The following is a 459723-nucleotide window of genomic DNA, read 5'->3' on the forward strand; positions in this document are numbered from 1 at the left end:
GGCAGCTTATTTTATCATTCTCTAAAGAAAAGGCACCAAAAAAAAATCTCCTTCTCAGCAATTTAGCTACAACACAACAAGAAATAAATGAGCCTTTGCTGGATTGATGCTGAAGTGGCTTTGTTTTGTTTCAAAGCCAACAAACAGTAGTGCTCGATTTTATGTTTTAAAATGGGCGCATTTACTGGGAATGTGGCCCCCATTTTGTTGAGGTGACATGCATCGTCAATTATTGTGGCAACATGCACTGTGTCAGATTACTCAGCTTCTTCCCCCTTCTGCCTCAGGCCAACTTGGTGCTCCATGCACGCCTTATGGCAGCAATGCACGTTCTTTGCGCATTTACCGTGAATGCGCCCCCGTTTTGGTCAGACGCTGTGCACCGTCAATTAATGTGGTAACATGCACCTTTTCAGATTAGTCAGCTGTTTTCCCTCCTTTTCTGCCTCAGGCCAACGTAGTGCTCTATGCGCACCTTGTGGCAGCGATGCACATTCTTTGCGCATTTACCGAGAATGCGCCCCCATTGTGTTTAGTCGCTGTGCGCCGTCAATTATTGTCAGATGACTCCGCTTTTTCCCCCTTCTGCCTCAGGCCAACTTGGTGCTCCATGCGCGCCTCATGGCAGCAATGCCCATTTTTTGCGCATTTGCAGAAAATGCGCCCCCATCCGTGCAGAGCAGAGCATATGCAGAGTGCATGCTCAGTCAAAACTCTGTTCAAGTGTCATGTTTTTTCTTTCTTAAATAACAAACGTAAGAACACAGCTGGGATCTGACACAAGGATGCATATTAAGCAAATAGACCTCCATCACTTGAAGGTGGGAGAAGCATTATGTGCAATGTTCCAGCATTGGTGGTGGTCCTCTGTCTGTCTGTTTTCTCTGAATTTGCAGGTAATGTTGTAGCCTCTGGAAGTGGATATGTTAAATGACAACACTGTGTGTGTGCGCTCAGCGCACAAAGCCCAGCCAAACTGGCAGCTCAGCTGTTATATTTCTAAGTGAAGTCAGCACTATAATATATTTCATCCCAAGGGCTTTTATCCAGACTGTTCCAAATTGTGGTGGAGAGCACAAAATGGGGTGTAAATGTAGACATAGTCATTGTTCACCCTCAGTGGCTTTTCTCTTGCATGCTCTGTTCTTTTTGCAAAAGAATTGGAATTGGGAAACTTGACAAGGATGTGTGTGCTTGGTGTCAGCAGGGAATTTATCTGTTCTGTTTCACCGTCAATGCTCAGGGAGCTTCTTTTGCGTTTATGCTGCCGTGGACAGACATTAAAACATGTCAAAAAATAAACTATATTAGGAAGGCAGGAAATAAATAAAAATAGTAATAAAAAAACTTAAAAAATTTAAAAAATTAAACAAAAAACAAACAAAAAAACAACTTAAACTATATTAGGAAAGCAGGAAGTGAACAAATGTAACAGTTACTGATTGTAAAAGTACCAGATGGAGGGGTAGGATTTAATAAGCTTTGCTTCTTCCTACTCCTTTTGGACATGTGGAACTGTGAACTGATTATGTGATGCATTCAATTGTAATCTGATGCATGTTCAAATGAAATAAAACCATTACCATTACCAAAGTAAGACACCGATACAGCACGTCTGCTGGCATCTAACCTCTGACGACGACGTTGTCGGCATAATCTGGGCTAATTATCCCAGATTACAAATCCTATCAGAAAAAGTAGACCCGACATCCCGAGTTATACAAGTGCACTGGAGATGAACCCTGCACGGCTTCATGTCATTCACAGAGGCAAACCCGGCTCCCCCTCGCATCTCGACGCTTCAAATAAATTATCTTTCAAATCCTGCTCACATGAAATCTTCAATTAAATGTCAAGTTTTTTCCACCCTCTTCCACGGCAAGGTGACACATATTGAGTGTCACCTGCGGTGGTTAGCATGTAGGCCACACAGTCAGGAGATCGGGAGGACCTGGGTTTGATTCTCTGTAAGCGTGTGGGGGTTTTGTCCGGGTACTCCGCTTTCCTCCCACATTCCAAAAACATGTTAGCTTAATTGGTGACTCCAAATTGTCAATAGGTATGAATGTGAGTGTGAATGGTTGTTTGTCTATATGTGCCCTGTGATTGGCTGGCCACCAGTCCAGGGTGTACCCCGCCTCTCGCCCAGCTGACAGCTGGGATAGGCTCCAGCATACCTGCAACCCTTGTGAGGATAAATGGTATGTGGCGGCACGGCGGTCGTGTGGTTAGCGCACAGACCTCACAGCTAGGAGACCAGGGTTCAATTCCACCCTCGGCCATCTCTGTGTGGAGTTTGCATGTTCTTCCCGTGCATGCGTGGGTTTTCTCCGGGTACTCCGGTTTCCTCCCACATTCCAAAAACATGCTAGGTTAATTGGCGACTCGAAATTGTCCGTAGGTATGAATGTGAGTGTGAATGGTTGTTTGTCTATATGTGCCCTGTGATTGGCTGGCTACCAGTCCAGGGTGTACCCTGCCTCTCGCCCGAAGACAGCTGGGATAGGCTCCAGTATTCCCGCAATTTTTTCCGTATACATTTTTGAGTGTGGGGTTTTTCTTAAGGAGCGAGTTAGCAACACTAGCCTCGCTAAGTGAGCTTAAGCGCTAACATAACAGCCATATGATGCTAGCTTTGCCGACTTCCTGAAGAAAAAACAATACTGGCAGAGCTTCAGGCTGTATTTTAAGATGTGTAGTGAAGCCTGTCTTGATTTGGGGTTATTTTATTATATACTCCGGTTTCCTCCCACATTCCAAAAACATGCTAGGTTAATTGGTGACTCCAAATTGTCCATAGGTATGAATGTGAGTGTGAATGGTTGTTTGTCTATAATTGCCCTGTGATTGGCTGGCCACCAGTCCAGGGTGTACCCCGCCTCTTGCCCGAAGACAGCTAGGATAGGCTCCAGAACCCCCTTGACCCTCGTTAGGTAGAAAATGAATGAATGAATGAATGAATGGTATAGATGTATGATATGTATGTGCCTTTTCCACCCCAGTCCTGTAGGTGGCAGTAAAAACATTACAAAGTGGAAATCCCTTTAGAATACACTAAATACAGCATCTGCAACAAAATGTAATGCTTTCTTCCTTGGCTTATGCACATGTCTAATATTTTGGATGGAAGTGGAGCCTATCCCAGCTGACTTCAGGTGAGAGGCAGGGTACACCCTGGACTGGTTTCCAGTCAATCACAGTGAGACAGACAATGGTTCACATTCACTAATTCACACCGTCCCAGTGGGGACTGAACCCACACTACTACCTGCCCAGAAGTGGAGTCTCTGTGTCTGAACCACACAACAGCCCTCTCATGTTGCAACTCACCTGCCTTCTCCTTCAGGTTAAACTGGAATGTATGGCGGCATCCCCCACCACACACACACACACAGATAAGCTGTAGGCTTGTTCTGTTTACCTATGGAAATGGGAGACAGGTAACGTCGTACCAATGAGAGCCCCTAACCCCAAAATGAGAAAATAGTCATCCTAATATCATTTTAGGGGTGGAAGGCGTTCATGAAACCTTTTCCACCGAAAATACTGAAAACTCACATTTTGTAATATATTTGCGTATATTTAAAGAAAAAACAGGCTGCATCTCTTTGTGTAAAATGTATCTTTTTTTTTTTCCATGTTTCTTAAATTTTATAAATATTTCAACTTTTTTCTCTGAATCTTATAACACCCCCATAGTTGGATCTATTGTACTCCTTTTTGGCCCTTTGTATTGAGTGGTGGACTCCTATGGAGCAGCTACATACATAACCAGCACAGAAAGCTTTCTAGATCGTCCAGAATCTGCACCTATTCGGCTGTATTTCTTTGGGTTTCTAAATTTCTAAGTTTTAATGTATTCCACCCATGGTCCACCTCCAGGTGGGCACGCCCACTGCGCTGTGGTTGATCACATTCACAACTGCTTAGAAGGACTTTCGGTTTGTGCCGCTAGCTGCTAACCCAACTTTATAGGAGTTGATAATAAATGGCAATGTATCTTTTTAAACTGTCCACATTTAACATTCTGCCATATGTGTTGGAACCCGAATCCGATCCGGAAGTAGAGACTGGACAGTCCAAAGTTTCTCAAGAAAAGAGGTTACTTCAAGAACATCTAAGTAGCTTTAGCATTTTAGTGTTTTCTATAGCATCGCTAACATCTAATGTGTTTTGCGGGACTACCAGTGTGTAAAAAAGTCGGGTAGAGCCACTAAATTGAAGTGGGAAATGGCTATTAGCAACCCCACTTCCTGTATGCACACTCTATAATGCTACACAGAGAACTGCTTTAGTTCCATGACTTACACAAAATAAAGACAGTTAAGAGATTTCTTCCCCACGACCAAGTAAAGTTGGAAAGGAGTCGGACTTCAGCAAGTTTGCCAGCTAGTCGAGCTGCATACTGGCCCGTGTTCACAAAATAGTCCAGTGTGAAATGCCGTTGTCAGATTAAAATGCGTTTCTTTTGCTGGTAGGGAATCAGGAACTCCAACCATTTGTGCCTGAAGGTGGCGTCATTGAAATTGTAAACAAATGTGGCTTTCCCTTACAACCAAATAACCAAACAACCACTTTTTAGCAACGTAAACACAGAAGCAGAGCTAGGGGGAGGGTGGAGAGCGTTTCTGTTCTACAGACACGCCCATATAAGGAAGTTCTCTCCTCTGTGACATCACAAAGGAACAGTTTTTGCAACGCCCTCTGAAACTGAGCGTTTTGAGCCATCCCGAATTTCTTTAAGAGTTCACTTTGAAGTGCGCAAACCTTAATTTGCAAACCTTAAAAATGATCTGAAACTTTTTAAACATCATTTAACAAGAGAATAAAACATTCCAACTACATTTATAGGTCAGAAAAAGTGGAAAAGCATAATAAGACCCATTTAAGTTTTCACGTTGGATGCCCTTCCGGACGCGACCCCGAATGGGAATCAAACCCATGCCCCTCATGTACACATATTTTGACTTTATTCTCATTAACTTAAACTTTTTTTAGAAAACAAAACGAGCATTTGCAATTGCACCTGTCAAGCCACAGTAGTGGAGGGCCAGCAAAAACAATTCAATTGGCCCCTTGGGCCGCACTTTAGGAGTGGTACACCCCCCCGCCCCCCTCTCTCTCAATCACACGCACGCGCACGTCTCGTCAACCTGCTCACCCCGGGGTGTGGGAGCCAGCCTGAGGGTGGAGTAGCAGTAGCAGCAGCAGCAGCAGCAACAGCAGCGTGGCGTGCTGCGGAACACAAGTAGGTCGTTAAACGTCGTGTACGCCTCCGTGTGTGTGTGTGTGTGTTTGTGTGTGTTGCAGATGCAGGTCGCTCCGTGAGACAGCGAGGCAGAAAAGGAGGAAGAGGAGCAGCAGAAGGAGGGAGGAAGGATGAGAGGGGGAATGTCGAAGTGTCGCGGACGTTGAGGACACACTCGCCACACTCGAAGACAAACGTGGACTTTTTTTTTTTTAAACAGAACGTCAATCATGGAGGACTCGGAGCCCGCAGAGGACGGCTTGCTCGCGGGCTTGCGGTGGAACCGGAGCGCACGGGACCAAGCTCAGCTCAAGCACAAAATCCGGGACCTGCCGGGACTACTTAAGCACGGGCTGCACCTGCGGAAGAAGAGCGTGAGTACCCCCCTTGTGTGTGTGTGTCTCCTTCCGCCTTTCATGTTTTTGATGCTAGGGCTAAACGGTAGACGTTTTAAACCGCTAAAGCAAGTTGGTGGAGGCTTGACGTCACGACTCAGGTGTTTTTGTCCTGACCGTGACTGTCGCAGAGGTGTGTGTGTGTGTGTCCATAATAACCTGCTGTTAAACACCATACCTTCACACTCCGGTAGTCAAGGCAACCACCTTCAGGATATACTCCACACACACGTTTCTGTTAATGATCATGTGTGCAGCACATATGTATGGGTTCCTTTGAGGGGAACTTTCATTCATTTTCTTGAATACTCTGCTTATTCTCATTAGGGTCACTTCACCTTCGCATTCAAACCTATGAGAGTCCAATTCACCTAACATACATGTTTTTTTCCCCCCAATGTCAGTCTATTCCACCATCTGCTTTATCCATCATTCCCATCCACAATGTTACATTTAAAATGACATCATAGAGATAGAATGATAAATCTTTGCTGCACCTTTGCTTTATTCATTTCATTCATTCATTCATTTTCTACCGCTTTTTCCTCACGAGGGTCGCGGGGGGTGCTGGAGCCTATCCCAGCTGTCTTTGGGCGAGAGGCGGGGTACACCCTGGACTGGTGGTCAGCCAATCACAGGGCACATATAGACAAACAACCATTCACACTCACATTCATACCTATGGACAATTTGGAGTCACCAATTAATGTAGCATGTTTTTTTGGAATGTGGGAGGAAACCTGGAGTACCCGGAAAAAACCCACGCATGCACGGGGAGAACATGCAAACTCCACACAGAGATGGCCGAGGGTGGAATTGAACCCTGGTATCCTAGCTGTGAGGTCTGCGCGTTAACCACTAGACCGCTGTTTTAATAATTTTAATAATTTTAATAATTGTTTGAGATTAAATCGGCCTCTCATATACAGTGAAGAAAATAAGTATTTGAACACCCTGCTATTTTGCTATTTCTCCCACTTAGAAATCATGGAGGGGTCTGAAATTTTCATCGTAGGTGCATGTCCACTGTGAGAGAGATAAACTAAAAAGAAAAATCCAGAAATCACAATGCATGATTTTTTAACAATTTATTTGTGTGATACAGCTGCAAATAAGTATTTGAACACCTGTGTATCATCTAGAATTCTGACCCTGAAAGACCTGTTAGTCTGCCCATTAGAAGTCCACCTGCACTCCATGTATCATCCTGAATCAGATGCACCTGTTTGAGGTCGTTAGCTGCATAAAGACACCTGTCCACCCCATACAATCAGTAAGACTTTAACTTGTAACATGGCGAAGACCAAAGAGCTGTCCAAAGACACCAGAGACAAAATTGTACACCTCCACAAGGCTGGAAAGGGCTACGGAGCAATTACCAAGCAGCTTGGTGAAAAAAGGTCCACTGTTGGAGCTATCATTAGAAAATGGAAGAAGCTAAACATGACGGTCAATCTCAATCGGAGTGGAGCCCCATGCAAGATATCACCTCGTGGGGTCTCAATGATTCTAAGAAAGGTGAGGAATCAGCCCAGAACTACACGACAGGACTTGGTCAATGACCTGAAAAGAGCTGGGACCACCGTTTCCAAGGTTACTGTAGGTAATACACTAAGACGTCATGATGTGAAATCATGCATGGCACGAAAGGTTCCCCTGCTTAAACCAGCACATGTCAAGGCCCGTCTTAAGTTTGCATATGACCATTTGGATGATACAGAGGAGTCATGGGAGAAAGTTTTATGGTCAGATGAGACCAAAATAGAACTTTTTGGTCATAATTCCAATAAGCGTGTTTGGAGGAAGAAGAATGAAGAGTACAATCCGAAGAACACCATCCCTACTGTGAAGCATGGGGGTGGTAGCATCATGCTTTGGGGGTGTTTTTCTGCACATGGGACAGGACGAGTGCACTGCATTAAAGAGAGGATGACTGGGGCCGTGTATTGTGAGATTTTGGGGAACAACCTCCTTCCCTCTGTCAGAGCATTGAAGATGGGTCGTGGCTGGGTCTTCCAACACGACAACGACCCGAAGCACACAGCCAGGAAAACCAAGGAGTGGCTCCGTAAGAAGCATATCAAGGTTCTAGCATGGCCCAGCCAGTCTCCAGACCTGAACCCAATCGAAAATCTTTGGAGGGAGCTCAAACTCCGTGTTTCTCAGCGACAGCCCAGAAACCTGACTGATCTAGAGAAGATCTGTGTGGAGGAGTGGGCCAAGATCCCTCCTGCAGTGTGTGCAAACCTGGTGAAAAACTACAGGAAACGTTTGACCTCTGTAATAGCAAACAAAGGCTACTGTACCAAATATTAACATTCATTTTCTCAGGTGTTCAAATACTTATTTGCAGCTGTATCACACAAATAAATTGTTAAAAAATCATGCATTGTGATTTCTGGATTTTTCTTTTTAGTTTATCTCTCTCACAGTGGACATGCACCTACGATGAAAATTTCAGACCCCTCCATGATTTCTAAGTGGGAGAAATAGCAAAATAGCAGGGTGTTCAAATACTTATTTTCTTCACTGTATGTCTGTCATTGACCCTTGGCAGTGGGGTAGGCTCCAGCTTAACTCTTCACGTCATAAACACAAATTAAACACTCCCAATGTTCGAGCGAATCAGTGTTTGTGTGTGTATTACTTCCTGTTTACAGTTCACCCATTTGTGTAGATGCTAATATCATATCATATATCATATCGTGACAGGACAGATCCAGGATGCCATCTGCTAAATGCTAAATGTTAAATGCTAAATTTGGTATGATTTTGGGGGGCAAATGGTGGTCTAGTGGTTAGGAGGATGACGAGGAGGCTCTATTGTTTTATTGGTGGCACATGTGGGGGTCTACTATTGTTGTTTACTATTGTGAGTTCCTCTCTTTCGTGAAGAGTCGTCGCCAAAGCGGTAAATATGTATGACCCCCCCTGATCCCGACATGGTAAGAACACACCTGACAATCCAGATGAGTGCACAAGTGTCAGCTCTACTTGTCTTCATTATCGCTAACAGCCAGAGGAGAAACATTCCCTCCGTGCCAACGTAAGACGGATGACTTGCAGGGCTTCTTTTCCCATTGGCTCCGAATGTTAGGAAAGATACTAAAGTCTACTATCACTGTGGGGATTCAGCGATAATGACGCTTTCACTGAGATATTCAGGTTTTTTATGTGTGATAAACATAGGTAACAGTTTGGAATGTGTTGTCTTGCATCCTGTGAGGCCAGTTCTGGTGGGTTTTTGTTTGGGATGTAAGTAGTTCTGGCTATGTGACTTATATTGAGTTGAATTATTGCATGGTGGTCGAATGGTTAGCGCGCTGACCTCACAGCTAGGAGACTAGAGTTCAATTCCACACTCCAAATTGTCCATAGGTATGAATGTGAGTGTGAATGGTTGTTTCTCTATATGTGCCCTGTGATTGGCTGATGACCAGTCCAGGGTGTACCCCACCTCTCGCCCCGAAGACAGCTGGGATAGGCTCCAGCACCTCCTGCTGGAGCCTATATATATATATATATATATATATATATATATATATATATATATATATATATATATATATATATATATTTGGCCGAGGGTGGGATTGTATATATATTCAGTTATATATATATATATGTTCAGGTTCAGGCTGCAAGGCGGTCAAGTGGTTAGTGCGCATGCCTCACTGCTAGGAGACCCGAGTACAATCCCACCCTCGGCCATCTCTGTGTGGAGTTTGCATGTTCTCCCCGTGCATGCGTGGGTTTTCTCCGGGTACTCCGGTTTCTTCCCACATTCCAAAAACATGCTAGGTTAATTGGTGACTCCAAATTGTCCATAGGTATGAATGTGAGTGTGAATGGTTGTTTGTCTATATGTGCCCTGTGATTGGCTGATGACCAGTCCAGGGTGTACCCCACCTCTCGCCTGAAGACAGCTGGGATAAGCGGTAGAAAATGAATGAATGAATGTATTGAGTTGTGGACACCTATAGAGCAGCTACAGACAATAACCCGCACATAAGGCTTTCTAGATCTTCCAGATAACTGCGCCTCTTTGTGCAGTGTTTCCATGGAAATTGTGCTTCCGACCCTAAATGGTCTGTTTAATTTAAATCTGATGTGATTGGTCACACTCTCACACGCTCCCGTGGACTTCCGTGGCTACAGAGTGCTGGCCATCTGCAGCCCATATAAGGAAGTCCATATCTTGGATTTTGAATACAGTCTGTCATAAGATTCTGCAGTTGTAGCTGTATATTTGTCTTCTACTTCTGAACCCATGAATGTTTTTTCCAGAAACATAACACAGAGAAACGTCTATTGATTTGTTGTTTGCTGGGCTACAGTACAGTACAGTACAGTACAGTACAAACAAATTGTAAAGATGTAAAAACCAATAATCCACACGAATGTTTGACGCAGGCCACATGCATATGCACACTCACCGCCTTTTTTTTTCTTTGTCTAATAAGAGAAAACAGTTTTTTTCTTCAACCTATTAGAGGATTGATAATCCTTCAGTGTCCATTCTTATGACAATCTCTATGGTGACCTCTTATGGTAGTCAATTAGTTCTTTATTGGCTTCAGGAGGGGCGCCTGCTTGAGGGAACACTTAACCTAGTTCCCAACTAACTTGGCATCACGGTGCTCTGTCGGACTTCACTGATGAGCACACTTGACTTCTTAGGTCATGTGTCGCAATTTATATCTCTGTCTGTCAGTCAGGCCGGGAATTGTGTAGTGACCATTATTAATACATGATTCATGTTTTTATGGCATGTGAGATGGGTCCACTGTGGTCAGCACTCCTTGCTACGCGTTTAAGACTTAGGGTAGGCATGATGTCATTAAATCATCAGCAACAGGACAAAAGACTCTTTACATCTCATTATGACCTCTGGGAAATCAGTTTTTTTTTATTTTTGATATAAGAAATTGTTGGATTTCCTATGCAACCACGCCTAAAGAATATCAGAAAATAAGTACTTAACGTGGCGGCATGGCGGTCTAGTGTCTAGACCTCACAGCTAGGAGACCAGGGTTCAATTCCACCCTCGGCCATCTCTACTCCGGTTTCCTCTCACATTCCAAAAACATGCTAGGTTAATTGGCGACTCCAAATTGTCCATAGGTATGAATGTGAGTGTGAATGGTTGTTTGTTTATATGTGCCCTGTGATTGGCTGGCGACCAGTCCAGAGTGTACCCTGCCTTTCGCCCGAAGAAAGCTGGGATAGGCTCCAGCACCCCCACGACCCTTGTGAGGATAAGCAGTAGAAAATGAATGAATGAATGAAGTACTTAACGTTTTATTTCATATGCAACCAAGCCTAAAGAATATCAGCAAATAAGTACTTAACTTGATGTATGTGTGGCGACAGATACAATTTTTTTTAGGCATGTCCGATAATTATCGGCCAGATATCAGCATAAAAATGTGATATCAGTTGATATTGATATCAGATTTTTTTCCCGATCATGAAAACCGATGTTAAAAAAAAATGCTGTATACAACACATATGTGTCATGTTACACATATCGGTATCGGATATTGGCATATTGACCAATACTTATAATTCTAATCTTTTAGCTAAATTTGCGGACAACAGTAAAGCACAGGCATAGCTCATGCATCGGAAATTTTCCGATACATGAATTATGCTGGTATTGGAACCGATACCGGCCAATCTTTAGTTATAAATGTACTGTATATTAAAATATTCTTGGGGTTGTTTTGCTCATGAAATACACATTTTCAGTGATTATATTTTAAAATGTCTCCTTTCGTCATGTTGCAGAGCAGTTGCTTTGATATCGTTTCATATCTGCCAGCCATATTGCACAGCCATAACAGTATTATACATTCATTTAGGAGGGGTTGGTGAGAGACATACACTTAGGGGGGGGCAAACAAACAAAGGAGCATCGGTCATCATGAATATTTGCAAATATTTGCAAATTAACATTGCCGAATTGGCAACCATGACGTGCTAAAGCATTAGCATGTAAGCAATATGTATGCAAATATGTTAGCATGTGGATGCCAGCATTTAGCAGGCGGTGCCAAGCGATGTGTTCACAACTCAGTGGGAAAGTTCAAAACTCCGAGATGCCTTTCATGTTAGGTTGATCCCATGAGGAAACCCACAAGGGAAAAAAAAGGCTGGATGAAAGGAAAAGTCACATTAAACTGAGCAAACCAATGAATCTGTTCTTTTAGCCCATAAAGTCTTCAGATGCCCACACGCCAATAAAATGCAGTAAAAAGCGGTGGTGGAGGACATAACTACAGCTCTAAAATGGGATATTTTGAAATAACTTTATTGAATGGCAAATCGAAATATAATATAACACAATGAAAGTGGAACATGTATATTTAAAATCATGAAAAAATAACTCAATAAATAACTAAATAAAAAAGAAATCAATATACTGGGGCTAATCCTATTATTGGTGTGTCCAGTCAGAGTGCTGAGCAAGGCTGTTGGCTAATTTGTTTGTTTTGTTTTTTTTTTTTTTGCATCATAGTGATTGTTGTCATGTTAACACTCAACAAGGAAGTGCTACATTCTCCAATTCCCAACACTCACAGCTGAAGGCTGACATAAACAGATGTTGGGGCACAATAACAAACCAATCCATTAAAGTGGTGGGATTTATTGTTGATGAATTATGTTTTGGAAGCAAATTGATCAAAATGGAGTTTGCCTTAACTGAGAGCCGGGTAGCTCTGGTGTCTTGGGGGTGGGTGTCCCTGACCCTGTTTGCTGGACTGCCCCCCTGAGGGTTCTAGTGGGTTGGATCTGGGGTTGGGTGGTTTTGGTCGTCCCAGGGGATGGCGTGGGCGGTTGCTGGCCACCTGCTGCTGCTGGGTGGGGGGGGGGGCGGCAGTGGCGCTGGTTCTTCCTCTGCCGCCCTTACTTTCGGTACCTGGTCGGGATTCATTTATTCATTCATTTTCTACTACTTATCGTCACAATGGTCGCGGGGGTGCTGGAGCCTATCCCAGCTGTTTTCGGGCGAGAGGCGTGGTACACCCTGGACTGGTGGCCAGCCAATCACAGGGCACATATAGACAAACAACCATTCACACTCACATTCATACCTATGGACAATTTGGAGTCGCCAATTAACCTAGCATGTTTTTTTGGAATGTGGGAGGAAACCGGAGTACCCGGAGAAAACCCACGCATGCATGGGGAGAACATGCAAACTCCACACAGAGATGGCCGAGAGTGGAATTGAACCCGGGTCTCCTCGCTGTGAGGTCTGTGCGCTAACCACACGACCGCCGTGCAGCCCCCGTTCGGGAATCACTAATCACTAAAGTTCAGCGACTAGCATGGAGACCTCCACTGTAGGAGTGCAACACCGGCATTGTAATAGGACCTCAGAACATTCGTCAACACCAAGTGAGAACATAGGGCTTGCCAAACATGGCACGCCGCAGCCCCTCGGCTCCCTCGCCGATCTAATCTGAGAGCAATTGGTTCCTCGCAAGATAATGACCTCACGCTCTCCTGCCTCGCTCTTGTTCTATCGCCCACCCAGACACACTTTGAAGTCATCGCACAGATAAGCGTGTCAGCATGCGCTCACGCTTTATAGCCCTCATTCCTCTTGTCGGCCGACAACAAATGTGCAACCCCCAATCTCGTGATGCGTGTTTTTGTGAGGGGAAAGAATCAAAGCACTAAACTAAAAGACTTGAGTGTGCGGTACAGTAGAAATGAGTCACCGCCAGTGGAGAGCCTGTGCAGACTTTAGGAGAGATCAGTGTGCAGCAGACAGAAAACAAAGACATGGAGAGATAGAAGGATGAGTGAACAAGATGAGAAGGAAGTGAAAGTCAGGAGAAATGTACTCGGTCTAATATGCTCCACTTACTCCCTTCACCCTCAGTCCCATCACTACGGGCCTTCAGAAGAAGTCGTTAGCTACACCATTTTTAGTCTGGCAACTCAATTCACACCTAAGTCACTCAGACTGGACACAGATACAATAGTATGGGCCGCACAGTGGATGAGTGTTTGGCATGTAGGCCACACAGTCAGGAGATTGGGAAGACTTGGGTTCGCTTGGTGTGGAGTTTGCATGTTCTCCGGGTATTCCACTTTCCTCCCACATCCCAAAAAACATTCCAATTCTGTTAATTGTTCATAGGTATGAATGTGAGTGTGAATGGTTGTTTGTCTATATGTGCCCTGTGATTGGCTGGCCACCAGTCCAGGGTGTACCCTGCCTCTCGCCCGAAGACAGCTGGGATAGGCTCCAGCATTCCCGCAATTTTTTCTGTATACATTTTTTGAGTGTGTGGTTTTTCTTAAGGAGCGAGTTAGCAACACTAGCCTAGCTAGGTGAGCTTAGGTGCTAACATAACAGCCATATGATGCTAGCTTTGCAGACTTCCTGAAGAAAAAAACAATACTGGCAGAGTTTCAGGCTGTATTTTAAGATGTGTAGCGAAGCCTGTCTTTGTTAATTGGCGACTCCAAATTGTCCATAGGTATGAATGTGAGTGTGAATGGTTGTTTGTCTATATGTGCCCTGTGATTGGCTGGCGACCAGTCCAGGGTGTACCCCGCCTCTTGCCCGAAGAGAGCTGGGATAGGCTCCAGCATTCCTGCAATTTTTTCCGTATACATTTTTAGAGTGTGTGGTTTTTCTTAAGGAGCGAGTTAGCAACACTAGCCTAGCAAAGTGAGCTTAAGCGCTAACATAACAGCCATATGATGCTAGCTTTGCCGACTTCCTGAAGAAAAAAACAATACTGGCAGAGCTTCAGGCTGTATTTTAAGATGTGTAGTGAAGCCTGTCTTGATTTGGGGTTATTTTATTATATACTCCGGTTTCCTCCCATATTCCAAAAACATGCTAGGTTAATTGGCGACTCCAAATTGTCCATAGGTATGAATGTGAGTGTGAATGGTTGTTTGTCTATATGTGCCCTGTGATTGGCTGGCCACCAGTCCAGGGTGTACCCCGCCTCTCCCCCTGAAGACAGCTGGGATAGGCTCCAGCATTCCCGCAAATTTTTCCGTATACATTTTTAGAGTGTGTGGTTTTTCTTAAGGAGGGAGTTACCAACACTAGCCTAGCTAAGTGAGCTTAAGCGCTAACATAACAGCCATATGATGCTAGCTTTGCCAACTTCCTGAGGAAAAAACAATACTGGCAGAGCTCCAGGCTGTATTTTGAGATGTGTAGTGAAGCCTGTCTTGATTTGGGGTTATCTTATTATATACTCCGGTTTCCTCCCACATTCCAAAAACATGCTAGGTTAATTAGCGACTCCAAATTGTCCATAAGTATGAATGTGAGTGTGAGTGGTTGTTTGTCTATATGTGCCCTGTGATTGGCTGGCGACCAGTCCAGGGTGTACCCCGCCTCTCGCCCGAAAACAGCTAGGATAGGCTCCAGCATTCCCGCAATTTTTTCCGTATACATTTTTAGAGTGTGTGTTTTTTCTTAAGGAGAAGAAAAAACGATACTGGCAGAGCTTCCGGCTGTATTTTAAGATGTGTAGTGAAGCCTGTCCGTTTTTGGGGTTATTTTATATCATTATTTTAGGAGTCTAATTCCTTTTCAAGAGAATGTAATTTTTTATACTGACTGTAGTGCATTGTGCAGTTTTTGTGTTTTGTGTTTTGTGTGTGAGTTGCTAGTTTTGGTTTTTATGTAGACGGAATAGCTTGGTTGTACTGTTCAGTGTCCTATTCCTCTTTCTAGTCTCTTATTGCCTCCACAGTACATTTCTCTCTCCCTTTTCTCCCTCCCTCTCTCCATCTCGCTCCACGTTCTCGCTTTGTCGTGAGCACAATTAAAAAGGTCCCTCCTCAGCTCATCTCCCTTTCCATCTGTCACGCTCATATCCGTGTCATGTCTATTGATCGACTTTTGTCAATGCTTCTCTTTCTCTCTTTCACACACACAGACACACACACACACATTCATCTTCCACCGCTGTTGAGGTACTTTTTCATTTGTTCCATCATTTGATCATCTCAGAATCCCTCCATTTATCATCCTCTGGGCGTTCATTATATCTGATGGTATTCCAACCCACGACTTTATCAGCCATCCTGCTTTACTGCCTGCACTCCTGTGTCTCTCCTATTGTACATTGTGCGACCTTGTAGTTATTAATGGCAACGTTAAAAAAAAAAATCATCCGTGCAAAAGCAGAGGATATGTTTTATTCTGTATTTTATCACCCACTGTTAAATGTATGTGCATCACATCAGCTAACAAAGAAGCGAAACACTAAAATCCCATTCCGAGTCAGTATGTTTGATGCTCCGCAGAGGCCACAAACCTTGCATGATGTCCACCATGTTTAAAACATGATGCCATTTAAAGTAATACACAACTTGCAATATCTGTGTTGGTGTAGCAAGCTTTTGAATACAGAGAATATAATATCCATAACAGTTTGCTGTAGAAGCACTAGAATAATAATTAGAATGATGGGGAAAGCTTCCTCAATCTTTGTTAGCTTGGCAGCCATTGGGGAAAAAAAACTTGCAATGTGACCTATATGTATTTTTTTCAACAGCAAAATGTAAAAAAATCCAGAAAAAATGTGAATAAGAATAATAAAGTTGTAGTTTTAACAATTGTCAAAATGACCTTATAAATAATAAATGGATGACAATACATTTGCAATTTCAAGGTGAATATCAAAATAACCTGTGGAAAATTATATATAAATATAATATATATAATTATGAGGAAAAAATTTGGTTGAACTTAACATTTTGATAATATAAGTCAGAATATTACAAGAGGTTTTGCTTTAAGACAGAATATGTAAGTGGTTGTGGTTTGATCTGCCAAATCTTAAGTAACTTTGATCAAATGTAATAATAGTAATTACTATTACCTCCTCCCCCGCTGTTGAACTTCAACAACAATAACAGAACACAAGATCTCATCACACCCCTAGTCATCGCATACAAATCAAAATGAGTGTCAAAATTCCCAAATGAACCTAAAAGCAACATTTTGTAATACAGTAAGGGCACAGACTTTTACTCACTCACCTTAAAATGATCATAAATCTATTAATTCATATTACAGGTATATGTTTGGACTCAATTCTTGTCATTTTATTGTATTTTACGCCAAAAACGGGTACCCAAAGAATAAAAAAAACTGAACATTGATCAGATGTCACTGGACAGGAAAACAAAAAAGCGTTATGACCTTAGCGAGTGAATATGTTCCATGGGTGCCATAATGCCGCATAAAGATTAATAGCGGAGGAGGTGCGCCCGGGGCAAAGGCTACATGGCGGTATAACTGTTAAAAAATACTAAAAAAAAATGTGTCACTGCACCTTTTTATGAGACAGTATTGAGTAGAGAGAGTGTCGTATTTCACTGATTTCAGGTCAGATAGTCATTGTACACACACACACACACACACACACAATGTGTATCACAGGTGTAACTCCACAATAATGGAGGCTTGCTAATACTTTTTTGAATTGTACACACTGTGACTAATAAGTTTGGCATGGAAAAACTGGTCTTTCTCTTCCCAGGGTTTGTTGTTTATTCAGTGTATTTACTCACGTGTGTGTGAGTGTTAATGTGTATGAACTCTGATGGTTGTGTGTGTGTGTGTTTCAACAGCAATCACCTGACACAATCCCCGGACCAAGTGCTGGACCTACGGTACACAAGGTGAGGGTGTGCACGCACACACATGATGTCATCACTTTAGTTCTGCTGTGTGTTTGTTTAGCCTCAATACAGATGAGCTCAGTGCTGATTTTCACCTTGGGCATTCTCCCGGACGCTTTCACACAAACACACATACACACACACAATGATGGCCAAGAGGAACCCTACAAGATGAGAGTGTCTTCATATTACTCTTGGAAAATACTCACTTCAGCAAAGATGAAGCCGTGAACTGTCGCTGTTTGTCAACTGGACACGCACTCAACTAATTTGCCGTATTGGCGTGTGTGGCGCCGCTGCAGACCCGGTCAGCGCGTGACGTCCGCTCGTGTGACTTTGACAGAATCCATGCATCGCACTTTGCTGTGCCAAGCAGTATCAGGGATTCCGTTTTTACAGAAGAAAGCTTTTAAGCTCTGCTGTGCGAAGCTAAAAAAAAAACACAACGTCGATTTTAGAGCTACCGCTATAAGAACCTTAATCGAAATAACCTGATTAATCACCAAATTGCTACATTTGCTCAACATCTTGTTAGGTTTTTGTTTTTAGATATCGGTCAACTAGATGTTCTGCTGCAACAGATTGCACCACTTGGTTCGCCAATCAAGCTCCTCCATCCAACCCTGTCTTCTGCATCTGTCTCTCTCACACCAACTACCCTCATGTCCTCCTTCACTACATCCATAAACCTCCTCTTTGGTCTTCCGCTATGCCTCCTACCAATATATTCACTATCTTTCCTCTGGACATGTCCGAACCATCTCAGTCTGGCCTCTCTGACTTTATCTCCAAGGCCTCTAACATGAAATGTCCCGTTCCTGATCCTATTCATCCTGGTCACTCCCAATGAGAACCTCAGCATCCTTCTACCAATATATTCACTATCTCTCCTCTGGACATGTCCCAACCATCTCAGTCTGGCCTCTCTGACTTTATCTCCAAGACCTCTAACATGTAATGTCCGTCTGATGTTACTCGTTCCTGATCCTATCCATCCTGGTCACTCCCAATGAGAACCGCAACATCCTCCAATGTACCACCCAATGTAAAATATACTTAAATTAAAGGGATAGTTCAGATATTCTGACATCTCTATCTCCCTTGGTCTTCTAAGTCCAATTCTGGTTGGATTTCGGTGATGAAGAACATAGCTCCAGGTAGCCACTAGGGTTACATTTGCATCACAAAAATGTTTGATGTGATTATTGTGAGAAGCCATACCCGGTAACTACAATATGCAATATAAATAAATATAAATAAAATTTAATTATTATTATTATTACCTGGAACTATGTTTTTCATCACCAAAATCTGAGTAGATGTCTAAAAAAATTCAAAGTATCCCATTAACAGTAATGCAAATTTATTATGTATTATTTCTTGATGAAGGTACTAATTTAGAGTAACTTGTGAAATACAGTAATACGATACGGTATGGTAATCTCTCTCGGTTTTTAACATTATTAGAGACCACTAGACATGAAATAACACCCCTATAGTCACCTTTACACTCATAGTAACCAATATAGTTGACAGGTTGGGCTGGTTTTCAGCCAATCGCAGGGCGCATATAGACAACCATCCATTCACACTCACATTCATAAACATAATAGTCAACTATGATCTCTTACATTGTTTACAGTGTTGACTGTAAACAGTGAAATAGTGAAAACATGTGTTGTGTTGACAGTACACAGAGGAGAACACTGAGATTGGCTTTATATTCACAAGCATGCACCTTCTTGGATAGAGACGGTACTGGTATCTGATGCTGGTGTATTGATACTGTACTGTTAAAACAACAATGTAAATATGCTTCACAATGTGTTTGTTTTTTTTTTTTTTTTTTTGTCAGTCGTGCTCCCAGAGTTTTCCATGCGCAGGCCGAGCTGTGAGAAATGCCTTCCTCTCCCACGGACCGTACCCAGCTAAGGATAAGATCCACCTCGCCAGAATCATACGGTACGCCTGTCTGTCTGTGTGCTGTCTCTCAAGGGATGAATCGATGTATGTAATCAAGCATAAAGAGTCGAGTTTGAGCTCATCAGACAATGGAATCTCCTTCCTGTCATTTTCCTACAGCATAAAACCGATCATGGGCTTTACGAGCTGCGTTTGTGTGCTGATATGTGCATGTTTTTTTTTGACAGACGCAGCTATGTGGGCGTGGAGCTGGTGCAGTGGCTGTGTGAGCAGTGTGTGTACGTGCGCTGTCGGACCACCGCCGTGCGGGTCTGGCAGGTGCTGCTGGAGCTGGGAGTCCTTCTGTCCGGTAACCCTTACGATATTAGCTCTTCCCTCAAGCTAATGTGCTGTGATTTCACTGGATGCAGTTCACAAATAAACACTCTTTGTGGACAGCAAGACAATTACAGCCGTCCCTTGCTACATTGCAGGTTCAAACATGGCTCCCTCATTGTTGTAGTTTTTAAAATTAATGAACAAAAATGACCATTTTTTCCTGGTAGTATTCTGGCAAGTAGGCGTCAATAATGTTACATAATATTAGATTACCTTCACACTGCATGGAATGGAATGGCCTTTATTGTCATTATACAAGATGTACAACGAAATTGGAGAGCTTCTCCTTTTAGTGCAGTAGTCAAGTTTAAAAAACAAAAAAAGTATATAAAGTAGAGTAAAAAAGACAATTTAACAAGATATATACAAGATATCCAAAATATACACATAGTATTGCACAGGACACGACACAACACTAGTTCTCCTCCCAGTTGGTGTGGAAGTGGTAAGGTGTTGGCTTCTTTCTTTGGCATTCTTTCCCACTCTGTTTGAAACCCTTTCTTAAATGTGAAATAAATTAGCCTGGTAGCATGGTATAATGCTAATATATTTATTATATATATATAATAAATATATAAATACATATATAAATAATATACGTATATATACGTATATTATATACGTATATATTTAATATATATACTATATATGTTTATTTGCTAATATTTATAAATATAATGCTAATTTATGAAGTTACCCATGAATATTGTGCTTTTGTCATAAATTACTGTATTTTCTGGAGTCGCACAAGGTCAAAAAAAGCTACACAAATAATAAACATGAACAGAAAAGGTGTCTAGTGTTTATATAACATAACAGTTTTTTTATAATTTGCTCTGGAGTATAAGTCGCAGGAACAGCCAACCTATGAAAAAAAGTGCGACTTATAGTCCGGAAAATACAGTATTTGAAAGTGTATGTGTGTGTTTTTATTTCCAGTGGACCAGCGAGTGGTTTTCTCCGACTCCAACACTTACTACCAATTCAGTTTCGAAGAGTGTGACTCAACTTCCTGCGAGTTTCGCACCAATGAGGGGGAGTGGCCAGAGGCTGTTAGGCTCCTCCTACAACTTGCACCATATGTTCAATTTCGCACTGGCGATAGAACCAACAGCCCGTAAGTTTGAAGGAAGACTTTTTTTGTACGATGAATGGATGGTTGGTGGTGTCAATCAATGGTTGGGCTTGGTATTAATTAACAATGTGCACCTTTTTTCTTGTAACGTTCGATGACATTTGTCCATCTGTGTAAAAAAAAACAAGCATCCAAGCTTGACTTAGTACAGTCGACTCACCCAGGAAAGTGCAAGACGTATCATATATTCCCTCACACGCTCTCCAATATCTTCCTCAAATCCCAGCGAAAATCCAAATCCCTTTTCAAAGTTCTAAATCCTCAGTGTGCTTGTGTGTGTGTGAGGCACACACACACACACCTCCACATCCACAAGATGTCAGCTAAAGTTCCCTGCTTCTCCTCTACCGTGTGCACGATTCCTGCTGAGGCTGCCACTGAACTCAATCTGTCACTCAAATAAATGAAGAAAAGTCGTGTATATGGCGTTAATATAACACACACTCAACATCGCACACCAGCTTTTTCATCTGCGTCATCCTCGGAGTACACATACAAACGCATATACAGTATCTGAGGTACTTCTTTTTGTAGTAACTACTGGCCCAAATAATTTGTGTCCTCCGTACAGATGAGATTATGTATTCAACATTCTCACTGCCGTCTGGCGCTTCGACCGTGCCCGCTGTCTCTCCTTGATTGCTGCATTGTTACTCTGTCGGCACCTGCTGTCTCGTCACCTCGCACGCTCCCTTGCTCCTCCGTCTGTCTCTTTTAAAAAAAAAAATGTTGCCGTACAGGAGGACATCTGTAACTGTGGTGGAAAACACCTGCAGAGGCATCCTTTTTATTTTATATTATATTGCCCGTGTATGTAATAGTGATACTGTAGTAGTTTGAATATACAATAACAACAAACAACACTTTAGCGCCGCTTGAGTGTATTACATGACAGACAAGACTGGCGCTACCTGATTACCATGACAACTTTCTCACGTGTATCAATATTCATTCATTTTCTACCGCTTATCCTCACGAGGGTGCTGGAGCCTATCCCAGCTGTCTTCGGGGTGAGAGCCAATCACAGGGCACATATAGACAAACAACCATTCACACTCACATTCATACCTATGGACAATTTGGAGTCGCCAATTAACCTAGCATGTTTTTGGAATGGTAATGGTTTTATTTCATTTGAACATGCATCAGATTACAATTGAATGCATCCCATAATCAGTTCACAGTTCCACATGTCCAAAAGGAGTAGGAAGAAGCAAAGCTTATTAAATCCTACCCCTCCACCTGGTACTTTTACAATCAGTAACTGTTACATTTGTTCACTTCCTGCTTTCCTAATGTAGTTATTTTTTTTTTGTCACGTACCGAAGTACGAGGTGATATGACCATTCATTCATTCATTCATTTTCTACCGCTTTTTCCTCACGAGGGTGGCGGGGGTGCTGGAGCCTATCCCAGCTATCCCAGGAGTAGGAAGAAGCAAAGCTTATTAAATCCTACCCCTCCATCTGGTACTTTTACAATCAATAACTGTTACATTTGTTCACTTCCTGCTTTCCTAATATAATTAAAGTTTTTTTTTTTTTTTTTGTCACGTACCGAAGTACGAGGTGATATGAATACAATGACATAATGTGGGAGGAAACCAGAGTACCCGGAGAAAACCCACACATGCACAGAGATAACATGCAAACTTTACACAGAGATGGCCGAGGGTGGAATTGAACTCGGGTCTCCTAGCTGTGAGGCCTGCGTGCTAACCGCTCGTATATATCAATATTTGATATATATTTAACGCCTAACCAACCTTCCTTAACGTTGATAACATCTGTTAAATTTCAGCCTGTCTGAACAATAATGTCCGAAGTAGGATAATTTACTGTCATAGCGTGTAAAACTAAATTATTTCTTAATGTATGTTTAGTCCTCTTGTTCCCTTTGCCATCTTCATGCTTCATGGCACGGTGGATGAATTATGAAAGAATACCCTGAGGCGAATGTTAAATCATCAATGTAGATGTTTTATTCTGAAGCTAGAATTGCATTCCGATTTAATATGTCATTCAGTCGTCGTGGCGGGATCAAATTGTTTCTGCATATACAATTATCAGTGTACTCTTACTGCTTAATCATTATCTTGTTTATGACGCAGTATTGTCTGAGATGGAATGCTACCGGTTGTCTTTCGATTGAGGATTTTGTCCTTGCATGTGCTCCAACCCGGAATATGACTGCACCTTGCGGCATGCATCTTTTATGACCAACATGGAGGCGTCACGAGAGGCATTCATGCTAATCCTCCATCAATGCTGCTCTGTGCTTGTTTCTGTTTGGTAGCACTCCCATAGCCAGCTATCAAATGACTCATTCATTCATTTTCTACCGCTTTTTCCTCACGATAGTCGCGGAGCCTATCCCAGCTGTCTTCGGGCGAGAGGCGGGGTACACCCTGGACTGGTGGCCAGCCAATCACAGGGCACATATAGACAAACAACCATTCACACTCACATTTATACCTATGGACAATTTGGAGTCGCCAATTAACCTAGCATGTTTTTGGAATGTGGGAGGAAACCGGAGTACCCGGAGAAAACCCACGCATGCACGGGGAGAACATGCAAACTCGGGGGTGGAATTGAACCCTGATCCTCCTAGCTGTGAGGTCTGCGCGCTAACCACTCGACCGCCGTGCCGCCCCAGCTATCAAATGACTCGAAAAACAGATTTACATTTCGATTTACAACACTCGGGTGTTGTTAAGCATGATTGCATATCATCATAAACAGTTTGCTCATCCAAATGAAACTAATAAGTCTTCCATTAATGTCATTTGCCGAACTGTGCGGGCCCGTGAACTGTTGGTACAATGATAGAAAAAGCACACACACACATACAGCACTCATACTATGGCAAGTTCCTCTGGGATCAGTTGGTGCCATCAGAATTAGATGCAAATGTACTCTGTGTGCAAATCTGCGAGAGACCGTGTGAGGAAAAGCAATCCAAATGCTTTTCTAAGCGAACATAGAAGAAGAATGGCCCTCGGGTGCAGTCTACCCGTGTTGGGAGACACAAACCTTCAACCTTGTATTATTGCTGTGGGAATAATGCGTTCTGTTTTCCACAACACTCAGAATGTAATCTATGTACGTATTTACCAAGGCGAGGGGGTGGGAAATCATTGAAATGAACTCTTAAAAACAGCAAACATTGTCTAAGAGAACTCGCCTTCCACTGTAAAAGTCGTATATTTAATTTAGTGAAAGCCTGAAACAAAAATGAGTCACTTTATTTAGCATTCAAATTATGTATGAAGGTTGTAGTACTTCTGTTAGTCTAACAGGGGGCGCTGTGGAGAGAGTTATGACCATAGAGGCAAGTGCATGATGAGAATATGATTCGTTCATTTTCTACCGCTTTTTTCCTCACGAGGGTCGCGGAGGGTGCTGGAGCCTATCCCAGCTGTCTTCGGACTGGTCGCCAGCCAATCACAGGAGACATATAGACAAACAACCATTCACACTCACATTCATACCTATGGACAATTTGGAGTCGCCAATTAACCTAGCATGTTTTTTGGAATGTGGGAGGAAACCGGAGTACCCGGAGAAAACCCACACATGCACGGGGAGAACATGCAAACTCCACACAGAGATGGCCGAGGGTAGAATTGAACCCTGGTCTCCTAGCCGTGATGTCTGCACGCTAACCACTAGACCGCCGTGCCGCCTTGATGAGAATACCGTTAAGTAATTTGTTGTGTGTGTCGCCCCCCCCCTCTTCCCCCCTCCCAAGGTCAGAGGAAGACTCTGAAGGAAACAGGGATGTCTGCAGTGAGATTCTACAGATGAAAGCACTGGAAAGGCTCACATCCACAGTAAGTGTGCAACGCCTGTGGTTCCTATGTGGGTTTGGGTGTTACTGTAACACATGTACATGTAACACATGTACATGTAACACATGTATCTCCACCAGGTGCAAAATGAGCTAGCAGCGGCTCTTGCCCGGAAGACACGCAAAGCTTGTGAGTAAACACCAGTCATTGTGTTTCTTGACTACGAGCCAACGCTAACGTGAAAGTCGTGTGTGTGATTACTCGCAGTATCAGAGCAGGACTCTGACATGACGGAGACGAGGCCGCAGGAGATACGCTCGCCCAGCGCCGAGACCAGCCCGGTAACTCATTAAACACCTGATGGTCCACAAGTTTGCCCAATTCCTCGTACATTTTGACATATCTAAACATAAAATAGGCATCTCTGTTGTTGTGTGCTGCAGTGAAACGGCAGTTAGGCTGAACTAATGCTCTTTGACACATTTGTCAAAAATCCCCCACCTGTGGGGGTGACCACTAGGGTGGCCATGGCCACCCCGGTCACCTTGTAACTTTGCTCGCCACTGAGTACCGACTTACACTAAAAGTCCTTTCCACTTTGGTGGCCATCGCCATCACACTGGCCATGTAGACAATTCAGCTATCAACTTATTGCCACCCCTATGTGAGTAATGGTCTCACCTTGGCCACCCCATTGAAACAGTTCTGGCTCTGGCCTGTTTTGTTTTTGAAAAAATAAATAGATTATACAAAGGAGCAAACTGCTCAGCCAGTATTAGTACTGCTGATGACTTTATTGTAATTAAAGTGCATGCAGAGCTAGATAAAGCAGCTGGATCCTGACCACTCGTGATACTTCATATGCTGCCATCTTGTGGAGTTAATACTACAAACTACATCCGGATGGTTGCCTACAGCCACAGCTGTTAATAGAATTGATATGATCTGCAGCTGGGGCGGCACGATGGTCGAGTAGTTAGCGCGCAGACCTCACAGCTAGTCGACCAGGGTTCAATTCCACCCTCGGCCATCTCTGTGTGGAGTTTGCATGTTCTCCCCGTGCATGAGTGGGTTTTCTCCGGGTACTCCGGTTTCCTCCCACATTCCAAAAACATGCTAGGTTAATTGGTGACTCCAAATTGTCCATAGGTGTGAGTGTGAATGGTTGTTTGTCTATATGTGCCCTGTGATTGGCTGGCGACCAGTCCAGGATGTACCCCGCCTCTCGCCCGAAGACAGCTGGGATAGGCTCCAGCACCCCCTGCGACCCTTGTGAGGAAAAGCGGTAGAAAATGAATTAATGAATATATACTCTGAAGTATATGTCTAACATCATTGGCATATGTTTCCAATGAAAAAAAAATCGCCAGTAGGATGAAGGAACCGTGTCACACAATGCAAACAAACACTTTCAGGGCTTTGTTTATGTGTGCTATCAGCCCCCCCCCCCCAGATAAGAGTTGCGGTTGGGGGTGTTTTCCTAGTAAACATAGTGTGGGAGTGCTGCTGTTACTCGCCACTACAACATGGCACCGTGGGACAGTTAAGCACACAGGAAGGGTCTTAAGGAAATTAAATATCCCCTCCCTTCTTTCCCTATAAAAAATAAATAGAATAGGCTACCCGCCACTGGTGATAATGATACACACCAGGGAACACACACACTCACATTCACACGTTCCTCCTCCTCCTCATCATCATCATCATCATCATCTGAGGGCATTAGTTTCCTCAGCATCCTGCAGCTTTTAATTACCGTCTATCTCCGTCTCCCACGTCTTTTTAGTTAACATCATTATATATTCATAATGCCACACTTTTGCTCTTAATTCAGCCGGGCTAGCGTGCCTCAAACATTCAAAGTCCTGATTATAAGAGAGGAGGGATGCACAACACACACACACTTCCCACACTCCCGCCCACTTAGGCTGATAATCACTCACACTCACTCTTTCTCCGCCAGATCTGCTGACATGGAGACAAAGGCACAAGTGCAACAGATAGAAGGAATTACAGACTGTAATGTAGAATGAATAAGATTTGGAATAATGAGGATTTAGAGAAGAATACCGTAGATAAAGATTCCCCCGGATTACTTTTTTTTTTCCCCCCTTTTTTTCTCTCCGATTGACTTAGTGAAACTTATCATATGCTTTTGGATCAGGCCCAATTGTAAAGTGTCTCTCTGAACGCCCGCTAAGCAGCTGCATTGTGACGGTTTCAATCATGTCTTGGGACTGCGGGCTCAGATACATGTTCATGCCTCCCGTGTTGCAGCTGGGCAGTGTGTGTGCTCTGCGGGACGGCGGCGGTGGAGGAGGAGGAGGAGGCGGTGGCGGCGGGAGTACAGGGACTGTGTGCGGCCGTGAAGAACTGACCAGCCGACTGGGCTTTGAAGCCGTTCAGCGTCTTGCCAAGGATGGCTGCCGGCTGCTGCAGAACCACAACTACCGGCTTCCTGAGAGGAACCAGGCGGTAAGTCAAGTGTCACGTGGCGTATGACTTGTCAGACTTTAGTGTTGTCATTAACCCACACCACCGAGGGTGCAGGCCCGACCCATGCAAGTCTTGCCAGGTGTTGCAACTATAACCACACATGGGGCCAAAGCTGGAGCCAGAAAATAACATAAAAAGCCCCTTTTTTGGAATTCTTATCAGGTGCAATCATGGTTAGAATTACTCTATACGGGAGCCAAGCCCCCACATTCATTAGCCTTAGTCATTATTTGAGTGTAAAAAATGGGACTTTCCATGAAAAAGTACTATCGGTCTCCAAGTTGCCAGCTCCACAACTTCAAAATGAAGCACGATGTTTTGTCATCATATTACGTGAAGGTCTTACAGCAGGGGTCTCAAACTCAATTCACCTGGGGACCACTGCAGCTAGGGTCTGGGCAAGGCTGGGCCGCATCAGGTTTTCCAAAAAAAAAAAATAACGCATTTATTAAAAAACAGAAAAATATACAAACTTTTTTCAGTGCTTTGGTTCCAATAAAAGCTCTGATAAAACATTCCACTGTTCTTAATATCTTAATTTTTATTTTTCTGCACAAAATAAAATGAAAAATAAATAAATAAATCAAGAATAAAGAAAATCAATCAATCAGTAATAAATAAATATAATAATAAAAATAAAACGGCAAATAATAAAAACTTAAAAAAACACATGTAGTTTGGTGGGTAGACAAATTATTTTTTTCAGATTAAAATTAACAAAACATTATTAGAGCCCTGTAGACATGACAAAACACGACTATAGTCACATTTATACTTTTTTTATTTACAACATATTGCGCAACTGCAGGCTCTTGAGACACATGCTAACTCACAAACTAGACACTAGAGAGCAAGCGACCTAAACGGTAGCCTTCAAGTTATTTCCTTTAAACTTAAATAGCCAAAAACTTACCACTTCCACACAGATAGGGAGGATAACTATTAACAGATATTTAACCTTTAACATGAACATTAATCAAACGTAATAATTTTTTCTGGGTACATGATACCATACAGCATCCATATCAAACTTGCGCGGGCCGCACTAACATTAAACTTTCATATCAAGGCGGGGGCCTCAAACTAGTGTCCTGCGGGCCACATGTTTGAGACCCCTGTCTTAGAGTATTTCTGGGCAGGCATAAAATGACAGCCACACATAAAGCTTAGGTTCTACCTCGGAACTAGGGTCCAAAGGATGGATTATTCACAGAAAATAAGCTTTATTGTTAAGGATTACTTACCTTTTTATGCAGATCTGCACCAAATACCACCGTTTGCAAAGACACACACACAATGTGGCAACAACTAGAAAAGACTTGACACTTTCATGCATCTTAACATAACCTCATTAATCCCCCACACATGTGCATGATTAACTTGGGTCGTGTTAGATAACCACGACTTCACCAGCGAGTGTCAATGTTCGTAAGAGCATTACCGTGTGATTTCACGCTTCACACTCACGTACATACCGTCGGTGGGGAGCTTATGCGTAACGTATATTCATGCACCGCTGCATGTCGGTGTGTGTGTGTGTGTGCACGTCATGAGCGGGGGTGTCGGTAAGGCCCGGCACTGTATAATTCGCCTCACCTGAGGGCAAGAAATGACGTGAAAAGGCTTCCACTCTCTTTCAAGATGTGTTTATGACATCTGTCTCATGTCTCATCAGCATGCCCGATTCGATTAAAGTCCAGCCGTGAGCCTTTGAATGAACTTGCGGCATGTGACCTAAGGAAGCCATGTTTGATTCCCCCAATTTCCCCTGAGCAAGCCACTTAAGTCCTGCTGGTACTTGAAAGCTTGAAAGGCATGCTGGGAGCATTTGCACTGCTTGGGAGTGCTTCCGGTTCCCCAGCATGCTTTGCTGTACTTCCTTGTAAAAAGATGCTCAAGTTATGTGTTAAGTTTAGTTTAATTGAATCCTATGGGTTTCTGTCCACTGACCCCCTTCCATTACATTTCACTGTGTAACAAACTCACTGACTATGCTTGTGCTTGCAAGTGCCTCTGAACTTACCCAGGCTTTGCAGCACACTCATCTTTGATGGCCAAAAATGGCAAGCAGACCGCAAGTTTGGGTTAGATGCAAAAAAAAAGTATTGCAATGAAAGAAACTGACAGTAAAACAATCTTAATAGCAAAATAAATGCCTAGTTTCATCTGTAATGTAGGTCAATATGTGCTAAAAAATATATATATATTCAAGTGGTTAGCGCGCAGACCTCACAGCTAGGAGACCAGGGTTCAATTCCACCCTCGGCCATCTCTGTGTGGAGTTTGCATGTTCTCCCCCATGTCCTCCCACATTCCAAAAACATGCTAGGTTAATTGGCGACTCCAAATTGTCCATAGGTATGAATGTGAGTGTGAATGGTTGTTTGTCTATATGTGCCCTGTGATTGGCTGGCTGGCAACCAGTCCAGGGTGTACCCCGCCTCTCGCCCGAAGACAGCTGGTGAGAGCAGCCATGTTGTTTGGTCTAGAGACAGTGCCACTGAGGAAAAGACAGAAAGCAGAACTGGAGGTGGCAGAGATAAGGATGCTGAGTTTCTCATTGGGAGTGACCAGGATGGATAGGATCAGGAACATCAGTACATCAGAGAGATATTACATGTTAGAGGCCTTGGAGATAAAGTCAGAAAGGCCAGACTGAGATGGTTGGGACATGTCCAGAGGAGAGCTAGTGAATATATTGGTGGAAGGATGCTGCCAGGTAGAAAGACCAAAGAGGAGGTTTATGGATGTAGTGAAGGAGGACATGATGGTAGTTAGTGTCAGAGAGACAGATGCAGAAGACAGGGTTGGATGGAGGCGATTGCTGTGGCGACCCCTGAAGAAAAGTCCAAAGAGAAAGAAGATCTAACATTACCATGTATATTTTCTTATCAGTGTGGGCCTAATTTTTAATAGGTCTTCATCTAAAAATGTGATTTTTTTAAATCTTTTTATTCCATCACTCATGTGATTTTTCATGATTACACACCCAAAAGTGTGCAGGTTATATCAAAAAAACATGGATGGGTGGATCATCTGTTATTTTTACAATACAAGAGTTCTTGTAGTCTCTTTGGAAATAGCAAGTGCCATAAATTTAGACTCGGGTAATGCGGGTATGGTCTGCTCACAGGGTTTTGAAATATTAATGAAATAAGCGCAGGGACATCATCAAGAGTTGTCAGACCTTGGTTTTCACGACAAAGACCGCTCTCCTTTTACTGGGTTGTCATGGTGACTTCATTTTTACTTTTCTTTTTTCCATGACGGCCAACGAGCTGACGAAAGCACCATGGTCTGTTGCCATAGCGATATGATTCATGTGTATGTCTAGTGGATTGTGTGCATCGCTGCCTTCTCTTCACTCAACACTCATTTCGCTTTACACTGCTTAGTGAGACATCACACTGCAGTAAAATCTGTGCGGCTTGTCTTTCAAATAGTGGAGGGATGTGCTGTGTGTGTGTGGGGGGGGGAGAGGGGGGGCATTTTCCTATCTAATATTTCCAGGAATTAGGCCTGGAGCTATCAAAACACATACACTACTTCCTTTTTGGCTTTCCACGGGTACCCGCCTTTTTCCTCTGTACAACACGTCATGCACTGCATCTCTGTGTGTATATTTATGTGCCCTCTCCTCGCCGTCCGCTTGTTCCCAAATCCAAATCCCTGGAGTGAAAAGACAGATGCAGGTGCAGACCGCCTCTGAACCTGCTGAAGAGAGAGGAAAAAGAAAATGAGTTTTTGGGGACTGACGAAAGGAGACAGCGAGGAAGGGTGGGGGAGTGTACAATGGTTGAATTGAAGGAAGGGATTGGGTAGGAAATGGAAGGAAAGTGACTGACACACCTGTTAGCTGAAAACAAGCTTTCCTGTTCATGGAATTGAACAGTAATTTAGCATTTCTGACTATTTCAACAATAGTATTGCTTTGCCTTTTTTGGTCTAAGAAGCCTTTAAAGCAGGGGTCTAAAACACGCGGCCCGGGGGCCAAATGTGGCCCGCAGGACACTAGTTTGAGGCCCCCGCCTTGATATGGATGCTGTATGGTATCATGTACCCAGAAAAAATAATTATTATTATGTTCATGTTAAAGGTTAAATAACTGTTAATAGTTATCCTCCCTATCCATGTGGAAGTGGTAAGTTTTGGTTATTTAAGTTTAAAGGAAATAACTTGAAGGCTACCGTTTAGGTCGCTAGCTCTCTAGTTTGCGAGTTAGCATGTGTCTCAAGACCCTGCAGTTACGCAATATGTTGTAAATAAAAAGAGTATAAATGTGACTATAGTCGTGTTTTGTCATGTCTACAGGGCTCTAATAATGCTTTGTTCATTTTAATCTGAAAAAAATAATTTGTCTAACCACCAACTATATGTGGTTTCTTAAGTTTTTATTATTTGCCGTTTTATTATTATTATTATTATTATTATATTTATTTATTTATTACTGATTGATTGATTTTCTTTATTCTTGATTTGTTTATTTATTTTTCATATTATTTTGTGTAGAAAAATAAAAATTAAGATATTAGAGAACAGTGGAATGTTTTATCAGAGCTTTTATTGTAGAAAATTGGAACCAAAGCGAAGTTTTTTTATTTATTTATTCATTTATTTTTTGGAAAACCTGATGCGGCCCAGTCTCACCCAGACCCGAGCTCCAGTGGCCCCCAAGTAAATTGAGTTTGAGACCCCTGCTTTAAAGAATTGTTGGCGTAATAGTAAGCCGATCCCAATGGAAAGACATCCTTTTCTGTGACATTCACTCAAGCAAATCCTCCTAGTTTCTTTTTGCCTTTCTTACTTTCCATCCTCTCTGTGCTTTAATCTCCATTACATAAGACTCCGACCCCCCCCACCCTCCTCCATAGTTTGTGTGTACTTTTTAAAATGTGTACTTCCTGTGCCATTGATACTCTCTTGGGCTAAATTTATGTTCTTATCCGGCGCCCCCCACTAATTATTTGTGTGTTTTTTTCTTTGTAGCCACGACATCCTTTTGATGGTTGTGTGTTTTTGTGCACGTTACATCTCTCCCCACTTTGGGCTCGGTGCTGCTGTTGTTCTTGGCTTCTGTCTAAAGACTCGGAAATATCAACAGTCCTCCACTTTGGCTACACGGCTGCAGCACATATTCATCACTCTTGCTCATGTTGTGTATATAATGACTTACGTAATCTCAGTTAAGGTGTTTTTTTTTCTGCAAGATAATAACCTAAAGTGGATGGAATGTGTTAGCTTCACACCCCTGTTTTAGCCACATAGTCCAAAATAGAATAAATGGCATGGAGGTGTTGTGCTTTTGAGCAAGGCAACAAAGCTTAGGAGCCCACTACGTTTATAGAAAGTACTTATGAGCCAGTATCAGTGATACTGACACTTGGGGGCATGATACTGGGCCTGATACCACACAAACCATGTGATGGTCTTATTATCTCATACTATTTAATCATGAGCTTATTATCACATACTATTTAATATTTACTATTATACTAATATTTACTATACTATTTAACCGCTGACATGTTGACAGAGCACAGACGGCAGCAAAACAAACGCTGTGTGTTCACGCTCGTGCGCTGTTCTCTGATTGGTTGTTTTCATGGGCTCGATACCAGAGCAGCGCGCTCTGATTGGACAGCTACGGGGGCTGATACTGGACATGGTTAAACTCTATATTTTATCAGTATCACTGCCCTGGGCTTTGACACAGTATCATTTCGGCCTTTTCCCGTATCATTCATTGGCGATTTCTAGGGTACAGGGCCAATTAATACTGTAGTATGTGGTAATATAAAATACTGTATTGTGATGTGGTGGAATTACGATGAAGCAGGATGACTGTGCGCCATACTTGTCAACATTTGCCTTTGAAAGTATGGGAAATGTACTTTTATTCTGAAGGCCGGCCAAAAGCTGTGCTTTTCTGACACTTAAAAAATAAGGGAAGAGACAAAAACATATACAACACAAAAAAAAGCATATATACATAGCAATATGTAGAGGTAGAGGCTATTTCTTTATTAAAAAATAATATACAGTGTGCAAAGGTCCTTGAACGCACCACAGCTGTGTTCTCTGATGCTGCACAGATGGGACTTGCACTGTATTTTGCCCTCCTTGTATTGGCTCCCACGTGCTGATACTGTGTGGGGATGCATAAAGGTAATATTTGATGACGTTATATTTGTCCCACCATACTACAACGTTATTATCTTCTCTTTGGAAACAAACACGCTGGTACGGATGTTGGTTTGTATTTATTCTGTACTTATACTACGTTGATGTTGCGCTCTCACTCAAATGCCGCCTATGTTGACATCAGCCAGGGGGAATCTGTATAACTCGCTCTTTTGAATTTGTGTAAATTCATAGCAATCCCCGGTTACCATGCAAATGTGCCCCCAAGAGGCTATCAGCATCAGCAGCGCAGTCTGATTGGACGCCTAGTGCCATGATGACATTGATGTCTACTTGCAGACGATTTGAATGCATTGCTCGACAGCCCATGATTTTTAGTTTGATTGCCTTAAAATATATCATGATGCGTTTGTGGTGTGTGACGCAAGCAACAGATTGACTGACTGACTGACTGACTGACTGCGGCGTGCAGCAGTTGTGGTTGTCTCTCGTTCCCTTAGGCGATGACAGAGAACGCAGCTGGAGGAGACACAATTGCTTCTTGAGCTCTTCTCCTGCCTCTGACATCCTCTTTTGATCTCGCTGCTGCTCCCGTTTTTTTTCTTATGGCGCTTCTTTTTGTGCACATGCTATTGTACTCCCTGTGCATTGTCAGCGCAGGTGTCATCCGGAGTCACAGATCAAGTTGCGGTTTGTGCGTTCAGAACAGAGACTGTGCCGCGATTGGTCTGCTTGGTACCAAAAAATCCAAAAAGTGTAGGAGAAAGTATCTGGATAATCGCTGCCTGAATGTTATGTAATAAAACTGCAGCTAATTCTGGCATAGTTACGGTGATGCTTTTGCTCACATGTTGATTAATTTGTACTGCATTAATTAAATAAATAAACAAACAAACAATAATGCTGGCCAGATAATTTGCCATAGAATGGATGCAGCCACAAACTACTTGAAATTGACTCAATAGCGCTCTTGCTGGTGAAAGTGCAGTACTGCACTCTACTTTGCCACAATTGCTAATAATCAGTTCTACAACATGTAGATCCATATTTATTTCTGGATTCACTTGAGATACATGTAATCAAAGCTACAAAACAACTACAACATGATAAAACCTAATTTGATGAGATTTTGGAAATTATACATTTAAATATGTTGTGTTATCGGTGGCCTATTTAATGCCGTTTTTGTCCGTTGCCTTTCTCAGGAGGTTGTCGGGAGGGTTTGTCTGAAGGAGCGAGGGCGAGATGTGCTGGTGCTGCAGAGAGTGACGTCGTCGCTGACATCGCCATCAGAACGGCCCTCACCCACATCGTCAGGGAGCGGGTCCAGAGAGGAAGACAAAAGGTCAGTCCCTCCTCCTCTGCGTTATCAATATGTAGCGAGTACAGTGGCCATTTTGTCCATCTATTCTCCGTAATTGGGTTCTTCTTCAACCCGTCTAATTTATATAACAACAAAAATCGTTAAGAAAGTGAAATAAAAGTTGTGATATTACCTTGTCACCCTTTTCATAGCTGTTTCAGGCGGTGCCTGTCATGACGGAGCATTAAAATAACCTCAGATTTTGAGTATAAAGTCAATTTCCGACTTTATTGTCGTGAATTCACGAGAAAGAAGTCATAATTTACAAGAATCAAGTCATAAATTGACAAGGAAACACTACATTAACTACATTACAGGCATTGCCTGACACCTTTGGCCTTTTGCTGCCACCATATAAATAAAAAATCAGCTTCACATTATGCTGGGAAGCCCAACAGGAAGTTACCCGGCATGCCCTGCAGGTTAAACACAAAGTAATGCAATGTACCTTTGTCTTTGTTAGCGGTGTCAAAACCGAGGGAGTGTCAGTTGAGGTTGAGTGCGTGGGTGTGTGCCTACAGTGTCTTTAGCTACAGTTCCCTCTCCTGTACCACCGAGGAAGGTTTTTATTGTCGGAGCTCGTCGCTCACGAGAGGCAGGCGGCCAGCCGTTGAGCCCACAGGAGAGCACTCTCCCTGGGCGTGCCGCATGCAGATGAGAGCATGACCTCCTCCAGAGTTCAGCCATGAGGATGACCACCAAGCTAGCTACGCTCGCCAAGGCAGAGGAAGACTTTGAGGATGATAACGAGGATGAGGATAGCCAACACGATAAAAACACACTTGCATTCGATGTTCCGTATTTTCGCTACATCGATGAAGATGAGAACGAGATGGATGAGGAGCCGGGGTGGGACAATGGAGGTGGCTGGTGCTCCAGTGAGGAAGATTGTTGTCAATCTTACAGGTATGTGGTGGTGTCTGGAACGCCCTTGAAGATCCTGGAGCATCTGCTAAGTGACCTGCGACTAGATGACCAAAGAGGGGCGCCGGAGTGCAAGGAGAGTGGTAAGTTTGTGTACTTGTGTGTACTTTTTTTGTCCATCTTTTTTTTTAAAACCATAGCACACAAAATACCAACCAAACTTCCCGCTCATTCCAATGAATCTTTGACAAGCAACAAGTTATAACAAAACCAAATGTGTGTGTGTGTGTGTGTGCATTATTCAGCACTCACACTGCATTCTGCTGCTTGTGTGCAGCCATTCAGCCATGTCACCGCCTGTTGAAATGAGTAGTATTCAAGAGGTTAAATGCTCTAATGGCTCTGTGAAATGACTCCCCCGAGGGTAGAACTGCAGACTTTGCAGAAAAAAACACTTTCAGCTGGGCTTTTATATGTAAACATATGCACATTATTACACATAGACGTTCATATATGTACATTTCTCCCATTGGGAGAGGGAGCTTGAATGTATTATTGCATCGACCAGGAATGAAATGCATAATGGGAAGCTGTTAAAATAGTTTTAAATTTTTTTTCAAGTGTTAAGGTGCTGCGTGATAATTTTAGTGTTCTTTCTAAGATGACACTGTGAGTCAGACTGTTGATGATCTCTTGCGATTTCCAATGAGTCGGTCGTGAGTTCATTCCCAGCTCGTGATTGGCTCCTGCTAAAGAAAGAGCTACCGTTTCCTCACTGACTCGTGAACAGCACAATATTTAAGCGACGGGTAGTAGTTCTGGAGTAAGGGAGATGTCAAAGTTCATGAAAAAAATAACAGGGATATCAGTATCAAAATGTAGTATTGGTCAATATCGATATTGGATATTTTTCCTGATCATGAAAAGCAAGCGCAGACCTCACAGCAAGGAGACCAGGGTTCAATTCCACCCTCGGCCATCTCTGTGTGGAGTTTGCATTTGCATGCGTGGGTTTTCTCCGGTTTTACTCCGGTTTCCTCCCACATTCCAAAAACATGCTAGGTTAATTGGCGACTCCAAATTGTCCATAGGTATGAATGTGAGTGTGAATGGTTGTTTGTCTATATGTGCCCTGTGATTGGCTGGCCACCAGTCCAGGGTGTACCCCGCTTCTCGCCCGAAGACAGCTGGGATAGGCTCCAGCACCCCCGCGACCCTTGTGAGGAATAGCGGTACAAAATGAATGAATGAATGAATGAATGAAAACCGATATTATTATGCTGTGTGTTCATTATACCACATATCGGTATCAGTATCGGAAATAGTTGGTGCCCTCATTGCCCTATTACTTACTAAGATACACGTGTGTTCATGAAGATTAACTTCACACATTCTGTCGTTATCCACACATTTTTATTATGGCTTCTTGTGTACCCTATCGGATCATCTATCACAGGATCATCTATCACAGTTGGAATCAGTATTGTCCTGTAGGTGTAACCTTCGAGTGTCTTTGTAGCTGGTTTGGCCTCCACATCTCGCTGTTTGATGCTTTCATCAGGTTTGTAGAGCTAGTTGGAACCATGATGGAATGCCATCCGCTTGCTTCATTTGACCCCGTTGCTGAGATGAAGAGGCTGCCCCGCTGCCACTGTAATAGGACCCTAACAGGGTTTTTTTGACCGGTTTATAAGTTCTTACTGCTCTTGGATACTTTTTTCTTGGCCATTTTTCTTTTCCAATAAGTTTCCAGCAGGTCAAGTTGTATTTGTGCCGTTCTTTTCTCCTCCATCTTTTCTCGGTGGGCCTCTCTGTCTCTCTGCAGCTTGTGGTCAGCGATATCATCCAGGATTTGTTGAAACAATATCTTCTTGGCTTCCGCCTGTTCCTGTGCGAACTGTTCCAGCTCCTGCTCGTATAATTCATCCATACACTTGAGCATCCCCTGTTCTTCCTTCTTCAGTCGTTTCTCTTCTTCTTTAATCTTTCGCCTCTCCTGCAATTGTTCATCAAGACCTTCTTTCATAAGCTTGGCTAAACGCAATTTGTGCAGCTCTTCCTCCTCGTTGGGATCCCACAGGCCTTGCTGCTTGTTTTTCGGGTCCGGGTCAGACTTGGGTTTCGCCGTATCTTTAATGTCAGCCGACTTGATTTTGGCTATGACTTTTGATGGGTCCATGTGAGTGGGCGTGTCCGGTAGGATATGCGTTTTCTTGAACGGGTTGACTTGAAACGTCGTATGCGGTTTGACAGACTTTTCCGCTTTCAGGAACATTTCCGTGAGGAATCTGTCCCGATGAACAAAATTGACTTCCTTTCCTTCTTTTGACATGTTTGCTGGATCGGCGTGGACTTTTTTTTGTGAGTTCAAATGGTATATCGGATGTCAAATTTGTCAGTAAAAGATGCGGTACTGTACTCTTGAATTGAGCTGCAAGTGCAATAAGGGGAAAGTGATGTGATGCGTTTAAGGGTTACACTACATTTGTAACAAAGTGGCCAGTGAGGTCATCTTAAATGACATCGATGATCATCATCTGATCATTCAAAAGCTTACTACAATGTGGGTGCTTGCAACACATCAATGATGCAATTATTGGGGGGGGGGTGTTTAATTACGGTACTGAAAGTGCTTATGACACCCATAAAATGTAAGAAGAAGAAAGTAGTTTTCTGAACTGCCTCCATTTTGGCTGTGATGCAGAGGACAGCACTGTTGGCTGCCACTTTGTCAGATCTGTTATATTGCACAAAACAGCAGCAACGCAATAGAGCTTTATTGTTTTTGTTTGATTCCAACATGCATGAGAAGTGAAATCCAACATTTTAAAGCGCACACAGAGGTAGATAATGATTTATTTGTGGCCTCATATCCTTCACAAGTCAGATTGAGCAACCCTATGTAGACCCTCTGGGGTGGTTCTCGGTGTGCATTTATAAGCGATGCACTATAGCACTGCAGCATGTTGAACAGGCCTCAACACGCTTCTATGGCGGGACCAAGCCTTCCCCATGTATGCACATAACAACAACACTCGCACAACAAAGTACACTAACGGATTAGTGCGATTAGTTCAGCATGCAGACTCTCTTTCCTTATGCCTCTCACGAGAGATAAAGTCCCCCCAAGGTCAGAGCTGGATGAGTTATTCATCAGGGTGCTGTTTGTGTGGGTGGGTGTTGTGTCGATGAGTGCATGTGTTTGACTTTGTGTGTGTGCCAGCAGGCAAATGTGGAGGGCATATGTTGTGGAAGAAAATGGATATTTATCATCACAGAGAGGGTAGTGCGGACAAGTGTAGCAGGAGAATAGTAGACAGGCAGGGGATGAAACTGCCCAGAAGGAGAAAACGAAATATTGCAGTGGATGGAAGGAGCAAGAGAACAACATAAAAAAGTGAAATAAAATGTCAGTCTTATGACTAACAAAATGTATTGGACAAAGGTATAGAGACCCATATACAGTAATGTCTGTATTATTGTGTTAAATTGGTTCCGGACCCGACCGTGATAAGTACATTTCAGCAAAGTAGGATTCCTTGTTTCTAAATTGAGTATTTTCATAGTTATAGCCTAAAAAAAACCTGTTTATGAACTTCCAAGTACAGTTTTTAGCATTTTTAGAGCGCTCAAGACATGAAATAACAGCCCTATAGTCACCTTTTACAGTCATATTACCCAATATAGTAGATATAAGACTAAATAAGCTATTGAAGACATAAATAAGACTTGTGCATGTGTGTGTTTTAGGACCTTCTAAATACAATTTTAGCATTTTTATAGCTCTCAAGACATGAACTAACAGCCCTATAGTCACATTTTACAGTCATATTACCCAATATAGTAGATATAAGACTAAATAAGCTATTGAAGACATAAATAAGACTTGTGCATGTGTGTGTTTTAGGACCTTCTAAATACAGTTTTTAGCATTTTTAGAGCGCTCGAGACATGAAATAACAGCCCTATAGTCACCTTTTACAGTCATATTACCCAATATAGTAGATATAATAAGAGTAAATAAGCTATTGAAGACATAAATAAGACTTGTGCATGTGTGTGTTTTAGGACCTTCTAAATACAGTTTTTAGCATTTTTAGAGCTCTCAAGACATGAACTAACAGCCCTATAGTCACTTTTTACAGTCATATTACCCAATATAGTAGATATAATAAGAGTAAATAAGCTATTGAAGACATAAATAAGACGTGTGTGTTTTAGGACCTTCTAAATACAGTTTTTTTAGCATTTTTAGAGCTCTCACGACATGAACTAACAGACCTATAGTCACATTTTACAGTCATATTACCCAATGTAGTAGATATAATAAGAGTAAATAAGCTATTGAAGACATAAATAAGACTTGTGCATGTGTGTGTTGCTGTAAAAGTGTTACAGCATATGTGAGCGGAATGACATGCGGACAGGAAGTGACGTTGTGGATCAGCTTTGTGTCTGTTGTGAGAGAACAGACACAAGGGTGGAGAACTACATATCAATGTCTATGAAGAATTTTTTTGAATAGCTTATATCTGTATTTTAGTTCATTTAGACATGTTTATGCGTGAAAATGCTTCATTTGGTCACAAAATACTACTAATAATAGGCCGTACACAAGCATAAAACAATGATTTCGGTTTTGGAGTATGTCGGTGTCAGTGAGTCAGTCTGCAGGGTGTTGAGATAAGCGGGTTTCATCGTATTGTATTTTTACCCTCTATAGTTTCCCAGTACTTTTGGTATGCTGTACTTATATATAAAACGAGCTACATCAATTCTTAATGTCCTGGCCTCTGCTCTCTCGTTTATTATTGATTTCTGTGCTGTGTGCCTGCCTGACAGAACAATATTTGGGTCATACAGTTTCCCAGGCATAAAATTCTGACGCACATACACACCCTCACGTCACCCTCAATACACCACAACCAGCGACGGCTCGTTAACCATTTCTCCCTGACTGTTTCAGGCACAGATGATTTGTTTTTATTGGTTTTATAAAACATCTTGCTTTGAACCCCCTCAGGATTTCTGTCAAGCACAAAATATCCTTGCAAGGAAGTCTTTAACTCCTCCAGGTCCACCATAAACACACATTCTGAAGCCAAGCCTGTTTTTTTTTTACTTGCATAACGTGACTTAGAGGCTCATGATTAAAAACAAACCAACTAGAAAGCCAAGGTAATTAGCTCCTTTAATGTGATGGTGTTTTTATCGCCTCACTCTTGACATTTCTCCTTTGCCTGCTTGTCCTTAGGATGGTAAACCCAGAAATAAAAATAGACTGTAAATCCTTTAGGGATTAGCAGCAAACTGGCAATGTCAATCAAGATTGTAACTTTATTGTTTTAGATCAGGTGTGTCCAACGTTTTTTTTTTTTAATTAGCCTGCAATACAAAGAAGAAATTGTTACAAACTGAAAGCAAACACATGAGAAACATATGAATGCTATGTACTGTTCTTTCATCTATTTTCACAAGCACCTACAACTACGAATGTCTGATAATAGCGGCCAACCAATATTCTTATAAAATATAATATTGGATCATGTTTGTTTTTTTTTAATGATAATAACGCGCTGGCTGTAATGTGTGAGGAATGAAGAAACTGGTACGCACTTTCCAGCTACCGCAAAGCAACACCAGACAGGAAGCAGCCAAAATAAGAGCACAAAACAGAACAAAAAGCTTCAAACATTCATAACATAAAGTGCTGGTGTCTTCCTCCAATACTTCTTATCTAATATTACACCTCAGAATTTGCAGTATTTTGACACTTTTCCAATAGCATACGTGTAGCGCTGTAGCCTACAGTATATCAATAACTGTTACCTATAACCCGAAGTCTGCTGTAATTTTAACTGCTTAGCACGAGGGATTACTTATTTACTTTGTTTATATGTTCACAAACAAAACTAAACGTAATAGCCATGGTGGTGATACGTTTCACATATTAAAGATGCAGAAAATGAAATATGTGGAGGGCCAATAGCAAAAGAAAATGGCCGCCGGTCCACATTGCTGTAAGTGTATTTCTAATTGGGTTTGTAGTTTACTCTAAATAAGGTGAAACCTCAGTTAGTGTCCACCCCGGTGAGTGTGTTTTTTGGTTAACATAGAAAATTTTTTGTTTATGAATGAATTCTCCGGTTTACTGTACCTCTGTATTCTTAATCCTTCCTTGTTAGCAATAGCAACCAATTAGCTTCCTTGTTAGCATCCTATTAGCTTACCAACAAAATGGTAACTGGAAGTTTCATTGCGGTTGACTCTCAAAAATGTTAACACAAAACACATTTGCGTAGTTTTACACTTGCATGAACCTCAAATGAAAAGGCTAAATGAACATTTAAGATTGTATTTAGCTTCTTTGAAGAGTACTGTTCCCAAAGACACAATGTGACAGTGAAGCACCACACGGACACCATCTTCCTGTTTTTGTCTTGAGTTGTGTTTGTCACCCTTATCAAAATGCCGGCACTTTGTAACTTTGTATTATTGTGTACTATTGAATTCAAGAAGGAGGTGGTGGTCGATCTTGCTGCCGTATGGTGTCATATCAAGAATGGCATCTTCAATTAAGTTAATGTGTTAACTGCTTTTAGCTTTTTGAAACTGATCCATTGGATGTACATTATTTCTGATGGACAATATGATTCAGTTAGCGTCCGTTTTGGTTGGAGTCGGACCTTCCGGGAACAAATTCATGATGCTAAGCAAGGACCATTTGAAATGCTAATTCTCCAAAGAGAGTATTCACAATATGTGGCTAATGAGGTGTTTCTTCTGCTTCAGAAGTGCTGTTGGATGACTTCCTGTTGACCTACCTGGTGTTCATGTCCACCCACGACCTCTGCCAAGCTCTGCTGGGACAATATCCTTAATAACCCCCCCACCCCCCTCCCCCAACACACACACACACAAACAGAGGCACACATTATCTTTTGAGGGAACAAAAACATTCCCCCGCCTCTATTATACTGTCTCCTTGACTGCTCCCACCTATAGCAGCGCACGCAGCAGGGGCCAGGAAGAGGGCAAGGACACCCTCTTCAGGAAGCGCAAGGTCCTGCAGCTGGTTTCCCACTGGAGCCGACTCTACAAGGACTTTCTCAAAGAAGAAGAGCATGTTCGGGGCTTCATGAAGGTACGACACCAACCAGACTCATCCTGCATATCACCTAGGGTTGTAGAGAATTGTCTACGTCCCTGTGTAACCTGATAGCTTCATCGTGGGGTTGCTATGGAAACCAACATACGAGGGTTGGCATGGGTATAATCTCGTATGGAGTGTGCAACCAAGGCGACAGTTGCTTAGTAACAGAGGAATGAGACCAGACTCGGGATAGGGGGGCTATGGTGGGTCAATGACAATGACAAGCAGGTGTGTGTACGTGTGTGTATGTGTGTGTGTGTGTACGTGTGTATGCGTCTTTCTGCCTCTTGAGATTTTGCCTCTTGAGACAAACACAATTAGACTAACAGAACATCACGAAAGTATGTGTAATGAAACCTGCCTCATTTGCATAATTACTTTGCATAGCAGTGGCGCTGTAGTAATATTGTAGTAATATACATAGTAATATAGTTAGAGGTCTTGTTAGTTCACATGAACAGTATGTCAGCACTGATGGATCAATTTCATAAATAAATTATAGTTTGGATTGTTCAGTGCAGGTCATAATAAAAGCTTTCATGCCTCTGCTGAGGGGTTTCACATACATTCCTTCAAAATATAATATTTAATAATTTCATGGTCGACTACTTTTGACTTTAATAGTCAATAAATTATATGATTTTTTAGCCTAAATAAATAATTTCCAAGCATACAAATGGCTAAATGAACTAAAATACGAATATAAGGCATTCACAAGATGCATTGAAAGACATGTTGTGATGTGTAATGTTCTACACTGGCCACTAGGTGTCAGTAATGTTACATTGATGAGACAAGGAAGGAAGTCCTGAAAGTAAAAAAGGAACCACACTAACCTGTGTGAGTCTTATTTTCTCTTATTGTGTCTACTATGATGGCTCATACTCATACGAATGTAGAGGTCACCATAGGGGTGTTATTTCATGTCTAGAAGGCTCTAACGTTTAAAAACATATTTAGAAAATTATAAACAGGCAGTGCTGTAAATACAATAATAATATTAGAATTATAAATAAGGCTACTTCACAGCCATTCACTATCATAATATGATTTTTTTTGTATTGGAGGCTCCAACCAATTGAAAACACGATGGGGTTGTATTATATTCATGGTTGACTTACAGTATCGCCTTGCACTGTCAGACTCTTTACAGATGTGTGTTAGAGGATCTGTACGAGTTCCCTACACTGGAGAAAGACCTGAAAGAGTTCCAGAAGCTTCTGCGTCGCAGACAGTAAGTGCATTTGCGTTTAAATGTGACGTTCTGCAAACGTGTGCCCATCCTCACTGCTTGCTGTGTGTTCCAATATCACAGCACCGTGGATGACTGTCCTCCCAACCAAAAGGTATCAGAAATAATACTCTATGATCTATGATTTTTGTCAGCTGTCACTCAGTTGAGGTGTGACCTCTGTGATTGCTGTGTTCTCTCTCACAGAGCAAGCAAATGCACCCGCAGTTGAGTCTGAAGGAGAACTGTTTGCAGCTTCGAAGTCCGCAATCTGAGACGAGAGAAGGTGATAATGACAGCGCCATTATCTGTACTTTTCTGTGCGTTTGCACTAAATTGCGGCGTATGTGTAGCAGCTCACATCTCTTTGCCATCTTCCCTGCATCTTCTAGTTATTTGCTGCGTGTACGTGACCACCGACTCCTACCTGAGCGTCCACACACATCCCTCGCTGGAGGCTCATGAGCTGCTAAGAATAGTCGGACTGAAGATGGACAAGTCAGAAGAAGACATGGTGCTCGCTGTGGTGTCTCACACAGGAGGTAAACACACACAGTACAGAAAATACTATCTAATGACTACACTAATGACTATCTTCTGTTTGTGCCTCAGAGCGGAGGATGCTGCAGCCGAGCGACTGTGTGTATTCAGAGTCGCTGACCCCACAGGGCAAGCTTGTCGCCTGTCGAAGGGACCTCACTGAGATGCTGGTATGGAAATGAATTCTTCAAATTACATCATCTTCTTTCAAATGGCAGATGGAGGTTAAACGTGTGATTGCAAATCAAATCACCATTTTGCCATGCATCAATCAAGCCTAAGTATGATCTTTCTGAAGGCTGTAAAGCTCTAGTAAATGGTTTGATCCACTGTGGAGACACAAAGCTGACAAAAACTATAAAAAACACAAGTTGCTTTGAGTGCTGACTTCCCAAGCCCCCCTCCCATCCCCTCCACGCCAAGACTGAATATTCATTCCTTCATTCATTTTCTACTGCTTATCCTCACGAGGGTCGCAGGGGGTGCTGGAGCCTATCCCAGCTGTCTTCGGGCGAGAGGCGGGGTACACCCTGGACTGGTGGCCAGCCAATCACAGGGCACATATAGACAAACAACCATTCACACTCAAATTCATACCTATGGACAATTTGGAGTCGCCAATTAACCTAGCATGTTTTTGGAATGTGGGAGGAAACCGGAAAACCCACGCATTGTACTCGGGTCTCCTAGCCATGAGGCATGTGCACTAACCACTTGGCCGCCTTGCAGCCTGAAACTGAACATATATATATATATATATATATATATATATATATATATATAATTGATTCATTTTCCATCGCTTATCCTCACGAGGGTCGCGGGGGTGCTGGAGCCTATCCCAGCTGTCTTCGGGCGAGAGGTGGGGTACACCCTGGACTGGTCACTATACAGAAATTAATTATATATATATTTATGTATTTATTTATATAAATAATGTATTATTGAATTTGTTATTATTTAATTTATTGTTTAATATTATTAATATGTATATTTATTAATATTATATATTATTTAATGAAATTGATTATTTAATGTCTATATTGTATTGTTCAGTTCAGTAGTTTCCGTGTCAATACAACTCCAAATTATTGCTTTTGCAGCGTTTTAAATCCATATATATAAATATATGACTGCTGACTGACTTCCTTTCCTGTATGTAGCCTCCTTTAACAGACGGCGCCGAGCTCAGCAGGAGGCCTGTGCGCCTTTTAGGAATCAACACGTGGGACGTGGCGGCAGCTCTCACACACCTAGACTGGAGCCTCTTCAAATCCATCCATGAGGTATGAACACACACACACACACACACACATGCAGCATGCTTTTTGACCCTTGGATGCACACAACTGACCTGTAGAGACACGGAGAGTGCAGTGTCCCAAGACTTTTGTCCTCACCCAAACTAGACGGGCACATGTCTTTGTCCACATTGCATTCTACCTACCGACTGTGCTGATGTCCTTGCAGCAAGAGCTGGTGTACTACACCCTCAGCCGCGTTCCCGGCGGCGGCCACACCGCCGCCCTCTCAGTCTTGCTGCAGCGCTGCAACGAAGTCCAGCAGTGGGTCATGTCCGAGGTTCTCATGTGCGTGTCGCTCAACAAGAGAGTGCAGCTGCTCAAGAAGTTCATCAAGATCGCAGCGCAGTAAGAACACCCCCCCCCCCGCACATCAATATGAGCGAGGTTTTAAACCGCGATGACGCGTTCCGTGTTTTTTGTTTACCGAAAGCTGCAAAGCTCAAAGGAATTTGAACTCCGCATTCGCCATCATCATGGGTCTCAACACAGCGGCAGTCAGTCGGCTCAACCAAACCTGGGAGGTGAGTGCGTATCGACGCTGATGCCTTTTTTTGTTTGTTTTCAAATCCAACTCAAATCCAAACACCTTTTTTTGTTGAAGAAATGTCCCGGCAAGTTTAAGAAGCTTTTCTCAGAGCTGGAGCTAATCACGGTGAGGATTAGAAGTCGATTACTACCGGATGTTTGGGATTTTTTTTCCCGCTCTTTCGTATTTATTATTGTTTTCTTGCTTTCAATTGTCTCAGGATCCATCGCTGAACCACAAAGCCTACAGAGAAGCTTTTAAGAGAATGAAGCCTCCAAAGATCCCTTTCATTCCTCTTCTCCTGAAAGGTGAGGTCTCTTTATAATAAACCAATTCATCCACACTCGGTTAACCTTTTTCATTCACTTCTAATCTGCTCCTCCAGATATCACCTTTATCCACGAGGGCAACAAGACCTTCCATGATAACCTGGTTAACTTTGAGAAGTTGGTAAGTTCAAGCAGCATTTTGCTGTTTAATGCAAATTATATCTGATGATTTTAATTTAACTCTAACGTCTTGGCAGCATATGATCGCGGACACGGTTCGAATGATTCGACACTGCCAGAGCGACCAACCTGGTGAGTCTTCATCACATGGACTTATGTATGTGTATGTATGTCGGGGTGCACACTTAAAATATTCAAATATAGCTTTGATATCATTTTGATACGACAACATAATCTGAGTATGCCAGTCAAAGTAGCTACAGAGCGTTCATATTCATTATTACTGATATATACAAGATATGAAACTGATTATGCAGCAGAACTCAACGCCACGTATTAAAAAGGTGTCAACAATGGCCACATTTTCCAATGAATTATGAAATAATAGTTTCACAAACAAAAATGTAGAAAACACACATTTCTATAATGGAGTTCAGGACAGGGAGCAGGGGCCATCAATCCATTTATTTTCGATGCCGCTTATCCTCACTAGGGTCACTATGCTATGCTGGATACCATTGAGAGGCGGGGTACACCCTGGACTGGTCGCCAGCCAATCACAGGGCACATATAGACAAACAACCATTCACACTCACCTATGGACAATCGCCAGTTAACCTTTTTCGAAACCAGGTATTCTTGAGCTCCTGACTGTGTGGCCAACATGCTAATAACTCGTTCACCGTGCGGTCTGTCCACAAGTCCAAAGCATGAAATAGTCTTGGTATACTAAAGGGTCTTGAGTTTGTTCTGATTGGTTAATTAAGTGATGAAAGTATGTGTGTCTCTATACTATACTGTATGTGCCTGCATTGGTTTCAACTACAGTAGCTGTGGCTTCAGTAAGAGCAATATACTGCCCTCTGCTGTCGTTTTTATTGTATTACATCTCAGTCAATCTGCAATTACTGTAGATCAGGGGTCTCAAACTCAATTTACTTGGGGGCCACTGGAGCTCGGGTCTGGGTGAGACTGGGCCGCATCAGGTATTCCCCCCAAAAAAACAACGCATTTATTAAAAACAAAAAAATTTAAAAAAACTTTGCTTTGGTTCCAATTTTCTACAAGAAAAGCTCTGATAAAACATTCCACTGTTCTCAAATATCTTACGTTTTATTTTTCTACACAAAATAAGATGAAAAATAAATAAACAAATCAGGAATAAAGAAAATCAATCAGTAATAAATACATATAATAATAATAATAAAACAGCAATTAATAAAAACTTAAGAAACCACATATAGTTGGTGGGTAGACAAATAATTTTTTTCAGATTAAAATGACAAAGCATTATTAGAGCCCTGTAGACATGACAAAACACGACTATAGTCACATTTATACTCTTTTTATTTACAACATATTGCGCAACTGCAGGGTCTTGAGACACATGCTAACTCGCAAACTAGAGAGCTAGCAACCTAAACGGTAGCCTTCAAGTTATTTCCTTTAAACTTAAATAGCCAAAAACTTACCACTTCCACACGGATAGGGAGGATAACTATTAACAGTTATTTAACCTTTAACATGAACATTAATCAAACATAAAAATGTTTTCTGGGTACATGATACCATACAGCATCCATATCAAACTTGCGCGGGGGCCGCACTAACATTAAACTTTCATATCAAGGCGGGGGCCTCAAACTAGTGTCCTGCGGGCCACATTTGGCCCGAAGGCCGCGTGTTTGAGACCCCTGCTGTAGATAGAGCTACAGTACTCAGAGCTAAATGGCCTACCATGCAATATAGGCAAATGCCATATAAAATTACCCTGCTCTACTGTTAAAAAAAACAAAATAATCATTTTCAATCAGGTCTCTTTTTTCACTTTTTTCATCGGGCTCAAATACATGTTCCATGTGTCCGTGTCGCAGGCAACGAGGTCATCGGGGTGGACAGCGCAGAGTTGAGAACGAGCGTTCACTACCTGCACATCATCGACAATCAGCAGACGCTCTTTGAGCTGTCCCACAAACTGGAGCCTCGGGCCTAATAACGCAGGAGCACGGAACTGCTGCGGTATCACAAGCACTGATTATTGTGTGGACGCAAACGGCAACGAACAAGCAGCGGGGGGTGCCAAGTCTAGCACAAGGTGCCATTTTTTTTTTTTGGAGGGGGGCGTGTAGAAACAACGCTCGCCTCTAAAGGACACAGAAGGGTGTAAGGATGTTGTACAGTATCTATCGGACTAAATATGACCTTGTTTGCTTTTTGTGATGAGCTTTTGGTTATTTATCAGCCTGTCAAGCAGGTGGAATGTTCCTTTTTTATTTGTGATGGCCTCGTCATTTCAGTTACAAGGGGAGAAAAAAAAATGCCTATTGAAGATTTTGATGTCGTCGTTATATATTTTACTACATAATACAAGCCGGACTGATTCCGCACTTGTCACAGCTGCTACAGGTAAACCGTGTTTATTTGTTGTCATTTCTTGTGTAACACAAAGACAAAGGCGTTCTTGACACATACCTCCACTTTTATCCTTTTTGTCACGACTAACGAACACAGCCAGTGCCACTTTTGAATAGCGTACTGAAAGAATTGAGACCCTTTTTGACTGATTTTTGAAGTCCAGAGTGCGCAACAATGCTGCTTTGTTCATCATGCACTTACTGATGATGGATTTGTGTGACTAGATCCGTGTAGATTTACCATGTATGGACACTATACATCAGGTCTGCAGCACTCCAAAGGTGTTGATCGTTTTCTTTCCATGAGCAGCTAAAAAAAAAAAGTCAGTAATTTCACAGCCTCATTATAACAACATTTCCCGGCCTTTTATTTGTCATCTTGGAGTTGCAAGACGGTTCTATTCAAACCTTAGCACATCTTTGTTAAATAGGTTCAATTTCAGACATATTGTTGGGAATATTTAATGAGCTCCAATACAAGAACAGTATTGAAACATTTACTGCCATTACAAGGATAATAATGCACATTTTGTAATCTATATTGGATATATAACGATTTTGTTTTGAATGAATACCTCTGATTGAAAAGATACCACTTAGAATGTGATTCTGTACTTGTAAAAAAAAAAAAAAAGATTAAAACACATGGGAGGGCCGCTGTTATGCAATCTTTCATGTGGGAAATGTCCTTTAAGAAGAATCTTAGTGCCAAATAAATAGTTGCCAGAAGCGACTTGACTTAACTGGGATGCTGTGAAGGAGGAGGAAGTCGTGTTGCCAACACTGTTAAGTGTAGATAAACCATGCAGCATGATAGGGGAAAACATGAACCAAGGGAGTTTCTCGTCTCTTTTAATGGAGCGGTCAGAATGAGGTTCGACAATGCGGAAAATAAATTCTTCTGAGAGGTGTTGCCAGGTAGTCTTAAGGAACAAATTTACAAGTGATGCTCATCTCTTGGAGACCTTTGAGGTTGTACTGTATTTAGTGTTTTTAAGAGTCATGACTGTTTGCATGATATTAAAAAAAAGGACAATGCAAGAGGGCATGTTGAAGGCTTTGTACTTATGTAATATGTGTAAATATATACGCCCGTGTGTTGTTCTTATTTATTTGTTGCGGGGCAGGAGGAAAAAGAAAAGTAAACCACTAAGCAATATGTTCATGTCCACTCAATGTCTTTTCTATAGAGCTGTTTTACTATGTGGAACATTTGAACTGAAATGAATAAATTATAGCTTTTATGTCAACTCAGCAGTTGTGGTGTGAATGTGTGCACATGGTGGGCTGTGGTGTTTTTGACCAATGATATCATGCCAGCAAAGCAGGTGCACGTCTTTAAACGGCTCCCGCCCCCGCATGCCAATTTTTTTGGTCAATCCGTCAAAACCGCCATGAAGACGCACGCCACGCTCCTCGCCATATTCTTGTTTGGGTCGATTCTAGCAGCTGAGCCTCCTTCAGGTGGCCCCGAGGTGAAGCTACAACGTGGAGACTGTCCTCTCTTCTGGTTCAGCTTCAACGGCCGCTGCTATAAGTACATCGGCACTGGGATGACCTGGGCCGATGCTGAGCTCCACTGCATGTCCCAGCAGGCCCACTTGGTGTCCATCCACAGTCTGGAGGAGGATAACTTTGTTAAGGTTCTTATCAAGAACTTCGACCCCTCGGAGAAAGACACATGGATCGGGCTCAGTGACGTCCATAAGGAGGGGAGGTGGATGTGGTCTGATGGGTCAAGGGTCAACTTTGGCTTGTGGTCTCCCAACCAACCGGACAACTACAACGGTTATGAGGACTGTGTCGTCACCAACTATTATATTGATCACAAATGGAACGACGGTCACTGTACTAATAACAAGCTTGCTTTTGTTTGCGCATCAATTGTAGCGTGCCTTTAAATTGGTCTTCTTACATACAGATGACTTCCAAAATAAACAGCTCTGTATGTACTGTGAATTTATGCGTCATTATCCTGTTTGCTGTCACATTGTGTTTAAATGAAGACCGCACTGCATGGCAATATATATTAATAACACAGCATTTGCATTGATAACATGAACTAATTTGAACCACGATTGCAGTTTTTTCTTCTATTAGAAGAATGTAATACACAGACGAACTAATAACCAGACAATCAGTAGCTTATGAGACAAAGAGAAGGGGTAGGATTGAATAAGATCTCCTTCTTCCTATCGGACATGTTGAATCCTGCACGTGCACACTTGCATGTACTTCAATGTCATTTTTTTTTTGATGAACGAAACCATTAGTGTGCTAGTTTTACCCACACCCGAGTGACTAAACGTGATGTACAATAACTTCTAAAATTATTTTTAAAGTGTTTTTACTGGTACATAATGTATATGTGTAGTTAAATACCAGTACAGTGAGATATTAATGCTAGCTACTACAGTGACCACGCCCACATCCTCATTTCGCGCGAAATCTCAGACTGTACCAACCGAGCGAGAAGGAGGGGTTGTTTTGTTGACAGACAACCTACAAATTCGTATTTTTCGTATTGTTTTCCAGACAGTTAGGTTTAACTTGAGATACAAAATTCGAATTATGAACAAGGTTGGATTACAACGGGCGTCAAGGTATTTTTACACAAAACACAAAGTTGTAATTGGAGATAACCCCCCTGCGTTTACAGTCAATCCACTTACCAATGTTAATGTTTAAATGCTTTCCGACTCAGTGGGTAGAGTTTCCCGTAGAGAAAGGTGTTGTTGTAGTTTGAATGTTCGTTTTGAAACGGAGATACAATGACCTGTCGTATCAAATCGAAGGTAATTTATTTTAAATGTGTTGTTTGTATCAGAAACAACTATTTTGTGAGTCACAGAATGAACAGCTTGAATCCATTGAAACGTCGCCGGTAAATACCACATTCGAACTAGCTAGTTAGCAACATGTGTTGTCCCTGTTGCTAAAGTGTGTATGTTTAGAATATGTATCAGCATTTCGGGGTGACGTGGAAAGAGCAACATCTGAAAGAAAGGTTCATACCTGTGACGTGTCTTCCAGAGGCTTTGTTAGGCCTCGCCGGCTACTTCATTCGGTACACTTGTGTGGTGTAATGAAGTCAAATGTATAGGTGTCCCTAATAAAGTGTCCTGGCTTTCAGTGTATAATATTACGACAATGACAACATTATGACAATGATAATCATCCGTACTATGCTGTAAAAATACACCAAATCTGGAATGTTCTTTGTAAATAACGCTTTTTAAGGCCTCTTTCCTCTAAAAACACTTTGTGGCCCTCCATGCCTGGGAATATGCACAGGCCTCAATAAGTACAATATTGTACATGCATGAATTGTGTTGTTTTTGCTGACCATTTTATAACCAATTGGTGGTGAACTGGGTATGTTTCCCACCCAGGCACTGCGATTCAAGTCCAAATTCATAACCGCTGAGCTGGCTCGTCTCTTCAGCCAGTCGGATAGTGAGGAGGAGTTTGAAGGCTTCAGTGAAGAAGAGGAAAGAGTGGACAGAAGACATTTTAACAAGCAATTTAAGACAAAGGTATGATTCTACTAACTGCTGTGCTGGTAACATCAAAGTTGTTAGTACAGTGGAACCTCATAAGGTAGGACACAACCGGTTGCACAATTCACATTGACAATAATGTAAATGTAAATAATCTGATCAAGGTCAAGCTGTTGCTAAAGTAGAGCAAACTTAACACTGTTGTATACTTGGTCCAATTTTATGCATGTATTAATTTTTTCAGAGAGTGGAGTCGGATGGTGAGAGTGATGTGGACACAGGTTTCTACTCTGATGGTGAAGAGACACCCGTGCCCAAGAGGAGAAGTCTCTTAGTGGCGCTGAGGTACGTGAACAAATAGCTGACACAGCCGACTGGTTTACTGGTTTCATCAGCTGCTTTGTACCAATATTTTTCTATATATTGACTTTTTTTTGCAGATAGTCGATATTTTCCAACTCTCCATTTCCAATACTAGTATGTGTAATATGACATATCTTCTGTGATGGAATGAACACATATGTTTTGTATACAGCAGTTTTTACACGCTAGCAATACAATACACTCATATGTGACTTTACTCATCTGTATACACCAGTCATTACTTGCACTATGACCCATGTACCATTGCACTAAAATTAATATATCTGCAATATGTCTGCTCCTGCATATGCTCCTGTGCAATACTATGTGTATATTTTGGATATCTTGTATATATCTTGTTAAATTGTCTCTTTACTCTACTTTTATATACTTTTTTTAACTTGACTACTGCACTGAAAGGAGAAGCTCTCCAATCTCGTTGTACATCTTGTATAATGACAATAAAGGCCATTCCATTAAATATTGTTTTTCATGATCAGGAAAAATGTGATACTGATATCAACCAATATCGCATTTTTATGGTCATATCAGACCGATAATTATCGGACATCCCTAATAAATATCCATCTATCTGTCCATCCATTTGTCAAATAACCACAATACAATGTTTACATTGTATACCTCACTTGATATGTCAAACTAAAGAGTGTTATATAATATTATCAAGCATTTTTGATACATCATGAGCATCCCGGTAAACTGCTGCAGTGAATACATCATACGCACACCCACAAGCCATCCAATTTTGAGTTGAACCACCATTTTCTTTCAAATTAATTATCTTTTGACGCGCCACTTAGCAGCTCCCCTCACTATCTGTTTTGCTGTTTTGTGACGTCCCCACAGAATGCCGCAAGTTATGGCAAAGATGAAAAGTGTGACGATAACCGCAGAGCTGCTGTGACAGGAAAGCTATTTTCAGTGTAAATGGAGTATGCCAATGTTTTGTAGTTGTAAAAGTGTGGTACATACTCATGCACAATATATGTGTGTGTTGCCAGTATAGTGACCAGCATTGATTTGGATGTTAAGTCTCATGCTACTCTTGACATACAGTACACGTGGTTGTTCAATGATCACATTTTGTATCATTTTGCATTCTCAGATTTCCAGTCAAACAGCCGTCCACCCCCAAACAGGAGCCCAAAAACAAAAGAGTCACAAAGCCGGTCCAAGAAACCCTTGCACAGAGGATGAGACAGAAGATGAAGAAGCAGGAACAAAGCAGACAAGAGAAAGAAGAAGAAGTAGAAGAAGAGCAGGAGCAGGGCGAAGATGAGGTCTTGTACCAGAGCCTAAGGAAACGGGATAAAAACATCCAGGAGAACAAGGCCATGGTTGGTTGGCTTCCAGAGTGACGATTGAACTATTACTGTACGGATATAACATACATTCATAGTCTTGTCACTTGTCTTACAGCTGGCTAAGCTGTTTGCTGATCTCACCACCATGGCTGATCTGACTCTTCCCGCCACTCCTCAAGTGAGCAGTCGCGTTCGCACTTCGCTGTTGACTTTTACTGCCAATGGGAACAAAACCCATGTGTCCCTGCTGCAGTTTAGTTTACATGCGTTGTTCCAATGGTTGTCGTCATCTCATATGTGCAGAAGAAGAAGCGCTCCCCTGTGAAAACAACACCACGCAAACGCAAATTGGAAGTGGACAACGGGTCAGAAAGGAGGAACCCGTCCCGTAAGGCTCGTCCTCCTGAGAACTTTGCCGTGGAGCAAGTGTGTGAGCCACTGCCTCGTAGGGGCCCCAAGACGATAGACCTCAGGAGACTTGTGGAGGTAAGTTGGGGTCACGCCACGTTGTGTTACACTCCGGGAGAAACACAGGAAGCTGCTGATGCTAGATCACCTGCGGTCGGCTTCACTGACCAAAAACCAAAATGTCTGCTCTCACTGCTTGACAGGTGGATGAGGAGCTTGCTGGTGAGAAAATAAAAAAGAAGCGCCATAGACGCAGTCAATTTGATTTCAAGACCGTCGATGATGTCACCAAGGAAGACCTGGACAACATAGCATACCGCAGCAAAGACAAAATCTGGGACAAAGAGAACGTGGGTACCAGAGCAACTTTGTTGGTTGTATGTGCAGATGGGGGGGGTGTGTCTTCATTTAGCCCGTGTCTATGTTGTGTTTGTTCCCTCAGGGAAGCTCGTGCCATCAGTGCAGACAAAAAACACTCGACACCAAGACCGTGTGCCGCAGCGGGTTCTGTTCGGCAGGCAAAGGGCAGTTCTGCGGGCCGTGTCTCAAGAACCGCTACGGCGAGGACGTGCGCACCGTATTGCTCGACCCGGTCAGTAGCAACATGCTATGTTACGTAGTTAAAACATTCATTCATTCATTTTCTACCGCTTATCCTCACGAGGCTCGCGGGGGTGCTGGAGCCTATCCCAGCTGTCTTCGGACGTGAGGCAGAGTACACCCTGGACTGGTGGCCAGCCAATCACAGGGCACATATAGACAAACAACCATTCACACTCACATTCATACCTATGGACAAATTGGAGTCGCCAATTAACCTAGCATGTTTTTGGAATGTGGGAGGAAACCGGAGTACCCGGAGAAAACCCACGCATGCACGGGGAGAACATGCAAACTCCACACAGAGATGGCCGAGAGTGGAATTGAACTCGGGTCTCCTAGCTGTGAGGTCTGCGTGCTAACCACTAGACCGCCGTGCCGGTCAATGGGTTTTAAAAAGACAACACCAGGTGTAGCGGTCGTTTCTATGTTGCTATATGAAATCAATGCACACAGGCACTTCCGGAAATGCTTAAAAGGACCAAAGTACGGCAAAATACTGTAAGTATTACATGTTATCATGAATGGAGCATGGAGGTAAAACCGTAAAACATTGTTAGACCGTTCAAAAAAAAAAAACTTCCTGTGATGGCTATTCTGAATGTCTGTTATTTTAGTTCATTTAGTTATTTTTATGCTTCAAAAACTTAATTATCATATGTAAAATGTGTTTAAATGTGCATAGTCACACACAAAATAGCAATGATCTTGTTAATATGACGTGACAACGGAAGGCGTTACTGTGTTAGTCAATGGAATCACATGACAACACAACTTCAAGGTGATGGCACTACCATGCCATCTTATATGACTGAGTTTCCTGTCATTAAGTGAAACCACAGTCCAGCTTTTTGGGCTCTAATTGTTGTGTTGTCAAGAAAATAACCCCCCCCTACTCCTGCAGACATGGTCATGTCCCATCTGCAGAGGGGTGTGTAACTGCAGCCTGTGTCGGAAAAAGGAGGGTCGCTGTGCAACTGGCCTCTTGGTTGGACTGGCCCGCTACAACGGCCATGACAATGTCCATGAGTACCTGGAGAGGTATGTCCCCCCACCCCTTTTCTCCCGTAGGATCATCTTGACATGAATCAAATGATTGCATTGGCCTGCATGGAGGAAAATAATCACAGACATGGTTTCATTCTAGACTTCGAATTATTCTAGTATAGATGTTTCTTATGTCAATGAACTGATGTCGTGTTTTGTCTCCATGGCAGCATTCAGAAGGAGCTACAGTAAAGTCCAGGCTGAACCTCCATCACACTTGATACCTGCTCAGTACTGTAGAACTCCTTTTTTTAATACATATTTCTATGTTGTAGCACAATCACTGTGATAGTTTCTAAATATATTTTTAGCTTTTTGTTTTTAAGTTGGCTGTTTCTCACCAGAAAAAAAAAACATTAACATCCTAGTTACTTCTGCAATAGGATCATTTTATACTACCGCTTTTGTAAACATTGTTGTCAGGTTACTGTAATATTACGGTTCTAATAAAGAATCATTTCCAATAGCATTTTCTGTTATTTTGGGTTGTTTGTTTGTGGAATTCACTACAAAAAGGTAAGGCTGTTTAAAATCACTTTATTGTCACGTGTTATGCAGGCAAAGCATCTTTTCTGCTTGAAGTTAGCTTTTTTTTTTCATTCTTTTTACTGACATAACACATTTGTACAAACCAGTTTTAGAAATCTCAACAAACCGGAGCCTTTGAGGCTAACCTGGCAAAAAACCCAATATCAAATGTCATGGCAAAGAACAGACTGTAGAAAAAGATTTACAAATGAGATGTCACTACAAAATATCAAAGAAAAATGTTGGTCGTCACACAAAATATTCCCCATAACATCTACATTTGTTTGGTATCAACTTCTTTTTTTGTTTTTTTTTTTTTTTTTTTTTTTTTTCTCCCAAAAAGGAAAAAAAACACATTATGGTGCGTGGAGGAAAAACAAATCTGCCATGAACATTAAAAAAAAAAAAAAGAAGCAATACTACAGCAAAAAACTGAAACATGCTGTACACAACTTTAGAATCCACACACACACACAAATACAAAGTCCAGCAAGAAGGCAAACATTACAAATCAAGATAATAAATTAGCTTTACACAGTGGGCTGCTGTGTGTTAGACTGGGAGGGGGATGGTTTTTCCAGAACAATTTCTATAAAATAGACTTTTTTTTTTTTTTAAATAACAATGTACGCACCGGACTAACACTGAGCAACACCACCAGAAACATCACCACATAGCTAAACACCCTGAACCACTTCCCCCGCCCAGCTCCCACCACTTCAACGTCTCTGCAGTGGCCTGTGCGCCATCCCACCAGACACTCCCCCCTTTTCTTCCACCCACCTTGCTGGCTCTGACCGTCCCTCAGCTTGTGTTAAGGCAGTTGTAGGTCACAGAGCAGGTGGGATGGATGTAAAGGGGGTGGGCAGCAGAGGAGCATAGAAACCCAAACCGACTGTTACCGGGATTCGAACGCACAATAACGATAAAATGCGGGAAATTACCAAAAACGTCTGCATGTGTGCTCTCATTTATCTCCCCTCCCTGACAATGTAAACATGATCCACTAGGATTGTCATTACAGTATTGCTTTCACCTCACAAACATAGTTGTAGAAAGCTAGATTGTTTTTTTTTTCTTAATAGAAACCTTTTTTTCTAACGGCCACTGTGCCTCAATAGGAATGCTTTATTGTATAAATCTTTCTATATGTGCTTGTTTTGTTTTTTTTTTTTCCTTCTCGAAAGAATTTCCCTCGTATCCTCAGTGACAGTTTGAGCGTTCACAAAGTGTCCACAACCTGAATTAGTTCTGAGGACCTAAACTCACATTCGGTAAATCCTCTTCATGATAGCGTTGGGGCATGACACACGCACACACACACACAAACTGATCATACACACTTTCCCAAGACTGCCTCTGCTCTGCAACAGTCCTGTACCTTGATTGACCCTCAGCCCTGTCTTACAGGTTGGAAACAGGAACATAACTTTGTGCATAGAGATAGATGGTGTCACAATTTGGGGAGAAGGGGGGGGGACACTTAATGTTGACGCCATTCCTTTCCCTACAATGTACTTTATGGGACTTCTTACAGATCAGTTGTATAAATGAGAATCTTTCCTAAGTGTATATTGAACTCTTGTTATTCGCTGATGACTGTGTTACGAATGAAGTTAAAAATGTGCCATTCCCGCAGTCCCTGCGACGACCTCCACAAATCAGGAAGTCAGCTTGGTTGAAAATAAATCCCAATCCATTGCCTATTCAAACTCCTCCTCTTCCTCTTCTTCCTCCAGGTGATTGGCGGTGGTAGGTGTTGCGGGCTCAGAGTCACGGGAGAGGGCCGCCACTGCCACAATTTGAGGGGAAGAGCCCAGGCCCTCGGGGGGGTCTTCCTCCATGTCTTCTGTTGTGATGATGGCTACGGCGGCGCCACCGCCTTTTTTGTTCTGATGAGTCTTGATGTGCTTGGAGAGGTGGTCGCTGCGCATGAAGCGTTTTGAGCACTCCGGGCACTCGAAGCGCTTCTCTCCTGTTTGAAGATAAAAACCACAGGGTGAGTGACGGAAGGTCCTGGTCCTTGCTGGTCCTGACTACATAACACTGAGTAAATCTTCATAAGGAAACCGTATGTGACAACTTAAACACAAGTGGAAATGTAATAACAGCATAGAATCAATTACTATAGTCGTGTATAATAAATTTCTGGAGCTAACTGATAAACGCCTGAATGCGATAAAATGCTGCCCCCTGTCGATTGATGGTGGTACTGCAGGTTTAATCTTGAACACCATTACAGAACATACAGTAATTGGAATATTTTAATAGGCTGGGGGAAATCACGTACTTCTTCTAATGCAATATATTTCTAATAAGTATTTCTGTTTACTATAAGATACTATAAGTCAAACGCACATTTTGGTTGGAAAAAAAAAATACCTGTGTGCGTTCTCCGGTGTCTCTGCAGCTCGTCGCTCCTGGTGAACCTCTTGCCACAGAAGATCCAGTTGCAGACAAACGGCCTCTCACCCGTGTGCCAGCGCAGGTGGGCCCTCAGATGGGACGTCTTGCCGTACACCTTCCCGCACCCTTCCATGTGGCAGATGTGTTGCTTCTTCTTGGAGGGGTCCCCACTGTTCCTGCGCCAGAGGGCAGATGCCTTTTTACTGCAGCACTTGCAAGGTTTTTAACAACAGCGGCATGGTGCTAAAACGTGATTACACTTATTAACGTGGTAGTTCTGGTTGGTGAAATGTTGCCTTCCATCTGTCAGAGCAGTTGTTTCATGATTATCAGTCATTTGTAATTCCGGCATAATCGTTAATATGCGCGCATGATTTCACAAATCCTTTGTTTTCAGAGCTGTAGATTAATGCCAAGCTGGTTGTTCTAGTCTTGTGTTTTGCATAATAACCTTGAGCTTAAATTTTAACTTGTTCATTTTTTGTTTAACTGTAAAATGAACTGAGCTTGATGGTGAATAATAGCACCTCCATTACTGCGATGAAAAGCTAATCAGATGTCACATTGAGGGGCAATATGGTGTTAACTGACGTGTTCCTACCTTGCTTCTCCATCTCTACAGTTTGGGCAGGAGCAGGCGACTCGACGGAGCCTCTTGCTTGGTGGCCCCTCCTGGTCTGAGGAGCTCTGCACCGATCCTAACTGGTCTGGACTCATCGAGGAGCCGGATGCCACGTTACCCACTGTGACGGTCACAGGGGACGACTGAACTTTGACCCCATCCTGCCCCTGTGGTTGACCTGACAACGAGAAAGACAAAGAGTGCTGAGACAACATTCAAAAGTAAGTTTTAAAAAAAAAAAGTTCTGTGGGAGGGTTCCATTCGTGATCCTTACCCTGTAGACCTGTAATAGTGAGGGGTACACCCTGCACCTGAACCCCGGCACTGCCCAGCCCAGCGATGCTGACAGTCTGTACACCAGATCCTGGGTTGATCTGAGCCGCACTTAGCGTCAGGGGTGCTCCGCCCAGGGACACCAACCCTCCACCTCCCACTGTTGTCCCACCAGCCACCGGGGCCAGTGTGAGCTGCTGTGGCACCGCTGTTCCCAGGCTGCCCTGCAGGGACACGCCACCGGGTAGCTGCAGCGTCTGCCAGGTGATCTGTCCGGAAGGAGACAAGGTGGGTGTGCGAATAAGGACCTGGGCTGGATTCTGGAAGGCTTGAATGGGCTGCAGGGTTTGACCAGGTGCCAGCTGGAGAGTCTGAATGTGCTGAGGCTGCTGGGCTTGGCTTTGACCTGGAGCCTGTGGCTGCAGCTGGATCTGCTGCACTAACTGATGTCCTACTTGCCCTACGATCACCTGCTGAATGGTGCCCGGTGCGTCCGCCTGGCTCTGGACTCCGTTCTGACTTTGTGAATCCGCCTCGGCGCTTTGTGCTTGGTTGTCAGTCGTCATAGCCTCAGTACCAGCGGAGACCACTTGTGTCCCGTCTGCCGTGCCGTCACCTTCGGCCAGTGGCGTTGTTGATCCGGCGGATGCTGAAGCCGGAACTGCTGCTGTTGTCACTAATTGGTTGCCATTGGCAACTGAGAAAGTGCCATCTGCTGATTGGATAAGCTGCACAGCGCCGCCCCCTCCGACATTATTGATCACAGGCAACGCCAGGGTCATACCACCGAGGTTTATGGGCACTGTGGTCATGACAGGAGTCTGAGAGCCCTGAAGGGTCTGCAGCTGCAGGGGGAAAGACTGAGCAGGGCGGATCTGCAGTGGAACCGTCTGATTGGTTGTACTTGACAGGATAGTCTGCTGATTGGTCGGCTGGAGAATTGCCTGAGCCTGGCCTGGGCTCGGACTCTGGATAAGCTGAACCTGGTCGGGTAGGGCCCCGATGGAGGGTGTCTGAGTCGGGTTGATGTGGATCTGCTGTCCATCTGCAGTCTGCAGATGAGGGATCACTTGATACTGGACCCCACCTCCGGCACTGGGCAGGTTCTGGACCTGGATTATCTGGAACTGCTGTTGCTGGTTGGCAGTCACACTGTTGGTCCCTGCTACAGCCTTCACCTGCACACCAAGAAAAGCAGTTAGAAGAAGAAGAAGGCTGACGCCTGATAAATATTGACTCAAACTCATCCCCCCACCTTGCGTCCAGGTGAGCTGTCATTGGGAAGGCTGGTGGCCACCGTTACAGCAACAGGCTGATTGGTGTTCTCCTTGGCCATAGTCGGCGCCGCTGCGATGATCTGCCAGCTGTTCCCTGTGAACTGAGCCGGGACCAGTTCCAACTGCTGTGGCACTAAGGCCTGGCCCCCAGATGTATCCACAACAATCTGACCCTGCAGCTGACCTGCTTGCAGCTGGATCTGACCAGCCTGGAGCTGGATCTGCTGGGGCCCTGTCTGAGCCTGGGTCCCCTCCACTCCCCCCTGCCCTCCGATCTTACTGCAGGTGGCCGCGAGCAGAGCCAATGGAGAGGGCTGAGAGGAATCCTGGGAAGGAAAAAGTAGGAGAATAAGAGGCAGCAGCAAAGGAGGAGGGAAAACTCAGGGCTTATATACACAAAACAAACAAGCACCTCCTCTAAGTACAAAAAGCCAAAGGGAAGGGATGGGCTTGAATTATTCTACACGCAAATCGGGTGTAAAACTAGAAAGATATCGAAGGCTCGCGGATGGGTGGAGAAAAGATGGTGTTGAGGAAAGAAACAAAAAGCTGACAGAAAGAGCGAGCTGTCAGTAGAAGTGGGCGGTATTACAGGAAGCGAGTGGGTGGGCGTGTGAGAACCACATTTCTCTTTTCTCAGAACACTGGAAGAAAATGCCGCCTTCTCTCACTCTCCTCAAAGGAACTAGGTCGTCGGCACAACATCTCCCAAAACATAGCACGAAAGGCAACCTTGATTTTTTTTTTAAGCGAATACAATAGCTTGTAAAGTGACATGGGAGCGATGCATGCACAAAACAAAAGGTGCAGGTAGAATACCAAAAAAAATCTGAAAATAGAAGTATCATACCCAAAGCTGCAAGTCTTTTTAAGAGGAATCCATAAGCAGAATTAAAAATAGTGATCCTAATTCAAAGTGACAGTTCCAATGTACAGTGGCTGAAGTGTGACAGCCGTATAAAGCTACTCATGAGGCTTTGGGGCTGGCTCTCAGCTGGGCTGCACACAAGCAGGAAGTACAATTCACCAAGAGGAACGCCCCCAGAGGTGTCTGGCTGACTGGCTATATGGGTAAACCAAAAGTAGCCATGAAGTTCCTTTTTTTTTTTTTTTTTTTAAATACCTGTGATGCAGAATTTTTCCCCTTTTTTGGTGCTTTCCCTCCTTCAGTTCCAGATGATTCCTTCTTGGAGTCTGCAAACAGACAAAAGTTGTCACGATATCGTCAGGTGTGCGCCTTTTTTATAAAACGGTGCAATTTCCAAGAATCATGTGTGACCTTTATAGTCAAATGTAATCATATAGCAAATCTAGCACAACAATGGTGATCATTACCGGTAAACTAATCACAGGCGTCCTATCTGTCAGACAAGGGGGGAGGAGACGGGAGAGAAGGAGGTGGGTACCTACCACTCATAACGCATTAATATACCAAGAGGGAGAGGGTGTAGTTCACGGTAGAAGGCCGGCCGGGTACGGAGGCGGAGGACGGCCTATATGTTGGGCTCTGGGCCGTGGCGGATCTGCCCGTTTTCTCGAAACCACCCACCGTCCAGGAAGGGCGGTGCCAAGCGGGAGACACAGCCTAGCAAGCCCCGGGTTAACAGAAATAACGGAGAGCACAACAGCCGTTCCCCCACGGCAGTTGAGCCCCACGGCAGCCACGTCGTATGTCTCTTTGACCGGGTAAACCGTCCATAGACGAACAAATTAGCGCTTGTCAGGATGGTATCCACAGCGGCGTTGGCAGTGTGTCACCGTAGAGGCCCACCCACTTCCATTTAAGCATCAGGACAACACCCTCCTCCGCTGCTCTTGCCTCCGCTTCTTCTACCGCGCGACGCCAGGGACACGTCGTCGTCGCCGTCCGTTTGTCTTCGAAAACAAACCACCGCTTGTATTATTATCCTGTTTCCTTTTATTGTTCGTTTACAGTTTAATTCACACAAAAAAAGCAGATAGACTGGAATAGCTGTGGCTTTTGTGGGCGGACGTGCTCCTCCCACTTATTCAGATTGGACGACGGGGTTTGGCGTGCGAGGGTCGATATGGGAGTTGTATTTTGCTGAGGCCTCGCCTCCTCTAACGCTATTGGGTGTTTGAGACTTCATTTCCCATGATGCCTCATTGTCTTTGCTGTAGTACTGGTAGTCAAGTTGGTGTGAGAGAGAGGAAAGGGCGGCGACTATTATGTTATTGGGAATTAAATGAGGGTGGGAGGCGTGTATGGCGTGTGTTTCAACTCTGCACTGTACAGTAGTGTTACTCCACGACACCTGATATGTTACAGTTATCAGAATAATTCAAAATTATTGATTTTGGTTCTCTTATCAGTCATAATTCGCTTTCACTTTAAACTGTAGAAAGCTTAGTGCAATGACAATATAATAAATACGGATAATGAACCACAGATGAGTTTAAGGTTATAAGACTCCCATCAGTGTGACACAGCCTGTTTTGATCATAAAAACTATTTTATATAACAGGGGTGTCCAAAGTGCAGCCCGGGGGAATTTTCAGGTCGTTCTGTGGCACATTGTAAACATGAATTAAAACAAAACATGTGAAAAATGGAACAAAAAAATATGTTTTAAAACCTCTCAATGTGCCTGGTCTTGAGGCCCTGAAAAGAAATGTGACTTAACATAACGGGTCAATTTTCTGCCTTTTTTTTCAGGTCTGTGGCTGCTCCAAAATTGCACTTTTTCAAGTTGCCGAAACTACAGCTTTCCGGTCCGGGAGGTGGAGGAAACCTATCACAGGTCAAAAGGTAGAAACCAAAATTTTCAATTTTTTTCCCCCCCAGGTTCAAAGCTTTCTAAAACAAAAAACAAAGCATGTTATACTTGTATGATTTACATTTTCTCTTCACTACACAAGAACACTCCCTCAAGCACACACTGAGCAGCCAAATGTCCCACCTCCTGGGCTACAATACAGGGCGTTGCCAGGCAACGGGGGTTGGCCTTCAGAAGAGGGGAGGTTGCCTTGGCCAAAATTTTCACTTCTCTGTTTTTGTTGCATCGCTTCAACAATCAAAACGAATGTGAAAAAAAACATTTAGAAGTACGACTGAGTTTTCAAAGAAAATATCGGTGTTGTATTTGCAAACTCGAGTTAATATTGCCACCATGGAGCAACGTCAGTGACTAGGCGATGTTCATGCAGTTGGCCACCAGATGGCGCCATATACAAAGTCTTGTCACCATATATTCTTACACGTATTTGTCTAGTTGCTCAGTATAAGCTGTGATGAGTGTGTTAAGTTAAAGTAGTTTGTTTAGTATAAACAACACTACCAATGACTTCCAAGCATTGCTGCAACAACTTTTAAGTTTTGTTGATTAGCAGAATAAAACCCCTCCAAGCCTGCAATAATTCAACTTGAATGCACAATACAACCCCAGTTGTGATTGCTTGAACAGGTTATATCAGGTGATTTCACTACAAATTCATCAGTGTGTGCAGAAATGTCAATGAAACAATAAGATATGCCTTTATTTGTCCCTCAGTAGGGAAATTTGTATTGCACAGCAGCAAGAGTACAGAATCAGTTGAGCAGTACAAAAATACACAATATAAACAACCCAAGTATTAACAAATGAACAGTTTTACCCAGAGTTATATACAATACAGTATGCAGATAATATGAAACAAGATGAAATATATGACCAGTCTATACACTATGAGATCTTGCTAGTGAGTTAATATGAGGCATTATAGAAATACTTCACATAGAACTTAATATATTGTATTTAGAGCCTTGATATTGCATGTGGAGGTTGATCAGATATTGCACAGTGAATGGAGTCTGGAGAAACTATACTGAGTATCAAAACAAAGTATTGCACAGATCGATGTACATAGATATACGTACATATCCTGAATGCAGTCCCATTGGCATGTGTGAGTCAGTGCATGTTTGCGTGCAGTGTGTTGTGCTTGTGTCCTCAATCTTTGTGAAGACACATGCGTGGGTGTGCATTTGTCACTGGAAGTTGCTGTGGCGTCAGTGTGTCTCCTCTGAAAGGTAAGGCTGTAAAGACAGTGATTTATGACTTGTGACATGAGATTTGGCAGATGCCTCTGGTGTTCAATTTGTGAGTGAGTGAGTGAGCGAGAGAGAGAGAGGGATATAGTCATGCCTGTTGTAACATTCCTTTATACAGTAACATGCAGACAGCGTGACTACACTCCGTTACGCAGTGCGCTTGAATGAATTTGGTGTTTATTTATATGGTGTGCTAAACGAGAGCTGATGTACTGAATGAATTTGTTTCTCGATAGGATGCACTGATCAAAGATGGAAGGATTAAGGCCATAAAAACTCCACACACAATGCCTTCATAAAAAAAAAAAAACTTTCTCAGCACGTTTTAAAACAGTGCATACGAGCCAGGGAATTTTACGTAATCCAACTGGGTGAGTCAACAAATGGTGTATGTGCGTACATTCATGAAAGGAAAGATTTCCAAAAATCCCCAATTATATAATTATATGATAATGAAATAAATATAGCAAACGGGTGATGATACAAGCTTATGTTTTAAAGTGTGTGGGGAGAGGGGGTATGTGGCGTCGGGTTAAATATCTGAATGGGTAGGAGATTGTGAGAAGTTTAGGAACCACTGCATGAGCACAATGAAAACACCTCATCGCATGACACCGAGTTGGACTTGCTTCAAGTTGAGAGAGTTGGCAGGCTGGCACTTTTAATGAGTTGACTAACCAGATGTCTGGATGAAGTGGAAAAACAAAAGTCTCAGAGTGTGGGCGTGGCGTCTTTCTGTTCAGCACCAGCAGCAACAGATTACCCACCGCCCGGTTTTAATATCCATCATTTTCATCATCATCTGAGATATGAGCCGCAAAATAATGTGCATTTTAGTACAATAATGGCTATATTCCAGATGTACTGTGCATGATGTTAGTTAAAATTCCAATAGGACACTCATCAACAGGAAGGCAGGACTCCAAAAAAAAGCAAACGTAGGCAGACGTTAGTTTTTTACAAAATGGGAAACAGGCTTCACTCAGTTTAAAGTTTCGGCTTCACATCTCCGCAAACCATATAAGAAGTTCATTCATTCATTCATTTTCTACCGCTTTTTCCTCACAAGGGTCGCGGGGAGTGCTGGAGCCTATCCCAGCTGTCTTCGGGCGAGAGGCGGGGTACACCCTGGACTGGTCACCAGACAAACAACCATTCACACTCACATTCATACCTATGGACAATTTGGAGTCGCCAATTAACCTAGCATGTTTTTGGAAGGAAACCGGAGTACCCGGAGAAAACCCACACATGCACGGGGAGAACATGCAAACTCCACACAGAGATGGCCGAGGGTGGAATTGAACCCTGGTCTCCTAGCTGTGAGGTCTGTGCGCTAACCACTTGATCGCCGTGCCTCCCCATATAAGAAGTTGTCTTACTAATTGGTGTTTTTGTGTGTATTTCAGTGAGTTAGTGTTTCAAGGCCGTGTGTGTGTGAGGAGAGTATCTTGGTGTGTTTGTGCAATATATTATACAATAGCTAGAGAATAAATGTTAACATATATACAATTTTCCATCTCATGCATTTATCCTGAAATGGAAGCAATTAACTATTACTCTTGTTTCCCGACTCTTACAGGTCCATCATTTTTGATGACATCCACACTGTCATGGTTGGAAAAAGTCCACACAAAGGAATATGATTGTGAGTATCAGTTGGTGTGTTGGTGCACATGTTGTCCCTCAAAATTGTTCACGCAATGCCTCATAATGAATTTTTTTTTTTTTTACATTTATCTTGAAAAATAAAATAAAAGCCTTTGCCATGAAGCTGAAAATTTAGACTCATCTATATAGCATGGATATACTAGTATGGATCCGCAGTATTGTTAGAATTCTGGGGAAGTGTATGGAAAACTCTCAGCTGTATTGAAGGTCCCTATGAGCACAATGGTCCATAAACAATCCGTAAATGAAAGACACTCTAAACCGCCAGTACTCTTCCTATAACTGAGCGAACAGGGGAGAAGAAACCTATAGTCACTTTGGCGTAGCTCCAGCTTACTTTGTACCTAGGGCAACCTTCCAGAATTACAACCATTCCTGCAGCAATGCACCAATCATTCCTGCACGGCAGAACGGCCAGACGGAAGCCACTGCTTCCTAAAAAGCACATGGCAGGACTCTCAGAGCATGAGAAACAAAATTATCCAATTTCTTTGGCATCATATTTGTAGGAAACAACCAGAGTCACCTCAGACCGGGGTTCATCTTTCAGCAGGACAACGTTCAAAAATATCGAAGGAGTGGCTTCAGGACAGCTCTGTGAATGTCCTCGAGTGGCATTATATTCATAAAGAATTGAGGCTGTAATTGACGCCTAAAGGTGCGCCGACCAAGTATTGACATAATGCTGACACGCACATGTTACTTCCTTTTTTGAAAAAAATAAATTTGAGCCTTAAAGTCTGTGACGTAAATCACAACATAGTAGAGGAAGAACTTGTGTGAGCGTGTGAGAGTTGTACCAGACAGCCGAAGAAGCATTTTTAAGGTAATTAAATTGTAATCAACTTTAACAGCTAAAATTGGTACCTGAACCATATTATGGTAATTGGTGAAGCACGGTCATAAAAAAGCCAAATGTGGAGTCCTTAGTCATTCCCACAAATATAATATTAACTTTAATCTGCAACAAATGACACAATTATGTTAAACAACCTAACGGTCAATTACAACATACTTTGTGGGAAAGTGGGAGAACTGGACACATATGCTTCACAATCTGAGAAGCCTCAAATTCCGCCTTTACAAAGATGAGTAGAAACTTTTGTCTTTAATAAAAAACAAGAACACTTCATCATCATTTTTGGTACTCATATCCTTGTGTTGGATCACCTTCAATTGTGCAAAAGTCTTCAAGGAGACCGATTATACTCATTTTTTGACCCTTTGTATTGACTTGTTGACTCCTATAGAGCAGCTACACACAATAACCCACTCAGAAAACTTTCTAGATCTTCCAGAATCTGCACCAATTTCCTTGGATTTGTGCTTCCCACCAAAACGGTCTGTTTTAATTTATTCCACCCAGTGTGATTGGTCACACTCCCAAACTACTTCCTGACTACTGCGAACAACACTTTCTACTTTAGTGGGTATAGTAGTTGTAATAAATGGATAATGTCTTTTGGAGAGCTAATTGAAAAGTGTTTAGGAGTCCCCTGACTTATCGTGTATCGACTCAAAGAGTAGGCACTGCTGGTGCTCCTCCAACCTCCCCTGCCTGAAGAGGAGCACTCATTGTCGGACACACTTTGTCAGAGGCATTGCTAGTGCTGTGGAGCTCAGACAATGTTGGCACATCAATAAATGTGGCCATTACACATTTTTTGCAGCACTACCCTGTTCCAGATATCGATGAGCACTGTGGTTGTCTCCACCTCCGTGGACGCACAGCGTGTCCGACATTAATGCACCTTTCCCAGCGACAGCACGCTGCTGACAGATGAAAATATTTTCACCAACTACAGTAAGTTCCGCCTGAGCTTGTTTCGTAAACAGAGAAGCAGAACTTGGGGGAGGGCGGAGGGTGTATTGCGCCTACAGCCACGCCCATAAGGAAGCCCGCTCCTCTGTTACCGAGCGTTTTGAGCCATCCCAAACTTCCACTTCCAAATGCGCAAACCTCATTATCTGAAACTGTGGCATTGTTTAACACAAGAATACAACATTGTAACTACATTTAATAGGTGCCCTTTAATGTGCTGCTTGTTTTGAGTTTTTTTTTTTTACCACTGCGATCACTTTGACACAGTAAATAAGTACACAACAGGACCGACAATTAGAAGGATTACACACAAACAACCCTGCAAAACCAATTTTCACCAAACTTTGTACGAGGATGGCACCTAGACCAAGGAAGAATTGATTAAATGTTGGTGAGGATTGTGTGTGTGTGACCTTAAGTGATACATGCAGATTTGTTATTACATGTTGAGTCCCAATGAAAGTCCATCATGCAGAATCATACTGGCACGCCCCATCTGGTTGTCTTCCTGGAACCAGGAGGTTTCTTGGTAAAGGTCTGAACTAATAAGGAACTTCCTAGTTGCATGTTATTAGGAATTGCTAAAACAATATATCTCATAGAGGCCTTACATTTTTATACATTATTATAGTATACTGTATAGTACTGTACTTTGTAAGAGGTCAAATTATTACAATAAATAAAGTCAAGTTTTAAGCTTTCCCTTATCTCACTGACACATAACTCAGACTGATGTTGCATTCCATGTCCTCCTTGTGGCGTGTGTATTTTTTCTCCTTCAAGTCTGTACAAATCCAAGTCACATTTATTACACATTTATTTCTTTGAACTCCACAGCGATGCAGCATGGAGAGCGCCACGTGAGTCATCTGCGTCGACCAAGATCTTCACTGACTGAGAATTTGGAGAATGCCTCCCGTGGCGACAAGGACAGGTATTTACAATGTGCCGTCGTGGAAGACTGTATGCATGTGCACACGCAACGAGTTTAGATGCAACAAACATGACCAAAAGTCACCTTGTGATGCATGAGAATACCTTGACCCCCACCGCATCCCCCCCAAAAGGTTACAGGTCACAAGAGGCATAGATGCCTGAAGATATATTGTCATTACAGGAGTGGCGAAACTTGACCTGAGCGTGAACCCAGGAATGGTAGACATCGTTTTGAACTCTTTGGTTTGAAATGCTCATCAAGATTGACAGCACTTTTATTACACAACTTAGCTAAATTGTTAGTCACTCCAAGGAAACACCGATATTCAATATTATCCAGCACTCCCATCACCAGTACTACACTCTCACAAATACTACAATATGCATGTTTGGCCTTCCTGTTTCCTATTTGGTGTGATGCAGCGCCTTTGCAGCCACTGCAAATCGCGTGCAGCAATACCTGTTTTGTGGTAATCGGCCCTGCCATTTAGGTGGAGCAAACGGCAAAACATAACACTTTAGAGTCATTGCAAATTGCATGTTTACAACCTGAAGGTGAAACTTGTAAATAATTCCACACTGGCCTGCTATGAGCTAGCATGCTTAGATCGATACTGTTGATCAGGAGTCTCAAACATGCGGCCCGCAGTCCAAATGGGGCCCGCAGGACACTACTTTGAGGCCCCCGCCTTGATATGAAAGTTTAATGTTAGTGCGGCCCACGCAAGTTTGATATGGATGCTGTATGGTATCACGTACCCAGAAAAAATTATTACGTTTGATTAATGTTCATGTTAAAGGTTAAATAACTGTTAATAGTTATCCTCCCTATCCGTGTGGAAGTGGTAAGTTTTTGGCTATTTAAGTTTAAAGGAAATAACTTGAAGGCTACCGTTTAGGTCGCTAGCTCTCTAGTTTGCGAGTTAGCATGTGTCTCAAGACCCTGCAGTTGCGCAATATGTTGTAAATAAAAAGAGTCTAAATGTGACTATAGTTGTGTTTTGTCATGTCTACAGGACTCTAATAATGCTTTAATTTTAATCTGAAAAAACTTTTGTCTACCCACCAATTATATGTGGTTTCTTAAGTGTTTATTATTTGCCGTTTTATTATTATATTTATTTATTACTGATTGATTGATTGTCTTTATTTTTGATTTGTTTATTTATTTTTCATTTTATTTTGTGCAGAAAAATAAAAATTAAGATATTTGAGAACAGTGGAATGTTTTATCAGAGCTTTTCTTGTAGAAAATCGGAACCAAAGCACTGAAAAAGTTTGTATATTTTTCTGTTTTTAATAAATGCGGTTTTTGTTTTTTTTTGGAAAACCTGATGCGGCCCAGCCTTGCCCAGACCCTAGCTTCAATGGCCCCCAGGTAAATTGAGTTTGAGACCCCTGCTGTTGATACTTTATTCATCCAAGATATTCAAGATATTGGAGACTTTTCAGACAACTCAGTCTTCCACACCAAACTCATTCAAAGAAATGGAGAAAATAAACATTCCGGGGCATCAAATTTCTCTCAAAAAGTACACTTTTTGTACATAAATTATGAAAATAAGTGGCTATTAAATACATGATGTTTTCCATTGTCTGTCACAGGCCAAAGACAGCTGAATCAAAACAAAGAAAAAGACAACAAGAGCCATGCGGTGCTTTCAGAAGGTGAGTCCCTTTGAAGCTAAATGTGAAGTGATGTGTCGTTTCTGTGTGTGTGTGTGTGTGTGTGTGTGTGTGTGTGTGTGTTTGTGTGCTCGGCCTCTTTGAAGATGATGCTCTAGTACGAGTTCAGGAAGACCTTTACAGAGGCGCTAAGTGGAGGGTGCAGCACACCATAAAGATCCTAGATAAGTGTGTAAGTTGTGCGTTAGCGTGCGTATGAGCTCATGAGGACCTGAGTGCAGGACCTGACACAACTTGCCAGCCTGGCAGAGCCTGACGCCAACCCCCCTCGTTTGGGGCCCGTCGTCTATGTATGTCCTGAATGACGGCCCCAAAGGCAGTGCATGTGCGTTAGTGTGGTTAAGGTGGGAAAAGAAGTGTTTCATGTTTGACGGGAAACATCAATAAAACAGCGGTGGCTCAACCACCTGAAGCTGGTCCCAGAAAAGGTGTGGGAACGTTTGTGCGTGAAAGAGAGAGAGAGGGAGCATAAGTACTGACCTATGTTCCTTGCTCTTATCTTTTTCACGACTCAACTGTGTTGACCTCGCACTGTTTTACAAACATGTGATGATGATGTGCAGCCATTTTTTTTGGCCCTAATACTGGCTGTCTTTGAGGGGAATAAATTAACAGTTTGTTGCACCACAATTTGCATGAAAAAAGCAAGCCGGCTGTTTCCAGTCAATTTAACATTGAAGCCATCTCTCAACCTCTCCACCCCTTCACGCACACACACACACACACACCAACCCTTAGCCTTTAAATGTAAAGGCGGGCATTGTGGCGAGGTGAAGCGCAATGTGTGGGAAGAGCAAGTGTGGGTGTGTTTGCATGCATGCATGCAGGCTATTAATGTGTGTCCACATTGCGCTCATCTGGTTTTTAAGTAGCTGGTAACCATACCTGCTCATGTCAAGTAAATGATCTCTGTTAGGTTAATGACCTTAAAGTTGTTTTAAAATGTTAATGGTAATTATAGGATATATTTGCTGTGTTTTCCTAACAAATGTGAGTGTTTGTTTAATGCTAATCTATCACCTGTTCATAGTATCCCTTTTGTGTTGTGCAATACTGTGCTCAATTAGCAGGTGCAGTTTAAGTTGTGTGCGCTAGTTTTTTTTTTTGCTTTACCCAGCAATTAAAACAATAATTACATTTTATAGGGCTTTTTCAAGGCACCCGGACTGATTTGCAATGAAGACGCAACGCATTATACCTTCACTACTAAGTCACACACCGGTGGTGGTTAAGTACATCCGTAGACACAGCTGCCTTGGGGTAGTCTGACAGAAACGTGGTTGATAATTTGCACCATGTTGGGTGAAGTGTCTTGCCCAGGGACACGATGACAGTAACTGGGTGGAGTTTCTGGATGATCTGCTCGACCTCCTGAGCCACTGCCACTCCAAAATAGAATAAAAATATATAATATAAAACATTCTAAAAGAAGATAATTCCATCCATTTAAATAAGACCCATAATAAAGTAAACAAATAAAACAAATATAGGACTATAACCCCCCCCCCATTAAATTGGTTTATATTAAATGGACATATTAACTATTATTCATCAATAAAACCAACACGAAAAATATACATTAAATGTATTAACATTTGATTGTTTATTACAAACTTAAAGTTCATTCATTTTCTATCGCTTTTCCTCACGAGGGTCGCGGGGGGTGCTGGAGCCTATCCCAGCTGTCTTCGGGCGAGAAGTGGGGTACACCCTGGACTGGTCGCCAGCCAATCACAGGGCACATATAGACAAACAACCATTCACACTCACATTCATGCCTATGGAGCATGTGTTTTTGGAATGTGGGAGGAAAGATGGTGGAATTGAACCCTGGTCTCTTAGCTGTGAGGTCTGCGCGCTAACCACTAGACCGCCGTGCCGCCCAAACTTAAAGTTAATATAAAAAATAATAGCACAATAGCATCACAGTATGGGCATTAAAAACATATTTTTACATTAACTCAGATTTACATTACATAGAAAATGATCACTTAAAATATTGCCATATTCTATAAGCATAATGTGTATAAGTTACAGTATATACATGCAATGATCTTTTTGTTTTTTTTTTTTATTCAAAAAGAGAGAATCAATGCACAGATGTACAGCTGGGCATCACACATGTGCACATAGACCCCACCCCCACCCCCAAATGCTGAGGCAGCACCGATCAGATACATGAAATTCATCCATCAAGACTGAAAGTGAAAAATGACGTCTGGAAGTGTATGATTATGCTCCTGGGCTTGTACGCATCAATCAAGAGACGCCGTGGGGACACACACACACACACACACACACACACACACACACACTTGACCACACATTAACCCAGAGAAGACACAGAAAAATGAAGAGGAACAAATTAATCTCCCCGCCTGTGTGTGTGTGTTGTATTGAGGGATGAAGAGCGTTATTGGTGAGGAGAACAGAGATCACGGCCAGAGCATGCAGGATTTAATCAAGAAGTGAGAGGGCAAGTTAGCGAGGCTGAGAGAGAGAGAGAAGCGCTTCTTCCTCAGTGCTGGAACATCATCATCAGCTTTACTTGAGGGAAAAATAAATGACATAAGCTAAAACTAAGTCACAAGACCTTCCTACCCCAAGCTCATCATTATCCTCTCTCCCTTTCATCCCACTTCCTCCATGTTGTGTTAAACATGGAATTGGTTGAATGTGTGTGATAGCCAGCTGGGTGAAACAGACCTTAATAATAACAGGCTTGGAATTCCGCATCCGGCCTTCTTCATCATGATCCACTCTTATCTAAATACATCTTTAAGTATGCACATCCAGCTGAATATTACTTAATGGCAGTTTTTTTTTAAATAGGTACTGCATAAACAGTCCAACTTAACCACAGTAACCTTCTAACATGTCTTTAGTGGGTGTTTTTCCCCCCAAAAACTTTGACCACACAGGTCAACCGCCCCCTTTCATTATTTTGTCACTTTGAATCACTGCCTCTGAAGAAGCGCCACAGAGTTAATGTTATACATTTTCCCAACAGAATTCCAAACAGAATGTTCCATGCTTCTTCAGCTTTGACTGCTTTGCGTCTTTGTGCACTTTGACAAGAGATTTCTCATTTATGCGACTTAGATACATGATACTTATAGGTTATCACATGGTTTGTCTGGTATCAGGCCCCAGGTATCATGCTTCCAAGTGTCAGGATCAGTCCGAGACCGAAGGTCTTATTATTAGTATGATCTTATTATCACATACTATTTAATCATGAGCTTCTTATCACATACTATTTAATCAAAAGACCATTTTGTTTCCAGAAAATGTTCAGTTTATTACATGTATTATATCTAAACAGTGTAAACACAATAATTGCAAAAAATATTTCAACAATAATATTTTATCAGTCTTATCTTATCAATGTCTGACAATTAAAGTTCCATTAATCAAGTTTGGTTTTTTTTGGTGACTGGAGAAGCACTAGAAATATTTATAGTTACAGTGACATTTCCTGTCACATGCGCGGAGTTTAGAAAGTTAAGCCCGACTTGTATTTGCATTTTTAGTTTTTTCGATCATTTCAAGAGTGTCCTCCTCATTAATGGTGATAAAACGTTCCATTTCTAATATTCTGTTTGCTATTTTCCCTATTTGTCTTTCGCCGGGAGTGTCAACGGCTGACATGTTGACAGAGCACAGACGGCAGCAAAACAAACGCTGTGTGTTCACGCTCGTGCGCTGTTCTTTGATTGGTTGTTTCACGGGCACGATACCAGAGCAGCGCGCTCTGAGTGGACAGCTACGGGGGCTGATACTGGACATGGTTAAACTCTATATTTTATCAGTATCACAGCCCTGGGCTTTGATACAGTATCATTTCGGCCTTTTCCCGTATCATTCATGGGCGGTTTCTAGGATACAGGGTACAATTAATACTGTAGTATGTGATAATGCTGAATATCAGTACATCACTTTGTTGTCCTACACAATACTGTGTAGTTACGTAGTCGGTAGGTAGGTGGGTGTGTAGCATGCTTCTCTAATAAAAAAGCATTCAGAGACATTTATTAAATTAAAATAACATAAAGCAACTTGTTTGTGTGTGCTGCTGCCATCTTATTGTGGCATTATATTGTTACACAACAATATTACCATAATGATAATTATATTTTGAAACATCCAAGTTTCAGGCAGATTTAGTGATCAATTGTCAGGAAGTGCCTACTCTGATATGCTATCCTGGAGGAGTCCCGCCCACGCAGGGGTGTTACTCCTTCCTGGGTGGATCAGTATGTGATTTTTTTTTGTTAGCATTTAAATTATTCCAGTTTGTGTTGCAAAAGGGTGTGAATGAATGTGTCCTACATGTGCAAGGTGGCTGGCTTGATAAGTATGCCCGACAACCTGTCTCGTCAAATCTAACAGTTTATTACTGTGGCGTCTAACTACAATGCTAAAGATTGTAAATATTGTCTTCGTAATGGCCGACTGTCTTGTGTGGTCTTGCGATGATCCTCATGCTGTGTTTTGTGATGCCGCTTCGGATACATGACGGGGTTGGTCGTGTTGGTCTTTGCTGGTTCTGTGGTTCATAGTGGGTTTTACACTCGGGTGCGATGGATTTTTGGGGCTATAGGCAGGGGTGCTGACATCAGTCTTCATCTTCCCTGTTAGCAGAGTTGTTGTGATCACGTGGGCTCAGAGAGGTCTTCAATGAAGGCCGAATTAATGGCATACTTTTTTTGTTGATTCCAAACCGATATCAATATAAAACCCCTTGCTAGTGAGTGTGTGCAAGTGTAAATGGCTGAGATAGTCACAGAATGCAAACTTTCTGGAGCTTTCAAAAGGCCAATATGGTGCAAAGGTAGATGATTTGTGAGGCATGAACCTGCACTTTTGTGTGTGTGTGTGTGTGTGTGTGTGTGAGACCTAACATCCTCTCTGTCTTCATTTCATGAATGTACATATCTGTTCGTAGTATGTAAATGCACTGTATACATGAATGTGAAGCAGGCACTTTTTTATCAGTGTAATTACACGTTGGAGAATCTCCTCATTGTGCTGCGTAGACAGATTTGACGGCCCCTCTAACCCTTACGCAAGTCTCCTAAAAATTAAATTCCTGTATAATGAAGCAGAATTCTCGAATATGATTGCGTGCGGTACAGCTCCGCACAACCACTCTCATGATTCAACGATATGAAATATGCATTTGCATGCCAAAACCAAGGGAAAACCCATGCGTTTGTTTGTTAGGGTTTCTAGGCCATTTATGTCTCTACCTTTTGTTAACACATAATTACCAAATAAGGCTAATTGTGCGTGTGTGTGTGTGTGTGTGTGTATTACCTGACAACAATGGCTGTTAACTGCAAATGCGGAAGAAAGTGAATCTTGTCCGTGTGAATGTTTTCATCATGGCAGCCTGACATGTCATCTATCAGCTTGGCGCTGACAAACGACAGACATGCCAACACGATAATGACAGGAAGCCAAAGAGGAGCAGCTCCAGGCATATCCTGGCACACAGCTCACTTCTTAAAACCGACTCAATTTGCTTGAGGGGGGGGCTCCAAAGATAAATTCACATCAGTCATGAGACCTATTAAAACTGAAGAGTATGGCGGTGGTCTTCGGGTGCGTGCACACTGTCTACAACAATAGGCAGAAGGAGCTGATGAACATCCATCTATGATCTGATTCAGCATCACTGAACAAACTATCCACAAGTTCAAACTCGACTATCAGATAGTTTCATCTTTTTCATTTTCCATCGTCAAACAAAGTTTAAAGTCTATTCTCTGAGTGGCAGGCCCTGTTTCCTGGTTCTAGTCAGGACTCGAGCAGCAGCATTCTGGATGTACTGCAGTTGTTTTACAGCTTGTTTAGTGAATCCAGTGAGAAGACTAGTTCTAGTCCAGCAAAGGCATGGATTAGTCTCTCTAAATCTGGTTCAGACACGATTCCCTTGATTTTTGCAGTCTTTTTAAGATTTGGTAAGATGTTATTGATTTAATGTGTCTGCTTAAAGTTTAGATTTGAGGTCTGCAGTCAACTGAGTGCAATTCATATTAGCCATTTCAACTACAATAGTTTTTTTGTTTTTTTGTAATGGCTAGGTGGGCGGCACGGCGGTCCAGTGGTTAGCACGCAGACCTCACAGCTAGGAGACCAGGGTTCAATTCCACCCTCTGTGTGGAGTTTGCATGTTCTCCCCGTGCATGCGTGGGTTTTTTCCGGGTACTCCGGTTTCCTCCCACATTCCAAAAACATGCTAGGTTAATTGGCTCTAAATTGTCCATAGGTATGAATGTGAGTGTGAATGGTTGTTTGTCTATATGTGCCCTGTGATTGGCTGGCGACCAGTCCAGGGTGGAAAAGCGGTAGAAAATGAATGAATGAATGAATGAATGAATGTAATGGCTAGTCTATAAGACAAATTTTAATGAAAACCTCCACCAAGCAGCAACATCATCACAAATGCACCGCAGGACTAGACAGACTTTTAGCTTTGTGTTTTGCTTTTCTACTAATTGATCCCATAACCCCCATGGTTGTAGGGACTATATTTTTTGCTCCTCTTTTGACTCTGACATTCTCCATCTAATTGTCCCAGCAGGACAGCTGACTATTATGGCTCCCCTCCCATTGCAAGCAGACGTGGACAAAAGAGGAGGTAAGCAAAACACCAAGGAGAAATAAAATACTCCAGCCATCAGTCGTGACAACCCCCCCTGCCCCCAAAAGATGTGCTAGATCTTTATTTCACTCTTTTCTTCTCTGCTTTTTCTGTCTCAGTGCCCACAAAGTGAGTGGAGCGCACACGACAATCTTTTTTTTGTTGATGTCTGATGGCGCGTGTTAATGTGGTCATTATCACAGCTAAAGGAACAGGTTGGGCCTCAGACAGGCTTTCATTAGGGGCCTTTCAAGCAGGAGCGCACACACACTTTCAGTGTGGGAAAAGAATGCGAGTAAAGGGGGGGACAGCTGTTTGGGTGGCTCACCAGGATGAGGAACAGGTTAGAGGAAAGATGGCCTACTGTAAAGTCCACCTGTGATTTAAGCTACGCCTGGGGGGGAATGTGTGTGTGGTGGTGGTGGTGGGGGGGGTAGTCATGTCCACTGAAGGAGGTGTTTTAAGGCGGGGAAGTCTCCTGCTAATGACCCAAATAGACCAACATTTACAGCACAAAAACGCATTAGCAGCACATATACAGGCACTACTTTTCAATGCTAGAGTTTGACCTTTATAACACTATAATTGTAGCACGGATGTGTACATACCACTTGGTCATTGAATGTGTACTTTTGCAGGGTTACAGATACATAACTACACTAATAAAATAATGACACATTTCTGTGTTAAATATTAAATACAGCTATTATTAGTGTATGGTAATGGTAATGGGTTTTTTTCATTTGAACATGCACCAGATTTCAATTGAGTGCATCACATAATCAGTTCACAGTTCCACATGTCCAAAAGGAGTAGGAAGAAGCAAAGCTTATTAAATCCTACCCCTCCATCTGGTACTTTTACAATCAGTAACTGTTACATTTGTTCACTTCCTGCTTTCCTAATATAGTTTAAGTATTTTATTTATTTATTTATTTTTATATTTTTTGTCACCTACCGAAGTATGAGGTGATATGAGCATCCAATGACATAATGGGTACCATAGTAAGTGTCAATATAGTGACATATATAGCACATCATGACTGGTTCAAGACTCTTCATCCTTGTATTTAGCAAACATCAACTGCTTGTATTGTTTCTTGAATTGGCTCATCGTTGTGCATTGTTTGAGTTCCTTACTCAATCCATTCCATAGTTTGATTCCACATACTGAAATGCTATGGCTTTTTAACGTAGTCCTAGCATATAAGTGTTTCAAATGTAGTTCTTCCCTGAGATCATATTTCTCCTCTCTTGTAGAGAAGTATTGGATGACATTTTTAGCTAATTGGTTATTTTTAGCCTTATGCATTATTTTAGCTGTTTGAAGATGAACTATATCAGCAAGTTGAAGTATTTGTGATTTTAGAAATAAGGAGTTAGTATGTTCTCTGTAGGCGGCATTATGAATTATCCTTACTGACCTTTTTTGCAGTACATTTAGTGAGTGAAGATTATTACGATGGGTTGCTATTGCACTTTATTTATTCCATTATGTACACATAATTTATTCTAATGGTCTTAAAGCATCTAGAAAATAATAATAGCCATAATTATAATAATTGTATTAGTTCTGATGTTGTTGTTGCCCGAGGTTAGTCATGATTGGTTGATATACATGATGGATAAGTTTAGGAAAAGCACAGGAAGAGGTGTTTTTTTTCAGGTGGGGGGGAATCCAACATTTGTTTTGTTGAATGACTTGAAATTGCAGAGGCAGTTCAGTTGGTGTCCTCCCTTCCCTCCCCCGGGGCCGACTGGATCCGCCCCAGGGACAGGATGGGATGGACCGGTCCGGCCTCTCCCTGCGCTTGCAGGCCTTTAAACATTCCCTCTGTATTCATACATCTTTACAAGCAGTAGTCTCTACTCTGACAATCTTCGCACAACACTTGTAAATCACAAATGAGCACATGATATGCGGCGTGTTTGTGTTCTCCAAAGTACGATCTACTTCAGATACCCCCTAAGTGTGACGCAAGGGACATTTGCGGCCCGCGGCACATTATAGACACTAAAATTAAAACCATAAAACATTTAAAATGGGAAAAATATCGCAAAAAAACACTATAAAGAGAAAAAAATGGAAATGACAGTAAAAATGGCGCACAACTTTGTTTAAAAAAAAAATTAAAAAAAGTGGGCACCCAACATTTTTCAGTATGTGGCCCTTGGTGGAAAAAAACGCTGTTTGCATTTATGGGAGAAAAGCACTACAATCTCTGTGATTTCATTTTATATTTGATACAGAGCAATCTTTTAATTGCACATGTATGTTTATTCAAAATGATGTGTATAATGCATAAATAATAATCCAAAATTTCAGTTCTCCTTGTTCTGATTTTGCACCAAATTGAATTAGGATTGCCTCAGCAAGTCTGCCTAACAACAAGAGCAAATTTTAAGAATATTACTGAAATGTTACACAATGGCATTGCGAGACAATTTTAAAGTTAAAAAAAAGAAGCACTTTTCTTAAATAAACGACCGAGCATAATATAAAAGCACTCAAACTAGCTTTATCAATCATTTGACTCGCTATGGATCACTCCTCCTGTCACATATAGCTGCCAAGTATTTACTACCTTGGACCCGAACGTCCCACTGGTTGCACTACACACTTTTGTTGTGTGTGAAATTTACGACTTTTCTGCCTGGAGCGCAAACTGCAGAGACAAAAACTGTTCTGGCCTCTGATTGGTTCTCGGGCCTCCGGGATTCAAAGGCAGGAGGAAGCATCAAGTACAAAAGACCAGACAACCAACAAGCACTGTGTGACACACACACACACACACACACACACACACACATATATATAGACGTACGGATATTGGCATGACGGCTCAAACCATGGCTGCAACACTGCTGGGGGTAAGTTTTACATTTATTTTTCTTCATTCATTACTTCCTTATTCTTATTTATTGTAGTATTGATGGTATAAACTGCAGTAATCTTCCAGTTTTAGTTCTATAAATAAAACTATATGTGTAAAAAATGAGCCAAAGTTGTAAATGTCTTCTTCCTAGGAGGAATCCCGGTTGGGCAGCACTCCTCTGGCCATGCTAGCAGCCACTTGCAGCAGAATAGGCGAGTCAAGTCCCTCCTGCTCCCCTGCACTCTCCGACGGGCCCACTGGACTCACCAAGGGCTTCCACCCATGGAAAAGAAGCGTCCCGGGCTCCAGCAACTTGTCCACTTGCCTCACCTCCCTCGGGGTGCCCCCTGTGACCTCCAGGAGTAACGGGGTGGGATTTTCTGAGTCTTCAAGTGCCTTCTCGGTGACCAACACCAATCTATTTGGGAATGATGTTCCGACGTTCCAGAACTCAGGGCGGGGTGACACCGGTGTTTTTGATCCGACCCATTCACAGCGACCCATGCTCCTCACCAAGCTGCCATCATCAGTGGAAGGTATTCCACATGGGATCTACCCACGGCTCCCCACCCATCCGTATGAGTCGTGGTTTAAGCCCATGGGAGAAGTCGGGAACGGGGCATCTTCCTGGTGGGACGTGGGGACCACTTGGGTGGACACTCAGAACCCAGCAGTGGTGCCCTCGTCTTTGGGTGGCTACTCTGAGCACAGCTCCACCTTCAGCTCCGGTGCCGCTCAACAGCATGTCCTCCCCGGCACGCAGCACTTGTTTGACGGCTTCAGGCCACTCGCCGCCGCCTCCTCCTCCTCGGAGTCCGGCACTCCCGTAGTCTCCGCGGGGGGCCCGGTCGTACCTGTGCCGGCAACTTCCCGCTCCTCTTCTCGGCGATACACCGGAAGAGCCACCTGCGACTGCCCCAACTGCCAGGAAGCGGAGAGGCTCGGTCACGGCGCTGCGAGCCCCCGACGAAGGGCCCTGCACAACTGCCACATTCCGGGATGCGGAAAGATTTACGGAAAGACGTCCCACCTCAAGGCTCACCTCCGCTGGCACACCGGGGAGAGACCCTTCGTCTGCAACTGGCTCTTCTGCGGGAAACGCTTCACGCGGTCCGACGAGCTCCAGCGGCACCTGCGCACTCACACCGGAGAGAAGCGCTTCGAGTGCGGCGTCTGCCACAAGCGCTTCATGCGCTCCGACCACCTGGGAAAACACAGCCGGACGCACGGCGACGAAGTCGGTAAATCTAACAGTGACACGGACAACAGTGTCGCGGGAAGTCCCAGCCAGTCCCCGGAGATACACGGGACTGTCCACGCTAACAAGGTGAAATAAACTGCATACAGCATATACATACTGTATATGGAACAGAGAAATGGCACTTTATGATCAATGTCAGCAGCGGTTGAACACACTTACCTCATCCCTTTAATTGTAGCCTTCCTAAATAATAAACACATACTCTTTTAATTTCACCTTGCCTGTTAACTGCTTAATTTATTCATTTTTTTAAATAATGACAAATTAGGTGTATATAGAGGGGGTTTATCTTCTAGTGCTTTTTGACTGTTGGTAATTTTATATTTCTGGTATCTTCACTGGTGTCAATAAAAGCAGATCAAACTTTCATGTGTTAGGCCTACAACTCATACTTTATATAACCATGGGTGTAGAATCACGTGATGTGATTGTACTACTTATATTAAGATATAAGGAGTACTCCTTATATTAAGATATAAGGAGTACTCCTTATATTAACATATAAGGTGTACTACTTATATTAACATATAAGGAGTACTCCTTATATGTTAATATAACGCCAAGGAGTAAAATCATATGATTGTACTCCTTATATGTTAATATAAGGAGTACTCCTTTATATGATAATATAAGGAGTACTCCTTTATATGATAATATAAGGAGTACTCCTTTATATGTTAATATAAGGAGTACAATCATATGATTTTACTCTTTGGCGTTCTCATATTGAGACATAAGGAGTAAAATCATGTGATTTTACTATGTATATAAAATACAGATATAAGATACAAGATCCTTGCATTGACAGGACACGTATGGAATAGAGTCACATGGTGTGGGTTATCTGCATATATGGATCTTATGGATGGCCGATATGCCGATATTGTCCAACTCTCAATTTCCGATACCGATATGTGTAACATGACATATCTCCTGTGGTGGAATGAACACATATGTGTTGTAAATATGTGTCAATTCGATACCGATGTCACATTTTTATGCTGATGTTATCGATACAGATAATTATCGGACATCCCTAATGGATGTATGAGGCATTTTCTTTAATAATATCAAGATATGAGGAGTAAAATGTGATGTGATTTCCCTCCTTATACTGATATAAGGAGTGAAATTGTAATTACTATGTTGTAAGACTAATCTTGCATTTGCTAAAGCTAAAGCATTTGTTTATCATTATTTATATAGAAAATGTTTGCCATGCAGAACGCCATCATTGAAATGAGCTTTTATAACGTCTATTATGTTAGCTGGGTATTGTTAGTTTAGTTGGCGTCTCCATCTAGTGTTCAAAGTGCTGCATGATGTGGTCAATGAGGGCTAACATTAGCAGCAAAACTAGGCCAAATTGCTATCATTAGCTGACCAGAAAACTTAACTAGTGCGTGTGCGTGTGTTGTGTGTATGCGTAAAACCCCTACAAGACAGTTTGAAAACTCTTTTATTGTGAAAAAAAACAATCACAGTTGACATCAAAACTACACAGAAGTGCCGTTGTTACTTCAATGAGATGATTTACTTTATTGCTGATTTTTTTTTGTACCGATAAGACAAATAAGCTCAAGTAAAAATAAAATACAATCCAAAATAAATAGTAGTGTAAATGTATGTGATTTTACTCCTTATACTGTTATACAAGGAAGGACAATTGGCATCATGTCAAAATAAAATACCGTATAAAATAAATAGTGTTCCTGACTTGACAGAAATAATAAAGCAGCTATTGCTGTAAACGTCATTGCTTCAACAAAAATCACAAGGACAGGAACCAGAAAGTCATCCAGGAGGTTGAATAGTGCAAGAGGGGTTGCTATAAGTCTGCCTTGGATCTCAGTACCTTTTTAGAGCTTAGCTTGTACCGAGGAATCTAAAGTTGTAGTAGATGGTCTCTTCTGAGGTCACGTGGTAACGCTCTTGAACAGAATGCCGCCCCATTTGCATTGGAATTCCAGTGGATTTGTTACTGCACCGTTAATGCCCGATTAATCACTAAAATGTCATTTCAATCCCACCGTCCTGTCATGAAGGGACACTTCAGTAGTATAATGCAACGCAAGTGCAAGTCGAAACAGGCTGACGACTTCAAATCACATGAAATGACACTTCCCAGGAACACAACATGATAGAAAATTTAAAAAAATAAGACTAAAATCTACAATTCAATTGATCGTAAAAAAATATCCCAAAGCAACACTAACAAAAACAAATAAATCATAAATTAATCAAAAAGTGATAAAGACCAGGCACTACATGGAAGAAAAAAGTCGTACCTCAAGCTGACCGCAAGAGGGCAGCCTAAGTCTGAGACATGATATTTGGAGTGTATCAATCACGTAAACCAAGGGTGTCTAAACTTTATCCACCGAGGGCCACATACTGAAAAATGAAAGCATGCAAGGGGCCACATTAATATCTTATGTAGATATGGATATTTCAATGCAAAAAATTGCATTGAAATATATTATTTAAAAAAAGTGATAATATGATAAGAAAATTGCATTTCTGGTCATTTCAACTTTTCCTATTTCTTGTCATTTTAGTTTATTTTCGAAATGTAATTTATTATTCTCATAATTTTCTATGAAACAAATTTTCCAAAAAATACAACTTTATTTGTTGTTTTGTCTCTCATAATATTATTATTAATATATTAATATTAAGACTTGAAAAATTTATAATATATTATATATTATATATATTTTCTCTTAATATTTTGACTTTATTCTGGTAAAATTACTGCTGATTTTTCTGTCCTTTCCTTTTAAATTATATTTTTAGAATGGGCGGCAGGCCGTTTAAAAAAAAAAATACTGCAAAAGGACCCCGGGCCGCACTTTAGACACCCCAGATTAAACCTAAATAGACTACAATAACATTATGAGCAGACTCCCAGCTCAAAAACTCATACAAACATTAGAGTGTAAATGACTGCACTTGTGCTGCTTGTGCTCTTTGTTTCAAACCCGTTTCCACAATACTGGCCTTTTTAGTCCCAACTCATGGTTCTATGATTCCGTGGAAGTGTTGGAAGCATCAGACTCGCCACATAGAATAGAGCTCAACTCTAAATTAGAGTGTCCTTGCATCTGATCCCACCTACATATCACTGCCAGGGGTCACCGAGGGGCATCTTGACGTGAACGGTCATCTCCACTGAATGGTCGGGCGGTCGGTCTCTCCTGTAGGTTACCGTCTTCTCATTGCTCGTAGGGATGTAGGATAACTCCTGAAGAGTGATGGGAATAAGCAGTCATGCAAAAGTCAACCTCATGACCCCAATAATACCCTACTGACCCCTGTTTTTAAGACGAAACCAGTCTAGTCCAGTTATTGCCTGCTATTTGAGAAGCACCGGATAACAAATTTGCGAACCATATTGGGAGTCAAAGCTCTTACCCAAACAAAACAGATCCCCTCCCCCGCCATTAGTCTCTGCGGTTCTATAAATTCCACTACATCCCATCACTGTTGACTAAAGTAGGGAAATGTAAAACACATCTGTATGTCTGTTTGTGTGTTCTGGGTCATTTTTAGTGTTAACCTTGCTGGTGCAGAGATAGTCTCCATCCTTAGTGGCGCCCTCTGGTGACCAGCCTCTTTTCTGGAGCAGCAGCCTGGACACTGCAACCACCACCAGTCCGCACAGAACAGTCAGTGCACACACGCTCAGGAAGGTCCCAATCACCCGGCCTCTACTGGCACACTCTGTGGACACACACACACAGACACACATGTAATGTTAAGACACTATAGCTAAGTAAGAAGTGCTAAGACACAGTGATCCCAATGGTTAGCTGCGTATCTGCTGACGGGACCATGTGTACATGACAGCCTCATGGCTCAAAACAAAGAGCCCAAAGACATTTCGTAACAGTGTTGCCATGGAGACCTGGCTCCTGTGGCACCCGGGAGGAGTAGGCGTCAGCAGGAAGAGAGTGTCCCGTCGGGTTGACGGGATAAGGGGCGATGGGGGGGGTTGGAGAAAATGCACAATGAGCAGTTTTGTTCCAAAACTCAGACGGGGGATGAACTGTAACACTTGTGATGTGCAGCGTGTGTGAAAGTGTAACCTTGAGCGTGTGTATTTCTAACTGTGTGTGTGTGTGTGTGTGTGTGTGTGTAAAGTGGAGAAGGAGAGCTGGGAACTGTAATGTAAAATGCAGCTGCAACACTGACAGCGGTCTTGCTGACTCAAATACACCAGTTGACCTGCAATGGTAGCCGTACTGGGAGGATGGTGTCTATTGTCCTGGATGACCACCGTACCTGCTCTGGTGCTGATGTGGAGCTGGTCCAGTCCGGGCTCTGAGCTTGTTTGAAACCAATAGCGACAGTTGTCACCACTGATGTACATACAGTGAAGCCACTTCCGTCCTGCTTAAGAGAAAAGATTATAACTTAATTCCCATAATATTTTGACTTTATTCTTGCAACATAACTTTTTCCACAACCTAATTTTCAAAAAAAAAAAAAGAACTTTATTCATTGTTTGATTGTTTTGCGTAATATTACTTTTAGAAAAATACAATTTTTTCATGAATTTTTCAACTTTATAAATGCACAGTGGTGAGTGGTTAGCATGTAGGCCACACAGTCAGGAGACATTCCAAAAACATGCTAGGTTAATTGGCGACTCCAAATTGTCCATAGGTATGAATGTGAGTGTGAATGGTTGTTTGTCTATATGTGCCCTGTGATTGGCTGGCGACCAGTCCAGGGTGTACCCCGCCTCTCGCCCGAAGACAGCTGGGATAGGCTCTAGCATACCCGCAACCCTAGTGAGGATAAGTGGCGTAGAAAATAGACGAATGGATTTCAAGTTCATGCTACTAAAATTATCATTGTAGTCATACAGCTGGAATAGGTGCGGATTCTGGAAGATCTCGGAAGCTTTCTGTGCAATAATAGCTCTAGGAGGCTACAACTCAATACAAAGGGCTGTAAAATGAGCATAATGGGTCCCCATTCTCCTGCTACCAACAGGGTGGACTTTCTGGTAATATCCCGCCCCCCCCCACTGATAGGGAATGAGATTGGTCCGTACCTGATAGCATAGCATTGATGTAGATGACCTCTGATTCACAAGTGTGGTTGCAATGCCTCGCTTCATTTTCTTTGAGACCACGAGACACGTGACAGTCCACGCACTTCCTGAACGAGACATTAAAAAAAACAAAAGTTTAATGAAAAATATAATGTTTACAAAAAAATAAAATGGACCGTTACCAGTTTGATTGACAGCTGCTTTGACAGGCAGGACATCTCTCACAGAAGTCACCGGAGTATCCCTGGTCGTCACACACACACTGGCCGCACACACACTTGCCCCGCCCACTGCACAGCGAGCCATCAGGAGACTGGCAGGTTGCCGTGGAGACGCCACAACCGCAGCTATCCCCTGTCCAGCCATCCTCACACACACACTCGCCCGAGACACACACACCCCTTCCTGACAGAAACAGAAAGAAGGAAAAACCTTTTATATTCTTCATCTTATTAATAAGCATACCTTTTTAAAAAACGTACCCCCACACAGCAGTCCGCCATTATAAGAGCAGGAGAAGTCATCCATCTGGCAGTATTTCCCGTAAACGGTGCCAAGTCTACCCTGCTCACACACACACCTCCCACATTCACACACTCCTCGGCCACTACAGTCCACATCAGAGCCATCCGCTCGACAGTTCCACTTTGATTCATTGATAACGAGCCCCTGATGCGGCCTCCGCTCCAGACCGCCGCCATCTGTAGTCCCTCCTGTACACGCCGACTGGTCGCTGTCATGACATCTTCCTGTTGACCCACAACTGCAGTGACATTTAGAGTGGACGCTGACAGTGGTGGATTCATTGTAGCCCACAGGGCGAATCATCACTTTAATCTCTTCATCTGCAACGTGATCAGGACAGGAGCGCAGGCCAACTGTAACATTGAAGTAGACCTGCAAAAAAACAGAAAGTTAAAAGGACAATTAGAATTTATGTGGTGCGATAAAAAGGATTTGGACTCTGGAGTATTTGGCAGTGATGCTCATATCCCTCAAAAGGAAACTTTGAATTCATTCATTCATTTTCTACCGCTTTTTTCTCATAAGGGTCGCGGGGGTGCTGGAGCCTATCCCAGCTGTCTTCGGGCGAGAGGCGGGGTACACCCTGGACTGGTCGCCAGCCAATCACAGAGCACATATATACAAACAACCATTCACAGAGCTATTATTGCACAGAAAGCTTCCGAGATCTTCCAGAATCCACACCTATTCCAGCTGTATGACTACAATGATAATTTTAGTTGCATGAACTTGAAATCCATTCGTCCGGAGGAAACCGGAGTACCTGGAGAAAACCCACGCATGCACGGGGAGAACATGCAAACTCCACACAGAGATGGCCGAAGGTGGAATTGAACCCTGGTCTCCTAGCTGTGAGGTCTGTGCGCTAACCACTAGACCGCCGTGCCACCCGAAACTTTGAATTGTTGACATTAAATTGTATGAAAATGTGTTTATTTCATCTTTATCTCGATGCAGATAAAGATTTGTTTCATCCAAGCGTAGATTAAAGGGCTAAACTTCAGTGATGAAGTGAGAGGCGTGGAAAGCGAAAGGATAAAAAGTCCTTGCTTAGGCTAAAGGAATGCAAATATTTGTGTGTGTGTGTTTATAAATACAACAAAATGCTGTAGGAGGAGGTAGAATATTTCCGAAAATAAATGCCCCATATTACAAGAAGTAATGAGTTTACAACAAAGAAGTCATGGAATCACATGGGAGTCTTTTGCATGAAACACAGCCTTTAGCCTAATCCGCTCAACTCAGATTATTTTCCCAATCTTTCATGATGTGCGTGCGTGTGTGTGTGTGTGTGTGCATGTGTTTGTGGTGGCGGCCAAACTAATCCAATACAAGTAAATAAGGCTGACAAAATTGTGCGGCTCCATTCTACTTCAATGGTTTATTTGTTAGAGACGTTACCGTCTGGTTGGGCTGCACCCCTGAGCAGCTCTGGTTTGTAGCAGTGGACCCGTTGGGACAGATGGGGGAGACAGACGTCCAGTACCTGCTGAATGCCTTGTCGTCCACTGATACCGACAATGCCACCTCTGCCAAAAAGCTCTATAAATAGAGACCTTGGATTTAGACCAGTGTCATCTTTCAAAGAACATTTTACTAACAGAACTGAATTCATCACACAGCGACTTAAAACTCAAAATGTGTATACTGTATACAAATATTCAAACATGTCAGAATATGACTATTCATTGGGGTGCTGCAATGACATCAGCTTCCTTTTTGCTTTGGGCCCTGGCTCTGTCAGGTTCATGGTTTTCCCAAATGAAATGCATTAAGGGACCACTTTTTAAATGTTCTATTCCACATAAAACTCGTATTGGTACATGTTTCTATATTTCTGTGATATAACATTTGAGTGTTAGTTGCTGTGTGATGAGTTTAATGTTGTTTGCAAGAAGAACTCATGAGCATCTGCAATTTCCAATGGCTTGACAAGCCTGTCATGAGTTTATTCATAGCTCATGATTGGTTCCTGACAAATAAACAGCTGATTGGTCCTCATGGACTCCTGCACGCCACAATATGCGACTTTATGACGTGGACATGTGCGGTTTTAGAATGGGTAAAGTTGATTCCAGACCCCTGAAGTAGACCATGAAAGTGAGTTCTGACTGCGTTGTGTTCATGGGAATCCAGAAAGTGAAAGAATTGTCACTATAAAGTTGCAATATGTCCTCAGAATGCCCTCATTGTTGTGTGTGTGTGTGTGTGTGTGTGTGTGTGTGTTTCTCCCCCAAATGCAGGAGGTTTATGGGAAATTGGAGGTGGAGCCAAAAATAGAATCTTTGTTTTCCTACATGGTCGGGACACCTAGTTTACAAGAAGGGGGTCTGATGGCTGTTACAATACGAGCTTCTGTTCAGACTCGTGTGTGTGTGTGTGCACCCAGATCTGTAGATTCGGACGCTTCTAGAAGCAAACAATGGAGCGCTGTGCTGCATGCAAGATTATAGCCGTAGACTGCAGCCAAACGAATGAAGAAACCTCTATAGTCGCACATGCTCACACACCGCACACTCTTTTCCAGCTTCCCTAATCCTTCTGTTATGATTACACGTTTGGACACAGAGAATACTCCTGATACCTTATATGCATCCACCACGAGGTCAATAAGGTTTGGAGACTGGAAGAAGCCGATCTTCCCCAAGTAGGAAGCTGGCAGCAAACGCACCAACTCCTAAAAAAACAACAAAAAAATGCTTATTTTCTATGAATATACTGTATGTAGCATACCATATCCAAAGTGACATTGCAATATGAAAGCAAGAGCTTGGAAAGTATTATGTGAGTTGTTTTTATGAGGCAAGGGACACATGAACAGTCTGTACTGTTGTAAACTTACATAGCATTTTCCCCCCCCTTAGAGGTAAGCACTTTGCACTCATTCACCTATTGACTAATGATGTGAAGGCGACCATACAAGCAGCCATACAATGATGCAACAGTAAAGGGGTCCGGTATCAGTATGTTTGAGGACACTATATTGAGTGTAGAGTTGGAAATGTACCCCGTAGGGCTAATAATTGGATTGTGAAGGGAACTCTTTGTACATTCATCAGGGCCAATGAGGTACAGGTATATATGGTCCCAAGCTGTAAGCATGGTACTGTATTGACACAAATATAAGACGACACTGAATGTAAGATGTAAGCACGACAAGAAGGTGTCCATTAAGAATGTCTGTATTGCAAAAACAGGCCACTGTCTGTCATAAGGACGGATCAATACATCTTGATTGGTTGGTGTTGAAGACATTACCTCATACCACTGGAACTGTTGTTTCTCCACAGCAAATATGGAGTGAATATGGTTTTCCAGCAGTTTCTCAGACAACTGTCCCAGACTTGGATGGTCCTATGAATAAACGCCAAGAGAGTCGCATCAGATTGCATTGTCTTGTGTACAAAATATTTAGTGTTACTCTTGTTTGCCCCCCCTCAGCACTTGCCATCCTGGTGCTTCCAGTGTAGATATTGTTTTCCAGGTGACACAAGCCGTCATGCGGAACGACGATACCCGCCAGTCGGCTGTCCAAGGCGAGGTGTGACGGCTGGTCGGTCATCAGGAGCAACAAACGTTTGGCCTCTGGACGCCAACCCACGGCTTTCTGAGAGAGGGACACAGTTGTTGGTGTTTACAGGACTGGAACAGAACGACTAATGGAACTTTGTGGAGGCCTTGGGAGTGAAAGAACACATGGACATTTCAGGTCAGGATCTGACGTTTTTTTTTTACAACTTTGTTAATGCTGGACTAGAAAATTTCTCAGCGACTAATAGAAGCAGAAATGTTAGGTCTTGATTAGTGACCAAGTCACAGTTTGGACACATGTTCCCATGCAGTTGGTCCTCTGCCTTTATGTTTGGGGTCTTGAGAATTATACAGGTGAATCATCAAGCGTCTCCCCAAGAAAGTCCAAGCTTTTCTACCCGTCACTCACACACACACCAGTGACTTAAGGAGATACAACCATGAAAACAAATTATCATAATTTGAAGATAATGTGGGTGGCACAGCAGTCGAGTGGTGAGTGCGCAGACCTCACAGCTAGGAGGACTAGGGTTTGATTCCACCCTCGGCCATCTCTGTTTGCATGTTCTCCCCGTGGGTTTTCTCCGGGTACTCCGGTTTCCTCCGACATTCCAAAAACATGCTAGGTTAATTGGCGACTCCAAATTGTCCATAGGTATGAATGTGAGTGTGAATGGTTGTTTGTCTATATGTGCCCTGTGATTAGCTGGCCACCAGTCCAGGGTGTACCCCGCCTCTCGCCCGAAGACAGCTGGGATAGGCTCCAGCACCCCCACGACCCTCGTGAGGAAAAAGCGGTAGAAAATGAATAGATGAAAAGATAATGGTTTCTACTTCTATATGATCTGGTCGTACTGCAGTTTTTATCATTACACCCGAAACGGAGCCAATTTTCCCATAGACTCTCAAGGAAAACAAGTTCTTCCACGAGTCACAAAGCTCCCCCATTTATGTCTGTGTCATCGACTGTGGGAGAAAAAGGGGGTCTGTGTGTTTATATTTAAGGAAAGTCAGCGAGCTAATAAGATAGGCATGACATAATGGAGAGTCTATTTCTGGAGCCGTCAGCGCTGCGCGGTGTTTCCTTGCAGTCTGGTTACTCAAGGACCCCTGCATGGCATGACTCACAGCCCTCCTGCAGTCATCGTATGAGCTACTGCCACTGCGTCTGTGTGTCTGTGTGTGTGTGTGTGCGGTGAGCCAAGCTAGGGTATTATTACTAAGTGGGATTCCAGTGGAACTATCCAACGCTGAGTCAGAATGCCACTATTGTCCCACAATAAAAGCCTCCCGAACCAGTGATATGGTAGGTCCCAAGTCATACTCTCTGAACTGCAAAAATAGTACGTCACAAAAGTGAACGCATGTCGAGTATGTGGTCTGACCGGCTGACCCCCTTCACCACTTCAACCTCTGCCGCAATACTGGCAGCACTGATGCGTCTATATTCCAAACAACCTCTGGAAATGACACTGAGCATGTGCACTCGAGTGTTCTGAGTGGAAGCTGTCCTGTTTAAAAACTTCGTCCTGGCAATACTAAACATCAGGATTTCAACCCCTTTAACATTTCATGAAAATATCCTTGCAAGAATACATTGCTCCTTTTTCGTATTTGACCTACCTGGCACTCAGCAGCTTGCAGCATCGCATCCAGCCCTCCCTCCGGTGTATCCATGTTACCGGAGATGCGCTGGCGCTTGATCACGCGTGTGAACTCGCTCATATTCCCGGTCATGCTCAAGACGTGGTGGAACCCATGGGCGGGACGGCAGCGGATCTCGTAATCACTGGTGAGAAAGGCCCAAAAAAACACAGTTATTGATTGCTGCGTTCTTATTAAAAAGGCTCCATTAGAAAGTCATTCTGAGTAACACACAGCAAATTCTGGATCATTCATTCATTCATTTTCGACCGCTTTTCCTCACAAGGGTCGTGGGGGGTGCTGGAGCCTATCCCAGCTGTCTTCGGGCGAGAGCGGGGTACACCCTGGACTGGTCGCCAGCCAATCACAGGGTTCATATAGACAAACAACCATTCACAGAGCTATTATTGCACAGAAAGCTTCCGAGATCTTCCAGAATCCACACCTATTCCAGCTGTATGACTACAATGATAATTTTAGTAGCATGAACTTGAAATCCATTCGTCTATTTTCTACACCGCTTATCCTCACTAGGGTTGCGGGTATGCTGAGCCTATCCCAGCTGTCTTTGGGCGAGAGGCGGGGTAGCCAATCACAGGGCACATACAAACAAACAACCATTCACACTCACATTCATACCTATGGACAATTTGGAGTCGCCAATTAACCTAGCATGTTTTTGGAATGTGGGAGGAAACCGGAGTACCCGGAGAAAACCCACGCATGCACGGGGAGAACATGCAAACTCCACACAGAGATGGCCGAGGGTGGAATCGAACCCTGGTCTCCTAGCTGTGAGGTCTGCGCTAACCACTTGAACGCCATGCCGCCCAAATTCTGTATCATCTCATCCAAAAATGTAATTAAGTGAATGGATAAGAATGAAAGCAAAATGCCTGATGATCACTCCTCTCATGAGGTCACGTCTTAATTGTGCTTCCCACACTTCTCAGCGTCTTCTCATCATGCAGATGTTTCTTTTAAGTGCAGATTTAACGCCTTTCTTCTTGATTAAACTCCCAGTCAGGGTTAACACAGGCTTGTCCTGAATCATCCCTTAGTTATTTTAGACTGCTGCGTGGGGGATTTCCCACGAGGCATCAAACCCCCCCCATCCATCTCCATCGCAGCACATTCATTTTATATGATACCAGATTGTCTTTATATTTCTTATCAGTGAATCAGAACAAGATTTAATCGACTTGCATTGTTTGCTCTGATGTTGTAATGTTATTTTATCATGCTTCTGTTTCCAACCTGCAGGGGTTGTTGATCTTGGTGGGATGCACGTTGATGTAAGGCGACACCGGCTTGTCCACAAAGGAACCGAACCCGAGCCAAAGGTCTGAGGAGTGCTCCTTCATACGCAGAGACAGCGCTACGCCCACCGTCTTCAGCTGGATGAGGAAAATGTGAGTAAAGAAATGCATACGTAAAAGTTTATTTACATCCTTTAACACTTACGTTGCTTCATTAGCCATTCGGTTTAATCATTACCCGCCTTAGTTTAAGTCCCAGGAACACTGAATGTATAAGTGAGGCCTTTTGAATTGATCAAAGATGTAAAAATATTCATGCTGAAAGGATCAGACATCTTTTAGCAAAGCAATTAGGAGTTCTTATATGGAGGCACTAATTATTCTTAATCACTTGCCTCACCCCCGCCGTGTATTCCTAAGTCCACTTACATGATCCAGGTTTTCTTGCATAGATGCGGATACATCCACCAGATAGTAAAGATCCACTGGATAACGTGGCAGCTGCTTCACAGCCACAATGAAGCTGGCCTCCGAACCTGCCGCACACACCGTTCACCTTTTTAAGCTTCAAACCACTTATCCGTTATTTCACAGAGATGTCACCAAATACCTGCTGTGAGCGTGACGCTGATGTCTTGCGGCGACACTTGCGTGCTACTGGTGGTAGCGTTGACCTCCACTTTGACCTTTGAGCGTTCTGTGAACTCGAGCCCGCAGCCTTTTCTGAGCAAGTTCACTTGGAGGTCGCAGCGGTGGCTTGAACCCGCGCCATCCAGAAAATCCTGACGGTCACACACGAGTAGGATATGATATATACGTATACTGTATATATACTGATTGTTTGTCTATATGTGCCCTGTGATTGGCTGGCCACCAGTCCAGGGTGTACCCCGCCTCTTGCCTGAAGACAGCTGGGATAGGCTCCAGCACCCCCGCGACCCTCGTGAGGAAAAAGCGGTAGAGAATGAATGAATGAATGTAAATATACTGTATATTACAGTTAAACTGTTATTGTGGTCAACCTATGCAATAGTCATGTTGTCTACTGTGAGGTTGCTGAATCATGAATGCTCACTAGCACAGATTTGTCAACAATTAAAAATAATATATAATAATATTCATTCATTCATTCATTTTCTACCGCTTTTCCTCACGAGGGTCACGGGGGGTGCTGGAGCCTATCCCAGCTGTCTTCAGGCGAGAGGCGGGGTACACCCCGGACTGGTGGCCAGCCAATCACAGGGCACATATAGACAAACAACCATTCACACTCACATTCATACCTATGGACAATTTGGAGTCACCAATTAACCTAGCATGTTTTTGGAATGTGGGAGGAAACCGGAGTACCCGGAGAAAACCCACACATGCACGGGGAGAACATGCAAACTCCACACAGAGATGGCCGAGGGTGGATTTGAACCCTGGTCTATATAATAATATTATTATTTATTATTTATTATTACACGGGAGCCAGGCAACAACATTTCGTTGGCAATTTCACTGCTGTGTTATTGTGCAATGACAATAAAGAAAGTCTAACCTCTAACCAATATCTGACAGGTAAGGGGGCAGATTTGAAATACTAGAAAAACTGATAATATTTATTCATGAGACTGAACGTGAAACTCTCACCCGACAGTACCCCCCCACTAAGATTCAACTTTCATCAGCAAAAAAATGTGTTTCTACCTCTTTCCGTTCTATAGTAATCAGCAGTAGAACATAGGTAAGTTTCAGCAAAAAAAAAACAAATACTATACATTGGAAGCATAACTTTGACACAAATTTAGCCGTATATATTTCACCAAAACAATGATGCCATAACATGAATAAATAAATATAACACCATGAACCATTTACAATTTTCACATTTGCAACTAACCCGTTTTTTCGAGGGTTAAAATGTCCTTTCATTGCATAACCTTCGTTAACCTTCGCAAGATGCCTGGTTGCTGTATTTTGATGCAAGAGATGCAGGCCAAGTTCTTATAAAATACACTTCTGCCACCTTGTGGTCGTTATTTTTTTGTCTTAAAGCTGCATCAAATGTGCTCTCTTCTATTGTGGAGTTGCATCATCACCTCTTTGCGCCTCTTGTGCAAATAAACGTAAAAGATGTGTAAAAATATGTCTTTGGTAGCGAACAAGTTGAATATAGTGACAAATAAACAAAACATTCATACCGGTGATAACAATCATGATGATTGGACACCACGTGATTTTCAGATATCAACATCATAATGTTTAAATCACTTGGGAATAATTTGCCCCCCCCCCCCCCCCCAAAAAAAAACTATAGTCTAGCTTCTTCCCTTGCAGCTGGTGTTTAAGATTTGAGGCGCTTCCCACGCTAATTAACGTGTGTGATGGCAAAGGACACAAACCGAAACAATCATTTCCAAACTTCCTGTACTTTGTCAATATTATCCGTGCAGCAGAGATTAAGCAGCACTTCAATCATGAAACCATTTTACAGGACGCAATTACAGTTAATATCACAACCACTCAATAAAAACATGATATTTATGGGTTCATGGGTTTTAACTTCATTCATTCATTTTCTACCGCTTTTTCCTCACGAGGGTCGCGGGGGGGTGCTGGAGCCTATTCTTGCTGTCTTTGGGCGAGAGGCGGGGTACACCCTGGACTGGTGGCCAGCCAATCACAGGGCACATATAGACAAACAACCATTCACACTCACATTCATACCTATGGACAATTTGGAGTCGCCAATTAACCTAGCATGTTTTTGGAATGTGGGAGGAAACCGGAGTGGGTTTTTACTTCTTCTACATAATTTCTTAGACTATAATTGTGCCCAGCACAACAGTCATCTGACCTTACAAAGCTGCAGCGTCATGCCATGTAGCTTTCGAGTGGATTAGTGACCTTTGCTCCTTACGTCAGTAAGAGACTCATAAAAAAAAAAATTCAGTGCAATGCTTTCCAGTGAATATTAACATTGCTTGTCATTTATTGCTGGATATGTCAAAACGGATGGCACGGCGGTCAAGTGGTTAGCGCGCAGACCTCACAGCTAGGAGACCAGGGTTCAATTCCACCCTCGGCCATCTCTGTGTGGAGTTTGCATGTTCTCTCCGTGTATGCGTGGGTTTTCTCCGGGTACTCCGGTTTCCTCCAACATTCCAAAAACATGCTAGGTTAATTGGCGACTCCAAATTGTCCATAGGTATGAATGTGAGTGTGAATGGTTGTTTGTCTATATGTGCCCTGTGATTGGCTGGCGACCAGTCCAGGGTGTACCCCGCCTCTCGCCCAAAGGCAGCTGGGATAGGCTCCAGCACCCCCGCGACCCTCCTGAGGAAAAGGTGGTAGAAAATGAATGAATGAATGAATGAATGAATGTAAAAACTGAGTTATTTATGACCGCATCCCAATGACAGAGTGACTTTCCGGCTCAGTCACTGGAAATGTGCCTACTCTGTACAAACAAGTTGTACCTGTGTACAATGATGAAGATTCACGTGACGGGAAAGCACCTGAAACCTTAAAACAGCCACATGTTGACAGTTTAGTCTAGTGTGCGTGTCGATGTGTTAGTTCCCAAATAGTCTGCTGTGTGTGTTTGGCGGTTTAATACTTCCTCTCGGCCTGGCAGTGATCCTGGGTGGATCATTTATGAGAAAGAACTCCCAAGCAGATGCACAGAATGTCAGGCAGTGGTGACTAGACTAAACATATGGGTCAACTGTGGCTTTGCCTTTGCAAAGAATAGAAACCGGAATGGAAACATTCACACCCCCACATCATGCTCACATGCGTGGATGGTATAAAAGCAGCAATAAATTGTATATCATTTTAGGAATGCTGCTGAATGTCTGTCATATTTCTTATAAGTGGACACATTCCATACCTCCTTGAAGCACCAGGAACACTGCGGTCCACATCTGAGACACTCTGCACAAGATGTAATCATAGGAGACGAGCACGCGCTGTCGCCTAGAGGGACAGACGGTGACAAAAGAAGGCGAAGCATATATTATGGCGACTGTCAACACTTACAGTATAGCTACAGCGAGTCAATTAAAGCAGCATTTGGATGATGACAGCACACCTTTGCATCCACTCCAGTATGCGTCAGGGTGTGGAAAAGCAGTTAAATTGTGGGAACAGGTGCTTGCCCCACGAGTACACACTCACTCACTCACACACACACCCATGGCATGAGTCAATCAGTAAATGTTATGCGCACTCACATATTGAAGGAGCAGATTCTGCGATCGCTGAGTCTCACAAGAACTATTTATGCAGTCGTAATATATCACGGCTGACTAAAGGTGGCATTAATGATTCATGGAGATGATTTATCTGCTGAAATCACATTTTTCAAGGGGTAGTTTTGCAGTGGGCCTCCAGGCTGAGAGTGAAAAATGTAGGCCAGAGAATTGCTGCAGGTTCTGGATGCCACTGAAATGCCTTTCTGGCCCAATTAGCTCTTTTTATGAAACTTTTAAACAAACAATAACCGCGATCAATTACTTTTTATGTGTGAGAGAGTTGCACTTTATTCATTCATTCATTCCTTTTCTACCGCTTATCCTCATGAGTGTCGTGGGGGGTACTGGAGCCTATCCCAGCTGTCTTCGGGCAAGAGGCGTGGTACACTCTGGACTGATCACAGCCAATCACAGTGCACATATAGACAAACAACCATGCACACTCACATTCATTGGAGTTGCCAATTAACCTAGCATGTTTTTGGAATGTGGGAGGAAACTGGAATACACGGAGAAAACACACGCACACATGAGTAGACTCCACGTACAGATTCCCAAGCAGAGATTTGAACCCATGTCCTCTCAATCTCCTGACTGTGTGGCCTACATGCTAACCACTCACCACCGTGCATTTAAAAAGTTTAAAAAAATTCATGAAAAAAAAAATATTTTTCTAAAAGTAATATCAGGAGAAACAATCAAACAATGAATAAAGTTGTAATTTTTGCAAACTCCACACAGAGATGGCCGAGGTTGGAATTGAACTCGGGTCTCAAAGCTGTGAGGCCTGCACGCTAACAACTAGTCCGCCGTGCAGCCCAGTTGTACTTTTTATTTTTATTTAAATTGCTATGATTATTTTGCCACCAGTCCAGAGTGTACCGTGCCTCTCGCACAAAGTCAGCTGTGATAGGCTCCAGCATACCCGTGCGAGTGACGATAAACGGCATAGAAAATGGATTGATTAATGTTTATTTGGGGATAATGGATATATGAATAATACATAACTAATACAAATAAGGGCGGCACGGCGATCTAGTGGTTAGCACGCAGACCTCACAGCTAGGAGACCAGGGTTCAATTCCACCCTCGACCATCTCTGTGTGGAGTTTGCATGTTCTCCCCGTGCATGCGTGGGTTTTCTCCGGGTACTCCGGTTTCCTCCCACATTCCAAAAACATGCTAGGTTAATTGTCGACTCCAAATTGTCCATAGGTATGAATGTGAGTGTGAATGGTTGTTTGTCTATATGTGCCCTGTGATTGGCTGGCCACCAGTCCAGGGTGTACCCCGCCTCTCGCCCAAAGACAGCTGGGATAGGCTCCAGCAACCCCCGCGACCCTCGTGAGGAAAAGCGGTAGAAAATGAATGAATGAATAATACAACTAAAATGTGTCAAAAATGAATGTACATAATATTATTATATATTAAAAATATTATTATTTTATTAATATTATCACATTAAAATGTGATAATAATAAGGTGATAGTGTATAAAATAGTAAGGAAATGCATTAGAAGATGGAAGAGTTTCTATACTGTACTATCCCATCGTCGTTTTATAGACTTAAAGACCCCCCCCCCGTTACTGATGTGGGTCAAAGTGATGCTATCCAGGAACAACGCCAAACATAATGTAGGTTAATTGCAAGGATATGATATAATTGTCCCCTAATGAGGCTGCACTCACCCGGACGAGAGGCTTCTGCGTTGAGAGTAGCTAGGAAGCAGAGCAGGAGACACAGAGGGACGCTGCCATATGTTAATGGGCAGGAAGTCATATTATCCACGCCGGGTGGGAGACCGGACCGAGCGAGGAGGCTGTGCCGGAGTCACTGCTGCAGCCGCTGAGGGAAGCTTAGAGTCCGGGGACCGTGCGTCCGCCGACTCGCCAACAAAAGCCGGGAATGGCGCACCGATCCGCGGAGCATTGTTCCCTCACCCAATAACCCTCTAATCCCGGGGAGGCATTCACATCCCTCCGGTTCCAATCAGCTTAGAGGCGCGCTCCCCCTGCACCACCACCGGGAGGGCAGGTGAAGAAATGTGTTTTATGCCCCCACCCCCTCCCCATCGAGTTCCTCGCAGTCTGACTCACTCAACAGTCTGGACCGAGCCGAGCTGAGATCCACTGACCCAAGGAAGTGTCCGTCTCTGTGCACCAGCATGGTGACTGAACAGGCTGCACAGTCAGGGAGTTATAGACCGACTCAGGTAGGCGGTGCCATGGCAACCAGAGAGAGAGAGAGAGAGAGAGAAAGAGAGAGCGAGGGTTACTAGTATTAAAAAAAAACACAAGAACTAAAATAGTCACTTTTCAAATTAATTGTAGCTTTAATATTGCTCTCTTATTGTTGTTTTGGAATATATTCAGCCACTTCAAATATACTTTGGTCTCAATATGTTTTCAGTGCGAAAGTTGATTAAAAACAGTAGTATTATTTAAATATAAATTAAATAAAATGTTGCCCTTTTTTGATACACAGAATAAATGCTCCCCGTTATGTGTGTGTATGTATATATATATATATATATTAGCTGTTTTTATATCGGGCGGCACGGCGATCTAGTGGTTAGCGCACAGACCTCACAGCTAGGAGACCAGCGTTCAATTCCACCCTTGGCCATCTCTGTGTGGAGTTTGCATGTTCTCCCCGTGCATGTGTGGGTTTTCTCCGGGTACTCCGGTTTCCTCCCACATTCCAAAAACATGCTAGGTTAATTGGTGACTCCAAATTGTCCATAGGTATGAATTGTGAGTGTGAATGGTTGTTTGTCTATATGTGCCCTGTGATTGGCTGGCGACCAGTCTAGGGTGTACCCCGCCTCTCGCCCGAAGACAGCTGGGATAGGCTCCAGCACCCAAGCGACCCTTGTGAGGAAAAAGCGGTAGAAAATGAATAAATGAATGAATGAATGTTATATCTCTAGAATGTACAGAAAGGAGAAGCATAAGCATTCATTCATTCATTCATTCATCCAGTCTTTTTCTACCACTTATCCTCACGAGGGTCGCGGGGGTGCTGGAGCCTATCCCAGCTGTCTTCGGGCGTGAAGCGGGGTACACCCTGGACTGGTGGCCAGCCAATCACAGGGCACATATAGACAAACAACCATTCACACTCACATTCATACCTATGGACAATTTGGAGTCGCCAATTAACCTAGCATGTTTTTGGAATGTGGGAGGAAACCGGAATACCCGGCGAAAACTCACACACATACGAGGAGAACATGCAAACCTGATTCGAACCCGATCTCCTGATTGGGTGGCCTGCATTTAAATAATGTATTGTTAATTTTTCTTAACATGTTTTGTACGAAATGAGGCCATGAACATGCCAAACAGACTTCTAAGTGAGAATACATTATATACTTATATACTTTGCTGTGGATTGTCTGTGTTAAGCCCGGTTGTAGTGGGGTGCACTTCAGTTGAACTATGGCCTTGAATTAAACACTGATGTTTATATTGCTTCTTCTGGGAGCCATTTAACAGCACTGAGCGCTCCTGTGTGTGTGAGGATGTGTGTGGATGTTGAGGTTGCAGAGTGGAGTGGGTGGGGGTCAATAATAGCAGAGCTCTTGTGAAGGAGTTCACATGCTGGTGCTGAGGCAGGAGGAGGAGGAGGAGGAGGAGTATTTTTGGGTCTATTGTGCACAGATTCCAATGACATGGAGTAACCTTCACCGGCTGCTCCGCTGAGCCAAAAATGTCCTAAACAAGCAGGAGAACAGCAGCTGTGCACGGACAAAAAGACACAAACCCCAGTCCCCCCGTCTTTGGCATGATGGGATGCATATATTCCATTGAAGCCCACCAGATAAAACAACCATGTTGGGATTGGCTCTCAACCCAAACTGTGTTTGCGAGTGTGCCAACGCTGCTGATCAATACTCAGCTTTCACAAGAGCCTTATCTGATCTGTTTGACCCAGTGTGCTGTTCACACGGCAGAAGCTTTGCGCATATTCATTCATTCATTAGCATAATTTGTCAAACAGGAATTTCAGGGTGGGGGGTGTCGTACGTACATCCCCCTCTACTCGCTCTCCTTGCAGTCACTCTCAATTATGGTAATGATGCTAAACACATTCCACACTGCTTTCTAACGGTGCCATTATTTGATAACAGCCTATAGTAAAAGACGGGATTTTTGCAGGGATGTGCATGCCGGGCCACTAGTTGGCGATGTCACTTTGTTACAAGCAAGTATATTTGCAAACATTTATTCAGACTTTTTTAAATGGCCCTGAGCACATTCTAAAAATACAGTTAAACAGGAAAATGAAATATACAGCAAAAATGGGAAGAAAATAGCATAATCTTGGAAAAATAGTCTAAATATTAGAAGATAATATGCTGAAAAAAAGTTACTTTACAACAATAAAGTCATAAAATGAACAAAAAATATATATTTAAGAAGCATAAAGCTAAAATATCAAAGCTTTTTTGTAAAAGGAAAGAATATAATATACATAACTTTTGGAAATTTAGGTAGGAAAAAGATCATAGCTATTATGAGAATGAAATCAAAATAGTTTGGGATAAAGTCATAATATTATGAGGGAAAAAATTCACAGGACTATAGCTGAAAAATGTGTTTAAAACATTTTTAATTAAAAAAATACTTTGTATAAGTTTTATAAGTTTTTTATTTAAAAAAAAGTAAAACGTACAATGTAATATTAATACACCTTGTCATCTATAACCTATAACACAAAGCTTCAGATGGAGCCTGTTTTCTTTTTAAAATACATATATATATTAGGGATGTCTGATATTGGCATTTTTGCCGAAAGCCGACTTTCGGCAAACTCTCAATTTCCGATACTGATACCGATATATATATATATGTAACACTGCATATCCTCTGTGGTGGACTGAACACATATGTGTTATATACAGCATTTTTTTTTATATCGGAAAAGAATCTGATACCAATATCAACCGATATCGCATTTTATGCATATATCGGGACGATAACTTTTTAAATATTGGTTGTCATGATTGGGAAAAGAATCTGATACCAATATCAACCGATATCGCATTTTATGCGTATATAGGGACCATCCATCCATCCATTTTCCTCCGCTTATCCGGGTCCGGGTCACGGGGCCAGCAGTCTTAGTAGGAAAGCCCAGACTTCCCGGTCCCCGGCCACTTCCTCCAGCTCCACCGGGAGGACACCAAGGCGTTCCCAGGCCAGCTGTGAGACATAGTCCCTCCAGCGTGTCCTCCTAGGTCTGCCCCGGGGCCTTTTCCCGGCTGGGCATGCCCGGAACACCTCAGTAGGGAGGCGTCCGGGACGCATCCGGACTAGATGCCCGAGCCACCTCAACTGACTCCTCTCGATGTGAAGGAGAAGCGGCTCTACTCTGAGCCCCTCCCGGATGGCTGAGCTCCTCACCCTCGGGACGATCATTTTTTAAATATTGGTTGTCATGATTGGGAAAAGAATGATACCAATATCAACCGATAATGCATTTTATGTGGATATCGGGCCGATAATTATCGCACATGCCTTGCATCCTTTGTGGTGTTTGGTTGTCGGAAACAATAATGTTTGCAAAACGACATCATTTCAACTGTTTCAAGTTAAGTTTAAAAAAAAAGAAACAAATCCCAGATTCCAAGCCCCACTCATAAACCTCTTCTGCAGCCTGATGGTGTTTGTCCTTGCTGAAAATATGGATCTGTTCTCCGCTCCACAAACTTGATAATGGGTTCTTGTGTAAACACACCCCTGGCCTTGTCAATACTGGCCAACATCAGCGAGTTAGAGGTTGGTCCTTGTCATAATGATGACACAAAACACTCTTCCCTTCCTAAATCCCCCCCGCCCGCCTCCTCCTTCTCTAGCTTCCCAACCCCCCTCCGATGTCGTCGACTTCCCCCGGGTTTGTTTGTGTTAGCAGTCGGCTAAGCTTTCGCTCACGCTGGTCTGGTCTCATCACTCTCCAATCACATACACACACACACACACACACACACGGGAGGAAGCGTCCACATTTTGACGCACTGCTCCCCTGCTAACACCTGCCCGCCTTTTCTCTTCCAAATCCCCCATTCAGAGTTGACTCTTCACTGATTTTCTCTCTCTAACTATCTCCCACGCTCTCCTTTCAGCAGCAAAGTGGATCCAGTGATGGGAGGAGGTCAGAGGTGAAACGGGAGCTTATCAGGGTTGCCCCGATCAAGCGCAGAGAATACCAGCAAACCAACACAAGATGAGCATGGTGAGTGGTTTTATCAGGAAGAGTGAACCAACACAAGACATTACAGATTTACACCAATGTGGAACCATCCACACCCTGAGTCATTATACGGCACCCTCTGTCGGTTTCGGCGATACTGCCCCTATATGGGATTCATTCATTCATTTTCTACCGCTTTTCCTCACGAGGGTCGCGGGTGTGCTGGAGCCTATCCCAGCTGTCTTCGGGCGAGAGGCGGGGTACACAAATACAAACACAAATATAATCTGTAATCACTTTTGTTTAATTTAGTTTAATTTAGTTGTGGTCTGAACTGAAGTGTCAGGGCCAGCAAAACCTTCTCTGCTGGCCTAAACACGATCAGCAGCACTGATCTATATTTAAAATCAAATTTTTTTTTATGCCCATCAGCATTTTGTTGTGTTTCGTGTATTGTTTTTGTCCAATCAGATTTTATCTTTGAAGTGTTGCTATGTTAATGTATTCTTCCCCAGGGCCTTCAGAATCAGAAGTGTAGGCCCATGTCCGTCAAACACTCAGATTTCAGATTCCCCTCAGCTGGTTGATGTTTGGAAGCCTATTCCCTAACATTCAAAGTTACCAGTGTCCTTGAACGCATCATTAGATGAAAACAGCAGTCCTGTTCAGACACAGAGAAAGAACCCAAACACAGAGTTGTTTATCGTTGTATGTGTGTTATATGAACAAATAAGTGAGCTTATATTTTTAGGAGGAATGTCCGATATTATTGGCCTGATATTGGCATACAAATATGATATCGGTAGATATCGACATTGTTTTTTTTATGACAATGAAAACCAATTTTAGTGTTGCTGCTAGCTCGTCCATCTTGCTCAGTAGGGAATTCACATTTGCCATAATAATAGATTATCGATTGATATCAGAACTTTATAAATATTTTAGCCTGTTTTGCCACTTCCAGTATACTGGAATTCTTGCAGACTTATGAGTGAGTGTAATGTATTTTATTTAATTTCTGATGTTTTGGTCATGTTATTATAAATATTGATATTGTCGTGTAGTGGTTTGTAGTTGTTGTATTGGAGGTTTAAGGGTTAAGTGGATTTGTTGCTTTACTAACAATGGTATTTTGTAACGCCACTCATTATTATATGTATTGCGGTTTTGTATGTTGGAAGTACTGCAAGTACTGCTAAAACAACATACCCAGCTGTGGTTCAACTTCTGCATAGCATGTTGACGTAAAAATCCCATTTCAATGCAGTCCTTATGTAAAAAATCTCAATGCACGAGGGGGATTTTTTTTGTAAGTGATCCTGGGAACCGTATTGTTGTTGTCGTGCACACACACACACACAAGCACATTGTCGAGTGTTTGGCTTACAGTCACTTCATTATTTTGAATGTCACTGTGGGAACATTTTGCGAACTTGAAACCAAATGAAGGTCATCACAAAATAACTTATTCGTTTGAATTTTGTCTGCGTTCTCTGGGTAGATTCTCGTTGATGTTTTCAAGACCTGGTACCTTTTTGACTGACTCAAACAAGTTGAGTTGATAGCAGTTAATGTGTGGTCTATCAACTGCAGAAGGTGTTAAAAGGCAGCTCGAATCTGACGCGAGTCCCTGAAGGCTTCATTTGCACACTTTATTGGCCCTCTGAATGTATTCTCTGTATCTGCACATTGTGTCAATACAGAAATGTGCACAAAATACCATTAAGGTGAATATATATATATATATATATGTGCAATAAAATCCACAGCTGCTAGGTGAAAATCATTGCTCTTTTCCGAGCAACGGAGAACTAAAATGCACCGTAAATACCTCAGGGTGTTATTGCTGTTTAGTTCTGCATTAATACTCATAAAAAGTGTCCACCTGTTCCTCTAAAATTCCAATTTGTCACACCCCTGTTCCTCTTTAACTACATTTAAACCCTAATAAAATAGAATAGTACGTCCGCTCTTGAAGAGTTTTCATAGTTATTTTGCACCGACTGTCTTGATATTGTTTATACAAGTGTTTTTTTCCACTTTAAAAGCCACGTGTTTACTGTAGCAAAAATAGTCCAGGCTACCTCTTCAACTTCCTGAATCTTTCTCTTCCCTGTAGACAGCAGTCAAGTGTCAAGGTTAATACAGGAATATGATACATTATTATTTCACCGGCTCATTCTGTGGTGCCATGGAATGATGTTAAGGTGACTTTTAAATGTAGTTCACAACAGGGAAAGAACACTTTTGTGTTTTTTTGTGGTTGAAATGGCCATTTAATTGTCCATAAACATCCGCTCCGTGTACACAACCGAGGAAAACCCAGCGGCTGCTGCCAAGTCGCTATCTGTGGTGTTGCGGCCAAAAGTATTCACGGCAAAAAAAAAAAAACAATCCTGCACTTCATGCAACCACGATCATGACTTGAAGATGCTGCAATACCACAGTTACCAGTGTGTTTTTTTTTTGGTTTTTACAAACTTTTAGCCCAGAGGGAAAGTAATTTCAGTCTGCATATAACAATAATTGCAACTTCATTCTTTATTCTTTATATTACTTTATGTTACTATAAAGAATTAAAGAATTAATGTTAGTGCGGCCTGCGCAAGTTGGATATGAATGCTGTATGGTATCATGTACCCAGAAAAAATATTTTGTTTAATTAATATTCATGTTAAAGGTTAAATAACTGTTAATAGTTATCCTCCCTATCTGTGTGGAAGTGGTAAGTTTTTGGCTATTTTAGTTTAAAGGAAATAACTTGAAGGCTACCGTTTAGGTCGCTAGCTCTCTAGTTTGCGAGTTAGCATGGGTCTCAAGACCCTGCAGTTGCGCAATATGTTGTAAATAAAAAAAAGTATAAATGTGACCATAGTCGTGTTTTTTCACAGATATGCTGGAGCCTATCCCGGCTGATTTCGGGCGACCCTGGACTGGGTTTTGTTACTGATATTGGGAAAATTATTCTCTATTACAACTCATTAAATCCCAGCCATTTTTCACAAGCCATCCCTTTTGCTACCGGCCATTTTTGATGATTTTGACCGATTTTTCAAGGCACACAGAATATTGTGTTCTTGGGCTATATAGACATCTTTTATCAGGAAAAAAAGTTTTTACCGTTTTCCGTTTTTTAGTAATCAGCAGTAGAACATAGGCACATTTCAGCAAAATATTGGTTTTCAACAATGGCTTTTTGTGAAAAACATAACTTTCACTTTAACACAAATTTAGCCATATATACAGTATGTAGCCAAAATGTCATATACAATGTCATAATACAAACAATGCTTGTTTTACATAAAAATAGCCTTTTTTAAAAACAAATATCACCCCATGAACTATTTACAATTTCCACATTTGTGTGTGCATGCATTGAAATTTCCCTTCAATGCGTAACCTCCTTTGTCCAACATAGCGAGATGCCTTTTCACTTCCTGGTTTGCTCTGCAGCTCAGGCCGAGTTCTTATAAAATGCATCTCTGCTACCTTGTGGTCATTTTTTTGCTTAAAACTGCATCTATTGTAGAGTTGCACCTCCCATGCAAAAAAAAACATCAAATATGTATAAACACATCTTTTGGAACGAGCAGTCGGGTAGAATAAATACATCTTTGGAAGCAAATGAGTTGATTGCTACGACCCCCAGCCACCCCAGCTTTACAGTAATAGTTTTTATGCACTTTCCTGTAAGACTTGCTTTGAAATGATGCAAGCACTGACAAGTAATTCCTGTCCTTGAACAGTTCAGCATGAAATGAAAGCATAGAATCCCTGAAGAGATGGCTCCCATAACCCTCCTCATGCCCATTTTCACTCACCAGGGAGCATTGGAGAGTCCCTGAAATTCTCAGCCACATCCTGGGTGCCAGCAGCTGTGAAGTGTAATTCTGTCAAGGCCAAACAGAGCTGTGCGGCTGTGTGAAAGAAAATGAAAGTGAGACCGAAAGGTCACCAGTCTGTGGTTCTAAGGCCTAAATAAATGTCTGTAATCAGGGGGGGAAATACAGTTGGACTACAGCAGGGAGGAGTAACACTGATATACCATCATGTGGTTAGTGGTTTGGTCTATAGTGTACACAAAAAACAAGCGCACTCAAACGCACTGTGATTGTGTGTTTTAACATGACCTGGCAGTTATGCGGAAATCGGCTCTGATTCTCATATAAACTCATTGTTTCCACTGACGTTCTTACTGATAACAGAAGACTAATATGGTGTAGCTGCGGAGACACTCTTTTCTTTTTTGCAGTCAGGCAGCTGGGTGGACTTGTACCAATAAGGACTGTACAGCCGAGTCAGTTATACAACGTAACACACCGTTTTCCCCCATGGGAAATCATGCAAATACAAATAAACCTGTTACAACGTCACCATTGTGACCAAATGACTCATTTGCATAGTACATCACACCAACTGTATCTACATTCCTAATTTCTGGAAGACACTTCTGGAAGTTGGACGGCAAGGGTCTGCTGTCAGGTGGTGACTTTGTTTGCCATTTTGTACTGAGCAGCCAGGACTGAGGTGTATGTATTGCTGTTGTTGTTGTATTATGTTCACAATCATTTTCCTCTTCAGTTTATGGTTAAGCCACCAAGATAAGTAAGCACTCACTTAGTAGTGTATTTTTTTTATGATATTATGCAAGGTGAGGTCAAGTTGCTCTAGCTCAGGGGTCTCAATGCAGGCCAAATGTGGCCCGCAGGACACTAGTTTGAGGCCCCCCGCCTTGATATGAAAGTTTAATGTTAGTGCGGCTCGCGCAAGTTCATGTACCCAGAAAAAAATTATTACGTTTGATTAATGTTCATGTTCATGTTCATGCCCAGACCCTAGCTCCAGTGGCTCCCAGGTAAATTGAGTTTGAGACCCCTGCTCTAGCTGCTGATGATGATAGTGATAGTGGATATGCTGAGGTAAAGTAGAAGATATGGACATCTCATGGGAAATATCTGCATAAAGTCCCACAGTATTTTTTGTATCATGGCTGTGAGAAAAAAGGGTGTGGTGTAAACATCAGTGATGTGTGTTTTATTGCACTGTATCTTTTATATGTCATACAGAAAGCCGATTCACTCACTCAGTCACTCTGGGAAACATAGCATGTCCAGTAAGCTATTACATCACCTTCATAACTGTGTGTGTGTGTGTGTGTGTGTGTGTGTGTGCGATTTATTTGTCTAAGTATGGTTGATGTTGTGTGGTTCTCCCACTCCCTATGCGTCATTCTGCATTCTGTCATCTTTCAACAGGAACTGATTCGCCGCAGTGTACTTGAAGGCGTCAGTATTGGTCCCCATCTTGCCTCCTTTCGACTCCATGAGCACACACTGTGGACTTTAGACCACCGTCCTTTGGAAAGTAGGGAGTTTTTCTTCCTGGTTATGTTGGTTACTCTGTCATGTAGTGGGCTTCCCCTATTGTTAAGGTCAGGTCACATGAAGCAGATGACATGTTGGAAACACGAACATCCTTTCTCTGTTAGCGTGCGTCTCATGTGACTGGTTAGGTAGTGTAGTGGTACACCTGGCTGATTATAATAAAGCTACAGTAAAAACCAGTGCCACTCAAGAGCTGTGTACAAATATCATCCGTTCTTGTACTCCTAGAGATATATTTATTTAACTATAGTATATGGAGTCTCACTTGTAGCTAAATGAGGTAAGAAAAATATCAGAAACACCTCTCGTTGGTTCGATAACTATAAACATTCATGATTGCTGTATGTCTGATCTTCACCACTAGGGGAGCTCCAGAGCACGCAGTGTGTTTTGTGTGGCTCGGTAACAGTGAAGAAGTGTGAAAGCAGCGAATTGTCAGTAAGCTAACTATTGTTGTATGTTTGATTCTCACCACTAGGGGAGCTCCAGAGCACGCAGTGTGTTTTGTGTGGCTCGGTAACAGTGAAGAAGTGTGAAAGCAGCGAATTTTTGGTAACCTAACTATTGTTGTATGTTTGATTCTCACCACTAGGGGAGCTCCAGAGCACGCAGTGTGTCAGTAACAGTTTTTTTTTTCATTTTATTTTTTTGTTTTTAGTTCCATTAATTTTTGAATCACCATTGTAATGTATAATGATTAAAAATGTACGTAAATGTATAAAGTGAAAGTACAGGTTTAAAAAAAATGTCAATGCTGCAAGCCAGGCAGTTACTTCCTGTTTACATTGACGCAAAGAACCAATCAAACAGTGTCTTCTTCTTTTTTGCATTGATTGCCGCTCTGAATCATAGCACTTCTTGTAGCCATTGGCTGCCGAATAAAACGAAACATAAGAAGTAGCGACGAAATTAATTTCACACAGAAATGTACTTGTGTAAAATAATCCATTACCATAATGAAACTAGTAAAGTACAAACATTGAACATAAAACCAAGTCCCACAATGCATCGCGTGCTAAAGGGGAGTGTAACAGTGAAGAAGTGTAAAAGCAGCGAATTTTCGGTAAGCTAACTATTGTTGTGTGTCTGATTTTCACCACTAGGGGAGCTCTAGAGCACGCCGTGTGTCGGTTAACAGTGAAGAAGTGTGAAAGCTGAGCATTTTCGGCAAGCTAACTTTGTAATATGTACCCTTAATTCGACCATACATACGTGTGTTTTACCTGATACTTCAATATAAATTCACCAAAATGTATTTCTTGAATATAATATTATGTATGTCGTGTGATTATTGTATTTATTTCTACCACATTAGAAAACCACCTTTCAAGGAGTCTCTTCGTGATTCACACTATGACATGGCTCCCTCTAGTGGCCTCTATTGTCAAGGCAATTGCTGTGAGACCGCTGGAAAGGAGACGCAACTATACAGGAGGTAGAATTCTATAATAATATTCTCACAAATTAATAACAAAAGTCGATTCATCTATGTGGTAGTGAATGATGACGCCAGAATGTGCTTACGTTGTCATTCTATCCACACAGGGAGGCCAAAAAAGATGAGGCGAGCCTGGTGGTTTAGTGTACTAGCTCCTCACACAGGATGGAGGCCCGGATCCAATTTCACTGAGACTGGAGGAAATTTAGAGGCCTCTGCACTGGGACTGGCTTCAAACGCACTGTGTGTGTGTGTGTGTGTGTGTGTGTGTGTGTGTGTGAGAGAGAGTGTGTCATAGTGGCTCCTGCTGCGAAGTGATTAATACTTTATAAGAACTTGGCAGAGCTGCTGCCAACACAGCATATGTGACTCAGATGCTGAGAGATACAACTCAGGAAATACAGGCAATAGATCCCAAGCAGGATATTGTACTATCAAAATGGATGGCATTTTAGCACAATATATAAAACATATATAGATTGACTAACTTTATTGACATTTGAACACGTTAAGATTTAAGACAATGCATACAGTTATAGTTTTTATTCAATAGTCTCGCAGCCGTATTGAGTGCACGGGAACACGCACATAGGCTGTGGCATCATTAGTCAGCACCCTTGACTTTTAAACATACACTTAACAAGCACCTTTACGTTGACAAATGACCCGAGTATGTGCGAGTGTACTGTAATGCCATTGATTCCTGCTGTAATGACGCCGTCTACCATTTCTTCATTGTGTATTGTTAGCATACGCTGTAAGTAAACGTGTCCGCTGGGAAGGCAAATGTCGTTATCCAGGGTTTCCAGACAAGACAATAGATGTTACAGATGTTGAGAAGGTAGGATTTTAGCCCCCTTTTTTTCTTGCAACAGGAAAGTTGTTGGCTTTGGCATTTCTTTCTCTCATACGTGAGTAGAAAACGATGCATTGATCGAACTAACATTTTTCTTTATTTATGAATTGAATATTTTTGTAGTTAGAGCATTAAAAAATCTGTTTACGACCTTCTAAATACAGTTTTTAACAATATCAGGCCCCTTTAGTCATGAACATACACCCCTACAGCCATCTTTACTCTCGTATTACCCAATATAATAAACATAATCAGAGAAAATATGTGTATCACTGAAGATTAGAGTAACATTACTGACCCCTAGTGTTCAGTGTAGAATACTACATGTCCCAACATCCATCTTCTGAATGCCTTATGTTTGGATTTTAGTTTATTTTGACATTTTTATGCAAGGAATGCTTATTTTAGACAAAAAAACAACATGAAATGTGCTTAAATATGTCTTTTTTGCAACTGTTGATCTGAAATCCAAGCATGCCCACGCCAAGCTACGGAGGCGGGTTTGGAGTATCGCCTAAATGCAGGAGCAGGTCACTCTTTACAAGTAGGTACACAAAAATACAGGCGTTACTGAGGAACTAATGATTTAGAGAAGTTGATTGACACTGTTTGGGAGGTGTTCATTCTATCATATACTGTAGCTCAGGGCTGTCCAAAGTGCGCCTTGGGAGCCATTTGCGGCCCGCGGCTTGTTTTTTATTGGCCCACGGCACAATGTAGAAATGAAATTCAACCAAAAAATAGGAAAAATAGAGCAAAAAGGTGGACTGTGGCAAGGAAATGCTGAAATATTGATACTAATAATAACACAAAGCTTTGTCTTGAAATAGATATATATTATTTTAAAAGAGGATTCAGTCAACAGCTCTCTGATGCGATAACATCACACCTCCACTGTCACAACGGAAACACACTCAAGTCAATCTCCAAGTGGCCCGCGGCTCCTTTGATTCCTTCCCCTCACTGGCCTACAGGGAATGATGACAGATTTTCATTTTCCTCCTGCTGCTCTACTCATTACAGGCCAGTCTCCCTTATATGGCGTAATGATTTTGAGCCGCTCTTCCAGCGGATGGCGACTGGGAAGCTTATAATGGGCCTCAAGGGATAGCAGAGTTCTAGCCACCTCCTGCTAACTCCTCTCTTTATCCACTTACTGTAGCAAGAGAGAACTTTATATATATCTCCCATCGCTCCGTGCTGCCTTTGGCTGACTCATAAGAGAGTTGATGTGTAGAAAAAGTGACGCACTTCTCGAAAAATCGTTCCTAATCTTCAGATGCATTCTAAATATTCAACTCACCAAACATTCCTATGAAATGAATTCATACACCTTTTAATGTTTTCTATTAGCATGGGAATCAAAATGGCCCAAGCAGCCCAGTGATAAAACATGCATGAGGACGCTCCTGCGGGCTTTAATCTGATGTACAAACATCTTTTTTCACACATTCCATTGACTTTCAGATTGTAGTGCTAGGCTCACTGAGTCGGTATACAGTAAAGACACCATGCTCCTTGTTTCTTCTACAAGCTGCTTTTACTCTCAAGCCAGTCAATAGTAGATTGATCAGTTAAAAAGCCAGCAGTTACACAATAAAAAAATGGTGCAAACTTCACTCTGACCATGAATTGATTATACACAGTAGGGAGTCACTAAACTGTAGCTGTGGGATTTTCGCCGGGAAAAAGCTGCTCATTCAATGCAGCCGAAGATGAAAATGATGAGGCTCCCAGTGAATAAGAGGAAAAATGGGAACGCTCGTATAAAAAGACACTCAAGGAAAGGCTGGAAACAGCCTCCTGGGTAACACTTTATAAACTGACAGTACTCAATGAGGAATCAACCTACCTAACCCTGACGACTACTCATTAGTTCCTCAGTAACTACTCTAAATGTATGTACCTTAGGCATTGATTCCTTGGTAACAACTCTAAATGCACATGCCTCAGTCATTTGTTCTTCAATAACAACTCTAAATGTATGTGCCTTAGTCATTAGTTCCTCAGTAACCACTCTAAATGTACATATGTGCCTTAATCATTACTTCCTTTGTAACCACTCTAAATGCATATGCCTCAGCCATTAGTTTCCTTGGTAACCACTCTAAATGCATATGCCTCAGTCATTTGTTCCTCAATACCAACTCTAAATGTATGTGCCTTAGTCATTAGTGCCTCAGTAACTACTCTAAATATATGCGCCATAGCCATTAGTTACTCAGTAACCATACAGTAAATGTATGTGCCCCAGTCACTAGTTCATTAGTTCATCAGTAACAACTCTAAATGTACTATGGGCCCCAATCATTGCTTCATCAGTAACTACTCTAAATGTATGTGCCTTAGTCATTAGTTCCTCAGTAACTACTCTAAATGTATGTGTCCTAGTCATTAGTTCCTGATTAGCTCACCAATAACAACTCTAAATGTCTCAGTCATTAGTTCTTCAGTAACGACTCTAAATGCATGTGTCTTAGTCAGTCTTAGTCATTAGTGCCTCAGTAACTACTCTAAATGTACTATGGGCCCCAGTCATTACTCCATCAGTAACTACTCTAAATGTATGTGCCTTAGTCATTAGTTCTTCAGTAACAACTCTAAATGCATGTGTCTTAGTCATTCTTAGTCATTAGTTCCTCAGTAACTACTCTAAATGTATGTGCCTTGGTGATTAGTTCCTCAGTGACAACTCTAAATGTATGTGCCTTAGTCATTAGTTCCTCATTAGTTCCTCAGTAACTACTCTAAATGTATGTGCCTTTGTCATTAGTTCTTCAGTAACAACTCTAAATGCATGTGTCTTAGTCATTCTTAGTCATTAGTTCCTCAGTAACAACTTTAAATGTATGTGCCTTAGTCATTCTTAGTCATTAGTTCCTCAGTAACTACTCTAAATGTATGTGCCTTGGTGATTAGTTCCTCAGTGACAACTCTAAATGTATGTGCCTTAGTCATTAGTTCCTCATTAGTTCCTCAGTAACTACTCGAAATGTATGTGCCTTTGTCATTAGTTCCTCATTAGTTCCTCAGTAACTACTCTAAATGTATGTGCCTTTGTCATTAGTTCCTCATTAACCACTACCCAGAATGCATTGTAACAGCTAGGCCTTCTTCTACTGGCTAAAGCTACTGGCTATTATTATTATTATTATTAGTAGTAGTAGTAGTAGTGGTTTGATAACACAATTCAGTGTTTTGTCCATTCTCTAACTTGTGTAGCTAGTTAGCTAGCGGCTGTTAGCTCCTGCGACCCAAATTGCTTGTTACGGTGTCCTTTGATGGTCAAAAAGAGTTGAAATGATTCATCTCTATTGTAAATCACATTGTAGTTGTATGGTATAATTGTTGCTTTGGTTTCATCGTAAACCCATGACTGTACAACTTATGTCATTGATTAAATGTGCAAATTATTATTTGAAGTGTATTCTTCGTGTTCAGCCACTCACGTGCACGCGCCTGCTTAGCGTGCGCGTGCCATGGCTCTTTAAGTACCGTGGACAGCGCATCATTGACTCCATGAAGTGGAGCGCTTCATTTAAAGCGCAGCAGTTCTTTTATTTGTCAACTTTGCAACCCCCGTTGCTAGTTTTCTTCCAATGGGATTCGCTCTGATTTAAGTTGTTTGGATCTACCCGTCTTTACCGACCGTAACACCCCCCCAACCCCCCAACCCCGAGCACCGAGAGGAAGACTTCTCCAGCTGGAGGTGGAGACATGCCCGGGGCAGAATGTGCTCCAGCCGCAAGATCCTGTGGAGCCTTCTCCTTCTGTCCGTGGTGGAGGTGGGCCTGGGCGTGGCGAGCATCGTGCTGGGAGCCGTTCGCATCAGCTGGATACGGGGGGAGCACAATCCGCAACAGGGCGACGCTTCGCCGGTGTGGAGCGGACTTTGCGTAGGTGACTTCTTCACTTTTTATTTTCAACTCGCTAAAAGTATGAGCGTCTTGTTATTTGCCCACTTTTGTACACTTTAATAAGGTTTACATTGCGACAAAAGTAAGGATTTTGGTGACTTAAGATAAAGTAATGTCAACAAAAATAATTAAATTGACCCCAATTACCAAGCCAGTGATTCTCATTTGTTCTAATTTTTTTCATGCTCCCTCTGATTTGAAATACTTTTGAGAACCTGTAATTAATTTATTCATCTCTACAAACCACTATTGGAGCTGCTGGCATGCAAGCATAAACAAAGACACGACCTTCCAACCTTGAAGAGGTACAGTCCTCCCACCAGGCACCACCCGCGCTCCCTAAATTGCCTAAAAAAGCATTTTCAAGTATAAAAATAGCAAAATTATGTAAAATACAAATATAAGGCATTCAAAGATGTTGCCTTAATATGCTACACTATTCACAGGATGTCAGTAATGTTACTGTAAAGTTCGGCGAGACACACAAGCATCAGACTTGATTGCCGGAGCAACAGGCTTTTATTGGATATTTGAATGATCTCACAATAGCTACAATAATCTTTAAGGCTACTGTTCCAACCATAACCCACGGCTAACTCATCTCTGAATCCCCAACGTCACTTCCTGTTGGGTAATGACAGTATACAAGTGACTATAGGGGTGTTAGTTTATGTGTGGAGGGCTCTAATAATGTTGCAAACCATACACAGGTTTTCTATGCTCTATCTACAAAAGTGTTATTATTAACTGTATACTCATCTCAATTTTCATTATTGAAATGTTTATTGCTATCACAGTGTGGTTTTGGCACAAGCCAAAAAGCCCCTACTGTTAATTGGCGAGGGTGGTGTCACATGACTGGCTACAGGTCACTTTGCTTGTGCGTAAGGGCGAGGGGTGACTTTTCGGTGCTCAACGGCAAATACAACCTTCTCAGAACGACTTCTTACAGATTTGAATTACAGAATTCAGTAGCTGATGGCGACGTCCCTGCTTCTTAATGAACAGGACTCAACCTTCACAATAAAGACCCCCACCAGTCCCCCCATAAAGTACTATACATGTAGATGCTGCTATCTTCAGCATTGGCACTGATATCAACACTCCAATACTCTAACTTGACCATTTTTTATTGTCTCTTTCAGTTTCTGCTATGTGGCATGTGTGGAGTGTTGTGTGCTCGAAAGAGGACCGGCCTTACTGTAAGTTTTTCTTTTTTGTCTTCCGGAATGTTCTTCGAATGATGTGTCTTTTTATAGACTCTGTTTGTGCTACGGCAAACAGGAAGAGGACTCCAGCAGCTTGACACATGGGGAGTCTTTATTATTATTTCATGCTTTTTAACCCACTTGTGTCCTTTGTTTTTTTAAACGGGTAAGATTTTAGCGTTGATTTTTGCCACTATCACCCAATTATACATCCTTAACATTGCCTCTATTGTAAGAAACATATACAGTATAAGCCTTTTTAAATGAGTATCATATTAATAGCTTATTTTTGACATCAGAAGCATGATTCATCAATCTTTGGTGGGTTTGAAATGCCTTTTGTTCAGTAAGAAAGATTTTTATTCAAGAGTTGTGTCTTTATGTATTAATTATCATCATAAACTGTGATATGGTGGAATGAACACATATCTGTTGTATAAAGCATTTTTTTTAATATTGCCGTTATTGACCGATATCAGATTTTTATACTGATATATCATGCCGCTAATTATGGGTTCTGATAACTATCGGACATCCCTAAATATTACACATAACAAACTTGTCTGTTTCTCTTTACCGTACTATCATTCCGCAACACCATAACCCGCCATGGGGGGCAAATAAAGTCTCACTCACTGCATTAACAATACTTGGATATACTTAATAGTAGTACTCAGTGTCCAGCTTCATTCATTCATTTTCTACCGCTTTTTCCTCACGAGGGTCGCGGGGGTGCTGGAGCCTATCCCAGCTGTCTTTGGACGAGAGGCGTGGCCAATCACAGGGCACATATAGACAAACAACCATTCACACTCACATTCATACCTATGGACAATTTGGAGTCGCCAATTAACCTAGCATGTTTTTGGAATGTGGGAGGAAACCAGAGTACCCGGAGAAAACCCACGCATGCACGGGGAGAACATGCAAACTCCACACAGAGATGGCCGAGGGTGGAATTGAACCCGAGTCTCCTCGCTGTGAGGTCTGCACGCTAACCACTAGACCGCCGTGCCGCCCAGTGTCCAGCTTGAATAGCAATATATATGAAATGAGTCAAAACACAGCAATTATTGTGTAAATGTAATGTCATGGTCTGGGGCTGCACGAGTGCTGCTGACACTGCAGGAGTTGCGGTTCATTTAGGGAAATTGGGCTGTACTGTAACATTCCTAAGCAAAGCACGATCCCATGCATATATAAAGGTACTATACACGTGTGTGTGTGTATTGTGTACCGTGTGTTCCGAAAGAGACATGTGAGCAAAGCAGAGGTGGCAAGCAGTCACCTCTCCTCCGCATCTCAAGCCCTCGTCCTTCTCTTCCACTCTGCGTCTACACTTGTCTCACTAATGAAGAACCCTAACCCACGTATCGCCTCTTTCCCCGTCATTTTACCTTCGTGCATTTCATTGGTACGATCCTTTTTCCTTTCCATATTCTAACCGTCACTCACTCTTTCAGTCTCCTGTGGCGCGATGATCGCATTAGCTCGGTTTTGGATCAGGGCTCCTAAATGAAATTGGAGATGTCCTTTTTCAATGCGGTTAAAGGCCGCCAAGGCACCTCGGCTCAAAATAATGAGCGATAATACACTTGTGCATTCACAATAAATCCATTGTTGGTTATTTTACTTGCAAAACGAAGGATCTGCCATTCATTGGATCCTCATATCCTACTACAAAAATGATGGGATTGAAATTTGCTGTCAGTACAAAGCAAGTAATAAGATACCTCTTGAGAACAAGGGTAGCTTCCAAATGACAGTATAGTATGTTATGACAGATCCCAACATACATGAAATCATGCAAATCCAATAAATACAATCCAGACACCTAAAAATATTAACAAATATATATTTTTTGAGAATAATTGTTGTTTTATATGCAGGAAACAATGGATAAATAATGGATGGACCTTACTGTTGATGGAATCCAATAGTGTTCCTCACCTTCTTTTTAAAATTGATGATACTTTATTTGGCCCCCATGGCGGGTTATGGTGTTGTTGATAGTTATTGGAGCGGCACGGCGGTCGAGTGGTTAGCGCGCAGACCTCACAGCTAGGAGACCAGGGTTCAATTCCACCCTCTTCCATCTCTGTGTGGAATTTGCATGTTGCGTGGGTTTTTCTCCGGGTACTCCAGTTTCCTCCCACATTCCAAAAACATGCTAGGTTAATTGGCCACTCCAAATTGTCCATAGGTATGAATGTGAGTGTGAATGGTTGTTTGACTATATGTGCCCTGTGATTGACTGGCGACCAGTCCAGGGTGTACCCCGCCTCTCGCCCAAAGACAGCCGGGATGGGCTCCAGCACCCCCGTAACCCTTGTGAGGAAAAAGAGGTAGAAAATGAATGAATGAATGATAGTTATTGAAACCCATAATTAGCGGCATGATATCAGTATAAAAATGTGATATCGGTCCATAACGACAATATTAAAAAAATGCTTTATACAACACATATGTGTTCATTCCACCACTGGAGATATGTCATGTTACACATATCGGTATCGGAAATTGAGAGTTGGATAATATCGGCATATCGGTTTTCAGCAATAAAGCCAATATGGGATATCCCTAGTAATATTGTATGAAAACAATGAACTATACTAAAGCTGGAGCTTATACAAAAACAGAGGTTTGACTGCATCTTGGTTTCACAGATGATTTTATTCTCAGCCTGTTGCATCTGCGGTCTGATCGCCGGCATCCTCAACTTCCAGTTTGTCCGGGCGCTGAGTAAACGGCCAGATTCCATGCAATCCATTCATCTGGCTGCCATGACTCTGGCCTGTCTGGGTAAAAAAAATTGACCAAAACACAACACTACACCTGATGAGCTTGTACTTTCCTGTCTCGTCTATAAGGCATCTCCTCATGTACATTATCCACATGGCTGACATGTCGTCTCGCCAGCTCTGAGCAACAAAGGATGTTCTTAGAGAGAGAACATTCCCTGCATCATTCACACGAGATGAGCGAGAAGGTACTGTTCTCTATTTTTACATGCCGTGAAATAAGAATTTAATTGCGTATGTGTTCGACAGGACGTCCTGGACAACTCCAGTAGTGGCGTCCCTCAGATCTCGTACAATGGACACGCTAGTGCGTCGCCATGACGATGTGAACCGGAACTTGAATCGCTTGCTGTCGACAACTAAGTAAAAGCATGGCTGCACTTGAAGCTACAAATGCTTAGACATATAATCTAACTTTATCAGGAGGCGGACTCTTCGTGCAGCCGGTCAAGTGAGATTGTTTTTTTTTGTTTAAACCAAACCAAAGAGGATGTGACATCATCAAACCTTTAAATTAACAAAGAATAGATGGATTCCAGTGCCTCAAAATGACAAGCACAACTGGACCTGACTTGATGTGTCTTATATCCCCTCTGTAAATGTTTGCATTTGTTTGTATTGTAATGAGATAACAGTATGCTTTTAAAAAAACAGTTCGGTGATGCACAATGTATTGCGTGGATATACACACTGGCCATTACATTAGGTACACTGCACAATCTGTGAGTCTATGTCGGGCATATAGATTAATCTATAAGTAAAACGTATTTTTATAATAAGTACATAAGTGCTTCTTATGCCAATAAAGTCTAATACACTGAATATGACAGTGTGAAGTCCTTCTAGGTTTACATATACTGTATGCGTGTGTGTGTGTGTGTGTGTGTGTGTGAGTGAGAGAGAGACATACACTTCAGGTCACCCTAATGATCTTAATGTGGCATTCATTGCAGGTGAGAACAGGATACATAATCAATGAGCATATCTGTTGATGTATTCTCAGCTGTGTGCTCACCTTGAATTGATATCATGGTCTAATTTACGCTTACACATTCTAAAGCATCCCTATTTTACATTAAAATACATATTTGTTTTACATATTTTTTGAAAGACACAAAAGATGCAGTTTCACCTCCTGATCGTTAGAAGGCACGCACGTACAAAACAAGTGTCGGTAGTGTATCCTTTCGGAAAGCGGAAGTAGTTCATGTTCCTTTTCCGGTGTCCCGGGAAACAACATGGCGAATTTAAAGCATGCCGAAGACGAACCAAAACACGTGAAAATGCCTGGTGAAATTCCAGGGACTTGTTCTCAAAACGCAGGGACAGAACTGTCCTCTGTGGTGGGTGGGTACGTAAGCGAGGTTACGTGTTCAGTGCCGTCTTTTGCCGCCGCTTCCGAACTGGTGTCGGCGCCGTACTCGTGTCTGGTCATGAACACTCACCGAAGACATGTCGCCATGCCGCCCTTGTACCTGAACAAGAAGAGGACTGGTTTGCGAGAGGAGTTGGATGCCGAACTGTTGAAGTACTCAACGAGGTAACACAACTTTGTTTGCCTATTTGTTAGTGACGTAGGCTCCGTCTCAATTCGCACTTCCATACTTGGACGTAACATTTTACTGTACTGTATAATTAATCATTATACAGTACGGGTAGATAATGATTATTTTGCCATAATTAACCAATTAACAGTTGAATAGTTGAGCAAAACGCAGTAGTAAACGCAGTAATCGGCCATCGCCTACCTGTGCTTATTTTAAAAGCGTAGAGTGAACAAAAACAAAACTGTATAAGTGATAAAATGTCTTTCAGCCTTAAAGGTGTACCCGTAGCTTATGACGACATCCGGATTGTGGGCCACCATGGAGGCATTTATGATGACAGCGGCTACATCCACATGGACATAGAGGCCAACTTTATTATATTTCAACCTACAAAGGGACAGAGACTATTGGTGAGTAGTATACCCTCGTTTTACGCTAGTATATAAAGAGCGAGGACATTAGCATCGGGTTGTTTCTGCCTCCAGGGAAAGGTGAATAAACTTGGTGTGAGTCACGTGGGATGTCTGGTGCACGGCTGCTTTAATGCCAGCATTCCCAAACCAAACCTGCTTTCTGTGGATACGTGGCGGGAAGCGGGGCCAAGTATTGGAGCCGAGTTGGAGTTTGAGGTGACTACGCTTGATGCTGACACTGCAGGAGTGCTTCTGATAAGAGGAAAACTGGACAGAACCAAGTATGTGTGATTTTATTTTTGTTTATTCTGTGTGTGTGTGTTTTTCCCCGAGCTTGGTGTCATTTGAGAATGAATGTGTGGTTTATCTCAGGGTTCAGGAACTCCTGGCCATTGCTGAGACCTCAGAAACGGACATCTCTGTTAACCAACCCGAGCTACAAGCAACAGGACCAGCAGGAGAACCCACCGAGGAGTCTGTCATGGAGGACTCCTCCAAGAAGAAGAAAAAGAAGAAGAAAAAAGATAAAACCAAGGAGGAAGCGGTGGAAGAGGAAATAGGGCAGGATAACAACAATGCCATACTAGAGAAGAATGGAACAGAGAGTGATGCCAACAGCAACGAACCCGCTGAGAAGAAGAAGAAGAAGAAGAAGAAAAAAGATAAAACCAAGGAGGAAGCGGTGGAAGAGGAAATAATGCAGGATAACAACAATACCACACTAAAGAATGGAACCGAGAGTGATGCCAACAGCAACGAACCCGCTGAGAAGAAGAAGAAGAAAAAGAAGAGGATCAAAGAAGAGGAGGAGCAAGTTCACCTGTCTCCCATCGAGATCCATGCCAGTGACTCCAGCGGTTACCATAGTGACAAGCCCAACAAGAAGAGGAAACGTGAAACGGCGAGCGAAGAAGTCCCATCGGGTTTTAGTCAAGAAGCACCAAAATCCAAGAAGAAGAAGAGGAAAAGTGACATTGTGTGAAAAAAAAACACATTCAGGAAACTTATGAAATGCCTTAATGACGTCACATGATTTACGCGCCTGCAAAACACCAACTTTCAGGTTTTTAGGGCCCTGAGGATTGCAATTCCTGACTTTGACCTGATGGGGGCGGAAAAATGCAAGTGAGAAAAATACCATGTGTATTTCTTTCCCATTGTGCCTCCAACTCCCGCCTAATTCTTGACTTAAACAAAAGTCTCATGTGATCAACTGCAGTTAAAGACAATTTTACATGTCAAATAGCCAACAAAGTGACTGCAGTTTATTTTATTAGTCTTGCAAGAACAGACCCCAAAGAATATGCAAAATAAATATATATACTACTATTGATAAAACTTTTTTTTCCCTCATTAATTGGGTTTAAAAACACTGTACCCATTCTTGTGACAAGAACTTTTTCATTAGGTTCCCTTTCATGTCGACCATGTGAGTGTCAGGTGATGAAGCTTTGAGAGCCGATGTTTTCTTTACCTCCTACCTCCATCCTCACACACACACACACACATACACAAATCCTGCCTTTCAGCGGGGAGTCTAATTAGTGGCGAGGTGCAAAGAGCTGGAGAGCTTATCAGGAGCCGCCTAAAGAGGAGAGATAAGGAGACGCAGTTAAATCTGCCGCCTCTTTATCCGTCACACCTGATCATTCCGTTATCGCTTATGGGCCGACCCATTACTGCTTATTTACGGTGTTTCTTTGAATTATAAATCTAAACATACGGACAGCTAAGCACTCATTTTAGTGCAGTATTTCAAATCATACTCATTATTGTAGGAAAATATATTGTCCTATAATTATTGTTACAGATTATTAGCCCGATATCAGCTTAAAAATGCGATCGGTTGATTGGTATTGGATTCTCCTGCCTTATTTTTTAAAATTGATAAACTTTCTCTGGCCCCCATGGTGGGTTATAGTGTTGCGGAATGATCGCACACGGTGTAATATTTAGGGATGTGGTCGATAATTGCTAAATATGTAATTAGTTTGCCCCAAGGTGACCTCTGTCTGCCTTTTTCCTGACGTCAACTCCTGACCTGCGTGCACCTGCACTTGAGCACCTCTCCATCGCCTCACATTTATCTTGTCATTCTTGCAATCTCTCCCCAACGCACACTCCCCCTTTGTCTCCCCACACCCAGCTTTTTCTCTCTCTCTCTCTCTTTCTCCCCCCTACTTGTTCCACTGATTTATTGGAGGCGGAGTGCAGTTCACACACATTCCTCCACAGACTCCCCTCCTGCCACTGGACCCTCATATCTAGGCATGCTCGTTTGTCTTCATCATCCTATGATGGCCAGAAGAAGGAAGAAGAAGGGAAGCGTGTTGTTTTTGTTGAGTAGGCCAGGCAATCTTTCTTTTACACCTCTGTCTCTCTCTGTTGTGTGTGTGTTTAAAGTGCATTTCTATGTTGGCAGGTTCCTGCAGAACCATGGCGTCTTCTAGCAGAACAAACGGTTCCCTGGTTGAGAACACACACACACATAGAGACGGAAACGAGTCCTGCCACACATTCACTTGGCCCGCTCGCCCACGCATACACACCTCATCCCCAAACCACAATCCGCAAACTTCCATCCTCACACACCCCGCTTTGGCCCAAATAATTAGTTACGTGGTCGGCCTTCAGACCCGTCCCAGAGCCCCAAATGGCAGCAGGTCATAAAACTTAAGTGTTCCACCAGTCAGTGCTGTGCAACTGCGGCCATTAATCGTCCAACACGACCCAGGCAAGAGTTCGAATTGCATCAAAGCTCCTCTCTCGCTGTTGTATTGACATCCATGAAATCCCTTTATGGTCCCTTCAAAGGTATTTCGGAGAGATTCTTGGCATCGGTTTTTTAATGTTCAGATCAGCCCTTCAGGTAGGTAGATATTCACACACACACACACACGGGTTCAAGTTTTCAGCTCTTTCCCAAGGGTTCAATGTCCATGTACTAGTATAAACGCACACAATTAACCCTAAAAGTAAACTTTTTGGTTGTTGAGCTGAGTTCCCTGGCAGCCGACACCTCATGGCCGCCTCTCAGTAACCATGCATTGATTGACTTGACTTTGTGCACGCAGCATAATTGCAGTTTGTCTAGTCAACATCTTAAACAACCAAAAAGTTCCTGGAAAATTACACACGAGTTAATCCACTGTATTAAATGCTGAAATGCTATTTTGTGTTTTTATTTTATTTTTTGTGATGCCGCTGCAGAACAGTACTGGTGATGGCAAATGTGGAAGTAGAAAAAGAGTACACACACCTCTGTCCTGGCTGTTCAGTACAATATGGATAAGTGGACAAGGAGTTGACTTCAGTCATAAAAGGAGACAAGTCCTCTGCATGTGTCCGTCAACATTAATGGTGAGCAAACAGTTTGGTTATAGCTTTTAATATGCTGTACAAGTCTTATTTATGGCTTAATATGTCGTATTATGTTTACTACATTAGGTAAAGGTGACTATAGGGGTGTTATTTTATATCAAGAGGGCTCTTAAATTTAGATGGTTGTAATCAGTCTTTCTATATTCTATTTACTATGAATAGGAAATCCAATCACTCGTGAGAAATGAGAGATTATTATACAGTTAGTAAAGATTATGATGGTAACTGATTGATTTCAATATCCTACGAGGACTAATTGTACCCGTCTTAGATGTTCCCACATTCACGTTCCAAGGGGGTGCATTCTCGGCTAAATGTGCATAGATGCACCAAGTCCGCCTAAGGTGAACAGCTCATTTTGACCTCTGAAGTCCAGTGACTCTCCACGTTTTTGCAACAAGACCAGTCTAAGGAAGGAAAAGTTTCATTTCACAAGACAAATATTACTTGAACCCATATCTCGAAAAGATATTTGAATTAAGAAAATATAAAATCGAGCAGAGTAACCTCTCACGGCGGACGCCAGATATAACAATCTTGAATATGATAACATGCTCAGGAAATATCTGGCACATCTTAAATTAAACCAAACAGAGCTAAAAGCCGTTAATAAGTTCCTAAATGACCCGCCAGCAATTATAAATGATGCAGTTCTGAACTTTTGAGAGCAAATATGCGCTTCAGATTTTAACACAAATATTGACGTCATCCATAAATTCCTGGGTGCCATTAAATTACCACACGTTATACAAGAAAAAGCAAATACTCCCTTATTCCCCTGAGGTATTGCAGTGCACTCAATGGCATAGCCAATAACTAAAAAGAGTCTGGACCAGGCGGCTTCCCTGCTGAGTTCCACAAACATTTTCTGTTTGAGGCCCACATTGTTTAAAAGAATGATAGCCAAACTCTCAAGCGCCTCCCTAATGCAGCCATGATTACCATTCTTCGGATCTAAGCAAGATTACACTCTTTTTGGCTCATCGTGTCATCCATTATATGCCTTATCAACGCAGATTGAAGTTGAGTCGTTTTAGACCCTTCTGCATTCCTTTTAGACGGCTTTTATTAAAGGAAAACAGCACCTTGTCAACACATCTTAAAGCTCATTTCATTGTTTGATTTTCGTTCTCACAACAAAAAAAAAAGAACATAAGCACACAGGAAGTTGTTTAAATGTCCTCACAACTATGCAGCCCACTGAGATTAATAAAAGTCTGACATAATTACAAGGTAAGCACGGCTGTCTAGACGCTGTTCATAACTCCAATGGCACAAAACACACAGGAAAGGACAAAGGTATACACACAATTGCCTTATTTCAATGGTAACCTTATGGTAGAAAGCCACAATCATTGTATTATATAATCCATATTAAGAACATTGAGATCAATGTATTAATTTATCCATTTATAAAAAAAATGACATAATTTGTCTCTCAATTTAATAATAATAATACATTTCATTTGTATAGCGCTTTTCAAAATACTCAGACACTTTACAGAAGAATGGAGTTGAATAAAGCAAGTAAATAGAGTAGAAGACACACCAAAATACAACATTAGTAAAAGCGGAGAGAATTTAGATTCGTACATATGCAAGCCGCACATGTCTCATCATAAAAAACACATTTGTGGCATGCACGAAAACTCACGAGTTTATGAAGAAATCTCAGGAGTTCATGACTAAATATACAACAGTCACACTGTGTCACCTTAGGTGGAAGGCTAAAGTTATCACACAGCAACTTAACACTCAACAACTAGCTGAAGTTATCACAGAGCAACTTAACACTCAACAACTGATTTAGCTTCTTTCCTTAATGACTGTCAGGCCAGCAGAGTCAGACTGTTGTGTAATATCGAGTACTGATAACCTGCGATTTTCTTGTTGTGAGTTTTCTCATAGGTCATGATTGGCCCCTGTCAAATGAAGAGTTGCTTGGTGCTCACGGACCCTTGTGGCTTCTAGTCTGGTGGAGCTTCAAATCTGTTTTTCCTCCAAATTTAGTAAATACGGCTTAAAGACCAGTGTACCTTATGCAAAGGAAATTACGATAGTTATTGGATGGTGTGAATTTGTGTTTTTTAAAAGGGATCTATTATGCTTTTTCCACTTTTCTGACCTATAAATGTTGTTTAGAATGTTGTATTCTTGTGTTAAATGATGCCAAAGTCTGAAATAATGAAGTTTCCGCATTTGGAAGGGAGCCCTGAGAGTTTGGGATGGTTCTGAACGTTTGGTTTCAAATACTTTTTTCTAACACTGACTCACTGTGATGTCACAGTGATCCAGGCTTCCTAATATGGACATGCCAGGGTATCAGTTGTACAAGCTGAGTGGGACCAATCAAAGCAGAGTTGGTGGAATAAATTAAAACAGACAAGCCAAGGAAATACAGCTGGAATAGGTGCAGATTCTGGAAGATCTAGAAAGCTTTCTGTGCGGGTTATTGTGTGTAACTGCTCTATAAGAGTACACAACTCAGTACAAAAGGCCAAAAATGAGCATAATTGTGTATGTATGGGTGATTTCTTAACCTGTCACCCAATTTACATGGTTATCTTACAAATGGAAGACAATGTAATCATATGCCCTTTTGAATCTCACTTAAAATAACAATGGAGATGCAATTTTGAACAGTTTTCAAAATAGTCAAGCAGCATGAAGACAAAGCAATTATGCCGTTGCAATCCATCATTAGTATCATGAACATGTGGTATAAAAATTGCATTACTGAAGAAGAATTGAGAATACAATGAACCATAGCACCTTTAGAAAACATGGGTACAGAGTGTGTGACCTTCCTTTGTGAAAATAAACACTAAGGGGAGAGAGAGAGAAAGAAAGGTGTTGACATGGCACATAGAGGGTGGGGTAGCGGTGAGATTTTATGTGTGACGAGGGTGAGTTCAGGGGTGGGCTCCTTCAGAAGGGAGGAGTTGTGGCATGGAAGGAAGTCCGAAGGAGGGATTTTAGTCATGGAGATATACAGTGCAGTATAATGCTGTTGGCTTTTACCCAGCGACTTCCATGAACCGCACACACTTTGCACAAGCCCCACCTTTTAACTTGGCCACCCAGCTGTGTAAACATCCCGTGATTGCCGATTGGTTGACGCCTTAAGCCAATTACAAGCGGGGATGCTGCTGGAAGGTGAGACGAGCAAGCCAATGAGTCAGCATGTGGGTGTGCAGAGCAAAGGGAAGAAAGGCTGACATCGTGAATCGGTCAGGACTTAGTCACATTCTTGACTCTCCCCTCGCCTGATCTCATTTTCAACTCCATGTGAGGTTTAATAGTGTGCAAACAAACTGAAACATATACAACAACAAGCTCCGGTACCAAGATGACACCATTGCTTGGGTGCCAGGGGTGCCTTCCTGCAGTGGAATGATGCACAGTGATGTGTAATGGCTAAAAAAATAAAAGTCAATGACAGGAAATGGCCCTGTGACCACACTTTGGAGGCCACCCTCTGCCCCCTTAAAAACAAAAAAGTACATTAGGATACTGCATGGTGGTGGAGTGGTTAGCACACAGGCCTCACAGCTAGGAGACCCGAGTTCAATTCCACCACTATCTCTGTGTGGAGTTTGCATGTTCTCCCCGTGCATGCGTGGTTTTTCTCCAAGTACTCCGGTTTCCTCCCACATTCCAAAAACATGCTAGGTTAATTAGCGACTCCAAATTGTCCATAGGTATGAATGTGAGTGTGAATGGTTGTTTGTCTATATGTGCCCTGTGATTGGCTGGCGACCAGTCCAGGGTGTACCCCGCCTCTCGCCCGAAGACAACTGGGGTAGGCTCCAGCACCCTCTGTGACCCTCGTGAGGATACGCGGTCGAGAATGAATGAATGAATGAATGAATGAATGAATGTAAATTAGGAATGGAATATTTTCCATGCATTTTCTATGCTGCTTATCCTCACAAGGGTCGCGGGTGTATGCTGGAGCCTATCCCAGCTGACACCCTGGACTGGTCGCTGTGTTAGATATAATATGTCTTTTTGTTTTTGATAAGTACGGCAACACATTTGCTTGTCTACTACAGAGTGGAAAATATTCCATTCCTAGCATGTACAAGACATATTATATGACATTGTATTTTAACTTTAAGTATGTACTTTTTGCTTTTCAGTGTTTTTTGTTGTCCAAATGAAGGCTCATCTCCGTAAAGGTTGTTAAGAAGGACGTGAGAGGACCACATCTTATTCCAAAGGGATGACCACTAACATGGGAGGGATGTGATAAGAGAAGAAGAAGAAAACAGAAGACATTGAGTTAATTCAAAGCGGTAAGACTCCAGCAGTGTCCTTATATTGTTGTCCTATTTCTCCTCCCCAAGTTAGCTGGGATAGGCTCCAGGATAGCGGCACAGAAAATGGATGGATGGAGTCTCAGTTTCCGCCTCAATAACTGGATAAATGTAACAACGTACTTCTCCTGTAATGCATTTAGTGTAAAGCTACAAGGCATGTGTGTTGTATTTATGAGCAATCTCCAAAACCTGTGTGCAAATGTGTAGTTTGTCCTTTTGCACGCAGTCCAGATGTCATCACAAGCTTTGCAATTCCGCACTTTTGTTTGTATGTGCCGGATCGTCAATGTTTACTTCCACAAACATTTAGTCACGCCAAGAAGTCATCATTAATTTCACACTGAGCAACCCAATAAATAATAGCAGCGAGCAGGCAGGAAACGGCTCATTACGGAGTGTTTGAAGGCCTGTCCTGTGTGTTTCCACTAAGACAAAACTGGGATAGGTGAGGTGTGTTTGTGCGCCTCTTTTTTGGGGTGGTGGTGGGGGGGTGCTGCTTTACTCCTTATTTAAGACCAATATTTACCCAGCAGCCCCAGGGTGAGATTACCTCATATTCTCCCGCCCAGCTGCGCTTTCTCAGCGTTTCCAGGACGACCGACGGAATGTCCCATCATGTTTATCTGCCTGACGGAAAAACAGAAAGAGAGAGCGATGACAAAGATCCAGTTGTGTGTTCAAGATAAACACTCTCACATGCGCTTTGGTATACAGAATCATCGCTTTTGATGACCAGCATTATGCTTTGCTTAAAGTGAGCCATTCATAACCAGGATAAAATCTCCAAATAACCATAAAGTGTCGACAGGTCGTAAATATATGACACAATTTAACTGTAATACTTACAATCTTTTGGATTTATTGTTATTTTTGTTCCTTTTTAACAGGGTGTATGTATACATACACCGCTTCTAGATCATTATTGTGTTGTCTTGTATAATTAACATGAATGTATATACAATTTGATATAAGATAGGAAACACTTATATGCTACGTTAAAAAGCCATAGCATTTCAGTATGTGGAATCAAACTATGGAATGGATTGAGTAAGGAACTCAAACAATGCACAACGATGAGCCAATTCAAGAAACAATACAAGCGGTTGATGTTTGCTAAATACAAGGATGAAGAGTCTTGAACCAGTCATGATGTGCTATATATATCACTATATTGACACTTACTATGGTACACATTATGTCACTATGGTTATATCACCTCGTACTTCGGTACAAGGTGCATTATTAAAAAAAAAAAAACTTAAACTGTATTATGGAAAGCAGGAAGTGAACAAATATAACAATTACTGATTGTAAAAGTACCAGATGGAGGGGTAGGATTTAACAAGCTTTGCTTCTTCCTACTCCTTTTGGACATGTGGAACCGTGAACTGATTATGTGGTGCATTCAATTGAAATAAAACCATTACATCATAATGTATTCAATGACAAAAAATAACAACATATGAACATGGATTTGCTCTTTGATCACCACAGGCAAGCGGCAATAACTACGAAGAAAAAACGATGTGACGATGACCTTCGAACCAGCATCGGCGCTTGTTGCGATGTAGGAAACCTGAACACATCTACATCCTGGCTTCTCAAAGGGTGAGTACACAATTGATATCGGACGGTGCTTAGATTATTTTTACACCTGTATAGCAGATCACTTAAACGTTTCTATTTTAGAAATTATATTAGTAAACTATATTGAAAAATGCATTAGTAACAGTTGGAATGTGCCTGCAGTAACTTAAGAAGCGCATACACGTTCGTTCGTTTGATTCTTAAGAGTTATTCAACTGTAAGGAACTCATGGAGACCCAGAAGGGGTCTGATCATATCTGGTGTGTGTGTGTGTTCCCGTAATAGTAAGATCACTTTGTGTTTTTACGTCTTCCTGGCTCATTACAGCTGATCTTAACTAAAGGAGTGACCTGGGGGGGGGGATTGAATTTCTCTCCATTTAGAATCCATGTAATTACATTTTCCAATATGTTCATATTCCAAGACCCCTTTAAGAAACATTTTGCAAAGTCACCGTGTGCATTTAGGAGGTCTTTATAGCCAAGTATTGTCTTCTGGGGATTCAGATCCACACTAAGCGCCCTTGTGGACTCTCCTCTGCCATGGAAACTGACAGTTATTTGCTCTAATTTGCAACAGAAAAGATTTTTGCTGTGTAGTGACTGTTAGGGAATGTTCTATTTGGTCTTCCCCCGGAGTGTTTAAGTGATAGAAGTGTGCTTATTTAGCCTGTGAAGAAGAAGGGAAAGTGCAAATAAGACTGCATGACCCTCCTGTCAAGAGCCTCCTGTTCTTCAGAAGCTCATTAAGGGCCTCCAAGAGGACATCGCATGACTTGGGAGAGGTCCTGGAGGTTCTTCTTGGCCCCTTTTTTCAAGCCACTTGTGGACATGTTTTGTGTGCCGCATGCGGGCCACTTATTGAAACAGCAGGAAAGGACTTTGGACTTCAGCCAAAGAGGATCTCACCCTGTCGTGTTCCATCCGGATTCGGACAAAAGCTGGTTTCACTTGTAAGAGATGCTCCCCTGCTGCTGGTGATAGAGAGAGCATATTAAAGGATTGCAGGACCGGCGTCTTTGGACCCAGAATGCAGATGCAAAGTCACCTATTGGACTCAACCTTGATCCATTTTGTGAATAACGTCAACCTGATGCATTTCCCTCCGGTGTGCGCAACGGAGCAGGTGGACGACAGTCCATCAAGCCACAATGAGAGTGACTCCTCCTGGAGCCCGGAGCACAGGACATCCGCCCATCTCGTCACCGGCCCGGGCAGGTCCAGACGAAGGAGGATCATCACGGTGGTCCAGCGGCAGGCGGCCAACGTGCGGGAAAGGAAGCGTATGTTTAGTCTGAATGAGGCGTTCGATGCACTCAGGAAGAAAGTGCCAACCTTCGCCTATGAGAAGAGATTGTCCCGTATTGAGACGCTACGGCTGGCCATCGTCTATATCTCCTTCATGAAGGACCTACTGGAGAACACTTGACCGCGACATCATGTGTCACGTGATGACAATAGCAACTGGAGATGCTGAAACACTTTGAGAAAACATCCTTAGAAGTTGCAAAATACTTCAAAGTAAGCCGTGTTTGTTATTAAAATGGAAGTCATTTAAAAAGTCACGTACTCTGTATACGCTGCAGTTGAGACCAATATTAGGTACACATGCACACAGAGGTCATTTTTTGTGTGTGGAAGAATTTTCTAGAGGTACATTACATATTTTGTACCTCTGAATATTACAAGTAGAAAGTATTCAGTGTTATTTGACTCTACTGAAAATGGCAGCATACATTCATTCATTCATTCATTTTCTACCGCTTTTTCCTCACGACGGTCGCGGGGGTGCTGGAGCCTATCCCAGCTGTCTTCGGGCAAGAGACGGGGTACACCCTGGACTGGTCGCCAGCCAATCACAGGGCACATATAGACAAACAACCATTCACACTCACATTCATACCTATGGACATTTTGGAGTCGCCAATGAACCTAGCATGTTTTTGGAATGTGGGAGGAAACCGGAGTACCCGGAGAAAACCCACGCATGCACGGGGAGAACATGCAAACTCCAGAGATGGCCGAGGGTGGAATTGAACCCTGGTCTCGACCGCTGTGCCACCTGGCAGCATACATAAATAATATAAATGGATGCTTTAATATTATTGTGTGTATCCTAAAGAGTAGACAAGTTGGAAAATGTAGTATTTTATGAACTGCATATGGTATGATATATGCCCCCCCCATATATGGAAGCACAATCCCCTTATTTTATTCAATTGTGCATGTGTACCTAATGAAGTGTCTGCTAGTGGATTGGTTCTAATAATACATTTATGGCGTCTTGCCTTCGCTGTATGTTATTAAAACATAGCAGATGGGGCATCAGGCAGGTGAGTTTCTTTTCAGCACCACGGAGAGCGAAAACATCTCACCTGTCTGGCCTCCAACCAAGTGCGAAGAACGCTAAAACCAACAAGTTTGTTGACACTGTCAGCGAAAGACCTTATTATCTCTGCCAAGTGCAAATGAGGATTTCAACCCCAAATCCGAGGCTCACCGTGACGCTGGATATTATCTTTGACACTGAGGTGTAAATGGGTTGATGCATCACGCAGGGCCTCCGTGGGTGATCCATGGCTTTATTTCACAAAGCCACCTCCAGACGACTTCAGCTTCATTGGATTTTATTTTCTGGCCTGGAGAAAGAAAAAAAAAAAGCTGACTTGTTTTTTGGCCCTCCACAAGTCTCTTCATCACCTCCAGTGTTTGCTTTACGCCCATGGCCCGTACACCTCCTTGGCGACCCCGCTGCGAGCACGGATCCGCCCTGAGAGCTCCCTGGGACGGGGCCGTCTTTTAAACCTGAGCCGCGGTGTCGAGGTCCCCCCGCGGGGGTCAGACCCATTTAAGCGCATACCTCAACTCGGGGGCCGCTGACGGGAAAATAAACACGTCGGTCTGGTTACGATGGAGCAGAGGCCTCCTGCTGTTCTAACCTCCTGTGTTTCACTGGGTTTATTTTTTAGCCGCCACCACTCTTCCACATGGCAGCGTCTAGACTGGAAGAGTCGATAGTGGTGCTGCTACGTTGAAAGTCTTTACGGCAGACAAAAGTATATCATTATCACTCGCTAAACTGACACCTGGGAAAAGGATTAAACGGTTACCTTGGAGTCTAATCATTAGTCGTATGGTGGATGCATTATGGTAGAATGGATGCTGAGGCACTGATCCCTGCTGGGATCCTATTTTGGACCATTTTAGTACACTTTGTACCTTTTTAGGGGTTTGGTTAGGGTTTATACCCTTGGACTCGTACACATTGAAAAGGCTACTGGAGTCATGACTGAACTGTATGATGTACTGTAATCCTTTATTAATAAGGCAAGCAATCATTGTTGCTAACCTAAATGGAACTGGATCCTCACTATCCATGGTCAGGCAAAATAATCTGACACATTTTTAGGTTAAATAAAAGGCAAATAAAGTAAAACATCATTCATTCATTCATTTTCTACCCCTTTTCCTCACGAGGGTCGCGGGGGTGCTGGAGCCTATCCCAGCTGTCTTTGGGCGAGAGGTGGGGTACACCCTGGACTGGTGGCCAGCCAATCACAGGGCACATATAGACAAACAACCATTCACACTCACATTCATACCTATGGACAATTTGGAGTCGCCAATTAACCTAGCATGTTTTTGGAATGTGGGAGGAAACCGGAGTACCCGGAGAAAACCCACGCATGCACGGGGAGAACATGCAAACTCCACACAGAGATGGCCGAGGGTGGAATTGAACCCTGGTCTACTAGCTGTGAGGTCTGCACGCTAACCACTCGGCCACCGTGCCGCCAAGTAAAACATCAAAGTGTTTTTATTTTTGAAAAGTACATATAATGCCATTTTGGTTTGTTTCTTTATAATCTCATTGTTTTTCGTTTATTCTTTATTGTGGAAATGTTCAAAACAAAACAAAGGAATCTGTAACTGCAACCGTTTGCTCTTCAATTCTTGGTAGACATGATCCCGTATACCAGCTCGAAACGCCATCTTGTTATGGGTTACCAACTTCAGAGCTACTGGATCTGCATTGAAACAAAAATCAGTATGTGGACAATAATGGATCCTATTTGACTGATTTAATTTTTAAAACAGGCGGTCTAGTCGTTAGCGCGCAGACCTCACAGCTACAAGACTTGAGTTCAATCCCACCCTCGGCCATCTCTGTGTGGAGTTTGCATGTTCTCCCCGTGCATGCGTGGGTTTTCTCCGGGTACTCCGGTTTCCTCCCACATTCCAAAAACATGCTAGGTTAATTGACGACTCCAAATTGTCCATAGGTATGAATGTGAGTGTGAATGGTTGTTTGTCTATATGTGCCCTGTGATTGGCTGGCGACCAGTCCGAAGACAGCTGGGATAGGCTCCAGCACCCTCCGCGACCCTCGTGAGGATAAGCGGTAAAAAATGAATGAATTTTTAAAACATGATGAAACAGAATGGCATTATATGTACTTTTCGAATATAATTTTTTTTGGTTTCTTTACTTTATTTGCCTTTTATTTAACCTACATATTAATGTGTCAGATCCTTTTTGCCTGACCCTGTATAATATAATATAATGGTGGTTACTTAAGGGCATAAAAGCATTTTCTGGGGGTCACTTTTTTCATTCCATGTTAATTAAGCACTCAAAAATGCATATTTAGGGGTATAATAGTGTTGTGTGGCAGTGCAGTATGGCTTTCTGTGACGTTTCTACTCTGACTGCTGATTAATTAAGTCAAAACATAAACGGCTTTTAATACCAACTCTAATTGAACCAGGACAGCAGTTTTGGATTTATGGCCTTTAGCTCATCGTTGGAGAACAGCAAGTACTGCAACACAGCACAGTGCATTCAAAGTACACACAAGGTCAAATCAAGTTTGAAGCATTGTAGCTTCATCCTGAAATTTCACCCCAAAGTCAAATATTGTACATAAATTCTTAGCATAGTGAATTTCCAAATGGCTCATCCTTTTGAGATTTGCCTTGCGTGGAAAAACACACCCCCTTTTTCCACTTTCACGTTTGCACGCCAAAGCTTCTGTATAGTAGAAGTTTAGAAATACCAGATATAAGACGCCGCCAACCAAAATATCTTGTGCACAAAAACCACCAACGCCCCTTTTTTCCCATTTTTTTTGTGTGCCTTCCAGTTCCTACTCTGTGTCTGATATGAACACAAGTTATTCTTCTGCAGTGGTATTATGTTACGTCCCTCCTCGCCCAATCACAGCGCTCCCCAAAATCCTCCATCCAAGCTCCCCGCTATAAGAGAGTGGGAGACACCTCTGCCTCTCCACGGTACACCACGTTTTACGTTCATATCAACACACAGGCTGCACTTTTCTTGTCCACCTGTGGTGTTTGGGTGATGTTCTAACTGGAGGGGCTCGGATTAAGACTTTATTGAAAGGTTCTGAAGAATGCGGGAAGACGACTCCTCCCCAATGGACAGCGCAGGGAACAGTGAGGAGGAGACCGAGCGTCAGCTACCGAGGAGGGGTGCCAGGAAGCGGCGAGCTGCGGCGCGGAGAAACACGGACGAGCTAGAAGAAGAAGAAGAAGACTTGGACGCGGAGAGTCAAAGCGTGTCGAAGAAGAGATGCAGGAAGAGCTGTGAGCGTGTCGGTGGAAGCGCCGGAAGCAGCGAAGCCAGCAGCAGCCCGTCCCGCTCCATCGACGACTTGCAGACCCAGCGCGTCATGGCCAACATCCGTGAGCGTCAACGGACGCAATCGCTCAACGAGGCCTTCACGTCGCTACGAAAGATCATCCCCACGCTGCCCTCGGACAAACTCAGCAAAATACAGACGCTCAAGCTCGCCGCCCGTTACATCGACTTCCTGTGTGAAGTTCTGCAGAGCGACGACGAGTCGGACGCGCGGGGGTCCAGCTGCAGCTACGTGGCGCACGAACGCCTCAGTTATGCTTTCTCGGTGTGGCGGATGGGGGGCTCCTGGTCCGTGTCCACTACATCTCACTAGTGGGGCTTCACCGGACGGGACAACACGGTAAGCCCGAGTTTTTTATACCTTTTACAAGTAGCTAGGAATGGGGCCAAATTGGTTTGTTTACCTTTTACGCACTGGTGTGATCCACTCAAGTTTACATTGGAATTAATTACCAATTCGTTTTTTAGTCTTTTCCTCATCATATCTGAGTTGAAAAAAAAACTATAACTGCTAAAATGTTCATGTACAATGACAAAGTACTATACATATATATAAAACTATACTTAACATTTCCATTTTAATAACATCTCTATTTATTCCACAGATCATCCACTTTGAAGAACCAATGCATCAGTCCAAACTCTTCTGACAAGACTGAACCACAAAGTGCAGCTGAGGCCCCAGCTGCTTGAGCTTCATTCCTCCAAGGAGAGCGAGGATGTGCGATATTTCCCGTTGCAGGGACTGTTATGTTTGCAAGGGAGCACTTATATGACAAGACGGATATGAAGAAAGACCACTGCGACTATATGAATGTTGTAAAAAAAACAAAAACAGCTCGGACTGGATGAACTTGCTCTGTTTTGAAACACGAGAGAGACAAAAAAAAAACACAATTCCTTCCACATTCCTTGTGACAATGTTTCACAGCAAATGGACTATTTGTATTTATTTTATTTTTTTTACTGGTGCCAAATCCACCGCCCCGCACCCCCTGTCAAATAAAAGAGTTATTTATTTTGGGGGGTATTACAGAATGCTGAGTGGATTTGTGGTCTGCACATTCTGAGAGTTGTAAATATTTGGTAATAAACAAATGAAAGTATCTTTCTGGGTATATTCATCATTCAGTTGTTCCTCAATAATAAACCCAAAGTATGTGCAACAAAGTCATTTCCTATAGCTTTAGCCTCTCCCAGTTAATCAAGAGAGTTTATTTACTTTTGTTGTAGCTGAGCCCCCCCCCCCCCACCCCCCTTTCTCCCCAGTTAACTAAAACACAGTGGAGGGAGGGTGAAAGAAAACAGCTCATACCTTTGGATTATTCCGCAGTGTTTTCTTGCACTGCGGGATCTGGGAAAGCCATAATTAGCCGGTGGATCGTTTGAACAGTGTGAATGTGGAACAGTGGGAAGCATGCACGATATTCCCAGATGTCTTCCCGATGTCACAGGTCGATGAAGGGGAGACTCCTGCAGGTGCTGCCACGGTTCTTCCTCAAGAGCTTTCACAGATAAAAAGGGGTGGATACGGGTCAGGGTGCCAACTGGACCGCGATTACATACCTGTCGTTACGATTGAAGAAGATGGCTAGCTTTATGGAAGTACAGGTTTAAGATGGTATGGTTTGGTTTATTTTTATGACATAATGGTTCGTAGAAATTGGATTGCAAGTTCAAGTATTCACCAGTGAGGGAAGGTTGGAGTGTCAGAAGGCAAAGATCTTTGTTCCCACTCTCACCAATGGTGGTGAGTTTCCTCCACGGGGTGGCTGGACTCACCTTAGGGTTGATAGGCTGAGGAACTCAGAGTAGACTCTCTGTTCCTTAACATGGAGAGGAGCCAGTTGAGGTGGCTGGGGCATCTAGTCCGGATGCCTCACAGACACCTCCCTGGTGTCCTCCCGGTGGAACAGGAAGTCTGGCGAGGAGGATGGATGTATGGATGATCACTAGTTTATTGATAAATAACTCAATGTGTGTCTTGGTGTTGAATTTGGCATAATCCATGTTATTGTGTAGTCAGTATCGTCCAGTGTGGTTGACTTTTTGTGTCTTTTATTTCCTTGCAGGCTTCAATATTTGTTCAGTTCTTTGACGTCTTTCATGTCCATGTACCTTGAGTTTTCCCCTTCTTCCTTAAGTCGGTGCTTTCTTGAACTTTATGATGCGGTGTGGTGTTGACAACCTTCTGCTCCACAAATGAAGTAAACTATGGAACACAAAGTCATGGGACACAAATCCAATGCAAGAGTTCCATAGAAAAAATGCCTTTTTAAAGATAATATTCAGTGTTCAATGAGTAGGGTTTTAAGATGTTCATTCATTCATTCATTCATTCATTTTCTACCGCTTTTCCTCACGAGGGTCGCGGGGGTGCTGGAGCCTATCCCAGCTGTCTTCGGGCGTGAGGCGGGGTACACCCTGGACTGGTCGCCAGCCAATCACAGGGCACATATAGACAAACAACCATTCACACTCACATTGGAGACAATTTGGAGTCGCCAATTAACCTAGCATGTTTTTGGAATGTGGGAGGAAACCGGAGTACCCGGAGAAAACCCACGCATGCACGGGGAGAACGTGCAAACTCCACACAGAGATGGCCGAGGGTGGAATTGAACCCTGGTTGGATGATCACTAGTTTATTGATAAATAACTCAATGTGTGTCTTGGTGTTGAATTTGGCATAATCCATGTTATTGTGGAGTCGGTATCGTCCATTGTGGTTGACTTTCATCAAATTTTTGTAAGTTGTGTCTTTTATTTCCTTGCAGGCTTCAATATTTGTTCAGTTTTCTGACATATTTCATGTCCATGTACCATGTGCTCCACAAATGAAGTAAACTATGGAACACAACGTCATGGGACACAAATCCAATGCAAAAGTTCCATAGAAAAGATGCCTTTTTAAAGATAATATTCAGTGTTCAATGAGTAGGGTTTTAAGATGTTTAACATTGTAAAAGCTGAGTTTTTGATATACGGCTAGGATAGTTTAGGCATGATGACGGGGGGGGGGCATTAGTGTGTTTTTGCATTGTCGGTTTGCGTGCAGAAGGTAAAGCCATCAGCTCTGACCTGGAGCCCTTTTGCCAGCCACTGGGAGGAATCAATTCCCACCCTTAGATCAGCGTGGCTGTGTTATCTTAAACTTGAGGCTGTTGCTCTGACATACAGGAATGTCACCTCTGAGGATTCCAGACACACACACACACACATACATAAGGGCATTACACACTTTATATAGGTTCGGCACACAAAGAGGAAGATTTCTCACATCTACAAAAGAGAGCGAAATGTTCTGCGTTTTAGCTCCGGCCTTCTCTTTGGCATTTGAAGGTAAAAGGATGAGTGCTTGTTATCAGCGTGTGGGCATCTGGCTATCTGGATTCAACCGTGCAATGATTTACGAGCTCTTTGATGGCTGAAACACACACACACTCTCTCCCGGTCATTAATCACCATTTCAATTGGTCTGCTTTGGATTTGCCGTCCTTAAACTGTTCTGAAAGTCAAAGGTTGCCGCTTTGGAGTTTGTTTTTTAAAATGACAAGTTGTGAATCTTAAGGATTTCTCACTCTACTGTTTGCTGGACGCTTTCATGGCTGTGGATTACCTGTCTTATCTCCCTTTGACTTCCTTTAGCTTTAGGTCTCCCTCACTTCCACCTCCTTTTTTGAAGTTTCCCATAACACGGTAACAAGCCCTGGTTTACATTAACCCTCAACACCACAAGAAGACAGGGGATGGGGGGTAGGGCTTACACACACACACACACACACACATGTACATAGACACACACAAACTTATTTTGCATGCAGGACTGGTCTCCATTACAGATAATTATCTGTGTTTCATCTCAACCCGAAGCAGTGTATGTATGTGTATGTGTGTGTGTGTGTGTGTGCATTTGTTTGCATGCGGTCTTTTTTTTTTTTTAATTTGTGTTCTGTGGCTTTTGTTTCCCATCTCACATCAGCACGATCATACCTCAGGGCTCTGGGTACCCTGTGATATAGCAACAGCATGGATATGGCAATTATGTGCACAGGAAAAGAAGGTTCCATAGTTATTTTAGTTATTTTTAACACACAAACGGATTTGTTTCAGGGTACACTTTGAAGCTTGCTAAACATGCAGAGTGTGGATTGACGTTTCGAGGCTTAAATATGATCAGTAGTAGCCTCTAAAAGTCAAATGGACCTGAAGGTTTAGAACGGCATAGGATGCTAGTGAGCTAACTAGTTAGTTTCCAATGTATTTATTGTAAAGGATTTCCAACAGGGTGGGAAAGAAGGACAAAGAAAGAAGCCATAAACATACCACTTCCACACGGAATGGGAGGTTGACTACATGCAGTATTAACATGTCTGTGTCATTACTGATGTCTAGTGACTAGAATACTACATATAACTTGTCCAATTGTAAGTTAATATTAATATTAAATGTTTTCAGAGGGGTATTAAGAGCCATGATTGCCAGGGGTCTCAAACTCAATTTACTTGGGGGCCACTGGTGCTAGGGTCTGGGTGAGACTGGGCCGCATCAGGTTTTCCAAAAAAACAAACAAAAAAAAACGCATTTATTAAAAACAAAAAAATTAAAAAACTTTGCTTTGGTTCCAATTTTCTACAATAAAAAAGATAAAACATTCCACTGTTCTCAAATATCTTACTTTTTATTTTTCTTCACAAAATAAGATGAAAATGAATAAACAAATCAAGAATAAAGAAAATCAATCAATCAATCAGTAATAAATAAATATAATAATAATATTAAAACGGCAAATAATAAAAACTTAAGAAACCACATATAGTTGGTGGTTAGACAAATTATTATTTTTTTCAGATTAAAATGAACAAAGCATTATTAGAGCCCTGTAGACATGACAAAACACGACTATAGTCACATTTATACTCTTTTTATTTACAACATATTGCGCAACTGCAGGGTCTTGAGACACATGCTAACTTGCAAACTAGAGCGCTAGCAACCTAAACGGTAGCCTCCAAGTTATTTCCTTTAAACTTAAACAGCCAAAAACTTACCACTTCCACACTGATAGGGAGAATAACTATTAACATTTATTTAACCTTTAACATGAACATGAATCAAACGTAATAATTTTTTCTGGGTACATGATACCATACAGCATCCATATCAAACTTGCGCGGGCCGCACTATCATTAAACTTTCATATCAAGGCGGGGGCCTCAAACTAGTGTCCTGCGGGCCACATTTGGCCCGTGGGCCGCGTGTTTGAGACCCCTGCTTTAGGGGCTTTATAAAACAGCCGGGGGGGGGGCAAAGGGAACAGGGAAGTGACACAGCAGAAGTTAACACACATTCCCAATTAGCCCAACACCATAATGGGAACTCACGCACGCATTTCCTGAGGGCGGTGCCAACTGCGTCCATCATTGCTGACCTGTGACCTCTGAAACGAACCCTGTCGCCCACACCAATGTCCCCACCACCCCCAGCCGTACTTGGAGTGACGGCCATCCACTTCCTGACCATTCAGTGGACAGGCACACGTCTGTAAGAAAAATGGAGAATAGTGAAGGAAAATGAATGAAGTAAAACGTGGAATGAACGTATATAGTATGTGAAGCGTCTCGGTTGCCGTGCTCGGGCTCGGGCTCGGGGCTGTTTGTCTTGCAGATTGAGTTAAACACGAGCCTAGTCTAACCCTCCACATACCAGACAATATCACAGTGGCTCAGCTTTAGGAATATAAACATACAAGCTTCATCAAAGGCGGACATGTCTTTTTAAAAAACACATAGACTCTTTCTCCTAACTTCATTTACCGTGTCCTGAACAACGGCTCTTTATTGGATTTATGCTGTTTGAATATCGAATTCTGCCTGAAAATGGGGAATTTTAAGATTAAGATATGCCTTCATTCGTCCCTCAGTGGGGAAATTTGTAGTAGCCTCTAAAATCAAATGGCTCTGAAGGTTTAGAAAAGTGACGGCCACGGCGTTAAGCATAGGATGCTAGTGAGCTAACTAGTTAGTTTCCAATGTATCTTTTGTAAAGGATTTCAAACAGGGTGGGAAAAAAGGACAAAGAAGCCATAAACATACCACTTCCACACAGAATGGGAGGTCGACTATATGCAGTGTTAACATGTCTGTGTCATTACTGATGTCTAGTGACTAGAATACTACATATAACTTGTCCAATTGTAAGTTATTGTTAATATTAAATGTTTTCAGAGGGGTATTAAGAGCCATGATTGCTGAAGGGGGTTTATAAAACAGGCGGGGGGGGGGCAAAGGGAACACATTCCCAATTAGCCCAACATCATAATGGGAACTCATAGGATGCTAGTGAGCTAACTAGTTAGTTTCCAATGTATTTATTGTAAAGGATTTCAAACAGGGTGGGAAAGAAGGACTAAGAAAGAAGGCATAAACATACCACTTCCACACGGAATGGGAGGTAGTGACTAGAATACTACATATAACTTGTCCAATTGTAAGTTAATGTTAATATTAAATGTTTTCAGAGGGGTCTTAAGAGCCATGATTGCTTAAGGGGCTTTATAAAACAGGCGGGGGGTGGGGGGGGGCAAAGGGCGTCCAGTGAGGGCGCTTTGGGGTTTATTTCCGTGTTTATCTTATGAAACCGTATTCGGGCTGCTGTCAATGTGGGAACACCATATCATGATTTTTTTTCGTGCGATTATTCTGCTTCATTGATACTGAAACTGTTTTTTTTTTGTTCTGTTAGTGGGGGGGGGGGGGGGGGGGTTGGATGTTTCCACTTGCATCATCTGGTGTTATGTAAAGTTTTGGGGCTTTTCTCTGTTGAATCCAATAACAGTTTACGAGTGCGAGTACACATTTGAGGAGTGAGGGAGAGACGACTTGGCAGTCACAGCGGTTCGATGTCGGTCCAAAGGGGGAGTGATGCTGAGAGAGCCTTCACTCTAGGGTGGTCTCTCTCTCTCGCTCTCCTCTTTCTCTCTTTAACCACACTCTTTACTTCTCCTTCCTTAATCCATCTTTAATGTGTTGCCATCTTTCTTTTCCTCCAGCTTCAAATCCCCCCTCCACCGACTATCCTGCACATATCTGTCATATAATTTCTACTCTCATTTCCTCCGCTTTTACAATCTCTTCCATGTTTACTTCTGCACACAAATACAAAAAGTGTCTCAATGTTTACTTAGTGGGTGAAAGGGCTTTGAAAAACAAAGAAAACCACACAGTATTGCTGATTCAGTGATGGACAGTTTTTTTATTTTTTTTTCAAGTAAGTGCCAAACATCCACACACATATGCACAAAGTGGAAACAAAACAGGAAAAGTGTAAAGTAACACCATCTAAACTAAGAAAAAGGTCCCCTGAGACCACGCCCACATATAAATGCACAGAGGGACACACTGAGATGGTGATGGTGTGTGTGTGTGTGTGTGTGTGTCATACTGGTTTAAGGTGAACACTTGGAAACAAGTGGAAAGGTCATTTTAAAAGTGAAATGTAAAAATTCCATTATAATGCTCTAATGTGGACATGCTTATGAACAACTATGGCTGTCGTAATTACTAATAAAGTTTAAGGGCCGAGCTTGTGACTTACAATTCTCTACTGAACTAGCTATTTAGCTTTCTCTGTAGTAGTACAGTAATATCTTGCCGCTTAGTGCTTCAAATTATGCAGCTTTATTTAAAACATGTAAGCACATTTTACACATTTGTTTACACATTTTAGTGTTTCTTGATTGATTCCTTTAACAACAAACACAAAAACTCAAATTTGTAGCCATGCTTCACTCAGCTCCCTTAGCACCAGACACATTTAAAGCAACACACTTATTATATCAGGTAATACAAGTGTAAAGGTGACTGTAGGGATGTTATTTCATGTCTAGAGGGCTCTAATCATCTTTCATTCATTCATTTTCTACCGCTTATCCTCACAAGGGTCGCGGGGGTGCTGGAGCCTATCCCAGCTGTCTTCGGGGCGAGAGGCGGGGTACACCCTGGACTGGTCGCCAGCCAATCACAGGGCACATATAGACAAACAACCATTCACACTCACATTCATACCGCCAATTAACCTAGCATGTTTTTGGAATGTGGGAGGAAACCGGAGTACCCGGAGAAAACCCACGCATGCACGGGAGAACATGCAAACGCCTACGCGCTAACCACTCGTCCAACGTGCAGCCGCTCTAATCAACTTAAACCATAAAAATATTCAGTTTAGAAATAAGGAATCCAATGAAGCAATTGAACAATGGTGAATATCAGTGCATATTGTACCACATGTCATTGTCAGTAACGTCTTTGTTATGTTGTTGTTACTTTTAACATTGCATACAGAGCAGCACCCGCATCAAGTGGTCTCGTGGAGTAAAAACAAACCTATTTAAAGGTTCTGGCTTTACCCACTTCATGCTCTTTACTACTAACAAATCCAAGGGTCCCCATCATCAGGATTTGGCCCCCCTGCACCCCCTGTAGCGCTAACTGGTCCACTGAAACCCGAGCCCACAGGAAGTGGCCCTGCGCATCATCACGTCAAAGCAGACAAATAACTCACCGTTTGAAAATTGCTCCCCATATTTTCTCTTCCCTCCCAACTCAGCCCTTGTCATCTCGCTCTCCATTTATTGTTTTCCTTTCAGGTCCTCCAGAGAGAAACTGTCATCAAACCCCAAGGAAGAAAAAAAAAAGTTACCTGTGTTATCTCAAAATGAGTTAACATTTAAAGTAAAAAAATGAGCTGCGGCCGGCTGAGGTGGAGTAGGCCCCCAAATTCCAGGAAATATTTTCTTGCACCATTCCCGAGAGACCTGCGGTATAGTCCTGCCCACAGTATCCCCATAATGTTTTAGGGTGGAATTTCTAAAGAGAAGGAAAAGCAGGTTTATTTGAACAGTTTTGAAAAGTGAAACATTGATCTTCCTTATCGCTGCACGGCTGTATTATTTTACTGTGCAAACGCAACGGTACAAAATGAGGTATTTTGTGTAGCTTCTCTGTGAGCTGTGTTTGGTTTCAAAGATGGCCACAAATGTAAGCTAGAGACAATTAGAGAGCAAATTAATTCTAGTTATTTTGATTAATTCTACAACTTAAATGGCTTATAAAAGCAAATAGTGTTTTGTGAATGACAGAAATTTAGGACGATTAGCTGGTTAGCTGGTTAGTAAATCACAACATATTCCATTCCATATTGTAGGTTTATTGTTGACATAGCCATGTTGTACTGAGCAGCCAGGACAGACAAAAAAAGCACCATGTACTAATAAGAATATAAAGATAAATGTATCTTAATTTTGAATGTGGGCGGCACGGCGGTTGAGTGGTTAGCACGCAGACCTCACAGCTAGGAGACCAGGGTTCAATTCCACCCTCTGCCTTCTCTGTGTGGAGTTTGCATGTTCTCCCCGTGCATGCGTGGGTTTTCTCCGGGTACTCCAGTTTCCTCCCACATTCCAAAAACATGCTAGGTTAATTGGCGACTCCAAATTGTCCATAGGTATGAATGTGAGTGTGAATGGTTGTTTGTCTATATGTGCCCTGTGATTGGCTGGCGACCAGTCCAGGGTGTACCCCGCCTCTCGCCCGAAGACAGCTGGGATAGGCTCCAGCACCCCCGCGAAAAAGCGGTAGAAAATGAATGAATAAAAGTTGATTAGAGCCCTCTAGACATAAAATAACACCCCTACAGTCACCTTTACACTCATATTACCCGATATAAAAACTTTGAATGTCTGATTCTATGGTCATCATCATAGTTTTCCTTCTTTTCGAGTGGACTACAAAAACATAAAACAGCCAAAACACATTCATCGGGTTCACCCAGTATATATTCACAGAGTTGAAGTATCATGTACTGTAATTAGTTAGATTAGTAGATTCATTATTTTTTTTGGCATACTATAGCAGTACTGTTAATATTAATTAATTCAATAATTAATTTTTTCATTCATTCATTTTCTACCGCTTATCCTCACGAGGGTCGCAGGGGGTGCTGGAGCCTATCCCAGCTGTCTTCGGGCGAGAGGCGGGGTGACTGGTGGACTGGTCCTGTTAATATTAATGTTGAGCAAAATTAATCAGTCATATTTTATAGTTAGGGATGTCTGATATGAGCAAAAAAAAATGCAATATCGGTTGATATCGGTATCGGTATTCTTCCCGATCATGAAAAACGATATTTTTAAAATGCTGTATTCAAAACATATATGTTAATTCCACCACCATATGTGGATACATATCGGTATCGGCTGATATCGGTATAGGATATTGAGAGTGGGACAATATCGGTATCTGTTTTGGCCACAATGATTATTACTAATTATAGTGTCATATTGATAAAGTTAGCTGTTATAAGCATATTTTTCATTGTGCATGTGTGACAGAAGGTATTAGAATGAGATGTTTTGTTGTTGTTTTGCACCAGGAAGTGCTCACTGTGGAATGAGTTGACAGTTGACACACACACACACACACACACACACACGTTTAACCTCATAGCAAAACACCCAAGTAAACTCTTGCTACTCAACGACTAAAAGCGCCTTGGGGAAATTGGCCCACCGGCCCACCCTGGTGACCCTTGTTACCGTGGTGATTACATTTTGCAGTGCCTCATCTGCAAACATTTAGGCAGTGTCACCCCTAATCTGCATTGTGTCACCCTGCCACCACAGGCAACACACACAAGGATGTGACTGAGGCCATTTGACAAATGGTTACACTTTTTCTCCGTTTTGTACTATCAGGTAAAAGCAACGGTGGGTCAGAATCATGCATTTTTTTCAAGGCACATCAACCAAAGTTTGGGGCCATTCTGTATGCATTTCCTATCAAACATGTCACATACATTCAGGACTTTTTTTTTGTATCATTAAAGTACTATAGGTTGTCACATTCCACCTACTGACCTTTCACCTTTGACACACTGGTCTTCCTCCTTTAGGCCAAACCATCATGACCACCAAACTTCAAGACGCTGACTGGCTTTCTTGGCTGCGTGTTCCCACTTAAAATAAATCCTGAGAGAGAAATGAATCTTATACACCGGGGCTCTCCTACACACGTTATCATGTATATTTGCACATACAGGATTCATTGGTGTATTGTTGTAACGTTAACAGTTTTTTACTGACATTATTTATTATTTTATTGAAAAGTAAACAGTACATGTTACAGTTCTGAACTGATCCATTTAAAACCTGCTACTCATATTTCTTATTTGACCCTTTAACCTCATTTTACAGAGGCAAAGTGGATTGGCAGTGACCTCTAGTGCTCAAATGTGCGAACTGCAACAGAGTGATAAAGTTGATTTACTATAGTAGGTCTTAGTCCAGGGGTCGGCAAGTATGGTCAGCAAGAACCGCATGCAGGTCTGGAGCTGCGGGTTGTCGACCTCTGACCCAGTCCAACATTTTTTTCAGCGATTAGGACTAACGTTTCTATAGTTTTTATTTATCTATTTAGATATTTCGGGGGTAATTTAATGAAATACATTTTACATTACAAACATATACATTTCTTCAGAAGTCCAATATTATCTTCTGCAAGCAAACCCTGTTTGTTAGTTTTTGGTCCCCTCTGTTGACTATTTACAAGGCAGGACGAAGAGCAATAAATTATGCATTATCACCGGGTTGGCGGTAACAGGTTGATCACGTGAGCAGACTGCATTCTGTAGTCTTCCTTGTGTCTTCCCAACAATAACTGTGTTTGTAAGTAAATTATTGTGCTTTGAAGTGGTTTAAAGTTGATACCACATTAGACTGGGATGTTTTTTTGTTGTTTGGTTATGCTATGTGAGAAAATATTACAGGTACAATAAATTGGAACATTGTGCAAAAGTTATTTAATTTCAGGAGTTCAATTTAGACTGAATGTGAACCAGTAGTTCAATATTGAATTTTTAAAATTTGTTGATATACTTAGTTTTTTTTATTAGCTGTAGGCTATAATCATTATAATGATTAAGTCAATATCAAATTAATACTGTTGAAATGGCTTATTTCACTGTGTAGTGAATCTGTACATTATTAGGATTGTCCGTTTTTTGTTAATTAGTATTAATTATAAGTATTATTATTATTTGAATATTGTAGTTGTGGTTGAAATAAATATTTCAAATGTGTATGCATCGTTTAAAAAAAATATGACTGGCTTTGGTCATTCGTGAGTATTTCTGCATATGTGTCAGTCAGTCACGGGTGTGTTGCTACGTCATCAAGTCTCAGCCAATCACGCAGCGACTTCCACAAACGGGGCACTCGAGACGTAAACCTGGCAAACATGGCGACGCTGGGAAGCGAATACGGAGATTGGATATACGACCGATTTTAACCGTCAAGAAAGCCCTCCCGTTCGCCTGTTACGATGTGGCGGGGTTAACCGGGGCCTCCGCACGCCTTTTGAATAATGTTCGCCGAGGTAAGCAACAACTGACGTGCGCGGAGCCTAGAGTTTTGACAGCTTTTCACCGATGCTTGTTCGGGCTGTTGAAGCTAGCGGCTAGGCGTTAGCATCGCAGGTAAACACACTGCCTGTCATGGGAGAGGAAAGACGCCACTCAGTCTCAGTGTTTCCAGAAAGGTTGTCTGCTATAAGTGGCACTCGACCTGGGATTACACAGCTAACACGACGCTAATACGATGAGCTTGGGTCATTCGTACTGTCATTGCTGCTCTGGAATTAGCTCTCCGTAGGAAATGTAGATAGTATATAGATAATGAGTGACATCCACCATCAGAGAAATTGTACATCCCACCAGGTGAGCTGGTTGTTACCCTGTTTGGGCAGCCATAGCAGCACTGACCACATGAATGTTGTGTCAACTCTTAACTGTATACTTGTCTACTACCTGTAAGAAATGTTGTGTCACTTCCTTTTCAGTTGAAGTTGCCTCAAAGCTGTCGGTTTGCATGTTTGAATGTAGCACAACACAAGATGGTTTCAGTTAAGGAAGTGATTATAAGGTCCACTCCATTGCTGCTATGGTAATGGTAATGGTTTAATTTTATTTGAACATGCATCAGGTTACAATTGAATGCATCACATAATCAGTTCACAGCTATTTGTTTCTAAATGACCCGATAAATCGGAATTATTCTGGGGTTGTCACATGGGATGATGTCCAGAGACTGAAAAAAACATATTTAAAAACCATGGCCAAGAAAACACTGATCGCTAATACAGCTGAATATTTCCCTGAATAAATGCATTAACACAAATTAATCATTGTCCGATTTTCTGAAAAGCTGAAATGTTGATACAAGAAGATGTGCATCATGATTAATTTTCGATGTTTCTTGTCCTCATTGGGTCACAAGGGCATGCAGGAGCCTATCCCAGCTAACTTAGTACACCCTGAACTGGTTGCCAAAGCGCATATATACAAACAAGACAAGTCAAAAGAAAAGTCCATACATTCATGCGATGGCTTGAGTAATAGTCCGCGTGCCTCGTTGGCGAGGCCAAGCCAGCTAACTTTGTGTATTGGTTTAATTGACAGGGGCAGCGTACATTAATTAGCATTGCAGTAAATGCATCACAATGCTCCCTGTGTATCGGACAAAGGTTTGAATACTTGAGTTTTTCCCCATTCACTTAGATATGTGTCTTGTTATATGTAATGTTAGTTTTTAAAAAAAAGCCATGGCTGGCAAGGCTCAGAGCGGGCCTGTCGGTCATCATGCCGACAACAGTGCAGCTTGAGTTGATTTTCTTTTTGTACAGCCTGACTGGCTATCGTCTTTGCTCTTTGTCTTCATATTGGATTGGCTTTTCCTATCTCGTATCATGGTTGCCTCTTTTTCTATTTGTGTTTTGCTCAAATGTCGAAGTGAGCCTTTACGTTCCTACTCAGAACGGACTTGTCAAATGACAAATGACACACTGTATGAGGTGAATGAAAATGCAACGCCCTTGGCAAAGGTAATAAAAGATGAATTAAGGTGATACAGTCTCTTCTCGGCACCTCTGTAGATGTACCGGTACACATTTAGATCCTGTAACAAGGCTTTAATTGCGACTGCAGTGTTCTTTCTGTCATTCATTTGTGTATTTTCACATAAATAATCATAAGTGATTTTTGGGCCTGTGCTTGGTTGACTGTTCTTTCTGAATTTAACTTACAAATTGAACAGGAAGTCAATAGTATATTTAAAGGTGGTTATATCACCTATGTCTGCCATCACTCACTGGTGTGTGTATGTACGGAAGGATTTCCTCATGAGAGGATGCATGCTCGATATGATCCAGCTGCATCCTTTGCAATTAGACAACGTGAGTGCACTGATTTATTTATTCTTTTTTTACGCCCAAGGGAACAGCTGAGCATGCTCTTGGATACACATTTTATATTGATTGACTGTCATCTCAGCCCACAAGCTTGTCATTTGAGAAGCTGTTTAAACTGCCTTTTCAAATATGTGTATGATAACATTTCATCACAGCGAATCATCAGGCCTTTGGCTCCTCTGTGAATTTACTGGCATGAAAATACCGGAGATATTGTATGCAAACATGTTTTAAACAAAAATCAATACAGCTGTTCCCTGATTCTTCTCTTGCTTAGTAAGTACCATGTATTTGCAGTGCATCTGCCTGTTTATAGACGAGCATGATTTAAGCTTTGCGCCGCGATGAGCGTGATTTTGCAATACCTTGTTGATGTTGTCAGTCCCTTAACTGTCCATCTTACACTTGGTCTGCATGCCACCTTGGACACATCAGCCTCCTTCTGTCCCTCAAAGGAATTTATCAACCTACCAAGCAAACCCTGAGCTGTCAGACTGCTTCCTCATAGAGCCACGGTGTGTGTGTGTGTGTGTGTGTGTGTGTGTGTGTGTGCACAGTGGAGTTCCACAACATGACTTAGTGGGAAAAGTCATGCTTGATGTGGTTATCATACTTTTGAGTGTTGTGGTTTTGTAGGTACCCATAATAAATTAATTAATCACACAATAAATTAAAATATTGTCATGGGCATCTAAGTCTGTTTTCCTCGTCTCTTGCCTCCAAACAGGGAGGAAGAAAGTTCAATGTGTGCATTCGTTCCATACAACAACAGCATGTCAGTCATACATAGAGTATGTTCATTCAAGAAGAATGAAAAAAAAGAGTGTGTTCATTCTCACAGAACCAATCTTGTTTATCGTCTTGTCTTGTCTTAATGACTTGGTTCATAAAATATCATACTTTTGCTCTAACAAGTACAATATGATTGCAGACTGAGAACACAAAGTGTGCTTTCCGCACAGTACCCTGTGATAAAGGCTTCCTGAAATTGTCAGACGCTGTGTGATCTATGACACAGGAATGAGAGCACACATCAACATTGCTGTGCGCTGCCCGGCTTCAGGCTGAGAATGTGACCCAGTCTACATTCAGTGGATTCACACCTCTTGTAATTTCATCTCTGTGAATAAACAGTAATGGGCAGTTTGGATGTAGGAACGAGTCATCTACAAATGTGAATGCGACCTGACAATTTTCAAGTCCATGCATAATGGTGTTCCGGGTGGATTGGGATGACCAGTCATCCCTGTGACTCTGCAGCCTTAACTGTGAATTTCCCACAGGTCACTTTTAATGGTCTAAAGCTAATGACCACACTGATCAGCGTTGCAGCCACCCATGAGATTTTCTCAAGTGTGTGTCAACTAGAGTTATACTTCTTTGTAGCAGTGCTATTCTACCATTTACTGAACTGGCCACTCTCTGATTTCCATGTTTGCCATGTGTGTGAGCCATTTGATAGAAGCAGAATTGATTATATAATTTATATTGGATAAGAACCCCAACTATTATTTTGTCTTGCTCTTTAATGGTCTTTTATACTGTATTTGACCCACTTTGTGTCTAAATGCACCGCTACTTTATTCCACATGCTCAGCCACCACCACAATAATTGAATGGCACGTCCTGCCACCACATGTTCTGCAACCATTCTGCATGGAAAACACTGTTGTTGGCTTAGAGCAGGGGTCTCAAACACGTGGCCCGCGGGCCAAATGTGGCTCGCAGGACACTAGTTTGAGGCCCCCGCCTTGATATGAAATCAAGTTTAATGTTAGTGCGGCCCGCGCAAGTTTGATATGGATGCTGTATGGTATCATGTACCCAGAAAAAAATATTACATTTGATTAATGTTCATGTTAAAGGTTAAATAACTGTTAATAGTTATCCTCCCTATCCGTGTGGAAGTGGTAAGTTTTTGGCTTTTTAAGTTTAAAGGAAATAACTTGAAGGCTACCGTTTAGGTCGCTAGCTCTCTAGTTTTAATCTGAAAAAAATAATTTGTCTACCCACCAACTATATGTGGTTTTTTAAGTTTTTATTATTTGCTGTTTTATTATTATTATTATATTTATTTATTTATTTATTTATTTATTACTGATTGATTGATTTTCTTTATTCTTCATTTATTTATTTTTCATCCTATTTTGTGTAGAAAAATAAAAAGTAAGATATTTGAGAACAGTGGAATGTTTTATCAGAGCTTTTCTTGGAGAAAATTGGAACCGAAGCGAGGTTTTAAAAAAAAATTTGTTTTTAATAAATGCCTTTTTTTTTTTTTGGAAAACCTGATGCGGCCCAGTCTCACCCAGACCCTAGGTCCAGTGGCCCCCAACTAAATTGAGTTTGAGACCCCTGGCTTAGAGGAACACAAAGTAAAGTTGATTTGGTTCCTAATTGTGGGACTTGACTTTGTGTGCTTCATGGTTCATCAGATGTTATCTGTGTGTTCAGCACAAGTGTTGGGTGTTAATCAGTGGACCAGATGGTTCATGTTTTAAACCCAGTGTAAGCTGTAATGACTCACACTGTCGGTTATCATCTCACCGCCGGAGCCCAGCATCGGTGCTCTCATTACCTCATCATGCAGCGCCGCCGACAGACTCCATACTCACTGCCACACCGTGGATGTCAGGCGGGGCTCGTGTTACACATTTCTCTCTTTTAGGCATATATGTGCTCATGGAGTATGTGTATCACCGGTGTCACATTTCACCCTTATTTTAACCACACGGGATGCATAGTAGAGGATTTCTGTTGCGCTGTCACATGCTACCATGTGGTGGTTACAATGTAGCCATGGTGAGTCCAGTCAATGCTGAAAGCTTCTGGTCATGGTCAACAGAGGCCTCCTTTTGGGGCCTCCTCGTGGCTGAACTGTAAAACAACGCAATTGTTGATGTGCTACTTCTAGCAGTCGTCACTCATAGATGTTGATACTAAGGTTGTTCATTACCTCAGCGTTGGTGGAAATGAAAACGCCACCATACTTTGTGGTTAAGGAAGGATTGTTAAAGTTAGAGGGAGGACTTTGGCGTTCCCAAGATTCTTCAATAGACTTTGCCAACGTGACTTTTAGTCAGCTATGAGTCTTTTAAGAGGTCTTGTTTAGCCTGTTTGAGCACTTTCTACACACTAAACATACTTTATTTGTTCCTAGTGTTGTTTGGTGTGCCCATTCTAAAATGATTTCAAATAAAAACTTTGTTCCCTTTTGATTTAGAGATGCATTCAAGGAAGCAGTTGTTCTATCAATGCATTAACGCAAATATGAGTGGATTTATCTGCTTTGTTGCCCAGGTATGCACTCTGACAGGCCGTAGTTTGTCTGGTGAGGGATGGGCTATTAAAGGGGAAGTCAGGGTTGGGTCCTTAAAAGGGTTTTGCTGTGTGCTGTCTTAGTATGTCACAAGTTGCATTATACGGTCTGACATGATAAGACATTATCAGTTCCATCTTCGGCCTGTGTTGACACAGTGTGAACACTAGTCACTTGTGTTGTTAATAGCAGCGTAAATGAGGCAGCTCATGACAAAAATAAGATAAAGATACCGTACAGTTTGTGAACGAGCTATTCCAGTATTGTGGAGTTGATGGCCGCAAGGTTAATAATGCCTGTCTTCCGGCAAAATAATGTGTCACTATCGCCGTCTGGCTCCGTCTGCGGTGCTGCTTATCTAAGAACCTCAACTATGAATGTAGGGCAGCTGAAGATCATCACCGCTGATCATCACGTCTGCCAGCGGCTCAGTGTGATGCTGAGCTTATCAGCGGTGTGCCATGGGGGTGCATTACTTTTACACGTTTATTTGGGACATTGCATGGTAATGAACATTTCTGTACAAAGTGCACTGAAATGTAAAATATACCAGATTCTAGCCTTAGGTGAATTTCTATGCGTAGTCCCTTAAAGGGATAGTTTGGATTTTTTTTTAACAGGAAGTTGTAAGACATCCTCATTAGGACTGTAGTGCATCAACAGTGACTTACCCACCACTTTGTCCCGTGAGCTGAGTTCTGGTTGGATTTTGGTGATGGGGAGGTAGTCTTTGCCAACAAGATGTTCCTTATTTATTTTTGCAGAAGTTGGCAACCTTACCAGTCAATTTACCCATTTAATTTGAATATATTTAGTTGCTGATAAACTTGCTCTGCATTTCAGCCCAGTAATTAACAGTAACCGCCAAATTTACTAGCCAACATTAACCTCTTAAGAGGAAGAAAGGAGACAAACAGGGCGGTATTGCAGTTAATCGTATGTGAATGTTAACTTTGCAAGTTGATTGTGGTCTGCGGACCCAAATTTTCTGTTTGCGCTCCTAAAATTCTAAGTCAGGGCCCCACTGGCATCAGTGGATACCAGCATTTTGTAAAACAAGCATATTCAGTAGTTTGGGTTGAAATAAGCTATAAAAATGAATGTTACAAAAATGAGTAGCTCTTAGCCATTTTCATTTTATGAGTAGCTCGCACAAAAGACCACTGCTTTAATGTGAATTGTTAAAGGTGGTGAAAAGGCACTTGGGGCTTCCTGCTGTTGTGATTGCATAATAGCATAATAGCATGCCCGCTGTGGGATTACATTTAAAGATATCTAGCAAGCAGACTAGCTTGTTGGAAATGCTGGCGCTCCAGACTTGCTTGCTTGACATGGGACATTTCCTGCATTGACAATAAAAGGAACAGTACAGGAAGTGACTTACAAATACGCATAATCACACTTGCACAAAGCTTTGTTTCATATGCTTTTAACCAAAGCAATACATCATTGACTTTCATGTTGAATCATAGGTTGCTTTCCTGATATTGCAAACATTTTCTCTGTGCGGATGATGTCGATGACGGCCATAGTTAGATAGTGCAGCTTGGCGGCTAGTGTAGTACCTGTGGTAACATGCTAATGTAGTACCTGTGGTAGTGCGCAAATGTAAATCCAAAGGGTCGTCTTTGTTTGCAGCGTCACCCATTTGTTCGTCTCAACCAAGATGAATGTGCACAAAGTCCCTCAGACACTGTACAGCAGAAGTGGGATCAACTCAGTGTTTTACAAGTCTCAAGTAAGTCTCGAGTCTTGAGTCAAATCTCAAAGACGTGCAAGCCCTGTTAAGTCTTCAGCAGATCGAGTCAAATCCGAAGTCATAGGCTAGAAATCTGTGAGTCCTTACAAGTCTGCCCATGAAAAAATGGGCATATCTCTGACCATTTGAAATGGGGATTAATTAATTTGATAACTGATTCAATTGCTTAAAAAGGATACAGCCCTGTTTTTATTATATAATTCTGTTTTTTTCCCTCTCTTTTTAGGCCAGTCTGTCCTTTTGGGGATGGGGGGGTCTCGGAGTAGTGCTGTTCCTCATCACTTTCGGACCCTTCGCCATATTCTACCTGGCTTTTTATATCCTCTGCTTCATTGGAGGGTGAGTAGTCACAAATATGGCATCATGTATTTTAAGTCCGGCTATTGACTTATGAACACTTACTTCTTCAACCAGGGGCTTTGCGGTCACTCTGCTGTACGGGAAGATCAACTCCGAGAAACACTTGGAGAAGTGCGAGCACTCCTATTTACCCCCCACACAAATCGGTATTTTGAAGGTATAGCACGCCGCTTCAATACAAACTTGTTAAGTGTGTGTCTGGACTATGTCTCCTCTATTGATTCACTGTCTCTTTTGGTCAGACATTGGATGAGATGAAGTTGGAGATGAAACCTATAAAGATCGACAGACGACTGACTGGCTCCAGTTTCATAGATGAACCTCTGCAACAGGTGTGTGTGATTATGTCACAATGATAACAGTACAACAGCATAGCCAACGCAACTATAGCGTCTGAATGAGAAGCCAAGCAGACAACAAGGAGGCTGTTTGGGACACTGCGTGGTTGGTCAGATGATCCACATCTGCAACATTTATTATCGTGTGATCTCTGATTGTTTCTGCGTGGTTTGTCCACATTTGTTGTTGCTTTCATTGCTGTCAGATGACTAATACCGGGCTTTATACTGTAACACTTTCCCATTCAAATCCTGGACATGTAAGGAAAAAACTCTTTTCATGGATGTTTTATAATGATAATGGAAAATTGTTATAGATCTTTTCTTTCTAATGTTTTCTTCCATTGACCCGTCAGGTGATCCAGTTTGCTTTGAGAGATTATATCCAGTACTGGTATTACACTCTGAGCGAGGATGAATCTTTCTTATTGGAGATCAGACAGACGCTCCAGAATGCCCTTGTCCAGTTCTCCACACGGTACGACAATAATGCTCAGTTTTGAGAGTTGTTAATGTACTGTACTGTCCATTAGTGATGGCTGTCATTTTCATTTTAATCCATACTGGTACAAAATGGGTAGTTTTGACAGGGTGCACAGGATAGGGGAAAACAAACATTTTCAATACCCATCCCTAGTAAAAAATATGGTAATGGTAATGGTAATGGGTTTTATTTCATTTGAACATGCATCAGATTACAATTGAGTGCATCACATAATCAGTTCACAGTTCCACATGTCCAAAAGGTATGGTTGTGGTTGGAGTTTGCATTACTATTACTATTACTATTTTGCATGTTCCTGTTTCTTGTACGTGTGAAGGTCCAAAGAGGTGGACTGGCAGCCTTACTTCACCACCCGCCTGGTGGACGACTTTGCCACCCATTTGCGTGTCTTTCGTAAAGCTCAGGATCGTCTTCCAGACAGAGAGGATAAACAAAGTAAGTGCCCCCATGGTACAGAAATGCGTGATACATTATATGTAGTGGCTTTGACGGACGGTACCTATATCATTGTCTGAACAGGGGATATAACGGAGGAGCTGATCGACTCATTCTTTGAAGCCGAAGTGGAGATGGAAAGGAGGATTTGTCGAGATGTTGTGTGTACTTCTCATAAGGATGAAGAAGGTGAACAAAGTCACGTCTATGTCCGCACATTTACTTTGAGGAACACAACTTGTTGGACAAATGTCTATGATTTGTGTTTTTAGGTTTCCTTCGAGACTTGTGCGAGTTGCTTCTGTATCTGTTACTACCTCCTGGAGACTTCCACAACAAAAATATGCGATACTTTTTAAGAGTGAGTGCACATGAGAATGTCATTGCGACATTGCAGTGTTGTCACTTGACCTGGATGTGTTTTATCAGGAGGTGTTGGCACGTGGGGTCCTCCTTCCTCTCATTAACCAGCTGAGCGACCCAGACTACATCAACCAGTTTGTCATCTGGATGGTACGACATGAAGCCTTTTGCATTACAGTGATTCTATTTCAACATATCACTGCGTACAGTAAATATAGGCGGTGTTGTGTCTTTCTAGATCCGGGACTCCAGCTGTAACTATGAAGCCTTTATGAACATCCTGAAGCTGACAGACAAGCCTGCTGAGCTGGAGGCCGTGAAGGACAAGGTGATGGAGGAGCTGCAGTACCTACGTTCGCTGGACACAGCAGGAGATGGTGAGTCTTTATCATTCGTGTCTAGATACACACCTTACTGTACACTCCCTTCTTGTAATATCTGTCCGTGTTGTGCTTTAGACATCAATGTGATCAAGAACCAGATCAACAGTCTTCTGTTTGTGAAGAAGGTGTGTGAAACCAGGATCCAGAGACTACAGTCTGGCAAGGTAAAGAAAAGTACAGTGAACCTAGAAGCAAATTTTCCAATTAAAAAAAAAGAATGTAAGGCCAATTAATGTGTTCCAGGAACCCAAAAATGTTAACAGAAAATACATTTACTATCACCTTTACTGAAGACTTGTTGGTGAACATAGTGATGAGGCGAGGGAGTTTCATTCTTGTCCATTAAACACTTGAGCTGTATACTTGCTCACTTGATGATTACTGTCTGTACTAGGAGTTCTTTCTTGAATTGAATAGTGCCTCTCACCTGTCAAACTCTGGCACTCGCATCTTTTTTGCTTCTGCATTTAATTGTGGAAAAAAGCACAGACTGAGAAATACACAGTGTGACTGAATGCCTCATTACTGAACAGCACACCTAGGAGCGAGTTCTTTGAACAAATACACCACCCACACACACGATAAAGATGATTAAAGGATTGTGTACGTTTCTATTGTGTCCCTTTTTAAAGAAAAGTGACTAGCCACACTTCTCACAAACGTGTGGATGCACTCAATTCCGTGTTTAAGGTACACTCCTTGGTTGTACAAGTCAATATACAAAAACCAAGACATTGTTAGAAATGCAGGTGAAATTTTTGCTGAAAATCATTAATTCATGCTTCATCGTCTGTGTAGGAAGTGGACGCCTTGAAGCTGGCAGCCAACTTCGGCAAGCTGTGTGTCATCCCACTGGATCACATCCTAGTCCATAACATAGCCCTGCAGTTCTTCATGGGTAAATGCGGAAACCCACATGCCGCAGATGCCAAATTTCCCCCCGTCACCATTCCTGCTAAATCCGATATTGTCGCAGATTTCATGCAGGCGGCTGGTGCCCAGGCAGAGCTCTTCTTCTGGCTGACCGTGGAGGGCTACAGGGTGACGGCGCAGCAGCAGATGGAAGCCATGCAACGTTGGCAGAAAGACGGCAAGAAGCAACCCAGCACTACCAAGGGACTCTTGAAGGCAGCCGCATTGGGCGTCTATGAGCAGTACCTCTCTGACAAGGTACACGTTTTTATCAGCTAAACACCTTTTAAACCAGGTGTCCAACCTTTTTGGGCAATTCTTTTCATGATGGGGGCTTTTTTGTGTTTTAACTACAGTTGTGGGTCAGATTCCTACAGCCCAGTGGTGGAAGATGGTTTATTTAGTAAATAAATAAGCAGCAAAATGCAGAAAAAATAACTTGCTTTGCCATGTTGACAGGATTTGTATTACTTAGAAATGTACCTTGAACTTGCAGGCTTCTCCAAGGGTTCAAGTAGATGAGGAGTCAATAACACGTTTGGGAGAGAAGCTGCAGAAAGACGATCCTACGCCAGAAATATTTGATGATATCCAGAGAAAGGTAATAAACGAATGGTGTCCATTTTAATATCACCCATATGATAACATCATAACATAAGATGCCATGTTACTGTGTGTGATTGTGTGTGTGTGTGTGTGTGTGTGTGTGTATGTGTGTGTGTGTATGTGTGGGTGTGTGTGTGTGTGCGTCTAGTATGGAGGGTGGCAGGGAGGGGCTTTCTTAGTATTTGTTTTCCTGTTAATTGTAGTAATTGTTTTTAACTCTGTAAAGCACTTTGTGTTGCATGTCTTTGCAGGAAAAGTGCTATACAAATAAAGTTTATTTGATTAGATATCACCTCGTACTTTGGTACGTGACAAATTTTTTTATTATTTTTTTTTAATTAAACTATATTAGGAAAGCAGGAAGTGAACAAATGCAACAGTTACTGATTGTAAAAGTACCAGATGGAGGGGTAGGATTTAATAAGCTTTGCTTCTTCCTACTCCTTTTGGACATGTGGAACTGTGAACTGATTATGGGATGCATTCAATTGTAATCTGATGCATGTTCAAATGAAATAAAACCATTACCATTACCAATGATATGCCATATACTCCACTCACATACCGTTTTGCCTCAGGTGTATGACATGATGCTGCGTGATGAGCGCTACTACCCCTCCTTCAAGCAGAGCCCCCTCTACGTGCGCATGCTGGCTGAGTTGGACATGCTGAAAGAGCCCAGCTACCGTGGCTCTGATGACGGTGACGGAGAATCCTTCAACGGCTCCCCGACAGGAAGCATTAACTTGGTGAGCCTCCACTTCCTGTCACGGGGGATGCTGCGTGTACATACAGGTGTTTACTGACTTGCTGTCATTTCAGTCCTTGGATGACTTGACCAACTCCTGCCACGAGGAGTCCATGCAGCTCCATGCTTTCATCTCCGACACGGGTACACCTACCTGCCTTTTTGCTCCTCCGTTTTCACTCCCAAGCTCCATTCTTCTATATTTCTTTTTTTGTCTCATTTCATCATCACCCTTATTTTCTTTTTCCTTTCCCCACATTTGTGCTGCTATTGTCACCCCTTTCTCCCTCGCACACGTCCCACCTGCACATTTTTTCCACCTCCCTTCTTCCCTTATTGCCCCCACTGGTGTATCGGGGTAGTTGATGCTTGTGTCCCCGGCTTCTGGGCTGCTGCAGGCGTGTGTAATGAGCACGGGAAGACCTACGCGCTGTACGCCATCACTGTATTCAGACGCAACCCGGACGGCAGCGAAGATTGCTGGAAGACGTACCGACGTTACTCTGACTTCCACGACTTCCATATGAGGATCACAGAGCAGGTTTGATGCATGATGAGGTTTGCCGTGGGCGCGTGTGTTTTGATGATGTCACCACCGCAGTCTAATTTCGTTGTGCTTTCAGTTTGAGAACTTGACGTCCATCCTCAAGCTTCCTGGAAAGAAAACCTTCAACAACATGGACAGAGACTTCCTGGAGAAGAGGAAAAAAGACCTTAATGCTTACCTACAAGTAATAGTTTTCTAGTGTAGTAAATCTAACCAAGCATTCTTGAAAAGCTGCTGAACAAATGTCTTTGTTCTTTCTAGTGGCTGTTGGACCCAGATATAATTAAGGCCTGCCCAACCCTTATTCCTTACGTCTATGACTTCCTAGAGAACAAAGCCTACAGCAAAGGCAAAGGAGACTTTGCACGCAAGGTAAATTGAAAAGAATTAGAAAATTAACAAATAAGCAAAACATGTCAGTCAAGCGGTATAGAACAGATGGATGTCAACAGCGGCCATTTTGAATAATGAATTTGTATCCTTTTACTAGAAATGGCACGAGAAAGTTGATCTGCGACAATGAGTTGATTATCCAATTAAGCCAATTAATTAAACAACTATTTTGCTGTTTGAAGCTTTTTTTCATTTAAAAATAAAAATATCTGATTTCAGCCTCTGAAATGTGAATGTTTAAATTTCCTTAGTCACACATCAGCTTTGACTAGGGCCTAACTGATTACTCAATTAATTAGAATAACCACAACAGGCTTCAGATTAATCTAATAAAAATAATTAGTTGCCGTTTTGTTTTTTGTTTTTTTACATTTCATGCAAAAAATATTCCTGCACTTTCTCATCAAAATTTAAATTCATTAGAATGTTGTAAACAATGCTAAAAAATTGCCAGGATCCTTCATGACTGTTTTTTTTAACTGGTTTGGCTGCGTAACCCACCATGAACCCTCAACGGCCAGCAGTGACTCAAAACTGGGACATTTTTTAACTCAAACTTGTCAAATATCCTAACATTCATAGGGTCTGTTTGCAACACAGCTTGGTGACGTTGTCTTGCTCCAGCAGATATCTGCAGCTGTGTGCTGGACAGACGGCACGTTCAGTCCCCACTTCATGTCCTTCCCCTCCCGCTCAAGCACAGACATCGGGACATTATATACAAATAAACTTTGACTTGAATTTGATCCAGGGTGTGAATAATTTAAGCCTAAATTCTGTGTTGCATGCACCACCCAAGCACATGTGGTGAGATATTAATATAGCAACTTGACTGTTGATGTGATTGCTCATAATGTTGGTCTTTATTATATGCACATGTTGGAGCAGATAATGACAGAAAAACATTTTGTTTCCATAAACCAGATAGACACATTTGTGAATCCTCTGAGGAGCTCCATGAGGAACGTGTCCAACGCGGTGAAGTCCCTCCCTGACAGTCTGGCCGAGGGCATGAACAAAGTGTCGGATAACATGGGCCGCATGTCCGAAAGGCTCGGCCAGGACATCAAGCAGTCCATACTCAAGGTGCCAAGAGTGGAATTGTCATATTTTTAATCCAATTACATGTTAAACATGGCTCTACTGTCCCAGGTGCCTCCTCTCCTCCCCAAGTCCGACATCGACTCTGAACACTGTCGAGTCTCCGCCCAGCTGGATGACAACGTGAGAGTTTGTTCCCGTCTTCGGAAAGATTTGGGACATAATGAGTCTCACTGGATCTCTTTGTGCGAGCAGGTGGACGACAACATCCCGCTGCGTGTCATGCTGCTGCTGATGGACGAGGTGTTCGACCTCAAGGAGAAGAACCAATGGCTGCGCAGGAACATCAAGAACCTGCTACAGCAGCTGATCCGCGCCACGTACGGCGACACCATCAATAGGTCTGCTTCACATTCAAACCCTCAATCAAAATAGACAGAAAAAGCCATAAAAATCATTGTTTTATTTGCAGGAAAATAGTAGATCATGTGGACTACTTGACTTCACCAGAGCAGGTGGCAGATTACGTCAAGAAGTTCAGGTATCCCTTTTCGGAAGCTCAACACTCGGAATTAACTTTGGAGTAACCTTCCTGGGTGCTGGTACTTCTAGGGACTCCTATTGGCCCAATGGGATTTTGGCTGAGACGCTACCCCGCCGGGACAAGAGCATCCGCATGAGGACGAGAGTCGCAGCCAAGACCAGCCTGCTGGGTATCATGCCAGGTAAGAAATTAAAAATGGCTGTAGTCGTTTCCAATTGAAATCATTAAGTACGACAAGCAAAACCCCTGTGGTCAGCCATAGTGACGCCGCCATTTGTGTCATTATGTGCAGATGAACTGAAGCACATCATCGGCGCCGACACCACTCGTAAGGGCATTCTGCGCGTCTTTGACATGTTCCAATACCAGCCCATGAACCGGCGACTGGTCTACGTTTTCCTGGAGGGCTTCTTGGAGACCATGTTCCCCCAGTATAAGTTCCCTGAGCTTTTCGTCAAGCTGCACTCCCGCTCGCCACGCATTCACAGATACAGCCAGAAACTCAAATCTTCCTCCCTCAAGAGGTGACAGGAGCGGAGTGGAGACACAACCACACACACACACATAGACTTAAGAGCTAAAAGTGAGATTGGGGGAGGGGCTTAATGTGAACTTGAAGGTATGGAAACACTCCCAGTAACTCTCAATTTCTGTCAACATCCACCCAAAAAACTAAGCATTTGCATCCAGACTGAACATGGCAGTCTTTTAGTCAGATCACCCACCCCTCAAATGTTTTTAGTTGTTTATAGCTTCAGCGGGGCCAGCCAATGCTGCTTTGTGGTGGTCCAAAGAGGCGGCCATGAGTACTGTACTGATTTTAAACTGCAGGAATAGATTAGCATAGACCCACACCTTGCCTTACCTTCCCACCCGCTTCTAACCTTTGGGCTCCACCATGAAGGTGAAGCGGCTGCAGCCCCACTCGCACCCTTAATGCTGTAGACATTTTAACTACAAAAGCTGCACTCTTGTGTTTCTCATAGCAACCAATTCTGTCAATAGCACTGGTTTCCGAGGCGCCGTTTTTAAAATGTGACTGAACAAATAGGGGATGAATGGATTTTTTTTTTAAAGTGATCTTGCAGCCTCAGTGCTTCTCTTGAATCCTTTTTGTGTTACATCATTTGTCTCACAGTCCTCAAAGAGGAAGCCATGCCCCTTTAATCATATCTAACCCTGATGACCAAAGCTCATGCTGTTCTTATGTGTGTTCTGGTGTGAACACATGAAGAAATGATGATGCAATGTGATGACCATCATCATCATCATCATCATTATGTGTGTTACAGCGGGAGGCTAAGATGTCCATCCAAGCACACTACTAGTTTGCGTCCCAAGAATGTAATTGTGCTTGGCTTGTTAACAATTGAGTGTGAGTGTGTTTATTCAGGAAGATGTGTGGTAAAACTGTGCCAGTGTGGGTGAGTGAGGCAGCCTTAAGATGACACACACGGTGTAAAAGAGACGCACGTTTGGACATGACTGAATCCTTCACTAGAGATATGGACAAATATCCCTAATCACGTTTTGTGCAATATTACTTTAATGCATGTGCATTTTGAATTCATGTATAGTCAAATGAGATATTCATGTTATTTTTTTTAAAAAACACGTTTTCCCTTCTTCGCTCAACAACTTTAACATTCCATTGTACAACTTTTTTCTTTTACAGACTTGTTTTATAAGTCACTTTTTTCCGCAATCGTGTGTGTGTGTTTTAGCCTGAACAATCACTTTTAATTAGCCACTGTGGCTAAAGCAGGAAGAGGCCCCTCCCTCTTCCCTTCTCCTGTCCAATAGGCTGACAGGAGACCTGTGACCAGTGGTATCACTGCTAATAAGCACTTAACGTAGCAACTGTGTGAGAGCGCCTCCTATTGGCTGGATGGAGCACCTATCTCCGCAGTCATTGGTCGGCGCTCAGCTCTGATGGCCTCTGATTGGATGAGGAATATTAACTGACTTGTACATGAAAGGTGAATACCACAACACCTTTTTCTGCACACCTCCATGCAGGATGTTTTTTTTATTTTTAATCCCAGTATATAAAAATGTGCATATGTGTACAGTTTGTGTCAATAGTGTGCCTAAATGTACTGTCAACTCTATTTTCATATTTTTCTTTAACCTAAAAAAAAATATCAGAATGTCATGATCACTTAATGCGACTGAAAATGACTTTAGGGTGTATCTTTTTTGCATCTTGCTTCTCAACAAACCCTTCATTGAGAGCAACTGTGCTCAGAGCAGTATAACACTAATAAAAGGTAACTCTGACTAACTTATATACCGAGTGTCTGTGTTCCATAGGAAAGTACAAGGAAATCATTATATGATTGCTTTTATAGAATGTGAAGATACATTTGTCTCCTTTTCAAACTGTGTCCTTGTCCCAACATTGTCCACGTCCACGCTGGTTCGTCACGTCTTCCTCTGTGCTTTCCCCACAGGATCAACAATAATAACCACTCCCCATGCTGCCAAACCTAATGGTTAAAAAAGGTATTTTTCAAGTACCGTATATGCTAACATGATAACATTGTATGGCGTTCACTCACTTGCTGCAAATGTTATCTGGGCGACTGTGCCCATAGAGGTCGGGCCGCCAAGGCGCATGACTTTGCGGGCGGCATGGTACACGTAGGCCCCAGACAGGATCAGACCACCGCCGGAGATGAGGCGGCAGCCCCAGCAGTTCTTAAAAGTCTGCATAGACTTGGACATAGGTGGATTCTCTTCTCCTGTTGTTGTCCCTGATGTCGCCATGCTGCTAACGGTGCGGGTGCTAAAGCTAACGTAAAGCTAATGATAGCTGCGGAAATGTTGCAAACGACAGCTGCTTTAAAGATGAGTGAACTTTTTAACTAGCGGTCAAACAATGTATGTAATTTCCATTTTATATTTACTACAAAATACGTTTGTTCGTCCAAAAAAGAGAAGGCACCGTCAAGGCTGAACTGTATTGTACTTCCGGTGACACCAGTAGGTTTTTCCTTTTGTGCACTTTCAAAATAAAGGTTTTGTTTACGTTTACTTAAATAAATACTATTCATGTTTTTTTCAGGGAGATTTGACAGCCGTACAGTCACATTGTTATTATCTTTATTACTTATATTATAAGTAACTACATTTCCGAGTGAACTTGTGGTTTCTTAATAGATGGTGCAGGTGTACGTAATGAGTGTACTTGACAATCTCTCTTCACGGAGACCCGGAGCCATGTTGCTACATGTCACGCTTACAGTCGTTTGGACGTTTACTTTCACGCAAGGTTTTGGTCACACTTCGAATATTTTAGATTCCACATACATTGCAGCTGTGTACGAGCATCGTGTGATACTGAACCCGGACCCCCTTACCCCCCTTTCTCGGTCCAATGCTCTCCGACACATGCAGAGGAACCTGGACATCTACGAGGAGCAAGCTGCCCTAGCAGCCCAGCAGGTATGCACCACACGTGGATAGCAATACTGTATTAACCTTTAGCAGGCTAATTCATTCAATTGATTTAATAAATACATTTTATTCCTGTTGGGAGAACTTTTGATTCTTTTTTTTGCTGACAGTGAAAAGTTAAACTTTAACCAAGATGTTTGACTATGAACCGATAGACCCCTCAAGTTTACTTGACTTGACAAAAAAACATGGACTGTTATTATCCCAGCAAAGTGCTTATGAAATTTTCATGAATTACGCATTTTCAGAAGAACTGATTACATTTTGGAGGTGATCCAAAAATCAAAATTGTCACAAAATTCAGGGACATTTAGCCTTTCCTGTATATCGCATATTATCATTTCTACTGGGGTTGGTCTATATGGACCTTAGCATATATCACAATATGACAATATTAACATTAACATTTTTAGCATGCTAACATTAACATTTCGTATTGTTTGTATGTTAAAGAGCTTTTTCAGCCATTTTTATTGGTGGATACTTAATAGAAAGACTGAGTGCTACCATCCTAGGTGTTAACATGCTAACATTAGCATGCTAGTTTTTTATATTAGCATATTAACATTAACATTGTTAGCATGCTTACATTAACATTTTCATATTGCTTGCATGTTATAGCTTTTCCAGCCATTTTATAGGTAGATACTTAATAGAAAGAATGAGTGCTCCCATCCTAGGTGTTAACATGCTAACGTTAGCATGCTAGTTTTTGTATTAGCATATTAACATTAACATTGTTAGCATGCCTACATTAACATTTTCATATTGATTGCATGTTATAGCTTTTTCATATAACATTTTTAACATTTCGTATTGTTTGTATGTTAAAGAGCTTTTTCAGCCATTTTTATAGGTGGATACTTAATAGAAAGACTGAGTGCTACCATGTTAGGTGTTAACATGCTAATATTAGCATGTTAACACCTAATTAGCGTAGCAACATTGTTAGCATGCTTACATTAACATTTTCATATTGCTTGCATGTTATAGGTTCAGCCATTTTTATAGAAAGATACTTAATAGAACTACTGAGTGCTACCATGCTAGGTGTTAACAGGCATTTAACATTTGCATGCTAGTTTTTTGTATTAGCATATTAACATTTTTAGCATGCTAACAAATGAAAGACTGAGTGCTACCATGTTAGGTTTTAACATGCTAACATTAGCATGCTAGTTTTTGTATTAGCATATTAACATTAACATTGTTAGCATGCTTACATTAACATTTTCATATTGCTTGAGTGTCATATAGCTTTTCAGCCATTTTTATAGGTATAAACTGAGTAGAAAGACTGAGTGCTACCATACTAGGTGTTAACATGCTAACATTAGCATGCTAGTTTTTAGGTATTGACATATTAACATTAACATTGTTGGTATGCTAACATTAGCATAGTAGTATTTATAGCTGTTTTCATAGCCAGACACTTATGTAATCATTTACCGTTACTTCTTGGGCTGCTAGCATGTTAGTATTGCTAGCATACTGTTAGTATAGCAGCATTTCTAGCCGGTTTCACAGGTAGACACATACGTAAACACCTGGAATTAATATGCTAAGTGTTAGAATGCTAATATTTACATTGCTATCATGCTAGAGGGTTAATATACTATTGTGATCATTGCTAGCATGCTAACATTATCATTGCTAGCATGCTAATATTAACAGTAGAATTTTTAGCCATTCTTATTGGTAGACTATTATATAAACATTAAGCACTAACATGCTAGGTATTAGCATGTTAACATTAGCATGCATGGCACTCTACACACAAAATCAATCACAACATTTCCTCTTGAGTGGAACGTAACAATAAATAAACTGAACCTCATTACTACACTGACTTCTGATTTTTATTTATTTATTTTTTTAGGGTGCCCACATCCTGGTGTTTCCAGAGGATGGTCTTCATGGCTTTAACTTCAGCCGTTCGTCCATTTCTGGCTACCTGGAGACCATTCCGGACCCTGAAGAGGAGCACTGGAACCCCTGCACAGAGCATAGCAGATTTAACAATACAGAGGTGACTTCATAGCACAAAAGTTAGACTTGGAAACCCCAAGCTACTGTACATCCTCTTACTTACATCCTTCCTCTTGCTGAAGAATATTAAAATGTCAATCTCATTTGTCATTTCTCCTTGGAGGGATGCGGAAGCCCACTGATGTAAACATGAGTTGTTCTCACACTTGCCAGGTTCTCCGGCAGCTGAGCTGCATGGCTCGCCGCCACAATCTTTACGTGGTAGCCAACATGGCTGACCTGCAGCCCTGCCCGTTGATGCCAGACCCCGCCACTTCCTGTCCCTCGGATGGACACTGGCAGTTCAACACCAACGTGGTTTTCAGGTGCGAAGCCCTACAGGCCATTTGAAGAATCTACATCCTGTACCTGTGTGGAAAAAATCTTTATTTTTCATCATATAGGTCAGATGGACTGCTGGTGGCACGCTACCATAAACACAACCTTTATTTTGAAGGGGCCTTTGACACACCGCCGCAGCCAGAGATCGTAACGTTTGATACACCTTTTGCTGGGAGGTTTGGCCTCATCACCTGCTTTGACATCCTCTTCCACGAGCCCACAATCACCCTGCTGGAGAGGGTAGGAAGTGGACTAAAGCACTCAGGGATGAATCCACCATGTCCCAATACTTTTGCCTACATTCATGGTCCCTTAATGTGCATCCTCCAGGGTGTTCGTCAGCTGATCTTCCCCACAGCCTGGATGAACCAGCTGCCCCTCCTCGACACCATCCAGTTTCAGCGGGCCGTCAGCCTGGGTGCCAATGCCACGCTGCTCGCCGCCAACGTTCGCAACGACCGACTCATCATGACAGGAAGTGGCATCTACACCCCTTTAACGGCCTCCTACCATCACGCGCAGAGAGGGGACCCCGAGGAGGGCCGGTTGATTGTGGCTAGGATCCCCGTGTTGGACCCGGGTGTGGCTGCAGAGGGGAGTGGGGTCAAGCGGGGGGCCACAGACTTTGGATTTTGTCAGCAAGACAGCTGTGCTTCATCGCCACCATCCTCCTCCACCTTTACTTCCTCCATGATGCACGATCCTTTTACGTTCGTCCTCCTCAACGACACAAACGGTGACCTGGAGGTGTGTGACGGCTCCTTCTGCTGTCGTCTGCAGTTCCAGGGTTTTCCACAGAGGGGCAGTAAGGAGCTCTACGCACTGGGAGCTTTTGCTGGCACTCATACTGTGAATGGGCGTTATGCTGTGCAGGTAGGACACACTTCAACTATTTTATTACATCTTCTCAAGGAACAACGCAACAGAAACTAAACTTGAGAGTAGTCCGTGTACAGCAGTATAGATTGTATGACCATCCTTATTTAGTGCTGCCTTAATACTCTTGGGCATGGAATTCACCAGACTTAACTTAAGGTATATCTAAGTTTCATTTCATTCTTAAGTGCCTCGTTTATGGAGGTTAATTGGTTCCAGACCTGACCGTGATTGTAATAAGTACATTTTTTCCAAGTAGCATTCCTCATTTATGAATGGAATATTTTTGTAGTTGGAGCATACTAGAAGTTGTGTTTTCAGCCTTCTCATTACAGTTTTAGATGTGTGTGTGTGTGTGTATGTGGCTGCAGCTGCACCATAGATGAGTGGTTAGCGTGCAGGCCACACAGCCAGGAGACTGTGGTATATATTGTTCTATTACATATGTGTGTGTATCTATGTACGTGTGCGTTAAGGGTGTGCAAAATTATTGATATTAATTGATGCACCGCCCTCAAACACTGGCATTTTATGCTGTTTTTGGGTGCTGATTGGGCCCCCTGTTGAGTGTGTGTGAGGTTTCCACTTTTATTTTTGACAGAAAAGACCAATAAAAGCAAGTTGAAAAAAATGAGAAAAACGACATACTAACCCCTTACGTTTTTTTCAAAAATCACCAAATTCAAAATCTGGCATTTTATGCCATTTTTGGATGCTTCTGGGTTCCCTGTTGAGTGTGTGTGAGGGGTTTCCTGTTTTTTTGACCAGAAAAGTGCTTTAAAAGCAAGTTGAAAAAAGTGAAAAAAACGACAAACGAAAAAAATCACCAAATTCAAAATCTGGCATTTTATGCCATTTTTGGATGCTTCTGGGTCCCCTGTTGAGTGTGTGTGATGTTTACACTTTTATTTTTGACAGAAAAGAGCAATAAAAGCAAGTTAAAAAAAATGAAAAAAACGACATACAACATTTTTTTTTTTCGCCAAATTTCACGGCAAAAGCGTGTTTTTTATTTTTGGCTCAGTAAGTGTGATTCCAGCACACTGAGTGTGTGTGAGGTTTCTGTCATATATTATATATATGTACAAAACCTAAAAAAATAATGCGATAACTTATTTATTTCATTATTTCTATAACATTTTTTAAGAGTAATTTGCGCATGCACACTGGGGGTGTGAATCTCAGCACTGAGGATGATTCGATACACATCTTGATTCACTGCCAGAGATACGATACTTTAACGATACATGGAATTTTCTGGCGATACGATGCGATTCACCCTCTTCACGATGTGATAATCATTTAGTTCAAATCAATGCAATCTGATACGATATGATGCAATTCAACATGATGCAAATAAGCAAAGAAAAAAAAAAGATTCAGTGTGGTACAACAAAAAGTATTTGGCTTTATTCCTTCTAGGCATTTGGCAGTAAATTCAACTAAAATCCTGTTTGTCTTTTTTTACTATGCACCACTTCTTGCTAATTCTTTTTGCCATCGTAAAACAGCAACAACTTTTTAAAAACTATTTTCCTCACACTTTCCCATCGGCTATGCAATTACAATAGCAGTGGTTCAGTGGTGGAGTAAAACGATTAACCATAATTACTGCTGTAAAAAAACAGTACGCAGCAACAAAAAGTTAAAGTGACACTTTCAACAGTGCAATCAATGTTTGTTTATATTCCTGTCTGCAAAACATACTGCTTATATGCTTATCACTAGGAGGTAAGCTAATACAGTAGTGAGGAGCAGAAAGTGTAAAACAAATTTATACACTTTCAAAATTGTTTCAAAATTCAGGAAGAAGCTGACTGCGCTCTGCTGTTACGTCCGTATTCGATATAAGACACAAATGATGGTGCATTCAAAGCACCTGGGGAACAGCATATGGAGCGAGGTTTAACATTTATAAAACGGTGCTTGCATCGGATTTTACCGATACCCACAAATGCATAGAGTTGAATCTAGATTTCACCTGTCAATTGCGTCCATGAATGAGCCGATGCGCTCGCATCGCGCACATGTGCATCAATTAATATCGATTAATTTCCCACACCCTTAGTGTATATATGTATGTATTTATGTATGCGTATGTACAACTATGTACATTTTAAAAAATGTTATCGGCCATGCACAACCTGCTAATGGTGATGCGCTCTCCTCCTGTTTGCAGGTGTGTGCCGTGGTCCGCTGTGCAGGTTTGGAGGCCAGCTCCTGTGGGCAGGAAGTAGAAGAGGCAGCGACTAAACTCACCTTTACGCTGGAAGGACGGTTTGGGACCAAATATGTATACCCATCTGTTCTGGTGAGTGGTTACATCCTGGAACAGCCTGAACACATGGTGAAGACGGGAGATGGGAAGGTGACCATGATGCATTCAAACATGGCAGGGGGTCTTGTCACCGCATGCTTGTATGGACGTGTCTATCACCTGGACAACCAATGATCCACTGTGATGCTGGCAGGAGAAAACAAGATGTAAGATTAGTAATACCAACTTGAAATCATGTAACAAGTTTGAGTTCATCACGTGCAGGAGAAGTGCTCATTTCCAAAAAGGCAATATTTATTAATTTCCACACACATACTGTACATTGCTCTCTCTCTCTCTCTCTCTCACTGACACATACACACTTCAGTACATAAACATCAAGGTGTGGCTGCAGCTGCTGCAACAATCCTTCGGCTATAAAAAAAGAGGTCTGCAATGTCCCTCTTTAAATTAAAGTACATCCTCAAACTGCAAAGTGGTTGACCATGATCGCTGTTTGCTAACAGCCATAAAGACCCTTCATCCACGTGGTCCCATGTAGAATGATACATTACATTTTGTTCCTTAGTCCTCTGCGCGTCCTGTTACTAAATGTGAAGAAAATTAGTGAGATGATTCCAAGAACCTCCAGGAGTTTAAATATAAAGCAAATAAAAACGTTGGCCTTCTACCAGGGAGTGATGTAGTGTAATCTTTTTTGGGGGGGGTGTTACATCATACACTTTACCCATCTTGTTTTCTCTGTGATCTTAAGGCTTTCAGCACACGAGGGGGGGCAGAGTTCAGTAGGTCTCTGAATCAGAGTCATTCAGTTCTTCGTCCGCAGGGAGCGAGGACAAGGGGTGCTCCAGCCTGCAGTATGAAGCGCGGTCCGGCCTAAGAGGAGGCAGCGTGTGGAAAGCCACGCCCTTTGTGATGTGATTAGAGACGGAGTGGTGCTTGATCGTCTGAGGGAGAGAGAACGCAGGCAAATCTGCTATGGTGACCATAGGCGAGGTGGGCATCATGGAGTTGAGGATGAGTGCCAGGCAGTCAGCCACGTCACGGGTGGGGGCGCAGGCCAGAGCTGGTGTGTAACCTAGACAGAGGGGAGGAACAGGAGTGACCACCGAGGAACAGTCATCGTATGGGTATCAAACTCCCACTGAGGCAAACCGTTTTCATCCACTGCTTGTACGCTTGCTCCTTTTCCAAGAAGTTCCTGGACGACCACCGTTAAACCATTCCTGGCTGCGACATGGAGCGGCCTGCAGAAAATTCATTCAGGAATCCATGAAATGATCAAGGTCGATGAGGAAATGTCAACGAGATGACGACATACGTGCGCAGGGCAGCGTTGGTGCAGTTGATGAGGTTTTTATCGCTCATCTTCTCCAGGATCAACAAGGCACATGTCTCATGACCCTGGGGACACAAATTGAAGGTATTCATTGAACAAGTTTATTGAACATTTAGTTTGCAGTCATGTAACGCTGTCTTCCATCAACGTGAGAGGTGTTTGTAATATTTTGGTGAGCGAAATAAAAATAAACATGGCTGTCCCTGTGACACCACAGCAACCTACAACCATAATAAACATTATCTTAGTAACTCCCTTCCACTGGGTTTCATTAAATTGTACAGTACATTTGACAGTTGGTAAATTAAACATACAAGTATAGTAATCCCTCGTTTATCGCGGTTAATTGCTTCCAGATCCGAACATGATAAGTGAACCCTGTGTGTGAATTGAATATTTTTGTAGTTAGAGCATAAATAAACAACTGTTTTTGCCTTTCTAAATACGGCTTTTAACATTATTCGAGCTCTCTGGACATGTAATAACACCCCTATAGTCCCATTTACACTTTCATTCATTCATTCATTTTCTACCGCTTATCCTCACGAGGGTGCTGGAGCCTATCCCAGCTGTCTTCAGGCAAGAGGCGGGGTACACCCTGGACTGGTGGCCAGCCAATCACAGGGCACATATAGACAAACAACCATTCACACTCACATTCATACCTATGGACAATTTGGAGTCGCCAATTAACCTAGCATGTTTTTGGAATGTGGGAGGAAACCGGAGTACCCGGAGAAAACCCACTCATGCACGGGGAGAACATGCAAACTCCACACAGAGATGGCCGAGGGTGGGCTTGAACTCGGGTCGGCTAGTTGTGAGAGGTCTGCGCGCTAACCACTCGACCTCCGTGCAGCCCCCCCCCCCCTTTACACTCGTATTACCCAATATAATAGACATAACAGAAAAGAAGCCTCATACTCATACCCGTCTGTGTTGCTGCAAATGCGTGATGGCGGAGGTTCAGAGTTGGGTTTTAGCTTGGTGCAGGTTACGGCTGCCACAGTATCCCGTGTTAGTGATTATTATGCCTGTTGTGGGATAATTCACGTGCAATAAAAAGCCTGTTTTTCCCATTGATCAAACAATACAGTAGCATTACTGACACCAGTTTCGAAAACTAGATATCACCACAGAATCTGTGAATACATCTTCTGAATGCCTTCTATTTATATTATGGTTATTTTAGCCATTTTTTTTTTGTATTTTTTGTATTGAGTTATGAAACCCTATAGAGCAGCTTTGCACGATAACCTGCACAGAAACCTTATTTTGGTTGTGTTTTATGTCAACATCAAATAGTAGTTAAATTAATTAATTGTAAGCACTCTTCAAACCTTTCAGAATTTCAAGCTCTCATGGGGAGTTAAACATGTGCATCTTACCTTGCTACAAGCCAAATGCAAGGCAGTGTTCCTGTCAGCGTCCTGCAGACCAAAGTCTGCTTTGGTGCTGCTCACCAGTACCTCTGCAACACATCAAAGAAGAATTACAAAATGGAGCCTGACTCATCAAAAGATGCGCATGATAACTACTCTACTGACCCACGGCGTTGGTTTGTCCGTTGAGAGCTGCCATCATCAGCGGCGTTCTGCACGTGTGCCCGTCCACAACATTGGCATGAGCGCCGTGGCTCAGCAGCAGGGAAATGCATTCAACACGGTCTGAGAAAGCGGCAGCGTGAAGCGGGGACCTTCGTCCATACCAACAAGAAGAGGGTCAGATTGTCATCTAAACAGGAAGTGGTCGCTTATGTGTCTCTCACCTGCCCTTGGAGTCAATGGCGTTGACAATGTTTGCACCGAGGGAATCTATCAACATCTCAGCCACTCCTTCGTTATCGTTCATGCTGAAAGACAACACACACTGTGACGCATCTGGAGACACTTGGGGTATAAACATGCATTTGCTTACACGGCGCAGTGCAATGGGCTGAATGAGTTGCCTTTTATCTTCCTGAAGACTTCCTTCTCTAACAACAACTCCACACAAGCATCACACCCTGGGAGGAGATGGTTAAAAACACTTCAGTATTCTGCAAAGCTTTCTGTTTCAGGCTGTGCTTCGGTACCGCTGTAGCAGGCCCAGTGCAGCGGTGTGTAGCCTTTGTTGTCAGTGAGCTCTGAAAGGCCGTTAGAGGTCCCGTCAGCCTGCAGCATAGCGCCGAGGATGCCCACTCGTCCACAGGCGGATGCCAAGTGAATAGGGGAGAGACCCCGAATGTCCTTCACACATGCACTGGCGCCACGCTGAAGGAGAGTCTCCACACACTCCTCCTGACCTGTCACCGCCTGTGTGGACATCACATAGTCTAAATGGTACATGAGCAGCTTGGCCATATACGTAATAACATCATTCAACATTCAACAGAATAGCATCATATACACCCACTAACGTGATTCATCTCACCCCTCGGTGAAGGGCCGTCCTGCCCCAGCGGTCCTGAGCTTGGACGCTGGCTCCATGACTTAGCAGCAAATACACACACTCAGTGTGTCCGTTCAGCACAGCCAACATCAGCGCCGTCCTTTTCAACAAAAACAACACTGTATGAATCTGATGGTGATGAATTTTGCCTTCAATAAAGTTTTCACACACTTACTGCTTGTGGACATCTTGTGCGTCCACATTGATGTGTTGGTTGTTGTTGCTCATGAGGAGACGCAGGCACCCCGAGTGGCCATTTGTAGCTATGACACACACAAAGTGGGAACTTGATATCACTTCATTATCAAGCAAAACGGCACAATTAACTAAATTACAACTATAAGGCAGTCGGAAATGCATACAAAAGACGTTGTGGTGATATGTAGTATTCTACACTGGTCACTAGGTGTCAGTAATGTTACTGTAATGTTTAGTAAGACACCCAAGCAGCACATGTGCTATTATTGCAGGTTTTAATTATCTCACAAAAAGCATAATAACCCCTAACCAAAACTCAACTCTGAACCCCCGATGTCACTCCTAGCACCAGAACACATTTACAGCAACACACATAAGCACAAGTCTTATTTATGTCTACTATATTGGGTTATGAGTATAGGAGTGTTATTTCATGTTCAGACTGACTTAAATTAAACCAGTACGATAACTCGCACTGCTATGTCAATAGATTACTACTGTATGGTGTTCATTGATACATGTTTCAAGAATTTCAGAACCAAATTTGACACATTCATTTATAATATTAACTCTTAAGTATTATTATCTTAAGTATTATTATATTGTGTGATTTTTTTCCCTTTACCTGCAGAATGTAGCGCTGTTTTTCTGTGTGTGTAGTCACAGGTCATGGGTGAGGCGCCACGGTGTAGCAGCATGGAGACACACTCCTGGTGACCTCTGGAGCTGGCCAGGCTGAGAGGGGTGCAGCCTTGCGGGCTACAGACGTCCACATCCGGCATGGAGGACAAGAGGACTTCTAATGCTCCACAGTGTCCGTGGTAAGCCTGGATGGATGGATGGATAGATAGATGGATGGACAGAGGACCCGCATGAGCATAAGTATTTGCAATATTTTTGGGTGTGTGTGAGCACTGCGGCACAAACTTCAAAAGAGAAACTTTGAACTCACAGCCAAGTGAAGCGGGCTGATCGTTCCATGGCGCTCAGAGTCACTGGGGAAGTCTGTCCCTGATGTCTCCATTAGCTGTCATACACAGTTATGCATGTCACTTAGTGTTAGGCTACAAATTAAGGCTGACATTAGCAATAAAGTGGCCTGATCAGATTTTAGCTCAAAAGTATTCTTACCACGTCAAGAGGGGTTTCATTTGCCATCTGAAAGAAAGAAAAAGAAAAAGTGGAATGTAGGTTGATCCCAGTTCAAAAACTTTCCACATTTTGCTGACATGCTGGTTTCACAACACAACGGACAAAATACACACCAGCTCCAGAGAAAGCGTGCGGCCGTAGGCTGAGGCATAGTGAACAGCACTGTACCCGTCCTGGTCCCTCACTCCGGGCTCAGCATTATTCCTCAAAAGGTACTCCACACATCTGCAGCAATCAGAAACAAAAAGTATATCCGACAATTCATATTTCCTGATGAATATGACATTGTATGTGTGTGTATGATGCGGTTTAGTTTATGACTGGAACCTACTTTCCATCTGTGTCAGCTGCAGAAGCGTAGTGCAGGGGGCCGCAGCCTCTTTGATCCAGCTCATTGACACTTGCCCCGGAGCCCACCAAGGCAAACACACAGTCATAATTACAGTTGGCTGATGCATAATGAAGAGGACTCCTGTTCAGGGCACAGTTGACATCATTTACAGTATGTGCTGTGCAAGTGAAGATTTCTTACTCTCACTTTCCCTTTTCTCAGGCCTTTAGGTTATGTGTTTTTTTTTATTGCAAGCAGCCTCACCTTCCAAGGCTGTCTTTACTGTTAAAGTCTGCTCCTAAATTTAGCAGCAGATTCAGGCACTCCAGGTTCCTGATGATTAACAAAACACATTCGATCAAACACTGATACACCCTGCCAGTAAAATGGAACAAATAAGGACACACCCTCCAGCCGCAGCTGCATGCAGACAAGTCCTTCCGTAATCATCGGGAGTGTCGATGTCAAATCCTGAGACAGATGTGCAAACACAATCAATGTAATGTCAACTAGGAACAAGAAAGGTGCCAGCATCAATGTACCTGAGGACAGCAGCTTCCTGCAGCAATCAGGGAAGCCGGTGAGAGCTGCCAAGTGCAGTGGGAACATCCCATGAATTCCTCTCCTGGAGAGACAGAAGGCATGAAGGATAGAACAGTAATGTGTGCACCTTTTTATTTCTATTTAGGTCACTCCAATAAGGCTATAATTAAATTAACATACATGGCTAAATTAAAAGTTATCTAACACTAACTTGGCTATGCTGGCTCTGTGTTTGACAAGCGCTGTGATGATGAGCTCGTGGCCATAGCGTGCAGCGATGTGAAGGGCAGTGTTTCTGTCCTTGTCCATACAATCAATCTCAGCTCCTACAGCACACACACACATACACACACACATCAGATGAACTAGGTATTCCCATTAAAACACACTATAAATCACCTATGGCTTACCGTTCTGAATGAGGGCCTGAGAACATGAGAACCTGCCATGAGTAGCTGCCATATGGAGGGGAGTCTTCCCATCCTTACTCTGCACAGATGGACAACTGAATTTGCGCACTTAAATACAAAAGATTGAAACAGTTCAGTAACAACTGGCTCATATTTTACTGCTGCAGTCTTGTGGGAAAATGGAGCCACCAGTGAATATCACCCACACACATATTCCATGAAGCCCCCATCAAGCCCCATATGGTTGTGCATCTTGAGGCTCCATTTGTCCTCATATCAATTTCCACCAAAGCTACACAAGTGTCTTTCTGGTAGCTACTGACAAGCAAGTAGAACCACATACTGTCAGAGATGGAGGACATAGATGTGTGTGTGTAGGTAAAACCTGAGTTTTAATGACTTTTCAGTACGTCTGAGATGAACACACCCGCATGTTGATGTGTGCTCCATGGGCCAACAGTAGCTTTTGGCACAGCTCGCCCTGGCGTGATGATGAGGCAAAGTGGAGTGCAGAAAACCCCCGCTCATTCACCTACGGGAAAGTAACAAATCATAATTAAGCACAATTGGTTTTAGTTTAAATACAGACATACACACACACACACACACACCTGGTTGACGCAGGCGCCCGCCTTGATGAGTTCACTGACCACCACGTCCTGTCCATTGTAACACGCCAAATGGAGTGCTGTGTTTCCGTAGGCGTTCACCTCATTCACCTGAGCAGAGAAAACAGTGCATTTTACATGTTATGATATCTTATTAAGTATCGTTATCATCACTTGGTGCACAATGCTGACCTGGACCCCCAGGCCTAGCAGGTAGTGTACGGTGCTACTCATCCCACTGGAGGCAGCCGCATGGAGAGGTGTATAGGCCTTCTTGTCCTTACAATCCACCTCTGCTCCACTGCTCACCAACAATTTAACTACCTCCAAATGCCCTGCAACAGAGGAAGAACAGGAGATGAGATGATCAGACACAGGTGAAACGTGTGAATTATTTATTCAAAAGGTTGGAATAGGTCTTTGTTCAACATTGAAAGCCCAGTTTTGACTTCTATTTTAACGTAAATTGTGTAGTGACAGTAGAAACGGGTAAAAACCAGATCCCGGTGGTTGCCTTACCCATGAAGGCTGCCCAGTGAATGGCCCTCCTGTCCTTCTTATCAAATGCATTAATGTTAGCTCCTCTGGAGAGCAGCAACTTCACCATCTGTAACACCGTAGTAAAGTCAATATCCACTCATTGTCCACATATGCACGCATAGCGAAGAGACGCTAACCTCTGTGTGTCCACTGAAGGCAGCGTGGTGCAGAGCAGTGCGTCCTGCCCGGTCAGACACGTTGACATTGCTGAGCAGCGGAACTAAGGCTTCGCCGCAGCGTACCGCCTTGTTGCTCGCCGCTACGTGGAGTGGCGTCTGCCAGTTCTTGTCCCTGGCGTTGACGTCGGCACTGTGCTTCAGCAGCACCGCCACTGCATCCTGCCCGCACAAGGATAACGAGGAAGAGAGGATGTTTCATAGCCCGACAGAGGCAGAAGTGGGGCTATGTTGTGCAGAGAGAAAGCGCATGCAACACAACACACTGCGGATTTGTCCATTTATCTCAGTTTGCCCAATGTTTCACTTTATTGCGTCATATACACCCCCATGTCAATAGACCGGGGTAGTGCTGCTCCACTACCCTGCATTGTCTCTTTTCTTCCAGCCTATCACTCACTTGAGGATAATAATCACTGTCATCGACAAAGCCGTTACAGATAAGTCAAGTCTAAGCTAGGCTAGGTCTCAAATGACCCAATTGTGAGAGGGGACTTTGTTACCTCACTGCACGAGGCCACAGCACGGTGAAGAGGAGTCAACCACTTGCTATCTTTGGCATTAACTCTGGCTCCTTGTGTGGGAAACAGAGAAGGGATGCCAGATTAGAGTCTGTCAACAATGGCTAATAGAACGATGATCAAACCACTTTCACTAACCATGCAAAAAGTACTTTTTTATGTAATAATTTTATGAGAATAAAGTCAAAATATTAGTAAACTAGTCAATAAAAATACGATGGAAAAAAACCCAACAATTAAAAAGGTCAAATTTACTGATTATAGGAGGGATCTTGTGAGCCAACGCTACCTAGAGGATTTAAAACTCCCATGATTCTCATTGGCAAAGCTTTGGGGGTTAAAATAGCCCTGAAAGTGCACCTGTTACTTGCTCTTCACATTATTGGGGAACAGTGAACACACATGCATGCGCGCCCTGCTATATAGTGTTTCGTGACGCCACTAGTGGAAAGCCAAGAAGGCACACACTCGCTCTGATGATTTAGAAATCACAATACTGAGGGACATCATGTCACAAAGTGGTGAGCAGACATGTGACCGTAAAAGATGGAAAATTCCCCTGATGTTGAGTCACTTTTGAGTCGCGTGATTAATATCATTTCATGGATCTTCTCAGCTGATGCTGCCTAAGTTCTTAAATATCCGTCCTTCGGGCTAAAGATATGACATGAGAATTCAAATATGTCAATAGACCGGGTAGTGCTGCTCCATTTATATATTTTTTAGATATTTTTTTTTACTTTAATACATCGTGATTTTGCAGTAAAAAGTGATGGAAAGCTTGTGAACCAAGGAGAGATGTGGCTTACCTGAGAGAATGAGGAGTTCAATGATCTCGCTGTCTCCCAGGTAGGATGCAGCATGTAGAGGCGTTCGCTTTTCATTATCCTGATTTGTAATGCAGACAAGGGAAAGCATGTGTTCATCTACTTTATGTCGCAGCTCACAGAAGTGAGCACAACCCTCACATTTCAGCAACCATTCTATTTTTAATTGCTAAAAATGAGAATTTAAACAATAATGTGTTGAGTCCTTTTCAGAGGACAATAATTGTACACTGCATTCTAGGCTGTACACTTATGGTAGTCAGTATTGTCCCTTGAGAAGACATACTGTAAAACAGGGGTGTCAAACACGCGGCCCGCGGGCCATTTGTGGCCCGCAGGACACTAGTTTGAGGCCCCCGCCTTGATATGAAAGTTTAATGTTAGTGTGGCCCGCGCAAGTTTGATATGGATGCTGTATAGTACCATGTACCCAGAAAAAATTATTACGTTTGATTAATGTTCATGTTAAAGGTTAAATAACTGTTAATAGTTATCCTCCCTATCCGTGTGGAAGTGGTAAGTTTTTGGCTTTTTAAGTTTAAAGGAAATAACTTGGAGGCTACCGTTTATGTCGCTAGCTCTCTAGTTTGCGAGTTAGCATGTGTCTCAAGACCCTGCAGTTGTGCAATATGTTGTAAATAAAAAGAGTATAAATGTGACTATAGTCGTGTTTTGTCATGTCTACAGGGCTCTAATAATGCTTTGTTCATTTTAATATGAAAAAAATTATTTGTCTACCCACCAACTATATGTGGTTTCTTAAGTTTTTATTATTTGCCGTTTTATTATTATTATTATATTTATTTATTACCGGTTGATTGATTTTCTTTATTCTTGAATTGTTTATTTATTTTTCATCTTATTTTGTGCAGAAAAATAAATATTAAGATATTTGAGAACAGTGGAATGTTTTATCAGAGCTTTTTATTGTAGAAATTTTTTTTGAGGGGGGGGGGGGGGGGGACCTGATGCGGCCCAGTCTCACCCAGACCCTAACTCCAGTGGCCCCCAAGTAAATTGAGTTTGAGACCCGTGCTGTAAAAGAAATGGTTGCTGAAATGTGAAAAGTGTACTTTTGCCAGATACCGTACAGTATATTAATTTTTAAATCAGGATGCAAAATGTAGTGATCGCCATCAAGTATTTGTATAGGTGCATCAATCAATACTAGATGATACAGTGGATCAGCGCGTATGTTATTACTGTATCTTTAAAAAGGGTAGAATCTTTGAGTGTCCGTTGAGTGTAATGTATATGCATATCATGTCTAACATGAACTACACTCTACATACTCTCCATTCCCGAGCAGTCTTTGCTCCCCTCCATCACTGCGCCCTGCTGCAGCACCCCCACTTCTATCTTTCAGTGCGGCAGAGGGCAATCAGCAGAGTGGGGCTATAAACAAGCGTCATGTGACTGGAATAGGCAGGGGCCAGTAATCGCTGACTCCACGAAGAGCCAGTGTGATGACCCCAGCAATATTGACCAGCACGGGGAAAACAAAGCTTAGAATCAGACAATATCGTCTGAAAGACGGGGATCGGGTGTAGCAAAAGTAGGAATGACGAGGAGGAGGAATGAGATGAGGTGAAGGTTATGTCCTTAAAGTGGAGAAGGTGGTTGTTTTGTGTAAGGTGAAAAGCTGCCAAAAGGAGCTCTCAGTCAGTCAATAGATCGATATATCCACAGCATGCTTCTCGCCGCCAGTCACATTCCTTGTTTTTGTTAAATCTGCTCTCTCATCAGAAGAGCAGTGCATGACTTACTTGAATATTTACATCCTCTTTCTTGAATATGAGGGACCGGACTTCATCTGGATCCACGTTGAAGATGGCTCGCAGCAAGGATGGCTACAACGACATACAGACATAAGATATTATTTTCAAACCTGTTATCAGAGAGAGTCAAATAGTCGCCTGTGCCGTCGGTAGCACTAAAATTCCAGGTGGCTGTAGGTGCCACATTTGTTTATGACAGCGCGGCAGCTGCGGCACACACAAGTAAGCAAACCCTCTTACGTAAACCTAACAGGTTGAAACGGTGATCTGCTGCCACGTGGGCCGAGGTCATCTTGACTTCACAATGTAGTGTGCTGCGTTGCTATTTATGAAGACTACACATGATCACACGTGCTGCAACTTTCCTCAGAAGGAGAAAACGGCAAAAGCCAGGAGAAGACACACCGTGCAAGAGTATCGGTCCATTTATGGATGTAAACATTTCAATTGGAATCGGGAATGACGCCCCCTGAAAGGAAACGGATTGTGTCTAGGTTTATTGCGGAGCAACACGGTTCAAATATGTTTGTAGATGAAAGCTATGAATAAATTAATTTCCTGTATTTTCCTGTAATAGCGGCCTTCACTCTAAACCAGATGCATTCACTTCAATAAATAAACACCTCCTTAATTGCCCTCATAGACGGCCTACATAGCAGACATGGCATCTGTAAAGCTGATGTTTATGGGGAGTTGGAAACACTGTTGTATACCGTGAAAAACATTTCATAATCATAATTGGAAATAATACAGTAAAACCTTGGTTAGCATTGTCCAACTCTATACTAAATAATTGATAACACAGTGTATTTAGATGTTATATTACCAAAAATGAGACAGGAGGTGCTGATCTGTCAGTCTGTAGTTTAAAGAGGCTTCAAGTTTCAAGCCCTCATTTGCAGTACAACTATTTTAACTGAAGCCTGTAACACTTTGACAGACACGCTCGGTCATAAAAGGCTCCTGTCTGGACAATTAAAATGCTATAAAAAGTGACATTATATTGACTTTCACTTTGTCCAAACTGAAAACAAGTCTGTGTCATGCGAGTTACACAGATGACAAGTGGAACAAAGCTTGTGATGGTACATCCTGTCACTGGAGATGCATCCTTTCTGTTTAGACTGCCCGGCATTCTCTTGGTACTCGTAAGTAGGCACTTTAAAATGCAGTCTACATTCTGTTGGCTGAAATATTGCATAGCAGTGTTTCAGTACTGGGTTTAAGATACAAAGGCTTGGGCTTTACTGATAAGCTCTACAAACCAGCATTTGTCCCATTCGTTAAATTGGTGCTAAAATTAGCAAGTGTGGCAGGAAGTGTGTTGTATTTTTATACTATAGAATGTGTGTCTATATACGTATCTAATCTTGGGTTTTAACTTTGAGCCAGGTGTGACACGCGAGGAAAATCTCATGAATGTTTTCATTCACACACACACACACGTAAAACCAAAAAGTCCACAGACAAGACGAGGTTGTCTCACCTTGTCCTCCAGAGCAGCAGCCCTTCTAGGGACATGATGGGATCTACGGTCTGGGGTCGATTTGGGCCGAGCCGGCGGGGGTGCAAAGGAGGGCTCATCCTCCTCCACCTCCTCCAGCACCACGATACAAACACGACTGGCCCTCTCTGACCGCATCAGGAAGCAGCAAACACAAACAAAGCAGTGCCTGGCTCACAGAAAGACACTGTTCCCCGCCTACATATGTGCCCAATCAGGAGCACAGAGGTCACCCACAAACCCCATAAACACAGCCACTTCCTTGGAAACAACCAGTGCCCATCTCCATGTACAATCCCAGCTCAGCACGGTCCTACCGAGCTCTGCAGCACGCCTCCTTTCCTCCTCGCTCTATCCCGCTGTAAACACAAGTATAGGAGACAGCAGGGAATTCCTCTGCGTAATGGTGTCGGCAGGCAGCATGCGGCAGAATGACGCCGCTGCCTAGCGGCGCACAGGAAGGTGCGGGTCTTCGCTGCTGTTCTGCAGCCAGGAGCTCACGTCACACACTCTCACAAAAAAAAAAAACCCCAACAACAACAAAAAAAAACAGCCTGTGGACAGGAGCACTGGTGCATGTGTGGGTATGCGTTGCGCGTTTCAGGCAGACTGCTGAAGCCAGCTCTTTCCATAGAAGAGACCGGGAGGGGGAGGATGGAGGCACCGGGGGATCAGGAAGAGGAGGGGGCATAATTATGGTGACTTACCTAGAACTCTAGCATAGAATCCTGAACATGAATGGAGAAAACCGAATGACTCAGAACACAGAATGCGTAATACAAACACATACTGATTGAAGCCATATTAAAAGTTGCAGATTCAAGCATCACAGGTGCATTAGCACTGCAGTGTTGATGCATGTCACATCAATGAGTGTGTGTGTGTGTGTGTGGTCAAGTATCGCCTTCGGTGTATCAGTGGCACCGCTTCAAAACTCTATCTCCTCATTATGAAAGTGGAACAAACGGGCTCTATAAGAGAGAATGTGAGGGCAGCTAACAAGACCAGTCTGTGCGTGCTGTCTGCATGCGTCACACACCCTCATATTCAGACACACACACACATCCTAAAAGGAGCAATCTTGCCAAGCCACACAACCCCATTAACTAGAAGGGAGGGCAAATGAGAAAGAGACAAAGAGTAGTCAAAAAAAGTACGAGTATAATGGATTTACCACTGGCAATTCTCATGTGAAACTCTCTCTGCCGACCAGTTGTGCATGCACTAATAAGTAAAACATTGCAGTGTTGGTAAAACATTGACTATCCCGTATCGTGCAAACTTTTGCATGATGTTCTAACAGTAACACGTGTCCGTAGAGCCCGTTTAGGAGCACCAAAGATGAGAAAAATCTAGCATCTCCTTCACTTGATTGCTCCAAGTTTGAGAGAAAAGGCGGTCAGATGTTTTTCAACGTTGAAAGCCTCCTCCATCTTGGACATTACCCACACCTAGCTAGTTAAGCCCACTCTGTCCACACTATGCGTGACTACAGATACACAAAACATGTTTCCAGGAGGCCTACTTCTAGCATCAAGGCAGGACTGTGGGCAGCACACTTCCAATACACAATTGCAGGACCCGTGGGACTCATTTAAAATTGTTGCAAACAATGAGGAACACATTTATGTGCAATGTGGCACATACTATCTGACATGTTAGGGGGGATGCAGCTGCAACAACCTGAGTGTTACTTTCAAGAAAGCATTTGGGAGTCAAAGTGTACCACATGCATTGACCTCTGCTCTGACCCTGTGCTAAAAAGCACTGTGGGTAATGTGATCCTTGTCAAGACTACTGTGTTGTCTTATGATGTTGTTGTAGTAGTAGTAGTACTATCCCAGTCTATAAGAGCTCACAAATGCGATTCTAAGAACACATAAGCTTCATAGCAAATACCATTGTGTACCAAAATAAACAATACTTTACTTGAGGGCTTTCAGTCTGCCACTGTCAACACAATACTGATGCGCATCTTGGAAACCCTGAGCAGTACAAAATAGTGAGCAGTTTCTTTCTCCTGAAGCTAATGGACCCCCCCCCAGAACGGAACAAAATATAAACGGCGCCCTCTTGAGGATAATGATAACTCCCACCCCCAAAGTGACATTCACCCATGTGTCAGTTCCTGTCCTATTGTCCGGGTTTCTGCCACACAGAACAATAAAGAATGTAGATGGGAAATTAGTCACAAAGCCAGCTTTCCATCTGTGAAGTAAATACCGGCTGTCTGGAGGAAATATCAGACACAGACGTGTTTTAATATTGAAAAATAACAAATTGTTCAAATACCAGGTACTATCATTAGAAACTGTAGTTGGAACATCACAGTGACTACTCCAGCTCATCATTATGAGGGTAAGCAGTATAAAAACAATGAATGGACTGATAATATATATATATATTTACATACAACCAACGCTTTTTGTTATTGGCATCAACATGTTATCTTTTTGCTTTATATTTTTCCTTTGGTCCATTTCCCCCGTATTTGCTGTTTTGTTTTGATTTTTTTTTTGTCGTGGGCCAATAATAAACTAGCCCTGGGCAGCTCTTTGAATATACCTGGTGTTAACTTCATGGGCTCAACTGGAGATTCTTATTGTTTTTACACTGGTGGTGCTCCTTATCTCAAACGGGTGACAGCCCCCAGTTGCCCCGTAAAGACAAACAAACAGCTGGCTAAATAAAGCCCTTGTGGGAATACATATAACATATACTCGTTTTGAAATGGCATCTTATTCATTGGAAAACAACCATCTTAGATCAATGCTAACAACTAGCACGAAGAAGTTAGCGTGTACTCCAGTGGTTTTCACCAACAAATACATGAGCAATACGCGTACAGGTCAACGTATTAAGTTGCTTTGTTTTAGTCTCTGTAATAAGTGGACTTAATTGAAGTTTCACTCGGCTAAAGTGTCACAATAATGCAACAGGCGCCCTGACTAGCATCCTCCTCCTTTGTTGTGTGCGTGTGATTTGTTTACCATTAGCTGCTAGCTAGTCAAGCTAGCTCTAGTGTCAGTGGAAAAGAGCTCACTGATAAACATATTTTATGTCTTCCTGACAAGCCGTTTCATGTTAGTTAATTACATTAATCACCACAGCAGACAATCTGTGTCAAGGCGTTCACTCCGTACAACAAAGCTAGGAGGTCTGAACTTATATGGCTATAATGAAAAGTACGAGGCGTGGCGTGTTATTAAAAAAATGACAGTACCTGGTCTTGAATCTTCATAACAGCCATGATCCTGATCCTGGAAATGGAGGCAGTATATCTGCCCGGTAACTACTCAAGACTTGCTGGGAGAAAAAACGTGAATGAACGCAGACCACCTCCCACACGCAACTTCCTTCCTGCCACGGACCCAATGCTCCACTGCACGAGACAAACGTGACTCAACACCCGCATTAAGCTTCGCTGCTTATTCCAAAAAGTGTATCCAAAAACACAGTGTATCGAAATTTTTAACTTTTAAATTTTAAAATCGTGCCATGGAGAGTCGAGAAAGTGCAAGTTTTATTTAAAGGACTTCATGTTTGATGATCAACACATCCATCGATTTGATGGAATGAGCTCATCAATTAAATCACTTGCTGGAGAAACTGGTTGGCGTGAAAACCTTCACTTCCGGCCCTCAATTGACACATGTGATAGCATGCACATGCACATAAATTGACATCAGATCAAACGTTGCGTTCAGGACACAGCAGTTTGAGGAATATCACCTTTAGTATTTAAAATTCATAATCCATAGCAAAATGTTTATTGGCATTATACATACAAAACTAAATGCGTTTATGCAAACCTGTATTGCAGTCAATTTTGGTTAGAGGAAGTGGTGCCTAGTAAAGAGCATTTCCGGTTATCTTAAAAATAAAAGCATCCATCACCCGTTTAACTAAATTATTACTGTATATAAATTATTCTATTTGAAATAGTAATAAGAGTCACGTTGTTAAGATTGTTAGATTGAGACAACCTTTTTTTATTTCGAAAATATATCAAAAGTTGATTGTAGATGATTAAAAAGGCCATGAATGGTAGGCTTCAGTCATTTTGAGCATGTTGCTGCATTGATGGTGGACTCCTGGGGTTTCTTGAATTGCACGACAAAGGGAATAAGTCGCATTTGTATCCATATTCACAGCAGTGCAGACCATCCATGCAACACTGGCCCTGAAACCAATGATAATCAGGGGTTAGGAAATATAATCTCTGCGGTTGCAGTGTTACCGTGGTTAGTTGCCATGACATAATATGATGTTCACGCAAAACACAAACAATATTTATACCAGTGGGTAGGGGCAGCAGTTCCAAGACCCTGGTAAAGGTCCTTTGCAGCAAGATGTGCCTTGTGGGCAGTAGAACTTAGAATTGCAGCGAATAACTTCATCCTCCTGCCTGCTACCACGGGCCTCTACTACAGCTGTTACAGTCGTCTGCAAAAAGATGAACAAAAATGTATACATTATGTCCAACAGCTTGTTAGCTGTTGTAGTGTCTTACTAGTACATAAGAAATGATACTTTTTTGTAGCTCAAGTTCACCAAACCCACATGCATAATATTATGACATCATAGACCAGAGGCCATTTAAATATCTTGTCCCGAATGGGTGAAAAAAAACATTGAAACCCCCAATGCCCTTTATTGTCTGAAATAAAACAAAAATAATTACAACTAAAATTATAACACACACTTCAACCTACATAGCAATATCTAACAAGGTGTGAAATTTTGCTGCATTCTTTGAATGGGATAAAGTAGTGGTGGATGACATACGATTGGATATAAATTATAAACAATTTGAAAAGCAGTAGTCTGGATTGAAAAATAAATAGAAAGGATTGCACTTTATAATAAATATATATATACATTGCAATAAAACCTTTTGCTGTTAGGAAGGTTTAATGTGTGATTTCTTTTTCTACAATGAAAATCCCCCCCTTTTTAGACATCAGAAACATGTTTATTATTGTGGTTATTAGATTATAAAGGTCCTCAATAGCTCAAACTTATACAACTTATATAGATTCAGGTTGCCCCCTGGTGGTGATTAGAAAGAATGAGCACTTACCTTTTCCAAGGGCTTCCAAGGGTAGGACACTGGTAAAAGTGGGGTGACTTGGGGCTCCAAAGCAGCTTTTCTTGTCAGTAATGGTGGGTCCTTCCATGATTTCGGGCCTCGCTCACACGATTGAGTGGTCAGGTTGCAGTGAAATCCTTGAGGGCAGCAGTGGGCCAAGTCAGAGCAACACACAGCCTGGAGAACACAACAATGTCTGATCAATGAAGCAGGAGCAACGCTTTAAACGACTTCATGCGTGAACCTACTTTAGGGTATGCACAGCAGCTGTATCCCCGCTCGGTCTCACAGCAGGTTGCATGGTCAGAGCAGGTGCTTTTGTCAGGACATGTGAGTTTAGAAGAGACGAGGGCTCCGAATGATAGCCACACAGAGAACCTCAGCATCTGGAGGACACAGCAGACACATGTGATGACAAATGACAAAAAAAAGTTATGCTACATGCCATACTTACTTTGTTGCCTCTTCGTGCTTCTACCGATTCCTCAATGAGTAAAATCAGCACACTTCTGTAAACTGTCAGGTTTCGAGAAATTTTGAAACCACATTTTACGCCACACCCCGTGCATCTTGTGACTAGCAAGCATTAAAAAAAAACATGGACTTGCATTATGAGTCAAAGTAGCAATAAGTTCACTATTCACGTAGATTGTAATAATGTAAAATTCAACATTATTTATCTACAAGAGAAAAACTTCTATATAAAGAGATTAATTCTGCAAACTACAACCACCATTAACATATATAAACAGGAAGACTGTTTGTAGCACTTTAATTAAAAAACAGGGTAACAGTAAAAGAAAACCAATGTAGGTGGAGGTAGTCGGACTAACCTACACTGCAGAAATAACATAACTGCACACTGTCAAAATGTTGTCTCTAAGTAACCGCACTGATGGCTAAAATGTGATTTTATTCATGGCGTTTCATACATTGCACTGCTGTGCTGCAACAAGTAACGAAGGTGTGTTTTATCTTACAAGCCCAACTTCAATATGAGGCTGGCGTGACATCAGGTTTTCAGCATACGGAGCAACTGGCAAAAAGGAAGCAGCAGCATCTAGGAAGCAAAGTGGAATTCCTCAAAAAAAGGACAGTTCAGTCAGTCAGATCCTGTCAAAAGTTCTGTCGATCAACTACAAAAAAAAAAAAAAAAAGATATGCACATGATTCAGCAAGGCGTCTCTTGTGTCCAAATCTGGTCGTCCAAAAAAAACAGAAGTTACACAGCTAGTCAAGCTCAGAGTCGGATGGAGACGCCGTCTTCCTCTTCTTTTTCCTGCCGTGCTTCTTGTGCTTCTTTTTCCTCTTCTTCTTGGATTTGTCCTGTGTTTTTACAATAATGTGTCAACTAAAGCGGATAGTGTCACCATGCTACCACCTTGACACGCGCATGAATTTCACAACTCACTATAAACCACATTTCACCGTGGCAATGCGTCATTTAGAGGGGTACAGTCGAAATGTTGAAAGACAACATTTGAAGTACAAATACTGAAAGACAATTCACATGTAGTATTCTGGTCACTAGGCATCAGTAATGTTACATTGATGAGCCATTACTACCTTAATGTAGTCAGCCATGGCATGATAAGAATGAAAAAAGTTCTCCTCCCATTCCATGTGGAAGTGGTAAATTTTTGGCTTCTTACTTTGTGCTTATTCTCCATTGTTTGAAACACCCCCCGAAGTTTAGAATAAATTGGACATTTATTGGTTAGCTCAGGAGCTTGCTTTATGTTATGAGTGGCGGCCGTCACGTATGTCCCTGCAGTGGTCCTGGGGTCTGTGCATTAGTGTTGCACAATGTGGTGTAAACAAAGAATAATCCGAGTGTAAAGCTGACTGTAGGGGTGTTATTTCATGTCAACAGTGCGACACAAATATTGCCTTTATTAATATTGAATCATACTTTGCAGAAATTCACTTATTGTGCTCGGGTCTGGAACCAATTAACTGTGATAAACGAGGGACAGCTGTACCCCTGAAAAGCGTGAAGACTAGTTTACGTTCTGTTTACGCATTTGTTATGCTATTCGGGGACCGTAAATCGTGCAAATAGACACAAAATACCATGCTCCTGCACGACTTATTTACACCTAGGTTCATCACAACTTAGTACGTCCGTCCGTGAAGCAGTTGTGGCATTATTTGGTCACTACCTGCTGAAGGCCAGGAGCGAATGCACAAAGAAGACACTAGAACCCTAAATCGAAAAAGTAAAGCATGCAAGTAAAGCAACATCCTTCTGTGTATAATAACGAGTTATTAAAAAGAACTTTACATAGAAGATCATAGAAATGACTTGAGAATTCCCCATGATTTGTTCCGAAAGGTTGTGGAAAAGTGAACCCATTCATGACAATGTAACATTCTTTGATACGGACCTCCCACATTGTTTTCAAACTTCATGCAAGTGTCAAGGTGGCTTTAGTGGATGCAATGCAAAATCTTACTGGAATTTTGTCCTTTTCTTCACTACTTCTCTTTTTCTTTTTGGCTTCAGCCTGAGTGGGTGGCAGAGACAAATTAAACCACAGAAACAAGGAACTCTTCCAATAAAGAAAATGTAAAAAAAACTACATTTCACAAGAACAGAAATCCATAGTGTATTCTAAGTTTCTCTTTCTTGAAAACAAAAGACTTACAAACTCTTCTCCACCCGACTCCGCAGAAGACTTGGAAGAGGAATCTTTGCGCTCAGTTTTTATTTTCCTTCGACGGTTCTTGTCATCCTAGGAAACACATCATTGAGGACCTTTATTAACAACGTTTCAATTTTACCTGCATGTCATTTAAATTACCTTATCATTATCAGCCTCCTCCTTGATTCTTTTCTTTTTCTTCTTGGGGGGTGGGGAAAAAAAGCATTCAGTGTGAAGTTAACGGTCTGTTGTTTATTTGATTAACAAGCACAAGCTCAAACACACCTTTCTGTCTGCCTCTGATTCTGCTTCAGAGTCATCTGATGCTCTCCTGGCCGACGACCTCTTTCGCTTCCGTTTTTTCTTCACCGTTTTCTTCTCGTCCTGTACAACAAATACACACATATTCAGATGAGGCGAGTGCTCACAGTTCTGGGGTTTCCCATTGATTTGTGCCATTTAAGCTAAGATTAAGACGGTGGTAAAGTGGTTAGCGCGCAGACCTCACAGCTAGGAGGCCAGGGTTCAATTCCACCCTCTAGCATCTCTGTGTGAAGTTTGCATGTATTCTCCGGGTACTCCGGTTTCCTCCCACATTCCAAAAACATGCTAGGTTAATTGGCGACTCCAAATTGTCCATAGGTATGAATGTGAGTGTGAATGGTTGTTTGTCTATATGTGCCCTGTACCCCGCCTCTCGCCCAAAGACAGCTGGGATAGGCTCGAGCAACCCCCGCAACCCTTGTGAGGACAAAGCGGTAGAGAATGAATGAATGAATGAATGAAAGCTAAGATAGTCATTACTTATATTAGACAATGACACCTTTTTGTTTTGGCATGGCAGTGTAGTGCATAGTAGCTCAATGTGCTGTGACTGCCCTCTACAGGCAAAGGTTATTATTGCTGTTCTCAGCATGTGTTGAGAGTCAAGCCTGGATTATGCATCTGTGTAGTCACTATGCTGTCCTCTGACGCTGTCTTGATTGTTTCATTTTTTTGTCTAAACGTTAGGGGGAAAGGTTTCTGAAAAGTCGACTCATAACAGCACCCACAAGTCATGTTTCCTTTGTCGCAAGCGAACAATGGTAATTAAAAAGAAAAAGGGGAGTGTTACTGCAGCTGGAACTAACTGATGTGTCCATCCATTCATTTTCTGGATGCCAGCTGGACACCAGCCAATCACAGGGCACATATAGAGGTTTATGGAATGTGTGAGGAAACCCGAGTACATTCAAACTCCAGAGATGCCCAAGCGGGGATTCGACCCCAGATCTTCCCAATCATTCTGTGTGCCTACATGCTACCCACTCGGTCACCATGCGGCCAACAACAATCATTTTTATTGCAACTGTTGATCTGAAATCGGAGAAGAGGTTGGCAAAGGTGAACGACGTTCTGAAGAAGATGTATATACACAGGAAACCATGTGGAAAAGAAATTAACCAATCAGAGGCTGTGCGGTGCACATTGCCACAACAAGGTACATGGCTACTATTCTTTAGATACATCATACATTCATTCATTACAAATTATATTTAAGAGCTTACCTCATCTTCAGATTCTGAGGAGGAGCTGCCGGAAGAATCAGAACTCGATGAGGAGGAGGAAGAAGATGAAGAATGCTTGACCAAAACACAATGAAAGCAGGGTTCATTAGATTTGAGGGAACTTGCTTGTTTGATTGAAAGTGTCACTACATAGAACAGAAAGACCAAAGAAGCACGGTGATGAGGATACTGAAGGTCTCCCCTCACCCTACTGGACTTCTTCTTCTCCTTCTTCTTTTTCTGGAGACAACAAATCCACAGTGTGACTAATAAGGAATAACAAAAGTGAGATAGTTGTCATGTTGTGTTATTGCATACCTCGGTTGCCTTTTTGTCTTTATCTTTGTCCTTGTCGCTCCCACCCATCAGCTTTTCACGATTCTTCGCCAGCTCTTTCTTCCATCGCTGTAAATAAGTACAAATTCTCTCAGGGCTCTACATTAAAAAAAAAATGACTTGCCCATGGGGAATCCTTACGGTGAGAACTACTTGCCCGAACTTGCCCCATGTAAATTGAAAAGAATGCCATAATGATATCATCTAATGATTATCATTTCTTGTGGTTGTTTTCCTACATAGATCATGACGTTGCAAGGAAATCTGGATTGTCAAGAGACTTCTAGGCACTTGATTGAATAAACACTGCGCTTATTAAATAATAAATGACAACACAAGTTATTGGGTAAACGTTCCTTACTATTGCAACCTGAGTCAGATCAAACTAACAGATTTAATCTCTGACATAATGAATGATTCACTCACCTGTGCCATCATTTGATTTGCTGCCGCTAATAAAAGACTTGTTTAGGAGGCACTGGTTCATCACTTTTTGTTTTTTTTCCTTCAGAACTTGTTGAAGAATTAGACGATGTTGGCAGGGACGCCATGATAGATGTTTTCATAGTCAAGCGCTGATCGCTGATTGGTTGATCGCGAACAAGAACGGGTGTGGGTAAAACGCGGACTGTGGACTACGGACCCTGGTCTAAATAAACGATTCTGATTGGCTTTTAAAAAAACTCTTCGCAATATGGCATGCCAAAGTGCACTTGCCCGACGGGAATATCACTGATTGGATTTACTTGCCCCAATTTTGTTTTAACTTGCCCTGGGCCATCGGTACATCCTGTCTCTTTTTATACTGTTATTGTAATTGCAAAGTGGAGAGATGGAAAAACGTGGTTTGATGCTCAGCGTGTCTTAGATACAAAGCATACCTCATTCATTTTGTCCTCAAAGTCAGCTAAGGCTCGCGAGCCCTTCTTCTTCTTCTCCAGCTGCTCCTTTAACTCTTCCCTGGTGAAAACACAATCAATTATATCAACTGTCGTTATCTTCAATATACAAAACATTTAATTACGTTCATAAATACTTAATTTTGAGTGTTACATCGAATATTTAAGAGTGGAAGTCTTTCTCCAGCACCCACCATGTTGGCCGTGGTCTGCTTAAATAATCCTGGATGGTTGGTCCAGAGTTCTGTACCGGGCCCCTGGATCGTGCAGCAGCAATAGGATTAACGTAAGCCTGAAATGACAAACACATCAGACACTGAACACATCTTACTGAGGTGACAGAATGTCAATAGAGGTCCACTGTTTTCTTATGACAAAATCTTAGGGGAGGTTGGAGATCCTGTTGTGACATCCTGTTCTCCCTCATCCCCAGGACGTTCCTATTTGGTTCATGTGGACTGGTAACTCTAAATTGTCCATCTATGGTTGTTTGTTTATGTGTGCCCTGTGATTGACAGGTTACCAGTCCAGGGTGGAGCCCGCCTCTTGCTTAAAGTCACCCCAGATAGGTTCCAGCTCGTCCAGAAAATGGATGGATGAATCGTACTCTAAGCTCTAAAATAAACACGTTTCAATACTGTATAATAACTGTATAACTGAATTAAATGCAATTTAAGATTGTAAGAAGAGACGCCCTGTTTGGTATTTACAGTATGTAGGGCCACGTCAGTGAAAGAACACGTCATATTTTTACTAGCAATAATATCTAATTATGTTTATTTGGCAGTGTTTCGTGGGGGCTGTGTACTGTATAAAGCACAAAACCAAAAATATGTTACGTTATGTGACACGGTAAAGGATCCACCAAGCAAGCTAATGTTAGCATCTTCTGCAGCTAGATATGCGCAATAGTGCAACATTTCCATCACATGCTTAACGGGGTGTTTGAATTCAAACATTAAAATTGTTTCGTTTCGATAAGGGTTGGTGGCATTTGGTTTAATTTATCGGGACAACGACTAGGCCTAGCATTAGCTAGCCGTCTGCGGGATGTGCAGTGTTTAGCTCAGCTAATCATAGGCTAACTCATCCTATCCCGTGTACTGTCCAACAACTCACCACTCGATTGTCCCTCTTGCCCATTTTTGACTCATTTGTGGGAAGGAAAACCGGTAATGAAGACAGTCATTTGTATATATTACAGTCTAGTGTCCACATCAAACAAGGGGCTTGTCTTTCTTCTTCTCATTCGAAAATGGACAAGCTCGAGGTCCTCAATCAGCCACTGCTGCCCCAATCAGTTGAATTTTATATTGCAACCAGTAGATATACTGAAGATGGGGTGTCCAAACTTTTTCCAGCGAGGGATACAAACTAAAAAATGAAAAAGTACAAGGGCCACTTATTTTTTGTATTGATAATGATATTATATTGATATTTTCTAATCCAGCACATGTAGATAAGGTAAGAAGTTCTATATATTTTAGAAATAAACGGCTTTGTGATATAAGTAAAAATAAGTACATATATTATTAGTATATAACATGTAGTTATATTACAAGTTTATAGTTTGAATTGTTTATCCAATTAGAATACAACTTTTTTCATTTCATATTGTGACTTTATTCCTTAAAACTTTCCAATTATTTCAACATTTTTTGTAATAGTATGACTTTATTTCACATTTGCTTGGTTTCTCTTTTAAAAAATAATTATTTATTCAATATTTTTTATGCCACTAAAACACATCATTCTCATAAAATTGAGTTTTTCTTTTGAATTACAACTTTTTTCTCTTAAGACTTTGACTATTATTGTCAAATTTCTATAGATTTTTTAATTTTTGCTGCTGTTTTGCTCCCACCCAAGGTAAATATGGTCTCAAATGTAGACTGACAATTAGGCAAAAACGTCCCGTTGTTTATGGGAGTACACCTCAACCCCAATTGTTTGTGAATTCTTTTGTGTCATTCATTCATTCATTTTCTACTGCTTTTCCTCACAAGGGTCGCGGGGGGTGCTGGAGCCTATCCCAGCTGTCTTCGGGCAAGAGGCGGGGTACACCCTGGACTGGTCGCCAGCCAATCACAGGGCACATATAGACAAACAACCATTCACACTCACATTCATACCTATGGACAATTTGGAGTCACCAATTAACCTAGCATGTTTTTGGAATGTGGGAGGAAACCGGAGTACCCGGAGAAAACCCACGCATGCACGGGGAGAACATGCAAACTCCACACAGAGATGGCCGAAGGTGGAATTGAACCCTGGTCTCCTAGCTGTGAGGTCTGCATGCTAACCACTTCTGTGTGGACTTCACATTATGTTCTCAACATAATGATAATGGTAAATGACTTAAAAAAAAACCCTAAAGTTCAAGAAAAAAGCCCTGTAGTATGTAGTTTAATTTTGAATTTCCAAGTAATTTATGAGTTGAGGGTTGATCTGAATGTTGAACATTGTGTACTCAAATACTGCAGTAGCGGAACAAGTACATTGTGTTTGCAGAGAGATGTCAAGCCTACATTGTTGCGATGAATGAATTGTTACAAGTCATGTATCACCCATTCTGATGGTCAGTTAGAAGTACCAGAGGGGATGTCAGCTTAGCTGTACCCCCGTCCCACCTCCCACCACCACGCAAACAATAGCTTTCTCTGCCATTGTTCGGTACCACATGCAAACTCCACACAGAGATGGGAATTGAACCCTGGTCTCCTAGCTGTGAGGTCTGCGCGCTAACCACTAGACCGCCGTGCCGCTCTTTTGTGTCATGCAGAACTAAAAATCCAACACGTTGATAAAAAGCGGCTTTTTATTCAACTGGTGTAACACAATAATAAGACACCAATTCCTGCATTCATACAATTATAATACCATGATTGTTTTGTTCCTAGTCCCAATTTGATGTGCTAGAAAAAGTGACAAAGGAACATGTGTGTGATTGGAGTTACATGATGGACCAAGCTTGTTAGTTTCAAAAGGAGCGAAACCTCTAAAAAGCTCAACCGTGGACTTCAGTTGGACTTACATTTGAAATGTGATACTGTTACTGGCTAAAAATATATATATATACACAGTGATTGTATCAAGTTTAAAAGACTAAAGCAGTCATTACCAAAAAACTGTAAAAGTCTATGCCTAAAATATTTTCGAGCTTTCATTGCATTGTCACCGACACCAGATATGAGAGGAAGTTCACACAGTGCTTAGTCAAGCCGATTTGTGGATGTACATCACAGTTTGCCACATAGCAATTAAATGTGGCAAAACAGTTCATACAGGCAGTTCTCTTCAGACAGTCATGACTACAGTAACATATCTGATAAATAGGAATGGCAGTAGAATATGATCAATGGCATGATCATTTAACAGTTTTAAGAAAGAACCTGAAGGAGTTGGGATGTGGTCAGTTAGTCGCCAGAGGATGTGCAAACATGTGCGAAAGGTTTGGACATCCATACCAAAAAAAACCTGAGAAAGTGTGTGTGTGTATATGTATGTGTGCTAGCAGCACGACCAGTTAAGAGAAAGTAAACCAGTGTTATATGTTACTGTTCTGCGAGAACCACTACATAGAAAAATACATCTCTGCGCTTTGCTTTTCTTTTTATGCTGGTGTAAAAAAATAAAATTGAACAATGGCGGGACGTGCCTGTAAAATGGAGGAAAATAAGTTTTTAAAGATATTTGTGCATCATTTAAAAAAAAAACAAAAACACAAATTTGATGAAGGAAATTCAACAAGCACCCGCAAAACCCGCCGAAAAATTTTCAACACACAAAATACTCTTGCCATACAACATTCCACTGACCATCACTACGCTACATCTATCCATTTTTTTTGACAATTCTATGGGTTTTTCTAGAATTACTGCTGCACTACAAAACAGTACAAAACAGTCATCTACCCTTTTATACATTCCTTACATTGTCAAACCATCCTTACACAGGTTCTGCCATCTTCTCGAGTTGTAAGGATATTTCATGCCCCAGCATCTTAAAAATCAAGTACGCCACTTATTTAAAAAAAAAATGCATATAAGACTTATCAATAACATTAAACTTAAATACAGACTATTGGTAGCATACTTCTAAGCCAAATGTATTGATGAATGGTGCTGGTGGGACTCAAGCCACCTTATTGCAAGCATATGTATTATTACTGTTGAGTATTAATGATTATAACAGACCTTAATGGCTGACTAACAGCATGTCAGAAACATCAAGGGAGTGGCAAGAACTTTTCCTGCGTGTCATCATTGCCTCAGCACCATGATGATAAGTGTGCTTGACCCCAAAGTAATTCAGAGATGCAAAAAAAAAACCATTAGAATCCTGCTACTGGTCTGCAGTTGCTCAGCGCATCCTCTGGGTGGCAGTAAAAGAATTGTAAGAGCTGCAATGACGTCGGCAGTTAAGTGGCAGTTAGTCATGACTCTTCAGGAGCATCAGTGGAGACACACACTGGTTGTGTTCATATCTGTGAGCGTTGCTTGGGTTTCATAGCGAATCACAAGTCCAGCATCCGGGCTGCTCCCGTATGGCCGCCACTTCATGATTCGTTCCAAGTCAAATTTGAGATATAAGTGTCTTTGCATTGATAATGTAGTCGATCATCAACATGTTCAGAACCGAAAAAGCAGCAATTTCAAAATCCATCAGTTCATGGATGGGGGATAGCTTTTTGTGCATTTCCAGGGCGGGGGGGGGGGGGGGGGGGTACTCGTTCCTAGCAACTACCTCTTTCCGAGTACACTCCCGAGAATTCTTGGTTGAAGTACACCCACCACCTGATCTTTCATGTTTAGTTCACATATACCGCAAGGAATCACAGTGAAAAAGTTGACAATATAAAACACACAACGATGCACCTGCAGGAGGAAAAGTCAAGGGTTCAATTTAGATTTGGACTCATTTTAAAAAAGGTAGCTTGCATCATTTTGTGTTTTATATATTTCAATTTAGCGCACTTTACAGGAAATGTATAGCTGAAGCACTTTTCATTCTACAGTCAAGCATGATTAAGATCAAAGAGTGGCTGGGTGAATGCCCCCCCCCAGCCATCCTTCTCCCCGGAGACAGCAAGGACTCTCAGGCAGTCCTCTCCTCAATAGTGGGTTTGTTGGTGGGGATAGGCTGAGCGGCATACACACTTCTACTGAGGCTGTCCACACTTTGAAAGTAAGGATGGGTAAGTGCGGCGAATGCAGATATCCTCCTGGAGGGGTTGAAGGCGAGGAATTGCTGTATGGAAGACAAAGAGAGGGATGAGAACTTCGCTGTGATGTTTCTCAACGTAATAGATCATTTATTCTTCTCAAACCCACTCGACAGTCTTGATGGGAAGCCATTAAAATATGGATTTTTATTCCAAACTTGTATTGGCACTTGTATTGTATATTTCATACCTATCCTTTAGGTGTTAAGTTGCTGTGTGATGATTTTAGCCTTGTTTTATCCCAGGTTCTCTCATAGTTCATGATTACCTCATGCCAAATAATGAGCTACCTGGTCCTCTTGAACTTGTGTGTTCAACAATGTGCCATTTTATGACTTGGACGTGTGTGAGTAATGGTACAATAGTACACTTTTTAGTTAAGACTCATGTGATGTTTCTCAACGTAATGAATAATTTATTCTTCGCAAACCCACTCAACAGTCTTGATGGGAAGCCATTAAAATATGGATTTTTATTCCAAACTCGTATTGGCACTTGTATTGTATATTTAATACCTATCCTTTCGGTGTTAAGTTGCTGTGTGATGATTTTAGCCTTGTTTTGTCCCAGGTTTTCTCATAGTTCATGATTACCTCATGCCAAATAAGGAGCTACCTGGTCCACTTGAACTTGTGTGTTCAACAATGTGCCATTTTATGACGTGAACGTGTGCGACTCATGGTACAATAGTACACTTTTTAGTTAAGACTCAAGTGAAATCTTATGAATAGAGGTTGAATACCACAAAGTACGCACCAATAAGAGGGCCCGCCCTTGCTCGTCGATGTCAGGAACCAAGTCTTCTATTGGTTTTGCAGGCCGTGGGGTGAAGGCACTCTGTGGTAGGGCCACCTCCTGAGGCCAGTCCTCTGCCGAAGGGACCCCGACAACACTGCGGGGAGGATGCGGGATATGACAAGTGTTTGCTTTGGTGGTCAAACTACAGTGCAAAAATACTCACTCGAAGATTTTTCCCAGCTGATCAACATCTGAGTTACCACGAAACAGAGGTCTGTGAATGAGAAGAAGCAGTTCAATGCAAAAACTATGTACTGTATATTCTAGTCATATATTCAGTTACACATACAAAGGTTCCTTTATGTTCTGTGTTTGTTGACCTTTAATGTATATGCTGTGAATGAAGAGTTATAGGTTTTCTATGGTAGCCTCACATTTGCGGCTCATGCATCCAAGCACTTTCAAGCAGAATTGGTAACAAAACCAAAAAAAAGGGAGGAGAGCGGCAGCAAGACTGCTGGTGGTTCCTGTGGCTTTGGGCCGTCTTTGGAGGCCCGTGGGCGTCCATTGCCTGCTTTGGCACCATGCGCAAATTCCACTACTCAGCATCAGAACCCAACCTTTGGAACGGGACGAAAAGAAGCAACCCGTGTGTGCTTTCGCTTTCAATGAGAATGTTTGTCGGAAAATAGGAGGCGTGTGAATGAAACGTGTGATTATCCAACCTGAGAAAGAAGAATGGGAACTAGACCTTCCTGCTGACGGAAACAACGAAGGGGTGTTGATGTAAAGGACTTCATTCTAACAATACCTGTTTGTGCAACAAGATTATCTCGCATCATGTGGTACTTCTGGGTTATATTTGGGGAAGATCGGTCTCCGGAGGTTGTCAATGTAAGGCAGGAAACATACTAGACATGCATTAGTGTTTGGGTTGCTGTACGCAGGCCTTAAAACAGTTAAGGTTGCCCCCCAGTTCAGTTAGGACAATGGACCACCGCGTTTCCTGTCCTCTTCTATTGTAGTTTAGCATGCAAGACTAAGACAGGCACATTTTACAATGATTGTCACCTGCTTTAAATCAATGGCTCTTAACTGGTTTGTCCGCGGGATCCAACATCACCGCTTATCAGTTCAGAACAACGGAATGAAAATACGCCGATGGAGGTTTATACTTCAAGATAGCTGATTCGCTCATTTCACCGCCAATCAAAACGGATTTCCGCCTCAGACAGATCATCCAATCATCATGCAGAAGCCAAGCCGAGCCACCTAGCTGCTCCATAGACCCCCAGAGACACTGAGTGTTTATCCAATGATCGTCCACTTTCGCACAGTGGTCAATAGACATTGAGCGTCTGACTATGGGGATGAATGAGACGAAAGCCGTGTCGGTTACCTATGATAAGTAGCCGATTACGAAGAGTTGGCGCCACCTTAAGGAGTATAAATAGATGACACTCGAGTATTACTACTTTAAATTGGCACCTCTGCATCAATATAAAATTTATTGCAATTAATTATAACCATCATCTTTAATTAACAAGCATGTCTATCTTCTTAGACATAGACTTTCTTTATTGTCATTGCACAATAAAAGAGCAGTGAAATTGCCAACAAAATGTTGTTGCCTGGCTCCCGTGTAATAATAAATAATAATGTGGAGAATAAATAGATTACATCAAATATGAACAACAATGTACATCGTAAACAGTAATTTGTACAAATAATTTAGAATAAATAATAATAATTTGGACGGCTTCTTTGAACCTCTTCAAGGAAACCACATGCATGCAGGATTTTTCGACAACCAAACCAGTTTTAGGCGTTGCAAAATCCACCTACAGCAAATCCTCATGCCAAAACAAGTAGGTTTGATATTTAAACCTGGAGTGGTTTGCTGTGCACATGTGCAGACAGCCATGCCAGTATACACAATGGGGAAACAATGGGATTGTTTCTCTTTGTGAGATTTGCATGCGCATATCGTGGACACAAGCGCACACACACACTGACTAGTTTGGGAGAGTCAGCTGAGTCATGCTTCCCCTTTGGTGCCAATGCTGCTCTGTCCCACATTCCTCTGCAGCAACCTCTGGAATGAATGTGTGTGTGTGTGTGTATGTGTGGTTGCACGTGAGTGTCAATTTGGGTGGGAAATGGAGAGAAAAAGAATGCGCGTCCGTCTGATGTGGTGATGCCTTGTTTTTTTTTTTTTTATTACAAGTTTAAATATGACATACACGTGTGCATGCTGTCTTGCTGCAGATGTAACCATCCAGTCTAGAAGCCTCTGGGCTAACTGTGAGAAAGTCAACATAGATGTGAGGCTTCTGCCGGACCATTAACACAACACGCTGGTCCTTTTAAGATTAGAGGAATGTCAACAAGCAGGCGGCGTCTCTTCTCCATTCACTTGCGTCCATGACTCACCCTGACACTATCCCAACCATGCAAATGCAGACTTGTATGACATTAAGCTCAGATTCCTTTCACAACAACAATACAGTCATTAAAAGTGGCATTAGCCATTGCTATGTTCGACGATAAAAGGGAGAAAACGGCCCCAGGCGGATTTTTGATGTTTCACAAGTCTTCACATTTTCTCGACGGTATATTTTTATGACAGTGAGAACACGTGTTGCGTCACACAGCGTCTTAAAATGTCAGGAACAAAGCTCACAGTGATGAATCAAGAACGGTTTACTTCATTATTTACATAAAGAGCAAACAAGATTACACTTGCTGCAATGCAGCAACATATTCTGGATAGGCAAATTAAAAATGCAAATGGTTATCATTTCACCTGTGGCTAGCTTGGTTAGGGCAATAGTACCTTGTGCAAACCCTGCTCACGCTGCTAAACTTAACTCTACTGTGGATGCTGCATCCAGCCCGACCAGTGTGCAGGGCTAGTCTGCATCACATGTGCATATGAGGTGTGTTAAGATGTAATGGGAATGACAGGCTACACAGACAGACAATGTGTCTGACACTATGCTAATAGCTTAGCATAGACCTTGATATAAAGGAAAGTTGTTTACTACATATACTACCACTCAAAAGTTTGGGATCACTTGCAAATTTCTTTGTTGGTCGCGGGGGGTGCTGGAGCCTATCCCAGCTGTCTTCAGCCGAGAGGCGGCGTACACCCTGGACTGATCGCCAGCCAATCACAGGGCACATATAGACAAACAACCATTCACACTCACATTCATACCTATGGACAATTTGGAGTCGCCAATTAACCTAGCATGTTTTTGGAATGTGGGAGGAAACCGGAGTACCCGGAGAAAACCCATGCATGCACGGGGAGAACATGCAGACTCCACACAGAGATGGCCGAGGGTGGAATTGAACCCTGGTCTCCTAGCTGTGAGGTCTGCGTGCTAACCACTTCTGTGTGGACTTCACATTATGTTCTCAACATAATGATAATGGTAAATGACTTAAAAAAACCCTAAAGTTCAAGAAAAAAGCCCTGTAGTATGTAGTTTAATTTTGAATTTCCAAGTAATTTATGAGTTGAGGGTTGACCTGAATGTTGAACATTGTGTACTCAAATACTGCAGTAGCGGAACAAGTACATTGTGTTTGCTGAGAAATGTCAAGCCTACATTGTTGCGATGAATGAATTGTTACAAGTCATGTATCACCCATTCTGATGGTCAGTTAGAAGTACCAGAGGGGATGTCAGCTTAGCTGTACCCCCGTCCCACCTACCACCACCACCACGCAAACAATAGCTTTCTCTGCCATTGTTCTGTACCACCTTTTAATACATCTCCCAGGTGCCCTTTAATCTCCAACAGGTGGCCTTTTAAAAAGCCACCTATATCACCTTGAGAGTGTGTGTGTGTCCATCCGTGTTCCGCCTAGCTTCTCAGTCCTCAGGCACAGTTGGACAGGAGCCAGAACACACACACACACGTGCAGATACATACACACAAACATGCTTTCATGTGTCATACTAGAAAGAAAAAAATTAGAAATATAGTGAGTCACATGTGTCAGTAATGCAACAGTCTCATGTTTAAAGTGTTATGGCTAAATTTTATGTGTTAATGTATGTGGAAAAAATGTTAAGTGCTATAAAAACCGACATGCCATAACTTTCTTTATACTGTAGTAGGCTACCAGACCTGTTCGACTATGTACTGTGAATGTATGAACTGAAGTGAATTTACATGAAGTAGGACAAATGCTTTCCAAGTTAGAGCATAAAAACCTGTTTGGAGCTCTCTAGATAGGATCTAACACCCCTATAGTCACTTTTACACTCATATTACTCAATATAGTAGATATAGTAGACATTATTAAGACTTGTGCGTGTAGCTATAAATGTGCTATAAATGTTGCTATAAACCCGTTTGGAGCTCTCTAGATAGGATCTAACACCCCTATAGTCACCTTTACACTCATATTACTCAATATAGTAGATATAGTAGACATTATTAAGACTTGTGCGTGTTGCTGCAAATGTGTTCCCAGGGAAGCTGAATGGCAGGCGGACAGAAAGTGACGTCGGCCGCAACAATAACCTGTGTTTGCATTAGGAATTATTATGCCTGTTAATAATAGATAATTCAAATTATAATTCAACCACGAATTGGCAAGTGACTTTAATTGGCTGAAATCTTTCAAGTTAGCAACCCTATGTTTAACAAAGCGTGTCCCTTCCATGCACTGATGTTGTCATCTTCACCGGTATTGAACCAGGAAGTGGTGGTTCATTAAATGCTTCTCTGTTCAGATTTCTTCCAGTCTTAAGTCACATTTTGCCTGCCCACCACATCTCCCATCTCACGTGCACAGTGTGGGACCACATGTGCGTGGCTGTGTGAGGACGGTTGGGGAAGGAAGCGTAAGTTACAAGTGGGGCTGCTCCTCTTGGCTCTAGTCAAGACTTTTCTTATCAAGGCTGGCGCAGGCCACTAAAAAACTGTGACCTCTTTCTTAACAAGAGAAAAAAAAGTCTTCATTGAACTAATTAAAATTATAGTGAAACTAAAATGAATATGCTCATGCTAAATATCTTTTATGCCTTTAAGTAAGCAGTCAAGTTAGTGTTTTGTTTGGTCAAATGGTCTGTTATTAGCCTGGGCTGGCGTTTGCTGTGAAGTCAGTTAGACCACAAACTGACAAAGACCTATACCAAGAAGCAGAGTCTTGCCACGGGTGCTTCAACCACAGCGAGTCGCCTGTCATTACTGGAATAGTTTGATAAGCCAACCGAAATGACAGTGCTCGGTGCTCGCAACGCATCTGACAGGTGTCATTTGTGGAACAGCGCAAACCCCCATAGAACGGATTCTTGTTCAGTGTAAGCTAGGGCAAAACCAAATTCTTTGATTTTACTCAAAACACTCATTGAATTTATTGTTTATGTCACCAGAATAAAGTCATTCCTGTTGCAAGTCTTCGGTGACACTGTCAAGTCACGTCCCAAGTCATTAAAATTGTGACAAGTCGCGCGACTCGTGTCCACACCTCTGGGTAACGCTAATGGACATCACTTCCAAATCAGAATAATTTCACAACCTGAACTGGTCACCAGCCCTTAAGAATATGTTGTATGATTTTTTTGGCTCAGTAGTTAAGAATCACCGAACGACACAGTACTTATGTTTTGGAACGCTGCTTAGTGATAATGAGGAAGTTAAGACAATAAACACATGTCCACATACACAGAACCATTTCCAACAAAATGAATGAAGGACCGGATTAAGAACGGGTTCCAATCTACTTCTAATTTGCGCAGACTGGCTTTGTGTACTTTGGGATGACAGTCTTACCTTCTCCTGAACATCTCAGCAAAGATGCATCCTACGCTCCACAGGTCTACCGGGGTGGCGTAACTGGATTGCAGCAGCACTTCTGGAGCTCGATACCACAGTGTCACCACCTAAAAAAAAGGATTTACACAAAACACTTTTCAGAAAAGTTGAGGAGTCACGATTTATGGCCGACAGAAACGACACAAACTTGGCCTACGACAAGCTGCTACAGGCTACAACGCATCTTAAATGCTGTATAATAAACAAACATAGCTGACAGGGAACAGGAGGACCTGGTGTAGCATCCATTATTTGGGGTCTTGGCTCTTTGGAAATGAAATTTTAATCTTTAAACATTTTTTGTGTATACTAGAAATATTTTATTTTATCAAATGATTAATTGCACGGTGGTCGAGTGCTTAGCGCGCAGACCTCACAGCTAGGAGACCAGGGTTCAATTCTACCCTCGGACATCTCTGTGTGGAGTTTGCATGTTCTCCCCGTGCATGCGTGGGTTTTGTCCCACATTCCAAAAACATGCTAGGTTAATTGGCGACTCCAAATTGTCCATAGGTATGAATGTGAGTGTGAATGGTTGTTTGTCTATATGTGCCCTGTGATTGGCTGGCCACCAGTCCAGGGTGTACCCCGCCTCTCTCCTGAAGTCAGCTGGGATAGGCTCCAGCACCCCCTCGACCCTCGTGAGGATAAGCGGTAGAAAATGAATGAATGAATGAAAAATATTTCTACATCAATGTATGTTGCAGGCTATTTTGTGAGTGTAAAGTTAACTATAGGGGTGTTATGTCAAATGGAGAAGGCTCTAATTATGTTCTAAAGTATTTAGAAGGTTGTAAACAGGCTTTCTATGCTCCAATTATGGAAATATTTGATTTTCACTTATGACAGTTGGGTCTAAAACCAATTAACTGTGAAAAATTAGAGATTACTGTACTTGGTTTAGTACAGTACTGTGCTTACTAGTACTGTACTTGATTTAGTCCATAGGGCCCTTCTGCCGCAAGCAATGATTATGTACAGTGCATCCGGAAAGTATTCACAGCGCTTCACTTTTTCGACATTTTGTCATGTTACAGCCTTATTCCAAACTGAATTAAATTAATCTCTTACCTCAAAATTCTACACAAAATACTCCATTATGACAATGTAAAAAAGTTATTTTTTGACTTTTTTTGAATTTATTAACAATAGAAAACAAAAAAATCACATTAACATAAGTATTCACAGCCTTTGCCATGAAGCTCAAAATTGAGTTCAGGTGCATCTTTTTTCCACTGATCATCCTTGAGATCTTTCTACAGCTTAATTGGAGTCCACCTGCAGTAAATTCAGTTGATTGGACATGATGACGAAAGCCATCAGACCAGAGAATTTTGTTTCTCATGGTCTGAGAGTCATTCAGGTGCTTTTTGGCAAATTCCAGACGGGCTGCCATGTTCCTTTTACTAAGGAGTGGCTTTCGTCTGGCCACTCTACCATACAGGCCTGATTGGTGGATTGCTGCAGAGATGGTTGTCCTTCTGGAAGGCTCTCCTCTCTCCACAGAGGAACGCTGGAGCTCTGACAGAGTGACCATCGGGGCCTTGGTCACCTCCCTGACTAAGGCCCTTCTTCCCCGATCGCTCAGTTTAGAAGGCCGGCCAGCTCTAGGAAGAGTCCTGGTGGTTCCAAACGTCTTCCATTTACGAATAATGGAGGCCAATGTGCTCATTGGGACCTTCAAAGCAGCAGAAATTTTTCTGTATCCTTCCCCAGATTTGTGCCTCAAGACAATCCTGTCTCGCAGGTCTACAGACAGTTCTTTTGACTTCATGCTTGGTGTTTGTGCTCTGACATGCACAGTCAACTGTGGGACCTTATATAGACAGTTATTATATTTCCAAATCATGTCCAATCAACTGAATTTACTGCAGGTGGACTCCAATTAAGCTGTAGAAAGATCTCAAGGATGATCAGTGGAAAAAAGATGCACCTGAGCTCAATTTTGAGCTTCATGGCAAAGGCTGTGAATACTTATGTTAATGTGATTTTTTTGTTTTCTATTTTTAATAAATTCAAAAAAAGTCCAAAAAAAAACTTTTTCACATTGTCATAATGGAGTATTTTATGTAGAATTTTGAGGTAAGAGATTAATTTAATACAATTTGGAATGAGGCTGTAACATGACAAAATGTAGAAAAAGTGAAGCGGATGCACTGTATGTGTTTGTGTGTGTGTGTGTGTGTAGCTATGGCTTGCAGGAAAAGCAGCGACATTGTTAGCAGCAACAGTAGGGAAAACCTCCAGATAAAACTCAGTGACCCCTAGTTACAGTGGAATGGTTCCAGGTGCTTTCCTAAACTCCAGGATTTAACGTCAGCCTGTTGCTTTCGTTCCATCTCCTCAGGCACAGTAGCACCCTTATCAAAATCTTAAAAATGTGCAACTATGGGAGAGGAAAAAAAAGGAGTGCATGGGTACCTACAGTACAATATGTTGCATTTGAGACATAATTATAAAGTCTTTTTCATGCGTAGGGGCCAAGCTAGCTCACTGGATCCTTAAGTGAGGCAGATAATGGAAATAAAAACAGATCAGTCACGTTTCCACTTGTAAACTGAATGACACTATTAATAGACTCAAGGGCAGCATTTTTGCAGATGTGTGATACTCTCATCTCCTGCTTCCTGCTTTAGTGGAAATGAGGGAGGAAGCCGAGGCTCGTTGGAGATGAAGGCCAAAAAAAAGCCCCAAAAAGGTTGTATTATTTGGAAGCAGACACTTTTGGATGAAAAAGTGCCTCAAAAGGGCATCATGCAAGATGTTCCAGTGAGGGTGGGTTTTTTTGTTGTTGTTTTTTTTGGGGTATTTTTAGTGGTGCCACCACAGAACGGTATCAGTTAGTGATGTGTGAGACCACTGATTTCCTCTTTGCTTCAATACTTGGTAAGTTCAGTGGAAGAAAAAGTAGTTTACTTATTACTTTCTACTGTGTTAATAACATACATTACTTGATATTGACTGAAATACCAAAAGGTCAATATTTTTTATGTGACAAAGAGCATGCAGATCTGGTATAGCTATTTCATATCAATCCACAAGTCACTCGTATCAGTCATGGTAAAGATGATAAATATGTGATTATGGCCATAGATCTGACCCAAAAGTAGCATGACAAAGAAAGAGCATCTCTGTCCAGTTTAGTGTTAGGTGTCCACATGGAAATTTTCCTGGAATTTGTATTTTTTTTTTGCATGCAAAAATTAGCATCCACATTGTGTCAGACTAGTGAGTAGTTACCCTTCTAAAATGATGTATTCTTACCTACAGATTTAGAAAGTGTTTGATTTTGGTGTGCTGTGTTTAACATGCAAAGCCTACAGAATTAAAAGCATCGCATGGAACCTTCTTAGAAGAACCACAGTCCCGTAGCTCACAGTATATATCCGCTGTTATTCGAAAACCTGGCCACAAGCGCAGATATAAACACTTACATCACTCTTGCACCCGCACATGCACTGATACACACCAGAAGACAGATGCGGTGACACACAGCGACAATGGTGTCGGATGCCATTTTTGTAGAAGTCAATCTATTATGCTTCTGAATTGCATAGCAGGACAAGTAGTTCGAGAACAGACCCAACAGTTTCAGACCTCTATGCACTGTGCAGTACATTTCATTTGGCGTTAACGGCCTAACCCCAATGCTGACAAACACATTCAATTTTATGGAAGACAGTTGCAAAGTGGTTCTCCCTTCCTCCTAACAAGAGTCATGTTGCATGAAGAAACATACAGAGAGAAGTAAGAAAGAAAGGAAGGAAGACCCGCTGTGTCATATTACAGTGTTTTGCCTCTTAGGTCAGCTGTTCTATGCTGTCAATCTGCCTATTGGCTGATTTCATCCCTTCTTCTACATGCTAACAAAGACCAGGGGGGGGGGGGGTCAGATAAAGCTGAGGGAGACAAACGTTAAAAGTTAGCCAGTGTGTGTGTGTGTGTGTGTGTGTGTGGTGTGAGGCTGACTCCAGATTAAAGGACAGCATTCTGAGAATTCCTTTCAGTTGAGACCATCCTCCCCCTCACCACCACCAACACTGTCTTCCACTCTCACTGCTGAGCTCTCCTCCCCGCTCCGCCTCAGAGAGGAAATGGCTCCTTCTGCCCCAGAGGACCTCCAGACCTCCTGGGTCAGACCTCCGTGGCTGTGCGACTAGCAATGCCTGGACCGGTGCCACCGGCGTGCTGTGCAAGCACAGTGAAAGAGGACAATAGGGCGCATGCATGCCAGCGTGTGGGCGTTTGTTAGCAAACGCGGGAGTGGTTGCACGTGACCGAGTGAGCACCTGCTTTTGCCTGAATGAATGTGTGTGTGGCTTTTTAGGTAATTCATCAAACATATCTTAACATATCTACATGTGTTGGTTTACATAATATGTAAAAGTGCTACTTGCATCCTTTTGTTAAATTAAAAACTAGAATTAGATTCATCCAATACAGGAAAAAGTGCAGTAAAAGTTTCTCAACTTTGGCAACGTTATCATTAGGTCAGAATGTGATTACATTCCTGAGAGCAATTCAGCACAAATTAAAGTCTCCCAAAGTGAATCTCAGAGGAAAAGAGGGATAAAGGCTTCAGGGTGTGTAGGCCGGCCACATATTGGAAAAAAGAAGATGCATGCTAAGTGCTTTCAGTCTGAGATGTTGTCACCTATGAAGCTAACTTCCAGTCCTCCAGCAACACTATATCATGACTCACTCACAACGTTCCACCTCATTCTGCAGTTTACAACAATCATAGCCAAGAAAGGTAATAAAAAGACAGATTAAGAGAGAGATTGATATATAGGAAAAGTGCTAGAGCAGCAGACATACTGTATACAGTAGAATAAAACAAAAAAAAGGACTCCGACTGTTGCCAAAGTATGCACAGCATACAGGAATGCAGCACGGGGCCCTCGGCAAGTGAAACAAAGACAGCACAGTCAGTGGCTCTCTCTCCCCTGTGCTACCACATCCGCACATCATTAGCTGGAAAATTCCAGATATATGCCGTCATTTTTTTTTCTCCCCCCCCCCTCTTTCTTCCTCATGCTGCTACGGACACAGTCTCCATATCCCGCTGCAGGACAGCCGCTGTTAAGAATTCCCACTTTGTGACCTGGAGCAATGCCAAAGACTGGCGACAACTATTATAGTTTAAGAGCAAAGGAAAAGTGCGGTGTGTTGCTGCTGTTGCCCTAAAAAAAAAAACGTGCAAAGACCATGCACGTAAGGGCATGTAGGAACATATGTTATGTTTGATCATATGCAGTATATATATATATATATGTGTGTGAATATACAGAACTATGTGCGCTTGCGGGCTTCAGTCAAAGCAAAAACTTTTTTTTCCCCATGTGGAGCTGTTTGGGGAGATATCTAAACAATCCCAGAGCGAGCTACACGTGCTCTCCTGCGTGCACTGCAAGGGTCCCCACCCCCCGCCCCCCTCTCCCTGGTGCCTCGCCTGTTCTTCTTTGTTTCCGTCGGCAAATATCAAAAATCCATTTAACCACAGCACATCAATTCGCAGACTTAGACTACTAGATAGACGTTAGTGCTGCTGCGCTATTGAACACGGTTCATGCATGTCAGGTAGATTTTTGATCAAACTGGAATTGCGCTGTTGGAAAAAAAACACTTGTATTGTAAGAGGCCATGTTCTGTTTTGAGTACAGGAAATCTGGTTTCAATTTATTTAATGTCGCCTAAGATATGGGTGTCTTATTTTTATAATTTGCATAAGTAAAGGGAACAAGGGAATAACTGTGAAAATGCCTTTAATCGGGAAAAACGACAACTCTTCCGCTTTCCAAGGATGAATCATTTTGATCATGGGAATAAATCTGCTGTGTAAATCAATAAGACACAAACAGCAAGACAAAAGCATGCATGTCCTGACTCTAAACTATTAAATACAGTGACCCCCCCCTCAGGACATGTTGGACTCAAAAGGAGAAAAACCATTCCGCCTGACAATAAATGTTTTGTTAAATCGAGTGGCATTCCCCCTTGAATCCAATTTGACACGCAACGACGTGCACATGACCATCTAGTCATCTTTCTATCACCATGGTAACCCGCGTATGAATGGTCATAACATTCATACACTGACTGGCACTCCCGACTGACGCCAAGTGTTCCGGAATTCCCGAACCAAGCCGATGCCACATTAAATCATACGTGTATTTCACACTGCAGCACCACGGTAAATGAATGTGAATGAATTCTGTTATCAGATAATTACATGCATGACAACGTGCCAGTATGTGGTGAAATACTGACATGACAGTTTCTTTCAACACAATGAGGTAGCAGAAGCGAGTCTGTATAACTTCAGGTTAGCGTCTTTATTCATTCTTGAACCACATTCTGGTGCCAGCAACTCATACAGTGTTTTGTACGGATAAATAAACAAACATCAGGTTCTTGATAGTACTACAAACCAGGGGACGAATGCTCCCCATTCACGTAGAAATATACAAACACTGTCGTATGTGCTGAAGGCCAATAATTTGCAAAAGCCTTTTGAAAACCGTTTTCAAAACTTATTTTCAGTTTACAAAACACCATTGTTCTGTAAAAGACTAACCAAAACAACACTTTTATCTGTTTTGAATTTTTTTTTTTTAAATGTCCCGAGGGTTTCCTGCATTGTTCTTGCCGAGGTAACAACCAAAACAAACCTCTGGGTTAGGATTCTTAGCATTTATCAAGATGAAACCAAACTTGTTCACTATATGTAACCTTTGCCATGAATAATCACTATATCTCAATAATCAATCAAAACCGCTAGCTTTTTAGCTTTGATATGTCAGATTAACCCATCAGTTTTTACCCATCTGCCTGTCAGTCAAAGCGGTTCAATGAAGCTGTAGTCAGACTGGGTCATTAAAATACCATTAACAAAGCAACAGCCCCCCAGGGACTACCAGAGGCAGCCTAATCGAGGGCTCTGTACCAACCCAATGGGTGGTCTCCCTTACTTTCTTTCTCTCTCCCAGGGAGGGCCAAAATATGCGAAACATGGTAGAATGGTGATGTAGACGAGGCCGTCAGTCACGTGCAACCAAGCAGATCCAGTATTATTTAATGTATTATACCAGCGGGGGCCACTGATGTACATCAGTACCTCAGGGTTTTATAAACTTGACTGTTTAAAAGTAAACTTTGATGTACCAAAACAAGCTGATCAATCACAGCTGTTTCACCGTTCATTCAAGGTTTACATTTTCCGGAGATGCATGTCGAGCTTCGCCGGAGGGTTTTTGGAGGAGCCAGAGCCACTGTGACTACGAGCCCCGGTACTCCAGAACTGTGCACGATACAGTAAGTCAAAAAAAAAGAGTCAGCACATCTGCATGGAAAAGGTTAAGCGTTATCATAAATCTGTTCACACGGTTCAAGTAATAACAAGCAGAGTGTTAACGTTTGTGAGAGTGAGACAAGCAAGTATTGCAAGGGGGTTTCTTAACAACGATATGCAAATGATAATACCGGTCATGGTGTCATTTTGGAAGTGCAAAATTAATCATTCGAGAGCGAGAGAGAGAGAGAGAAGTGTCTGTTCCCTTAAGCAACAGCGGTTCTCTACAGCCCATCCGTCTGCCAATAACGGCAGCATTAGGTGACTAAATAAGTAACTGCTGCTCTGTGTTGGGCAAGGCTGAAGATCCTCTTAAATGTTGTGAGGTTTTTGTGCACATGTGCACCACCGGTGGTGTTGATAATCAGCTCCTATTAGACAGAGGAAGCTCAGAATGGCTGAATGATGATGGCTGTGTTTTTTTGGGGGAGAACCTAACAAGGAGGTTTCAGACAAGAGAACATTCATCTGCAACCAAAGGCCCACTCTCACGCTATTTGATTTTTGCGATGAGTGTGTGTGTGGTGCAAAAGATTTCAGTGACTCAACATCTGTCGCTCATACTTGAGGGTGAATTCCCTTCAGGTATGAAAGTGTCCCCCTGCCAGTAATAAAACAAGCAATGACCACAACAAAAAGCCCATACATAGTATACTGCACAGTGCAGCTTGTGAATTGTATATTATGATATTTATGATAAGCAAATCTAAAAAGGGGGCGGCACGGCGGTCCAGTGGTTAGCGTGCAGACCTCACAGCTAGGTTCAATTCCACCCTCGGGCATCTCCGTGTGGAGTTTGCATGTTCTCCCCGTGCATGCATGGGTTTTCTCCGGGCACTCCGGTTTCCTAGGTTAATTGGCCACTCCAAATTGTCCATAGGTGTGAATGGTTGTTTGTCTATATGTGCCCTGTGATTGCCTGGCAACCAGTCCAGGGTGTACCCGAAGACAGCTGGGATAGGCTCCAGCACCCCCGCGACCCTCGTGAGGAAAAAGCGGTAGAAAATGAATGAATGAATGAATGAAATCTAAACAGATAATATTAAATCATGCTATAAATGATGTGTGATATATAATGTTGCGACAACAAACAGCAACTCAAACGTAGTGAATTACATCTGCTGGCTCTCTGACTCTTTACCGTCTCATCTCTCCCTAAAGCCAATGCCTTCCAAAGAGTCTTTCAGTCTCTATATTATCTGGTCATCAGAGCCCAGAAGCTCAGCAGTGGGATATCAAAGTGCCGACAGCAGGAAAGGGAGGGGGTCCCTGCGCCTCATCATCTGTTCCATCCCGATCCACTGTTGCCACTGAGGGATTCTTAAGAAGGTTCTGGATTCTCACTTTACACTACGAAATTCTATCATTGCAGCTTTGATGTTACCCGTGAGCGCCCGCTTGTCGCTTTTGGTTGAAAGTCCCACGGGATGGGATATGAAGGCAGTGTGTTTGCGTCTTTCATTTTTCTTATTTGCTTAAAAATACAAGAGAAAAAAAAACAATTTATTTAACAAATAATTTGCCGTTGAATGGACTTACCACAGAAGTGAGCGCCATTTGGAAGCTGTAGATGCGGGCGAGACCAAAGTCGGCGAGTTTGATCTGTCCTCCGCTGGTGACCAGGATATTTTGCGGTTTTAAGTCACGGTGAACCACGCGGTGCGAGTGCAGGAAGTCCAGCCCCTGGAGCAGTTGATACATCATATCCTGTAAGAAAAAAAAACTTTTAAAATGTTTGACATTGCTTGACATACTTACAATATTTAAGGATAAAATACAGAATGTGATGCAGATCACTTGTTGGATTTAACTCGATTGTGCAGGTGCACTGGAAAAAAAAAAGGACGGAAAATGACAAGAGTCATTCACGTCAACGCCGCCATCGTTATTAACTCCGGTGGCGGCCACACTTTGGGGGTGAAGGAGTTAACGGAGGAGGCCTGTGTCTTTTCTTGTCGACTGTGGCAGATGTTTGATAACTGACACACACACAAATGATAGAGGGAGGCCCCCGCTTTCATACAAGCACGGAGCTCTGTTTCATAGCAGCTGCTCCGCTCAAGTTAATTGGCGCTCCCTCTCATTTTATGACCACAGGCTGACCTCAGAAATGGCCATAGGCGCTGCATCAATAACAGTGGAGCTAAAGTAAACCGGCGCGGGGAGAAAAGGAACTATGTCGGACCAGCTTAGACTTGTTCCTTTCAAACTGAAATACTCCCAAAACAGGTCTTGCACCTGTAAACAAGTAACGAGCCATTGATAAGGGACGCCTTGTTGTTTTTGGCTCAGGAATAAAGCTCATTCTAAAAAGGGCAGAGCTATGGTTTTTGGTTGGTTTTATGGTATTCCAATAAAAGACCAGCTGACATATCCCAATGCAGGAGGGAAAACCGGGACGTATACTTTGCATGAAAGCCAGTTAAAAACGGTCCCACTTTAGGGTTGCCGTGTCTTATCCCAGCCTTTACATACACTCTCTCCTGTAAATACACACATGCCCCCCTCGCCCACCATCACACCCCCCCCCTCCACCCCTCCCTCCTCAGCCAAGACCTCACAAGTGACATGGACCCGAGCCCACAGCTCTATTCACTGGCTGACCAGCTGGTGAGTGAGTCAAAGAGGCCTGCACACTCAAGCAGAAAACATTAGCAAGCGGGCGCAGGGCTGGCTGCTGTGCAGCGCAGAAGACGAGACGGGACGCCCCACCGTGTACTGTGGACACGAGGAGCTGAGAGTGTGCTTGTTTGTATACACACACAAACTGCGTGTTCCCCCTGGCCCCGTGTTCACATACACGGAGCACAGCGCATTCCTATTTGTGTGCACTTCACCGTGGTCCAGGTCAAAGTTTATGCCTGTGTGTGTGTGTGTGTGTGTGTGTGTAGTAGGGGGCGTTAGGAGTGGGAGTAGGGGATCCTGACCAAGGGCAGGCAGGATGCATAAACAGACCTTCCTTTCTACATCTCCATCCAGCCATGACCTAGTGAGGAGGGCAGCAGACAGACAGGGTCATAGAACAGAGGGAGGCAGTTGGTTATTTTACGTGTGTATGCGTATGTGTGTGTGTGTGTGTGCAGGCTGACACAATAGCAACCCCCCAGTCAGTTCCTCCCTGCTTTAAATAACCATTTCAGCATGCTTCCTTTCAGCTGGATTTGCTAGTAAACACTAATTACCTCAGAAGTGTGACTCCTGGACAAACACACAAACAATGATGGCCCCCTTTGGCCTGGGTACCTTCCTCGCTGACGTATCAATTTCCACTACGGCTGAGTAATGACAAATATTACAATGAACATGACAACCAACACACACACACATAAAAAAAGAGTGTGATAGAGAACTAAATATGACATGATGGGAAACTAATAGAAAGTAATAAAACTTCAAAAGAAACAATGTTACACAAAAGGTTTGATCTCCAAAAATAAGCACAAGGAGCAAGAAAAAAGTAGTAAGTCCTGCACAAGATGCAGTTGCAACATGGCTTTCTGAGCATGCCTCCTTTTCTAATGCAAATTTACCAGAGGCAGCCATATTGTTTATTGTAGCCAAGCACAATATGGGACATCTGCCGGTTAGCGTTAGTGTAATTCCCTCCCCATGCTTCATTAACCTCCCCCTTTATAGGCTCAGAGAATAGAGCTGTGGATGCCGGGACGATGGCGGCGGAGAAGGGTGGGTGACACCCTGCAAGCGGTGGCCGGGCCGAGGAGCACCGAGCCTGGGCTTGCTCGGCTGCTTGATGTGCTTCCAGCTCATTTAATTCCTGGAGGAGGGCCTCTTTCATCAATGAGCATGTGGTGGGTCTTGAGGCCGAGTGGTCGGTGGGGGGGCGGGGGCAGAGGTGGACAGGCTGGCAAGGGAGTGGGGCGTCTGGTTGTGTGCCGATGATGGACCGTTTTTTAACATCTAGGAGATTTAATGGTGACCCACCAGTAAACACCAAATGGGCTTAGTTGAAGCAAATTTGAATTTTTTTTTTTGACGGAGACGCCGATCTGGTTGTAGAAGTCGAGGGGGGTACTTTGCGGGGGTGAGTAACTGGGCAGTGTCCACTGTCCTAGAAATAACAGGGGATGGAGCCAGTGTCATGTTGCCACTCCATCATTGTCCTTTTGTCTTCCAGTGGCTCTAGCTGCATGGATGTTAAGAGAAAGCAAAGGGAGGGAGGAGCAGTGGAGCCTCCAAGCGACTCAACAGGTGGTTGAACCACCACTGATCTTATGATGGAATTAATGCAATGCTGGAGAACATTTTTAAATCAATGATTCATTTGTTCGTTAGTTCCCAATCAATCTTTTTATTTTGTCTTTTACGGCTTTTCCCCATCAGGGTTCTACACAGCCAGTCGATCGCATGTGTGATTTGGCTTAGTTTTTGCACTGGTTGCCCTTCCTGACACAACCCTCCCATTCATTCGGGCTTGGGACCAGCACTGGAAAACTCCAATGGCTAGGTATTGGGCCCTCGTTTGGGAAACATTTGGGAGCCACTGGTTTAAGAAACGCTAGTAGTATTCATTTAAAAGAGAGTACACAGAGGAAAAAAATAATTGGAATAATTGAGCTTCAACTATCCAATATTCTTTTAAAACAGGATTGTCCAAAATGCGACCCAACGGCCATCCGCAGCTTGTAAATTGTTTTTCTAAAAATACAGCTAGACAAGAAAACGGCAAAAATAAAAATAGCAAAAAAAAAAAAAGAACTTGTTAGTTCAACAGCTGCCACGGTCCAGGCAATTCTACACTTGATCAAACTTACTTAAGATTTGTCAGATCAAAACACGTTGCCTGCATAATCAATAAATTAGCCGCATCATGGCTTTAGATGCAGGTTTCAATGTGTGAAAAATTTAGCAGTCTGTTGAAGTCTTTTTTTTAGCAAAAATGTGTGACCAAATATATTTTAAATCATTCATTCATTCATTTTCTACCGCTTATCCTCACGAGGGTCGCGGAGGGTGCTGGAGCCTATCCCAGCTGTCTTCGGGCGAGAGGCGGGGTACACCCTGGACTGGTCGCCAGCCAATCACAGGGCACATATGGACAAACAACCATTCACACTCACATTCATACCTATGGACAATTTGGAGTCGCCAATTAACCTAGCATGTTTTTGGAATGTGGGAGGAAACCGGAGTACCCGGCTAAAACCCACGAACGCACGGGGAGAACATGCAAACTCCACACAGAGATGGCCGAGGGTGGAATTGAACTTGGGTCTCCTAGCTGTGAGGTCTGCGCGCTAACCACTTGATATTTTAAATCATCACCTATAAAATCAGAAGTTATTAAGTTATAAATTAAAAGTATACATACATAATCCTTCAAGTTTGCATCGATTATAGTATTAATGGATGACTCCATATTGCTACAGCACGGACACACAGTATCTCAACAATTAAGAACAACAAGAAATGACAGTGCCAGACACCAGACTGTCTTTAGCTAAAAGGCCTCAGGTCAGATCCACCTGCTTCGTCTATGCTTACACAGTATATCATCAATACTACAGTTTGTCACAACTTTCGCACGTATACCCGGCCTCGGGGTGCAAAAAAAATCTATAGACACACCAGCTTCCACAATGTCTCCATTTCAAAAGTGACACTTAAAACTTTGAGGCCGAAAAATAGAGCTATGCCTCTTCAGTGTTGTACACGATAAATATTGAGACCTCAGGGTGAAACACGATTAAGAGATCTAAAATAATAATAAAAAAAGATTAAAATACAAGAAGGCAGTCACAAAGAAAGGGTTAATGACGCGCCTAGTTCCGACCTTTGGGCAAATTGTAAGTGAACACTAAGAGTGGATTTCCTTATGAGACTTCCTTATGTTCAGAACAACTGGTGAGTATAATTGCTAAAATGAAAAAAACGAACATTACCATTAATTCACAACACAAAACACAACACTCATTTTCTCGGATAACATTCTTGCCAAGGGGGAAGACCAAGTGAAAACAAGGAGCCTTTAATTTAGAGGCCATTTGCCACATGTGCCAGCCTTTAAAAACACCCTGGTAGTGGCGATGTTGCAGAGAACTGCGGAGAAATGCCTTGGTCGGTGCTACACAGACGTGGCTGTGGTCATTGCAAGGCCACAGAGGATTAGCAAATATCTCCTTTTATATTTAAAATAGAACATGGAGTACAAACTCAAAAGTTGACTTTCAATTCAACTCAAGTGGTTTTGATACACGTCATTCACATCAGAATACAGTGTACTACACAATGGTACAGATACAAACTACTTAAGTTACAGATCGGTCAGAATTACCTTAATGGTTTCTGGCGGTACGCCGGGGTCAGGGGCCTTCTCTAAGTAGGTGGTCAGGTCTTGATCCACGTGCTCAAAGACCAGTGTGAGTTTGGTTTCACGGTTAGTCCGAGACACTGTACACACATCAAAAAGCCTAGAAGAAGAGGGACAGAAGAGATCAATACAACTGATCGTGTTCAGTAAACAAAACAAGATGGTTTCTCTTTGCGGTCATGACTATGTTCCCTTAATACCTACAAAGATGTGCCTGGTTGGGACTTCATACTGGTATTAAGGAGTGCAGAATTACGGAAAAACCAAATGGTAGAATGTTTTGGTAACCCTAAATGTATCTTGGTGACTGAGGAAGTGGACGAGTAGATAGCCGGATTGCACTTGAAAGGCTCAAGCTAGTGACCAACAACACACAAAATGTATACGGAAATTAATTCAATTCAATTCGATTGTTAAAGTAATTCATGGAAAATAAAAGGTCGAGTTTGAAAATTTTTGAGGTTTTATTATTCAAAAATTATTTTAACGAAAATTGGTACCTTGTACTACCAATACCGAGTCTGAGGCCACAAGCATCGGTACCGTATCATTGAAATCGGAAAGGTACCCATTCCTAGTGTTGACCATTGCACTGTATAGGTAAAATAATACAAATACTTCTAAGTGCCATATTTATTTTAAATATTTGGTCTCAACAAAAGACCTTATGACCAATCGTCATAAGGTAGTCCTACTGTCAACAACTCAGTTTCCTCTATGTGGCAAAAACTTCCGTATAAGAACAAAGTGTAAAGTATGAAACTCTGGTTTAGTACAATCAGTTATCAAATGGTGTCATGAAAGCAGCATGAATGATTCCTGACTAAAATACATACTGAGATAGCTAGCTTGTTGTTGTGTGCACCAATGTCATTATCAACAGAAAAAACAACCCTGGTAAGAACCGATCTCTTATTTTTATGCCAATATCGGTTAGCGAATGTTATCAGAGAACCGTTATTAGCAGAAGTGGATGATTTTGGTCATTTTCAGTCGGTGGTATGCAAGTTTCAAGTAAAGCTTAGCTCACAACCGGGAATACAATTGTTTTTTATGTTCCCCAAAGTGGTTGTGTTGATTTGTAGCATTATCATATATGGCATTTACACACTCTGTCTCAAAGAAATAGTGCTGACGTAACATTCAGGATGTACTCGGGGCAAACCAGTACAACAACAAATGGACTTCTGAAGGTGTTCATTTGTTAGACCTACAGGTTATTGCCTTTGTATGTGTTTGCACACATATGTATGTAAATAACTTTAAAGCTAATAAAATAAAAACAAACAAGGGCGTGGCAAATTAGGCAAATTCAGTGGGGATGTTTGTTGTCTTGCTGGAAATAATATGACAATGGTCACGTTGGTTGAATACTCAGTTATTTTCAAGTGATTAGACCAGAGGTAGGGAACCTATGGCTCGGGAGCCAGGTAGGGCTCTTTTGATGACTGTATCTGGCTCTCAAGCATTTCTTACCACAATAAAAATTTATTTTTGCTAACATTTTAAAGTAAACATCACAGAAATGACTGTTAAAAATAATATTAAAAATCAACAACTTTTTTATCCATTTAATTCGTCCATCTATTTTCTACTGCAATACGGCCGACCATATCCATCTTTCCTGATATTTTCCAGGTCAAACACCAAAACTTGATTATTACTGGGTAATGCGGTAGTCTACCTCGGTCATTGAGATGTCAACATGTAAATATAAACTTTTCTCCTTTAGTCAAAAAGTCACCTAGCTAAAGCTGCAGAACCAAGCCTTCTGGCAAAGATGGCCAAAAGAATGAAATATACTGAGTATGGTGCAAAATTATGCAGCAGCAGAAGTTGTATTAATGGCAACAAGTATTTGATTTATTATTAGACACTGCGCTGCTCACGAAAGTGTGCTGGCCACACCCCATTGGCTTGGGGTAGTGTGCCTGGTCTACACAATTAGAGCCCATTATATCTAAAACTGTTGGTCTTACATAAAAATGCACACATTTTATTGCATTCAATGTTTAAAAAAAAATGTATATGGCTCTCACAGATACACATTTTAAAATATCTGGCCTTCATGGCTCTCTTAGCCAAAAAGGTTCCCGACCCCTGGATTAGACTAAAGTCTGAGTCATTGATGTCAAAAGTCCTAGAGTTTGAAGCCTATAATGATAGTCAAGCCGAAGTAAAAGTCATAAAAATTGTGACTTAAGTCCATACCTCTGGTCATTGTTATTCCTTTTGCTCTGCTTTTTCCATTTTTTGTTTTGTTTTATTTCTACAATGTGCAACAACAGGGAGAACCCTTTAGACACCCCTACACTATAGCTACCTCATTTTTTTGTATACTTGTGACACAAGATCAAGAGACCAGCTTCTGCAAAATTTTCTGCAAAATATTGCAAAGTCAACCCAATTTTGACGGGTTGTACATTTCTTAACACTGTACCCAAGTAGGACGACTAAATGCAGTGTTGTTTTTTTCAAGCCATCGGATCCTAAACATTGGTGTTTATTGTTGTGAAACCAAGGCCAGGAATCCAGATTATGTCAGCAGACCTGCCAAAGTGGGGTTTAGTGAAAACCAGCAATGGTGTGTGTCCTCTTCAAAGAGATGGGGAACACAAACAGCATTCCTCGAGCAGCGCTATGACAACTCCTGATGCTCTTTGGGAGCTTTAGGAGAGCTGCTCGGTAGCTGCGGCAATGGGCAGCATCTTCCATCGTCAGAGTAGCAAAACTTAAAAAGTATGTCCGGCATAGTTGTTTTTTTGTTTTTTTTTCATCAATATCAAATATTTGCTCAGGGCATGTGGATGATTAAATATGACTTTGCAGCCAGCAAAACATGACAGAAAATCAACAGAATATGCTTTTGTTAATAATCTCATTATGCTAAATGTGATTGAGGGAAATATTATCATCAAGGGGACCCTATGTGCGACATTAGTCGGGCATTTAAAGCGGTAGCAAGTCAAGAAAAGCCTAAATGTCTGTTATTCAGTCCTCTCCAGCAAGCCATCAGGTGTCCATGCCAACACTCTTGTAAGCTAAGGACTTGGTCAGTACGACTATGAAAGAGAGGTGATTCGTTCACGGTATTAGTGCCGTGTGTGATGTCACAGAATAGATGATGGTGGCGCCCTCCTCTTGAAGCGTTGGGGTTAAACGCCCCTCACAGCTCGATTGTCGACCTACAATGGGGGCTCTCAGCAGACACTGAACATATGGAATGAATAATGGAGCTCATTACAAACATCCAGGGGTTGCCTGGAGTCTCACAGAAGGCCCACAATGCACCCTTCCTAGCTTGGCTATGTCGTGTTGGCTAAACCGTTTGGGGGGGGGGGATTAGGTTCCGCCATCAGTTCAAAGAGCTTTAAATGATTGCAACAAACACTTTAAACTCCTGCTTTCACAGTGGCGGATTTAAATCACTAAATAAAATTAACCTGGGACATTTTTAAATCCCTTGCTTGATTGCAGTCGAGCAAAAATAGAATCCATTGTGATTTCATTCAAAGCCGGGATCCATTAGTCATTGATGCAACAGGGAGTTATTCTTAAAAGGTGCATGCCATGCTTCTGAAATATCTGTTTAGAATTTCCCCAATACATAATACAGAGAAATAACTATTGGTTCTTGGAAACAAAATGACCTCAGGCGTTGCACTTTGGTCCAAAATTATTCATACTCATATTTATTTAGTAAATTGGTATTTTTACAGAAAGTCACAGTGCATTTTGTGCATGTCTGCGGCTCCTTTAAATATTTAAAAGTTGTAATCCACACGTGTCAAACTCAGGCCCATGACTTAAAAACAGCAACATTTTATCTATTACACCCTGTCTGGTCAAAACACCACCTTGAAAAGGTAAAAGACACTCTAACTACAGCAAAGCATGCTGGGGAAAAAGCATAATCTGCCCATTCCGTAGATGCTAATTCTACAGGATTAAATATCTCGCAGATTGCGATGTTTTTGTGCTGATATAAACACTGTACCTTTTGCCCAGACACTAAGAGTATGATGAAGTGGTGGTTGAGGAACAATAACTTTATTGAAACCAGCAACCATGCCAAAACAACCGTATATTCTTGATATCGTTAGAGCAATACACATATCCCTGGTTTATTGTATTTAATTGCTTTAAGACCCGACCGTCATAAGTAGGACTCCGTACAGATAGATGGAATATTTTCATATTTTGAGCATAGAAAAAGAATTACCTCCTAAATATGATTTTCAACATTATTAGAGTCCTCTAGACATGAAATAGCACCCCTATGATCACCTTTACACTTGTATTAGCCAATACAGTAGACAATACATACAAATAATAAGCTATTGAGACATAAATAAGACTTGTGGTCATGTGTGTTGCTGTAAATGTGTTCCAGTGCTCGGGGAGCTGATAGGAAGTGAAGTCATGGCCGCAACAGTAGCTTGTTGACTTGACTGACAATCAAGTCACGTGCTTATGTGGCTCACTGACCAGTCCTGACACCTTGTGCCTAGGGTAAGTGTATTTTGGGAGAAAAAAAACATGATAGAGTGAAGCCGGGATGTTTTTTAAGGGATTAGCGTATATTGTTATATTGTTCAGAAACAAAAACTCACATTAGGAATACAATATTTCACACAGGAGGTCTTTGGGGGCAAGTATTGAGTTTAGTTTGTTACAGTTTCATGTCGTATCTTATTTGTTGTATTTGTGTATTGTTAAATTACTCCCAAACAAGTTTGGTGTTGTTTTTTGTTTTCCTAGAACCTTGTGATTATAATCTCAATCAACACAATAAAGGCAAAACATGGGAAATACTGGCCCTGTGTTTACTTGGTATCAGATTGATACCAACACATACAGCATTGCTTGTGAACATGCATTCATTCATTCATTCATTTTCTACCGCTTTTCCTCACGAGGGTCACGGGGGTGCTGGAGCCTATCCCAGCTGTCTTGGGGCGAGAGGCGGGGTACACCCTGGACTGGTGGCCAGCCAATCACAGGGCACATATAGACAAACAACCATTCACACTCACATTCATACCTATGGACAATTTGGAGTCACCAATTAACCTAGCATGTTTTTGGAATGTGGGAGGAAACCGGAGTACCCGGAGAAAACCCACGCATGCACGGGGAGAACATGCAAACTCCACACAGAGATTGAACCCTGGTCTCCTAGCTGTGAGGTCTGTGTGCTAACCACTAGACCGCCGTGCCGAGTCCATGCATGTAATAATTAATTTTATTTAATTAAATAAAGGTCAGCAGCACACATAGAAAAGCATGTATGAGAACAGGCTCTTGATGAGTGTTTAGGCCACCCACCTTTTCACCCCCCTCACTTACCTGACAACATTAGGATGCTCAAATGCCTCAAGCTGCCTCAGTACCGCCACCTCCCGGATGGTCGACAGTGGCATCCCCTCTTCCTCAGTCTGAACACGAACTCTTTTGAGGGCTACAAAGCGTCCCCCGTTCTTCAAATCTCTCGCCTTGTACACTTTTCCATAAGCTCCTTCTCCAATCTCGGCCACGGGTTCATACTGCGTACCACCAGCTTCTTTGTCCATTTTTGCTTATTTTTTTCCTCGTCTCTTGTCGAAAATATTACGGGGATTCCCAGCGAGGGTGACGGAGCCAGCCTTTTCTCACCAAGCCATAGTCAGAGCAAAAAGTTGGCACATGCCATGCCTAAGATGACAGAGAGACACAGATGGAGGTGGACACCATCTTTGTCAGAGTTGGTCAAACTGTGCTCCAGGTAGCAATCACACGACTGTCATCATGTTTTATTCCGACTATCAATACAAAAGCCTCGCTTGCTTGCTGCTGCTTCTGCTGCTGCCTCCCAACTTCCACTCCTCCTCCTCCTGTTACGCTTAACAACTTGTCTTCCTCTTCTTAAAATATATTTTTCAAAATGTCACTTCATCATTAGCATCTTTTAGCTAGCGCTGCGTTAAAGAGGAGGTCTGGTGCGTTCAAGGACTCAACGCACATGCAAATACTCCAAGATGTAGGCTGTCTTTAAAATCAATAAATTAAGCAGAATGTAAGAAAACCGAGCGAAAATAAAAAGTACAGAGCCCCCTGCAAAAAGTACTTCGGATGTAGCAAACTAGCTGCTTCCCCTGTCCATTTTTAGCTAAGTGTTACTGAGGCCACACAAACTTAGCGAGCACATGGCTGTCTTACTGGCTGCATTGTCTTCAACTTTCCAATTTAAAACGCTGCAAAACTCGCCTGTCGAGCACCAAATATCTCCTTATCATTTTAAATATTGCACCTGCGAGGTTTTAATGATACTTTCATTCGCATAAAAAGCCGTGGATATTTTTAACACATTTTAATTGATACAAATTAAAATAAGTTCGAACGCGTGTTTTTTTTTTTTTTTTGCCTGATCAACGTTACCGGACTCTAGGGCAACACACTTTTGGTATCACATTGATCACAAAACACCTTCCCACACACACTTTCAGTGTTTACCTCGTTTTGTGGTGTCAATAATGTGTCGCAACGTCGGCATGTCCGATAAACGTGAGGAGGCACTCGTGTCTCCGACAAAAATGTGGTCGCTCAAACGCATCCCTGTCCACTGTCCTCCATGCGGGGGCCACACAGGTAGTTGGACGGTGCATGCTCTAACCCCCCATCCCTCAAACTGCACCAGCCCAGGCAGGGACACTCAAACTGGAGGAGGCGGAGGAGGAGGGTTGTACGAAACACGCACACACTGCTACAACTGGAGGGGCTGGTGGGGGGGTGTGGGGTACGCAGGACAAAGGCAAACGCGTGATACAAGCCCTCCAAAGCCACGCTCCTCTTTAGATTTCCCCCCGTCTTTTCTTCCGTATATCCCCAAACAGGCCCATGCAGCAGCAGCCCCGCTCCGCCGTGTGAGCTCCGTCTCCGCCTGGCTTTCCCACGCCGGCTGAATGTGGCCTGACCCCCTTCAGAGAGGTTTGACACGGAGCGGGGACATTTCCGCATTCCTCCCCGACTACAAAGGCACACCGCCTCCTCTTTGCTCTCCCTCGGCCTCCTCGGTGCTTTACCATTCATAGTCCTCCACGCCGCCGGGTTTTGTCTCCCGTGTCCAACTTCGGGAGCGCCGCAGGGGTCGGGGAGGGGAGAGTGGAGGTTTATTGGATGGACGGCCACACTATCTATCTCCTCTCACACAGTCCATTCAGGAGATCCTGCGGCAACAAAGACCCGGCTCTGGGGGGGGGGGGGTACAATGTGGAGAGCTCAACCTGGATGGTCCGAAAAGGGGTCAGGTTCAAGGCCCGGGGGGCTTGAACTGTGACATCATCTCTGGTGGTCATTTTGACTTACATCCTTACAACAATATTAGCTGCATGTGCACAATTTCAATTGGCATATTACATAATCAGGCGTGCTTTGAGATATTAATTATGTACCTTGGCTCAATAAAGGTTGGGAAATATTGCATTAATGAACCCTGTCTATAAATTTACGCTTTACACATGTCCGAAAATGACTAAGAAGCCGATCTGCCCGGACACTAAGAGTATGATGAAGTGGTGGTTGAGTAACAATAACTTTATTGAAACCAGCAACCAAAACAACCATATATTCTTGATATTGTTAGTGCTATAACATATCCCTGGTTTATTGTATTTGATTGCTTGAAGACCCGACCGTCATAAGTGAATTTCTCTGTACGGATAGATTGAATATTTTCATATTTAGAGCATAGAAAAACCGTTTATTACCTCCTAAATATGATTTTCAACATTATTAGAGTCCTCTAGACATGAAATAGCACCCCTATGATCACATTTACACTAGTATTAGCCAATATAGTTGACAATAGATACAAATAATAAGCTATTAAGACATAAATAAGACTCGTGGTCATGTGTGTTGCTGTATGTTTCTCAAAGTTTCACTTACAATATTTACAATTTATAACAACAATTATAATGACAGTACAACTTTTGCATCATTTCACAACCATCAAATTGCATTATGGCCAGTTTCAGTAAATTAATGCTCATTTATGTCAAATGTTTTAGCATTGAGACCTAATGTCAGATTATCTCCATAAAAAGGCCAGCTGTAAGAAGCATTATCATAACTATTGGGAGGTTTGTACTGTGAGAAGATAACAGGAAAAGGGTCCTATTTTGAGGTAAAGTTGGCTATTTTCGCTGCCCAACTTTTTTGGTGACCTCCAAGTATTTGCATGAGAAAAGACACAAAGCAAACAATGTCCCCAATTACTGTAAATGTGGGCATTTACATTTTTTGTCATCATTGTTCCTGTGAAATCCACTCTGAGAGCCATTTGCCTGGGTTGAATAAATTTGCATGGTGGCTTTTTTGGGGGGAGGGGGGGTGTGCTGGAAAACAAACCAATTCTCTGTGTGCGGTAAAGAGATGTTATGTTGAAGGGACTCTATCATCGTAAATATCATCATAATAATGCTTGCTAAAGACAACTTTCTGATACAGGCTGCAATGTAAAATGAATGAAAAGCCAACCGGTCAGTCCAAATTGTGTCCAAATCTAAAACAAAAACAAAACACTCCCATACAACGTTTATGCATCACAATGCATGTTGCTGCAAAGCCTCATCTGGCAAATCAGCCCATGTGCTGTGAGAATCTGCCACCGGCTTCCCTCCGTGTGGAGGAATGCTGCTTGACAGAGCCACTCCTTCGGATTTTATATGAAATGTCATTGAAAAATTTGCAGTGTGGACATTTTCACACAGTCAACATTGCTTTAAGTATCTTGGCTAGTCCCTCGTGCTGAGTTTTTCCTACATGCTTTATGGTTTTTGTAAAGCAGACATTTACAGTACAAAAACAGCAAAGTGGAGAGCGTGGAGTGTAATACTGCAAAGTTCAGAGCTCAGTTGTTTTCATGTCGTACTGTATTCCTAACTATTCATTCTTAACTATTCTATTCATTCATTTTCTACCGCTTATCCTCACGAGGGTCACGGGGGCTGCTGGAGCCTACCCCAGCTGTCTTCGGGCGATAGGCGGGGTACACCCTGGACTGGTCACCAGCCAATCACAGGGCACATATAGACAAACAACCATTCACACTCACATTCATACCTATGGACAACTTGGAGTCGCCAATTAACCTAGCATGTTTTTGGAATGTGGGAGGAAACCGGAGTACCCGGAGAAAACCCACGCATGCACGGGGAGAACATGCAAACTCCACACAGAGATGCCCAAGGATGGAACTGAACTCGGGTCTCCTTGCTGTGAGGCCTGTGTGCTAACCACTCGTCCGCCATGCAGACTATTCCTAACTCATTCATTCATTCATTCATTTTCTACCGCTTTTCCTCACGAGGGTCGCGGGGGTGCTGGAGCCTATCCCAGCTGTCTTTGGGCGAGAGGCGGGGTACACCCTGGACTGGTGGCCAGCCAATCACAGGGCACATATAGACAAACAACCATTCACACTCACATTCATACCTATGGACAATTTGGAGTCGCCAATTAACCTAGCATGTTTTTGGAATGTGGGAGGAAACCAGAGAAAACCCACGCATGCACGGGGAGAACATGCAAACTCCACACAGAGATGCCCTAGGGTGGAATTAAACTCGCGTGCTAACCACTCGACCGCCGTGCAGACTATTCTTAACTAACGTTTATCAAAACAATACCTCTTAACAATACTAGCATGGAAACACCCTTTATTGGTGTCTCTCTGATTTCATCCCTGGGTGTTTTTGTGACTTCTGGACACAGAGTTGACAGATTTTATTCAAGAGGAGACTGAGGGCCGCTGCAGCACAGTGGAGACTGCGGAATTTGTAATCTTACTAATAAGTAAAGCAGACAACAACCGATCATCCTGGTGTCTCTGTACATCTTTGATCGTATCTGTGTGTGATTTAATGGCTGTTAAATTGTACATAGTACAGTAAATAGACACACTCTATTAGAGAGGAGACTGAGGGCGGCAAGGAAACACATTTGATGTAGAAAAGTATTACAAAAGTAATACAAAGTGAGTTCAAATGTCTTTCATTTGGTGAAATATGACAGTACATTTTTACTATAGAGCAGGGGTCTCAAACTCAATTTACCTGGGGGCCACTGGAACTAGGGTCTGGGCGAGGCTGGGCCGCATCAGGTTTTCCAAAAAAAACCAAAACGCATTTATTAAAAACAGAAAAATATACAAACTTTTTCAGTGCTTTGGTTCCGATTTTCTACAATAAAAGCTCTGATAAAACATTCCACTGTTCTCAAATATCTTAATTTTTATTTTTCTGCACAAAATAAGATGAAAAATAAACAAACAAATCAAGAATAAAGAAAATCAATCAATCAGTAATAAATAAATATAATAATAATAAAACGGCACATAATAAAAACTTAAGAAACCACATATAGTTGGTGGGTAGACAAATATTTTTTTTCAGATTAAAATGAACAAAGCATTATTAGAGCCCTGGAGACATGACAAAACACGACTATAGTCACATTTAGACTCTTTTTATTTACAACATATTGCGCAACTGCAGGGTCATGAGACACATGCTAACTCGCAAACTAGAGAGCCAGCGACCTAAACGGTAGCCTTCTAGTTATTTCCTTTAAACTTAAATAGCCAAAAAGTTACCACTTCCACACGGATAGGGAGGATAACTACTAACAGTTATTTAACCTTTAACATGAACATTAATCAAACGTAAGAATTTTTTCTGGGTACATGATACCATACAGCAGAGGTAGGGTACCTATGGCTCGGGAGCCAGGTAGGGCTCTTTTGATGACTGTATCTGGCTCTCAAGCATTTCTTACCACAATAAAAATTTATTTTTGCTAACATTTTAAAGTAAACCATCACAGAAATGACTGTTAAAAATAATATTCAAAATCAACAACTTTCTTATGCATATTTCCCAGGTTAAACACCAAAACTTGATTATTACTGGGTAATGCGGTAGTCTACCTCGGTCATTGAGATGTCAACATGTAAATATAAACTTTTCTCCTTTAGTCAAATAGTCACCTAGCTAAAGCTGCAGAACCAAGCCTTCTGGCAAAGATGGCCAAAAGAATGAAATACGTCTACGGAGTACGGTGCAAAATTATGCAGCAGCAGAAGTTGTATTAATGGCAACAAGTATTTGATTTATTATTAGACACTGCGCTGCTCACGAAAGTGTGCTGGCCACACCCCATTGGCGTGGGGTAGTGTGCCTGGTCTACGTAATTAGAGCCCATTATCTAAAACTGTTGGTCTTACATAAAAATGCACACATTTTATTGCATTCAATGTTTAAAAAAATGTATATGGCTCTCACAGATACACATTTTAAAATATCTGGCCTTCATGGCTCTCTTCGCCAAAAAGGTTCCCGACCCCTGCCATACAGCATCCATATCAAAACTTGCACGGGCCGCACTAACATTAAACTTTCATATCAAGGCGGGGGCCTCAAGCTAGTGTCCTGCGGGCCACATTTGGCCCGCAGGCCACGTGTCTGAGACCCCTGCTATAGAGAGTTCACGTGATCTCAACAAACCTAAATAATATCATAAACAACTGTCATGCACCTACAAAATGAATCTAAATCCGTCCATGGCTCCTACAGAGACTGAGGGCAGGAAGAAGAACTGTAACGCTGCAACATTCAGAGCTAAGACGTTGTTTTTGCTGTTATAAAGAGTCAGGTTACTTGCAGAGTTCAAGCACATACTGTATATTTATGTCTCCGAATGTATGTGATTGTATCCTTGTGTGTTTTTGTGTGTGTGCGTGCGTGTGGCAGCTGCTCATCAGCCCAACCAGGAGAGAATTACAAGCCTCCCAAGGGGGACAAGAGAGGCCAACAAGGGGCAGGTGATTCACAGTCGCTCCCAGATCTCCTTACACACACACACACACACACACACACATGCATAGAGACAACTGAAGAGATTGATTGTGGGCCTGTCTCAGACTAAAAAGGGTGGTGGGGGGGTGTGTCCATGCTACAGGTATAGCAATCAGACAGCTGTCACACCTGAGGGAGAAATAAATCCAGTTTGGATTACTTTTCAAGTGGTCAGGATCAATCTGCATCACCTATGTTGCGTTTAAGCACACAACATGACATGATGCCAGTTAACAATAAAAACCTTTGTGTGTGTGTCGTTTGATTTCCTCTCTTCCGCTTTCTTGTCAAGCCAGACTCCAGAGTCCCGAGTGTGTGACGCACGCAAAGCCCCCTTCATTCTTCTTCCCCCATGTCGTCCTCTTCGTCTACTCCCTGGCACAGCCCCCCCCCAGAAACAAGCCTCTTTCTGTTGGGCCATCGCCATGACAACCAAGCCACTAACTGGAAGAGGCGACATAAAAACCTGCTCTTTTCAGGAACACCTGCTGCCTCCAGAGATGGAGAGGATCAGACTGGACGCACAACTGCTTCCCAAAACAAGGTAAAGACAGATGTTGAATTTCTGAAGTTACATTGATAACATCAATGAATTGTATAATTAATTAATGAACAAACGATCCAATATAGATCTGATTTGTCTGGTTTCAGGATCTGGCGGAATAATATTGCTTGTTGACTGCTGTGGGATTGAAAACAAAAACTTGCTCATGGTTTCCAAGCAGCTACCTTAAATGTGTGATCCCGTGACAATAAAGCAGGATTTGCGAGTTGTGCGGTGTTGTTGTGAAAGTACTTTGCTCTCGAGCAGGCTACATCACCATGGTAAACCGTGCTGGAACACAAACACTCGTTGGACACTTCTTTAGGTACAGCTAACACAGAATTGACATTTAACATCAGAATTGTTCCAATGTAACCATTCATTCATTCATTCATTCATTGTCTACCGCTTTTTCCTCACGAGGGTCGCGGGGGGTGCTGGAGCCTATCCCAGCTGTCTTCAGGCGAGAGGCGGGGTACACCCTGGACTGGTCGCCAGCCAATCACAGGGCCAAACAACCATTCACACTCACATTCATACCTATGGACAATTTGGAGTCCATAGCATGTTTTTGGAATGTGGGAGGAAACCGGAGTACCCGCAGAAAACCCACTGCACAATTTCAGGTGGCATCTCCTTGTCATGCCAGTAAGGTTGGAAGCCATCAGGACCGTCATGGTTACATATTTTCTCATCAAAGAATCAAAATTGCTTCCACCTTTCAATGTCCCATGTTTGGTTCTATTGTGTATTTTCATAGTATTCCAATGCTTTTGCTTGTGTTTGCTATTTTCATTCATGTCTTTGACAACAAGCACTTTGGATTTCTTCAGTCTATATTTAACTTGATGTAGACCAGGGGTCTCAAACTCAATTTACCTGGGGGGCCACTGGAGGTAGGGTCTGGGCAAGGCTGGGCATAAACGCATTTATTAAAAACAGAAAAATATACAAACTTTTTCAGTGCTTTGGTTCCGATTTTCTACAATAAAAGCTCTGATAAAACATTCCACTGTTGTCAAATATCTTAATTTTTATTTTTTTGCACAAAATAAGATGAAAAATAAATAAACAAATCAAGAATAAAGAAAATCAATCAATCAGTAATAAATAAATAAATATAATAATAATAATAAAACGGCAAATAATAAAAACTTACGAAACCACATATAGTTGGTGGGTAGACAAATTATTTTTTTCATATTAAAATGAACAAAGCATTATTAGAGCCCTGTAGACATGACAAAACACGACTATAGTCACATTTATACTCTTTTTATTTACAACATATTGCGCAACTGCAGGGTCTTGAGACACATGCTAACTCGCAAACTAGAGAGCTAGCGACATAAACGGTAGCCTCCAAGTTATTTCCTTTAAACTTAAATAGCCAAAAACTTACCACTTCCACACGGATAGGGAGGATAACTATTAACAGTTATTTAACCTTTAACATGAACATTAATCAAACGTAATAATTTTTTCTGGGTACATGATACCATACAGCATCCATATCAAACTTGCGCGGGTTGCACTAACATTAAACTTTCATATCAAGGCGGGGGCCTCAAACTAGTGTCCTGCGGGCCACATTTGGCCCGCGGGCCGCGTGTTTGAGGCCCCTGATGTAGACTTTGCAGTTGGGGCTCAATATCTAAACCATATCGAAAGAAAACCTGGATCCTTTCTGTATGGAAACAAAACACATGAAAACTAATTCAGTCCTTATTATTTCAATGAGGGCTGGTGAACTTAAATCTGCATCTTCAGTTAGAAGTCATCAACACATGTTCATCTAACGAACTATGAGGTTGCTGGCTGGCGTCCTCCTGTTCCGGGCGGAATATTCTGGAGAGGTTGGTGAAAGAACTTGTAGTGCCTTAGCTGCTGTTCATTAAGTGTATTAATGATTAACTGAGAGTGCTATTGTCCCTTCGGGTCCAGCTGTCCTTCCTCAGTCGCTGATCCACTTGGATGCCTCTGGACCACTGAACCGGTTCTATTCATGTGTTTAAGTGACAGCTGTGTGTACATGCACTCACCTGCAGATGCAGAGAAACACAACAAAAACCAAATAAATGCATTAATTCATAATGATTTTTTTTATTGCACCACTCATTGTGTCAAATGCTAAGTCATTTAACCCAATCCACCAGTTTTTCATCGTCAACCAACCATGTTTTAGTTCACACCTCAAACTGATTACATCACCACCGCGGATGCTTGAGCACAGCGCTTTCAAAAACAAGAATGTCTCTGTTGATGATATTGCGGTGAGATAGACCCCACAAGCAGTTATCCAAGTTTTCTTATCCATACATCTCCTCCTTTTCTTACAGGAACTATGGTATCACCTATCAGCACGTTGCACTCATGTATGGGAACTAGGGGTGGGCGCATTGATGGAAATATTGATAATATCTATGGAACGGGTGCCATCCAGTGTGGATGTACCTTGGTAAACCTCGCTCCCTGACACCTTCAAATTTATCTTAAAAGTTTTGTTGTGTGTTTTGTTTCCGATTATGGTAATGGTTTTATTTCATTTGAAAACGCATCAGATTACAATTGAATGCATCACATAATCAGTTCACGGTTCCACATGTCCAAAAGGAGTAGGAAGAAGCAAGGCTTATTAAATCCTACCACTCCATCTGGTACTTTTACAATCAGTAACTGTTACATTTGTTCACTTCCTGCTTTCCATAATACAGTTTTGTTGTGTGTTTTGTTTCCGATTATGGTAATGGTTTTATTTCATTTGAACATGCATCAGATTACAATTGAATGCATCACATAATCAGTTCACAGTTCCACATGTCCAAAAGGAGTAGGAAGAAGCAAAGCTTATTAAATCCTACCCCCATAGAAAACCTGTTTACAACATTATTAGAGCCCTGTAGACATAAAATAACATCCCTATAGTCATCTTCACATTCATAATACCCATTATAGGAGACGAAGTAAAAGAAAATAAGTAAGTAGCAGCAGTGGCATGTGTTTTTATTAGGGATTATTGTATCTGTTTTAGTAATCAAGTCTGGTGCTTGTGTGTTTCACTGAACATTACAGTAACATTACTGACATCTAGTGGCAAGGGTATCATTGTCATTTTAAATATTTTAATACTTGAAAAATGATAAATTTTAGCAGAACATTTGCTTCAGTGTGCATATGCCGCATTTAAACACTAAACAGCATGATAATAATTCATTACATTTCATAGTGTTTCATGTTATCGTTGACAAAAACACAAATTATTAGTGTACTATCTAATGGTAATGGTTTTATTTCATTTGAACATCAGATTACAATTGAATGCATCACATAATCAGTTCTCAGTTCCACATGTCCAAAAGGAGTAGGAAGAAGCAAAGCTTATTAAATCCTACCCCTCCATCTGGTACTCTTACAATCAGTAACTGTTACATTTGTTCACTTCCTGCTTTCATAATACATTTTTTGTGTGTTTTTTTTTATTTTGAATTTGTAAATTTTTTGTCCCGTACTGAAGTACAAGGTGATATGACCATACAATGACATTTTGTATACCATAGTAGTGATATATATAGCACAACATGACTCTTCATCTTTGTATTTAGCAAACATCAACTGCTTGTATTGTTTCTTGAATTTGCTCATCGCTGTGCATTGTTTGAGGTCTTTACTTATTATAATCATGATCAACAACAAATTCAATACAAAATCACAAAATCAATCAATGATCTTGACAATTTCTAGTATTAAAGAGGACCTATTATGCTTTTTTTCCCCCATTTTTCTGACCTATAAGTGTAGTTAGAATGTTGTATTTTCATGTTAAACCATACCAAAGTTTCAGATATTGACGTTTGGGATGGCTCTGAATGCTCGGTTTCACTCTGTGACATCACAGTGAGTCGGACTTCCTTATATAGACGTTTTCGAAAACAAGCTGTAGGCCTTCCCTCCACTGCTCTGCTGTACGGTGAAATCTGCACCATGTTTGCACAGAGTGGGACCAATTATTTTGGAAATCCAAGGAAATACAGCTGGAATAGGTGCAGATTCTGGAAGGTCTACAAACCTTTCCGTGTAGCTGCTCTACAGGAGTCCACAACTCAAAACAAAGGGCATAATAGGTCCTAACCACACAACCTCAAGGCAGTCCATCCGATCTTTGAACTATCTTTGGCAGATTACGTTTTGGATAACGGTGCATGTCACTAAAATGATCTGCTCTGATTATATGAGTGTGCATGGTGTACAGTATATGCATGCGCCAGCGGTTGAGTGACAAAAAGCATTAGCATGTTCCATGACTGGAAAAAGAAGGAATGTAAGGTTTCTTTATTGTTTGTGTTTATGTGTGTTTAACTCCCACAGTAATCTCGTTAACTCTTGTCGACTCGAAGGTGGTCAAGTGTTGTTTTCCCTTATCCCGCGTTTTTACGACGGTGTGAAGCATAAAGGACAAGGGAGTACTGACTTTCAGCCTTGGATGGCAATGTGTCTTAGCAGCCAGTTTATTGCAGGAGCGAACATAGAGGTGGCTGTGTCCATTCAACTCTTTATGCATGCACGTGCAAGCAGCCACACAAACACATGCCCTCAGACACCAGTTGTGGCATTCGCACTGAGGTAAACATCCACATTTTCAGAGATGTGTGTGTGTGTGTGTGTGTTGCATGAAAAGGCATTTAGCATTTCTCAATCTGCAGGGAAAATTAATGAGTCCATGCTGCGATGGAATAAATGTTCACTTTCATTTCTATGCCCTCGGTAAATATTAACTAAAACATTCTACACTGACGTGTCTGGAGTTGACTAATTTCACATTTAAAGGCTTTGCTGTTTTCTCATTTGCTCCACATGTATCAACCCAAGAATTATACCTGTTTTTTTTGCCGCTTAAATGAAACATGGCAAAAATTACTAATGACTTGGTCACACTACAAGTCAGTATTGTTGCTGTAATATTCGGTGAGACACACAAGCACCAGACTTGTTCGCTGGAACAATTGCATGTCTAAGTTATCTCACAATGGAATGGCCTTTATTGTCATTATACAAGATGTACAACGAGATTGGAGAGCTTCTCCTTTCAGTGCAGTAGTCAAGTTTAAAAAAAAAGGTATATAAAAGTAGAGTAGGCGGCACGGCTAGGAGACCAGGGTTCAATTCCACCCTCGGCCATCTCTGTGTGGAGTTTGCATGTTCTCCCCGTGCATGCATGGGTTTTCTCCGGGTACTCCGGTTTCCTCCCACATTCCAAAATCTTGCTAGGTTAATTGGTGACTCCAAATTGTCCATAGGTATGAATGTGAGTGTGAATGGTTGTTTGTCTATATGTGCCCTGTGATTGGCTGGCCACCAGTCCAGGGTGTACCCCGCCTCTCGCCTGAAGACAGCTGGGATAGGCTCCAGCACCCCCGCGACCCTCGTGAGGAAAAGCGGTAGAAAATGAATGAATATTAAGCTGCTACTTATTAATTGAAGTAAACGACGCATTACAGTAACAGGAAACTGATCAAATGTGCATTGCGTTTCATCAGCACCACCACCTACCATTAAGGCACACTTTGAGGCAATTCTTCAATTTGAGCTAACAGCGACAGGCTTGTTGACAGTGCAACCCTCCCTTACATTGAGAAATGTGCATGTCTGACTGGAGGCAGAAGAGGATCTGGGTTAGACAGACAGCAGGATTTGACATTGGCTGACTTCCTGTCATTGACTGCGGGTCACATGTGTTGTGCGTGGGCGAAAGATAATGGAATGCGTTAAAAAGGGTTAGGCTCCTTCCAGAAGATACTCTGTCTCACATGTATACAAAACGTACACTAATGCTTGGGTGCATGTGTGTGCATTCAAGGAAGACAAATAAGTAAGTTCTGTTTGTTTGAAACTGCAGCGCAGATACACACACACACACACACACACACACACACGCAATCTTTCACGCTGTTATGAATGAAGTTAACAGTTCCTGTCAGGCACCAAAGGAGCCGCCGCGTCTGAAAGAGATACAAAGGTTGAATGGTGCAGCTGTGAACAAAGTGTGCAAACTAAAGTGCAGCACATGTACACGCATACACCCACACACCGCGCAACATGTGCATCCAACATTTTCAGTTTCCTTCTGTTATAAATCTTTGGCGCGTGAATGGCAGCTTGTCATCCAATGGAAGCGCTCGCACGCAGGCAAACATCCCGCCCCTTTTTCTATGCGGCCTAACTGCTCCTGTTAAACCTTTCTCCTGTCTCACTTACAGTGTAACGTTTGTGCAATGTGAAGCCAAAAAGCATTTTAAGGCGCATGACATCAGAGGCATAATATCCGCTCATCAGGAGGCACTCGAGAAGTACTGTACTCTACTGGAACTGGAACCTTTATCTTCTATACCAATTGTCCGAAAGAGAAAAAGATAGATATGTGAGCCTGGATCAGTAACTGTTACATTTGTTCACTTCCTGCTTTCCACGTGCCAATAGAGTGGCCTTGATGTGGGCTGCTGTGCTGTGTCTGCTCTGACTGCCTGCAGATGGAGGCCAAGGTTTCCAGTGAGAGGGAGAAGACTGCAAGAAATTCTGATTCAAACTAGCACAGACCTCCATTACCTCCCTACCTAATTCTATACCTATTCATCCAAATACAGCGCCATTTTAAAGGATGCCAGCTCTTGCATCTGTGCGACATCTTTGTGACACCCAAGTTGACAGCTCAGGTTTTTAGCTCAATGGCTAGCGCTCCCAACTCTCATTCTGTGAACCCTGGTTCGAGAGGGCATGCGCATGGGTGGACCAGACAGGTTACACCAGTTATAGTTGCTATCTCTACCTGAGCTGTGCTGTTGAGTGGCTCAAAAGCTCCGCCCTTTAGCCTGCTGGCTAGCGTACTTAATGATCACCTAACTTGTGAAAACTTGGAAACTTGAGTTTGCGAGACTTCAAGTTGGCAAGCATTAGAGGATGCTTTTTCTTTGGCTTTTTTGTACGTATCGTTGACTAGAAAGGCCCACCCACCTATCACCCATTCATTCATTCATTTTCTGCCGCTTAGCCCTACAAGGGTCGTGGGGAGGGGGGGTGCTGGAGCCTATCCCAGCTGTCTTTGGGCGAGAGGCGGGGTACACCCTGGACTGGTCGCCAGCCAATCACAGGGCACATATAGACAAACAACCATTCACACTCACATTCATACCTATGGACAATTTGGAGTCGCCAATTAACCTAGCATGTTTTTGGAATGTGGGAGGAAACCGGAGTACCCGCAGAAAACCCACGCATGCACGGGGAGAACATGCAAACTCCACACAGAGATGGCCGAGGGTGAAATCGAACTTGGGTCTCCTAGCTGTGTGGCCTGCGCGCTAACCACTCGTTCCCCATGCAGCCTATCACCAGGACATCCATCCATCCATCCATTTTCCTCCGCTTATCCGGGTCCGGGTCGCGGAATTCTATCAAGCCCAGACTTCCCGGTCCCCAGCCACCTCCTCCAGCTCCATCGGGAGGACACCAAGGCGTTCCCAGGCCAGCTGTGAGACATAATCCCTCCAGCGTGTCCTAGGTCTGCCCCGGGGCCTTTTCCCGGCTGGGCATGCCCGGAACACCTCACCAGGGAGGTGTCCGGGAGGCATCCGGACTAGATGCCCGAGCCACATCAACTGACTCCTCTCGATGTGAAGGAGAAGCGACTCTACTCTGAGCTCCTCACCCTATCACCAGGACATGTCCTGTTAAAACAGTTCATATGGCCACCATAGGTTATAAATACCATTTATTAAAAACCATAGGTTTTTAATAAATTGACACACAAAGACTGGAGATTTTTGAAAATAACAGATGAAATTTCTACACTGTACAAGAAGCAATGAAGTCTGTAAAATTAAATAATTAAAAATAAAAAATCACAAAATTTTCAACTACAATGATGAAAATGGTAATATTAATGATGATTATAATGATGGTAATAATGATAAAGACTATAACAATAATGATAATGATAATAATAATAATATTACAATGATAATAATAACAGGGGAAACAAGACAGTGGAATGAACATGATTATATCTTGCAAAAAGGGGTAGGCATTTATAAGCTTTTGCTTCAGCCTACTCCTTTTGGGCTTGCTATCTGATAGTTGAATACAAATGTAAATAATGGAAAGTTATATTTTGATTTTGATTGATGAAGAAATGCACTGTTATGATTCATATATTTGCCCAAATAAAGGGAAAAAAAAGTGTGTAATAGTGAATTCAATACATCATACTGAGGCAACAATCTGGATGTGGCCTGTCATGTTATTATTTTGACCTTTTTTTTTAAAGCTGTCACTTTAAAAGTCAAAAGCTTGCAGCCTGAAGCTTCCATTTGTGTTTCTCAATATCCTCCTTGTCTTATGACAGCACAGTTTGTCCTTTGTTAAACAAGAACTATACAAACTGTGCATTTCACACCGTTACACCATGATGTTTATATTCTTTTAGAATTCCATTCTCTTATTCTTTCATCTCAGATTTTGTGCAATTTGCAATCATGCAATTTGCAACAGAGAAATTATAAAAAATCACCATCACATGACCCAAACATAGCAAAACTTTGCTACAACATGCCTTACGGCGGTAATATCCAGTCTCAAGAGATCACAAGACAGACATGAAGACATCATCAATTTTGTTCATTTTTCCAGTTGTTATTGCATCTGACTACCTATTAATAGTTACCAATGCATCAAAGTCACAATTGTAAACAGAACATCATTCTGACCAGGGACTGGAATAAAACATTACAAGGTTTATAGCCTCACAAAGCAGTAGGGTAGGGAAGTGGTGTCAATAGTAGGACTAGCATGTTCAAGTGCTTGCAAAGATGACTGTGTTTACACGGAGATGGTGCACTGACTCCATCTAAAGGCCAAGTTGAAATTAGCAGTAACAAAAAAAAAACTCAGTGCTGTGCTGTGAAGTTAGGGCCAGCAAGACCTTCTCTGCTGGCCTAAACATATCAGAAGCATGACCTACAGTTAGAAGTTAAATACTAGCATTTGTACAATTCATTCATTTTCTACCGCTTATCCTCACGAGGGTCGCGGGGGTGCTGGAGCCTATTCCAGCCAATCACAAGGGACATATAGACAAACAACCATTCACACTCACATTCATACCTATGGACAATTTGGAGTCGCTAATTAACCTAGCATGTTTTTGGAATGTGAGAGGAAAACTCACACATGCACGGGGAGAACATATAAACTCCACATAGAGCTGTCCCAGGGTGGAATTGAACTGTGGTCTCCTAGCTGTGAGGCCTGTGTGCTAGCCACTCCATACACCGTGCAGCCCTTGGACAATTCAATTCAATGAATTTATTCTCAACAGTCCGTCCCTGGCATAAAACAACACCCACTATCAGCTAGCATAGGCTCAAGCCTATTGATGATAAATGGATGGGATGTCCGATATTGGCTTTTTTGCCGATATTGTCCAATTCTCATTTTCTGATACCGATATCAGCCGATGGCGATATGTGTAACATGACATGAACACATATGTGTTGTATGCAGCATTTTTTTTAATATTGGTTTTCATGACCAGGGAGAAAAAAATCGGCATTTTTATAGCTGATATCAGGCCGATTTATCGGTTTATCGGACATCCCGAGTTATGAGTTATAATTACATTCATTTTATTTCTCCACTTCATTACATACACATGCCAAGATTATGATGACTGATGACATCATACTATACACACTTTTATATCTTTACTATAGGAAATGTGATTAGCCGAGTGGTCAGGATTCGAATCATCTGTGTTGGTTTGTGTGCACCATTCTTTTTCTCCCCTCCATGGTACCATCACCAAAGGAGGCATTCATTTACACTGTAAACAACAACGCCTTCATTCATTCAAACTACATGATTCACCAATCCACATGCTTTATCGCTAATGACTACATATAAGGAATATATTTTTTTTGACTGTTCTGCCAAGGCAGATATGCTAGGAAGTTAGCCTGTGTTACAGGTGACACAATCTGTTATTATTAGTATTAATATTTTTTCAGGGGCGGACTAGTGGTTAGCGCACAGACCTCACAGCTAGGAGACCAGGGTTCAATTCCACCCTCGGCCATCTCTGTGTGGAGTTTGCATGTTCTCCCCGTGCATGCGTGGGTTTTCTCCGGGTACTCCGGTTTCCTCCCACATTCCAAAAACATGCTAGGTTAATTGGCCACTCCAAATTGTCCATAGGTATGAATGTGAGTGTGAATGGTTGTTTGTCTATATGTGCCCTGTGATTGGCTGGCGACCAGTCCAGGGTGTACCCCGCCTCTCGCCCGAAGACAGCTGGGATAGGCTCCAGCACCCCCGCGACCCTTGTGAGGAAAAAGCGGTAGAAAATGAATGAATGAATGATCCAAAATCGCTGGAGAAGGCCCGCTGAATGAATTCTATCAACAATGGAAATTAGAGTGAACAAGCTATAGATCAGGGGTCTCAAACACGCGGCCTGCAGGCCAAATGTGGCCCGCAGGCCAAATGTGGCCCGCAGGACACTAGTTTGAGGCCCCCGCCTTGATATGAAAGTTTAATGTTAGTGCGGCCCACGCAAGTTTGATATGGATGCTGTATGGTATCATGTACCCAGAAAAAAATTATTACATTTGATTAATGTTCATGTTAATAACTGTTAATAGTTATCCTCCCTATCCGTGTGGAAGTGGTAAGTTTTTGGCTTTTTTAAGTTTAAAGGAAATAACTTGAAGACCAGTCCAGGGTGTACCCCGCCTCTCGTCTGAAGACAGCTGGGATAGGCTCCAGCACCCCCACGACCCTCGTGAGGAAAAAGTGGTAGAAAATGAATGAGTATCCCCCTTCAGGGAAACTTATAGGTCAGTGATGTGACCACTTTGTAGTCGAAACTAAACGTTAGCTTGCTGTCTGTCTGTTTTTTTTCTCACACCCTGAGGGGTTAAAGAACGGCAAAGAATCAGCTTCCATTCTCAGTTCTTCCTTTACACTTTCATGTCTCAGTTTCTCTTTGACCAAATGAAACCCCTCCAGGCTCAGGAGGACTATACTCTAAAAAGTAATTCAGAGTATCTGTTGACACCACTTGATTTAATACATAAATGCAATGTAAAAAATGTAATTAATTCATTTAGATAAACTTTCTAAGTTGCTAACTTTATTTTTTAAGTTATGTTCAAATAATAATGTTGGCTATTACATGAACTTAATTTTGCATGTCATATACACTCAAATTTTATTGTTGGTAAGCTTCAAACAAAATTCAAGTTGCCATGACTTCATAAAATTAGCTTAGTAACATAATTTTTATTATGTTGCTACTACCCAGCTGTTACCCAAGTGTCACAGCCACATTTATATATATGTATATATATATATATATATATATATACATATATATATATTTTTTTTTATGTTTTTTTTTTTAGGTTTTTTGGCTTTTATTATTTATTTTTTTTGTTCATTCATGTGTGCAGCTGCACTTTCCCCCAAATGGTGGTCTGATGTTCTGAGAGGAATCAAAGTAGTAAGTAAATTCTTTATCTTGTCTACCTGTTCTGGAAGTGGAAATTTATCATCAAGTTACTGCTACTTAAAAAGCTTTGTGCATTGTTATTATAATTAAGTAGACAACAAATTAAACTACTTTGAATAAAATGATTAAGTCAGTTAGCTGAACATATTTTTTTGAGTTTCGAACTTAAAAACTCGTCCCTATGACAACAATTATTCAGTAAGCAGTACTTTAAATAAGCTTTGAGTGAAGAGGAAAAGCTAATTCGTGCAATGCAATATTGTACGTTGGTTCAAAGCAATTTTAAATGAAGTTGTCATAACTAAGAAAGACTAATGGAAACTGTTTTTTGTTGAGGTTATACAGTCCTGTCACTCAACCAGGTGGACCTCTTCTTCAAATGGGCGGGGCCATACTGGCTGAAGCTAGCTCCTCTTCATTTCCCTGGCAAATGTAGTCACCAAAACCAGCTCACACAGATCCCCCCTCCCTCCTCCTCCTCCTCTTCTCTCCATTACCACTACCACCGCCTCCTTCGTTTATCCCTCACACCTCATAAGTCCCACGTATCCCAAGAGGATAAGATGCCATGGAGGCCACGGGGAGAATGGGGCTTTACGTCTACTGGCTTCTGGTCCTTATCACAGGTAAGCATTGTGTTGACCTGTTGGGGCTTGGGCGACTCGTAGACTCGTAGATGATTTAGTGTTTGGGTTTGGTGTCTAGGAAGTTTTGGTGTGGTTTCCATGATCAAAAGTCAGGGTTGTCGTGGGAATTCAAGTCTAAAATCAAAGAAAACAAAACAAAAGAAGTTACAGATCAAAGCAAACAAGAATAAACCGGTGCAATGTCTGAATATAATAATAATAATAATAGTTGGGCATCCTTCCCATACTTATCTCTGTGTAACTTCGCCTTTTCAATCCCGTCGGCTGCTATAAATTCATAAAAAGAGTCAGTGGAAACGAGAAGTGAGCAACATGACTGCTTTGTGAATCATTTATATCTAAAAAAAATGACTTTAGAGCTTGATTTAACTTAAATTAATTCCTTTTTGGACACGTTGATTGGTGTAAAGATGTACAAATGTGACAGTATTGCAAACCATTACCATTATCATTATCATTATCATTAAAGGGATGTTTGTCTCCTTAAGATGGTGGTTAACTTGCGTTTAGACATGCATCGTCTCACTTTATTTAGTATCCAAACAACTTCCATGGTAGTAGTGGGGGGGGTAAGAGGCAGGTGTCTTCACTTGGGATTATTTGAAAGTGTGTATGTGCTCCTCATTACCTCAAGAGATTGTGTGTGTGTGTGTGTGTGTGTGTGTGTGAGACACTAATCTCCACTATCACTGCAGCGTATGACCACAACAATGACCATGTTGTTTGGGGACAACAGTTAAGCAGTGGGCTTGGCACACTTCGCCTCATTTTGTCTTTTCAGTGAGTCCCCAGCTGGTGTCAACGAAGGCACACGCCTGCTTGTGACAACAACACACATACATATTGACACTCACGCACAGAAACTCGCCCGCAGGCCTGTGAGAGTGGAACGTGTCGCAGCGGTGTCGGCGCTGCATGTATTATTTAGTACATGGCGACTAGCATACAGTGGATTCTTTGTGATAAGGAGCACAGAGACATGGCTGGACACCAGCTGGAGGTCCCAGAGAAGGAAGTTAGCAGGGCGAAATTGGGTTAGAGGTGCTCCCCTTTTCACACTTATGGACATTATTACATGTTACATATTGTCCAGATGAAACTTATTGGACAATATAGCTTCACATACTTAGTTTTGTTCAAAACTGGTGACATTTGGAAGTGACTTTTTGTCTTTTTAAATTCTATAATATTATCATAAATATATCATAATGAAAACATACTTGGAAGAATGTCTCCCTATCAAAAAAGTATCATGCCATGGTTGTATTAGCCTGGAGATATAAGGAAATGAACTAAAATGCTAACATGCTAACAGTTAGCACACTAGCGCCTAGCGATTGCACTCTATAGCGAAAATGCCAAGGCTGTCCGACAATGTCACTGCATCATGCCATCGTTGTATTAGCCTGGAGATGTAAGGAAATGAACTAAAATGCTAACATGCTAACAGTTAGCACACTAGCGCTTAGCGATTGCACTCTATTGCGAAAGTGCCAAGGCTGTCCTACAATGTCACTGCATCATGCCATGGTTGTATTAGCCTGGAGACGTAAGGAAATGAACTAAAATGCTAACATGCTAACAGTTAGTATGCTAGCGCTTAGCAATTGCACTCTATTGCGAAAGTGCCAAGGCTGTCCTGCAATGTCACTGCATCATGCCATGGTTGTATTAGCCTGGAGACGTAAGGAAATGAACTAAAATGCAAACATGTTAACAGTTAGCACGCTAGCGCCTAGCGATTGCACTCTATTGCGAAAGTGCCAAGGCTGTCCTACAATGTCACTGCATCATGCCATCATTGTATTAGCCTGGAGATGTAAGAAAATGAACTAAAATGCTAACAGTTAGCACGCTAGTGCCTAGCGATTGCACTCTATAGCAAAAGTGCCAAGGCTGTCCTACAATGTCACTGCATCATGCCATGGTTGTATTAGCCTGGAGATGTGAGGAAATGAACTAAAATGCTAACATGCTAACAGTTAGCACGCTAGCGCCTAGCGATTTCACTCTATTGCGAAAGTGCCAAGGCTGTCCGACAATGTCACTGCATCATGCCATGGTTGTATTAGCCTGGAAACAGGAGGAAATGAACTAAAATGCTAACATGCTAACAGTTAGCACGCTAGTGCTTAGCGATTGCACTCTATAGCGAAAGTGCCAAGGCTGTCCGACAATGTCACTGCATCATGCCATCATTGTATTAGCCTGGAGATGTAAGAAAATGAACTAAAATGCTAACAGTTAGCACGCTAGTGCCTAGCGATTGCACTCTATAGCAAAAGTGCCAAGGCTGTCCTACAATGTCACTGCATCATGCCATGGTTGTATTAGCCTGGAGATGTGAGGAAATGAACTAAAATGCTAACATGCTAACAGTTAGCACGCTAGCGCCTAGCGATTTCACTCTATTGCGAAAGTGCCAAGGCTGTCCGACAATGTCACTGCATCATGCCATGGTTGTATTAGCCTGGAAACAGGAGGAAATGAACTAAAATGCTAACATGCTAACAGTTAGCACGCTAGTGCTTAGCGATTGCACTCTATAGCGAAAGTGCCAAGGCTGTCCGACAATGTCACTGCATCATGCCATGGTTGTATTAGCCTGGAGACGTAAGGAAATGAACTAAAATGCTAACATGCTAACAGTTAGCATGCTAGTGCCTAGCGATTGCCCTCTATAGCGAAAGTGCCAAGGCTGTCTTACTATGTCACTGCATCATGCCATGGTTGTATTACCCTGGAGACGTAAAGAAATGAACTAAAATGCTAACATGCTAACAGTTAGCACGCTAGCGCCTAGCGATTTCACTCTATTGCGAAAGTGCCAAGGCTGTCCTACAATCTCACTGCATCATGCCGTGGTTGTATTAGCCTGGAGATGTAAGGAAATGAACTAAAACGCTAACATGCTAACAGTTAGCACACTAGCACCTAGCAATTGCACTCAATAGCAAAAGTGCCAAGGCTGTCCTACAATGTCACTGCATTATGCCCTGGTTGAATTAGCCTGGAGACGTAAGGAACTGAACTAAAATGCTAACATGCTAACAGTTAGCATGCTAGCACCAAAAGTGCCAATACTGTCCTAAAGCATTTCAACATCCTGCCATGTATATAGAGGCCTTTAAAGAAGAGTACGTAAATGCTAACATGCTAACAGTTAGCATGGTAACACTTAGCAAGAACACACCAAGTACCGAAAGTGCCAAAGCAGTTCTATAGTGTCCAACCATCATGCCACGTACGTATTTGCATTTAGAGATGAATAAAATAACCAAAATAAACCAAAAAAAAAATAAGATAAAGTTGAAGTGAAAATATGTATATTTTTTTAATTAGTCAGAGTGAAAAGAAACGTGAAAAGGACAGTAGGAAGATCTCAATGTGAGCAAATAGTGAGAGGCTTTGAGTAAGTTTGCATCACAGTCCCACCGCCGCCCACTCACATGCTGCTTACTTCTTGGCTCAGCCTGGCATCCAAAGAAACAAACAAAAATCTACTTTATTCCACTTTTTCAACTTACCAGACAAAAAGAAAAAAATGTGCAGAAACAGCAATCAGAAGTTGTGAAGAATTGTCCTGCCAAAGGAAATATTAATGGCGCTTATGTAACACAATGAAAGACAAAACAACCTTGAAGTTACAATATAATATATGCCAGATTACAACAACAACTGTGGTCGTGATGTGTTGGTAGGTACACATGGTGTGGTGTCTGTGTTACCTGCACACAAGCGTCCCTGGAAACCACCTTCAACAGACAATAAAGTGCCACGCATCAACAGTTTGACTTTAGACAGACGATGTGTTTGTTTTGTGTGGCGTTAGCTTGAAAGACAGGTCTTGGCCTTGCCTGACAACAATGACAGCGGTGAGCTGAGTCAATATTAACTCATTACAGTTTGAGGATCTGGACAACTTGGGGAAGAGGATGCAGAGAGCAGTTCTCGGTAACTTCTAGTATTGTCCATCAGTGGTGGGCTATGGTGGGTTCATAATGCACCGCAACAATTTAGACAACAAATTAAGTAAGATAATAGACATTCTATCAATAATAACGGGGGTTCTGAAATGGTCTCAACCTGGGACCCACATTTTCCAATGGTCATTAAGTCGCGTCCCAATTTTTTGATTATTTGCTTTTATGTTATATTTTTATTTATTTTTTCATGTATTTATTATTTTTTTTACACTTTTCTTTAAGTCAGTTTTATGTCACGTATATTCATTTTTTACACTTCTCTTTAAGTCACTTTGATATTATATATTTTTTATTTTTTCACATATTTATTAATTTTTTCAACACTTTCCTTTTAGTTGCTTTTATGCTATATTTTTATTTATTTTTTCATGGTTTTTTTTACACTTTTCTTTAAGTCTGTTTTATGTCACGTATATTTATTTTTTACACCCTTTTTTAAGTCACTCTGATGTTATATTTTTATTTATTTTTTCACATATTGATTTTTTTAACACTTTAGTCGCTTTTATGTTACATTTTTATTTATTTTTTCACATATTTATTAATTTTTTAAAACACTTTCCTTTAAGTCACTTTTATTTTAATTTTTATTTTTTTAATGTATTTATTTTTTAATACATTTATTTAAATACATTTGCATGGTTATGTATAATCATCTGCTGTATGTACTCTATTGCAACATCAATACAGCAAATTAAATAACAAACATGCATTTATTTAGGCCTTTAATCAAGTAAATTCATTCATTCATTCATTCATTCATTTTCTACCGCTTTTTCCTCACGAGGGTCGCGGGGGTGCTGGAGCCTATCCCAGCTGTCTTCGAGCGAGAGGCGGGGTACACCCTGGACTGGTTGCCAGCCAATCACAGGGCACATATAGACAAACAACCATTCACACTCACATTCATACCTATGGACAATTTGGAGTCGCCAATTAACCTAGCATGTTTTTGGAATGTGGGAGGAAACCGGAGTACCCGGAGAAAACCCACGCATGCACGGGGAGAACATGCAAGATGGCCGAGGGTGGCATTGAACTCTGGTCTGCGCGCTAACCACTAGTCCGCCGTGCCGCCCATATATGGATCAGTAAATTGTAAATAAATGCATGCACGGGGAGAACATGCAAACTCCACACAGAGATGGCCGAGGGTGGGAATTGAACCCTGGTCCTCTTAGCTGTGAGGTCTGTGCGCTAACCACTAGACTGCCGTGCCGCCCCTAATCAAGTAAATATGCATTCAAATCATGCATAAATGAAAATTAAATTAAAGAATTTTAAAATGTAACGTCACTTGCAGACCTTTCCGGAATGGATCCGTGACCCACTTTTGGGTCCCTACGCACCAGTTGAGAACCACTGGATCTCTACCAGTCTTTGGCCATTATTTACAGTTAGGAGATAACCATTTCACTCAGTTTGGACTGTGTGTTTGTTATTATGAGGTGTTCATTTATTTTAAACTGTGTCCTTTTAACTTTGCCAAAAAATGACACTGACAAAACTGAAACACAATTCTTTGGTTGGGTTACTCTCTATGAATATAAAATAATCTAAAATTATGTATAAGTTGTGTTAATTGACTTGCCCATAGGTCTGAATGTAAGTGTGAATGGTGGTTTGTTTATATGTGTCCTATGATTGGTAGGCCACCAGTCCAGGGTATCAGCTGGGATAGGCTCCAGCATACCCCCGTGACCCTAATAATGAAGACAAGCTGCAAATCCAATCTTAATATTCTCATCCCTCCTCCCGCAGAAGTCAGCGCAAAGTTCATCCACGTCCCTTCAACAGTCCGCCACGGCATCAAGGGGAAGAATCTTCATTTACATGTTGAGACGCGCTTCCAATTGGACGAGGCCGAGATCCAGGGAACTTGGTCCCACACCACGACGAGTGGCATCAGAACCACTCTGGTGACATTTAACAAAGAGTCCACCATCATGGACATGAAGTACCGCAACCATATCCTCTTCACGGAGCCCAATGTGTCCTTGTTGATACAGAGATTAACTCTGCATGATGAGGGGGATTATCAGATAAACCTGAATATAGAGTTTCATAACAAAACAGGCGAGGTTTTCACGGAGGAGAAGACCGTGCATGTAACGGTGGATGGTCAGTGTCAGCATCATCTACGGTTCCATCATGCGGTGGCACAAACCTCTAAATGTACACCTGTGTATTTTTTTCCTTAGTTCCTGTGTCCACACCAGTCATTGAGAAGAGCCCGTCTCACGCCGTGGTCGAGGACAAAGCCAACGTTACGTGGATCTGTTCCGTGGCGATAGGGACCAGGGTTGAGTTTCAGTGGTTCAGAGACAATATCCCTTTGGGTGACGGCAACAGATATCATTTCTCCCAAAACAAGTCCACACTGCTGATCAGTCCGGTGAAAAAGGAGGACAAGGGAAGTTACCGCTGCGTGGCCAGCAATGCGGTCAGCCCCGAACGACACAGCAGGGCTGTGGAACTCACCGTTTACTGTGAGTGGACACCTCTAATATTGTTCAATACATAATATCAATACATGGTTTGATCTTGACGTATTTTGATGATTTATACACATACTTGTGCAAATTCTGTCAACAACAACAACACTCAAGATGTCCGCTCTCATTGAGGTGGCTGTATTCTCCAGACCTCAGGTTAAAAAATGCTGACGGCATTAAACATACTGCAACTATATTATTATTATTATCATCAATGTACATGTTAATGCATGATCACAGTATATATATCAAACCGTGCAATGTTGTTTTTCGTTTTTTAGAGGGCTTCATAGTCAAATTATAGGTGTATCCCAATGATGTGCATTGTTAGCTAGCTCATATTAACTAGTTTTCTCATGTTATAATGCACAGAAAAGGGAAATAAATATGTCTATATGCCACACACGAAGATGCAACTTTCACTTTATCACATTTCTTCCTATATCTCAAGGAAAAAATATATCCTTAGCCACCGGTTCTGTAAAAAAAATAATCATTAGTTTGATGTCTTTACTTTGTGTTATGAACTCCATTATAAAAATAATTGTTTTATACACTTCCGTTTCTTAAGCCATTATTTCATAATAGATCCGAAAATGTGTCCATTGCTGAAACCTTGCGTACGTTACCTTGACTTCGGCTGCATTGTTTTTTGCATAGTCATTTTCAATTCCTGTATATCGCTATCATTTGATAGACCATGCTAACTGGACATAATACATGAACTGTGTGTACATACTGTAATGACCCTTAGGGGTGTTATGTGTTGTATTTGTGCATGTGTGGAATGACCTCATGTTGGACAGTCAGTAGGAGCTATTTTGTAGCTATTTTGACTGACATACTACTGGTACTCAGGTTATATACACAACTACTGAGGAATTACAGTATGTGTAAATACTTTTATTGGCATATTGGACATAATTGTTACGTCCCCAGTAGGGGTCCCAGCAAATGCAAGTAAAAAGCTACTTTGAATTATTATGGCTGATATACAGCAGCAGGACAAAAGCTAAGAAGGTTGCAGTAGCGGGGCAAACTGCAACAAACAATACAACAACAATCTAATATGCACGCACTTGAACTAAATAGAAGGAGAACACAAATAGCAACACCTGCGAGTGAAAAGGGAAAAAGCAAAGCTGACCGGACACAACCCAGGATAAACAGGAAGCGCTACCAAAATAAGAGCACGAAACAGGAACTAAGGCATAAAAGCAGAAATAAACTAAAGTGTCATATAGGATAACTCAAGGATCGTGACAATAATTCTGATATTATGTACATTGATTAACATGCTTGTGACATGCGATGTGGCCCATCGCAAAAAACAGCAGCTCTTAATTTTTCGTGACTCCTCTAGATTGTTGCCACACATTTGACACATTTATTTTCCTATGTTCTCTTTTACACTGCAAATATTTGATGATATGTAAATGAGATGTATTTGCATGAGACAACATTGATGCTATCTTTTCGAGTTCAAGCAACTGAATGACAACATTAATGGAGTGGAAAGGAAACAAAATAATGCTTTAAGAATTACTCTGTTCAAATTCTATTGCTATTTATTTGTTTATTTATTTAAGTACCCAATCTTAGGTAGTCACTTGAAGTGTTTTCTTCAAGTAAAATGAGTATTTTGCATGAGGACTGAGTAGAAAGAGGTAGAAATCAACTTAAATAACATACACAGATCATTCATTCATTTTCTACCGCTTTTTCCTCACGAGGGTCGCGGGGGGTGCTGGAGCCTATCCTAGCTGTCTTTGGGCGAGAGGCGGGGTACACCCTGGACTGGTTGCCAGCCAATCACAGGGCACATATAGACAAACAACCATTCACACTCACATTCATACCTATGGACAAGTTGGAGTCGCTAATTAACCTAGCATGTTTTTGGAATGTGGGAGGAAACCGGAGTACCCGGAGAAAACCCACGCATGCACAGGGAAAACATGCAAGATGGCCGAGGGTGGCATTGAACCCTGGTCTCCTAGCTGTGAGGTCTGCGCGCTAACCACTAGTCCGCCGTGCAAATTGTAAATAAATGATGTAGTAATTCACAATTGCTTCCTGCCCAAACGTTGTCCTCTGCAGATGGTCCCTACAACCTGGAAGTGAACTCCGACCAAGGCCTTCGGACAGGGGAGGTGTTCACCATCAACCCCGGAGAACTGGTCTTCTTTGAGTGCCGTGCTGATTCCAACCCTCCCAACAGCTACGTGTGGATCTCCAAGAGCCGCAACACGACACGGGTCATCACAGAGGGCCCGCGGTTAGAGGTTCTCTCCTACAGACTGGCCCAACCTGAGGAGTACCTGTGCCGCGCCTTCAATAATATGACTCAGAAGCAAGACGAGACCCAGTTCACGTTAGTGGTGGCTAGCTTGGGGACAGGTTAGTGTGGAACATGACAGGAATCATCACTTGAAAGCTGATTATGTGTACCGTGAAACCTGCAGAACGTTTTATATCCGTTGCTAGGTTCCCCTGCATGTCTGCTGTGTGTATTAAAGTTCAGTGTCTGGGAAAGTAAATAGAGCATAACAGCTGTTATATTTGTTGACTAGGTTTTATAGCATGTAGGGATTGTGTGCGTGGAATTGAACGTTGATACGTTGTCCTTGGTGATGTTGCGAAAGGACAAGTCAACCCATTAATTGAACCATTTAGAACGACTAACCAATGAATGATCATAATTGAAATATCGTAGTATAAATATTCTCCTGGGGCGGCACGGCGGTCGAGTGGTTAGCACGCAGACCACACAGCGAGGAGACCAGGGTTCAATTCCACCCTCGGCCATCTCTGTGTGGAGTTTGCATGTTCTCCCCGTGCATGCGTGGGTTAATTGGCCACTCCAAATTGTCCATAGGTATGAATGTGAGTGTGAATGGTTTTTGTCTATATGTGCCCTGTGATTGGCTGGCCACCAGTCCAGGGTGTACCCCGCCTCCCGCACAAAGACAGCTGGGATAGGCTCCAGGACCCCCTGCGACCCTCGTGAGGAAAAATAAATAATAATTATTATTTTGGGCTGCACGGTGGGCGTGTGGTTAGCCCGCAGACCTCACAGCTAGGAGACCAGGGTTCAATTCCACCCTCTGCCATCTCTGTGTGGAGTTTGCATGTTCTCCCTGTGCATGCGTGGGTTTTCTCCGGGTACTCCAGTTTCCTCCCACATTCCAAAAACATGCTAGGTTAATTGTGAGTGTGAATGGTTGTTTGTCTATATGTGCCCTGTGATTGGTCACCAGTCCAGGGTGTACCCCACCTCCCGCCCGAAGACAGCTGGGATAGGCTCCAGCACCCCCTGCGACCCTTGTGAGGAAAAAGCGGTAGAAAATGAATAAATGAATGAATATTCTCCTGTGTTTGTTTACAGGCAAAGAGATGCACACCCAGGATGGTAGCAGTTTTTCTCCATTGGCTGTTATCACGGTGTGCTCTTTGTTCATCATCGGGTGCATGCTGCTGGTGTTTTTTAGGAAAGACTGTCACCCAAAGAGAGGTTAGATGGCGTACACATTACATACTGTCATTTTAAAAGTTCCCTATTGCTTGACTGCTAAAATGGAATCAGACGTCTCTTCTTTTCTCTGCTATCCACAGTGCTGATGAGAATTTATAAGAGGTAAGAGCCATGACTGTTGAAACAATCATCAAAATTTGATTAACATCTTTACCGTTTTGCTTGTGGACAGGCCGCTCTCAGATCAGAAGCGACCACATCGATCAGGTAGGCTGCTGCTGAATAACTCTATTCAAGTCATTAATACGATAAATCAGGGGTCTCAAACTCAATTTACTTGGGGGCCGCTGGAGCTCGGGTCTGGGTGAGGCTGGGCCGCATCAGGTTTTCAAAAAAACAAAACAAAAACAAAAAAAACGCATTTATTAAAAACAAATTTTTTTTAAAAACTTTGGTTCCAATTTTCTACAAGAAAAGCTCTGATAAAACATTCCACTGTTCTCAAATATCTTACTTTTTATTTTTCTACACAAAATAAGATAAAAAATAAATAAACAAATCAAGAATAAAGAAAATAAAGCAATCAGTAATAAATAAATAAATATAGTAATAATAATAAAACGGCAAATAATAAAAACTTAAGAAACCACATATAGTTGGTGGGTAGACAAATTATTTTTTTCAGATTAAAATGAACAAAGCATTATTAGAGCCCTGTAGACATGACAAAACACGACTATAGTCACATTTATACTCTTTTTATTTACAACATATTGCGCAACTGCAGGGTCTTGAGACACATGCTAACTCGCAAACTAGAGAGATTGCGACCTAAACGGTAGCCTTCAAGTTATTTCCTTTAAACTTAAATAGCCAAAAACTTCCCACTTCCACACGGATAGGGAGGATAACTATTAACAGTTATTTAACCTTTAACATGAACATTAATCAAACGTAATAATTTTTTCTGGGTACATGATACCATACAGCATCCATATCAAACTTGCGCGGGCCGCACTAACATTAAACTTTCATATCAAGGCGGGGGCCTCAAACTAGTGTCCTGCGGGCCACATTTGGCCCGCGGGCCGCGTGTTTGAGACCCCTGCGATAAATCATTAGAAGAACTAATGAATGAAAGTTCCAGTGGTTTGTATGGATAAATAAAGAGAGCCACTGGCGCCGAGGGCCTGGGTGACTGGGGGAAGGAACAAATTATAAAAGAAAACAATTATAAAAGAATAACTGTATTCATCATAGTCATGGTGTAAAAATAGCAACAGTGATGACGCTAGATTAATCATGAATACAAACAGGGGCTGGACTAGACTTCTTAGTTCAACTGAGAGGGCAGTTTTAAGATTGTTAGCCCGACCAGCGAGACCTCACACATGTTCTTGAGGATAAATAGATATGTAGATTAAATCCCCACATGCTGGACGCACGCCAAAATATTTTGGAAAGTCTTTGCAGCAGAGGGGAAGCTGTTGTGTAACTGTAATTTCATGACTTCTTCTATTTTCTGCCTCATGGGCAAACTATGAATAGCACAAATGTTTCCATCTGAACATTCGAAGTAAAAGGAAACGGTAAGATTTCTAGGAAAACAGGAAGTCTTGAACTGTTGAAACATTTCCAGTGGTTTCTGAAATTGTGTTGAGTGTGTTTGGATTTCGGAGTCTTTATGGTAATGAAAAAAGTGGTATTTTATCAGACATTTGGTTGTTTTTTCCTCAAATTTGCTGAATTCTTGCGTGCATGCAAAACATGTTGAGGAAGTAAATACATAGATAATGTAGTAAATTATGAGCAGATATGTAATGTTTCATAGCCTATCATTCATAATATTAATCCCAAATCCTGTATTGATGTTCAGTCTGGGTGCCTTATTCATTAAAATTCTGCAAAATAAGTTAATTTCCACGAAGTACGATTTCCTAATTAATTATATATATATATATAAATGCAATATTTTTGTATTACGATTGCCTGGTGACCAGTCCAGGGTGTACCCCGCCTCATGCCCTGGGGTAGGCCGGGATAGGCTCCAGCATACCCTGCATAGAAAATAGATGGATGGATGGAATATTTTTGTAGTTAAATTATATACAAACTTTCTAAATAGAACATGATTAGAGCCCTCCAGACATGAAATAACAGCCCTATAGTCACCTTTACACTCGTGTTACCCAATATACAGTCACTGACATAACAGATAAACTATTTAAGATATAAATAATACTCATACGTGTGTGTGTGTTGCTATAAATATGTTCCAGTGTTGGACAGGAAGTGACATAGGTGGGTCAGAGAGTAGCCCGTGGTATTATTATGATGATGATCATTATGTTATTATATTATTATATATACATGAGGGTAGTTGGTGTGAGAGAGACAGATGCAGAAGACAGGGTTGGATGGAAGTGATTGATTTGCTATGGCGAAAAAGAAAGAGAAAGGAGAAGATTTTTGTACATTTTGCATCAATTTACCACTTTTTTGGTTGTAAATTTATGATTTTTTTGTGCAAATTTACGACTTTTTCTCATAAATTGGCAACTTTGTTCATGAAATGTCAGACTTTTTCCCCCCAGTGTGGTCCTAATACTCCAATGTTGGTTATTTTGCATGTAAACATCATAGTAGTGCTGGAAAAGCTGATTAAAAAGTCCCATTACTTGTGTCCAAATAATAATGTATTTTTAGTCTGATAATAGAAGCTTTCCTCAACAGGTCATGAGGATGCAACTGAAGACTTTGGCATCTATGAATTTGTCTCCATACCTGGGAAAATGGAATCTGCACAGGTGTGGTTTTGTCTTGCTGACATCTACATAGATTTACCAATAAGGCCGCAAGGTTGATTCTTTTCTCTTTCACTGTCCTACAGCCATCATGTAGATCTCTGGCTCGCCTGGAGTCTGTTCAGGATATGCACACCACTATCTACGATGTGATCAGACATGTTCCTGAAACCCCCGGGCAGAGTTTGCTGAAGTGACTTTTAGCTCTTCAACTTTTTGTGTATCTTTTTTTGTTTTTAAGGCCTTGTCAAAGAAGCCCAAGGCACTGCTTTTGGTGACTCTTTTTTTTTTGCACACATTACGGTGTGAGTGCACATGAGGATTGTACAGGCACATCATATATGAAATTAATGTCATTAAATATTGCGAAAATAAGCAATCATTAATTAATTAACAAAATAATAATTCATTCATTCATTCATTTTCTACCGCTTTTCCTCACGAGGGTCGCGGGTGGGTGCTGGAGCCTATCCCAGCTGTCTTTGGGGCGAGAGGCGGGGTACACCCTGGACTGGTTGCCAGCCAATCACAGGGCACATATAGACAAACAACCATTCACACTCACATTCATACGTATGGACAATTTGGAGTCACCAATTAACCTAGCATGTTTTTGGAATGTGGGAGGAAACCGGAGTACCTGGAGAAAACCCATGCATGGCCGAGGGTGGAAGTGAACCCTGATCTCCTTGCTGTGAGGTCTGCGCGCTAACCACACGACTACCGTGCAGCCCAAAATAATAATAATTTATTTTAAATATTTTTTAGTTTTATGGCAGTATCATGGCGGAGATGTAAATACTGTACATATATTATACTGAGATTATTTTAAAATGTTCTATAAATCTATTCTATTCTAGTATTTGTCTATTTATTCCTACTGTAAATGCTTAACCTTATCCTTTCCCCCCTTATTTTTAATATTTGTCTGCATGGATATGATGATGGATGGTGAGACATGATTGATTCTTAAATTCATGTATAGATTGCATCATTGTTTTGTACTCCATTAAAAATGACAGTTTGACCTATTTCTATTTCTATGTGTTGAGTTGAATTCCTTGCTTTGTCGAAGCATGCTTTGTCGTCACACATCGTGATGATGAAGAGCCAGTAAAGATGTCACTGTCACTTTTTATCAGTGCTTGGTGCTTCTGAATGGGCTGCGCTGGTACATAATGTGTACCTGCTGTGATGGGGCAGCAGGTGCGAGCAGACGGACGCTTCAAGCATGCAGAGTACCCTCCACCTACATCTGCTGACATCCTGTCACGAGAGGATCAAAAATGAATGGAAGACTTGACATACATAGAAAGAGATATGTTATATTGAGATAGAAAATAAGGCTATTGGTATATTATGACTAAAGCTCTCATTATACAGCAGCCCGTGAACTGACCATGTGACTGAGTCTCTGCTGGTGTCTCCAAGTTGGGTCATGCCATCTGTTCTGTCTTCTTGTATGCTTAAGGGGAGGTTCCTCACTGTCGATGAATGCCTAACAAAACACCCAAGGAGAACCAACTTGCCTGCATTTGACTGGGAAATAGCCTGAGGCTTCATTATCCAAGAACTGCAGCTCACAGTTGGCTGCTTTTAACCCAAATAATTGCCCAAGGGCGCAATTAGAAGGATGGCATAGAAGGTCTGAGTGTGCTGTTTGTATTCATTGTTTGAATGCTTTGTAATCCAGATCCAGTTTTAAAATAGTTGGAGTAAGATGTATAGAACGGAGCCATATACAGTATTGTGTTTATAAACAGAATGTCAGTACAGAATGTATCACATTATTTTTATGTTAGGATTGTAGCTAATTGTATAATATTTACCAATTGTATATGTGGCATTATTCCATCTACTTTCTATGCCGCTTAACCTCACTAGGGTCGTGGGTATGCTGAAGCCTATCCCATATTCATTCATTCATTCATTTTCTACCGCTTTTCCTCACGAGGGTTGCGGGGGTGCTGGAGTCTATCCCAGCTGTCTTCAGGCAAGAGGGTACACCCTGGACTGGTGGCCAGCCAATCACAGGGCACATATAGACAAACAACCATTCACACTCACATTCATACCTATGGACAATTTGGAGTCGCCAATTAACCTAGCATGTTTTTAGAATATGGGAGGAAACCAGAGTACCCGGAGAAAACCCATGCATGCACGGGGAGAACATGCAAACTCCACACAGAGAATTGGAATTGTTGGTCTCCTAGCTGTGAGGTCTGCGCGCTAACCACTAGACCACCGTGCCGCCCACTATCCCATATTTTATGGCCTAATATAAGACTGCCTTATACACCTAAAAGTAAGTCATGTTAACCCTTAGATGCACGAGTGACTGCACCCTACACTCTTCCATAAGTGGGTCAAAAATGACCCATACTAGAATCAATGCGTTTTTATGCCAATTTTGCCATTTTGGTTAGGAATAATCACTTGTATGATATTTAGTATTATATTTAGGACCACACAAGAATGATTTCATGTCAGAAACATTTTAATTTTTTGCTGTTTTACATCTTTGAAAAAGAAAATGACCCCGTACAACAATAGAAAATGTGAGGATCCATTGTGGTTTGCATTAGGGATGTGTGTTCACAATATTATACGATGATAATACTTGTTGTATTAGCACTTTATGTGTAAAATAATCTTCCTAAAGGGTGACACTTCTGATATAGTCTGTGTGGTCTACAGTTAATTTATTCCCGACAGCCAACGTTGATAAGAATCAAAGGTTCCTATTGGATTTCATAGAAAATGCATGGGGGTCATTTTTGACCCACTTATGGAAGATTTCTTAAAATTTCTTAAAATGTATAAAAGGTAAGTTAAAAATGTGAATGGCATGATATCAAAAACATATTTTTGAGGAATAACGGGAATATGAAATCATAAATATTTTTCATTATGAAGATATTTCAAGAAAACAACCCGACCAGGTCATTTTTGACCCACTTATGGAAGGTTGGGGTAGTAACACAAAAACAAAAAATTCTTAAAATGTATAAAAGGTAAGTTAAAAATGTGAATGACATGATATCAAAAACATGTTTTTTGAGGAATACCTGGAATATGAAATGATAAAAAAATTTCATTACAAAGATATTTCAAGAAAACAACCTGACCGGGTCATTTTTGACCCACTTATGCGTCTAATGGTTAACATTGGTAATTACAAAATTGCAATTCAAACGTATGAATATATACAATACTTGCACAATATTTGTAATAAATAAATCCCAAAAGAGAATAAGTCTCAATAACGAACTGAAAAGGCTGTCACTAAAACACTACATTTCCCACAGTGCCTCGGTATAACCATAGCAGGCAAACACTTCCTGAGTCTTTAGTCACGTGACTAACTATGGCGTTCTTCCTGTGTTGATAGAGGCGCACCGTTGACATGAAAGCATAATTGGAACGTCTGTGGTTTATATGCCTTTGGAAGTATTTTAGTGCTACGATGCAGAAGATCAGATCCCTTATGGCCCGGCCGGTGAGTAACGAAAATCTTTATAAATGACTCGCTTGTTGTTTGCCTCAGACTGCTGTATAGCCTGCTAGCTTTACAGCTAAATTGCTACTTTGACAGGTGAATTGCAGCCAAAACTGCTAATTTCGCAGGAGTTCCAGCTGATTTAAAACATTACAATTAGGATCTAAACATTTCTTACGTTCATTGTGTTCGAAGTTAGCATTTATGCATCCGTAATAGGTCATACACTAACTTACACTGCAGAATAACACAGCGATCCACTTCAGACGCTCTTTTTGTGGTCAGTGTAATCTGCTAATGTTTGTTATTTTCACAGGGCCTGAAAAGCCCCCAGGAGAGCATGGCAGACCTCAGCCCCGTGGAGAACCTCCGGATCCCAAGCAAGGTAAATGTCATGGCATGCTGGTTGTGGATAAATGTCACAATTCTACCTCAGATCAAGTTATTTCAGGTAGGTTCCCCTATAATCATACATACAAGCACTTATTTATGTAGTAAATGGCTTATTCACATTTCTTTTTGTTTATATTGGGTATTATGAGTGTAAAGGTGACTATAGGGGTGTTATTTCAGGTCTAGAGGGCTCTACTAAAGTTAAAAAGACCTATTTATATTTCATATTCAGGTGTTCTCTGCTGTATGGAACTATTCCAGGAATCCTACTTCTTTAATCAATTAATCGTGATAAACAAGGGATTTGTTGGTTCAACTCAACTGAATTTAATCTAGATGATGCTACGTCAGCAGATATTGCGCGTGAATTCTGAAAACCTGACACCAAACTGGAACACTTGGAAAAGGTGAGGAAATCTACATTTAGGATGGAACATAGGAGTCATTAGGAGGCTGAAGCTGGACTGAAATGCTGTGGAAATATGCTAAAACATAGAATGAAAGTAAGAGTAAACAAACCAGGTACTTTTGGGTTGGGAGGCTCGTACTTTACCAACCAAGCCACACCATCACTATTGATTCAGTAATAGCAAATTTGAAGTGACTTTTCAACAGCAGAGGGCGCCATTTACAGTGGGGCAAAAAAGTATTTAGTCAGCCACCAATTGTGCAAGTTCTCCCACTTAAAAAGATGAGAGAGGCCTGTAATTTTCATCATAGGTACGCTTCAACTATGAGAGACAAAATGAGAAAAAAAAATCCAGATAATCACATTGTTTGATTTTTAAAGAATTTATTTGCAAATCATGGTGGAAAATAAGTATTTGGTCACCTACAAACAAGCAAGATTTGTGGCTCTCACAGACCTGTAAGTTCTTCTTTAAGAAGCTCCTCTGTCCTCCACTCGTTACCTGTATTGATGGCACCTGTTTGAACTGGTTATCAGTATAAAAGACACCTGTCCACAACCTCAGACAGTCACACTCCAAACTCCACTATGGCCAAGACCAAAGAGCTGTCAAAGGACATCAGAAACAAAATTGTAGACCTGCACCAGGCTGGGAAGACTGAATCTGCAATAGTTAAGCAGCTTGGTGTGAAGAAATCAACTGTGGGAGCAATTGTGAGAAAATGGAAGACCTACAAGACCACCGATAATCTCCCTCGATCTGGGGCTCCACGCAAGATCTCACCCCGTGGGGTCAAAATGATAACAAGAACGGTGAGCAAAAATCCCAGAACCACACGGGGGGACCTAGTGAAAGACCTGCAGAGAGCTGGGACCATATTAACGAAGGCTACCATAAGTAACACACTCCGCCGCCAGGGACTCAAATCCTGCAGTGCCAGACGTGTCCCCCTGCTGAAGCCAGTACATGTCCAAGCCCGTCTGAAGTTTGCTAGAGAGCATTTGGATGATCCAGAAGAGGATTGGGAGAATGTAATATGGTCAGATGAAACCAAAATAGAACTTTTTGGTATCAACTCAACTCGTCGTGTTTGGAGGAGAAAGAATGCTGAGTTGCATCCAAACAACACCACACCTACTGTGAAGCATGGGGGTGGAAACATCATGCTCTGGGGCTGTTTTCCTGCAAAGGGACCAGGACAACTGATCCGTGTAAATGGGAGAATGAATGGGGCCATGTATCGTGAGATTCTGAATGAAAACCTTCTTCCATCAGCAAGGGCACTGAAGATGAAACGCGGCTGGGTCTTTCAGCATGACAACGATCCCAAACACACCGCCCGGGCAACGAAGGAGTGGCTTCATAAGAAGCATTTCAAGGTCCTGGAGTGGCCTAGCCAGTCTCCAGATCTCAACCCCATAGAAAATCTTTGGAGGGAGTTGAAAATCCGTGTTGCCCAGCGACAGCCCCTAAACATCACTGCTCTAGAGGCGATCTGCATGGAGGAATGGGCCAAAATACCTACAACAGTGTGTGAAAATCTTGTGAAGAGTTACAGAAAACGTTTGATCTCTGTCATTGCCAACAAAGGGTATATCACAAAGTATTGAGATGAACTTTTGTTTTTGACCAAATACTTATTTTCCACCATGATTTGCAAATAAATTCTTTAAAAATCAAACAATATGATTATCTGGATTTTTTTTTCTCATTTTGTCTCTCATAGTTGAAGCGTACCTATGATGAAAATTACAGGCCTCTCTCATCTTTTTAAGTGGGAGAACTTGCACAATTGGTGGCTGACTAAATACTTTTTTGCCCCACTGTAAATTGGCCATTCATTTCTAATGGGAACATTTCCACAGAAAAATATGAAATGACACTAAATGTGGGAATATTTTTGAAAAACCTGAATAGGTAGAGCACCTGTCATGAATGAGCTGAACATTTCATTTATAAATTTGAAGTGACTTTTCAACAGCAGAGGGCGCCATTTAAATTGGCCATTCATTTCTAATGGGAACATTTCCACAAAAAATATGAAAATTACACTAAATGTGGGAATATTTTTGAAAAACACTGAATAGGTAGAGCACCTGTCATGAATGAGTTGAACATTTTTATGAATGAATGAGCTGAACATTTCATTTTTAAATTTGAAGTGACTTTTCAACAATAGAGGGCGCCATTTAAATTGTCCATTCATTTCTAATGGGAACATTTCCACAAAAAATATGAAATTATACTAAATGTGGGAATATTTTGAAAAAACTGAATAGGTAGAGCACCTGTCATGAGTGAGCTGAACATTTTTATGTTGGATTTGGTTGAGAAATGGAGGACTAGTTAGCGACCAAAACAATAGATGAAAATGGCAGACGACAATAACATTCAGAATTCACACAATTAAGTGGTGACTTTGAACGCAACTCCTCATTGCTCAAGTGATTCAACTATTAAAGAAGCTATTGTTAGATGATGTCATTTTCAAATGCATCCTATATTTTAGCTTTATTTATTGATGTAATTTTTATGATTAGTTTAATAATGATTAAAAGCGGTAAACATTTGATATCCTGCCTCTACCCAAAAAGAGATGGGGTAGGCTCCTGCATACCCATGATCCTAGCGAGGATAATCGGCATAGGAAATAGATGGATGGATGAATGGATGGATGGATGTTACACCCCCTCCCCCTTCAGTTTTTCCATATTTCTTTCCTTCACACGCTGCCACATGTGGCCACTGTGGGAAAACACGCTGCTCTGCACGACAGAAAATGATCATTAGGCTGGACCATATGTTTGCACACTGGGTTTTACTTTTATTTGCTCGGCACCATTCCTATGATCTGAGTCACGATGCAAATCATTTATCCTCCACCAGGAGTTGAACGCAACATCTGGCCTGTATACAGTCTGTAGTGAAGTGTAATGAAGATTGATAAATGATGCGTTGTTGACCCTCACGTAGCATACAGGGGACAAATAGGAATGTAGCTAGGGTTAGGTTATGTCTGTGAATATTTTCATTCATGTAGGTAACATAATGAATCAAAGTGAAGTAGCCTAATGCTTAAACTAGTTAAATTAAATTAGTTAAATTAGTTGTTTTCGTAGGAATTATGGCTATACATATTACTGTACGTATTGCTGTTATTATATATTGTCATATCCATACTGTTTATAATCTGTATAATCTACAATAGCCATATTATAGTCATTTATATCCCTGTACATATCCTCACTGTATTATAGTCATAGCCTGTTATAGTTTTTTTTTTACATAGATCTATCCATTTTTTTTTCTACATTTACTTACTACTAAGGTACTTATAAAATTGCACTTCTGGTTGGATGCTAACTGCATTTTGTTGCCCTGTACCAGTGACATGAGAAATAACAATAAAGTTGAATTTAATGTAATCTAATCTAACCGGTGCTGGTCGTGTGCTACCGTCTCCTACCAGCAGGGGTCGCACTTGCTTCACGCACCACGTTGAGGCGCTATTACCAGTGTAAATGATTATGAATCAATGATTCCTATTGTACTTTATTTTATTTTGAGGGCATGGATAAGTTTTAAAGTTATTAACAAGGCATAAACAAATGAGTCATTTGTAATTATGTTTTGCAAATAATCTACATTGATCTCTGCAGACTGCAACTAAACCATCTGTGTGTCTCAAATGATTTGTCATGACGCTTGTATTGTTTTTTTTTTTTTTTTTTTTCAACTCTTGGATGGCTGATTTTCTCCCAATGTTCCAAACTGTAATATTCCCTTTCTTTCATAGTGTAGCACAACTAAGATTACTAATTTCCTTAAATAAAGAGATCCAGATTTCATTAATTTGCTCAAGGACTGAGGGGGAAGGGGTGGTTTGTTTTGTTTGTTTGTTTGTCCTGACTGGTTCAAAGTGGAACCAGATCAAAGCTTTGCCGCTGATGTTTGCCGTCACACGTGTGGAACCTAGCGAGATAGGGGTGGGGGGGTGGTTCAACCCAAAAATATCCCGTCAGCTTGAGATGTGCAAAGTCGTGCAGGTATAAGACCGTAAGGGGAGGGGACTTTCACAGAAGAGACACATCCTTTCTCTTTTGTTTTGCTCATCCGTCTGTCTTTTATTCCCTCTGCTGGAACTTTCACCGGCAATGAGTCATCCAACCCCCACACACACCTCTTCTCCCACCGCCCTCTCTTTCACTTTCCCTCTCATTTGAGCTGATTTCCCACCCACCTTTCTTATGGCGGGCCGTGATCTTCTCAGCCTTTAGCTCTCGTTTTCAATCTCACACGCTCACCCACACATTTCCCTGGAGGGGGGCTCCTGCTCACTTCTTCAGCCGATTCAAATTGCACACTTAGAGACACACACACACACACGCACACACACACACGCGCCAGAGTGCTTCATTGACACTTTTCAAGTCATTTTGTTGATTATTCTTCATGTTGTCAAGATAGATTATTGCTTACGTTTGTGGATACGTACATCAAGCTTACTCGGCAATATTGTCTCATATCATCTCATATAAAGGGTCACCCACAGACTTGGATGCGCCCACATGGGTCGCAAACTTGGCCGCTTCTCTGCAGACGAATAACACCTGGGAAAATATTTGGTACTTGATGGCAAGGTTTTGCTTCATCGGTGTTTCCTATGCTTCCGATTGAATTTACCTCATAATTCTCAAGCCTTGTTTTGTCTTCATTCGATTTGAATGTGCCTATGCATTGATCCTACACATGAAAAAAAGCCACACTCAGCATTACCTTCCATGAGAACGTGACATGTATTATTTATATGTGCACTCAAATATAGTATACAGATTATGTGTGTTTTTATTTTTGCAATCCATGCTCACCTTCTTCATTCACTTTTAGCAAGTTGATATTTTTTCGTCTTTTCATATCAGTTGTTTGATGCATTGCCACAGCCAACAATATAGAGTACATAGAGCAGGGGTCTCAAACACGCGGCCCGCAGGCCAAATGTGGCCCGCAGGACACTAGTTTGAGGTCCCCGCCTTGATATGAAAGTTTAATGTTAGTGCGGCCCGCGCAAGTTTGATATGGGCCACTGGAGCTAGGGTCTGGGCAAGGCTGGGCTGCATCAGGTTAAAAAAAACCAACAACAAAACGCATTTATTAAAAACAGAAAAATATACAAACTTTTTCAGTGCTTTGGTTTCGATTTTCTACAATAAAAGCTCTGATAAAACATTCCACTGTTCTCAAATAGCTTAATTTTTTTTCTGCACAAAATAAGATGAAAAATAAATAAACAAATCAAGAATAAAGAAAATTAATCAATCAGTAATAAATAAATAAAATAATAATAATAGCAATAATAAAACAGAAAATAATAAAAACTTAAGAAACCACATATAGTTGGTGGGTAGACAAATTATTTTTTTCAGATTAAAATGAACAAAGCATTATTAGAGCCCTGTAGACATGACAAAACACGACTTTTGTCACATTTATACTTTTTTATTTACAACATATTGCGCAACTGCAGGGTCTTGAGACAAAGTGCTAACTCGCAAACTAGAGAGCTAGCGACCTAAACGGTAGCCTTCAAATTATTTCCTTTAAACTTAAATAGCCAAAAACTTACCACTTCCACACGGTCGTAATCATTTTTTCTGGGTACATGATACCATACAGCATCCATATCAAACTTGCACGGGCCGCACTAACATTAAACTTTAATATCAAGGCGGGGGGCTCAAACTAGTGTCCTGCGGGCCACATTTGGCCCACGGGCCACGTGTTTGAGACCCCTGGTGTAAAGTCATAAAGGAAAATACATTACTCAATCAATACCTTGGGTTCTTTCTCGGGCCGTGTGACATGTGACACCCCTCTGCAAGGTTTTATTGAAGTGAGTTTTATATTTTGGCTTTATTTTGATATCCTGTTTTTATGTACACCCACACAAAGATCCATATGGAGCAGTGGGTGGGGTTTCAATCAAGCTCTTTAGTTGTACTGTAAGCAATAAATGCAAACACAAGCATTTATTCACACTTTGTTATTGACCTGCGACCATATTGCTCCTCATTAACTTCGTTAGAAGGATGGGAGTTGGGAGATTTTGCAGCAATAAGCCTCGGCGGATGCATAGCATGTTAATCGATAACACACTTAAGGGTTCTCACAGATGCCACGAATGGAGGGAATCTCCTTTGGTATTTTTTTTCTCAGTCATTCCTTTTCTCCCTTTGTTCCTCCCAACCTCTACTGATATCCCCTGTGACAGCAGCGCAGTGAAATAAGCTGCAATCTTCTCCCAAACCACACTGCTTTTCTCACTCAACATGTCTTCTTTTCCTCTCCTTGCCCCCTTGTTCACTGTCTCATTTTTATTCCGCCCCCCTTCTCACTTTGCCTTTGACCTCTGCCTAGTATGTGTTGAAAATGTTCAAGTCTTACTCTTGGTATCTTTTATGCATTTTTTTTCTCTTTCTTGATTTTCACCTCCCCCTTTGTAAAGTTTGTTGGAAATAAACACATGTCCGTCGGTAGGCCTGTACCACACAGGCTGGATGACAAGAGGGTTCACGCTGCACCTTCCTGTCCAGTATGTGGAGGTGGGGCTACCAGTCAGTGCTAGCAGTTAGCAAGTTAGCAAGCAAACGCTAATATGAATGATGGCACCAAAGCGATAGTGTGGCTGTGCAGCCGAGTCTTCATCCCGACATTCAACTTGTACCGGGGCGTTTGATCAGCGGAGAAAATACGAAACAGCACAAAATAGTGCGCGCTCACAGGCGGTGTTGCTCGTTACGTAGCAATGTAGTTGAAAAGCTGACATTTTGGCAAATGTTTCACAGACAGTACAAATAGCCTGGAAGACCAATTTAAAGCAATTTTAAGAAAGTCTTAAAAATATTCATTCATTCATTCATTCATTTTCTACCGCTTTTTCCTCATGAAGGTTGCGGGGGGTGCTGGAGCCTATCCCAGCTGTCTTGGGGCAAGAGGCGGGGTACACCCTGGATTGGTTGCCAGCCAATCACAGGGCACATACAGACAAACAACCATTCACACTCACATTCATGCCTATGGAGAATTTGGAGTCGCTAATTAATTAACCTAGCATGTTTTTGGAATGTGGGAGGAAACCGGAGTACCCGGAGAAAACCCACGCATGCACGGGGAGAACATGCAAACTCCACACAGAGATGGCCAAGGGTGGAATTGAACCCTGGTCTCCTAGCTGTGAGGTCTGTGCGCTAGCCACTCGACCGCTGTGCGCAAAATATTCATTCATTTTCTACCGCTTTTTCCTCACGAGGGTCGCGGGGGTGCTGGAGCCTATCCCAGCTGTCTTCAGGCAAGAGGCAGGGTACGCCCTGGACTGGTGGCCAGCCAATCACAGGGCACATATAGACAAACAACCATTCACACTCACATTCATACCTATGGACAATTTGGAGTCGCCAATTAACCTAGCATGTTTTTGGAATGTGGGAGGAAACCGGAATACCCGGCGAAAACCCATGCATGCACGGGGAGAACATGAAAACTCCACACAGAGATGGCCGAGGGTGGAATTGAACACTGGTCTCCTAGCTGTGAGGTCTGCGCGCTAGAAACTCGACCGCTGTGCCGCCCTTAAAAATATTATTAATATATAATTAGTAGGACAATAATCAAGCAGCAAAATTTGTTTCCTGTCTCTGTGTTTCAGGAGGAATTGCGGGAGCTCAGGGAGCAGCCCGTCGACCCTCAAGCCGAGCAGGAGATCATTGACAGCATCGAGGAAGTCTACTTCTCGAACGACTCTTTTGATATGGTGCAGCACGAACTGGAGGTCAAATAAAACAGTTTCTATTTTGCGCGCTGGAATTATTGAATGAATGACAAGTCACTACCCTGTAAAATTGATGACAAGAGACCGCCTCACAGGGTCCTCCCCTCCCTTGATACACGAGTAATTCCATCAAGCCCACCTCGTGCGATATTTGCAATCTGAACTCATGATAGTTTCCTGCGCTTTGGAGCTCATCTTCCTGGTTTCTCACCTGAGCAGTTGCCACTTCCTCTTCTCCAAAGCTGCGTTCCATTGACATCCAGACTGATGGATTGCGTCCACTGAACAGAAGGAGGGTGTGAAATCTCATTAGATTTATCTTGGTCTCACCACACCACCTGAAATGAGACTCTCAATCAAGGGGAAAGTAATTACCTATCATCCTCTGGCGCATGGAATTGTAATATCTTCTTTACCCAGCTGACTTTGTTTGCTGTTTACTAAATAACGCCTTCTACTTCCCTATATGTGATCTTATTAAGTGTACTTGCTGAGAAAATTATTTACCTTTTATTGAATGGAATAAGAGACCAACTTAAACTCATTGGAAGTTCTTCACTGGGTATCTTTTACAGTTTAAACACGTATCTGTAAATACCTCCTACTCTCCGGAATGCCAAAACGTCATGCTTCGACCTCGTTAGAACTTTGGCGATGTGTTTTGAAGCGTTGGCATGCATATATGGATATGGATGTGGTTCTGCTAAATTCTCAGCGACATCATCTTCCACAGTGGATGCATTATAAATAAAGTTTTTTTTTCTTGTTTATGTGTGCGTTTAGAAGCTCCCAGCTGAGCTGAACCTGTTGGAGTTGGAAGAGTACAGAGACAGACTGAAGAGACAACAGGCAGCAGTAAGTGACATGCATGCACATAACAAAGTGGAGGGATATGAACGCTGGGGCAGAGGTGGGCGGCTCCACCAAATCGTATCAGTTAGGACTGAAACTATTGATTATTTTCTTAGAGCCACAAAATTGAAGGTAATGCGACATGTATAGTATTTTGTAAACGTATAGTCACATGCCTTCCTGTTTTTCCTGGTGGCATGACAAGCGACACGGCTAGCCGCCATGTTTTTTTTTTTTTTATCAGTTGTGAGATTATTCCATTTTCTGCTGTTGTACTCCTTTCCATGTTTCGGTATTTTTTGCTCTCTTCTATCTATAGCAGGGGTCTCAAACTCAATTTACTTGGGGGCCATTGGAGCTAGGGTCTGGGTGAGACTGGGCCACATCAGGTTTAAAAAAAAAAAAAAACGCATTTATCAAAAACCGAAAAATATGCAAACTTTTTCAGTGCTTTGGTTCCGATTTTCTACAATAAAAGCTCTGATAAAACATTCCACTGTTCTCAAATATCTTAATTTTTATTTTTCTGCACAAAATAAGATGAAAAATAAACAAATCAAGAATAAAGAAAATCAATCAACCAGTAATGAATACATATAATAATAATAATAATAAAACAGCAAATAATAAAAACTTAAGAAACAACATATAGTTGGTGGGTAGACAAATTATTTTTTTCAGATTAAAATGAACAAAGCATTATTAGAGCCCTGTAGACATGACAAAACATGACTATAGTCACATTTATACTCTTTTTATTTACAACATATTGCGCAGCTGCAGGGTCTTGAGACACATGCTAACTCGCAAACTAGAGCGCTAGCGACCTAAACGGTAGCCTTCAAGTTATTTCCTTTAAACTTAAATAGCCAAAAACTTACCACTTCCACACGGATAGGGAGGATAACTATTAACAGTTATTTAACCTTTAACATGAACATTAATCATACATAATAATTTTTTCTGGGTACATGATACCATACAGCATACTTTCATATCAAGGCGGGGGCCTCAAACTAGTGTCCGCAGGCCACGTGTTTGAGACCACTGATCCATAGCTTGTTCACTCTAATTTCCATTGTTGATAGAATTCATTCAGCGGGCCTTCTCCAGCGATATTGGATCATTCATTCATTCATTTTCTACCGCTTTTTCCTCACAAGGGTCGCGGGGGTGCTGGAGCCTATCCCAGCTGTCTTTGGGCGAGAGGTGGGGACTGGTCGCCAGCCAATTACAGGGCACATATAGACAAACAACCATTCACACTCACATTCATACCTATGGACAATTTGGAGTCACCAATTAACCTAGCATGTTTTTGGAATGTGGGAGAAAGTCGGAGTACCCGGAGAAAACCCATGCATGCACGGGGGAGAACATGCAAACTCCACACAGAGATAGCCGAGGGTGGAATTGAACCCTGCTCTTCTCGCTGTGAGGTCTGCGCGCTAACCACTCGACCACCGTGCTGCCCGATTTTTGGATCAACATTTGCAATAAAAGTGTTTAATGATTATTTTCAGTTCCATTGACACTCTCCCTTTGGCTTTACTCTTCTTCTTTAGCAAAAAAAGGAAGCAATCAAGCTAATTAGTTCACCAGTGTGATGGTTTCTCACCGGAAATCATTGCCCCGAGTGCTTGGGTGGCGAATTGCACGGCACACACCGTCGTGCATATTACCGTTACAGAAGCCTAAACCAGCTGAAGCAACATTACAAGGATGAAAATCACATGTAGCTCCGGAGCTGCAGGTTGCAGACCCCTGGTTTAGACCCAATATGTTTGGTCAACTGGGGTAGACTCTAGCTCACTCATGACTCTAAACTGGTTAGTAGTTAAAAATCAATTATCTTTCTTGGGAATAAATGCTGCAAAACACCGTGGACTGTTATATAGTTATTTATTGATTCTTCAGTATTTTTACAGTCTTGATTCCACTGCGATGTGTTGTCAGTGAAGCATGCCTTGCAGCTTATCGGCATCATGTCTGCCATGTTTGTAAACCGCGTTGCTCCAATGGTCTGCATAAGTATTCACTCACAGGTAATCTGAATCTCGGATATAGTCCAGTTCAGATACATGCAAGGACATTTAGAGGTGTTCCTGTACTTTGGTGATGTCGCTTTGCAGAATATCGGATGAAAAGTCATACTCGGTAATGAATTTTTCAGGGTTACTTTGTGGTATCATTCATAAATGATATTGCAGTGCCCTACAACTAACTTCTTAGCACTACAGACCTGTTCACATGACAATCATAATCTTATAAATCACATTTTTTCTCCTTTTAATAGTGTATTTACACTACATGTTCTAGCATTGCAGTATTACTTCAATTTTTTTCATTTTGCAGGACAAACGGAACTTTTATTGGATAGTGCACCTGCATTTGTGAGCCTGTATTACAGTGATTTACCATCTGAATCGCTACCATCTTGCTACTATGTTTTTTTTTCGAGCTCACCTCATCTATCGCCACAAGGACTTGTGCCTCTCTTTTGAACCCCTATTCCCCCGCCGGCGATGACACACGCCAGTTGCTAAACAGTTGGTAAATGAGCCCTGTGGCATTGACCTATGTGTTTGTAAACCCATGCAGCACATCCAGTAGCTTTTCCTTCTTAATATGTCACACTTAGCTTCCAGGCACCTCAGGGGAATAGCCATAGCAACTGTTCCAGTGACCAGTCAGGCCAAAAACTTAAAACATGTTGCTCAGTATCTCTGACAACAGTCAGCCAGTTCAGTGCCTTGCGGCAAAAAAGGGTATAAATGAATTGATTTCCATTTACTGTATTTATTACCCATTAATCATTTTATACACTGTTGCTCTTATTGGCTGTGTCTTATAATGCAGGGGTCTTAAACTCAATTTACCTGGGGGCCACTGGAGCTAGGGTTTGGGCAAAAAAAAAAAAACCTTATACATTTATTAAAAACATGAAAAACATATGAAAAATATACAAACTTTTTCAGTGCTTTGGTTCCGATTTTCTACAATAAAAGCTCTGATAAAACATTCCACTGTTCTCAAATATCTTAATTTTTATTTTTCTGCACAAAATAGGATGAAAAATAAATAAACAAATCAAGAATAAAGAAAATCAATCAATCAGTAATAAATAAATACAACAATTATAATAAAATGGCAAATAATAAAAACTTAAGAAACCACATATAGTTGGTGGGTGGACAAATTATTTTTTTCAGATTAAAATTAACAAAGCATTATTAGAGCCCTGTAGACATGACAAAACACGACTATAGTCACATTTATACTTTTTTAGCTTTAGCTTGCGACCTAAACGGTAGCCTTCAAGTTATTTCCTTTAAACTTAAATAGCCATAAACTTACCACTTCCACACAGATAGGGAGGATAACTATTAACAGTTATTTAACCTTTAACATGAACATTAATCAAACGTAATAATTTTTTCTGGGTACATGATACCATACAGTATCCATATCAAACTTGCGCGGGCCGCACTAACATTAAACTTTCATATCAAGACGGGGGCCTCAAACTAGTGTCCTGCGGGCCACGTGTTTGAGACCCCTGTTCTAATGGGTATCCACAGAAGTTGCTTTGTTTTGGTTCTGCAGGACTCTTAAGATTAACTAAAAAAATCGAATGACTGGACTGCATTCCTGCATCTGGTCATTCTGTATTTTTTGTAGCACAAAGCATCAAGAGACAAATAAGGAAGCTCCTCATGGGAGTCATAAGCGCGTGAGTATCATAATGAATTACTTTGGATTTTAAATATCATAATGAATTACTTTGGATTTTAAATTGAATGCTCACGCCATGTGGCATGAAAACACCCCAATAATAGTGGACTTAGATGTTGATGGTTCGAAGAACTTTTTTAGTTCATGCATCATAAATGAGATGTAAATGTACATTTACTAATAGAACACAACCCTTAGGGATTGGATGTTATCAGCATGCAAATCATTCAGCCAGATAAGAGATATCATTATTGTACGGTGATGTCATTCACTTGAATGCTTGAATATGCCCTACGCAGCATCTTCTTCCACTGCTGATCTCCTGCCAAGAAAGAAAAGACTATCTTTGCCGGTGGGTGGTTTATGTGTACATTTACAGTGTACACATCCCTGGTCTCTGCTCAAACACATCATTACTTCCGAGGTGTGTGAAATAAAGCTTATCCCTGTGAAGAAGCAATGATAGTGCATTAATGTTCTCGCCACAGAGGTGTCCTGCGACTGGCTTTTCCTCCTGTTAGAACTCCAAAGGGTTCGTATGAGAGATGCAATTATTTCAGCTTTGTAATGAGATGAGAGACAGATGCATTACCTTACCCTATCATTTACCTGAATGCACTTTGCCTCGGTCGAATGGACATTTTTGTGTCATCGTGTGGAATAGAACAAGTGCCTTGTCTCTCTTGCCTGAGCTTAATTGGCATCTCTGACTCAATCCCGGGCAGAGGTTCATCTCATAGCTAATTGCCTTTGCGCACGGTGAGACATCAACTCTTGCAAAAAAAAACAAAAACGGGTGTAATGCAAAGATGCACGTCTGAAAGCAACATCCCCCGCCCCACAGAAACGCATTAGGTGAGCTTGTACCGGCGTCGACCTCGCTAATAACATAGTTGAAAAAAAAAAAAAAAAAGCTCATGTTCTCCTCGTGTAGAGGCACTGCAAAATTAGTGATGCCTTGGTAACCTTCGCTTAAAACCTCATCTGGTTGTTGGAATTCTCCTTGGGAAGGGATTTAAAAGTCATGTGTGTGTGTGTATGGGGCTGCGAGGGGCAGTCAAGTGTCTCAAAACCGAATTCAGGATTCACAGGAGCGTGTAACTTATTATACGAAATTGTGAACCAGTGAATCAGTAAATTATACCACTAGTTGAAAAGCGATACAGCTAATACACTCACTGGCCACACCATTAGGTATATCTTAGCAACATAATGCAATACTATTGCTACCGTGTTACTACTAGGGATGGGTGTCATGAAATTGGTAATGGTTTTATTTCATTTGAACATGCATCAGATTACAATTGAATGCATCGCATAATCAGTTCACAGAAATTGGTACTTTTTAAACAATTTCAGTGCTTAGATCGGGGTGGGCAAACTTTTTGACTCGCGGGCCGCATTGATATGACAAAATTTACGGGGGGGGGGGGGGGCAGACTATATATTTTACACGTAACAGTCCACCTGGTATTATTGTATCTGTAAAATTGTCATGCAATCTGCTATTATTATTTATTATTTTATATTTATATTTAAATATTTTAAAAATAATAAAATATTATAATAATTACAATAAAATTAAAATAATAATTATTATAGTATTACTATGTAAAATATGCAAATATAACAATAATATTATATATAATCAATATAATAATTAGCATTAATATAATAATTATAATAATCATAATAGTTCTAATAATTATTATAATAATCTAATAATAATAATAATTATTGTTATTATTAATTGCCTTTGCAATTATTATTGCCTTTGCAATAATAATAATAATAATAATAATATTATTATTATTATGTGCTTGTGTCCCTTTTTTCAGGAGCACTTTGTAAACAACGGACCATGTTAAAAAACGAAATTGATAAAACCATCAAAAAGGTTGGCTCAGGCCATGATGCCAGGTTGTATGTTGAGTTTAAATGAAATACTTTGGAAAGATTGGGCGGGCCGTATTCAAACACTTGGCGGGCCGGATGTGGCCCCCGGGCCGTAGTTTGCCCACCCCTGGCTTAGATGGTGCCTGAACTAGTACTTTGAAAAAGTGAAAACATACAAATTTTGTCTCAAAACAATTTTTATGTAATTTTGTGACATGCACATTGAACAGATAATTAAAATCTGTAAATAATATAAATAACTATACTATAATTGCCATATAGTGCCATATATAATACCATAAAGTGACAATAAAAACCACACAAAAAACCCCCAAAACTTTAATTATATTAGGAAAGCAGGAAGTGAACAAATGTAACAGTTACTGATTGTAAAAGTACCAGATGGAGGGGTAGGATTTAAGGATTTAAGCTTTGCTTCTTCCAAACCTTTTGGACATGTGGAACTGTGAACTGATTATGTGATGCATTCAATTGTAATCTGATGCATGTTCAAATGAAATAAAACCATTACCATAATTCCTCGTGTATAAGTTTCAACCCTGCATCTTACACAGTGATGTGAATTTATGCTCACATTCTAATCTCGCGTGACCTCATATGCTTCAGAACAGTCGTTTTGCACTTTATACACACAGCTTACAAAGTACACAAACGAATTCATAAGTTAAAGGCGATCAATCAAGCAACTGTAGTTTTAGCGCAAGCCTGCCAGCCAATGACTTTTGAAAGACTGACTACTGTGTGATGTGTAATTTGCCTTGTAAAATAAGTGACAAATGACAAACGAGAGAGAGGCTGACAAAGTGTGTGATGAAGGAATTATGAGACTGTTCAACTCCGACACTGAAGAAGGTGACCGCACAGAATTGAGGCACCAATTGCTACTTTTTTCCCCTGTTCTGGTTGGCACCGATGACGAAGTTTGATACCCTAGTTACTGCTTTGTCCTGGCATGTAACACCTTTCTGTATAATGCATCACTACAACCACAATTGTGTTAGTGTTCCTAATGTTTGAACTGTGAGTGATTTGCTTTACCGTTGCAAGTGAAGTACTTACTGGGCATTGAGTTCATTCTCTCCATGCTTGCTAATCAGCCTGAACCTCAAGTGATTTGTTTGCTTACTTATTTAATTAATGTCAGCCAATTTAGCTCTAATTGATAAATACATCACAGTAGGGACTTCTGTGAGAATGCAAACACTCCTTTTCAGGCAAATTAATCATAAGCCAAGCATGTAGTTTTTATTATTTACTGGCTAATGAGTGAATGCTTGATGCACTATCTAACGAAATCCCGTGTTGAGTCTCCACGAGCAGGTTTGACGTGGTGACTTTGAAACAGGTTTCTTTCCTTCTCAGTCCTACAAAAGAAAACATTAATTAAATGAAAACATTAAATTAATGCTTGTCTTTACAGGTTAATTACAGACTGTTCGGAAGTTCATTTATCTTATTTGCTGTCCATTTACAGCACACAAAGCACAGTGCAGGAAGTTTTCAGCACTGTGGATCAGGTCTGAACGTTTAGTTCACTGCACCTGGCTCTCCATTATGGATTTGAACTCTGTCACCCCTTTAAAACATTTAGCGTTTCGCCAGTCGGTGCCATCTTGAACCTTCTTTGGAGGTACAGTACAATGGAACCTCAGTTAGTGTCATTCATTCGTTGGTCGAAGGTCCAACCTTAACCAAAACAGACTCTAACCAAAACATTTTTTTTCCATAAGAAATAATGTAAATCGAGATAAAATTGTGGCATAAGATCTCGAAAAAACTTGTTTTTTCATTTCAATCTGACATAACTCTCCATGTGCTTATCTTGTTCTTCCTGTAGCTTCTGAATATTTATTTTTCACGACCATTATGTTTGCCACGCAAAAACAATCCAATGCATACTCACGCACCAATTTTCTACAATGCATATTTGATATGGTATATAACAACCATCCATCTGTGTCAATGTATGGACCAAGTCGCAAATGAGTCAATGCATAAAGAAATGAGACCTTAGTGAAGGATTGTTTAGGTTTTTAGTAGAAAATGAGTTTAGAATAATGGCTTAACTGTGTGCGCTGTGGTGAGTGGACAAATTTGTAAATTCTCTGTTCCCTCCGTAGCATTATAAGTCTGAGTACCATGTGAGCATGCTAAATTGGTCGAGTTTGAATCTTCATTTTGAGGTTTCTCCAGGTACTCCAGCTTGCTCCCATATTCCAAAAATATGCATGGTAGGCTGATTTGAGACTAAACTGTCCATTGGTGTGAATGATTGTTGGTCCATATATATTATGTGTTCAAGGTGTAGGCTGGGGATAGGCTTCAGGTTACCTGGCGGATGGATAGTTCCTCTCGGTTAGGGATGAGCAAGCTTCACTGAGGGACTGATGGACCTGGCCGTGATTAATATGATGCATTATGCCAAAAGCAGGCATAAGCAATCTCTACAAATATCTGTCCAAAAAGTATGACTATGCTTTAGATCAGGGGTCTCAAACTCAATTTACCTGGGGGCCACTGGAGCTAGGGTCTGGGAAAGACTGGGCCGCATCAGGTTTTCCAAAAAAAAACAAACGCATTTATTAAAAACAGAAAAATATACAAACTTTTTCAGTGCTTTGGTTCCGATTTTCTACAATAAAAGCTCTGATAAAACATTCCACTGTTCTCAAATATCTTAATTTTTATTTTTCTGCACAAAATAAGATGAAAAATAAATAAATAAATCAAGAATAAAGAAAATGAATCAATCAGTAATAAATAAATAAATATAATAGTAATAATAACTGCAAATAATAAAAACTTAAGAAACCACATATAGTTGGTGGGTAGACAAATTATTTTTTTTCAGATTAAAATGAACAAAGCATTATTAGAGCCCTGTAGACATGACAAAACACGACTATACTATTTTATTTACAACATATTGCGCAACTGCAGGGTATTGAGACACGTGCTAACTTGCAAACTAGAGAGCTAGCGACCTAAACGGTAGCCTATTTCCTTTAAACTTAAATAGCCAAAAACTTACCACTTCCACACGGATAGGGAGGATAACTATTAACAGTTATTTAACCTTTAACATGAACATTAATCAAACGTAATAATTTTTTCTGGGTACATGATACCATACAGCATCCATATCAAACTTGCGCGGGCCGCACTAACATTAAACTTTCATATCAAGGCGGGGGCCTCAAACTAGTGTCCTGCGGGCCACATATGGCCCGCGGGCCACATGTTTGAGACCCCTGCTTTAGATGAAATCCATTATTGTTATTCCTGCTAGAGGCTTGGTATTGAGATAACATTGCTTTACGGGGTGACATTTGGGAAACATTTCTCCTTTTTAATACATTTCTCATCTTTGCTCTCCCCCTCTGCAGGTTTCTAAAAAGGTTGCTGATCTCATTTTGGAGAAACAGCCGTCGTACGTCAAGGTAAACCTTCCTTTATTTTGTTACAAAATTGTCACTGCCGTAAGACTTTATCCTCCCACTAGAACTGGGGGGTGGCAAGATTGGAAAAGAGTAATAAGATTGATTTTATTCAGAATACCGTCCTGAATTAAAAGTTAATCCCATGAAATCTCTACTATGCTCATCCAATGATGTTGCAATGACTGGAAATATGTGCAGAAGAGATTGAGATGAGAGGAGTGGGGGAGAATGAGAGATAGATAATGTGGTAAAAAAGAAGGGAGTAAGGCGAGTCTATTTTGGTCTGATTCATGTTTTTGCAGTCAGCTACTCTCAGTCTGGTCATTCTGCTGCAAAGGGACGCTTTTTGACCTTTCAAACTGAAAATTCCCATGCCGGGAGTAATTACAGATGAGATGAACAATTCAATGTTCATCAACAATGCTTAGTAAGAGTCTTATACTTTGTGGCTGCATGTGTTGCCATCAGTCATGCATCAATACGGCTTCATATCTTTCTTGAATGTTTTATTCTAATTAATTGGTTTCATTAATAATCTAGGTTGTGCTTTTGCAGTATGCAGCAGACAGCGTAAATGCCCTCTGATTACTGGCTTTGTTAAGCCATCTGAAGGTCAGTCTGTAAATTGTAAATTGATCGTTATTTCTGTGACCCTTGCGGTGACTCCGCCGCTTCCAAATGACAGCACAACTTATTAGCAGGGGGTATTGGTCTGCATCCGTCTCAGCCAACAAACGGATGGCCTATCAAATGCCCGGTGGAGTTCAGAGGGCACTTTGCGTGTCTGCTGCATTTAGGTCATAATGAGTCAAAAGACAGATTTCAGATGGTGATGACTTTTGACTTGTTTGCGTTTTTCTGACTTTGCACCTGTGTTAGAATTTTCATTATTACCATTCTCTGCACCATCGCCACCACTTTTTGCGTCATTATTTACTATCAAAGAGATAAACATAAATGTATAAAGCAGCACCACAAGCAGCCTCCAGCCATGATGCTTCCTCTACTCTGTGCTTGCGTCCCGTGCATCACCCATCAATGCAAACATAATTTGTGCAGACATATAAACCCCTGGCTTTGAGCTTAAAATGATGGCCTGGTAAGCGTCTAATGTGATTCATAGCAACGGAGGGAGTCGTCTTCTTGCTGTAGCTTGTGTCTGATCACTGTTGATGCCCACTAGCCACACGTGGCCTCCTCTTGCACTCAGAAAAGATGCTATCTTGCCTTCTCATGTGGAAGGTCACATGAAGGCCAGAGCCACTGTCACTAATTCGCTTCCCAATTTTGACATTCATGTGTATGTTTTTCAAGAACCTGCTGTTAGATTGCCTCATCTTCTATTTACGTACCTACTGTACATACGCTATACCAATCATGAGCGAGTGAACTCATTATGAGCTTGTTAACCCATCTGTCATTACTCATAGCATTCATGGTGGCAGCTTAGAACGAACAATAACAATAACAGCAATAGCCATACTCTAGTCACTTATATCCCTTTATATATCCACACTGTAGCATAGTCACTTCATTGCAATACTGTACATATTACTGTTATTATATATTGTCACATCCATACTGTGCATACTGTTTATAATCTGTATAATCTGCAATAGCCATATTATAGTCATTTATATCCCTGTACATATCATCACTGTATCACTAGTCATAGGCTGTTATAGTTTGTACATAGATCTGTCCATTTACAGCTCTATTCTATTTCTACATTTACTTACTACTAAGGTACTTATAAAAATTGCACTTCTGGTTGGATGCTAGCTGCATTTTGTTGCCCTGTATCAGTGACAGGAGCAATAACAATAAAGTTGAATCTAACTAATCTAATCTAATCTAATCTAATCTAATCTAATCTAATCTAATCTAATCTAATCTAATCTAATCTAATCTAATCTAATCTAATCTAACATCATCACACAGCAACTTAACACTCAAAGGGCAGCTAAGAAATATATAGTACAAGTACTAATACGGGTTCAAAATAAATAAACAACTATTTTAACAGCTTTTCATTATGCATTTTGTCTTAGCAAAGCATTTCATTGACTTTGGCTGTGATTTATCAGTTGCCTACGTCCACCAGAGGGAGCCAGTGGAGCCTCCCTCTGCGCTCTGGGGCTCTCGTTTGTTCAACCTTAGCGGTCAGACTTGACAATTACAACTGAGATCTGAAGACTGTTTTGCTAAGGGAGATTAAAAACTGACAGGGAATATAAGACACCCATGCTGATTATTAGAAATGTCAACTCCAAGAATACATGCATTTTTTTTCGGTCACAAATGCCATTCATTTTTGTTTCCCGGTCATCTGCTTTTCAATAAAACAGACCTAAGACAGAGGCATCATTAGAATGTATAGGCAGAGTAAGTAAATGGAGCTATTGCATAGTCAACGTATTGGAGGGTCACAGGTAAGACCTCTGATGAATACATGAATAACAAGGCATGTGGAGGAAAAAAAAATCTCCTTTTTGCTTGACCTTTACTGCTGCTTTCCCAATGCTTGTTTGTGGACATAGTAGAAGTTGGTTTGCACTGTTAATAGCACCTTTATGTATGTGTAGACAATGCATAGGGGCTGTATGCATGAACGTAAACATTCACAATAAGCACAATTGAATTGCTGTTTGCTGCTGCTGTTCTTGTATGTGGAAATCATTCAAATTGTATTTTGGGAAAAGTTCTGGAAACAACCAAAAAATGTAATTCATGTTTTCAAACCTCAAGTCATTGAGTCTTTCACGATATTGCCAAGTCGAGTCCGGAGTCATGTGACTGTAGTCCATACCTCTGCTATTTACTTTGTCAACATAATTGTCAGTGCTTTGGATCATCATGGGAGTCTGCTGGGAATGACATCACTGTTGATCTTTTACTCTCAACTGAAGGACCTCTTTATTACGGTCTTTTTTTAATAAATGTTTTCTTTGAGGACATTAGAAAATAAAAAGGACAAGACTTTGACATCTCAGGCATTGCATCAGGCAGACCACGGAAATACTTTTTTTTTAGCAATCATTTGTTGGTAAATATAATATCGTATTAGCATAATCCCAGCAGGATCCATCTCACCCCATAATGTGTGCTACCATAGTAGCTGATGTGTATGCTGTCGAGAGTTGAAGAGGCAATTTGCTTGATAAATGACTGCATAAGAGAAATCCGTCTTTGCCTAAGGCTCCCTCGAAACAACTTTAAAATGTTTTACTTGATGTTCTCAGGAACTGGAGAGGGTGACTGCGTTGCAGACCAACCTGCAGCTGGCAGCTGTCATTTGCACGAATGCAAGAAGGTAATGGTTTCACCTGTTGCTGATTTTCACTTGCTTACAACCTTCTGAATATGGTTTTCAACATGATTAGAGAACTATAAGCATGAAATAGCACCCCTATAGTCACACTTACACTCATATTACAATATACTCAATACTCAATATAGCAGACATAATAAGGCAGGGGTCTCAAACTCAATTTACTTGGGGGCTACTGGAGCTAGGGTCTGGGTGAGACTGGGCCACATCAGGTTTTCAAAAAAAAAAAACGCATTTATACAAAAATATACAAACTTTTTCAGTGCTTTGGTTCCGATTTTCTACAATAAAAGCCCTGATAAAACATTCCACTGTTCTCAAATATCTTAATTTTTATTTTTCTGCACGAAATAAGATGAAAAATAAACAAATCAAGAATAAAGAAAATCAATCAATCAGTAATAAATAAATATAATAATAATAATAATAAAACGGCAAATAATAGAAACCACATATAGTTGGTGGGTAGACAAATTATTTTTTTCAGATTAAAATTAACAAAGCATTATTAGAGCCTGTAGACATGACAAAACACGACTATAGTCACATTTATACTCTAACATATTGCGCAACTGCAGGGTCTTGAGACGCATGCTAACTCGCAAACTAGAGATCTAGCGACCTAAACGGTAGCCTCCAAGTTATTTCCTTTAAACTTAAAAAAGCCAAAAAACTTACCACTTCCACACGGATAGGGAGGATAACTATTAACAGTTATTTAACCTTTAACATGAACATTAATCAAACGTAATATTTTTTTCTGGGTACATGATACCATACAGCACCCATATCAAACTTGCGCGGGCCGCACTAACATTAAACTTTCATATCAAGGCGGGGGCCTCAAACTAGCCGCGTGTTTGAGACCCCTGTAATAAGGCATTTAAGGCATAAATAAGACTCATGCTCATGTGTGTTGCTATAAATGTGTTACCTGGGAAGCTGAGTGGCGGACGGACAGGAAGTGACGTTGAGTGGCATGCTTTTTTTTTTTTTTAACCTATTTTGAGATAATTCTAACTTGCAACAAAAGCCTGTTTGCTCCGCCGATCAAGTCTGGCGTTTGTGTGTCTCACTGAACACCACAGTAACATTACTAACAGGGTTTACTATGCTACATATCATTCACAACATCTATGAATGTGTATTGAATATATTTTATGGTGGTGGTGATGGACGATGATGCACAGTGCTTCTCTGCATAGTTGATACATGTATTGTTTAATCACATCAATTTGTTGAAACACTTTTTCATCTTCATATGGTCAATAAACCAAACCTTGTAAAACACAAAAATAAATACTAATTATATCGTTATTCTCAGAACAAAAGGAAATTGGACTCACTGTGCAATTAACTCATGAAGCCTTAGAATGAGCTTTGTAATCAAAGATCTTTGGCTTTGAGATAAACGAGATGGAAGATATAGTTCAGGGCCAAAATTCTGTCTGATATGCAAATGTGTCCAACCTATTTCTTTGATTTCACAACAGATTTACCGCACAGCTTTGCCTATCCAAAAATACAGAGCTGGTACTTTTTTGACCTCCTGAGATCGGGGATTTTTTTTTCTTATCTGCTCTGCTGTTTTGATTGTACTCTTTTGAAGTCATCTTCTGTATGTGGTCTGTGGTTTTAGAATTACTTGAAGCCTCCATTGTGTTACATTTACATTTCATAACTTTATATGTAACCCTCGGCCATCTCTGTGTAGAGTTTGCATGTTCTCCCCGTGCATGCGTGGGTTTTCTCCGGGTACTCTGGTTTCCTCCCACATTCCAAAAACATGCTAGGTTAATTAATTGGCAACTCCAAATTGTCCATAGGTATGAATGTGAGTGTGAATGGTTGCTTGTCTATACGTGCCCTGTGATTGGCTGGCGACCAGTCCAGGGTGTACCCCGCCTCTCGCCCAAAGACAGCTGGGATAGGCTCCAGCACCCCGCGACCGTGGTGAGGAAAAGCGGTAGAAAATTAATGAATAAATGAACTTTATATGTATTTATGTGTAATTTGACGCTTAATTTATCATTCTTGAAGTCTGTACAGGTGGTCCTCTTTTCGGCATTCCGCTGTTTTGTGGTTATGAATACACTTCTGTTAATTAATATTGCACAATTGGAGTCTTGGAACAGAACAGAAGTTAGTGCTTTTCCACTTTTCTGACCTAAAAATTTTGTTAGAATGTTGTATTCTAAGGTTAAACGAGTTTCACATAATGAGTTTTGCGCATTTGGAAGTGAGTTGTGAAAGAAGTTTGGGATTGCTCTGAATGCTCAGTTTCAGAGAGTTTGACACTGTGACATCACAGTGAGCCAGACTTTGTTATATGGGCGTGCCTGAGCTGAGTGTGACCAATCACAGCGGAGTGGGTGTCCCTGGAGGCGGGCTGTGGGTGGAATAAATTGAAATACAGCTGGAATAGGTGCAGATTCTGGAAGATCTCGAAAGCATACTGTGCGTAGCTGCTCTGTAAGTACTCTGTAAATACAAAGGGCCAAAAATGATCATCGAAAGTAATCATCGCACCACTGTCGTTTGCCTTTGTGATTTTCTCTGCTTAGGCAACTGGGTGTAGCAAAGGAAGGATTCACAGAAGCAAGCTTGGGCTTATTAGCCAACCAGAGAAGACGTCAACTACTAACAGGCCTGCTCAAGTCTCTCCGGACCATTAAGACCCTGGTAAATATGTTCAGTGATATAATAATGCATTAGACCATGTATACAGTCGTTATGTTGAAAAGTACAGTGAATATTAAGCAGCACTAAACGTTCCAGTTAATTGTAATTTAATTTGTTGTTCAGATAATAACATACAGACAGGTACATAGTGGACTATGATGAAATGATCCTTTATAATAAACCTCATAATAAGTGTTGGGATGTGATTTTACATGGTGTTCTATCTCGTGTTGCTCATGTCAATCTTGCCTTCACAGCAAAGAACAGATGTGCGACTCAGCGAGATGCTGGAGGTATTGTAAAGCACCCTCGACACACATTATGTTGATGACTTACTTTTAAAGGTCAAATATTATTACACATCACCCATGGAAAGCTGAACCCACACAAACCCTTGACCTTCCTCCAAATGCCTCACTTTTATGATGATCCGCTGTAGCGCATAGAATCAATATTAATGCCTTTTTATCTGAAGAGTATCTAAGCATTTTACAGAACGTACTTTATGAAAGCGTGACTGACACAAGGTGAAACATGATAGCGTATTACAGTATCTCACAAAGCAACGCTTTTACGATACTTTCTCAACACAATAATAATTGTGTCATGGTCTGCGGCTGCACGAGTGCTGCCTGTTCAATGAGGGGCATTTGGATTCCAACAAATGTGGCATTTTGAAGCAGAGCATTATCCGTATATGCATATAGAGTTGTTGTATCATTCTGTTGTTCCAGGAGGAAGATTATCCGGGTGCTATCCAGCTCTGCCTGGAATGCCAGAAGGCTGCAAGCACATTCAAACACTACAGCTGCATCAGGTATGGTATTTATTGGTATTCAGACGTTGGTTGTTGGGCCTTAGCTAGACTGTAATCTTCCCATGATTGCAATACGTGATTACAAAAAAAAGGGGGTTTTGACTTCCTTGTCATGATCCAGCTTTTCAATTGCATGTCTCTTTATTGTGAAGGCTCATATATCCTGTCACGCTCTTCTTAAATAATGCCTTGTTAATCCGTGCGTCACCTGTGTTTGAACCTGAGGTCTCAAAATACACGCAGTTCTGTTATTAACTACTAAATACATAACCTTTAGTCATGCTTTTATTTCAGTGATTTCACATTAACTCATTAAATCCCGGTACTGGCCATTTTTGACAAGTTTGACTGATTTTTCAAGACATGCAGAACATTGTGTTCTTGGGCTATATAGACATAGTATAGACCAAAAGAAAGATTAGACTCTCACCTTTCATCAGAAACAAAAAGTTTGTTTTTACCTTTTTTTGTTCTTTAGTAATCAGCAGTATAACATGGGTAAATTTCAGCAAAATAAAACAGCTTTTTGTGAAAATATACATTTCAAGCATAACTTTCACATGGACAGAAAAAATTGTTTTTCATGAAAATAACAATTAATTTCCAAATATAACACCATTAACTATTTATGTATGTTTTTCACATTTGTAATTGAACTCCGGTTTCCTCCCACATTCCAAAAACATGCTAGGTTAATTGGCGACTCCAAATTGTCCATAGGTATGAATGTGAGTGTGAATGGTTGTTTGTCTATATGTGCCCTGTGATTGGCTGGCCACCAGTCCAGGGTGTACCCCGCCTCTCGCCCTGAAGACAGCTGGGATAGGCTCAAGCACCCCCCTGGGACCCTCGTGAGGATAAGCGGTAGAAAATGAATGAATGAATGAATGAACATTTGTAATTGAACTGTGGTGTGCAAACGCGTGTGCGTACCTTTAAATATCCCTTTAGTGCGTAACCTTGTGCACACTACACACCTCCATGCGCTTTGACTTCTTACTTGCTATGAAGCCACTTTTTACATGGAAAAGAGCTCTTATCAAAATGCACTTCTGCCACCTTGTGGCTGCACCTAACATGATCTGTTCTGTTATGCAGTTGCATCATCACCTCTTTTTGTCTTTGGGATTGGACGTTCAGGTTGAAAAAAAAAAGTATAAAAGTGTCTTTGGTAGTGAATGAGATACAGTAAGAACTGGTTTCTGCCTTCAAGTGAAACTAACGCTGACGCAAGAAGCATTTTACTGCCACTAACACCAATCAGCAGTTAAGCAAATTTGCTTGTAAAAAAACTGACTGTGATTGTAACAATTCTGCTTAAGTGACAGGATGACGGATGGTTAGTAAGGATGCATAACAGGCTGGAAATTGCCATGCTGAACGCTCCTTTCTTACTCCTCCTCCTTGCATCTGCTCTGTTTGCTATATGATACCACTTCTGTCTTCACATTGACATTAATTTGTCATTATTGGCTTTGAATGCCTATGGGGATGCTCGTACTATGTATGACAAAGAAGTGGCTGCATACAAAATATACTGCAAGGTGGCTGGTGGGGGTGAAGAAGAGAGTGATTCATCCTTGGTAGGATGATTTCAACGTGAGTACTTTGGTGTGTGGCATGCACATTTTACTCAAGTTCTTCGGCCCTGATGTTCTTTCGCCCCCCCCCCCTCTAATCAGCTTGTTGCCGGCCGGATGCACTTTGATTTAACCTTGCAGCAACACTTTGCCATGCGCCGCTGAACGCCCAACTTGGTGGTTTGATTTTACGACCGCCCGCCCGCCCGCCTGCCCGGACCTGAGTTTGTGTCCCTTGCCTTTCAAAAGTCAATATTGTTATTTGAAGAACACTGTTACACAGCCCCCTACCCCCGTCTCAATGCATTTTCATCAAGTGCGCTCACATCAAGCGGCAGCAGGGCAGCTTTCGAGCGCAACGTCACCACAGCGATAATGAACACTGAACTCTATTTTGGAATACAGAATACATCAAAGAAAATGATTCCACTTGTGTAATAAATTCCAATTGGGAGTAGGAAACATCAACCTCTGTTTAGTATAATATACATGGCATGTACATACATTGGACCTATAGTCATTCCTGTCACACAACCATAACTTCTTGGACTATGCTTAATATTCTAACACTGCACATAGTGGCCTAGTGGTTAGCATGTTGAAAATTATCAGTCAGTATGAGATGATGTCTATATGTCCCCTCTGATTAGCTGTCCATCACTGTTCTATCACTGTTCTATCACTGTCAATTTCGATGGGGCAGATCCTTTCACATGTTCAAGGATAGCATCTTTAGCCTTGATTGATAGTGGTGGTGTTCTAGCAGCTTGGATCGGGTATTGACATTTCTCCACTTTTAGTTTTCACTTTCCCATCAGAAGACTGCATCACACTTGGAATATGAAATTAATGGAAACATGTTACATAGGACAAAAGTGATATATTCTTAATGTAGTTCTCTTGTTGTTTTTGTACATTATTAATAATTCAAAATGTCACAACTAGGGCTGTCAATTGATTAAAATATTTGATTGTGATTAATCACATTTGTTCACAGTTAACTCACAATTAATCATATTTAATCGCAGATAGAAATTTGTGGTAAATGAATCAATGTGCAACTACAACGATAATTACATAAAATTTCATGTAAAAGGGTATCAATTTCGGAACTATGGGCCATTATTTAAAACAAACAAGCAAGTCATTTTTGTATGACTATTTTTCTGTATTATTAGCATATTAGCTCTTAAATTCGCCCACAAACGTTCAGCAAATACAAAATGTAAGCGACACTGACAGAAAACATGTTTTTGTTTATTTGTGTCAGCTCAAAATAAGATTGATAAGAAGAGAAGTTGATAACAATATCGGAATTTTTTTTTCCAGATTATGAAAAACGATATTTAAAATATGCTGTATACAACACATTTCATGTTCATTCCACAACAGAAGATATGTCATGTTACACATATCGGTATCGGCTGATATCGAGTATCGGAAATTAAGAGTTGGTTTTCAGCAAAAAAATGCCAATATCGGTCATCCCTGTTTCTAATATATTGGCAGTAGGGGGTCGTTAAGGTGCTCTCTGTCACAGTTTCCCAGACACAACAAGCGCTTTTGTGACTGAACACGGAACCAATTCCGGTTATTCAGAGCCACTGTGCCTTTTTTATTATTTTCTTTTGAGTGTTTTTTCACTCTAGGATTTTGTTTACTCACATATAAGGTACACTTGTTAAAGCAGTGTGTTTGTGTTTCACCAACCCGTTTTCTACTTTTTTCTTTTTGCAATATCACCCACAATATTCATTATTCATTTAGTTGGATGTATCTCAGCAGTTGCGGGATAATTCTTTTTTTCTTTTCTTTTTTTATTTTTTTTTAAGCTTGCCACAGACTTGGGTCTGTATGACAAAGAGACATCTGAGCTGTTCATGTCCGGGTTGCGGCTGTTTCTCAATCTTTCCTTTATGCTGTGGTTCACTTTTCAAATCCATTTTGTTGTCTCTCCGCCTGCTGCATTACAGTGGCTTTTATGACCGCAGCAAAAAAAACAAACAAAATCTCAACTTCCGGGCCAGACCCTTGAAGCCACGGATAGCATATATATATCCACTCAGCAGTTTACTGGGCTACTGTGGACACCTATTGCCACTTCTAATTGAAAATGGGGTGTATATATATAAAAAGATAACGTCTCGGGTTTCCTCGTAACTACATTTCAATCCACGAATTCGCTGCAGGGAGCAGATTGTTAATTAGGTTTTCCTCCTCATTTGTTATTTATGCATTCTGTGTGATCATACAAGGAGGCCAGTATGTAAGGAGGAACTGCATCTGATTCCAAACTCACGTGCACAAATACCGGACGACATAGTGTTATTTTGTAGTGTAGATAATACAGGGGTCTCAAACTCAATTTAGGGGGGCCGCAAGTTTGAGACCCCTGAGATAATATATGTAAAATAACAAGATATTTTTGTATTATTCCAGTACTCTTCAGTTTTATGGGGCTGCTCTTGCTTTATGCTACCATACGGCCGTGTGGCTCTGCCAGGATTTACTGTTCATTCAGTTGGCGTCCATTCCCAGTCGGACCGCCTGAACTAAGAGCTGTTAAGTATTCTCTTGGGTCTTTGTGTGGACACTTAGATGTAGTTCTTCACTTGTTCGGTCCTGCTATTGATCAGGACACCCGTCTGTACTTGTGCCTTGCTTTCTGGCGTCGTCGTGTAATGTAACAACCCGTTCACCTTCACCACTGTGTCTGAATTTTGGCAGAGCGTTGCATTGGTGTTGATGTGCCTGGTGTTGGACTGACTGCTGATTTATGAGAGGCTTGTAGTTTGTGCCTGCCAACTTGTTCAGGCTACTAGTGTCACAATTCTACATTGTAAGGATTCTCAAACCTATTGGGACCACGGACGAGATTCCCCTTATAATCCTTATACTGAAAAAAAAAATTGTACGAGAAGCCATAGGAATTATTTATTGTTTAGACCAGGGGTCTCAAACACGCGGCCCGCGGGCCAAATGTGGCCCACAGGACAATAGTTTGCGGCCCCCTGCCTTGATATGAAAGTTTAATGTTAGTGCGGCCCGCGCAAGTTTGATATGGATGCTGTATGGTATCATGTACCCAGAAAAAATTATTACGTTTGATTAATGTTCATGTTAAAGGTTAAATAACTGTTAATAGTTATCCTCCCTATCCGTGTGGAAATGGTAAGTTTTTGGCTATTTAAGTTTAAAGGAAATAACTTGAAGGCTACCGTTTAGGTCGCTAGCGCTCTAGTTTGCGAGTTAGCATGTGTCTCAAGACCCTGCAGTTGCGCAATATGTTGTAAATAAAAACAGTATAAATGTGACTACAGTCGTGTTTTGTCATGTCTACAGGGCTCTAATAATGCTTTGTTCATTTTAATCTGAAAAAATAATTTGTCTACCCACCAACTATATGTGGTTTCTTAATTTGCCGTTTTATTATTATTATTATTATATTTATATATTTATTTATTTATTTATTACTGATTGATTTTCTTTATTCTTGAGTTGTTTATTTATTTTTTCATCTTATTTTGTGTAGAAAAATAAAAAGTAAGATATTTGAGAACAGTGGAATGTTTTATCAGAGCTTTTCTTGTAGAAAATTGGAACCAAAGCGAAGTTTTTAAAAATTGTTTGTTTTTAATAAATGCATTTTTTTTTTTTTTTTGAAAACCTGATGCGGCCCAGTCTCACCCAGACCCGAGCTCCAGTGGCCCCCAAGTAAATTCAGTTTGAAACCCCTGGTTTAGACATTTCAAACTAAATTCTTCAGAGGTGTGTCATAGAAATTGACTTAATGTCAAGTAACAAATCTTAAAACTTTTTCTTTTAAACCAGTTGAAAGCCTACATATTTAAAAGTGCTAATATTATTACTGGCGGTCCTCTACTTATGTGTGAGTTCTGTTCCTAAATTAACACTTAGTACATAGAACACACGGATGCCATAAAATACGGTAATAAAACACTATCTATTATACAAGAATTAAATAAAATGGCAATAAAAGGATTAATAATTTACTTTATTGGGAAGAGGAAGAGAAAGTGCAGGGGAATCTGCAGAAGACGCTGAGAGGGTAGAGGGTGCAGGATCACTTCCTGGGATACGGTATTGATTCTGGTCTTCCAGTCAGAACACAAGCAATCTTGTGAGCTGAGTTATCCTTGTCGCTTTCATCGGAGCAGATCTTTTTACATAGTCATGAATCTTGAACTTAATGAATTGCGAAAAGCCAATGCATAAGCGACACCATTCGCTCCTTGTAGGCTGTATCAAACCGCGGAGCCCAACCTATCGCTCGCGTACCCCCTGGAGATCCATGCACCTTAGTTTGAGAATCCCTGCTCTATGAAAAGTTGCAACCTGTGGGACTCAATCTGTTGGTTTCAGTTTTCCCATTCTTTATGCCCGACCAAGCTGAGATACTTAATTAGCAATTTTTATTATTAAGGACACTCTTTCCCCCGGGCTACTTGCTGTCTCACAAGGCCCAGCACAAGAACGAGCTGACCCCCAAAAGACCCCAAGCAGAGCAGGGACAGGTGCAGGGAGATGATGGGAACAAAGGATGATTACGGATGGGTGCTGTGCAGGGGGGGGTAGCACAAGGGAATTGAATTGGTGTCCTGGGATGGGTAAAAATAAGATAAGATACTGTTGTTACTTCTCTGCATTGAGTTGAAAGCCTTTCCCGGAATGAGATAACATCTTAATATGCTTCAAGGTTGTGTTGGCGTTTTGTGTTTTGTCATAATGTAGTACAACCCGTTCAACCTTAACTGTTAAATATGAAGTACCGGAGAGGAAGTATTGTTATATTTGACTGCTACATTGCCTGCTACACTAACTTAAAACAAATACATGCATTCATCTTTTTTTTCTTTTTCTTTTTTTTTTAATCTCCACAGTGAATTGAATTCCAAACTGCAAGACACTCTAGAACAAATCGAGGTAGGTACATTCTGCTTCTGTCTAAGAGAATTATTATGAGAGGCAATATCTGTAAAAGTACCTTTAATGTTGTTTAGTGTCAGGTTCTATGCTTTAATGTTGCAAAAGCTTCTTCAGCTTCTTCAGACATCTCATCACTCTGGGTCTGGCCAAATATTGACACACTCAAAAAGTCATTATTATGAGTGCAAAGGGATGCAAATCATATCAGTTTCATCTGGAGCCGGGTTGCAGTATTTTGCTGTGATAAACGTTCCGCCAAGCATATTTTTTCTCCGCACCACCGCCTCAGCGCTTGACTAGATTAATTACTTTTGGTTCTGTCTGTCCACAAAAAAAGGCAAGTGTGTGAGAGTAAACACAAACAATGCAAAGCCTTGAGTTGAGGTGCTAGCTTATTTACTTGTCAGCTTTGTTAGTCAACAAAAGAAAATCATTCAAATGAACTCAAATGAGTCTTGGCAAAGAACAATACACACATCTAGTAGATGACGCTTTTCCACAAAGGCATTATGCAAATCACATGTTGCGACAAGGATCTAAACCAGGGGTCTCAAACACGCGGCCTGCGGACCAAATGTGGCCCGCAGGACACTAGTTTGAGGTCCCCGCCTTGATATGAAAGTTTAATGTTAGTGCGGCCCGCGCAAGTTTGATATGGATGCTGTATGGTATCATGTACCCAGAAAAAATTATTACGTTTGATTCATGTTCATGTTAAAGGTTAAATAACTGTTAATAGTTATCTTCCCTATCCGTGTGGATAGGGAAGATAACTTCATAACTTGAAGGCTACCGTTCAGGTCGCAAGCGCTCTAGTTTGCGAATTAGCATGTGTCTCAAGACCCTGCAGTTGCGCAATATGTTGTAAATAAAGAGTATAAATGTGACTATAGTCGTGTTTTGTCATGTCTACAGGGCTCTAATAATGCTTTGTTCATTTTAATCTGAAAAAAATAATTTGTCTACCCACCAACTATATGTGGTTTCTTAAGTTTTTATTATTTGCCGTTTTATTATTATTATTATATTTATTTATTTATTACTGATTCATTGATTTTCTTTAAGGGCGGCACGGTGGTCTAGTGGTTAGTGTGCAGACCTCACAGCTAGGAGACTAGGGTTCAATTCCACCCTCGGGCATCTCTGTGTGGAGTTTGCATGTTCTCCCCGTGCATGCGTGGGTTTTCTCTGGGTACTCCGGTTTCCTCCCACATTCCAAAAACATGCTAGGTTAATTGGCGACTCCAAATTGTCCATAGGTATGAATGTGAGTGTGAATGGTTGTTTGTGCCCTGTGATTGGCTGGCGATCGTGAGGAAAAAGCGGTAGAAAATGAATGAATGATATTCTTGATTAGTTTATTTATTTTTTCATCTTATTTTGTGAAGAAAAATAAAAAAGTTATCCTAGTTATCCTCCCAGTGGAATGTTTTATCAGAGCTTTTCTTGTAGAAAATTGGTTAGTTTTTTTAATTTTTTTGTTTTTAATAAATGCATTTTTTTTTTTTGAAAACCTGATGCGGCCGAATCTCACCCAGACCCTAGCTCCAGTAGCTCCCAAGTAAATTGAGTTTGAGACCCCTGATCTAAACGCTATAGAGAATATGCACATTTGGCTGCATTAACAATGTCATGTAATGCTGTTGGTAGCTTTCCTATTTTGTGTATGTGTGGTTCTATAGTGGAACCTTAGTTTTTGAGCGCTCTGGTTTGCAAGTTTTGGTTTTTGACAAATTAAGATATTTCTCTGTATTCTAACTGAGTGTTGAACACAGCATCCACACACTGGTGAATGCATAGTGGTTCTTTTAAAAGTTGGGGACTGATTCCAGCAAGAGAATTCTTGAATTATGTGTGTGTAGGTGGTTTATTTGCTCATAGTACACGCACAACAATGAACAACTCTGTATCAGTGTCTTTATCAGTGTCCTTTGTTCATTTTATGTAAGTCATTGAGTAAAAGCGCCTCTCTGTGTAGTGTTATAGCATAGAGGAGGCGGGGTTGCTAATGGCCTTTTCCCATTACAATTAGTGGCTTTACCCACGTTTTGTACACACTGGTAGACCAGCAAAACACGTTACACGTTACCGATGTTGAAGAAAACCTAATATTAAAATGCTAAAGTTACTTACTTTACTTAAGGTAACCGCTTTTCTTGAGAAACTTCTGGATTTTTTTATATGCATTGTGCAGTGGGCGAAATCGCCATTTATTATCAACACGAAGACCGTCAACTCTTAAACAGTAAGTGACACAAACCGGTACTCTTTGAAAGAACCCAGCAGAGTGAGTGGAATACATTAAAACAGACCGTTTTCACGGGAACCACAAAATCCCAAAAAATACATCTGAATAGGTGCAGATTCTGGAAGATCTAGAACGCTTTATGTGCTTGTTATTGTGTGTAGCTGCCGAAAAAAAAATTAGCATAATAGGTGCCCTTTAAGAGTCATAACAAAGTAACGTTTGTTACAAACCATGTAAAGGTTCCCAGTTAACACAGGTTGCAGGAGGAATGGTTTAAGGGAAACTCGGTACAGAAAGTGATCTTCCAATAAGTATATAGCTCCAACCATATGTTTCATTTTTCATGGGCTATTTACAGTGTATACAAGATTGTGCCTCAGTCAGCACTCATTTCTGAAAGGTAGATTTGGTGTGTCAAGGTCACATCTTTTTTTTTTTTTTTACCACCCTCTTTGTGTTCATTTCTCACATCTTTTTTTAAATCTCTTTGTCAGAAACACACACCTACTACATCCAATTAGCGCCACCTCTGCTTTGTGTATGAGCCATACATCTGCACATCTATATCTAAATCCCCCGGTCTTAACGTTGATAATCCCTCTCTGTCTTCCTCCCACCCGCCTTTGTCATCCATCTGTTTCTGCCTCCAGGAGCAGCTTGACGTTGCCCTGTCAAAGACTTGCAAGCACTTTGATGTTGCTCACTATACCAAGGTCCAGCTGGCCTACACACTCCTGGGGAAAACGCAGGTTTGACTTCTTTTCAAGGTCACTGCATTGTTTAAACACAAAGGAATGAGCTTTCACTCATGTTAATTATTGTTTCTTGAACAAACCTGCTCTTTGGAATTAATAATTTGGGAGATTGACACTCATTAAGATGTGTTTTAACAAAAAATGGGTTTACACTGGTCCTGCAGTGGTAGGCAATTTTGCGTTAGTTGCGTGCCGATGAGTAAATTGGTGGTAAACAGGTGGGAAGTATGTGTAACATTTTTAAAGCATGCACAATTCACGTACACAAAGGGGTTTTGCACCACCTCTTGGAGCAAATCTTGGTAAATTCTGTAGCCTTTTGGGTCTTTCTTGTGAAGGTCTATAAGTAAATGATCATAATTCCCGAAACCTCCTTCCTGCACTTTCTGCAGCTGCGAGGTCGTATACTGTATGTAGACTTATCTTTCTTTTCCGCAGTGAAAGCTTCTTCCACATCTTGTCGGTCCCATATCAATAGAGAAATTAATGAAGTTGCTGTTGCGTGGCGTCACGCGGGACACAGCGGGACCAAATAATGCCACAGCTGCTACACGGATGGGGACGTGGTGGTTGACACATGCAGGAACAGTCTAGGTGTAAACAGTACTTGACATGGTGTAAATATGTTGTATGGGAGCGCTGTCATTTTGTGCCAATATGTACCATTTTCAGTCACAAATTGCTTATCAAGTCTACAAACTAGTCTTCATGCTTTTCAGGCGTTCCATAAATTTGGACAATGTGGAGGATAATTTCCATTGTTCTCGCCTCCATTTTGGTAATGGTATAGGTGTAATTTCATTTGAACATGCATCAGATTACAATTGAATGCATCACATAATCAGTTCACAGTTCCGCATGTTCAAAAGGAGTAGGAAGAAGCAAAGCTTATTAAATTCTACCCCTCCATCTGGTACTTTTACAATCAGCAACTGTTACATTTGTTCATAGACCTTCTTTATTGTCATTGCACAATAACACAGCAGTGAAATTGGCAACAAAATGTTGTTGCCTGGCTCCCGTGTAATAATAAATAATAAACAATAAATAATTAATAATAATAAATAATTAATAATAATAAATAATAATTAATAATTAATAATAAAAATTAATAAATAATAATAATAATAAATAACAAATAGCAAATAATAATCTTCTTGCTTTCCTAATATAGTCGAAGTTTTTTATTCATTTATTATTTTAATTTTATTTTTGTCACGTACCAATGTTCGAGGTACTTTTGGGGGTTGCTACGGAATAGCTACCACACAGAAGATGTGTTCAAAAGTGTATAAAAATCCTTAACTTTAAGTTTTAGGAAATTCCATCTAGGTAGCACTCTCTTATAGTTGGATGCTGTAAGATTTTTAGCCACAAAACTGAAGCAGGAAAGTCGAATTGGATTGCCGTGCTTCTTACTTATAGGAGTTTGCTCAATATTCTGAGAGATACGGCAATTCATGGCGGTACCATTGTGTTTAGGTGAGAACAGACCTAAGCCCATTTTAGTATAATGAATTAAACTTGGTAACGCTTCCCCCTTAATGAATTTCTTAACTGGAACAATTGGTGATTTCATTTATAAAAGGAATTAATGTAATAAATTGGGGACTATTTTCAGCTGGGATTTGCAACGGCCAAGTGCAGGAAGAAAGAAATAAAAAGTGCAGAGCCCATGTTCATCTTAATGAAGGAACATGTCACACAGAGAAACAGTGTGGCTCGCTGATGAGCTTTTAATAGATCTAGGACAACAATGGATCTCTCTGACATAGAGAAAACGCTATTAGGCTTTGACTCAAATGCCAGTGCTTATTAAATGAACACTCAAAACCCAAGATGGAAGTCAGTTTTCAGTTTTGCAAGGAGTTTGAAGCAGTATCCATCCACTATCTCAGTGTTAAATGTGATATTTTCTTGCCACTTTTCCTTCATAAGGGATGTCTGATTTTGATCTCCAGTTGGTTAGTTGGTGAATAAAGCCTTTGTCACGACTCCTCCGGCAATCTTATTTACATACACTAATACTCAAACCAAGTGAACAGTGCATGTTTACGCTCAGAGTTTAATTTGCAATATCTGCTGCTTTCTTCACATACCCACAGTGGCAGATGAATGTGACATCTTGATTTAATCATTTTCCTAACTTTGTCTTTGGCTGCTTCTGCAGACTGCTATGGACCAGCTGCACATGCACTTCACCCAAGCCATCCACAACACCGTGTTCCAAGTGGTGCTGGGATATGTCGAGCTCTGTGCTGGCAATGCTGATACCAAGTTCCAGAAAATGCAATATAAGGACCTATGTACGGTAAGACACTGAGATTACAGTATATCGACGGGGATCCGTGTTTTGTTTGTGACATTTTTCTCATTTGGGAACTGCAATGACAGAATTCAAACATGGTACAGGTGTATTCATAATAGAGTGACATGAACTTATAAAGGGAAACGCTATCAAACCCATACCTTAAAGTCCCCATAACACCAAAAAAAAAACCAATAACGGAATGAAAGTACTCAAAAGCGTTGTAAAACCGTTCCTTTGCGATGTCACAGAAGGACAGGCATCCTTATGTGCGCGGCGGTTGGAGCGATACACTCTCTTCCCTCCTGCAAGCTCTGGCAAGCTCAGGCAGAAGTTATTGGAGTTGGTGATTCCCAGCAAGAGAAAAATATTTTCATCTGTCAATGACATTTCACACGGGACTGTTTTTATGAACATGAACGTGAAATATCAATTAATTATTAATGTTGGATACGCTGTGCGTCCACAGAGTACTCACCTACGTCCACTACCGATGTTTTGCTAAAATTGTCTGCCCTCAGTAAACGCAACGTCCTCACGTACGGCACCAATGATGCCTATCAAGTTACCACCTAGTGACCAACCACAGTGAAGTGGGCGTGCCTGGAGACGGGCCGTGGGTGGACTAATTTAAAACCGTTTTAGCGGGAAGCATGAAATCCAAGAAATACAGCTAGAATAGGTGCAGACTCTGGAAGACCTAGAAAGTGTTCTGTGCATAATAACAACACATTGATGGAACGTCCGTCAGACATCACTTGCTCCGCCTCCTCCTGACCTGGAAAAATAGCCAAAAAAGAAAGATAATTATTTCAATATTTGAGCATAAATTTGCCTTTGAGTGTTATTTGACACGGTGTAAATAACATGTTTTGGTATCATGAGCACTTAGTAAAGTAATTTGTCTTGGTCACAATGCATAACCAATGTACTGCAGACACACACGACTTTCCTGTTCTTGTTCTTCTTATTTGTCTGGGCATGAAACCTCTCGGTACCTGTTTTAAATAAATCCTATTATGCCGTCTAAGAAGCTTTAACTTTGTCAATTTATCATGGACTTGCTGGGGTGAAACGCAGAGAGTCCCCTGGAGATTATATGCTGTAGAAGTTTACTGGTAAAAGTCCTCTGTGTGTATTTCTTGGCGATCGTGTGTTTCTGTCCCATTTCATGGCATGTTCCAACTATCACACTTTTCTTCGAACACTGCTTTTTTGTTGATATGTTGTTGTTCAGCCGGCAGGGCTGTCATTCACCAGATTTTCAATGCCCCGCCCTTTACCTCTGACTTTAGTGTTCTCTTTTTTTTCCCTCGATATACTGCATATACAGTATGCTACATTTTTTGCAAGGTCAGCAGAATCTCTGGGTCAAGGCATGTTTTTTTGCACCTGTGTTGGATTGCATGATGATGTACAGATTAAATAACTTTTTAAAGCCTTTTTTTAATGCAAAACTGTAATGAAGTGACCTTTCTTTTTTTTTTTTTGGTATTTCAGCTTTTTTATTGCACTATTGCATCTGGAAAAATGACCATCCACAACATTAGGTACATGAGTGAAATCTAAATTGGATAAAACTTTCCACAGCGTATATATACACACACACTCATTTTAGAGTTTATTTGATGGATAACCTGGCAGTGCTGATTTGCCTGGATGATCCTATTGATACCTCACACACACACACACACATAATAAAACAATCTCAGCAATTTAAGCTTGATGGATTGTGTTGCTTACTGGCTTATTATACTTCATGGAGGTCAACACATGCATTAATCTATGCGTGTGCACACACACAAATGTGTGACTTCACTGACTTCTATGGGAAGCCAGGTTTGCTTTTTTTTTCGCTTGTTGAGAACAAATTTTTGTGATGATGCAGTCTGTTTTCACACATCTCAAAATCAAAGTGTGAACTTTGTACCTCTTCCTAAAAATGGCAACTTTCGTCACTCCTGCTTGGCGGAGAATCACAACTACGTCAATCGATGTGTTCCCACAATAAGCAAAGGTTGAACGATGTTAAAGCCCACATTGGACCTTATGAACTTGCCTTTTAATTATATGACTTAAAATTCAAGAGCAAAGGGACCACTGGGAGAGGTCCGTTATTGATTGATATATTGATTTTACATCAACATCTCATCATTATTGGCCAGACTTCTTATCAATTCCGTGGTCTGGCAAAACTACGTCTTGGTGGAATTCACCTGCAGTCTTTGAACTTGGACTAGAAAATATGGACGTCATTCTGTGTGTGTGTGTGTGTGTGTGTGTGTGTGTGTGTGTGTGTGTGTGTGTGTATATATATATATATATACAGTGAAGAAAATAAGTATTTGAACACCCTGCTATTTTGCTATTTCTCCCACTTAGAAATCATGGAGGGGTCTGAAATTTTCATCGTAGGTGCATGTCCACTGTGAGAGAGATAAACTAAAAAGAAAAATCCAGAAATCACAATGCATGATTTTTTAACAATTTATTTGTGTGATACAGCTGCAAATAAGTATTTGAACACCTGTGTATCATCTAGAATTCTGACCCTGAAAGACCTGTTAGTCTGCCCATTAGAAGTCCACCTGCACTCCATGTATCATCCTGAATCAGATGCACCTGTTTGAGGTCGTTAGCTGCATAAAGACACCTGTCCACCCCATACAATCAGTAAGACTTTAACTTGTAACATGGCGAAGACCAAAGAGCTGTCCAAAGACACCAGAGACAAAATTGTACACCTCCACAAGGCTGGAAAGGGCTACGGAGCAATTACCAAGCAGCTTGGTGAAAAAAGGTCCACTGTTGGAGCTATCATTAGAAAATGGAAGAAGCTAAACATGACGGTCAATCTCAATCGGAGTGGAGCCCCATGCAAGATATCACCTCGTGGGGTCTCAATGATTCTAAGAAAGGTGAGGAATCAGCCCAGAACTACACGACAGGACTTGGTCAATGACCTGAAAAGAGCTGGGACCACCGTTTCCAAGGTTACTGTAGGTAATACACTAAGACGTCATGATGTGAAATCATGCATGGCACGAAAGGTTCCCCTGCTTAAACCAGCACATGTCAAGGCCCGTCTTAAGTTTGCATATGACCATTTGGATGATACAGAGGAGTCATGGGAGAAAGTTTTATGGTCAGATGAGACCAAAATAGAACTTTTTGGTCATAATTCCAATAAGCGTGTTTGGAGGAAGAAGAATGAAGAGTACAATCCGAAGAACACCATCCCTACTGTGAAGCATGGGGGTGGTAGCATCATGCTTTGGGGGTGTTTTTCTGCACATGGGACAGGACGAGTGCACTGCATTAAAGAGAGGATGACTGGGGCCGTGTATTGTGAGATTTTGGGGAACAACCTCCTTCCCTCTGTCAGAGCATTGAAGATGGGTCGTGGCTGGGTCTTCCAACACGACAACGACCCGAAGCACACAGCCAGGAAAACCAAGGAGTGGCTCCGTAAGAAGCATATCAAGGTTCTAGCATGGCCCAGCCAGTCTCCAGACCTGAACCCAATCGAAAATCTTTGGAGGGAGCTCAAACTCCGTGTTTCTCAGCGACAGCCCAGAAACCTGACTGATCTAGAGAAGATCTGTGTGGAGGAGTGGGCCAAGATCCCTCCTGCAGTGTGTGCAAACCTGGTGAAAAACTACAGGAAACGTTTGACCTCTGTAATAGCAAACAAAGGCTACTGTACCAAATATTAACATTCATTTTCTCAGGTGTTCAAATACTTATTAGCAGCTGTATCACACAAATAAATTGTTAAAAAATCATGCATTGTGATTTCTGGATTTTTCTTTTTAGTTTATCTCTCTCACAGTGGACATGCACCTACGATGAAAATTTCAGACCCCTCCATGATTTCTAAGTGGGAGAAATAGCAAAATAGCAGGGTGTTCAAATACTTATTTTCTTCACTGTATATATATATATATATATATATAGCGTTTAGTTCACCGAGCTCCTGATCTCATTTTACATCACTTTCTTTCTGAATTCTTCATCCTTGGTGTCGACATGATCCACTTGCAATAAACTTGCATGTCGACACCAAGGGTGAAGAATTCAGAAAGAAAGTGATGTAAAATGAGATCAGGAGCTCGGTGAACTATACGCTTGCAAGTGTACTACTTGCTAGCTGTGTGTGTCTTGTGCTACAAATACTAGTCTTCGTGCTTGTTGTGTACAAAACACGATCTGATGTCACATCTTCATTTTTTGACATGAGAAAGTGACAAAGACATTTAAATAAATCAAACAACGGTGGAACTTATTCTTTATTGATTCCTCAAGTTCTGCACCAAACGCATTTTGGTATGTTGACATGTTATGGTTGTTTAATCTATTCAGCCTCCCAGGTATGTTCTTTATGCTATGATACGGCTGTACCATAGGATACTCAACCAGAATGGAAAAGAAATCACAAATTAAACATGCCTATAAATGCCAGATGAGACACAGCATGATGATCCGTCTATGAACCTTCATGTTATATGTGGTACATTTTTGAGAGTGATCCTTGTTATAATGGTCCGTAATAAAGAAAGAAATGACCGATTTCCCATGGGAAATCTACATCTTCTAGCCAATTCTCTAATCTGATTTAGTTTTCGTCAAAGCACTTTGATAATGAACCGAAGCTACATCTTATTGGATAATTGAAACACTGTTACAGTAAATGGCGGCTTCTTTTGTTGGCTGGACGAGATGGTTTGCACTTGTCAGGAGCGCTACGAGGTCACCTTTTCTTATGTGTGTGTTTGGGTAATGTGGCGTATTTAATGTAATGCTTATTTTTTATCTATACATTTAATGCAGCTGATAGGTGACGTCTACATTGTATGTACTAGTTCTGTTGAAGTTCCTCAAGGAGCTGAGTTATTAACATTGGTACAGCGTTGGTATGCTGGTATCACGTGATGTTGATGTTTACGTTTTACTGCGCATGCGCCATTGACTATTCCGTTTGAATATAGCCGTGCGTGTAGACCAGTGATTGGAATATTCCTTTCCATGTATACCACTGTTTTCAGAAAAGTCAAAATTCCATTCAGAAAGACGGAAAACTCCTCATGTAAACTTGGATAATGTAACATCGCCCGTCTGTCTAGTATTCATGATTTTCATTTGGACTCGTTTTGGTCAAAGTGCCAAGGACTAGTTTGCTGAAATACTGGTTTTCGCCCAACATTGCAGCCGAAAAAAACAAACTTTTTGTCGTTTCCACAAAATTTCACAGTGATTTAAAATAAAAATATATTTTTTTACCGAACCAGTGGAGAGTTTTCATGCATCAAGGCCCTCAAAAATGATGAAAAATAACAACAAATTGTTCTGTTTGTGGGAAGTTTATAGATTATTATCTTTGCATGTCACTTTATCATAGTTACAGTATTATAGATTGAAACCATAAAAAAGACAATGAGTGGGTTTTTATGTACCGCAGTTTTATTCCAAGTTTACTCCCTTGCATACCCACATTTTACATTTCAAAACTGCAGTGGCACAGCTTGGCAGATGCCAATGCATTTTGATGGGTAGCTGTTTTCAGCAAATAACAGGATCGTTGACAAAAAATATTTTATGTCTACCTCCTCCCCCTCGTTGTCAGTCAGCCTTTATTGTGGATCTTCTGTCAAGCTGGGTTGAGTCCAGCAAATAAAGACGGCACAGATGCTACACTTCACCCAAAATGCACACACACTCACGCACACAATACAGAGCGATGATTGTGTGTAGCTGAGGTTGTATACCTCATTAAACCCACTTACACACACACACACACACACACACACACACACCTCATAACCATACATGGTCTTCCTGTCCCCCAGTTGCTTGGCAACATGCTACCGGCATTGTTGGCTCCTGAAGAACATGGAGAGTCAAATATATAGCACGTTTTTTAACCTGCCTGTCATTATACATCCCCGATTTATCTGTATCACAACTGCGAAAATAGCATCACAGACTAGCCGTCTACTTTTATATAGTCATACTGCATTATATTGTATGCTTACACTTTTAGATTCAGTCTAATAGTCCAGTAGAGGCCTTCACAATACACAACACTCAAATAGCACAACATTACAACAAGACTGATGGAATTCATTCATTTTCACGAGGGTCGCGGGGGGTGCTGGAGCCTATCCCAGCTGTCTTTGGGTGAGAGGCGGGGTACACCCTGGACTGGTCACCAGCCAATCACAGGGCACATATAGACAAACAACCATTCACACTCACATTCATACCTATGGACAATTTAGAGTGGCCAATTAACCTAGCATGTTTTTGGAATGTGGGAGGAAACCGGAGTACCCGGAGAAAACCCACGCATGCACGGGGAGAACATGCAAACATGCACACGAGGGTGGAATTGAACCCTGGTCTCCTAGCTGTGAGGTCTGCGCGCTAACCACTTGACCACCGTGCCGCGGAATGGAATTATGGTGCTTGACTCTCACTTCTACACAAACGTAACTTTCACTTTGTAAAGGGGCGTGGCAACTGCTACATAGACTGTGTACCTTCATTCTGTTCTATTTTTCGGTCTTCGTCATTGATGATATTCAAGCTTAACGGTGGCCATTATACTGTAAATATGTGATACACTTTTTAAACATGCACCTCTTGTGGAAACAGCAGTAATAGTGAGCAACCTGAGATTAATCATCAGGTTTATGAGAGGAGAATAAATTGCCTTTGCTGAGCCAATTTAATTTCCAAACATAACGACTCATGTTCATTTGTACTTGGTTAACAAACGTTTGAAAGTATAATTGTGTGTTACCTCAGCAAATGGACAAAACAGATCATATAAATCTACCACCATAGGTACATATAACGACCATAAGTGTTATTTATATATGATGCAGAGTACAGAGCATGTGTTATCGCAGAATTTTTGCAAGGGAATCCATGCACAAAACAGCATTAGCCACTTGTGTCCTCATCACCTCTCTGTTTGCAGCATATCACTCTGGACAGCTACATTCCTTGTCTGACCGACCTGTGCAAAGCATTGTGGGAGGTGATGCTGAGCTACCACCGCACAATGCAGTGGCACGAGGAGCATGACAAGCAAGCAGCCACACTGACAACAGGTACCGCACAATACACCTATGCTACATGCATTTGCATTGATATCCCTAGCAAGAAACATAATGTATTTTATGCACTTTTCAATGATGTTTGAACTGGGGATGTTTTTTTTTTTTTTTTTTTTTTTTTACCAATATCTGATATAGCAGTGCTTCTCGAATAGTGGGGGGGTGGCCGCCCCGTGGGTGTCGTGGTGAACTGTCGGGGTGGGCATGAGAGGCATGAGACCGCACCACTTTGGGAAACATTCATTCATTTTCTACCACTTTTCCTCAAGGGGGTCGCTGGAGCCTATCCCAGCTGTCTTCGGACGAGAGGCGGGGTACACCCTGGACTGGTCGCCAGCCAATCACAGGGCACATACGTATAGACAAACAACCATTCACACTCACATTCATACCTATGGACAATTTGGAGTCGCCAATTAACCTAGCATGTTTTTGGAATGTGGGAGGAAACCGGAGTACCTGGAGAAAACCCACGGATGCACGGGGAGAACATGCAAACTCCACACCGAGATGGCCGAGGGTGGAATTGAACCCTGGTCTCCTTGCTGTGAGATCTGCGCGCTAACCACTTGAACGCCGTGCAGCCCTCTTTGGGAAAACATTCATTCATTCATTCATTTTCTACCGCTTTTCCTTATGAGGGTCGCAGGGGTGCTGGAGCCTATCCCAGCTGTCTTTGGGCGAGAGGCGGGGTCCACCCTGGACTGGTCGCCAGCCAATCACAGGGCACATATAGACAAACAACCATTCACACTCACATTCATACCTATGGACAATTTGGAGTCGCCAATTAACCTAGCATGTTTTTGGAATGTGGGAGGAAACCGGAGTACCCGGAGAAAACCCATGTATGGACGGGGAGAACATGCAAACTCTACACAGAGATAGCCGAGGGTGGAATTGAACCCTGGTCTCCTTGCTGTGAGGTCTGCGCGCTAACCACTAGTCCACCATGCAGTGCAGCCCTCTTTGGGAAACAAAAAAAATGTAAAAAGCAGGCTTTGCTACACATCTTAAAGCAGTTTGTACTAGTTTATACTACTGTATATTACTCTCTGCACCCTAAGCTGAAGAAATAAGTCACAGAATCAGTTTGACTTCAAAGACTTGGTGAAAATGGGGTCAGGTTTCCACTCTCTCCACGCTCGCAGTAACACTAATCTTTCCTGCATGTTTGATATCGGCATATACACACCTTGGACAGGTTTATAGCATGCAGAGAGGAATCCCACATAGTTGGAGTGCCGCTGCTGACAAGTACGGTGGTTTGTGTTATTTCTTTTTCGATGGAGATGACATCCAACTATGCTCATATATGACATTGCATTTATTGTCGCTGATATGAATATTAACGTATGTATACAATGTAGGTACACGTTGATGATTAGTGTAATTAGAATGACCTAGTTGTATGTGATAAATAGTATGTGAGCAACTGATGAATTGTGAATGATGCATTTCTTTCTGGTGCAAATGTGTCACGTGGGCCTTTGACTTGGCTCCATTACCATGCTAATGTAATCAGCACATTTATTGGTTATTGTTGCTTGCAATATTGATGTTTTCCATTCACTGTATACTGCATATTTGATTTTATGGATTTATTTGACATTTTTTAAAATCGGTAGCAGCTTTTGATTTTTTTTTTTTAATCTTAGATTTATTTGCATGAGGTGAATGAGGTTGTAAGTGGTTCTGAGTAGTCGGAAATATCCTAAATCCTTTGTCTGTTTCATGAAATGTCATCTTCCTTGCAAGGCAAAGGACATCCACCTCATTTTCCCGCCAAAAGTCCCATCAATCATCTCAATAGTTGATTGGCTTTCACCTCTGTGTAAAGGTGTCCCTGGCCTTTGCATTGCCCCCCCCACACTTATGCGTGCGTGGTTCTGTCAGTGTAGTGATTTACTGTCTGTGTGTTGTCTCATTTGTTCAACAGTATTTTGAGGTGACATTGACCTCTGGCTCACACTAGAAGCCACCTGTGTCATAACAGGGGTCAGTGGATTGACGCCATTGTAATTGACCGACTTCCTTTGTAGGCAGAGCACCTGAAACTAGTATTATGCTTTATTCAGTACACTATATCTATATGTCTATACATTATGCTCACCTTAACTATGACTGCGCAGTCCAACCTGAGTTCCATTTATTCCGCCACATACTGAGAAAACTATAAATAGATATTTTTCATTTGAACCCAAACACCAAAAAAAAAAACACAGGAAAATCTATTTCTATAAAGATTGCAATCATTGGTCAGGTAGACATTTAGGGCTACTGTTTCTAGGTTTCATCGAAGTTTGATCTGCACTTGACAGTTTTTTTTTTCTCTGTGAATAAGTGGAAGAAAGTTGCTTTTTTCTGAAGTGGTAGAAACAGAATATAAATAACAAATAGTTAGAAATAGGCGTGCTCCGATTGATCGGCCACCGATTGGTATCAGTATCCGTGAAAAAGCAAGGTACCAATATTGGCTGGAAGTACTTGCTTTAAACGGCAATAACATCCGCCAATCAGTTTTTTTTTGGGAGGGGGCTTTATAGTAGCCACTTGGCTACTATAATGTCCCGATCCCAACCTGCTCTACTTGGGCATGAGTATCACCTCAGTACGGATTTGGGTAGCATAGAGACGCTATAGTTTTACAGTTTTAGCGCAGGAGGAACTTTTGTTGTGTGCGTGGCTGCGTTGGGCAACCACTCTGCACTTCCCAAGTTCGGCTGTCCAATGAACGTATTTTGTCTCCTCTTGTGGCACAGAAGGTTCAGAAGGCAGTGGATGCGGCTGGAGGGGCCCATTAGAGATGGGCAAACCTGCTTTTCTTTCAGGTTTTCAGTTGATAATGTGAGAAGACTACAATTAAATGCATTGTGAAATAAAAAACATGACTTATGGATATCAGCATTTTGCTAATGTTTAAGTAAAACAAGCATGTTGTCTTGAAATAAGCTCTGAAAATAAATGTTCTAAATGTGAAAGAATTTTCACAAGAATAAACCTTGGTGACCCCTAATATAAACTGTCGTACATTTAAACAGTTACATTGCATGTATGTGATCGGTATTGGTAACGGTATGGGCCGATTTCACTCACGGCTTATCGGGATCGGTATCAGCAGCATAAAACCCCGATCGGAACATCCCTAGTTAGGAATTGATATCACTGTTTTCTTCTAAAATGGCCAAACAACTTAGTTTGATTGGAAATTGTAATGGACAATAATAACACGGTTGGGTATGGATTTTGATAAGAAATGTCTATAGTGAATTAGCTTGTTGTTTTGATGGTTCCATCTATTTCAGGAAATAGTTGAGCCAGAAGAATTCCTCCTGAGATTTTTTTTTTCCCCTCCTCCTTCTCTTGTGTTCGTTGGTTTGCAATCTGCAGTAAGGCGCAACAGACCTTTTCTTCCGCTAATCGTATTTCTCACAGAGAGATTAACTGCGGTCCTTTGAGTATCATGCTGGTCTGCTTACACATGATAGACTACCATGTGAACATATTGTATGTGGAGTGGGAATACCTTGAGGAATTCTCCTGCTGTCTTCCTGAGAAAGTTAGTCATGACTGGTTTCTCAGAGGAATAATTTAACATGCGTATTAATTAGAGCGGACTTTGAATGGACTGTTTATATGACGAAAACTCCTTAATACTCATTATATTGCACCATATATTGGCAATGCACGTTACACATGTGTGTATTGGTATAAGACTACTTTTCAAGAACACCCTCAAAGGCTCCTGTGAGCTTTGATAAATCCGTACTCAGTGATCCATACTGATCCGGAGGTTTCCCAGTACTTGTTACGTCTTCGTGTTTATTTCTTCCGCCTATTGAAAACGACCTTGGCAGGCCCCATCTCCAGGTCTCTCATCATCAGTCGTCTCTTGTTTCTCGTTCGCCACCCTCAGCTGATGTGAGGTGGTGTGCCAGACTCACTGAAGAGGAGTCAAAGCAAATTTGACTGTCATCTCGGTGACGAGGAATCAATCCTCAGCTCCCTTGAGTTGCTGATTGACAGCTTCCTCCATGAAGATGATCTTATAGAGTTCTGCTTTTAGGTTTGCATTATTTTCTCTTCCTTTGTAGCACCGTAATGAATTCCTGCCAGTCCTGTTGGAAGCACACAATCAAACAATAGAAAAGTCAGGGGGAGAGAAAAAAAAAGGATTTGTTCTGTTTCTTAGCACCGCTCCCTGTCTCTAATGCATAGATGATGCAGCGGAGTCTGATGAGTCGGTGGTGGACCGCAGCTATGTGAAGAAGAAGCTAGAGCACGGCCTCACAAGGATCTGGCAGGTTGGCTTTATATTTGTACCGTCATTTTCACATCTATAGAGAAGAAGTTCAGTTCAATCATGGCCTCTCATGGCTACAAATGACCTGTTTTCTCCTTTTCATCAGGATGTCCAGTTAAAGGTGAAGGCCTATATCCTGGGGACCGACATGTCCAACTTCAAATATGATGACTTCATAGTAGTATTGGATGTCATCAGCAGGTATTTTATAAAATCATGCCAATCCTTCTCTCCCATATGTCGTGTTATGTTGCTATTTCATCCCTCACTTCCTCAAGGCTAATGCAAGTTGGTGAGGAATTCTGCAGCAGTAAGTCGGAGGTTCTGCAGGAGTCAATTCGACGCCAGAGTGTAAACTACTTTAAAAACTACCACAGGTGAGATTTGTTGAATCATGTGAAATGGTAGGTACTGTCGACAGATATTTTCCTCGTGTGCTGTTCCTAGTGTGCTACATCTTAGAGTTGATTTTGTTGATACTTAATTAGATTAGATTAGATTAGATTCAACTTTATTGTTATTGCTCATGTCACTGGTACAGGGCAACAAAATGCAGCTAGCATCCAACCAGAAGTGCAATTTTATAAGTACCTTAGTAAGTAAATGTAGAAAAAAATCTAGACAGATCTATGTAAACAAAAAAAACCGTAACAGGCTATGACTATAATACAGTGAGGATATGTACAGGGATATAAATGACTATAATATGGTTATTGTAGATTATACAGATTATAAACAGTATGGATGTGACAATATGTAATAACAGTAATATATACAGTATTGCAATGGAGTGACTAGAGTATGGCTATTGCAGATTATACAAATTATAAACAGTATGATCTATGAATGCAACAAGATATTACAGTAATATGTACAATAGTGCAATCTGTACAATAGTGCAATGAAGTGATGGGGGGGGCATAGATCAGCGGGGGGATGTAAGTAGTGGAAGGGGTGGGCAGTGGAGGGCAGAGTTCAACAAGGAGACAGTTGTTGGGGAAAAAGCTGTTCCTGAACCTGGTGGTTCTTGTCCGTAAGCTCCTATAGCGCCTCCCTGAGGGTAGGAGGCCAAACAGTCTGTGCGCTGGGTGGTATGAGTCTTTAGCAATTTGATGAGCTGGAAGCCCATTTGTGTCTTGATATCATAACCCTGCTGCCAACCACTTGAATATGTACGCTTTGACAAAGACAGCACATCATCAGAAATGATTGTGTTGATCACATTGTGATTACCTCTCAAGAGTCATCAATATTAGCTTATCAAAATAATGATAATAAACTGCGTCAGGAAGACAGGCATGCTTGGATTACAGTCGTGATCTCAAGGTGAAAGAGGTGACAGATGTAGCATTGTGTGGCGTTATCGAACACCAGTCCACTCGAAATGAATGGAAAGTGAAGTATTGGGGAAACAATACTGTGTTGTCGTCACAAAGACCACGCAGAAGAAATTCCAGGGTGACTTCTGCAGTTCTAAACATTGTTCTCCTCTCTGTGCTTGACCTTGTACTGCCTCCACATGTGAACTGTAACATCAAACGACTAATGTTGACTTTTTCCATTTGAAGCTCTCTCACACTCTTTTGTAAGGTCCTCAAAGTACTTTGTAAAGTGCCTTGAGACAGTTGTTGAATTGAATGAAATGACATTTAAATTAGTGCTCCAGTTACGGTATTATCTTTAGTAATTGTGATTTGTGTGTGTGTGCGTGTTCTTAACAATTTCTTAGGGCACGACTAGAGGAGCTGCGAATGTTTCTGGAAAATGAAACATGGGAACTTTGCCCTGTCAAATCGAACTTTAACATCTCACAGCTTCACGTAAGTTTGATTGTTATCACCTTAACACCTTCATTTGCATAGGGAAGTATTCAATGCTGTTTGTATGTACATATGTCTCTCGTTTATCATGGTTAATTGGTTCCAAAGAGAAGAATTACATATTTATAAATGATATATTTTAATAGTGGCTGCACGGTGGGCGAGTGGTTAGCGCACAGACCTCACAGCTATGAGACCAGGGTTCAATTCCACCCTCGGCCATCTCTCGTGGGTTTTTTCCGGGTACTCTGGTTTCCTCCTACATTCCAAAAACATGCTAGGTTAATTAATTAGCGACTCCAAATTGTCCACAGGTATGAATGTGAGTGTGAATGGTTGTTTGTCTATATGTGCCCTGTGATTGGCTGGCCACCAGTCCAGGGTGTACCCCGCCTCTCGCCCAAAGACAGCTGGGATAGGCTCCAGCACCCCCCGCGACCCTCATGAGGAAAAAGTGGTAGAAAATGAATGAATGACTATTTTAATAGTTAGCACATAGAAAAACCCAAATACACATCATTAGAGTCCTCTAGAGATGAAGTAACACCCCTATAGTCACATTTACAGTGCATCCGGAAAGTATTCACAGCGCTTCACTTTTTCTACATTTTGTCATGTTACAGCCTCATTCCAAACTGAATTAAATTAATCTCTTACCTCAAAATTCTACACAAAATACTCCATTATGACAATGTGAAAAAAGGTTTTTTTTGACATGTTTTGAATTTATTAAAAATAGAAAACAAAAAAATCACATTTACATAAGTATTCACAGCCTTTGCCATGAAGCTCAAAATTGAGCTCAGGTGCATCTTTTTTCCACTGATCATCCTTGAGATCTTTCTACAGCTTAATTGGAGTCCACCTGCAGTAAATTCAGTTGATTGGACATGATTTGGAAATATAATAACTGTCTATATAAGGTCCCACAGTTGACTGTGCATGTCAGAGCACAAACACCAAGCATGAAGTCAAAAGAACTGTCTGTAGACCTGCGAGACAGGATTGTCTTGAGGCACAAATCTGGGGAAGGATACAGAAAAATTTCTGCTGCTTTGAAGGTCCCAATGAGCACAGTGGCCTCCATTATTCATAAATGGAACACGTTTGGAACCACCAGGACTCTTCCTAGAGCTGGCCGGCCTTCTAAACTGAGCGATCGGGGAAGAAGGGCCTTAGTCAGGCCTGTATGGTAGAGTGGCCAGACGAAAGCCATCAGACCAGAGAATTTTGTTTCTCATGGTCTGAGAGTCATTCAGGTGCTTTTTGGCAAATTCCAGACGGGCTGCCATGTTCCTTTTACTAAGGAGTGGCTTTCGTCTGGCCACTCTACCATACACACCAGACATTTTTCTGTATCCTTCCCCAGATTTGTGCCTCAAGACAATCCTGTCTCGCAGGTCTACAGACAGTTCTTTTGACTTCATGCTTGGTGTTTGTGCTCTGACATGCACAGTCAACTGTGGGACCTTATATAGACAGTTATTATATTTCCAAATCATGTCCAATCAACTGAATTTACTGCAGGTGGACTCCAATTAAGCTGTAGAAAGATCTCAAGGATGATCAGTGGAAAAAAGATGCACCTGAGCTCAATTTTGAGCTTCATGGCAAAGGCTGTGAATACTTATGTAAATGTGATTTTTTTGTTTTCTATTTTTAATAAATTCAAAACATGTCAAAAAAAACTTTTTTCACATTGTCATAATGGAGTATTTTGTGTAGAATTTTGAGGTAAGAGATTAATTTAATACAGTTTGGAATGAGGCTGTAACATGACAAAATGTAGAAAAAGTGAAGCGCTGTGAATACTTTCCGGATGCACTGTATACTTGTATTACCCAATATAGTAGACATTATAAGAGAAAATAAGCCCATTCTAACTTACAGCTTCACATAAGTTTGAATGTTATCATCTTAACATATTCATTTGCATAGGGAAGTATTCAATGCTGTTTGTATGTACATATGTCTCTCGTTTATCATGGTTAATTGGTTCCAAAGAGAAGAATTCCATATTTATAAATGATATATTTTAATAGTTAGCACATAGAAAAACCCAAATACACATTATTAGAGTCCTCTAGATTTGAAGTAACACCCCTATAGTCACATTTTTACTTGTATTACCCAATATAGTAGACATCATAAGAGAAAATAAGCCCATTCTAACTTACAGCTTCACATAAGTTTGAATGTTATCATCTTAACACATTCATTTGCATAGGGAAGTATTCAATGCTGTTTGTATGTACATATGTCTCTCGTTTATCATGGTTAATTGGTTCCAAAGAGAAGAATTCCATATTTTTTAATAGTTACCACGTAGAAAACCTCCCAAATACACATTATTAGAGCCCTCTAGACATGAACTAACACCCCTATAGTCACATTTATACTTGTATTACCCAATATAGTAGACATCATAAGAGAAAATAAGCCCTTTAAGACACATATAAGACTTGCGCTCGTGTGTTGCTATAAGCGTGTTCCCTAGGGAAGCTGAGTTTTATCTTTCCATAGGTTACGGCTGCACAAGTAGTTAATGTTTTTAGCAGGGTTTATTGTGCCTGTGTAAATTTGAACCGACTGTATACCCTTTAAAAGTATGAAAGGCTAATATTTAAATTAAGTGTCCAGATATGTGTTTACTCACTGCAATAGGCATCTCCAAGGGCACCGCCGGCATTGATTGAAAAGCACACTCTTTGTAAGAGGGAACAATATAAGCGCCGTATATTGCACATTTACCAAGGTGCATATGCATACTCTTTTTGTCATTGCTTCTTCATGACATTGGCATTGAGGCTCACTTAGCAACGCATATTAAATGGAGATATACAGTAGACTATATCAGGTAAAAAAGTAGCCCATCTGCTATACAGTTTGCCATCTTCCAACTTACTTACATGCACTATTACTATACTGTGTTTTTCTGATCTTCAATGAACCAGGAGTTTAAGTTCATGGACCAGTGTCGCTCTCCTTCGGTCTCCCCAAGCCGACAGGGCACATCCATCCTTGAGGAGCAGTCACTGTTCCAGCAATACCTGCAAGAGGGAAACCCCTTTGAGATGCACATTGAACACAAAGAGGAGGAAACGGAGGATGTGCTGGCGTCCAATGGGGTGAGTGCCCAAGAAGGAAAAATAGTTCTCACACTGATATTTCATCATGAAACATTGAACAGAATACATGGGAGCTTGTTCAAGTTTGGGGATATTTGTCTTTTTTTTTCTGACAACCCGGTGATCAATTGTTGACCCACTTGGCCTGTAGCTTCAACCTACATTTATCCTGATGCCAAATCAGATAACAACGACTTGGTTTGACGTAATCGTCAGTGAGATAAATAATTCACAAGCATGACTAATTAATGAGGCGACCTGTTGAGATATACCACCGAGTTAATAAAGAGACAACTTGATTAATTGGTGCATAATCACTGTGTTTTTTTTAGGAAGTGTGAATCAGCCACCGAGCTGTCATCACTGGGCCTATTTCACCTTTTAATGGCATGCATCCTTAAGGCATTTCCTGCACTGTGCACGGGTTGAACATTTAAAGCAGGTTATTTTTGCTTTGGTGGCTAAGATGTAACACCAATGGCATCACAGCAGCCTCGCTCTTTTGACGGCATACGTGGCAAAAGGACAATTTGTGTCCAAATCCTTACAAGTGACAGCTACAGCAAAGAAGTTCATATATTGTGCAGTAGATGATTGCTCCTATTTTTTTTCCACACACACACATCACACTAATAGATTTACACAAGTCCTACCGTCTCCACTCGAAAATCATTCAGTTGTTCTGTCATGGCCTATTTGTGAATGATACTCCACTTCTCTTTCTATTACACCGGTTATTTTTTTTTATATGGCTATAGTATCCTTTCAAGCAATATTGCCTTATCTAACGTGTCAGGCTTTCAAAGCCTTGCTTGTACTTAAAGCCTGTAATACTCAAGCGGTTGTGTTGCCTCGGTTAGCTCACGGTTAAGCAGGACAAAAAAAAAATATTGAATCATTTCTGGTAGGCTTTAACCAATTTCTTATCTCCAAGATGTTTCATTTCATGCCTAGGCTTCCAATACAGATAGAACTTCATATTACATTGGACTTCTTCAAAAATAATAGTTTCCCCCTAGGATACAATAAATTATAGTTCACCTCTGCTGCAGAGATTTTTGGTGTGTGCAGAACACGGGTTAAACTTTAATGTGGAATGTTTTAGAACAGGGGTCTCAAACATGCGGCCCGCGGGCCAAATGTGGCCCGCAGAACACTAGTTTGAGGCCCCCGCCTTGTTATGAAAGTTTAATGTTGTGCGGCCTGCGCAAGTTTGATATGGATGCTGTATGGTATCATGTACCCAGAAAAAATTATTACGTTTGATTAATGTTCATGCTAAAGGTTAAATAACTGTTAATAGTTATCCTCCCTATCCGTGTGGAAGTGGTACGTTTTTGAACCAAAGCGAAGTTTTTTAATTTTTTTTGTTTTTAATAAATTTTTTTTTTTATTGGAAAACCTGATGCGGCCCAGTCTCACCTGTCCGCCATTTCTTGTGGTGTTATATACACAAATGGTCCTGTTTTGCAATGTTAAATTATCCTGAACAAATGAATCCTGAATCCACACGGTGATCTGGATCACCCCAAAAATGTAATCAGTTCTTCCATGACCCATTTCCAACAATTCCTGAAAATTCAATTCAGAACTTTTCTAGTTATTTTGAACACAAACAGATAAAATAAAAATGGGCACAAAAAATGTGATTAATCATGATTAATTAATTTGAAAACTGTATTTAATCTGATTTAAAATGCCGCTTAAAAATGATGTGGTTAATTTATGGCTAAAATCAATACAGTTCCCACGGTGTTGAGAGTGCAGATTCAGGAAGTATGGGGTGACGCTGGGATTGCAAGGTTTATAGTGTGTCTTTCTGTGTATGAGTGAATATCTAAGTGCGTCCTGTCATTTTTTGTTAATGAACTCCACTAAAAAATTGTGTTATTTTAGAAGTGGCAAATGGTGAATAATGTCGATGAATTTGTATAACTGTAATTAATCTGATTAAAAATTTTAATCATTTGACATTACTCTCAATAGAGGCCAGAAATTTTATCGTCATTTTTTTGTAGGGGTCCATAAAACTGTAATGTAAATCCAGGCACCCTGGTTAACACGCTAAGTATGTTTTCATCCACTTGCATACAATATCTCGAATAGTCCGGTGGTAGTCTAGATTTAATTCCAATTAACTCGCCACTGTACTCTAGCCGCCTTTTGTTTTTCATCTCATGTCTCTGTACCACTCATCTTTTTTGTGTCACAATCGTTTTTTCGTTTTTAAAGTACGAGTCTGACGAGCTGGAGAAGAGCGCTTATCAGGATTACGACAGCGACAGCGACGTCCCAGAGGAGCTCAAACAGGACTACGTTGATGAGCAGACGGGCGATGTCCCCCTCAAGAGGTCAGTCGCACTGTTACTTCATGCTCCGCTCTGGTGACACACACACAACTGAGGGGACCGGTGGTGGGATTTCATGATAAATCCAGGTGTCTATCATTTCTGCTCCAAGCTTATTTGACATTTAATGATAGGGATGGCAAAAAAAAAAAGGAAGCAAATCAAGTTCTCAATTCTTTGTTATTTTAGGAAAAGGACATGAAGTCATCCACTCATTTTCTCTACTTTTTCCCATGCATAATTTTAGCTCACCTCCTCTTAACCCTGCTTAGTAGGCAGAAAGCTTACCGTGAACTCATGAAAAATTCTCTTTCTTCCCATGTTGGTGACTAACGGACGATTAGTCACTCAAAATGGCTCCCGTCCCTTATCTATTTCTTTGTTTGACATAGGAATTGAGAGGCAATTTGAGTTGATTTCGACACGGCTCTTTCATTGCTAATGTTGGGGTCAGTGAGTGCGGCTGGTTTTGTTTTACTGTAATGTCGAAATACCAAGTATTCACGGCGAACAAACATGGAAGACCATTACTTATTCAGGAGCTTGTCATTTCAGAAGCATTGTTATGTTGCAATGAAAATGCCCTGTCATGTTATGCAAAATCACTTATTAACTACACCATTATGTTTGTTCTCAGACTTGAATGTCATGATGTCACGCCTAAGCACTCACCATCCCCACAAACCCTTTGCAATTTTTTGTGCTGTGCATTAACCTGAACATTAGCCTAAAGTCACAAAAATGCAAATGTTCCATTCTTTTAGCCAGGAATCACTAATGGTTAATTATCGACTGGGTCGCATGGTCACATCCAGTAATTAAATGCCCCATGTAATGATTGCTGGTTAATGTAGCTCAATGATGGGTGTCAGGGGTCCGCTTCCTTCATGCTCGCCAGTTCAGAGACCTCACCATAGGGGTCCTTCTGTGTCTTCCGCAATGTGTAATGGGTTCTGATGGATTCATTATAACAATTTTAACCCCCAGTGAGGTTGTTGTTCTGCTCTTTTGCAAATGAATAATAAAGTTAGGATGTATTTGTGTTCCGTGTGTCTCCTTTCTGCATCAGTGTGTCTCGGGAGACTATAAGAAGCAAGAAGAGGTCAGACTACAACTTGAACAAAACCAACGCCCCGATTCTTACCAACACCACCCTAAATGTCATCCGGCTCGTCGGTGAGTGCCTTTTCCGCTAGCATGCACATTCATGTATGGACCGTGGACAGAGATTTTGGTAGTTTCCTCATCTCTCGCTCCAGATATTCTCCCTAATTAAGCCTTTTCCCACATCAACACACAGCGCTCTCTGCTTGTGTGACTGAGTTTCAGCAATAATGGTTAGCCTTTGCTCTGAGCTCTGACCTTGCACTTCTAAAGAGGTACTTGGATGTCCGTGTGATGCCTCTAAGTATGCAAATGCAACATGATCTCGCTTAGGTTCTTCCCTAATAGGGCATGGCTCCGCTGGGATATAATTTACTGCAATTTCACACTTTTTTTTTATCTGCTGCAAGTTTTATTAAAATAGAGAGAACATTTCATTTGCTGGAGAATGACATGCATGGAAAATGACAGCAGTATTTGGACAGATGACTATTCATATACAGTTGTCCATCGTTTACAGCGGTTAGTTGGTTCCGGTATATTTTTGTAGTTAGCACATAAAAACATTATAGTCACCTTTACACTTAATAATAGAAAATAAGCCATCTTAGGGCTGCACGGTGAGAGAGTGGTTAGCACAAAGGCCTCACAGTTAGGAGACACGAGTTCAATTCCACCCTCGGCCATCTCTGTGTGGAGTTTGTCTCCTCGTGCATGCGTGGGTTTTCTCCGGGTACTCCGGTTTCCTCCCACATTCCAAAAACATGCTAGGTTAATTGGCGACTCCAAATTGTCCATAGGTATGAATGTGAGTGTGAATGGTTGTTTGTCTATATGTGCCCTGTGATTGGCTGGCCACCAGTCCAGGGTGTACCCCGCCTCTCGGCCGAAGGCAGCTGGGATAGGCTCCAGCACCTCCCCGTGACACTCATGAGGATAAGCGGTAGAAAATGAATGAAGACATCTTAGGGCTGCATGGCGGAGAAGTGGTTATCACGTAGGCCTCGCAGCTAGATGACCTGAGTTCAATTCCACCCTCGGCCATCTCTGTGTGGAGTTTGCATGTTCTCCCCGTGCATGCGTGGGTTTTCTTCGGGTACTCCGGTTTCCTCCCACATTCCAAAAACATGCTAGGTTAATTGGCGACTCCAAATTGTCCATAGGTATTGGCTGGCGACCAGGCGTCCAGACGTTACTGTAGCTATTCTACTAGCGTTGTTTATGGTTAAGGAGAGACATGAGCTTCAATCGAGCTATTCAATCGCTTATTTATTACACAGGAGCTGCTGTCAGCCACTCTCTAGCTGTAGCTAGCTGTCACGCACATCACTTCCCTTCTTAAAGGCGCACACAAGTCACATCTTTTGAGTGCCTTTCATTCATTCATTCATTCATTCATTATAATGCGCTGAAAAAAGGGAAATAAAAATTCATTCATTCATTTTCTACTGCTTATCCTCACAAGGGTTGCGGGGGTGCTGGAGCCTATCCCAGCTATCTTTGAGCGAGAGGCGGGGTACACCCTGGACTGGCCGCCAGCCAATCACAGGGCACATATAGACAAACAACCATTCACACTCACATTCATACCTATGGACAATTTGGAGTCGCCAATTAACCTAGCATGTTTTTGGAATGCGGGAGGAAACCGGAGTACCCGGAAAAAACCCACGCGTGCACGGGGAGAACATGCAAACTCCACACAGAGATGGCCGAAGGTGGGGTTGAACTCTGGTCTCCTGGCTGTGAGAACTGCGCACTAAACACTCGACCGCCGTGCAGCCCTTTTGAGTGCCATGTATTTGGATTTTTGTTCATTTGGCAATTTTTATGCTTGAAAATGTTTAAATTAGGACATGAATACATACTTAAATATGTATTATTTATTTAATCTTTAAAACTAATAATAAACTATATTTGACCACTTTTCTAGTTTTTCTATGAAACATTTTTGCCTGGGTTTTCATAAACTTGACCTGATGCATTAGGATTCAGGTGGAATTAACCCCCTGATTGATCCATTAATTGATTAACTCTCAATATTGTAGTCCTTGTAGGGTATTTGATGAATACAAAAGAGTTGCTAATGTTGCTTTGGCTTGTCCTTCTAGGAAAGTACATGCAGATGATGAGCATCCTGAAGCCGATCGCCTTCGATGTCATCCACTGCGTATCACAGCTCTTTGACTACTACCTCTACGCGGTTTACGCCTTCTTCGGACGAAATGACATGGTACAATATTGCAGTGACTTGTAGAAAATGACTCTTTTTTTTCAGCAGACAACTCACCGGCTGGGTGCACACACACAGAAGAGGTTGTATGAACTAAATATTCTGCACCACTGACAGCACACATGAAGGCTGTCTGGTTTTGACAGATCAGTACACTAGGGTTGATGTACTGTAACAGTTAAAGCATCGCCTCGCGGGGAGTTGAATGTTTGTAGAAGAGAGGAGAATCCCGTCTTGCTGATTTATGACCTCACGGGTGAATCGTTCCTTTAGTTCAAAACTCTCGCTCTTTCATAAGTGGTGCTGCTGGCTCCAGTCTGCATTTTGGTTGAAAGCACGGGTTCAGCCGCCTGAACCAAATTCAAATGGTTGCCCATGGTGTAATATTACCTCAGGAACTAATAATTTCATATAATTGCAGAAATCATCCATGATTCTTTATCCCCTACGACCATAACTGTAATTTGTAGAGTGAAACTTCCAGCACAAATTATCCAGCGTTCTTCCCCAAAGAGGTTATATGGTAATGTACTCCTCTGCTCATCTGCATCTGACTGTTGAACGGAGGCCAAGGCCACGGTACAGATATGAAAAAGTTAAAATACCGATTTGCTTAAACTATGTAAAGACGCAACAAGAAATTATGTTAAGTAGGGGTCAGATGCGGTCCCCTGTGTATACTAGCTATATACAAATAAACTGTTAAAAATCAGTCAATCTTATCGTGATTGACATTGATTGAGGATGGTCCGTGATTATTGGTGGGCTTAACACTAATAGGTGTATCGTTTGAACACATCCTCAATGTCAGATAAATACCTTAGTATAAGAGTAGAATTAAGTCACATCACTCCAAAAATATGTCATGAGAAGGAAAAAAAACCTATGTAAGTCACACTGGATCAGTGGCGTCATTAGGTCTATTTTAGGGGGGCTTCAGCTTCTAAATAATTTGATATATAGTATATTTTTTTTTTTACAAAGAAAATCACAAATTTCATCTAATAAGGCAAAAGCAGGCTAATAAGCAAGCCAATAAGCAGGCCGATACGAATGGAATGGAATGGAATGGCCTTTATTGTCATTATACAAGATGTACAACGAGATTGGAGAGCTTCTCCTTTCAGTGCAGTAGTCAAGTTTAAAAAAAGTATATAAAAGTAGAGTAAAAAAGACAATTTAACAAGATATATACAAGATATCCAAAATATACACATAGTATTGCACAGGAGCATATGCAGGAGCAGACATATTGCAGATATATTAATTTTAGTGCAATGGTAAATGGGTCATAGTGCAAGTAATGACTGGTGTATACAGATGAGTAAAGTCACATATCAGTGTATTGTATTGGGGTTGGAAATATTGCACATTTGCATTATGCTAATGATGATAGTAATAATAATAGGCTAATTAATAATATAATATTGATTATTATATAATTGATCTCTGTCCACTGGACAGAATGGTAGCAGAGGAGCTTGAGCAGTGGTTTTGCAGTGTAGATTGTATGTACTTGTGTAAATTTAATGGTGGCAATTGAGTATTGACTAAATCTGTCCAAAAGTGGGAAAGTTATGTATATCCCAGTTCTTGTTTATTTGTTTTTTGGATATTTAATTTTTTTTTTTTTTTTTATGTCTACCGATACACACAAATCTTGTTCCATCACAAATACCAGTAAATCAACTTCATGGTCCAGTGCAGTGGCATCACTAGGTTCAGAGGACAGGGGGGGCCTAGCCCCCTGGAGATGCACACAGCACACATGCAAACAGCCATAATTAACACTAAAACCTCATTTTTGTATTCACAAATCAATCAAAATAAACCTACTTGTATATTGAGAAGCAAGTGGGTGACATAGCAGCTAGATGCACATTACTTACAGACACATATTAGAAAGTATTCAGGAACAAAAAATGTCCAGTATGATCTGTATTGTTCAATTCAACTAGTTCAATTGCATATGTTGGTATATAAGCTGCGTTGACTTGAACTCACAGGACCAGCCAGTGTGACTGATAGTCCGGAAAATACAGTAACCACTGTGACTGTCAGTTTATCGTCCCTATTTTTGTTTGAATTCTATGATTGATTTGGCTCTCCGCTGCTTGTCTTAATGGTGTAATTTCATCTTAAGACTGGCCGTACTGAACATCACAAATGAAACAAAAACACAATTGTGTCTGTATCACCCTTGGGAAATGGTAATGATAGCAAGAAAATGGTTTCTATCCTATTGAGTTGGAAGAGATAAAGACAATGAGCGCTCTGCGGGGGCTCCTCTAATACAAATTATTAACATGTGTATGTGTGTGTGTGTCATGGGGAGATAACGTGCAACATCAAACTTAAAAAAAGGGTTGTTTTTCATTGTGTTTAAAGCTGCGGGAACATCTGCAGTGTGTTTTTATCATTCTTTTAAAGGGGACCTATTATGCTTTTTCCACTTTTCTGACCTATAAATGTTAGATTGTTGTATTCTCGCTTTAAACCATGGCAAAGTTTCAGATAATGAGGTTTGCGTTTTTTGGATGTGAGCCCTGAAAGACGTTTAGGATGGCTCAAAACGCTCAGTTTCAGAGCCTGATACCTTTCGTACGTTACTCTTCCGTGTGGAAGAGTCAGAAGAGCAAGCAGTAAGCAACAATTTATCAGTGTCCTAACTGTGTTTATTTTGTGTAAGTCATGGAGCAAAAGTGGTTGTCTGTGTAGCAATACAGAGTGTGCATACACAGAGCAGGGTTGCTAATAGCCATTTCCCACAACAATCAGTGGGTCTATTTACCATTGAGAGACGTTATTGAGTAACATCTTCACAAACTAGTATTCAGCATCCAACATAAATGACTCTTTTTTTTTTCAAGCGCGCATTTAAAAAAAAAGATAAATAATCATAAATAATAATTCATTCATTTTCTACCTCTTTTCCTCACGAGGGTCGCGGGGGGTGCTGGAGCCTATCCCAGCTGTCTTTGGGCGAGAGGCGGGGTACACCCTGGACTGGTCGCCAGTCAATCACAGGGCACATATAGACAAACAACCATTCACACTCACATTCATACCTATGGACAATTTGGAGTTGCCAATTAACCTAGCATGTTTTTGGAATGTGGGAGGAAACCGGAGTACCCGGAGAAAACCCACGCGTGCACGGGGAGAACATGCAAACTCCACACAGAGATGGCTGAGGGTGGAATTGAACCCTGGTCTCCTAGCTGTGAGGTCTGCGCGCTAACCACTCATAAATAATAATAATACATTTTATTTGAATAGCGCTTTTCAGAGTACTCAAAGACGCTTTACAGTAGATAAAAATAAATAAAAATAGAGTTGCGTAAAAACAGAGTCAAAGATGCATTAAAATACAATATCCAAACATTCATTCAGAGCTAAAACAAGGCTAAAAGCGGGGAGGGGCGGGGTGGGGCGCAGCAGTCAGGTATAAAAAGTTAGACATTAAAAATGGATTTAAACAGTGGGTTTTGAGTTGTTTTTTTGAAGAAGGGAAGGTCGGGGCAAGCACAGAGTGAATGGGGCAAAGAGTTCCAGAGGGTGGGGGCGGCAATGGCAAAGGCTCCTATAAAGTTGGGTTCAACAACATGGAAGCGCTTGAGTGTGTGGCCAACCACAGTGGAGTGGGTGTGCCTGGAGGCGGGCTGCGGGTGGAGTACATTAAAACAAAGTCTTTTCGCAGGAAGCACAGCTGGAATAGGTGCAGATTTTGGAAGATCTTTCTGTGCTGGTTACTTATGAACTCCATAGGAGTCCACAATACAAAGTGCAGAAAAATGAGCATAATAGGTCCCCTTTAAGTTCATGTTTTTAAATGCTAAACTGAAGCTGGCCTACAGTATATCGCCTTACCATTTCCTGCAACATAGTGTGCACCTGTTTGCTGTGTTTTTCTTCCTCTCATTTGGTTTCATCTTCTAAATCACCCCCCCCCCCCACATTTTATTAATGGTTTCAATTAGAGAAGCACCTACAGGAAAATGCTAATATCTCCCATGAATCTTTAAAAAGCCCCTATGCACATATGCTGCTATTTTGACCCACTGAAACCAGGATGCAGCTGTTGGACTTCTCCACTCTATTAATATTCAAAAGGGTAAATACCTCATTATGTGTTGATATTGGCACTGCAAAACTGACCGTCTGTTCCACATATGCTGTAGATGCATTATTTTCGGGGATCAGACTCATCATCATGGATAATCAGGCTTTCAGCTGTTTGGGCGGAGTTAGTTTTGAGACTTGGATATGTCACTCAAATATCTTCTTTTGAATTAGATAGAGACTGGAAGAATGGAGAAGCTGCAGAGAAAATGGGCTTGTTTTGCCCTTATGCTTCTTATGCTTCCTTATCCTCACTTGTACATGCACACAACCTTCATCTATTTGAGTTTGACAGGTTGTTAATTGCAATCAATTCGGGCCTTCGTTCAATGGACGCCGTAATATTACAAGCTATAAAGACCGAACTAGCAGTACAACAGTGACTCTTTATTCTCTGCCAACTTTTCAGTCACATTTTGAAAGTTGTGAATTGTGCCTCCACTACAAGATGTACTGTCACATACAAAGCCACTTTGTGTCCTGTTAAATGATTCATTTGGTTTACTAACAAACAAACCCCAAAGTCAGTTTTTTTTTCTCATTAACTAGTGCTAAATGTATTCAAATCAATAAAACAACAATAGTGTCCAAATTAGGCACCTGCCTATTTTTGTTTAAATAATTATTATAATAATAATTATTATTACACTTATATTATTACACTTATTATTACACTTTCTGTAAATCCTATAAACTTAATTTCACTTCTCATCTATCACGATGTCCGTCTGCTATCCAATCCAATCCACTTTATTTATATAGCACATTTTTAACAGCGTTTCCAAAGTGCTGCACAGACTAGTAAAATTAAAAAGTAATAATCCAAAACTAAAAGATAATTTAAGAAATAAAATAGTAAAATAGATATTAAAATCTTAAAAACAAGAAACAAAGCAATAACAGTATAAAAAAAACCAATATTACAATATATAATATAACAATAAAACAAATTACAATAAAATATGAAGAACTAAAAGACACAGGACCATACGACTCACTCCGAGTTAAAATCCAGAGAATAAAAGTGGGTTTTAAGACTAGACTTAAAGCTTTCGATGTTGGGGGCCTTTTTTACTTTGGGACGGGAGAGAGTTCCATAGTTTGGGGCCAACCACAGAAAAGGCTCGGTCCCCCCTATATGATATATTTAACTTCTTTTTTTTTTCTTTCAGTTTTAAGGCCCTTTACCTATCTTCTTTTATTAACTTTTGACTTTTTGTTTTCTTTCTTTGGTCCATATATCATTTGTAGCCTTTCCCAAGTCCGTCTATGCCAACTCACGGTGGCAGAGAATCGGGGCCCGCCCGTGTGGCGGGCCCTGCTTGTTTGGTAAGAGTAGAACTCCTTGAAAAAAATGGCGTATGATGTGCCTTGCAAATCTAGATCCTTGTGTGATGATTTGAATCCCCCTAGGTGCGTTTGTTCTTCCTTCCTCCAGTGACATCAAATGCATCTGAATATGACCTGAGAGGCATTTGAATGTTGTTTGCTGTGCTTCCAGCCTCTCCACAACCTCCTTTTACCTCTCGTTTGTCGTCTGTGATAGTTAGTGTGAATTTGGATGCCTGTTCCGTGTAGTTACCCCTCCTCTCTTGGTTGGATTAGAGTCGTCTTGAAGCACAGAGTAAAGATTCTGTTGTTTGGGACGACGTGAGATGAGAGCAGATGTGTTTGCGTGTGGCATGCCTTCACACTTTGCTGTGTGTGTGCTCCTATACAAGAAGGTGATACTGACACTTATATTGTGTGAATGTGTGTGTGTGTGTATTCCACAGTATGAGTCATCGGGTCTGGGCCTTATCAGCAGCAGACTGAGAACCACGCTGAACCGGATCCAGGAGAGCCTCATTGACATGGTACGACTGTAACAAAAACGTAAAACGTCTCCTCACTACTCTCATGCTTTCCGCTTCCTCTTTCACCATCGCTCGTTACCTCATTGCTGGCCTCATTTTCTGACACAAACATGCTCTTTCCTCTATATCCGCTCCATTTCTCTCCTTTTTAGCCCCCCCCTCCTCTTCCACTCTATTCACTCTCACCATCCTGCCCCATATGCGTGGCTTTACTGTCGAGAGAGCGCATAGCCTATGTTGCCACCAAATACATTATGGGTCGTCATTATGTGGCCAGTGGTCACTCACACACACACACACACACACACCTCCCTCTCTCTTAAGTGACCAGACCAGGCTGGATACGTGCGTGTTGTTCCATTAGGCCCCCGTCAATGATGACAATTAGTCTGATGCTGTCCCACACTCTCCACTCTCATGATACCGGGAGCTTCATTTTTTTTTGCTGCAGCCTGGCCAGTGCCATCTTTTTCACCTCTGCTTTTCAGTTGTCTCCATATTCAGTCACTCTAATGTTCTTTTCCTTACACAAAAATATGAACTCCTGGTGACATTTTGGTCCTGGAATATGTCTCCTGTGTGCAGTTAAAGGAAATGAATACAGTCACTGGGAGATAACATGGAGGCTAACACACCAGTTGAAAACTTTTTATTGTGCAGGCGTACAAATGACATGACACATATAAAAATTACACACTTCAAATGACATATACCAGTCTTCAAATTGTGTAATTCGGTCAAATCGTGTGGTCTTCGAATAGGATGATTCAACTATTCACATTTTTACAGAGTATGTGTTATAAATAGCAGAGTTTGATACGAAAACAGCCTAATTTGTGCTAAATTGACCTATAATTACCACGCATTAATAAAATCACCCGCTTTGGTTGCTCATTCATTCATTTTCTACCGCTTTTCCTCACGAGGGTTGCGGGGATGCTGGAGCCTATCCCAGCTGTCTTCGGGCGAGAGGCGGGGTACACCCTGGACTGGTGGCCAGCCAATCACAGGGCACATATAGACAAACAACCATTCACACTCACATTCATACCTATGGACAATTTGGAGTCGCCAATTAACCTAGCATGTTTTTGGAATGTGGGAGGAAACCGGAGTACCCAGAGAAAACCCACGCATGCACGGGGAGAACATGCAAACTCCACACAGAGATGGCCGAGGGTGGAATTGAACCCTGATCTCCTAGCTGTGAGGTCTGCGTGCTAACCACACGACCGCCGTGCCGCCCCGCTTTAGTTGCTCATTCCAAGCTTATTCACCCGTAATGGCTCGTAAAAGAAAGTGTGGATGTATGACTCCGGAAAGTGAAATGCAACTTGTGTCAGCAGCTCGACAGTGGACAAAATATAATGAGCTGCTAGGGTTCCCTCGGGTGAACAGAAGCACCTTTGAAAGAAATGCTTTGCTGGGATGAAATGCATTATGGGAAGAAACTAAAATAGCTGTTTTTTCTTCATTTTTTAACTCGTATTGCATACAGTACCAATATGAGTTTTCTTAGCTACCATTTGAGTATTAAGTCGCTGTGTGATGATTTTAGCATCCTATATAATAGATGTAGACATAGACTTTCTTTATTGTCATTGCACAATAATAAATAATAAATAATAAATAATAAATAATAAATAATAAATAATAAATAATAAATAATAAATAATAAATAATAAATAATAAATAATAAATAATAAATAATAAATAATAAATAATAATGTTTGTCTATATGTGCCCTGTGATTGGCTGGCGACCAGTCCAGGGTGTACCCTGCCTCTTGCCCGAAGACAGCTGGGATAGGCTCCAGCACCCCCCACGACCCTCGTGAGGAAAAGCGGTAGAAAATGAATTAATGAATGAAATAATAATGTGGAGAATAAATAGATTACATAAACATAAACAACAATGTACAGCGTTAACAGTAATTTGTACAAATAATTTAAATAATTTAGAATAAATAAGCTGTCATTATGAGTCAGAGTCTTACTTTGAGTAATGACCTGCCATTGCCGGTGGATTGACAAGCTTGTCATGAGTTCACTTATCACTCGTGATTGGCTGCTGACAAAGAAAGAGCTAACTCACGAGCAGCACACTATTTCAACGATAAGTAGTAAATGCCACTTCAGTGTGCAAAAAGTGATTTTTTTTCCTCAGCAAAACTTCCTGCTTGTGCGTGCAGTTAGTATTTCATAGCTGCAAGCACACAAAAAAAACCCTATTCTGTATATTTGACAGTGTAGCACAATGGCATTTTGCTGTGATAGCATTGTAGGCGACTTTGCTGCATTGCTTCAGGGATTGCCTGAGGAAAAGGAGGCGGCAAAAAAATAAATAAAACAGAGTAAAAGCCACAGAGAGAAGCAAAGAGAACATGTGACTTCTTTTAAACACTGTATTGCAGTAAGGTGCCTTCACTAACCGAAAAACAGAACAGCAAAAACTTCTTTTATTGGTCTAGAATACATAATAATTATTGAGTCTTCACTACTCGGCTGAAAAACTAATTGGATTTCTTTGAAAGCAAATAAAAAATGGAAATCCTAATGATTGACAACCTCATTTTGAACTAAATTACTTCACTTTGTTGTTTTTGATGAGGATGACTGCTATCAAGTGAGCAAAAAATTAAATATGCACATGTGTCAGTCAAATCATGTACCCAATTCTTGATGAAAATCCTTTTTATTTACTAATCTGAACCCTCCTTTTTTTTTTTTTTTTTTTTAAATATACAGTAGGTGACTTCAAACCAATAGAATTCTGGTTGAGTATGCAGATTCACACACTCCCATACTCCAGAGAATTTGCAGGGTAGACCTCATTTGTAAACAGATTATAAAGTTAATTATACACTGCATTTCAATCGAGCTGCCAAATCCTTTGCGGTTTTGCTTCTCTGATTTGAAGTCGCAACAGTTTGATTCTAAAACCGGTGTGCCAGTAATGACTGTGAGTCCCACATGAGCGGCAGCCAGGTACCATCTCATCGAGTCTCAGGTACAGCGTGGCCTCATCTTAAATTGGAAGCTCCCACAGGAATGGGGAGGAGGGGCACGGTCGTTGTATTTCTTACTTCCTGAAAAAAATCTGTGTATATGTTTACCTTTTGCATATTTTAAAATATTTTATTTCAAGCTCTTTCATTTGAAGTATAAACTTATGAGAGTGGAAAAAGTACGTTTAATCTTACTTGAATATTCAATGCATAATTTTTATGCACATTTTCCGACTGAAATCCGATTTTTTTAAGTAGTCATGTGATGCTTTGGGTTGTGTTATTTGGAAGGGATCGGTTTCTTAGGGCAGATTTGGTCATAAGTTCACGCCCTGAGTCCCATCTGTGATTACACTGTCCCTGTTAGAAAGTTCAGCTGTGACATCTGTTGAGAGACGTTTGCTTGAGGCCACATTTAGGGCTTTTAACACAATTCCATTATCCATGAAGGGCATCTCTGATGTGGCGTTCCTTTTTTTTTGGCTTTTTCAACCATTTTTCAACTTCTATTTGTCCTTGACTGTCTTCCTGTTTACTTTATTTTTGTTGTTACAATGTATCTGTTTTATCTCTCAGGGTTAGGAGAGACTTATTAAAATAAATTAACACATCTTTAAATCATCTGTGGAAATAATCCTAAAAAAATATTATGGAGAAATATATGGTGATTATAATTATTATTATTATAATTACAAATTGGGTGGCACGGCGGTCTAGTGGTTAGCGCGCAGACCTCACAGCTAGGAGACCAGGGTTCAATTCCACCCTCGGGCATCTCTGTGTGGAGTTTGCATGTTCTCCCCGTGCATGCAAGGGTTTTCTACGGGTACTCCGGTTTCCTCCCACATTCCAAAAACATGCTAGGTTAATTGGTGACTCCAAATTGTCCATATGTATGAATGTGAGTGTGAATGGTTGTTTGTCTATATGTGCCCTGTGATTGGCTGGCGACCAGTCCAGGGTGTACCCTGCCTCTCACCCGAGGACAGCTGGGATAGGCTCCAGCACCCCCGCGACCCTCATGGGGAAAAGCGGTAGAAAATGAATGAATAATTACAAATTCTTATTTCGGCTGCACGGCGGTCGAGTGGTTAGCACACAGACTTCACAGGAAACTCAAGTTCAATCCCACCATCGGCCATCTCTGTGTGGAGTTTGCATGTTCTCCCTGTGTATGCGTGGGTTTTTTCCGGGTACTCCGGTTTCCGCCCGCATTCCAAAAACATGCTAGGTTAATTGGCGACTCCAAATTGTCCATAGGTATGAATGTGAGTGTGAATGGTTGTTTGTCTATATGTGCCCTGTGATTGGCTGGCCACCAGTCCATGGTGTACCCAGCCTCTCGTCCGAAGACAGCTGGGATAGGCTCCAGCACCCCCTCGACCCTTGTGAGGATGAGCAGTAGAAAATGAATGAATTAATTTTTATTTCCCTTTTTTCAGCGCATTATAACATGAGAAAACAAGTTAATATGAGCTAGCTAACAATGTACGTCATTGGTACACACCTATCACAACAACATTGCATCGACGCGTCGTGTCAGTCCGCCAGATCAAAATAGTTTTTCATGTTAGCGTGTCCAATAATAATATCGCTCTAGCTTGGTTAATATACAAGTCAATAATGTAAATGGTACACTGTTGACATGTTTTTTTTTTCTTTTTCGTCGTCCGTTGTTAGCTAGCTCTTTTTTTCACCCTAGAATGCACAAAAAAGGGAAAGAAATAAGGATTGTTAGTTGTGGGCACAATTCCAAAAAAGGTTCAGTTCCGCTTAATGATGCCTTAGTAGCTCATTTATAATATTAAAAGTGGCTGCTCTTTATTTATTCGGAGGGACTGTTTACATGCATTGGTAGGTGCTGCTGTTTTGGTTAGCAATAAAGTTATCAAAGATAATTTGTAGTGGGGACCAGTCCAGGGTGTACACCGCCTCTCGCCCGAAGACAGCTGGGATAGGCTCCAGCACCCCCCCCCCCCCCCCCGCGACCCTCGTGAGGAAAAAGTCGTAGAAAATGAATGAATGAATGAATTTGTAGTGGGCAAAAAAACAGGTGTTTATTGAATAAGAGCCCCAGAATGTACATGAAGAAAGGGTGCGGATTTGCAATATATAACATTAAGAGAATAATATTAAGCGTATTTGAATGACCTCGGCATGTTTTGCGATCAGGCGATAAGGTGAAATGCTGCAAGCACGGCGACACATGCAAGCAAAGGTACAAAAAATACCCAATTGTCTGCTAAAATATAATTTTTCTGCCGAACTCTGCCGGAGGAAGCTTGTGTCTATCTCTGCGTCACATACGCTTTCATCCTGCCTGTTTTGCACACAACCCCCCCAACCACTCTGCTTCCATCATGGCCTTGTCTTCCTGGAAATGCTGTGACGTCAACTGCTTCAACTACTATTCCCATAATAACCATTATATTACTAGAAAGCACAATCTTTGGACACCTTTGGAATTGTATTGATTTAGTTTAAGACTAATTAATTTGAAAATAGCCCTATTGCTGGCTACAGTCTTATTTGGGAAAGTCCAGGATTAAAAAAAAGTTACTTTTGCCTATTTGATTTAAGGCTTAGAATTGCTGCTTGAGTATGTTTGTATATGGTAATTTATGGATGTTCAGCTTTTAGTTTGAAGTGGAGCTCTGAGCTTTTCAGATCTAGCACCAAATTCAGAGATAAGAAAGCTGGAAATTTGTGCAGGAATCAGTTACGCTGAAAGTCATGAAACAGGTAAAAAATGAGCTACTTGTAGCTCGCCCACTTGATTTTCAGTAGCTCACCCAAGTATGATACCTATAAGCCATACATGAGAACCTGGCAGCTCTCACAACGCAACCCATTGGTAATTGCAGGTCATTACACAGTCTGACTTACAAAAAGAACACTAAAATCATCACACAGGAAACTAACACTCAAAATGTAGAAGCACTAAAAGTACCAATACAAAGCATTTCATAGGAGGACAAGCACCACAGAACATGAATGAAGGCATAACCAATAAAACGCTTTGCAGTGACGAAACGCATTACGGGAAAACTTATATTGGTACTTGTAGCTTTCTTAGCTACATTTTGAGTGTTAAGTAGCATGAGGGCAGCACGGCGGGCTAGTGGTTAGCGCGCAGACCTCACAGCTAGGAGACCAGTGTTCAATTCCACCCTCCATCTCTGTGTGGAGTTTGCATGTTCTCCCCGTGCATGCATGTTTTTTTTCTCCGGGTACTCCGGTTTCCTCCCACATTCCAAAAACATGCTAGGTTAATTGGCGACTCCAAATTGTCCATAGGTATGAATGTGAGTGTGAATGGTTGTTTGTCTATATGTGCCCTGTGATTGGCTGGCAACCAGTCCAGGATGTACCCCGCCTCTCGCCCAAAGACAGCTGGGATAGGCTCCAGCACCCCCCGCGACCCTCGTGAAGAAAAGCGGTAGAAAATGAATGAATAAATGAAGTTGCATGAGTCTGACTTTTACATGCTCATAGCGATTCACTGGTAGCTCATGATTGGCTCCTGCCAAGGAGAGACCTACTGTTTCCTCACTGACTCCTGAGCGTCAGACTTTTTAAACAATTAGTAGAAGCTATGTAGTGCAGGAGATGTGACAAGATTAGAAAATAGCCATAAATTAGCTGCAAAACAGTTAATTTGTAGTTCCTGGCAGTTTTACTTGTCTGTGTGTCTTGTGTGTTTTGTTGATGAGGTTTGGCTTGGTCCAGTTACTGCCTGTGTCATATAGTCGACAAACATACACACATACATTGTGTCATGCAAGCACAGTTGTGCTCTGAACCCAGTAATTGGATCGTCTCCTCTCGGAGCTCGTCACTGTCGAGATCAGTGTCTTGGTTGTGGCCTGCTCACTCACGTACAACGAACGCTCCGGCAAGCCAGAAGGGATTTGGTTTTGACAGGGATTATAGATCATAATTAAGGTCTGCACTATGGCTGTATTTGTCAGAATATCAAAGTATTGACATTTCTAGAGGGGTGTCAGTGGCGTGCACAAAGCGTCCTCACTGAGCGGTTCAGCCGGAGGTCGTGTTCCTTGGCTGTGATAAGGAGACAGTTGATCCCCCCTTTGGAGACGCTTTCTATTTCTTCAAAGTTCCCTCAGTTTCCACTGATGACTCATCACCTCTCATGCGAGCAGAACATATTACTATGCATATATGCACTTTCATTTTTTTTACATTTGACGGCTTTAAGGATCAGCGTATTCGAGCAAAGTGTCTTTTATGTCTTATTTCTGTGTTTATATGTTGGTGTCCTATTAGTCAGGCGATGCACATCAAGAAGTGAAGTGGATATAAGATAAGTTATCACATACTACAGTATTAATTGGCCCTGTACCCTAGAAACCACCCATGAATGATACGGGAAAAGGCCGAAATGATACTGTGTCAAAGCCCAGGGCAGTGATACTGATAAAATATAGAGTTTAACCATGTCCGGTATCAGCCCCCGTAGATGTCCACTCAGAGCGCGCTGCTCTGGTATCGTGCCCGTGAAACAACCAATCAGAGCGCAGCGTTTGTTTTGCTGCCATCTGTGATCTGTCAACATGTCAGCGGTTAAATATTAAATAGTAAATAGTATAGTTAATATTAGTATAATAGTAAATGTTAAATAGTACGTGATAATAAGCTCATGATTAAATAGTATGTGATAATAAGAACATCACATGGTTTGTCTGGTATCAGGCCCAGTATCATGCCCCCTTCGGTCTCAGGCTGATACCAGATACCTGGCCTGATACCAGACAAACCATGTGATAACCTATAAATATGCCTTTATTCGTCCTTCAGTGGGGAAATTTGCATTGCACAGCAGCAAGAGTACAGAATCAGTTAAGCAGTACAAAATACACAATATAGAAAAATAAACAATATAAACAACCCAAGTATTAACAAAATCAACAGTTTTTCCCAGAGTTATATACAATACAGTATGTAGATAATATGAAACGAGATGAGATATATGACCAGTCTATACACTGGCATCCTGTTAGAGAGTTAATATGAGGCATTATGGAAATACTTCACATAGAACTTAGTATATTGCATTTAGAGCCCTTAATATTGCACATGGAGGTTGATCAGATATTGCACAGTGAATGGAGTCTGGATTAACTATACTGAGTATAAAAGCAAGTATTACACAGATGTACATAGTGGTGTAGAAGTCTATTGGGAGCAGTCCGATATGTCGCCTAGTTTGAGAGTTTAGCCGTCTTCTGCGATTGTAAAGCAAATTCCTTGCATGTATTTGTCCCCTTCGCTTGCCCACAGGGTCCAGGGGGGTGTCAAAGAAAATAAACGAAGGCCTTCCATTTAACATTCATTTAATGAGATCCAAATTTCTAGTATTAGCTTGACAAAGAGGTGCAAAAAGATCCACTTAACGGTAATTGCCTTGCAGCCAGTCTACTCCAGCTGACCATAAATCTCCATGGAATGCGCTGGAGAGGAATAAGCAGTCAATCATGATAGATTGAGACACTTCACCAAGATAGATTATTTTTATACCCCCACCCCCACCACCACCTTGCTGGAAGCCACACGGATGGTAGCATTGGTTTTGACATTGTCAGCCTTGTTTTAAGTTTGATAATTTAAATCAGAGTCAGTTTTGTGTTGAAGATGGTGGTTTTGTTCCCTGTAGATCCTTCACTGCTCATCTTGATCCTGACTTCAATGTTATTTTGGACTAAAGACAATATGAGAAATATGAAAATGCTCCAATATTGGACATTTTATGTTCTAAGAGAATGGTTTTCAAGTTCCGCTACCTTGTCTTTGATCCATTCATAGGAAAAATGATAGGGATACCCAATTGCGTTTCAATGGCAGGCTTTTATCTCTAAATATATATATATATATATATATATGTATGTATATCCTTCCCAATACGAATTCAAACCCTTATTTTCTAATCATTACAAAGAGCTAGATAAGCTCCCCTGGCTTTGATGCGTGATGCCCTCATCTTTTACGATGCCGGTGGTCCACATGGGGGGGCGGCATTAATACCTCAAGACAGAAACAAAACAAGTTTTCCCCTTTTTGCGCGTCCACTGAATATAAATGACCTAAAGGATGTCGAGGCAGGCTCTTCCAGACCATGACCTGAATTCTTTATATGTGCTAAACGTGATAACCTGGTCACATGACCAGGGTGTCTTCTGTAAAAATGTATGATCACGGTTGATATCGGTATCGGATTTTTCCCTCCGAATAAAGGCTTATCTTATCTTATCATATCTTATCTTATCGTGCAAACTGCATACAATATGATATGTCTGGAAGGACCCAGCAGGGGTGGATAAACCTCATATTCATTCAGGTTTTCCGCTAATAATGTGAGAAGACTAGAAATAAATTGGCTTGAAATAAGCTATAAAAATAAATGTTACCAAAATTGTAAAAGTAGCTCTTATAAGAAAAAAAATTTTATTTGCTGCACGGTGAAAAGTGGTTAGTGTAGAGGCCACAAGGCTAGGAGATTCGGGTTTGATTCCCCCCTTGGGCATCTCTATGTGGAGTTTGCGTGGGTTTTCTCCGGGTACGCCGTTTTCCTCCCACATTCCAAAAACATGCTAGGTTAATTGGCGACTCCAAATTGTCCATAGGTATGAATGTGAGTGTGAATGTTTGTCTATATGTGCCCTGTGATTGGCTGGCCACCAGTCCAGGGTGTACCCCGCCTCTCGCCCGAAGACTGATGGGATAGGCTCCAGCACCCCCCGCGACCCTCGTAAGGAAAAAGCAGTAGAAAATGAATGAATGAATGAATGAAAAGAAACAGGGCGAGTGGTTAGTGCACAGGCCACACAGCTAGGAGACCCAAGTTCGATTCCACCCTCAGCCATTTCCTGTGTGGAGTTTGCATGCTCTCCCCGTGCATGAGTGGGTTTTCTCCGGGTACTCCGGTTTCCTCCCACATTCCAAAAACATGCTAGGTTAATTGGCGACTCCAAATTGTCCATAGGTATGAATGTGAGTGTGAATGGTTGTTTGTCTATATGTGCCCTGTGATTGGCTGGCCACCAGTCCAGGGTGTACCCCGCCTCTTGCTCGAAAGACAGCTGGGATAGGCTCCAGCATACCCACGACCCTCGTGAGGATAAGCAGTAGAAAACGAATGAAAGGATTTCACTCAGCAGCATCAAACCCTGATCGGAACATTCCAAATTAACACATGCGCCAATTATGACGAATACTAATATTTTACTTATTGTTAGGTAAAGAGCTCTCTGTGGTTAGATGACATGTAAAATTTCATTTTTATTACTGTACATTTTGACATAATCATCTTGGTGGCTACTCTTGGAATATTATCCTCCAATATCTTTAAAGGAGATCAGACTCTAATTATTGTTCTTATCAGAAAAGATCTCCAGCGACTGGTGTCCTGATTAGATAATTACAGACATCTGCTGAACTGAATACTTTAAATTCATTAATTAACATCCTGTCTTCTGTACAATAGTTATTACCTCCTACCGGCATAGCATGGAATTATGAATGAGTAATATGAATAGAATTTGGTTCCTTTTCTGTATGTTTTCAGCAGATGCATAATGTAATTAAATCAAGTAGTTTTGACAGAAACTTATTTTTTTATTAATTTTTATTTTTCTGCACAAAATAAGATGAAAAATAAACAAATCAAGAATAAAGAAAATCAATCAACCAGTAATAAATAAATATAATAATAATAATAAAACAGCAAATAATGAAAACTTAAGAAATATAGTTGGTGGGTAGACACATTTTTTTCAGATTAAAATGAACAAAGCATTATTAGAGCCCTGTAGACATGACAAAACACAACTATAGTCACATTTATACTTTTTTATTTACAACATATTGCGCAACTGCAGGGTCTTGAGACACATGCTAACTCGCAAACTAGAGAGCTAGCGACCTAAACGGTAGCCTCCAAGTTATTTCCTTTAAACTTAAAAAAAGCTAAAAAACTTACCACTTCCACACAGATAGGGAGGATAACTATTAACAGTTATTTAACCTTTAACATGAACATTAATCAAACGTAATAATTTTTTCTGGGTACATGATACCATACAGCATCCATATCAAACTTGCGCGGGCCGCACTAACATTAAACTTTCATATCAAGGCGGGGGCCTCAAACTAGTGGCCGCGTGTTTGAGACCCCAGATGTAGAGCGATACCATCTTAAAACCTCCCATTAACCTCATTTATTTTAGTTCAGTGTACTCCAAGACTACCCAGGTTAATGTGTGAATGTATGGATTCATACATGCTTTTAGTGTTGGCTATTCCATCTTAATTAGAAAGCATGTGATCCTTCATTCTCTGGGTGTACAGTACACATATTCTTGTTTTAAAATCCTTACACGGTGTGGACTAATGGCGCTCGTTCACGACATTAGAGCCAGAATGCCCTGGAGTGTGCTTTGTGAGGGGATGATATGGAGCTGTACTGATAGCAGCGGAGCTCACCGTCATTTATTAGCTGCTTGATTGCCATCGATCTGCTGGAGGCTATTTTCAGAGGAGCAAAACATGGAGGTCCTCACACAGACAATTTTCAAGAATTTCAGTACATTCATTCATTCATTCATTCATTTTCTACTGCTTATCCTCACGAGGGTCGCGGGGGTGCTGGAGCCTATCCCAGCTGTCTTCAGGCGAGAGGCGGTGTACACCCTGGACTGGTCGCCAGCCAATCACAGGGCACATATAGACAAACAACCATTCACACTCACATTCATACCTATGGACAATTTGGAGTCGCCAATTAACCTAGCATGTTTTTGGAATGTGGGAGGAAACCGGAGTACCCGGAGAAAACCCACGCATGCACGGGGAGAACATGCAAACTCCACACAGAGATGGCCGAGGGTGGAATTTAACCCTGGTCTCCGAGCTGTGAGGTCTGCGCACTAACCACTCGTCCGCCGTGCCGCCCAATTTCATTACAATTTCATTTGACACTTTCATTATATGCGTTACATTAACGCTCAGTTTGGACTCTTAGGAAAAACAATCAGACTGCACTTCCGGAATAACAAACAAAAACAGACTGTGTACATATATTTATACTGTTATTCTGTATATTTTGTATTTTCATATTTTGTATTTCATATTTTGTATTTTTCTTTTTTAATAGATGTGTATGCACCTACTATACCAAAACAAATTCCTAGTATGTGTTTGATCATACATGGCAATAAACCTATTCTGATTCTGATACATGTATAAAAAAAAAAGTTTAATAGAGGTGAATTGGGTGTCTTGTGTGAGGATGTTAGCATTAAAAATTACCCAAGTATATTTAATGTTGCATAGAAAGAAGCAAGGATATAAAAGAAGTTGTGTTCCAGGTGTTGTGAGAATCTTTTTGTATTTTTCAGGAGGCAGGAAGTGAAAATGCCAGCATGCACGCTACCACGGAGGAAAGGAAGGAGAAGGTACCGAGCCCCCACCTCAGCCAAATGGTGGTCCTCACCAACAGCGGCACTCTTTACGGGCTGGCGCAGAGAGTGGTGGCCACAGAGTCTCTGTAAGTACCCCCAAATAGTGTGTATGCAAGCTATAACAGTTACCTCATTCAAGGCCAGATATTTTGCATGATTTTGAATAAATATTGTGTTCTCGGGCTGTATATGAATGGATCCATCCATTCATCCATTTTCTGTACCGCTTATTGGGTATGCTGGAGCCTATCCCAGCTGTCTTCTGACAAAAAGCGGTGTACACCCTGGACTGGTCGCCAGCCAAACACAGTGCACATATAGAACCTGGGTCTATATGGCGACTCTAAATTGTCCATAGGTATGAATGTGAGTGTGAATGGTTGTTTGTCTATATGTGCCCTGTGATTGGCTGGCCACCAGTCACAGGGTGTCCATATGATATGTCTGTAGGGACCCAGCAGGGGTGGATAAACCTCATATTCATTCAGGTTTTCAGCTAATACTGTGAAAAGACTAGAAATAAATTGGCTTGAAATAAGCTAAGGCTAGGAGATCCGGGTTCGATTCCCTCCTAGGGCATCTCTGTGTGGAGTTTGCGTGGGTTTTCTCTGGGTACTCCGGTTTCCTCCCACGTTCCAAAAGCATGCTAGGTTAATTGGCAACTAACTCCGCTAACTCCGCCTTCATCTTGCAGAGACGAGAAGGTCTCTCGCTCCTCAGAGGATCCTTTTTTTTCTGTATTGCTCTCAACTCTCAACTTGTCCATAGGTATGAATGTGAGTGTGAATGGTTGTTTGTCTATATGTGCCCTGTGATTGGCTGGCCACCTCTCCATTCATTTATTCATTTTCCTCACAAGGGTCGCGGGGGTGCTGGAGCCTATCCCAGCTCTCTTCGGGCGAGAGGCAGGGTACACCCTAGACTGGTCGCCAGCCAATCACAGGGAACATATAGACAAACAACCATTCACACTCACATTCATACCTATGGACAATTTGGAGTCGCCAATTAACCTAGCATGTTTTTGGAATGTGGGAGGAAACCGGAGTACCCGGGAAAACCCTTGCATGCACGGGAGAACATGCAAACTCCACACAGAGATGGCCGAGGGGGGAATTGAACCCTGGTCTCCTAGCTGTGAGGTCTGCGCGCTAACCACTAGACCGCCGTGCTGCCTCTCCAGTTCAATGTTTTGTTTTGTATGAATTTTTACTTCATGAAAAGTACCCCCTAATTTAGGGGTCCAAGTTACTCTTACTTTTTTCTCATACTCTGAACCCTGCTGCTTGTACAGTGATGCGTCTGATTTATGTATGTCTTATAGATAAACTACTACCTTCACATTTGAATATATAACTGTAATTTATTTCATGTATGCCTGAAAATGCATAATAATTTGCTTAAATATGCATATTTTTGGGTACTCCGTTTTCCTCCCACATTCCAAAAACATGCTAGGTTAATTGGCGACTCCAAATTGTCCATAGGTATGAATGTGAGTGTGAATGGTTGTTTGTCTATATGTGCCCTGTGATTGGCTGGCGACCAGTCCAGGGTGTACCCCGCCTCTCGCCCGAAGACAACTTGGATAGGCTCCAGCAACCCTCGTGAGGAAAAGCGGTAGAAAATGAATGAATGAATGAATGAATATGAGTGCATATGATTGTCTGATTGTTGATTGAGATTGACAGTTGAATTTCATATAAACCACATTTCTGTCCTCCCCCCGCCCCTCAGTGTGTTTTTAGCGGAGCAGTTTGAGTCGCTCCAGTCCCATTTGGACACGATGATGCCCGCTGCCAAAAAGCCTTTTCTGCAGCAGTTCTATTCCCAGGTAGAACACACAAAACACTCACACCTTTTTTGGTGTAATTACAATAAATGTTATTTGTCACTCTCGGCTGTCGGCGTGTGATCCAAATCTCCAATGCACAAACGATGACATCAAGGAAACCTTTAGAGGTGATAAATAGTGACAGAATTGACATTTAAATCTCTACGTGTAACCTAAGTGGATTATTCTTTTTTTTGGTTGCTAAGTAGTTGAGTATGTTGTGAAAACCTTTCCGACCGTCACTGCTTGTTTTCATCAAGGAACCAATTTCTGTTCAGATAGAACCGAGCACGTAACCCATGAATGTGTTCTATTCTTCTTCGATTCAGCAAAGAAAATAATGTGTCACTCGGAAAAACCAGCGTGAAAGCTGCTCTCTCTTCCCCGTGTTTCCTTTTTATGCACCCTTGACATTTGAAATGTTTAAATGACGGCATTAATTGAATGCCATGTTGCATGATTTCTCCACGGGAAATGTTATCACATGCATAAAGACGAGAAAAGATACGGATGCCTGGATTCCTATTGCTTATGTTATATGAACAATTACATGTAGACCTGTCTTCCTTCTCTCTCAGACCGTGTCTACGGCCAGTGAACTGCGGAAACCGATATACTGGATGGTGGCAGCCAAAGCCATCGACTACGAGCAGATGTTGCTGTTGATGTCTGGTGTGAAATGGGACATTAGAGAGATCATGTCCCAGCATAACATATATGTGGATGTCCTGTTAAAGGTAAAGTGTGTGTTATGTTGTTGCATGGAAAGTTTATCATTATTATATATACCAGAACATTACAATTTATTGGTTTGCAGGTACATTTTATTAGGATCACCATTAGTCTATTTTTGTATGTGTTTGCATGAGCGCTCAACATGGGATAAAAATGATCATTCATTTTCTACCGCTTATCCTCACAAGGTTAGCGGGGGTGCTGGAAACTATCCCAGCTTTCTTCGGGGTGAGAGGCGGGGTACACCCCGGACTGGCCGCCAGCCAGCCAATCACAGGGCACATATAGACAAACAACCATTCACACTCACATTCATACCTATGGACGATTTGGAGTAGCCAATTAACCTAACATGTTTTTGGAATGTGGGAGGAAACCGGAGTACCCGGAGAAAACCCACGCATGCACGGGGAGAACATGCAAACTCAGCACAGAGATGGTGGAATTGAACTCGGGTCTCCTAGCTGTGAGGCCTGCGCGCAAACCACTCACCCAAACCCCTCGCCCGTATACATATATATATATATATGTTTCGGGGGGGTACTAAAGATTATGTCATAAACAACTTTGACAATACCCAGGAGGATATTGTCATTGTACTGCACTTTTTCTAATAGTGCCACAAAAACACAATTTTTTTTTTTCTAAATATTGATTTGTACATGTTTTGCACCCGTGTAACAAATCTAAGTTTGATATGATGTCCTCTGTAGTCCCTTCGTCTTTCTCCCCTGAGCTCCTATCATGCTGACTGAATACAAGCAGCCGGATGTGGCTGCAAACTTGCGGAGAAATTTGACAGTAGACGTTTTCATGCAATATGCGACCTCTGTGTTCTCTTGTCTTGCATTTTATGAACAGATTACGTGAATAACATCTTAACAATACCATCAATCATGGCTCTAATGGCTTATTCTTTTGTTATCCTTCATGTGAAAAGAAATCGTTGGTCCACTTGATGTGTTAAAGCATTACGAGCTTATGTATAAGGGTAGCGTTCAATGTTTGCCTCAAGTTTTTGTATGGATTTTTACTTTACTTTCATGAAAAGTACCCCCTAATTTAGGGGTCCAAGTGCCAGAAACAACACATAGATGAGTCCAATTCAAAATTGTAAAGATAATACTGTAGATTACTACTTTTTTCTCATACTCTGAAACCTGCTGCTTTTACAGTGATTCAGTGATTTACGTATGTCTTATGGATAAACTACTCCATTCATATTTGAATGCATCGTCTTTATGCCTTATATAACTGTATTTTAGTTCATGTATGCCTGAAAATGCATAATAATTTGCTTAAATATGCATATTTTTGGTACTCCGGTTTCCTCCCACATTCCAAAAACATGCTAGGTTAATTGGCGACTCCAAATTGTCCATAGGTATGAATGTGAGTGGGAATGGTTGTTTGTCTATATGTGCCCTGTGATTGGCTGGAGGCCAGTCCAGGGTGTACCCCGCCTCTCGCCCTGAAGACAGCTGGGATAGGCTCCAGCACCCTCCGCGACCCTCGTGAGGATAAGCGGTAGAAAATGAATGAATGAATGAATGCATATTTTTGGACTGATGAAAGGCCGTGTTCAGCTATGAAACAGCATGATTTAAGTGATGGAGTGAAGATGCAGAATTCGAATTACGATGTGGCGAGGGACGACTGTACTGAATGAACGTGCACCTTTTTAGTTGGCTGTAATTATTAGGGTGATGTGTGAAGGGCCAAATAAAAAGCACTGTGTACAGAAAGGAAAATATGAATATGAATATTATGTGTTTGTTAGGTTAATATTATGTGTAAATACTTTCATGCATAATACAATATGTCACTTGGAGTAAAACTCAGGGATGTCCGATAATTATCGGCCTGATATTAGCATAAAAATGTGATATTGGTATATTTTTTTCCCCTGATCAACAAAAACAAGAATTAAAAAATGCTGTATACAACACATATGTATTCATATGTCATGTTACACATATCAGTATTGGAAATTGAGAGGTGGACAGTATCGTACATCCCTACTTCCGGTACCACAATTTTTCACCTGACTGTTGCGGCTCTGTGGTTAAGTCTAACTAACGTATAGCTTATGATCTAAATTGCCTTGGGGACAAATCCCAGACTCACTAGCCCAGATTAAGCTCCTTCTTATGTTGTCAAAACGGTCCAGTTGATGGACTGACATGGTGCCTATTACAACCCGCGTGTCCCCTTTTCCCCCGGCGGGTGCTAATAACCCACTCTAACAACTTGTCAGATACACATAATGCAAGCGCATTGTGCTATGTGCATTGATTGAAACTAGCATGCCATTTTTTTTTTTATATACACGGCACACGGGAAGATATTTTATTCATGAATTCAGTTTTTTTCCACGAGCATTTCAACAATGACATTGATTTGCATATAAAGTGGCGTGGAGATGCTGTAGCCTCCAAATGACTTCATTGAGAAAATGCTGAAGTAAGATACTTTTATGAAGCTATTTAAGAATAAATAGCATTTTATTCAAGGATGCAAAATTATATACAGTTGTGTATGACAGCTATCGCAATCTTTTTTTGTTAATTGAGTAAAAAAAAAAAAATATAGTATGGCTGGGCATATCCTGATAGAAATGCACCCTTCACTTTGAGCATGAATATATGTTAAAAAGAGATTTATCATGTTAAAAAAAAACACCATTTTGGCTCCTATGTGTCAAACACTTTAGAAATGGATGAATACGGAAATAAAATGGATGTGTGCACAGCAGGGGGGGAAGCGTGCATAGCACATCTGTGATGCTCCCTACTGGCTTTGCATTAAACTGGAGAATTGAGCACATTGAATGCTGCATTCTCTAAGGAGACAATATTGTATCTCACTCCATGTCTGTTTGCTTTTCCTCCTTTCAAGGAATTTGAGATGTTTAACAAGCGGCTTGGTGACGTCTCCAGACACGTACGCATCCCGCTGCCTGTGTCTAATGTCCTGTGGGAGCACTGCATCCGCTTGGCCAACAGGACTCTCGTAGAAGGGTAAGAAAGTCCAAATCATGACTAATTCTCATCATCATCCGTCAGGAAATGTTTTGGAGCCACTGTGTACTAACTCGGTATGATCCAGAAATCTTTTTCCACGTTTTTTTTTCTGCTGAGTCATGATTTAAACCCGTTAAAACCTCATTTTAGGTGTCCTGAGTCAGCACCCGCTGTAAATTGGATTCATTTGAAAACTTCCTAAACTTGCAGAAATTTGCAATACAGCCGCACATCAAAAACAGTTTCAATATATCAACACATCTAATAAAAAAAAAATAGTATGCGTCTTTTACATTTTTTTTTTGCACGAGAGGTATGTTTGGTGCAGTATTAAGCTGGGAAAAATGGCCATCAGGTGGCAGAAGTGCATTTTATAAGAGCTCTGCATGCATCCTTCCCATTGAAATCCATACTTTGCAGCAACCAGGAAGTGAAAAGGCGTGAAAAGGAAAGTGGTTACGCATTGAAGAGGACTTGTTCATGGTGTTATATTTTTATATTTTTAATGTTTTTTTTATATATTTTATATATTTTTTATGTTATTTTCATGTAAAACAAACCATTTTTATGGTGTTGTTTATGTTATGGTATTGTTGAAAGTTATGCTCAAAATTTATCGAAATTTGTTTTAGGTTTTCAGCTAATGTGAGAAGACTAGAAGTAAATTGGCTTGAAATATGCTATGTTTCAAAATAATATAAATATATATTATATATATTATTATAAATAAATGTTAGCAAAATTGTCAAAGTAGCTCTCACAAGAAAAAAAACAATCGGTATTGGTATATGTATCTGCCGATTACATACATTTATGGGCTGCATGGTGAACAAGTGGTTGGCGTGCACGCCACACAGCAGGAGATCCAGGTTTGATTCCCCTCTCAGGCATCTCTGTGTGGAGTTTGCATGGGTTTTCTCCGGGTACTCCGGTTTCCTCCCACATTCCAAAAACATGCTAGGTTAATTGGTGACTCCAAATTATCCATAGGTATGAATGTGAGTGTGAATGGTTGTTTGTCTATATGTGCCTTGTGATTGGCTAGCGACCAATCCCGCCCGAAGACAGCTGTGATAGGCTCCAGCACCCCTGCGACCCTCGTGAGGATAAGCGGTAGAAAATGAATGATATTTTGCTGAAACTTGCTTATGTTCTACTGCAGATTACTACAGAACGGAAGAAGTTAGAAACAAACTATTTTTGTCTGATGAAAGATGAGAGTCTAAGTTTCTTTTGGGATATACCATGTCTATATAGCCCAAGGACACAATATTCTGTGTGCCTTGAAATATCTATCAGAATCATAAAAAATGGTTGGGATTGAATGATTGAATTTGTTCAGGTGGACGGCACGGCGGTCTAGTGGTTAGCGCGCAGACCTCACAGTTAGGAGACCAGGGTTCAATTCCACCCTTGGCCATCTCTGTGTGGAGTTTGCATGTTCTCCCCATGCATGTGTGGGTTTTCTCCGGGTACTCCGGTTTCCTCCCACATTCCAAAAACATGCTAGGTTAATTGTCCATAGGTATGAATGTGAGTGTGAATGGTTGTTTGTCTATATGTGCCCTGTGATTGGCTGGCCACCAGTCCAGGGTGTACCCCGCCTCTCGCCCAAAGACAGCTGGGATAGGCTCCAGCACCTCCCGCGACCCTCGTGAGGAAAAAGCGGTAGAAAATGAATGAATTTGTTCAGGTACTCGATTTTGCAGAACGATAAAGATGCAAACTACATATGAAAGTCAGGTGGATGTTTTTGCCGAAAAACAAATGGTAACTGCACATGAAAGAAAAGAACATCTGCACAACATAAATGATAAATTCCTGCCAAAGATAGTGCTATGTCCCAAGATGAACAGGCATATTTACGTCCAGCTCCTATAAGAGTCCTGCAGCCTTGCCAGGTTCCCGTGGGATTATCCTTCCAGAAAACAACTCTAAATTCTCCGCGTCTCTCTTCTTCTGTTCGTCTGCCGTGCGGGAATTGCATGACGCGGCCCCACTCTCGCTAACTGTAAAACACTCTTGACACATCTCTTTGCAATGCATTTCATCACTTACTCCCCAGATATGGATTGTGATAGGTGACAGGGGTTGGCACTGCGTGGTTTTGTTTTGTTATTGTTTGTTTATTTATTTGCACCACCTGGGTCCTTGTGGTCGGGTGGACGTGATGAACTTCTTTTCATCCGTTAGACTTGCTGAGTCATGACAGCTTTATGATGATGTGAGACTGCTAGTCGAGATTGGCTGCTAATTTGCACCGGTTGCAGTGAGTTTTTTTTTTAGGCTGGGGCTTAACAAGAAACAAATGCTTTGTGAGTGCTTAAGTGCCACACAAGCCTTTTAGCAGCGAACATAAGAGTGCACTACTAAGAATTGGGAGCATTTTGCTTTCCGTCACATTCTGTAAATTAACAAAACATTGCAACTGCAGCGGGGCGGCACAGCGGTCTAGTGGTAAACGCGCAGACCTCACAGCTAGGAGACCAGGGTTCAATTCCACCCTCAGCCATCTCTGTGTGGAGTTTGCATGTTCTCCTCCAAATTGTCCATAGGTATGAATGTGAGTGTGAATGGTTGTTTGTCTATATGTGCCCTATGATTGGCTGGCCACCAGTCCAGGGTGTACCCCGCCTCTCGCCTGAAGACAGCTGGGATAGGCTCCAGCACCCCCGCGACCCTCGTGAGGAAAAAGCAGTAGAAAATGAATGAATGAATGAATGCAACTGCAGCATCTGGCAATTTTTAACACATTACAGGTACACTAGTAAGTACAATCTATAAATATTTCTTTGGCAGTCTGACAATAAAAATGACCATGCATATTAAACAAACACTGCCATATATATTTTTTTTTGCATATATTAGACACTGTTAGAGCTGCTCATCTGATCAAAGCTCATCCTTGAGAGAAGTTAAAGGCTATATTGTGATCAAAGATAACCCTCAGGGGTATTACAAGCAAGACAAAGCCATTCTGTTTCATTTTAACATGAGATGATGAGACATCAAACACCGGACTTGACTGATTTAAGGCCGTGGATCGTTTTTATTTTTATTTGAGCTGATTATTTTTACATATGTAATGCAACTCTGCTTGTTTTCATCAATAAAAACAACTCAATTATTACGCAAATATGTCATTATATGAAATACGGGGGCGGCGCGGCAAACTAGTGGTTAGCGCGCAGACCTCACAGCAAGGAGACCAGGGTTCAATTCCACCCTCTCGCCCGAAGACAGCTGGGATAGGCTCTAGCACCCCCGCGACCCTTGTGAGGAAAAGCGGTAGAAAATGAATGAATGAATAATGTTTTTCCAGTGCGCAGACCTCACAGCTAGGAGACCAGGGTTCAATTCCACCCTCGGCCATCTCTGTGTGGAGTTTGCATGTTCTCCCCGTGCATGCGTGGGTTTTCCCCAGGTACTCCGGTTTCCTCCCACATTCCAAAAAAAAACATGCTAGGTTAATAGCGACTCCAAATTGTCCATAGGTATGAATGTGAGTGTGAATGGTTGTTTGTCTATATGTGCCCTGTGATTGGCTGGCCACCAGTCCAGGGTGTACCCCGCCTCTCGCCTGAAGACAGCTGGGATAGGCTCCAGCACCCCCCGCGACCCTCGTGAGGAAAAAGCGATAGAAAATGAATGAATGAATGAATGAAATACGGAAAATAAAAGCGATCAAACTTGTGCACAAACTTGTGATTCTATTTTGAGTTTGGCAAATGTCAGCTTTCCGACAAAGTTAGCGAGGGTACCATTTGGCTTGTGGCCTCTTCATGGCACAAGGGCGTCTGTGATTTGCTGCTTGAAAATGAAAACCGCAGAGTGCCATCTGGCAATGCGAGGACTATGAAATGTGTCTGGCGAGTCAGAATTGGGTCTGCGCGGCGTTTAGGATGGCAGAAGTACAAACAGTAATGAGAAATTCTCCAGCGGTCGGACACAAACAAACCCATGTGACAAATATTCATCTTTTATTTTCACTCTGGGTGATCTGGCTTCTCTCTCGTATAGCTATGCTAACGTGAAGAAATGCAGCAACGAGGGCCGAGCTTTGATGCAGCTGGACTTCCAGCAGTTCCTGATGAAGTTGGAGAAGCTCACAGACCTGAGGCCCATCCCTGATAAGGAGTTTGTGGAGACCTACATCAAGGCCTACTACCTGACTGAGAATGATATGGAGCAGTTCATCAAGAACCACAGGGTGAGACCAATCTCTTTCTTACACTGACGTATGGCTGCTGTTTGAGACTTTACCAATATGGTTAAAGTCCAGAACCACCAGCAAATGGTGGAAAATAAACACAAGGAATTAATACACTCATAAAAATGTCCATTTTAGACTCCCTCCCCCTTCCCAAACCCTCCTGTACTCCTCACCACTACTGAATGATAATATAAGACGATCCATAAACAGTCACAACTATGGCGCTTTCAAGGGCAGTTGAACAAAGTGGGAAAAACATTATTCATTCATTCATTCATTTTCTACCGCTTTTCCTCACGAGGGTCGCGGGGGGTGCTGGAGCCTATCCCAGCTGTCTTCGGGCGAGAGGCGGGGTACACCCCGGACTGGTCGGTCGCCAGCCAATCACAGGGCACAACCATTCACACTCACATTCATACCTATGGACAATTTGGAGTCGCTAATTAACCTAGCATGTTTTTGGAATGTGGGAGGAAGCCGGAGAACCCGGAGAAAACCCACGCATGCACGGGGAGAACATGCAAACTCACATGCAAATGGAATTGAACCCTGGTCTCCTAGCTGTGAGGTCTGCGCGCTGGAAAAACATTATCAATTAAGCAAAAAAACACTTTCTACCATTTTAGTAGTGTTATCACGTATTTATGCTGTAAATTTATTTCCAACTTATAGTGAATGAGGTGTGTTTTCTGTGGTAAAAATGGCCTAATTTCGGAGAAAAATACAGTATTTAAAACAAATGGGATCCACTGTATATTAAACAGATGCTCGGTTTGTATAGGCAATTTATAGCAAAAGAATAATGAAGGGAAAAAAATATCTTCTGCCACATTCACTCTGCTTTGTTTGGTTCGTAGTGTGAGTTCCTGAGAGGTCCGTAATCCATCTTCATGAGATTATTGCATCCCTGTTGCGTGAAAGATATCTATTTGTCATTTTCTTGCAGGAGTACTCCATGAAGCAGCTCGCAAACCTGGTGAACGTTTGTCTGGGCTCCCACATAAACAAGAAGGCTCGCCAAAAACTCCTGGCAGCCATTGATGACATTGACAGACCCAAGAGATAGATAGAGATAGATCTTATTGCAGCAAGCAGCTAAAAGACATGGGACACTCATCATAGAATTATATATATATACAGCATATGTTAGTCCATACAGTAAACTGGCTGCTACGTACAACGAGTCAAACTCCTGATTGTAACCAAATGCTTTGTTTGCTCCCTCATAATGATGGACGGAATAACAATGTACTCACACTTGGCCCTGCAAATACTCAAAATAATCCAACCCATGACAACTACATTTGTGTGTGTAATTAAGACGTGTCATTTCATTAATGTGATTGCCCCATTCCTAAATCATGAATGAAAACTGCCTTGCACAAGAGAAATCAGGAAATTTCTAAATCAGACTGTAAATAATCCAAACAGTAATAGAGCAGTCCAGACGTGATGCGACAAGCAAATGGTATGAATGTCCCTCTTGCTGGTTATTAATGACAGCTCCACCTTGCACAGTCAGACTAAGAAAATCTCACACTAGAAATAATCTACAAAGTCAGTAATAGAGTAGTATGGAAGTGATGGGACAAGCAAATGGTGTGAATGTCCCTCTCGCGAGTTATTAATGACAGTCGCCACCTTGCACAGTAAGACTAAGAAAATGTCACAATAAGACTAGAAATAATCTACAAATTCAGTAATAGAGCAGTATGGAAGTGATGGGAAGAGCAAGTGGTGTAATCCTCATACATGCACCATGATGCTCCAAGTGTAATATAAATCAGCATTCCATCACTTTGTACCAAATGTCATTCATTTAGTTTTGGGAAAAAATGCAAATCATTGAATCACTGAGTGTGTTTCCCCAATGGTTTGACATTCTAAATCACTTTAACCATTCATTAGCAGACGCTGCATCGTGACACGCTTCAGGGTATTAGTGCCTGAACGCTTCCTGTTTGTTGTTTTGGTTTTGCCTGTTTTGTGGAAGAATGGTTAATATAATTCTAATTTACGGATTTACAAATGAAATGAGCAACGTATTTAGATTGTACGTGCAGCACCTGAGCATTGTTGTGATGATGTGGGGATGACATGCCATCCAGGGGGGGGGTCTGTCTGTGATTTTTACAAGGAGAAGAATACTGTAAATGTGAATGTTTTTGAACAATGTATTTATTTGTAGCTCTGTGTTTTGTTGGAGTTTTACTCATTATCATGTAACTCATCTCATGGACATACTTGTAATCATCATCAGTGCTGTAATTAGAGGCGAATCCTAACAAATAAACACAATAATACCACACATTTACGGTACTGTATCACTTGCTTTTATTCTTTTTTTTTAATTTAATGAAGATAAAGCAAAATGACAGGACAGAATGATCCATATTTGTGTGTATTAACAGCTGAATCACGCTACAGGATACCACACAAGTCTAAACATGTATTTGTCTCTTAATAGTAGGAGCAGTGAGGGCTTGCTTTCAAAGACATCGCGTAATTTAAGGCACATTCACACTGTATTTTCCGGCATACGTCAATGTAGCAAATTGTACATCCAAATTAAGATTAAGATAGATATGCCTTTATTCGTCCCTCGGTGGGGAAATTTGTAAATTTGTAAATAAATTAAGAGTTACGAAGTGAGTGACGACTATATACACGTCATGTTTTTCTTACTCCTCCTATTGACTTACACACACGCGTATTATAAAGATGTTTTGTGATGTTCAGAGTGCCCCTGAAAGCATCTCGTGTTGTAGTAATGACAATAAGGAAGTGTCGTTCCCGGGTCATGCAAATGAGGAAGTGTCGTTACCAAAATGGACGGACTAGAGAGGTGAGTTGGAATTGTATTAATTGATGATTGTAGATGTGTTCAGTTCAGAATTTCGAGTTCGAAAAGTTCGAAAACAGCGTCAGACTGTGAGACTGTGAGACACAAAACGCGTTATTGTTGACATAAAGAGGTATAGTAGTAATACAAAAATAAATAAAACAGGTCATGGTCAAGTACATGTTGTGGATAAATGGACAAAAGTAAAGCTAAAATGTGTAAAAAGCCATTTTACAAAAGTGGAAGCTTTTTTTCACCCACTTTCACTTCCTGTAGATGTACTGTAATGACCAGGTGTCCCAATACTTTCTGACAATATATTGCCTCTCCCGCAGTGCAAAATGACTTCCATAAAAAGGACCAGGTGCTCTCATTCGCACTTGCTTTGTCTGTCATTTTCTGACAAAATCCAGGAACCAATCCATAGAAATCACTGCAGCTGTCCTCGTTGTCTGGTCATTGTCATAAAACTGCATCTATTCACTGACAAGCCAACCGAAAACGAAGAAGAAATGCTGACTTTTCCCAAGCAGGAAGTGTGAAGAAGCAAAGTCATCCTTCTTTGAGCTATCTGCTCAAGTATTGATTAAAATCCTTGAGGGTCACAGCTGGTGACTTTGTGAGATGTGCACCATGAATCATGCATGCGTGGCCTCCGCAGTCAAAATGGACTTTGTTGACCCCTGCAAATTCTCAGCGTGCCTCTGCCCATTTTGAGTACTCTGGTTGTTTAAACATCTTGAAAATGTCACAGTGGGTGGTGAGAGACCAGTCAATGAAGAAAAGTTCCTCATGGGGCTCCTCAAAAGTGTGGCTTACGCTCTCAGATAGATGCCTCGCTAATCTGAAGGTCTTGGTAATGCCTTGTCTTCTCAACCGGCATCAGAGATGCAAAGAACTAATTGGATGTTGCACAAACTTTCCAAGACAGCGCCTTGAGAATGTTCTTCTCGCAGCCACTGCTGCTAATTTGCAAGCTGACTAACCGTGCTCAGGTGGAACAAATGTTGTGTGTGTGTGTGCTGAGGACGTAGAGCGTTTAAATGTGACGCTCTACTCGAGGGCGACAACACCAGGGAAAAGCTGTCGGGTAAATTGGGCTGAAGATACTTCATCTGCAAATAAACTCTTTAACGTAACATAACATTATGTGAGCCAATACAGAACAATAACGATGCATTTACTGTAACACTGTGCTTCATAGCATGCGGCGATGTTGCTTTTATTGTGGTTAGCACCGTTCATAGCACAGCGACAATCCGTATTTGCATGCGTGATAGGACTCTTCACTCCCAAGTATTTGACCTGTGTTCTCCTCACCTCTCTGAGTGTTTATTAAATGTCCTTCTCCTCATAACAACAATAGACCTTGTTGGCCTGGAGCTGCGTTGTACAACACCTTGCTCATTACACTTTATTCACAACCTCGGCAAACAAATGACTCACATCCAGCATGAGTAGAGAGGAGAGGCTGTAAACAGGCTGCAGCCCGGTGTGAATCCCTTTATTAAAATGGTAAACAAAAACAAGAAAGTGTTCTGTGCAAATCATACTAAACAGCGAGGGGGCGGGGGGTAAACAGTGGTATCTTATGTTGGAAATGTTACATTACGCAGCATATTTCATGTCGGTAAAAGATTGCTTGACATTGTATGTGTTGCCAGCATGCTCCACTCGCCCAACGTCAATATGGAGATTGAAGGTTTCACACCATCTCCTGAGCTGACATTACTATCCTGGTGTGTATTTTTTCCATTTAATATTTCAACAAAAATAACATTATTATTCTTTACAACTTTCTTATTTAAACATTTTTCCATTTCTGTTGTATTTTATTATTAACTAATTTTCCATTATTATGTACTTTATTTTTCTAGATTTTAGTTATTTTATATTAGCTATTATATTATTAACTATTTCAACTAATTATGAGTTTATTCATTATGAGTAATATTTTGACTTTATTCTTCTCACATTCTAATTTTTTCTGCAACCTAATTTTCAAAAAAATCACAACTTTATTTGTGGTGTTGTTTGCTTCTCATAATGTTACAATCCTTCAAAAAATATATAAATATATTTTCTTTAATATTTAAATTCTATGCTATTAAAATGGCTATTTTTCTACTATTTTCCCCTCATAATATTACACTATTATTCTGTATACTTTTCCTTATTATATAAAAAATGTTTCTCATAATATTTTATTTTTGTAAAATGACCGCTAATTTTTCTATTTTTGCTGTTATTTTTGCAATAAAAAAATGGCCCCCGGGGCACACTTTGGACACCACTGCATTCAACAAAAGAAGGCACAGAAGGAGATATCCCCATAATAAAACACACTCTGCTATATATATTATTTTCCATCTCAGCTGAAAACACCAGTAAAGCCAAATAAATACAAAAAAACCCACACAAAAACAATCTGTACTAGTACACCCCCTTTCCCTTGGAATGGTTTGGTCTAATGACCAGGAGATGGTGGCTAACAGCAGATGTTTTTAATCACACTCGTTAAAGTACGATTAGCAACACCTGTGTTGGCATTATTTGTATTTATTTATTCATGTATTAGCGCCCATTCTAGACTCCGGTCCAATAGGTGGCGCTAATGCGCTGCAAATGAAACGCAAGGAAGGGGGAAAAAAGACGTGCGAGTGGGCAACATGGCTGTACAAAAGAAGAAGAAGAACATGGCTGAAAAGATAAACACACCGGCAACACTTTGAGGTCAGTGAAGTATTGATTGAGTGATGTGTTGTTTAAATAAGTCATTCTTGTTTGAGATAAGGATCCCTTAAGAATCCAAAGGCAGCTTGTGACTATTATTGAGTTAATTATTATTAATTAATAACTATTAAACACGAACGTGAATACATCCAAGAAGTGCCTTAAAGTGCCCTAATCATGTCAGCTAGTTAGCCAACGTTAAATAAGTGTGAAACTATAAGGTGGAACTCCATGTACTTTTGATATCATTTGAATGGCATTGATTGGCACCAAAAGTTATGATTTGTTGACAGCATTATTCAGCACTGACTTATTCTTGACAGCTGTCATCCCAGCTTCACATAATATATTCCCATTGATTTTAGCCTGATGTTTTTAGTGCTCTGCTCCTAATCTAAAGATGTAAACCCATGGGAGACAGAGCTCATCCACACATTGCGCCGCCGCTGATCTGATGATCCAAACTCCAAACTGAGCTGGTCTTGCACATTTGCGGTCCTCTCCCTGGATGCAACTCTGGTGATGGAAAGAGCACAGGGTTCACCGACCCGCGGTGAATAAATGAACTCTTCCCGCATGGGCTTCAACCAGTATTATTTACATATTTTAAATTAACTACAGGATTAACTTGGGGGGGGTCTCTCGGGCCAGCTGGCTGGAAGCGGATGCATAATGCATTCTGTCATATGTGCAGGTGCTTGAACTGTCGCAATTTGTTGAAAGAGTTTTTTTTTTTTCTGGCGACAAACTGTGGTATTGCTCAAACACAAGGTCAGCGAGATGGGTGCACTTTGTCATTAAGAAACTTCTTAAAATTGGTCACTGCATTTGGGGCTTTCTCTGGTCATTCCTAAGTAAAATTGTTTATTTTGGTGTGCTATTTTTTTAAACACATGTTCATGCACTGCGACTGGCAACCCTGATTGGCCTCAAATGTAGTCGCTAGAACATGGAAAACATGTTCATGATCCGATAATATGATTTTTTAACATTATCAGAGCTCTTTAGACATGAAATAACACCCCTATAGTCAACTTAACACTCAGATATAAGAAAATTAGCCATGGAAAAGACGTCAGTGTGGCTGTAAATGTTCTCCAGTGCTAGGGGAGCTTAGTGGGGAACAGAGAGTTTTAACTTGACGGGCCTCAACAGTAGCCTGTGTAGGGGATTATTGTGCCTGTTGTGAGAGAATTTGAACCTGCAATAAAAGCCTGTTGTGCTGGCAGTCAAGTCTGGTGCTTGTGTGTCTCACTAAGCATTACAGTGACATTACTGACACCTAGTGACCAGTGTAGAATACCTCGTAACATTATGCCTTGTGTAGTTAATTTTGGCATTTTATGCTTCATAAAATGACACGCAGTAATGCAGTATGAAGCTATAACGGCTGTTACATTTATTATTTAAGGAAAGAAAAGCAATTAGCCTGCATTATACTTGGCTAAAATTGATTTTGTTGGTTCCATTTCATCATATTGCTATGATGAAATTGGTGCTGTTCTATTGCAAATAATAGAATAATGCCGCAGTTCCATGTCGATTTGGTATTCAAAGTAGTATTCAAACAGTCCCTGTGTGGATTGTTACTTATTGTGTTAGGTTGTGCAGTATAGTATTTATTTTTATAATTGCAGATCACCTGTTCATCTTACCAGTCTTCATCAATGCAATAACGGCAACGGGAATGGCTCTGAGGACTTTGCAGTCTGCATGCGTTTTAACCAGCACCAAGAAGGTAAGGTAAATCCAATAATTCACATACAGGATAAAAATGCATGTTTTTTGTCATGAGGGGAGTAACAAGTTGTTTGGCAGAAGCACAAGCTCCAGGGTCCTGATAATTAGCAATTTGCCTTACAAATCTCATTCCGAGTCCACATGGCAAGAATCGACTCAAGAATCGAATTTTGTCATGTTGTTGGTTATATTGTGTTTTTAGATATGGATTGTACGTATGATGCAAAGGGATTGTGGTTGCGTGATGCGACAAACAAATGTGACGTGGTCGCATTCTCACAGTAGATTTGCACGCAGCATCAACGTAGTGTGATGTGATATTTTCCAAGTGCACACGCGTGTTGCACCTACTTGCGGCGGTGTGACACGCTTTGCGTGCAACGCCACAAAGATGACACTTCACCGCTGGTCTCGTCCTTAGATGGGAAGAAAAAATACGCTCATTCGTCTTTATTTTTGTTGCATCCACATTAGAATGAGCAGAAGGCCTCTGGTGCCTCATTCTTCTGCTTCATTGCAGGGTAAGATGAATATGGCAGATCAGAGATCAGCTTTAGGCCATTGCTAATGTTCATAATCCAACCGTGTTTGTGCAGGGCTTTAGATAATGATCATGCCGAGCATTCTCTTCCAATAATACATCAAATACTCATTTAAGATTAGAATGTGTGACTGTTGGCTTGTAATAATAATAATAAAATAAGGACTTGTTTTTTTCTGCATTAACTTCCGGGATGTGCTCATTTCCTGATGGGAGAAACAGCATCCAGTGCAATTCAAAAATCCAATACAAAGATTGATTAGGCTAATACACAATTGATGATTCCTTGTGATAAATCAATAAACAATTGCCTTATTTTTAGCCTATTTACGACAGCTTTTGTGTTTAAATGCATCCAGCCAGCCGCTGCTGTTCCATCCCATCCCAACGGAGACACCGCTATCTCTCATGAGCAGATCCAGTTGGCACTGGCCATTTAGAAAAGATTTTGATTTGATGTTCTTTTCTTTGAAGAACCGAGAACCGCACAGAACTCAGCAGCCCCCATCGCTTCCGGTAAGTACATTGTATGGCTGTCATACATAATGACAAAGGCGATGATTCTTTAAGCACCACCAGCGGTCTTATGGAATATTATTTTTTTATGAGCTAATGGCCTCATGTTAATTTTTCACAAAACTTTTACATTGTCTAGGTGCAGTGTATGGAAAATATATTATCATGGTCCTTAAACAGTTTCCCAAGTTTACATAACAATTCCAAGTACTTCTGTAGAGTTTGGTTCTATTCAATACGGAGCAGAACAACAGATGATTGAATGATGAGATGAGTCTGTGGCAATTATGGAGATTTCTTCATCGTTGTATCCTGATTTAGTCCTCCAGCTCAGCCTTTCATAAGCGAACCGCTTTGCATACAATTAGACCTCTGCATTGAAGACGATCTCGTCAAATTTCTTTTGCTGGTAAGGGTGAGAGCAAAGGGACAATATTTATCAGAGGAATGAAGATACATCTCCAACGGCGTCAAAAGTCATCATCATTATTATTATCTTCCCCTCCTCATCAAGCTCATAGGGCCGGTGAATGAATTCAAAGGAGGACAGTTTGTCTTCTTCTCTGGGCTGTGTCATTAGGATTCAGCAGAGCTTGAAATTGCATATTTTACAGTAGCGTCTCCAGCAAGGCAGACTATATCGGCACAAAAGGAGCGACTGCAGCCCCCTTAGTAGGATAACAAGTGCAACTTAAGTTTATGAGTGAAATGTCAGTCAATCCCGGCCTGTCTGCCCCATCGGGTGAAGCTGCAATGTATTTTATGAAAGGGGCATTCAGGGGAAAAAGGGACTACAAACGAAGCGAGAGCTTTTTTTGTTGAATATGAAATGCTTCAAAAACAAAGTTTGTGTACCATGAAATATACCTTTTTTTTAATTAGAATTACGATAAGCTTCCTCTTTCCTCCGTTCTCATTTTTATCCAACTACACTCACCACAAAAACAAAACACAGATGGCGAAATATTGTGTATTCTTGTGCTACATATTCCTACGTGGGGTGGGACAAACAAAGCACATTTTTTTTAATCCATGTCAATCCAAGCTGAAAGACAAGAAGACAAAAGGAACCACAACCATTCACCAAACGGCCGTAGAGTCACAGTGCAATACAAACATATTGTATATGCATGTTGGCTAAAATATACACATAACAAATATACCAGCTCTCATCTTAGACAAACTAGTATTTTTTTAACATGAGTAAGGGCCTCAAAATACAGTGGAACCTTGGTTAGCGTCATTAAGCCGTTCCAGAAGTTTTTGAAAATGAATTATTTCATAAATGGCCGCTGTTTGGTTGCCTACATATCGACAGGCAAGTTATATGTGGTATTCTGGTCACTAGGTATCAGTAATGTTACATTTATGGGACATGACATGACCTTCACACTGCATGTCCAACATGACATAGTGGGGGGAAAAAGTTCTCCTCCCATTGCGTGTGGAAGTGGTAAGTTTTTGTCTTCTTTCTTAGTCCTTCTCCAACCACTCTATTTGAAACACTTTTTAAAGTTATAATAAACAAATTGGAGGCCAACTAGTTAGCTTGGTAGCATGCTATGTTTGTTCCTTGGGATGGCTGTGTGTTACATCACAAGATGGGTGCTCCAGTCCTCGGATAAAAAATGCTGACGGTGAACTAGCATCTTGTTGAGTCTTTGTAGCGAAATTGACAGCTAGGTATCCACTCTTTCGTCTGTGAATGATACTGAGACTAGCGATTAGCAATGCTGCTACAATGATAATATCACTGTAGCTTGGTTAATATACAAGTCAGGGTTTTTTTGTGTAGCCTTTAGCGTCAAAATACGTATTTCCAATGGCGCCCATTGTTAGCTAGCTCATATAAACTTGTTTTCTTGTGAAAGGAGAAATAAACATGTGTTTAGGTTTTAGATAAGGATTGTGAATGGTGGGCAAAATATTTTAAAAAAGTGCAGTTCCTATTATGCTAATTCAACTATGATCCATATAAGGATGTCTGTCCCTCTGTGATGTCACAAAGGAACGGTTTTACCACGCCTTTTCAAACCGGGCGTTTTGAGCCATCCCAAATTTCTTTTAGGGCTCACTTCCAAATGCGCAAACATCATTATCTGAAGCTTTGGCATGGTTTATCACCAGAATACAACATTCTAATTACATTTATTGGTCAGAAAAGTGGAAAAAACACAATAGGTCCGTTTTAATAACATGACCAGATGCGAGCCATAATGTACGCTGACCGGAAAATGTACACAGAGGCAAAATTATGGTGTCCATTTTTATACATTTACCAAAATACACGCCAACTGAGGCTCCACTGTATACTAAAATATTTTCCAAAATGTTATCACGCATTGAACACCATTCACTCAGATTGCTTGATTGTCACCGTCTCCATTTAAATTACCTAAGACATTAAAGTGAGTGTGCCAACAAAAAGGCAAACATTATTCATGATGTTTGTTTAAAGCTTCCGAAATACAAGAGCTTCATCCTTAATTCTGACAACTGAAATGACCTGATTGTATGAATAATCTATATGATGTCAGTTATGAAACGTAAGCACAAACACTAAAAAAAAAAATAAAGCTTTCATTAGTTTGGTGTGGAAAAACTTGACTTTCCTGACGTTCCCATCAAAGACATTTGGTATTAACTAGAGTATGGCGCATTTTTGTCTTCCTTTAGGTGTACTTCTAAAGGTATTCCAACACTTTTCATCTCCACATGTTTGCGTATCAGTTTGCGTATATATTTGTGAATGTTTCCCCACTGTATGTCCAGCATACATGTACCAGCCCACAATTTTTACATTTGTCTTCATGCTTCGCTGTTTTTTTTGTTTGTTTTTTTTCATCCAGTGTTGCCATTTCACATTTGTTCAGCTGTCCTTGAATGCAACATAGTTGAAATAATGAAACTTACAACAATCGGGCATCAAAACCTGTAGCAAAGTTAATATATGATCATAAATCGTCACTGGAGCATTACTGTGGATTATCTTGTGGCAGACCCACAACAGACGCAAGCGAGCCTGTGCCCCCCGCCCCCCACTGATTTATGATAATTGACAGCTAGCTGCGTTAATAAATAAGCGTGTGAGGCATATTTCGGGCTTAAACCTGGATTGTGCATTTAGCTTGTTAGATTCCATCACTGGCAATTGAAGAGAGAAGGTTCTGGACCTGAACCGAACCTAATAATTACAACAGTCACTTTTATTGCAAATGTTAATCCAAAAGCGGAGGAAACTGTCAAGTGAGCAGGAGGGGTAGGAGTGAGTTGTGTGTTTAAAAATATATATTTTTTCTAAATAGTATACCAATTACTTGTGGATCTACGCGGGTTCTACTGTAATGTATATAAAGAACAAAGTCTAAGCAACAGTCAGTCCACCAGATGTAAACTGCCTGGTTGTCAGAATGACTGGTTTGACTGATAAAAATACCTTCCTCATACATCCAAACAATTGTTTCCAACTTGAAATATATATATTTTATATATTTGTTTTTTGTTTTTTTACCGTGATGATTAGCACTAGCAAAAAGCAGAGTTTGTGTGCAGCATCACAGGACAGAATGGAGCACTATACTCTGGAATGAAAAGTCATACCATTTTTTTAATAGAAAAAAATAATAAATTCTTTTTTTTAAAGTAATTTTATATACACATTTCCAGAGTTTGAAACATAGAAGGTAAATTGCAACATTTCGTGGCATGTGACCAGACTAATGCTGGTACATATTAGAACTTTGTGTGTGTTTGTTTGAGCGTGGTCAGGGTACCACATCCGGATACAGGCTCACTCGGACACAGAACATCCCCATCCAGTCGCTGACTAACATCCAGTACCCTTTGGTATCGTACGTGAGAGAAGAAAGCATTGTTTCTTTCACTTCCTGTTGATGATGACTACTATATGTTAATACCACGACATCATCTCTAACAGACATTGTCATCACAGTTATTTCCGTCTCTTCACCACCGGCGTGACAGAGGTCAAAAGTCTTAACAAGTCTTAGCAACAGTGACCTAGTCATAGAAGTGTTTCAGTCACTATACGATCCTCGGAGATGTAGTCACAACCTCAGTGGATCTCGCCCGATTTCAGCGCCACCAGTTCCGAGTCGTCTGTGTGGCGTCCGTTTAAGTGTTCACTGTTGCTGTCGCGGTGGTACATAAAGGGAGGGACCTCTGTAATGGAGGTGGCCGTGTATGATGTGGAGCGCATTGAACAGTGGTCCTTTCGTCGCTGACCCCACTGCGTCTTGTACTGCATCCACTGTCTCTTCAGAGCGCCCTGCACCTGCACACAAAGATGCGCTTCAGTTGGACACGGCAAAAGATGAATAGGAAAATGTGTTTACTGCAGAGACCCATATGCAAACCATATTGTGATTATACTGCAGACAAACAGTTTGAAGGATTTATTTTGTACTGTTGCATACATATACAACCTCTGCAGTTCAATAATAGAAGTACTGGGATCTGTTTTGTGATTAATTTGTCAGATAACTAAAATGTACAAAAAAAAAGTTAATTTCCCTTCCAACTTTTATTACCAAAAATAAATGTCATAAAGAATAATTGACCAGACTCACACAGACGCCTTCTTTATCAAATTGTCAGCACTTGCATCTTTCTTTGTCGCCGGGGTGGGTTATTTAGCAGTCACACTCAATAAACAATGCACAGACTGTAGTATTCTACACTGGTCACTAAGTCATGTTACTGTAATATTCGGTGAGACACACAAGCACCAGACCTCCTAGAAACAACAGGTCTCCATTGCAACTCATGGTTGGGTCTGGAACCAATTAACTGTGATAAACAAGGGATTAATGTTGTGTCAAAGCGATACATGTCTAACAGTGTTCTTGAAAATGTATCATTATCTTTTAAGTTATACAACAAACCAACAAAATTAACAGTCATTGTAAAACAAATGTAAAAAAACGGTAATTGCTTTATTGAGGCAAAAGGACAACCAGGACATCCATGTAGACAGCGTGACCTCTGTTCGTCTCAATCATCTCAAACCACGATGGCGCCACTCAAGACCTAATGGAGGTTGAGCAGTTTGGCCTTGAAACCAAACTGGAACACAGTCCCAGAAGCCCATGTCCTGATCACAGAACCCGAATTGGTCATTACACGGGTTGAAGCAAGCAAACACTCTCATTGCCTCATGACAGTTAGTGTGTTAGATCACTCTCCTTCACAAGTGACCTTTTCCACATACGGTACATGTCTCCCAACATGTGCTTTTTGCAGCACTGGAGATGATGCTTGTGTTATGTTTGTGTATGACAACCTGACCTCATTTCAGGGATGAGCACAATCACTGTGCTGGTTGTCTCATGCTGAGTATTCTAATGTGTTCTCCATCTTTGCTATGTTGTTTATAAGCAACATTAAACATTCCCTTGCATTGATTTTCCTCTAACTTTCACATTTCTTCTCCCAGTACCTTTTCAATTCTTATACTGTGTACTATTTATAAAGAGGCTTGAAAGCAGCTGTCATACAATGAGACTAAAGGTCTCAAACATCATTAACCCCTCCTAAACTCCGGTGCTTTATTCATTTGAAGAAAATTACAGCCTCTCACAGTCAATCAATATGCAGCTAGGTTTGTGAAAAAACAATCTTGTTTACTAACTGCGGTGCTCTTTACCTTAAATGTACCGTTACATCTTTTTGTTTCTGCACTGCACAGGAATTGGACTTTATGCCAGATTACAGTTAATACTAAGGTAAATATTTAGTTTGCTATAGTCCGTAAGCTCTAATTAAAGTACAGACCTGAAATTATATTTCCTGTTACAGTGTAATATAGCATTGATGCAAAACGGGTGGAGGTCAATGTGCACATACTCTCCTTACCAAACAACGGTGTACTGTAATGCTAATTTAAAGGTATTGTCTGCCAGAATTGTCTTGCTTTTTCCACTCTTCAGACCAACCACAGCAAAGTGGGCGTGCCTGAAGGCGGGCCATGGGTGGAATACATTAAAACAGACCGTTTAAGCAGGAAGCACGAAATCCGAAGAAATACAGCTGGATAGGTGCCGATTCTGGAAGATTTCAAAAGCTTTGTGTGCTTGTATCATGTGTAGCGGCTCTATAGGAGTACCCAACTCTATACAACGGGCCCCAAATATTTTTGGGTCAATATGGATAACACTCACCTCTCCATTGAAGAAGCAGAATATGGTTGCCACCAGTAAACCCTTGAAAACGTAAAAAAGCAAACAGTTATTTTCAATGTATTATGATGCACAGCAATATGTATAGTAATACACCACCCTAATTTATCGTGGCTTATTGGTTTCAGACCTGATCATAGAGCATAGAAAAGCTAATGGCTTTCTGAATAGTTTTAACATCATTAGAGCCCTGTAGACATGAAATAACACCCCTATAGTGACCTTTACAGTCCTATTATTTTTTTGTTTAGAAGACGAATTTGTACACTATACACATCGCCGATACAGTGGATAGATTTCTTATCATTTGGAGGCAAATACTTGAACCAAACTCAACTGCGTGTGGTGGCGTCAGTACCTACCTGGTAGTGCATGAGTATGTGCATGATGTACTCGTAGACCTCCCCCGCCAACCTGTTCTCCGGTCTCCAGGGTATAATGACAAACTGTATTCCCAGCAGGGGCACCAGGATCAGAGTGGCTCTCACGGCCTTCATGTACATGTTCGACTCCGCTTTGTGTGTGTCTCTCAGCTTGGTGACCAGCACTCTTATAATGTTGAGTAAGAAGAAGAGATTCACCTGCACGAGCGGGGAAGCGAGGTTCTTAGATAACGTCTCTCACAAAATGCAAATAAATTGTCAAGTATTTCCTTGACGTGGTGCTGGGACAGCGAGCTATAAACAGAATGTAGCAGACTTACAACCAGAGCTGCCACGATGGGACCGTGGACGGCATACAGGAGATGAGTTTCCACGCTCATCCAACAGCTGCGGAAAGAGTAAAAAGTCAGAACTCGCAAAAAAAAAAAAAAACAAGCCCGTCACTTTGTATGCTCACGACTGGCAACGTGACTCACTTGTCATCAAAGAAGGTTTTTCTTGCTACAGCATGGATGGATGCAGGCACTAGAGGAAAACCTTGAAGAGGGAAAAGGCAGATGAGGTCTCCAGGGATAAATATGTCCATGTGTCATCTATGCAGTACAAAGGAATATGTACTTTTCATACTTGTGTGTAGTCTCGCTACACAACAAGCCATTCTATGCTGATGATGCATTCAGTGGAACATGGTGTTGCAACTGAGTCATTCTTTTTTTTGTTGTTCCAACCCAGACAACAACACTACACAACTTCCTGTAAAAGTCCTTTCAAATTTCACTCCTGTTCTAAGACAATTTCTGTTTCATGGCTTGACATGACTCTACAGCAGGGGTCTCAAATTCAATTTACTTGGGGGCCACGGGAGCTCGGGTCTGGGTGAGACTGGGCCGCATCAGGTTTTCAAAAAAAAAAAAAAATGCATTTATTAAAAACAAAACAATAAAAAAAAAACTTCGCTTTGGTTCCAATTTTCTACAAGAAAAGCTCTGATAAAACATTCCACTGTTCTCAAATATCTTACTTTTTATTTTTCTACACAAAATAAGATGAAAAATAAATAAATCAAGAATAAAGAAAATCAATCAATCAGTAATAAATAAATATAATAATAATAATAATAAAACGGCAAATAATAAGAACTTAACAAACCACATATAGTTGGTGGGTAGACAAATTATTTTTTTTCAGATTAAAATGAACAAAGCATTATTAGAGCCCTGTAGACATGACAAAACACGACTATAGTCACATTTATACTCTTTTTATTTACAACATATTGCGCAACTGCAGGGTCTTGAGACACATGCTAACTCGCAAACTAGAGTGCTAGCGACCTAAACGGTAGCCTTCAAGTTATTTCCTTTAAACTTAAATAGCCAAAAACTTACCACTTCCACACGGATAGGGAAGATAACTATTAACAGTTATTTAACCTTTAACATGAACATTAATCAAACGTAATAATTTTTTCTGGGTACATGATATCATACAGCATCCATATCAAACTTACGCGGGCCGCACTAACATTAAACTTTCATATCAAGGCGGGGGCCTCAAACTAGTGTCCTGTGGGCCACATTTGGCCCGCGGGCCGCGTGTTTGAGACCCCTGCTGTAATGTCTTTCTTGTAACCGCGACATTATTCTTACTAATCTGACTTGCAGTACTGCCTTCATCCTAAATGGGCGGGAGCTGGAAGGTGCTTGTCACTGCCATTCTTCCATATAGAGGGAAACCCGTGGGGGCGTTTTGACAGCTGGAGAGCAGCAAGTGTATGTTTATACTCTGCTGAATGAATGAAGGAATTTGACTGCCAAGATAGAGGATTATATATCCAAGCGCACCAAGAGATGATTGGACCTTTACAACAAAGTATCAGAACTTTTCCTGAAGAATGTTTCGGATGATATCAAACCTCAAATTCTGAATCTCAAAATGTCAATTCTTGAGAATCAAGTTCCGCAAGTACCAAAGGATTAGTTTGGTTTTTTGTATGTCTTTCTTCAGGTTGATTCCAAAAGGAGCTGCCACACAAGAAGAAGCATTAAGACAAAGTGACTGAAAAAGCATGTTCTTACTGAGTCCGGAAAGACTTTGGCAATATATGTCAGAAACTATCAGGTGAGCGACATTTCAAAATGAACTAAAAACAACAGCATGATGTCCAGAATCTCTCTCTCAAAGTTCCAAGAGGATGACTCACCCCAGCCCAGGAGGTAGTACCAGTGAAGATGCTGCTCCTCTGCAAACACGGCCACCACGATGAGCGTGTGCAGGTAGATTCCCTCACAGAGCATCCAGAAATAATTGCATCCCAGCATGTACATGTGGAAAAAGTGCAACACCTTGCAGACTACCTGCCCATGAAGAAAACACAAAACCTCACTGTGACGTATGTTTTATATACACAAACATATGCAAGAAATTTTTTTTAAAACACAGGAAAATTGGCAGTAATTTTACAAGAATTAAAAAATACATTCTAATTAATAATAATAATACTTTTTATGGCATAATATGAGAAACAAGACACAAAATAAACAAAATAAATAAAAAATGTAATTAATTCAATATAATTGAAAAAATTAGAATAAACTTTTAATGTTGTGGAAAAATGCAATTTTACTTTTTTAGAATTCAGAATATTATGAGAAACAAAACAAAATAATCTTTTAATTTAATTTAATTTAATTTAATTTAATTTAATTTAATACATTATGGGGAAGAAGACCAAACATTATGGGACTAATGTCATAATATTACAAAAAGAAAATTTTAAGTTGAAATATCTGGAAAAAATGTAAAAAATGAACAGCAAAAAAACAGTGTTGCTTTAAAAAGTCGCATTCTTTCATTTTTCACTACGTGGCCCTCATTGGAAAAACTATGGGCACCCCAGATGTAAATACGAATTCAGTGTTGCCGACAGACATCTTGTGTCGCTTCATTCCAAGCATGATAATTATTCTTTTTGTGAACGAGCTGATGGCTTAATGACATATTATCACGCCAATCTAGACTCATTGTGCTCGACTCACGCTGTAATTACAGCAGTCTTTCAATGTGATTTTTTTTTTTTTTTTTTATCCTATCAATTCAGTTCTATTGAATCCTATCAGAAAGAACTTGAGTACAAGAAGAAATATACTGTTGCATACAATGTATGCAAACATATACAAAGCCTGCCGTCTTTGGGGTGTTGGTCTGCAGTCATTACAATACAATTATGTACTGCACTTGGGAGTGGATCCAACAGACGATGCAGCCATTCAGTTGTGAACTTGAGCAGGATTGCTGTTCCGCCACAGACAATGGTCCTGCTTTGCAAATCAAACTGCTACAGACCGTGTAGATCTCTTGACTGCTTGGAAATACACCATTCCATAAATCCCAAGCACAGAAAACATGCTCAGACGTTCTTTGGCAGACCAAATTATTATTTTTTCTAGGCAAGCCTGATTCCCTTCAAGTGGTGCATGTGACAGCTTTATCTGATTGTCTTTGAAAAAAAAAAAACAAGCATCACGTTTTCGATGTTGCAGAGAGTTTACAGATTCAATCCATTTGATGAATGACGAAGAGGGGATTTTTGAAGTGGCGCCATCGCACAAAAACAAAACTATTCCCATCACTAAGGTTATTATTCTGAGTGCTTCCAGTATGTTTAGAAACACATTGCAGGATGTATCTGAAATTGCAGATATTCAAATGTATTATTTAATATACTTTGTTATTATTTAGACTGTTGTTTTCATAGGAGCCGGGGGTTGACAGAAAGATCAACAACTTTTCCTCATTACAAACAGGATCAGTTTTTAAAAGCTTTATTTACGACCGGTCCTGGTTTGTTTCCAACAGATTTATTATCTGCTTCTAAAAGGGTCTCTGTGATTTTAAAAACTCTATCCGGGGAATTTTCCCAAACAAAAAAATAAAATAACATAAACAAAACATAGTTTAGTGACACAGTAAAGATGAATAAGTTGCACCTAATTTTACAAATTAGAAATAAGAAAGCACAAACATACAAATGTCTGCCTATAATCATCTATCATCTATAATCATCTATAATTATATATATAGTGTTTGTATATAAGAGAGTTCCAACTCACTGGGCTTCTGCTCACTACTTTGGGATTGTTGACCACTGCGACCAGGTAGATGATAGTGAGGGCCGAATTGAGCACATAGGAGCAGAAAAGATTCTTGTGCAAGGTGATCCTTTGGCAGCTCAAACTCCTGCATGAACAAATAACAAATAATTGGTGTCATATGATCGGAAATGACCACAAACAGGGAAATCCTCATGCAGAAGCCTGAAGATGGTGTATATGAGGTAAGCACAAAGAAGGATTAAGATCAGAAATACCCATGCACCATTTTACCAACAGAATAACATCATTAGTGACAAACTTCCTGCACCAGGGTCCATTTTACTGATAACAGATAGTGTTACTTAGCGGTGTCCAAACTGAGGCCTGGGTGCCATTTGCGTCTCGTGGTGGTTTTTTTGCACATTCTGAAAATATAATTTGACGAGAAAAATAACACAACAAAAAAAACTGCTAAAATTTTGAATATTAGCAGTAATTTTACAAGGAAATAGTCGGAATTGGACCAGAATAACATCATATTATAAGTAAACGTCATTTTAGTAGCATAACTATTAAACCAAAAAATACGCCATCCTAAAGTCGTAGTTTTATCAGAGACAAAAGTTAGCATTTTAGGAAAATTAGGTTGTCATTTATGATTCAGAGAAGACGGTATAAAGTTTAAATTAGGGATGTCTGATAAATATCTGTACCGATAATTATCGGCCCGATACCAGCATAAAATATCGGTATTGGTATCTGATGTTTCCCGATCATAAAAAACTATATTTTTAAAAAAGGCTGTATACAACACATGTATGTATCGGCTGATATCGGTATCGGAAATTGAGAGTTTTCGCAAAAAAGCCAGTATCGGACATCCCTGGTTAAAATATTTGAAAAGTAAAAAAAAAAAACAGCTACAATGGAAAAATAACCAGTAATTTTACATGAATAAAGTCAAAATATTAATGGAAAAATGTCTCTTTCTAACTAGAAAAAAGTTGCAATTTTAGAAGAATAAAGTCGTAATATTAAGAGGAAAAAAAATCATTTTAGCAGCATAGAGTTGAAATATTTGGTTTTGAAAAAAATATTACAAAAAGAAAATTTAAGATTATTTAAGAAGAAAGTTGACATTTTTTTAAAAAATGAGGAAAAATACAGAAAAGGCCAAAGTTCATAGAAACTCTTTCATTTGTCCAGATTTGGCCATTGTAGGAAAAAATGTTGGCACTCCTGTAAGTGAGGCAAATTTGACCAAAACTACAGCACAAACTCACAACGCTTTTCAAGTTTCTAACCGAAACTGCTGACATGGATGACGTGTGTGTTGTTCAGTGGACTGAATACCCCTTCAGCCCGCCACATTCCCCTGTAAGCCTCACATCTGGATCCCATAACACACACGCATTAGGCCTAGAAGGGACTGAGCTCTAAATGCGCTTAGAAGAAAGAAGAAAGATCCAACTTGTCACTTTGATTCATTTTTCTCCCGGCAGGTCACAAGATTAGTGATCTTGCATCTGCTGTGAGATGAATGATGGTGGAGCACACCAGGGTCTAGTACTTGATCCAGACTCCATAACCGCACACACACACATTTCTTTAAGTGGAGAAAATCAACAACAGGCACAACAGGGAGCCATTGCAAATACTACTTCACAGCATGAAAAGGCCCAGTTGGCTAACTATACAAAAACAGTGGTGTACCGTCAGGGCCAGCAAAGCCTTATCTGCTGGCCTAAACACGATCAGAAGCACTAACTTACATTTACAACTTAAATGCCAGTGTTTGATTTTTTTAAAAATAATTTATCGTCTTAATTTTGTCACTTGCATCCAGATTTCAGCTTGTGTATTTATAATGTAACCTACCCAGGGCCTTCAGAATGAGTAGTGCCGGCCCATGTCACTTAAACACTATTAGTAATAGGACTGTTTCCTTAACTAATCAGATTTTGCCTCACAGGGCTAGCTAATGGGCGTACAGTCACGTCAGCATTTTTCCGTCCTCTGATTGGTTGATGTCTGAACGCCTAACACTCAAAGTTCCCAGGGCGCTTGAATGCATCATCACATGAACAGCACCGCATGTAATTGATCCTGTTTTGACCCGGAAAAAGCAGACATGGCGTTGTTTATCATTCTGTTAGCATTATATGAACAAATAAGTGAGTTCATGTTTATATTTTCGATATAAGTCGCCTGGGAAAGCGTTTTTTTGCCACTTCCTCTGGAAGTCTCCCTGATCCGTATATACAAGTGAGTGTGTTGTTGTAGTGCAGTTGTTTGGAAGATAGAGATGGTACATAGTATTCATTCCCAATTCTGTAATACCACACATTGTCATAGTGTGTTTTGGATGGTTTGTATATTTGTCACATGATAGTGGTGAATCGGGTCGCTCATTGAAAACCCAGCTACCAAATCTGTAATCAACTTGGAAGGAGGTGGAGATAAAAGTCAGAGCTTGCATTAGCTTATCTGACAATAATGACAAACCGTAGCTTTGCAGTGCAGTGAACATCAGTACATCATATGGTCAACTGATAAATGCAAAATTACATCTGGTTAAAAAAAAAGCAACCTCGGTAGAGCTGTCACTGTACCTGAAGTAGAAGAAGATGGCCAAGGAGATGAGCAAGGAGGCTATAGATAAGGCATGACCCACAATGGCCATGTAAAACAGGATGTAGGCTGACTGGAAACAGACGCACAAGCAAATATAATGTCAGTCTTCACAACACAGTTCCAGCTTTCAACCAAGCAAATTCAGTTTTAAAAATGATGTAGGTCATGTGGCATTGAATATTTCCCGATACTGATGTGAGCACAAATTATACATACCGTGCATATTCTGTTGTGTGGCATGTTTAGAATAAGCTTCAAATGTGCGACAAGGTTTATCGTATTAAACATCCCCCGATTCTGTGTCAGCACGGAAAACTGGTGCATGACAAGTTTTGCGCTAGAAATACCGCTACACTCCTACTCCTTGATGTTTTGTTAAAACGTTACAAACGTTACACGTTGTAAAAACTCGTTGTTGACTAAGGAACATACGTAAACTTAGAGTAATTACCAATGAATTAATGAAAAAATTAATGAAAAACTAATGAGTAGTAGTTAGGTAGGGTTTGTTCCTCATTGACTACTCAAATTTTGTGCACCGTATTGTAAAGTGTTGCCGTTCTATGTAAAGGCATTACTGGAAGTACCATGATAAGATCCACCATACTCTGCATCACCTTCCTCCCCAAACGGCACGGCACGGCACTAATCTGTATCTGATTGTTATCCGGTGTGTACTCTATGACAACTTCTCAGAACTTGCTGACTAAACTCCTGACAACGGAGTGAAACATTTAAAGTTGAGGTTTACTTCTAACTTACTTACTTTTTGTAATATTCAATCACCGCCACATCAGGAAAAACTAAAAAGATAACTGTATAATGTTTGTGAAAAAGATTCATGTCAATGATAACAATTGTGATGATTGGACACCACATGATATTCACGTTTTATAGCCTAGCTATAGCATTGCTTATTGCTTTGCAGTTGGTGTGTGTTACAAGCAAAACAGAAGATGATCAATGCGCTTCCCATGCTAGTTAACACGCGTGATGACGGTGGACACAAAAGGTAACAATCGTTATTGGATTTTGACGGTTCCTGTACTGTGTCAACATCATCTGCGTCACAAAAATTGCGTGCATATTTTTCACACAATAACAACTTCCACAGCCAATAATTTATTTAATGTTCATACCTTTAATTTTGCTTTGGTGTTTTCATTGCAGAGTGTATAGTTGGACCAGGTTCTGTTTGTGTCAGGGTGGCGAAACCACTGGCCATCATCCCCACAGTATTTGGTTGCCTTTTCTGCGAATAATAATAATAATAATAATAATAATCATCATCCAACACTTTTTGTCACAGTCATCATCGCCTGGGGGATGAACATAGTATTTCATTTTTTAAAAGATATGCCTTAAGATATGCCTTTATTCGTCCCTCAGTGGGGAAATTTGTAAAAATAATTTATCTTAATTTTGTCGCTTGCATCCAGATTTCAGCTTGTGTATATATAATGTAACCTACCCAGGGCCTTCAGAATGAGTAGTGCTGGCCCATGTCACACTATTAGTAATAGGACTGTTTCCTTAACTAATCGGATTTTGCCTCACAGGGCCAGCTAGCGGGCATACAGTCACGTCAGCATTTTTCCGTCCTCTGATTGGTTGATGTCTGAACGCCTAACACTCAAAGTTCCCAGGGCGCTTGAATGCATCATCACATGATGCATGGGGGATGAACACTTACCTGTGGGGTCAAAGTCGATAAAATAATTTGGGCAGTTTTGTGAGGTGTAGGTTCCTGCGGGAGTGTCGTCCCAGCACAACCAGCCGTCCCAGTTGCGACTGCAATACAGACCTGTGACATCCGAAAAAAACGAAACGTTACTATTTTGTTTTCACTACGGATCAGTGTGAGGTCACTACCTGATTTGTTATAAGGAGCATCTCGGTTCATTTTCTCGACGCATTTGTACTGGCTGTGAAGGATTTTCTTCCTCACAACTTGCTCCTCGGGATTCACCACGGGGCTCATTGTGGCCTCATCGCTAAAGTCTTGCTGCGCGTCCCCTGAGAGTTGGGCGCTCGCACCCTGCTTGGCCAATCGGCATCACACATACAAACATATGTACGAAAAAGCTATATTTATGTGCAAAGCATTTTAGCTGTATATTAATCACCTCCAACTTTTCCTGAATGTTGACAGCACAGAGTGTAAAGTTGGTCCATGTGGTGTTGCTTTGGGGGTCCCGATACCACCGGCCATCCTCTCCACAGTACCTAGTTGCCTTTTCTGAAGAGACGAGTAATATTGTTAACAATTTTGACAGAAAAAGCTCTTTGCTACAGTTCCTTCAAAATCAACAACGGGTGTTTAGAGAGAACCTGAAAAGAAAAAGGGCAAGTGGTTAGTGCACAGGCCACACAGCTAGGAAACCCAAGTTCGATTCCATCCTCAGCCATCTGCTGTGTGGAGTTTGCATGCCACCCCCTCCTCCCCCGTTTCCTTCCACATTCCAAAAACATGCTAGGTTAATTGGCGACTCCAAATTGTCCATAGGTATGAATGTGAGTGTGAATGGTTGTTTGTCTATATGTGCCCTGTGATTGGCTGGCGACCAGTCCAGGGTGTACCCCGCCTCTCGCCTGAAGACAGCTGGGATAGGCTCCAGCACCCCCGCGAGGACAAGCGGTAGAAAATGAATGAATGAATGAAAAGAAACAAAGAACGTCATCCCTGAAGGATTCCATGGCTTCTGATCCAAAAGTATTCCATTTATAAATAAGGAATCCTAATTCACAGGAATTCGGTTATCATGGAACCAATCAACCGCAATAAACGAGGGATTACCGAATATGGGAAACCGGGAGCTAGCATCATTGCTAAATCTTTGTTAAAAAAAAATGTGCAGAAAAAGCAAACTTACTCCTCACCTGTGGAGTCAGCGTATGAAAAATAATCAGGGCAATTTTGGGTTGCGTAGGTTCCTGCTGCAGTATCATCCCAGCACAACCAGCCATCCCAGTTCCGAGTGCAGTACAGCCCTGCAGAATCAATACAGACACTAATGAAGTACATCCTCTGATATATGATGTATTTATTAATATCAGCATTGTGTTACCTGTTCCGTTAAAGGGGGGGTCTTGGCTTGTTTTCAAGAGGCATTTATATTTACTGTCAAGCAGCTTCTGTTTCTAGAATATTAAGAAAATATACATGCATCTTTCAACACGAGATGAATCAATTCATTCAGAGCTATTTTTGTTTACTTGAAAGCTCCAGAAATCAATAGTTCCTCTGAAAGTGCAGATAAAAGCAAGTGCACTTAGACTTAACATTATATTCTCTGTCAGGAAGTGTGACGTCAAACTCCAGCACTGAACAAAAAAAAAACAAACAAAAAAAAAGCCAAATACACATAGCTGTTGAGCGTCCTTTGTTAGAAAAGGCAGTCTGTGACTATAAATGTATAAGAGGAGCAATTCATCACCCTTGACTTGTTCTCATAGTTGCTGGTGCAGAGTGTGTAGTTGGTCCAAAAACTGTCACTCTCCGGGTGGCGATACCATTCCCCGTGCTCTCCGCAATACTTGCTTGCCTTTCCTTGTCATAAACAATACATTCAGTCGTATCCACACAGATATTGCCAAAGCAAAACAAATACGTACTCGTAGGTTGAAAGTCAACAAAATAATCAGGGCAGTTCTGGGTGGCGTAGGTTTGTGCTGGAGTAACGTCCCAACAAAGCCAACCATCCCAGATGGGACTACAGAACGGTCCTGTCGTTGGAACATGATTCAATATTTACACACCATTAAGGTGATTTATGGTTGTTAGTTGTTTGAAGTACTTTGCAAATACCTGTTTTATTATAAGGTGGGTCTTGTTCCATTTTTAAAAGACATTTCTCTTTGTTGTCGAGTATTTTCTGTGCCATGTTGCTAACGCTTTCGGTGCTCGGTTTGTACTTAACATCCTTGAAAACACTTGAGACTTCCTTTGGGGAAAAAATACATATTTAGCACACAACAACAGCTTATTATGTTATGGTACTCGTAATCACAACAACTCATGAACACCTTTGGAGTATCCGTTGAGGGTTCCTCACAGGTGGACCCGATGTGGACCCACTTGGCCCATTGGTCACAATATTTGGTCACATTTCCTGGAAATGAACCAAATATTATAAATATTACCCAAATATTTGGACTATCACTTCATAACACAGCATTAAAGCAACTTTCCTGATACAACAAGTCAGCTTCATGCACCCATGAGCTTTGGCGTACGGGGGTGGGTTGGCCGTCTCCCATTGGACAATCAACAATGGGCCAATTCATTGATTGGCTCTACTCTGAGGCCCTACTGGATAACTGAGCTCTTCAGCATATCTCTTCGGGCAGGGGTGGGCAAACTATGGCCCGGGGGACACATCCGGCCCTCCAAGTGTTTGAATACGGCCCGCCCGTTCTTTCCAAAGTATTTCATTTAAACTTAATGGGGTGACAGAGCCTTCTCCATCGCTGCCCCCACCCTCTGGAACTCTTTGCCCCATTCGCTCCGTGAAAAAACAACTAAAAAAAAACCCCACCTCTTTAAATCTGTTTTTAATGTCTAACTTTAAAAAGGTTAATTGGCAACTCCAAATTGTCCATAGGTATGAATGTGAGAGTGAATGGTTGTTTGTCTATATGTGCCCTGTGATTGGCTGGCCACCAGTCCAGGGTGTACCCTGCCTCTCGCCCGAAGACAGCAGGGATAGGCTCCAGCACCAGCACCCCCCGCGACCCTCGTGAGGAAAATGAATGAATGAATGAATGAACTTTTTATACTTAACTGCTGTGCCCCGCTTTTACCCATGTTTTAACTGCGTATAAACGAATGAATGTTGTATTTTAATGTATCTTTTACTCGGTTTACTTGCTTTTATTCAACTCATTTTTCTGTAAAGCGTCTTTGAGTATTTTGAAAAGCGCTATACAAATAAAGTGTATTATTATTATTAATAATATGCAACCTGGGATCATGACTTGAGCCAACTTTTTGATGGTTTAAGTAGCTGTTTGATCAATTTTGTTATTTGATGTGGTCTGTTGTTTACAAAGTGCTCCTGAAAAAAGGGACATACAGTAGATTGCATGACACTTTTATAGATACAATAATTCCAGGTGGACTGTTACGTGTAAAATTTATAGTATGCCCCCCCCCCCCGTCAATTTTGTTAAATCAATGCGGCCCGCGAGTCAAAAACTTTGCCCACCCCTGTCTTAGTGTGAACTCAATTCCACCTCATGACCATAGGAGAGTGTGCAAACATAGATCCACCGGTAAATTGAGAGCTTTGCCTTTTGGCTCGGCTCCCTCAGTCCGATAGCGACCGCATTACTGCAGACCGATCCGATTGACCTCACTTTCCAACTTTCCCTCACGCTGTTAGATACTTGAACGTGGCAGAAAAGGGGATATTGCAGAAAAGATCTGTCTTACCAGTAGAGGCGAAGCCACTATGATCGGGACATCTCTGTGTTACCGATGTACCCGTTGGTGTCTCTTCCCAGCACAACAAGCCATCCCACATTTGTCCACAGAAGGTACCTACTGTGGGAAAAAAAATTGTTTTAGAGCTTGTTCTGTGAACTATTTTACTTTAAGTCGTCTATCACTAATATGACTCTCTGGGATCAGATGAGGCGATGGAAAATAAGACCCCCCCGGGGCCTCTCACCGCTTTTGTTTTGCGGATGCTCTTTGTTGGACAGATTGAGACATTTGTATTGACTCTGTTTTGCCGCCTCTTCCCAGCTCCGTTTGGCCCGTCCTGGCTCGGAGCCAGCAGACACCTTGCTGCACTGTAGAGACATTATGAACACACATGCTCATGGAAGACATTCAGTAATTGGTAGGACTAATGATGTTATCTCAGTGTGTCTAATTCACAACCACGGTAATCAGAGGATGTCTATTCTGGTGTGATAGAAAAAATTCATACACATGTCGGGAGTTATTTCAAAGGCGATCTAAGGGAGGATTTCTCTTCGCTTTGAAACTCTCTTCATTCGCCGTTTATGATGTTCATGCAAATGTGTTTGCAAAAGAAGCCACTTTCCTTCCTTCAAAGAGCTCTTATCTCCCACTCTATTGTTTGCATTTGGAGGTAGCATCAAGGATGAAAACGCACCCAGGGTGAAATACTGATTTTGATAATGGAGTTCACTGAAGGAAAAAAAAAGCCCATTTTGCTATGACTTATCTGGAAAAGTTTTGCTTTGGAAAAAAAAAGCTTCTTAAAAGCTAATCTCAAGCACTTCCATTCACTGATATTGGTAAGAAATTTTAACCCTTTCAGTCAGACTCTTATCGCAATACACACACACACACACGCTTTTGTGGAGGAGCCCGAGCTACTCATTGTGATTCTTACCAGTCTGTTAAAAGCTGGTTAAAGAATGCAGGATGTCCCATGTAGCAGTTTAGCAGCCGTACATATGATGTCACTCCAAACATTGAAGTAAATGACGTCATACATACGACCACCAGGCCACCACCAAGATCAACTGATGCACTGAAACCTTCACCTACAGCTTCTTTCTTGCGTTTAAAACTAAACGCTGATGGGCCTGCAAAGGCGTGGAGAAATAATGGAAATCATCAAGTTGGATACTTGGAATGGAATTACAGTCATCCCTCGCCACTTTTCATATTATCGTCCTATATGCAGCATTTTCATGCCTAAATAATATAATACAAATATAAGACTTTCAGAAGATGCATTTAAAAATGTGTATGTAGTATCCTGCACCGGTCACTAGGTGTCTCAGCTGCTGTTTAGAGTGTGGCCTATAGAGGGCAGTGCTGGTGTTAGAGCTAGTTTCTGCAAATTTTATTGGGTAATACAAGTATATAGCTGCCTATAGGGGTGTTATTTTATGACTAGAGGGCTCTAATGATGTTTAAAACTGTATTTAGAAGGTCGTAAACTGGTTTGGGGTGTGGCCTATAGAGGGCAGTGCTGATGTTAGAACGAGTTACTGCAAATTTTATTGGGTAATACAAGTATATAGCTGCCTATAGGGGTGTTATTTTATGACTAGAGGGCTCTAATAATGTTTAACACTGTATTTAGAAGGTCGTAAACTGGTTTAGAGTGTGGCCTATATAGGGCAGTGCTGATGTTAGAACAAGTTACTGCAAATTTGATTGGGTAATAGTATTTAGAAGGTCGTAAACTGGTTCTCTATGCGCTAAAAAATATCCGTCCATTTATTCCGCTTATCCGAGGTCAAGTTGCGGCCCAGGCTCAACCTAGCTACTTTGTCCAGCTCCTCCCGGCAGATGCCGAGGCGTTCCCAAGCCAGTTGAAAGACATAGTCTCTCCAACATGTCCTGGGTCTTCCCCAAGGCCTTCCACCGGTTGCGGGTGCATCCTGGTTTGGAACCAATTAACCTCAAAATTTCATTTCTCAAAATGACATTGTAACATTTTATTTGTCAGCAGTACTTTAATCAACTTAAAAACAATACACAAAATATGTTTACCTCAATTAAAATTACACAATTACATGATTTTTTTTTCTGGAGGGGAGCAAATATACAATATTGAAGATTTCCACCACAATGTCATACATTTCCATAACATCCATATAAATTGGCATTAAAACCCTAAAAGTAGGCATTAAATTAACATGTTAATACTGTAGTGAACACCTAAAGCACTGTATGGGCTTCAGTTTATTTAACCTATCTATTGTAATCAAACATTCCACGCTTCTATGACATGTTATGTAATGCTGCTCCTTCCTTTTCTTCAACTTTTTCCATGAAAATTTGAGTAAGGTATAAAATTAGCAGTATATACAGTACAAAGCAACACAACATTAGGCATTTATATCAAAGGCGATGACACTCGTACATGCAAATATGTAACACATGCTCTCTTCTGTCTCTAAGTGAGTTATAAAATATTATTATCACACATTATGCTTGAGTGAATATTAATTATACGATTTTTGCTGTGAAAAGAAAGCCAACAGACCGCAACGTATTACATGTCTATAAAATGAAAATTCAATCCCATGCCTAGACACGCACACACGCACACCGGCACCTAAAACGATAGCACTGACTTACCTTTATTAGAGAGCAAAGGATCCAGAGGGAGCCAACAGCCAATTTCATATCTTCCCTTCAAACGTCTGTCAAAGGACAAGAAAGGACAGTTGCTGTTAAGGAAGCCGCTTGTGATCCGTGAACGTGACTGACTGAGCAAACATAATGGTTGGTTCAGATCAGGATTATGGCCTCTCCGGAGAGTAGTGTAACCAGGAATCATTAATCTGAAATGCAAAGCAGTGCTCTCATGGCCTGGGCTGTGTGCGAGACAAAGACAAACTTCATCTATCACAGCGGAGGAGAAACAATACAAGAAACGGTGCTAATAGATAGAAATAGGTTGTAGCAGGCAGTCGTGAATCAAGTGCCGCTTAGCTTCGGGACAGTTTAGCAACAGGATTCACATTCTGGTCACTTTTCCTTGTCAAACAGAGAGCACATCAGTCAGCTTTGGGGAACAGTTGAGGCGATCAGTGGGGTTGTTACATGACTGTGGTGGCCCACCGAGCAGTCTTTTCAGCATGGACAAACTGCTGAAAGTCACCACCAGAGGTCGAGACCAAGGGTTTTTGTCTGGAAGCAAAGTTACATCATATTGCACACCTCCACTAAGGTCCCTGTATGTCAAAATGTTGTCTAATAATTACAAATTACAAATGAAGAAAGATAAATTACAGGACAAGATTATATACTGTATATTTAACATAAAACAGAACTCTTATTGTCAAGCGTAGCACAGTCCTCCCTCGTTATATCGCTATAATTAATTAATAAAGTTTTGTGGCTGACTATCACCTATTCTTAGTAAAAAAAAATATTTAAAGACAAGTTATATAGAGTATTGTGGCCACTAGACATTAGAGCCAGAATAGTTAAGATGACATACCGTGGCTGAGATCAAATGGCAAAAAGGTTCTCCTCTCATTCAGTGTGGAAGTGGTGTATTTTGGGGTTATTTGTCGTTCTTCCCCACTTTGTTTGAAACGTTTTCTTAAAGCAATGCCTCTTAAATAGTGTATGCTCTGTATGTATTTTGTTGCATTTTTCCTGATTTCATTTTTAAGTTCAAGTTTGCAGGGGGGGGCATGACAGAAAATAATTCAGAAGCACTGTCTTAAAGGGATAGTTTTTTACATGAAGTTGTATGACAGACCCATCAGTAATGTAGTGCATCAGCAGTGACTTACCCCCAAATTGTTTCGGAGGCTCGTTGCTGGGGTCTGTTAATTTAAGCGTTTTGCTTCTCAACAAAACAGGAATACTTTTGCATCACAAAACTGTCACATCTCTGAGTGTTTATATGTCCTGATGAAGACCACTGCAACGAAAGAGAGTTAGCATCGTGGCGGTCTTCATCCGCGCATACACGACAACAATGGACAAGCGGCAGACTTTAGGAGATGAGATGGAGAGGACAGAGGGCTGATTGAGACAGAGCTGAGTCACATAGCCTTTTAAAGTCATGCTCCTCTTCATAGTGCATTTTATCTGAAATGGGACCATCATTTTCCAAATAAACATCATGCTGTATTGAAGCCATGCATTTGTGAGCAAAATGAAAGAGACATGTAAATGACAATGGCATAGACAGGCTAGACCGTGCTGTCACCACCCTGTCTGGCCATTATTGAGAGAAACTGTCTTGTCCATAAAGGTTGTTTTGCAATACACATCAAATAGCGGAAGAAGTTTCGATTTAAGACACCGGTTACATTTCTACTGTGACTCACTCTTGTCTATCAATAATAGATTTGGTCGTGCATGTGACAGTTTAGACAAAGATGACTCTCTGCAGTGGATTGTCTCTCTGCATTGCTCTCTTCTACATCACATGTCTCCCACATTGACCCCCAGTCCACTTTAGGTCCACTGTGGTATGCAGGGATACGCGTGAGGTGCATATATTGTACGTTTATGAAACTTTGGTGGAGTCAAAGGAAGTATTGAAGGTGAGGAAGGGCAAAATGTAAAGCACTTTGTATAGACAGAGGGGAATATGATAGTGGAGTGGCTTATATTTGTTTTGGCAGCATGGGTAGGTTTTCCACAGAAGATGGTATTGTCTATTTGTATATCTCATCTGCCATCAGCATTTGTATACCATTCAAAGAAGGTACACCAAATATGCAAACATGTACCCATATGAGTTTAAAATAAAAATAAAAACTTTAAAAGTTTTCCCATCATGTATTTCGTTTGACCAAATCATGTCATTGGGGGACAAGCGGCATAGAATGGACGGCACTGCAATGCTTCCTCTGTCTACCAATGCGAGCTAGAGGAGCCCAAAGGGTGGCTGACGTCATTGCAGCACCCCAATGGATGTGTTGCTCAAACGCAGTGCGTTATGGGAAAACATGAAAGTTGTTTTTCCATTTGAAACTTGTATTGGTACGTTTGTATATTTGGTAGGTATAGCTAGGGTTAAACCTAACGCTAAGGTATACCAAATATACAAACGTGTACCCATATGAGTTAAAAATAAAAATAAAAGTTTTTAAAAGTTTTCCCGTCATGCATTTCGTTTAACCATAGCATGTCATTGGGGGACAAGCAGCATAGAATGGATGGCACTGCAATGCTTCCAGGGTGGCTGACATCATTGCAGCACCCCAATGGACATGTTGCTCAGGTGCAGTGCATTATGGGAAAACTTGAAAGTTGTTTTGCCATGTGAAACTTGTATTGGTACGTTTATATATTTGTTTGGCATAGCTAGGGTTAACCTTAACCTTAAGGTATACCAAATATTCAAACATGTACCCGTATGAGTTTAAAATAAAAATAAAAACTTTAAAAGTTTTCCCATCATGCATTTTGTTTAACCAAAGCATGTCATTGGGGGATAAGCAGCATAGAATGGACGGCACTGCAATGCTTCCAGGGTGGCTGGCGTCATTGCAGCACCCCAATCGATGTGTTGCTCAGCCGCAGTGCATTATGGGAAAACTTGAAAGTTGTTTTTCCATTTGAAACTGGTATTGGTACATTTGTATATTTGTTCGGTATAGCTTTTGAATGTTAAGTTGCTGTGTGATGAGTTTAGTGTGACCTCCAGCAATTTCCAATGGGTTGACAAGCTTGGTGTAGGTGCACCGATAGCTTGTGAGTGGCCCCTGCCAATTATCATGGTTGCAGTTTACATTGCATCACATTGAGACCTATTTATATAAAATATGACCTTATGTAGATGCATGCAAGCGTGCATTCATTCTTTCATTCCATTTCTCGACCACAGCACCCAGTGTCACTCGTGTGTTCTATTTCTGACTTTTGCTAGTGTGAGCACACACGCACGGTGTTTGTGTTACCGATGCGAGTGCTGCGCATGGCGGTGTCTCCCTTCTCTGTCACAATCACTGCCCCTCACTCACTCTGTGGATGAAATTTCGTGACTTCCCTTTCGCCGACTGCAATGAATGAGTGCACTTGAAGCTCACTCGGATTAGTGTGATGAATGAATGGAAATTGACAGACTGTGGATGTCGCCTGGGTGTTACAGCGAGACCTTCAAGCAACATTGAGCTTCACTATTGCCTGTTGAGTGACATGCTCAATTTGCACAGTTTTATATCGGAGTCATTTGCAATGTGTCAAACACGCTTTGTCACACTGCATTTTCTTCATGGGCAAAAGCCCAACTGGCTATGGCTTTGAATTAAGTTCCAGTGAACTAACTCACTGTAGCTTCATTATATACGTATCTTATTATACACAGGGAAGCAGTGCCTCATCATATCCCTCATTTATCGAGGTCAATCGGTTCCTTAAGACTGTAAATGTCCACTGATGATAAGGGATCTGAGTATGGGGCGGACCGCAACAGTAGCCCGCGTTATGAAAACTTGCAATCAAAGCATGTTGTTCCGGCAATCAAGTCTGGTGCTTGTGTGTCTCACTGAACATTACAGTAACATCACTGACACCTAGTGACCTGTTGAGAATACTACATATCACAACAACTTTGAATGCGTCTTCTGAATGCCTTATACTGTATTTTAGTTTCATTTAGCCATTACTGGAAAATGCTTCGATTAGTCAAGCTTTGCAAAAAAAAAAACACGTATTCAACTATTTTACATTCACATATTTTTGAAAAAGTGGGTAGATGCTTACTTTTTTTGCAGCAGACTCAAATAAATCTAAAGCCAATTAAATAGATTATTAAAACATGAATTAATTAATTGCGGTGTTTAATACAGCCGGAAATTGTAAAATAATTCATTTTGTGAATATGATCTTAAATCATTTTATGGAAACTGTATATTCACTCTAATCATAATCATAACCATAATCCAGGATTAATTATGTTTACTTAATTATGTTTACTACAAACAAGGCCATGACGCCCTCGTCTATAATTTGCCATTCAGTCACCAAATGGGTGTGGCTATTTTTTCTTGGCCAATGGGGACTAATGAGAAACTCAAGGAAATGGAACGGGTGGGGGGGTGCTGATTATTGATGTTGTTGGAACGCAAACACATTTCTTTAGTTGTGACGTTAAATTGCCATCAATCACTTTTTTGCTTTGTGATTCAAAATTACACAGGGGATATGAATACATGAATGCATCATCTCGCAATTTGTACTTATTTATTTTTTGGTCCCTTTTCCATTTGTCTTGTGATAATGTCATCTATTTCCTCTGTCAGCTCGTTTATCTTTCTACCGGCAAACCCAACTTATAAACCCGTTTTCATTTGTTCTCCGCCTCTTCAGTAGCTATAGGCTTAGTAGCTACCATTTAGTTTATTAAAGCTTATTAGAAAATGGTAACTGCCTGATAAATTAGAAATGCTGTCAGAAGAAGATTCTGTATTATTTAATGCTGATGAGTTAACATGTTAGCATACATAAGAAATACAATGGACTAATGGATGACTTGACACTAACGTGCACTGGAGATCACAAGCCCCCCCTGTCACTTCAAATTAAAAGCTACTGAATGCCTTTTTTTTGTCCTATCATGCTTCGGGAGACTCTAAAGAAGCACATTTTCTTCCAGCATTTGAGCATCCTGACATTTATTCTCTGGCGAGTTTGAAAATGAATGGTTACACGTGGTGAAGCATGGTGCGCTTTTGTGTTCCAGATGCTCAAAACAAGCCTCTTGTGATGAAAATGGCTCTCTGTGGCGTCTGGGTAAACACTTCTTAGAAAAGAAAGAAAGGGCGGTTTGGATTATTGAAGAGATTAAAGTGGGAATGCATGGATGTGACGCAACAGCAATCTAATGTTGGGGCCATCACCAAGTAGCCCCCAGACCGTACTTTGGAAACCTCTGGTCTATATAAAGAAAGCTAAAAACTCTACTATTGTTGTGTAACTATTAAGCATCAATGCACTGAATGTTTATTTCATTATGAGTATTTGCAGTATTACTACAACGAGCGGCAAATGCAACACGTTTTAAAAACACTCATACAGCCCGAGTTGCACTAGCATACTCTGCTAATCCGGGAAAGTTGACAAGTAAGAGATGCCAGGTTTTTTTTCGACTAAGCCGCGGTTTCAGGTGACCTCTTCAGGGAACATACTTTCCTCCATATTTCCGCATGATTGCGCGTTTAGCGGTAGATTCCATTTTTATTTGCCCTGGCTTGAGTCTTTTCAATTCTGCCATTTTTGACTACCCTGAATTTTTATTCTATGATCACTCTTGTTCAAGACAGTAGCTTCACTTCCTGTTCAGACTTTGACACCGGTCAGTTCAAAACGTTTGGCCCGCAGAGCGAAGGTTGAACACCCCTGAACTATGCCATTTTACTTGAGTGCATTAGTACAACATCCATGCTGACATTATGGCCTTAGCTGGATTCCTTCCTCAGTCTGGCTGTCATGAAACTCTTTCAGCTAGCGGGAGCGTATAGTACATCAAATGTGAATTAGACAAGCAGACTAATGGGAACTGTCTTGTCATTTCCTTTTCCATGATGACATGAAATGGGCTGGAACCTCCCAAGCCAGTCTTTAAAGCTCACTAAAATGTGTGCTTAAACAGCTTTAGGTGTGCTCGTTTATCATGTGTGCAACAAGCCGTTTCCCCCATTTATGCATCCTCCTCCTTTAATTCACTTGGAATCACACTTGAAGCAATTTATCTGGCACACGTCTGAACCGTGTGGGCTTTATTGTACACTCATCTTGAACCTTTCAAAGGTGTCGCCTGTGGTCACACTACAGGCGGAATGATACAGAATGCCTTCAGAATGATAATTCCTGGATGTTGGGAGTGCATTCGGAGTCCATTCTAAATATTATGGGTCATTCTTGTGGCCTGCCCGAATATTTTTAGCATACTAAAAGCTTTCAAGGTGGATTTGAAGTGGGGAAAATTAGCATTCCAAAGATATTTGAACTGCACTGCATTCTAAATATTCTTACAGTATTACGAACATTCTGATCGCATTAGAAACAAACGCTGCCGCTGAAACGTCACTATGCAACGTCGCCTTATTCATGTCACATCATGCTAGCAGGGAAAAAAGCAGGAAAGCATGACTCCTGACAAGACCCTGAAGAGCCATCTCTTATTCCAGATGACGCTGAACCTTCTAAACCGACTTCAAGCAGCAATCGAATAGCACTCATACGGCATTCAAAGTGCCTTCTAAATAGTCTGACTGCATTCTAATGGTATTCTTACGTTATTTATTCATTTATACAAACGCTCACTGCCAAAAACATATTTATGTTTTTTAGTTTTGTATTTGCGCAAGAGCTACAAAGAGGTGATGATGCAACTCCACAATGATGCAGTTTTAAGCTGAAAAAATGTCCACAAGGCGGGAGAAGTGCACTTATTAGCACTCGTGCACACATGTGCACAATTCAGTTGCAAAGGTGGAAATTGTAACTAGTTCACGGTTTTATATTTCATTCATTCATTTTCTACTGCTTTTCATCACAAGGGTCACAGGCGTGCTGGCGCCTATCCCAGCTGTCTTTGGGCGAGAGGCGGGGTACACCCTGGACTGGTGGCCAGCCAATCACAGGGCACATATAGACAAACAACCATTCACACTCACATTCATACCTATGGACAATTTGGAGTCGCCAATTAACCTGGCATGTTTTTGGAACCCGGAGAAAACCCACGCATGCACGGGGAGAACATGCAAACTCCACACAGAGATGGAATTGAACCCTGGTCTCCTAGCTGTGAGGTCTGCGCGCTAACCACTCGACCGCCATGCAGCCCGGTTTTATATTTGTAAAAAAAATATATTTTCATGTAAAACAAACATTTTTTGGTTGTTGGTGTTTGATGTTTATGTTATGGCATCATTGTTTTGCCGTTTTGGCAAAATGTATACGTATATAGCTAAGTGCTTGAAATGTATCTTTTCGCAAAAAGCTGTTCTCTGTTGTTTTGTTCAGAACTGATATTTTGCTGAAACTTACCTCTGCTCTATTACTGATTACTTAAGAACAGACAAAGGTAGAAAGTAACATTTTGCGTGAAGTGTAAAGACATCCATTTGGGCTGGCCCCTGCTCTCTATTTGTTTATATCTGACAGTTTGTTTGCTTCATTTTCCAGTACACACTTTTGCTAAGCATCTCCAATTTAGCTGTGTTTGTTGTGAAAGCTCTCTCATTAGAGAACAAATACATTTGCATAGACTTAATTAATTCATGCTAATGTCAGCAAATCCCGCGGGCTACAGAGATGTTGTCCAAGATCCATATCTGACTCTGTAAACGTTGATAAAATTAGAACTAGCTCTAAGGTGAAGACATGGATAGGACATTGTTTTTGTTTAATAGAATGCAAGGCCACACGCTGGCTGTCTTTCCCGGGGAATTGGAATGCACAAGCAACACTAACAAGGAATGTGCTGCACTTCAATGGCATTAAAACATGTTTCAGGCTACATGCGTTATGAACTGGATTTGCACCAGAATGCACCAATTGTTCAGCTGCCATTAGCCATGACAGGATTTCCAAAGGTGCAGTGCCTCTGTTCTGTTCTTTTTTTTTTTTTTTTTTTTTTTTTTTTTTACATATCCACCCTGTTATATAATCCCCTATGCTACAGTACTTCCTCATCCTGATCCCGGTAAACAAAGAAGGCTTAAATAAGAGCCACATTCCCTTACATTGACATTGTTTGTGTCCTGGAACCATTAAGTGTCAGCAGACGTACTCATAGTTGCAAAACAAACAATTTATGATGTCTAGTATTTCATCAAATCAAAAATAGGATATTCTGGAATTGCATTGAATTGAAAAATAAGGCCTCAATTTTCTAACTAATCAGAAGCCTGAAGAAAGTCAATAACAACAAATGTGGTTCAATTGAAAAAAATACTGTATTATTTTGTTGTGCTAAGTAGTATTCTACACTGGTCACTAGGTGGCAGTAATCTATGAGCTAATCGCCACGGCAGGAAGTACTGAGACAGAAACAGGAAGTAAAATAGAAACAAAAGGAACAACTCTCCCCATACTGACATGTGTGTCTATATTTTCTTGTGTAATTTTCTGTTATTATGTTTACTATAGGGGCTGCACGGCGGTTGAGTGGTTAGCGTGCAGGCCTCACAGCTAGGAGACCAGGGTTCAATTCCACCCTCGGCCATCTCTGTGTGGAGTTTGCATGTTCTCCCCGTGCATGCGTGGGTTTTCTCCGGGTACTCCGGTTTCCTCCCACATTCCAAGAACATGCTATGTTAATTGGCGACTCCAAATTGTCCATAGGTATGAATGTGAGTGTGAATGGTTGTTTGTCTACATGTGCCCTGTGATTGGCTCTCGCCTGAAGACAGCTGGGATCGGCTCCAGCGACCCTCATGAGGAAAAGTGGTAGAAAATGAATGAATGTTTTTTGAATGAATGTGTTTTCTTTGCTCTACCAATGGAAATATTCAATTTATAAATAAGGAATCCTACTTTGCAAAAAGTATTTGCAGGTCTGGAACCAATTAAAGGCTCGATGACTGTATTATGTCGTATCAGGGAGCTCTGTAGATGCAAGGCCGATGTTACACAATCGCATAGAAAGTCAACAAAACAATTGACATTGAACATCATTTTGTGCGTCCTAGAAAATGCTACTTTTTGTATTTTGTTATTATTTTTGTGTGGATATTGCAATTTCCATATTTATTATGTAGCCATGAAAGGAGGATTTTTGGTGATGCAACGTTGAGCACCAACACAACTTAAACTTATCTCTCGTCTCACCTTCCCGTCAGTGAGCAATATAAAAAAAGATGAAATAGCAGCAGTGGGAACGTTATGGAAGAGAAGTGTTCAACAGGTGTAACGTAGCAACAGCTTCAGTGAACGGCTATAGCCTGAACATGAAGCCAGATAAAAGAGAAACCCCTCTGGCTCACCAATCGCAATCAAACAGAAAACGACTCCCGCAGGCCGTAGCTCACAGGCCCCCAGGGCAGAAATCCGACCTAATCCTCCTACTCTATCCTCAACATAAACAAGACAATTGAAACCCAACGGTGAGAAAAGGCTCATCCACACGGAACGTGATGCGTACTGAGTGGGAAAACCAATCGCTCTGTGGGATGTACCCTGGAATGGAGCAAACAAATCACGCTCCATTGGTGGAAATAGAAATTGTTGGGTTGACTGGTATTGCTCACTTTGGACAGCTGTTACAGTAAGCCTCGGCTGTGTCTTTTCATTTCCAGTTTGCGGAACACCTTCCTGGTATCTCCTGAGCTTGCTTCAATCCAAGGTGTATATAATATACGTACGTGTCCGATAAAGCCCTTCGCATTGTAAGATGAGAACAGACACACTTGAATTAGAAACCATCATCCCTGCCTTGCTCATACTATATTAGGCAACCTAAAACAACACAAAGAGTCATGAATGGACATTGGAACCCCCCCTCCACCCACCACTACACACATTGAGCTAATTTCCATATAAATTGCTACTGCTTTCCTCATTCTTTATGTGTAGCAATGAAAATGGACAGCAAAAAACTGTAATTTCAGTGTGAGATGGAAACAGTGGTCAAGCAGGAAGCGATCAGCATGACCAATTTAAAGATGATATACCCTTCACAGGGCGGCACGGCGGTCTTGTGGTTAGCGCACAGACCTCACAGCTAGGAGACCAGGGTTCAATTCCACCCTCGGCCATCTCTGTGTGGAGTTTGCATGTTCTCCCCGTGCATGTGTGGGTTTTCTGCGGGTACTCCGGTTTCCTCCCACATTCCAAAAACATGCTAGGTTAATTGGTGACTCCAAATTGTCCATACGTATGAATGTGAGTGTGAATGGTTGTTTGTCTATATGTGCCAGTCCTCTCGCCCGAAGACAGCTGGGATAGGCTCCAGCACCCCCGCGACCCTCGTGAGGAAAAGCGGTAGAAAATGAATGAATGAATACTCTTCACAGGACAACTCTGTCAAGCACTTTTTTTTACCCCCCACAACATTTCACCCCTGGTCTTTATCACCGTAATACGTATTTCACATAAACATACAATTATCGTTATGCATGTCTCAATTAGAGGACCACACACACAGGACTGCATGCATCTCGATTAGTCCAACCTAAGACCGATACTGTCCAAAACCACCTACAGGACAGTAGATCTCCACTATAATGAAAACCTGCGAGTAATTGAGATGGCCATAAAAATGATGATGACGTTCTCCTTTAACATTTGCAATAAGCTTGACTCTAGTACATTCATTGGTTCCAGAATCGTCTACCATAAGAGAATGTCCATGATTGTAGGATTCATCATTAATAAATGGAATATTTTTGTGGTTATGGCATGTGAAACATTAGACACTAAAAGAGCCATTTCCAGGTGTATTACCCACTATAGTAGATACAATCAGCCCCTGCTATGGGGTAATGCGAATGCATGTACTGCACAGAAATGACAACAATGAGCATTTATGATTATGATTATGAAACATGAAACGACGTAGCAAACCTCCTTGGCTGACCCCCCCCCCCCCCCCCCATCTGCCTATCTGCCTTCAGCGCTATCTGCGTCAATCAGTGCGAGCCGCAATATTTGTTTGTTTATCGGCCATGGGGGGGGGCACACAAATTTCTTGCTTTGAGCCCCCAAGAACTCTTGCCCCGCCACTTAAAATCAGAGTAAATTAAATGTATTATATATAAATAACATAACATACAGCTGTTCCTTGTTGTTTTTCTCTTGACAGCGTACTTCCTGCGGCGGCTCTTGTCTCATCAATGTATTAAAATGGCAGCTTTACATTGGTATTATCCAATATAGGAATATAATTCGAGTAAATAGGCCATTGAGGACGTAGTAAATGAAACTCCTGCTCGTGTTTGTGGCAGGCAGAGAGATGTGTCAAAGACAGGAAATGACGTTGGCGTTATTATTATGCCTGTTGTTAGATAATTTCTTCTTTTGTTTGTATTTTAGTTCATGTTGCCATTTCTATGCTTGAAAATGCTGAATTTAGGCCAAGAATTAGTGAGTCTAATATTCCATTACATCCTAATATATACCGCTGCTGATTTCAATGCTTGTTTATGTGCATAAACAGCTTTCTAATTCTGCTCTGTTTATCTGTTGAAAAAAAGAATCAATGTGGGGGTGTATGCTGTCTATTTTCCCCCTTCATCCTCATCCAGTCTTTAAAATCTAAATCTTGGCAAAAAAAACAGGACCTGCTTTGGGTATGGATTCAGTTGCGCATAAATAATGAGCGGCTGGATTTAGCAGCAGACAGGGCAAAATGTTCTTAATCTATATTTCATAAAAGTAAGCAGGCGATCGTTGCATTGTTTGCCGTACCTTTTTAATCCTGTATTGAATTTCTGAAGTGATGAATTGGTCCATTACATCATGTTAGCCAGCGGAGGCAGTGTTGCATGCTTTTATGTTGCTTGTATTCCCATTATGGGATCTCATCATGGGGATTGATTTTTAATATATGCACTTTGGGAGGTACCTGTTGCATGCAAAAAAAAAATAAAAATTAGGACCGAACCCACCTTACTCTAACCATTACTCATTAATTCTCATTAGTTGTTCAGTAACTACTCTAAATGTGTATGCCTTAGTTCCTCATTAGTTCTTCATTATTTTCACAGTAGCTATAAATATATGGGCTTTAATCATTACTTCCTCATTAGTTCTCAGTAATTTTGTGTACCTTATTGTAAAGTAAGACCAAAAAGACTTTTGTACTTTTTTCCCAAAGTTCAGCCCTATGTGTTAGATCAGGGGTCTCAAACTCAATTTACTTGGGGGCCACTGGAGCTAGGGTCTGGGCGAGGCTGGGCCGCATCAGGTTTTCCAAAAAAAAAAAAACACATTTATTAAAAACAGAAAAATGAATAAACTTATATAGTTGGTGGGTGGACAAATTATTTTTTTCAGATTAAAATGAACAAAGCATTATTAGAGCCCTGTAGACATGACAAAACACGACTATAGTCACATTTATACTCTTTTTATTTACAACATATTGCGCAACTGCAGGGTCTTGAGACACATGCTAACTCGCAAACTAGAGAGCTAGCGACCTAAACGGTAGTCTTCAAGTTATTTCCTTTAAACTTAAATAGCCAAAAACTTACCACTTCCACACGGATAGGGAGGATAACTATTAACAGTTATTTAACCTTTAACATGAACATTAATCAAACGTAATAATTTTTTCTGGGTACATGATACCATACAGCATCCATATCAAACTTGCGCAGGCCGCACTAACATTAAACTTTCATATCAAGGCGGGGGCCTCAAACTAGTGTCCTGCGGGCCACATTTGGCCCGCGGGTCGCGTGTTTGAGACCACTGTGTTAGATTGACTTTAAATTTCTCACACAGCTCAATTCACAACACCTGAATCACCACAAAATGTAATACACTCCAATAGAGGGATGGCTTTTCAAAAATGTCTGGGATTGAATGAGTTAAAGACGCTAACCAAGGTCCCACTCTACTTCTATCCAAGTCATCCCTTGATAGCAGTCCCGTCAGATCCAATGTGTTTGTCCGAATGCCATCACTCGGAAAAATAAACAGCAGTGAATGATAGCAAAAAGTCAAATTTATTGCTTGAGCTGAACTTTTTTTGGGGGGGTGGATTGAAACCTACATTTTCCAAATCATTACCATACTGACTGATTTTCATTTCCTCTGAATAACTAATTTAATTACACAATCACTGTGGATACAGCTCTTGTGCACGAATACGCATATTTGTTTTTCCGGCAAATATTATCCGATCCGGTGGTTGACTTGTATTCATTGTATTCACAAATGAAAACTTATTGCATTTGATGAATTTTCACGCTGCATTGATCACCTTAAATCATACTTGACGTATTGTAAATGTCATGTGAAATAGAGTCCCGATTCAAGAAATCCAGATTACGTTCAGGAAAAATGGCCTCAAAAATGTAAAGGAACTGTCTTTTATATCAAAGATCGGATTTGACATTTCGGGATACACAATAATTCACTTTCAGTCCAGACTTAGAGGAGATAAGACCTGTGGTTCATCTTTCACTTCTCACCACTAAATATGGATCGCCAGACGACCTCAACGTGGACGGATAACCTCGGCGGACTGGCGACAGGGAGGCGCAGCAGTCATACAAGCGCATCACATCAGCCAACCCTGATATAGGGACCACTCACATATAAGATTGGACGTGGTCTCAATTCTGCATCCTTATCTCTTCCAGCAGGGCTTCTCAACTAGTCGGTTAATCTGAAGCTTGGTGTTTCAATTAATGGAGTAATTGGTTAGCGTGTGTGTGTGTGTGTGTGTGTGTGTGTGTCATGTCCATGACAACCATTTACAGCTTAGGAGTAGTCAGGCCAAGCAAAGAACACTGAAATTGTTCCGCGGTCGACTAATGAGTGAGGATGTGTACATTGGCGTACTAAATGCTGTGTACTTATCTGTTACTATCGCAACTAAGGCTCACTGATCGCAATCTATCAATGCGATCAAAATGAAGGCAGACACTTATCCGGACCAGATTTTGTGTGACCAGTTTGTGTCCATGTTATTAATATACTGCAAGAGTGTTGATAATGTATCATTTGTCATTTAAATGTTTTTTTGCATGTAAAACTATAATTGGAAAAGTATTTTCGGGTTCATATTTTGGACTTTCTGGACCAGCTTAATCGGATTTGCATTATTTCTTGATTAGGTTGGACTATCCGGACTTTCTGGAATGGATTAACGCCACTAACAGAGGTTCCATTCTATTGTTTTATTGTGCTGACTTTGGTCCAAATACCGTCTTCATTTCTATTCCGTCCAGGCCCAGTAAATAAGTTAGAGGTCATTTAAATGTTTTCTGCATGTAAAACTATAACTGGAAAAGTATTTTCGGGTTCATATTTTGGACTTTCTGGACCAGCTTAATCGGATTTGCATTATTTCTTGATTAGGTTGGACTTTCCAGACTTTTTGGAACGGATTAACGCCACTAACCGAGGTTCCATTCTATTGTTTTACTATGCTGCCTTTGGTCCAAATAACGTCTTCTTTTCTATTCCGTCCAGGCCGAGTAAATAAGTTAGAGGTCATTTAAATGTTTTCTGCATGTAAAACTATAGTTGTAAAAGTATTTTCGGGTTCATATTTTGGACTTTCTGGACCAGCTTAATCGGATTTGCATTATTTCTTGATTAGGTTGGACTTTCCAGACTTTTTGGAACGGATTAACGCCACTAACCGAGGTTCCATTCTATTGTTTTACTATGCTGCCTTTGGTCCAAATACCGTCTTCTTTTCTATTCTGTCCATTCTGTCCTCTAACTTATTTACTCGACAGAGTAAGAGAGTTAAAGGGTTAAAGCGGGTTAAAGCCTCGGTCACAAGCGGTCATCAACATGCTACAAACTGCTGATTTTGGAGCTGTAGACTGAACGCAGATTGGCTTCAAACCTTCTTGTCAATCAAACTGTACAGGCACTTTGTACATCTTCCTGCATCATCCATACAGCCTGCATGTTTCTTTTGTACATTTTGCTCACGTTTTGCTGGGCAAAATGTCTATTTTTTTTGTACTTTGCACATGCGGACTCTTAATTAGTAAAGCCAACACATGGTATTTCCGTTCAGGCCACACCGATGTATGTTCTCGTCAAGACACCAACACATGTTACATTTAAGGACATACATACATGCATGTAAGGTTGCATATTTCAGTGAATTTCCGAATCCAGATCGAATACGTACGTATCGGTATGTCATATCTTGTTCCGTTTATCTGTAAACCACCAGCATCATTAGAGCGGCAAATTAGATAAAATACTCAACGTGAGACCTGATTTCTTAATTAGGAAGCAATTATGATGATTTGGAGTATGGAAATGACGGGCACATTATTTTGTGATGCTTTTGAATGTCGTGTCCATGCTTAAATAGCATGTGTGTATTTGTCCTAGTTTCTCATAGGGATGACACACCGGTTTTGTTTTGAGTCACCCAGGTTGATTTACATATTTATTAACAATGTCTTTGGGCCTACTTTTAATTATCTTCTGTTGCAACAGATGAGAAATTTGACCTTGTGGAGTTTTTAAAAGACTGGAAGACCTTGATAAATGTTAAGGCAACGTGTCTGGCACTATCCGGAGAAGGTGTGACTATTTGATGATAATATTATGAATTTTGCTTTTTATGCCACATTTTGGTTGCCCATTTTAGCACAGCAAGAGATCAGGAAGAACTTGGTTCGAGTCTCCATGTGGAGTTCGCATGTATTCTCCGGGTACTCCGGTTTCCTCCCACATTCCAATAACATGCTAGGTTAATTGGCGACTCCAAATTGTTCATAAGTATGAATGTGAGTGTGAATGGTTGTTTGTCTATATGTGCCCTGTGATTGGCTGGCCTTCAGTCCGGGGTGTACCCCGCCTCTTGCCCGAAGACAGCTGGGATAGGCTCCAGCATCCCCCTCAACCTTCATCAGGAAAAGCGGTAGAAAATGAATGAATGTTTACTATATTGGCTTATACGATTGTGAAGGTAGCTGTAGGGGTGTTATTTTATATCTAGAGAGCTCTAATAATGTTAAAATCTGTGTTTTCTTTGCTCTCTCTATGAAAATATTCCATTTATAAATAAGGAATCGATTGGCTGGCGACCAGTCCAGGGTGTACCCCGCCCAAAGACAGCTGGGGTAGGCTCCAGCACAAATTTTGACTTCACTGTATTTATATTGTACTTTTCCACCAACTAACTTGTCAAAAAAATTCACCATCATATTAAAACTTGACAGGAAATGTCTTATTAATTTTTTTCAGCAGATTTTTTTTCCAATTTTGCTGTTGTATATATTTTTTTTATTTCAAAATAAAACTAGTTAACGGTGCACTACTTTTTAAAAGCCACTTTCTCCGTGCAATAAAAGTTTGCTGACAGATTTTGAAGGATGAAAGCAAAGTGTCATGACAGATGGAGACTTATCCTTATCCACTTCCACCATCTGATATTTCCTACATGAGTGATCACTGTGAGGGAGGGGCCACTTTGCTCTTCACTCCACATTTACTTTGCACAATCAACTGTCAACTCTGTGTGTCCTGTATCCTATGTATCCTATCCTTGTATTTGCTGTGATTTCCAAGTGCAGCACTGACAGCAGTATGAAGTGTCCATTATCTGACTGGAATCAACTCTAAAAGAACCACTACCCCCTTCTTAATAGCACACAGAGCAAGGAACAACTCCTTCATGCTGCGGTATCCTCACACCGTGAGGCGTTCAGGCGCTAATTGTTTTTTTTATTTTTATTCACGTACCCCCAATAGCAATTGACGTACCACTGAGGGTCCGCATACCCCACTTTGGGAACCATTGCTTGTCTTTTTGGGGGGGGGTTCCAGTTGCCCTTTTTCAGCTCCACCCTGATTGCTTTTTGGAGGCTTTCTAGTTACAGATTGCGTGGAACAAAATAGAAATCATGTAGCTTTTTGAAACCAGTCTGCAGGGAGAAGGGGTTATATTAAACGAGCACAAATGCTCCGCTGATGTTCCAGAGAAAATTGACCAAAAAATAGAACCCAAATAGCAACAGCAAAAGTGTTCGAAATTGGAGAAATTACTTTCTAGCAAAGCAGCTCAGTACTTACCTGCCCGAATGCCACTAATCAATCCTACACATCCTGAATACATGTGCTGTTATGCTTAACCCTGGGAGTGATAGCATGTGGAGATGAAGAAGATGAGAAGGATGCATGACAGCTGAATGGCAAAAGGAAAAATTTCCGCCATACATTCAGCAGATAAAGAAGAAACAGGGCAAAAATTTTGTATATCTTATCTTTTGTATATAATATCTGTTCCGATGACTTTGTCTGTGACACTTTTTAACTCCCTAACTTTTAATTCCCCACCCAAAAATGTATTTATCTTATACGTTTGTTTGTACAAGAGGCACAAAGAGGTGATGATGCAACTCCACAATAGAAGAGGGCATGTTTGGTGCAGTTTTAAGACAAAAATAACATATTTTATAAGAGCTCGGCCTGCATCTTTCCCATCGAAATCCATGCTCCACAGCAACCAGGAATTGAAAAGGCATCTCGGAGTGCTGCTTGAAGGAGGTTACGCATGCACAGTTTAGTATATGGAAATTACAAATAGACATTTCGGCTAAATGTATATGGATAAATTTATGTCAAAGTGAAAGTTATGCTTGAAATGCATCTTTTCATAAAAAGCCCTTTTTTGTTGAACTGAAACTTACCCATGTACGACTGCTGATTACTAAAGAACGGAAAAAAGTAGATGAAAGATGAGTCTAGTCTTTCATTTGGTATATACCATGTCTTTATAGCCCATTGCTTCTAAAATAGTGGGGCGGTCCCCCCTGGGGGGTCATGACAGAAAGCCCATGGACAAAATATTCTGACCAGAAGAGCTTTTGTCTACTTCTGTGAGTACCTTTATTGAAGTAATATGCTTTGTTTGTAGTTTTAAATGTATTTTGTTGTGTCAATTATGCAAATGTGATAATTACATCATCGCCCCCCTGGTGGGGAACAGCCATGTCTGCCAGCACATACAGCTCCCCTTGCAGGGAGCAAAGTTAGCAACACTCATTGCTTCCTTTACTTGAAGAGACAGTCTGTGATACAAAAGCTCCAAATGTCACTTTTGCACGTTTTGCAATATTTCTTTTCCACAATAACATTTCCAAGTGCGGTATCTGTCTCACTAAAGCTGTTACTTTATTTACCACTGTGGTTTACAGCGCCGGAAAGAAAAGGCAGGTTTGTTTCTTCTGTTTACAGAACCATAATACTTTCACCTTCATGCCTGCTGGAGCTCACAGAGCACACAGTAAAATGTTAAATTATTCCTCATGTGACCTTTGCATGTTTGCTTTCACCTTAATGAACTAAAATGAGTGCGCCTTGCCATGAGGAGACATGTTGAAGGGCGAAAGGTTGGCGAGACGTTGTCCTTCCTCAGTACGTATTCTAGTTCTCACAGTCTTGTGTTTACAAGCTAAACAGCTTAGGTCAGAACTACGCTGATGGGGGGGAAATAAGATATAAGATAATAAGATAATCATACAGTATGCTGGGAACCATACCACTATGAGAGGGAGATGTTTGTCCTCCTAATATGTATTTTATATTAAATACAGAGTAGAGTGCCAACTACATGTCTCATATTGCTGACAGATTTTGGAGAATCCAAAAGTTCTATGTTTTCTGCCTTGCAACAAGTTGTTGGATCCACTTTCTGTTGCACTAAATAGTGCATAATAATTCCAGGGGCGGCACGTGGTCAAGTGGTTAGCGTGCAGACCTCACAGCTCGGAGACCAGGGTTCAATTCCACCCTCGGCCATCTCTGTGTGGAGTTTGCATGTTCTCCCCGTTCATGCGTGGGTTTTCTCCGGGTACTCCGGTTTCCTCCCACATTCCAAAAACATGCTAGGTTAATTGGCCACTCCAAATTGTCCATAGGTATGAATGTGAGTGTGAATGGTTGTTTGTCTATATGTGCCCTGTGATTGGCTGGCGACCAGTCTAGGCTGTACCCCACCTCTCACCCCAAGACAGCTGGGATAGGCTCCAGCACCCCCACGACCCTCGTGAGGAAAAAGTAGAAAATGTAGGTAGAAAATGAATGAATGAATGAATGAATAATAATTCTTGCATTCATGCAAACTCTCCAAGTGACAAGAAAAAGCACAGAATGTACTCTCAAGTGGAGGGAAGGTACAAGATGTTGAAATTGAGGATACTAGAGACTGTTAGCATTGGAAAATGGGAATATAAACCTGAGCAATGCATTTTCTATTATTGTAGATATAATGTATATGTTTTTTGTGTTTGTACAGCTCTAATAAGCGTCATTTAAATTTGTAAGATGCACCGATAAGAATGTCGGCACCTGTAATTGGGCTTTACATAAAAGGGAAAACATCATTATTTAAAGGAAAATGTTTTTCTCTCCCTAAAACACACACACACACATAAACACACAGCAACATGCATAAAACACACATTCAACATCTGTCAGCTCTATTCTAGCACCACCTATTGATGCTCTTGCGGCAGTTCACTGCATGGTGTTCTCCACAGCCGCGGGAAAAAAATAAATCCATTCATCCTGCTACACTTAGAGAGGTTTGTTTATGGGAATTAAAATACTAATTTGTGTGTGTGTGTGTTCAAGCAGATACTATGTCCTCTACACCTGCTCACCCAGCATTGCTTTCAGGCTTTGAGATAAACGCCACAGATGACCATGTAATTCAATAATACGGCAGCAGAAGCTTAAAAACAGCAGCTTGTTCACTCGAAACTTCACTGCCTCTTTTAGTCTTAATCTCGGTCTTCTTTTTTCTTTACTGAAAAAAGTTTGAACACCCCATAAAAAGTTGAAATCCATGCAATCCTTGATTCCACTTAAATTCCTAATCATGCTATCATAAAGGTTTCTTAGCATGGGGGGGGTAGTGGGGGGTGTTAATGCTTCCCAACCTTGCGGGATCCTTCATGAGCTCCGATTTGTTGTACACCGTGTCTAAGTGGTACCGAAGGAGTAAATTAAGCTAGTGTGTCCAACAAGCCAATTAAGATGGCCGCACGGACAGGAAGAGTGACGTTCTGCTTTGCCTATGAATAAAACATGATGCATTAGCGTGATGAATAGGGAGAAGTAAGAACAGGTAGCGGGCAGTCTGCTGACCTTCGTTGTGTGATGGATGTAAGTTCTGTGTGTGTGTTCTTCCAAACATTTGAAGATCACTGTAATGAATCAGAGCCATGTCCCCTTCATGGACCTCCCTTTCAAAGACGACACATGTGTACTCGTCTTGGACCAGACAGAATGACGGAGCGAGGGATGATGAATGACAAACTTATCTGCCAGGCTCAGAAAGCAGCTGGAAACGTTGCCAAGTCTGTCCAATTGATTGGGGGCTTGGAGGGGGGGGGATGCTGCACATATCTCAGTCTGCCTGTCAGCGTGTATCTCCTCATTGATGTCTCTCTTATTTTGAGATATTACCCCCCTCCCCCACCAACAGCCTCAGTAGGAGGCTATTATTGTCGTCTGTATCGCACACCACTGCTATACATCAGCGTGGATGTGTTGAAAAGCTGCACTCTCTCACCCCTTGTTGCTCAGGTCACCTCATAGGAATCCCCAATTAAGGATTTCTATTTTTTTTTTTTTTGCTTATTGAATCATAATTTATCTCACCTGTGTGCATGCTTATTTCCCCCTTTTTGGGTATGCTATAATCAATAAGCAATTGAATGCATGGAGGCTGTTTAGAAAAGGAAAATATACGCTAGCCAGTATAAACACCCACAGAGTACATAAGAGTTAATAATAAAAGGATGCAATGCATCTAATTTAAACATATAGTTATACCTCAGAAACTTTTCTAATTCTTAAGACAATAAATCAGTCTCAACTGTACAGTCTTGTGATTTCTATTAAACTAAGTCCAGATCGGTCATAGAGGATTGCAATCCCAACGACCCCTTTACTCCATCCTCATAAGGCACAGCGTAAAATCTCATGCAGCAGTATTATATAAAATGTAAACCGACATTCTCATAAATAAGACACATTGTGATTTAGTCACATTCGATAAATGATATGATACATCCAGTTCTGCCATTGTTATGCAGCACTAATATAATTCATGTGCCATTCAATGCTATGCATGCCGCATCCAAGAGAAGTCAGTTTTGAAGAAGTTCATGACTCACCTTAGTCCAACAGATTAGAATTAGAATTGCAGCCACAAAAAGGATGCCTGATGAGAAATAGTCTCCTCCCAGCTAAAAAAAAATGCAATATCTTGTCTCTGGTTGATCACAAAAGCAATCAAAACTTCTCCACGCAGAGTTTCAAAATAAAACAAATTTTAAAATAAAGCTACAATTGCAAGCCGCAGTCATTTGAAGGTGCCTGCCGCCTTGCAATGAGCGGCTGCGTGCAAGGAGCAGGGCGCCAATGTGTGGCTGTTAGGAGCTGTGACAGGCTGCTGACTGGCCGCTGCGCCTGCACCGACGATAAGCCTCCGGTTTGCACCGGAGCTCCTCCTCGTCTCATCTCCCACTGTGTGTGAGAGTGTGTTTCACTGTATGTGTGCCTGTGCGACGTGTACCCCCACCCCATCTGAGTTTTCTTTTAAAAAAACAAACACAGGAAGCCAAGAAGTGCGCATACATTATACCTGACATACAAATGCTGTGATCTACTGTAACTTTATACGTAGGTTTCAATGATACATATATAACACGTTGCTATGGCCACTCTAGATCATTGGTGGTTGCTTCATTTGATGGCTGGATAAATGAATAGGCATGGTTTCATGATGTGGATGTGAAAGTGGATGTCTCTTCCTATGGACTAATTTGACTACTGTACACCGGATGTGGTTCATGTGGATGTATGATTCCATGACAGATATGGATGGATGGATGAATGGTTTTTCTATTGATAGATGGGTGGATCACAGTGAGGATGTCCCAGGGTCAGATGGACAGATGGATGGACAGATGATAGATACTGTAGCTAGACTGATTAAAGATAGATGATAGATACAGTGGATGGATGGATGGATGGAAGGATGGATGGATGGATGGATGGATGATAGATACAGTGGATGGATGGATACATGATAGATACAGTAGCTAGGTTGATGGATAGATAGATGATAGATACAATACATGGACGGATGGATGGATAGATGATAGATACAGTAGATAGACGGATGGATGGATAGATGATAGATACAGTAGATGGATGGATACATGATAGATACAGTAGCTGGATGGATGGATGATAGATGATCGATACAGAAGATGGATGGATGGATAGATGATAGATACAGTAGATGGACGGATGGATGGATAGATACAGTTGCTAGGCTGATGGATGGATAGATGATAGATAGAGTAGATGGACGGATGGATAGAAGATCGATACAGAAGATGGATGGATGGATAGATGATAGATACAGTAGATGGACGGATGGATGGATAGATACAGTTACTAGGCTGATGTATGGATAGATGATAGATAGAGTAGGTGGACGGATGGATGGATAGATGATGATACAGAAGATGGACGGATGGATGGATAGATGATAGATACAGTACATGGATGGATTCATGATAGATATAGTAGCTGGATGGATGGATGGATTGATAGATAGATGATTGATACAGAAGATGGACGGATGGATGGATAGATACAGTTGCTAGGCTGATGGATGGATAGATGATTGATACAGAAGATGGACGGATGGATGGATAGATACAGTTGCTAGGCTGATGGATGGATAGATGATAGATACAGTAGATGAACGGATGGATGGATAGATGATAGATACAGTAGATGAACGGATGGATGGATAGATGATAGATACAGTAGATGGATGGATAGATGGATAAATGATACAATAGTTAGAGGGATGGACGAATGATTGATTTGGTAAAAACAGTTTGATGATCTGATGGATGAATGGACAGGGCTGCTCACACTTTCCAAGGTCCAAATATGGATATTTACTATATTTATAAATATGAGTTACCCACATTTTTACATGGAAAATGTTGTTTTCAAAGTTTGAGGCGAGCGGCAAAAGCCTTCAAACAGTTTTCAGTTTGCAAACCTGCTAAGCTAGCTTCAGTAATTGATTTTACTTCCGACTGTGAGAGCGTAAACAAAGTCCGGGGTGAGCAGAAAACGCCACAAGATATGCTGCAGGAAATCATTTTCTAAAGGACAAAGGGTTGCCCCCCGCGGTATTATGTTCTCTTGGGGGGCGGATGCTCACTGAGTCACACTTTGAAAATGCAATTTTTAGCCTAACATAACAATTTTTCCCTCACGTATATAGTAAAAAAAAATAAAATAAAATACCTAACAGATGGATAAATTGACTGGAGGTCTGGCACTCTACAAGGGGGCTCCCACAGAACTCCAACCCTGCTTTGGGGCTTTTGAATGAGGTGTTTTCATGTGTTCATTGATGATAATTACTTAGAAGATGGTTGTCAATCCATAAGAGATTACTCTAGCCATTCCTGTAGTATTTATCAGTTACCCTGATTGTTCTTCGAAATCTAGGTAGTCGCAAGTACTTGGCAATTGATGTTTTTTTGAGGTCAATCATCTGATTTAAGCACATTTTTCTGTGGAAGAAGCAGGTTCGATCCTCTGCCCACCCGTTATCATGTCAAAGTATCCTTGGGCAAGGTTCAGGAGGTAACGTGCTAACAGTGTCAAAGCACCTTGACCACCTTGGAGGTGGAAAAGCCATTTACCGTCTCTGAAAAAGTATCTTTCTGTTTTGTGGCTAAAAGTAAAAAGCTGAGATGAGATTAAAATGAGCTGCAATTCATCATTCCTGTCATAGCGATTAGCTACAGACCACTTCCTACAAGATGATTTGTCTCCATTGCAGTTTGTTGAAGCATGGGATTGATTTGTAGAGTGATGTTTATTTTTCAAGTTACAAACCGTTGCTTTTGTGGGGATCAATTTTGTGGATGTCGGTTGACAAGTTGGCTGATACCCAGTCATCTTCGACATAATCTAAGGCCATGATCATATCGCGGATGCCAGCCAATACGGGGTGCAATTGTACCTAAGTAAAACCTCACTCCCTTGGCTTTAAGAGCTGCACTGGGTTGACAGTCCGGGTTTTTGGCTCGACTGTGTTTGAGTCCCAATGGTGGTTTACACTCTCGATGAATGGTACCATGCACTTCATTCCTAAAGTTAGGCATATTTGGTTAGTGTGGTGCCATTGGAATAAGTGGACCAGGTTTCTACTTGTCTGCGGTTTAACTTTGACAAAGACAGAACATCTGTTAACGTAACATTGTATTTGTCGGTCATTTCCATCACCACAACTTTAACATCAATCTATCTTCCTCCCGTGCACATGCATACACAATGGCGCCCCCACACATACACCAGTGGACATGGGGCTGCATATTTCTAAAGTATTACAGCAGTGAGACACATGATGAGACTGCCAGCTCTTTAGCCAGAGTGATGTGTCTGATCAAGGAGTGCTGACGTCATAAGGGGAGAGAAGACAAATCATATTACCAATGCTAACTTTGTTATCGGGCTCCCTGAACCAGAAAATAGCCGGTTAAATAACATAAGGATGGGCAAACAAACACTCATGGTGCCGTTGTGTTCCATTTGTGCAACATTGGAACTGTTACGTCAAAGTACAGTCCAATATGTATATATATATATATATATGACGCAACATAGGCAGGAATTGATCACTGATGCACCATTCCGGCAATGTTAGGACTACACAGCTCAGTTGCAAATGTGACAATTGTAAATAATCCATGGTGTTCATTCATTCATTCATTCCCTACCGCTTATCTTCAAGAGGGTTGCGGGGGTGCTGGAGCCTATCCCAGCTGTCTTCGGGCGAGAGGCGGGGTACACCCTGGACTGGTGGCCAGCCAATCACAGGGCACATATAGACAAACAACCATTCACACTCACATTCATACCTATGGACAATTTGGAGTCGCCAATTAACCTAGCATGTTTTTGGAATGTGGGAGGAAACCGGAGTACCCGGAGAAAACCCACGCATGCACGGGGAGAACATGCAAACTCCACACAGAGATGGCCGAGGGTGGAATTGAACTCGGGTCTCCTAGCTGTGTGGCCTGTATGCTAACCACTAGGCCAGTTCATGAAAAAATAGTTGAAATGTGGCGTTGTTGGACATTTTGGCTAAATATATATGGCTACATTTGTGTCCAAATGAAAGTTGTGCGGCCTGTATGGCGGTCGAGTGGTTAGCACGAAGACCTCACAGCTCGGAGACCCGAGTTCAATGCCACCCTCGGCCATCTCTGTGTGGAGTTTGCATGTTCTCCCCGTGCATGCGTGGGTTTTCTCCGGGTACTCCGGTTTCCTCCCACATTCCAAAAACATGCTAGGTTAATTAGCGACTCCAAATTGTCCATAGGTATGAATGTGAGTGTGAATGGTTGTTTGTCTATATGTGCCCTGTGATTGGCCGGCGACCAGTCCAGAGTGTACCCCGCCTCTCCCTCCCTGAAGACGGCTGGGATAGGCTCCAGCACCCCCGCAACCCTCGTGAGGAAAAGCGGTAGAAAATGAATGAATGAATGAAAGTTGTGCTTGAAAGTTTTTTTGTTGGGAACTGATATTTTGCTGAAACTTACCTATGTTTGAGTGCTGATTACTAAAGAACAGAAAAGGGTAGGTTTTCTCTGATGAAAGATGAGAGTCGAATCTTTATTTCGCTATATGCCATGTCTATGTAGCCCAACAGCACAATATTCTGTGTGCTTTGAAAACCAGTCAAAATCATCAAAATGGTCGATATTGAGAGGGACGGGTTTGAAAAATGGCTGGGATTGAACGAGTTAATAGTATTTCTCATTTTTTTTAAATCCTGTTTGCCAGTTTACCAGTGCCATTACGCTACCGGGTATTGATACTGTTGTCTTCCAAACCAGAAAGTAGCTCATTAACATAGCTATTTAATATAATATACATAATCTATTTTTTCCCTTTTGTAAGAGGCTCAACCTTGCTACTCTAGTTGTTGCTGTTTCTGAAACAAACCTGCAATAAAGTCATTCAGATCACGCAATGCCATTATCTCATTAGCTATGCCTCCTGGCACACCCCCACTTGGATTAGTCACATTTGCTGCCAATAGTAGTCAAAACCCCTCATTACGACTCGTTGTTGGAATGATGGAGGGTGGATCAATGAGGGGAAAACTGCGCTTTTCTGTGAGACGGTCTTTTGATGATGCAGAAGAAAAGGCGGCACTGTCAGTGTTTCTTTCTGGCACGAAGAAGTGACATTTTATTTTTGTCTTGGAGATGCTGCAATCCGACAAACGGCAGATGAGGCGTGAATGATCATTCAGTGATGAAAAGATGCCCGTGCGCAAGAATAAAGATAGCAGAGCTGCATGAATGAACTTTCCATCGCTGCCATATGTTCTCAGGCTGTTTATTCAGTCAGAAACAATCAGGGTGTACATATTAAAAAAAAAGACTCCGCAGTCTCTCCAGCCATTCTAAAGTCTGATTAGGCAACCCCACCACGTGCATTTGTGCCTGTTGATTTCTATGTCTAGTTCTAATCTGCCTTTTTTTTTTGCTAAATACCGGGATGGTGTCCGTGTCCTAGTATAATCACATCAGTTGCTGTCAGACACTTTCAGAATTCACAAAAAAAGTCAAGTTTGTTTCTGTGGGTTTTTCTGTTCTTGCTGTAAGCTATTTACAAAAGACAATCCTGGCTGAGCTTGGAGAAAATATGCAGAAAAGCTACTGCATATTTCCACGGTACACATGAAACTGCAAAATTTGAAGCAATGTGCAAAGGAACGACTCTATGTTGTAAACACAGCATGTCTTCACTTCATTTTCTCCAATCACCGCAGACATCAACATGAGAAGTATCCACCAATATTACTCACCATGAAAGAAGTTGATCAGGGGTTACCATGGCAATGACAGAGAGCTTCTATTTTTTCCTATTAGTGTAAAAGCCAAAGTACCATCACTGTAACACACTTCAACATTCATTCATTCATTCATTTTCTACCGCTTTTTCCTCACAAGGGTTGCGGGGGTGCTGGAGCCTATCCCAGCTGTCTTTGGGCGAGAGGCGGGGTACACCCTGGACTGGTCGCCAGCCAATCACAGGGCACATATAGTCAAACAACCATTCACACTCACATTCATACCTATGGACAATTTGGAGTCGTCAATTAACCTAGCATGTTTTTGGAATGTGGGAGGAAACACACAGAATATTGTGCTCTTTGGCTATATAGACATGGTATACAGCAAATGAAAAATTAGACTCTATTCTTTCATCAGAGAAAACCTACCCTTTTCTGTTCAGCACTAGAACATAGGTAAGTTTCAGCAAAATATCAGTTCCCAACAAAAAACCTTTCAAGCACAACTTTCATTCATTCATTTTCTACCGCTTACCCCTCAGGGTCACGGGGGTGCTGGAGCCTATCCCAGCTGTCTGCGGGTGAGAGACGGGGTACACCCCAGCCAATCACAGGGCACATATAGACAAACAACTATTCACACTCACATTCATACCTATGGACAATTAGGACCTAGCATGTTTTTGGAATGTGGGAGGAAACCGGAGTACCCGGAGAAAACCCACGCATGCACGGGGAGAACATGCAAACTCCACACAGAGATGGCCGAAGGTGGAATTGAACACTGTTCTCTTAGCTGTGAGGTCTGCGCACTAACCACTCGTCCGCCGTGCCGCCCACTCTTCAACATCCTTCTGTTAATGTCAGATTATCATTATCAACAGTCATGTGACTTCTTTTGCTTTGGCAAATAAATACAGTAAAGTCTCGTTATATCGATATCGGTTAAAACGAATTACTACTTATTACGATACTATTTTCATTTCCCGGCAAATTTCTAGTCTTTTATGATATAATTAGCTCCGTTAGTACGATACACGGTTATTATGATAATCCGGTTACTAGGATGCCCTTTTCATCTCCCGCCAGCCAATTTGCTCTGCTTATATCGATACAAAAGCAGCTTAAATCAATCTTTGCTTAAGGATTTCAATACCAAAAAAGAAGACGGCGAACGGCTGCTTCCAGTCAACTTTATTTTTCACACTTCCAGCACCAGAGTGCAGCACACACAGCAGAAAACACCCGTCCCTTGCGCCTACCCCTCCGGGTGGCAACACCTTCCCTATCGATAGTTCCGGGGTGAATTATGTCCCGGTAACCGGTAATCACTACAGCGTAAGTTTATTTTTATTTACTGTAGTACAAAATTTATTGTAGTACAAAAGCATGCTAGATACGCAATCCATGAACTCAAGGAGAAAATTACATGCCATATCAAAGATCCGCCCACTTTTAATGCAGTTCGGCGCAGGATCGGATATATGGATAGTCCGGTTATATCGGTATTTTTTCCGACTCCCGAGAATATCGATATAACGAGACTTTACTGTAGTAGCAAAATGCTCCAACCTCACATTAACATGGAGCAAATGCCTTCATATTTCTGACAGCACATCATGGAGAGTTAAGTGATTGCTGCTAAACTGTGCTGTCAAATAACTGTGGATGCATGCTGTCACGAGAGTGCCGCATCCCCGCTGCTTCTCGCCACGCAAAACCAGATAAGAGCTGAAACATTTAGCAACTGTAGCAGCAGGCATGACAAAAGAACAATTCTTCACACTGTTCATCTCATTCTCCTGTGCTGTCATCTTCTGGGAGTATATAGTATCTATTACTGCAGCAGTTTTTTGTGTGCAGGACATATGCATCAATTTCTCATTTCACGGCATACCTTGTGGTCTACCAATATGTATTTTTACGCTGAGTGATCTGCTGAGGTGTGTAGCAGGCATGTGCATGTATTTATTTTGCAATCAGTCAGTCTGCAACAACAAAGGAGAGTGTCAGCAAGGATCTTGTGGAATGAACTGTACTGGAGGCAAGGCACGGTGTAATTAAATTAGATTTTAAGGAGGCCACAAGTGTGTCTTTTGGGGAGTTCAATAACTATTATATAGAAAGCGCACTTCAGCACAATTCTCTTAAAATCCCGTTAGTGTGTTTTTCTATTTAAATATACAGCAGATGGCTAGTTGAAGAGCAGCACATACAGTACTTATATCACCAGACACATCAATCAATAGCATTTTGATAGGATTTTATTTACCCAGAGGAGGGTGATGGATGCTGGGAAAAGTCTGCTACCTTATTGGGGCACACATGTCTGCTCCAGGACTGGACTTATTACTGATGTTTTGTGTTTTTTTTCTCTGGAGGCTGATATTTTCCAAAACATTTGACTAACCCTCTGCTAATGTCAGCTTAAAATGAAGCGATCCACTATCCTAAATATCAACATCCACTATGTGGGGGGGGATAGTGGGCGGATCTTCATTCTTTGGTTTGGGGTGCTCTCATAGTGATATAATATCCACCCACAATAGCAACAATTGGGACATCCGTTGGCTGCGGTGCTGAATCAGCACCTGAGTGGCTTCTCTTGTGTAGAGTACTAAATAACAGTAGGCTGGTAAAATGTATTATTGACAGTTGCATGTCCATTCCATCTCTTTATTGCATATTTGCATAATTGCATATTTCAACTTTGCATACAATATTTGCAATCACATTTATACTCTGACTGCATAATATTTATACAGCAGTATTAATACATAAAGCATGTAATTATAGTAATAATATACTGTCTGAAATTTGTATCCTAATAAGAAATTGCAACAATTGGTTGTTGATGATAAAACAAAGAAAGGCGGTGATTTAAAATACTCATTTAAAAACATTATCCACATACATCAAAATACAACAACCAATACAATACAACAAAATACAATGCAAACAAACAACCCAGATTAGGCACAGCAAGTGAAGACTGGGGGCTGGAGCTGGTCATGGATTTGAGCACAGACCTAAAACCTTGCTTTTTAATGCACAACACTAGACACACACACTAACTAAAAAGCACGTCTAAAAACCTCAGGTAGGGTTTAACAAGAAGATACTGATGTTTGGGTTGGTCACCTGTCCAGACACAGTCTCAAGTGCTTGTTTTTTTTTAATGCACAAGATTAGACACATGCAATCCAGAAAATGATATGTAAATGTTACAAAAAAGTGGACTAATAAATTGACAATAAAAGCACAAATACTGCGGATTTCAGAAAACAACAGATGGAATGATACAGCACTCTACAAGAAGCAATGAAGTCTGTAAAATTAAATAATAATTTGAAAAAATCCAAAAATTGCTAACTATAATGATGATTATAATGATAAAAATTATAACAATAATGATAATAACAATAATAATATTACAATGATAATAACGGGAAAACAAGACAGTGGCATGAACTTGATTATATCTTGCAAAAAGGGCAAAGCTGAATACATATGTAAATAATGGAAAGTTATATTTTGATTGATGTAAGAAATGCACTGGAATGTTTCATTAAAAAAATAAAAGAAAATAAAAAAAATAATTTAAAATCTGTAATTAATTTGGTAATTAATGTAAAATTTCAATCAAAACTAATGGAAAGATACTGTATGACATTGAATTAATTTCATAATATGTTTTGAGTGCCACCAGGGGGCGTCCGAGAGTCCAGTGGTGTCATATTTAGTGTTAAATTGGCAGACGTTTTTCTTTAAGCTCATACGCTCGATAGGAGATAATAAATGGTTAGGCAAATTTTCAAAATCAATACTACACATGCAATTCATCTTAGTTTAAACGTGAAAAATGTTCCCCAGGCTGGTGTCTATGAATCAATCCTAAATGAGAGCAAAGCTTTCCAAAGCCTAATGTAGTGTAGCTAATAAAATAACCCAGTGGTATCGATTCATCACAACATCATGGATCTTTTGTAGCTAGTATCATATTTTGACTTTTACGTTGAATACAAACGTCCAAACTTAACGTGGCTGATTTACCCTAAACCTAATAACTGGTTGGGCAACCCTTAGCAGTAACAACTGCAATCAAGCGTAGCAATGAGTCTCTTACAGCGCTGTGGAGGTCTAGTCGTCTTTGCAGAATTGTTGTCATTCAGTCACAATGAAGGGTTTTCCAGCATGAAGCGCCTTTTTTAAGGTCATGGTACAGCATCTCAGTAGGATTCAGATCAGGATTTCATGACTAGGCCACTCCAAAGTCTTCATTTAGTTTTTTCTTCAAAGATTCAGAGGTGGACTTGCTGGTGTGTTTTGGATCATTGTTCTGCCGCAGAACCTAAGTCGGTTTCAGTTTGATGGCCTGATTTTTTTGGTAGACGTCAGAATTCATGGTTCCATTTATGACAGCAGGTCTTCCAGGTCCTGAAGCGTTAATGTTGGTTAATGTTGGTTGCCCTGTTACAAGCTTCACATCTGTTCCATGTTTTGGGCATCTTTGGAGTCCAAATTGTTTGAGGCTTCTTAGTTTTCATCAGTTTTGCGTTGAACTACTAAAGAAAAAAGTTTCAAAAGTTGCAGTATTATAAGTGAAAACAAAATAAAGTCGTAATTTTTGGAAAATGAAGTTGTGAAAAAGTTATAATTCAACATGAATCAAGTGAAATTATTATGTGAATATGGCAAAAATTACGACAAGATAGAAAGTTTAAATTTAAAAAATAATAACGAAAAACAGCTGCAATTTTATAAGAATAAAGTCAAAATTTTAAGAGAAAAAAAAGTTGAGTTTAGGGTTCAACTCGTAATATGAAATATTGATATTGAAATATTAATGAAAAAGATGCATTTTCTTTTTAAGTCGTAATGGTATGAGAAAGAAAACCACATAAATTTGTAATTTTTACTAAATCAGGTTAAAAAAAGTTAATATGGAAATAACGTAAAATGATTATGGAAATAAAGTCATAATATTACAAAAAGAACAATTGGAAAAATTAAGAGGAAGGTTGAAATACGGTATTTGCAAAAAACGAGAAAAAAAGCAACGACCGAGATGTAGTTTTTTCTTGAAATATATCTACATAACTTCTGAGCATATCTACATGTGTTGCTTTGCAAAATATCAAACTGGCCCTGAAACCAACTATCAGCTATATATATGACGAGAAAGTACAAACAGGAAGGACATGTTTTCCTCATACTGCAATCTCCTCATGTGATGAGTTCCACATGATGCATGTTATTTAGAAGCTCCTTGCCCCGTATTGTTATCTGTGGAAATAACTTAGCATTGTTTCTTAGCGTCAGGAGAGCGGCATATTGCTATTTATACCCAGTAGCGTGAGGGAGGAGTTTCCTTTCCTATCTTCCATAAATATTTGTACTTTTGATAAAATCTCACAGTGCTACAGCCTTAATCTGTGGGAATACCTTGGTCCTTTTTTAAATGTGGTTTCTGATGCAGAGAAGGTCAAACTGTCAAATGCAAAATGTTGCAAAAAGTCTGTGCAGGACAACTGTACAAATAATAGCGATTGCTTCCTTTCATAATTCCTGACTATGCTTGGGTGACTAACTTCCTTCGAAAGTGTCAGCGCTGGTGAGAAACAGCCAAATGGAGATATAGATTTTATCTGCTGCACTGTGTCTTAAAAGTAATAAAGAATTCAGCCCATCGGGGCATTCAAATATTAGATTTGGCAGGAATTTGAAAAAAGAGAAAAAAAAAACAATATACAAAGCAATGAAAATATACTTTATATATTGATATAAAAATGTGCTTAAAGGAGTCACAGTCAAATAAAATACACATAATACATATTTACAGTATAAAAATGCAACACAACATGTGCAGTCGTCATTGAAATTAGTGTATAAAAAAATAATAAAAGTTTGATTTTCTGTTTATGCCTGCAAAATAGTGATCCGGTTCCGTCTCAAGCGACGGATTTTTCCTTGTCCGGTCTTCTTTTTCCCTCCTGAAACAAAACAAAGTGTATTAAAATACATTAGTAGTCATGATTAAATAGATGTTGCTCCTTTTTCTCATATAATCTCACACCTTTAACACACACGTCCATGCAACTGTGCCTCGAGACAAAGTTGTTGCTGCTCCCCCCGCAGCCTGAGTACATAAACTCCTCACACATCTTAGTGGCGGTGTTGTAGTAGTATCGCGGTATGGAGGCGGAACATTTGCCTTTGTCCAGAGGGCCCAGGCACAGCACAGGCATGGCTGTCAAAACAACACACAATCACATTGTCAACATGTACATCCTCATCTATTTCCTCCCAATCACCGTAGAGAACATGGGTCGGTCGTTTTCACTCACTTTTTTGCGGACTGCAGTACTCCGTGCAGGAGGTCAGATCCGAGAAGCGGTTGGCGTTGCCATTGCAGCCTCCGTAGTAAAAAAGCTCGCACTGCATGGTGGTCATGTTGAAGAAATAGCGCCTAAAAAGTGCCCTGCAGGGCCCCTCCTCCATTGGAAACCTACACATCTGAGGAATCTCTGGTTGGGAGGAGACACACACGAGATTGGATGAAGTTTAGAGTGGTCAGAACATTAGGTACAACTGCACCGAGGATCACATAAAGGTCAAATATATGGTTAGAATATAGTCAGGAGATCGTAACAATCTGGTGTTTGTGCATCTGTGTGAGGAGTGTATCAAATATTCAGCCTTTATGCTTAATAATTTACCCATAAAATCAACAATTAACTTTTTTAGTGTGGTTGTAGTAATAGTAAATAACCCAAGAGAATTCTAATATTTGACTTCCTGTCATAAACTTAATGAACATTTTGTTAAATACCAGAGATAACAAAATATCTGTATTGCACATATACAATATCTAATAAAGTGGCCCTTTACATTGCAATGGTGAACTTTCTCAGGTGCTCTTGATGCTAAACGTAAACTCACTTGGTATCCTAAAACATGTTTTCTGGCACTCCTGATAAGTCTTGAAGTTATTGGCATTCCCTTGGCACCCTCCGTAGTAGAAAACCTCACACTTTTGCGTGATGGTGTTGTAGTAATAACGTTGAATGTCAGCTCTGCAAGGTCCTTCATCCACTTGGAGGAGACACACACCTGAAATAAGCACACACACACACACACACACTTAAATCCAAATAAGCACTAGAGCGCAAAAGTGCACAAATACGCTCCCTATGAAATCACTTGATGTTACCTTTAGGTGGGACTGCCAGAACTGTGTAAAAAGAGGACAAAAATGCAAATAAAGCCAATAAGTCGAACTCCATTGTGCACGTTTTTAGCTTCCAGTGTGTTCTGCTCCTCCAAGCCAACGCCTGTTTTATAGTGGTGTGTTTCCTACAGAGGGGGGAAGCTCAGGGGCGGAGATGCAGTAGTGACTCAGTCTAATAACACTAGAATGCACTGCAAGCCCTGCAGCTGAATTACTCCCGTGAGAAACTCATCAGTGACATCACTTTGATGTTGCAATAATTACGAAAACCACTTCAGTGACTAAATGTGCGTTAACATAAAAAGACGGAAGCAACTTTCTCTTCCAGGGAACTGACAATTCAAATCATATCCTCTGGATCGTGTGAAAAAATATAAATCTAAAAGTGTTTGGAGACCCAAGAAATTCATTCATTCATTTTCTGGAGCCTATCCCAGCTGTATTCGGGCATGAGGCGGGGTACACCCTGGACTGGTGGCCAGCCAATCACAGGGCGCATATAGACAAACAACCATTCACACTCACATTCATACCTATGGACAATTTGGAGTCGCCAATTAACCTAGCATGTTTTTGGAATGTGGGAGGAAGCCGGAGTACCCGGAGAAAACCTGCACATGCACGGGGAGAACATGGAATTGAACCCTCCTATTCTCCTAGCTGTGAGGTCTGTGCACTAACCACTAGACCGCCATGCCGCCCACCCAATAAACTAATTAGCAAAAAATTAATATTATCTGGAAGGTCTGGGTTCTGGCGCAGAGTAGAGATATTAGTAGAGATAATATGAAAATATAGACCCGAGTTCGCATGTTCTCCCCGTGCATGCGTGGGTCCGGGTACTCCGGTTTCCTCCCACATTCCAAAAACATGCTAGGTTAATTGGCGACTCCAAATTGTCCATAGGTATGAATGTGAGAATGATGTTTGTCTATATGTGCCTTGCGATTGGCTGGCGCCCGTTCCATGGTGTACCCTGCCCTAAGTCTGCTGGGGTAGGCTCCAGCATACCCCTGGCATAGAGAATGGATAGATGTATTAGAAGGCGAATGCAAGCCAAGGCAAATTTTTTTGCAAAAATGTCGGTTGTTAACCAAAAAATACGCTAACCAGGGGCGGACTTTAACCGAGGTACTGCCATACTGTTAACACTGTTGCTATTAGCCTTTTTTCACTGATTGGTTGGAAGATGCATCTTCTGGCACGGTCTGTAAAGGCTGCTTGGATGGGTTTGGTTGGTTTCAAACACCAACCCTTTGTAGAAAGTCCAGGATGGGACTTTAGTCTTTCTTATTGTAGGTGACATTGGGATTGAGTGACATGAAAGACAATGATGCATCTCAACCTTGACAGAAGGTTAAATACCGATTAACCCTCTTATCATCATGACCTCTTCATAAAATGACACACCAGCTGCAACTCATATGTAAATATTACAAATATGAAGTTATGCCAACGTCCTATCAAGAATAAAACATATAAAAAAGTCTCAGCCTTCACAAATAATTCCAAGAAAACTTCCCAAATAAACCTGCGTTGATTCACTCTCCTGCCAGAAGCATCCTTTAAGATCCTGGTGCGTTCCCACAAGGGGTCTTGTTTAAATCAGATTAGGAGATTAGGATCATTTATGCAGATTACTTTATAACCCAGATTTAGTCGGGGATCGGGATTCTCCTGCAGGACCGCCGGAGTGAAAGACAGCTACCTGCGAGCCATCGTGAGTAACACTCTAGTCATTTATTATATTTTTATTATTTATTTTTTATTTTACATTTATATGTATTTTTATTTATATTATATTTTATATTATATTTTATTTTTATTATTATGATTATTGCTATTTTATTCACCATTTTGTGCTTGTTGTCGCCGTCGTTTCATGTCCTGCACTGATTGTTCTTCTAGACAATGCCGGTCATAAATGTAGAAGACCTGACAGACAAAGACAAGGCTCTGATGGAAGTAAACCAACTCAAAACCGAAGTGAAACTTCAGAGGTGGTTGGTACGTCCTTTTTTTTTCCCCACCCCCAGTGTTCTGATCATTATGATTAGATGAAATAAGTTGGTGTATCACATGCCGCTGTGTTCCCTGTAGACATCTAAATGCTGCGAGGAGCTCAAGGACTACATTCAGGCCGGAGTGGATGAGGACACTCTTGTCAAAGGCATTTCAGAGGAGAAGAACCCCTTCAAGGAGAAAGGTGGCTGCGTCCTTTGCTAGACTGAACATGAAGAGTTCTTCACATCTCACATTAGCACCCCAAGGACGTTCTTCCTGCTTTCTTAAAATGGACACGAAGAACAAATAATTGTCCAACTACATTTTCCATCTTTTAGCCTGATTTATACCCTTTGAATTGTGTTTACGTCTATTTTGCAAGGGTTATACATATGTATTGCTTTCCATCTAAACAGAAAGGTCAGTCACACAAATGTCACCTCTTATTAAATGTGCTTGTTTATACCTCAGCCTGACTCTTTCAGTCATTCTGAATGAATGAAGCAAATACAGTGCATCAAAATGACACAATGGGCAGTACGGGTGGTACGATCCGATATCACGTTGTGCACAATTTCCTTTTTGCACTTGAGGTTCTATGTAGAGCTTTAAAGCAATAAAGTGTTCATCAGTTGATCCAATGTGTATGACCACAGCCTTTAAAAAGCATGCATTTTAATCTGGATTATTATTAATTAAGATTAAGACATGCCTTCATTCGTCCCTCAGTGGGGAAATTTGTATTGCACAGCAGCAAGAGTACAGAGTCAGTTAAGCAGTACAAAATACACAATATAGAAAAATAAACAATATAAACAACCCAAGTTTTTCCCAGAGTTATATACAATACAGTAGTAGATAATATGAAACGAGATGAGATATATGACCAGTCTATACACTGGCATCCTGTTAGAGAGATAATATGAGGCATTATGGAAATACTTCACATAGAACTTAGTATATTGCATTTAGAGCCCTTAATATTGCACATGGAGGTTGATATTATTTAGATATTGTACAGTGAATGGGGTCTGGAGTAACCATACTGACTATAAAAGCAAGTATTACACAGATGTGCATAGTGGTGTAGAAGTCTATTGGGAGCAGCGCTGGTTGTACAGCCTGTATTTCAGGCTGTAATTAGGGCCTGTATTTCAGTTACTGATATGATTTTATGATCATGTTTATAATAATAAAACAGGACAAAGATTTTAAGCAAACAGTATAATTATTCTAAAATTATTTTCTTGTTTTACGTTTAAAATTGAGCAAAACAAAGTCAAAACGAGACTTCATGTGATGATGAAAACGTAAATGTGAAAATGTTTTAAATCAGGGGAAATTAGTCAACTAATTTTATAATTTTTTTTACACTATTCTTAATGTATATTTTTTTAATTGTATTTTTTATGTATCACGCGTATTCTAAACGAATATACACAAATGCTTTTGCGCATGCGCGACTCTTTCCAAAACAACAATGGCGCTTCTCAGTGGAACCCTGCGTTTAAACCTTCTTGTCAACAGCCGTCCTTTCGTCAAATGTTCCTCGCTTGGAGTCCGGTCATTTGCTGACCACGTCTCGGTAAAAACGGCAGAATCCAGCGCTCTTGAGACCTCTGTCGACCATATCATCTACACGCCAGAGCACTTTGCATTAAAGGAATCCCTGAAAAAGGTACGAGAGGTTTGCTAACAATGCTTAGTTAGCTAGCGTTTGGCGTTATGTAAAGTAAGTTAGTGTTGACATCTTAGTGTCTTCACGATGAAGTGCAAAGGTTGTTGCGAGGCAGCTGCGCTGCATTCAAAGTGGGTGAGAGGTCACTGGAAACATATACACCCTCGCAGGTCATAATGACACTGGGTGCTCAATCTAATGATATCCAGTGCAAGAACTGTAGAAGATCCTGAGACATGGCTTAGTCTTATTGTACAACAGGGCCAAACACACAATCAGCATATAACCGGGAGGAAATACTACAATGTATATAATTGCTATTATATACACAAACCCCAAAACAACTGCATGATAGAAATCCTGCAAGTCATGAAAAGCTTCAAAAATATACTTTTAAAGAGTGCTCATGTATAAACCTCTACACTCTACTAATAATCATTTGGGTTTTTTGTCCAGTAATACAGTATGATGACATTCTGAATGATCCCCATTGTTAGGTTGCAGCTGCACTAATATTGCATCACAACACCTATCACCTATGTAGCACATTTTTTAAAAAATCCATATCTAATTAGCTTGTGTAGATGTTCTTATATAATGCCACCTGAGGTGAGTTGGTCCGTGGTTCCAGTATATTATGTAGAGTCTGTATATAAAATCCCAAACTTTGGACATAGTTTTGACTGCAGTGTGGATGCTATAGAGTATTTGCTTTGGGTCTGCCTCTACTCTTGCAAGCTTTTATCTGATGTTAGTTTCCCTCCCCAGATGCTGCCCCAAATCAATACTGTGATAAAACATGTACACCTTCTGCTAAGATCCATAATGAGGCAATAGTATGTTGTTTGCTTGCACAGACTTCCATTATTTCACAACTTTTTGCTTTGTAAGGTTGGGTAAGTGAGGGAGGGGGGGTCTGCTATCAATATTCTTTGAGCCTTCTGTTTGTTTTTATTTATTTGTTACTTTTTTTCAATGGAGACAGCCATACCGTTCGTTCCGGATAATTATGGGTGCCACACGCTGGTCTTTATAACACAGACAACCTGCAGAATACCTGCAAAAGGAGATACAGGTACTCTTGAATATGATGATGATGCTGACGTACTAAAGCATAAACTACAATATATATAGATAAATACAGTATTTATACCTGTTACTGTGTATCACTTCTTTATTCTAACTTTAGTTTTTGCAAATTTTATACAGTTTCTTTCTAATATTCCAATTCTATTCTCATATTAAAACTTTATTCGTATTCCCATCACAGTATGATTTTAAACTTGTGTTATTCTGATATTACGTTGATATTATATGATTATTTTGGTAGTATTATGACATAGGTCTCATAAAATGAGAATTGTTTGGATAATTGTATAATTTTAATCTCATGAAAAGACTTAATGGTAACATTTTTGTTTTAATATTAAGGTCGTTTTTATAGTAAAAATTAAGATCAAGATAATTCTATTAATATTTAAAGTTCACTTTTGTAAAATTGCACTTTAATGTCGTAATATTACAACTTTATTCTCATAATAGTAACATTTTATTCTCATAGTATGACATTTTTTCATGTAAAATACGGCTATCTTAGTAGTATTATGACTTAATTCTTATATTAGTATATTTTTAATGTAATAAAAAGATGTCTTATTAGTAATATCATAAAATTGCTCCTTTATTCTTACAATAGTATGATTAAAAGTTTCTAAACTTGCATCAAATCATAATAGTATGATTTGAGATACATTTTTTTGTCATTACTCCGAAAGTGCATGACTTCGTTCTCATTAAATTACAATTTTATTGTTGTAATAGTACGAATTTACTATAATTCGAAAAATCATGGCTTATGATCACAGCCCTGTGATATAAGTGTGAACTTCGGGATTCATATAGTGGTGCAACAACATACAAATCTAATGTACCGATCTACAAGCTATGGTAATTGAAAACAAAGCCTGAGTCACCAGTCTTTTTTTTTTTTTTGTTGAATTCTAGATGCCAGACAGCTGTTTGTACATAAGATGTCCATAAATAACCACAAAAGCTTAATTTAGGGCAGACAGCAAATATGTTGCGGTAAAATAAAAGGAAGCGCATTGTGTGACTAAACCTTCAAAGGATGCCAAGAGGTTGAAAATAAACCAGCATTGGGAATATGGGAAGGAGAAAAATGTAAAAAGGAAACAGAACAATATGCTGTTAGGGCAGGAAAAGGAACTCCAGTTTATTAAAAGAATCCACTGAAGGATTTTTTTTTTAAAGATGATATATGGATTGAGTCTTAAGAAAATCCCACCACTACTGTTGAAGGTCAGACTTGGTGCTACAAAAACAGTTAACCTAGTTGCTGTGTCGTTAGTTAATACCATTGGGTGCCACCATCGCAATAACATGACCAAAATATTAGAAAAACTTCAAGAACAGCCATAACAATAAACATGGATATGAGGGTTTCCTTAAGAAAAGTGAACTTGAGTAGAAATGCATATAAATTGACAACAGAGTTGCTTTATTTTGGAAGGTTGAAGTGAAGTTAGCTCAACAATTTCCATAGAGAAGGTCAGTGTTGTGTTTTATATCTCGTCGACACTCCCTTCCCAAGACCTGATAACACAGTGTTCCTGACCCTGGCTTCCCACGTGACTGTCTGCTGATGAAAATGTGTTGGTATGTAACACAAATAGTCCACAATAACCTTTGTGAAGCCATGCAGCATCCCTCCCCAATGGCCCGTATGTTTCCCGTTCCAGCTCGCTCTCTTGTCCCTTCCCTTTCCCTCCTCAGGATCTCAACTTTGACCACGGATGACTTGACCTTGGAATAACGGCAAGTTGCCTTTTACTGTTTCCGCTCACAAGCAGTTTTTGATGGTAGTGCAGGGGAGTTTTCAAGGTCATACTTTCACTCGCAATAACAGACTTGACTTAACGGCTTACTGAAAGAACAATAAAGTAGGAAGTATAGTCCTTAATCCTCAATAATGCGGGCGCCTCATTTACCCAACGTTATTGGTTGAGGCTTATTTGATGAGTCCCTTCTATACTAAATGCCACTTTATGTAATAATTGAGACTGACATCATGTTGTCTTTAGCAAAGGAACGTATTTGGGGAGCTTTTGCTCATGAACGGAATTCAAAGATTGGCAGTCTATAATCCCAACACGGAACATCAGTATGTTCATTTAGATTACCGCTGCCATTTGAAGAAGGTCATGATTTTGGCACATGTGCTCGTTTGTTACCAGTAGAATGCAGATTTGGGTGACTGGATTACCTTTCAACCATAGTCTCGATCCCAATTCGGCATCTAAATTCTGTAATTTGGAATTGAAATTGTCATTACATTTTATGAATGTCATTACCTAATATCATAATTTGGTTGCCATTTTGGCCTCACGGTCAGGAGATTGAGAGTTTGAATCAGCTATGGAATTAATACTGTGAATAAGTCTACAGTTTTATTTTCATTTTAGATCGACCGATGTGGGTTTTTTTTCAGGGCTGAATGTGTCTTGATGGGTAAGACAGCCGGGTGCAGGAATAAACCTGCCCCCTGTCTAAAGCCGCACTAGCATGCTCTGCTAAACTAAGCTAACCAAGCTAGCTTCAGTCACGCTCTGTAAGAGCAGTTTCCAACAGTGCCGAAAGGCATTATCGGAGTCGCTTGAGGTATTCATTCATTTTCTACCACTTTTCCTCACGAGGGTCGCGGGGGGTGCTGGAGCCTATCCCAGCTGTCTTCGGGCGATAGGTCGGGTACACCCTGGACTGGTGGCCAGCCAATCACAGGGCACATATAGACAAACAACCATTCACACTCACATTCATACCTATGGACAATTTGGAGGCGGCAATTAACCTAGCATGTTTTTGGAATGTGGGAGGAAACCGGAGTACCCGGAGAAAACCCACGCATGCACGAGGAGAACATGCAAACTCCACGCAGAGATGGGCGAGGGTGGGATTGAACCCTGGTCTGCTCGCTAATCACTCGACCGCCGTGCCGCCCCGCTTCAGGTATGGTAAAGCATATTTGGACAAGCCATCTTCATTTTGGAATAAGGTGCTGTGGACCACAGCATTCCAAGACAAATACTTGCTACCCACAGGAACATTTGGTGGTGGTTCCATCCTGCTGTGGGGTTGTGTGGCCAGTACAGGTACTGGAGATCCCGTTCAAGTTGAAGGCAGCATGGATCCCAGTTAGTATCTGCAGATTCTTGCCAACAATGCTGAAGAATCGGTGACAAAGTTTAAATTACGTCAACAAGACAATGACCCTAAACACTGCTCAAAATCTACTAAGGCATTCATGCTGAGGAACGAGTACAACGTTCTAGAATGGCCATATCAGTCCCCAGACCTGAATTTTATTGAAAATCTGTGATGTCTTTATTTGACATGGTCGAGGTAATGGGACGAAACATCCTATTTTCCCCAGATATGATTTGTATTAGACTTAATGAAAAGTAATACAATGGCCGGTCTATATGTCAATCAACACCCAGGAAAAAAAAAGCTTCCAATATTGTCTTCTTCCACCAACACCAAGTAGAACAGAGTAGTTTATACTTCAGGTGCTGAGTGCTGACAGAAATAGTGCATTAGGAGCGTCTCAATAGGTTGGTCATTTCGAAGCACTTGTCCAACCCGTGAAGCACTTCCCAATCCCTAAAATGAGTCACAGTGCCAAAGTTCGCCTGTTTCAAAGTTTATTTTCAAGCCAGTTGTCCACCTGCTCTTCACTCTTGGCAACGGACTTTGGGTCGTGACTCACAGAATCCGCCGCACGTGACAAAGACGAAATGAGTCATGACGCCACTTTGGTGTTGAAGAGCAAAGATGGCCGCAACTCGTTGTTGAAGTATCAGATGCAAAATCCATTGTATCATCGTACTTAGTGAGTCAATAATGTGAGATGATTGCTGTACAACATAACATGATGATGTTAGCTCTGACTTTTTGCCTGTTGACCCTTTTTTGAAGGAGAAAATCCAGTAAAACCCATCCACCTCCTACTATAGTGAAAGCCAATGTTGTTGCTGAATTGCTGGGTAAATGGAAATAAATGGAAATAAATTCTTACGGACATGGACCCAAATCTCATCTTCCCACTTTGGTTTGACTTTACTGTGCCTTTGTTCATGTGGGTGTCCTACCTACATCATCTCGCTTGGATTTTTTTTTTTTTTTAGCACATTTGATTTACACTTCAGGGTTGGGATTGGGTCCAAACCATTCATCTGCGTCTGGCATATGGTATGTCACCAGCTGAGCCTTTTAAAACATGTACACAAAGGAATAGCCATGTTTGCTGTCACTGTATTCATCACCGCTATCATTATAGATTCACCGTGCCATGCATTTTCCCAGGCTGCTCTTTATTCATTGATATGTAATGCCTTTTTTGTAGCTGTCCGCATGAGATAGATTACATAGACTTAAAGCAGGAAACTCATGTATGTGAAAACTGCCATCGCTTGTCGTTTTTTTCCCCCTCTTGTAATGTAAAGTCATGAGGGGGGTGATAGGATAGGAGGGCCACCATATTTACAGAAATCCATGTCTCCTACAGATAATCGACCAGGACATTAACCCGTTTGTTGATCAGTGGGAAGCAGAGGGGAAGTTTCCAGCCCATAAAATATTCAAGATCCTAGGAAACGCCGGATTTCTTGGAGTTACCAAACCAGTTGGTAAGATGTGTATTTTTGTCTTTTTCTGTGCGAGAACTGGGTCTTAAAAGTTGATATCCACAGCTGAACTTCAGTACTGGTAAACAATACAGTGGAATTTCGCTTACGAGTTGGACGGGTTTGGGAACCGGAACCAGAACTGCAAGTCATTAGCCACGTTTACATGGACACAAATATTCTAATTCCATTCGGGTTATTTGCTCAAACGGAAAGAATCTAACTTTTGTATACACCTCATTCCGAAAGAAAAGTGCCAATCCGAATGAATTTATAATCAGATTCACAGGGGTGGAATATTCCTTTCCGCAATCCCATTGAGGTATCTTGTACCCACTCTGTAGGAGCCATGAAAGAATTTGGATTGATTCTTTGTAGGTGCATGATAGTTTAAACTTGAATAGTGGTGTCTGTTATTGTTTATGATATTATTTAGATTCGTTGTGATCACGTGGACACGGGAAGTAGGTCAAATGGTTATGGGCGGTGACGTTTCGTTAATAAAGGCACCTGTTCACCTGTGTGGCCAGAGAGAGACAGAGAGAGGGTGAGCAGGGTTGCCGTATTTTTTGTTGACCGCTAATTTATTTAATCTCTGTGATTACTTTGATTATGAGTTTGTGCTCGGTATCATAAGTTGATCATTAATTTTCTTTAATAAAAGGTTGAACTCATTTTTTGTATCTCGGAGATTTTTTATGTGTGGCGCGTCAGACAAAGGAAAGGCCCAGCTTCAGCCTCTCAGCGACTCTTTTGGATGAAGTCGCTATACACTCAATCGGAAAGTTGTCAGGTTGTGTTCTTTCAGCTTTTTAGCTGTGACGTAACACGCAGACGTCTCTCAGGTTTTGAAAATGGCGGCGAGCAGTCATCACTGGACTACAGCGTAAAGTTCGTTTTTGATACCAACTTTAAAAAAACTGAATGTTCAAAAAAAACGTAGCAACTGTCCCAACAACCGTGGTAATCACACTCTCATCCGCCATCTTCGATGAATCATGTGATGTTGTTTACGTTTTACTGCGCATGCCCCATTGACTATTCTGTTTGATTATAGCGGTGCATGTAGACAGGAGATTGGAATATTCCTTTCCATGTATACACTGTTTTCTGGTACGTCATTCGGAAAGATTGCATTCGGAAAGAGGAAAATCTCCTCATGTAAATGTAGCTATTGTCGTCCCATATCATCAGCAGTTGACTCCGTAGTTCTTTTCTCACTGACCATGGTTGCAAAATAACCCATATTCATAATTTAGAATCAGTTATCAACCTGGTTTAGACATTCTACTCAGGAAACCGCACCACTTTGCCTGCTGATAAAATGTATTTAGCCTTTAGCCATGAAGTGACGCTAGTGTCTGTTTGTTTGTCTGACACATTTCAGTTGTTTTGAATCATTCAGTCGACTACATAGTTGTAATTAGACGGATTACTCATCTGGGCATCTATCTCACTGACGTGTGGATCATTTGACATTTCTATGATTTATATGCAGCATATCTAAGAATTGATAAAAGAGCCTTAGCGACATGGACAACACATGCAGATGAATCCAAGAAGGAAATAAGGATAAGTTTGTGATTGTAGACCGTGTTTCAACATTGGACCACTCCAGTGGTGTTTTTTTCTATGAGCCGTGCTTTGAAGTGTCTCGGCAACTTCCTGCAACAGCTGTCGGCTAACAGTTAATCCAGATGTGTTCACAGATGTCTTACTCATAAAGGAGGGAAGACAAGGAGACATTTTTCCTTGGCTGTATTGTTTGACAGGCAAGATAATTTTAATTGCATGAATGGAATTTGAGGTCATCAGGCATCCACCCAACTGTTATCCTGCAACAGAAACACAGTCATTATTTTCATCAGATTCTAACTCGGTTAACAAACGTAGCTGCTTGTTTGTATATTGGGTCAGGATTGTATATATTCTAGGGATGTGCTGATCCATCGGCCACTGGTCAGTATCGTCCGATTTCTGTGAAAGTGCCGTGTAAGATGTAATCAACAACTAAGATTTTTTTTTTGTAATGTAAGTATCCATTGGTTTGTGTTTTACAAGCTTTGACTCTGGAAAACAGAATGGAAAACATTTTGCCACTTTTATGATACATTTCAGACCAAACCACAAACTGTTTTGATTTTGTCGTCTGTCTAGCGCCGAACCTCTTACTCGATTAATAGAAACAACAAGCATCGGATTATTCATTCATTCATTTTCTACCGCTTTTCATCACGAGGGTCACGGGGGGTGCTGGAGCCTATCCCAGCTGTCTTCGGGCGAGAGGCGGGGTACACCTTGGACTGGTCGCCAGCCACTCACAGGGCACATATAGACAAACAACCATTCACACTCACATTCATACCTATGGACAATTTGGAGTCGCCAATTAACCTAGCATGTTTTTGGAATGTGGGAGGAAACCGGAGTACCCGGAGAAAACCCACGCATGCACGGGGAGAACATGCAAACTCTACACAGAGATGGCCGAGGTTGGAGCATCGGATTAATCAACTTTTAATCAATATTTTTTTTAGCATTAACATGCAATTTCTGACTTTTTTGTTTCACTATCCACATTTTATGACATGAACAGCCTAGGTCCTAAGTCCTATGGAAGAAGATTTCACCAGCAGTGTGTAGGTCAGGGAAGAGCGCGGGTGAGGGAATTAAAATGTGCTGAGTACACACACCCCAAGCATTAGTTGACAGGATTAGAGAGTGACAGACTCCGGGGAGGACTGTGCAAAGACTATTCAATTATCAGGTAGCAGAGTCCTTGCAGTGATGCACCGCACAGCAAACACATCAAGATATGTATTTGCTATCTGCACACACACAGGCAACACATGAAGACGGGAATTAGTTGAGCCCGGAGGAGTGCAATGTAAACATGGTGACAAGCAAAGTAATTGGTATCAATATTTACAAACATTTAGAAATATGTATACATATACAGTAACAGTACAGGTGTCCCTCGCCGCTTGGCGGTTCAAATTTCGCGGCTTCACTCTATCGCAGTTTTTCAAAACTGTATTAATAAATTATTGTGTTTCGTGGTTGATTATGGCCTATTAGTTGAAACACATGCAAATGTTGCGTTTTTCTTGTCTATTTGTATTAAGCATAAACATGATTAAATGAGCTAAAATACAAATATAAGGTATCCGAAAGACGCATTCATTTGTGGTATTCTACACTAGTCACTACATGTCAGTCATGTTGGATCACTGGAACAACAGGCTTTTATTGCAGGTTTGAATGATGGGCTACTGTTGTGGTCATAACCCCCGGCAAGCTGAAACTCAACTCTGAACCTGCAACATCACTTTATTTATCACTTTAAGTCTTATTTATGTCTTAAATGGCTTATTTACTCTTATTACATCTACTATATTGGGTAATACGAATGTAAAGGTGACCATAGGGGTGTTATTTAATATGTGGAGGGCTCTAATAATGTTTAAAACTGTATTTAGAAGGTTGTAAGGTGGAAATTCACGTCACGGTAGGGTCTGAAACCAATGAAGCTTGATAAAAGTTTTATTACTGTACAGTAACAGTGGAGTGCACTAGTCGGCTGCAACCAGCAGAGGCAGTGTTTATTCAGTCTGAAATAGCTTGTGGTTTAAAGGAGTACAAGAAAATGTGAGATATTGCAAGTTTAGCTACATCCGTCCATATTATGAATTATATATATATATCTAGATTAGCCTTTACCCACTAGTAAACACAACAATCACGAGCGTCTGGGTACAAACATGACTCAAAATTCATTAGTAAAGTAACCAAATCAGATGGGAATTAGTTTTGTCTTAGATTTTCAGGTGGATCGGGATGAAATGAAAAAGTTTTTCCAGTGGTCTGTGCTCTCCAACTGCACCCGTTACTTCTTTTACTGTTACTTTAAGAAACCGCCGCTGTGTTGATATGACCTATTTTTCACCTAATCTAATTCGAAACTACAAGAAAGTCTAGCCTGAGCAGACATGTCCCAGTTGCCCCAGTTTTCCCCCCAAAAAATTCTCTTCTGGCTTGACTGATGTGAGTTTGGGAACGGGGATTGGTAACTCTTTAAAGGAAAAAGAATGTGAATAAAGAGCTTGGCCTGTTTTACATAATTTTCTAGAATGTGCGCAGTGTTTGTTATATTGTGCTATATATATATATATATATATATATATATAGATATAGATATTTCCAATAAGAAACTGTTAAGAAGAGGGCCTGTTTTTAACTTTTGTAGCCGTGTTTTGCATGTTCAAAAGTCCTTATTACCTGTCAAAACATGGGAACGGGAAGTTTTCCTAAGACAGCCCCGTCGAGGGAGAAGACAGTGATGACCTCTGGCTCCCTGCCTGGTTTCCTCTGCTCTGACAGGGAGGAACCCGTCGTTGGCGATGACAACTTCTTTGACAGAAAGGAGCTGGCAGCCTGCACTGTTTCCCATATCTGTTAGATACATAGCATTGCATGATTGATGCTTTAGTAATACTCTGACGAATCTAGTTTTTTCCCCACTGTGACATGACTAACGTTGTGACGTATCATATTTCATACAATTAGAGATAGTGATGCATACAATTGATCTGTCATATTTTTTGCTTGCTCGATATACAGTATGTAAATTTCCTGGACTAAATTATTGGGACCCCATTCATAAAAATGTCACATTACAGCTGTTTTTTAATCCGCTGAGGGATAAGAAGTAAAAACGTGTAATGCATTAACTTGTCGGTCAAAATTATTATTATTTTTTTTCTTTTTTTACTTCCAGTCGTCTTTTGCTACATCACTGCTTGTCAAAAATGTATTAATAATTGAGGTTTTTGGGTGTCGGGAACCGATTAATTGAATTAACAAGTCCGTTTTGGTTTTAGTTGAACCTTCTGGAAAAAGATTAATGGCACCACGCTAACCAAGGCGCCATTGTACATTCTTTCCGCTTCCTGCTCGAGCTTCATCACAGATTCAACAAAACGAATAATTCACTCGCCCAGCTCACGAGATCTACTGACTCACGGGTACTCAACAAAAACTTGAGTTTCATCATGTATGTCGGAGGTTTCGCTCATGCTTGTCAACTTGAATGGAGTAACCACTTGACCACAGTGGACTCCTCAAAGGACTCGATTATGGGACCCTACCTGGAGAGAACCTATGCCGAGGAACATCTGCTGCTCAAAAGCAGCACGTGGGTCTATAGGATTGGCATTCCAAGCCCAGTTTGTTTGTTTTTCTTTTTCCCTGCTGTTTAGTTTTAAGCGGGATAAACCTCACCCGCTTCCTTCTGTCCACATGATCCACCGTGGGGTTTCCAGCGTTCTCTATCGCGCCACAGCTGCACCTGTTTCCTCTTAGTTTTGGCTGCCCAGCATACACACTTTAGTTTGCTCCGACTGCAATATCTCACCGTTGTGCCTGTCCTCATTTTTGCTCTTCTATTAATGCTTTTTTCTATCGCTGACAGTGCTGTTCATTTATCCGTAACGTGTCTGGCTGGTGATGTATTTGCAAGGGCCACAGGCCTCTCGGTGGTAAATGTGTCCATAATTGCTCATTGTCAGTCCATTGTACATTTTTACTGCTTCATGTTTAAATGGAAAATGAGTTTAGTGCCAGACTCTCTGTTTTTGTTCTAGACTCTTTGAGTTCATTAAGAACCTGGAGGCTTTTTTAAAAAAAGTATTTTGTTACCCTGTATCTGCACTAGTTATGCAATGAGTTTTGTTTTTCTTAGAATATGGAGGCTTGGGACTGGACTACAGCTACAGCGTGGCTGTTTCTGAGGAGCTGGGTAGCATCCGCTGTGGAGGCATCCCCATGGCTATTGGCGTTCAAACCGACATGGCTACACCCGCGCTGGCCAGGTAACGATTCTGTAAACCTCCTGCATTGCATGGCCTCAATCCCTTTTGTCCTCACCGTCCGCCTACAGCTCAGTTTGGCGTCATGCCTGTGTGGAGATGCACGTTTAGCCTGCGGAGTTAATCTGCCTCCAGGACGGCCTTTACTATAAGGATGACAAACATGTCCATTTTGTGTTTAGTACATGTACATTATGACTTGGGATTGAAAAATAGTGAGCCTTCATCACCAAAATTTTGCATTTTGTCCAGAAATTGTGCATTTTAGCATGTTGACCCATGACTATGCTGTACTGCTCTGCAGGTGCACATTTTAAACTCATTAAATTAAACAAATGGCTATCAATACTTAATAATCAGGATTTTTTTGTAGTTTTTCCATAGGAAAAAAAGTCCATTATATTTGTAGCCCTAGTCTCACACTGCTTTTATTTGTGACACTCAAAAATACAGTCTGTTGTTTGGCCTTCAATTAAAATGAAACTCCCTCTGGATGTGAAATGATGAAATAGCCTTTTTTTTGTTGTCGCAATAAAGTGACTGCTGGTGACACGAGATGGAGCTCATAGAAACAGGTGGTCTCAAGAGTTTAATTAGGGGAACCATGCTAGCCTAAAATGTAGATGCAGTTATAGCTGCCTTGGTTACGTATAGGAGAACTGTTCTTTTTGGTGCCGCATTTGATTGTCAGTCTTGCTGACATGACAAGGTGTTGGCTTTGTGTGTGTGCAGGTTTGGTTCAGCTGAGCTCAAGAAAGAGTTTCTGCTTCCAAGCATCCTGGGGGACAAAGTTGCCTGCCTTGGAGTTAGCGAAGTTGGAGCGGGTTCTGATGTGTCAAGTACGTACTAGTCCTTTTATTCACGTCTTCGTCTTCTTCAATAAAATGAACCCTTTTTCCGCAAACCTCCAGACATTAAGACCAAGGCGGTGAAGAAAGGGGATGAATACGTGGTCAACGGGGGCAAGATGTGGACCACCAACGGTACCCAGGCCGATTGGATGTGTCTTCTCGCCAATACCAGCGACGGACCCCCGCACAGGAACAAATCCCTTATTTGTTTGCCCATGAACTCGCCAGGTAGGCTCAGCATGTAACAACACTTATGATGATGTTATGGGACGATTGTTGCCTTCTCGGAATTGCAGGAGTTCACATTGCTCGGAAGATCGACAAACTGGGCATGTGGTCATCAGACACGGCCGAAGTGTTCTTTGAGGACGTACGCGTTCCCTGCAAGAACGTCATCGGCCAGGAGGGCATGGGTTTCACCTACCAGATGCTCCAGTTCCAAGAAGAGAGGCTCTGGGCTGCGGCCAATAGTGAGAGAACTTTAGCGCTCATCATTCCTCACTCTTTCTGTTATATCATTCATTTCCCACAGAATGTACTGGCAGGGTTACATTCTGTGATATGATTTCCTTGTAAACAGGGAGGTTACGTTCACTTGGTTCATGCAATTACAATCTCATGTAAGAATGTTTTACTTGGACTTTTAAAGACAAGAATTTGTCAAGACAATATTTTATATAAGACAGACGTTGCAAGAAGCTGTACTTTTTAAAATGTTAACTTTCATTAGCATTGTGTTCATACAGTAGTATAGTTGTAGTGTGCAACTTAAGCAGTGGATCTTTCTAATGTTTTGGTACCTTGTTCTTCCCTTTCCGTTATAATCTATTTCCAGTCCTGACCACTATGGACATCATCATTCAGGAGACCATCAGCTACACTCGCCAGAGGAAGATCTTCAATCAACCCGTCCTCTACCACCAGTCCGTCCATTTCAGGCTGGCTGAGCTGCAGACGGAGGTGGAGCTGCTGCGTGCGCTCCTCTACCAGGCCACAGGTGAGGCGTAATTTATCTTGAAGCGTTGAGAATATACCTGAATGGGAGCCTTATGTTCTCCACTGTGACTCTTTCAGCATTGTATATCAAAGGCAATGATGTCACCAAGATGGCGTCCATGGCCAAACTCAAGGGAGGCCGTCTGGCGAGGGAATTGAGTGACAGCTGTCTGCAGTACTGGGGAGGGATGGGCTTCACCAGTGATGTGCTGGTCAGCAGATTCTACAGGTATCCATCAGTGGGGCGCATATGCAGTTTAAATGGGCCGTGATAGTGTAAATAAACAGATAAGATCACACTTTGCCCTCTCTTTTCCACAGGGACTCCAGGTTAATGTCCATTGGAGGAGGGGCTGACGAGGTCATGCTCGGTATTATCAGCAAATACATGGACATGCTACCCAAGAAGTGATGACATAAAGTACCTGCCTTTTGACTGAATGGGATTAAAAGCAAATATTTTTCTAAGTAACAAAGTGGCCTTTATATTAAGGCATGCTATTTGTACTGATTTCATGTAAATATTGCTCATCCTTTAAATTACTAAATACAGTATGTACTGTAATGAAGCTAAACGCTCATAAAATCTTTATTTACATTGAACACATGTAACAATGTACTGTGGAAATCACAATATCGCATGCTGTTATGTTGTACAATTGGCATAGTCTGTAATACACCAATTAATTCCTGAGAGCAATTAATCTAAACGATATCTCTCAGAGGGGATTCTGTAACTCGGTGCCGTTTGCATAATACAGTGATTATGATACACACGCTTGGCTCTCATTACTTTGTGTCAACTACAGCATTTCTCAGCTTGTAATCATTTTATCTTCCATGTTGCGCCGCTGAATCTCATCACATAGGTCCCAACACACCAATCTAAAATTTGACCACGACAGCAGTCTATTTTTAGGGACATAAACTCCGTAAATCACCTTGTGTCATTTCGAGTTTTATAAAAGGGCTTGGTTCAAAGTCCACCAAGATCATGCTGTCACCTTAACTTGAGGAACCAGTAGAGTACAAAGAAGACAAAAAAGCAGAAGAGCAGCATGTAGCACAACAGTTTGGTCTGACTGCCTCTGGACAGCTGTTTGACCCGGCCAATGGTGGCGCCCAGCAGCCCGCCTGTTGAGTCAAAGTCGTTGTCCTAGTTTTGGAATTAAAGAGACACTTGTTAACAGCAAATACCATGGTTGAGTGTAACTAGTTTAATCAAGTACAGTAGAACCTTTGTTAGCATGTTAGCATCTTGTGTTAACACTGGTACACTGCGGGAGTCAAACTTTGTTCTTAATGTATTTTTTTAGTCCCAAAACATCCCAACAAAATGGCAATCAAAACGGGACCTGTCAGCTCGGTAGCATATCTATGATGTCATCAGCAGTTGACCCTCAAAACAAGTTTTTATAGTTTTACATGCATAAATTGTTATTGTTGAATGTAATTCTGTGTGCATGTATTGTTTACTGAAGCCATTTGACAGATTTTTTTTACTTAAAATTTTTAACAATATTAAAAATTCACATTTCCTTATTTTTTCTTTTTTGTAAGCTTCCGTTATGGTTAGAATCAGACCATTTGGAAGGAATTAATGACGCCAATAAGATTCTACTGTACATTACAGTGCTTTTATTTTGGATAGGATGTTACCAACTTACCATATCGTCTAACATTTTATTTTGGTACTTCACTTCCGTTCCAATGTCGATGGACAACTGGAAAAAAATGTATCAATTCAATTATCAATATAATAACGTAACCAATAGAATGGAACACGGAACGCTAGTGAGTTTTAAATTTCTTACACTTTTCAAAGCGCTGACTTTGGCTCTCAGTCCCTCCTGTAAGTGTTCATTTTCCTCTTCGTACACACTGTATCCACTTGCTACGTAGTTTCCAGGTCCTCCGTCGCCTCCAGGAATCCAACATAGAGTATAAAGATTACTTATTTGACATTGATACATAAACATAGGTTGAACTAATGAAAACCTGAACCCCTAGAAAACACATTTCATAATATAGCATTAGCTAGCCAGGCACCTGCTAGCTAAACAACATCATAGACCACGCACGCATCAATGAAGGTTTTTCTTACCCAAGCCTGCGCGCCTCATGGTGAATCACTGGCGTTAACGCGGTCTATCAGCCTCACTTTGTGTGTAATATATATAAAAAGTGATGAAAATCACACCAGAGATAGAAACTCGGCTCTTGTTTAACTGGTAATGTCTTACTTCCTGTGCACGTCAGCAGATGACACGTCATCCTACAGAGGCTGAGGAGGACCAAAAAGATGGCGAATGGAGCATGCACATCCACAGCTGTAGTGAATGGTGACTTAATTACACTCAGATACATATAACTAGCATATACTGTAAGTAACACACTGCAAACCAATATGTAAGCATTTATTGCAATGTATTTTTGCTCATTCCTCCATAATGTCCCTTTTCAGTGATGGAGGCTCATTTGTAAGGAAACAACAGTGACACAACTCACCTTCAACGTCAGCAGGACAACAAGATGATCCATCTACCCTCATCATCTACGTTATTTCTGTTAAGGTAAGCATTTACGTTGCTAAGCCAGGAGTTTGATATTCTGTAAAGAAATACATGTAGATATGCGAAGAAGTGATGTATATTTCTATTAAGGAAATGCATCTCAGCTTTGTAATATAGGTTCATTCATTCATTCATTTTCTACCGCTTATCCTCACGAGGGTCACGGGGGTGCTGGAGCCTATCCCAGCTGTCTTCGGGCGTGAAGCGGGGTACACCCTGGACTGGTCGCCAGCCAATCGCAGGGCACATATAGACAAACAACCATTCACACTCACATTCATACCTATGGACAATTTGGAGTGGCCAATTAACCTAGCATGTTTTTGGAATGTGGGAGGAAACCGGAGTACCCGGAGAAAACCCACACATGCACGGGGAGAACATGCAAACTCCACACAGAGATGGCCAAGGGTGGAATTGAACCCTGGTCTCGTGTAATATAGGCTATATTAGTATAATTTAGTATGAACTTTGGTCTTTGCTTTTGTCCCCATTTTTGCTGTTTTTTTTCCAAATATGTCAACTTTCTTCTTAAATAGACTTCATATTTTTTCTGTAATAATAATTCTTCTTTCCCATAATATTTTGACTCTATTCTTATAATATAACTTTTTCCCCAGCCTAATTTTTCAACACTTGCTTTATTTTGTTTTGTTTGTCTTAAAAAAAGTATTTAAAATGTTAACTGTTTCTCTTCAGATTATTCCTTTTTCTTTTAATATTTTGACTTTACTGATTTTAAGAAGGGTGGCACGGTGGAAAAGTGGTTAGCGCGCAGACCTCACAGCTAGGAGACCAGGGTTCAATTCCACCCTCGGCCATCTCTGTGTGGAGTTTGCATGTTCTCCCTGTGCATGCGTGGGTTTTCTCCGGATACTCCGGTTTCCTCCCACATTCCAAAAACATGCTAGGTTAATTTGTGACTCCAAATTGTCCATAGGTATGAATGTGAGTGTGAATGGTTGTTTGTCTATATGTGCCCTGTGATTGGCTGGCGACCAGTCCAGGGTGTACCCCGCCTCACGCCCGAAGACAGCTGGGATAGGCTCCAGCAACCCCCGCGACCCTCGTGAGGAAAAGCGGTAGAAAATGAATGAATGAATGAATAATTCTTCTTTCCCATAATATTTTGACTCTATTCTTATAATATAACTTTTTCCCCAGCTTAATTTTCCAACACTTGCTTTATTTTGTTTTGTTTGTCTTAAAAAAAAAGTATTTAAAATGTTAACTGTTTCTCCTTAGATTATTCCTTTTTTCTTTTAATATTTTGACTTTACTGATTTTAAGAGAGACGTTCAGAAAGAAAACACTTTTTTTCTGTGATTCACATTCAGTGTTTTTGAAAGAAGCAGCCCCATTGTGGCATCCATCGATCGGTTAATCTCCTCTGGCGGGAGGAACATGTTATCATCGCTATGAAATTGCTGTGATGTTGCTTTTAGCCACATTGACACTATTTACTTGGAACATTTTTGAAACGTGACCCCCATAAATTGAGTACAAATATCCTGTTTGGGTTTAATAATGGGGCTTATTGATGCGTCTCTTTGTGCTGTGGAGGATTGACTAGAGCTCTTCCATGTTTACAAAATCCAAGAGGTTCTATTGAGGACTGTTTTTCCCTCCCTTATCCATCTATACATCATCCCCCACCTCGCCTCGGGCCAATATTACAAGAGACACCTTTTGTGATATGGAAGATTAAAGCGACTACCACGATTATTGAAAGCCGCCATTTTATAAATAAATACATATCTAAGCCTCTCGTCTAGCTATATCATAGCGCCTTTCAATACTCATCGCTTTAGGTCCCAACGACCTTGATGCTAGTGTCAAAGAAAAAGGAGTATTGATTGAACTGTGAGCTTGTTTCTGACTTGAGGATTGAATTAATCAGATGGATGTTTCCAACGGACAAAGGGCTCTGAAACTGGTCAGAATTTACACAGAATCTCACTGCAATAGCAAAGCAGCGTGTGTTGCTAGCGCCCAGGGCAAGACAAGTACTTCCACCGCCTGTTCAACTTAATTCAAAACAAATATTTCCACCATTTATAAACTCGGTTTGAGCGGCACGGTGGAGGAGTGGTTAGCGCGAAGACCTCACAGCTAGGAGGACCAGGGTTCGATTCCACCCTCGGCCATCTCTGTGTGGAGTTTACATGTTCTCCCCGTGCATGCGTGGGTTTTCTCCGGGTACTCCGGTTTCCTCCCACACTCAACAACATGCTAGGTTAATTGGCGACTCCAAATTGTCCATAGGTATGAATGTGAGTGTGAATGGTTGTTTGTCTATATGTGCCCTGTGATTGGCTGGCGACCAGTCCAGGGTGTACCCCGCTTCTCGCCCGAAGACAGCTGGGATAGGCTCCAGCACCCTCGTGACCCTTGTGAGGAAAAAGCGGTAGAAAATGAATGAATGAATGAATAAACTCAGTTTCAGAACCCTCCCTTATTTGGGTGTAGCCACACAAATGGTTAGCATGTTGGCCGTCATGTTGATGATTATATATTATGACACATGGTATACGTATATGTACCTTAAATAGAGAAACACGTGACAAACAAGGTCAGTCAAAAGATAGGGGTTTAAAAATGGTCATAATGGAGGTCACATCATAGTTCCAACATCCTAATATCTCATCTATTATGAATGAGGATCTCCCCAGTCAGTAAGGTATGGCCGCCATCTGGCAAGACAGAGGCCATAATTAGCTGAAAATGAGAAGCGTTCACCTCTCGCTGCATACTACAGCAGATTTAGCAGCATAATTTCTCCAGAGGATGAAGCAGTGAATGAGTCAGGAGGAGAGGTGTAAGGAAAACTTGCCGCGAGAAAAAGATCAAGAGGATGTTATTGCGCTTCCCACTATACATCTCGGGAGAGAGTTTTTTTTTTTTTTTTTTTATTCTCGCTCTCTTAACACAGCTTTGAAGCTCCCTTAAAAAGAATTCCGCCAACACTTTAGTCACGCCAGCTTGTAAATGGTCATGATATGAGGATGTGGCTATTGAATGGAATGCCATGTGCTTGTTTGCAGTCCTACATCCTTCCATTCATCAGCAAATGGCTTTCTGAGGAGAATTTGGGAGAGCTAATAGATAGGGCACAGCTTTCCACAGGACTTCAATCTGGTGACTTGGAGTGGTGGTAATCGTCCAATTTGCATAGTCGGCCATGACGCATTAGCAGAAAGTGAGTGAAAAACATGAAAAGTCAATATGTTTGGAATCACAAGGACCATGGAATCCATTTTTTTTAATGCTTTTAGACTTACTATTTGCTTAGGCGAGTGATACATGCGTTCATGTCACCAGAGGGGTCCGATTACCTGCTACAGTGCAGCATATTTTTCAGGTTAACATTAAAAATGCTACGCAAAAATTAGCCACGGTTACATTTTTTGGTTAGCGTAAAATGTGGCAAAACACTGCACTTGTCCAACTGTGTTTGTAACATACTTTTATCACTGAAGTCATTGCGTCCTAGCTTCGTCACCCTTCTATGACATCATCAGCTGGCTGACTATGTAGTTCTTTGCTAACTAACACAGTTACACCACAACTCTCTGGCTTAATCCCAGGCCAGTAGAGAGACACAGTCTAGCCAATATGTCCTGGGTCTTCCACGATGCCTTCTTCGGGTTGTATGTGCGAACACCTCCCCAGGGAGGCATTCAGGAGGTATCATGGCCAGACGTCCAAGCCACCTCATCTGGCTCCTCTCAGTGTGAAGGAGCAGCGGTTCTAGTCCAAGTTTCTCGTGGATAAAAGTGCTCTCAGGGAGAGCCCAGTCACTCTATTTTGGACACTTGTACCCATGATCTTGTCCTTTTGGTCACTACCCAAAGCTCATGACCATAACTGAGTGAAGAAACGTAGATCCACTTGTAAATTGAGAGTTTAGCCTTTCGGCCCAGCTACTTCTTCACCACAAGGGACCGATGCAAAGTCCGCATATGTGGTGTACTACATGTGTGTATTTTTCACCCAAAGGACAACTCATCATTGACAATGGGCTTGAATGAGAGGAAAAAAATGATCTATTTAAAGTCTAATGTTTTAGTTTAGTGGCTCTTCCATGTTGCTGAATCCCTTTCCAAGCATCCCCGTCACTCCTAATGAACAAGACTATAACTCAAACTAAAATAAGATGTCACCTCCCTGGCTCCATGTTATTATTCACTCCGCTCGTCTGTGTGCGAGTCGTGTGTGTACATGGGTGAGCATGTGTCTCACTAATCTGTAAATCTCTCCTTCATTCCCATTAAGGAGCTGACAAAATACTCCATTTTCACACACTCACGTTGAACTTTGAGGTTTTTGAGGCTGTCACTTTGGAAATGTGCTGAGACACCACTGAGACGTTTCACGGGCATGCTTTATCACAGCAAAGGAACAACATAGACAAATCCTTCCCCGTTGTGAACTCAATTAAGAAGTGTTATAAACACAAAAACAACGTTCCTTCCCAACAATACACCACTTCTTTGCATGCTTTGTCCTGCAATAATTGACTGGAGCGCTCCTTGGTGTTCTGTTTGACAGCCTTTGACATATAATTCATCCTTTCCTGAGAAGTGCTATGACTGTCTTTATGCTAATATGTCCTTGGGGATTTATGGCACTTATGGAATATGTATTGCAACTTCAAAGGCAGTGGAACCAAGCCATAACATGAACAGATAGCTTGGTATTGATCTTGCTAGATCTAGATGTATGCATAACAAACTTATGTTAATGAAAAGTAAATGCAAATATAAGCCGACCTGAACATAATACTAATATCAGGTCAATTCCTGGGAGTACATTATTGTGCTTTTGTGAAATATTATAGCTGAGGGAACTATTTGTCTGCTGCTCCCTAATGGGAAAATAGGCTTTTAGAGTCTTTTCACTGCAAACAGCTACTTGGCGCCTTAATACGAGCAATGCATGTGAAAGTGGTGGACCAAAATAATGGACTGAAAGATAGCAAGTTAATGGGTTTGGGAATTGGACTGCCGGATTTTCTATCAGTACTGATGGTGGTGGAACCAACCACAAAAAACAATACTCTCACCTTATGTCTATTATCTTAAAAAATTATAATAAAATATATATGTTTTGGAACTATTAAGGAGATGCAGAAACATAGGAAAGCAATTTCTCAGATTATGTTTGTGGTTGAAAATTAACTTTAAAAAATCACATCATACTGGAACATGTGGCTCTCAAAAACGGTCTATAGCAGGGGTCTCAAACACGCGGCCTGCAGGCCAAATGTGGCCCGCAGGACACTAGTTTGAGGCCCCCGCTTTGATATTAAAGTTTAATGTTAGTGCGGCCCGCGCAAGATTGATATGGATGCTGTATGGTATCATGTACCCAGAAAAAATGATTACATTTGATTAATGTTCATGTTAAAGGTTAAATATCTGTTAATAGTTATACTCCCTATCCGTGTGGAAGTGGTAAGTTTTTGGCTATTTAAGTTTAAAGGAAATAACTTGAAGGCTACCGTTTAGGTCGCTAGCTCTCTAGTGCTAACATGCTAACTTGCCAGTTAGCATGTGTCTCAAGACCCTGCAGTTGCGCAATATGTTGTAAATTAAAAAAGTATAAATGTGACTATAGTCGTGTTTTGTCATGTCTACAGGGCTCTAATAATGCTTTGTTCATTTTAATCTGAAAAAAATAATTTGTCTACCTACCAACTATATGTGGTTTCTTAAGTTTTTATTATTTGCTGTTTTATTATTATTATATTTATTTATTACTGATTGATTGATTTTCTTTATTCTTGATTTGTGTATTTATTTTTCATCTTATTTCGTGCAGAAAAATAAAAATTGCGTTTTTTGTTTTTTTTTTAGGAAAACCTGATGCGGCCCAGCCTTGCCCAGACCCTAGCTCGAGTGGCCCCCAGGTAAATTGAGTTTTGAGACCCCTGGTCTATAGGGATTATATAAATGACACAAGTACATAAATCATACTCTGTATTACATGAAAAATCCATCGTGCATCAAAAGGCAGCTGCCCTTCTCAAAAAAAGAAAGTGGAGTCGAGTTAAGCAGCCCGATCCGAATTCTGTTTTTATCACTCCTTATAACACCCTGACCCACTTCTCAACCCTGAGAATACAATTTGACTGTATAAAATGTAATCTGTTTAGAGTAGACCGACGCAGGTGTTATTTCTGGGCCAATTTTCCACCAAAGACTCTAAAATTTGTCATGCAGCCTAAATATGGAATCCGTGTCGCAGAGAAAGGGATTTTGTCTTTTTAAAGCAGCAAGTGTGTCATAAACACATCACATGACTACGGCTCAATGAAAGATAACGGCAAAATACAAAGTACAATACAATAGGATTCAACATTCAACATCCCTATTATGATGATGATGATCATGCTTGTAACTGATGGTTGTTTATACTAGGGGCCGTCAATAAATTATATATATTTTTGCAATTACCATTACTCCCCGTGCATGCGTGGGTTTTCTCCGGGTACTCTGGTTTCCTCCCACATTCCAAAAACATGCTAGGTTAATTGGTGACTCCAAATTGTCCATAGGTATGAATGTGAGTGTGAATGGTTGTTTGTCTATATGTGCCCTGTGATTGGCTGGCGACCAGTCCAGGGTGTACCCCGCCTCTCGCCTGAAGACAGCTGGGATAGGCTCTAGCACCCCCGCAACCCTTGTGTGGATAAGCGGTAGAAAATTAATGAATTACCATTACCCTATCCATCCATTTTCTATGCTGCTTATCATCACTAGGATCGCGGGAATGCTGGAGCCTATCCCAGCTGACTTTGGGCGAGAGGCGGGGTACACCCTGGACTGGTCAATTCCATAGATAGTACTATTGATCTAAATTTGGAGCGGCCGGACTGGAGCAGGAGGGGATAGAAAAGAAGAAAAAATAAAATAAGGAGTTAGGGAAATAAGGGGTGCAGGGACAAGAGAGACAAGAACAACAGTACCAACAACAACTGCAATGACAATAACAGAACAACAGAAACAAACAGGACTACATCAGCAAATGATGGTTATGAAAGACCAGAATGGAGAGTACAAAGTATTAAGCAGCACTGAACGTTTAAAAAAAAAACAAAGTGTTCCTTTCTGAAATCCAAATGAATGATGCTATAAAACATTTATGCACAACACATAAAGATACATATTTTTCTGCAAAAGCATCCTAATTAGTTGTTGGCCAGCACTTTAGTGAGTTGTTCGCGCCTCAGTTGACACCATGCAAGTGAATTCCCATTTTTCCCTCCCGTGTCTGTCTGGCACAATGAGTCATCGCTTGATGTGGTGCAAACAAACACTGTGGGGGGAAAAAGAAACAGCTAACTCTTTTCCTTTATCTATTACAGAAAGACAAGTGTCGAGGCCTATTGAAGTCTAAAATGAGTAGAAATAACGGGGATGTAATACAGTATTCTGACTACAGATTCAAATAAATACCTTTCTACCTCTCAGTATGCTGCAGGAGAACCTCTGCTTTGGGGACATTTCTAGAAGCTGTTGATGGTAACGCTAGAAACTGCACATGCCGCTGATGGGCTGTAGTGTGACACCCTTTGGAACGGTTCAATCCGAGGCCTTTTCCGCATATTGCATCTCTTCCACCTAAGCGTCTTATCATCAGTGTTTGTCACTTGATTCATCTTCTAAAGGCTTACTTTGAACTTCAAGATAAAAAGAAAGGTATAGGCGCCGGTAAAGGGAACGTTAAGTATTTAAAAAAATTTTAAAAGCCACCACCTGGGGGGAAAAAAGCAAGGTAGTTTTAAACATGCATTTTTTTGTAATAATCCATAATGTTACCAGTGATACACTTTACAATGTTACAGTGGGATAAAGGTTCTGCAGCTGGTGAAAAATATGTAAATATGTTTTTATATTGTTTGTGTTTACTTTCCAAGCTTTGTCCTTGGAAAAAAATTACAGCAAAATGTCTGTTTTGTAGCCCCCTACTGTGAAGCGAACACAGCCTTGATGCCAAATGGATACTAATCACTCGGGGTCTGTTTGAGTCACACACTCACCATAAACTTCACAATCAAGTGTTTGCAAACAGTCTTGCCACTTTGCTGTGATAAACAACTGTCTCTAATCACGCTGACAAGCCCGACAGAACAAAAGGTACACTTTTTTAATTTGCTCAGGGACAATTTCACTTCATCATGTTGCGTGTGGGCAGTACAGGTATGTACTTTGAATGCTTAGAAGAGTGAGGATAAATAGATTAGTGCAGACCTGCCAACACGTAGGAATTAATCGTACTCTGCATGCAGCTAAAGTCTTGAATACACTTGGATGCTTCACTGCTCTGCATTTTGTTGGCTTTGGTTTCAAGTTCAGTCTGTACAGAACAGATCAATAAATACATATGATCAATTTCTCTGTATTTCAAATCTAGGGGGGGTGAAAACACGATAACAAATAGAGAACCATTAACCCAATTATTCATTCATTTTCTACCGCTTTTTCTTCACGCGGGTCGCAGGGGGTGCTGGAGCCTATCCCAGCTGTCTTCGGGCGAGAGGCAGGGTACACCCTGGACTGGTCGCCAGCCAATCACAGGGCACATATAGACAAACAACCATTCACACTCACATTCATACCTATGGACAATTTGTGGTCGCCAATTAACCTAGCATGTTTTTGGAATGTGGGAGGAAACCGGAGTACCCGGAGAAAACCCATGCATGCACGGGGAGAACATGCAAACTCCACACAGAGATGGCCGAGGGTGGAATTGAACCCTGGTCTCCCAGCTGTGAGGTCTGCGCACTAAACCACTCAATCACCGTGCCGCTCTTACCCAATTATTTTTTTAAAATATGCAATATTGAAGTGTTAAATTAATACTTCATGAGGGGTGTTTGTAGTATTTTGGTCACTTTATTTAGCTAAAAAAACCGGCAATGCAAACGTTCATCCATTAATACGGATGGAAGTGAAGTGCACGTGCAGACTGTGTCCAAGAGTCATGTTTGCTCACGAAGTGCAGCAGCGCCCTCCAGTGGTGTACTTTTCCTTGTGTAGAGCACAAAATATGAAAATATCTAAACAACGATGCCACAACACAACAAATGTTTGCTTTACATGAAAATAACAATTTATTTACAAATATAACAACTGAATTTACAACTGACCTGTCATAAATATGTCGTAATTATGAGATAAAAAGTCGAAATTGTGGCACATGCGTAGTTTGTATCTCATAATTTCATTTTTAGTATGTCAGAATTTTGACTTTTTATCTCAAAATTATGAGAATTTATCTCATAATTGTGATTTACCAGTGGGCTAACTTCTTTTTGCAGTGGCGGAAACGGGCTTCCATTCCTCTTTGTGGCTCTCCCACACACAAAAAAAAACCGTAAAAGACAATTAAATACGTCTTTGGGAGCGAGCGGTATTGAAAGCGAATGAGTTAAATAAGTGTGTGCCATGAATGAGAATACCAGTTAATTTAATGTAAAAACACATCATATGTTATTTATATTGTTATATACAGTATACCCTCCAAGCAATATCCCTGGATTCAAGAAAGGGAGGAGTTATCCGGCTGCTTTGTTCATCATTTTAACCAGAAGAGGATGCTGCTTTCTCACTTATGAGTCAAAGTGGGGGAATAAAGGCTCATCCAAGTTTTTGTCCATGATCCTCGTGCTCTTGAGGGCCTTGAGGGTCTTGATTTTTGTCTAGAAACAAAATAATGAGGTTTATAAAGAAACAAAAAAATATAATCCCCTATTATGAAGTGAGAAAAGCATATTAAATAAGTGTAACTGAAGCTCACCCATGGTCGCTCTTATTTACTGTTTCATGTCCCCACTACTTTTAACAGTTTACTTTGTGGGAGAGAAGGAATTATATCTTTTTTTCCTTCTCGTTTTTTCTTCTGCAGATGGCTGAGGCGGTCCCTGAAAGGGATTGTGGGAGGCGTTCTGGACGCTGCACACTTCTCACATTGCTACCAAAGCTATTTGGGTTGAAGTGGTTTCTATGTCTTTTGCTTATTGTGGTGGACAGGTGGAGAGATTAACTATTGACATGACTCTACTCACTCTTCTAACTGCTAGACTATACAGTCTGAGCACTGTATGTAAATATATCTATATTAGATGCATTTAGGAACACGATTGGGTAAAATTAGGAATAGAAAGTTGTCTTAACTTAATATTAAATCCCTTACAGAAAGGAAACGATGACTAAAATTGCAGATGTGTCCTCCTTTTTAGCAAAGTGTAATTGTACAGCAAATCCATAAAGCATTTGTTTGTGTTTCCTTAACATACACTTCCTTTTTATAAGGGGGAGGAGCCCAATCAGCCCTTCAGAAGGGCCTTCATGGGTCACATCATTTGATTTAGGGAGTCAATCACTTGAACATAACAGTGATAGATAAAAACACATAATTATAAGTTCTATATGTATTTACAATTACTTTCTTCCTGACTTGGATGCTTATTTTTAAATATACCAGACAGATTTACACTGGTGGAAAGCTGGAATGAGAAATGTAGAGGGAGGGAATGAGGAAGAGTCTGAGAGAAGAGAGGGAGAGACAACGTGGCAGCAGCTTTTAGATAGAGGACGAGATTTTGTATAAATGATTATTCTCGTGAAATGATCTTCAATACTCAAGACCATTAGCACCATGTGATATAATTGTCACCTACTGAAATCAACAGCCAATGTCATAGATGTCCCTGTTCTGGTGCAGACTGGTTGGACTAAACTGGATTTGAAAAATACCGGATTTTATCACAAAAGATCAAGCTCCCCCATTAACAAGGAACTTCCTGTTTAGTTCAGCCAAGTGTGCTTTTGCTTTCCAAGAGTGTGGGCAATGGCAGAGTGTAACTTAGCAAACAGTAATACTGACAATAGAAATTAGAATACATCGGAACATAATATTCCATATAGGGGATTTTTGTGGAATGGAACCTGACCTCACACTGCGAAATTATAAATGGTTTGGTCCCTTTCTCTCTACATAAACCAGGAAGTAGCCTGCTGGCTAACAAATGGCCACATAAGCGACCTCAATGAGGATAAGCGGCATAGAAAAAGAATGGATGGATGTATGTTTGATTTACAATGGAAGCATCCTCCCTCCCCAGAACTAAACATGGCTGCACAAATAAACAAAAATAGTTATATAATTTATATATATATGAATTTATTTTCACAATGCAACCATTTCCCCACCCCAGAACCACAAATGCTATGGTTCTATTGGCTTACCAACCAACCTTCGTCAACCAGGAAGTAGCCTGCTACCTAACAAACAGATGCACAAATAAACAAAAATAAAGTAAATCCATCATTTATTTTCTCTTTCTCACCTTTGAGTCACAATGGAACCGGTCCCCCTTCCCAGAACCACAAATGGTTGCAGATACTTAATAAGTGATTCGTGTTGTGTCTGGACTTCCCACATGACCCACTGGGGGAATACAAATCTACTACATAGCAAACGACAGGTAATTGAAGGCTTCACCTCGATTTTTTTCCAACTTTCAAGTTGACATTTTATTGCAGTGAAATTGGGGATTCTCTCAACAGGCAATCACAGGCCACGCGCCTGTAAAGACAAGCCATAGCTGGAGAGTCACTCTAGGGAATTACAGGTGACTTTATGACTGACTTGCCTTCTCCCGACAGTAACTGTTGCCTCTTCCCTTGTAACTCCCACTAAAATCTAATGTTGGTGGGCTATCTTCTCACTACTCCTGAGTTTTATAGCTTGGGCTGAAGATTTGGGCCACCAATACATTTATGGTAACATAACCATAATACAATGTCTGGGTGCACGTACTGTGCAGGAAAGGGAGCAATTGTTCAGTATCGTCAGCACTGATTGGTTAAACAGCTTTTTTGTTTTTAGACCTTATACCAGAACCTTTAGTTATTATTATTATTATTATTAACCCAATGCTAACCACTCTGCAGCGCTATGTAGATAGTCCCATTATAATGTGTTTATGTGCAAGGGCAACAGGTAGCTCCAAATTTGAAAAAAAAAAAAAAGTCCAAATGTATCCATGGCGGGCTGCCACAAATAAATGAATATATGGGAAATGCGGCTAGTTTTTTGCAGGTATTTTTAGTTCCTGGAAAAGCTTACCTTGAAGTTCAACCAGTATCCCTGTGTTAGTAGTTGGTAGATTTGTGTAGATTGTACCTTAAAGGTAGCCTCTTATTATAACTCTCTTTCTCGCAACCCAATGTACACTCTCACCTAATTATTCCTACACTGGAAAAATCATCATCATCAAGGCTTTGATGGCTATGACTCCACCAATCACAACCTCAGGAAGAGAAGCACGTATCAGGGTGGATTTTAGGGAAGGGTGAGAATCTGGTGATGTAGAAAAAAGGAGGAGGAGTTAAAGAAGTGCATATTTCCTTGCTTCACTGTTCTTCTTTCAGTATGCAGTGAAAGTTAGGAAAAAACTATAGCCCTGCCCCCTTTTAGTGACACCATACACATTACAGGGCTACACCTGGTGGATCCGCCCACCTATACACACCTGATAGCACCTACGACCACCAGGGGAAGACGTATAGGAGCAACAAGCCTTTGGCTATGGAGATTCCACATTCATTCCTTCCCTCATCTGCTGGTGACAAGCTCTGCAGGCTGAGACAAACCAGCAGCTTGTGGAGGGGGATGGTAGACCTTTTTAGGACGTCTGTGGAAAGTGAATCACTAAGGCCTGCACATGCAGGGGGAGATCCAGAGAAGAAACACATCTGGCAGAATGAGGAAATAAAAGAATGAGGAGGTTGCAATAAATACAAATACAAAAAAGAAACGCTCCGAAATAGTGACTTCAAATTAGAATTCCACGTCTCAAGACGTGGAGATGTTTTGAGGCTGTAGAATAAGCAAGAGATGTCCCTCCCTAAACAATGTTGGAGCTCCACAGTGGGCGGGGCAGGCATAAAGAAATGACTGCCAGAGCTCCAATCACTTTGACTGCACTCTGCCTTGTGATTGTGTTTTTTCTCAGAGCCCTGAACATAGTCAGCGTAAGAGAGCTGGACCCAGCCACGTCATCTGCAAGACAAAATGATCCCTGCGATGATACACAATTAAACCTCATATCAGATGCAGACAGGAAGCCACTGAAGTGGTTGTTTCCATTTAAATTAAGTTCATATACTGTACACAAATGTCTGATAGTGGTGCACAAATGTTCTATATAATCACTAAGTAATAATTTCTCATTATGGGCCTGCAAGAAAAGCATGTATGGAGGAACTAAAGGCTCTGTATACAGGAAAATCCATCCATCTATCCATTTTCTATACCGCTTATCCTTCCCAAAAACCCAAATACATGTATCGTTGCACTCCTAACTGCACCGCATCTCTTAAAGGGATGAACTAATAACTAGATTACCTGAGCGTTATTATCTTACTAATATCTAATAAAGGCATTTTCATGATAGGGCTCATGTTGAATCTCCTGAAGCAGTTTTTGATACTTTGGGTGCAGTGAAAGGCACATTGGTTGATAAATATGACAGATGTAATAAAAAAAATCCACATTTTCACATGAGTGAAAGTGCACACTGTATGTGTGCTTGTTGACACTTGGCAACCCGAGCGAGCAGTCCCCCAATTCTTGCACAGCACGGTCATCCTGTCTGACACAGGCTAAGAAAATATGGCAACATGGCGTCCTTATGCTCAGACATACTCACCTGAGGGTGCGAGTTTACATACACTGGAGTGTGAAGCTGTGTGAAGATGAGGAAGATGAGTGTGTTAGGTACTTGGTGTGAACACTGGTGTAAAAAGATACTGGATTGAATGCTGTTTGATGTCTCTAAATCTCTGGTAGAAATGTGTTTTGTTTTGGAGTAGAAACAGAGACATGTATGTTAGCTTAATTGGCAACTCCAGTGTGAGTGTATTTGTCTATATGTGCCCTGTGATTGGCTGGCTGGATGGATGGAGGGAAAATGAACTGATTCAACAAGTTTATCAACACTGCATAGAAAACTCGCAATTGTATAGGTCTTACCTATCTTATGGGTGTTAAGTTGCTGTGTGATGATTTTAGCGTTCTTTCTAAGATGACACTCTGAATCAGACTTGGCAAGCTTGTCGTGTTTTTTCGTCATAAATTAGCCCCAACACTGTATAAACTTTGCTAAGGGTTCAAAGTTTAAGAAAAAAAAATTTGCCGCTTATACACCGGAAATGATGGCAATGGCCACTGCATTATTGTACTGCTAAGCATATTACAACTACTCAGTGTAAAGTTTGCAAAGCTCCATGGACGTCTGAGTGATAAATCATTCCAGTTGTAAAAATGCACATCTGGTTTTTGAAAAATTGACCCTTTCATTCAGACTTTAACTTTATGGCAGAGGTCATCTTTTGTTATGAACTGACAACAGCCTCTATTATTATTCAGCATCAGAAAAATACTTTACGAGCAAACAAACTGGCCAATCAATGTGTCTCTCAAATCTAAAGTATCAGAAAGCAGTTTTTACCTGTGCTGTTAAATAAAAATAAAATACATTTGAAGTGAGAGAAGGAACTTCAGAGGCATCCTTCGTGCTCGCTCACCAGTTGGGGCCTGCCTTCTTCAGTGTGTTCTATATTTCTTCAAAGTGCTTCAGGCTGGTTGCCACTACTACTTGCATCGCTCCCCCCCTTAGAATTCGGGGCACACGGGTCACAAGTTCCAATATCTAGCTGCCTGTATGTTGATGGGAATCTACCTACTTCCTCGTCATTGTTTCCACCCTTTTCCATCCAAAATAGTGAGCAATGCATGTAATTAACGCTAGTACTTAGTTGTGTTGAGTTCATTCGCCCTCCATGCGAATGCATGCATGTGTGAATAAAATGCATCAAATAATAAGAGGAGCTCACAATTGTCAGGAAAACCAGACATGTTCTCTCGCTCCCCTCCTCCACATCGAACCAGTGGACACGTGGAAGAATTTTCTGGTCACCATGAAGTTTTTTAGCGCAGCTTGGAAAAAAAAAAAGAGAGCGAGAAAGAAATAGAAGAGGTGGGAAAAGAAAAGAAAACGATTTTTTTTCTTCTTGCTCAGACTCCTCCCCTACAGGAGATCATCTGGTCAGCAAAGTAAAATAGGGAGGAGGAAAAGACCAAAAAAATGGAGATGTGGCAAAATATAATAATAGCACATAGGAAATAAAGAGAGAACGGAAGAGAACGAAAGAAGCATTTATGCAATGAAGTGAGTCTAAAATGTCATTGTCCAAGACCGGGATGATTTCCTCTTCTTTTAAAAGAGTGCAACATGTCCATACCTGTCTCACTGCCAGTTTAAAACCAGGAATGACTGACAAGTCAATGAGCAAGACTTGAGACCCCCAGCATGTCTGTTAACACCCCCCCCCCTCACCTTATGTGACTTCATTGTGTTAGCATAAAAAATACAGTATAATACTTAGTAATAGTCATTATATTGTTGTTGTCCAATGACAAACATGTGAATACAATAAGTGAATTTCCGCGAATTATGATTCTATATTTATAGTGATTATTTTTGTATTTACAAACAAACAATACTGGCCTCCTCCGCTTTCTTCTATAGGGAGAGAGAGGAAGGAATCTCAAAACAGGGAAAGAAGAATTGTATTTTAATGCAACAGGAAGAAGAAGAAGAAGTAGGAGGACATCAGAGTGTAGATTCTAACCAGATGCAAAAGGTTCACAGTGGACGTCAGCCAGCAGGCATGTGCTCATGCGTTAGCTATGTAATGGGCCGCCCGCTCTACCCTTAAAACTCCCTCCTCCATTAACCCCCTCCTCTTTATTTACTTAAACCAGCCTCTCTTTCTTTCTCTTCCACATATTCCTACTTTGGGGGGGGGTTACACTTCCCCAAATGCTGCTCTATTGTCAGTCCTCTTCCACTGTACTCGTGTTTGGCAATCACCTCCACTTATTCATGAACAGGTATCCTAAAAAATATGCTAAAACACGCCATGTATTTTGTCTATTGTCATTTTTCCGTCTTATGAACACAGCTTGAACAGACTATTTGTAGTGATGGTGATTTTCCATTGTGCAGTAGTCAAATTCAAGCGAGACACAGAGAGAGAAAATCAAGAAAAGGAAGGAGGAGCTAGACTGAGAAGAAGGGGGGGAGGTGAATAAAACCATCTGTAATTCTCCAGTGGAATTTCTGCCATCATTGTCCAACTCTTTTAAACCACTGACACTATGTGTGTGCACAGAGTCTTGTCAGGGCTGCCTTTGAGGACTTTGACACAAGAGGATAAAATAATGTCTTTTTATGTCTCTAATCTACATTTGTACACTTGTACATCGTAGGTGATGATGATTGGACTCCAAGGTAACCATTGTAGAGGCAAAAACATGCACATATGTTCCCAAACGCCATATGTACAATGAAATGTTCCAGAGAAAATTCAGTTCCAGGGTCAAACTGAGGCCTACATACAAGTTCCATTCCTTTGATGGCGAACCTTTATCTAAATTAACTATTCGATCGTGTCTCTGGCGGTATCCTGTCGGGGTTCTCCGGGTGTACGGGGTTAGTGGCAGCTACTATATGTGCAGTTCGGTCCCTGGACAACTGGAGCAGAAGCCTGGTTAGTCGAGCTTGTTCTGGGTGAACATTCACAATGTGTAGAGGATGTCCAGTTTGGGGGCCTTCGTCTCTTGTCTCTGCCATTTGGAGATGATGTGGTCCTGTTGGTGTCATCAGGTTGTGACCTTACTGGAGAATTTTTGTGTGAAGCATCTAAGGGGAGACTCATAACCTCCAAATCTGGGGCCTCTGGATCTTATTCGAAAGTAGGCATAGCTTGGAGCATGAGGTCGATAGGTGAATCGGTGAAACTTATGCAATAATGTGTTACTGGACCGTCGTGGTGAAGAGAGACCGGAGCCAAAAGGCAAAGCTCTCGATTTACCTCTTGATGTATTGATCCCGCTCTCACCTATGGTCATGAGCTGTGGGTTGTGACCTAAAGAACGAGATCGCGGATACTAGTGGGGTACGAGACTCACCCTAAGAAATAGAGTGAGGAGCTCGGTCATCTGGTGGAGACGCTGCTCCTTCACATCAAGAGGAGCCAGTTGGCATCTAGTTCCGATACCCTCTGGAGGTTTCCCTGGTGAGGTGTTCAGGGCATGCCCAGTCAAGTGGAGGCCACAGGGAAGATCTAGATTGGTCCGGATTGATTGTGTCTTACTGGAACTGGAAGATGTGGCTGGGTACTGGGAAGTATGGACTTGAGCGGAAGACGGATGGATGAATGTTTGTGACATCAAAGCTAGTAAAAAATGGCATAATTCAATGAGTACATATTGTGAATGTAACTCACTATGCAGCATTATTGTCAAGTTTGTAGTCAATATTGTCAGTCAATATTATCAGTCAATATTGTAGTTCAGTACACCACAAAAGGACAACTTGTGGTTTCATGTTAAAGAGTGAATATTGAATGAACTGGGACCAAACGCATTATGGAAAACGCTCAGTGTAAACAGAACTGTGAAAAAAAAACTAAAAAACTAAACTTTATATAGACCATAAACCCAACCAATCCTCAGTGATGTCATCGGGACAGTCAAAATGGTCACACTGCTGGGGGTGGTGACTTTATTGTGAAAAAGGTAGCCCATACCACTTTAAGACTAATGTGCCCACCACATGGCTTCCTAAGGATGTAATGTGTTCCAGGTGTCAGTGCAGGTCTTTTTCCCTGGAGTTTACGCTCTTCCACAAACACACCACGGATAAAAACAACAATACTTACACATCAATTCATTACAACGTGAACCATGAATATGCTAAATATGCTGCTGCCTTGTTGTTTGTTTCTCACGGTGTAAACCAGACAATTACTTTAGCTTAAGCTGAAAGAAAAGCAGGAAGTATAATGTAAGTGTAAGCGTTTCAAGCTGGGCAGCAAGCTCCCGTGAAGGAGTGTGTAAGAGTGATTTAATTACATTTACTCTACACTAATTTACACTACATCTCCTTTATATACCATCCCTGCGGTCATTGGGACTCAATTTGTAAATGGAGCTCAAAGATGTTAGAGGAACATTATGAACTTAGTACGACATAAAAGCAATTAAGATCTAATATTTAGTATCAAGTGCCCCTCAGTTGGAAATACATATTAACTAAAAGGTACAATTGTATGATTTGGGATCCACACAATATTGACAAAACCTTTTGTTTTTAGTACCAAATATCTGTGGGCTCGTGTGGATGACAGGCCAAATCGTGGAAAAATAACTTTGTTTGACGATGTGTGATGTGTACACAGGACCTGCAGTCTCAGGCTGACATGTTTTTTGCGAGTTTATGTACATTCTAGTACATAAACTTTCAACTTTTACATTCAACTTTTACCAATACAAATGTATTGGTAATTACAACTACAGGAAATTGAGATTAAGATTAAGATTAAGACATGCCTTTTAATATGAAAGAAAACACAGCTGGATGCAAGCAGTATATTTAGAGTGTGTCTAAATATACTGTGTCTTGTTCAGGGGTGTCAAACTCGTTTTAACCATCTCAGTTTTGGTTACCCACCAACCCATAACTGACACACTCGATCATTATTACTAGGGTTGCCAAATGATTAAACCACAGTTTTCAAATTGATTAATCATGATTAATCATCATTAGTGTGAAAGTTCTACCTTAAGAGTCAACCTTTTATTGATAAGCGCCTACTTAACTCAATCTTGAAAGGTGACTGGGTACTTTTTCCACCTCCAACAGCAGACGTCTTCCTCCTTTTACTCTTACTTGCACTGTTTTAAAAAAAAAAAAAAGCTCCTCCCACGGGCTTGGGTGGAAAAAATGACACAGCAGTAGACTAAAATGCGTGTGTAAAAGTGCTCTCAGACACAATGATCAAATGGAGGGGAGGCTGCTTCATTTACGTTGTTTTTTCTAATTTGTTGATTCCGATGAGGGCTGCAAGTCTAAGTACAAACATAGTCGTCATGAAATTAAATTAAAGAAAGTGTGCAAAACCAATGGTTCAGTCTATTCGTCACTAAAAAAAGTGCTACTCAAACGCTCTCCCCCAATCAGGCAAGTTGTGCATTTAAAGCCTTTTTTTGGCAGTCTTTGTCCTAAGGCCATGTCCTTTTTACCACGTGTGTTGGGGAAGTCAAAAAAGGCTGATTGCCCTCTGCAGGCACCCACCAGGTGTTTTATGTGGCAGGTGGAGGTTTGATTGGTAGCAGGTGACAGACCCTGTAACACTTGAGCTTCCTATTTAAGCTCACCACGCAGAAAAGGCACGAGCCTGTAAAGACGGTGATTACCGACACACCCTCCTACCATTCCAACAGGGGTAGAAGTCCTGTGCTGCACTGTCTTGAGCTGGCATAATCAGTTCTATCCACCTTTATTGGAACTGAAACCTGAAACTCCATTACTAACACACTCATATTTTGCCTCGGTGTAGTTCTACTCTTTGTTGCTAAATATTCCAGTATTAGCGCGGTTATCAAGGTATTGTTATGAATCATCATGTGATTGCATCCCATCGTTGTCTAAGTAAAGTACTTATCACACAGTTGTCCATCCATCCATCCATTTTCCTCCGCTTATCCGGGTCCGGGTCGCGGGGGCAGCAGTCTTAGTAGGGAAGCCCAGACTTCCCGGTCCTCCAGCTCCACCGGGAGGACACCAAGGCATTCCCAGGCCAGCTGTGAGACATAATCCCTCCAGCGTGTCCTAGGTCTGCCCCGGGGCCTTTTCCCGGCTGGGCATGCCGGGAGGCATCCGGACTAGATGCCCGAGCCACCTCAACTGACTCCTCTCGATGTGAAGGAGAAGCGGCTCTACTCTGAGCCCCTCCCGGATGACTGAGCTCCTCACCCTATCTCTTAGGGTTAGTCCAGCTACCCGACAGAGGAAACTCATTTCAGCCGCCTGTATCCGCGATCTCGTTCCTTCGGTCATGACCCAAAGCTCATTACCATAGGTGAGGGTGGGAACATAGATCAACCGGTAAATTAAAAGCTTTGCCCTCCGGTTCAACTCTCTTTTCACCACGACGGTCCGGTACAGCGACCGCATTACACAGTTGTCTTCTGGCAAAAATGTCTAAATTAACTAAAATACAAGCATAAGGCGTTGAAAAGACATTCAAACTTTGAATATGTGTAGTATTCTACCCTGGTCACTAGTGTCAGTCATGTTCGGGTGAGACATGCAAGCACCAGACTCAATCACCAAAACAACAAGCCTTTATTGCAGGTTTGAATGATCTCAAAAGGCACAATAATCCCTATTAAAAACACAAGCTACTCCTGTGGCCGTAACCCACGACAAGCTCTAACGCAAATCTGAACCCCTGACGTCACTTCCTGTCTGCCCTCACTTAGGGAACACATTTATAGCTCCACTCATGAACACAAGTCTTATTTCTAGCTATATGGAATCTACGTTCCATAGAAATGTAAATCCCATTGTCTCGGTTAAACCATTCCCCGTGCAACCTGTGTAAAAGGTTCCATTCCTGCCTGTATGTTACGATGCTATTGTAACGGATGCTATGTTCATACTTTCTTGCATTGAATAGTGTTGATCACATTGATTATCAAGGCACTTGCAACTTTTTTGGTGTCCTGGTTGGTGATGTTGCTGCCATTCAATGGAAGCCATTTCTGCCTCTGCCGGCTTTTCTTTTTTTCTTTCTTTCCATCTGTGAAATCATTCAAGTGGTGAGGAGGGTCTGGAGGAATCATTTTACTTCCTTGTTGTCACACTGACTGCAGCATTTTAGTTGGAGTCTTCCCCGACAGAAACACACTTCAATTTAAGGAAGCTATTTTCATTAAATTGGTTTTTCAATATTCCACCCTCGGCCGTCTCTGTGTGGAGTTTGCATGTTCTCCCCGTGCATGCGTGGGTTTTTTCCGGGTACTCCGGTTTCCTCCCACATTCCAAAAACATGCTAGGTTAATTGGCCACTCCAAATTGTCCATAGGTATGAATGTGAGTGTGAATGGTTGTTTGTCTATATGTGCCCTGTGATTGGCTGGCGACCAGTCCAGGGTGTACCCCGCTTCTCGCCCGAAGATAGCTGGGATAGGCTCAGTTGTCGACTACTTCCAATATTGCCTGTACCATCATCAAAAGTTGAGTTTAAATCCTTGCACAGAGTAAGGGAGAATCTAATAGGAATAATGGAATAAGACAATGGTGTATTCCCTCTTGTTTATAGGACATGGAAGGTTTGAGTTCAGGTATGAAGTTGTTTGGGCATATTGTTTTTTTTTGTTTTCATAAACCTTCAACTTTGACCTTTGCTCAATAACTCCTGTACGCCACCCATGGCTCTCCCTGCAAGAACCCTCACTTCATTGTACTCATAGACAGAAAAAGTAAAGTTATTATTTATTTCCATTTACATTGTATTCTTTTAACTGAGAGTTTGAGGAAAGCAACTGAAGTTTTTTCTGTACTTTTGGCTGGAAATTTTATAATATTTGAAATGTGCGATTTTACCTTCTAGAAGGGGTGTCCAAACTTTTTCTATACATAAAAAAGACAGATTTTTTTAATACATTTTGTGCATTAAATAAGCTAAAAAAAAAAGTTTTTGCAGACTTTTGGACACTCTGAAATGAAAGCACGTATGGCTCCTCTCAACGAGCAGCAGGCGCCATTAAAACAAATTTGGACGTGACGGTAGAAAGTTTATTTGTAGTTCAATATGTGATTTGCTTCTCATTATTTCACTCCCTACTCCTTCTCCGCAACTCTCAGATAGAATGCAGTCCAGTGGGAAACCCTGCAACCTAAGATAAGCTAAGATAAATGTTACTTTTACAATATCGGTCAATAAAAAAAAAAAGTCAGAGGTTAGATGTGCCACAGAAGTAACTAAACAATAATTCCTTATTCTGTCCCTGGTTTCAGATGCAAAATACTATTTTATTTAGTTGTGAGTATTAAAAGTAGAAGTGTGGTATGTGGAGCTGGGACTGAAGCGAAACAGCATTTTCCATAGTGGAGAACAGAACTGGAGTTGCCTTCCTTCTGAAAGCTGAGCCAGTCAGCATCCATCAAACTGTTGGCCTTTCAAAGGGGCGGGGCATATTAAGAACGGAGGAGGAGTCAACCAAAGCAAGGGCTCTCATTTCTGTTCATGTTCGTCTTTGAAACTTATTTTTTTCCTCAACCTCTTGTTTTTTTTTCTCATCCAACTTGGTTCTAGAGGTGTTTTGTAAACTGGTTAGTCTAACTTCAAGGTTGAATTAGTTATGGATGGAGCCCCAAGTCTCTCTTTTGAATCTAGTGCATTTTCCCAGATGTGTAATGATATATGACTGTGTTCAACTTGCTCCTAACCAGCCAAGGAGAGGGAGAGCGAAAGCGAGCGAGAGGCTCCAGACAGCTGAACTCACTTAAATGTGTTCCTCATGTGCGCTGGAATATACGGAAAAGATTTCATCCCCCTCTTGCAAAGCTTAACCCTTCAACCACCGACACTCCCTGACTCTGTTGCAGAGGAACCTTGGTTAGTGTCATTAATCCGTTCCATGTCTGACTCAAACCAAAACGTACCCTGACCGAATCAATATTACTCGTAAGAAATCATCAAGTCAAGTCTCATGTCACAGACATGAAAGGTTCGAGTCCTGACAAGTCATTCTTAGTGTTTACCAAATAAAATACCATCACCTCGTAGTTTGCAAAAGCAAATCAAATTTTCCTAGGCAGCATGTTGTCACATCTTGGTGTTAATCACTGACACTCGCCAGTAGTCTAACAACTCGAAAACCACTCAGTATCGAATGTGACCACTACTTTGCCTCAATTATCATATATAGTTGTCCCTGGAGAGTGGTTAATTTCTTCCAAATCCGAATTTCCAAAGTAGGATTCAATATTACCAAATTTTATATTGTTGTAGTTATGGCATAGAAAATATGTTTACAGTCTTCTAAATATGTTTTTTTCCCACATTATTAGAGCCCACTTTTACACTCCTATTATTGTTTGTTTACAACACTCAACTGGAGATAGCTGTTAGCTAGCATGCTAACTCAAATTATTTCTTCTAAACTTAGAAGCCAAAAACTTACCACTTCCACATGGAATGGGAGGAGAACCTTTTTTCATTCTATCATATCAGACATGCCATGTCTGACATCATGACCTCATGTAGTGTTAAGGTAATGTAATGTAAGCTAATGTCTCAATGTTTTGTGTCATTACTGCCTCCCAGGACTAGAATATTAGAATATATGTTTTGACTAATAATAACATGTAGGCCCACACAGTCAGGAGAGATCTCCACTTGGGCATCTCTGTGTGGCGTTTGCATGTTCTCCCTGTTTTTTAATGTTTGCTAAGCCCTCCTCTACACAGTGAGAAAAGTGTAAAAAATAGCAATAAATGTCAATTGTTCTGTGACTTGGGTAATAGTGACATTTCCTCCTTGTGGCCACCACAGTCCTGCTTGAACTCTGATCTATACAGTCTTCAAAAGCAGTAGAGAAACAGACATTCTCTTGCTCGTCCCTCTTTTTTCCCTCCTCCTGTCAGACCACAGCCTAGCACTATGTAGCAATTAGCTGCCTGCCTTGGACTCTGGCGACATTGTATAGGGATATTTCTGTCACGTTTATTATGCCTTTGCTGACCAGACTGTGAGTCATGTGGATACGCAGGCAAATCTAACCATGGGTTTCTTCCAGCCAAGGGAGGTTCCTACTTCAGAATTCACCATCCTGCCTTTCCCTCTTCGCTTTCCTCACATCACTTTAGCTTTTACATTGATGGAAAAGCATCTCAGAGGATGTATGCCGTTATTATTGTTTCTCACATACCCTCTTAATTTCACTCCCCCCAACCTGCAAATGTGGATTTAGATCAGGGGTCTCAAACTCAATTTACTTGGGGGCCACTGGAGCTAGGGTCTGGGCGAGACTGGGCCGCACCAGGTTTAAAAAAAAACAAACACATTTATTAAAAACAGAAAAATGAATAAATTTTGCTTTGGTTTCGATTTTCTCCAAGAAAAGCTCTGATAAAACATTCCACTGTTCTCAAATATCTTACTTTTTATTTTTCTACACAAAATAAGATGAAAAATAAATAAACAAATCAAGAATAAAGAAAATCAATCCATCAGTAATTAATAAATAAATATAATAATAATAATAAAACGGCAAATAATAACCATAATAACCATAATAAACCACATATAGTTGGTGGGTAGACAAATTATTTTTTTCTGATTAAAATTAACAAAGCCTTATTAGAGCCCTGTAGACATGACAAAACACGACTATAGTCACATTTATGCTCTTTTTATTTACAACATATTGCGCAACTGCAGGGTCTTGAGACACATGCTAACACGCAAACTAGAGAGCTAGCGACCTAAACGGTAGCCTTCAAGTTATTTCCTTTAAACTTAAATAGCCAAAAACTTACCACTTCCACACGGATAGGGAGGATAACTATTAACAGTTATTTAACCTTTAGCATGAACATTAATCAAACATAATAATTTTTTCTGGGTACATGATACCATACAGCATCCATATCAAACTTGCGCGGGCCACACTAACATTAAACTTTCATATCAAGGCGGGGGCCTCAAACTAGTGTCCTGCGGGCCACATTTGGCCCGTGGGCCGCGTGTTTGAGACCCCTGAGTTAGATGTTTTTTTAAGGCAAAGGAAGCATTGAAATGAGAGACACATACAAAGGCACTGCAAAAGCTCTTCAATTAAATGAGAGCTCCTTTAAAAAAAAAAAACACTATGCTTGTTTCCTTCCTGGTTGCAGAGCAGTCTGTCAGTCATTGGCTGAAGGCTGCTGTCGGTCTCAGCATGCTGATATGTGCTCAGGCCTGTTGGGCCTAAAGTCTAAAGTCCACAAAGTGCCATTCTGAAGTGTAGCTGCATCATTAAGGCTAATTACAAATCATCTATTCTTCCTTTAAGAAAAAAGCAACTCTCACAGTTGGTCCTCCTTTGTGAAAAGTTCACTGCAACGAGAGAGAGAAAGAAAAATCTGCCAAGAATACAGACTGTAATTTGAAAACCTCAACCGCCATAAATGTCTGCTGTGTGTGTGTGTGCGTGTGTCTGTATTGCTCTCTTTAATTAGCTCCTCCATCTCCGTGAGGGAGTCAGAGAGGGCAGTGTGTCTCAGCCTTCTTATCCATCCTCCGCTACAGGTATATCTGTGATTCCATTTTGGCTACTACAAGCCTATGAAGATACTGTATACGTGTACAGTTGGTGTACTACTACACTACTGCCTAGTGCTTAACCGTCACACTTTCTCTATAGCGGTGCTTTACAAATCGTGGGACGGGCGTGGTGAACTGCTGTGGGGGCGTGAGAGGCAGTGAGGACTTTCAGTATTAGTGCAGACCTGCCAACATGTCTGAATTTGTCGTACTGTCGTGTGTTTGTCGGCTATATGATATACTTAATCGAAATGATCAGGGGTGCCCAAACTTTTTCATACCATTGTACATATGTGTCCATAAATGAGTACCTGCAGGGCATCCAACACGGGACGTTATGCTAATAAGTATGTTTTAAGATATAACTGCATCTCAGCTTTATGTTATACTGTAGGTGAAAAAGTGATTGTTAGTATGAACTTCAGTCTTTTCACATTTTTTATGTTTTTTTTTCAAAATATTTCAATCTTTTAGGTAAATTTTCTCCACCCTCGGTCATCTCTGTGTGGAGTTTGCATGTTCTCCCCGTGCATGTGTGGGTTTTCTCCAGGTACTCCGGTTTCCTCCCACATTCCAAAAACATGCTAGGTTAATTGGCGACTCCAAATTGTCCATAGGTATGAATGTGAGTGTGAATGGTTGTTTGTCTATATGTGCCCTGTGATTGGCTGGCAACCAGTCCAGGGTGTACCCCGCCTCTTGCCCAAAGACAGCTGGGATAGGCTCCAGCACCCCAGCGACCCTCGTGAGGAAAAAGCGGTAGAAAATGAATGAATGAATATTATTGCTTTATTCCCATTATATTTGGACTTCATTCCAATTATATTAGAAAATTTCCCCAACATTATTTATTCAACTTTATTTTGTTTTGTTCATTTCTCATAATATTACATCTTTTTCTCAATATTTCAACTTCATGCGACTAAAACGATGTTATTTTTACTCAAAATATTACCATCTTCTTCAGCTATTTTGACTTTATTTATCCTGCTGTTGTTTATATTTTTTCCATTCACTTGTTAGAATATATGTGCTGCACTTTGGACACCTCTGCTCTTGCATAAGTGTCTAACATCCACCAGCTCCTCCAGTGATGTCATCATGGAGGAATGGAAGATCCCAGTAACAACCTGTGTAGCTCTGAATTTCACGCCCAAGAGGTTTAAGGCAGTGCTACATAAGAATGGTGGTGACATGTTTGCTGTGAGGTGTCAGTTACAATGGCTATTTGTTGACTCATT

At 41.3% G+C, this 459723-nt stretch overlaps 23 protein-coding genes, 1 long non-coding RNA gene and 1 other non-coding gene across 46 annotated transcripts; 16 read left to right on the forward strand and 9 right to left on the reverse strand.

The window, feature by feature from the left end:
• Nucleotides 1-5200: 5200 nt before the first annotated feature.
• rapgef5a (Rap guanine nucleotide exchange factor (GEF) 5a) lies at nucleotides 5201-50282 on the forward strand. Of its 2 annotated transcripts, XM_058046995.2 has the most exons (27): nucleotides 5201-5248; nucleotides 5469-5622; nucleotides 17272-17322; nucleotides 19178-19284; nucleotides 19473-19594; nucleotides 20563-20740; nucleotides 24512-24593; nucleotides 24692-24740; nucleotides 24819-24892; nucleotides 26829-27026; nucleotides 34394-34533; nucleotides 35458-35558; nucleotides 42208-42286; nucleotides 42415-42559; nucleotides 43711-43802; nucleotides 43884-43914; nucleotides 44007-44085; nucleotides 44192-44341; nucleotides 44412-44509; nucleotides 45503-45625; nucleotides 45810-45988; nucleotides 46074-46164; nucleotides 46245-46295; nucleotides 46390-46477; nucleotides 46555-46619; nucleotides 46696-46750; nucleotides 48493-50282. In XM_058046995.2, the coding sequence occupies exons 2-27, from the start codon at nucleotides 5479-5481 to the stop codon at nucleotides 48609-48611; spliced, it is 2691 nt and encodes an 896-aa protein (XP_057902978.2). In that variant the 5' UTR covers nucleotides 5201-5248; nucleotides 5469-5478; the 3' UTR covers nucleotides 48612-50282. The 2 variants fall into 2 exon arrangements, with proteins under 2 accessions (XP_057902978.2, XP_057902976.2); XM_058046993.2 differs by lacking the exon at nucleotides 5201-5248 and having other exon boundaries at nucleotides 5284-5622.
• A 63-nt stretch (nucleotides 50283-50345) lies between these two features.
• LOC131101670 (C-type lectin Cal-like) lies at nucleotides 50346-50990 on the forward strand. Its single transcript, XM_058046996.2, has one exon. It carries the CDS (start codon nucleotides 50346-50348, stop codon nucleotides 50931-50933), a length of 588 nt encoding a protein of 195 aa, XP_057902979.2. The 3' UTR covers nucleotides 50934-50990.
• Nucleotides 50991-51702: 712 nt separating this feature from the next.
• cdca7b (cell division cycle associated 7b) lies at nucleotides 51703-56739 on the forward strand. Its single transcript, XM_058046915.2, has 10 exons — nucleotides 51703-51827; nucleotides 52425-52568; nucleotides 52777-52877; nucleotides 54022-54253; nucleotides 54336-54398; nucleotides 54524-54706; nucleotides 54832-54978; nucleotides 55071-55220; nucleotides 56133-56269; nucleotides 56446-56739. Exons 1-10 carry the CDS (start codon nucleotides 51804-51806, stop codon nucleotides 56465-56467), a joined length of 1203 nt encoding a protein of 400 aa, XP_057902898.2. The 5' UTR covers nucleotides 51703-51803; the 3' UTR covers nucleotides 56468-56739.
• Nucleotides 56740-57980: 1241 nt separating this feature from the next.
• Nucleotides 57981-63428, reverse strand: sp4 (sp4 transcription factor). Of its 3 annotated transcripts, none has more exons than XM_058046914.2 (7): nucleotides 62792-63428; nucleotides 62505-62575; nucleotides 61360-61707; nucleotides 60106-61282; nucleotides 59811-60009; nucleotides 59186-59379; nucleotides 57981-58778 (listed from the first exon to the last, which is right to left on the reverse strand). In XM_058046914.2, exons 1-7 carry the CDS (start codon nucleotides 62796-62798, stop codon nucleotides 58507-58509), a joined length of 2268 nt encoding a protein of 755 aa, XP_057902897.2. In that variant the 5' UTR covers nucleotides 62799-63428; the 3' UTR covers nucleotides 57981-58506. The 3 variants fall into 3 exon arrangements, with proteins under 3 accessions (XP_057902897.2, XP_057902896.2, XP_078648096.1); XM_058046913.2 differs by having other exon boundaries at nucleotides 59186-59385; XM_078791970.1 differs by lacking the exon at nucleotides 62792-63428 and having other exon boundaries at nucleotides 59186-59385; nucleotides 61360-61482; nucleotides 61566-61707; nucleotides 62505-62764.
• A 6339-nt stretch (nucleotides 63429-69767) lies between these two features.
• LOC131101617 (uncharacterized) lies at nucleotides 69768-110363 on the forward strand. Its single transcript, XR_013627679.1, has 6 exons — nucleotides 69768-69859; nucleotides 71467-71529; nucleotides 91405-91629; nucleotides 94359-94507; nucleotides 104724-104833; nucleotides 110047-110363. It is a non-coding gene; the product is annotated as an uncharacterized LOC131101617 (transcript).
• sp8a (sp8 transcription factor a) lies at nucleotides 80697-82708 on the forward strand. The gene is made up of 2 exons (XM_078791742.1): nucleotides 80697-81067; nucleotides 81224-82708. The coding sequence occupies exons 1-2, from the start codon at nucleotides 81032-81034 to the stop codon at nucleotides 82406-82408; spliced, it is 1221 nt and encodes a 406-aa protein (XP_078647868.1). The 5' UTR covers nucleotides 80697-81031; the 3' UTR covers nucleotides 82409-82708.
• itgb8 (integrin, beta 8) lies at nucleotides 83782-100787 on the reverse strand. 3 transcript variants are annotated; one of them, XM_078791971.1, is made up of 16 exons: nucleotides 100285-100787; nucleotides 98232-98317; nucleotides 94965-95136; nucleotides 94784-94890; nucleotides 94353-94492; nucleotides 93075-93240; nucleotides 91369-91527; nucleotides 91179-91274; nucleotides 90505-90597; nucleotides 89322-89462; nucleotides 87878-88292; nucleotides 87578-87800; nucleotides 87396-87502; nucleotides 86618-86728; nucleotides 85893-86056; nucleotides 83782-85577 (listed from the first exon to the last, which is right to left on the reverse strand). In XM_078791971.1, the coding sequence occupies exons 1-16, from the start codon at nucleotides 100373-100375 to the stop codon at nucleotides 85455-85457; spliced, it is 2394 nt and encodes a 797-aa protein (XP_078648097.1). In that variant the 5' UTR covers nucleotides 100376-100787; the 3' UTR covers nucleotides 83782-85454. The 3 variants fall into 3 exon arrangements, with proteins under 3 accessions (XP_078648097.1, XP_057902895.2, XP_078648098.1); XM_058046912.2 differs by having other exon boundaries at nucleotides 86618-86725; nucleotides 100285-100785; XM_078791972.1 differs by lacking the exon at nucleotides 98232-98317 and having other exon boundaries at nucleotides 100285-100784.
• Nucleotides 110364-115814: 5451 nt separating the features above from the next.
• Nucleotides 115815-121190, forward strand: tmem196 (transmembrane protein 196). Its single transcript, XM_078791743.1, has 5 exons — nucleotides 115815-116365; nucleotides 117532-117588; nucleotides 120261-120396; nucleotides 120465-120583; nucleotides 120645-121190. The coding sequence occupies exons 1-5, from the start codon at nucleotides 116201-116203 to the stop codon at nucleotides 120714-120716; spliced, it is 549 nt and encodes a 182-aa protein (XP_078647869.1). The 5' UTR covers nucleotides 115815-116200; the 3' UTR covers nucleotides 120717-121190.
• Nucleotides 121191-121577: 387 nt separating this feature from the next.
• polr1f (RNA polymerase I subunit F) lies at nucleotides 121578-123693 on the forward strand. Its single transcript, XM_058047377.2, has 4 exons — nucleotides 121578-121935; nucleotides 122211-122352; nucleotides 122428-122636; nucleotides 122728-123693. Exons 1-4 carry the CDS (start codon nucleotides 121634-121636, stop codon nucleotides 123335-123337), a joined length of 1263 nt encoding a protein of 420 aa, XP_057903360.2. The 5' UTR covers nucleotides 121578-121633; the 3' UTR covers nucleotides 123338-123693.
• Nucleotides 123694-132483: 8790 nt separating this feature from the next.
• LOC131101963 (fer3-like protein) lies at nucleotides 132484-133153 on the forward strand. Its single transcript, XM_058047382.2, has one exon. It carries the CDS (start codon nucleotides 132675-132677, stop codon nucleotides 133071-133073), a length of 399 nt encoding a protein of 132 aa, XP_057903365.2. The 5' UTR covers nucleotides 132484-132674; the 3' UTR covers nucleotides 133074-133153.
• A 3217-nt stretch (nucleotides 133154-136370) lies between these two features.
• On the forward strand, nucleotides 136371-138375 carry twist1a (twist family bHLH transcription factor 1a). The gene is made up of 2 exons (XM_078791744.1): nucleotides 136371-137645; nucleotides 137911-138375. Exon 1 carries the CDS (start codon nucleotides 137058-137060, stop codon nucleotides 137616-137618), a length of 561 nt encoding a protein of 186 aa, XP_078647870.1. The 5' UTR covers nucleotides 136371-137057; the 3' UTR covers nucleotides 137619-137645; nucleotides 137911-138375.
• An 11190-nt stretch (nucleotides 138376-149565) lies between these two features.
• snx13 (sorting nexin 13) lies at nucleotides 149566-166146 on the forward strand. Of its 5 annotated transcripts, none has more exons than XM_078791975.1 (25): nucleotides 149566-149736; nucleotides 156910-157022; nucleotides 157098-157200; nucleotides 157286-157375; nucleotides 157738-157859; nucleotides 158203-158321; nucleotides 158406-158510; nucleotides 158594-158682; nucleotides 158751-158834; nucleotides 158923-159061; nucleotides 159143-159231; nucleotides 159866-159965; nucleotides 160044-160237; nucleotides 160476-160580; nucleotides 161164-161334; nucleotides 161408-161477; nucleotides 161696-161874; nucleotides 161957-162064; nucleotides 162142-162252; nucleotides 163198-163359; nucleotides 163426-163497; nucleotides 163570-163715; nucleotides 163787-163855; nucleotides 163927-164039; nucleotides 164151-166146. In XM_078791975.1, exons 1-25 carry the CDS (start codon nucleotides 149725-149727, stop codon nucleotides 164384-164386), a joined length of 2901 nt encoding a protein of 966 aa, XP_078648101.1. In that variant the 5' UTR covers nucleotides 149566-149724; the 3' UTR covers nucleotides 164387-166146. The 5 variants fall into 5 exon arrangements, with proteins under 5 accessions (XP_078648101.1, XP_057902612.1, XP_078648100.1 ...); XM_058046629.2 differs by having other exon boundaries at nucleotides 161732-161874; XM_078791974.1 differs by lacking the exon at nucleotides 149566-149736 and adding an exon at nucleotides 149859-150076.
• Nucleotides 166147-167042: 896 nt separating this feature from the next.
• btd (biotinidase) lies at nucleotides 167043-174656 on the forward strand. Its single transcript, XM_058046630.2, has 6 exons — nucleotides 167043-167305; nucleotides 169197-169346; nucleotides 169520-169671; nucleotides 169750-169927; nucleotides 170018-170560; nucleotides 172743-174656. Exons 1-6 carry the CDS (start codon nucleotides 167081-167083, stop codon nucleotides 173013-173015), a joined length of 1521 nt encoding a protein of 506 aa, XP_057902613.2. The 5' UTR covers nucleotides 167043-167080; the 3' UTR covers nucleotides 173016-174656.
• ankrd28a (ankyrin repeat domain 28a) lies at nucleotides 172679-188581 on the reverse strand. Of its 4 annotated transcripts, none has more exons than XM_058046623.2 (29): nucleotides 185181-186239; nucleotides 183683-183766; nucleotides 181899-181977; nucleotides 181072-181142; nucleotides 180530-180730; nucleotides 180372-180459; nucleotides 180045-180187; nucleotides 179856-179963; nucleotides 179672-179776; nucleotides 179245-179323; nucleotides 179046-179160; nucleotides 178834-178916; nucleotides 178699-178762; nucleotides 178556-178624; nucleotides 178292-178432; nucleotides 178074-178185; nucleotides 177940-177966; nucleotides 177761-177835; nucleotides 177434-177635; nucleotides 176786-176873; nucleotides 176593-176710; nucleotides 176255-176474; nucleotides 176098-176185; nucleotides 175949-176032; nucleotides 175728-175876; nucleotides 175569-175651; nucleotides 174163-174245; nucleotides 173997-174088; nucleotides 172679-173919 (listed from the first exon to the last, which is right to left on the reverse strand). In XM_058046623.2, the coding sequence occupies exons 1-29, from the start codon at nucleotides 185334-185336 to the stop codon at nucleotides 173624-173626; spliced, it is 3303 nt and encodes a 1100-aa protein (XP_057902606.2). In that variant the 5' UTR covers nucleotides 185337-186239; the 3' UTR covers nucleotides 172679-173623. The 4 variants fall into 4 exon arrangements, with proteins under 4 accessions (XP_057902606.2, XP_057902607.2, XP_057902608.2 ...); XM_058046624.2 differs by lacking the exon at nucleotides 185181-186239 and adding an exon at nucleotides 188422-188581 and having other exon boundaries at nucleotides 172680-173919; XM_058046625.2 differs by lacking the exons at nucleotides 181072-181142; nucleotides 185181-186239 and adding an exon at nucleotides 188422-188561 and having other exon boundaries at nucleotides 172681-173919.
• A 222-nt stretch (nucleotides 188582-188803) lies between these two features.
• LOC131101659 (progranulin) lies at nucleotides 188804-191046 on the reverse strand. Its single transcript, XM_058046975.2, has 5 exons — nucleotides 190745-191046; nucleotides 190539-190676; nucleotides 190282-190467; nucleotides 189498-189644; nucleotides 188804-189381 (listed from the first exon to the last, which is right to left on the reverse strand). Exons 2-5 carry the CDS (start codon nucleotides 190674-190676, stop codon nucleotides 189253-189255), a joined length of 600 nt encoding a protein of 199 aa, XP_057902958.2. The 5' UTR covers nucleotides 190745-191046; the 3' UTR covers nucleotides 188804-189252.
• Nucleotides 191047-191186: 140 nt separating this feature from the next.
• fam133b (family with sequence similarity 133 member B) lies at nucleotides 191187-196995 on the reverse strand. 2 transcript variants are annotated; one of them, XM_058046974.2, is made up of 11 exons: nucleotides 196837-196995; nucleotides 195912-196009; nucleotides 195700-195778; nucleotides 194801-194887; nucleotides 194690-194722; nucleotides 194483-194557; nucleotides 193221-193319; nucleotides 193095-193133; nucleotides 192939-193025; nucleotides 192747-192797; nucleotides 191187-191616 (listed from the first exon to the last, which is right to left on the reverse strand). In XM_058046974.2, exons 1-11 carry the CDS (start codon nucleotides 196858-196860, stop codon nucleotides 191521-191523), a joined length of 768 nt encoding a protein of 255 aa, XP_057902957.2. In that variant the 5' UTR covers nucleotides 196861-196995; the 3' UTR covers nucleotides 191187-191520. The 2 variants fall into 2 exon arrangements, with proteins under 2 accessions (XP_057902957.2, XP_057902956.2); XM_058046973.2 differs by having other exon boundaries at nucleotides 193095-193136.
• A 1541-nt stretch (nucleotides 196996-198536) lies between these two features.
• cdk6 (cyclin dependent kinase 6) lies at nucleotides 198537-228363 on the reverse strand. 2 transcript variants are annotated; one of them, XM_058047346.2, is made up of 8 exons: nucleotides 227691-228362; nucleotides 226548-226892; nucleotides 221163-221298; nucleotides 216410-216577; nucleotides 207478-207587; nucleotides 201906-201956; nucleotides 201701-201836; nucleotides 198537-200970 (listed from the first exon to the last, which is right to left on the reverse strand). In XM_058047346.2, the coding sequence occupies exons 2-8, from the start codon at nucleotides 226769-226771 to the stop codon at nucleotides 200818-200820; spliced, it is 978 nt and encodes a 325-aa protein (XP_057903329.1). In that variant the 5' UTR covers nucleotides 226772-226892; nucleotides 227691-228362; the 3' UTR covers nucleotides 198537-200817. The 2 variants fall into 2 exon arrangements, with proteins under 2 accessions (XP_057903329.1, XP_078648102.1); XM_078791976.1 differs by having other exon boundaries at nucleotides 226548-228363.
• Nucleotides 228364-245614: 17251 nt separating this feature from the next.
• On the forward strand, nucleotides 245615-259623 carry hepacam2 (HEPACAM family member 2). The gene is made up of 9 exons (XM_058047868.2): nucleotides 245615-245819; nucleotides 251588-251947; nucleotides 252028-252315; nucleotides 254422-254721; nucleotides 255710-255835; nucleotides 255937-255958; nucleotides 256029-256063; nucleotides 258530-258603; nucleotides 258687-259623. The coding sequence occupies exons 1-9, from the start codon at nucleotides 245762-245764 to the stop codon at nucleotides 258795-258797; spliced, it is 1374 nt and encodes a 457-aa protein (XP_057903851.2). The 5' UTR covers nucleotides 245615-245761; the 3' UTR covers nucleotides 258798-259623.
• Nucleotides 259624-261956: 2333 nt separating this feature from the next.
• On the forward strand, nucleotides 261957-351996 carry vps50 (VPS50 EARP/GARPII complex subunit). 2 transcript variants are annotated; one of them, XM_058047747.2, is made up of 29 exons: nucleotides 261957-262102; nucleotides 262419-262487; nucleotides 270608-270730; nucleotides 271514-271585; nucleotides 280621-280674; nucleotides 283917-283987; nucleotides 286570-286687; nucleotides 286945-286980; nucleotides 287422-287504; nucleotides 293986-294028; nucleotides 296930-297028; nucleotides 299205-299345; nucleotides 306325-306457; nucleotides 310682-310767; nucleotides 310873-310967; nucleotides 311045-311143; nucleotides 312496-312586; nucleotides 315541-315714; nucleotides 317947-318065; nucleotides 319132-319238; nucleotides 321278-321399; nucleotides 326773-326850; nucleotides 327297-327377; nucleotides 339798-339946; nucleotides 341598-341694; nucleotides 342273-342431; nucleotides 345328-345449; nucleotides 349473-349662; nucleotides 350612-351996. In XM_058047747.2, exons 1-29 carry the CDS (start codon nucleotides 262070-262072, stop codon nucleotides 350729-350731), a joined length of 2964 nt encoding a protein of 987 aa, XP_057903730.2. In that variant the 5' UTR covers nucleotides 261957-262069; the 3' UTR covers nucleotides 350732-351996. The 2 variants fall into 2 exon arrangements, with proteins under 2 accessions (XP_057903730.2, XP_057903731.2); XM_058047748.2 differs by lacking the exon at nucleotides 326773-326850.
• Nucleotides 351997-360791: 8795 nt separating this feature from the next.
• Nucleotides 360792-400949, reverse strand: calcr (calcitonin receptor). Of its 5 annotated transcripts, none has more exons than XM_078791978.1 (22): nucleotides 400599-400949; nucleotides 379420-379484; nucleotides 377018-377141; nucleotides 376780-376887; nucleotides 375372-375457; nucleotides 375154-375289; nucleotides 374961-375071; nucleotides 374783-374895; nucleotides 374414-374486; nucleotides 374226-374336; nucleotides 373472-373584; nucleotides 373218-373383; nucleotides 373039-373149; nucleotides 372485-372597; nucleotides 371324-371415; nucleotides 368730-368856; nucleotides 366821-366974; nucleotides 365094-365154; nucleotides 364938-365004; nucleotides 364597-364815; nucleotides 364217-364258; nucleotides 360792-362331 (listed from the first exon to the last, which is right to left on the reverse strand). In XM_078791978.1, exons 2-22 carry the CDS (start codon nucleotides 379465-379467, stop codon nucleotides 362113-362115), a joined length of 2394 nt encoding a protein of 797 aa, XP_078648104.1. In that variant the 5' UTR covers nucleotides 379468-379484; nucleotides 400599-400949; the 3' UTR covers nucleotides 360792-362112. The 5 variants fall into 5 exon arrangements, with proteins under 5 accessions (XP_078648104.1, XP_057903752.2, XP_078648105.1 ...); XM_058047769.2 differs by having other exon boundaries at nucleotides 375154-375268; nucleotides 376780-376890; XM_078791979.1 differs by having other exon boundaries at nucleotides 360792-362325; nucleotides 376780-376890.
• Nucleotides 400950-412088: 11139 nt separating this feature from the next.
• On the reverse strand, nucleotides 412089-413716 carry tfpi2 (tissue factor pathway inhibitor 2). The gene is made up of 5 exons (XM_058047843.2): nucleotides 413553-413716; nucleotides 413282-413452; nucleotides 412687-412866; nucleotides 412416-412589; nucleotides 412089-412332 (listed from the first exon to the last, which is right to left on the reverse strand). Exons 1-5 carry the CDS (start codon nucleotides 413623-413625, stop codon nucleotides 412259-412261), a joined length of 672 nt encoding a protein of 223 aa, XP_057903826.1. The 5' UTR covers nucleotides 413626-413716; the 3' UTR covers nucleotides 412089-412258.
• A 1507-nt stretch (nucleotides 413717-415223) lies between these two features.
• gngt1 (guanine nucleotide binding protein (G protein), gamma transducing activity polypeptide 1) lies at nucleotides 415224-416044 on the forward strand. The gene is made up of 3 exons (XM_058047860.2): nucleotides 415224-415290; nucleotides 415479-415577; nucleotides 415671-416044. The coding sequence occupies exons 2-3, from the start codon at nucleotides 415482-415484 to the stop codon at nucleotides 415794-415796; spliced, it is 222 nt and encodes a 73-aa protein (XP_057903843.2). The 5' UTR covers nucleotides 415224-415290; nucleotides 415479-415481; the 3' UTR covers nucleotides 415797-416044.
• A 978-nt stretch (nucleotides 416045-417022) lies between these two features.
• On the forward strand, nucleotides 417023-431444 carry LOC131102250 (zgc:85777). Its single transcript, XM_058047804.2, has 9 exons — nucleotides 417023-417252; nucleotides 422837-422957; nucleotides 428695-428824; nucleotides 429554-429660; nucleotides 429733-429900; nucleotides 429969-430142; nucleotides 430508-430669; nucleotides 430747-430897; nucleotides 430990-431444. The coding sequence occupies exons 1-9, from the start codon at nucleotides 417055-417057 to the stop codon at nucleotides 431078-431080; spliced, it is 1302 nt and encodes a 433-aa protein (XP_057903787.2). The 5' UTR covers nucleotides 417023-417054; the 3' UTR covers nucleotides 431081-431444.
• Nucleotides 431232-432963, reverse strand: bet1 (Bet1 golgi vesicular membrane trafficking protein). Its single transcript, XM_058047858.2, has 4 exons — nucleotides 432773-432963; nucleotides 432483-432589; nucleotides 432336-432392; nucleotides 431232-431824 (listed from the first exon to the last, which is right to left on the reverse strand). The coding sequence occupies exons 1-4, from the start codon at nucleotides 432789-432791 to the stop codon at nucleotides 431669-431671; spliced, it is 339 nt and encodes a 112-aa protein (XP_057903841.1). The 5' UTR covers nucleotides 432792-432963; the 3' UTR covers nucleotides 431232-431668.
• LOC144899518 (uncharacterized) lies at nucleotides 432817-443281 on the forward strand. 3 transcript variants are annotated; one of them, XR_013627681.1, is made up of 4 exons: nucleotides 432817-433010; nucleotides 433133-433241; nucleotides 439100-439152; nucleotides 443157-443230. It is a non-coding gene; the product is annotated as an uncharacterized LOC144899518 (long non-coding RNA). The 3 variants fall into 3 exon arrangements; XR_013627680.1 differs by lacking the exon at nucleotides 439100-439152 and having other exon boundaries at nucleotides 443157-443281; XR_013627682.1 differs by lacking the exon at nucleotides 439100-439152 and having other exon boundaries at nucleotides 432966-433051; nucleotides 443157-443281.
• The last annotated feature ends 16442 nt before the right edge of the window (nucleotides 443282-459723 follow it).

Source organism: Doryrhamphus excisus, linkage group LG7 (assembly GCF_037039965.1).
Source record: "Doryrhamphus excisus strain RoL-2023G ecotype Guam linkage group LG7, RoL_Dexc_Guam_v1.1, whole genome shotgun sequence".
Lineage (NCBI taxonomy): Eukaryota > Metazoa > Chordata > Actinopteri > Syngnathiformes > Syngnathidae > Doryrhamphus > Doryrhamphus excisus.

Coding starts and splice junctions, on each gene's coding strand:
- rapgef5a (XM_058046995.2), top strand. CDS start 5,479: ATGGAGGACTCGGAGCCCGCAGAGGACGGCTTGCTCGCGGGCTTGCGG. Junction 44,086..44,191: donor GCAATCTGAGACGAGAGAAG/GTGATAATGACA, acceptor TGCATCTTCTAG/TTATTTGCTGCGTGTACGTG. Junction 46,165..46,244: donor GGCTCAACCAAACCTGGGAG/GTGAGTGCGTAT, acceptor TTTTTGTTGAAG/AAATGTCCCGGCAAGTTTAA.
- LOC131101670 (XM_058046996.2), top strand. CDS start 50,346: ATGCCAGCAAAGCAGGTGCACGTCTTTAAACGGCTCCCGCCCCCGCAT.
- cdca7b (XM_058046915.2), top strand. CDS start 51,804: ATGACCTGTCGTATCAAATCGAAG. Junction 51,828..52,424: donor CCTGTCGTATCAAATCGAAG/GTAATTTATTTT, acceptor TTTCCCACCCAG/GCACTGCGATTCAAGTCCAA. Junction 54,707..54,831: donor ACCTCAGGAGACTTGTGGAG/GTAAGTTGGGGT, acceptor ACTGCTTGACAG/GTGGATGAGGAGCTTGCTGG.
- sp4 (XM_058046913.2), bottom strand. Junction 61,708..62,504: donor GGAAAAATTCTGCATCACAG/GTATTTAAAAAA, acceptor TTTCCTTCCCAG/GATTCCTCTCAGCCCTCTCC. Junction 59,386..59,810: donor TGTAGAGATGGAGAAGCAAG/GTAGGAACACGT, acceptor CCTCTGGCGCAG/GAACAGTGGGGACCCCTCCA.
- sp8a (XM_078791742.1), top strand. CDS start 81,032: ATGACGGCTCAAACCATGGCTGCAACACTGCTGGGG. Junction 81,068..81,223: donor TGGCTGCAACACTGCTGGGG/GTAAGTTTTACA, acceptor TCTTCTTCCTAG/GAGGAATCCCGGTTGGGCAG.
- itgb8 (XM_078791971.1), bottom strand. CDS start 100,375: ATGACTTCCTGCCCATTAACATATGGCAGCGTCCCTCTGTGTCTCCTG. Junction 93,241..94,352: donor AAGATCAACAACCCCTGCAG/GTTGGAAACAGA, acceptor CTTTCTCACCAG/TGATTACGAGATCCGCTGCC. Junction 86,057..86,617: donor CCACATCAGCACCAGAGCAG/GTACGGTGGTCA, acceptor GTGTGTCCACAG/AGTGTGCCAGTAGAGGCCGG.
- tmem196 (XM_078791743.1), top strand. CDS start 116,201: ATGTGCTCCAGCCGCAAGATCCTGTGGAGCCTTCTCCTTCTGTCCGTG. Junction 116,366..117,531: donor CGGTGTGGAGCGGACTTTGC/GTAGGTGACTTC, acceptor TGTCTCTTTCAG/TTTCTGCTATGTGGCATGTG. Junction 120,584..120,644: donor CACACGAGATGAGCGAGAAG/GTACTGTTCTCT, acceptor TGTGTTCGACAG/GACGTCCTGGACAACTCCAG.
- polr1f (XM_058047377.2), top strand. CDS start 121,634: ATGGCGAATTTAAAGCATGCCGAAGACGAACCAAAACACGTGAAAATG. Junction 121,936..122,210: donor CTGTTGAAGTACTCAACGAG/GTAACACAACTT, acceptor AATGTCTTTCAG/CCTTAAAGGTGTACCCGTAG. Junction 122,637..122,727: donor GGAAAACTGGACAGAACCAA/GTATGTGTGATT, acceptor GGTTTATCTCAG/GGTTCAGGAACTCCTGGCCA.
- LOC131101963 (XM_058047382.2), top strand. CDS start 132,675: ATGCAGATGCAAAGTCACCTATTGGACTCAACCTTGATCCATTTTGTG.
- twist1a (XM_078791744.1), top strand. CDS start 137,058: ATGCGGGAAGACGACTCCTCCCCAATGGACAGCGCAGGGAACAGTGAG.
- snx13 (XM_078791973.1), top strand. CDS start 156,591: ATGAATGTGCACAAAGTCCCTCAGACACTGTACAGCAGAAGTGGGATC. Junction 157,376..157,737: donor TAGATGAACCTCTGCAACAG/GTGTGTGTGATT, acceptor TTGACCCGTCAG/GTGATCCAGTTTGCTTTGAG. Junction 159,062..159,142: donor GCTGGACACAGCAGGAGATG/GTGAGTCTTTAT, acceptor GTTGTGCTTTAG/ACATCAATGTGATCAAGAAC.
- btd (XM_058046630.2), top strand. CDS start 167,081: ATGTTGCTACATGTCACGCTTACAGTCGTTTGGACGTTTACTTTCACG. Junction 169,928..170,017: donor CAATCACCCTGCTGGAGAGG/GTAGGAAGTGGA, acceptor TGCATCCTCCAG/GGTGTTCGTCAGCTGATCTT. Junction 170,561..172,742: donor ATGGGCGTTATGCTGTGCAG/GTAGGACACACT, acceptor TCCTGTTTGCAG/GTGTGTGCCGTGGTCCGCTG.
- ankrd28a (XM_058046623.2), bottom strand. CDS start 185,336: ATGCGGTCAGAGAGGGCCAGTCGTGTTTGTATCGTGGTGCTGGAGGAG. Junction 183,767..185,180: donor CTGCTGCTCTGGAGGACAAG/GTGAGACAACCT, acceptor ATGTCGTTGTAG/CCATCCTTGCTGCGAGCCAT. Junction 178,186..178,291: donor GCAGCTGACACAGATGGAAA/GTAGGTTCCAGT, acceptor TGATTGCTGCAG/ATGTGTGGAGTACCTTTTGA.
- LOC131101659 (XM_058046975.2), bottom strand. CDS start 190,676: ATGCTGAGGTTCTCTGTGTGGCTATCATTCGGAGCCCTCGTCTCTTCT. Junction 190,468..190,538: donor GCTGCTGTGCATACCCTAAA/GTAGGTTCACGC, acceptor TGTGTTCTCCAG/GCTGTGTGTTGCTCTGACTT. Junction 189,382..189,497: donor ACTGCTGCCCCTACCCACTG/GTATAAATATTG, acceptor CATTGGTTTCAG/GGCCAGTGTTGCATGGATGG.
- fam133b (XM_058046973.2), bottom strand. CDS start 196,860: ATGGGCAAGAGGGACAATCGAGTG. Junction 196,010..196,836: donor GCAAGAGGGACAATCGAGTG/GTGAGTTGTTGG, acceptor TTGTCATTTCAG/GCTTACGTTAATCCTATTGC. Junction 194,723..194,800: donor AAGACAAAAAGGCAACCGAG/GTATGCAATAAC, acceptor TGTTGTCTCCAG/AAAAAGAAGAAGGAGAAGAA.
- cdk6 (XM_078791976.1), bottom strand. CDS start 226,771: ATGGACAAAGAAGCTGGTGGTACGCAGTATGAACCCGTGGCCGAGATT. Junction 201,837..201,905: donor CAGCTGGGAAAAATCTTCGA/GTGAGTATTTTT, acceptor TCCTCCCCGCAG/TGTTGTCGGGGTCCCTTCGG. Junction 200,971..201,700: donor AAGGGCGGGCCCTCTTATTG/GTGCGTACTTTG, acceptor TCTTCCATACAG/CAATTCCTCGCCTTCAACCC.
- hepacam2 (XM_058047868.2), top strand. CDS start 245,762: ATGGAGGCCACGGGGAGAATGGGGCTTTACGTCTACTGGCTTCTGGTC. Junction 251,948..252,027: donor CGTGCATGTAACGGTGGATG/GTCAGTGTCAGC, acceptor TTTTTTCCTTAG/TTCCTGTGTCCACACCAGTC. Junction 255,836..255,936: donor AGACTGTCACCCAAAGAGAG/GTTAGATGGCGT, acceptor TGCTATCCACAG/TGCTGATGAGAATTTATAAG.
- vps50 (XM_058047747.2), top strand. CDS start 262,070: ATGCAGAAGATCAGATCCCTTATGGCCCGGCCG. Junction 306,458..310,681: donor AGCAGCCACACTGACAACAG/GTACCGCACAAT, acceptor TCTAATGCATAG/ATGATGCAGCGGAGTCTGAT. Junction 310,968..311,044: donor GTATTGGATGTCATCAGCAG/GTATTTTATAAA, acceptor CACTTCCTCAAG/GCTAATGCAAGTTGGTGAGG.
- calcr (XM_078791977.1), bottom strand. CDS start 379,467: ATGAAATTGGCTGTTGGCTCCCTCTGGATCCTTTGCTCTCTAATAAAG. Junction 374,487..374,782: donor ACTATGAGAACAAGTCAAGG/GTGATGAATTGC, acceptor TTAATATTCTAG/AAACAGAAGCTGCTTGACAG. Junction 373,384..373,471: donor ACATTCAGGAAAAGTTGGAG/GTGATTAATATA, acceptor TTGGCCAAGCAG/GGTGCGAGCGCCCAACTCTC.
- tfpi2 (XM_058047843.2), bottom strand. CDS start 413,625: ATGGAGTTCGACTTATTGGCTTTATTTGCATTTTTGTCCTCTTTTTAC. Junction 413,453..413,552: donor TCTGGCAGTCCCACCTAAAG/GTAACATCAAGT, acceptor TGCTTATTTCAG/GTGTGTGTCTCCTCCAAGTG. Junction 412,333..412,415: donor CATGGACGTGTGTGTTAAAG/GTGTGAGATTAT, acceptor GTTTTGTTTCAG/GAGGGAAAAAGAAGACCGGA.
- gngt1 (XM_058047860.2), top strand. CDS start 415,482: ATGCCGGTCATAAATGTAGAAGACCTGACAGACAAAGACAAGGCTCTG. Junction 415,578..415,670: donor TGAAACTTCAGAGGTGGTTG/GTACGTCCTTTT, acceptor TGTTCCCTGTAG/ACATCTAAATGCTGCGAGGA.
- LOC131102250 (XM_058047804.2), top strand. CDS start 417,055: ATGGCGCTTCTCAGTGGAACCCTGCGTTTAAACCTTCTTGTCAACAGC. Junction 417,253..422,836: donor TAAAGGAATCCCTGAAAAAG/GTACGAGAGGTT, acceptor TGTCTCCTACAG/ATAATCGACCAGGACATTAA. Junction 430,898..430,989: donor CTGGTCAGCAGATTCTACAG/GTATCCATCAGT, acceptor TCTTTTCCACAG/GGACTCCAGGTTAATGTCCA.
- bet1 (XM_058047858.2), bottom strand. Junction 432,393..432,482: donor AAGTCAGCGCTTTGAAAAGT/GTAAGAAATTTA, acceptor ATTTTTTTCCAG/TTGTCCATCGACATTGGAAC. Junction 431,825..432,335: donor ATAAAATGTTAGACGATATG/GTAAGTTGGTAA, acceptor TTCCAAAACTAG/GACAACGACTTTGACTCAAC.